This window comes from Typopeltis vanoorti, chromosome 12 (genome assembly GCF_054136105.1).
Source record: "Typopeltis vanoorti isolate ZY-2024b chromosome 12, IOZ_Tvanoo_1.0, whole genome shotgun sequence".
NCBI lineage: Eukaryota > Metazoa > Arthropoda > Arachnida > Uropygi > Thelyphonidae > Typopeltis > Typopeltis vanoorti.
In genome coordinates, this window is record NC_143560.1 from 63,611,181 (window position 1) to 64,137,500 (window position 526,320).

Genomic DNA, 526,320 nt, shown 5'->3' on the forward strand with positions numbered 1-526,320 from the left:
TGTAAAGTGATAGTATACATATGGAGAATATGGCCGAAGATACCTAATAAATTTCTTCTACTTGTACCAAGACTATATAAATTTAACTGCTTCCTCAGTCTCTAAAAGATGGAGCTAAAAACGGCATCGCCACCTTTTTAAATGAATAAGGACAGTAGCTGATTTTATCAATATCAAAAAAAAAAAAAAATCAGCTAACGCCTTTTTATTCCCGTAAACGGGAGTAGGCGAGACCATTTAGCCCTATCTAACTTTTAGAGACTGAGTGGGCAGTTCAATCTCCACTGGTACCCAATCAGAGACAGATGGCCCAAGGCTATCACTAATTAAACGGTACGCAGTGAAGAGAGACGGCTCAAATGTGCCGCCATCTCGTGGTCCCTGACCCTAACACAATATATTTAATGTCTGAAATAATGTGAGTTCTACGGTCGATTTTCTTGAGTTTACAGGACGGAAAACCCGAGTTTCCGGGAGGAAAAACCTGCTTGCCCGTGCCAGAGATCGACTAACTCGGGAACCGGTCGAAAAAAGGCTTAGAAAAATTTCCTCTAGTCGCCGACTAGACTCGAAACCAAACCTTCCTTCGTGCGGCCAAGCGCGGTGGTGTGCAAACGCCATTATGAGAAAAAATTTTATGACATAAATTTTTAATATTACTTTTATTACACGGACAACTCCATAGAGTCTGCTGACTCAACCAAATAAACTATGAATATTATGATAATTATTATGAAATATTCAAGCAATATATCATCTACACTTAGAACTCATTCACCATCCACAACCAACTCTGGCAACCTATTCCACTCATTCAAGATCGAAGCAAAAATGTAGTCCCACACGGGACTAATTTTTGTAATAAGCACACCTTGCGCATTTTCCAGAGATGACCCCTAGCTCTTCCCTGCCAAACCTGTTCTGAAAAATTCATCTATATCGATCATATAATCCTCTCAGTCATTGGGATATAACAATGATATTTTCCCCCTTACACTACCAACAAATTTCTCTAAAAAAAAACCTTCAACATATTATCATAAGGAGTCTTCCATAGAACTGCTAATAATCTTGGTGACTTGCCTGTGGTTCCTCCCATACCTCTTTCTCATCCCAATCAGATCTCTACAGTAATCCAGATGTGATAGCATGACAGCCTTGTAATAGGGTAAATTAAACTGCTTATCTCTTCTAGTCAGGATGTACTGCATTAACCAAGTAATCCGATAGGCTATTTTAGTTGTTCTTGCAAAATGCCGAGTAATCTTCAACACCATATCTGCCAATCATTCCAAATTCCTGGCTTCACCAATTTCCCGGAGAATAGTCCCATCAATATGGTACACAGCTGATAGTCTTTCGCCCCAAAAATGTTACCATTACACTTTGAAACATTAAATTGACACGCATTCTTCTTTGCTCATACTATCAGTCTGTTTAAATCATCCTGCAAAATTTTAACATCATGTGCGTTGAGTAGTGCCCTAGCTGATTTTTTATTTTTTGAACAAACAATTAAATTTTTCTCCTCAGATCATTAATGTAAAAATTACTTTGTAGTGGCAGAAGAACAGAGTATTGAATGACATCAATACTCACACTCTTAAATAAAATACTGAATTGTATCTTCTTTAGTCACTCTGTTATTCGCATCGTAACTTTATATTCATCCCCAATCCTACAATATATTTTTCAGAATTCCATGCGGTTTCCTGTGAAACGCCTATGCAAAGTCCAGCAGTATCAACACAGTAGTCATTACCTTTATGAAACTCAGTTGTCCCTGCATTATAAAAGGTGAATAAGTTACGAAGGCATTACCGGCCCTTCAAAAGACAATGATCTACCTTATAGTATCCAATTCCTATCTACAGATTTTTCTAATTCCCCCTCAACCAACTTTTTCAATACATTGATCACCAGTGTTAAGATGCTATGTGTAGATAACTTGCTACTTTTGTTTTGGAGCCTCGTTTATGCAACTGAAATATTTCCCCCTTTTTTCACTTCAATGGGAACTACCCATAGGTGAAAATTTTTTTAAAAAAATGTGGTCAAACGCAATTGTCAGTTTAGTAGTATTTTCTCATAAAACTCGAAGTGATATATCATCTAATTCCATAGCAGTCTTCACGTCAAGATTCTGTAATAGCTGTGCGACTCCGGTTCATTTATCTCTATTTCACATCAGCCCTTGCTTCTCTTGTTACTAACATATCGCCGTATGGATGCTATACCTTTGCAAAGTGACTACATAGTACGTAAACTATTTCTTCTACTTCAATTACCTCTCGACCGTTGACATTTATCAAAAAACTTTTCTTCTTTTATTTCCCACATACCTAAAAAACTCTTTGTTAATTACCTATGACTTCATGGATAATTTCCTCTCATACTCTGATTTTGCCTTAATAAACGGTGTCACACTTATGTCATGTAATGCTTAAGTGCCTGCTGACAATCGTTTCTTTGAATTCTCTCAACATTATTTTGTGGCTTTGCTTAATAATTCTACCTATCAATTTTACTTCCTATTGATTTCTCCTCATGATCCTAGGTATGCAGCCTACTATTACTTCCCTCAAAACACTCCTTTACCACCTCGCAAGCACAATCAACATCCAGCTCTTGCAGATTCTTGTGTCAACGCATGGCTCCACCAGTGTTTTGAGTTTGTTGCCCTTACCATCTCTGTAATTATAGACGCATCTCCTCTTAACTGAAAATTCAACAAATTTAACCACCTCATAGGTCATGATCATTTTTATCAAGTAGAGGCGATGCAGTCATACTAGTTACAGACAAATCTTCTGGTGCAATTAACAGATCTGACACTCTCAAATTCACGGCACATACTGGTTGCAGGTTGGCACTTTCAGACCACAGGTTATTGGCATTAGTGAAACATGGCTGACAGAAGATGACACAGCTAGTGGGATTGAATGTGAGGGGTATGGTGTGTTCATGAGTGACAGGGAGAATAAAATAGGGGAAGGAGTATTTAAATTATACATGTTTTGATCATAAAGTATTACAAAATGAAGATTTATTGTGACACAGACCATATATTTACAACGTACTTAAGCTCTTACAAATTGCCTACCGGTTTCGCTAGTAACTGACCAGCTTTCTCAAGGCTTGCATAGTACAAAAAAGAGGTAAATGCAAAAAAGGTTTCAAAATACAAAGAACCGTTAGTACCTGTTAGGTAGCTAGGGTGACACGTTCGCGTGACATAACTACTCAGCATCATGAACACGCGTTACATGCAAACGCGTAATATGGTTATTTGCGTACTGTAGCTCTGTTGAACTGAGGGAGTTAATTAGATTTTTCCAGGTATCGTTCAGAATGGCCCCTTGATTTCTGTTTAGTTACTTCCAGTACGTAGTACAACTACCGCTTCTTTAAATACTCGATGCCTGTAATCCTCGTCTACGTAGGGCATGGAGCTGTTATTCCAGTCTATAGTGTGGTTCGAAGTTGAAAGGTGCTGTGCCAATCCTGAGATGATCGTTCTGTTGTGATTAGCATCGCCTATATGTTCTTTCTGTCTTATTTCCAGGCTTCTCGAAGTCTGTCCAATGTAGGAAAGACCGCACGTGCATGGGATATTATACACACCTGGATATTTATAAAATGGCACACTGTCTTTAGGGGATCTTAGGACCTATCTTATGCTATTTGTTGGTTTAAATACAACCCTGGTGTTATGTGTCTTTAACAATCTTGCAATTTTTGTTGAAGTTGAACCTATAAAGGGGATGACTGCTGTTGAGATATGCTGGGCGACTGTTCTTTCTTGTTGGTTATCTTTGTATAGAAATTTGTTGATGATGTGTCTAGGATAACCATTTTGTGATAGAGTTGTAGCTATTTGAGACAGTTCTGTTTGAACTTCTTCCTCGTCAGAGATAAATTTTCTAGCTCGATTTCTTAGCATGTGGATGATGCTGTGTTTCTGTGACCTATGATGGTTAGAAGAGTAATGTAGATATCTTCCAGTGTCCGTTGGTTTTTTGTAAATCGACAGTTTGATGCTGTTTCCTTAATCAAGGGGCATATTAAATCCATACAAGCCAGAAGAATTTACCACAAGGCGTCATTGGCACTACTTAGAGAAAGAATCCAACACATCAGGTACTAATTGAATATTAGTGATATGAATTGCCGCGAATATTTTGATGACATATCGAACAGTCTTGATTATACGACCTGGAATTATATAGACCACATGTTAGAACAGAGCTACGAGAAAACTTTCCAGTTCAATAAAGCCAAACAAATCAGTAAATTTAATGAACTGTACAAGAAAAAATACCAGACACACAATGGCCTCCCAGTTAACAAAGTGATCTTCAACCTGTCGAATCACTGCCTTTCGAAACATGAATCGGAGATTCTAAAAAAAGGTTTTAACTTTTCTATCACTCCTAATTACATCCCAAAAATGGACTTTATGTGTGGAATTGAAAAAAGTCTCTACCCACTACCACAAGGTGTAGCCAACGACATTAGATTCAAAAGCACTATCATACTAGCAACAGCAAAACAAACACAAATGAATACCACTCCATATGATAGGAAAGCTATTGGGGACTTAAGGAAGAACAAAGAAATAATAATTATGAAAGCAGACAAGGGGAATGCCACCGTTATCCTTAACTCACAAGACTACATGAAGAAGTTAAACGACTTACTATCTGACAGTTCCACGTACAAAATCCTCACCAGAGATCCCACAATGAAGAACCACAATGAGACAAACCTCCTGATCCGTAACATGAATACTTGGCCTGATGAATTAAAACGAAAACTTAAATCCTCACATCCCATCACTCCTAGACTGTACGGGGCGCCTAAAGTGCATAAAGAAGAAGTGCCACTTCGTCCGATTGTGGATGGCAGGTCATCCCCAACGTACCTATTGGCTAAGCACCTAGCGAATTTACTTAAAGGAAAAATTAGACAAACAGAGTCCTACTTAAAAAATTCTCAACACTTTGTGGACAAACTTAAAAACATAAAAATTACACAAACAGACATAATGGCCAGCCTAGATGTAGTGTCCTTGTTCACGAATGTACCAGTAGAAGAAATGAACATTATCAAAGATATCTTTCCTGCAAATATCACAAAGATGTTCGAGCATTGCCTACAATCAAATTTTTTCAAAGTTAACAACAAGATATACAAAAAATTAGAAGGCCTAGCCATGGGCAGCCCTCTGTCGCCACCATGTGCAGACCTCTTCATGGAGAAATTTGATGATGAAATATTCACCAGCATTACTCCTAAACCTTCTATATGGTGGAGATATGTGGATGACATCTTCATCATATGGAAAGACAACTTAGAACGCCTACATCTGTTTGTTAACAGAATCAATGCACTCCACAATAAAATAAAATTTACTCTAGAAGTGGAAAATAACGAACAGTTACACTTCTTGGACTTACTAGTAAAAAGACAAGGAAACAGCATCAAACTGTCGATTTACAAAAAACCAACAGACACTGGAAGATATCTACATTACTCTTCTAACCATCATAGGTCACAGAAACACAGCATCATCCACATGCTAAGAAATCGAGCTAGAAAATTTATCTCTGACGAGGAAGAAGTTCAAACAGAACTGTCTCAAATAGCTACAACTCTATCACAAAATGGTTATCCTAGACACATCATCAACAAATTTCTATACAAAGATAATCAACAAGAAAGAACAGTCGCCCAGCATATCTCAACAGCAGTCATCCCCTTTATAGGTTCAACTTCAACAAAAATTGCAAGATTGTTAAAGACACATAACATCAGGGTTGTATTTAAACCAACAAATAGCATAAGACAGGTCCTAAGATCCCCTAAAGACAGTGTGCCATTTTATAAATATCCAAGTGTGTATAATATCCCATGCACGTGCGGTCTTTCCTACATCGGACAGACTTCGAGAAGCCTGGAAATAAGACAGAAAGAACATATAGGCGATGCTAATCACAACAGAACGATCATCTCAGGATTGGCACAGCACCTTTCAACTTCGAACCACACTATAGACTGGAATAACAGCTCCATGCCCTACGTAGACGAGGATTACAGGCATCGAGTATTTAAAGAAGCGGTAGTTGTACTACGTACTGGAAGTAACTAAACAGAAATCAAGGGGCCATTCTGAACGATACCTGGAAAAATCTAATTAACTCCCTCAGTTCAACAGAGCTACAGTACGCAAATAACCATATTACGCGTTTGCATGTAACGCGTGTTCATGATGCTGAGTAGTTATGTCACGCGAACGTGTCACCCTAGCTACCTAACAGGTACTAACGGTTCTTTGTATTTTGAAACCTTTTTTGCATTTACCTCTTTTTTGTACTATGCAAGCCTTGAGAAAGCTGGTCAGTTACTAGCGAAACCGGTAGGCAATTTGTAAGAGCTTAAGTACGTTGTAAATATATGGTCTATGTAACAATAAATCTTCATTTTGTAGGGGAAGGAGTGTTATTGATGATAGCTAATGAGCTACAGCCAACGAGAATAGAAGTGGAACTGCAGGATAGAGAAAAGAGCACATTTGAGGTTATTTGGTGTGAGATTGAAACTAGCAAATCAAAATATACAGTTGTGTGCTGCCATAGACCAGGTGATGGAATAGATGGTGGAGATAGTATGCATAAGCAAATAGAAGAAATGTGTGGAAGGAGGGGAATTATTATGGGAGATTTCAACTATGGTAACATTGATTGGAAGGAGGAGAGGACACATGTGAGGAAGGAATTGGATTTCATGCGGTTATTAAGGGATAACTATTTGCAACAGCATGTAATGGAAAATACTAGGGGTCAGAGAGTACGTGACCCAGTAATTGCATCTGATAATTTGGATGTAATGAATATGACCACGTTGCCACCAATTGGTGAGAGTGATCATAGGGTCTTGACTTGGGAGGTGGCTAAAGGTGTGGAATTTACAATTAAGTCGGGGTACATGTGGAATTATCGGGCTAGTAAGTATGACAAGCTTAGGAGTTTAATTGGTTCAGTGCCATGGCATATACAACTGCAAGGGCTGGATGTTGATAGTGCATGGGAGGCGGTTAAGAAGTGTTTGCAGGAGGCAATGGCTGACTGTATACCTAGAGTCCAAACAATAAATTAAGTAGGGGTTAAATGGATGAATAACACCATTAAGCTTCAGCTGCAAAAAAAGAAACAACTATGGAGGGAATTTAGGGAGAAAGGTGACCGGCAGGCACATGAACGGTATAAACCGAAAGCCAGAAGGGTAACAAGTGTGGTAAGAAAAGCTAAAACGGATTATGAAAGAACATTGGCCATTCAGGCTAAAGAGAATCCCAAGCAGTATTTTCGATATGTTGGAAGCAAAAGAACAAATGTATATGGCAGAATGATTTTAAAGAATGCCGATGGTAGGGAGGTAACCGAATCAGTTGATATAGTTGAATTACTGAGCAAGCACTTTGCAAGAGTATATCATCCAGGTGGTAACATTGCAGAAATGAATGAATCAATAGATTACACGGGAATTGTGGTGAATGAGGTGAAGGTGAGTAGTCTATTGCAAAACCTCAATGTCAATAGATCTGTGGGATAGGATGGTATACCAGCTATTGTGTTGTACGTGAAGCGGCTAAAGAATTGTCATACCCTTGACCATTTTGTTTAATCTGAGTCTCGGGTCTGGGTTAGTCCCGAGGGGATGGAAAGAGGAGAAAATAGTTCCACTGCATAAAGGAGGTTCCAAGACTGCTGTTGTAAATTACCGACCGATTAGCATATCAGGAATCATTGTCAAGGTCATGGAGAAATTAGTCAAGAAAATAATACAGGATTGGATAAATGAAAATGGGATATTGTATGGGTGACAAAATGGTTTTGTGAAGGGTATATCGTGCCTCAGTAACTTGCTCACGTTTTTTAACACAGTGACAGCTGAACTGGATAAAGGTAATGGGTTTACAGTGATTCTACCGGACCTTGCCAATGCCTTTGACAGGACACCACATGGAACTCTAATCAGTAAAGTGGAGCAGATGGGGATGGATATAGGATTGGTGTGATGGATAGGATGGTGGTTGATGGAAAGATATCAGAGAGTGGTTTATTCAGGAGTAGAGTCCAAAATAGGGCCTGTGACTAGTGGTGTGCCGCAGGGTTCTGTTCTTGGACCACTACTTTTCAATTTGTTCATTAACGATATAGGGAAGGATCTGAGAGGAAGTATTCACTTGTTTGCTCATGATGCGAAGTTGGGTCGAGCAATTGCGAGTGCACAGGATGTCAAAATTTTGCAAGATGATTTGAATAGTTTGGAGAACTGGGCTAAGGAAAATGGATGTCAATTTAATGTGACAAAATTTAATGTGGTTATGCATTTTGTGGTGAAAAGATTAGCAGCAGTATATCACGTTGGTGGAACCATACTCCAGGAGATTGATGAGGCCAGGCATTTGGGAATGTTGGTGGATAGGGAGTTGAAGTTTAGGGGACACATCGCAAAAGTGACTAAATCAGTTCATCAAATCACTTGGCTTCTGAAAAATACTTTAACAAGCAGAGACAAACAAGTTATTGTTCCTTTGTATCGAGCCTTAATAAGATCCCATCTAGTCTACTGTACCCATATATGGGCGCCAGGGTTTCTTCTTGATGGGGAGGAGGTGGAGAAGATCCAGAGACGAGTGACCAAGATGATAGCAAGTCTGTGGAATGAACCTTATGAGAACAGGTTGAAGATTTGTGGGTTGCAAAAATTGGTTGATAGGCGGAAAAGGGGTGATATGATTGAGACATTCAAATTACTGAAGGGTTTCTATAAGATTAATCCAGAAGATATTTTTGAGAATAGGATTTGTGGTGTTAGGACTAGGGGCCATACATGGAAGCTGGGCAAGAATGTGGTTAGCAGGGGTGTTAGAGCTAGGTTTTTTACTTGGAGAGTGGTGAATGAGTGGAATAAGCTACCAGAATCTGTTGTGGGTGCCACAATTGTGAATGAGTTCAAGGAGAAGTATGATAGATACTGTGTGAATGTCAAATAGTTGTTCTTGACATGATGTTAGGTCCTCCCTTGATGAGTCTGTCGACTCCTTGGAGTTGCCCGAAATAATAATAATACTGTTATATGATGCATCATCTAATTATTCTATAGTAACTGCATAAATATGCAGCTGAGGACGAGAAGGCACATTGATTCGTGATGACTCATAATAATGGGATTCTACTCACCCTAACGGACGAAGAGATTGAAGAAGAGGAAAATAATAAATCCATAAATTCTATTTCCTCATCCATCGTGTCGTATCCTGTTTCCAGTCTATGTTTCCATAGCTGAATTTCCACTTAATAATAATTTGAGTGGGAATTCAGTTATGGTAACATATATAGTTTCCATAGATTGAGCTTATTTGCCAATGTACCATCCGTATCATCTCTTATATCAGGGTTTCCCAAATAGTGTTCGGCGGAAAGTGAATAATGTTCCGTGAAAAATTATCAAAATTAATATTAATATGAGCCTGGAATGGTTTTAAATGTTACGAATCTAAGGTGTTCCTTTAAAATTTCAGGATTTGTGAAGTGTTCCATCGTAGGAAAAAATTGGGAAACGCTGTCTTACACCATTTTCCAGACTGCTCCTGCTATGAGCGTGCATAGTATCCAATTAAATCCGCGGCTATCCCTGTCGTTTATATTCCTGTCCCAGAAAAAAGCAAACGAATTAATTTTAAGCAGGCAGAAGATTTCAATGGTGAGAAATATGGAATAAGAAAAGATATGAATAATGCACACATAATGCTTTATAGATTAACATGTTTAGGTGTTTCGATGCAATGTCTTGTAATCAATATAGTTTGGTTGCTATTATCCTGAATTTGTTGTGTAGATAATTTGTTTGGCTATTCCAACTTTGATCAGCATCGAAGTGAAGTCCAAGATAACGTGTTGTTGATGGTTGTGGTTATAATTTAAATGCTTTATGTATAGGAGGATGTATGTCAGATAGTGGGATATTTGGTTTCAATGGGTAGGGTCTGTAGATTTTTGAATATAATTACCTTTGTTTTTTCAAAATTACCTTTGTTTTATACATATGCCGTTTTCAATTATCCAGTTGGTGATCAGTTTGCTGTCATGTTGCAAATTTGTGTAAGGTATATTTGCGCTGTTATAAATGAATAATAATAATAATAATTATTATTATTATTATTATTATTATTATTATTATTATTATTATTATTATTATTATTATTATTATTATTATTATTATTATTATTATTATTATTATCATAATCATCATCATATTGTATTATCATATCGTATAATAATTATCATATGATATTCTCCACTCGAAACTTAAACAACAGGCAGCATCAGAATACATCAAAAGAGTTAGAAATATTATGAAAACAAAACAAAATGGTTTAAACACAATTAGAGCAATGAATTCTTGGGATATACCAGTGATCCGATACACAGCCGGCATAATAGATTAGACAAAAGAAGACCTGGGCAAACTGGACTGCAAAACTAGAAAACTAATGACTATGGATCATGCATTACATCCACGAAGTGATGTTGACCGGTTGTACCTACCGAGGAGAATAGATGGACGAGGTCTGCTGCAAGTGAGACAGACTGTGGAAGAAGAAGAAATTGGTTTAAGAAATTACATCGACAATAGCTCTCAGCTAATGCTTCAAGCAATTACACAAGAGGTCCTTCCAAAAGCAACAGGAAACAAATCCGATTACAAAAAAAGGAACAACAAAATATTCGATTGTGCGCTGGAAAAATAAATCCTTGCATGGCCAATTTCTTCGAGATACTGAGGACAAAATTGACGTGAACAAGACATGGCAATGGCTACAACACGGATACATTAAAAAAGAAACAGAAGGATTTATTCTAGCAGCTCAAGAACAGGCATTACAAACTAATGCAATCAAAGCAAAAATTTTCAACACAATAATAACAGCAAATGCAGATTATGCGATCAGAATGATGAGACTGTAGAACATCTAATCAGTGCCTGCAGCAAAATAGCACAAACTGACTATAAATACCGTCATGATCAAGTGGCCAAAATAGTTCATTGGCATGTATGCAAAAAATAGGGCTTTCCTACTTCTAATAACAGGTGGCAGCATAAAATAGAGACTCTATTGGAAAACGAAACAGCAAAAATTCTCTGAGACTTTAGAATACAAACTGATCAGCATTTGGAACACAATACACCTGACATCAAAATTATCGAACATCGACAGGCTTGGATTATCGATATTGTAGTACCCAGTGATAACAACATCAACAACAAAGAACTGGCAAAAATTACTAAATATCGACATCTGGCAATCGAAGTTGGCCGACTGTGGCTTAAACACACCAAAGTCATTCCAATAGTTATAGGTGCACTTGGTGTATCTTCAAAGAAGCTGTCCAACTATTTACAGCAATTAAAAATCAATGAAGTGACCCCATATGACCTACAAAAAAACAGCATTACTTGGAACAGTCCATATTTTACGACGTTACCTGATGGACTATTCTTAGATTCTTGGGTAGAATCTGAATTGTTCTGAATCACCAGTCAAATTTTTATTTATATATCTTGTTTTGATTGTGTATCAATTATGTGAATAAAATAATAATAATAATAATTTATTATTATTATTAAAATGGAATTTGGTTTAGATAAATGCTCAATTTTATCTATTAAATGAGGAAAAATTAATAACCTGTGTAGCTCAGTGGAAATGGCGCTCGGCTGCAAGAACATAGACTAATACAGGGGTTCTCAACCTTTTCCAGTGGCGTACCACTATATTTAATTCAAGATATTAGATGTACCAGTAAGGTAGTGGCTCACGTACCACCAGTGGTACGCTTACCACAGGTTGAGAATTCCTGGACTAATGGATAGAGTCTAGTCGCAGACTAGAGGAACTTTTACTATGCCTTTCTTCGACCGGTTTCCAAGTTAGTCGATCTCTGGCACGGGCAAACGGAATTTTTCTCCTGGAAATTCGGGTTTTTCACCCCGCAAACAAAAGAAAATTGACCGTAGAATCCACATTATTTCAGACTGTATATTTCCTGTTAGGATGAGGTACCAAGAGATGGCAGCACTTGTTTGCTCATCTCTTCATCAGTGCACCTATAATTAGTGATAGACAGAGGCCAGCTATATCTGATTGGCTACCGGTAGAGATTGAATTGCCCACTCAGTCTCCAAAAGCAAGATAGGGTTTAACGTGAAAACTAGAAAATTAATGACTATGCATCATGTATTACATCCACGAAGTGATGATGACTGGTTGTACCTACCAAGGAGAATAGCTGGACGATGTCTGCCGCAAGGAGACAGATTGTGGAAGAAGAGAAATTACTTTAAAAAGTTATGTCGGCAATTGCTCTGAACAAATGCTTCAAGCAATTACACAAGAGGGCCTTCTAGAAGCAACAGGAAACAAATATTATTACAAAAAGGAACTGCAAAATAACCGATATGTACACTGGAAAAATAAACCTGTGCATGGCCAATTTCTTCGAGATACTGAGGAAAAAATTGACGTGAAAAGACGTGGCATTGGCTACAATATGGATATATTAAAAAATAAACAGAAGGATTTATTCTAATAGCTCGAAAACAGGTATTACAAACCAATGCAATTAAAGCAAAAATTTTGAACATCGACAAAAGCAGCAAAAGAAGAGAATGCGATCAAAAAAGATGAAACTGTAGAACATCTAATCAGTACCTGCAGCAAGATAGCTCAAACTGATTATAAATGATCAAGTAGCCAAAACAATTCATTGGTACGTATACAAAAAATATGGCTTTCCTACTTCTGATAACTTATGGCAGCATATCAAGATATTAGAATTCAAACTAATCGCCATTTAGAATCCAATAGACCTAAGATCACAATTATCGAACATCGACAAGTTCGGATTATTGATACTGTAGTAACCAGTGATAACAACATTAACAAAAAAGAAATGGAAAAAATTACTAAATATCGAGATCTGACAATCGAAGTTGACCGGGCGTGGCTTAAACACACCAAAGTCATTCCAATGGTTATCGGTACCCTTGGTGCAATTTCAAACAAGCTCTCCAACCATTTACAGCAATTGTACATCAACGAAGTGACTCCATATGATATATAAAGAACTGCATTACTTGGACATATAAACAGTTCATATTTTACACTCTACCTGACAGACTATTCTTAGATTCTTGGGCAGAATCTGAATTGTTCTGTATCACCAGTCAAATTGTAGTTTAAATGATATCTTGTTTTGAGTGTGTATCAGTTATAATAATTTATGATATTTTTCAGTCTGGGTGCAAAATTCTTTGATTTTTTAAACCCAGAGCTCTCTAACCCTAACTTTTTAAAAATAGTTGTGGGAGTGAGGCTGTACAGTTAAAGTTTTTGCTCATAGTTAGCATCAGTTTCCAATGGATTAAGGTGTTACAGGTAAGGCAGTGAGTACAGGAACTAACTCACGGCATTCTGTCTTCCTAAACCCTTATTATTATTATTATTATTATTATTATTATTATTATTATTATTATTATTATTATTATTATTATTATTATTATTATTATTATTATTATTATTATTATTATTATTATTATTATTATTATTATTATTATTATTATTATTATTATTATATTTATTATTATATTATTATTATAGACACACTATCCATGTACAATCTAATACCAACAATAACATCATGTACTAGAGAAGAAATATTCGGAAATATTATCACTGCCTCCTGTCTAGACCATATAAACGTCCGAGCATCACCAAATAGTTACACTGCATCAGTCATAAAGTGCAAAGCAGCAGACCATTACTGCACCGCTCTAAACCTGCACACCAAGACAATACCCATGCAATGTCCCACAGAAGAAAAACGACAGAAAACAATAATAGACGAAGAAATAGTCAACCACGAAATAAGAAAAACAGACTGGGAACACCTGGCTTCAGATTCAGCACATATCTTATACAACAACATTAAACTCACACTGGAGGAAATATATAAGAAAGCTACAAAGAAAGTCCGAATTCGATCAAAAACAACACAAAATCTTTGGATAACACAAAACTTAATCCTAGAAATACACAGAAAGGACGCTTTATGGAAAGAATTAAAGCGATATCCAAATAACACAACCTTAAAAACTGAATATAAGATAACAAGGAATCGCCTTACAACACAAATCAGAAATGCAAAAAGAAGCTACTACAGAGATAAATTAACCTCCGCACAAAACAACATGAAACAAACCTGGCATCTGATTAATGAGATGCTAGATTCTGTTCCCAACACCACTGCCTCTGAAACCATAAAACACAGCTTCATGAAAGACGCAAAACCTATCCAACAACTAGCAAATGACTTTAACCAATACTTTGCAGACTCCATCCAAGAACTTCACAGAAATATTCCCCCAATCACAAAACGAGACCCTCCACTTGGACCGCGATCAAAACAGACATTATTGTTCCCAACCATAAAAGAAGCAGAACTTCTCTCAGCAATACATCAAATCAAACTAAACAAAGGCCCAGGAATAGATGGTGTCAGACCCAAAGATATAAAGCAACATGCAACTAGTTTAAGTTCAATCCTACTAAAACTAATAAATAAAATATTTAAAACAGAAGAGATACCAAGTATGCTAAAGACCTCCATAATCACACTCATATACAAACAAGGAAAAAGAAATTTAATCAGCAATTACAGACCTATAGCAACATTACCAATTATCAATCAAATTATGGAGCGGATCATACTGAAGAAACTCACACCATACACTGAGATCTTTAATATTATCCCCAAAACACAATATGGTTTTCAGAAAAATAAAGAAACAACATCTCTCTTGGAAGACTTTACAGATGTAATTAATACCGCCTTAGACAAAAACAAAATAGCCATGGTAGTCTTTATAGATCTAACCAAAGCATTCGATACACTTACACATGAAACCTTGTTAGAAAAGCTGAGGCATGTTGGAATTGACGGGCCTCTTCACAGGTGGTTTACAAACTACCTCCAAAATAGAAAGCATATCACACGTATCGGATCAAACCGAAGCAGAGAGCTACCAGTAACCTATGGAGTGCCACAGGGAGCTGTACTCTCCCCAACTCTATTCAACATTTACACTCACGATATTAGTCAGTTACCACTCAAAGGTAAGATATTCCAGTACGCAGACGATACAGCAAAAATATCCATCCATAATAACGCAAGCATAGCCCAAACAAATATGCAACATGATATAAATCTGATCATAGACTGGCTCACGAAAAACTCCATACACATAAACTCAGAAAAGACAAAATTAATGATATTCAGAAATCCATGACTTGACCAGTTGAAAACAAATATATAACTATCCAACATCCACTTTCCAACACAAAAAACACACAGAACAGCAAAACCACAACAATCACTCAGGTTGAAACAATACGATACCTTGGAATTTACCTCGATGCAGATATGAACTGGAATAGCCATATAAAACATCTACACAACAAACTCCGAACAATAAGTGGCAAACTCTACAGATTAAAAGACATAGTTCCCATACGCCTAAAAACACTAATATACAAAGCACTATGCCAAAATATACTAAGATACACTATAACAACGTATGCTTTCTGTGCACCCTACAAATTAAATAGATTAATGTCGCTACAGTACAAAATGACAAAACTGATCTTTTGTGAACAAAGAGAAAATTTGTCAGAACACAAAATACTGACAGCAAGAGATTTATGTCACTTGCAGCCTTGCTAAAACATTATTTTGATGCCAACTACAGGACAGTTAGAAATACATACCGTATAACAAGACCTCAGACTACTAATTATATCACATATAAATACAATAATCACTACGGAAAGGCCACGCGAAACTTCTACATCCCAGACATGATAAACAAATTACCTTTTGAATACAGAAACCTTACAAACTACAATAGCCTGAAAAGAGCTCTAAGGATATACTATGAACAAGAAACACGCACTCAAAATACCATACAAACTTTTCAGTTCAGCGATGCATCAATACATTCCAAGTTATTTGTGCGTGCGTGTGTGTGTGTGTGTGTGTGTGTGTGTGCGTGTGTGTGTGCGCGTGCGTGCGTGCGTGCGTGTGTGTGTGTGTGTGTGTGTGTGTGTGTGTGTGTGTGTGTGTGTGTGTGTGTGTGTGTGTGTGTGTTGTGTGTGTGTGTGTGTGTGTGTGTGTGTGTGTGTGTGTGTGTGTGTGTGTGTGTGTGTGTGTGTGTGTGTGTGTGTGTGTGTGTGTGTGTGTGTGTGTGTGTCAACACAGCAAAAAAAAACCAATACATAATAACCAACTGGTGTCATCCTCAGATAAGCTTACATATAAGCTTCGAGGATGAAAGCAAATAAATTAGTCCTCATCCAAGATGTATCATATGTAACCAAATGCATGTAATGTAGGTATCACATGAAAACCAATGTATGTAATGTATGTATTATATGTAAACCAATGTACGTAATGTAAATATCACATGTAAACAAATGTAAGTAATGTACCATATGTAAACAAATGTATGTAATGTATATAATAACTGTAACAAATGTATGCAATGTAAAAAAAATTCTTTTAAATGTAAATCATGAATTTACACTGTATGTTTGTGAGAATAAGGAAATATAATATTTACATTACATATGTGTAAATACTGTTGTATAATCACACCTTTACAAAATTGAAAAAAAAATAGTAAACTACAACATGTAATATTATACCACTTATGTAACTCTGAACAATATAATTGTAAATTATTATTATGATTGTTATATAAAAAAAACTGTTATTATCATTACTATTTAAATCTCATTACATATAGCACAAAGTGCTGAACCTTGTAAAATAATATACTGAATAGATGATCTTTGTACATATGTAAATATTTGAAAGAACAATAATAATAAAAAAAAATTATTATTATTATTATTATTATTATTACACAACAAAAAAGAATGTGAACCATCAGATTGATGTAATTACACCAGAATACATCAGTAATTGTACTTTCGACTCGCTTGATGCATGGAAACAACACACAATACAAGCGAGAGGACTCTCAATCTTGCATATTAACATCAGAAGCATCCGAAAACATTGGTTATTGTTACAGGCTTATCTGAGGAATTACACCGGAATTACTGATATAGTGGTCCTAACAGAAGTATCCATAACTAATGACGAAGCGACTGCTTCCTAAATGCCAGGCTTCCAAAAACATAGATCATGCCGCCAAACAAAAAGAGGGGTGGAATATTAATATCTATCGAACATAAATTAATAGCAAAAGAAACGGCCTATCAGTTTGAGCACATGCTGAAACCCTTTGCCTCAAAATCACTAATACCACAAATAGACAGCATCCCATAATACTAAATGCAATTTACAGGCCACAAAACTTAAACATGAAAAAATTCGTGAACGAACTCAATTACTGGCTTTCATGCCAAGAACTATGCTCAACCGAATCAGCTAATCAGCTAACGCCTTTTATTCCTTATAGGGAGTAGGCGAGGCGAGGCGAGGCGAGGGAGTAGCTTTTGGAGACTGAGTGGCCAGTTCAATCTCCACTGGTAGCCAATCAGAGATAGCTGGCCCATGTCTATCACTAATTATAGCAGCCACCGATGAAGAGGCTGGCAAACAAGTGCTGCCCTGTCTTGGTACCTAACCCTAACAAGATATGTTACTGTCTGACATAATGTGGGAACTACGGTCGATTTTCTTGAGTTTACGGGATGAAAAACCCGTTTGCCCGTGCCAGAGACCGACTAACTCGGGAATCGGTCGAAGATAAGGCTTAGAAAAAGTTCCTCTAGTCAGAGACTAGACTTGAACTTAAGTCTGACTTCAAGCGACCAAGCGTAGAGGACGCAAGCGCCACTTCCACTGTGCTACACAGGCCTTAACCGAATACCTAATGATAATCGGCGACATAAACATAAATATTGCAAACGAAAACCAGAACCACACTGTACAATACCTAGACACCTTATCCACGTATTATCTAATACCAACAATAACATCTTGTACTAGAGAAGAAATATTCGGAAATACTATCACTGCTTCCTGCCTAGATCATATAAAAGTCCGACCACCATCAAACCGTTACACTGCATCAGTCATAAAATGCAAAGTAACAAATCATTACTTCACGGCTCTAAACCTGCACACTAAGACAATATCCATGCAATGCCCCACAGAAGAAAAGCAACACAAAACAATAATAGACGAATAAATAGTCAACCACGAAATAAGAAATACCAACCGGGAACAGATGGCATCAGATTCAGCAGACATCTTATACAACAACATTAAACTCACACTGGAGGAAATATATAAGAAAGCTGCAAAGAAAATTAGAATTCGTTCAAAAAAAAAAAAAAAACACAAAATCCTTGGATTACACAAAATATAATCCTAGAAATACAGAGAAAGGACGCTTTATGGAAAGAATTAAAGCGATATCCAAATAACAGCCTTAAAAATCGAATATAAGATAACAAGGAATCGTCTTACAACACAAATAAGAAATGCAAAAAGAAACTACTACTAGAGAAAAATTAACCTCTGCACAAAACAACATGAAACAACCTGGCATCTGATCAACAAGATGCTAGATTGTGCTCCCAACACCACCGCCTCCGAAACTATACACACAGCTTCATGAAAGACGCAGAACCTATCCAACAACTAGCAAATGACTTTAACCAATGCTTTTGCAGACTGCATACAAGAACTACAGAGAAATATTTCCCCAAATACAAAACGTGATCCTCCACTTGGACCACAATCAAAACAGACATTATGGTTCCCAACCATAAAAGAAGCAGAACTCCTCTCTGCAATACTTCAAATCAATCCAAACAAAGGCCCAGGAATTGATGGTATAAGACCTAAAGATATCAAGCAACATGCAACTTGCTTAGGTCCTATCCTACTAAAATTAATAAATAAAATATTTAAAACAGGACAGATACCAAGTATGCTAAGACCGCCATAATCACACCCATATACAAACATGGATAAAGAAATTTAATCAGCAATTACAGACCCATAGCAACATTACCAATTATCAATCAAATTATGGAGCGGATCGTACTGAAGAAACTCACAGCATATACAGAGACCTTTCATATTATCCCCAAAACAAATATGGTTTTCAGAAAAATAAGGAACCACATCTCTCTTGGAAGACTTTACACACATAATTAATACCCCCTTAGACTAAAACAACATTGCTATGGTAGTCTTTATAGATCTAACTAAAGCATTTGATACACTCACACATCAAACCTTGTTAGAAAAGCTGAGGCATGTTGGAATAGACGGGCCTCTTCACAGGTGGTTTACAAACTACCTCCAAAATAGAAAGCATATCACACGTATTGGATCAAACCGAAGCAGAGAGCTACCAGTAACCTGTGGAGTGCCACCGGGAGCTGTACTCTCCCCAACTCTATTCAACATTTACACGCACGATATTAATCAGCTACCCATCAAAAGTAAGATATTCCAAACCGCAGACGATACAGCTATAATATCCATCCATAATAACGCAAGCATAGCCCAAACAAAAATGCTACATGACATAAATCTGATCACCGAATGGCTCACCAAAAACTCCATATACCTAAACTCAGATAAGACAAAATTAATGATATTCAGAAATCCACTGACTCGACCAGTTGAAAACAAATATATAACCATCCAACATCCACTTTCCAACATACAAAACATACAGAACAGCAAAACTACTACATTCACTCAGATTGAAACAATACGATAACTTGGAATTTACTTCGATGCAGATATGAACTGGAATAGCCACATAAATCATCTACACAACAAGCTCCGAACAATAACTGGCAAACTCTACAGGTTAAAAGACATAGTTACCACTTGCCTAAAAACACTAATATACAAAGCACTATGCCAAAATATACTAAGATACGCTATAACAACGTATGCTTTCTGTGCACTCCACAAACTAAATAGATTAATAGAATGGGTATATGTGGAATTAGAATTACAAGGCTGGTGATTATGGCAAGCTGAGAAGTCAGCTTTCAGCTGTACTATGGCATGAGAAATTCAAGGGGAGAGATGTTGGTGGTGCGTGGGAGATTCTCAAGGAGTATGTGAAGAAAGCTGTATCAGATTGTATTCCCAGAGTCAGAAGGAGAAATCAAGTAGGAGTAAAATGGATGAATAATACTATTAAACAGGAGTTGCCGATGAAGAAAAGGTTGTGGAGGACGTATAAAGAAAAATGTGATGAGCATTCCAATGAGCAATATAAGGTACAGGCAAAGAGAGTAACCTGCATGGTAAGGAATGTCAAAGCTAATTATGAGAGGAAGCTGGCTGATGAATCCAAAAGAAATCCTAAAGAGTTCTTTTGCTGTGTGGCTAGTAAAAGGAAGAATATCCATGGAAAGATTACTTTAAAAAGTGCTGATGGTAGGGAAATTACTGAAGCTAATCAAATAGTTAAGTTGCTTAGTGATCATTTCGCAAAAGTGTACCATCTTCGTAGTGATAGTGCAGTGTCAGATGTGCCATTGACTGATGAGAGTATAGAGATAGACGAAATTGAGGTGCTTAATATATTAAAGAACCTTAATGCTAACACTGCCATTGGGTTAGATGGCATATCGGCCCATGTTACGAGAATGTGCAAGAGAATTAACAACTCCTCTAACCAGAATGTTTAATTTAAGCCTCAGTTCTGGTGAAGTGCCAATAGTGTGGAAAGAGGGGAAAATAGTTCCATTGCACAAGGGAGGCTCTAAGACTGAGGTTGCAAATTATAGACCAATCAATATATCTGGAGTGGTGGTTAAGATTTTGGAGAAATTGGTTAAAATTAGACTTCAGGACTGGGTGGACAGCAATATGATACTTTATAAGGGGCAACATGGTTTTGTGAAGGATAGGTCTTGCTTAAGTAATTTGCTTACTTTCTATAATAAAGTAACAGTGGAGTTGGATAAAGGAAATCCTTACTGAGTGATACTGCTTGATTTTGCAAAGACTTTTGACAGGATTCCACATGGAACTCTGTTACATAAATTTGAGCAAATGAGTTTGGATCCGAAGATGGTGATTTGGATTAAAGGATGGCTGGTGGACAGATATCAATGAGTGGTTTACGGAGGAGCTGAGTCCAGGAAAAGGCAAGTGACTAGTGGTGTATCTAATTAAGTAAGTAAGTAATTAAGTAAGTAATTTGCTTACTTTCTATAATAAAGTAACAGTGGAGTTGGATAATGGAAATCCTTACTCAGTGATACTGCTTGACTTTGCAAAGGCTTTTGACAGGATTCCACATGGAATTTATATAACTCTGTTATATAAATTAGAGCAAATGAGTTTGGATCCGAAGATGGTGATTTGTATTAAAGGATGGCTGGTGGACAGATATCAAAGAGTGGTTTACGGAGGAGCTGAGTCCAGGAAAAGATAAGTGACTAGTGGTGTACCTCAGGGCTCAGTTCTTGGTCCTCTATTGTTTAATTTGTACATCAATGATATTGGAAATACCTTGAATGGAAATATCCACTTGTTTGCTGATGATGCAAAATTGGGAAGAGCGATAATCAATTCAAAGGATGTGGATATTTTACAGGATGACTTAAATAGTCTGACGGTATGGATTGAGGTAAATGGCTGTCAGTTCAACGTGGCTAAGTGTAAGGTGGTGCACTTCGGGAGGATGACATCGCATGCTGTTTACTATATTAAGGGAACTGAACTGCAGGAAGTTGATGAGACAAGAGACTTGGCAGTTATTGTGGACAGAGAACTTAAGTTTAAAGGGCATATTACAAAGATTGCCAAAACATCACATCAAATTACATGGTTGTTGAGGAACACACTAACAAGCAAGGATAGGGAAGTTATTGTTCCACTCTATAAGGCATTAATAAGGCCGCATTTGGACTATTGTGCACAGATCTGGTCGCCAGGATTTCTTGGTGATGCGGAAGTGGTGGAGAGGATTCAGAGGCGGGTTACAAAGATTGTTGCAGGTCTGTGGGATGTTCCCTATGAGAATAGATTGATTGGTGATCTGTGGGCTCCAAAAACTAGCTGATAGACATAGGAGAGGAGATATGATAGAGGTATTTAAATTGTTAAAGTGATTTTACAGGATTGATACTGATGATGTTCTTAAGACCAGTGCAGGATGTGAGAGAACGAGGGGCCATCCCCGGAGATTGTGTATGAGTGTGGTTAACAAGGGTGTTAGGACTAGATTTTTTACTTGGAGGGGTGTGAATGGGTGGAATGCTTTGCCATAGGTGGTTGTGAATGCTTCAACTGTGAATGAATTTAAGGAGAGGTATGACAGGTATTGTGTAAATAATGGTTAATGTGTCAATGTCGGGTCTCCTGCGATGAGTCTTTTGACTCCATGGAGACACCGTTAAAATAATAATAATAATAATAATAATAATAATAATAATAATAATAATTTTTTTTTTTTTTTAAACGACTTATTTGTTTTTACAATGAAAATGATAAGGTTTACTATCACACAGAGTATCTGCACACACACAATGAAAAACATATTATCTTTTCTATACAGTACGAAAATTCGATATACAAAATGCAGAGTACATTTTATAAATAAATATTACAGTAATGCAGCATACACACACACAATTCAATAATAATAATAATAATTTTTTTTTTTTTTTTTTTACATTTTATTGTCTCAGTATAAGTTACATACAATAATAATATTTACAGTATTTACAATAAGGATTATACAGAATTTTTTTTTTTTTATGTCTCAGATGAATTGCATACATAGTTGCTGTAGTAATTATATGTATATAATATTTATAACGCATTACAAGTGTGAATAACAGATACTTGCAAGTTAGTAATTTTCTTCCTCGAAGCTTAGCAGAGCTTATCTGAGGAAGATAATAGATGACAGAGGGTGGTGGTTTCATGCTTGTGTTCGTATAGTGGTCACAAGCCAGGTGTTGATTTTACTGTTTGTTGGTACGTGTTTGAAAGACTTTGACTGCTATTACAGTTTAACTTTTTTTTTTTTCTTTTTGTGCAAATAGGGTTGGATTTAGATATTGTGTGTTTGTTTCTTTGTGTTCTTGTAGTGGTAGTTTTTTGAGAGGGGGGTTGTCTTGGTTTGTGTGGGTGTGTATGCGTGGTGGGGGAGAGAGAAACAGGAATTGCTCTAATTTTCATTCTCGCTATAATATTTATATAGTGCCTGTTTCAGCTCTCTGTATGTTCCTAGGTTTCTGTTGTCGAACGGCAGTTTGTTTATCATGTAAGGTACGTAGAAGTTTCGGGTGGCTTTGCCATGGTGATTGTTGTACTTATATGTTATGTAGTTTGTTGACTGTGGTCTTGTTATTTGATATATTGTTCTGGTTACTCTATATGTTGGGCTGTAGTAGTGTTTTAACATGACTGTGTAGTGGCGTAAGTGTTTCACCTTAAATATTTTGTGTTTTGTCCATGCTTCCTGCATAAGAGTGGGTTGTTCCCAGAATATCAGTTTTATCATTTTATCTTGCAACCATTGTAGCCTGTTAAGTCTGTAGTCTGCGCAGAATGCATATGATGTGATTGCATATCTTAAAATGTTTTCACATAATGCTTTATAGATTAGTATTTTTATGTGGGTTGGGGCAATGTCTTTTAATCTGTATAGTTTGCTTGCTATTATCCTAAGCTTGGTATGTAGGTAGTTTGTATGGCTATTCCAACTTTGATCTGCATCGAAGTGAAGTCCAAGGTAGCGTGTTGTTTTCACCTGTGTGATGGTAGTGATTTTAGGTTCTGCACTTTGTGTATAGGAGGATGAATGTTTGATAGTGAGATATTTAGTTTCTATGGGCAGGGTTTGGGGGTTTTTGAATATCATTAGCTTTGTTTTTCCAGGGTTTATATATATGCCGTTTTTGGTTAACCAGTTAGTGATTTGATTGATGTCGTGTTGCATATTTTTGTAAGCGATTTTTGCAGTGTTGTGAATGGATACTATGGCAGTGTCGTCTGCATACTGGAAGATTTTGCTTTTTAGGGGGAGTTGGCTTATGTCCTGTGTGTATATGTTAAATAGAATGGGAGATAGGACAGCTCCTTGCGGTACTCCACAGGTTACGTGTACCTCTTTGCTGTGTGCTGATCCTATACGTGTGATGTGCTTTCTGTTTTTCGTGTATGCTTTAAACCACTGGAGTAGACGACCTCCAATTCCGATATGGGTAAGTTTCGTAAACAAGGTTTTATGTGTTAGTGTGTCAAATGCTTTTGTTAGGTCAATGAATACCACTAATGTTATTCTGTTTTTATCCAATGCAGCGTTTATTAGATCTGTGAAGTCTTCCAGGAGTGTTGCTGTTCCTTTATTTTTTTGAAAGCCATATTGTGTTTTGGGTATGATTTGAAATTTTTCAACGTATGTGGAGAGTTTCTGATGTACAATGCGCCCCATGATTTGGTTGATTACAGGCAGCGTGGCGATAGGTCTGTAATTACTTATTATGTTTCTTTTTCCCTGTTTGTGTATGGGTGTGATTAGTGCAGTCTTCAGTGTTTCAGGTATGTGTCCCGTTTCGAAGATTTTATTTAACAGTTTTTGTATAACTGGAAGTAGGTCGGTTGAGTGTTTCTTGATGTCTTTTGGTCTGATTCCGTCTATCCCCGGTCCTTTGTTAGGATTAATTTGTTGAATTGCCAGTGATAGTTCTTCTTTTGTTACTGTGGGGAACCACATCGACTGGGTTGCTCGTGGACCTAGTGGAGAATGTTCGTATGTTTGAGGAAAGGTTGTTTCTTGTAGCTTTTGGACAGAGTTCACGAAGTGCTGATTAAAGCTGTTTGCCAACTGTTTAAGGGATTTGAGGTCGCAGGCAAAGCTGTGTTTTATTGTTTCTGTGGCGGTGGTTCTGTGTATATTGTCCAGCATTTCATTAATCAGGTGCCAGGTTTCCTTTATGTCATTCTGTGCTGTTGTTAATTTGTTGCTGTAATAGTTTCTTTTTGCCGTTCGAATCTGGGATGTTAGGAGATTCCGTTTTCTTTTGTATTCAGCTTTTAAAGCGATATTGTTCGGTGACTTCTTAAGTTGTTTCCATAGGGCATCTTTTCTTTGTATGTCTGTTAGTATGTTGTCTGTTATCCATGGATTTTGTTTCGTTTGGGGGCGTATTTTTATTTTTGTTAATGCTTTGTTGTATATTTTGTTAAATTCAAGTTTAAGATTATTATATACAGCTTCAGCAGAGTCTAAAGATGCTATCTGCATCCAGTCTGTTTTTCTGATTTCATCGTTCACTATTGCTTCGTTTACAATGCTATGATACTGTTTTGTAGTCTCAGTGATTTTTATGGGTTCTGGTTCAGTGTGTAACTGCAATGCTATGAAATAATGGTCTGCTAGTTTGCATGTTATGACGGCTGCTGTGTGGCTGTTTGGAGGGGCCCTTATATTTATATGATCAATGCAGGTTGAGGTTGTTGTGTTTCCGACTATCTCTTCTCGTGTATACGACTGTATGGATGGGGTTATGTTATATGCCGATAATAGGTCTAGGTATTGTTCTGTGTTGTTATTTATGTTCCTAATGTTTATATTAATGTCTCCTATTATTATCAAGTATTTTGAGGTGCCTACTTTCGTGGCTGAAAGCCATCTGTTTAGTTCTTCTAGGAATTTTGTGGTGCTTAAGTTGGGTGGTCTGTATATTGCGTTTAATATCAGGGAGTTTTCTTGTTTGATGTTTTTAATTTCGATGCATATGTTTTCTGCATATTATAATTTATAGTTTATTTCTGTTACTTCTAGTTTATGTTTGGTAAATATTATTATATCACCGCCTCGTTTTGTTTGTCTGCAGTGTTTGTGTTGTTGGAAGTGTGGCATTTGGTAGGAGGATGCCTCTTCGTTTGTCGTAGATACTTCAGTCAGTATTAAAATGTCTATTTCGTCTATATCTTCCTTCAGATAAGCTTGCAGGGTCAGCCAGTATTTTACTGATATACTGATATAAAATACTGATAGCAAAACATTATGTCACAACAATGCAGCTTTGCTAAAACATTATTTCAATGCCAACTACAGGACAGTCAGAAATACATACTGTATAACAAGACCTCAGACAACTAATTATATCACATATAAATACAATAATTATTACGGAAAGGCCATTACGTAATGAAAAAAAAAAAAATCAGCTAACGCCTTTTTATTCCCGTATATACGGGAGTAGGCGAGGCCATTTAGCCCCCATCTAACTTTTGGAGACTGAGTGGGCAGTTCAATCTCCACTGGTACCCAATCAGAGACAGATGGCCCAAGGCTATCACTAATTAAGCGGGTACGCAGTGAAGAGAGACGGCTCAAAAATGTGCCGCCATCTCGTGGTTCCTAACCCTAACACAATATATTTAATGTCTGAAATAATGTGGGTTCTACGGTCGATTTTCTTGAGTTTACAGGACGAAAAACCCGAGTTTTCGGGAGGAAAAACCTGCTTGCCCGTGCCAGAGATCGACTAACTCGGGAACCAGTCGAAAAAAGGCTTAGAAAAATTTCCTCTAGTCGCCGACTAGACTCGAAACCAAGACTTCCTTCGTGCGGCCAAGCGCGGTGGTGTGCAAACGCCACATCCACTGAGCTACACAATGGCCTTTTTTTAATTTATCACTACGGAACTTCTACATCCCAGACATGATAAACAAATTTCCTTTTGAATACAGAAACCTTACAAACTACAATAGCCTGAAAAGAGCTCTAAGGACATATTATGAACAAGAAACACGCACCCAAAATAACAGAGAAACTTTATGAAACACAATATATTCGATCAGGCTTCCAGTTCAGCGATGCATCAATACATTTCAAGTCGTGTGTGTGTGTGTGTGTGTGTGCGTGTGTGTGTGTGTGTGCGTGCGTGCGTGTGTGTGTGTGTGTGTGTGTGTGTGTGTGTGTGTGTGTGTGTGTGTGTGTGTGTGTGTGTGTGTGTGTGTGTGTGTGTGTGTGTGTGTGTGTGTGTGTGTGTGTGTGTGTGTGTGTGTGTGTGTGTGTGTGTGTGTGTGTGTGTGTGTGTGTGTGTGTGTGTGTGTGTGTGTGTGTGCGTGTCGATAATAACCACAACTGGTGTCATACTCAGATAAGCTTACAAATAAGCTTCGAAGATGAAAGTTGAGAAATTACATCTCATCCAAGACAAAAAAAAAAAAGTATGTATCATATGCAACCAAATGCATATAAAGTACGTATCACATGAAAACCAATGTATGTAATGTATGTATTATATATAAACAAATGTATGTAATGTAAGTATCATATGTAAACAAATGTAAATAACGTTGTATCATATGTAATCGAATGTATGTAATGTATGTAATAACTGTAACAAATGTATGTAATGTAAGTTGTTAATTTTGAAATAGAAATGTATTAGATAAAATTGAAAAAATAAAAAAAAACTAGTATAGATATTTATACAAATTTAATCCATAATCAATATTGTCAAAATGAAAGACATCACTCTTAGCATATTATATTAATCATTGTAAATATGTATGTGAAAAAAAACGTAAAATACATTGTTATTATTAATTAAAAATATTATTAATTTTATTTTCAGCTTAAAAATAGCATTGTGACAAAGTGAAATGAATCCATTCAGCATTCCCTGCAGATACCAAAAAAAGAAACTATGAATATAATTTGAGAATTACTTGAAATGCAGATGAAAATAAAAATGTAAATGACAAAATGCTGAAAAAAAATTATGTATATTTATCTAAAAAAAAAAAAAAAAATTCCACAACCAATATCGTTAATATGAAAAATATCTCTCTCTTAACACATGAAATGAATAATTGTAAATATGTATGGAAAAATGGAAAATACATTGTTAGTTATTATTATTTATGTATATAAATAAGATATTCACTTAACATTAAATACTGAATATTTGTAGTGAACAAAAATGTAATAGTAATACTTCAGTTGTATATTTGTAAATATTTTGTATAAATGAAGAGGATAATAAACTTTGTCAAAAAAAAAAAAAAAATTAAAGAGTGAAAGATCTCTAGTGAATCAAGGACTCAATGAGGAAGGTCAAATATTTCCAACAGAATCCGTGTATGTTTCCGTTTATGAAATCATTTTCATTACCTGCACTCACTACATCCAATGGCCATTCCAATTTAGCACCAATCTAATCACTCTATGACAGAAAAACCAGACCCTTGAGGGCGTTCATTCTTAATTTACAAGGAAGCCCTCTAGACCTTTCTCCACCCTCCAGAAAATGAAATATTAAATCAGCTGATAGTCTTTATGATCCTTTCAGAAATTTTTAACTCTCTAATATATTGTCCCTCTTTCTCCTCCCCACCCCCCCCCCCCCCCACCCCCCCCCCCCCCCACCCCCCCCCCCCCCCACCCCCCCCCCCCCCCACCCCCCCCCCCCCCCACCCCCCCCCCCCCCCACCCCCCCCCCCCCCCACCCCCCCCCCCCCCCACCCCCCCCCCCCCCCACCCCCCCCCCCCCCCACCCCCCCCCCCCCCCACCCCCCCCCCCCCCCACCCCCCCCCCCCCCCACCCCCCCCCCCCCCCACCCCCCCCCCCCCCCACCCCCCCCCCCCCCCACCCCCCCCCCCCCCCACCCCCCCCCCCCCCCACCCCCCCCCCCCCCCACCCCCCCCCCCCCCCACCCCCCCCCCCCCCCACCCCCCCCCCCCCCCACCCCCCCCCCCCCCCACCCCCCCCCCCCCCCACCCCCCCCCCCCCCCACCCCCCCCCCCCCCCACCCCCCCCCCCCCCCACCCCCCCCCCCCCCCACCCCCCCCCCCCCCCACCCCCCCCCCCCCCCACCCCCCCCCCCCCCCAACAAAGCACTCACAACTGACTCTGGTAACATTCCACTCATTCACAACTCTCGAAGCCAAAACTGCTATCCTTGCCCGCTTCTGACCACACCTTTATTCAACTTCAGGGATGACTGTCTTGTTCTGGTCGCTCTATCCAAGTGCTGAAACATTTCCCCTATATCTATCCTATAAAATCCTTTAAGCAACCTAAATGTTACTATCATGTCCCCTCCTTTTTTCTCCGATCAACTAACTTCTGCAATCCACACACCTTCAATATATCCTCATACAGAACAGACCCACAGGCCACTGACTATCTTAGCCACTTGCCCTTGAATCCTCTCTGTTGCTTCCTCATTCCCAAGAAACCCATGGGACTAGTATTATAGAGGTGGGCATATCAAGACCTAATAAAGAGGAATAACAACTTCCATATCTCTATTTGTTAATCTGTTCTTCAATAGCCAAGTAATCTTATGGGTTACCTTAGCAGTAGGTCCTCTAAACTTTAACTCTCTTTCTACCACCATCCCTAAATCTCTAGCTGCATCTATTTCCTGAGTACAGTGCGATTAGTGTGACACATGGTTTGTAATCTATTTCTTTCAAAATGCATAACTTTACATTTCTCGACATTAATCTGACATCCATTAAATTTTGTGAATACTGAGAGCCTACTTAAATTATCCTGCAAGCTCACCATATCGCGTTGATTCACTGTTACTTTACCTACTTTTGCATGATTATCAAACAACGGAATGTTACAGTTCAGGTTATTTCCAATATAATTTATAAACGAATTAAACAGCAATGGTCCCAGCACTCAACCGTTGTTTTCTGCGTGTCATCTGTTTTGCGTGCGTCAAGTGTGAACTGACGTGTTTACGACAGCGATATACGAGGGTGATCTGAAAAGTACTCGGCCTAAATGAAAAGACGAATTTATAATTTCAAAATTATTTTTATTTTTCAACATATTCTCTCTTAAGACTAATACATTTATTCCGAAGATACTCCAGCGCCATTATCCCATGTCTGTAGTGGTTTTCAGTAAGATCTGCAAAATACCCCTCTAGAGTTGCAATCAGTTCTTGATTCGAAGAAAAACGCTGACCAGCGAGGGAGAGTTTTAATTTTGGGAAGAGATAGAAGTCAGAGGGAGCCAAATCTGGGTAATAGGGTGGATGATCCAACAATTCATAGTGCAGATCCCTTAATTTTGCCATTGCCAAAACACCTTTGTCGGCAGGTGCATTGTCCTGATGAAAGATGATTTTTTCTTCTGCAAACTGGGTCTTTTCTCACGAATTTTTTAACCTAGTCTGGTTAAAAGATGAGAATAATATATCCTGATTATTGTCTTATCCTTTTCAAGGTAATTAATAAACAAAACCTTTAGCATCCCAAAACATCAATGCCATTACCTTTCTTGCTGATGGAACCGACTTTGTCTTCTTTGGCGCTAAACAACCGGCTTCTGTCCACCGTTTTGACTGCTGTTTGGATTCTGGATGCAATGGTGAATCCAAGTCTCATCCATAGTAATAAATCGATGAACAAAATCAGTTTTATTCTTGTTTAAACACTCCAAGCACCGTTCAGAGATTTTCATGCGAGTGCGTTTTTGATCTATTGTGAGAAAGCATGGCACTCATCTTGCACAAAACCTTTTCATTTGCAATTCTTCATGCAAAATATATTCTACAAGTTCTTTTGAGATGCCTATTGTCTCAGCAATTTCACGCACTTTGACTCGCCAGTCATCCAATATCATATCGTGCACTTGATCAATGATTTCTGGTGTTTTTACACTATTTGGACGTCCTTCAAGTGGATCATCTTCAAGGTTGGTACGGCCACGTTTAAACTCAGCAGTCGATTTCTTAATTGTCGGAAACGAAGGAGAAGAGTGCCCATAAACGTTTTTGAACTTTGAATGAATTTCTTTTGTCATTAAACCCTCTTTTACAGAGAATTTTATAACTGCACGATACTTAATTTTATCCATTTCAATGAACACAAACAAGACTTTTGTTTCAGACATGTGATAAAACAAATTACCTACATGATAGAATGATTTGCTATTTCACATGGATACTTATGACAGATATACCAACTTATAAAAAAAATCTTGCCAATAGTATTGCCATTTATGGTCGAGGTAGAGAACGTTTCAGACCACCCTCGCAGACAAGATTTTAATATATAATGTTCTATAAATAATTTATCATTTTTTATCCTTATTTATAATGGGAAACAGTGTTGACGATCTACAGAATGTCCGGTTTTCTTCGAACGCTTTCGCAGGTTGTATGACTATGATTATAGTGGAAGGAGAGTGGAAATTGTTGTTTAAATAAGTAAAACGAGTTATTTCAGCCTTTCTTTGGTTCGGTCTGGAAAAACAATTTCCTAATTGATTAATTTTGTCCGATTTCTGTGCGTGTATATATATATATATATATATATATATATTTTTTTTTTTAAATAGATTTAAAATTATCATTATCCATCATTTCTTCACGTTTTTGATCTAAAGATCTTTTAGTGGTGAACTAAAAAGCTAAACAACGTTTTGTGTCTGAAATTCTTTCGCTGAGGAGATCCATCTTAGCTTTATGATAATTTTTTTTAGCGCGTTCCATTGTTATTTTTTCTTGAAAAGAGATGAATTTAGGAAAAACTGAATGGAACTTACAACGTTTGAGAAATACTAACCTGTTTATTTTCAGGCCTATTTTCTTCAATGTTTTTTTTTAAATTCCTTTTTATGTTAATTAGAGATGCCTCTTCATTTAGGCTATAGATGTAATTATATGCTTCAACTCGGTTGTTGTGATACATTTTTAAAAATAGATTTAATGACTTAAAAACCTAGATCACTTATAAAGATTTAATAAGATTAATACAACTAGTTTCGGCTTATAATAGCTTTCATCGGGTATTCTTAAAGGAAGAGAATAGTCATAAACATTGAAGTATCTAAAAACTTGAAAATACAGGTAAAATATCGCCACACATAATTGATACATAAAAAACGTTGCATTTTTTCAAGCTGTTCTAACAGACGTGCCATTGTTTATTGCAAGTATGCGTGCAGACTCACGTGAACGTCAATATTGAATAACTGCAGCATGGATATCTGGGATGTTATAACTCAAATTGTTGTTTAAGTGGACAGGATTCAGAAGGATTTCCCTTGATTCTATAATTTTTCTCTCAAACTCATCATCAGAGCGAAAAATATTTTCTGATCTATCCCAGCAAACGGAGTGGCTTTGTTGATCATCGTTGGGATTATTTGAAAAAAGAACATGACTGAATAACACAGTTGCATGTGATCTTTTGTAAGAGATGTCTCTTTTATGCTCTTCTATACGTTGCTCAACAGATTTGTTAGTTTGTCCGAAATAAGGGATATTGAAATCGCACCATAATCTATATACACCTGGATATTTTAGGTTGTGATGAGGAGGCTTTGGATGACTGATTAGAGAACGGATTTTTGGAAGGGTGGTGAAGAACGTCTTGATGTTATATTTTTTAAGGACTTTCGCTAATTTGTTAGAGACTGTGCTAATATATGGAATTGATAAAGGCAATACCGTGGAATTGCCTTTATCAGCAAGTTATTATTTTACCTGCTGATAAAGGCAATTCCACGGTCATCCTCAACTCCGAAGATTACCACAACAAAATGTTTCAATTACTTGGAGATAGTTCGACATATTCAATTCTTCAGGAAGATCCTACAAGACAATTACAAAACCGTACAAACAACTTGTTAAAGAATGCGAGTGAACTTCCTCATAATGTTCGCCTCTCTTTACGCTCTCTACATCCTCTTATCTCACGCATCTATGGAGTTTCCAAAATTCATAAAGAAAACATACCTCTTCACCCAATTGTGGAAGAAATTGATTCACCTACATATAAACTTTTAAAATATCTAGCAAAGTAGCTCAAGTGTTTCTCCAATAAATCTTCATCTTTCATCAAAAACACCACAGATTTTGTTTCACATATAAAAGATATTCCCATCAAAGAAAATGACATTCTAGCAAGTTTTGACATTATATCTTTGTTTACTAACATTTCTACAGATGAGGTACTTACATTACTAAAGGACAAATGATCCAAAAAAATGTTTGCTTTATTAAAACATTGCATTCATTCTGGTTACTTCAAATATCAGGACTCCATTTACCAACAAAAACAAGGCCTGGCAATGGGCAATCGTTTGTCCCCAGTTCTAGCTAACATCTTCCTTGAAGATTTTGGAACGAAAGCCATATCTTCCTTCTCATTTAACCACGCTACCGGCCAAGACGTCTATAGACGTTCACGTTGTCATGGATGCGAAGTGCTTATTAAAATTGTTATACCATTGTTATAACAATGAAATATATGATGGATACGAAGCGTATGCAGATGCGTATTTGATCCATAACGGCCGGTAAGGTGGTTAAACCGAAAGTTTGGAAAAGATATGTTGATGATATTTTCATTGTTTGGAATCACGGGCACACATCTCTCATAGCTTTTCTTAATCATCTTAACACCCAACATCCTAATATAAAATTTACTGCTGATCTAGAAAATAATAACTCCTTGCCTTTCCTGGATGTCATGCTTACACGTTGCTCTGAAAGATTAAAAATCTCTATATACAGAAAACCTACTCATACCAATAGATATCTGCATAATCTTTCTCATCATTTTCCACCACAAAAACTTGGAACTATATCTACCTTAGGACACAGAGCACGCTCTCTCTCTTGAATGAACAAGATGAACTACAAAAAGAAATAAATCAACTCTCGCTTATCTCTAAACAAAATGGTTACTCTGAAAAAACGATTAAGAAATTTCTTCTGGATCCTCCTAGACAGTGCACCACAGGAACTAGTAATTTTAAAGGCAGCATCACCATCCCATATATTAGCACCGACTCTAACAAATTAGCGAAAGTCCTTAAAAAATATAATATCAAGACGTTCTTCACCACCCTTCCAAAAATCCGTTCTCTAATCAGTCATCCAAAGCCTCCTCATCACAACCTAAAATATCCAGGTGTATATAAATTATGGTGCGATTGCAATATCCCTTATTTCGGACAAACTAACAAATCTGTTGAGCAATGTATAGAAGAGCATAAAAGAGACATCTCTTACAAAAGATCACATGCAACTGCGTTATCCAGTCATGTTCTTTTTTCAAATAATCCCAACGATGATCAACAAAGCCACTCCGTTTGCTGGGATAGATCAGAAAATATTTTTCGCTCTGATGATGAGTTTGAGAGAAAAATTATAGAATCAAGGGAAGTCTTTCTGAATCCTGTCCACTTAAACAACAATTTGAGTTATAACATCTCAGATAGCCATGCTGCAGTTATTCAATATTGGCATTCTCGTGAGTCTACACGCATACTTGCAATAAACAATGGCACGTCTGTTAGAACAACTTGAAAAAATACAACGTTTTTTATGTATCAATTATGTGTGGCGATATTTTACCTGTATTTTCAAGTTTTTAGATACTTCAATGTTTATTACTGTTCACTTCCTTTAAGAATACCTGATGAAGGCTATTATAAGCCAAAACTAGTTGTATTAATCTTATTAAATCTTTATAAGTATTCTAGGTTTTTAAGTCATTAAATCTATTTTTAAAAATGTATCACAACAACCGAGTTGAAGAATATAATTACACACACACACACACACACACACACACACACACACACACACACACACACACACACACACACACACACACACACACACACACACACACACACACACACACACACACACACACACACACACACACACACACACACACACACACACACACACACACACACACACACACACATATATATATATTCATATTTCTAAATTAACTGACTTAAAACCCGAGAATTATAACACAATGACATTTATTTGAAAAAACGCAACATGTTTCGTCAAGAATGACTTCATCAGGCGATAAGAACATAGAAAGATATTAAAAGACACTGAAATTAACATTGACACACTCTAAAGCTATACAATTATAAAGCCATAATATTCGATTGTAAATTACAGTTATTATGAGCTTGAACTACAGTCCGAGTTAAAGTTCTATTGTTGTACACCTGTGCGTGTGTGGAATCACGCGATCTCCAGTATCTAATAGTAGAGTTGAAAGAGTCAGGCAAATTATAGCTAAGATTGTTGTTCATATGAAAAGGGTCCAAGGTGATTTCCTTTGACTCAACAATGCGGCGCTCTACCTCATCATGGCAGATGTGTAGGTTTGAAGTTGATGTCCAATTTATTTCATGTTGGTGGCTTTCGTTGTTCGTGTTTATTGAAAGCAGGACATGGCTTGACAGAGCAGTTGCTCTGGTTCTTTTATAAGCAATGTCGCTCTGGTGCTCTTCGAGACGTAGTAAGATAGATTTCTCTTTCTGCCCATAGTAAGGCTTTCCGCAGTGACCTTGTATACACCTGGGAATTGTAGAAGGTTGTGAGGTTGTTTATAGTTATTGAAGCGTGATTTTATTTTCGGCATAGTCGAGAAGCACGTTTTTATGTTAAACTTCTTTAGAATTCTACTCAGCTTTTTGGATAGTGTGCTGATATATGACACACACACACACACACACACACACACACACACACACACACACACACACACACACACACACACACACACACACACACACACACACACACACACACACACACACACACACACATACACACATATATACATAGACACACACACACACAAAAAATGGCGGCTCGCGTGTTAGTGTTAAAAAATCTGTAGTTTAGAACTCGCTATTTTAAGGTGAAATATTTGCTACCAATGCTAGTAGATCGATTTGATCTACGGGATATTTACTTTCGGCTCTAGGACCCATTTCTCAAACTTTATTCTAGTAGAGTTGTTGCCTTCTATCAGACATGACAAATCCTCTCAATGAAAGCATATTCGAAGAAGTTTACAGAGAATTCCTAAGATTAGGAAAACTATTGAGCGACAACTGGCCAGGGAAAGTAAAGCAGTTAGATACATTCCCCCCTACAGCAGTCACAGAAGATAGGATGGATGATTTTAATGAAGGAAGTATGTTGACTGAACCAGAATGAAGTTACTCCACGAATATAGAGGATGCTGCATCTCTGGATAATACTCCTCAGTTTTTGGAAACCAACACAGAATTCCAGACGGTCAAAAAGAAAAGGAAAATCTCTTCTACTGCAGATATACCCAAAATAGCGGATATAGAACCAGATAATGTAATTAAAGAAAGGGTACCTCCAGTCATTCTAAGGGCCAAGGAGAACTGGACGTCCATTGCATCCACACTGAAATCTTCAGATGACACCTTCATTAAAGTCACAAACACAGAAGAAGGGATTCGCATACAACCTAAAACATCATCAGACTACAGAAAAATGACCAAACTTCCCGACAACAACAATTTGCCATACCACACTTTTGCACTCAACAGTGAGAAAAATTTAAAAGTAGTGTTAAGGGGAGTAACTGAAACATTACAAATAGAAGACCTCACTGCAGACCTCCAGCTTAAGGGATTTAGCCCAATTAAAGTCAGCCGAATGCGTGAGCTGATGAAACACCCTATCCCCTAATTCTGGTGGAAATAAGTAAAGACCAAAAACATATATACAATCTCCAAACCATCTGTGATCTAGTCATAAAAGTTGAGGCATTGAAACATAAATCAACTACAACCCAGTGCCATAGATGCCAGAAGATTGGGCATGTACAACGATGCTGCAAGGCTGAGTTTCGTTGCGTGAAATGTGGTGGCAAACATGCATCAAATGAATGCCATAAACCTCGTACACTTCCATCAAAGTGTGCAAACTGCGGAGGTCCACACCCTGCAAACTATAGGGGCTGTATAGCATTTCCCCAAAACCAAATGATAAAACTCAAAACCAGTAAACCTCTTCAAGAACAAGCGTCCTCCCATCAAACCATAGTCTCCGCAACGGATGGAAGATCGTATGCTGAAGTTACAAGATCAACCTTCCAAAAAGACCCAAAACCAAAGCAGTCACAGCAAACCAACAAACCTATTCTACTGAACATAACAAGCCACTTAGGTGAAATGCTTGCTGAACTCCAACAAACCAACCCAACTCAAGAAGACAAGGATATCATCTTAAGGCATACACAATCACTCTTTATGGAAATTCTTAATGGATAAGTCTAAAAGAAAACCGAAATCGTTACAAATTGTTTCATGGAACGCAAATGGTTTATCTATCAAATTACAGGAGCTGCAGGAGTTTGCAGCAGAAACCCAAGCAGACATCATCCTCATAAATGAAACTCATCTTCGTCCAAGTAACAAAATCAGAATCAACGGCTATATCACTTATTGTACAGACAGATGCTTTGCTAGAGGTGGAGGCACTGCCATCTTTGTGAAAAGAAACATAAAACATAATTCAATAGCAGAACCCCAAACAGAACACATGGAAACTACAGGAATAGAAATACATATGGAAAACACAAGCAGCATTACGATATATGCAGCCTACAACCTCCCCAAATAAAAAACTCCTTGAATCTGACTTAGATGTGATACTAAATACAGGCAGAGCAGTGATTATAGCCGGAGATTTTAATTCCAAACATTCAGTCTGGAACAGCAGAAACTCAAATATTAACGGAAGAATACTCAATTCTTACACCACTTCAAGAAATATAACAGTAATAGGACCCACTGAACCTACACATTACGGAGCTACCGGATGTCCTGATGTACTAGATATAGCTATATTAAAAAACATAGCGCACAGCTATCAGATACAAGCAATCAACGACTTAAGTTCTGATCATAACCCCATCATATTACAACTAGGCACCATACAAGATTTAACAGAAAACACCACCACGTTTATAAATTGGAAACAACTTCCCTCAGCTTTCCAGGAAAACCTTGGTCCAATACCGCATATAACATCTGCCGAAGATGTAGAAAAAGCAGTGAAGACTCTTGAAAAACAACTGCTGACAGCTATAACACAGGTAACAAATATAACCAAATTTACACTATCAAATAAACTTCCAGAGGACATAAAACGTCTTATCCAAGAGAAAAACAGATTAAGAAGACAATATCAGAGAACAATGGACCCAGCGGATAAACAAGCAGTGAACAGAGCAACAAACCAGGTTCGATATGCCCTAAAGGACCACCGTAACCAACTTTGAAATAACAAAATTCTCCAATTAAACACAGAGGATCAATCAATATGGAAAATGATGAAATCATTCCGTTCAAAGCGTTTTACATTTCCTTCAATCCAAGGTGAATCTAATGTTGTCTACAACGACTAGGAAAAAGTTGAAGCATTTGCTGACAGTTTAGAAAAACAATGCAGCCCCAATTATATCAATACAGATATAAATTTCATAAGTAAAATTCACACCCAAGTGCGTAAAATAACTCAAAATGCCTCAATCCAATCCGATAACAAATCGGTGTCACCAACAGAAGTATATGAGATTTTAAGAAAACTAAATAACAAAAAGGCTCCGGGTCCAGATGGAATAACAAACAAGGCACTCAAGTTACTTCCCCGCAAAGGGGTTATGCATCTAGTAGCCATCATTAATGCCATCCTCCTGCTAAATTATTTCCCACAGCGATGGAAAATTTTCCTAATTCCCAAACCTGGAAAAAATACACAGTTTCCTGAAAATTACAGACCAATCAGCCTTCTTTCATGCATAGATAAGATAGCCGAACGTGCTATTCTCACACGGATTCAAGAGGCAACAGATATCAACCATATAATTCAAGATGAACAATTCGGCTTTAGGAAATATCACTCCACAACGCTACAAATTTACAGAGTTATCGAACATATAACCCAAGGGTATGAATGGCACCAACACTCTGGCGCAGTTTTCTTAGACATCACTCAGGCATTTGATAGAGTGTGGCATCATGGACTAATTTTTAAACTACACGAAGTTGGTATTTCATTGGCACCAGTTCTACTTATCAAATCATTTCTAAATAACAGAAAATTTAAAATAAAACTCAACGGTATCAGATCCACAGAGAGGAGAATCACGGCCGGAGTCCTTCAAGGGTCTCTGCTATCTCCCCTACTCTTCTCCATATACATGGCAGATCTCCCCAAACTGTCTCCAGCTATCACCGCTCTGTATGCCGACGACACAATTATTATAGCCAGATCCCACCGTCCACACCTGGCCACAATCAAGCTGCAAAGAGCAGTCAATGAATTGGAGGATTGGTACACCAAGTGGCGTATCGCAATTAATCCAAACAAAAGCTCTGCAGTACTTTTCACCAGACGTAAAGCAGAACCGAATACGAGCATACAAATGTTTGGTAAAATCATCCCTTGGCGCAATTCTACAAAATATCTGGGAATTCATCTTGATAGACGTCTAAACTTTAATTCACATATGGATAGTGTTGCCACTAAGACAAGTCAGACTATAGCACAGCTATATCCACTTTTGAATAAGAACAGCTTCCTAAGCATAAACAACAAAATCCTCCTTTTCAAATCGGTAATCAGACCGCAACTAACTTACGCCTCTCCAACGTGGGGTCACACGACTAAAAGCAACATCAACAGACTGCAGATAATACAGAATAAATGCCTAAGACTGGCATTTAATGCCCCATGGTTCATCGGAAACATTCAGTTACATCAAGAAGCAAATCTTCCAGATATTAAGACCTACATGACAAGCATTGCAGAGAAATTCTTCACAATCACGGATAATCACCCAAATCAGCTAGTTCGACAGGCAGCGGACTATAAGCCCTCAGATCGTTTCAAACATAAAAAACCGAAATCCTCCATCGCAAGAGAAAGCTGATACAGCCTCAATGCTCACCATGAGCGGGTAAATTACCCACAATAATCTCATCACCCACAATCTAAAATCCAGATGAAGGGATAAAGAGTGAAAGACTCAGTCCATCAACCAATTAAGTTCAAAGTTCAAACACACACACACACACACACACACACTTGTAATGTGTATGTGTACTGATACACACTTCTTGAGAACACAGGGAAATTTCAATACGTTAACTGAAATAGGGAAAGTTCCTGGAAGGGTTGACAACCTAGTATGGGTAGTCCTTTATTTATTTCATTTTAAAGTTTTTTTTTTTTGTTCGTTTTTTAGTGACTGTGGATTCGGATATAATCATGTTTGGATAAATATTTGTCATAAATATACACATGTAGAGCTGTTAAAGATAATTTACTTTATGTTGAAGGTACCAATACTGGCGAAGAGATGAGCAGTGATGCTGTTTACTGATTTCTAGCGGGCTAACAAGTAAGTTAAAGAATAGTGATCATTCTTATGAGCTTTTTTTATTGTAGAAGTGAACATCATTTATTTATGTATTTAATATGTTCGCGATTGATACTACATTAAGTTCATGTGAATGAAAGAGCGTTAATTTATACTTAATCAGAAGTTATATTACTCGTTTAAAAACTAAAGCTTATGAAATCTTTCGGGTTTTGAATTCTGTCGAATGTGCAGACCTTTGGGTATCGTTATACACTTAGGATGAAAGACAAGTTGGTTTTGGTTCAGTTAGATATTTTTACATCAGCAACCTTATTCAGTGCTGGTGTTTATCAGCGCGGCTTGCCATGTTCATGACCTGTTTATCGCTAAGGTAAAATGACCATCTTCGTTGACTAGAACTACAGCCAGCTCTTGCCTGACCATGCTGTAAAATGCAAAACTTCAGTGGCTGTCTTTTGTGTATGTATGCCAGTATAATATAACGATATTATAAAATTACGATGATTTCAGAATGATTGGCATCTCTGGAATTGAAAATTTCGTGCTTAATACATTTTCCTGGGTTGTGAATAACCAGGTATATTTTTGAGACTTGACTGCTGCAAAAAATATATATATATATATATATATATATATATATATATATATATATATATACATCAATTTCTTTAAAAGCCATTCACTTATGAGAAATTGAATAATCAGTTATTTCGTAACTAACACAATGAACTTTAAAATAACAAATTTGATTAGCAAAACTTAATGAAACATTAAGCTAGCCATATTACCAGCCCTCAAAGCAAATATTATTACATGACACCTCCAAGGGGTCATTGTAATTTGACATCTGGCATCTGTCCTATTACTTAATCCTTAAACAGCACTACTACCATCAATACGAACCATCTAATATCTACAAACAACAATAATGGTATTTGTTTATAAATTGCATGTGTTCTCATGGCTGATTTGTCAACATATGGAATGAAAAACCTGAGTTTCCAGGAAAAACAATACAAAACCAAAAAAAAACCCCATCTACCTCCAAATGATATTTACTAACTTGCCTTCAGTTGGAAAAAGCTCATATAAAGATTCCTCTCAACATGATGAGAATTGAATTTGGACATTTTCCAATCAAAGGATATTATTCCTGATGTTCTTCCAGCAAATCTAATGAATGTTTATTTTGAAGTATATGGTGACAATACCTGAACATTCTTGTGAAGAAAGATAATAATTTTGTAGAGCCATCAAATTTTAATTTCTGAATTGGTACTGAAATAGTAGTCAGTATAAAAATGAAATATAACACAGTCAGGATTTGGAATTATGATGAGCTGGAGTTATAAATTTAAAATACGGAACAGTAAAATGTGAACACAATCAAATTAAACATAAGATTATGGAATATCAGGACTTCTTGTTCCTAGTGTTTTTATGCATTTTATATTCAGACTTCCATAATCTCACGTGTAATTTGATTATATTTATAACTTATTGTTCCATATTTCTGATTTCTTTTTTTCCTATTATGTATTATGAATCTTCATATTTATATTATATTTCATCTGTATACTGAATTTGGCCTAATTATAAATTCAGTGTCAGAGAACCCGTTCAGAAGTTAATATGCCTCTACAAAATAATTATTTTTATTCCCAAAGATGTTTAGTAATGTCTCTCTATTAATATATCTCTGAAGTTGGTAGATTTAGTTAGTAATAGGGGTATCTCTGTGTTTCAATAATTTTTTGCTAGTCAAGTTTAGCATCTTAAAGATGCTAATTGAATATTATTTTCAGAAATCCTAATTTTTCCACAAAAGAGCTCATTTTTCCAACAGTTAATCCATGCTGGTTATTTTACATTAATGAGCAATATTTACTAATATTGTTTTTCACAGAGAGTGCAGATAGTGCTTCCTCACTATCCCCGTTCTCTGAATTATTTTGAATAGGCTTCTTAACTCTACTCCCTGTAATTCAGAAATCTTCCTATTTTCACTGTACTACAATTGACACCTTCCTTGGTTAGCACATGGTCCAAGCTACTTAGACACATCCCACATACAAATCATCTTATAAATCTACCACAGAATCTGAAACTAACAGTTGCCATATCTTCTTGATATCTTAGTCCTCATTATTCTCTCCTGTTCGTTTTTCTGTTCACTGTTGTGAATTGACTTGCATAGTCAGTTGCATCTCTATAAAAATTGAGTTATCAAAACTTTATTCAGCTGATTCAGAAATGTTTGACAACAGATGACTTTAATCTCTTTAAAACAACAAACCAAAAAAAGAAAAAAAAGATAACTTGATCAAAAAAAAAAGTTTAAATTTAACAATACAGCTGATACCACTTAAATATATAAATTCAAGTGGTTATCAAAACTAGCATCTCTCTCTCTCTCTCTATTAAAGAATATTTCTGTTTTTCCAATCCAGCCTGGTTGTCTGAGTGTTTCGTGTACCTGCTCTCCAATCAACAGGTTGCTGGTTTGAATCCCAATCCTGCTATGGGCCTGAATGTTTGTGATTGTCTTGGTGGGAGATTTTTATCAGTGATGTGAGACCACCACCCTGCTTATTGGAGGTCTCAAGTGGCTTGAAAAAGTTCCATTTTTGGTCTCTAAAAGCAGCATTTTCAGACTGCAAAAATAAATAAAAATACAAAAAAAAAATATAATAATAATTACTGTAATTAATAAAAAGAGTAAACAGATCCTCAGCTCACTCACTGTACTAATGTACCATAGGCTTATAACCAGTGGTGAGCTATGGAAATTTTAACATAGGGCTTGCATCGTCGATTGAGCAAAAAAAAAAAAAGAAGCCTAACTTAACCCTTATAATACTTATATTGCGACTTTGTAGAGCTTCTGACAGATATGATAATTCCTGTAGGATATCAATCGTTAATGCTAGATCTTTTAAAAATTCCAAATTGAGAAGTCGGTTTAAAAAGCCCCTATATTTATCGTTCGATGCAAAATGCTTTCATAAAGCTGGATAATTTCTCCACACAGCAAGAGCCATTCATAAACTGCAAGCTGCCCATCATGGTCCAAACACACGGCCGATCTTTAAAATTTCGATACCAAGGTCTTTTGCAATCGTATTTAATTCTCATTGATTTTTTGGTGATTGATGATAAAAAGCATATAATTTATCCATAAATATTTCAAAATGATTTTTTTCTTTAATGTTTTTTTATCGAATCGTCTAATGCTAAGTGTAAACGATGAGAGCAATGCCAAATCACAATGTTGGGAAAGTTTTGTAGAAGTTTGATTGCAACACGTGATTTGTTCCCTAACACTAGCTCCATCAGAACAAAATGCAATGAAAAGATTTTTTATATAGTTATCAGAAAATCCATATGAATTTAAAGTAGCAATTACAGTAGCATGTATATATATTCCACAGTGGTATTTTCTAGTCCTAGAAGATTATTAAACAAGAAGAACAAGGGGTTCGCAAATTTGAGAAAAATTTAACAAAGTGCTCGTGCGAGCCCATTATAGCTCACCACTGCTTATGACCTTTTGTGAGTGGGAACCACATTAAAACAAAAAAAAACAAGCTTGGATGTAGAAATACAGTGCATGGCCACAAACTTTATTAAGCAATAAACAGAGTGGTCCTCTGAATGGAGGTATCATATTATTACCTACCTAATTTGTCTCAATAGTAAATTTGTATTTATGCACGCGCGCGCACACACACACACACACACACACACACACACACACACACACACACACACACCAGGGGCATGCATTCCAAGTGTGTGCTACACACTTGGAATACACCCAGAAAATTCATGAAGAAATTATTTTTGAAATTTTATTTATTTATTAAATCAATTTATTTTTATTTATATCAGTTATTTATTTGACAAATATTGACGAACTGTTATTAATTTCAGGACATTACAGTTTAACTGTAAGGCAAGCATTGCACTGAAGAAGACCTCGACTAATCATATATGAAGAGAGTACTGTAATTCCTAATGTGGAACCTGTGACGAAGCATCTGCATGAATTTTTAACAGCTGAAGGGTGAGCAGAGACTAAGCAGAACACTTGCTGATGCATTTGTATGGGAATTAAAGGTGTGCAGGCTCTCAATAGTGTGAGTAACTTAGTTCTACTCAGTAAATTATCTGCAGCCAAGAAGTGTGGTTAGTTATTCCTTGTGGTTTCTTGTTAGATAACTGTATTTTTTTTTTTTTAATGACATTGATTTTTATCCTTCTCAGCAAATTGAAATAGTGTTGAAAATATTTTGTGTACACTGTTTTTAAATTAAGAATATGAGATCAAGGTAAATGTTGAATATGGTAAAAAAAATTCCTCTCTTCTAAATTTACAAATTTGTATAAATAGAACAGTTTTTTCTTAATCAAGTAAGTTTTTATACAAATGTAATTATTTTTTAATAATCTTACCTTACTGTAGCACAATGGAATACTCATACAATGGCTTCCTACAAAGTAAGCTAACGTATAGCGCTTGCAGGTATCCCGTCAATGAATTGATAAAATTTCTTTCTCAAATAATTGTTTCACACAGAATTTATGATATGGCTGGGGATATTGAGCAGGAACTTATTTTAAGACTTCAGACATGTGATGAGTACGCTTTACAATTAGATGAGACAACAGATATTGCAAATCTATCAATTTTATTATTTTTTGTTCGTTATTACTACAATAATTCTGTTATGAAAATTTACAAAATAATACAACAGAAGAAATGATATTTAAATGTATCGATGTTTTTATGAAGACTTGTGGAATAAGTTGGAAGAAATGGGTATATGTAGTGATGGTGCAAAATCAGTGGTAGGACTGTGAAAGGGGCAGTAACACAAATTAAAAATGTTACTAAAACATGTATGAGTAGTTACTGCATTCTTCATAGACATGCACTGATTGCTTGAAATATTCCTTCATCTTTAAAATGTATTTTAGATGAAGCAGCAAAAATTATTAACTTCATGAAAGTGTGACTGCTAAAAACATGAATATTCAAAGTTTATATATGTGAAGATATTGGTAGCCAACATCATCTTTGCTGGCACACACTGAAATTAGATGGCTGTTGTGGTAGATCTCTTGTCAGATTGTTTGAATTATAAGAATAGCTCTAAATAGTCTTATACAATGACAAATTTCTATTAGCAGATTGCTTATTTTTGGTTGAGTCAAATTGCTTATCTCGCAGATATATTCAAAAATTGAATGAGGTTTCTTTCTTCCTTCAAGGAAAAAATGTAAATATTTTCAACACAAAAGATAAATTACAATCATTATTATGAAAGTTACAATACTGGATCATGGCTTTTGAAAAAAAATAATTTAGATACCTTTCCAACTTTAAATGACATTTTACAGGACGTGGTAAATTATTTGTCATCTAAAATCAATAAATGTGGTATTAAATGAATAGTTTCCTCTACTAAAAGATGACAATAACAATTGGGTTTTCAGTCCTTTCAACGTTAAAGAAAAACAGAGAAACTGTACTTCAGAATATGAAAATTTCGTCAACCTGACATCAAACACCCAAATAAAAGTTAAATTTAATGAAGTTTCATTAAATGAGTTTTGGTGTGATTTAATAGAAGAATATCCAAATCTGTTCAGAAAAGCAATTTGTTGTTTGTTGCTGTTTAGTAACACATTTGTTCGAAAGCGGAATTTCGCTCGACACTGCGACAAAAACAAAATATAGGAGTAAGTTGGATGCTACTCCTGATACTAGAATTCATCTGTCCACAATTAAACCAAGTTTTGAAAGAATATTGAAAGAAAAGAAGTTTAATTCTTCACTTACAGGGTGTTCGGGATAAATTTGACAGTTTCGTAAGGAAAAAGAAAATCTTCTTTGTATCTATTAAATTTAATGAATTGACAAAAAAACATTACAGGCAGAGTTAATTACAATACTATCAACAAGATTTACTCAAAATAACCACCATTAGTATCAATCACAGCTTCAATTCTGCTTCGAAACCTCGAACAAGCTGATGCTACAGTCTCCCTGGGAAGGGCCGCAAAAACTGTTTTAATTTTATCCATTAACTGGGCTTTTGTATTACTGGAAGTGCGATTGGTGTCTTTTTCAACTGCGCCCCATACAAAATAATCCATGGGGTTAAGGTCTGGGGAGTTTGGAGGCCAAACATTTGGACTGGTGAAGTCGTAGAAATTTTCAGACAACCATTTTTGACTTTTCCCAGAGGTGTGGCAAGGGGCCGAATCCTGCTGCCATACATACGGCCTACCATTGGCTACCCTTGTTATCCAGGGCTTGACTACAGTTAGCAACTCCACGAACAAAGCCCGAATTCCAATGCCAGGGTTCTTCAACACCTGTTCCTGCAGATTTGCGAGGAATTCTGCTGTACGAACGCAATCAGATCGTCTGCTAGGGATCTTTCTTCTTGCTACATCCTCGTAGTCACCATTGCAAGTCTCTAGTTCATGCCTGATTGTTTTTACTGTATTCAGGGAGCATTGGGCAGCAGTCGTAATATCCTTATTTTGATGGCGGGCACGAATCATCATGATACAAGTTATTCTCTTCCATGATTCAGGTGGGTTCCAGTTATCCATCCTTTCTGACATCTTGTATATGAATGAAGAAGGGTCCAAACTTTTAAATGAAGAGAAGTGTGTGTTAATACATGTAACTTACGGAAAGATATAATTAATTATAAATATGTCAAATTTATCCCGAACACCCTGTAATTACCAGTTTGAATTAATGATATCTGCTTTTCCATTAGTAATCTGTTTGTTTGTTTTATTGTATTTTCAATAAATTATTTTGATTTGTTTTATTTATTTGGAACCCTGATAGTTATTAAAAATTGTCAGTGTTCCAAAATTTTTTTTATCAAGGTGAAAAGGGTTTCACAATTAAAATAAGTTGAACCACTGCTCTAGAGATTAATGTACTTTCTCACCAAGCCAACCCCCCCCCCCTTCTGATTTGAGCAGATGTTTGGATCAGGAGAATGGAAACTGGAATTAAACCAGTTTCATTTTCCTGGTGGAAAGAAGGAAGAAACCATAGAGGTCATGTTATTTGGCACCATTGTATTGTCAGAAGATAAAAAAGAGATTGGCTTTGGTGACGGTTGTTTTTTAGCAAAGGAAACTTGGATTAGGTTTCTTATTAATTGAGAACAGCTGATATAAGTACTATATTTGGAGGGAGAAATGGTTAAGAAAAGCTGAAACGTATTAGAAAGATGGCAAGGGTTATTTATTCTGGTGGATGTTTAGGACATTATGCTAGATCATTGCTAATGGTAAATACCTCGGCATCTCTTCTAGATGCTGAAGTATTTGATTAGTGGTGCTGAAGGTAAACCAGTATGTGTTGGATGAAATCCCCAATGAAGATAATTTCACTTTTTGGATATTTGGAGTGTAGAAAAATTGAACTTCATTGATGATGAGAGAGTGATAATGATGGTAAATGAACTCTTCAAAATGCAGCAAGGAACAAAGAGGGAATTATAGGTTTTGTATTCTCTGATGTGGAATGTCAGATCTTATAAATGTACATTTACTATCCTTTTAAAAGAATCATTTAATGTAGTTTAGATAGTTGAAGTGACCATAGTGAGTATTGGGATCGCCAGTTCATGTTTTTGTTAGAAAAGACAGTGTTTAGATGACTGCATGTGATGGTAGATTGAACATTTTATAATGATTCCAAATTTGTAATCTCACAAAGGATAAGCATAAATCTAGAAAACTTAATCTATTTACTAAGAAAAATTTAGTTACTTATCCAGGAATACATGGGGAAGGAGATTTCCAGTATTTCATGCAGTGGGATGTGGGTAGTCCATACACTATATTAGATGTTAAAAACTCCCTCCGCCTAAAAAATTTAAAATAAAACCTGCTCAGGTAAGGTCTGGATTTTTTGATGACTAATTCCTTTGAAATCAGCTGTCCTTAAAACACAAATTTCTAATTCACCAATGAAGTACACATGATATGAAAAGATATTTTGTTGAAACCTTAAGGTTTCAGTGATAGTCTGAAAGTCTTTTCATGATTAAAACATAATGCTTGCTATTGACTGCATCACTAAAGAAAACAGTAAAGATTATTTTTCACATTACTACATGCTATACTTCATCTTTTGTATGTATCTGATACCAGTTTTCTTAATTTTATGACAGAGGCATTTCATAGTGGCTAGTCAGAAACTTTGTTTTCATATTTCTTTTCAAGTTGGTCTTGTCTGATGGCATTTTAACTTGTCCTGAGACAATTTTTCAGAATGAAACCATCTTTACCAAAGCTTATACACTAATTTTGAGGTAGAAATAAGTGACCATGGCTAGGGAGTTGTATTTCTTTTTAAAAGGATTTTTAAAAAATTTTTTTTATTTTAAAGTCTAATAGCTTGTAATTGAAATGCAGTGTACATAACACATTTGTTATGTACACTGTGCTAGGAACATAATAGGTAGTATTCAACATAATGTAACCCAGATTCTTAGGTTTTGTTTTCATTTGAATACACTATATTTGTACTAATTGTATCTGCAGATATTTATAATTTTGTGTCCTTTATTTTTTAGATATACTGAAGAAGCTTTCTATGTTGGTCATAATGACTTGAAGCAGTATTTCATAACAAAGTCAAATGGATCAAGTAAAGAATGATACTGTTGAGGAAGAATGTTCTTTATCCCAGGACTCCTACACGATGAATGAGTCAGATGTGTTTCGCAAAACTTTATCTCGTTTATCTGCATCCTTAGAAATAGGAACATCTTTAGCAAATGAGGAACCTAGAAATCAAGCACAAAAATCATTCATTGAAACTACAGCGGATTTCCTTGAAGATATAAGTAGTCAGTCTTTTCCTAGTACAGCAGAGCAGCAGGAAAACTTGAATGCATTTACTCCTCAGCAAATGAACATATCAGATAATCTAGGACTAATCGGGAGCAATAAATTAGAAATTAATGCAGATATAATGAAATCATGTTTAAAGTTTGATAATTCTGTAAGTAGTGAAAATTTAACATCTATTACAACAGAAAATCTTCAGTTAAGTGAATCTACTAGTGATAAGACTAAACAGGTTTCTGAAAATTCTTCAGGAAGAACTTCTGTTAGTGACAACCTCTTTCCCAAAATAAAGCAAGAAGGACGTGCTAAAATGTCGGCGTTATGTAAAGGTGATCCTAAACGTAGTGAAGCTCAACTGAAAATGGTGATGAAGAAAGATTCTAGTGTTTCATCCCAAGCATCTAAATCTGGCAGTTCTGAATCATTAAGTTCACCAAGACTGAGTCCTGTTGGCATGCCACTTGCCAAAATGGCAAATTTGAAAAATGTTCTTAGTTCTGTTATGAAAACTTCAATTAGTCAGGTTTTAAGGAATAAAATTGATGCCTCAGAAGTTAAAACTCAGAACACTGATAAAGGACAGTGTGAAACTTCCATGCCAAATGAAACATGCCAAGAAACTATGCCTTCTCTAACAAATGCAAATTCTCCATACGATGCTAAAGAAGCTTCTGACACTGTTTTAGAAAATATCACTGATGATGGACTTCCAGTATTAAAAGATGAAAATATTTCTGAAACTGATTGCTTATCAAGGGGTGGTGACTCAGAAGATTCAAATAATGCGTTTTCAGCACAACGATCAAACAAAGCTAGAAAAAGTGGGCAACTAAGGTCTGCCAAGGCAACCTCCTCAACAGCAACTCCATCTCCAGTTATAAAAAATCAAACAGCAGCCCAAACCATGAAAAGTAAAAGACATAAGCGAAGATTTTTTAAAGGTGCAACTTACAATTTATATTTAAGTCCTGCTAAGAAAAGAAAAAGAAATACAAAAAAGGCACTTGATATTAGTGGTAAAGATGACGAGTTAAGTATTGCAGGCACAGAAACTGGAAGCTTTGTTGATTCTGATGAAAATAGTCTTGTTAGTGAAGAAGGATATACACCATCAGAGAGGTCTTTTCTTGAAGAAGATGTGAACAATGAAGCTCATACATCATCATCATCTCTTATAGTTAAAAAGATCACAGATTCTTCTACTCATAAACAAACAGCTCAGGCTATTCTTGATTCTCAGCAAAAAGCAGATTCTGAATCTGTTATAAAAGAGCAAACAGAAGTTGAAGCAATAAACAAAGCTGCAGAAGAAGGAGAAGAAGAGAGCAAAGCTGAAGATAATAGTGATAATCAGACACTAAATGAAGATAATCCATTGGAGAATAATTTTTCTCAGGTTCAGGTTGAAGTACTTGATAATGAGGAATCTAAAAATGAGAATATTTTAGAAGAAACACACTTGGCTGAACCTGCTTATACGCATGTGAAAGAGGAGACAGAAACAGTAGATGATATTTCTCATACACCTGCTGACGTTATTAATGATATATTGCAAACTATGGAGGAAATGGGTGATAACACAGTTTGCTTTCAGGAATCTGTTGATAAAGATAATGTTAAAGATTCACAAGAAGAAAGTAATTTAAAAGAAGAAAAATCTGTTTCCTTGAAAGATGGGGAAGAAAATGCATTGGATAATGCAGTGAAACATGAAGATACTGATTCTAAAATGGATTACTATCCTTCTGAAGAGAAGAATAATGAAAACTTGGAAATACAGTATCCTGAAGCATCTGTGCACCAGGAAGTTGAAAATGGTATGTTATTATTATACACAAAGCAAGACTAGTTTAGTAGCATTTTGCTACATTAGAAACTTTGGTAGCCCATTTTGTGTGTGTGTGTATATATGTGTATGTGTTAATGCAAATTGAAAAATGTGGTACTGTCAGTATTTTGTACTCTAAGTATTTCCTTACACTCAGATACATAACAGACTGCCAAACCCTCATCTTCCTGGAGCACCTTAACAATAATGTAAACCAATTTATGAGCTATATGATATCTGTGTTACAGTGAGTTACATGACAAGTCAAATGGAAACTATTTGTATTTGACTTGTCATGTAATCAGTTAACCACTCCAGAGATACTGGTAAATTGATATTAAACACATCAGTCTTTGCATCACTTTTACAATGGGATTATCATACATTCTTTCCATTTCTGTATGATCTTTCTTGAGTTGAAACTCTGAATTACACAAATATGTCAAGAGTCTAGCTATTGCTGCTGAACATTCCTTTAGCATATGTACTGGTGTCCCATTTCTTATTGCCAAATTCTTATCCAGGTTATGCAAAAGAACCTCTTTCTTGTGTGCCTCTTTCTTGTGTCTAACTCTTCATCCAACCTAGTTGAAGCATTATGCTCTGTTACATATACCAGGTTGATATGTCTTGGTGAAACTCATTAATTGAACAATTATATATGCTTCTCACACAAGGATACTTATCTGCTTTCAGTAAAGTTATTCTTCCACATTCATTCTTTTACTTGCAGCATAATGATAAAATTCTTTTGGGTTGCCTTTATCTTGCACAGCCAATTTCTTTTCATACTTAACTTTCCATACCACCTATGTAATGGGATTATCATACATTCTTTCCATTTCTGTGTGACTTCTCTGCCCTGTGCTTTATAGATTTCATAATGCCTCATACTCTTATTCTCACATTCTTTTCACATCTATCTTTCTTATGGATCTCTTGCTTAATAAGGTTGCACATCCCTTTCACTCATGCCTTATTTGTTATTTGAACTCTAGAGACACATTCAGATACTGCATTATTTAAGTATCTAAGCTTCCCATCCACTGATGTAACCTAAGATGGTATTCTCCTGGGTTTGTCATAATTTCCAACTTTGTAGTTTGAAATGTAACCTGTCCTAATTGAAATATCCATATACTTAGCCACTTCTCAGGTTAGTATGGCATGGTCAGTGTCACTAGCTGCTGGCAAAACAGGCACATCTTAACTCAGATCCCTTCTGATGATATGATCCAATTTAACACTTTTGGCCTTGAGTTACTCCTTTCATATGTTGCTTGAGAAAGTTGTCTTGCAACAGTTCTAATTCTCCTTCATTCTTATGAGTTTTCTCTGCTACTCAGTCAGAGTTCAGATAATTTAAGTCATCCATAATGATACTCGTTTAGTATGCTTTAGGATAATTTGATGAATGATACATTTCTTCATCCCCATTAACTGAACTAAGAGGACTGTAGAGCACTCCACCATATATTTTATCTTATTAGCATCCACTTTACACCAGCTAGCCTCAAACTACTACATGGGACATTATTACCATTATTGCTTTAATGAGCTTCTATCCTGTATATACTAATAACAATATATGATAGATCATTTGGAAAAATTTGATATTTGCAAAATTTTTGCTTATGTTTCACATGCACTTTTGTGTAAAAACGGAACAACAATTATACAAATAACAGAAAAATTCTAAAGTGTCACCATTCATAGTAGCTATAATATGGTAACAGAAACAGCCAACATTTTCCAAACATTAAATAAATAAATATATATATATATATATATAATTAAACAATTAGGAAAGATTAACTGATTGAAAAAAGTTCTATCCTCTGTAAAGGAGATAAATGTAGACCATTGGACCTGTTTGAGTTTGGGCAAATGAAGTAATGTTTCACAACTTTCCATATGAAGATGTTCCATGAGAAGCAGGCTCATATGTTTCTTATGAATATCAACCAGGCATAGAGTTCTCTTATTTCCAGAGAACTCTGTGCCTGGTGGAGATGGCATGTTCAACAAGCCCTTATTTCGATTTCATGGCTCCTGGTACTTGATATAAAACTTGTTATTTGTGACAAATAAAAGCAAATCTTCTAGTGGAGGAAGCTTGTTTTACAAGAGAAAACATGATTTTTCTGACATGAAGAAAGGTCACCAAAATATTCGGAGGTTTCAAATTTTTTGCAGTATGTTTAGAAATTCCTTACCTAAGGAAGTTGAATAAGAGTGATTTTGTGAATCTCTTGAGCAGAAGAGGCAGGGATTCTGTAGCTGCTGAATGATTTATTTGATGAAGACCTTACTGAAACTATTTGATAAGAGATTGACTTAATATGTTGCAATTTGTTTTGTAAAAGTTCATCAAAAACAGAGTGGGCACAATGTATTAAGATTTAGATAAATCCAGTTTTATTTGACTAGGTTGATAGCATGATTCTGCATGGATATAGCAGCCTGTCTGAGTCTTCTTTGAAATGTTGAAAATTGTGTGCTGCCATTAGGTTAATAAAGAATTAATACACCCATCCAAAAAAAAAAATAAACATTAGATTGTCTTCTTTATTCAAAGTGAACTGAATTCTGGAATGAACTGCATTTATTTTGGATAGAAATTGTAAATCAGAATAACTTGAAATCCGAATTTCAAAAGTCGACATATCACTCATATGTGAGAAGAACAACATGACACAAAAAATAAAATTTTTCAAAAAAAGAGTGAAAGTTTTTGAATCAATATAATTGCTCAGTACTCTTTTAAAAATTACTGTTTATTATGGGGAAATTCTGAGAAAGTAACTTATGTCATTCTTCCAGTAAGAAGTTCCTTTTCAATTTCTGCAGATAACTCGAAAACAATTTTTTTTTTTTTTTAGTTATATCATTCCTCTTGCACCAAAACCTACACACTGGTATACATACAGGGTGGTCCAAAACGTACTTACCAAATTTAATGCTGTATTATTCCTGAACGAAGAGGCATATGAATCTCATCCAAAGTGTATTAAGGTCTACATCTTATGTCATTTATATTACATGTTCAATATGCTTACCTTCAACCTTCCGCAATCGTCTTGCAAAATTGTACACCACCTTATGGAGGATGTCTGTTGGAATAGCCAAGATTTCACGCTCAATAAGATGACTATAGCTCCTCCAAAGTCTTTGGATTGTTCTGATACACTTTGTCTTTGAGATGTCCCCATTAAAAAAATCCAAAGGATTTGAAGTCTGCTGAATAAGGTGGCCAGTCAATTCCGCTTCCGTATTGCTTTGGATAATCCAAAGCAATGACATTCCCATGGAAATGTTCATTCAGAAGCTGGAAAATGGATCCTGTGCGATGGGAATGAGTCTTGCATGAAAAAGTGACCTATGAGGCCAGAACCATAGAAGCCCTGAAGGAAAGGAATAAAATTGTTCCAATCAAGTTTCGATACCTCAGTGCAGATACGGTCCCCTCAGTATCTGAACTGAGGTCCAAAACAGGTCCAAAAATGCCAACTTTTCACAAGGCACACCACACAGATTTAAACTTGGTAGGTACATTTTGGGCCACCCTGTATTATGTATACCAGCGTGTAGGTTTTGGTGAAATATTGTCGGGGAGACATCTTTCAAAAGTGGTCCATAAAATAGTTGGTGTGGAACCTCCTGCCCCTTTCATTGCTGTGTCTTCAATCTGTTAGTAAAATTTGTTTCGAAAGGTGAAATGGATATTCAGAGTAAAGTTTCACAAATTAGATGGAAATTCTTGCTGGAGTAATTTGATTGGAGTCATTGTTTATTAACAATTAATTACAAAGTAGTTATTAGTAAACAATTACTAACTAAAAATGACAAAGTACAATTCTTATTTTTAAAGTCTAAAGTGTTTTTAATATAAGTTGAAGATTTTAACTGGAACTAGAAATGAAATAGTTCCATTTCTGTACTGAAGATGCCTGTAAAACAGGTAGATATTTTACAATTAAATATCAAGACTTTCCATGAGTTTCCATCTTTCATTAGGTAGTGGTATGCTTACTCATGATATTCCAGTTTTAATACAGACTCCTGTCACCTAATGTTGGCAGCACTTTTCAATCTCCAGACACACTCCAAAAGTCCAAACCTAAAGTGTGCATGTCCAGCTCTTCACCAGATTCACAATCATGCTCATTGACATTCAAACCATTATCATATTTCCATACTTAGCAGAACTCTCACACATTTTCAGTGTTCCTTCCTTGATTATCTAGTTTCCTTGACACACTACATTCGGTCTTGTCCCAATACATAATTTTTTGAGTCTCCTGATGCCAGATTTATTAATTTTATTTATTTTTGCTTTGTGTAAACATCCTCAAACTCTCGTTACTAAAGTTGAAATATTACCACTGCCACTAGTAAAAAGACAAGGAAATGGTGTGGAACCCCCTGCCTCTCTCTCTCTCCTTAGCCACTGTGATTATTTCTCCAAACCAAAAAATAGGCAGAAAACTAACAAAAATGTGGCTAGTGATCATTTCTTAAACCTATATCAAATAATTGTCAAAGATCATATTTATTTTGTTTTTATTGAAAAAAAATTAAAGCATGGCTCTAGCAGATTACACATCTTGGCTGTCAGTGTGCTTCATTTTTGGGCAGTTATGGTGTATATCAGCTGTTAATGTAATTACTGTGCTGCTTTGTTTTCTTCCTTTTCCACACATATACTGACAAATTCCACTGTTATTATGGATCAAATTGATTATAACAGAAAAATGAATAATCTTAAAGACCTCTCTACTTTTCATATTATAGATTAGGATCCTATAAAATCTCAGAAGAAAAGGGATCTATAAATTATTTAAAAGCATTCATTCTTAGCCCAAAGAGATTATCAAAAAATTTAAATCATATCATGTCACCCCATATATGTGGGGTCCTCAAAATTCACAAAGCTAATATTCCCCCTTTGTCCGATAGTAGGTAGCATAGACAGCCCTACCTACAAATTGGCTAAACATTTATTCAAATGGCTTCCCCTCCTCATAGGCATTTCCCTATCATCTATTAAAAATTCTCTTCACTTTAAATCATTAATGGAAAAAAAAAAAATTCTGACCTCGTCAGCTTCTAACATCAGGATCGCTTTATAAATTTGCTGTTCACTAATGTATATTATTCAAGCAACCCCCCCACCACCACCACCACTGTCGCTGCTGGAAATAACTGAATTATTGAGATTCACCATGTATTCAGCTCACTTATGGAAAGAAAAATATATAAACAGCTGAATGGGATTGCCTCCCCCCCCCAACTTTTGACAAAATGTTCCATGGAACATTTTAAAAACTAAACACCCAGCACAACCACACTTAAACTAGTATTTTGGCTGTGCTATGTTAATGATATGTTTTTGCTATTTGGCTGCATGGTCCAGACAAATCAGATATATTTTTAGTGCATCTTAACAGCCAACATCCTGAAATAAACTTCACCATAAAAAAAAAAAAAAGAAAGTAACAGTTGTCTACCCTTTCTAGATACACTAATGACATGACTTCCTAATAGCTTATCTTTTTCCATTTACAGAAGACCTACTCATACAGAAAGGTATTTAAGCATTCACACTACCACCCTTCCCAGCAGTATGGCATCCTCAAATACTGACTCACCAAGTTATTTATTCAAATGACACAGTCCTTGAAACTGAGCCCAGATACCTTTGCAACACCTTTTTTACCAATGGCTACAATAACCCTATAAAATAGATAAAACACTGCATTGCAATCCCTGTTCCTACCTGCAACTAGCACAAGATCACAGCAAAATTGTTCTCATCATATATATATTAAGGGTACATAAAAAACATCCAATGTTCTTTGCAAATATGATCTCTATGCCACTTTCAAACCTCTCATTCAGCTTCCTCTCTTCATCCATTCTCCTAAAGACTAAAGGTCAACTTCATCCTCTTACACATCCTGGAGTGTATAAAGTTCTTTGTGCTTACTTTGGATGACTGGTAGTTCAGTTAACATCTGAAGAAAACACAAAATTACACTTGCTATCATCTGGAAGCACTATTATGAATATCAATGATACTGAAGCCTTTTCATGTGTGGCTTTTATACTAACAACTCTCCTGACCTTGATGGTATTTCACCAGTTGAACTAAAAGCTTATGCTCTACAACTAAACTTGTCTTTTGTCATCTTTACAAGTCATCATACTTGTTTGGCATCTGTCCAGCATCTTATCATGTTTCTATCCTGCCTGTTCCCAAAAAGGAAGTTAATCAGCCATCAAACTATTATCTTGTGGCTCTCACTTCAGTACTATCAAGAATAAGGGAAAAGGTACAGCAACCCAACTTCTTTACTACTTGGAGACTCTTAGTTACTTTGTGATCATGAATATGGATTCTGCCATGTCTGCTTTACAGTGAACCTCCTAGTTTTTGACAGCTCGTCAAATTGTGGGTAAGGTAATCTAGGATATGTGCTGTGAAACAAATTCACATTTCTCTTGTTATTTATAAAGCATATCATCGAGTCCAGCACATTGTGGCCTTCTTATGGTATTCCTCCCTACTCTTTGTGAATGGATCACAAAATTTCTCTCTAGTTGTTCATTGCAGGTCATTGGATGGTTTCCACTCATCAGATTTTTCAATCAGTGTTGGAGTATCCCAGGCCTCATGTTTTCACCTTTGCTCTTCCCCTTATACATATCAGTGATCTTTCTTCTAGCTATTTGTAGCTTTGCAGATGACAGTAGCCTCCATTCCTCTTCAATTTATAAACCTTGAAGCATTCAGAGGATCTAACTTCAAGATCTTCTATAACCATGCCTTTAAATACCAATCTCCTTTCCATTCTCAAGTGGGATTGGGATGAGGATAACCTGGTGAGTTTTAATGATACCAAAACACAATTCTTAATTTTGGTTGCATTAAGATTATGCTTCATTTCTCTCACTTGTAAAAGACAATATTCTGCTTACAGCTACGATCATTTCTCTCCTCTTGGGTTGACTTTCACATCTAGTCCATCCTGGCACAAGCACATTCTTTTCATCCTCCAGAAATCTTGGTATCCTTTTTCATTCTAAACAATGCGTCTCTTCTGCTCAACTCTTGACAATTAATAAATCCCAAATCCACCTGAACTTAGAATATTGTTCTCACATTTGAGGTGGTGCACCTGAAATCTCCCTTGCAATGTATGCAGAAGAGTTATTCACTTAATAGATGATCCATGTCTCACTGACTCTGACTTCTTCCAGTCCCTTTCCCATAGATTCTCTGTTGATTCTATAAGTACAGTCATCCTTCGACTTACGTCCGTTTGAAGATACATCTGTGATCCCATAATGGAATAAATAACATTTTCAACTATACTTTTGAACAAGATGTAAGTGAGTGTAAAGTAAAAAGGTTTTTATTTAGCAACAATGCAGTGACAACAGTGCATTCAGCAGCAGCTTCCCTCGGCATGTGGCTTTAACAGTTCCTCTGTTGATTTTGTGTTTGAAAAATAGGTTATTTGTGTTTTTATCATTAAATATATTAAATAATGAAATATTAAGTATATTTTGTGGAACATGGCCCTACACAACCAATTAAAAAACTTAGTGAAGAATCACAGAAAAAGAGCGAGCAATTGATCTTGAAATGAAGTTGCAAGTGATGAAGCAACGACAAGGTCCTATCGGTGATTGGAAAAACTACTTCCATCATGCATAGAGGACCTGAACCAAAAGCGCATACTTCTTAGCACTATGACCATTAGCACTAAGTCTCTCTTCAACATGTTGAAGGAAAAAACAAGACCCGATTATGAATTTAATGCTTCTTCAGGCTAGTTCATGAGATTCAAGCAGCGTTTTGCACTGCATAATGTGAAATCTGCAAGTTTCAATGAGGAGGCTGCTGAGGAGTTTGTGAAATTCGATAAAATTATTACGGAGGACAATTATTGCTACAGTAAATATTTAATGATAATTATAAAATTATCACTAAGGCAGAAGCATTAGCAAGGTCATCTCCTCTTATAGGAGCGGCCAAACGGTGTGCCACCTTTTTATTAAATTACTCTGGATTTAGAGAAAGATGTTGAAAGTTTATTTTTCACTTGGTCAGACTATAATAAATTTAGTTTAATCCTTTATCCAAGTGTATGCAAACAATGCTTCTGCCTTGGTATCTCCACTTGGGCCTGGCTCCCACTGAAGAGATCTCAATAAAGGTCAAAACTAGTCTGGGTATTGGCCCTTCCCTTAATGCATAACATTATACATATCTGCAAGGAGATGTGTTTTGCATTATGGGAGATACTGAGATAGGAGTGTTGGTAGCTTGCTCCACCTTTGCAAGGAGTGGCCCGGTGTTGTACCACTTTACCCCAGTCCTGAAGATACTTTTAGGTGCAAACTTTGTTTTCACACACTTCGATAAAGGATTAAACTAAATTTATTATAGTCTAACCAAGTGAAAAATAAACTTTCAATAATGTTTCTCCCTTCAAGTGCTACTTCATTGATCCAACTGATGGATCAGGGAGTTCTTGTAGTGTTTAAGGCTTATTATCTACGGAGAACTTTTTTCACAAGACATTTCTACTACTGCAGGAAATGACCAGACTCATGCAATTTTGGAAAGCATTCAATATTTATCATGCTATTAAAAATATTGCTGTAGTTTGGGACGAAGTGATCTCTCAATGTATGAGAGATCCTTATATCTCTTGGCATATGAAAAAGACATTAAAAAGGTTTGTGCACAATTTTGGAAGTTTTGAAAAAAAAATGAAGACCTTTGCAAATTGAGTGAAGAAATAGTGGGCTAGCAAGCAATCTGAATCTCAAAGTGATGATGACGACATAGTTCAACTCATAGAAATTGCCTCTGAAGAGTTGACCAGTGAAGAATTGGTCGAACTGGAGGAAGAATGGGAAGAGGAAAAAGAGAAACAAGAAGAGGTAGTTAAACAATTCACAGTGAAGGGTCTTGCAGAAATATTCTCTGCAGTTAGCGATGTTCTCAAAATGGTTGAAGACATGGACGCCAATGTTGAATGCTACTTATTAGTAGAAAGGAAAGTACATGATGCGTTTGCTTGCTATAAACAAATTAATGATGAAAAGAAGAGGAATAAGCAAAGCACATTGGACATTTTCATCAAAAAAAAAAAAAGAAAGGTTACACGAGAAGAGCCACAGTCTGATCCTTCCAATAGGGACGGTAATGAAGATGTGATTGTGGAGGAAGATTTGGGTGATTCTTCTCCTGTTTTATAGTGACAATAACGCACAGTACATTTTATAAGATTTAAAAATTTAAAATGACAGAATAGTTATTACTGTTAAGTCCCTAACCCCTATAACTCTGTTGATTTAATGTATCGACTTACTTCTGAACCAACTTACGTCCTGCCGGATGGAACGGAACTCCCAACGTAAGTCGAGGGATGACTATATTTCCATGGATGCTACTCCATAGAATTGGGCCACTATCATTCCTTCACTTTCCTCTAACCATATACAGACACAAGCAGGTGCTGGCCAAACCCATATATAGTCCAGCTCTAAACTTAATAAAGAAACTTTTATCCTTCTCCTTCATTCTGTATACCTTTGTTCTTTGGAAGCCTTTCCTATACTGTTTTCCCAGTGATTACACCCAGAAACACATAATCAAATTCCATTCTCCCTTCTAACCCCTCATCTGCATGCAGTATTGTCGTGTATGGTCAAGGGACTGATATAAAAAATAATAATAATAACAGATTTCAGTATAGTGTTGCAAAGTGGTGAATTTGGATTAAAGAAATTACTAGCTATATAGTATGTTGATGAGACTGCACACCAGAAAGTTTGGTGCAATTCATATAAAAATAAAAAAATTCTGATTCAGATGGAATTTCTTCTGATTCTGGTCAATTGAGCTTAATGAATTCAAGTATCAGATTCAACTGGCATCTGATAGCAAACTCAGCCTGTTCTCCCCCTCCCAAGAAAGAAGAAAAGAAAACAAGTCAGCCATCACCTTATTATTGTCCATTATCCCCACTTTTTTCTTTGTGAAGACAGTAGCTGGTACATCAACAGCTTTGTATATTTTTCCTTTACATGGAAAATAGCTAGAAAGCAAAAATATACAAACAGCTAGATAGGATGGTGGTCTAATGGAGCTTCCCACCTCATTCCAATTTCTATACAGAGCATTTAAAAAAAACACTCCATACAGCTGGTGACACATGAATCAATAGTTTGGCTGTGCTATGTAGCTGATGCTTCTGATATTTGGCCTCATGGGCCTAGACATGCTAGATACATTTTTAGTGATCTAAACAGCTAATATCCAAAAATACATTTCATGATAGAAAAAAGAAACAGTTGTCCCCCCCTTTCTAGACACACTAATGACATCACCACTTAATGGTTCATTATACTTTTCTATTTATAGAAAACCCACATATATGGCAAGGTTTTTATACATTTAGTCACACACCATGCATCCCAACATAATGACATCCTCAGAATGGTTACAGAATCAGGGCTGTTCGCTTAAATGACATAGCCCTTCAAACTGAACTCGGGTCCCTTTGCAACACTTTTTTTGACAATGGTTACAGCTCTTATAAAATAAAGTACTGCATTCATTCCCTCCCCATCAAAATAGCTTGAGTTCTTCACAAATATAATTTCTGTGCCATTTTCAAGATTTAGCTAGCCACCTTTATCCATTCTCCTATGGATCAACTTCACAGTGTATAAAGTTCCTTGTGCCTGTGATTTAGCCTGCTTTGAACAAACTGATATGGTAAGTTGTGACTGGCAGGCCATGCTCTGGATATTCCCTCACCCAGGATTAATGGGAAGAAGAAACCTATTCTGCATTTAAGTCACTATAGCTCTCAGAGACTATTTTTAGAATCAGCATTGATTATGAAACATTCTCCAACTGTAATAAGCACTGGCTACATTAATTTGCCAAAGATCTGGGAGATAATCATTTTAAACCAAACATATTCTGACTTTTCCAAACTAACTTTATGGTTATTAAGTCCCTAGAGGGATAGCTTGTTAGGATATTAGTTCTTTTTCAGTTACAATTTGAATTTCTTCTATAACTATCTACTTCAGTACCATGTATGCTTGTAATTTATGTTCTGAAGATGCTGGTTAGAAACCAGTGAAATATTAGCAAGTTCAATAAATTATATATATTCTTTTGGTGCTGTTCATGTTGTGAAGTACTATTACAAAAACACCACTGCTATATTACCTTAAGGTTCTGTTCTTTTGCCCATGTTTTCCACCTGTACAATAATGATCTTCCACCAACCTCAAATCCTCATGGCTTTGTTGATGAAATTGTATTACAGTCTGCTTCTTCATTTGACAATCCTTGTAATGATTGAAATGATCCAGGCTTTAGTGTCTTTCATAATGACCTTAAATATGTATTTCCTTGCCATTCTCCACTGAGGTAACTTAATGAACTTCAATACTACCAAAACATAATTCTGTCTTTCCTCTCATAGGAAAGATCTTGAAAAATCTCACTTCACTTCTCATTACATTTCATGATACTCAGATCTCCAGTCAAAACAAGATTCCTATTTTTTGGGTTGAGTTACTTCTCATCTTTCCTTGCATGGACATATTAATTGTAGCCTCTTCAGTCACCAAAAAACTTCACCAAATTCCTGACATATATCCTCAAGGGGGGGGGGGGTGTATAGGATCTTATTATGGTACTACATGAAAAGTTATATCATTACTAACTTCCTAGCAACAATTTTCATCTAGATTAGCCTGTTATTTGTCAACATTCCAATATTATCAGATCGTATATTTCTGTTGTCTAAGGCACTTTTTAGTGCATCAATCTATCTACATCATGGTCTTCCTCTGGCAGAGAACACTTGTTTTGCTAATCTTTTCTCTCCCATTCTGTCTCTGGATCTGGATCATTTCCTGTAATAAAGATCTCTGTGTTCTCATTCTCTGTAGGACATCTGTATTTGTTACATGTTCTGTCCATGAGATTTTCAGAGCTCTTCTATAGCACCACATTTCAAAGTTATCTATTGTCTTACTCTCTTCTTGAATATCCAGGTCTCACTTCCATATGTGAAAATTGGCCACACTAATGTTCTTATCATTCATTTCTTTGTCTCAATACTCACAGAACTTCTGAGCAGATGTTTATTTTTCCAGAATGCATCTTTAGCAATGGCTGTTCTTATTTTTATTTCTTTATCTTGCTTTCCATCTGTGTAGGTGCCTAAATATTTGTATTCTGTTGTATGTTCCATTTTCATATTGTTTATGAATATTTCTGGCTCGGATCTGCTTTCTTTTGAGATTTTCATAAATTTGGTTTTTTTTTTTTTGCATTAATATCTAGTCCAAATTCTTGACCTTCTTCAATTAGTAGCTGCAGTAATTTGATTAATTTGTTTTTGTTTTCTGCTGTTAGAATGGTATCATCAGCATATCTAAGATTGTTGTATTTTATACCATTGATACTAATTCCTGTTTTTTGTTTTTCAATCTTTTTCATCACTGTCTCATTATAGATATTAAATAGATTTGGTGAAAGGATATAACCTTGTCTAACTCCTCTTTTTATTTTCACTTCAGAAGCCTCAGAGTTAAACAGATGCATTTTCTGTTTGGTGTAAATTATTTTTATAATCTTAAGTACCTGATCTATGTCTAATTTATCTAATATGTTGAACATTTTATTATGTTTTACCTGGTCGAAAGCCTTCTGAAAGTCTATGAAGCACGTGTAAATGTTCCTATTTCTTTCAAGTGATCTTTCTATTAGTGTTTTTAGTTCCAGGATAGCATTAATGGTTCCCATTCCTCTTCTGAAGCCTTTCTGTTGTTCACTCAATTCACCGCTTATGGCTCTTTCAATTTGTTTGTTAACGAAGGTTAAAATAATTTTAGATGCATGGGATATTAGGCTCACAGTTCTATAATCCTCACAATTTTGTGCATTATGTTTCTTTGGAATTGGTATACAGATAGATGTTGTAAAAACTTCAGGAAAGTGTATTGTTTTATAGATGTCTTGAATAGATTCCACTAAATAGTTGTTATTATTGCTAGTCAAAGCTTTCAGCAGCTCAGCCGGAATATTATCACATCTAGGGGATTTATTATTAGGAAGATTCTTAATTACATGTTCTACCTCCTTTCTTATGGGTAGAGTGGTACCTGTTTTTATGTTTAACTTAAGGTGTCGTGAATCATCTAACACGTTACCATTATCATCATCATAGAGATCTGATAAATACTCCACCCATCTTCCATTTATCTTTTTCTTATCAATGAGTATGTTTCCATCTTTGTCCTTGATGTTATTAGACTGTGTGCATTTTGTTTTTCCATTAAGTTCTTTCACTTTCAGGAATGCTTCTCTGGTTTTGTTCTTATTTTGTAATTCTTCTAAGTGCACTGCCTATTTATCCAGTTTTCTTTCAGTTTTTTTACATAACTGTTTGATTCTTTTATTCAAAGTTTTATATCTTAACCTTTCTTCTTCATTTGCTCCTCTTTTCCATGTTCTTCTTTCATCAATAAGGTTGATTACCTCTTGAGTTATCCATGTTTTTTTTCTTTCTTTCCTCTTGTTTATTGATGTGGTTTTTAACAGATGTTATGATAGCTGCTTGTAGTCTATTCCACTGAGAGGGTTCATTTTCGTTTTGCAATGTGCAGACAGCAGTTCTGAAATATTTTCATTAAATTTTGATTTTATTATTGGATTTTGTACCATTAGCAGATCCCATTTTAGGGGTTGACTTCTTTTAAATTTTATTGTTTTCAGGTGAATATTCATCTTCATTAAGACCAATCTATGATCAGATCCACAGTCAGTACTTGGCATCACCTTTGAGTTCCTTACTCCATTGAAGTAACGTTTACTGACTACAATATAATCTATTTGATTTTTGTATCTTCCATCCGGACTTTCTCATGTGTATTGTGCTGTTGGTTTTTGCTCAAAATAAGTGTTAGTTATGGTGAGACTGTGCTTGTTATAGAAATCAATCAGCTTTTGTCCTCTCTCATTCTGAATTCCTAGTCCAAATGGATCCACATGTGTAGATGTTCTCTCTGACCCAACTTTTGCATTCCAGTCACCCATAGCAAAATAACTCGATCTTTCTTGCCTCCAGCTTCCTTTATACACCATTCTATTTCATCATACATGATATCTATTTCTGCTTCCTCATTCTGTTCTGTAGGAGCATATATTTGAATGATCAGCATATCTCTAGGTTTAGATTTCACTGGAATTGCCATTAAACTGTCTGATTTTTTGATTATATAGATAATGTTTTTATTAGTTTTCTTCTCTACAATAAATGCTACACCTCTTCTTGATATTTCACCACCTGACATATATATTTTATATATCTTGCCATTTGAAAGTTTCGACTCAAAATCTGATGATCCTTTCCAAAAAGTTTCACTTATTCCTATTATACTAATATTCAGTCTCTCCAACTCTCTCTCCTAACATTAGCCAATTTCCCACATTTATTCAATCCTCTTACATTCCAAGTAGCAATATTCAAGCAATTTCTGCATCGAGTTTTTTTATAGCAGTAGCAGTCACAGACTGACGATACCGCAGGGCCTGCTATATCACCCTGACACCACCGTTCCAGGTATACTGAGACTACCCGAGTTTTAATTCTTTTCTGTGTAGACATGATGCTTTACACAGTAGCCTTTTTTACGGAATGGGCCGCCAGAACCATCCAACCCCCAATACGAATGGAGGACCGCAGCTGTTGTTGCTTAGTGGGTCCCATGGACCTAGCTGGGAGGCCTACAAAGTAGTGCCGCCAACCATCCCTCTCATCCATCACCAAGGGGACACCCTGATGTGCCGTGACAGCTCAGCAACCGGTTCGTTGTCATACCAAATTTATTATAGCAGGTATTCAATTTGGTCAGGGAATCCTGCAGACTTGTCCTGGATTTATTTAGGAGTATAACATCATCTGTATAAAGTAAAGAACTGAGACAAACATCTCATCTTGATTTCAGGTTCAGTACTGCTTTCCTTCATAATATGATCTATATAGATGATGAATAAGAGTAGCGATAATGTACATCCTTGTCTGACACCATATTTGGCATCACACGATCTTCCTGTACTTCCTCCAATTCTAACTGCTAATTTACAACTCAAATAGAGACTATGTATTGTTTGATATATCCCATTTACATCATAAAACTGGAGCGTTTTGAACAACTTTCTTCTTGGCACCTGGTCATATGCTTTTTCTAGATCTACACAACTAAAATTCAGATCCTTGTTATATTCCTATGATTTCTCAGCTATTTGTCTTATAGTGAAAAATCTGATCCTGTCAACCTCTATTTAGCTTGAACCCAGCTTGCTCTTCTCCAAGTTTCTCCTCCACAACTTTTCTTAGCTGGTTCTCAAGTATATTTGCATAAATCTTACCCAGAACACTCAGAAGAGAAATTTCTCTGTAATTCTTGCATTCATCTTTATTCCCTATTTTTCATAGATGGGTACTATGACCACTCTACTCCAATCATCTGGAATATGAAGTCTGACCATGCCTTCTGAATTATGCATTGTATAACTTTTATACTTCCATACGCGTGGATAAGCTTATTTATACCTCCATATTTTAGCATTTGTGGTCATATATCATCTACTCCATCTGTTTTCCACATTTGGTTTATGAAAGCTTTTTGTACTTCAAGTACTGATATATATATATATATATATATATATATATATATTCCAGATGGCAATCCTGTTGAGTGTTTTCTACCACCCACCATGCTGTCACTGCTAGTTTCATTTAGCAATCTTTCAAAGTAATTACTCCATACATCAAGAATATCTCTATTCTCAGTTTTCATGTCCCCTTATTATTTCTAATTCCTTTTACAGTACTCTTTCCTTCATTTCTGAGCTTTTACAATAGCCTGCAGAATATTTTATCGCCTTCCTGATATTTATTTTCAGTGTTCTTACCAGTCTTCACATGACTTTTGTTTAGCTAATTTTACACAATGCTTTGCTTTCTTACATTTTTCTCTGTATTCCTTAAGAGCACAAGGTGACTTACTTGCCAGGAGCTTTCAATATGCTTTCTTCTTTTCCTGGACTGCCTCTTTAAATCCTCGAGTTCTTATTTTTCTATCCTTGCAGATTATGTCACCACATGTCTCCTCTTTGGGTGAATCAAAGTTTTCTTTAGGGTTCTCCACTGTATCTCCAAGGTTTGGTTCTTGTTTTCAAACTTTTTCACCAAAAAACTTGGTATTCTTTTTTGTACAAGATACAACTTAAAATGCTCATATATTTACGAAATCTGTCCAGCCTTAACTTAGAATACGAGGTGTGACAATTTACTCAGAACAGCTGTGTAGTGTCGCCTGTATGGTGATTTGGTTGGAGTCACGTGAGTAATCATCTTTGTACATGTTTTAACTAATGCGTATGTAAACCTCATGCCGATAGAGGCATTTGCTAGTTTTTGACTATTGCAAAAACAATAGCGATCTGCATGTAAAGTTTGGCATAAAAATGTGTGATCGAAAATTGGAGCAGCGTGTTAACATCATATTTTGTGTGAAAATCGGCAAAACACAGTTTTGCCGATTTTCTGTAATTTGCCGATCTATTGAAACGATCGGCAATTTGGGGCTGTTGAAAGTGGCATATGGTGTGGACGCTCTGAAAAAAAAAGTCAAGTGTCTTTGAGTGGCATAAGAGATTCAAAGGTGGGTGAGAAGATGTGAACGACCACCCCAGAAGTGGGCAGCCAAAAACAAAAACAACGGACGCAAATGTGAACAGAGTTCAAAATTTGGTACAGTCTGACAGATGATTAAGTATATGATTAATCACTGATGAATTGCAAATGAATCGAGAAACAGTCAGGGTAATTTTAACTGAAGAATTGGGTATGCAAAAGATTTTTGCAAAGTTTGTGCCTTGAATATCGAATCTTGTTTGTGTCTCGCCACAGCATTCACTAGAAAACTCCAAGTTCTCCACATCCATTAAAAGTACGCATGTCATGTTCGCAGTTCAAGACCATGCTGGTGTGTTTCTTTGATCACAAAGGGATAGTCCACTGTGAATAGGACAAACGGTCACCCAACAATGCTATTTACAGGTGCTGAAAAGATTATGAGATTTTTTTTGGGAGAAAGAACTGAATTGTTGGCTGATAAGTGGATCAGTGTGCCAAGCCATAGTGCACTCATCATGACAGAGTTTCTGGCCAAAAAATCGATTACCAAATTAGGTCATCCTGCTTATTCACCCCACTTAGCTTCCTGTTATTTCTGGCCGTTTCCAAAATTAAAGACTGTTAAAGGGAAGAAGATTTTTTGACATCGCTGTTATCCAGCATAATGTGATAAAGGAATTCAAGAGTATTCTGGAAAAAGAGTTCCATGCCTGTTTCCAAAAATGGGAACACTGTCTAAACCAGTGTATGAATGCACAAGGGGACTACTTGTGCATTTATCGAAGGTAACAGTAGCCACTAACGTATAGTTCCGAAATAGGTTTTATACAGGTGCATTCCGGGAATTAAACTGTCACACTTTGTACTCTTACATTTTGGGTGATGTATCCAAATCCTCTCTAACAATGCTTCATGCTAACCTGAAGAAGACATTTCACTTAATAGATAATTTCATGCTCACAGACTCACTTCTGTCAATTTTTCATAGCTGATGCTTCTGCATTATTCTTTTTTATAGTTATTTATGTAGGTGCAACTCCATTGAACTGGTCACTGTCACTTTTCTCTAATCTAATTTTCTATAATTTTTCTGTTTAAAACACAAGCAGCTGCTGGAAAGCACTCATACACATTTCAGTTTCAGACTTTACAAATTAACTTGCACTCCTTTTTTATTTCCTCTACTTTTGTTCTTTGAAATAGTCTTTCCATACCATTTTTCTCAAAGACTACAACTTCCAGTTGAAGAAACATATCAGCAGGTTCTCCTTACTTGTCTACATATGCACACATTGCACTGTTGTGCTATATAGGTTTTATGGCTTCTTCTGTGTGAAGTTGTTACATAAAAAGATACTGCAAAAATCTCATCCATGAATATGTATTGCATTCAAGGCTTGTGATAAATGTTATGAAACAAGATGTTAAATATTCTCAATGAAGTAGTTAGCCAAATTAGGCTTTCCATCTAAATTCTCCTCTTGACTTGTTTGTGATGTTTATTTTGACTCACGAAATAATCAGAATGAATAACAAAATCAGTTTGATAATATCAGGCCAGAAATAATCAAATTCATTATTCTTATCAAAAGTATATTGGTGAATAACAGCACACTATCAGGACTAATTAGAATATCAGTATACAAGATGAAGTTCAGAAAATGTTTTTAAAATCCATGGTATTTTTATTACTTAAATAAGATTTACTTATAAAAGCAAATAGTAATCTGGATAATTGAATGGCAAGCTTATAGCTATGATAGCAGTGTAGCTTACTAGCAGCCTCATTGGAATACGACGTTGAGAAACTCAGGCACATAGTAAGGTGGATATCTGTGGTAAGGTCTCCAGTTTCTTTTTGAATTCAACATCCCAGCTAGTGAATTATGCTCAGGATTTGTTCACTTTATTAATGACTAAGAATAGATTGACAGTAAGCAAGTAATAGATGAAGTAGGCCCTTAGCATTTATGTAAGCATCTTTCTGCATTCCTTTCTATTCTAAATCACTGTTTGCATTTTCATCATTAGCTTTTGGATAATTAAATAACCATTGGTTTTTAAAGAGTTTAAAAGTTTTAAACTCAAATCATATTAGAAGCTTTGTGTAGAATCTGAGGTACTTCAGAGCGAATTTTATTTTCTTTATCTGGAGGAATATTATGCAGATCTCTGTTGAAATAGAAGCAATCCATTACTAATATGTTTCAGAAGTGACTGCATAATCATGACCTTTACCTAAGTTTTCAGCTCTTCCTGAGAGAGATGTCATAAACATTTTCCGCCAGTTTGTTGATGATCACTCTGGTATATGATTGATTCTTAAGTTTTCTTAACCATTTGCATAGATGCTGCACTTTTGTTATACTTTTACTACAAACTGGGTAAGCTTGTTTTGATTAAGGTAAGAGTTGACATGGGAGGGTTGTAGGAATATAGTAACTACCATTTATTGATCATGACATGAAGGCAAGTTGCCATTTTAATAATTGAAAGTTTGGATAATCGAAATACAGTTACATGGTGCTATACCAGAAGTTTGTTGACATGCAAAGGTCAGCTAATTGAAAGGCCATTGTCTTGAAGGTTGGATAAACAGTCATACAAGTTGATGACATAAAAATGACATTTTGTCTTTATTCTTATTGTGTTGTGGGCGTCTTTGGTATGATTGGAAAGAAGGAACAATAGTGCAAGTATGTATGACAGATGGATTAACAATGCTTATATGAAATTGTGACTTATATGCTTTTTAAATGAACCTTGCTATGAATTTAGTTAACTTAGGCCATTCTTCTCTGCCACACCTTGCAATTCCCTGTGTGCATTGTTAATTCCTCTGCATTAGACAGAATAATTTTTTGAATAAAAGAAAAAAATTACATAATAAATCCATATTTATTTGATTAATGTTAACTGATGTCTCAGTGCACAAATATTACATTGCTAGGGATGGAGAAGGATGGTTGTTATGCTTAAGAAAAAGGTTGATTTTTAATTTTTGACTTGAAAACATACTTTCATAATTTTATCCAGATAATTTTGTAGTTGCATTAAACTTTAAATTGTAAAATGGGAAACTCATGTGAATTAGAATGTTGTTCATTATTGTGAATCATGTTTCTAGTCTTTAATCTTAGCTTTTGTGGTTCAGGGCAAAACAGAGCACTTTTCTTTTCTTTCTTTTTCTATTTATTTTTTTTGAAATCTTGGTAAAAAAAATTACATTTCTTTTTTAAAAAACGTTTCACTTTATATTTGATATAATAAATGGATAGGATGTAACAATGCTTAAGGGTCAAAGCTGTATAACTGAGAGGAGACCTCCACATAGCCTTTAAAGGAATGCAGAGAACATACCAGGGCTTCTAACCTAATGTCCAATCCTCACCTTCTTGTGGTGCACCCTGTTGGGTATCTACTTGGATACTGAACGAACGAGGATGGGCTGGCAATTTGGGATTTAGCCGACCAAATTGTATTCTTATTGGTTAAACCAAAATAAAAAATGATGGTACAACATGACAAAATTTCATGCCGGCTGGGGCGTCGCCCGGTTAAACAAGGCCCCTGTTGTTTTTGCCAGGGAACCAGGGCAAACAGCGAAAAGTCAGCTACTGGAACAAATCTGAAAACACACCCCAACTCAACATCACCACAGTTAAAGATCGGTATTATCAACATAAGAAGCCTGAATGACAAAGAAATGGAGCTAGCTGAAGAATTAGACAAGTACCAGATCGACATAATAGGGGTGACTGAAACAAAAAAGATAAAATTTGATGAGATCTTTCTGAGCAATAAATACAAAATGTTATATTCAGGCAATGACAATGAAGGAAAAGAAGGAGTAGCCATAGTATTCAACACAAAATACGAGGCTAATCTTCTTGAATGGCAATCAGTCTCAAGTAGAGTAATGTGGGCAAATATGAGAATGGGGAACTGGACAATGAGACTTATTTGTGCCTATGGTCCCACAGAAGGTTATACTAAGGTAGAAGTGGAGGAATTTTTTGACGCTTTAGAAAAAGCAACTGACACAATGAAAAAGGAAAAGTTGGTCCTTGTTGGGGATCCAAATAGCAGAGTAGGAAATGATTGTCAGACATACAAAAATATTTTGAGAAAATTTGGAGAAAAGAGCAAAGCTAATAATAATGGCAAATATTTGGATTTCTGCTTAGGACATGGACTGGTTATTACTAACACCATGTTCCAACATAAACATGTGCACAAATTCACATGGAGAGAGGAGGCAAGGAATAAGAAAAGTCTCATTGACTATGTTATTGTTGATAGTGATGTTTTCTCCCTGGTGCAGGACACCAGAGTGTACAGAGGATTTGAAATTGTAAGTGATCACTATTTAGTTTTGAGTAGGATAAAATTGAATTTCATGTTGAAAAGAATAACATGTAAGAAAGTCTTAAAGTGAATAAAAGTTGAGCAGCTCTCAGATGTGAACTGTAGACTAAAATACACAAAGATTATTGAAGAAAAAAATGAAAGAGTTTGAGAACAGGAATCAAACCTTGGAGATTCAGTGGCAAGCCTTCAAGAAAGCCCTGATTGTTTTAGCTAGAGAGGCATGTGGTGAAGTTGTCTGCAAGGATAGAAAAATTAGAACTCCATGGTGGACACAGGAAGTTAAAGCCTATCAAAAATTCCTGAAAAATAAGTCAGCTTATTTTTGAATTATTACAACATATCTATTACAACAGTTATTAATTGAATAACTGTTGTAATAGATATGGTATGAAGGTCAGCAATAAAAAGACAAAGACAATGAAAATAGGCAGAATGATTGAAATTGTCAACTGTGTTGTGAATGGAGAACCTGTGGAACAAGTAAAACATTTCAGCTATTTAGGCACTATTTTTACTGAAGATGGTAAATTAAATATAGAAATAGACAACAGAATCAGCAAAGCTGGTATGGTGGGAAGTCAATTGAATAAATTCATATGGAATAAGAGAGAAATTAGTCGGAACATTAAATTAGCTGTATACAAGACAGTGTTCAAACTAGTTTTAACTTATGGATCTGAGAGCTGGGTCAGAAGTAAAATTCTTGATCAAAGGCTAGAGACTGCAGATATGAGAATCCTGAGAAAGATTATAGGCGTGAACAGATAGCATCAATGGCAATATCATATTAAAAACGAGGATATCAGGAAAGAACTTGACATTGTTGGCATCCAGGAATGCGTTAACAGAGCTAATCTCAAGTGGTATGGTCACTTAAACAGAATGGGCGAGGAAAGATTAGCAAAACAAGTGTTCTCTGCCAGGTTCGCAGCAAAACGACCCAGAGGAAGACCAAGATATAGGTGGATTGATACGGTACAAAGTGCCTTAGACGATAGAAATATAACATCTGATAATGTTTGAGTCTTGACAAGTAACAGACTGATTTGGAGGAAAATTGTAGATAGGAGGTTAGTAATGATGTAATTTTTTTCATGTAGTACTATCATATCCTGTACACCCCTTGAGGGTACATGGCAGGAATTTGATGATGATGGATGTAACAATTCATGACAGTATACTGTTGTCGTGATATATTTCTTACAATTCTGATAACCACTTGTCCTCTGATTATCTCTGAATGATGAATTTCTGCCATCTAATTTACCAAACAGTCAGATCATCTAACTTGGAGACATCATCATTCATAATTCAAACTAATTTCATTCTCTGCCTTCACATATAAAGCTGGAAGCTATGAGAGTATTTGCTGTTAGTAATGAACCAACACAGTCTGTTTTGGTTCATCGAGGCCAAAGATGCCATAAGGATTATCCAATTAGAAGATTGGATAATCCTTATCATTCTTACAATGTTAGGGCCTTTTCTTAACCAAGTCCTCCTCCAAGCATACTGTTGATGTCCATGTTTCCTCTCTATAGATTGCTCTTCATCCAGCTAATCTTTCCTATATGACCTCTGGCAGTACCAATTACAATGATTTGATGATTTTTGCCTTCTTTTTTTTTTTCATGGTATGAGTACAGTTGCTTTCTGCTCTCCTGATTCAACCATTTGTTCTGACTGAATAATTGAAATTCTTAATGGAATTAATGATCCTCATTCCCTCACTCTACACAAATCACCCAACCACATTGAAGCTTTGGTTCTCCAACATGTATCAAAGCAGTTCAAGAATAAAACCATGCAGCTGTCAGTGTATGCTATTTCCTGAAACATTGTTAAAATATCAACAAATCCAAATCTCATTTCAGAGCCAAATGCAGAATACTATCTCCTGTTCAAATGGCAGTCAGTCCTTCTTGTCTTTTATTAAGGCTTTTCTTAAATCTTTCCCCCCTTCTATTCCTTCCTTTCTCACATCACTTAAAGATAAGGCTGACTTTTTGGCATAATCTTCTCCTTCATTTCCTCCTACTGTAACAGAAACAACTTGCTCTATATTTGCCAGAAAGATAAACTTCTAAATTTAGATCCATATAAGTATCTTGGTCCAGCTACTGTCACTCCAGTTGTGCTAAACATTTACTCATGAATTAACACCCATCCTTGATTCCTTATACAAGCTGCCATATTTTTCTGGCACCTACCTAACAGTGTGGAAGGCAGACTTCTTTTAATGGAAATGGCAATCAATCATATCATTATCATCCCATTGTTCTCTTATCTCAGTCCTTAACAGCCAACTTCACTAACTAGATGTCCACAATTTAATTAGTGATCATCAACATGGATTTTTAAATTTTGTTCCTCAGCATATCTAACTGCATTATATGGACCCAAGCCATGGAAAGTTTGAAGTTTACAGTATTTTTTTTTTTAGGTTAACTTGTGTGTATGTGTGTCCATTCATTTTTTTTTTACTTCTTCTTCCATGTTATAAAGTTTTCTAGTACTTAAATAGAAGTATTTTATTCTTGGATTCACAGTAGATTCCAATTGCACTACTATTACAGTTTTGCCTCTGCATATTTTCATTTCAATTAAAAACTTTGTTTGAAGATGAAATGCAAACGAAGCACTCAGAGTGGACCTATTTTTATTTGTTGAGTTTGTTATACATGTGTGCCACCTCTGCATTAATGTATTTTTGTTTACTGAAATGCATTTTTTTGAAAATTTTAAACTTAACTCAAATCTCCAAGATTCAGTGATCAGAAAGATGGAAATAGTAATTATTATTATGTGACACCTCCAGGGAGTCCACAGACTCATTGAGGGAGAGTGTGCCAACAGCAACGAACAAACGATTGAATCCCTTCCAACTACTAACTGTGCTCAAACTTGCTTAACTTTTGCTTGAGCCATTAGTAGCAGAGGCTCTACCAATCGACCAACCTTTGCAATAATTAGAAGAGAAGGCTTTCAGCTCATTGTCAGAGCACAAAACTCTTAATTCATGTTATACTGAATGCAAAAAAGAAATTTTACTTAGTCACCTGCCAGTTTCTTTTTATATTTTTATTTTTGTTTTTATTTTGTATGTTATTGTTTTGCAAAATGAATTTAAGCTTAGATAATAAAAAATTATTTTGGAAAAGAACTTTATCAGTAAAATATTCATATACTATTTTTTCCCTTCACAGAAGTACGTAGGATCACAAATGAAATACACTAGTGTCCAAAAGCTAAGGGTGAACTGCATTTTTACCTGTATATGAGAAAACTTTCATGTATGCAGTCTTATGTGGATATAAATTTATTGTCAGCATAATGATAAATTATATTACATACACATGTTATAAATTTCGTACGTGTTAAATTCAATATGTTTTTGGCAAAAGTTACAAATGTTCTGAGGACCTAGTTAAGGAATTAATATACAATGCTTACAGAAAACTATCTGGAGAGACATTTCAGTATGGAATATATCCACCTTGAACTGTGAGTGTATGGTGTGGTGTGACATTGCCATCCATGAAAATGAATTCTTCGCCTACAGCAGCACAGAACAGTCGAACATGACATTGAAAAACTTTGTTGCAGTATCATTCACCAGTCATAGTCCCTTTTTTTTTTTTTCCAGCACTGAACTTGTAGTTCAGTGCATCCATTAAGTGTAATGCCTGACCCCAGCACCACCATGTCTATCCCTTTCAAGAAGATTCTCATGATGGTAAGCAGTACCACTTTCACGCCAGAAGTGCCGTCTAGAATCAGAAGAAAGACTAAAGCAACTTATCTGTAAAGAGTACATTAGTCCATCGGTGTCTTGTCCAATTTTTATGGATACAACATCTGAAAATGTGCTCTACGATCACCTGTGGATAAAGGAATGCAGATACAGGCTTTCATGCATATACTCCTACTTGTTGCAGACTTCTTGTCAGGTTGTTGAGATATCTGTGTACCTGTGCTTGAGTGGAGTCAACTTGCAAGTTGACCTACTAAAAGTTTAAATAGGGCTAAAATAACCTCACCTACTCCCAGTAAGAGAATAAAAGGCATTAGCAGATTTATTTATTTATATATTAAAAATAAAGTTTTTGTTCTTAATCTAAGGCAAGTTGCATTATGCACTGTTATGATTTTTGTTTCAGATGATCAAGATGAGGATGATACAATTGCATCAAGTGTAAAATTCAGGCAAAGGTTAAAGCGTAGACTGACAGATGAACTTCTTGATGATAATCTTAGTATGGTTTCATCTTGTTCAAATGGTTCAGGAGGGAATAAGAAGCCAAAAACTGGTGAGTTGCAGAATTTTTCTGTAATGAGAGGGAAAGATTGGAAATTGTTCAAGAATTTTCTCATCTGTAATATGTAGATTGTTATTATTGAATGCTTAAAGATAGGCATTGTGCAATATTTAGCCTATTTCACATTTGGAAAAATCTTCAGTTTTTGACTGTTTAAGCTTTCACCATCATCCACTTTACTCTTTAGTTTTCAGTGTATACTTGATTTTATTCAAGAGAATAGTCTTTTTTTTTTAATGCTTACTGCTTAAATTATTGTTTTTTATTATTCACTTCTTTGAATGCTTAGATAAAACGTTATTTAAATCTTTTGTTTATTGCAAAAAAAAAAAAAAGTGATGCATGGTATATATCATAATCAGTGAATTTCAGATGCTTTTTTTTGCTCCTTTTGATTTTGCATTAAATTTAAACATTTGTTTTTAATTCTTGCCAAATGTTTAAAAAAGATCATGCATTATCCCACAATTCTAAGAAAATCTATAAATGAGGAGGATTGAACAAGAGCATTCAGATTTCTTAGCATGTAATCTTAAAATTCTCAGAAATTCATTGAGATTAAATTGTAGCTTAGTTCTCAGAGCAGTGTCCTAAGGAAACTAAGAATAAGGCTATTTAAGCAGATGGACATTAAAATGCTTTAACTTTTTTTCTTCTTAGTTAAGCATATTAGAATAATGAATTTGAAAGGACTTGCCATGTAGAGAAAAGAACCAAATGAGATGCAGACACAATATTCAGTTAGTCTTTGACTTATGACCACTGCTTCTTATGATTGTCATTGTCAACACATTTAATGAATACCATCTCAGTCCTGCAACCTACCCAGGATGTTATTACTGCCTTCAAAGCATATTATTTAAGACATTTTGCTTAGGCTATTATTAATACTGAGAAGTGAAATCCTCCCAAAATCCTCCTTCTTTTTGAAGGAATATAATATCTTGTATTGTACAAAGAATGTAGATATAGCATGGAATTGAGGTAACACCAGAATGTATGAATGGTGTTTGGAAAGAAGCTACTGAAAATGTTTGTTCATTCACTGGATTCAGCATAGACAAAGCCTTACAAGAGATAGATGACAAGATAATGGTTCTAGCTGAAGAGTTGGAAATTGATAATGAATTTGTAGAGCAGTTGGTGGAAGCTGTGGAAGAAATGCTTTCAAATGAAGATCTTATAGAGCTAGAAGCATGAAAAAAAAAAGTAGAACAAGAAGCTGAGGATTCCCCCCCCCCACACACACACTTAGAAAAGTTTCCAATGAAAAAATTGGCAGACACATTTGTTTCTGTTAATAATGCAGTTCAGTTGTTTGGGAGATAGGCCACCGACATGGAAAGCTTAAGCAAAGTAGGCAGAATGATGCAAGCTGCAGTTGCTTGTTACAGAAAAATTTATGCAGAAAAGGAAAGGTAAACTGTGCAGACCAAGTTGAACGTAATATACAAATTTTTGAAGAAGCTCACTCCTACTCTGACTTCATTCCCTGAAGATGAGTCCAGACCTTACATGAGTAATGCAAATCATTCCTGGAATGCTTGGTGCATTTCCAGAATTTGAAGAATTTGTTCTTGATGACCTAGCTTTCTGCACTGAATGGTTCAGTTAATAAAGTAGCAACTTTGAAGAATTACTCATGCTTCATGCATGGATGGGGGAATGCATGAAACATGCATTCCCCCCTCCATGTGAGGTACCTGTTTGTGGAGAAAGGGGGGCACCCTCACCATGAACAGACTAGTGGACTTGCCTGCAAGAGTCAAGGGTTTTGCAGTGAGTCTCTTTTTCCATGATCTGGGGAGAACTGAATACATTGATTTTGTGCCTGTCTACACAGATGGCTCAAAATTGGAGGACCTGGTGGGATCTTCTGCCATCTTTCCGAACAACATATCTGCACAAATTCCACTAGAGCGTAACAACTTAGCAGCTGAGCTGTATGTGATAGAGCCTACATTAAAATCCATCAGATTGTTGCTACCAAAAGTTCATAATATTCAGATTCACAAAATGCTATTCAGGCAATATGAAGTCTAGAGTTCCAGAAACATCCAGTACTTTCTTGAATCCAACACCTCCTTTTTTGGTTATGACAGTTACACTTTGATGTTTGCTTCTTTTGGATTCCACACCATATTTGGATTAAGGGAAACAAGGCTGCAGATGGACTCTTATGCATGCCTTCCTATTGAGAGGTGATGACATGTCTATGTGTGAGTTTTGTGATACTAGACTATCCATCACTCATATTTTAATTGACTACCCTTGTTTTGCCAATGAGTGCAGTTATTATTTTATCCACTTTTATAATCTGCCTTTAGGCCCTATATACTCAGTCAGATTTTATCAGATTATCAACTGTCACTCTGGTTTTTAAACTTTCACAGAGTATTAATCTTTACCATCTCATATAAATTATATACTTGCCAGTTTAACTTATTGCAAATATGCTTTTAAAAACCTGTTTTTTTATGTACATTTTGTGAATTTTAATACTTCTTTTTATGTATGCCTTATGCCCATATTTTACATTTGTGTTTCTACACTGATTTTATGTCATTTTACTTATTTATTATCTTATATATTTTAAGAATGTTTCATTTATGATTTATTTTCATTATTTCAATTTTTATATATGCCACTTATTTATTACATGTTCTGGCGCAGCATGACCTTAGATGTCCTTGCGCCATTAAACCCAAAACAAACAAATCATGTGTTTCCAGCTGGTAAGTGCACAGAAGCAGAGCACTGTACCTAATGTTTCACTTTTATTTCTTATTACAATACTGTACTATATTTAGTAATTCTGTGTTATAATTTTTATAGTGTACTATTTCATTATTAAAAAGAATAAAATTAGTTAAAAAAAAAAAAAAAAAGAAAAAACCCTACACACTTCATGTTAATTGTTAACATACCCTTATAATGATTTCCAATTCATAGCTGTTTCTACTTATGATGTAATTGTCAGAACTGAATCACATTGTAAGTCGAGCCCTGATTGTATGTATATGTTGCACAATTGTAATTTAAATATGCTACAGGGACTTTGGCTTTGCATAAACGAATTACATAGCATTAACAAATGCAGTGATATACCATGTGAAGGTCCTTTCCTTCATGGTTACATGGTGATTAGCATTCATTATTAAAAATTATGGAAACAGCAGAACAATGGAAATCTTGATCAACCATCCTAATCTTAACAATAACGTTGGAATAAAAATTCCAAGAATTTGGATGGCACACATTCAGCCCACTTAAGTTCAAGTTTTCCAGGAAACCCTCTTTAGGACTCTAAGAAATAATTATAGCTCTTATTGGCCACCATTCTATACTGTTTTGTTCTAATTTATATGAGTAACTATGCTAGAGTATTTGTAACCAAATGTATAATAATAATAACAGGACTAGCTTTGATGTAGTAAGTTTTTTTTTTTTTTCCCTCGCCATATGTCAAACCAGTAGTTTTAATGGTTGACCAAATTAGCATACCATGTAGATTATAATGTAGCGTGTTTCTTTGTATATATGTGTATACTCCAGATGATGAACTTGATATGAAGGTCGAAACATCGAGTGATTCTTTTGGTTTATATTAAACTGAAGTTTTACTATAACACTATAGTTATTTCCATAATTTTTAATAATGAACACCATGTAAAGGAATTCATGTAGCTATTTAACTTGTTTTTAGCAGTCATGTTTAAGAGGGATGGAAGATAATACTTACAGACAGCATTATTAAGCCTATTTTGATGTTGATTATCACTTATGTTTTTTTTTGTTTAACGGGAAGAAACGTCTGTAATCCAATATTTTGCCTCTATCAATAAGGCAACTTCGTGGTCATAAAGGTAAAATATTTATTATTATTACAAGAAACCTTCAGGAAATCAGGAACTCATTGAGGGAGGTCACATATCACTCACACCAGCTTATACCTTCCACTGAATTCATTAACGCTATCTGCACCCACTCACTCCAGAGACAAGCAGTTCAAATCATACACTGCTCTATGAGAGAAAAATCTGGCTCTCACCTGTTTCTTGACTGCATTCATTCTCAACTTCTGTGGATGCCCTTTTCCATCTATGACCCTTTCATAAGTTTGTAGGCCTCTGTCAAATCATCCCTCTTTTTTTTTTTCTTCTCCAGTTTGCTAGTGTATGCAGTTCACAAATTCTCAATCACTTCATAATCTACATTCCACAGTCCTGATATGATCTTTAACTCTCTCCACTGTATCCACATCACCTCAGAAACCAGGATACCAGATCTGCACACAGTAATCCAGATGAAGTCATATCAAAGCCTTGTAAAAATACAGAATGACTTCTTTATCTTTGCATGTCAATGTTCATTTCAGCATTGCAATTATCCTCGGAGTTGTATTTGCACTCTTTGCTATATGGTCTCTGAACTTCAGCTTCCTATTTACTAAATCTTCACAATCCTTAGCTTGATCATGTTTTTCTAGCATCAATCCCCTAACTGTTGGATAGCTCATCAAAACAAAGTGCATAACTTTACATTTCATCACCATCATCAGCCATTTTCTGTCCACTGCCAGGTAGTCTTCTCCAAAGTCTTCCATGTTCTATCTTGAGCTTTTCTATGTCATGAGTTCCAACAATTTTAATTTCATTCTTCCACTGTCTCTTTGTTTCTGTAGCTCTTATTATAATATCTCACACTCTGATCTGAACTCTGACCCAAGTATTTGTTATGATTTAAAACTGCATCTTTATGTTCATTTACATTCCTCTTAACTGCAAATGGTACCATGTATGGTCTGTAAGTGTTTGTGTGCATAAGTTTTGATACATTTTAACTTTTTATAATAGATTTGGGTATATTTTATGGTAGCAAATGATAAAATAGACTAGTATCTACATATGTTTTATGTATTCATGACATACCTAACTTTTTTCTTAATTTTTTCAATATTTCTAGGCTATGCGGTTCATCTGCCAGGTTTTTCAAATTGTTGCAAATCTCCAAAAAAATTTCCAGTAGGTTTATGGAAAAAAAGTCCATGTATGAGTGAACCCTTGCAGTTCAAACCTGTGTTGTTCAATGGTCACCTGTAATTAAGAATTAGTTGGATGTAAAATAGCTTCTTGAACGAAAGAGAATGAATAGTTTGTTGGATGCCAAAGAGACTATTGATGTGATGTGTTTATGGAGGAGAGACTGGAGGTAAACATTAGTCCAAACAGAGAGAGAGAGAGCTGATCTTGTCTGATGATTTGTGTATTACTGAGGGTAAGGGTAAGTGAGCTGAGATCTCTTTTGCGAGTTTTGGTGGCATTGAACATAAGGTTGTCCTTGCCCCATTGGAGGATAGCATGTGGATCAATGTTTAAGGCACCAGTTGTAGATGATCTTGTAGTCTGGGATGTCAGAATATTGCATGGTTTGTCGGATGAGTGGAGAGTATTACAGTCTGCAAAGCTGTGGATAGGATTACTGGTGACTGAGAGTAGGTCATTTATGAACAGGAGAAAGAGAGTAGGACAAAGCTTTGAGACACTCCTGCATTGAAGTTGCAGTTGAAGAGATGGAGCCATCTACCATGTCCCACTGAGAATGACCACACAGAGAGAGAGAGAAAGCTTGATACCCAATTACTGAGAGTGGCAGGAAGACGGAACGATGGCAATTTGTTTAGTAGGCCTGGATGCCACACACACACATTTGAAAGCTTTGGAAATGTCGAGGGCAACAGCACAAATTTCTCTGAACCTTTTCATGGTATGTGTCATGTCCAGTGTTGGGTGATTTAAGCTACAAGGTCAGCTGTGAATCTTTGAATGGTGGAATCCATACTGGTTGTTGCTGATAATTGGTGTGCCTTTAAGTAGTGGAGAAGTTGACTATTGATGACTTCATTATTTTGAACAGGACAGAGATGATGGCAGTTGATCTGTAGTTTGACAGAGTTCTATCGCCTTTTTTTTTGGAATAGGACAAACATAAGATTGCTTCTATGCATTGGGATTACTACCAGATATGTATAATAGATTGTACAGATGATTCAGGATGTGTATTAACCCTGGAGCACGTTTGAGAACAACTAATGAGATGCCATCAGGACTAGAAGACTTTTAAATATCTATGTTATTTGGTAGTTTTGTGATTTCTTTTTGTTGAAAAACTATAGGAGGCATGTGGTGCTTGGATTGTGGTATGGTAGGAGGTTATTTCCCTGGTCATCTGTGGAGGAGCTTGAGGAAAAGAGTGATGCCAGGAGATCAGCTTTATCTTTAGGTGAAGTAACATTGGCACCATCAGGAAGAGGGAGGGAGAGAGAGAGAAGTGGAAGTGCATGGGAGCAGAATTTGTATCCATTGGCATTAGCGAGCAAACCAGAAGGCATGGCTTCCACTTGAACAGGAGGCAATTTTTTTTGCTGTTGGCCTTTATGAAATCTGATTTGGATCTGCATCGCTGATTTGTATATGTTGCATGTTTGGGTATAAGCAGAGTATGAAGCTGGAGCTCTTGAAGCAAGCCTCATGTGGTAAGCTAATTTTTTCTTTGACTGCTTTGATACACATGAAGTTATCAAAAGTTATTCTAGGGCTGGGAAAGCAGATGAGGATTATGGGTTGAATTGGGAATGATCTTTATACCAGTGAGGATAATTTCTGTGACTCATTCGTAGCCGGTTTTAGGATCAGATAAGCAGAATTAATTGTCAGAACAAAGAAAGGAAGAGTAGAAATTCTGGAGTCATCCCAATTGGCTCCTTTGTAGTGCCAGAGGATGTGAGGTTGGGAGTGGTTTGAGGAGGGAAGAGACTTGTACAAGATTATGGACTGTGTTGCTGAGAGGAGAGGTGACCCCAGACTATTTAGAGAGATGCAGGTTATCAGGAAGTCAAGCAGGTAGATTTATGATTTGTGTTATTTTATTACTTATAGCAAAGACTTCTGATTCTTGTCTAGCTTCGTTGGAATTGCAGACGTTGAGGTTGCCCAGGAAGATGACCTCACTATTCAGATAGCTGGTCGAGTTTCATGGAAAGGAATGTGAAGAAGTCTGAATGGTTATCAGTGTTTGGAGTCTGGTAAGTGCAACAAATGAATGTTACTAAATGTGGCAAGGAAACCTTGAGCCAGAGAAGATCAGAAGCAGGGGATTCAAAATCAGCCTTCTCTGACAGGCTATATCAGATTTCACAAAGGCACAGATGCCATCCTTGTGGTGAAAAGAATCATGAAGTGTGTAGTTTGGGCATTGGATAAATTCATCTGCAATCTGAGTTTCTGTCAGGAATAAGATGTCTGTTCTGGGAGACTGCAAGTGGTGATGAACGTCATTTATGTTTGTGTTAATGCCATAGATGTTAGTAAAGTAGATGTGGAAGTGTGAGTTTTTAGTGAAGACATTCTGGCTTGGTTTGTATGTTGTGTCTGTTCTGTGATGTGACATTTTTTAATGGGATCGTTTTATGAGGGAGATTCATTTTTGTTGCAGTGTTACTGTCATTGTTTGTAGGAATCTTTATAAGTTTAATCATGATTAAATGAAAGGATATAGTGGGAATGTACAATGAGAGATTAACTCTCGGACATAACCTCCACACAGAGAGAAATCAGTCTCTGTGCCATGATGCGACTTTGACAATGCCTTCCACATACCACTACACGGACTCCCTCTCCAGGCATGACTTGCCAGATGTGCCAGTTGACCAGGAATCCTCCTGACTCGTTACTGATAGATTTGAACCCATGCACAAACTGGCAGCTGGTATATGACACCACTGTTTTATTTGACGTACTCTCGAAATGGAGGAGGTTATGGGTCTCTAAGTATGTTTGTCATTCCTTGAAGGGTATCACTCACACTGCATGAAGAAGAGAAGGTGTGTGTGTGTGTGGGGGGGTGAAACAGAAACCAGAATCCCTGATCTGGAAACCAAACATAGCATTTTTCATTTCAGACCCCTAGTCAGTTGGGCAGTGGTATTTCACCACTGGGCAACGAAGAACATCTACCACTTAGTGTCTAGTTGGCATTTCCTCCAACTAGGAAGGTATCCCTTTGTAGTGAGAATACTCACTGGTTTGCCAGAGCCCTTTTGTGGAAACAGGCCACACTGCAGGAAGGTGGGGTTGACTTGACAGGGAGAGGCTGTATATTGTGCATCCCTGGCCCCCTAATAGACAGAGATGTACATTATGTGAGACCACTATCACTCCTATGGCTTTGTCCATGGTCATATTTCTTTATAATTTTCATTTTGTCTCTCACTCAGTTTGGACGAATTTGCATGTGGGTTCATTTTTTCCCACTTCTGTTCCTTTTTTTTCTGGCCATGGTTGTACTTCACAGGACACGGAAATACTCAAAATTATTCAATTTTGCATTCAATTCAGCATTTCATTTTTTGGTTCTATCTTATGGAAGCCTGCTGTTAGGTTCCATTTGAGTAATGCATGTGCAGTAAATAAAATTTTTATAACTCATTTTTTTTCTATATCCTTTCAGGATAATTTGCATAAGTCGAGGTTCTGTCTGCATTTGAAGAAAGACTAACAGTGGTGAGTGTGTAGGATTGACGTTATTATGGCTAGTGACTGGCCTGTTTGTCCCAAATGGCCAATTCCACATGAACAAGTGATCTTGTACTTCCAGTTTTTTGAGCTGTGAAATGCTTATATGGTGAGAAGGGACCAAGAATATTAATAATTAAAGTTCCAACAGCCATGCATACCTCAAAAATGGAATGGTTGTCACTTCAGAAAGTATGATGTGACAGGAACATTGTAGTATAGAAAGCAGGCAAATGTAATATCACATTATTTGTGGACATAAAAGAGTATGTTGAAAAAATGCAAAACTTACCCACTGACACCAGCACATACAATCTACTTGATTATAGCTTCACTTGGTACATCCACAACATGACCAACAACTTACAAAGACTTTGCCAACTGGCATGAGGATACCGAGGAATGTCTTGCAACTAGATGTTCTCTAGTTCCCATAATTTATTGCACTCCGAACATACTACTGTAGCCTGTAGTGGCCACCAGATATTCACCCACCTCTCTTCTCCCTAAATGTCATGCACAGCTGATAGTCTCACTTATAGGCATGGATATATGTGATTGTCTTTAGTGCGGAGATGAAGTTCATCACTCAATGTGAGACCACTGCCCCACTTATTGGTGTCCTGAAGGGGCTTGAAAAAAGTTCCATGTTTGGTCTCTAGATCAGAATTTCCAAACCAGGTAAAAAATAAATGAAAAATACAAAAAAATCATTGAAAAAAAAAGTGTGTGTATGTGTAAATCGTTAACATACCACAGTATGAATGTCCTGTAGGTTCACAAATAAACCCTTTGTAGGTGAGAGCCACATTAAAAAAAATCACCATAGGATCACTGCAAAAACTATTTTTCCTAGAACCCATGGCATTTGACATCTTCCAATTCTAAGATAAATTCTATAAACAGGAAGAAGGCCTAGCAGTGGGTTCACTGCTTTTTACACTTTGAGCTAACCTATTTATGGAATCATTTGAAAAATATCCTGGGGGATTAAGACCTAAACTTTGGCTACAATATGTGGATGATCTGTTCATCATATGGCCTGGCTCTGTGAAACAACTACAGTTGTTAAGATGAATAACTGATCACCTTAACGACATTTATCCTTGCATCAAGTTCACTATTGAGTTAGAAAACAACTGATCTGGAAAGCCAATGCACATGGGAAGATACCTCTATGCAAAGTCCCTTTACCATCTATTACAAAAAATAATAATATCAAACCCTTCAAGGGCTTTTGTTGTCCTGCAATATGTACAAGAGAAGCCACGAACTCGAATACTTCAGTCTTGTTCTTCCAAAAATTGGTTAAAAAAATAAAAAAAATTGGTTGAGAACATTCTAAAGGACCTCCCACACACAAACAAATGGACAGAAAAAAACAATATAGAGAGTTAGTGTGATTTTCTTTCTTGACTACTTGTATAAGAAACTAAAACACATTTTTTTTGGGGCAAAGTTTAAGGCTTTCTCTTCAAAAGTCTCCATATAAAAGTTGGCCAACAGTGGGGAGAGTGGAGAATCCATGGCTGTCCCCTCTATTTGTTTGTAGAATTTTCCTTGCCAAACGAAATAGCCTGAGTTCATTGTGAACTGAAATGGGGCTGTGATATCAGGAGGAAACTTAGCTTGGGTTAGCTCTAAGGATTCTTTGAGTGAGACATTTGTAAATAAGCAGGAGACATCAAAACTGACCATTACGTCAGTGTGTTTGAGTGTAAGGTTTTCTATGCTGGCTTTGAAATGGGCTGAGTGTTTTATATGTGAAGGTGTGTTGCCAGTATAGCTTGTGAGAGCTTTGGCAAAATGTGTAGCTAGTTTGTATGTGGGGGAATCAATGCCATCCACTATGGGATTTAATGGCACATTTTCTTTATGTAGTTTTGGGAGTCCATATATACTGGGGGGGGGGTATGGAATTAAACGGTTTTAATTTGTTAGTGACTTCTACATGCAAAGAAGTGACCTTCTTAAGGAGCCTGTGGGGTTTTCTAATTTGTAAATTGGCAGGATTGTACTCTATAGGGAGGTAAGTAGCCCGATCTAACAGTAGAGCATTCAGCTTACCTGTGTAATCTGTTTGGTTAAGCAATACTGTGGTGTTCCCTTTATCCGCTTTGGTCATTATTATTTCCTTGTTTTTCTTTAATTCTTGCAGAGATTTAATTTCCTTATTGGGCATGTTGGTTTTTGGTGGTTTTACTTTGGTCAGAACACAATCCACATCCAGTCTAATTTCGTTGGTGACGTGGTTTGGAAGGTGTCGTCTCTCACGTTCAGTTTGTATCATAATGTCTTCAGCAAGTATTCTTCTGGGTGCAGTGCCGAAGTTGTGGCCACGTGAGAGAGCGTCTAGTGCTTCAGGTTTCAAACTTATTGACGACAGGTTGACTACTGTGTTGGTAGGAAGTTGTGGCTTGGAGTTTAAGTCTTTTTTAAATTCTCAAATTTCTCGTACTTTTTTAAATTCTTTATCCGCAGCAGTGCATGAGATATCGTATAAAATAGACCAAATCTCGTGGTTTAAGGTGATGGAAAGCTTCGAATGCCTGGATAGCTAAGTTAGCGTCAGTCAGGGAACGGCGAGTAGCGGTGATTTCTTCCCTGAGCAAAGCTTCGCTGGCACGGTTATGAGCCTTTTCCTTTTGGGAAAATAAATGGTGCTTGAATTTGATACAGTTTGGGATTACCTGGTAATCCTGGCAGCGTTTTAGGAAAGCGAGACGATTCAGTTGTCTTGATAGCTTCATCTTCATTTTACTGTAATGGTGGGCCTTATGTGCGATGGAATCACCGTGGATTATCGTAATTCTCATGGAAAGGCTTAGACGTTGGTTATACATTCTTACTAAATAGCTTAAGGAAATTACAACGTACAATAGAATATACATTAAAATAAATTTTAATACACTTCCAATATTTCGGCAACTCACGTTGCCATTTTCACAGGATATCAACTTTTATATGGAGACTTTTGAAGAGAAAGCCTTAAACTCTGCCCCACAAAAACCAACCATATGGCTTCGCTATGTTGATGATATGTTTGCTATTTGGCCACATGGCTCCAATGCACTCCTCTCCTTCCTAACACACTTAAACAACCAACACCCCAGAATCAAGTTCACCCTGGAAGAGGTAAAAAACAACTGCCTTCCTTTCTTAGTCACACTAGTCACCTGCCAGCCTGATGGAACCTTGGTTTTCTCAGTTTATAGAAAATCCACCCATACAGGCAGATACATAAACCTACAGTTCCCCCCCCCCCACACACACAACAATATGGAGTTATTAAGACACTGCACAACAGGGCTAAAACTTATCTGTTCAAATGACAATGCCCTAACCACAGAACTAAACCACATTGTCAAAACTTTCTCAGCCAATGCCCCCCCCCCCTCCAAAATCCAAAAAATATTGAAACCAATACCCCCCCCCTTTCACAACAAGGATTACTCTAAATTCATCACCATCCCCAATATCCGAGTCACCTCGGAAAAAATTACAAAAAATCCTAAAAAAATATGACTTCTTGTTACAGACCATATAAAAAATTGACATCCCTTATCCGCTCCAATAAAGACCAACCTCCCCCCCCCCCCTTGACCTACCTGGTGTATACCAAGTCATTTGCAGCTGTAAACTGTCTTACTTTGGCCAAACAGGCAGGACAGCTAATATCAGACTTTCAGAACACAAGGACTACATCTGGTTTCACCAATACAGCCACTCTGGTCTTGCAGACCATGCGCTGGATACCTGCCATAGAATATGGTGGAAGAAAGCCACGATAATACACCATAGTAAATTCAAATACAAAAGGCTATTCATGGAATCAGCCTCAGCCCTAAGAAACAATCCAAACCTCAAATTTGGTTGCATGAGACTGCCCCAGATTTGGGAAACCTACATCAGAAGACCTTCAGCCCAATCTCCCAAGAATACCAACATTGCCTGCTAGGGGACATCAACAGAACTCTTAGGAGAAAGAATAGCTTCCTGCTTCGTCCTTATTTACTGTGTGTTGTGCTTGTGTGCACGTGTCTTTTTTAAGTTCCTGTGAAAATGGCAACGTGGTGTTGCCGAAATATTGGAAGTGTATTAAAATTTATTTTAATGTATATTCTATTGTACGTTGTAATTTCCTTAAGCTATCTAGTAAGAATGAATAACTAACGTCTAAGCCTTTACACGAGAATTACTTGTTTTCTAGTTTATTCAGGTAATTATCCTGATAAGTGAAACAAAAGAATTTCATAAAACTAATCGAGAAAATAAAAAATAGTCTATTTGATATCTTCGTGTGGATTAATGCCGGTTAACATATTTCGGCATTGTCCTATCTTCGCAGAAGCCTGTTGAATGATATCTTCATGTAGAATTTGCTTTGTGGCGCAAACAAGACTGGTAGGAGAGAGGAGATGTCAGAACACATACAAGGATGTGTAGGGGGGGGGAACATAAATTGGGACTTAATAGCATATGGAACAGAGATAAAACATCAAGTGCAGCATACAAAAATGGCCTACATTGACTCCAGTTTTTTCATCAAAGCATTCAAAGAGTCATTGGAAATGTTTAAAAAACACAAACTGCATCACTGTTTCAAGAAACAAGGTGTGATCCTACATCAGGTTTGATCATCTTTCATCAAAAACTAAACTGATCTCAGATATTCTTCTCGTCATGTTGCTAGCCATCATAACACAACATGAATTACACATGCACATCATCAGGTTTTCAAATATTCTGTTACTGTTAATTTGCTTTTTTCTTAATTTATCATTGTAATTTTTTTATTTCATTCTCCTGATGAAGTGTACTATAATGTGTGCAAAAGTAGTAGAAGATTAAAGATAAAATAATTGTCAACAAATGTTCCCCATGTGGAACATATACCAACCTTAAATGTTTAACTTGTTTCCCATTATCTACAGACATCTTGGGAAAAAAAATATGAAAGAATTTTGTAAGGTGTTCCCCCAAATCTAAGTTCTGGCATGCAGCACCTGCCCTGGAATAGATAGCTGATCATTATACACAGTAATTCCTCCACTCGTACAACTAATTTTGTCAGTGTGGAGTTTTACATTGACCATAGGATGGATTATTTGGGACAATTAAGTTATTATGCAGAAGCAGATTTGCTCCAAGAGCATGCAGAGAAATTTTCATTTTCATAAATTAAATCTGAATAATGAACCTGTTTTCTCTAAAGTTTAGGAAATAAATGTAATGATAGGCTTAGGTGTTGGTGGTTCTTCATATAACATCTTCAAAGTATAAAGTTAATTCAGAGAAGTTCATCTAAATGTTTCTAGAATAACTGTCTTCTAGATTTTGGCAAATTAATGCAGCCATAATTATAGAGATGAGGGAAGTGTTTCATAGCTGATACTAATTCTAAAAATAGTTACTCAGCCCTGTAATGCAATGGTGTACTAATCCTGGCTTGCCATACAAGTGATCATGAATGAAGTTTTTATGTTCTTCCAGGCCAATGCTAACAGATCTACCAGTTTGTTCAAAGTAGGCTAAGTTGCAGACACAAGCAACTTTAATGCAAGATGATAAAGCTGATTTTCAGAGAATGATGAACGTTGCTCACTGAATGTGTGGTTTGAGAGTGGTATAGAGATATATTTATGTGAAGATATTTAGCTATCTTTTCAGATGTATCCAGGTTATAGAGATGAGAATAGTTTGTGTCAGATGTGGGATGAATGGGAGACATGGAGTAATTTGTCTGTTAATACAGATGTTGCTGCTGCTATTGGCTAAAAAAAAGTGTTGCAAAGATATTTGAATTCTGTGGCAAGAGTTGTCATTGAATGTCTCTGGCTCTGTGTTTAAGTGATTTGAGGATGCTGTACTGTTTGGATGGATGATGATATACATAAGTGCCATACCTTGTAGTGCATGTATGTTTTCTTCTTCTTCACACATTAGATGTAATATCTGTTGCGACCAAGACTTCATCTTCTTTAATAGTATCTTTTAGTCTTTTTCTAGGTCTTCCTGTTCTTCTCTTATTCTTTGGTTTCCAACTATAGACTTGTTTTATTATTCTATCTTCACTTCTTCTTTCCATATGTTCAATCTATTTTATTCTTCGGGTTGATACCCAATTGTTTATTGCTTGTATTTCACTATGTTCTGTGTGTTTTATTTTACCACAGTGATAGAAATCCAGCAAAATATTAGTAACTAAGTAAATTTTTTTTTCCTTCTGTTGTTTATGCCCTAAATATTATTAAGTTTAGGAAGGGATTGTAACTATGTTGAATGATCTTTTTAATATGTTGATGATTTTTAGATATCTTGTAAAGAATTCTGTCAGTTAAATGTTAGTTCATCATATTCAACACTAGCTGTTTACATTTTCCTGCAGTTTTGAACTTAACCATCTGTTCACATATAGTAAAGATGCTAATTTAAATTTTTCTCTTTTGCATGCCTGAATTCATTCACGATCATTTTTTTATTAATATTATTTCATGGGAATCTCCATAGAGTCCAAACATTCATCATGGGAGGCCCAAGGTATCCACACAATACCCATTGGACCTTTCATTGAATGAATTTACTGATAAATTGTTCACATTAGACTTTGGCCCATTCTTCTCTCCAAATGAAAAATCTAGTCCTGAATCTTTACTAACCACTCTTAGTCAGTTTTTCAGAGATCTCTTCTTCCTTACTTCCCCAGCCAAGTGGCAAAAAATATCTTCTAATCAATCCTAGAAATCTATATCTTACCCATCGTTCTGCTTATCAGTCATCTTCTGTTATATACAAACTCATTATATCCTCTTATGGAACATTCCACAGACCACTTATCACTTTGGTTACTTGCCTCTGGATCCTCTTCACTGTTACTCATCCCCAAGAAACCCAGGCTTGCACACAAGTAGACTTGTGTGCAACAATTCAGATATGACTGTAATAAAGCCTTATAAAGAGTTATGTTAACTTCCTTATCTCTGCATGCTGTTATTCAATATGTAAGTAATCCTATGCACTACCCTGGACACTTTTCTCTAAGCCCACTGAAATTCAACTTCCTATCCACGAATACCCCAAAATCCCTAGCTTCATCAGTTTTTTAAAGTACAGTAAAACCCCGAAGTTACGCGGTAGGTGGGACCAACAAAAAACACGTAAGTCGAATTCGCGTAACTCGAGGTATAATTTTGCATGTAAGTTATATATACAATTGGGACCAAAGGTTTACAAAAACACCTATATTTTTTAAGAGATATAATCATAATTGTAGTTTTTCGTACATAAAAAAAGAAAGTTATTTCGATGTCGATGGTTTCATAAAATCTAATAGATTCGTCTGACGGCATAATGTCTTTTTCTTGTCATGCAAAATTTCTTCATAGCAAGTTAATGATTTTTTTATTCCTTGCCTTGTGGCTACAATTCATTCCTCGTTAGAATGTATGGCCTCCAAAATCTCTAAACTTACTTTTATGATTGTTCTTACTGTGGATTCCTGTAGATCGAACTTCTTTGCTAGCTCACAATTTTCATTCCGCCTTCAAAATCCTTAACAATGTTGAGTGTTGTTTCCAAAGTCAATGTTTTTCTTTTCTTGCTAGCTGTAGAAGAACCGGAATTGCTTCTTTTGGATGACATTATTATTTTTTATGTGATAAAATTTTTATCAAGAGCATAACATTAAACATTCGCAAGGTTTGTAGACTATAAAAATCGTGTATGAATGGAGACCATGTGAAACACATCAGTGCTTGTTCACAGCATGTGCGACACTGGTGAATGCGGCCGGCACCTGACAGATACAACCAGTGGTGAGGCGTGAAGCGGGACGGGAATACGTACATATAAGAAACCGTGTAAGTCTGGGTATGACTGTATAGTTCTTTAGTGTAGTACAAAGCTTGTGATCTTTCATCCCAAAATGCATAACTTTACACTTTTCCACATTAAATTGTCATCCATTATCTTTTGCCCAGGCTGCCACTGTCAGCCTGTTTAGGTCATCCTGAAAGCTTACTACTTTGCCCCGATTAACTATTACACTACAGAATTTCACGTTATCAGCAAACAACTTAATATTTCCTTTCAAATCATTTCTTGTATCATAATGTACAAATTAAATAGCAGTGATCCAAGCACAGAACCTTGCATCACACCACTAGTCACCTTCCTTCTGGATTCTACTCATTCATATACTACTCTTTGGTATCTCTTCATCAGCCACCCTTGTGCCCATCTTGCAAACACTCTTACCCCCCCCCCCCCCCACACACACACAGAAAAAAAACTTGACCCATTTTCAAACTTCTGTTGAAAAAACTTCTATCTGTAAGCTTTGACATCATCTCACTGTTTACCAATATTCCCTTGAATGACACCTTTATACTTATAAAAACGTTTTTCTTTCTGATATATTAAATCTCCTTGCCTGTGCCATCAATTCTGGATATTTTTCTTGGAAGAACAGAATTTACAAATAGATAGAGGGTTCCTGTTATGGTTCCCCCAACCCCTCTCACTCCCACTTGCCAATTTTAAATGGAAAATTTTGAAAAATGAGCCATAGGCTCATCTTTCTCAAACCTGTTTGGCTAAGATGTGTTTTCTATTTGTCCTCATGGCCCAGACACATTAGACTCCTTCCTCTGTCAGCTCGATAGTCTACATGCAAGAATCCAGTTTATGATGGAAAATGAAAACTAAAATTACCCTTCCTTAGACACCTTAGTGACATGCCTTCCAAACTGTTACTTCTCCTTCACTGTATACAGAAAACCAACTCACACAGGCAGATATACTCACAAACTTTCCCACCACCACCCCTCTCAATAATATGGCATCATTAAATCTCTAACGAATAGAGCCTACAATCTTTCTTCTAGTGGAACCTCTTTCAATGAACTCAGATATATACACACCTTCTTATCCAATGGCTCTACAGTTCTTACAAAAAAAAAAAAAAAAAAATCCTTGGTCTTCTCTTCAGAAGGATTTCAGGAATGCCATCACCTGGGGAACATCCCAAAAAATAGCCAGGTCTGTAAAAAAAAAAAAAAAAAAAAAAAAAAAAACACCTCTGCACTGCTTTTGAGCCACACCAGAAACTTGCTATCCTTATCCATTCCACTAAATATCAACACTCCTCTCAGTGCCAGTATATAAAGTCCCCCTGTTCCTGCATGTTGGCATACTTTGAACAGACAGATCAGCCACCATCCAAATAGATGAACAAAACACAGATTTGCAATTGACAACTATGGTCAGTCTGGTCTTGCCAACCATGTATTAGATACCACTCACAGGATCTTCTGGTAAAAAAAAAACAAAAAACACTATGCTCCATCACAGTTAATTTAAAAATAAAAGGCTGTTTTTGGAATCTGCAGCTGCACTCAGAAATCAACTGAATTTAGATAAATACGGATGCAAGAAACTTTCCCAAATAAGGGAAACATTAATCCTCAGATATTCCAATTTACAACCTAGGCCACCTTTTACAAATGCCCATGTTTCATTTATTATTATGTTGCCTTTGTGTGTGTTACAAGTGTTAGTTTGTATTCTCCAAAGATGTCTCAGTGACTGATATGAAATATTACAAGAATTAAAATAATTTTTAATCCTTTCTTAGTACCGTTAATACTCCATTAAACCTCCAAAATGAAATTAATCATCTTCATGTTTGAGGACAAGTATTGTTTTGTCAAAGTGACATTTCAAAGTCACATTCGTGTTCACTTCAGCAGCTAACAGAGATTTCATATGTAGGTGTTAAACACCCTAGAATTCTGGATGTTGAAAGTTATTTCCTAAATTGACACATCTCAAAGGTATTCATTTTGAAAATAGTGAACAAGTCAAAGCAGCAGTGAGAAAATGGGTTCTGAAAGGAACCTGAAGGGTTTTACTATAATAGCTATGAAAAACTTTGTGGCAGAGATAATTATGTTGAGAAATAGTTTGAAGTCGAAGTCTACCTTATTTTCATATATTATATGTATGAATATATATATATATATATATATATATATATATATATGTATGTATGTATGATGAATTATTGACTCGGTTGAAATACATGTTGTGAAAAGAGTGAATGACTTAAACCGAGAGTTAGGTAAAAGGGGGTTTAATAATAAAACACGACTAGTTTTGGCTTATAACAGCCTTCATCAGGTGACATTATAAAAGAAAAAACACTAAACACTGAAGGTTAAAAGAACTATGAACAACATAGAGAGTCTCTATACATAATTAGTATGAAAACTTTGTAGTTGCATTTAAAACTGTTCTTTCGTTTGTTGCATTGTTAGGAGAATGTGTGCTTGCAGCATCACGTGAACGCCAGTACATGATTACAGGTGAATGACTATCTGGGAGGTTGTAGCTCAAGTTATTATTTAGATGTTCAGGGTTGAGGATGATTTCCCTAGATTCTACGATTTTTCTCTCCAATTCATCATGACAACGAAATATGTTAGTAGATCTGTCCCAGTGGACTGTATGACTTGGGGTTTATCATTAGGATTAGCCGAGAAAAGGATATGGCTTGTTAAGGCACTGGCTCGCTGTCTCTTGTAAGCAATGTCCCTCATGTATTTCCACTTCCAAAAATCCACTCCTTAATAAGCCACCCAAAACCATGTCATCATCATCTTAAATTTCCTGGTGTGTACAAAATTTGGTGTGATTGTGATATTCCTTATTTTGGCCAGACAGACAAATCTATTGAATTACGCATGGAGGAACACATGAGGGACATTGCTTACAAGAGACAGCAAGCCAGTGCTTTATCAAGCCATATCCTTTTCTCGGCTAATCCTAATGATGAAACCCCAAGTCATACAGTCTGCTGGGACAGATCTGCTAATATCTTTCGTTGCCATGATGAATTGGAGAGAAAAATCATAGAATCTAGAGAAATCATCCTCAACCCTGAACATCTAAATAATAACTTGAGCTACAACTTCCTAGATAGTCATTCAGCTGTAATCATGTACTGGCGTTCATGTGATGCTGCAAGCACGCACTCTCCTAGCAATGCAACAAACGAAAGAACAGCTTTAAATACAACTACATCATTTTCATACTAATTATGTATAGAGACTCTCTATGCTGTTCATAGTTTTTTTAACCTTCAATGTTTTGTGTTTTTTCTTTTATAATGTCACCTGATGAAGGCTGTTATAAGCCAAAACTAGTCGTGTTTTATTATTAAACCCCCTTTTACCTAACTCTTGGTTTAAGTCATTCAACTCTTTTCACTATGTTTTTTTTTTTTTTTTTTTTTTTTTTTTTTTTTTTTTTTTTCTGCCTACTGACATCTATTTTGAATGTAGAATTGTCATAATAAAGACACCTTCAGAACACCTTTTGCAGTTTTCAACACTAAGTAAACTAATGTGGAAGATAAAAATTAGCAAAACAGCATTTGAAGCAAAGAATGGCAGTGAATAATCCATGGAAAAAACGAAATATATATTCAATTTCGATTTGATTCTCAGCTACTCCTTAAACAGTTTAGAATGTCTTCTGAGTCCTGGTACCCTTTAACCAACCACCAAATTAGTTTCCCAACACTGTCAAATAATTGAAATATTCTTGTACAGATAACCCTTATTCAACAATGTGGCTTTGATATAACACAGTCAAAGCCACATTGTATAAGTACTGTGTTTTGTATAAGTATTGTAGTAACCCTTTATCTTTTCATATATTTTTCACTGTGCAACTTAAAAATCAAATTTTATGTTTGTTAAATTTGTGTCTGCCCACATCACACATGTAGTTATAAGTAGTGAATTTATATCAGGGGAAATACCCTTTACAGGTTAGAGCTAGCATGTTTGAAAATTGATTTTTCAAGTGTTTTTTACCCAACCTAGAAAGTTAGACAAAGAAAAGGAATATTGACTTCAAATTTTTACTAATTTTTGATAACGAACCAGCCCACCCAACAAATCTAAGTCATCTGAATATTAAAATAACTTTTTGGTTGCCTAATACTACTTCACGTATTCAACCACTCTACCAAGGAATAATATCAACATTTAAATCATATTATATTTGTTGAACATTCCAATTAATTTTGGAAAAAATGGAATTTAATCCAAACATGGCACTGCCTCAAGTGTGGAAAGAGTTTTCAATATTGAATTGTGAAAATTATTTCTCTATCCATTAAGGAATTACAACCCTCTACACTGAATACTTGCTGGAAAAAAATATGGCCTGAAGTCTTTCTGGAACAAAATTTTGTATCCTCCAGTGGATGAAGAACTAAGTCATAATAAATATTGTACATGTTTTGGTGGACAGGGCTTTCGTGATATGGTTGAAAACGAAATTAGTGAATTAATTCATTGGGAAACAGATTTAAATGAGAAGGAACTGGTACAATTAATAGATGACGTTGAACCAAATGGTGGCGAAGTTCTGCCAGAGATTCTGATTGTGAAGAATCCGTTAAAGGATTCAGTTGAAAGAAATTAGCTGAAGGATTGGACTTGGCAAGAAAGTTAGAAAGTCATTTTACGGATGTGGATCCTTCAATGGAGTGCTCTGGAAAATTCACGACCAAATTGTATTCTTATTGGTTAAACCAAAATAAAAAATGATTGTACAACATGACAGAATTTCATGCCGGCTGGTGTGTCGCCCGGTTAAACAAGGCCTCCGTTGTTTTTGCCAGGGAACCAGAGCGAACAGCGAAAAGTCAGCTACTGGAACAAATCTGAAAACAAACCCCAACTCAACATCACCACAGTTAAAGATCGGTATTATCAACATAAGAAGCCTGAATGACAAAGAAATGGAGCTAGCTGAAGAATTAGACAAGTACCAGATCGACATAATAGGGATGACTGAAACAAAAAAGATAAAATTTGATGAGATCTTTCTGAGCAATAAATACAAAATGTTATATTCAGGCAATGACAATGAAGGAAAAGAAGGAGTAGCCATAGTATTCAACACAAAATACGAGGCTAATCTTCTTGAATGGCAATCAGTCTCAAGTAGAGTAATGTGGGCAAATATGAGAATGGGGAACTGGACAATGAGACTTATTTGTGCCTATGGTCCCACAGAAGGTTCTACTAAGGTAGAAGTGGAGGAGTTTTTTGAGGCTTTAGAAAAAGTAACTGACACAATGAAAAATGAAAAGTTGGTCCTTGTTGGGGATCTAAATAGCAGAGTAGGAAATGATTGTGAGACATACAAAAATATTTTGGGAAAATTTGGAGAAAAGAGCAAAGCTAATAATAATGGCAAATATCTGTTGGATTTCTGCTCAGGACATGGACTGGTTATTACCAACACCATGTTCCAACATAAAAATGTGCACAAATTCACATGAAGAGAAGAGGCTAGGGATAAGAAAAGTCTCATTGACTATGTTATTGTTGATAGTGATGTTTCTCCCTGGTGCAGGACACCAGAGTGTACAGAGGATTTGAAATTGGAAGCGATCACTATTTAGTCTTGAGCAGGATAAAATTGAATTTCATATTGAAAAGAATAACATGTAAGAAAGTTTTAAAGCGAATAAAAGTTGAGCAGCTCTCAGATGTGAACTGTAGACTAAAATACAGAAAGATTATTGAAAAGAAAATGAAACAGTTTGAGAACAGGAATCAAACCTTGGAGATTCAGTGGCAAACTCTGAAGAAAACATTGATTGATTCTGCCAGAGAGGCATGTTGTAAGGTTGTGTGCAAGGATAAAAATATCAGAACTCTCTGGTGGACACAGGAAGTTAAAGAGGCAGTGAAGGAAAAGAAGAAAGCATATCAAAAGTTCCTGGCAAATAAGTCAGCTTTTACTCTTACAGAATACAGAGACAAATGTAAGAAAGCTAAACAGTGTGTAAAACTAGCTAAACAAAAGTCATGGAAGGACTTTGGCAAGAATATAGAAAATAAATATCAAGAAGGTGGCAAAATATTCTGGAGGTTGTTGAAGAAGCTTAGGAATGGAGGAAAGAGTGCTGTAAAAGGAGTTAGAGATGATAAAGGTGACATGAAAACAGGAGAAAAAGATATCCTTGAAGTATGGAGTAATTACTTTGAAAAACTGCTAAATGAAACAAGCAGTGATGACAGCACAGTGGTAAAAAACACTGACCACGCATGCAGTCAGGAATACATATCCATACTTGAAGTAGAAAATGCCATCAAAGGCTTGAAATGTGGAAAGGCAGCAGGAGTAGATGATATTCGACCAGAAATGCTGAAGTATGGTGGTATAAGAGTCTTACAGTGGCTGCACTGCATAGTTCAGAAAGCCTGGACAGAGGGGCGAATTCCCGATGATTGGAGTAGAGCTCTCATAGTACCCATATATAAAAAGGGAAATAAAACAGCATGTGAGAATTACAGAGGTATTTCCCTACTGAGTGTTCCTGGCAAGATCTATGCAACTATACTTGAGAAATGGTTGAGAAGAATTGTGGAAGAAAAGGTTGGTGAAGAACAAGCTGGATTCAGGCCAAATAGAGGCTGTCAGGATCAGATCTTCACTTTACGACAAATAGTCGAGAAAGCATGGGTCTATAACAAAGATCTGTATTTAAGTTTTGTCGATTTGGAAAAGGCATATGACAAGGTGCCAAGAGAGAAGCTATTCAATACGCTGCAGTTATATGGTGTCAATGGGGCATTATATCAAGCAATACTTAGTCTTTATTTGAGTTGTAAGTCAGCAGTTAGAATTGAAGGAAGTACAGGAAGATTGTTTAATGTTAAATCTGGTGTGAGACAAGGATGTACATTATCCCCTCTGTTATTCATTATCTATATGGATCACATTATGAAGGAAAGTGGTATTAAACATGATATCAAAATTGGAGATGTTAATGTCAGCTCTTTACTTTATGCAGACGATGTTATACTTCTAAATAAATCTGCTACAAGTCTGCAAGAGTCTCTGACTAAATTGAATAGCTGTTGTAATAGATATGGTATGAAGATCAGCAATAAAAAGACAAAGACAATGAAAATAGGCAGAATCATTGAAAATGTCAACTGTGTTATGAATGGAGAACCTGTGGAACAAGTAAAACATTTCAGCTATTTAGGCACGATTTTTACTGAAGATGGTAAATTAAATATAGAAATAGACAACAGAATCAGCAAAGCTGGTATGGTGGAAAGTCAATTGAATAAATTCATATGGAATAAGAGAGAAATTAGTCGGAACACTAAATTAGCTGTATACAAGACAGTGTTCAAACCAGTTTTAACTTATGGATCTGAGAGCTGGGTCAGAAGTAAAACACTTGACCAAAGACTAGAGACCACAGATATGCGAGTCCTGAGAAAGATTATAGGCGTGAACAGATGGCATCAATGGCAATATCAAACTAAAAACGAGGATATTAGGAAAGAACTTGACATTGCCGGCATCCAGGAATGCGTTAGCAGAGCTAATCTCAAGTGGTATTGTCACTTAAACAGAATGGGCGAGGAAAGATTAGCAAAACAAGTGTTCTCTGCCAGGTTGGCAGCAAAACGACCCAGAGGAAGACCAAGATATAGATGGATTGATACGGTACAAAGTGCTTTAGACGATAGAAATATAAGATCTGATAATGTTGGAGTCTTGATAAGTAACAGACTGATTTGGAGGAAAATTGTAGATAGGAAATTAATAATGATGTAATTTTTTTCAAGTAGTACTATCATATCCTGTACACTCCTTGAGGGTACATGGCAGGAATTTGATGATTATGATGATATTTCTTTCTTCTAAGGCACTTTTTACCATAACAATCCACCTATGTGTTGGTCTTCCTCTAGGTCTTTTTCCAGTTAATCAGGCAGAGAACACTTGTTTTGCTAATCTTTCATCATACTCCCATTCTGTTTTAGTGACTATACCACCTGAGATTAGCTCTTTCTTCCATTTCTAAGCTTCTTCAACAACCTCCAAAATATTTTGCTACCTTCTTGATATTTATTTTCTATGTTCTTGCCAAAGTCTTCCCATGACTTTTGTTTAGCTAGTTTTACAAAGTGTTTAGCTTTCTTACATTTCTCTCTGTATTCACTAAGAGTACAAGCTGATTTATTTTCCAGTAACTTTTGATATGCTTTCTTCTTTTCCTTCACTGCCTCCTTAACTTCCTGTGTCCACCATGGAGTTCTGATTTTTCTATCCTTGCAGTCAACCTCACCACATGTTTCTCTGGCTGAATCATGCAGTGTTTTCTTCAGGATTTGCCACTGAATCACCAAGGTTTGGTGATTCTTGAATAATGTTTGTGTATTTTAGTCTACAGTTTACATCTGAGAGCTGCTCAACTTTTTTTTATTTGCTTTAATTTTTTTAAAATTTTTTTTTTTTTTTTTTTATTCGCTTTAAAACTTTCATGATTTTTTTACATGTTCTTCTTTTCAATATGAAATTCAATTTTATGTTGCTCAAGACTAAATGTGATCACTTATAATTTCAAATCCGTACACTCTGGTGTCCTTCACCAAGGAGAAAACATCACTATCGACAATAACATGGTTAATCAGACTTTTCTTATTACTTGCCTTTTCTCTCCATGTGAATTTGTGCACATTTTTATGTTGGACCATGGTGTTAATAATAACCAGTCCATGTCCTGAGCAAAAATCCAACAGGTATTTGCCATTATTGTTAGCTTTGCTGTTTTCTCCAAATTTTCCCAAAATATTTTTGTATATCTGACAATTATGTCCTACTCTGCTATTTAGATCCCCAACAAAGACCAACTTTTCATTTTTCATTGCTTTTTCTAAAGCCTCATAAAATTCCTCCAATTCTACCTTAGTAGAACCTTCCGTGGAACCATATGCAAAAATAAGTCTCATTGTCCAATTCCCCATTCTGATATTTGTCCACATCACTCTACTTGAGACTGCCTGCCATTCAAGAAGATTAGCCGCATATTTTGTGTTGAATACTATGGCTACTCCTTCTTTTCCTTGATTGTCATTGCCTGAATATAACATTTTGCATTTATTGCTCAGAAAGATCTCACCAGTTTTTATCTTTTTGGTTTCAGTTGCCCTATTATGTCGATCTGGTACTTATTCAATTCCTCAGCTAATTCCATTTCTTTGTCTTTCAGGCTTCTTATGTTGATAGTACCAATCTTAAACTCTGGTGATGTTGAGTTGGTGTGTATTTTAGGATTTGTTCCAGTAGCTGACTTTTCGCTGTTTGCCCTGGTTCCCTGGCGAAAACAACGAGGGTCTTGTTTAACTGGGTGACGCCCCAGCCGGCATGAAATTCTGTCATGTTGTACCATCATTCTATATTTTTGATTTAAGCCAATAAGAATACAATTTGGTTGGCTAAATCCTAAATTGTCAGTCCATCCTCATTTGTTCAGTATCCAGGTAGATACCTTACCTAACAGGGTGCACCACGAAAAGGTGAGGATTGACATGTAGGTCAGAAGCCCTGGTTGGTTCTCTGCATTCCTTTTAAAGGCAATATGAAGTTCTCCTCTCAGTTATACAGCTTTGACCCTTAAGCATTTTTATAAGTTTATACTATGTATTGTTTCATAGTTTGTACATTTTCTTAACTTACATGAATTACCTGAATTGAATAAAAATATATTTTTGTTGGATATGCCATTGTTGTTTATATAATTGAAAAAAAAAAAAAAAAACGATTTCAGAACATAACCCTACTTTTTCTATATGATCTGAGTCGTGCATAATCTGATTTATATAACACTGCATTTCTATGGAACCTAACATCCGCATTATACGACAGCTACTCACCAGTTTGGAAGAAAATTATTGGTGCAAAACATTTAATGAAATCTCGTTGAATTATCATTGTATCCACTGTGTGTCTGAGTAATTTATGAAATTGTAACATATGGGTAGGTACATCTTTTCTGATGAATCTTATCAAAAATAAAATCTTAATATGAAAATCTTAAATACATTTCTACTGAAATAAAATTTATTGAATTTTGATTTTATTTTAGTTTCTGGAGGGGAGTCTGTATTCTCTCTACAGCTTAGTGATGCTGGTAATAAAGCCCAACCTCGACTGGATGTTGTAGTAAGATGTTTCTTTTTTTTTTGCTTTAATTTATCACACAATTTAAATTATGTGTATTACTGCTGTTATAAGTATCTTATTTTTCATATCTTATGAGATAATCTTTTTTTTCTCCAAGTTAGGTCTTCAACTTATATTCCATATTCGCTTTTTTTATAGGTTAGTCATTTAATTTCTTAATTTAAAATTGAAAATTTTTGCTTGGCTGGCCAAGTAAATAGCATTTCTGCCCTGCAGCAAGTAGGCCATGTTGTGTTTGAATCCCACTGTCATAGATGAAGTTCATCTTGCTTTAAAAGGTTAATTCTATGTTTGGTCTGTAGCGTAGAACTTTTGGATTATCTGACTCTTAATCCACCCATAGTACTAATGTATAGTAGGTTATAACAACCTTTTGTGGATGAGATTTACATTTAAAATAAAGTTAAGTAATGATTGCACCTAAATATTAACCAATAAACTTCATATCATTTGCAGTTACCAGTTGAAACTGTTTACAATGTTTGTGCTAATGTTTCATCAAGTAATGACTGAAGATTATCCATTCAGCAACCAGACAAGGTGCACTGAATCCACATCACTAGTTATGAATATACACACATCTTGTTTAATGTGAATATGATTTTATTTACCTTTAGTTTAAATTGGATCCCATTCTTCTTTGTCAACTGTATATTATTATTATTAACATATCTCCATGGAGTCAGAGACTCATTGTGGGCGGTAACATCGTTGCACACAATGCTCATCCAACTGTGCCTTAAACTGATTCAGTGTATCTACACTCACAACACAATCAGGCAATGCATTCCACTCTCCATGCAAAGAACCTTCTCTTCACTCCTCTGCTCACACCCTCCTTATACAGTTTCCAGTAATGGCCTCTTGTTCTACCCTCCCCCTTCTCCACTCCCATTCAATGAAAAATCCCTTCCATGTCATTTTCTCAATCTGTCCTTGTACTCCACATTCCAAAAAGCACTGACTGACTACTTTTGTGAATCTTCTCTGAACCCCTTTCCAACATATTCTCATCACCATAAAACCTGATACCAAATCTTTGCACAATAATCCATATGAGACCTGATCAAAACCTTATACAATGGCGTCATAGCCTCTTTATTTCTGCATGTCAGGGTCTTCCACATCATTGCCATTATCCGATGTGACATCTTATTAACTTTTGCAATATGGCCCCTGTTTTTCAGCTCCCTGTTCACCACCACTTCCAGATTTTTCATCTCCTCTGCTTCCTTTAAAGTTTCCCCCACCAATTGTATATTTTGCATCCCATCATTGCTTACCAAATCTCAAAACCTTACACTTTGCAACATTGAACTGATAGTTCCACTCACTTGCCCATTCATGCAATCTATTCAAGTCCTCCTCTGAGGCCATAATATCTGCTTGACTCTGCATTGCTCTCTCCCCAGTTTAGCATCTGTAAACAGCTGCATATCACTGGTTAAACCCATCCCAATATCATTAACATACAAATTGAACAACAATGATCCCAAAACTAACCCCTGTGGCACACCAATAGTGACCATTCTCTTTCAGGATACTGCACTCCCCCATACACAACTTTCTGATACCTATCTCATAGCCGGTCACTGATCCAGCTCAGAAGTCTGTTATCCAATCCCATCTGTTTAAATTCATTTAACAGCTTTTCATGCGGCAGTCTATTAAAAACTTTTGCAAAATCCAAGTTCACCACTGTATATGCATCTCCTCTGTCCATGGTATTTGTCACCTTGTTATAGTACATAAGTAAGTTAGTAAAGCATGACCACCCTTTAACAAACCCATGCTAATAACCACAGAGAATACTGCTGTTATCAACCCATTTGTATATCCTTCTTCTCACCAGTCACTTTAATACCTTCACCACAATTCCAGATATACAGATTGGCCTATTTTTTGAAGTTACATATTCCACTGCATAAGCTTTATGCAGTGGAACAATTTTACCTTCTTTCCACTCCCTTGGAACCTGTGCTGTTGTAAGACTTATTAAACAGGCATGGCAGTGCTACTGCCAGTCCTGCCCACTCACAATTAAGCCATCCTCTCCTATGTCCTGTACACTTAAGACGGTCTGCTACCAAGGGGTTGTAGAACTTGTTATATTCCAGGTTTTACAGAACACAACATAGAAATATATGAAAGATATTGTGACCTTATATGATAAAGATCCATTTTCATCAGCAACAATTGATGCAGGAGAGGAACTTATAGCAACACTGTCTGAGAAAAGAAGTCAACAATGAGCAGAGAAAATTAAAAGCTTAGATATGAAACACAGTAGCAGGAAAGCCTGGTTTTTGCTCAAAAAATTATCTGGTGACCTCACAACAGCAGCAGCCAAGGTTAATATAAATGCAAACCAAATTGCAACTCGACTATCTCTGAATGGTAAACAGAGTACCAAAGTTAAAATACCTAAAGATTACATTAAAAAAGTTAGGGATTCAGAAAAGAATCTCTTCAAAGAACCATTTACTAAAGAGGACCTATAAAATGCCCTAAAAGTCTTAAAACCAGGAAAAGCTGCCGATATAGGTGATATCAGTAACGAGATACTAAGAAATCTGTGAGAAAAGGCAAAGGAGTGGTTGTTAGAATTTTTCAACTTTTGTTGGAAATTTGCTAAAATACCCAGCATATGGAGGCAAACGAAAGTAATACCTATCCTGAAACCAGGTAAACCTGCTGAGGATCCAAAGAGCTACAGGCCTATAGCTCTCCTATATGCCGAAGCTGTATGAGAGGTTAATCTTGAACAGACTAAGCCCAGAAATAGAGAAAGTGCTGATAAAAGATGGCTTTGAAAGGGAGTTAGCAACGGGAGCTGTATTTATAGATTTGACAGCAGCATATGACACACTAAATCTTGCAAAGCTTATAATCAAAATTTACAGCATGACAAACAGCTATCGGTTAGTGGAGGTGCTATTCAGCAGGAGATTCTTTGTTGATTTTCAAGGAAAAAAGAGCAGATGGTGTATCCAGAAAAATGGTTCTACCTCAGGGAAGTGTGCTCTCTTCCCTCCTCTTCAGTATATATATATATATATATATATATATATATATATATATTAACGACCAACCTATAAACCCACACTCAAGAACCTTCTTATATGCAGAACTTATCAAACAAAATCCTTTGATAACATTGAGAAGCAGCTCACAAGAACTAGAAACCCTTGCAGTTTACTATAAGGAAAACCAACTGAAACCAAATCCCAGTAAAACTCGAATGTCTTTTCCATCTCAATAACAGGGAGGGAAGGGGAAAGTTGAATATAAAATGGAATAGTGTGAAATTGGTCAATTATCCAAATCCAACTTACCTAGGTGTCACACTAGATAGGACCTTAAGTTATAAGAGACACATAGAGAAGGTAGTAGCTAAAATTCAAACACGTAATAATATCCTGTCCGATTAACATCATCTCGGTGTGGTGCAAGTCCACAAGTACTGCACCTTTGCACTGGCACTTTGCTTTTCGACAGCTGAGTATGCTAGCCCTGTTTGGGAAAGATCATCACATATCATAATTATTGACAAGGTTCTTAATGAAACGTGTCAGCACATTACCTTAAGCCTACAAAAATTGACCATCCACTGTCTGGTATTGCACTTCCTCATATCAGAAGAACAACCCAGAGTAGATATGAGTGGAAACAACAACTAAATGATGAACGGCATCCTTTGTATGGACATGTTGCAGTAAATAGGAGGCTAAACTCAATGAAAAGTTTTATTCACTCAGTGGAACCGTTGGTTGATTCCATAAAAGCCACAGAGCACAGACCCACAGGTCAACAAGTGGTAAGAACAATCGCCAGAGGCTCTGAACTTAAATGAATCTCTTCCATCCGGCTTACATCTAGACTGGCAAAGATGGAAGACATTGAATAGACTTCGTTCCGGAATGGGCAGATCAAAGCAGAATATGGCCAGATGGGGGCTACACAGACAATAACAGCTGCTCGTGCGGTGAAACACAAACCATGGATCATCTTCTGCAATGCTGCCTAATAGACATTATATAATATATGTACCTGAGAAGATTTAATGCAGTGTAATGAAACAGCTTTAAAGTATATTAGTCACTAGATGAGTGAAATTTGACATTTTATGTTTTTGTGTAATATTTTATGCAAGTGGAATTTTTGTCTCTTAATGTATGCTTTTAATCCATATTCTTTTAATGTCTGTTTCTTTAAATGTATGCTTTTAATCATTTTTACGCATGATATTACATTTTTTGTAGTTTGCACACGAAATAAATAAATCCATTAACATCTCTTACCATGATCATTCTTTCTACTACCTGCCACATGTCTAAGAAACTGTATAGGGTTTTTCTTTGCCTTATTTGCTAATTTCTGCTCATACTGCACTTTTGTTTTCCTTACTATCCTGTACTGTCTCCAAAGTACCTTCTTCCAGATTTCATACTGAGCCTCTCATTCATCCATTTTACACGTACCTTATTTAGCCTTTTGGCGCCCTCGGAATATATTCACACATTGATGCCGTTATGTATTTCTTTGTCGATTCCCAAGCAGCATTTATTTCCTTACCACTCAACTCCTCATTCCATGCTATAGTTTCAAGCTTGTCATAATCACCAGCCTTATAATTCCACATATATCTTTTCCTCACAAAAGTCTGCATATGGCTAGCCACAACTCCAGGGGTCACTTCATGATCACACTCACCAACTGAAGGAAAGTGTGAAATCCCAATCACAATTACATCCTCTGATGTAATGATCAGATCTAAAACTCTCAATCCTCGTGTGCCCTCCTTTACATGCCGCCTGAGATAGTTACCTCTGAAGAACTTGAGAAATTCATTTTCCTTATTCCCAAATGCTATCTCTCCATTCCAATCTATACTGCCATAATTTAAATCACCCATAATAATAAGACAGCTGGAGTATATTATTCAACCAGAAATGCTCAAGTATGGAAGTATAAAAGTCTTACAGTGGTTGCACTGATAGTTCAGAAGTCCTGGACAGAGGGATGAAATGCAGATGATTGGAGTGGAGCTCTCATAGTACCCATATGAAAAGGGAAATAAAACTGAATGTGAGAATTACAGAGGTATTTCTCTACTGAGTGTTCTTGGTAAGATTTATGTAAGTGTACTTGAGAAATGGTTGAGAAGGATTGTGGAAGGGAAGCTTGGTGAAGAACAAGCTGGATTCAGGCCAAACAGAGGCTGTTAGTATCAGATTTTCACTTTACAACAAATAGTTGAGAAATCATGGGAATATAACAAAGATCTATATTTAAGTTTTGTAGATCTGGAAAGGGCATATTCCAATGATTTTGGGGCAAATAAACTCCAGCAGTTACACCATTTCGTGTCCCTTATTTCTGATACTTCTGGCATTTGTAAACAAAGACAGTAGTTCATTTTTAGGTCTATTACCAGTCCTATTCAAGCCACTTGTTGGTTGTAATTTCCCAACCTCACCTGCCCATGCCCAATCACTTACCACATATATCCATTCAGTCTCAACTTTATATTCTTAAGCCTGTTTTCAGTTGTATTTCTTTTGAAATATTCTTAGTTTTTAATTCAGATGGAAAAAAAGTATATCCATAGACTATTTATTTTTAATTAATATGAGGTTTGTATCATTGTAGCTATTTAAAAAAAAAATGCTTTTTTCCCTTCGATTTTCCTTTTGTCACCTTTTGAACTTTTCAGAAGCCGATATCAACATTAAAATTTCACAGTAAGTTGTCATTTTCAGTATGCCATTGTAAACTAAAAGTGACATTATCATCCTTAAAAGCTTTATTAAATTGGAAAATGGCTTCAGTAACATGTGTTTTTAAATATCATATAATAACAAAATAATTTCAAAACTATATTCTTGCTTAATAAAAACCATAAAATATTTCAGAAATAACTAATATTATGTATTGGGATTATATAATCTTAATAATAAAGCTGATAAACTTTACTATCATGATTGATTGAGCTGATTATCTCATAAATAAATAAATAATAATAACATAATTAGTCTGCGATTGACACTTAACAATTAATCACAGATGACACCATACTCATGTATTATAAACCAAAGCGCAGTTAGTACAGCAATCCCTCGATTAATGCATTCTTTAAAACAGGCGCATTAATCGAAAATGCACTAATCGAATGTAATAACCTATGTGAAAATGTATAATTCGTTCCTCAGATTTCTTTTTTGACCCTTAATTTTTTTTATAAAAGAATTAGGGTATGTCTCAGGGCCTAGTTAAAGGAAAACCATGAAGCTGAAAGACAATAAAACATATTCAGAATATAAATTTATTATTCTGCTTCTTAACAAAGAATTGAGCTAACATAGTTTGGCGAGCATTCTGTTTCTTTTTTTCTTACAACTGACGGTATGGCCCTATTGCCTCTTATGCAAATTTTACTGGTTCTCTCTTCACCAGGGAGTCTCTAAGAATTGCTGCAAAACTTCAATTGTATGAAAACTATTTTCAGATTGTTTCTGTGAAACCTCTTTGGGCTTGTCAGTGATTAAATTTTCTTCAGGTTCTTCTTGCTGTGCATCTAAATTTAGTAGGTCGGAATCACTCACTTTCTCAGAATGAGATTTAATGAATTAGATTAATTTGAAAAGCCTCTAAAATCATTTGATTTGCACAATGTGGAAGAATGTGCTACCAAATGGCTCACATATTGCTAGCAGTAATTTCATTCGACTTTATAACCAGGCTGAGATTTCTCTTATTTGGCTGGAAAAGTCTTGGAAGGCATTCGCTTCCAAAAAAAGGCCAGAATACTGGCCAAAAGATTCCAAAATACTGGCCTTCTTACACAATTTTCTTCAAAATCTCTGGACATCTCCTTATCTGCAATTGCAGCTTCACCTGTGGTTAGAACATTATGTTGGCCATAGATGGCAAACCTATGGCACCCGTTGACATGCCAGAGGTAGCACGTCAACGATTTACAGGTGATATCTTTTTATACGCTTATAAATTGAACTTTTTTTATAATTATTACAATATGTACAAGTTGAATTTTGTTTTACACAAGAGAGCAGCTCTGAAGACGTGCATATGACTGGTGCGGCATTAACAAAAGATCACGTGACCCAAAGACAAAGGCAACTGACAAGTGTTGAGTTGAAATGTTAATTCTCATCAACCTGAATTCTATAACATCTGAAACTGTCATAACAACATTCGCTATTGTTGGATCCTACTTCGTCTTAATCTGTACCTTGGATCCGACATGTTATTTACTACGATGTTCTTAACCTAAAAATAGTTGCTAGTTGGTTTCTAATTCAAATATAGAGAAAATTTATATTTAAAGACTGCGCCACTCTATATCTGAATTAGTTCATGAATTGAAGAAAAATCAACCCTCAACTATTTCTCCTTAATATATATAGTGGCCGAGTATATCTGACTTACTTAATTTACCCGCTTTGGTTCGAATATTTTATGAATGGTGCAGTAAAAGAGATTCAGGCAAAATACAACTTTTGATTAACAAAAACAAACATTTAATATAAGCTATGTAACACATACATAAATTCTACTTCTAATTTAAACAATAAAAACAAGTCAAACATTAAGCCAAGTCAATCACATTAGTTCAACCTTCCAAGCCTTCACATACACTTTCTCAGCTTCTGAGTTACAAAGTTCCTACACATATATAAATATAATAGAACTTCCTATCTAATCAGTTTTCACACACTTCTCAGTCATGCTATAAGTTCAAAATATCGCAGGCATTAATAGTTGAAAATATCTCTCTAACAATTCTTAACTTCAACTCTCAATCACGAAGAGTTTCCACAGTTGAGGTTAGGTTAAGCGTAGCGTAATTAACACTCATTTCTTCAAGCATTGAAATAATACACTAAGATAGTCCTTACTGGAAATAGTCCCTAGTACATGAAATACGTTGTGAGCAAACTTTTAAATTATTTTTATTTCACTTAAGAACACATCTACAAGACTTATCCACAGTTATAATTAAAACACTATCAATCGCGCTTCAGAAATCCAGACATCGACTGCAGGGTACTTCAACTATCCTTGTTACCACTCATAAACTAATTAAAACACTGTGCGGTTCTCCTTAGGGCAAATCGGAAATAAGCTGCAATTCTAGACCAACTGGGGTTTATTCAGAATTCTTCCTTGAACGTCCAGCTTTTTATATTATCCGATTACAGCATCAATTTCCCTTTTATTATTACTGCTGGCTTCACTTTCAGCTAACTATAAAATTCACTTCGTCCTTGCTCACTTATAAAAATTATCCTCTTAACTCCTGCCCTTAAGAACCTTTCATTTACTTCTACTTCTCTAGTTTATGCCCTTCCTTTCACTTCCAAGTTTCCGTCCCAACTCTCTCTTGTTACCTCTTATATTTTTTTATTATTCTTTTTCCAGCCCTCGCTCTGTTCCACTCGCTCGTTTATTTCACGCGTTTCCATGACAACAAATAAACGTAAACATTTTCGCTAACGTTACATAAGGTTATACCACTACATTCAGTTATTACATAACGTTAAACTTTCACAAACAAGAATAAATAGAATATTTGCATTTCAATAAATGCGTAGTTAAATTACAAATACAAGTTTTTATAATATTGACATAACAATAAATAAAATAGCTTAATAATATTTAATACAGAATCTTATTACTATTAACACATATGTTTGATTAAACAATTAAATATTAGTTATAATTAAGGTAATTACATGATATCAAATTATAATTTAAGTTATTTACATTAAATAATATTTGCAAATGTAGCCTTTGTGATGGAAGATCATGTTGGATTCTGAAGCAAATAATAATTACTCTAATATCTACATAATCAGAATCCAACAAAGGCTTACTCTTCCTTTGAAAAATTTTTCTTTAAAGAAAAATTTTTCACACTAGACTCACAAGTGGAGAAAATTGACTTCTTATCTCCCTTCCAAGATCTTAAGTAGCACTTAGTTTGAATATAATTGGATATTTTATTACAGTTGTATATGCTTTTCTGCATCTCTCCTCTTGAGTTCTTGTTGTTTTTATCATAAGGAGAATTCTGATTGCTACACTTATAACGTGATATTGTCCTTTCAGGGTGGTAGTTCTGTTCTCTGTTACTAACTTTTATCCTGAGTTGTCTATCATTTTGGTAATTTGTTTCTTTTGTCCTAGTTCTGTTATATAGACTAGTCACCCTGGCACAATTTACCTCAACTGTTGTTTGTTCCTTATTGATAACCTCAGGTTCAGGTTTGGCTATTAGTTGTTGAGAATGTTCATCAGTATTACATTTTGATTTTGGTAGATAAGGCATAACAGACTGTGTATTACTATTCTCCACAGTTGGTTCAATTACAGACAGCTCCACTTTATTTGGGGCAAATCCTTTCTCAGGTACATGAAACCTTTCTCTCTGCCTCCTTGTTCTATTATGCATATAATTGCCATTTGTTCTGACACTTATTTTCCTGCCCATTAGGCATACTTCCTTTTTAAAAAAATCACAGGAGAACTGATATCTTTCTAAGAAATTTGTTCCCAATATGATGTGGGAGCTTATGTCAGCGGTTGAGGGGTTGATAAGTAAGTCTTGCCAGACACTTAGTTTAAATTCTGGTAGGTAGATTCTTGCTCGAACCTTTTCATATGCTACAAAGTTTGAATCTGAAAGAGAAGTAATTCTTACAGGTTGTCTAAGTTTGGTAATATTATTCCTTAATTTATGTCTTATACCTTGGAGACAGTCTTTTCTAATAGTTGAAGCATTACATCCTGTATCTAATAAAATATTACACTTAGAACCTAGGATTTCTCCTCTAACTCTCATCATTCTTTCATTAGGTCCTTGGTGTTTTTGCATTCTATTATATCCTCTGTGGGGTATGTATCCAAATTTTGAGTCCCATCTGTTATTAGAGTAGTTTCCTTTGTTATAGAAACAATTCCTGGCATAATGTCCAACTTTCTTGCAATTATAACATTTTGGAGGATCTCTTTGTTTTGTCTCTGTCTTAGATTGAGGGATAATAGACATCTGTTGTTTGACATTATCTAGCCCTTGAATTACCTTATCTAGACTAGCTAAAATGGGTTGATTTTGTTTTTCCACTTCATGTTTAATTATCTCATTAATTATCTCATTAATAGCTGATAATTGTCTCACAACCTCATTAAGACTATCCATTATTGGCTGATTTAACCTATTTACTTCCAGGTGAATTAGGGTTTTCACTTCTGTCATCAGCCTTTTGTCAAATTGCTCTTTACCTTCAGTTATGCAATTAATACTACTTGGATTTTCTCCAATATTCTTTCCCTTTCCATCCTTATTTTTCTTTTCAACTTCAGATTGGTTTCAAGGAACAACCAGTCTTATTTACAACATTTACAAGACCTACACTGGTTGAGGGATAAAGATCTCCTAACATTTGTTCTTTTTCCTTGACACTTTTGAGACACTCTTCTAAGGTGGAAATTTTCTTCTTATAAGCTGTTTCTCTTAATTCTTGCCTAACACCTTGTCTAAATTGTTGGAATACAGCCCAATCTAAGTGTGGTTTATCCTCATTAGTCACATTTAAACTGTTGGCTAGTGTCAACAAACGATTGTGAAAATCAGTAACAGTTTCTTTATCTTTTTGTAAAACTCTCTGAAACTTCCATAAATTTTGGCCAATACTTCTTAATTTTGAGAACTGAGAAATAAGATTGTCCTTAAATATTTGATAATCAAATGTATCCTTGAGAATTGGAGATGAGTTAAAATATGCTTTAGCCTTGCCTATTAATTTACTTCTGAGTAAAATTAACAGTTGAAAATCCATCCAATTTGCTATTTCTCTAAGTTTTTCAACATAAGTAAAAAAAAATAGTACATCATCCGATTCTTCACCTGAAAATTGGGGAAAGACCTGTTGTGGGTTCACCGTACGAAAGAATTCACTATCATTCATTTTAGAACTTGATGAAACAGCCATATTATTCTATTAACAACAACTTTAAAAAAATTAGAATTCTAAAATAACTTCTATGTTTGCCTGATTCTAGTTTACAACCAATTCACTTGATTCACTCAATTTACCTTCAAATTCCTTTACTATTACAAATTTTAATACTTAATATTACAATATATTTTAGTGAAATCAAATCCTGTCGACTGCGCCATTTGTCGTGACGTTCTCTTCTTCATGTTCGAATCCGCCATCTTGTTACAAGTCACTTTCATAAAAAAAACAACTAATTGTAAATTGATCACCAATCCAAGGGTAGAGAAATTTCTATTATACTGCGCCACTCTATCCTTAGATTAGTCTATATAAAATAGCAGGATCAATTCATAGTTAGTTAGCAGTCTCCTCATTCATTCTGGCCGAGGTATTTTATTTTCCACTTGGGATTCCCGCAAAACATAATCAGAATCCAACACTATATATTTCTTAGTTTTAGCACATTCACGATGGGGCGTCGTTTATCGCTCTGACGGGAACTTCTCATTACCGGCAGGCTCAACTCACACAAAGTTTATTCCTGCTGGTTTGCTTTTGAGCTGGCAGATGAACTCACACATGCATTATATGTATGATGACCATATTTTTTTGGAGAAAATAAAGCACAAATCAGAAATTGTTTCATATTAAATAATATTAAAAAAAAAACAGGTTGCATTTATTTCTTTCACTAAAACTAAAAAGCTTTATAAAACTTTTATTGTAAAATATAAGCATATACATAAGCATTTTAAACAATCATATTACTACTTTAAAAAATTTAATTTTGATACTTTTCACAAGAATGGACTCTTTTTTTAATAAATCAAGTTCATGTTTTAAAAATCCATAAAACTGTATACAATTCATGTCAAAGTTCCATTTGATATAAATGCATGCTTTCAATGTTTAGATTTTTAATTGGTTTTTTTCACTGGTCCATATATTGTTCACTAATGAAAAACTCATTCAATGGGGACATTAGATCCAGGGAGATATAAGCAAAATTCAACGATTTTTAAAATGTTTTTAAAAGATACGTGTTTATCAGCAAAATATTTAAAATTTTCAACCCATCTACATCGGCAGGACTCTTCATTTTGTAGCCATTCTTCAATCTTTTCACTGGTGACATAACTTTTAATACACGAAACTTCATCAAATAGTTTGCCATCATTTATTGTTTAAGTGACTAGAAGTGAACAAAACACTTTCCTCGCTTTTTGCCCACAGAGGAATTCTCGTAGTAGGACCCATTCAAATACTTCCATTTCCATGAATCAGCTGTCCCAGTTATTTAAATAATTAATGCAGGTTTGGTAAAATTTATGAATTGCATCTTTAAATATGTTGGCATCAATATTCAATTTACTATTTCAATTCACAAAATAAAGGACAGAATGGCCATTTTAGAAAAAAAATAATAAATCTAAAGGACAGAGCAGTGAAATAAAGGACTCTCCTCTTAAATAAAGCACATATGGTCACCATAATTATATGGCATGTTTCAATTCGTGCTAGAATTTTATTAGCCTTTGTGATCAGTCATAATGACATCGAGAATTTCAAATGCAATAAAACAAACACATATTTCATGTAATTGAAAAATTGGACAAGAGATTTTAGTTAGATACTGTGTTTAAGTGCAATTATGGTTTTGCTTTAGTCTATACAGCATAGTTTCTGTGGGAGTAGTGCAATTAGAGACAGCTGGAATAAAAACTGCTCTAACTAATGAATCACACTATTTGTTGGGAACTATATTCAGGGATACAATAAAACTACACTTGTTTTTCTTGCATCTGCAGTATAATGGCTTTTGGGGAGGGCATGCTGTTACTGCGAGGAGCGAGTTACTATCGCCTCGACATGAACATGTTTAAACATTTTTCATGTGCAAGGTAATATACAAAACTTTTTTGATGTATCAATATAATTACGGCTATTATAGCCTGTTTGACCGTCATCGGCTATAATAGCCGATGACGGTCAGACGACGACCGAAACGGTCCACACCCCGTTAACCCCTGCCCCAGTTTCCACATACGGATACCCTTGCCTTCGTTTCTCCCCCTCCCCCCACAAAAAATGCGGCCCTAAACAAAATAATATATATATATATATATATATATTATTAATAGTGACCTGGGTTTCCAAACTTATTTCCTGCATCAACCCCCCCCCCCCCCCCCCCCCCGTTTATAAACAACCTTCAGCAGGATCTTGGAATTGGAATGCATCATAGAACCAAAAACAAGGTATGTACAAAATTTTTCCACCTCTTTTATTCTGCCATAATTGCCTTCTATACTCACCCATAATGCCCTAAAAAAAAAATATATATATATATATATATATATATATACACTCCTTTTTTGAGTAATGTTAGCCAATGTATTAAAATAAGGGACACCCCTAAACAAAAACAGGCTATAATAGCCGTAATTATATTGATAGTGTTTAAGAGGAGTAACATGGGAATATTCCCAGAAACTATACTTAACTTTTTGATGTATTTTTTCATAAAGTAAAATTTGGTGTGAGTTATACGCGAGGGCATGTTATAATTTAACCACTCGGCCAGACTGACTAGCCAAGTGGTTAGCGTAACCGCTCTCCAGCCAAAAGGCTGTGGGTTCGAATCGTGCCATGGCCATGGATGTTTGTGAAAATACTAGTGGTGGTCAGCGGGAGATGGTGTTGGCGTAGTTAGTGGATTAAATTAGTGGTAGAGACAGTTGTACAGCAGGTGCCTTCCCTCTGAGTCATTGGACTCCCTGGAAGTGTCAAATAATAATAATATTCGAGTAAATATGGTAAGCATTTTGCCGATAAGTTGACATCCTTCTGCTATTTCCCCTGCTCAGCTGATTTCTGTGGCAAGTTACAATGCATAAATATTTTTCTCACTTTTTTTTTTTTTAAACCAACATCATTAAAATCAATTTAATAATACAATAATCAGTTTTACTCTGAATAATATACATTTATATATAAATATTATAAATAAAATAAATTTTATTATTTATAAAATTATAATTATTTATAAAATATTATATAATATTATAAATTAATTAATTTTCTATTAAGTTTTCCCCTACTAAAAACTGCCCGGCATGTCAGCAACTCAATTTGTAAACAAGATTTAATTAACTTAGATTCATTTGAAAAGCCTCTAAAATCATTTGCACAATTGGAAGAATGTGCTTCCAAACGGCTCACATATTGCTAGCAGTAATTTCATTCGACTTTGCGACTTTATAACTGGGCTGAGATTTCTCTGATTTGGCTAGAAAAGTCTTGGAAGGCATTTGCTTCCAAAAAAAAAGGCTGGTTTCATCGACATTAAATATTTGTTGATCACAATAGTCCCCTTCTCACACAATTTTCTACAAAATCTCTGGATATCTCCTTATCTGCTATTGCAGCTTCGCCTGTGATTAGAACATTATGTAGGCTATTTCTCTTTTTGAAATGCTCAAATCACCCAGCACTAACGTGGAATTCTTCTTCTTTTCCATCATTGATAGCCCTTTCTTTCCATTTTACAAAGAGACAATGCTTTTGATTTAATAACGCCAGTGTTTAGCAGGATCCGTTTTTGGTTACTATCTTCGATCCATGTAAAAAGAAGTCTCTCTTAATTCAATCATTATATTACTTTGATTTTCAGTGCATGCATGATGGACTTCAAACAGCCTTACCTTTCTCTTTGTCTTCAGCAGTTGATTCATCCATTTTTGTGTTCTTGTCCTTTCTTTGCTCTGGACTTGCCTTGTTCATTTTTCTTTATCATTTAAGTTTTTCTTCCAATCAGATTACTTTTCGAATCATTTTCACATTTCTGTTTTCTGCTCACTAATTCTTTTACTCATGATTAAAGGTTAGGAAAATAATTTAAAATAAAAATGTACGGAAAACAATTGCAAAGATATAATCATCAAAATGCTATGTAAAGCAGACGACATAAATTTCGGTGGTAACTTTGGAACATAAGTGTACATGGAATAGTGTAGTATGCCATTAAAAATAACTGTAAAATGTTTCAAATCGGTAACTAAATTATTTCATTGTGGTGAGTGATTTTAAAAATCTGTAACATTTATTTTTAAGCTGTATATAGGCGCACTAATCGAATTTGGGTATCGAAAAAAAATGACGCACTAATCAGGGGTGCATTAATCAAGGGATTGCTGTATAGACTTTTTTTTTTGTCTATACAAAAACCAGGGCTTTTTAGGTTTTTTATCCTTCAGAACAGGCAAACCAGCCAGTAGAACACGTTATTTACAGACAAGAATACTTAAAGGCAATGGGGTAACTGCCTTATCCTCGTATTTCAGTTAGGAAATCCAAGGATACTTGGAAGGCTGTGGGGCATTAAAATGCCTGTTAAAGCCACAGATAGAATAGACATTAACTCAAAGAACAAGACCAAATAGTGAAATAAACCAAAAAAAGAAAATTTCTTAGTAACTGTCTTTGCTATTTTTAGGTAAGTTGGCTGAGGGGATTGTCTCCAATGAACAGGTTGCAGGTTTGAATCGATGATTGTAAAAGCCTTTTCTAGAAAAGCATGATAGCTCTGAGTTTATAGAGCTTGTCTTGATTATTAAAAACAACAATAACAACAAAAAAAAAACAGGCATATTCCATATGCCCACAATCTCATACAAGTATGCCATAACAGTTCCTTATCCAAATGCATCTTACACCTAATGAAACTATTAAAAAAATGAAATTTATGATAAAAAAATGCTTGTGAACTTTTTAAGTATATTGAAGAAGCGATCATTGCTTGATATCATTTCTTTTCGTGATCCCTCCATTTATCTACCAACATCATCATAATCAAATTTCTGATATGTACCCTCAGGATGGAGTGCTTAAAGGTCAAAGCTGTATAACTGAGAGGAGACCTCCACATAGCCTTTAAAGGAATGCAGAGAACCGACCAGGGCTTCTGACCTAATGTCCAATCCTCACCTTCTCGTGGTGCACCCTGTTGGGTATCTACCTAGATACTGAACATACGAGGATGGGCTGGCAATTTGGGATTTAGACGACCAAATTGTATTCTTATTGGCTTAAACCAAAATACAAAATAATGGTACAACATGACAAAATTTCATGCCGGCTGGGGCGTCGCCTAACCTGAACAAGTATGGTTGCATTAATTTGCTAAATATTTGGGAGACTGTCATCCTAAGAGCAACTCCCACATAGCTGTAATGATTTTTTATTTTATTTATTTTTTAACATTAGAGGGTACCATAAATAGGACTTTAGATTTTTTGTACACTGCAATTTTATTGTTTTACTTGCTCACTGTTGCATGTACACGTGTGTTGTGCTCTGATGATGCTGATTTGAAATTCAGCGAAATATAAGCAGTTAATAAAACATCTTTTTTATTAAATTGTTTTGGTATTGTTAATACCATTAAAAACTTAAGTTATGAATAACTGTCAACACTTTAGCTTATCTGTTAGCCAAGGAATAAGAAAAGTCTCATTGACTGTGTTATTGTTGATAGTGATGTTTACTCCCTGGTGGAGGACACCAGAGTGTACAGAGGATTTGAAATTAGAAGTGATCACTATTTAGTCTTGAGCAGGATAAAATTGAATTTCATATTGAAAAGAATAACATGTAAGAAAGTTTTAAAGCGAATAAAAGTTGAGCAGCTCTCAGATGTGAACTGGAGACTAAAATACACAAAGATTATTGAAGAAAAAATGAAAGAGTTTGAGGACAGGAACCAAACCTTGGAGATTCAGTGGCAAGCCTTGAAGAAAACCCTGAATTATTCAGCCAGAGAGGTATATGGTGAGGTTGTCTGCAAGGATAGAAAAATCAGAACTCCATGGTGGACACAGGAAGTTAAAGAGGCAGTGAAGGAAAAGAAGAAAGCATATCAAAAGTTGCTGGCAAATAAGTCAGCTTGTGCTCTTAGAGAATACAGAGACAAATGTAAGAAAGCTAAACACTGTGTAAAACTAGCTAAACAAAAGTCATGGGAGGACTTCGGCAAGAACATAGAAAATAATAATAATAATTATTATTATTATTATTGTTCCGGGAAACTCCAAGGAGTCGACAGACTCATCGAGGGAGGCCCTAACATCATGTTTGGAACAACTATTCAACATTCACACAGTATCTATCATATCTTGCCTTGAACTCATTCACGGTCGTAGCACCCACAACAGACTCTGGAAGCTTATTCCACTCATTCACCACTCTCCAAGTAAAAAACCTAGCTCTAACACCCTTGTCAACCACGCTCTTGCCCAGCTTCCATGCATGGCCCCTAGTCCTCCCACCACCAGTCATATTTCCGAAAATATCTTCTGGATCAATCTTATAAAAACCCTTCAGTAATTTAAATATCTCAATCATATCACCCCTCCTTCGCCTATCGTCCAATTTCTGCAACCCACAAATATTCAACCTATTCTCATAAGGTTCATTCCACAGACCTGCTATCATCTTGGTCACTCGTCTCTGGACCCTCTCCACTTCCTCCCCATCATGAAGAAACCCTGGCGCCCATATATGGGTACAGTAGACTAGATGGGGTCTTATCAAGGCTCAATACAGAGGAACAACAACTTGTTTGTCTCTGCATGATAAAGTATTTTTCATAAGCCAAGTGATTTGGTGAGCTGTTTTAGTCACTTTTGCAATGTGCCTCCTAAACTTCAACTCCCTATCCACCAGCACTCCCAAATCCCTGGCCTCATCAATCTCCTGGAGTACGGTTCCACCAATGCGATATACTGCTGCTATTCTTTTCACCCCAAAGTGCATAACCTTACACTTTGCCACATTAAACTGACATCCATTTTTCCTAGCCCAGTTCTCCAAACTATCCAAATCATCCTGTAAAATTTTGACATCCTGTGCACTCACAATTGCTCTACCCAACTTTGCATCATCAGCAAACAAGTGAACACTTCCTCTCAAATCCTTTCCAATATCATTGATGAACAAATTGAAAAGCAGTGGTCCAAGAACAGAGCTCTGCGGCACTCCACTGGTCACAAGACGTCTTTTTGACTCCACTCCTGAATAAACCACTCTCTGGTATCTCTCCTTCAACCACCCTCCTATCCATCTTACCAACCCTATATCTATCCCCATCTGCTCCAGTTTACTGATTAGGGTTCCATGTGGTATCCTGTCAAAGGCCTTGGCAACGTCCAGTAGTATCACTGTAAACCAATTTCCCCTATCCAGTTCAGCCGTCACTGTGTTATAAAACGTGAGCAAGTTACTGAGGCATGATCTACCCTTCACAAAACCATGTTGTCCCCCATACAATATCCCATTTTCATCTATCCAATCCTGTATTCTTTTCTTGACTAATTTCTCTAAGACCTTGACAATGATTCCTGATATGCTAATCGGTCGGTAATTTACAACAGCAGTCTTGGAACCACCTTTATGCAGCGGAACTATTTTCCCCTCCTTCCACCCGTTCGGGACTAACCCATACCCGAGACTCAAATTAAACAAAATGGTCAAGGGTACTGACAATTCTTTAGCTGCTTCTCGTACTACATGAGCTGGTATACCATCCAATCCCACAGATGTATTGACATTGAAGTTATGCATTAGACTACTCACCTCCACTTCATTCACCACAATTCCCATATAATCTACTGGTTTATTCGTTTCTGCAATGTCACCACTGGATGGTGACATTGCAGAAATGATGCAATAGATGATATATTCTTGCAAAGTGCTCACTCAGTAACTCAGCTATCTCAACTGATTCAGTTACCTTCCTACCATCGGCATTCTTTAAAATCATTCTGCCATGTACATTTTTCCTTTTACTTGCTACATATCTAAAAAACTGTTTAGGATTCTCTTTAGCCTGCATGGCCAATGTTCTTTCGTAATCCTTTTTTGCTTTTCTTACCATGCTCGTCACCCTTCTGGCCTGCGCTTTATACCGTTCATGTGCCTGCCGGTCACCTTTCTCCTTAAATTCCCTCCATAGTTGTTTATTTTTTTGCAGCTCAAGCTTAATGGTGTTATTCATCCATTTAACCCCTACTTGATTTATTATTCGGACTCTAGGTATACAGTCAGCCATTGCTTCACGCAAGCACTTCTTAACTACCTCCCATGCACTATCAACTTCTAGTCCTTGCAGTTGTACATGCCATGGCACCGAGCCAATCAAACTCCTAAGCTTGTCATACTTTCCAGCCCGATAATTCCACATGTACCCTGTCTTAATTGAAAATTCTACACCTTTAGCCACCTCCCAAGTCAAGACCCTATGATCACTCTCACCGATTGGTGGCACTGTGGTCATATTTGTTACAGCCAAATCCTCAGATGTAATTACTAGGTCAAGCACTCTCTGACCCCTAGTATTTTCCATTACATGCTGTCGCAGATAGTTATCCCTTAATAACCGCATAAAATCCAATTCCTTCCTCCTGTGTGTCCTCTCCTCACTCCAATCAATACGACCATAATTGAAATCTCACATAATAATCACCCTCCTTCCACTCATTTCTTCTAGTTGTTTGTGCATACTGTCACCACCATCTTTTCCATCACCTGGTCTATAGCAGCACCCAATTGTATATTTAGTTCTGATAGCCACAATCTCACACCAAATGGCCTCAAATGTGCTCATTTCTCTATCCTGCAATTCAACTTCTATTCTCCTTGGCTGTAGCTCATCAGCTATCATCAACAATACTCCTCCCCCATTTTATTCTCTCTGTCATTCCTGAACACACTATACCCATCACATTCAATCCCACTAGCTATATCATCTACAGTCAGCCATGTTTCACTAATACCAATGACCTGTGGTCTGGAAGTGCCAACCATGGCCAAAAACTCTTCCTTCTTGTTCCTAATACTCCTAGTATTAGTGTACATGAATTTAAGACCTCCATTAGCCCCAACCCTACCTTGATGCCTTATATTAACTATCCCACTCTGGTTTGTTGTCCTTATTTGCTCTAGCATATTATATTCATTCTTACATTCAACTGCCTCCCTAAGGATTGTATATCTACTCCCCCCCCTTAACAAATCTAGTTTCCCTGAATTTGCACATCCACTACATTCAGCAACACTTTCTCAAGTCTTCTTACACCGTAACCATTCAAATGCAAGCCATCCATCTTATATAGATCCTTTCGCCCATCAAACTCACTCCACACCTCCACAAATTCCACACCACTCATCATACATAACCCACGCATAAAGTCATTCGCAATTATGGCCCTCCTTTTAAACATTTCACTGTCATACCGTGGCAAAAGACTAATCATTCTAACTCTCTCACTCTTTTCTTTTGCTACCTCAAACAATTCATTCAGGTCTTCTATCATTTCCATTTTATCTCCTTTCAAATCATTCGTACCTGCCACAACAATCATTTCTTTCACCCTTTCCTTTTGCTCTCTAATAGACTCAGTTACATCCTTTATGGTCCACCAGGTTGGTACGATTTTGTCAAATCCTCTACTAACACACCTCGTACTAACGAGTCTCCATACAGCACTCTATCCTTCATTTTGTTCTTGTTCACATTCATACGTCTATTTTTCCTGTCATACCTTTTATTATTGGTTGGTTCATTCAGTCGACTTTTGTTCATGCACTCTAGCTGCTGTTTTGCCCTTTCTATCGCACCATTCAACAACGCAATCTCACTCAATGCATCTAACTCATCTTTTTTATTCTCTGAGAAACCATTAATACTATCATTAACACTTTCTACATTCACACTCTCATAATTCTCATGTACAACCTTGCCGTTTCTTGTCATATCGCTATTTTCATCATTCTGAAGTTTGACAAAAATATCACACTCACGATCCGAAATACACTTCAATTCCTCATTCTCCCTACATTTTCTACACACATTCAACTTTATTATCATCTATCCACACTCCGACCGCACTCCACAAAGCGTACATTTCACAGCTAGTACACTGTCTCATTTCTTTTATACTACCGTTCTTTGATAAAGATAGCGAACCATCATTACTGCCTGCCATTTTCCTTCGTACAGGTGCCATAATTATTGCAACGTGTTTTATCAAATAATAAGTTATAACACACCAAAAACACACAGATGCACTAAAATACGCAAGGCAAACAAAACTACGCAATATTAAGTAATTTTATCAACGATATCTGAAAATAATACTTATCTTATCAGGAGCTTGCACGAACACTACACACTACGATATAACCTCAAGAAGGTGGCGAAATATTTTGGAGGTTGTTGAAGCTTAGGAATGGAGGAAAGAGTGCTGTAAAAGGAGTTAGAGATGATAAAGGTGACATGAAAATGGGAGAAAAAGATATCCTTGAAGTATGTAGTAATTACTTCAAAAAATTGCTAAATGAAACAAGCATTAATAGCATAGTGGTAAACAACACTCAACAGGCATACAGTCAGGAATACATATCCATACTTGAAGTAGAAAAAGCCATCAAAGGCTTGAAATTCGACCAGAAATGCTGAAGTATGGTGGTATAAAAGTCTTAGTCTTTCAGAAGGCCTGTACAGAGGGATGAATTCCTGATGATTGGAGTAGAGCTCTCATAGTATCCATATATAAAAAGGGAAATAAAACTGAATGTGAGAATTGCAGAGGTATTTCCCTACTGAGTGTTCCTGGCAAGATCTATGCAAGTATACTTGAGAAACGGTTGAGAAGAATTGTGGAAGAAAAGGTTGGTGAAGAACAAGCTGGATTCAGGCCAAATAGAGGCTGTCAGGATCAGATCTTCACTTTACGACAAATAGTCGAGAAAGCATGGGAATATAACAAAGATCTGTATTTAAGTTTTGTCGATCTGGAAAAGGCATATGACAAGGTGCCAAGAGAGAAGCTATTTGATATCGTACAGTTATATAGTGTCAATGGGGCATTATATCAAGCAATACTTAGTCTTTATTTAAGTTGTAAGTCAGCAGTTAGAATTGAAGGAAGTACAGGAAGATGGTTTAATGTTAAATCTCGTGTGAGACAAGGATGTACGTTATCCCCTCTGTTATTCATTATCTATATGGATCACATTATGAAGGAAAGTGGTATTAAACATGATATCAAAATTGGAGATGTTAATGTCAGCTCTTTGCTTTATGCAGATGATGTTATACTTCTAAATAAATCTGCTACAAATCTGTGAGATTCTCTGACTAAATTGAATAGCTGTTGTAATAGATATGGTATGAAGGTCAGCAATAAAAAGACAAAGACAATGAAAATAGGCTGAATCATTGAAAATGTCAACTGTGTTGTGAATGGAGAACCTGTGGAACAAGTAAAACATTTCAGCTACTTAGGCACAGTTTTTACTGAAGATGGTAAACTAAATATAGAAATAGACAACAGAATCAGCAAAGCTGGTATCGTGGGAAGTCAATTGAATAAATTCATATGGAATAAGAAAGAAATTAGTCGAAACACTAAATTAGCTGTATACAAGACAGTGTTCAAACCAATTTTAACTTATGGATCTGAGAGCTGGGTCAGAAGTAAAACACTTGACCAAAGACTAGAGACCGCAAATATGAGAGTCCTGAGAAAGATTAGAGCCGTGAACAGATGTCATCAATGGCAATATCATATTAAAAATGAGGATATTAGGAAAGAACTTGACATTGTCAGCATCCAGGAATGCGTTAGCAGAGCTAATCTCAGATGGTATGGTCACTTAAATAGAATGGGAGAGGAAAGATTAGCAAAACAAGTGTTCTCTGCCAGGTTGGCAGGAAAACGACCCAGAGGAAGACAAAGATATAGGTGGATTGATACGGTACAAAGTGCCTTAGACGATAGAAATATAAGATCTGATAATGTTGGAGTCTTGACAAGTAACAGACTGATTTGGAGGAAAATTGTAGATAGGAAGTTAGTAATGATGTAATTTTTTCATGTAGTACTGTCATATCCTGTACACCCCTTGAGGGTACATGGCAATAATTTGATGATGACTCTTAGGATGTACAGGATAATTAAGATAGTACCACATGAAAAATTTACACCATTACTAACTTCCTATCTACAATTTTCCTCCAACTCAGTCTGTTACCTGTCAAGGTTCCAACATTGTCAGAGATCTTATATTTCTATCTTCTAAGGCACTTTTTTTACCATATGACTCCACCTATATCTTGGTCTTCCTCTGGATCTTTTCCTTGCCAACCTGGCAGAGAACACTTGTTTTGCTAATCTTACCTCTCCCATTATGTTTAAGTGACCATACCACTTACGATTAGCTCTACTAACACATTCCTAAATACCAACAGTTGCAAGTTCTTTCCTAATATCCTCATTTTTAATGTGATATTGCCATTGATTCTTTGTTCACTCCACTATTCTTTCTCAGAACTCTCATATCAGAGGTCTCCATTCTTGGATCAAATGTATTAATTTTAACCCAGGGTTCAGATCCATAAGTTAAAATTAGTTTGAACACTGTCTTGTGTACAGCTAATTTAGTGCTTTGATTAATTTCTTTCGTATTCCATATACATTTATTCAGCTAACTTCCTACCATACCAGGTTTACTAAGCTCTTTCATTTTTTCTTCAATGATGTTTGTGTATTTCAGTCTGCAGTTCACCTCTGAAAGCTGCTTAACCTCGATTCGTTTTAAAACCTTCTTAAACACTCTTCTTTTCAATGTGAAATTTAATTTCATCTTGCTCAAAACCAAATAGTGTTCATGTTGAAAGTTTTTTCACTTGGTTATACTATAAATTAAAATGCTAAGAAATTCTGTTGTCAGTTTCCATATTTAATGTACCATCTTCACTAAAACTTGTGCCTAAATAGCTGAATTGTTTTACTTGTTCAATAGGTCCATTCTTCAGTTGATGTTTTCAATGTTTCTGCCTATTTTCATTGTCTTTTGTATTTTTTATTGCTGATCTTCATATCATATCTGTTACAAAAAATAGTTATTCAATTTAGTCAGGGACTCTTGCAGACTTGTAGCAGATTTATTTCAAGTATAATATCACCGTCATAAAGTAAGGAGCCAGGATTAACATCACTAATTTTGATATCAATTTAATACAATTTTAATTCATAATGTGATCCATATAGATAGTAAATAACAGTGGAGATAATGTGCATCCTTGTCACATACCTGATTTTACCTCAAACATCTTCCTGTACCTTCTTGAAGTCTAACTGCTGACTGAAATAGAGACTAAAAGTGACAATCTGTTACTGACAATCTCTATCTTGCTGAAACCACCTTTTGTTCACTAAGCCTTTCTTCCACATTTTTTTTTTTTCCTTTCATATTTCTCAAGTATACTTAAATAAATCTTACCTGGAACACTCACTAGAGTAATTCTTCTGTAATTCTTGCATTCAGTTTTATTTTTTATAGATGGATACTATGAGTGATCTGTTCCAGTCATTTAGAATTCGATCCTTCGACCAGGCCTTCTGAATTATGCAGTGCTGAGAAACTTTTATACCTCCATACTTGAGCATTTCTGGCTGAATTTCATCTACTCCAGCTGCCTTTCACATTTCAGTTTTTTGAAGACTTTTTATACTTCAAGTATGGATATGTATTCTGACTGCATTCCTGTTTGGAGTTTTCTACCACTATGCTGTTACTGCTGATTTCATTTAGCAATCTTTCAAAATAATTACAGGTATCCCTTGCTTAATGCAGGATTTGATTAACGTGGCAAAATGAATTGCGGCAATCTCTTGATATACGCAGCAAGAGTTTTGATTAACGTGCCTTTAACCCTGCAGAGCTCGCAGCTGATATGGTAGATACATGCAAAATGTTTAATATAAATATTCTTACACAATTCAGTGTATAGCTTGGAGGTCATGAGTAGCTGTGCATTCATGTGTTACGAGTGATATTCTGCACTGTTTTTTGCTGTCAGTTTGCTTTAACACATGTTATGTAAAGGTTTGTGATATTTGACAGTAAATTGTATCTGAGAGATACCGTGACCTCCGATATCAATATAGTATGGTTCAGTTTTTTTTTTTTTTTTTTTAAATTCTTTGTTCAGTCATTTCTAGATTATAACTGAAAATAAATAAACCATCATGTATTACTGAAATAGAGAGCCAAAGGCTTATTTATCATACATGTTTTCTAAGAGAAGTTCTTTACATTATGGAAAATACTAAGGAAGGTGATCTGGAGCTATCTGGAATATCACAAACCTTTACATAACACATGTTATATAAAGGTTTGTGATATTTGACAGTAAGTTGTATCTGAGAGATACCGCGACCTCCGATGTCAGTATAGTATGGTTCATTTTTTTTTATTCTTTGTTCGGTCATTTCTAGATTATAACTGAAAATAAATAAACCATCATGTATTACTGAAATAGAGAGCCAAAGGCTTATTTATCATACATGTCCTCTAAGAGAAGTTCTTTACATTATGGAAAATAAAGGAAAGTGATCTGGAGCTTACTCCACCTTTACTACGAGTTGCCCATAAGGTTGCTTATGCTTGCATCCACTGAAACTTTTAGTTTCTATATATTCGGCATGAAACTCTTGTAGTTTCTATATTCAGCTATGAAATAATGTTGGATTCAATATTTATCATACATGTCCTCTAAGAGATATGCTTTACATTATGGAAAATACTAAGGAATGATCTGGAGCTTGTCCCACCTTTACTACGAGTTGGCCATAAGGTTGCTTATGCTTGCATCTGCCAAAACTTTTAGTTTCTATATATTCGGCTATGAAATAATGTTGTATTCAATATCCACTTAATTTGTACCATCATGTATTATATTTGCAGTGTCTTTTCTTTATGTTTTATTGCTTGTTTGCCGAGGTCTGGAGAGTCATTTTGCTTGTTATCGTAGAATTTATGCCGATAAGAAAAAAACTAAAACTGTTCAAACGACTTTTGATAACTTCTTTTGATAAAAAATTGCAGTAAGTAATGTAGGTACAAATATTTATTAAACATTTACTTTGCATTCGTTTTTTATCTTTCCTAAAAGAGTACCATATAAAACGAATTATTGATACAGTAATCGATCATGGACGAATTGAACTTTTTACCATTGATTATTATACTTGATTAACGCGATTTTGATATATGTGGTAACATCGAGGGATTAATTAACTGCATTAATCAAGGGATACCTGTACTCCATACATCAAGATTATCTCTATCCTAAGTTTTCACGTCCTCTTTTTTATCTCTAATTCATTTTATAGTAATCTTTCCTCCATTACTGAGCTTTTTTAATAGCCTGCAGAATATTCTACCACCTTCCTGATGTTTATTTTCAGTTTTCTTACCAAAGTCTCCCATTACTTTTTTTAGCTAGTTTTACCCATGTGTCACTTTATTGCATATTTCTCTGTATTCTCTAAGGACACTAGCCAACTTAGTTGATAGAACTTTTTGTAGTTTTTTTTTCTTTCTCTCCGTGACTGCCTCTTTAACTTCCTGAGTCCACGATGGTTTTTGGTTTTCTGAGTTTTCTATCCTTACAGATTTTATCTTTACTTTTCCTTACTCTATCCTTACTTATCTTTTCCATCCTTACCTCACCATATACCTCTCTGACTGAATCAATCAATGTTTTCTTCAGGATCTGCCATTGAATCTCCAAGGTTATTGTATTCAAACTCTAATTTTTTCTTCAATTATGTTTGTGTATTTCATTTACAGTTCACCTCTGAAAGCTGCTCAATCTTGATTCGTTTTAACACTTTCTTAAACACACTTCTTTTTCAATATGAAATTCAATTTCATCCTGCTCAAAACCAAATAGTGTTTATGTTGAAAGTTTTTTCATTTGGTTATACTATAAATTAGCAATGCAAGAAATTATATTCTTGGTTTAATTCTTTATCCAAGTGTGAGCCAACAGAGTTTGTGCCTGAACTGTTTTCGGGACTGGGCAACTCATATAAAGAAGCTAATGACTTCATTGACTTGCCCTGGTATCCCATAATGCAATGCACATATCCTTATGGATATGTGTAATGCTATGCATTATGGGAAGGAGGTCGCTACCCAGACCTGTTTCAACCTTTATTGAGGCCTCATCATGAGAGTCAAACCCAGAGGTGATACCAAAGTTGAAGTAATGCAGAAGTCATATTTCTGTATACGAGCCAAAGATGATACTAAGATATCACTTAATCCAGAGTATTTTAATAATAAGGTGCGACATCTTTGGCTACTTGTGGTATCACTTAATCCAAAGTATTTTAATAATAAGGTGCGACAGCTTTGGCTACTCGTATATGGAAATATGACTTCTACGTTACTTCAACCTTGGTATCATCTCATAGGTGTGGCTCTCAATAAAGGTCTCATCATGAACTCGAAACCGGTCTGGGCAATGACCCCTTCCCATAATGCATAGCATTATACATGTCCATAAGGATATGTGATTTGCATTATGGGATACTAAGGCAAGTGATGTGAAATCATTAGCTTCTATATAAGAGTTGCCCAGTCCTGAAAATACTTTAGGCACAAACTTTGTTTGCTTTCACATGAATAAAGGATCAAACCAAGAATATAATTTCTTGGCATCGTTAATTTATTCTTCTTGTGGATCTCTAGCTTAGTAAGATTGCACATCCATTTCACTCCCAAACTATTTATTCTTCGAATACTAGGGATTCATTCAGATAATGCCTCATTTAAGCACTTTTTCAAAGATTCCCATGCATTGCTGACATTTTTCCCATTCAGTAACTGATACCACAAGACCAAAGATAATATTCTCTTAAGTTGATCATAATTTCCAGCTTTGTAGTTCAGCATATAACCTGTTCTGATGGGAACATCAGTATAATTAGATATACTGAAGAAAGCACATCATGATCACTGTCATCAACTGGTGGTAAAATAGTCATATTCTTAACAGTGACACTTTCTGACACTATGAACAATTTCAACACTCTTTGACCTTGAGTTCCTTCTTTCATATACTGCTTAAGAAAGTTGTCTTGCAACAATTCAATAAATTCCTCTTCATTCTTATCATGAGATTTCTCTTTTACCCATGTTTGGATAATTAAACTCACCCATAATGATCACTTGTTTAGTACGCATAAGGCTAAATTGGTGATGCCTTTCTGTTCCCTGCAACTGAGCTGCCAGGTGTGTAGCAACACCACACCATATGTTTCATTCTGTTAGCCTCCATTTCACACCAGATAGCTTCAAACTCACTGCTACATGGGATTGTTACCATCTCTGTTTTCTTACATTCCTAACTGGACTTACGTCATCTAATATTATTAGTAGTACCCCCCCCCCCCTCCTCTCCTATCTCTTCTGTCATTCCTAAAAATAGTATACCTATTACACTTGATCCCAGTTACCATATCTGATTCTGATAGGCAGGTTTCATTAATGCCAAGAATTTTAGGCCACATTGTATTCAACAAAGTATACCGAACTCAACCCCCTTTGTTTCTGATGCTCCTGGCATTTGTGTATAGACATAACAAATTACCACGTAGCCTCTTTTTATAATTAGATATGCAATTTATTTGGCCTTGTTGTAGAACTCTCTCTTTTCCCTCTGCAGACATACTCAAAAGGTCCCAACACAAGGCATATTTTTCCACCCCTTTGCAAGATACATAACCGTGTTCGAAGCCATTCATATGTTTATTATGTTTGCATACCATAGCTGAACTTTCACACATTTTCTGCATTCCTGAGAGAGTTTCCTTGACTCTGCAGTAAATAATTTTTCCAGGCTCCTGATGCCAAATGAATTCAATTGCAGGTCTCCCTCTTACACAAGTTTGCCATCAAACACTCACTCCACACATCCAAAAAGTCGCATCTATTTCTTCTACACAGCATGTAATCATTTGCTATCATTGCTCTCCTTTTTAACTCGGTATTGTCGTATCTGGGGGTAGCAAACCTACAATATTTACTCTCTTACGTTTCTTTCTTGCTTTTTCCAACAGACCTTTCATATCTCCTCTCATACTATATTTGTTGTTACTTAAATTATTAGTTCCTACAGAACTACCATCTTTTTTACTTTTCTTTTCTGTTTTTTAGTTACATTTGTGTTATCTTTAATTTTTTTCCCCCTGGAAACTAGAAGTAGTGACTTCCTCACAAGCACAAATTTGAATCGCCATACCATATCACCTCTTCTTTCTTAGATTTTAATTGATTTATCTTGTTATTAATATTATGATTACCAAGTTCAGTGCTTTCCTGCTTCTTCTTGTTCTGATCCTTTTTCTTATATTGTCTAAGTTTTGTTAAACATTTTTCTAATTCTCTGATCTATTTTTTAATCATTTCTTTTAATTGGAATATTTGCAATGTCAAATTATCCTTGGATAAATTATCATCATTACTGCAGTTACGCTTTTGCTCATCAGAACAATTGTTCTCCTCAGTGATAACAACTTTAATTTGAGTGTTAGCTAATATTATTTCTACAATTATGTTATTAAATGCTGTAGTACAATAAATACACTAAAAAAAACTACAATAATATACTAAAAATACAGCACTAAATCAAATACTCAATAAATCACCAAAAATCACTGATCTTTCAGGGCTTCCTAACAGCACATCTTTTTCTTTTTTACCAGATAGCCTTGAACCTCAATGTAACAGTAGCACTGTGCATCATATTATATACACCTGGTTGATATGTCTTAGCAATGTGAGCACTCATTAATTGAACAGTCTCATTAACTTCTGACATTAGAGTACCATCTGCATTCAAAGTTATTCTTCCACATTCATTCTTTCTTTTGCTTGTGGCATGACAAATTCTTTTGGATTGTTTTGGGTCCATAACAAAAATTTGTCAACATTCCAGTTGTTTCATTGAGACATTTGCTGAGGCACAAATGAACAAAATAATTATGCAAGGTATTCATTTTAAAATGCAACTAGAGTTTCACTTTGTAATATTTATTATAATAACAAAAAAAATGTATAATACAAAACAAACTGAAATACAGTTTATAAAAGACGCTGGAAGTTCCCACTGTTCGATGAAGGAGTTCTATCATATACACATCCAGAGATGGCCCATAGAAAGAAATCTAGAGGATAAGTTTGGGTGTCCTGCGGAAATGCACAAGCCCTGCAAAAATCAGTTGCTCTTTAGAAAATTCTTTTTGTGATGTCAAGGTTATTTGTGCAGTATGGCAAGTAGCTCTGACTTTTTAAACCACTTTTTCTCATCTACTTCCTGCAAAGTAATAAAGTGCATTAAATAGTCTCAGTAATGTATTGCTATCACAGTGTTCTCAAAGAATATTGGACCAATAATCCTGCACTGTGAAATTGTACTAAATGCCTATTTTCACTGAATACAGTGAACTTTCATGAGTGTTGGCTCCCATGGCTGCTGGTGAAAATTTTAAGTGGAGGTGCTGCATATACAAAATAAGGAAAATAATTCATTTTTCTTAATCAGTAACCAATTTATTAATAAGTAAATTTACATATTAAAACATTTGCTTTATTAAAAATATTATTTGAAATTAATATTAAATTTAATATTAATAAAATTTTTAATATTTTTGCACATAAGCATACGATTTATCTGTAGCGACACTGCTCGTTGAGCAGTGTCGGATTCACTTGTTACGTGCAGTGACAAGTGCAAATGAATATCGACAAGTCTAGCACCACAATTGGCTGAATGTGATAATTCCGACACTGCGTTAGATCGCAGTGCATTTGTTTCGTAATCTAAAGCATTAATCGAACAATTCGATTATTAACTATTCAATCAATGTCGAAACATAAGCTGTAACCTTGAACGTGAAGTAAGCATTGTCATTATTTATAAACACAAACAAAATTTAATTTTTTTTGTTTTTTCATTGGGGGTGTCACAGTGCTTATGTACAAGCCGCCATTGGTTGGCTCCCCTGACCTCCATAATCAGCCACCTGGTTATTAACATATCTGTATATAAAACTACATACATAAAGTTATACATACAGTGACATGTTCTTTCAAAACTATTTTTGCAGTGATTTAGAGGGAATCTGAAATTAACTGAACCTCACATCTTTCAGTGTGCCATCATTCTGTGTGTGTGTGTGTTGTATTTTGATCACATAGAACCGGTCTCTTCAGTTCTAGTGACAAGGTGGTAAATTATTGTTTTTTTCAGCACCATCTCATTTGGAAGGTCTGTTAGTATAAACATGTGATTTGTTTATACTTCAATCTCATATCAGAGCATCTTTCTTTCTTTCTTAATCAAAAAACTATCTTGTTCTCTGGCATAATCTACTAAATGTATTAATTTTCCATGCTACGAACTGCCACTAACTACAGAAAGTAATAGCTCACTGGTCAAGTTCATTCAATCCCTTCTACCAGTAACCAATAAACTCATGCCAAAAGCATACAGAAACTGAAAATTATTGGTTACATTTTCAAATGAACTCTGTGCAACAATGAGGCAACTCATAAGCTCTGGGCAACTGTGGACAGTTGGAATTGAGTGAAATTATGGCTGATAATGATGTATACAAAAGAATATATCCACAGTTCAGTTTTAGTCTTGGCTGAATGATTTTTATTAACATATTTGGCAACATTATTTGAACTGATATCAATAATTCTGTATTAACTAGATGGAATTTAATGAAATTTAGCTTTTAGGATCACTGAAAATTTGTTTGATTATTTTAGTTTTGGTTTCCATTGGTTTTTTATGTTGCGAAAAAAAATTAGGCAAAACGAAATTACATGCCTATAGTATGTGTGTGAGCCCAAAACTGTCAATATTTCTTAAATGCATTATAATTTTTGACAGACTCATCAGATTTTCACACAAGCACCATTTGATAGAGCTCTTTGTATAATGTGACGTTGTCATATATGATGATAGTTGTTGTAAAAACAAGCATGTTGTGCTTGTTTTTGCAACAACTGTCATCAACTAAAACCCTATGACCCCCATTCCTTCTCGATGTTTTGCCTTATCCAGGCATTCATAAGGCAAGACGTCGAGAAGGAAGGAATGGGGGGGCTTAGGGTTTTCACTTCTCTTACCTGGATCTGCTGCCACGTTAGGTCTGTTGTCGGTCATCAAAAGAGAAGTGTTGTTTGTTTTAGGGTTCTCAACCTTCTCTTTCCTGGGTCTGCCGTCGGTAATCTAAAGAGAAGCATCATAGATTCTGAGTCTTCTACCTGGGCCTGCTGCCACGTGAGGTCTGTTGTCGGGAATTGAAAGGAATGAGCTGCACATTGCTGCCACGTTAAGAGTCCTGTAGGGCAGAGAATAATCTGACTCTGACAAGGAAGAAATTTGGCTGGAAATCCAAAACAAGAGAGGAAGGAAAGAAAGAAAGACAAGGAGCACTTACCTGTGAACAAGATTCATGTAAAAGGCAGTGCTGAATGATAATTGTAAGTAGTTATCATCATCATCAAATTCCTGATGTGTACCTTCAAGGGGTGTACAGGATATGATAGTGCTACATGAAAAATTTACATCATTACTAACTTCCTATCTACAATTTTCCTCCAAATCAATCTGTTACCTGTCAAGAATCCAACATTATCAGATCTTATATTTCTATCTTCTAAGGCACTTTTTACCATATCAATCCACCTATATCTTGGTCCTCCTCTTGGTCTTTTTTCCTATAAACCTGGCACAAAATATTTGTTTTGCTAATCTTTCCTTTTCCATTCTGTTTAAGTGACCATACCACCTGAGATTACCTCTGCTAACGCATTCCTGGATGCTGACAATGTCAAGTTCTTTCCTAATATCCTCGTTTTTAATATGATATTGCCATTGATGGCATCTGTTCACACCTATAATCTTTCTCAGGACTCTCATATCTGCGGTCTCTAGTCTTTGGTCAAGTGTTTTACTTCTGACCCAGCTCTCAGATCCATAAATTAAAACTGGTTTGAACACTGTCTTGTATACAGCTAATTTAGTGTTCCGACTAATTTCTCTCTTATTCCATATGAATTTATTCAATTGACTTGTTGGAGTCTTGACAAGTAACAGACTGATTTGGAGGAAAATTGTAGATAGGAAGTTAGTAATGATGTAATTTTTTCATGTAGTACTGTCGTATCCTGTACACACCCCTTGAGGATACATTTCAGGAATTTGATGATGATGATGACTTCCCACCATACCAGCTTTGCTGATTCTGTTGTCTATTTCTGTATTTAATTTACCATCTTCACTAAAAATCATGCCTAAGTACTGAAATGTTTTACTTGTTTCACAGGGTCTCCATTCACAACACAGTTGACATTTTCAATGATTCTGCCTATTTTCATTGTTTTTGTCTTTTTATTGATTTTTTGTCTTTTTATTGACATTTTCAATGATTCTGCCTATTTTCATTGTTTTTGTCTTTTTTATTGCTGACCTTCATACCATATCTATTACAACAGTTATTCAGTTTAGTCAGAGAATCTTGCAGACTTGTAGCAGATTTATTTAGAAGTATAACATCATCCGCATAAAGCAAAGAGCTGACATTCTTTCTAGTATAATGTGCATTTAGTTCTTTGAATTTGTTGATTGGTAATTACATTAATATTTAAGTTTGAATATTTTTTCTGTGATTGCTGACCGTTCACCAAGTTGAGGATTTGATGCATCTAATTTAGAAAATGAAACAAAAAGATTGAAAAAAAAGTTTTTAGCTATGTCACTCTATAGTTGATAGTGATAGATATACTAGCTTGCATCCAGTTTTTGTTTTTTGTTTTTTTAACTAAAAGCTATAATTTAAAAAATTTTAAACTAAAATTATAACCATTGCTGTATAAAATATTACTCAGTTTAATGTCATTTAGTTGAAAAAATAGTAAACTTTTAGGTAAACTTTTCATCATAACAAACTGTTTCTTTCACCCCCATATTTTTGCTGAAGTGAAAGTTAACAGTACTGAATTCCTGGGGATAATTTTAATTTCTCAGTGTTTTAAAACTTTTTTTTTTGTGTCATGATCATTTTTATTTTGTAAATAATTTTTACTATCTAAATTTGATCACAAATAATTCATTTTATTTTAATTTTTTTTTTAATGTAGTATGATATAAAGTTGGGAGCAATAACAGATTGTACGTGTAATGCAAAACCCATAGATGACAGCATTAGTGAAAAAGGTGAATCCCGAGTGTATTGCCAAGCTATTGATTCTATTGATGGTAGAGTAAGTATCTGAGGACTAGTTAAGCCATTATAATATATCTTTAGAGTTTGGATTTGAGTTATCTAATTTCAGTATTCATTTTGTAGATGTAAGTTTATGATGAAAGACATATACAAGTGTTTATTCCTCAATGAAAGTGTTTTTGTTTGTTAAGGTGCATATTTTATAAAGTACTGCTACAATACCTCAGTTGCTACAATTGTTCATTGAAATATAGAAACCTGATATTTAGGGAATAGTTTTATTAGTCACTTCTCATCAGAGTAAACATCTTTATAGTAAATTCACTGTAATTTGGGAAAAGTCCTAAAAGCACCATAGTCTAAATGCTATTATAACTGAAAATTGCTATAGCAAACTTCTCTTTGTCAACTATACTGACTCTTTGGAGATAATTTTAATTTCTAAAATTTTTAATGTTTCTTTATCATGGTTATTTTTATTTTGTAATTAATTTTTGCCGTGTAAATTTTAAAACATAGTTAAAGGTTTCTTTAAATTCAAATTATAATTTATTGGACAATTAACTAGTTCATTTCATCTTCAGAGAGATAGTGTTTTATTGATTTCTTATGCTGATGTGATTTGCTAAGAGAAAATTTGTTTTGAAATTTGATCATGACAATATTTACTCTAAAAATTATTTACAAATTAAAACTATCATTTAACAGCAAATAAACAACATGCACATACAAATGCAGTCTTTGTGTGTGTTCGTTGTTGTTTGCTGGATTTCCTTCTGGTTTTAAATATCCTTGGTCCAGCAGCACACTTCAAAAGACTAGGAGAAGGGGAAGATATGGCTGGACAGCAAATTACATTAGTTACATCTACACTGTCTCCATGGTTTCATAAGTAATCACTTAACAATCAAATACTTCCTTAATTTATTTGGCAGTTTATTCCAAATCTTATCTTTTTTCTTTTCTTTTTTTTAGTCTAAATATAATTTCTTATTGTGTAATAAATTTGCTTCTGCTAGGCACGAAGAGTTTGATTTTTTTTTTTTTTTTTTTTAATTATTTCATACCTATCAGCTTTTAAATGAATATTGAATATTGCTTAGTCATAGTTTTTGTATGTTTTCTATATTTATGTATTTTGGCAATATTCTCTTTCATAATGGTAGACTGCCAGAAGAAGAGTGTTATAGGGTCATTTCTAGTTGTTGACTAGAGGAATTCTTTCTAGTCTTTTTCTCCAGCTCTTTCCTTGTTGTATCAGTAATTTCAAAGACAAGCCTAAGTGGCATTTATCTTTAAAATCACTGGTAGCCATGAACTCAGCTGTTGGATGGCTAGGGATTGAGACTAGATGCCCACCTACTCCCTCTAGGATATGAAATTAGAGAATTTTTTTTTGGATTTATGATTGGGGATATCCAATTTCTTGGTCTGTATGCCAACGAAAAGATTACCTCAAGTGTAATTTGAAGTGACAAATGATGAATTTGATTGAAATAATTTTAAGGAATTCCAAATCTCTTGCTTATTGTTCCTAAGCAGCATAAGTAGTGTGTTTAATATTGGAAATATATGTAATTCTTATTGTGGATTGCCTAAGAGTTAAAAGTAGATAACTGAAAGGAGACTGTGTGACCTGTTTGAAAAATTGAACCAACTGGGGCATCTTGCTACACCTGGTAAGATGCCTCATTTCATTATCCACTGATCCCATATGAGTGAATACTGAACTCATGAGGACAGACTAGCAATCTGGGACTTAGCTGACCAAATCATATTATGTATTGGCTTAAACTGCACATAATATGATAGTATAATCAAATGTCATGTTGGCTGAGGAGCCATTGCTCTGTTAAACAAGATTCCTATTGTTTGAATATAGGCACTATACAAGAAGCAGCAGCAGCACTAATGGAAAAGAGGTGTGTCTAACAGAAAGAATTGCAAAACTACCATGTCAACATAATTTATGTTACTAAGATAAAGATGCTAAAGGCAGTTATTATTGTCCTAAATAATATATTATGACAATAGTGAATCAGGGAAAGGAAAGAATATCTACAGTATTCTACACTAAATATGAATATAGACATTGTATAACAAAAAATTTCAAGTTGTGCCATGTGAGTGAATTTTGAAATGAGAATGCATAAAATATAACTTATTTGTGCTCATAGTTCTATTGACTCAAACTCTTGAGTCATTATCAAAGGTATCTGATATGATAAATATCAGATACCTTTGATATTTATCATATTTTGATAAATATGAATTCTGTCATTAATTCACATGGCATGAACCCACAAGAAATGCCTTATTGATTGTTCTGTTGTGATAGTGGTATCTTCACATTGGTTCAAGATACAAAAGTACAATTGAACTTTGTTGATTTCAGCTGTAATGAGCATAATGATTTTAATTTACGTTTACGCATATTCCCATACAATTACTCAATTTTATAACGATACTACATGGATATACTGTACAAATTATGGTAACTGTGCAATGGCTCAAGTAGTTCTTGGAATAGACAAAAATGAAAGAAGCAACTTAGCTTTTATAACTGCCTACATTGGATTATAACCTAGTCTTATGGTTATAATCCTTGAGAACCATCCTCACTCCACCTATCTCTCCAGTGTCTAGGCTCTGGTCCTCCTTCCTCATTTTACCCAAACGCCGGCATAACTGTAAAATCAGTTATAAATGAATCCTTTTATCAGAAATGTCTAGTGAAAGAAAGCATCTTGGTTCATGAAAAAGTTGAAATTATTTGTGAGTTAGAACATGGTGCAAAAAATCTTGAAAAGTAGAAAAAGTTTTCTTTGTTCTCTTCAACTGTATCAATATTGTGGAAGAATAAAGATTTTTACATATCAGCACTGGCAAACAACATAACCAAAAAAAAAAAAAATTAGAAAGTCTGTGCATACAAACACTGATGAAGCAAAGTGAAATCTTTAAAACAAACATCTGTTTGTAGATTCATAAATAAAAAAGATAATGTATCTACTAGTGTGTGTGTGTGTGGGGGGGGGGGTCCTGTAAACTCAGAACACCAAGGATCTATCAGGTTGTATGTAATTAAGATATCAGGAAGGAGAGACTGTTGTGTTTTCCTTTTTCCAAGGTGAACTGAATCCTGGGGTGCTGTGTTAGGAAGGTGTTAAGAGCTTCGGAGCCATGTTACCAAATGGAGAACACATCACCTACATAGCATAGTAAAGCAGTAGGTTAAGGCTTTTTCTTCTAGAGTTTCTGTGCCAGTGGGAGAGGAGAGGAGAATCGTGTTTATTATTAATTAGTATTGTTTTTAATTACAAAGAAATAAACTGTGTTTAGTATTAAGTGTATGGTTTTACATTTATGGACAAATAAATTGTTTAATATGATTACATACCCAGATATCATTTGTTGTACATACAAATGATATCTAGGTATGTAATCATATTATTTTTTTCTAAATTTTTCATTTTTTCTAATATTTGTTTTGTTTTTAAATTATTTTTTATCAATTTAATAAGAATAAAAAAAAATAGGAGGTAGATTTAACTCATCACTGATTTAGTGAGGAATGGTTATAATAAGGAAATTTTGTTGTTCCCCTAGTACTCATTATAACCAAGTTTGACTGTATGCCAGATTCGAAATAGAAATATGAAAGATTTACAGTAGAAAGTGATCATTATTCATGCTTGAGCAGATGAAAATGAGTATCACACAGAAAAGAAAAAGACATTCAATGTTTTAAAAAAGAATCACTCTAGCAGCTTTCAAATGAAAACTGCAGACTCAACTATGCAGATATTATTGAACAAACAAGTAAGTGTTTGAAAACAAGAATTGCACCTTAGAGATAGTGCAACAGAATCGGAAGAAGCAAATTGTAATGATATCTACTAGAAAAATTAATTCGTTAGAAGGACAGAACTCAACTATCCAGTACTGAAGCAGAAAACAATGTATGTGGAACATTTCATCATTTTTATTTGACAACTGTTAGTTCCACACAAACAAAGAATAACTTTTCATCTAATCTTCACTCAAAATAACCAGAAATTACAACAGTGAAGATACGGTAGCGAACAAATTAATCTTGAACAAGCCGAATTTTCGTCAAGTTTTTGGTTATTGTTTCAGTTCTGGTTTCGGTTTTAGTTCACTATTTTGGTTGAGTGCAGCATGTTTTAACTGTCTCTAAGATGTTTATTAATAGTGATGTGCATTTTAATAATGTAAACAAATTGACATTTGTGGTGTTTTATTCATTTCGTGTAGCTATAAAATGGATACATCTCCAGGAAAGTGTTCAAAAATATGTACTCTTTCTCAGCACACATCCATGAGCCAAAGACAAATTGCTAATGAGTGTGTTGTTGGTTTGGATACTGTTAATACTATTTTAAACAGGTTTATGGAGACTGGTATCTTTTTCTCCTGACAAAAGGAAAATGTGGGTGAAAAAGGAAAACTGCACTTACTCAAGATCATTTACTAGTTAGGAAAAACAAAATGAATCCAAGATTGTTTGCTGCAGATTAACCTAGATACTTCGCAGCTAGCTGGATTAATGTTTCTGAAATGACAGTCTGTCGAAGATTGTTGGAAACACAGAAGACTGCCCACAGACCAAAAAAGAAACAACTGTTGATGAAGGCTATGCCGAAAAGGCAATCCAGTGGACAAAAGTGTGCAAAGATTGGACTGTCAAGAAGTGGAAGAAGGTCATATTCTCAGATGAGAGCCATTTCTTTGTCCAAGGAGAAGGAGCACCCTATGTTCTCAATTCGGCATCTGAGAAGACTTCTCCCGCACACCTTCGACAATCTCCTAAATCCCCAGCTTAAAAAAAAAAATGTTCTGGGGTTGTTTTACACATTATGGCCCAGAATCACTTGTGACTGTTGATGGTATAATGAAAAGTGACCAATATGTAAAAATATTGGAGACAAGTGGTTCCACAGATCCAGAAAGACAGGAGGATCTTGCTCCATGTCACACTTCAAAAAAGTGAAAGAGTTCCTCAAAAAATCACAATATCCAATTGCTTCAGTGGCCAGATAATTCTCCTGATATTAACCCAAAAGAAAATTTGTAGGAAATAGTGAAAAAGAGACTTGGAAAATTAAATTATGACACAAAGGATAACTTAATACAATCCATTATAAAAGTATGGTTTCGAGATGCAGAAATAAGAATAATGTGTTCTATGTTAGTAGAGTCCATGCCTAAGCGAATTAATGAACTTCTAGGAATAGTGGAGCACATAAATTATTAGGTAAAGTGGGAGTTTAATTTTTGTACTTGTTTTCTTGCGAAATTAAAATTTTTCTTTAAAAATGAGTGTTCAGATTAATTTGTTCAGTACTGTATATAAACTTCCCAATAGTAACTTAAGCATATAAGGAATTGCAAAATACAGCCATTCATTCCTTATGTTTTTCCTTATTTCTTAAAGGGAATTATTTCCAACTCTCCCTTATATTCCTCTATCCATTCCATTTTTACATCTCTTTCTCTCTCTACATATATTTTATGACTAAACAAACACACGTAATAACCACAGTAATAAGTTTTAATAAGTAAATATTTCATCCTAAGTATATTAGAACATTCGCAGTACAGTTAATTCAAACAATACTAGGAATAACATACAGTTAGGGTGGTGCATGATTACAAAGGAATCCCAATATGCATGCTATAGAATTAAATTAAGGTTGCTGAAGCCCTGCTTCACAGACCAAATCTAAACCGTAACGACGTTCTTGCTGTTCCTAAAGTATGAAAAATTGTCATACAAAATTGTGTAAAATAATTTTTATATATGTTATCTTATTTTAATGTCATCTGTTTTATTTTTTCTCCTGATATATTTAAATTTAATTCTATAACACGCTACTGCACACATATTGGGATTCCATTGTAATCATGCGCCCTAACTGTATGTTATTCCTAGTATTGTTTGAATTAACTGTACTGACGATGTCCTAAGATACTTAGGATGAAATATTTACTTATTAAAACGTATCACTGTGGTTATTACATGTGTTTGTTTAGTCATGAATTCTCCACAGGTTTCATTGTACGATAAAACATATATTTTATATCTTCTTTCTTGTGTTCATCAGCTGTTCTTTTTCATATCACAGTCAAACATATGCTGTATTCTCATAGTTGTGAACTGCATAAAGGATGTCACAATAGCCAGGTATCACAAACTGCAAATAGAAGTTTTTTTCAGTAGTGGTGAATTGGATGCATTTGTTTGTGGTACAATGAAGTTTGAAGTTTCTTTTGCAGTTGGTGATTATTTCATTGCACTCAGTATTAAAAAAAAATGTCTACAGGTATTTTACTTCAAACGATGTAGATTCTTTATGCTGCTGAATGCTAAGCTGTTTTTACCAATGACATATCCGTGACATATATGGTCAGTTAGGCTTACAGCCTCGTTAGTCATTAGCTAAACTACAAGCATTGCTACTATATTCTTCTTACAGTAAAATATTATTTTAACGTAATTTTATCAACATAACAATATTTTTTTTACGCCATTTTAGTTCATTTTCAATTTTCTAAACTAACCATGGTATTTTCTGTAAACAAAATCATGTTATGATATTTAAATAACTTAACACTCGACAAGCTTCCCACCCACATACTTAACACTTCTCAAATTCTTCTCCTGTCATAACGTTGAAGAGTATGGCAGGATTATGCTACAGCTGTTCAAGAAGCCTCCTGATTGTGTTCAGGAGCTCCATTCTGCATACTCATTGGCACTTAGGCTGTGGAATGCTTTACTGCTCTACCCTTGAGTGAGCTAAGTATTCCCCCACTCTCCCATGCTTGTGCTGGTCTTGTTGGCTGAATGCACCACAACTGATAGGGTGTGGATTCAAATTCCACCATAGGCATGGTGGGATTTGAATCCACCATGGTTGTTTGTGACTGTCTTCAGGGTAGTAGATGAATTTCATTACACTTTATTTACAACCCTCCTTCACTTATTGGAGGCCTGAAGTGGTTTGAAAGAGTGCCACATTTGTTCTTCAGATCAGGGTTTCCTGATATCTAACCTTTATTAACGCACGCACGCATGCGCGCACACACACACACACACACACACACACACACTGTACTAATGCTAGTGTGCTATAGATTTACACCTTTTCATTGTTGGAATTCACATAAAAGAAGGGGGACGATCAACCACTTCAGATCTTTTAATAAACAAGATGAAGGAGTTCAGGTGATGGTTACTTGTCAGTTACATAGGAACATATATCCCTTAGCAGTGTGCATACTTGATGAATTTACCAGAACTTCCTTTTTTTGGAAAGCCACCACACAAGAACGTTAGGGATTGACAGGTAGAGGTTGTGTATTGCAGTTTCCTCATAAAACTGGAAATTTTTAGCATTTTTGAGTTGCAGATCTGTGACTCAAATTGCTTTTTTATCTACTTAAGTTTCTTTTTTTTTTTTTTTCCTCTCTGGTTGTATTTTTCATTCCTTTTATATACTATTATATTCACCATCATTGCTGGGTATTAAAGAGCACATTGCCACGCTTTCATGAATGCCTATCATTCATATTTGAGTACTATAAAAAGGATCAAGGTCCACCACCAAGTTCTCTATACTTAACTGCAAGTGCTTGAGAATTGCCAGAATTGGCTGAAATCGGTATGTGAATTATCTGATAATTAACATTGCAAGAGACCAGAAAGATTAGCTGATTATTCTTAATCTTTGTTAACAATGTTAGCTGATTATAAACAGGTTTTTCAGCTTTATGATTATTTGCACAATGTCCCTTGGTAAATTAATGGCTAAGCTTTGAATAAATTATTTTTTATTGATAATTTTTATTGTCATTTAATGTCACATTAATTGCAAATCCTTAAGTGGATCATGTAAAAAAAAAAAACAATAAAATTTGTAAAAAAAAAAATTTAAAAAATTCCAAAACAGTTTTGTCATTATTTATACATTTTTTTTTTCATTTATAGTATGATATTTTACTGAGGTATAAAAAAGATTTACTAAAATAAAGAACCTAAAGGTTTCATTTTGGCGATACAAGACTATATAAATCAGATGGATATTAAATCCAGCATTATTTAAAAACCGAATGCAGAAACTATGAAAGTTTCATACAAAATTTTTTCATACGAAGTTTCTGCATTTGGCTTTGAAGTAATGCTGGATTTAATATCCACTTGATTTATATAAAAAAGATTATTAGTTTAAAAAAATACTAAGGTTTGTTCATAAATCATATAACCCTTAGGTAGTAAAGAAGAGAAGAGTGTGGCAAAAAAAGAAATGAAGCATTCTATGAAATGATATATGTAATAAAAATTTTCACTTAAAAACATCTGTTTTGAAAGTGCATTTCAGGCACACTTTTTAATGCAACTAGTGAATGCAGAAATAGAATAAGCAATGTTGTTATGGTTGGAAGCCAATCATTGTTATACTAAAATATAACATTGATTCTGTGTTGTTTTAGCTAGAACTCTTCAGCAGTTCATTATAATAGCATATGTTGTAGTGAGAATTGGTTGTGTTTGTTGAATAAATATAATATTGAAATTTTTAGTTACAATAATTTACTATATTAATTTTTTTTTTCTCCAGGACAATATTTTATTTTATGATGTATTTTTTTTTTTTTTATAATTATCCCAAACACATCATCATATTCTCCTAATATATACTCTCAGTGGGAGGGGGAGGTACAGGATATTATGATAGTACTACATGAAAAAGCTGCATTGTTACTAGCTTCATTCCTATCAACAATTTTCTTTCAAATTAACCTATTATATGTCAACATTCCAATGTTACCAGACTATATTATATTTCTGTCTTCTAAGGCACTGTTTACAGTATCAATCTACCTAGATCTGTGTCTTCCTCTGTGTCTTTTTCTTGCCATCCTGGCAAAGAACACTTGTTTTGCTAACTTTTCCTCTTCCATTCTGTTCAAGTGGCCATACCACCTGAGATTAGCTCTATTAACACATTCCTGAATGTCAACAATGTCAAGTTCTTTCCTAACTTGAAGTATGATCTCCTTAACCACCCAAATGACCCCTATGGATGAAATATATCATTTAATAAATGCCTTGTATCCAGGTTATTGATGTGTAAACATGCCAAGGCCAATAAGAGGTTGAATGGTCTACGGAATGAGGATAATCTAGCAATTCATTGTCAAAACGTTCAGTCTTATTTCTAGAAAGAAAGATGTAACATCATTTTCCTTTACTTTTGATAATATTTAGATCCCTAGTTATAATTTCTCTTTTTTGGGCTGACTTACACTTCTTTCTTTAACTGGCCCAAACACTTTACATCTGTATCCTCCCTACCCTCCAATAAAACTTGGTGTCCTCTTGTTCATGACACTGTTTCTCACCTTACATAATCAAATTCCTGATTATATCATCAAGTACAGGATATTGTGATACTATGTTATAGTTTACATTATTAATATATTTGCAATTTTCCTTCAAATTGCTCTGTTTTTGTTAGGATTCTAATATTGTCAGATTTTATATTTGTCTTCTAAGATACTTCTAACTGCATTAGTTCACATAGATCTTAGTCTTCTGTTTTTTTTTCTCCCTCCCTCCCTGACATTAAACTTCTGATTTGCTAACCCTTCCTCTCCCATTCTGTTTAAGTGATCTTGCCACTTTAGATTAGCTCTGCTTGCACCTTCTTGAATTCTAACAATGTCAAGTTCTTTCATATCCTCATTTTTAATGTGATTTTGCCACTGATGCCATCTGCTCACACCACAAATTTTTCTCAGAATTCACATGTATGCGATTTAATCAGTTGTTTTATTTCTAATCTACCTCTTAGATTTTCAAGTTAAAATTGGTTTGAACATCTTGTATACATCTCGTTTAGCATTATAACTAATTTCTCCCTTATTTTATGATACCTATCAGCTTGCTATAATTTATGTTGTCTATTTCCATATTTAATTGAACATATTCAATAAAGGAGTTCACTGTGAAAGCTGAATAACTGGCAAGAGACTTTCACATAGTTTTTAAGAAATGTGTAAATCCAATCAAAACTTTTAACCTAAAGTCAAATCCTCATCTTCTTATGATGCACCCTGTTAGTTTATACCTGGATACTGAACAAATGAGGTTAGGCTGGGAATTTGGAATTTAGCCAAACATGTTATAATCTTATTGGCATAAACCACAAGAAAATGATGGTATAGTATGGTATAGTGGAATTTTATGCTGGTTGGAGTGTTTTGCACTTAAAAAAAGGCCCCTGCTGTTGTTGTTTTGGGGAACAGGGCAAACAAAAGTCAGCTGTTGGTAAACTGATGCCAGCTGAACATCAGAAGAATTCATGATTGGCATCATCAGCATACAAGGTATCAAAGGAAAAGAAGTGGAATTAGCAGAAGAATTATAGAAGTACCAGGTTGACATAATTCATATTACCAAAACAAAGAATTCAGAAACAGATGAGACAAATACAAGATATTATATTCAAGCAGTAATGGTCAGGAAAAGAAAGGATTAGCTATAGCACTTAACACAAGAATACTTTTCTTCAATGACAAGGCAGTATCAAGTAGTAATTTGGGCAAACATCTGAATGGTAAATAGGACAATGAGACTTGTGTTTGTGGTCCCACAGAAGGTTTTACTAAGGAAGAAATAGAAGAATTTTTCAAGTCATTAGAAAAGGCTTTTGATAGATATAAAGTCAAAGGAGAAGTTGGTCTCGTTGAGATCTAAACAGCAGAAATAAATAGAAAATAAATACCAGATATACAGAAATGTTTTGGGTGGGGAGATTGGAGGAAAGAGCAAAGCTGCTAATAATGGTAAGTACTTATTTAATTTTTTATAGAAAAAAAAAAAGGAAAAGAGAAAGTGAAGAGAGGGTTAACTGCTTTCAACAGGCCACTTTGATGTCTTTGTGATCTGAAAGTGAAGGAGACAGTTCTTGTAATGAACAAGTCAAGCCATCAACTTTGGGATCATGGCTGAACATGGCAGAAAAATTATTAATGACGATAGTTTGGTGGCTAGCCTTGACATTGCTAAACTTATTGATTGAAAAGCAGTGATGGCACCAATCTCATCAGTTAAGAACCTTGGCCATGATCCTGCAGAATACAATGTTTGTCCCTCCTTCATTCACTACCACCTTATAAAAAGTAGAAAGAAAATTTCCTAAGGCCTAAAAGCAGAATTTAATACAGATTTCCTTTTAGCCATTCACTGGGATGTAAAATTCTGGAGGATATTTTGGAAACAAATCTGTTCATGAGGTTTTAAAAAATTGTGGACCTCCTTGGACCAATTCTATCTTCCGCACTAGTGTGATGGATGAAAAAGCCACAGCAGCTCTCTCATCTCACTGACATTGCCGGCAAGACACTATTGCCAAGAACATAATTTTATTGAGAGCAACATTAAAAAACTAACTGTTGGAACATTTCAAATTTTCAAAGTTATTTTTTCTTATTGTGAAATGAGCAGGTAGTTCATATGAAATTCAAAGCATTTATAATTTGATGTTTTTAAGAAGACCCTTATATATGAAGGATAAAAGGAAATCTGTTTTCCATTCTGCTTTTAGGCCTTTTGCAATTTTCTTTCTACTTTTTATAAGCTGGCAACAAATGAAGGATAAAAAATTGGTCAACACCCGGTGGATGAATTACATGGCTAATGGTTGAAATATCTGACTGGCTTACATGAAAGACTTGCTAACCAATTTAATGATGTTTTAGAAGGACAAAGCAAAGAAGAGTGGCTCATAGCAGGCAAAATGTTTTTGATCATAAAGGATAAAGAAAAAGGTCCAAAGCCAGAAAACTTCTGACCAATAACCTGCCTGCCTACAACTTTTAAGCTACTCACAGGCATACTGGCTGACAAAATATACAGCTATCTTAAAGCAAATTCTCTTTTTCCAATTGAACGAAAAGGTAACAGCAAAAAATTCAAGAGGCACAAAAGACCAATTGCTTATTGACAAAATGATTCTGAAAAATTGCAAAGGTAGAAAAACCAGCCTTCATATGGCTTGGATAGATTATAAAAAAGCATTTGATTCAGTGCCTCATAGTTGGACTTTAAAATGCACAGAACTATTTGGTATTAGCAAAAATGTACAAAACTTTTTGCAAACCAACATGAAAAATTGGAATACAATGTTAGTTCTGAATAGAGAAGAAATTGGGGAGGTAAACATAAAAAGGAGTATCTTTCAAGGAGACTCATTATTTCCTTTATTGTTTGTCTTGTGATTGATCCCCTTAACTAGAATCTTAAATAAAACTGCTCATGGTTATCAAACTGTACAAAAAGTGCAAAGATATCTTATTTTTTATACATGGGCGATCTGAATTTGTAAGCAAAATCAGAGAATGAACTCTGATCATTTCTTAATACTGTGCACATATACAATCAAGATATGTCAGTGGATTTTGGCTTAGACAAATGTGCAATTGCTGGAATAACAAGAGGAAAGTTTGAAGTTCTGAATGAAATTGAGCTCCTCTATGGTGAAAAAATCGAGGCAATAAAATTCGAAGATAGCTACAAATATTTGAGAAGAAGCATCAGAAATTCTGCACAATAAGATCAAAGAAAAAACTAGAGCAGAATACATAAGACAACTAATAAAACTCCTGAAGTCAATGCTTAATGCTGGAAATTTGATAAAAGCGATTATCACCTGGGCCATACCTGTTCTAAGATATTCAGCAAGCATTGTTGAATGGACCCAGCTAGAGGTGGAGAATTTAGATTGAAAAACTCGAAAATTAATGACAATGCACCATGCCCTCATTTATGTCTCCATGGGTTTAAATAAACCCATGGAGACATAATTAGAGTACAAGACCAACCAACTAAAAGTGAGAACTGAAAGATGGAAAAATAAGGCATTGTATGGAAAATACCTTCACAGCATAGAGGACTGTGCTGACAGCAACTTGACCTGGCAATGGTTAAGAAATGGAGCACTCAAGAAAGAAACAGAGTCAGTAATTTTTGCAGCACAAGAACAGCCCGTTAAAACCAATCTTATGAAGGCAAAAATACAAAAAAATTCAAGAAAAACCAGTAAATGCAGATTGTGCAAAGTGAAGGAAGAAACTGTAGACCACATAAGTGGGTGCAGCAAAGTTGCACAAATTGAGTACCGTAAAAGGCACGATAATGTAGCTAAGATAATTCACTGGCATTTATGTAAAAAGTATGGGTTTAAAGTATCTAAAGACTATTGGAATCATAAAGTTGACCAAAAAGTGATTGAGAAGAAAAAAATTAAAATACTCTGGGATTTCAAAATCCAGACTGACAAAAGCTTGGAATGCAATACACCTGATATAACATTGGTTGAAGAAAGTGAAAACAAGGGTGTTCAGTTTATTGAAATATCAGTACCAGGAGATAGCCGAATTGATGAAAAAGAAATTGAAAAAATTACAAACTATCGTGAGTTGCAAGTCGAAGTTGAACGAATTTGGCAAAAGAAAACAAAAGTTGTTCCCATAATAATAGGTGCTTTAGGCACCACTCTCAATACATTGAAAAAACATCTAGCAGCGCTCGAGTTAGATGGATTAAAAACTGGGCAGCTGCAAAAGGCTGCTTTGTTCGGCACAACATTCATATTCAGAAAGTATTTCCACAACTCATAGGCCCTTGGGGTAGGGCTCAAATTAGTGGAATATAACCAGTCTTTTATTTAAGGCGAAGGGAGGAAGCAAATCAAGCTTGGATGAATATTATATATATATATATATACAGTGATACCCCGAAGTTAACGTGGTAGGTGGGACCAACGAAAAGCGCGCAAGTCGAATTCGCGTAAATTTTGCATAATTTATATATACAAACATACAATTGGGACCAAAGGTTTACAAAAACACCTATATTTTTTAAGAAATATAATCATAATTGTAGTTTTTTGTACATAAAAAAAAGAAAGTTATTTCGATGTCGATGGTTTCATAAAATCTAATAGATTCGTCTGATGGCATAATGTCTTTTTCTTGTCACGCAAAATTTCTTCATAGCAAGCCAGTGATTTTTTTATTCCTCGTTAGAATCTATATCCTCCAAAATCTGTAAACCTTTCTTAATTAAGCTGAGATCTTCTGTTAATTTTGCAATTATCATGTGATTTTCTGGTAAAACTGGATCTGATGTTTCAGTCTCTTCAGTAGCGAAGAGTCTCCAATATCGGAGACTCTTCGCTACTGAAGGGTGTCTCCGATATCGGAGACACCCCAAGAATCTACGATAATCCTTACAGCATCTAAAACATTAAACTGTTTCCAAAACTCTTTAACAGACAGTTGTTGCTCATTTTGCCTCATTGCTTCATTCAGACTTGCAAACGAACGGCGTATGTAGCATGCTTTGAATGTTTTTCTTTTCTTGCTAGTTGTAGAAGAATCTGACTTGCTTCTTTTGGGCGACATTATTATTTTTTATCTGATAAAATGTTTATCAAGAACCTTGCGATTGTTTAACATTAAACAATCGCAAGGTTTGTAGACTATAAAAATCGTGTATGAATGGACACCGCGCGAAACACGTCAGTGCTTGTTCACAGCATGTGCGACACTGCCGAATGTGGCCGGTGCCGGAAAGATACGACTAGTGGTGTGGTGTGACGGGAATACGTACATATAAGAAACCGCTTAACTCTGGATTCACGTAAGTCGGGGTATGACTATATATATATATATATTTAAATTTAAACTTTTTTACATAATCCAGAAATCCTACTCTACAGACCAGACATGGTCTTTTTCAAGCCACTTTAGCCCTTCAGTAAGTCAGGTGGTGGTTTCAAACTGAGCAGTGAAGTTCAATTGTCTCCTACCTAAAGACAGTCACAAACATCCATGGCAGATTTGAACATGCAGTCTGTTGGAGAGTGGATACACCATCTGACCAACTACTCCATCTTTGTTCATTTTCTTTTCTGTCAGTGCACTTTCATAGTGCTGCTTAAAGGCTATACCATAAATGACCTTTTATGGTCATAAAGAAGAATAATCATATAGGAAATTTTTTCATCCTGTTTTTCTAGATTGTTATAAATTAAGTTTAGAAATACTTTTCTTGAAATCATGAATTCCTAATTTTCTGTACTTTTTTATTTATGAATTCATATTTTTCGGTGCCTGAATTTATGGATTAACTTTATAATTTAGTATATATTATTATATACTTTTTTGAAACATGCAACTACATAAGTGTTGCCAAGTGTGACATTATCAGATTTTTGACTGTTTAGAAGTAGGGGATAGTGCTAATTCAGTTAGCATTGTTTTTTTATTACTTTTTTTTTGTATGACGTTATATTGATGTGTTTGCAGATAACTAGTAGAATGCAGAAGAAATAATGTGTTTGTTGTTACTTCTGTAGTAATTTCAAATAATTTAAAATTACTATTTTTCTCATTTTTTAGTTAGTTGGCTGCTACAATTATGTTATGTCACACCATTTAATTCGTCCATCTGTAAAAGTTCCTTTCGCAGCTATGTGTGAATATCACTTTTGGAGACTAAGACATCATCACTGCTGTCCTGTATGTGGACTGTTTTGTACTCAGGTATGCACACATTGATATTTTTATTACTTATTTTATTTGTGTATTGTATTATATTAAATAAATTGTGAAGTGTATTGATCCATCCATTAAATAAATATTCATCCAGGCTACGGCTAACTTAATTTACAAAAATAGAGCTGCATAGCTCTATTATTCTATAAGCATTTCTGATGTTAAATAATCATATAATAACTTTCAGAAGTGTGGTGTTGGCTATTTGTGCAGACATCTCTCTCTCTGCTTGGAGAGATGAAAGGAATGCACAGATAAAAAGAAAAGGCTTTGATTTCTTCATATTAGATAAAGTGTGAATAGTGTGTTGTTTTGGATATACTACAGTGAAAACCGAAATCTGAACATTAGGAGACATCCATTGAGTAATTCCATGGATCGGCATTTATATTAGCTGATTTTATCTCAGAAAGATAATTGTTGTGCTCTCTGCATAATGCGCTGGTTTTCATAAATTAAGGAACAAAGAGAACAATTATGATAACTCAAAAACATATGATGGATTTTTATACAATTTGGTGAAAAGCATTATAATGTGAGATGTGAAAGAAACACTCACAAATATTGTCAAGGAATAGTTTAATTCAGTAACAAATGTGTATATGAAGACAGTGGTCACTGCTCACAGGTAATATGGATTAGAGCATACATGGTATCATTTTGTAGACAGAACCAGGGAAAAAAGACCAAACTTCTACATAATCTTTTATATAAAGAAAATGCTGAAGCCCTACTTCACAGACCAAATCTGAACCGTAATGACGTTCTTGCTATCCCTAAAGTATGGGAAATTGTCATACAAAATTGCATAAAAAAATAATTTTTATATATGTTATCTTATTTTAACGTAATCTTTTTTTTTCTCCAGATATATTTTAATTTAATTCTATAACATGTTACTGCATGCATATTGGGATTCAATTGTAATCATGCACCCTAATTGTATGTTATTCCTAGTATTGTTTGAATTAACTGTACTGACGTTGTCCTAAGATATTTAGGATGAAATATTTACTTATTAAAACTTATTACTGTGGTTACATGTGTTTGTTTACTCATGAATACCCCACATGTTTCATTGTACAATGAAGGGACATTATTATTCCTCTAATATCCATGAAAGGGACACTTATGATGGAGATGGTATGGGGAAGACATCATGTTGGGTGGTTGTACTGACACTGTATGTTCTTAGTGGAACCACGAATGCTGCAGTTTATAGAGACAAGGTAGGTCCTGGATTCCTGTGTTTGTTTGTATGCTGGGCGATAGGGGAGGCATTTATCCTGCAAGACAATAATTGTTGTCCTCATAAAGTGAAGCTCGTGGACCAATATATTCAAGAAGAAACTATTGCATGCATGAACTGGTTAGCCAGGTCTCCTGATCTTAATCCTATCATGCATTAATTCAGCAGTATTCTAGGTTTTTAGAGAGAACCACTTTCAGCTACGTAGAAGGTACAACTTAACTGCTGTCACTAGAATGTCAGTAGGACTCTAGATAGGGTAGATGAGCACTCTATGACCCTGAGTTGCAGAAGCTATTAATAGCTTTCTCTCCATTGCATTCCCATATTTTGATGCATATATTGCACATATTGTTAATTTCTAGTCAGTTCTCACCATATAGAATTGGCGGTAAGAAAACACTCTTCTAACAAATTCACTCATTACAACCAACTACTGAAGTTTGAACCAGAGGTCTATTAAAACACTGCTATTCCAAAAAAAATTACTTAGCAAATTATTCATAGCTTGCTATAGCAAAGTATTCAGTGAACTTTTCTTGTGATTCCCTACAAGTTTTGCATACTAATCTAATGGAAATTGTCTAAGCAAGCTGTCCTCTATAACAAATTACTGTGATGCCTACAGGTTCTCTGTGCTGAGAGTCAATTGTATGTATATATATATTTTTTTTTATAGTAAACTTTTATATTCATTTGATTTTAATAGTAGAGGACCAGTTCCAGATTGATACATTTGATTGTGTTTCTAAATGAAGATGACAACATTGCTTTAAGTTTTGAATTAATTTTTTCACAAGAATAATTAATAGTCCATGAAACTAGGACTCTCATTTCAGTTGGCATTTATTTCAACAAGTGTCAAGTTTCAGTGCCTTTTTCTTATCTGACAGTTCCACAAGGTAAATCTCAGCGACAAAAACCAGAAAAAACAAATGCAAAAATATCCACACTGAAAAAAAAATTACATGTTTTTTGAACCAGTAACAGTTCAGAGCCAAGAGTAGTTTTGTGTGACACATCTATCATATAAGCAGTTCATTGTTTTTAAACAAGCAGCTTTCAGAGGTGAACTGTAGACTTAAGTGTACAAATATAATTGGAAGGAGTTGAAAACGATAATTCATCCTTGGAGACTCAGTGACAAACTCTGAAGAAAACATTGATTGATTGAGCCAGAGAGGCTGGTGAAATTGTCTGCAAGGATAGAAAAATCAGAACTTCATGGCAGACACTCGAGAAGTGAAAGAGGGAGGCAGTCCTGGAAAAGAAGAAAACATATTAATAGTTTTTAGCAAATAAGTCGGCAGATGCCCTAAGAGAAAAATGTAAGAAAACAAAGCATTGTGTAAAAAAAAAAAAAAAAAATATATATATATATATATATATATATATATATATATAAAAAAAAAAGTAGCTAAACAAAAAGTCTTGTAAAAACTTTGGTAAGAATATAAATAGATATCAGGAAGGTGGAAAAAAGTATCAAGGCTAGTAAAAAAATTAAAAATATAGGAAAGAATGCTGTGAAGGATATCCAAGATGATAAAGTTGACATGATAGCTGAAGATAAAGATATCCCAGTTGTTTGGAGGAATTATTTTGAAAGACTGCTAAATGAAACAAAAAGTGACAGAGCGGTGATAGAAAATATTCAAGAGGAATGCAATCATGAGTATATACAGTAGCAAACAAATTAATCCAAACACTCACATTTTAAAGAAAAATTTTAATTTTTCAAGAAAATAAGTACAGAAATTAAATTCCAACTTTACCTAATAATTTATATGTGCTCTTTTGTTCCTAATAAGTTCATTAATTTGCTTAGGCACAGACTCTGCCAATGTCGACCACATTTTTCTTATTTCTGCATCTCAAAACCATACTTTTATAATGGATTGTATTGAGTTATCCTTTGTATCAGAGTTTAATTTCTAAAATTTCATTTCTAATGTCAGAAGAGTTACCTGACCACTGAAGCAATTGGATGATGTGATTTTTGATGAAGTCTTTCACTTTTTTTTTGAAGTGTGGCATTTTTATATATTGGTCACTTTACATCATACCATCAACAGGCACAAGTAATCCTGGACCGTCATGTGTAAAACCCCAGAACATGTTTTTAGTTGGGTGTTTAATGAGCTTGTTGAAGATGGGTGGGAGAAGTCTTCTCAGACGCTAATTTGCGAACATAGGATGCTCCCTCTCCTTGGACAAAGAAATGGCTCTCATCTGAGAATATGACCTTTTTCCACTTCTCAACAGTCCAATCTTTATACAGTTTTGCCCACTGGAGCCTCTTTTCTATATAGCGTTCATCAACAGTTGTTTCTTTTTTGGTCTCTGGGCAGTTCTCTGTGCTTCCAACAATCTTTGACGGACTGTCATGTCAGAAACATTAATCTCTCTAGCTGCCAAGTTTCTATTTAAGTCTACAGCAGACAATCTTGGATTCATTTTGTTTTCCTAACTAGTAAAAAGTAAATGTAATTTTCCTTTTTAGCCCACATTTTCCTTTTCTGTCAGGAGAAAAGGTACTTGTCTTCCTAAACCTGTTTAAAATCGCATTAACAGTACCCAACACCACACTCATGGGGCAATTTGTCTTTGGGTCATGAATGCTTGCTGAGAAACAGTACATATTTTTGAACACTATCTTGAAGATATATCCATTTTATAGCTATACAGAATGAATAAAATCAAGCAATACTTAGTCTTTGAGTTGTAAGTCAGCAGTTAGAATTGAAGGAAGTACAGGAAGATGGTTTAATGTTAAATCTGGTATGAGACAAGGATGTACATTATCCCCTCTGTTATTCATTATCTATATGGATCACATTATGAAAGAAAGTGTTATTAAACATGATGTCAAAATTGGAGATGTTAATGTCAGCTCTTTGCTTTATGCGGACGATGTTATACTTCTAAATAAATCTGCTACAAGTCTGCAAGATTCTCTGACTAAATTGAATAACTGTTGTAATAGATATGGTATGAAGGTCAGCAATACAAAGACAATGAAAATAGGCAGAATCGTTGAAAATATCAACTGCGTTGTGAATGGAGAACTTGTGGAACAAGTAAAACATTTCAGCTATTTAGGCACAATTTTTAGGGAAGATGGTAAATTAAATATAGAAATAGACAACAGAATCAACAAAGCTGGTATGGTAAGAAGTCAATTGAATAAATTCATATGGAATAAGAGAGAAATTAGTCTGAACACTAAATTAGCTGTATACAAGACAGTGTTCAAACCAGTTTTAACTTATGGGTCTGAGAGCTGGTCAGAAGTAAAACACGTGACCAAAGACTAGAGACTGCAGATGTGAGGGTCCTGAGAAAGATTATAGGCGTGAACAGATGGCATCAATGGCAATATCATATTAAACCCCCCCCACCCCCCCCCCCCCCCACCCCCCCCCCCCCCCACCCCCCCCCCCCCCCACCCCCCCCCCCCCCCACCCCCCCCCCCCCCCACCCCCCCCCCCCCCCACCCCCCCCCCCCCCCACCCCCCCCCCCCCCCACCCCCCCCCCCCCCCACCCCCCCCCCCCCCCACCCCCCCCCCCCCCCACCCCCCCCCCCCCCCACCCCCCCCCCCCCCCACCCCCCCCCCCCCCCACCCCCCCCCCCCCCCACCCCCCCCCCCCCCCACCCCCCCCCCCCCCCACCCCCCCCCCCCCCCACCCCCCCCCCCCCCCACCCCCCCCCCCCCCCACCCCCCCCCCCCCCCACCCCCCCCCCCCCCCACCCCCCCCCCCCCCCACCCCCCCCCCCCCCCACCCCCCCCCCCCCCCACCCCCCCCCCCCCCCACCCCCCCCCCCCCCCACCCCCCCCCCCCCCCACCCCCCCCCCCCCCCACCCCCCCCCCCCCCCACCCCCCCCCCCATCATCTATGATGCAGTTAAAGAAAAGGGGAGATAGAGGATCACCCTGGCAATCACCCTGCACTGCAGTAATAGAAGTCGCACAAGACCCTGTAGTGATAGTGATGGAGCTACCCAAGTATAGCTCCATAACATAGGAAAGAAAGGGTTCTGGACATCCAGCAATAGGCAGTGCTCAAAGGAGAGCAGGAAGGAAGATGCTATCAAAGGCCTTTTGGAGGTCCAGTGACACCATATATATAGAGAGGCTTAATGCAGTGTTGGAATCAGAGAGAAGAAAGAAGATATATATTCTCAGCATAGTCATCTGAAGGGACAAAAGCTCTCTGTCTATAATCATGCTGTATATGTTGCTGAAGTCATTTGACTAAGATTTTATGATAGTCTAAGTATCACAGGGGAGATGGTAATAGGTCTAAACTGTGATGCACAGCTTAAAGTTTCTTTCTTTGGAATGAAGTTTTTGAAGCACATAGGTATGGTGGTATTGCTTTACTAGAAAGCAGAATGTCCAGTGAGTCTTGAAGAATCTTCAACGGCATCTTCCGAAGCCTAACCGTAGGAACGCCATCAGGTCTGGAGGCAGAGAAATTCGATGGAAGAGCTGCTTTGATCTCCTGGATGGAGATGGCTGGTATATTTGAAGGGCACAAATTGACCTCAATATCGTAGGTTGGTTATCATCAGGGAGGTGTGGAGGTGGAGCAGAAAAGACTGTACTCCAGAATTTAACAAAATCATCATGTAAGTCTGCTAGAGGTGGGGGGGAAGCACCGTCAAGGATGGTCCTGGCACATTGCCCTCTATTCTTTTTATAGAGGGCCTGTATAGCTGCATAGGCCCTCTTCCTCTGCTTCCTATTTGACAAAGTCATTGTAGAATGAGATGTAGGCTGATGTTGACGAGGCATCAAGTGTTTGGAGAATTCAGCATCGAGGTAGTCATTTAACTGATCTGTGATATCCATTCCCAGAAGGTGAATCTGGATGAGAGATTTAAGAATTTGATGGTTATATTCCAGAAGAGGTGGAGGATTGTCTAGAGATAATGTCAGTCTGAGAATCAAAGCCTCTTCTTCAACAGCAGGATGGTGGTTGGAAGATGGAGGAGCAAGGATAGGAGACACGGAGATATTACCTGTCCCTACCTGTGGCGGATGGGCTGCCAATTCTTGAACTAAGGCTTTGTAACTAACTTTCCATCTATGAACTTGATGGCATCCAAAGATCTTAATGGGAGCATCTTAAATAAAGCCTCATTGATGTTCTTTATCCCTCGAGCCATCAACTCGATCTCATGAGTGGGGAGGATCTTTTCTTCTTCAGCAGTCCAACATGCTTTGTGTTCAGTTCTTATTGCAGCGTTGGCTTCGGCTGGATGTTTTGAGGTAAGATGCACTGCAGGCTGACTGTGGTGGAGAATGCACAGTCACAGACCTGACACATGAAGTGTCTAAGATTTGGAACTCCTTGACCACCGGAACAAGCATGATGAGAACTTGAAGAAATGGGTTGATGACCGTCCTTACAGAGCTTTCTTTTAACTTTCTTCCTGAGGATGCTGCTGGGACGGGTGACAGGATCACCTCCAAACAAGAAGCAGACATCTGGAATCACACTTGACAAGTTTCCTGTCTCCGGTCTATAGGACCGGAGAGCATCAGAGCCTTCATCTGAGAGTTATTGCAAACAAAGAAACTTAACCCTACCAGGGCTGCTAACCCTGGAAGGGAGGAATAGCATAGCAGGCCAGTCAGTGACCTGAAGGTTCCAGGAATCACCCCCTAGGAGGCTGCCTACTGCTGCATTTGTGAAATGTCTCAGGGGATGCTCAAGCCAAGACAACAATGCTTTGGATTCTCAAATCGTGCAGACTTACATCCCCCATTTACCACTTTTTGATATCTATGTCGGCCATTCTTTTATCTACGTGATATTTTATAAATCAAACCAATCTTCTCCAATTTATGCAACAATCAGTCTTCCATGCTGTATTCTGTCAAAAGCCTCAGCAAAATCCAAAATTATCATGGTGTATCCATTTCTCTTGTCTAACTCAGTGGTAACATTATTATAGAATGTGAACCAAGTTGCTAAAACATGACTTTCCCTTAGTAATCACAAGCTGTTCATTGCAAAGTAGAAATTCACTGTCACCCCATTTCTGAATGCCAGCCCTAACCAATTGCAAAATTTTCACCACCACTCCTGAGATACTGATTGGTAGATAGTTGGTTACATCGGTCTTTGCACAGTCCTTGTGCAATGGGATTACCACACATTCTTTCCATTCTGAGACTCAGTTATATAGCCTTGTCAAAGGAATAGCCAGTTCTGCTGAACACTCTTTTAACACCTGTGTGCTTGATATTCCATCAGTCCCTATTGCTGAATTCTTATTCAGTTTATGCAACAGCTCTAGTACTTCTTCCTCATCCACACGAGTTTCCTCATACGATGAATAGGTAGTGATGAGTTCAAAGTTGTTAGGTTTTTAGCAAAATGGTTGCTCATTAGTTAAACAATCACTTCTGAATTAGTCATCCACATATCATCTGCATTCAGTAGAGTTATTCTTTCAAATTCATTCTGTTTTTTACTTGCAGCAGAACGATAGAATTCTTGTGGATTGTCTTTAATTCGCAGAGCCAGTTTCTTTTCATACTTAGACTTAGCTTACCGTACAACACTTGTGACTCTTCTGGCCTGCTGCTTATAATTGTCATAACTGACATCATTCTTATGGACACGATATTCCTTCCATATCACCCTTTTCTTACAAATCTCTTGCTTAATTAGATTATACATCCATTTCACTCCTACTCTATTTATTCTTCTTATTTATTATTTTATTTAATTAGTCTTATATATATTGACTAATTAATTGATTACATAATATTTCACTTATTTAGTAATCACCCATCACCATAAATAGGGAGACGAACTAAATAAATATGAATAAGAAAAAGTTAATTATTATATGTTGCTTTCTAAGCTTCTTTGTTTTGAGCCAGTTGAGTTTTCTTATGGAGAAAGAGCATCTGTGCTGATGAGGTGGTTAATATACTGCCAGAATTGTTTAGTTGGTGTTGCCCTCTGTCTTTGTTCATTTGAGGGGTGTATAAAACTAGTATGGTGAAGTATGGAGAAGGAGGATGTCTCAGTTAATGTCCAAGCCAATCAAGTTGACATCTGCATTGGTTTCACTCAAGGGTTTTTGGTTTGCTTCTTCTAAAATTGTGGAATTAAATATGATCCTTCCAGGAGTAATTCCACAATTTTAGAAGAATTGTGGAATTACAAAGCTCTTAGTCTTAAGCATGGTTGTATTGAAGCTATTAATGATTTTTGTTGCTTTTAGGGTGGAAAACATTCCATGTTTCTCCATCATATAAGAAGATAGCTTGAGAGGTTGCTTTTTAATGCCTAATTTTTGTTTCCAAGGTGATGAGAGGTGATTTCCATATATTTCTTAGATTCCTGTGTTGATTGAGAGCTTTATATTTTCTTAGTATTATGTCATTGGCAGTATTATTTATATTTGAACCTAAGTATAGGAAGTCTTCTACTTTTTCTAAAAGTTGGTTATGTTCATGTTGATAATGATAGAACTCTATTTGTACTCTTGTATACTCCTTGTACTCTATTTGTGAGTATTTTGGTTTTATTTGAGTTAACTGCTATCCAAACATTTTTGTTGTTTGGCATAGTTTGTCAAAGTGTTGTTGCGCCTGGATAAAGATGAATCTATTAGTACTGTATCGTCTGCATAGCCAAGGTCACTGAGACAGAGTTGTTTATCATTGGTTGTTAGCATTAGATAAGGGCAACCATTTAAAATATGAGATTTGAAAGCAGTTCAGTGATTATATTTTTTAAAAGATTTTTTTTAATCTGTATGTTAAGAGGGTTGTGGGATGTAAAGAAGAAGTATTTTGTTAATTCTGTTATTTTTTTTAATCTGTATGTTAAGAGGGTTGTGGGATGTAAAGAAGAAGTATTTTGTTAATTCTGTTAGAATTTCACCAATTAAATAAGAAGGTATAACATACATTGAGTTCAGTTGTGAGGGAATCATGGCTAAAACAAAGATTGATGGTTTTCTCTTAACTAGGTTTTTATAATACCTTATTTTTAGAAGGAGGAGGATTATGATAAAATTTGTGACTATATATCTTCTGCCATGTATGAGTCAGTTTTCTGTAAACTGTGAAAGAAAGTGTGCTATTAAAGTGTGTATGCTTGAAGAGTCTAGGAAGGCTAAACTGTTATTTTCTTCTATAGAGGATTGGATTCTGGGTTGTGGCATTTTAGGAAGAGGAGGAATGTGCCTGAACCATACTGCTAAATGGAAAACACGTCTATATGTCTTAACCAAATAGAAGATTTAAGAATGTTAGTGTCAGAGCATGCCTGTGGAGTAATAATGTTATTACTGTTTTCTCTATCTGGTACACCTCAGGGGAAAAAAAAAAAAGAACCTTAAAGAAATATACTCTTTGAACTGTGTTCAAATCCCATATTGAGCTGGCTGCTATGATCTACTCCCCTGAAGACCACCACTCTCCCAGTCAGTTCTGCAAGTATATAAAAGTAGCTTGCAATTGTAGCTTATCTTATTGCAGACAAAGTTGGTAATCAACGATGAAAATCAATCCAGCATCAACAAATATGGTTGTATGAAACTCCCCAAGATATGGTAAACTAGTTCTCAGACTTCTTGCTCATCAGTAAAGTTTGCCTACCAACATTCATAGAGAGAGAAAGTCCATGTTAGGGCTCTCGTTTTGATCACTTTCAGATGTTTTTGTGTTACTTATGTTCACATTACAATTCTTATCCTGAATAATGTCTTTGTGAAAGAAATGAAATATTATAGTCATTAAACCTATGTTTAATTCATTCCTAGTGGAGTTAAATGTTCATCTTTAGCTAATTATTTTTTGAATATGAGAAATTTATGTTTTTGAAAATAGATGTAATCTGTTTCTAAATAGATATCAGGCTTGGATGACTAATGGCATTCTTTCATCATTTGGTTTTCACCCAAATATTCCAGATACATCTACTTATCTACTGATTTGTTCCTCATAAATTAGTGGATAAGTGGTATTATACTAGAGGACATGAGAAACCTTTTCCATTTCAATATTTCAAAATGAACTATGAAGTCTGTTCATTTACATAAGGACTTCTTATTTAAATTTTAAACACATGTAAAGGAAATGATATTTCTGTACAATTATGTGTAAGGTGTAGTAAGAATTAAAGAATGCATTACTTTTGTTTTATCACTTTTTTATCAACATTTCTCAGCTTTTAAAACATCACATATAAAAATATATATGTAAATTATATCCATACTATGGACAAGTAAATTTTTTTTGTGGCAAGTAGAGTTGTGTTTCTGCAGCCCTATATATATAAAAGAGGGTGGCAGGAACCTGTATAGAACATTATTAAAACAAAGGCAATTCTGTTTTTTTTTTTGTAATTTTTTATTAAAATTATTTTATTGCATGTGAATATTATTGAACATTAAATTGTTGAGTTGTGTCATTGATCCTTAGATCAGAATATAATATACATTTGTGTATTCATGTTTTTATTTTCAGGGATTCTTTCAACAGTGTTCTGCATTCAAAGAGAATAAAAGAGAAATTCACCTCTTTCATAAAAACTGTGAAATAACTCCAGAACCAAATTCCACATCTCTTTGTCCTCATTGTGGTTCAGAGTCTCCTTTGAAGACTGTGCGTCTAGAGTTCCATACTCCAGTAGAGCCAGCTTTCCATTTAACTCAAAGGATTGAACCATCACTGTATGTCTTTTTTTTTTTTCCTAATATATTCCTTTGGGGGGGGGGTATTCAGGCTGTGATGACAGCATTACATGATTAAGCTTACCTTATTATTAATCTCCTATCAACAGTTTTCCTCCAAATTAGTCTGTTACTTGTCAGCTCTAATATTGTCATATCTAACATTTCATTCTTCTAAGGCATTTCTGACTGAATCATCCATCTAGACCTTGGTTTTCCTCTGATCTTTTCCTATTATCTTGGCATCAAACACCTGTTTTGCTCATCTTTCTTCTCTCATTCAGTTTACATCACCACACTACCTTAGATTAGCCCTGCTCACACATTCTTGAATGCAAACTATGTCAACTGCCTTCCTAATGTCTTAATTTTTAATATGATTCTGCCATTGATGCCACCTGTTCATTCTTCTAACATTTCTCTCAACTCTCATTTCTGTGGCATATTTTTGATCAAGTGCTTTATTTCTAACCCAGCCCTCAGATCCATAACTTAAATTTGTTTGAAAGCTGTCTTGTATAGAGCTAGCTTAAGGTTTTGACTAATTTCTCTCTTTTTTCATACAAATTTATTCAGTTGACTTCCTCCCATATTATCTTTGCTAATTCTGTTATCCATTTCTATATTTAATTTGCCATCTTCACTAAAAATTGTGCCTAAATAGCTGAAATGTTTTACTTGCTCAATAGGTTATCCATTCAGGATGCATTTGATATTTTCATTGTTTCTGACTATTATTGTATGTGTCTTTTTATTGCTGATTTTCAACTCTCCATCCAACTCTCAGATCAATAACTGAAAACTACTTTGAACACTGCCTGTATATAGCCAGCTTAGTGTTTTGGCTAATTTCCATCTTATATATAAATTATTGGCTCCCCACCATACCAGTTTACTTATTCTGTTATCTATTTCCAGATTTAATTTACCATCTTCACTTAAAAATTGTGCCTAAATAGCTGAAATATTTTACTTGTTCTATAGGTTCTCCATTGAGAATGCTGAAGTTTTTTATGTTCCCATTTTCATAATTTTGCTATTTTTATTGCTAATTTTCATGTAAAATTGTTACAGATGTTATTCAGTTTAATTAGGGAATCTTGGAGACTTGCACTGAATGTGTTTAGTAGTACATCATCTTCATAAAGCAAAGAGCTAAGTTTGATATCTCCAGCTCTAACATCTGTTTTAATGCAACTTTCTTTCATAATGTAATCCATGCAGCTGATGAATAAGACTGGAGATAGTGTGCATCCTTGTCTTACACCTGATTTTACATTAAACTATCTTCCCGTATTCTTTCATTGCTAACTGCTGATATTACAGTTTAAATATAGACTGTGATTGCCTGTGTATAAATGTTCCATGTACCCCACATAATTGTAATGTTTTGAAAAGCTTTTCTCTGGGCACCTTGTCGCATTCCGGGCTCTGAATTATGCAGTGTAGCCACTAAAACTTTTATACCTCCATATTTGAGCATTTCTGGTCAGATATCATCTACTCCAGCTGCCTTTCCATATTTCAAGTTTTTGATGGCTTTTTCTTCCTCAAGTATTCAAAAATGTATTCCTGTATGCATTCTTCTTGAAAATTTTCTACTACTGCTTTTGCTTCTGCTTATTTGTTTAACAATCTTTCAAAGAAAGTACTTTCCAGACATATAGCTGCTTTTAGATATCCTTATGTTCAATTTTCATGTCGTGTTTATTATCCTTGATTCTTTTACAGTACTCTTTCCTCCATTTCTAAACTTTTTCAGTTGCCTCCAGGACGTTTTGCCAGCTTTCTGATATTTATCTTCCATGTTCTTACTGAAGTTTTATTGTGACTTTTGTTTAGCTACTTCCACACATAGCTTAACTCACATTTTTCTCTGTATTCTTTTAGGACATTTGCTGACTATTTGCTAGGAATTTTCAGTATGCTTTCTTCTTTTACAGTACTGTTACTTTAATTTCTTATGTCCGCCATTGTATTCTTATTTTTTTTTATCCTTGCAGGAAACTTCACCACATTCATGCATCCTTAGCTGAATCGATCAGTGTTTTCTCCAGAGTTTGCCACTGAGACTCCAAGTTTGGTTCCTTTTTTTTTTGAATCTGTTTCATTACATCTTCAATAATATTTGCATAGTTGAGTCTACTAGTTTACCTGTTGCAAGCTGCTCAACTTTAATTCTTTTATAAACTTTTTTACATACTCTTCTGTTCAATGTGATATTCATTTTTATCTTATTTGAAACTAAGTGATAGTCACATCCAGTTTCAAATCTATCAAAGTAATTAGGATTAATAGCTTTTGTCTATTCTTTTGACTCCTTGGTTTTCCTGGCTAGTTTGTAATTCAAATTTGGCTTTATAATGTGTAATTAATACTGTAGTGAATGCTGCTTATCACTCATACCGGTCATACTTAATGACTCATTTATCAAACTTGTATTCTTCCAGTGGCTCTCTCTTCCAACACATTTTTCTATGCACTTGGTTAATTATCCTTCCAACTCCTGATTTATTGTGAAATTTACTTCTCAAAATAAATTTAAGCATTGAATTATGCAATATGATATATTTTAGTACTGTTTTTTTTTTTTTGCACTAGTGTCATTCCCACTGAACATTAGTTGTTGTTGCATCCTCAAAGTGATTATTTGAATTTCCATCCTGATAGCTCCTAATTATCACCTTTCTGCTTAATTTTAATTTTCTTGTTGAGATGAACTGCATCATATAGGCCCTAGGAAATTAGCAAAATCTCTGATTCTTTTACTCTTTATTAAAATCTTATGTTCTTTGTCTTCTTCTCCCCCCCCATAAGTTTATATATGTATTGCATCAGGTAAATATCAAAGAGTTGTTCCTAAAATTTACTCATTATGTTATCAGTTGGACATGGTGTAATCAAAAAATTGTGGTGAATGCAACCACAGCACTCAATCTGGTGGAGGGAGAGTGAAGCTGAAAGGAATCACATCATCTCATGTTCATCTGTCAGTTATGTGATGAGTTTCAAGTTGATTAGTTTGCTCACTTAGTTGTAAATTCACATTCTGTGTTTTGCATCATTGTCATGAAAATGGAAAGTGGTGATTAAAATTGCTTATTGGTAATAAACTTAAATCCTAATATTCACCTTACTTTTTTGATCACACTTTGTATAAGATAAGAATTTGATAATGCCATTATATTATCACTTAATTTTTCCAGTCAATATCCAAATATTAAAATCTCCGATAATCATGCTTAGCTTTTTTCTAGCTCTATAAATAATTGACTTCAGATCTAAAGATATTCCAAAACCTCATAGTAAGAGATGAATCTTGGGTGTATGGTTATGATTCTGAAATCAAAATTCAGAGTTTATAATGGAAAACACCCAACTCGCTTCAGCTGAAGAAGGTGCACCAATTAGAATCCAATGTCAAAGTCCTGTTGATTGTCTTTTTCGATCTGGAGGGAATTGTGTGGATGGAGTTCATACTCATTTGGTACTACAGTCAACTCTGAATATTTTAAAGGAATAGCATTTGCAGAATAGTGTGCATCAAAAATATAGAAATGGGTGAATGGTTTCATGTTAGCCATGCATCTCTTATTTTGACAGTTCTTGTCAGACAAAAATAATTACTGTGTGCTCACATCCACCATATTCTCTTGATTTATTGCTCTGTTACTTCTAGCATTCCAAAGATGAAATCGATGATGAAGGGAAAGCGTTTTGCAACATTGTCATGATCACTTTAATTTCTTGTAATGAACTAAAGAAAGATGATATTTCCATAACCATTTCAAAAAGTGGTTGAAATGTTAGAACAAATGTGTGGCAAGCAAGGAAACATTTTTGAGTGATATTAATTTATATTTGTATTTAGGTTAATAAACTTTCTTGAATTCTGATATTCACTGTACTTTTTTGATCATACCTTGCATAAGGATATGATAATGCTGTTATATTATTACTTCATTTTCCCAGTCAATATGCACTTATTAAAATCTCCCATAATCGTGCTTACCTTTTTTTCCTAGCTCTATAAATAATTGGTTCTTAATATATGGTCTGCCTCCTCCACTGTGGCTATATACTCCACCTTCCACTGCCCATTTCTTATTATGCACCATACTGTCTCAAACTCTTCCCTCGAATAAAAATTTAGCATGTCATTAATCCCATACATGTTTTAATCATCTCTTCCTCCTTTCCCTATATAGTCTATTTTGATATTAATTCTTATCATGCATTTTGCTGAGAATTGCATGATAAGAATTAATATCAAAATAGACACCAAAAATAGTTGAATTTCTCCAATTAATAATTTAAACCACAGGATTTTATTCTATAATCTTTGTCATTAGTGTATTAGAATGTGATACTATTCAGAAATGTTCCTTTTAGTCTTTTGAGCATCATTACTTAAAATATTCAACATCTCTACTTTCACTCATTTGCCATGCATTTTCTTTTATTTCATTTCTAGATTTTTAATTAAATATATTACATATTTTTTGTCTTACTCAGTTTGATGAATCCATCATTATTCAGATGAATACCATCATCAAACCATGTGATCCCATAAATTAATGAAAACAGTCAAGGTACAGTGCGCATCTTGTTCAGAATACAATTAGTTGCCATTGACAACCATGGATTCTTCACTACCAAACACCTATTCATAGAAATGTTCATTGAGATTTTGTTAATGTATTTCGTGTTTAGGGAGTAAGGGGATAAAGTTGAATATATCTGGGAAATAAGAGAAAAGACTAGCATTACACTCTGTGGTACTGGGTGGGATATCATTGGACATTAAAGAAATTTACAGTGGAGCTACCAGTGTGCTCTTATATTGGTTGTTCAGAAATGCAGGAAAAATAAAGCCATGCATAAGAGGGAATTGAAATCACTGATGGCAAATTATAGGTCACTTTGTCAGGTGTGATGGTGAAAGTTTTAGGGAGTCTCATTAGAAGTAGTATACAATATTTGATTGATGAGAGTTCATAGGATTGTTAAGCAGAAGTCATTCTTCAGTAATTTAGTTTCATTTTATAATTAGGTGGCATCTGTATTGTGCATAAGAGATGCTTATGTAGTGATTTTTCTCAATTTTGCAAAAGTATTTAATAGAATACAACATTACAATACAACAATACTGCATGAACAACTACAGTGAAATTGAGGAGAATGGGGTTGTACAGCCAGGTGATAGTTTGGTTACAGAAATGCTTGGCAGATAGAAATCAGTAAGTTGTATCTGGAGTGAGGAACAATATTTTGAATGAGTAAGGCTGTAATTTATATTCCACAAGGTTTTGTTCTGGAGTGGGGAAGCTGTTGTTTTTTTACTGATGATGTAATGTGGTGTTTGAGAAGAGATTCAGTTATTTGGAGGTACTGCTAAAATTGAGAGAGTAGTGGTGGATCGCTGATGTATGACATAAGATAATTTGAATAAGTGCTTTGGACAGACAGATGGGATATCAGTTCAGTTTAGCATTATCAAGTGTAAAAATTATGTGCTTTAGCCAGATGAGATGGATACAGTGTATTGTATTAGTGGAATGTGTTCCAGAAGATGGAGGAAGGATACTGGTGTTGGTGGATAAGGAAGTTATAGTATAGCAACTTAGGCATACTGTCAATCATGCCACATCTGGATTTTTATACTTAGATCTAGTCATCTGAATTGTTGATAAGGAAAATTAGAAAGTGAGAGAAATTCAGAAGCAGGTGACTAAGATGTAAGGGCTGTAGAACATTGGCTACAAAGTTGAGGGAATTTGCTCTGCAGAGCATATTAGAGAAGAGGTGATATTATTAAGATCATATAAATTGATGAGAGGAGCCTATTAGATAGATATGTATGTGAAATATTGCTTAGAATAAATAATAGACATCAGAGCAGTGAGGAATCATCTGGGAAAGCAGTGTAAGGAAGTTAAAAGCAGCTTTTTGCATTGAGAGCAATAATGAATGGAACATATTGCTTGAGTGTCTGGTGACTGCATCATGTACTTAAGGCAAGGTATGTTGTATCTGGAGCATTTGTCTTCCTGTAGTGAGGGTTGTGACACTGTGGAAGTCTGAAAATAACACTAATGCTATATTAATATTAATGAAATAAATTTTATTAAAATTTTACTGGAAGAGGACTTTTTTTTTTTAAATCATCCCAATTTTAAATCTTCTATGGCATTTATGCTGCAGAAGTTCTTTCATTTTCCTTAGAGGTATCACTTTTTACACTTACTCTAGCTTTAGTCAAACATCATCAAGTTCTTATAATGTAGATTACTTAAAATATTAACTCCATCAGTCCTCTCTTATCATGGCATTGTCACAGATTTTGCTATTATTATTATTACTCTGTAGCCTCTTCCAGGAATCCACATACTCATTAAGGGCAGATCTCATCTACATTACTCACTGTAAATACCTATCCTGAAGACATTCTCCAAAGATGCATTCACACACCACGTGCTGTGGAAGTTGAGTTAGGATATGGTAAGAAGCATGTGGGTTTCACGTTTTACCTCAAGTTTGTTCTCTGTCTATCATGACCATCAAAATGTAACTTATTTTTCTATTGTAAGATCTCCTTACCATCTTATGTTTCTATGAATCAGATCTCTCTCTCTCTCTGTCATCTTTTTCTCATACTCTGACAACTGCATTTCTTCACTTTTTTCTTGTGTGTGAACAATTCCATATATCAGATGTAATCTTGATTACCCTCTGTTAGATCTGTTTCTTCATTTCCATGAAATCCAAATTTGGCCTAATCACAGCCTTGTAAGTGGGAGAATAATTTCTTTCTTTCTTCCTGCAAGTGAATGTTCTGTCTGTCAGCTCAATGTTTGCCATCACTTGAAGGTCTTTGGCTTCATTAATCACTTGTAGTAAGTTCCAATTAATATAATACTTTGCTTGAATTGTCCTCAGTCCAAAATACTTAACCTTATACTTAGTAACATTATAATTTGCCCATTTCTGCATGTTTTGTTTCACTTGTGTGTGTGTGTGCGCTTGCACACATGGCATGCATGCATGTGCCTGTTTATTTTGCATATGCAGTCAGTTTTTTATACTGTAAAATAGTTGTCTCATATGTAAAAGTAGTGTAATCATTAAATGTATGTTATTATTTTGCTGTAAAATAATAACATACATATATTTTAATAACATACTAAATAATAGGGGGGGTGCCACTGCACAAGGGCTGGAAACCACAACTATTATAACTTATGTTGTAAAAATAGTTGTGGTTTCCAGCCCTTGTGCAGTGGCACCTCCCCCCTTCCAGCTTGCCATTGTGTTCCACCTTTATTTATGTTGAATAATATTTACAAATAACTACCTTATAAGTATTTTATTTAACTAAATTTAATACATTTTAAAATATTTAAATAAGATTAACACATAAAAATTAATTTATTGTATATTTCAAATAATACCTGAACATTGATTGGGCAGTAGGGAAAACTCCTGACAAGAATGAAAGAGAATTTATTTAGCTGTTACAAGACTGTCTGAAGCAGCATGTGAAAGAAGGAACTCTAGGCTAAAGAGTGTTAGATTTGATCATAGCATTAGAAGGGATCACATTTCAGAATGTGAATGTTTTGCACCACTTGGTGGCAGTGATCATGCTATACTGACCTGGGAAGAAACCAACTATATGAATATTAGAGAAGGTTACGTGCTGAACTACAGTGCTTGAAATTATGACAGTCAGGAGAATACTACTATTATCTATGGTTTCATGGTATCAGTTACTGATTGAGAATGTTATCAGCAATGTATGGGAACCTTTGAAAACTTGCTTAAATGAGGCAGTACCTGCACTTGTCCATAGAGCTCAAAGAACAAATAGAGCAGGAGCGAAATGAATGTGAAACCTTATTAAGCAACAGATCCATAAGAAGATGATTATTAAGGAATATTGTAAGAATAAGAATGAGAGGAGTTATGAAATATATAAACTCATGCCAGAAAAATTATGAGTATTGTACAAAAAGTTGAACCGAAATATGAAAGGAAATTGGCTGTGCAGGCTAATCTGAAAGAATTCTATTGTTATGTAGCAAGTAAAAGAAAGAACTAGTGTAAAATAATTACTGAATAACATCATCATCATCATCATCATCAAATTCCTGCCATGTACCCTCAAGGGGTGTACAGGATATGACAGTACTACATGAAAAAATTACATCATTACTAACTTCCTATCTACAATTTTCCTCCAAATCAGTCTGTTACTTGTCAAGACTCCAACATTATCAGATCTTATATTTCTATCGTCTAAGGCACTTTGTACCGTATCAATCCACCTATATCTTTGTCTTCCTCTGGGTCGTTTTCCTGCCAACCTGGCAGAGAACACTTGTTTTGCTAATCTTTCCTCTCCCATTCTATTTAAGTGACCATACCATCTGAGATTAGCTCTGCTAACGCATTCCTGGATGCTGACAATGTCAAGTTCTTTCCTAATATCCTCATTTTTAATATGATATTGCCATTGATGACATCTGTTCACGGCTCTAATCTTTCTCAGGACTCTCATATTTGCGGTCTCTAGTCTTTGGTCAAGTGTTTTACTTCTGACCCAGCTCTCAGATCCATAAGTTAAAATTGGTTTGAACACTGTCTTGTATACAGCTAATTTAGTGTTTCGACTAATTTCTTTCTTATTCCATATGAATTTATTCAATTGACTTCCCACGATACCAGCTTTGCTGATTCTGTTGTCTATTTCTATATTTAGTTTACCATCTTCAGTAAAAACTGTGCCTAAGTAGCTGAAATGTTTTACTTGTTCCACAGGTTCTCCATTCACAACACAGTTGACATTTTCAATGATTCAGCCTATTTTCATTGTCTTTGTCTTTTTATTGCTGACCTTCATACCATATCTATTACAACAGCTATTCAATTTAGTCAGAGAATCTCACAGATTTGTAGCAGATTTATTTAGAAGTATAACATCATCTGCATAAAGCAAAGAGCTGACATTAACATCTCCAATTTTGATATCATGTTTAATACCACTTTCCTTCATAATGTGATCCATATAGATAATGAATAACAGAGGGGATAACGTACATCCTTGTCTCACACGAGATTTAACATTAAACCATCTTCCTGTACTTCCTTCAATTCTAACTGCTGACTTACAACTTAAATAAAGACTAAGTATTGCTTGATATAATGCCCCATTGACACTATATAACTGTACGATATCAAATAGCTTCTCTCTTGGCACCTTGTCATATGCCTTTTCCAGATCGACAAAACTTAAATACAGATCTTTGTTGTATTCCCATGCTTTCTCGACTATTTGTCGTAAAGTGAAGATCTGATCCTGACAGCCTCTATTTGGCCTGAATCCAGCTTGTTCTTCACCAAGCTTTTCTTCCACAATTCTTCTCAACCGTTTCTCAAGTATACTTGCATAGATCTTGCCAGGAACACTCAGTAGGGAAATACCTCTGTAATTCTCACATTCAGTTTTATTTCCCTTTTTATATATGGGTACTATGAGAGCTCTACTCCAATCATCGGGAATTCGTCCCTCTGTCCAGGCTTTCTGAACTATGCAGTGCAGCCACTGTAAGACTCTTATACCACCATACTTCAGCATTTCTGGTCGAATATCATCTACTCCTGCTGCCTTTCCACATTTCAAGTCTTTGATGGCTTTTTCTACTTCAAGTATGGATATGTATTCCGGACTGCATGCCTGGTCAGTGTTTTTTATCACTGTGCTGTCATCACTGCTTGTTTCATTTAGCAGTTTTTCAAAGTAATTACTCCATACTTGAAGGATATCTTTTTCTCCTGTTTTCATTTCACCTTTATCATCTCTAATTCCTTTTACAGCACTCTTTCCTCCATTCCTAAGCTTCTTCAACAACCTCCAGAATATTTTGCCACCTTCTTGATATTTATTTTCTATGTTCTTGCCAAAGTCCTCCCATGACTTTTGTTTAGCTAGTTTTACACACTGTTTAGCTTTCTTACATTTGTCTCTGTATTCTGTAAGAGACAAAGCTGACTTATTTGCCAGGAACTTTTGATATGCTTTCTTCTTTTCCTTCACTGCCTCTTTAACTTCCTGTGTCCACCAGGGAGTTCTAATTTTTCTATCCTTGCACACAACCTCACCACATGCCTCTCTGGCAGAATCAATCAATGTTTCCTTCAGAGTTTGCCACTGAATCTCCAAGGTTTGATTCCTGTTCTCAAACTCTTTCATTTTCTTTTCAATAATATTTCTGTATTTTAGTCTCCAGTTCACATCTGAGAGCTGCTCAACTTTTATTCGCTTTAAAACTTTCTTACATGTTATTCTTTTCAATATGAAATTCAATTTTATCCTGCTCAAGACTAAATAGTGATCACTTCCAATTTCAAATCCTCTGTACACTCTGGTGTCCTGCACCAGGGAGAAAACATCACTATCAACAATAACATAGTCAATGAGACTTTTCTTATTCCTAGTCTCTTCTCTCCATGTGAATTTGTGCACATTTTTATGTTGGAACATGGTGTTAGTAATAACCAGTCCATGTCCTGAGCACAGATGGTTCAAATGAGTACTCACTTCACTAAGATCTATCAACCATGTGTATGTAACATGGTGCACAGTGCTATCACTACATTGGATGTAAAGGTACATGAGAATAAGTTTCAGCAACTATTGCATAACTTAAAGAAATGCAACTTGGCCCTTGACATGTTTATATTATTTGAGTCTCAGCTCAAGAAAGATATCACAAAAATGGAAAGAATACATGCTATAATAAATTTAGTTTAATCCTTTATCCAAGTGTGAGCAAACAAAGTTTGTGCCTGAAAGTATCTTCATGACTGGGTTAAGGTGGTACAAAACCTTTTTGTTGCCCTGGTTTTGTACCCTGGTACAAAACCAGGGCAACTTGTTGCAAAGGTGGAGCAAGATACCAACACTCCTATCTCGGTATCTCCTATAATGCAAAACACATCTCCTTGCGGATATGTCTAATGTTATGCATTAAGGGAAGGGCTACTACCCAGACTAGTTTCGACCTTTATTGAGGTCTCTTCAGTGGGAGCCAGGCCCAAGTGGAGATATCAGGCTGGAGCATTAGCAGGTCATCCCTGCCTATAGGAATTGCCAATTGGTGTGCCACCCTTTTTTTAATAATTTACTCTGGATTTAGAGAAAGATGTTGAAAGTTTATTTTTCACTTGGTTAGAGTATAATAAATTTAGTTTAATCCTTTATCCAAGTGTGAGCAAACAAAGTTTGCACCTGAAAGTATCTTCAGGACTGGGTTAAGGTGGTACAAAACCAGGGCAACATTAGGAAGGATCTAATGGAAAATATTTAACTGTTTACCGATGATGCAAAGAAATGCAGAGCCATTAGGGATGCTGCTTATATTGAACACTACAGAATTATTTGAATAAGCTAGAAATGTTGGCAGATGATAATGGCTATCAATTCAGTGTCAGTAAGTATAGGTTAGGTTAGATATAGGATAAAGTTATCCACTTTGGTGTAATGAGATGTCCAATGTCATATTATATTGGCGGGATTATGCTACAAGAAACTGATTAGGAATCCTGGAGTTATTGTGGATAGGAATTTGAAGTTCAAAGGCCACATAGCAAAAAGTGCAAATATAACCCAGAGGATAATTGTGATGTTGAAACAAAGATTAATGTAAGGATAAGGAAGTCATTTTACCTCATTACAAGGCCTTGATATAACCACACTTGGACAACTATGTATTTGGTATCCTGAGTTCAGAGGGAATAAAGAAGCTGTGGAAAGGATGCAGAGAAGAGTTACTAAGATTATATCTTTATTATGGCATGTAGATTATGAGGGGAATTTGAGAGTATGTGGTCTGCAGGCACTGGTAAACAGGAGAAAGAGAGGTGATATGATAAAGGTCTATAAACTGCTAATTGGGTATTATAGGATATTGCTTATTATTTTCATTATCTAGTAGGTGGGAAGAGAATATGTCATCCATCCATTAAAGTTAAGTTTGTGTGTGTGGGTAAGAGCTAGATTTTTCTGTAATAGAACAGTGGGGAGTGGAACAATTTGCCTGATGAAGTGGTGAGTACATCTAGTGTGAATAAGTTTAAGAGAATTTATGACATCTGGTGTGGGTGATGTATGGTCTCCCTTTATAAGTCCTTGATCCCTTAGAAATCTTGGGTAATAATATAATTCTGTGATTGTAAGACAAATCAGATTTTTTTTATTGTTGAAAAATGTACTAATATTTAATGTGAATCATTTTCAGTACACATTATCTAATATTATATTTCTTAATGCGGAGAACCGACCAGGGCTTCTGACCTAATGTCCAATCCTCACCTTCTTGTGGTGCACCCTGTTAGGTATCTACCTGGATACTGAACAAACAGGGATGGGCTGGCAATTTGGGATTTAGCCGACCCAAATTGTATTCTTATTGCTTAAGCCAATATGGAAAATGATGGTACAACATGACAAAATTTCATGCTGGCTGGGGTGTTGCACAGTTAAACAAGGCCCCCGTTGTTTTCGCCAGGGAACCAGGGCGAACAGCAAAAAGTCAGCTACTGGACCAAATCTGAAAGCACACCCCAATTCAACATCACCAGAGTTAAAGATCGGTATTATCAACATAAGAAGCCTGAATGGCAAAGAAATGGAGCTAGCTGAGGAATTAGATAAGTACCAGATCGACATAATAGGGGTGACTGAAACAAAAATGACAAAAACTGGTGAGATCTTTCTGAGCAATAAACACAAAATGTTATATTCAGGCAATGAAAATCAAGGAAAAGAAGGGGTAGCCATGGTATTCAACACAAAATACGTGGCTAATCTTCTTGAATGGCAGGCAGTCTCAAGTAGAGTGATGTGACCAAATATCAGAATGGGGAACTGGACAATGAGACTTATTTGTGCCTATGGTCCCACGGAAGGTTCTACTAAGGTAGAAGTGGAGGAATATTTTGAGGCTTTAGAAAAAGCAACTGACACAATGCAAAAGGAAAAGTTGGTCCTTGTTGGGGAATCTTAATAGCAGAGTAGGAGATGATTTTCAGACATACAAAAATATTTTGGGGAAAATTTGGAGAAAAGAGCAAAGCCAATAATAATGGCAAAGACCTGTTGGATTTCTGCTCAGGACATGGACTGGTTATTACTAACACCATGTTCCAACATAAAAATGTGCACAAATTCACATGGAGAGAAAAGGCAAGGAATAAGAAAAGTCTCATTGACTATGTTATTGTTGATAGTGATGTTTTCTCCCTAGTGCAGGACACCAGAGTGTACAGAGGATTTGAAATTGGAAGCAATCACTATTTAGTCTTGAGCAGGATAATTTTGAATTTCATATTGAAAAGAATGACATGTAAGAAAGTTTTAAAGCGAATAAAAGTTGAGCAGCTCTCAGATGTGAACTGTAGACTAAAATACACAAAGATTATTGAAAGAAAAATGAAAGAGTTTGAGAACAAGAACCAAACCTTGGAGATTCATTGGCAAGCCTTGAAGAAAACCTTGATTGATTCAGCCAGAGAGGCATGTGGTGAGATTTTCTGCAAGGATAGAAAAATCAGAACTCCATGGTGGGTGGACACAGGAAGTTAAAGAGGCAGTGAAGGAAAGGAAGAAAGCATATCAAAAGTTCCTGGCAAATAAGTCAGCTTTTGCTCTTAGAGAATACAGAGACAAATGTAAGAAAGCGAAACACTGTGTAAAACTAGCTAAACAAAAGTCATGGGAGGACTTTGGCAAGAACATAGAAAATAAATATCAAAAAAGGTGGCAAAATATTCTGGAGGTTGTTGAAGAAGCTTAGAAATGGAAGAAAGAGTGCTGTAAAAGGATTTAGAGACGATAAAGGTGACATGAAAACAGGAGAAAAAGATATTCTTGAAGTATGGAGTAATTACTTAGAAAAATTGCTAAATGAAACAAGCAATGATAGCACAGTGGTAAAACACACTGAACTGGCATACAGTCAGCAATACATATCCATATTTGAAGTAGAAAAAGCCATGAAAGGTTTGAAATGTGGAAAGGCAGCAGGAGTAGAAGATATTCGACCAGAAATGCTGAAGTATGGTGGTCTTACAGTGGCTGCACTGCATAGTTCAGAAAGCCTGGACAGAGGGACGAATTCCTGATGATTGGAGTAGAGCTCTCATAGTACCCTTATATAAAAACGGAAATAAAACTGAATATGAGAATTGCACAGGTATTTTCTTGCTGAGTATTCCTGGTAAGATTTATGCTAGTATACTTGAGAAAAAACGGTTGAGTAGAATTGTGGAAGAAAAGCTTGGTGAAGAACAAGCTGGATTCAGGTCAAATAGAAACTGTCAGGATCAGATTTTCACATTACAACAAATAGTTGAGAAAGCATGGGAATATAACAAAGATCTGTATTTAAGTTTTGTCGATCTGTAAAAGGCATATTACAAGGTGCCAAGAGAGAAGCTATTCAATACGCTACAGTTATATGGTGTCAATGGGGCATTATATCAAGCAATACTTAATCTGTATTTGAGTTGTAAGTCGGCAGTTAGAATTGAAGGAAGTATAGGAAGATGGTTTAATGTTAAATCTGGTGTGAAACAAGGATGTACATTATCCCCTCTGTTATTCATTATCTATATGGATCACATTATGAAGGAAAGTGGTATTAAACATGATATCAGAATTGGAGATGTTAATGTCAGCTCTTTGCTTTATGCGGATGATGTTATACTTCTAAATAAATCCACTACAAGTTTTCAAGAGTCCCTGACTAAATTGAATAGCTGTTGTAATAGATATGGTATGAAGGTCAGCATTAAAAAGGCAAAGACAATGAAAATAGGTAGAATTGTTGAAAATGTCAAGTCTGTTGTTAACAGGGAACGTGTGGAACAAGTAAAACATTTCAGCTATTTAGGCACGATTTTTAGTGAAGATGGTTAATTTAATATGAAAATAGACAACAGAAACAACAAAGCTGGTATGGTAGGAAGTCAATTGAATAAATTTATGTGGAATAAGAGAGAAATTAGTCGGAACACTAAATTAGCTGTATACAAGACAGTGTTCAAACCAGTTTTAACTTATGGATCTGAGAGCTGGGTCAGAAGTGAAATTCTTGACCAAAGACTAGAGACCACAGATATGAGAGTCCTGAGAAAGATTAGAGGCGTGAACAGATGGCATCAATGGCAATATCATATTAAAAACGAGGATATTAGGAAAGAACTTGACATTGTTGGCATCCAGGAATGTATTAGCAGAGCTAATCTCAGGTGGTATGGTCACTTAAATAGAATGGGCGAGTAAAGATTAGCAAAAGAAGTGTTCTCTGCCAGGTTGGCAGAAAAAAGACCCAGAGTAAGACCAAGATATAGGTGGATTGATATGGTACAGTGTGCCTTAGACGATAGAAATATAAGATCTGATAATGATATTATTGGAGTCTTGACAAGTAAGAGACTGATTTGGAGGAAAATTGTAGATAGGAAGTTAGTAATGATGTAAATATTTCATGTAGTACTATCATATCCTGTACCCCCCTTGAGGGTATATGTCAGGAATATGATGACGATATTTCTTAATTTTGGCTGTTTTTGAACTGCACTCTGACTTAATTTTCTTGAACTGTACTTTGCATCCTCTGTGCTACAGTTGCATATTTCAATTTTGGAACCTTTAATAATTGTTTTCATATATAAGGATGGAAATGTATTATGATAATTCTTTAATTATTCTCTTTTATTATTAAGACCGAAAGCTAGAATGGCAATTACTCCACTTGCAAAGATTGAAAAGGATGAAGGTGAAGAAGAAGAAGAACTCTTGCCTAAAAGAACATTTACCTTACCTGACACCGGAAAAGTATTATCTGCAGGTGTGTATTTTTTCACTCTTTTTTTGTTTTTGTTAGCATATATATATATATATATATATGCAGTGTGATGCATATTACAATGAACTCTGACTGCTGCAGATTTATTTACTCTAATGAACTGCTAAAAAGTCCCGAGTACATCCAAATAGGCATAATGCTATTCTAAAGAAAATTCACTATACCGAACTGTCTCCCTAAGAGTTCACTGTGGTGAGAGTCATATAAGCCTGTTAATAATGAGCAGTACTGTAACAAGGGTAATTAATACAAGCCTCTCCATGTGAATGGTAGAGAGAATCTTCCAGTGATAGTATTGGCCCTTTTCATTTTTATTATTTTTCTAAGCTTTTCTTTCCATATTCTTTGCTCTACTTTTCTTGAGTCTTTTTTTTACTATCCTGTCTTCCAGTTTGGCATAGATTCCACAAGGTATATTGTATTGTATCTATGTCTAAAATATACCAGACATTCATCAGACAGTCCTTTATCCGGCTCAGATTTGACAGAAGAAGAGGACTTTGCTCCCAGATCTGTTCATCTAACATGTCCTATACATTCTCAATGGGATTCATATCCAGGCAGGGCTTTGTGGTAGCCAGCAGAGAAGATGGTGGAAGTTGCTGTCATGCTCACTCAACCACTGCTAAACAGTTCTTGTGTGATGGGCAGTAGCATTGTTGTCCATGAAAGAGCCATCGCCTGCTGGATAATAAGTCACCATTGTATGATGGACTAAATCGGCAACAATGTTCAGATATTCCTTGGAGGACACCCAGACCCTTCCAGTAATATCAGGGGATCCATTCTGTACCAACAGAACTTGCCCCATGTGTTTACAAAGCAAACTGGGTTTATTGCTTCATGGGGCTCCCTTCAGACACTCTGCCTAAAATAGGAGCAGAACAAGGTGTATCGTGACTCATCGGACCACATGACTTTTTTTCCAGTGTCCAGCCCTTCATATGAGGCACCTGTTCGTGGTGGAGGGACCTCCCAGTGATCTTTTTATTCTTCTGTTTTTTTCTTTGTTTTCTTCATATATTCTTAGCTCTATTTCTCCTGAGTCATTTTCACTATCCTATGTTCGAGACTACTATCACTGGGATCTAATGATGTGTTTGCTGTGTAGTGCTACCCATGGACATCTGTTGTCATCTACTACTTTGGCTTCTGCCTCAGTAAGATGAGTAGCCCTGGATGGCCTGGACAGGATCATTCGGCCAGTGAGCTTGCCTGGAAGGGCAAAGTGTGCTGCAGTAAGTTTCCTTCTCTATGATATAGGGACAGGACCCAAGGATTGTTGCAGTCTCATATAGTGTTTAGGATAACCATAGCTTTCCACTCCTGAGGTCAGTTGTTGCTTGCTAGTGAGTGGGCATTCATGTGTTGTTCTGTGGTGTTTGGGAAGCTCTGGCACTGAACAAAAAAAATCACTCAAACATAAATCCTTTAGTCTCAATTGTTTCAATGCCTCTAAGAGAGAGAGAGTCCAGCCAAGTAATGATACAATTGATACACCTTTCAATAACAGAAGTAAGATACAAAAGACATATTATACCAGTAGAAATGTACCAGTTTTTCTAATCATCCATGCATCAGGTGAAAAGCCTATAGGGAAAATGTCTGTCACCATTCTTTATTCAGAAGGATTTAGGACTGGCAGGTTCTCCTAAAATAGTTAGCAAACTATGTTCTAGCAATGTCCTCATAGAAACATCCTGTCAACAACTTTTCAAAAAAAAAAAACTACCCAGAGCAACATCATCGCATAGAATACCAATATCGGTTACAATTATCAGTTAATGTTATTAAACCACATTCTCTTGGATCTACCTCTCCATCTTTTTCCACCCAGTTTCCCTTCTAATATTAATTTCTGGATGTCTTCTTTGCTAGTTAGATGTCCAAAATATTTAAGTTTTTGTTCTTTAATGATTTTCATTAATGTTCTTTCCATTTTTGCTTTCTTTAAAACATCTTCATTTTTCATTTTCTCTGTCCATGATATTTTCAACATTCTTCTGATGGTCCACATTTCGAAAGCTTCTAATTTTTTCTCTGCTTCTTTAGTTTGAGTTCAAGTTTCACTATTGTAAAGAAGGCTTGACCAGATCAAGATCATTTATTAATCTTTTTCTTGTCTATGTTAATGTCTCTGGATGTTAGACAGTTTTCATATCAATAAAGGCTTTTCCTTGCTATCTCTATTCTTCTTTTTATTTCTTTAAGGGAATTTCCTCTTTCTGTAAACATTTGTCCCAAATATGCAAAGACTGAACCTGTTCAGTTTTATTTTGGTTAAGTTATGTTTAGTTTCTTGTTTATTGGCTCTTTTGATATAATCATGCACTTTGTTTTCTTGAGGTTAATAATTAGTCCCTTGTCTAAGTTTCTGTTGTAAATTTCTGTGACTAAGTTTTGAAGATCATTTTCAGATTTAGCAATAAAGAATATGTCATCTGCATGCCTGAAGTTGTTGAAGTTCCTACCTCTGACTTTTACACCCTTCACTTCTGCAATATCTTTAAAAACTTGTTCGCTATATATATATATATATATTATACATTAAGGGTGATAAGACACATCCTCGTCTTACTTTTTTTTATTTTTTATTTCAAAGCTTTCAGAATATATGCATTCTTGTATCTTATTGGGCCATTTGATTCCAGTATATATTTGTAATTATACTGGAATCATATGGATATTTTCCTTTTAACCCATTATTCTGTAGGATATGTATTAATTTCTTGTGATCTGGTGAATCAAATGTTTTGGTGTAATCAATAAAACAAAGATATATGCTTTTCTGGTTATCGAGGCTTCTTTCACATAATGTTTTCAAATTGAAAATTCCTTCTCTTGTACATTTTGCCTTTTAGAAAACCTGATTGAATGTTCTTCTGTTTTTGTTGACAAAGTGCCTTTTATTCTTTCTAGGATTATTCTCAGTAGTAATTTTGTAACATGGCTTGTTAAACTTATTAGTCTATATTCTGAGAATTCAAAAGTTCTTGAAATTTTGGGGATGGTGATAAAGATGGATTTTCTTAGATCATCAGAGATATATCCTATTATTAAAAAAGATGAAACACAAAAGATAAAAACACAACAAAATATATCAGGATGCAAAAAAGGAAGTTAGCCATTACCACACCTGTTCTGAGATCATTTTTTGCTGAGAAGGTAGCAGTTAAGAACATATCAACAGTACTCAAACTTGTATGTCTATTCCACTATTTGGTAATTTCACCATACCTGAACTTTACAATTGTGACACTTTCTCTGTTGAGCGCACACAATGTATGGTCCCACTCCAGAAATGGTTCCATTTGATGAGAACGCACTTGTGGAAAAAATTATAGCAAGGTTATCACTTAAAGACAAACCAGCAGACCCTCCCACAAAATAAATGGACACTTCAGTATACGCAAAAGTAACTTGAACCCACCTAGTGATTCTGACACATCCAATGATGTATTGGATATTTTTCAAGGGGAAGAGATGGACACTGGTCATCCATACTTCCCAAAATGTAATGAGAAATATAAATCTGACAAGAGTAAGTCCTCAACTTCTCAGAAATCAGACAATTCTACGAAGCCGAAACAATAGGAAAATTTTTTACGATGGAACTGTTGTGGGTTTCACCAAAATATTGATAATGTCAAGCAGCTGCTGCAGAAACACAAACCTTTGTTTCTGTCTGCAGGAAACTTGTTTAAAACCCGGTGAGGATCCTTCCTTCAGGAATATCACTCTTGTATTCAAGGACAGAACTGGAGATGGTCCTCCTGATGGTGGAGTAGCTATTCTCCTTTCCATCATGTTCAGCTTAATATTGCTCTGGAAGGCAGTAGTGATTTGCCTATCTGTAGGATTTCTTATCATAGTATGCTCAATATGTTTACCACAGAGTTCTGAATTAAATGAAGAATAACTGGTGATATCATAATGCAACTCCCTCAGCCCATACTCCTAATGGATGACTTTAATGGACATAGCACTCATGGAGTAGTGCCAACATGAATAGACGAGGTCATATCATTGAGCGAATGCAGATCATGACCTCTCCCTTATTAATGATGTAGTAAATATAAATACCTTCTTTCATATGACTACCCCTTGTTCTGCAATCAATCTTATCAGTCTGCAATCAATCAGTCTATTCCCCTGCCATTTTTCCATGGCTCACATGGAATGTCAAAGAAAACATGGAAGCAATCATTTTCCAATTATTAGCACTATGTCTTCACAGGAACCATGTCCTTCTACGTGGATATCCATGTGGAAAATGGAACAGGCTGACTGGAATACATGTTTTCCCATCTTGAAAAATTTAATACTGAAGCAGTCAGCCAAATACCTATCATGAAGCAGTGAAGTATGTCACAGATTGTATTGTCCATGTGGCAACTGCAGCAATTCCAAAAACATCATCCTGATTTCCACTTTATCCAAAGCCTAGGTGGAATGCAGAGTTCCAAGCAGCCAAAACAGATCAAGATAGAGCATGGGGTATGTTTCATAGGTATCCTACCACAAAAAACTTAATATCACTTAAACATGCTTGGGTGAAAGCATGTTATGTGAGACCAAAACAATCCTGGATCTAATTTACATCATTGATTGATCAAAAACAACCAGTGCAAAAATTGTATAGGATAAAATATGGAAAATGAAAGGTAGGTAGAGAATAGGCATAAACACAATATGCCTATAGCCTCCCCAATTTTTCAAAAACTAGATGTCAAGACACTACCTCTCACCTGTATAATTCTTAACATCCAAAATATATAACTTCCAAAATCTTCCAACCTTTAGAAGACCGTTCTCACATTTGGTGTGGTACACGAAAAGCCTCTCTAGAGCTTTGATGCTTGCTCCAAAAGAGAACCATTCACTTAATACACCCACCCACCCCTCTCTCTCTCTCGCACGCACGCACACACACACACACACACACACACACACACACACACACACACACACACACACACACACACACACACACACACACACACACTTACTTTGGTCGCTTTCTCTAGACATTTCTGTTTCTGCCATATTTATGTTGTTATTTTCATAGAAATACTGTTCCCCAAACTGGTTACCTTCATTTTATGTTTCATCTAAGTATGTAAAAACTTCAGCAGTTGCAGGTCATTCATGCACAGTCAGGTTTTAAATTTATAAAACCAACTTTTGATCCTCCTCTTTCATTCTTCTACCTCTGCACTTGCTCACAGCCAACCTGACAACATTTTTTCCAAGGACTGTATCCTCCAGCTTTTCAAGAACACATCAGCGGTCTTCTTTTTCCTCTTTTAACACATGACCACACATAGCACTGTTGTGCTGTAAGTTTTAAAGCTCACATATGAGGTTGATACATAAAAAAAAATTAAAAAAAAAAAATCCAGAGAAATGCCTGAGTATTTTTGAGAATATGTCAATTTTGTTATAATATTAATTACTGTTATTGTCTCTTTCTTTCAGCTGGTTTGCCAGCAGGTCCTGAAAAGATAAAATTAGAAGAATTGCTTCTCACCTTAAGTAATGAAAAATACAATCAGGAATATGATATTGAACACCTTTATATGTCTGCACAATCTGGAAATGTTGAAAAATTTTTACAAATGCTGGGTAAGTCGTATTTAGAGAAATGTATTCTTATCATGTACAGTTAGGGCCATTTTATGTTATTATTCTGTTTTAATATTGAATTCAAAAGATTATTATCTTGTATTGTCCCTATAAAATACTTTTTTTCCCCTTAGCAGAAGGTTTTACATTGAAGTTGGTATAAATAAAATGGTATAAAATGTACGAATAGGTATTAATGTAGTAAAATTATGAAATATGTTGTAATATTTAAATATACTGGCTTGGTTTGCTGAGTTTGCAGGTTTGAATCCCGCTGTGGGCATGGATGTTTGTGATTGTCTGTGAAAATATTAGTGGTGGTGGACGGTAGAGGGTATTAATGTCGATATGATGATGGTAGTTGCGATTCATTGTAGTTGGTAAAGACAGAGCGTTGTAGAGTAGGTGCCCTCCCTCAATGAGTCTTTGGACTCCCTGGTGTCACTTAGTAATAATAATAATAATAATAAAATTTTTATTTATTTTTTTTATTTTTAGTTTATTATTTTTTGCTTTAAATTTACTTTTATTTAATATTATGTGAATTATCTTCTTTTCTACTGTTTGTATTTAGTAGAAGTATATTTTACTCATAAATTATGAGTATTGACATTCATAAAAAAAAATTAAAAAATGCATTGTGTTACTTTTTTGCTATTCAAGGTAATTCCACGAAGAAAGGACTTTGTCACAAATGACAAGATAAACTGATGATATTAGTATATTTTGTCATTTGTGATGAGATGGTCAACAAATAAGTTGAATATCTCATCGTCATCATCATTTTTTGATCTTTACCTTTAAAGGAGTACAACATAATTAATATTTTGTGATTAGTTTTCTATTCTCTGTTTTCAAATGGTCTACATTTAAAATGATGTTTTGGTTATAATCTACAAAATATCTAGCTCAGATATTAATTCAACATATTTGATGTCCAGAGTACAGACAGAGGTGGATGGAATAAAAGAGGAAAAGAAGAAGTATGTTTGATTTGTTTGCAGTTGCACAGTGAAGGAATGCTAGGTATCTGCTGCTCTTGTATTGGCACATTCAACAAAATGGAGGAATGATAGTTGCCAATTCACTGGAGCAGTGACTATGGAAGCACCTCAGAATAGACACAGTGCTGAAACACTGCATCTGTGAGCTATATGTTGAATTTGAATCTTTAAGAGAGGGATCATCACTGAGCCTAATTGTTCACCTCTGGACAGTGTCAAGGATTTTAAGGGAAGTTTTAGGTGCACCACCTCAAACATGTGAGCAGTATTCTAAGTGTGGGTGAATTTAGGATTTGTATATAGTTAAGAGTTGGTTGGGTGTAAAATAGCTTCTTGAACGAAAGAGAATGAATAGTTTTATGGATGCCGAGGAGGCTATTGATGTGATGTGTTTATGGAGGAGAGACTAGAGGTAATGTTAGTTCAAGCAGAGAGATTTGATCTTGTCTGGTGATTTGTGTATTACTGAGGGTAAGAGCAGGTGAGTTGAGATCATTCTCTCTCTCTCTCTCTCTCTCCGGTGAGAGAAAAGACAAGACTGTGTTTTGGTGTCATTGAACATAAGAAAGTTGTACTTGCTCCATTGAAAGATAGCATGAAGATAAATGTTTAAGGCATTGGTTGGATGATCTTGTAGCCTAGGATGTCAGTACTGCATCGTTTGTCCAATAAAGTAGGATGAGTGGAAAATACTATCATCTGCAGAATTGTGGATAGGATTAGTGGTTATTGTGAGTAGATCATTTATGTAGAGGAGAAAGGGAGTAGGTGATAGGACAGAGCCTTGAGGCACTCCAGTATTGGTGGTGAAGCTTGAAGAGGCAGAACTATCTACCATCACTTGCATAGAATGACTAAGAGAAAGCCAGCTACCAAATTACAGAGGTGGCACAGACACCAAAGGATGGCAATTTGTTTAGTAGGTCTGGATGCCACACATAGTTGAAAGCATTGGAAATGTCAAGGGCAACAGCACAAGTTTCTCTGAATCTTTTCATGGTATGTGTCCAGTGGTGGGTAATGTAAGCTATGCAGTAAACTCTGAATTTGTTTGGAATTCATACTCATGGTTGCTGATTAATTGAGAGGCCTCTAAGTGCTGGAGGAGTTGGTTATTGATGACTTTCTTCATTATTTAGGAGACTAAAGAGGTGATGACAGTTGGTTGGTAGTTTGACAGCAGACGTGTATTGCTCTTTTTTTGTGGAGTAGGATGGGTTGCTTCTGTGCATTGGGATAACCATGCTATGAAGAACATCTAGTTGGCATTTCTCCAACTAGGAAGGTATCCTTTTGTAGCAGGAATACTCACTAGTTTTGCTAGAGCCCCTGTTGTGGAAACAAGCCACACCACAGGAAGTTAGGGTTGACTTGACAGGGTGAGGCTGTATATTGCACATCCCTACCCATTAGTGGCCCATCTAGAATGTGAAGTTTTTTTCTTTGAAGACAAGTTAGCTATAGAGGTGGCAGGGTTTTCCTGTTTGAAATTTAGGTTTTTCATCCTGCAAAAGAGGCACAGTGGCCAGAACAGCCCATCCGATTTATGTGGGTTTAGTTGTTTTGAATATAATTCCAAACACTCAATCAGCCAACTGACTTTTGAAGAAAAATCCTCATGGATGATTATTTGTTAGATAGCATCTGTAGTTGGTATTGTTCATGCCATTACTTCTAGTATGAACCACAATGAAAAAATCGTTGAGTAAAAATTGTCTAATTCGATTAATATCCTATGCTCTATGGTATCCTTCATTAGGAATAAAATATTTTAATTTGCAAAATTTATATTAATAGATTGATTCCTAATACATAAACTACCATAAATAGAATTCTGTTTTTTTCTTTAGATACATTTTTGATAGTCACACATCTTAAATCCTAGAATAAAATTTGCTGTAGAAATTGAAAATTACTAATGTTTCCTAATCTTAAATACTGTAGTTTCCCGATGTCTCTCTGTCTTATGTTATCTATAGTAAACCTCACATATTAACTGATATCTAAATATTTACTCACACTGTCATCTAGACAAATATATGCCATAATGAAAATGCTACACACACACACACACACACACAGCTGGAACTGTTTGCTCAAATTACATTATATTCCAATAGGAATTGCAATTTGTCTTAAATAGTTTGTTATTAATGGATATTAAAAAAAAAAAAAGAAGATTATTGAAGTCCCCACCTAAAACCAAGCTGATTAACAGGGAACAGTTCTGTCACTCCAAAATGGTAACGATTTCTTATATTGGTGGAATTTCTGAAAAACATAACAAGAAATACTCAACAAATGGCAGTTACGAACCACTTATAAAACATTATTTAAACTGGTTTCTCTTACTGCTCTCCTCCACTCATCTGTATTGTCAGTAATAGTAGAATCATTTATTATTATTATTATTATTACATGATCCTCCAAGGACTCATCATGGGAGGACACTACTCCACTATACACATCTCATTGTCTTTCCTTTTGGTCATCTATCAACAGGATTAGAACTAACCAGGGCAGATGTGGCTACCTACTACATAAATGGAGGCTGTTTGACCACCATTATTATGATTGTTCTCCTGTGGCTCAGACGAATACTCATATTGTGAATGATTGCCCAAGGCACCAATTTCACGGTGGTGGCCTACAGGACATCCACAAGGTGATGGGTGAGGTCTTGGATTGGCTTTCCAGACTGGACATTGACCTGTAGCTGTTCTGTATTTCTTTTGCCATAAGAATAAATAAATAAATAGTCTTTTCTACTATTTATTTCTTATTCTCTAACTATACACAGTGACACTACTATCATCAACAGCATCTGCTGCTCCTCACTAACAACAACAGTATTTATGTCTGTAAATTGCATGTTCTCATGGGCAATTTGCCTGTATGCAGTATGAAAAACTCCAATAGAAGGGTGCAACGTTCTGCTGTTCTTCCAGTTGCTCCGAGGAGGCACTATGGGAGTATACAGGATGCATTTCCAGTTAAACTTCCTTATTATGGATAGTCTAATAGATCTGTATTTAAACAAAGAGAATGCCAAAATTATATAATTGTGTAGCATATGGAAAAAGTGGACTAGTAGGCTATGCAGTAATATGGAGGAACCATTACCCTAAAAAGGCTCTGCTTGAAAAGTGAAAGGTTATTCTGGGAATCCTTATTCGTGGATAGTCAAAAGTAATAGAATGCTTTTAATATAAACAAATCTGAACGTTAGAAAGCACCAGATATTTGAAAGACTGTCATCCTGTGTTTGAATCGACTACCTTGCCCCTTTGCTTGAAATTGCTTTTTCTCGTTTAGTTTTCTTTGTTCATCTTTGTTATTTAAACACTTGCTTGAAATTTCTTGTTCTCATTCAGTTATTCTTTGTTTGGTTTCATTAACATTGAAAATGCCTCAGTTACTCTAGATAAAATGTTGGATCAGAATATATAATTATTTTTTTCCTTCTGTGGTATGATAAGCCATTAAAATTGTTTGGATAATTTCTTCTGAATTGGTCTTTTTTAAATTATACTAGACAAGAAATTATATTCTCTGCCAAAGCATGAGTAAACAAAGTTGTATGTAAAGTCCTTTGTATATGAGAAAGAGGATTGGTGAAATAACAGAACCCTGAAACACCTGCATTAGTTGGAAAATCATAACCATTACACAAGAACAACCTTGCTAAAAATTGGTGACCCAGTCACAAAGGATAGCATACCATAAAATGGCAATTTGTTGCCTATCAAATGCCTTGGAAATGTCGGGTGTAACAGCAAAGGTTTCTTCAAACCTTCCCACAGCATGTGTCCAGAGTGGGTGATGTAGACCTTGACTACATGTGGGTGATGAAAGACCTTGACTGCAGAATCCATATTGACTGTCATTAATTAGATGACAATTCTCCACATGTTGAAGTTGATTGTTGATGACTTTCTCCATTGCTTTAGACAACCAAAGTGAGAGCAATAGATAATTTAGTGGCTTATCTCCTATTTTTGGAATTATCTCCCATGCCAGTTGAATGTCTGTACTCTACAGTGTAGAGATGATAAAGAACAGGTGTAAGTGCTGGAGTAATTTCTTGAGTGTATTAGGTGGAATACCATAATTTCCAGAAGCTTTTTTTTTTGGTATTCAGAGTGTTCAAGATTTTTTTGTTGTCTTTTGAGCAAAAAGCTACAGAGGGGGCTTGCAATTCAGTATTCCAGATATATTTGAATGCGATTTGTCTTTGTCATCTTTAAGGGGTTAGATGAGAAAAATGATGTGCATGCTAGGGGGACAGCTTTATGCTAAGATGATGTTGCAGTAGTATCGTGTGGGTGAGAGAGAGAGAGGTGGGAACACTCTCATTTAGATGATACTGTTGCGTTCTCACCCAGATAGATTGTGCTCAGCAGCCTTTACAACAGTCGAGAAGGTACTACTATCAAGAGGGAAGTTTTCAGCATTTAGCACTTCCAAAATTAGCCTTGGATTTGTTAATGATTGTTTTGCAATTGATGCAAGCATTAGCATAGGCCTATGAATGAAGCTGTAGTTTTTGTCTTGAGTCATGATGTACTGTTTTTTTTTTTCCATTGAAAAAAATTACTATAACTACCTAATATCCAAACTATAATTTTCCATTCCTGGAAAATTATAGTTTGGATATTAGGTAGTTATAGTAATTCTGAAGAGAGTTGGGAATGAAGGTCCTCATTACAACCTGAATAATTTCTGTAACAGGATCGCAACAAGTATCTGGATTTGGAGAATGGAATGAGTAGTCAGACCATGGAAAGGAGGAGCATACAAGGTTGTGAATGACAGAGGGGAGAGTGTTCCACTAGAGATGAAAGTTGGATGAGATTATGATCTTAAATTACCAAAAGTAGAGGTCACCTCAACAGTGTACCTGAAAGAAGAAGAACCAGTTAAGGAAAGATTAGTGTTGGATGAGGGGAAAGGATTGCTCAATATTCTGGTTGGTAGATGAATAGTTTGCTTTAGATCATTGCTTACAGAAAATACTTCATCTTCTCTTCCAGCTAGGTCAGTTGAATTGGGAAAAGGGAACTAGAGGGAGTTTTAGGCATTAAAATCACCAAGGAAGATGACTTCACTGTCAGAATAGTTGGATTGCAGAAAATCAAGTTTGAAGGATAGTAAGTCCTTTTCAGAGTGATTTTCAGAATTGAAGAAGAGTAGAGATAATAGATGAATGATATCTAATAGGGACTAGGAAATCTTAAATCAGAGAAGTTGAAAAAAGAGGAGATTCAGGATTTTGGCATCCTACATCAATGAATATCAGACCAGACAAAAGCAAAAGCACATATAGTAGAAGGAATCACATAGCGTGTAGTTGGGATAGACTGTGAGTGTTGTAGCAGTAATTTGGAGTTTAGTCGAAAACAAGAGGTCAGATTTGGATGTCTGTAGGTGGCAGTGCATGTCATTCAGGTAGATGTCCTGAATGTTTTTTTGGAGTGGATTGTTCACTTTAAAATTTTTAGATTTCTTGAGAGAGATTTGCTTTTTATTTTAACCACAATAACACTATATGAGCATGCTGTCATGTTAAGTGTTTCAGAGGTGAGTAGGGAAAACGTGCAGTGGAATGAGGCCTGAATACTGTCCATACAGCAAACATCCAGTTTCCATGGCCTCTATGGTACCCCATACATATGAGTATATGGCTTCCCTCCAGGCACGATCTGACAGTGTAGATGGTGGCAAGATTATGCACCAAGTTATCAGGAAGCTTTCTAAATGCATTACCATCAGGTTTGGTCTCATACACCATCTGGCAGCCAGCTTGCAGAACTTCTTTGCTGTACTGTTGAATATGGAGGAGGTGCTGAATCTCCACAGCATGTTTGCCTTGCCCTTATAGTGTATCACTCGCACTTCATGTTTGAAGAATGGGTGGTGGAGGGAAACAGAAGATGGGACTCCTCTGGGAAACAAATTTTACTTTATATTACTTCATGTCTGGGCAGAAAATGGGACTATCAAGTCAGAGATCTCAGTTAATCTCAGTGTGATAGCATCAGGTCCTAGTAAGCAAGTAAGTGGTGTTTCAATGGGCATTTAAAGTCATCTACCATCTGGAGTGGTGGCTGTTAATTTAATATTCTAGAAATGTTTAACTGTTCTTGAATTGATTCACTAGGCAGTGTTAATTTTTTAACTCTGTTGAAAAACTACCTGATGCTGGAGTCTTTAACATATTTTGAATGAATCCTCTTTTTTTTAGTTGTTTTTTTATTTCTTTATTTTATTTATTCCTTTTTTTTTATTCTCATCCATTATGAAGGAAATTGAATTGCTAAAATAACAAAAAATGGTCAATTTTATAATTCAAAGCATCTGAAAATCTTTGTCAAAAACAAATTTTGTTTATTTTCTATGTACTATTCTTCTAAGCACTTTTCATAACCATTTTTGGTTATAGGCCTCCTCTATTAGTCTTTCCATTTGTCTTTCAAACCTTCCTGAAAGACAAATTGGAAGCCAACATTCTTCAGCCATCTCTATTAGGGCTATTCTTCCTTCAGGGCTATCCTTCCTTCTTTCTCTGGCTGTCTAGGAGTTCCATTTGGTGGTATATGATGTGTTCTTTCCATTTTAATTTTAAAATCTCTGCTATATCAAACACTTTTGTTTCCTTTTTACATCTTCTCTTCTGCTCATGGTGGGTTGAGTTCCTCAAAGGCAAATTTTTGCCATTTCTTTCTGTCTGCTGTCTTTTTATGAAGTTCTGTTATGGAGTTTAAGTGGATGCTTTCTTTAATGTTGTCAATCCATTTCTTCTTGGTCTTCCTCTGCTGGGCTGTCCTTCAATTCTACCATTTAATAATATGTTTGGTAGTCTTTCTGGGTTCATTCTTGAAACATGTCCAAACCAGCTTAGTTGGCTCTTTTTTAGTGCTGTAATTATTGTTTCTTTGAAGTTAAGTTCTTCTCTGACTTTTTCATTGGTTTTCTTTCTGTCAAGTTTGTTCTATTGATTTTTTTTAGGTCTTTTTGCCATTTCATTTCAAAAGCATTGAGTTTATCCATTTCTTTTTTTTTCTTAAGATCCAGCACTCTGGATCTTTTTACATCTTCATTCCTTCATTTTGTCTTGCAGTTTTATGTTTAGCATGGCTCACACCATTTCATGTTTGGTTTTTCTCATTCTGTTTATTTATTTTTTTTTTTTTACTGGCCTTTCTGCACATAGCCCAGATGACACATTTTTGAAAACTTTGACTGAAAAGGTTATTGTTTGAAAGGGTTTTTTTGCAGGTCTTATTTTACTAAATGGGATTTTTTATTTTCAGTTTGCCAATAGTCATTCATCTTAGCTGGATTTTTATTTCATAACATGTACATCTGGGGACAGAGGTAATGTGACTATCAAATCAGTTAATGGTACATTAGTAAATAACTGATATGATCCTTGGAAAATATTTTGTTATACTGTTGATATGTTGGATTTTGCCAAGGCATTTGATAGGATACCACATGAAAGACTGCATAAATTGGAGAATACAGGTTTGGAATATAAACTATTGACTTGGATAATGGATGACCGATGGACAGTATGGTGGGGGGGGGGGGGATCTGCAAGATTTAAGATGATCAGTGGTGTACCCCCCCCAGGAATCAATCTTTGGATGTTGTTCAATCTATATTTTAATGATATTAGGAAGGATCTAACAGGAGATGTTTGAGTGTTCAATTCAGCTAATGTTGAAAAAAAAAACCCACAAATTTCATCTTCTGTTTGGATGTGAAGTAGTCCACCATTGCTGTTATGGAGAAAATATTTGCACATAAAAAATGAAATGCGATATACTGCTACTTTCTGGTGAATTTTTATGAGCACAGCATACTGTCATCAGGTTTTAGTAACATTTAACAAATGCAAACTTTGATGATTAACTCAAAAGCATTTTTGCTCTTCAGTTGTTTCATTTCAATATTGTGCTCAAGTCCCTCTGCAGTATTATTTGTGAAAGTCTTTAGATAGTGGGTGCTTTTTGTTGATTGACAAATCTGAAACAGCTTTAAAAATACCATGTTTGTCTAGGGAAAACAGGCTTCTTGGCTAATCCTTAGTCCACCCACAGGTTTAGATTTACAAACTTTCTTAGATGGGATTCATATTAAAAACTTATATTAATCACTAATGAAAATATATCAACATTTAATGCACCACCTTCTAAGATATGTACAAAAAAAATGTGCAAAAATTAGACTGAGTCATACAGTTCTAGTTAATCTTCTAGAGGCACAGTAAGGTATTCTTGACTAGTCTTATCCCTGAGCAATTATTATTGTGAGGCCATCAGTTGAACATTGATGTCTTCAGTGTCATCAATCAATATCATTGTTCAGCTGATGGAGTTCAGATTAATTATTATATAAATATAGTTAAGTGTTATTCAATGGCACTTGTTTTATCCATTAAGCCACAATTTGAAATAGTGTGCAGTAATACAATTTTTTTTAACACAAAGGTCATTTTGTCATGTAATCTTACGATGAATTGTCATGAAATAATTTCATAAAATCATACCTCTGAGTGTGATTTCTTTGTAGATGAACATCGGTATTTTTAAATAGTTAGGAAATGCATTTCTTTAATGCTTATTTTATTTCAATATTGTTTTTTTTTTTCTGTTTAACTTTTTTAAAATTTATATGTTTTAGCACAAGGTGTTAACCCTAATCATAAATTTGAGGAACATGAAAATGATACAGCACTTCATGCAGCAGCTGCATCTGGACAGTTATTAACTGCACATCTCCTCATCCAGGTAAGGTTTCTGCAGTAGTCTAAATGTTATGTATGCTCAAATAGGATTGTCTAGTTTCTGCAGCATTATATATTAGTAGAATTCTTTCTAAATAGTAAAGTATAAATACACATGTTGACCTGGTTAGCTGATTGGATAGCACATCTGATCTCCAAACAACAAGCTGTGGTTCAAATCTCACTAAAATATGCATGTTTAATTAAGCCTTTAGCATTAATAGATAATTTTGATTTCCAAATGTGAATCCCCCCCCCCCCCACCTGGAGGGACTTGAAATGTACTGTTTTGGTGTCTTAAGCAGTGTTCTTGGATTATATAATCTTTAGCTTTGCAGAGTTTTTATGTTGAGCCCATACACGAGAGGTTGGTAGATCAACCTATAATACATTAGCATTTAACAAATGCTAATGTATTATAATGTGAACAAGTACCTTCTTTCCCAACCCATGTATGGGTTGGGAAAGAAGGTACTTGTTCACATTAGATTAATGACTGTAGATTGCATTCCCTAGGGAACACACCAAGGGGAAGGCTGTTCCATAGTATAGCAGTTGCTGGGACGAAGGAGGAGAAGAAGAAATTTGTTCTGTGGGTTTCAAGGTGCGCCATGTAGGGATGTTGAGCAGCAGCTGCACATGTTTCAATGAGCTTAGAAGTAAGTGGGGGAAATTATTGATGCTATTTCGGATGAACATTTTCCATGGAAATATTTGTAGAAGACACATAATGCAGAGACTGATCGCCTGTGTGAAAGTGGGGGGGGGGTGAGTTGGTAAGAGATGGGTCATTAATGAGCTTGATTGGTCTTCTCTGTATGGAATTGAGCAATTTGAGGGAGCTTTTGTGGGTTCCACCCCATATGTGGGAGCAGTATTTGATGGTTGGACAGATTTGGGATTTGAATAAGGTTAATAGCTGTTCAGTGGTGAAGTAACATCTTGAGCAAAAGAGAAATCCTAGTTTTTTAGAAATGAGGCTGCAATAGTTGTTATGTGTTTATGCCAGGAGAGGCTTGATGTCAGGGTAATTCCAAGAAGAGAAATCTCAGATTGTCTGGAAATTTGGGTGTTGTCAAAAATAATACTGGGAGAAAATGGTTCTTTTTTTATGAGAAATGAGTTTTATAAATTTATAAATTAGTACTAGGTTTTATTGCATTGGAATTGACTAGGTTATCTGAACCCTATTGGAGGATGGCTTGGAGGTCTGAATTGAGGGCAGTGGTGGTTGCTGTTCTGTAGGTTGAGGTGAGTTGTGTGGAGTAAGGTTTATCAAAAGAAAGGGAGGAGTGCAATGTGCTCTCATCTGCAAAACTGTGTATTGGGTTGGAGGTAAGCTGAAGTAGGTCATTGATATATAGTAGGAAAAGGGTTGGTGAGAGGATAAGGAGCCATCCACCACCACACATAATGTGCTTCTTTCTCTCCTTCTATGTTTTCCACATCATTTTGATGTTCTTCATTTTCACTTTCATCTTCTCCTGATAATGATACCAATGTTTCGTTTTCATTCCGAGAACTGTAAAGTACAACTTCAGTTCTACGAAATTCTTCATTTTCAGAATGCAAGAAACACAAAATTTCCCCCTTCTGACTATTTAGCTGTTTTTCATTTTCTCTAAGTTGTTTTCTTTTATTAGCTCTGGATTCAAATTTTCTTGGTATCATTATGTGTATTAATCTATCAAAAGCAAAATAAATATTTATTAAATCCAAAATAAACAATTACGTTAAAAGAAACAATTTTGTTAAAATAAACGAATAACAGTAAATTAAGAATAATAACTAATTGAATAATATATTCTTACCAACTGCGACAACTACTTTAACCATATATTAGGTATATACACTTGTATACAGTATACTACTTTACAAGTACTCGCCAAATAACGGTGATTAACTATCAGTTTAATTACAGTTTTTTGGAATTTCCTTTACTGTTCGAAGATATTTGACCCTTTTTGGTGCAATTTATTTATTGTGTCTCTTCCCAAAAATATAAACGAATTTCACATGTATACAATAAATATTAATATTAAAAATATCTTGGTAATATTAAACTAGCAACCTTTATATAAAATATTTATATAAAATGTAAGTCATTTTATATAAATAAATGACTAACATATATCGATGGATTATAAATAATTATGCAACTTCTACGATACTTGATGTTTAATATTAAATTTTCTAAATAGTTTAAAATCTTTTAATGTAATTCTAAATATATATATTATTTACACTTTTAAATATTCCATGTAATTGAATCATAATTAATTTAAAGAAAGAGTAATTAAAATCTTTCTGCGAAAGATTTCAATTACAGTGTTGATTGTTGATTTTATTTGACAAGCTTCGTTGACAAGCATCATAGTTGCTACAAAAATTCTGAATACTGAAAAAATATTAAAAGATATGGTAATAATTTAGTATGAGGATAATTTAAAAAAAAAATTTTTTTTTTTTAAGAATTTGAATGCAATCAAATTAAGCTTGCTAATCAATGTAAAAATTGGAACTTCATGCACTGTAAAGTTCAGATATTCTCACAAAAATTAAAAATTTTAAATTTACGGCAATAAAAATTATAGCAAAAATCATATTTATGGAATTACAACCTTTATTTATTACAAGATTTATTCAACTCCAGCTTTGATTTTTTTAAGTTGCAGTAATAAGCATGATAATTCCCGCTTTAGTTAAAAGGTAGAGGCAATAAATAGTAAAGATAACCTGCTATGCTTGCTAACATCTACTATTTTACTCGCCTTTTTTTACTCACCCTGAAATTACTAGAATCTTGATGCACAAAAAAATTAACTGAAAAATCAATTTAATTCATAAATAATAATAAACTTGAAATTCAAATGCTCTATTTATGTGATATAGAAACTGCTCTTACCCTAGTACAAATAGCAGCAGCACACAAAAGAACCTCTGTTGTCTCTGGAACGTGTTTCAAAATGATCGCAAAAACTTTCTTTAACTCAAAACTTATTTACTCTGTTTACAATTTCCTCTTATTAAACTTCTAGTATATTTGCAAAGAGGTTAGCTAACTCTCTATTAAGTTACTTTTACAAACTGTATATCAACTTCAAATATGCCAATAGATTCTCTTAATGACACTTCTTGTTACTGTTAATCTAAATCTTAATTGTCCAATTAAAACACATTATAAGAGGAATTGTACAAAGGTATATAACTTACAAAAGCTGTGTATCGCACATTCAGTCAAAGGTCTTGCACAAAACGTTCTAAGGCAATTCTCTCATCTCAGATCTTGAGCTTCCTTCAGGAAATCTGGCTTCAGAAATATCTCATCAGGAAAATAGCGGACTGTGTACTGTGATCTGCGGTACTCATATACAGCTCCTGCAAAAAGCTATTCTCGCACGGTGAAAAGAAAAACTTACGAGCAAAGGTGCTTCGGGTAATTTGTCTCGCCTTTTCTCCTTTGCTTGGACTCGCCAAAAATACCTGGACGACTGCCTCCTTTTTCTGCTGCCTCCACTAACTCGAATTGCCGCCAGCTGTCAACCGGGATTCCTTTCTGGCCTGGAAGCTTTTCTCCGGCAATTGGAACATCTCCTTTCGGCAACTGGAAGCCTTCTCTTAAGACTGGAAACGGGAAGCCTCTCTCTCTCTCTAGCGACTTCTGGATCCGGGAAGCCCTATATGCTTGGCTCTGTCCCCTTTTATTATGTCTTCTCTGAGATCTCGCACAAAATTTGTAACCCCCAAAGAATTCGACATGATTCTTTCATCTTAAGTTTCAAGTTCGGCCCGCTCTTTGTTCTCTTCTGTGCCTTCTTTTGATTGTAAGTTGCCGACCATCGGAAAGTTGTTTGAACCTTTCTGACTGACTTTGGAGGTGTTTACGTGCAGAGCTTGTAAGCCTTTCTCATACACACAAAATTTAATAAACAACCTTATGCTGCCATGTAGATCTATTACATACAGCTCCGGCAAAAAATATTGCCTTTGTTTTTAACACTCTAACATATTCTTATTAAAGAAGTATATACAGTTAATTTCCAAAGGACTATTTACAAAAATACCTAATACAAAATATACAGAAACAAACAAGATTATTTTTTACAACATTCTTATGGGACTTGACCTAAGTAAAAAATCGATGTAATGTGCTTTGGAATATTTAAGCTACAATCGAGTTTTTACAATATTAATAAGAACAATAGTCTAAAAGTTTAGGTAGTCCAGCGAAAACCATCTGTGACAAAATGAAACTAGTTTATTTATTTAAAAACACAAAAATTCAAATTTATTAAGTATATTTTTATAGAGTTCATAATTAAAAGGACTCTAACAATAATAATAATAATAAATTTCTACAGATGATGTCTCTCATCTTGTTTTGGTATTATTAAGTTATTCTGAAGCATTATGAATTTTGCTATTTTATTACTATGCCGCTAATATTTCTTCAAATGCGGCACTTTTTACAACAAAACTGGCTAAGTTATGTTGATATATCTGTTTGCAAATATACTCAAAATCCCTTTGACCTAATAAAAAGGCAGAATGCTGATGAAACTTCATCAGCATTCTATTTGTTAAAATGCAATCCCCCCCCCATCGTTAATGGATTATTGTAGTTATGTGCACTGTATTTCTTGGATTGACCCTTTTTTGCTACACAATTTACTTATTGTGTCTCTTGCCAAATAAAAACGAATTTCACACATGCAAAAATAAATAATCAAAATGTTTGTTGTCAAATATTTATATTTTTTAAATGACGTTTATTGAAATAAATATGACATTTTGCTTCCTTTCTTTGCAAAATAAGATTATATTGGTCGCACATTTCAATTTTAGGAACGATTTTTTTATTTATTTATTTTTATGAACAATAAATGGTGTTAAACTGCATTACTCTTGGTTTCCGATTGTGAGTCTTTTTAATTTATATCCAATGGTATTTTATCAGAGATTCTACGCCTTTGTCTTTTGCTTAAAACTGCAACAGTACAATTACTTTGGAAAAATAACGAATTCAAACAAAAAGAAAGTGTGCACATGTTATCTAGCAGTATTTGTGTGTGTGTGTGTGGTGATAATAATTTTGGGAGGGGGTGGAGTTAGCCATTAAAGACTAATTAATTCTGTTATGAAAATTTTGGAAATAAAATTTCATTTTGACGCATGCACCTACACATGTTTCAAAAGATAAACTGTAGGGAAAATATCGCTACTTCAAAACTGCCGCATAATATCGAAATTAGCCAAAAATATGTACATAACAGTTGACTTCATAACTGCTGTTTATTTTGATTTGTAGTGAGTGATTAGGGGGGGGGGGGGGAACCAAGAAAGTTGAAATGCAAAAACCAGCAGATTATGTTATAAAAATTATGCATTACATGATATGATTCAAGATTTACGTATGATAACTAACCTTCGAACTAAGATTATGAATAAAATAGGAAATTTAATTTGGAACAGATGGAGGCTGTGTTCATTTTTAGATTCGGATTTTCATGAATTTATAAAATAATTGTTTGACAAATATAATTATCTTCCATCAAGTTCTAGGATAATTTTAAAATGTATCGGAGATTAAAATAACACTGGCCAAAAAAAAAAAAAATTTTTTTCTTGCTGATTATGATCGACACTTGTTTTTTACTAATTTGGGTGCACTGATTTCAAATATCAAACCCATTTTTCTCTATCACGTCAGGTTTTTCCTCTATGGCATTTTCTTTTTGCTAATTTGTAAGTTTTTGATAGTTTTAAGGAGGCAGTACTATTTAGAGAATCAAAAAAATCGATTTTTTAATATTATTTTCTGAAAGTATGTATTAAAAATCTGTTCCTAACTTTTTATCAAGAAATTTGAAAAATTCCCAAAGATATAGCCTATTATTCAAAGCGGTGCGCAGATTAGAATCGGAGCGCTCACCACTCTCGCTAGTTAGTAAACAAATAAATGCGTAAGAACCTGCAACAGCACGTACTGGCGCTTTGAATGCGAGAGAGGCCAATAACCGACCTAATACATTTAGGTGATGAAAAGTAGGCGATGACAACTGCCTAAAACAAATGAATGCTATATGTGTCATAGCGGACAAAGAACGATCGAAATCAGTCAATCGTTAATCGATTGTGAAAGTATGATGAATGCTTATAATGTTTCAATATAGTCTCTGGTTTTTTTTGTCTTGTTAATTGCATGTTAGTCGGCAGTGAAGAAAATAGATCATGTCTTCTACTCGAAATTGTGTCCATAGTGTAGATTTCTTCTGCTACATTTGTGACAGCTTTACTGTTCCCAGTCAAAGGACAAATATCACTGATTTTGTTAAGAAAGTGTACTTTGCATACTTTGACGTAAAAATTGCAGATCAGGACAAGTCATGGGCTCGAAATAAAGTGTGTAAGTCATGTGTAGAAAATTTATTTACGACAGTGGAGCAAGGGAAAACGCCAAAAATTAGCTTTTGGCATTCCAATGATTTGGCGTGTACTGAAAAATCATGTAGATGATTGCTATTTTTGTTTAGTTCAGACTTCTGGTTATAATAAGAAGAATAAGAAAAAAATTGTGTCCAAATCTCGACTCAGCAATTCGGCCAGTTGCTCATTCCAACGAAATAGCCGTGCCAATTTATAAAGGACTTCCTTTACTCGAGAACGAGCATGATCGGGATACGCCAGATGTTCTTGAAGAGCGAGACCCACATGTAGATTTAGACAATGAAAATTTAATTTCTAGTTCTGGACCGCAACGCTTTACTCAAGCGGAATTGAATGACTTAGTAAGAGATTTGGGCCTATCAAAGGAATCATCGGAATTGTTAGCTTCAAGATTAAATGAAAAAAACTTACTGGAGCAAGATACGAAGATAACTTTTTATTGTAGCAGGGAAATCTAACAGATAATCTAACAGATAAGCTTAGGTGTTGATGGTTATTCATGACTTATTTTTCACGGTATTAACAACACCACAAACACTTTTATCAACAAAGATGTTTTATTAACGCTTATATTTCGCTGATTTTCAACTCAACATCATAAGAGCACAACACACATGTAAACGCGACAGTGAGTGAGTGGAACAATATAATTGCAAAAGACAAAAGATCTAAAGTCCTATTTTTTGGCACCCTCTAACGGGAAAGAAAAAAAAATAAAACCATAGCAGTTATCCAGGAGTTTTTCTTAGGATAACCGTCTCCCAAATTTTTGGCAAATTAATGCAACCATATTTGTTAAGGTTGGGAGAATTCTTCAAAGCCATTGCTGACTCAAAAAATAATCTTTCAGATCTATAACGACTCCTAAATAGCACATTCGTTTTCCTCCATCTAATCCTGTGTGAAGGAGTGTCCAGCGCGTGGTCTGCCAGTCCCTACTTGCCATAGTAATAGTAGCGAATGTATCTTTCATGTTCTTCCTGTTTGCCCATAATAGGCCAAATCACAGTCACACGGAACTTCATACACTCCTGGGTGTGCTAAAGGGTGAAGTTTATCCTTAGGCGAGCGGATCAGAATTGCCAGCTTGACATGAGGTTTGAAAGTGGTGCGAAGGCCATGTTTCAACAATACTTTGGCTATCTTTTCCGTGTACCTCTGATATAGGGAATAGAAATGGTCATGTTGTATTCTTGTGTATTAGGGGAGGGCAGAGTAATGGGCCTATGTAGTATTTTATCTATTTTGTAGGGATTGTAGCCGTTGGCTAAGAACGTATGGTTCAGGTACTGGAGTTCAGTGGTCAGAGCTGTATCGTTAGAACAAATGGCTCTGTGTGTAAGTGTTTTTAAAATGCCGTACTGTTGGACTGGATGATGATGTGATTGTTTATGTAGGTATCTTCCTGTGTGTGTAGGCTTTCTGTAAATAGAAAAAGATAGTGATCCATCTGAAAGGCAGGTGACTAATGTGTCAAGAAATGGTAAACAGTTATTTGATTCTTTTTCTACTGTGAAGTGAATTTTGGGGTGTTGGCTGTTTAGGTAGGTGACAAAAGCATCCAAAGTGTCTTGTCCATGGGGCCAGATGGCAAACACATCATCTACATAGCGTAACCACACTTGTGGCTTGTATGTAGCTGTGGTAAGAACTTTGTTTTCAAAGTGTTCCATGTAAAAATTTGCTAACGGGGGAGAGAGGGAGGAACCCATTGCAGTACGAAACATGGCCTTCGCACCACCTTCAAACCTCATGTCAAGCTGGCAACTCTGATCCGCTTGCCTGAGGATAAACTTCACCCTTTAGCACACCCAGGAGTGTATGAAGTTCCATGTGACTGTGACTATTATGGGCAAACAGGAAGATCAGCGAACATCTGCCTGGAACATGAAAGATACATTCGCTACTATTACTATGGCAAGTCGGGACTGGCAGACCATGCTTTGGACACTCCTTCACACAGGATTAGATGGAGGAAAATGAATGTGCTATTTAGGAGTCGTTATAGATCTGAAAGATTATTTTTTGAGTCAGCAGTGGCTTTGAAGAATTCTCCCAACCTTAACAAATATGGTTGCATTAATTTGCCAAAAATTTGGGAGACGGTTATCCTAAGAAAAACTCCTGGATAACTGCTATGGTTTTATTTTTTTTTCTTTCCCGTTAGAGGGTGCCAAAAAATAGGACTTTAGATCTTTTGTCTTTTGCAATTATATTGTTTCACTCACTCACTATCACGTTTACATGTGTGTTGTGCTCTTATGATGCTGAGTTGAAAATCAGCGAAATATAAGCGTTAATAAAACATCTTTGTTGATAAAAGTGTTTGTGGTGTTGTTAATACCGTGAAAAATAAGTCATGCGTAGCAGGGAAAGTAATCTTGTACAATATTTTAAACACGAATGTGGGTTTGTTTACTGTAACAATGTGTCAGGTTTACTAACTGAAACGAGTGTTGTACAATATCATCCAAATGAGTGGCGTTTATTTATCGACAGTTCAAGCAGAAGTCTCAAGTGTGTCTTACTACACACTTGAGACTCAATATGGCTCAATTCCTATTGGCTATTCAGTCCACTTAAAGGAAACATATGAGGACATTAAAAAGGTTCTGAAGTTATTAAAATATACAGACCATAACTGGATCATCTGTGTGGATCTTAAAATGGTGAATTTTTTAGTTGGCTTTCAAAGAGGATATACAAAGTTTCCATGTTTTCTATGCTTCTGGAATAGTTGAACTAGAAACCAACACTGGAGTCAGAAACATTGGCCTCTTAGAATATCCTTAAATGTTGGAGAACAGAATGTTATAAATCAACCTTTAATCGACAGAGAAAAAATCATTTTTCCACCTCTACACATCAAACTAGGTCTTATGAAGCAGTATGTTAAAGCTTTAGATTTACAAGGTGACTGTTTCCAATACATATGTGAAAAATTTTCACGATTTAGTTATGAAAAAATTAAAGCCGGTGTATTTGATGGACCACAAATTAGAACTTTAATGAGAGACCCAAATTTCATCAACTCTATGAACGAAATTGAGATAGAGGCCTGGACTTCATTTACGATGGTTGCGAATAATTTTCTTGGAAACAAAAAAGCGTGCAATTACAAAGATCTAGTGGAAACAATGCTTGAAAATTTCCAGCACCTAGGTTGCAACACGAGCATAAAGCTTCATTTCCTATACAGTCATCTTGATAGATTTCCCGAGAATTTAGTTGCTGTAAGCGATGAACGAGGCGAAAGATTTCATCAAGACTTAAAAACTATGGAAGATCGGTACCAAAGAAGATGGGATTCTCACTTGATGGCCGACTACTGTTGTAGTATTCAAAAGGATTGCCAAAACAGAACACACAGCAGAAATTGCTACAAACAAAAATTTATTCCCTGAAACTCATGTGTAAGTAAAATTGTTATTTTTTTATAAATATTTTTGTAATTTTTAATGAATATTGTTAAGTAGTTATAATTATCGGTCTCTCTTGCATTCAAAGCGCCAGTACGTACCATTGCAGGTTCTTATGCATTTATTCGTTTACTAACAAGCGAGAGCAGTGAGCGCTCCGATTCTGATCTGCGCACCGCTTTGAATAATAGGCTATATCTTTGGGAATTTTTCGAATTTCTTGATAAAAAGTTAGGAACATATTTTTAAAAGTACATACTTTCAGAAAATAATATTAAAAAATCGATTTTTTTGATCCTCTAAATAGTACTGCCTCTTTAAAACTGTCAAAAACTTACAAATTAGCAAAAAGAAAATGCCATAGAGGAAAAACCTGACGTGATAGAGAAAAATGGGTTTGATATTTGAAATCAGCACACCCAAATTAGTAAAAAACAAGTCTCACATAAAAGTCAGCAAAAATTGTGTTGGACTGTGTAATTAACCAAAAAATTGATTGTGACATTGATCTTCCATAGTGATACAATATGAAGTGAAGAAAGTATGAAAGGATTTCTTATTTTATGCTGGCATTAGAAACTATAATTATACAATAAAAACAAGCAACAAAATGAATATAACTCATAGGTATTTAGTCTGATATAACTTAGATTCCGGGTTACCGAGCAAACGGCAAGCAACTGCGTTTCTTGCTGTAGGCCACAGAACGTAGCTACTACATACGCCAGGTAATGTAGTTAAGTGTTCTTTTCAGCATGAAGGATTATCGCACCTTCTAATGGACATGACTGTCAAATTTACACTTCTTATCTATGTTCTTTCAGCAGGTGGACAGAATATTATCCAGGTTTGCTGGACGTGTATATACGTCCAGCAAAGAAATGGTACTCTTACATACATGAATTTTATGGAATACAGAGTTCCTGTTAGTTTTATATTCTAAGGAAAGAACAATGTATTTCAAATGGAAGCGGGAAGCCTCAGAAAATTTTCAGCAGCCTCTAGTTTTTATATTATGAATTTAATATTTAAAAATAAGTATTTTATTTTGCAACTATAACTACGCTGTTTTTTTATTGTTCTTTGTGAGGAGTAAGGTTTTAAAATGAGCCCCCCCAGAGAGTGAGGCCCCCATCTTGTGCCTCATGCACCTAATGGTAAATGTGGTCCTGATTGATAGTATGAATTAATGAAGAAAAGCTGTTCCAAAGAATAAGAGATAGAAGAGGAGAATGAAGATGAAGAAAATGGTTTGTAGTTACTATGTAGATAAATGGTAGCAAATTATTTGTTCTTGTTTTAAGTTCTGAGGAAATTAATGGAATAATAATGATTAATTAGTTTCATAACTCCATCATGCATCATCCAACCAGTTCAAACCAGTGGCTTGAATTCTCCATTATAATGCAGTGAACCTAACTTTTGAGTAAATTCCTTTTCATTAATATATTACTTCTTTATGGTCTGCATTCATTTGATAGTGATAAGTTAATAATTTAATAACAATAATGTTATTAAATTATTTATTTATTTTAGTTATTTATTATTATTTTTTTTCACCAGAGTTTAGGCTAGGATAAATGATTATTAACAAAGCATTTAGATTTTTCTTACTTTTGTGTAGTGTCATGTAGCTTGTATCCTGTATATACATATATTTTCCTGATGATGACCTCAATACAGAGGTCGAAACATTGAGTAATATTTTCTTAATTAGAAGTAAAGTAATTACTCTAACATGTGCATTTTTGTCTCCGTAAGTTCTTTAGGATGAATGCTGACCACCATGTAACCTTAAAAGAAAGCTAGGTTGATATGTCTAACCAGCACATGTCTAATTACTCATTGTAATTTCTTGCACTGCTGATGCATTTTTTATTTTCAAACTTTAAAGTCAATAAATGGCAGATTTTTTGAGATAAAATAAATAATTATAAAGTGAAGAGATGTTGTTATCCATTACTTAAATTGCCTTCCTTCCTAGTACATACACTGAGAAAAATTGTAGTTCAGCTCTATTAAAGTTCATTATTGACGATCTTTATGATTTTATGTGGATCTTGGTAATTTGTTCACTTGAGATTTGTATTTCTGATAAGTGCTTTTTTTCAGAGATTGTTTTATAACTTACTATGTTACTAATTTTAGAATTGAATATAGTATTTTGTTGTAGTATTTTGTTAATTTCATAAAGTTAACTTTACCATATCATTAATAGATATGCACAGAGACTGTAAACATTGTGTGTGTGTGTGATGCAACAGATTTACTTGACTGTATGACATGATTAAATAAATTTAATGACTAGAAGCTGAAGCTGAGCATTACCAAAATAGAAAATATACTATTTATTATTTGAGTGCACAACTGGTTTTGTTTTCTTAGAAAACTTCATCAGGTGCATAACATGAAAAGAGAAATACAAAAATATACATTACAAGAAGTAGCTATAAATTAACTTGCAAACTTGTTGCTGACATTTGAAGCCGTTTTGGATGCCATAGTATTGTTAGGCATGATCTTGTGCACGACAAAGTTGGATAGCCAAAGAATGACAATCAGATATGTTATAGCTAAGGTTAGTATTCAGTTGGATCAGATCGAGGACAATTTCTGTGTCGATTCCACAATTTTTCTCTCAAGTTCATCATAGCATCTAAAAATGTTTTGCGATTTGTTCCAGATCACCGGATAATAACAGAATCTTTCTCATTAGGGTGAGCAGAATTAAGAATGCGATTAGATAGTGCACTGGCTCTCGTATGTAATGTCTCTCACATGTTCTTTCATATGACTTTATCACTTTACGACAAATAGTCGAGAAAGCATGGGAATATAACAAAGATCTGTATTTAAGTTTTGTCGATTTGGAAAAGGCATATGACAAGGTGCCAAGGAGAAGCTATTCACGCTACAGTTATATGGTGTCAATGGGGCATTATATCAAGCACTACTTAGTCTTTATTTGAGTTGCAAGTTTTGATGATGATGATGGATTTCTCTGTCTGACCAAATAGAGCACATTGCAGTAGCACCAAAGACAATAAACTCCTGGATCCTTTAGGCTGTCATGTTTCAGTTTAGGTGTACCAAATAAGGAATGGAGATTGGAATGAGGAGTAAAAGAAGTGCAGATTTTAAATTTCTTGGTAATTTTAGTTAGCTTTGGTAAAATGGAGCTGATATATGGCAGCGATATAAAGCCTTTTACATCAGTACTATATTCATTACAGTGAGCAGGTGGATTAAAAAGTAGCTTATGAACAGTCTGTTTAGGATAGCCATTTTTCTGAAAGGTTGTAAGAAGAAGAAACTGTAGTTCTTTAGTGATTTCCTTCTTCACTGAGGAGGGAGTGAGTACATTTACCCCAAGTAGAAATGATTCCAAGCTTTTGGGAAGGATAATGTGATTGCACATGAAGGTATCTTTGGTATGTGTGGGTTTTCTATAAATAGAGATCTTCAGTTTTTCTGACACATAAGTGTGCTTTACATCCAGGAATGGGAGAGAATCATTAACTTCGAATTCCAAAGTAAATTGTATTCTAGTGTGTTGACTGTTCAGATACAGTAAATTCTGTTCTTGGATGTTGATTGTTCAGATGATTCAGAAACTCCTTTAAAGAATCTGGTCCATGACTCTAAATTAAGAAAACATCATCAGTATATCTTTTTCATAATCTTGACTTTAATGGGAAGAAATAGATTTTTTTTTTCCAAAGTTTTTTTAAATATAAATTTGCTGATATAAGAGATAATGGATTGCCCATGGCCAAGCCAAAGTTCTGTTTGTAAATAGTATTTTTAAAAATAAAGTAACCAGAATTTATGCAATGGATCAGGAGTGACATAATTTTTTTTGATAACTTATCTTTTAAAAAAATTAAAACCTCTTCTGTAGGTACATTAACAAAGAGGAAAATAGAATTGAAACTGGCCATATTTCATCTTTTTGAAGACACATGTCCTTAACAATTCAAGGAAAATGTTCTGGAGAATGGAGGTGGTCGAGTCCATTAAACTTTTTAAAACCTTGGCCAGATGTTTTGAAAGCTTGTATGTGGGAGAATCAATGCCTTCTATGATGGTCAAGTGGAGTGTTTGCCTATGTATTTTAGGCAATCCATATAATCGGGGGATGAGAGGGTGAAGTGAACAAAGAGACAATCTTAAGTCTCTAGGAAATTCTGTAGTAGTTCTCAGTAAATTGTTAGTATGATTATGAAGTTTACAAGTTGGATTCCTTCCAAGAATTGAGTAGGTATCTGTTTGTAGTAGTAGTTGTAGCATTTTGTTGTTGTAATCTTCAGTATCTAGGATGATTAGGTACATTTTTCACTGTTTGACTAACTACTGTTATGTAGTAGTAACATTATCTATTGGGGGGTTTTTCATTGCTAATTGTGAGGATGGATTCCATATGAAGTAGATTAGCTTCTTCAGGTTGAAGGAATGAACTTGCTTTTTCTATTTTTGTAAGTAATAGTTCCTGTGGAATAGATCTTGGTGACATAACAAAATTAAAAACTTTATTAAGAATATTCTTTTCAGCATTAGAAAGATGGTAATAACTGGATTTGTTAATAATCTTATCAGGAGAGAGAGAGCTGAAAATTAAAATTGGTTGATTTTTTTGCTGTTCTAACTGTAAAGTGATGTAAAGTAAAGGCTTGTAATGTATATTTTTGTATTTCTATTTTCATGTTATACACACCCAATGAAGTTTTTTAAGAAAATGAAACTGGTTGTGGGCTGAAATCTCTTGACTTATAGTCATTAAATTTATTTAATCATGTATATAATTGACTTTACTGTGTCATTAACAGATGTGCACAGAGACTATGAACAGTGTGTGTGTGTGAAAATGATTAAGCTACGATGATTAAGAACAAACTTTGGATTATTATTTGGATTTAGTTCTCTAAACTAAAAATACACATTTTTAGTTTAGAGAACTAAAAATGTGTATGTTACATTTTTAGTTCTCTTCCTCAAGAATGTGTGTTGTTTCTACACAACACACAAAGCTGCTGTAGAAAGTTGATATATGTTATGTGTTCATCTGTGATATTTATTGGCTAACCTGCAGCCTGGTATAGTTTATTTTAATATTGAAGGAAAAAATTGTAATAATTATAACCACATGAGCTTGGAATTGAGTTTTGTGATAATTTTAAAGGTTATATTATTTTAGGCTGGTGCTGATATTGACAGCATAAATGATCGTCTGTATACTTCTGTAATGACTGCAACAGAAAGTTGCCATTCCACTGTAATGCAGTATTTAGTTAAAGCTGGTGCCCAGTTGGATTGTAAAGTAAGTTTTTAATTAAAACTTGTTTTGAATCTCTCAGTTTTACTGCTAATGTTTTCATCATTAAATTGAAATATACGATGGTGGTCTGAAAAGTTCTCGGCCTTTTCCCAAGAGATTTTATTTTTCTAAGTTGGTACATCTGTCATAAGGACCCATGTGAAATTGCAAGTCATTCTATCAAGTAGTTTGTTTTATACAGCTGTCTGAAGCAAAAGTGTTATCCCTTGAAATGGATAAAATTGAGTATCATGCGGCTATAAAATTCATTATAAAAGAAGATTTGAGTATCATGCGGTTATAAAATTCTTTATAAAAGAAGATTTAATGCCAAAAGAAATTCATTCGAAGTTCATAAAAGTTTATGGGTACTCTTCTCCTTTGTTTACGACAATTAAGAAATGGGCTGCCGAGTTTAAATGTGGACAAACCAGCCTTGAAGATGATCCATGTGAAGGATGTCTAAAAAATGTAACACCACCAGAAATCATTGATCAAGTACACGATATGGTATTGGATGACCAGCGAGTCAAAGTGCATGAAATTGCTGAGACTATAAGCATTTCAAAAGAACGTGTAGGATATATTTTGCATGAAGAATTGCAAATGTAAAAGCTTTGCACAAAACGGGTGTCAAGTTTGCTCACAGGAAATCAAAAACACACTCGCATGAAAATCTCTGAAAAGTGTTTGGAGCATTTTAACAAGAATAAAACTTATTTTATGTGTTGATTTATTACTATGAATTACTATTTATTATTATTACACACTAGAATCCAAATAGCAGTCAAAACAGTGGATAGAAGTCAGTTGTTCAGCTCCAAAGAAGACAAAGTCCGTTTTATCAGCAGGAAAGGTCCTGGCATTAGTGTTTTGGGATGCTGAAGGCATTTTGTTTATTAATTATCTTGAAAAGGGTAAAATAATAACCGGGAAATATTATTCCGATCTTTTAACCAGACTAGATGAAAAAATTCCTGAGAAAAGACCCGGTTTGCAGAAGAAAAAAATCATCTTCATCAGGACAATGCACCTCCTCACAAATGTGTTTTGGCAATGGAAAAATTAAGGGATCTGCACTATGAATTGTTGGAACATCCACCTTTTTCCTCAGATTTGGCTCCCTCTGACTTCTATTTCTTCTCAAAACTATAAATCTTCCTCGCTAGTCAGTGTTTTTCTTTGAATCGAGAGGTGATTGCAGCTGTAGAGGGGTATTTTGCAGATTTTACTAAGAACTACTATAGGAACGGGAGAATGGTGCTGGAGAATCGCTGGAATAAGCGTATTAGTCTTAAGGGAAATTATGTTGAAAAATAAAAATAATTTTGAAATTTTAAATTCATTTTTTAATTTTAGGCTGAGAACTTTTCAGACCACCCTCATAGAATTCCTTCTAAAAATGGAACTTTATATATATTTATTAAACATTAGCTGTTTTTTGCTATATTTGCCTGTTGTCTTGAACCTTCTTTTTTAATTTTAATCATTAGTGTTATATGCTTTTTTTTTGTTAAGAATATTCAGTCACAGAAATTTTTTGATATATTGTATGAAATTGGACTATTAGTCCATTTCTCCAGAAATCCATACAAGTTCAAACTGCAAATGAATGCCTTTATGCAAAAGCCACAGCTTCCTCTGTCTCGGTATAAGCGGTTATCAAGAATTTTAAATAAATCATTTTACAGATTGATAACATTGGGTTTGGGGATCCTTTTTATGATTCATTATAAAAACCAAGTTTGAGATATAGTATGGTAATTAAATATGCAATTGAATTGAATTTTATTAATATTAGGTATGGAGGATGCATGCTAAAATTCAGTGTGTAGTTATACAGTGTAGTTTAATTAAATGATATTAGCACTTTTTGTAAAAAATACTACTAGAAATATATCTTTTGTTATGTGGCTAGTTAGTTTGATTTTTTTTTTTAATAGTTAATATTATCCAGGAGCATAAATATATCATTCATGTTCTACATGTAAAAATTATCCTAAATCCTCAAAACTCATAGCACTATATTACTATTAGATTGTCAAACTGTAGCAGAAATAGTAGTCAGGATACATTTAAATAAATGAGCTATGAATATAAAAGCACACTTTAGATATGCATGGGATTTCTTTGGGATCAAAGCTGGATAACTGGAAGAACTGTAGAATGGAAAGAACCAACTGGGAATTTTGATGCAATGAACTCATTTTGCTATGACAAGGACTATTGGATACTAGTTAATAATTTGCTGTTAGATGTCTTGCATAAATATATGGACTGACAATTTGGGACTTATCTGAATAATTTATGTTTGTATTGGCTAAAAGTGAAAGATTCATCAGTATAATATATTATAATCAGATGTCATGCTGACTGGAACAGCATCATCTTCAGCAGAACTGAAAAGGAACAATCAGTATACAAAGTAGGAATACTGCTTGGCATAATAAAAAGAAACACATGTATTAACCACAGTTAAAATTATTTAATTGTAAATATTTCATCCTAAATATCTTAGGACATCATCAGTACAGTAGTTTTAAACAATAATAGGAATAACATACAGTTAGGGCGCATGATTACAATAGAATCTCATTAAACGTGCATAACATGCTACAGTAGTACAAAAAAAAAAAAAAAAAAAAAAAAATTATTTAACAGAATTTTGTATGACAATTTCCCATACTTTAGGAATAGTAAGAACATCGTTGCGGTTTAAGTTTGGTCTGTGTAGTAGAGCTTCAGAACTTTCTTTGTATAAACGTTGTTCATGTTTATATAAAGATCTATGTAAAAGTTGAGACTTTTCTCAATGGATCCTATGGTTTGGATTTTCAATTATGACCGAAAAATGAATTTACTTCTTCGAGATCATAATACACACGCCAAATTGGATTATGATCCTACGAAACGTCAACTCAGAAAATTAAATAAGCTACTTAATGAAACTTCCTCCTTAGATGAAGAAACAATCAAAAAACTTAAGACATATCATGCAAGACCTCCTAGAATTTATGGCTTACCTAAGCTACACAAAACTAATGTTCCACTTAGATCCGTCGTAGACTGTATCAGCTGTCCAGCGTACAAGTTATCAAGATTCTTATCTAACCTTCTCCGCCCTCACATAGGCCACTCAGTTTCTTCAATCAAAAATTCTACTGAGTTTCACACAAAAAATTAAAAAGTAAATTCATTTTTCGGTCATATGAATTGGTATCAAGAACCACAGTAGTATTTCCTTTATCAGCTCTGATTATATTTTTGTTACGTTTTAAGGAAATAAACAAATCAGCTTTGACATTGTCTCCCTCTTCACAAACATTCCCATTAAAGAAACAATAGAATTACTAACTCAAAAATTTCTGTCTGATATAGTTGAATTGTTCAAGTTTGTTATTGTATCAGGTTACTTCACCTGGAAAGGTCAAATTTACAAGCAAGAAGAAGGAACAGCATTGGGATCTCCTTTATCACCAAACCTAGCAAACTTGTTTCTAGAACACCTTGAGGAAAAAATATTCACTTTTGAACCCAAACCAAAAATTTGGTTAAGATATGTCGACGACGTATTTGCAGTCTGGGATCATCCCGAACATGAATTACAACTGTTTCTAGATAAAATTAACCTTCCTCATCATCGCATCAACTTTACGTTAGAAAAAGAATCTCCACAGGGTATCTCCTTTTTAGATTTACACATCCAAAGCACCTACATTCTCCGGTTGCTACATTCACAATTCTTCTGCTCATCATCCATCTCAGAAATCTGGCATTATTAAATCACTAGTTTCCAGAGCACACAAATTCTGCTCCTCTGAAGAATCTTTAAACCAGGAATTAGAAGTAATCAAAAATACAGCCATCCTAAATGGATATAATCCTAAAACAACTAAAAAAAATCATCAGTAGTCACTTCTCCACACATCAAACCAGACAGGAAGAAGTCCATAGGATTCCCATACCTTACATTAAAGGCATCTCAGAACGTCTTTCTAAAATTATGATGAAATACAATTTTGCCACTACTTACGAACCTATCAACCAAATTTACAACTTGTTATTACTTTCTCCTAAGGACAAACTCTCACCTTTGATGTTGCCTGGCGTTTATGAGATTCCATGCTCACGCAAATTATCTTACTTTGGACAGACAGGTAGGTCTGTTCAGAAACACATCTCGAAACATCAAGACCACATTTGTCTTTTTAAACCGCAGAAATCTGGTCTCTCTCAACATGGAATTGAAAATCCAAACCATAGGATCCATTGGGAAAAGTCTAAACTTTTACATAGATCTTTATATAAATATGAATGTTTATACAAAGAAAGTTCTGAAGCCCTATTACACAGACCAAACTTAAACCGCAATGACATTCTTACTATACCTAAAGTATGGGAAATTGTCATACAAAATTCTGTTAAATATTTTATTTATTTATTTATTTATTTTTTTTTTGTACTACTGTAGCATGTTATGCACGTTTAATGAGATTCTATTGTAATCAGCCCTAACTGTATGTTATTCCTATTATTGTTTAAAACTACTGTACTGATGATGTCCTAAGATACTTAGGATGAAATATTTACAATTAAATAATTTTCACTGTGGTTAATACGCGTGTTTCTTTTAATTATGATCGCACCACAGGTTTCGTTATTTAAAAAAAGAAATGCTTGACATAACCAATATTACTGAGACATAGAAGACTGAAACAGGTAAATTACTGAGATCCTTTAAAATATGATGATCATTTCTGGCAATGTGATGATCATAAAGGCAACATTGGATCATGGAAGGAAGGAAAGGAGGAAGGAATGTGTGTATGTGGGAGAGAAATAGTTATGGCTCTCCTCTCTGCTGCTAGACTAATTCTTCTTCTTTATGGAGACTTTTGAGACTATGCTATAAATATTGCTCCATACAGATTCACTATTTGGGGATGTTATGCTAATTTGGGCATGTTATGCCATTTAGTCATATGCCGGCATATTGGAAAAGCCATATGACAAAAGTGCTAAGAGAAAAGCTGTTTAAAATGCTACAATTATATGATGTAAGTGGGGCATTATATCAAGCAATACATAGTCTATTTTTGAGTTGTAAGTCAATAGGTTAGAATTGAAGGAAGTATGGAAATATTATTTGAAGTGAAATCACGTGTAAGACAAGGGTCCACACTGTCTATGCTGTTATTCACTGTTATATAGATATATCAAATTATGAAAAAAATGGCATTAAACCTTGATATCAAAATTAAAGATGATAATCTCATTTATTTTTATGATGTTGCAGTAGTGAACAAATTAATATGAACAAGCTGAATTTTCATCAAGTTTTTGGTTTCAGTTCACAATTTCGTTTTGGTTTCTGTTTACTATTTTCAGTTTTGGTTTCTGTTTACTATTTTCAGTTTTGGTTTCTGTTTACTATTTTCAGTTTTGGTTTTAGTTCAATATTTTGGTTGAGTGCTGTGTGTTTTAACTGTCTCTGTGATGTTTAATTTGTATTAAACATCACATTACAAATAGTGTTGTGCGTTTCTAGTAGTGTAAACAAGTTGACATTCATGGTGTATTATTTATTTTGTTTAGCTATAAAATGGATACATCTCCAGGAAAGTGTTCAAAAATATGTACTCTTTCTCAGCACACATCCATGACTCAAAGACAAATTGCCAATGAGTGTGGTGTTTGTTTGAGTACTGTTAATGTGATTTTAAACAGGTTTAGGAAGGCGGGTACCTTTTTTCTTCTGACAGAAAAGGAAAATGCAGGCGAAAAAAGAATACTACACTTACTCAAAATTGTTTACTAGTTAGGAAAAGCAAAATGAATCCAAGATTGTCTGCTGTAGACTTAAAAAGAGGCTTGGCAGCTGGTGAATTAATATTTCTGACATGACAGCCTGTTGAAGGTTGTTGGAAGCAGGGAAGTCTGTCCACAGACCAAAAAAAAGAAACAACTGTTGACAAAGGCTATGCAGAAAAAGAGCAAAAGTGTACAAAGATTAGACTGTTGAGAAGGTGAAGAAGGTTATATTTTGAGAGCCATTTCTTTGTCCAAGGAGAGTGAGTACTACCTATGTTCACAAATCAGCAGCTGAGAAGACTTCTCCCACCAACCTTCAACAAGCTCTAAACACTCAGCTAAAATGATGTTCTAGGGTTATTTACACATGATGGTCCAGGATCACTTGTGTCTGTTGACAGTATTATGAAAAGTGATCAATACATAAAAATATTAGTGAAAAGAGTTGTTCCACAGATCCAGAAAGAAAAAGCACTCATCTTTCAACAGGATCTTGCTCCATGCCACACTTCAATAAAAAAAAGTTCCTCAAAAATTGTAACATCCAATTGCTTCAGTGGCTAGGTAATTCCCCTGACATTAACCAAATAGACAATTTGTTTGCCATAGTGAAAACGAGCCTTGGAAAATTAAATTGTGATACAAAGGATAACTTAATACAATCCATTATAAAATTATGGTTTTGAGATGCAGTAATAAGAAAAATGTGTTCTATGAAAGGGTTCTATTTTGTACTTATTTTCTTGCAAAATTGAAAATTTTTCTTTGAAATGTGAGTGTTTGGATTAATTTGATTGCTACTGTATATTCAATAAATCCAGTACATGTCTGCAAAATTTCTATTAAAAAAAAAAAATCAGCTAACGCCTTTTTATTCCCGAATAGGGAGTAGATGAGGCCATTTTAGTGCTATCTAACTTTTGGAGACTGAGTGGGCAGTTCAATCTCCACTGGTAGCCAATCAGAGAGAGCTGGCCCAAAGCTATCACAATTAAGCAACCAGCAGTGAAGATACGGCACAAGTGCTGCCATCTCGTGGTCCCTAACACAATATTTTTAATATCTGAAATAGTGTGGGTTCTACGGTCGATTTTCTTGAATTTATGGGACGAAAAACCCGAGTTTCCGGGAGAAAAACCTGCTTGCCTGTTCCAGAGCTCGACTAACTCGGGAACCAGTCAAAAAAGGCTTAGTAACAGTTCCTCTAGTCAGTGACTAGACTTGAACTCGAAGTCTGTCTTTGGGCGGTTTAGCGCTGAGGAGTGCAAACACCACTTCCACTGAGCTCTTTCTATACTAAATATTTAGTAATTACCATAACAAATTTGGTGTGAAAATTAGTTGAATCAATTTGTATGGAATAAGAGAGAAATTAGTCAAAACACTAAATTAGCTATATTCTGATTGTTTACTTTGGACTTTAGTCATGAATCATGATGCAGTTCTTTTTTGGGGGACTAGTGTTGTTATCCTTCTTTGATAGAGACAGCACATAGTAAAGAGCAATTTTTGTGTAATGTGTCAGTTACAGGATTTATAGATACTGAGAGGAACTGTTCAGTTATTTGCCAATGATGCAAAGTTGGGTAGAACGATAGTTAATACAGATGATGTTTGGGAAGAGTTGGATAGATTGTCAGACTGGGCAAAGGAGAATGGATGCCAGTTTAATGTGACAAAGTGTAAGGTCATGCATTTTTGGATGAGAAAATTACCAACTGTATACCACATTGGTGGTACCGTACTCCAGGAAATTGATGAACCAACGGACTTGGGAGTGTTAGTGGATAGGGAGTTAAAGTTTAGGGGACACATAGCAAAAGTGGCTTAAGCAGTTCATCAGATTGCTTGGTTACTGAAGAATACTTTGACAGGCAGAGACAAGCAAGTTATTGTTCCTCTTTATTGAGCCTTAATAAGACCTCATCTTGACTACTGCATGCAGATCTGGGTACCAGGATTTCTTGGTGATGAGGAGGAGGTGGAGAAGATCCAGAGACGAGTGACCAAGATGGTATGGAATGAACCTTATGAGAAAAGGTTGAAGATTTGTGGGTTGCAGAAGCTGGTTGATAGGCAAAAAAGGGGTGATATGATTGAGACCTACAAATTACTGAGGGGTTTTTACAAGATTAATTCAGAGGAAATTTTTCAGAACAGGACTGGTGGTGGTGGTAGAACTAGGGCCATCCATAGAAACTGAGTAATAGTGTAGTTAGCAAGGATGTTAGAACTAGGTTTTTTGCTTGGAGAGTAGTGAATGAGTGGAATTGGTTGCCAGACTCTGTTGTCGGTGCCATGACTGTGAATGAGTTCAAAGCAAAGTATGATAGATACTGCACAAATGTTTGATAGTTCTTGACATGATGTTTAGGGCCTCCATCAATAAGTCCTTGGAGTAGCCTGTAATAATAATAATATGTGTACATGCATGTGTGTGGAGAGATATTTAGCTTTGGGTATTTTTTCATTTTTCTTGTCCTGATGATGAACTTAATTGATCTATGAAACAAATCCTGTTGAGTTTAAAAATGTGCCAAGAAACAGAAGTAAAGTGGAAGTATCCCTGAAATATCCTTTCAAATTAGTTTTAAAAATAGCAACTTATATAATCATATCAGCACCTGTACTCTTTTGGAGATTAACATCCTTTATCCTCAAGTGGTGGTGAAGTGATAATATCACTTCACCACCACCAAGGTGGATAAGATACTATGATCGTCCAAAACAAGGTTTCATTAACAGTTTCATATTATCAATTTTCTTCAACTTTTTATTAAAAAAAAATCTTTCTTTCTTCAAGTACTAAATGTGGTATAATTTAATGGATATGACACAACAAATAATTAATTGATAAGGAATGGAAAATTTTATTTCTCTTATTTTGCCTATAGTTACCAAGACATTGTCAAAGGACAGTAATAATCAATATCAAAGTATATGAGTGTTGTTGCATACTCTGCCCACTTACTTAGCATGTTGTATATCATGCTGATATACAATAAACTAGGCATGTATATAAAAAGGTATTTTGCAATGGAATTTATTGTTAACTGGGAATCCTTTAAGAACATTTCCTGTGATAAATCTCACTGCATCAGCATTGTAATCCCAGATAAAAATGAATCGACTTGATTCATAACAAATAAACTTTGGTATCTAGGACATAAAGAAAAGCCTTTATAAATAAGGACTTTTCACCTGAAGGTGAGTTAGTAAATAATAATCTCTTAGTGACAGCAGTTTCTATGCAGCAGTGTAATAATCACAAATGCAGTTTTTATATTCTACGAGACAGAAGTTGTCACTAATGTGTCCAAAGGACAAGTTGCAGGCACAAGAAACTTTACACACTTCAGGAGGTGTAAATGGATGAAGCTTGTCCTCCTTCAGAGAACAGATGAAGGTTGCTAGTTGAATGTGCAGTTTTAAAATGATATGGAGATTATATTTATGGAGAACTTCAGCTATCTTTTTAGATGTACCCTGGATATAATGAATGGGAATAGTTTTGTTATAATCCTGTATATCAGGTAAAGGAAGAGGGAAATATAATATCTTATCTATTTTATAGGAGTTGTAGCCATGGGCTAAAATAAGTGGTGGGGGTGAAGATAACTCAGTTCTGTGCTAAGAGCCATATCATTAGAGCAAATAGCTCTGCCTCTGCATGCAAGTGCTTTCAGGATGCCATACTGTTTGGACCGATACAAGTGAGACTATTGATGTTAAATACTTTCCTGTGTATGCGTTTGCCAAAACAGAGAAAGATGATAAACCATCTGAAAGATAGCTAGTGTGTCTTGAAAAGGAAGGCATTTGTTATTTCTTTTCTACTGTGAAAATATTTTTGAATGTTGACTATTTACATGTGCTAAAAAGTATCTAATGTTTTCTGGGCATAGGGTCAATTAGCTAACATATCATCTACATAGTACAGAAGCCAAATACTGCTTTAAATGAAGCAGCGTAATGCTTTGTTCTCTAGGAGTAATGAGTTTCCTGTTATTATACAGAAACAATAATAGGAAATTCACTAAATTTTCTTTTCCCCACCCCCAGCTGTTTGTATATTTTTTGTTTAAATGTAAAGGTGCATCTATAAATGTATGATTCATTAAATATTTCTGTCAGCTGCTGCACACAGGAAGTTCTGCTTACCTGCACAAACTTTCTCAGATGACGGCAGTCTTGTTCCTGGCAGACTCTTTAGGATCACAGTTACTCCTCTTATACAAGCAATGCGATTATTTTTCCATGGATTAAACACCAGGGATATCTCACCTTTTGAAAAACTAGTTAGCTCTGCTATTTTCAAAATTGTCGCTCCAGCCAGATGGGCAACCACAATAAGCCTTTTATCGAACTCTGAAAGACCCTTTGTTTTTCTCATTGTGATCAATACCGTTGAAGATTACTGACCAGCAGCATTCTTAATTAGTTGCCTGGAACATGTGGTAATGCATGTGACCAAGTATTTTGCATATATGCTGTGTGTGACATTTACATACTTCTGTCTTTTGAATGATAGTGTATATGCTGTGTGTGACATTTTCATACATCTGCCTTCTGAATGATAGTGTAGCCACTGAAAAACATTTATGCCTCCACATTTGACCATTTCTAGTTGAATATCTTCTACCTCATCTATCTTTCTGCATTCTGGTTTTTGATGGCTTTTTTTTCTACCTCAAGTATTGATATATACTCCCCAGTGCAATGAGTACATATCAAATATTGATTTGTACTCCTTATTGCATCCTTCTTGAATGTTTTCTACATCTGTGTTGTCACTGCTTGTTTCATTTAGCAATCTTTCATAGTAATTCCTCCAGACATTTACTTTATCTTCAATTTTCTCTTTCCTCTTTCTAAGCTTTTACATCAAATCCAGAATATTTTGCCACTTTCCTGATATTTAATTCATATTCTTACCAGAGTTGTTATATGGCTTTTGTTCAGCTAACTTTGTTTTGCTATCTTAAATTTTTTCTGTATTCTCTGAGTACAAGATGTCACTTACTTAAAAGGAAGTTATGATGTGCTTTCTTCTTTTCCCTCACTGACTCTTTAACTTCCCGAGTCAACTATGGAGTTCTGAGTTTCTGTTTTTGCAGCCAACCTTACCTGAAGCCTCTCTTGGTGAATCATCAATGTTTTCTCCACTTATTCAGAGTCTGCCACTAAATCAAAGTTTGGTTCTTGTTTTCACATGTTTTTTCTTGAATAACAATTATGTATTTGAATCTACAGTTCACCTGAAAGCTGCTCAACTTTTGTTCTTTTCAAAAGTTTCTTACACAGTTTTCTTTTCAGTATGGTATTCAATTTTTGCCTGTTGAAAACTAATTGATGCTTGCTTCCTATTTTAAACCTTGTATCCTGAACCAGCACAAAGATATTGCTATCAACAATAACATAGCCAGTGAAGTTTTCCTAATTCTTGTATCTTCTGTCCATGCGACTTTGTGCACATCTTTATCTTGCAACATGGTGTTAGTAATTACTACTCTATGTTCTGAACAGACATCAAGTACTTCTTAGCTTTGATTTTTTCTCTGAATTTTCCCCAAACCTTTCTGTACGTTTGAGAATCATTTCCTACTCCGCTATTTAGATCTTGATCAAGGAAAAAATTTCCCCCCTTTTTTCTTCTTTTTTTCTGTCAGCTGCCTGCTCTTTTATGCCTTAAAAAAATCTCCTACTTCTTCCTTAGTAGAGTCTTCTGTTTGATCATAAGCACAAGTGAGCCTCATTATTCAGTTCTCTATTTTGATATTTGCTCACATTGCCATACTTGATATTGCCTGCCCTTCAAGAAATTTATCCTTGTATTTAATGTTGAATTCTATACCTACTCTTTTTTTCACCGATAATTAGTATTTGAATATAACAACTTGGATTTGTTGCTTAGAAGAATCTCGCCTGTTTTTGTCTTCTTTGTCAGCAATAGCTCTTCTATCAATCTGGTATTTATCCATTTCCTCTGCTAGTTCCATTTCTTTTTGATTGAATTATCTTCTGTATTTTGTCAAGGTCATATTGGAATTTCAGGGAAATATACACATGCATACAGGCATACAAACAACTGAAATTGAAGCAAAGAAACAGTGAAAAGCTAAAGTTTTTAGAACTTTAGTTCTAAAATATTTTAGGACTTCACACTTTGCTTGTTTTCTTGCTCCAGTCTCACTTACTTATATAGTTCATCATCATCATCAAATTCCTGACATATACCCTCAAGGGGTGTACAGGATACAATAGTACTACATGAAAAATTTAGATAATTACTAACTTCCTATCTACAATTTCCATCCAAATCAGTCTATTACTTGTCAAGACTCCAATATTATCATTATCACATCTTATATTTCTGTCGTCTAAGGCACATTGTACCGTACCAATCCACCTATATCTTGGTCTTACTCTGGGTCGTTTTCCTGCCAACTTGGCAGAGAACACTTGTTTTGCTAATCTTTCATCGCCCATTCTGTTTAATCATTTGCTAATCTTCCCTCGCCCATTCAGGTGGTATGGTCATTCTGACCATACCACCTGAGATTAGCTCTGCTAATGCATTCCTGGATGCTGACAATGTCAAGATCTTTCCTAATATCCTTATTTTTAATATGATATTGCCATTGATGCCATCTGTTCATGCCTCTAATCTTTCTCAGGACTCTCATATCTGTGGTCTCTAGTCTTTGGTCAAGTGTTTTACTTCTGACTCAGATCCATAAGTTAAAACTGGTTTGAACACTGTCTTGTATACAGCTAATTTAGTGTTCCGACTAATTTCTCTCTTATTCTATATGAATTCTATATAAATTTATTCAATTGACTTCCTACCATACCAGCTTTGTTGATTCTGTTGTCTATTTCCATACTTAATTTACCATCTTCACTAAAAATCGTGCCTAAGTAGCTGAAATGTTTTACTTGTTCCACAGGTTCCCCGTTCACAACACAGTTGACATTTTTAACATTTCTATCAATTTCATTGTCTTTGTCTTTTTAATGCTGACCTTCATACCATATCTATTACAACAGTTATTCAATTTAGTCAGGGAATCTTGCAAACTTGTAGCAGATTTATTCAGAAGTATAACATCATCTGCATAAAGCAAAGAGCTGACATTAACATCTGCAATTTTGATATCATGTTTAATACCACTTTCCTTCATAATGTGATCCATATACATAATGAATAACAGAAAGGATAATGTACATCCTTGTCTCACATCAGATTTAACATTAAACCATCTTCCTATACATCCTTCAATTCTAATTGCCGACTTACAACTCAAATACAGACTTAAGTATTGCTTGATATAATGCCCCATTGACACCATATAACTGTAGCGTATTGAATAGCTTCTCTCTTAGCACCATGTCATATGTCTTTTCCAGATCGACAAAACTTAAATACAGATCTTTGTTATATTCATATGCTTTCTCGACTATTTGTCGTAAAGTGAAGATCTGATCCTGACAGCCTCTATTTGGCCTGAATCCAGCTTGTTCTTCACCAAGCTTTTCTTCCACAATTCTTCTCAACAGTTTCTCAAGTATGCTTGCGTAGATCTTGCCAGGAACACTCAGTAGGGAAATACCTCTGTAATTCTCACATTCAGTTTTATTTCCCTTTTTTATATATGGGCACTATGAGAGCTCTACTCCAATCATCAGGAATTTGTCCCTCTGTCCAGGCTTTCTGAACTATGCAGTGCAGCCACTGTAAGACTTATACCACTATACTTCAGCATTTCTGGTGGAATATCATCTACTCCTGCTGCCTTTCCACATTTCAGCCTTTTATGGCTTTTTCTACTTCAAATATGGATATGTATTCCTGACTGTATGCCTGTTGAGTGTTTTTTTACCACTGTGCTATCACTGCTTGTTTCATTGAGCAATTTTTTGAAGTAATTACTCCATATTTCAAGGATATCTTTTTCTCCCATTTTCATGTCACCTTTATCATCTCTAACTCCTTTTACAGCACTCTTTCCTCCATTTCTAAGCTTCTTCAACAACCTCCAGAATATTTTGCCACCTTCTTGATATTTATTTTATATGTTCTTGCCAAAGTCCTCCCATGACTTTTGTTTAGCTAGTTTTACACAGTGTTTTGCTTTCTTACATTTGTCTCTGTATTCTCTAAGAGCAAAAGCTGACTTATTTGCCAGGAACTTTTGATCTGATTTCTTCTTTTCCTTCACTGCCTCTTTAACTTCCTGTGTCCACCATTGAGTTCTGATTTTTCTATCCTTGCAGACAATCTAACCACATTCTTCTCTGGGTGAATCAATCAGGGTTTTCTTCAAGGCTAGTCACTGAATCTCCAAGGTTTGGTTCCTGTTCTCAAACTCTTTCATTTTTTGTTCAATAATCTTTGTATATGTTAGTCTATAGTTCACATCTGACAGCTGCTTAACTTTTCGCTTTAAAACTTTCTTACATGTTATTCTTTTCAATGTGAAATTCAGTTTTATCCTTCTCAAGACTAAATAGTGATCGCTTCCAATTTCAAATTCTCTGTACACTCTGGTGTCCTGCACCAGAGAGAAACATCACTATCAACAATAACGTAGTCAATGAGACTTTTCTTATTCCTTGCCTCTTCTCTCCATGTGAATTTTGCACATTTTTATGTTGGAACATGGTGTTAGTAATAACCAGTCCATGTCCTAATTAGAAATCCAACAGGTATTTGCCATTATTATTAGCTTTGCTCTTTTCTCCAAATTTTCCTAAAATATTTCTGAATGGCTGACAATCATTTCCTACTCTGCTAATCAGATTCCCAACAAGGACCAACTTTTCCTTTTTCATCGTGTCAGTTGCTTTTTCTAAAGCATCAAAAAATTCCTCCACTTCTACCTTAGTATAACCTTATGTGGGACCATAGGCACAAATAAGTCTCATTGTTCAGTTCCCCATTCTCATATTTGCCCACATCACTCTACTTGAGACTGCCTGCTATTCAAGAAGATTAGCCTCGTACTTAGTGTTGAATACTATGGCTACTCCTTCTTTTCCTTGATTGTCATTGCTTAATATATCATTTTGTATTTATTGCTCAGAAAGATCTCACCAGTTTTTGTCTTTTTTGTTTCATTCACCCCTATTATGTGATCTGGTACTTATCTGATTCCTCAGCTAGCTCCATTTCTGTTGTTGTTGGATAGGGAGATGAAGTTTAGGGGGCACATTGCAAAAGTAGCTAAATCAGCTCATCAACTCACTTGGTTGTTGAAAAATACCTTGACGAGCAGAGACAAGCAAGTTATTGTACCTCTGTACCGAGCCTTGATAAGACCTCATCTCGACTATTGTGCCCAGATTTTGTCACCTCGGTTCCTTCTTGATGGGGAGGAGGTGGAGAGGATCCAGAGGCGAGTGACTAAGATGATAACAGGTCTATGGAATGAACCATATGAGAACAGGTTGAAGATTTGTGGGTTGCAGAAACTAGTTGATAGGCGGAAAAGGGGAGATATGATTGAGACATTCAAATTGCTAAAGGGATTCTATAGAATTAATTCAGAGGATATTTTTGAGATCAGGACTGGTGGTGGGAGAACTAGGGGACACCTGTGGAAGCTGGGCAAGAGTGTGGTTAGCAGGGGTGTTAGAGCTGGGTTCTTTACTTTTAGAGTCGTAAATGAGTGGAATAAGCTGCCAGAGTCTGTTGTGGGTGCTATGACGGTGAACGAGTTCAAGGCAAGGTATGATAGATACTGTGAGAATGTTATAGCATAGTTGTATGGACATAATGCTTAGGGCCTCCCTCGATGAGTCTAAAGACTCCTGGAGTCACCCGAAATAATAATAATAATAATAATCATCATCATACGTATCAAGGATTTAGGCCTAGTATGGCCTGTTCCGGCCTTGGAAGTCATCGTTTAATCATTTAAGAGGATGTCCTGGTTTTCTTTTTCCTAATGGCTTGTACTTTAAGACTTGTTTTGGTAATCTTTCTGTTTTCATTCTTTGAACGTGTTCCATCCATCTATGTTTATATTTTTTAATTTTTTCAATTACTGGTTCTTAGTTTAATTCTTTCATAATATCTTCGTTTCTTTTGTGATCAAATAGGGTATACTTTGCAGTTTTTCTCATAAACTTCATTTCTGCTGTTGTTAATCTTTGTTTGTCTTTTTGTTTTATTGTCCAGATTTCGCTTCCATACATTAAGACCAGTAGGGCTAATGTATTGTATACTTTTAGCCTGGTTTGTTTTTGAACTAGGTTTGGTTTAAATATAGAGTTAATTACTCCTGTTATTTTTAAATATTTTGCAATTTTTATGCTTATATCTTTTTCATTTTCATAAGTGATCATACATCCTAGGTAGTTAAATGAATTCACCTGTTCTAAGATCTTGTTATCTAATACTATTTTAGTTCTTGCTGGATCTTGTCCTTTAAAGGCCATAGTTTTTGATTTTTCCGTTGATATTATCATACCATAATCTTTGGATATCTCATTTAGATTTAAAATAGCTTTCTGTAAGTTATCTTCAGAATTTGTAATTATTACTTGGTCGTCTGCAAAGAGGAGAGTGTTTAAGTTAACTGCAGGTGAAAGTTTAATTCCTTGATGTAAATTTTTACTCCATTTTATTATTATTTCATTTAAGTAGATATTAAAAAGAGTTGCTGAGAGGGGACATCCCTGTCGGACCCCTTGGTTTATCTCTCTTGTATATGATAGCTCATGATTTAATCTTATTTGTATTTGATTATTTTCATATATACTTGTGACAGCTTTTAGGATATTATTTGGTATTTGTCTTTCTTTTAATATGTTAAATAATATGTTTCTAAATTATATTCTCTTCTTTTCTCTATTATTAATTTTAGGCAGAAGGCTGGGTCTATACATGATCGTCCTTTTCTAAATCCATTTTGTACCTCTAGATTAAAGTTTTCGGAATATTTCATTAGTTTGTTATTTAAGATTCTGCTGTATATTTTGTAACATTAATTTTGTATACTGATACCTCTATAGTTTTTAGGGTCATCTCTATTACCTTTCTTAAAGTTAGGAATCACAATTGCTTTTTTCCATTCTATTGGGGGGATACCAGTTGAGTAAATTTTATTTAAAAATAATAAGAGTCTTCCTTTGAATCTTGTTCCTGCGTATTTATATAGTTCTGAACCTAGCTTATCTTCTCCAGGTGATTTTCCGTTTCTTGTTTCTTTCAGGCTGATTTCTAATTCTTCTTCAGTTATTTCCTTTTCATTTTCGTTAATTGTTTGCCAGTTGTCTTTTTTAAAATATTTGTCTGTCCACAATTCAGTGTTTAATTTTATGTTTTCTTTGGTATCTGCATTTAGGTGTTTCAAAATCTTATATACATTGGGTCTTATTTTATATAAATCATGTTCTAAATTAGAAACAAATTTATTCCATGATTCTCTGTCTTTTTCTGACTTCTCTTTTAGCTATGGCTCTTATTCTTTTATATTCTATTTCATCTTCTAATCTTTTACTGCTTTAGCCATTTGTGATAGGCTTCTTTTTTCTTTTTGATTATTTCTTTGATTGTATCATCCCAGATCTTCAGTTTTTTCTTTTATTGAATTTTTTGGTCTTTCCTAAGCTTTCATTTGCTGCTGCATTTAGTATCGTTTTTATATTAAGCCATTCTATTTCTATTTCTTCATTTTGTTTTATTTTATCTAGATACTGGTTAATTCTTTGTTCATATAGCCATTGTACATTTGTGTCATTCAGTAGTCTAGTTTTATAAACAAATGTTTCAATTTTTCTTTCTGTTCTTGTTACTTGTAGCCATTTAGGTGGTAATCTTAATTTTATTTTAACAAGGAAGTAGTCACTGCTTATTTCATATCCTCTGTGAACTCTAACATCTAGTGAAAATTTTGATGTCTTTTCATTTAATATGAAGTAATCTAATATTGATTTCCATCCTCTTGCTGCCCAAGTATATTTATGTATGTCTTTATGTTTATAGAAGGAATTCATTATTTTTAGGTTATTATAAACTATAAAGTCAATCAATTTTTTACCATTTCTGTTTAGAGCGTGTTCTCCATGTATTCCTATATTATTATTAATTTTCATGTTTCCAATTCTTGCATTTAAGCCTCCTGCTAAAATTATGTAATCATTTTTATTTATTTTATTATATATGTTTTGTAGCTGATTATAAAAATCAATATTATCCTGTTCTCTTCCTTCTTCTGGGGCATATAAACCAATTATTGTTAAATAGCCTCTATCTATTTTTATTCTAGCTTCTATTATTCTTTCATTCCATAATTTATAATGTTTTAACTGTTTTGAAAGGGAGTTATGAATCCAAATCATGACTCCTGCTTGTGCTCTTTGGTCTCTGTTGACTCCACTGTATATCACATTAAAATTTTCAGTTCTCATAGTTCCTTTTAATTTCTTTTTTGTTTCAGTGATTACTGCTATTTTAAAATTTCTTTCATTTAATAACTGGTCTAATTCTATTTCTTTATATGCTATTCCTCTTACATTCCAGTTTGCTATGTGTATTATATTTTGTCGTTTCCATTTTCGTTTTCCATTCCAGGGTCGTTTCCCGTAGGTTCAATCCGATTATCTTTTTCTGTCAGCTTACAAGTATGGTTATGTTCTCCATGTCAGGGGACTAGCCTGACGATGGAATAGTTCAGTGGTAGGGCTGCTACCTTAAGGCTTCTGAACTCGCCTTCTTCCGAATTTAAACCCATAGGAGGAATAGGGTATATTGAAGGGGAAAGGGTAGATTATAGAAGAAATATAGTAAGGTTTATAGAGAGGACATAGTTGTAAGGCCAGAAATGAAAAGACCCAATGGCCCTCGAGTACTCTAATAGCACAAGGGTCATAAAGTAAGAAGAGTTGGCTGATAAGGCCTTATAGGAAAGATTAAAGTAAGTGGGTCTTCCTCAAAGTAGAAGAAGGAGGGGATAGATCCAGCTAGGGGTCCATGGGAGTGCCGCTTCTCTTACAATCAAGATGATTGCCCCTTATGGCCCTGTTGGTCCACGAGTCCTTATTCAGTATATTCGGACCACCCCACCATATATATACACACACACACGCACGCGCATGTACAAACACACACATGGTGGGCTCCCCTATCCGCCACCCAGGGGACACGCTCTCTAGGGGTTACAGGGTCCCCTGAGAGTAATAATAATAATAATAATAATAATTTCTTTGCCATTCAGGCTTCTTATGTTGATATTACTGATCTTTAACTCTGGTGATGTTGAGTTGTGGTGTGTTTTCAGATTTGTTCCAGTAGCTGACTTTTCACTGTTCGCCCTGTTTCCCTGGTGAAAACAACGGGATCCTTGTTTAACTGGGTGACGCCCCAGTTGGCATGAAATTTTGTCATGTTGTACCATCATTTTTTATTTTGGTTTAACCAATAAGAATACAATTTGGTCGACTAAATCTCATATTGCCAGTCAATCCTGGTTCGTTCAGTATCCAGGTAGTTACCCAACAGGGTGCACCACGAGAAGGTGCAGATTGGACATTAGGACAGAAGCATGGTCGGTTCTCCACTTTCCTTTAAAGGCTATGTGGAGGTCTCCTCTCAGGCATACAGCTTTGACCCTTAAGCACCCCTACTACTACTACCTACCACTCCTACTACTTATATAGTTGTATGCATTATATCTTATATATATATAGATATATATATATATATGACAATTTATTATCATTATTATTATTACTAGAGATCTCTATGAGTCAGAGACTCATTGAGGGAGGCTCATATCACTCACAAAAGCTGTTACCTGTTTCTCAATTCATTCATATAACTTACTCACAATCTCCAAAGGCAATCCATTCAAATCACATATGAGAGAAACCACTGTATGAGAAAAAAAAAATCCAGCTCTCATCCCTTTCTTGATTACATTCTTTCTCATCTTCCATGGATGTCCTCTTATCCTCTTTCCATCCTCCATAAACTCTACTTATATGGTGCTTTCAGAAACTTGTCATTCTTTATCATGTCACCTTTATCATGTTATGTCAATTTATGAACTGCTGACACTAGCAAAGTTTGCTAGTGTCAGCAGTTCATAAATTTTCAATCCATTCTCATAATTTACATTCTACAGTCCCACTATCTCCAACATTCTCCTTTGCACTCTCTTTACTGTATCTGTGTTGCCCTGGAAACCAGGAGACATCTGCACACAGTCCACATGAGGCCAAAGCCTTGTAAAAAAAAAAAAAAAAGATGTTTTTATTCTTACATATCAAAGTTTGTTTCAGCATTGCAGTTATCCTCTCGGCTGTATTTGCAAACATTGTTATATGGCCCTTGAACTTTAACTTCCTCCCTACTAAAATTCCAATATCCCTAGCCTGATTAGTTTCTATTCACATAATCCCACCATTATAATATGCCATTGGATATCTCATTACACCCAAGTACATAATTTTACATTTACTAACATTGAACTGATACCCATTTTCACATGCCCACATTTCCATCCTGTTGAAATCATTCTGCAGGTGCTGCATTTTTCAGTCACATTCATGATTACTCTACCTTTCTTTATATCAACAGCAAGCAGTTGCATGTCATTTGTCAAATTTTTACTGATGTTGTTAATGTAAAGATTGAATAACAGTGGATCTAGAACTGATCCCTGTGGTACACCACTGGCCATCTCAAACCCTCCCCTCCCATACACAACTTTTGATATTGGTCAGTCAGTGGCCATCGTCTTATCTAATAGTTTATAATCCAATCCCTTATCCAACTAATGCAATAGCCTTCCATGCTGTATCCTGTCCAAAGTCATTTCCTTTGTCTAACTCAGCCATAATGGTGTTATAAAATGTGAGCAAGTTGCTCAAACATGACTTTCCTTCAGTAAACCCATACTGTTTTTTGCAAAGTATAGATTCACTGTCAGCCCATTTCTGTGTGCAAGTGCACAACAACTTTTCCAAAATCTTCACTACCACTCAGAGATACTGATAGGTTGATAATTAGACACATCAATCTTTGCAACACTCTTGTGCAGTGCGATTATCATATGTTCTTTTCACTTCTGTAGGATCTTCCTTGTGCTGAGGTTCAAATTATACAGCCAGGTCTGCTGTGATATCCCACAGCCCCTATTGCCATCTTATTTACTTTATGCAACAGCTCTAATATCTCCTCCTCTGAGTTTTTTCATCCAGTGTAGGTACAGATTTGCTCAGTGTTGCCTACATCAAGTTGATAGCTCTTAATAAAATGGGTACTTATTAATTGACCAGTCTTTTCTACATCTGTCACCTGCATACCGTCTGCATTTGGTAGACTTATTCTTTCACATTCCTTGTTTCTTTTACTTTCAGCATAATGGTAGAATTCTTTTCAGTTGGCCGAGTGGTTAGTGTATCCAGTCTCCAGCCAAGAAGCTACAGGTTCGTACTCCATCCAGTGCATGGATGTTTGTGATTGTCCTACTAACCAATTACCATATGTACTGCTGTGACCTGTGTCCTGGCACATTATTACCTTTGATGTCTTTGCACCATAAAAATCATATAAAAAAAATCTTTTCAGTTGTTTTTAGGTTGCATAGCCAATTTCTTTTCATATTCAGAGTTAACTTTCTGTACAATACTCATAACACTTTTAATCTTGTGTGTTTTAATTTTTATAACTGACATCATTATTTCTTCCACATTGTCTTTTTCTTAAGAATCTGTTGCCTAATAAGGTTACACGTCCATTTCACTCCTGCCCTATTTATTCTTTGAACTCTAGGGACACATTCTGTTATTGCATCATTTAAGTATTTTTTTTTAATTCTTCCCATGACTGGCAATATCCTTCCCATTTAGCAACCAATATCACGAGATCAAACCTAATATACTCCTCAGTTGCTCATAATTTTGTGCCTTATCATTCAGCATGTAACCCTTTCTAGGTGAAACAATCATATAGTCAAAACACCAATGGGAGGCAGAACAGTCACATCTTAAACTGAAATCTTCTCTGACACTATAGTCAGATCTTACACTCTTTTAACTTTGAGTTTCTTCTGTCACATGCTGCTTGATGAAGTTGTCTTGCAACAACTCAATAAATTGTTGATTTAGTGATACTTGTGCCATAACAAAAATAGGTTGAAATATATAGCTTTTTAATAAAAAAACATTTTTTTTCACTCTTTTTTCTGTGTTATTGTATTAATTTATGAAACAATAAATGGTTTCATTCTTCTCATGAGATTTCACTGCTACCCATCAATGTTTGGATAATTAAAGTCACCCATGATGATTATATGTTTTAGCATCCATCAGATTGATTTGGTGATGCATTTTCATCACCAGCAACCAGTCCACTACTAAGTTTGTAACACTGTATATTTTTATAACACCCCACTACATATTTGATTTTATAAGGATCCACCTCACACCACATAGCTTTAAACTCACTGTGTGTGGAAAACTGTTGTGTGTAGTATTGCTGTCATGGCTTATGCAACCCAAGCTACAGAATTCACTTCAGTTTGACCATATGATTGTATGAAAGTTTTAAGAGTGTATAGCACATCAGTGCTCATCTTAATTGGTCTAATACAATTAATTGTAGGATAACTTTGAATACTTTAATTTATCAATTAATTGTAACCAAATCTGTGAAGAGTGGGGAACAATGTGTTTAAGATACTGTATAAAGTTGACCCTTGAACCACGCAGGGGTTAGGGGCACTGATCTCCCACATTGTTCGAAAATAGACGTATAACTTTTGACTCCCCAAGAATGTAACTACTAATAGCCTACTTGACCAGAAGCCTTCCTAATAACATAAACAGTTGATTATCACATATTTTGTATATTATATGTATTATATACTGTATTCTTACAATAAAGTAAGCTAGAGAAAAGAAAATCTTATTAAGGAAATCATAAGGAAGAGAAAATACATTTAGATATATCAATATTGGGGTGCTTAAAGGTCAAATATCCTCAAGGGCTCACTCTAGTGAGTACGGGAATGGCAAACCCGAGGTACCTGATGCTGGACCATGCCTTACTTTGTGTAATGTACGTCTGTTATATTATCTGTGGACTGGTCCCTATCTTCTTTCTTTATATTTCCTCTCCTCTTCTTGTTCCCCCCCCCAATGCTATTAGAGTAATTCAAGGGCTAGGGGTGAATCTTTTCTATTTACTTGATTTTCTACCTTTAGTAGTGAGAGGAGTAGCCTATTTTAAGCAGTGGGAATCTGCTGCTCTCCCAGGTTTGAAACCATACCATAATGGTTTCCTGAGGAAGGCAACGGGAAACTACCTCAGTATTATTTCCAAGAAATATGGTGAACTCGGCAAATTTAGTTTCCACAACTGGCAAAAATGGGGTCTATCAGCAAACAATAGATGTCATGCCTGGTAGAAGAAGAAATGAGGCTTCTCAGGTCGTTAACCCACGAAATCCTCAAATGGACAATGAGGATGGGATCCCAAGTATTGAGGAAAATGGGAAGAAAATAAGACATCCAAGAGAGAATGAGATAGAAACTATACATGTTGCAACTTGGAATGTTTTGAATAGTATGGTAGATCTTGAAGCATGATGACTCACCCATAATGTTAAGAGCTGGTAAATTAGAGAACTTGAAGAAAGAAATGGAGAGGAATAAATTGGATGTGGTTGGTCTAAGTGAAGTCAGATGGGAAGATATAGGAGATTTTGAAAGTGATGGTTATAGAATTATATATTCCTGTAGAACACGGGGAAAAAATGGAATAGCATTTGTTTTGAATGAAAAGGTTAAAAATTCAGTAGAAATAATAATATGAAAATAATATAAAAATAACATAAGAAATAATATAAGAAATAATAATATATAATATATAAAAGTGATTATGATTAAACTGAAAGCAAAGCCTGTGGACATAATGATTATACAGATATATATGCCCACAAGTGACCATGATGAAAATGAAGTAGAAGAGATATATAATCAAATAGAAGAGATAATGGAAGAAGACAGAACTAAAAGGTGTACCATCTGGATGGGAGACTGGAATGCGGTCGTAGGTGAAAAGGTAGAGAAGGGAATAACAGGAAGATATGGCCTTGGAAAAAGGAATGAGAGAGGTGAAAGACTTATAGAATTTTGTAAAAGACACAAACTAATCATTAGTAATACTTGGTTTAAACTTCCAAAGAGAAGAAGATATACATGGAAAATGCCAGGTGATATCGCAAGATACCAGATTCATTATATGTTAATACAAAACAGGTACAGAAACAGTGTAAAAAGGATATCAACATATCCAGGAGCTGATATTGACTCAGACCATAATTTGCTTGTTATGGAATTATGAATACGATATAAGAAAATAAACAAAGGTAAAAGCAAGAAAAGGTGGAACCTAGAAAAACTCAAAGGAGATGCAGGTAGGACATTCAGAGAAGAACTGGAAAATAAAATAAGGAACAATGAGAATATATCTGAGGAAACTATGGATGTTAATGCAAAATGGAATCAACTGAAAAACTTGATATATGAAACATCTGCTGAAGAGATAGGTTTTGTGGAAGGGAAAAGAATTAAAAAGCCATGGATTACAAATGAAATTATAAGAAAAATGGAAGAAAGAAGAAGATGGAAAAATGTAAACACTGAAGAGGGAAGAAGAAAATACAAAGTATTAAATAATGAACTAAGAAGAGAAACTGATAAAGCAAGAGAGGAATGGTTAAAAACAGAATGTGAAGAAATGGAAAAAAGGGGGCGTATGATAAAATGTTTGAAAAAGCAAAAGAAATTACAAATATTAAAAAAAAGCATAAGAAATTTGCCATTAGAAGATAAGCAAGGAAAACTGATTTATGATATTGAAATACAGGGTGAAAGATGGAAGGAATACATCGAAGAACTTAACTTTGCGCAAAAAATGAAAGACCAACAAAAATTGAATTGGAAGAGCAAAATGAAATCTCATCAGAAGAAAGAGGTCCTGAAATACTAAAGAGAGAAGTAGAAACAGCAATTAAAGAATTAAAAAGTGGAAAGATGGAAGGAGTGGATGGAATACCTAGTGAAATCCTAAAACAACTGGAGAACAAAGGTATAACAGAAACATGGAAACTCTGCAACCTCATTTACAAAACAGGAGTATGGCCTAAAGATTTCACAGAGAGTATTCTTATACCAGTTGGAAAGAAAAGCAATCCTGCTAAGTGCAGTGACTACAGAACTATAAGCATACTCTCACATGCCTCCAAAGTACTGCTAAGAATATTAAATCAAAGATTGTATAATAGAGTGGAGTATTTTCTGGGGGATGATCAATATGGATTTAGAAAAGACAGAGGAACCAGAGATGCAATTGGAATAATGAGGACCATATGCGAAAGGAATATAGAAATAAATAAAGAAGTTTATATTTGTTTCATCGACCTTGAAAAAGCATTTGACATGGTGAAATGGAAATATCTGATGGAAATATTATGCAAAATAGGTTTAGATTGGAGAGACCGAAGGTTAATAACTGAATTATATATGAACCAGACGGCCTTAATAAAGACAAAAGTAGGAAAAACTAAAAAATGTGTGATTGGCAGAGGTGTAAGACAGGGATGCTGCCTGTCACCGACGCTCTTCAATATATTTGCAGAAGAAATGATAAAAGAAGCATTTTATGAAGAGGAAAGAGGAATCACTATTGGAGGAAGAACAATACAAAATATTAGATTTGCAGATGATCAAGCAATATTAGCTAATACCGAAGATGAACTACAGCACCTAATGCAAAAATTTGAAAATATATGCAAGAAATATGGTATGAAAATTAACTTAAAGAAAACAAAAATGATGAGAGTCTCCAGGAAACCAGGAAGTATCAAGGTGATGATGAATGGAGAAAGTGTAGAGCAAGTGAGACAATACAAATACCTTGGTAGTGTAATTCAAGAAAATGTGACATGGAAATAAAAGAAAGAATTAACAAAGGAAAATATGCCTTTTATAGCAAAAAAAATTTGTTTATTAATAAAATGAATAAAAATCTAAAGAAAAGGCTTAGTAAGTGCTATATTTGGAGTATGACCTTATGTGGGTCAGAAACATGGACAATTAGGAAGAAAGAAGCTAAAATGTTGGAGGCATTTGAAATGTGGTTATGGAGAAGAATGGAGAAAATAAAGTGGACTGAAAAAATCACCAATGAAGAAGTATTACAAAGAGTTGAAGAAGAAAGGAATTTACTAAAGACCATAATAAGAAGAAAGCATAACTGGATAGGACATGTATTAAGAGGGACAGCCTACTGAAAAGAATGATAGAAGGGAAAATTAAAGGAAAGCGATCAAGAGGAAGAAGACGACTAACGATGCTTGATGATATAATAGGAACAAGAAGATATCAGGAAATGAAGGAGGAAGCAAAAGACAGAGAAAATTAGGGGAAGAGAATCTGCTGAGTTATACTATTGGACCTGTCAAGAGATAGAACACTGATGATGATCAAAGGTCAAATCTGTATAACTGAGAGGAGACCTCCACATAGCCTTTAAAGGAATGTGTAGAACCGACCAGGGCTTCTGACCTAATGTCCAATCCTCACCTTCTCATGGTACACCCTGTTAGGCATCTACCCAGATACTGAATGAACGAGGATGGGCTGGCAATTTGGGATGTAGCTGACCAAATTGTATTCTTATTGTCTTAAAACACAAATAAAATGATGGTACAACATACAGAATTTCATGCTGGCTGGGGCTTCGCCCAGTTAAACAATGCCCCCATTGGTTTCACCAAGGAACCATGGCAAACAGTGAAAAGTCAGCTACTGGAACAAATCCTGAAACACATTCCAACTAAACGTCAACAGAGTTCAAGATCGGTGCTATCAACATAAGAAGTCTAAATGGCAAAGAAATGGTGCTGGCTGAGGAATTAGATAAGCACCAGATTGATGTAACAGGGAGTGACTGAAACAAAAAAGACAAAACTGGTGAGATCATTCTAAGCAACAAATATAAAATGTTATATTCAGGCAGTAACAATCAGGGAAATGAAGGAGCAGCTATTGTATTCAATACTAAATATGAGAGTAATCTTCTGCATGACAGGCAATATCAAGTAAGGTGATATGGGCAAATATCAGAATGGGGAACTGGATAATGGATATTTGTGCCTATGGTCCCACAGAAGGTTCTACTAAGGTAGAAGTGGAGGAATTTTTTGAGGCTTTAGAGAAAGCAGCTGTCACAATGAAAAAGGAAAAGTTGGTCCTTGTTGGGAATCTAAATAGCAGAGTTGAAAATGATTTTCAGGAATACAAAAATATTTTGGGAAAATTTGGAGAAAAGAGCAAAGCTAATAATAATGGCAAATACCTGTTGAATTTCTGCTTAGGACATGGACTGGTTATTACTAACACAATGTTCCAACATAAAAATGTGAATATATTCACATGGAGAGAAGAGGCAAAAGGAATAAGAAAAGTCTCATTGACTATGTTATTGCTGATAGGAATGTTTTTTTCACTGGTGCAGGAGATTAGAGTGTACAGAGGATTTGAAAGTGGAAGTGATCACCATTTTGTCTTGAGCAGAATAAAATTGAATTTCATATTGAAAAGAAGAGTGTAATAAAGTTTTAAAATAAATTACAATTGAGCAACTTTCAGAGGGGAACTGCAGACTCAAATCACCAACATTATTCAAGAAAAAAAGTGAAAGAGGTCGAACACAAGAACCAAACGTTGGAGGTTCAGTGACAAGTCTTAAAGAAAATATTGATTGAATTTAAGGAGAAAAAAAAGCTTACCAAAAGTTCTGTCGACTAAGTTAGCTTGTGCTCTTAGAGAATACAGAGAAAAATCCAAGAAAGTGAAACATCTGTAAAACTAGCTAAACAAAAGTCATAGAAAAATTTGATAAGAACATAGAAAATAAAAATCAGGATGGCAAAATATTCAGGAGGCTATTGAAAAAACATCGAAATAGACGAATGAGTACTGTATTTCTGGTGTAATAATACCGTGGTATTATTACACCAGAAATATTCATACAAGTCAGTAAATGCAATGGTGATGCTTCCTCAATGCTACAGATTTTTGCAGATGGGAAAGACTTTTTTGCCATTGGTAAACTTGATTGGTCTTATGTGGCCAGTCTTGAGGCAAGAGATGAAAGTACTCATGTGATTTCTGACCATTTCTAATAGTAAACGAGAAATGCAAGTAGTAAAAATTAGTGAAATTCAATTTTTTTTTTTTTTTTTTTTTTTTTTGTGATAGTTAAAATTTTAATTAAGACTCTAGTTTTAGATTGAGTGTTAAGTTTGAGTAAACATTAAAAACACATTCCTAGTCTGAGTGCTTGGAGACCTAGAAAAACCTTAGTCAATCCTGATTTACCATACGGATAATTGCAAATATTGTTCATTGTTCTTAGGTTCTTCAAGGTGGATGCTAATAGATCTGCTGGTCTGTCTAAAGTAGCTCAGTTTCAGGTCAAGATGACCTGCAAGACGATGAGGCTTATCCTTCATAGAATTGATGATGGTAGTTAGCCAAATTTGTGGTTTGAAAGTAGCACGAAACCTCAGTACATATGTCCACATTAATTTGTCTAAGATCTAGGAGACAATCATTTTAAGACTACATTTAGCTTGACTTCTATTTGTTTTTTATTCAGCTCCTAGAGAGTATGTATATGCAACAGCTGATAGAATTAGTTCCTTTTCAGTTACGTTTGAACTGTTTCTGTAACAGTTTCAGTGTTCTCTCTCTCTCTCTCTCTCTCTCTCTCTCTCTCTGTGCCTTACTATAGTTGTAATTTGTGCTCTGAACATGATGCTTTGAAATCTAGTGAAATATTAGCAACTCAGTAAATTATTTATTTCTATTGTTTTTCTGGTGTTGTTTATAATGGTAAAATGAAACACTATAGTGAATAACCACCAACTCCTGTATAATTTTGTTTATGATATAGTAATTCATTAGTGTTAGTTATTATTTTCTTTTAATTTTTATTCAGTTACTTTTGTGTGAAATGATTGCTTTCTTGTTTAATTTTTATTCAAGATTGAGGTTTTATCTTTTATAATATTAGTGCATATTGTTATTACTGGGCAGCAAACCATTCTTAAGGTTTTGATGTAATTAATCTAGTAAATTTGAACTTATTTAGTAATCTTTTCCTTTTAGTACAACTTTTTCTATTCTGTAATGTTATGTATGCTTCATCCTTGAATACCTTTTCCTATTATTTTGCTTCTACAAAATAGTAATAATGTTGATGCTTTGCTCTCACAAAACCCACCTATTATTTAAAATTTCATCATTATATTTTAGGGTGAAGATGGAATGTCATGTCTTCATATTGCAGCCAGGAGTGGAAACCTTGCATTATGTAAAGTTCTGCTTGAAACTGGTAGAATAAATGTGAATGCAATGGTATGTAGTTATACAAGTATTTTGATTGATATTTGTAATACATGTCTGTGCTAATTTTGTAGTAACATAAATAGATACTGATTTGTCACCTTGTGTAATATAAGTTACAGTAATTTTCTTGATTACATATTGACTACTCAAGGGCATTATGTAAAGTTCTGCTTGAAACTGGTAGAATAAATGTGAATGCAATGGTATGTAGTTATACAAGTATTTTGATTGATATTTGTAATACATGTCTGTGCTAATTTTGTAGTAACATAAAAAGATACTGATTTGTCACATTGTGTAATATAAGTTACATTAATTTTCTTGATTACATATTGACTACTCAAGGGCATCTGAATTTATTTTATTTATAATCTTAAAAACTGACACTTGACCTTCGCATAACTCATATACAGTAATTACCATTTATCCAACCTCAGTGGGAAAGCGTTTCTTTTGTTCTGTGAAGAAATCTTGAAAGATTGCTAACTCGAAGGTATGCTTCATGTGCACTGCAGGAAAGCACTACTTTTGGGGTGGGGAAAGTGAATGCTTTTTTGTTTTATTATTAAATGAAATATTCACTGAAGCTTTTTAGTTTCATCAGTTTGGGAAAAAAAAAACATTTTCAGCATGATGGCTTTCTCACAAGCAAACAAAAGACGGTAGGCATTAGAAAATTCCTGAAGGGGAGAAAAGTGATCGCAGCAAACTGTAAACAAAAATGGTCGTTTCACTTGCTTTATCTGTTTCTAATGGAAAGCCATTGCTTTCCTGAACTGTTTATATCTTACTTCCTTTCAATCAAATGGATAATTCTAACTCCCTTCCATCCAAAAAAAATAGTTACAGTAAGCAGACAATGGTCTATTAGGAAAATTTCACTCAATGCATCTGCTAGCTTAATAAAGAGAGTGGACAAAATAATAAAAGATTTCGATAATTTTAAAGGTAATTAAAATTATAAAATATGGTCAATGAATCGGTGTATTTGCAAGTTGTTAGGTTAGAGCTTCGTGACTTCTTGTTCACTTTATTTTTGTGGCATTTTCTTGTTTTTGCTATCACATCAAGCAATTAATTGCAGTTTTTTTCTCTCACCACCACTTGTACCGTTCAGGTTGTACAACCTGAACGGTACAAGTCCAGAAGAAAATCTTAGTATAGCAACCTGAACTGTAGGAGTCCTGAAGAAAAGCTTAGTATTGGAGGACTTTAGCAGGGCTTATTTTATTCATTTATTTTTATTAAAAAAAAAAATTTTTTTTACCACTAGAGGTCAGGCTAAGTAAAAGATCAATTAACAGCGTAGATTCAATTTACCTTTGTAGAGTGCAAGAGCATGTAGCTTGTCTTCGTATACACATGTATTTTTCTGATGATGACCTCAATATAGGGGTTGAAACATCAAGTGTTATTTTATTAATAATAAGTAAAATAATCATTTCAACATGTGTGTTTTGTGTCCCTAAATTCGTAAATATGAATTCCTAGATTACAGTGCCTCTTATCTCTGGAGCACTTATCTTCTTAACTTAGTGAGTAATTCTTGTCTTTGTTTTTTGGAAATCTCTTTTTCTTTAAATCCTCAAATTTATCATCGTCTTCTGAATCAAACATTGCTGATATGGACCAAATTCTTTTCCAAGCATGCTTTAGCTTATAGTTGGTTATGCTTTTCCATGAACTCCCTATTTCTGCCTTTATTGTATATTTTACACAAAATTCCTGGAGTATCCTTTCAAAATCAACAAGATTTCTTAAATCTTTCTGTACTAATATTTCAAGCTTCTGATTAATCATTGATCAACTGGTTGAATAGCAGCACTACAGTTTGGTAACAGAAATATTTATCCTGGCAACATTTTTAATTTTTGGATGTGATAGACTATTATCTAATAATTAGACCATAGGAGAGCATATAAAACAAATAATTCAGCTATTTAGGCCCAATTTTTAGTGAAGATGGCACGTTAAATCTGGAAATAGACAACAGAATAAGCAAAGCTGGTATGGTAGGGAGCCACTTGAATAAATTTATATAGAATAAGAGAGAAATTAGCCAAAAGACTAAACAAGACAGTGTTCAAACAAGTTTTAAGCTATGGATCTGATAGCTTAAAGATTTAGATTAGAAGAGTTGGATAGCTTAAAGAGTTGGATTAGAAATAAAGCACTTTATCAAAGATTAATGACTGCAGATATGAGTTCTTAGAAAAATTAGGGACCTGAACAGATAGTATCAATGGTAGAATGATATTAAAAGTGAGGATTTTAGGAAAGAATTTGACATTGTTAGCATTCAAGAATGTGTTAGCAGAGCTAATCTAAGTTGGTATGGTCACCTAAATAGAATGGGAGAGGCAAGGCTAGCAAAAAAAGTGTCTGTTGCCAAGATGGCAGGAAAAATGAAGGAAGATCAAGGTCTAAGTGGATTGATTTGGTCAGAGTACCTTAGAGGAATGAAATGTTAGATATGACGCTATTAGAGTTGACAAGTAATAGACTAATTTGAAGGAAAATTGTTGATAGGAGATTATGAATAATGTCAACTTATTATGTAAGGGTGCTAAAAGGTCAAAGCTGTATAACTGAGAGGAGACCTCCACATAGCCTTTAAAGGAATGCGGAGAACCGACCAGGGCTTCTGACCTAATGTCCAATCCTCACCTTCTCGTGGTGCACCCTGTTGGGTAACTACCTGGATACTGAACGAATAAGGATGAGCTGGCAATTTGGGATTTAGCCGACCAAATTGTATTCTTATTGGCTTAAACCAGTATACAAAATGATGGTACAACATGACAAAATTTCATGCTGGCTGAGGCATCGCCCAGTTAAACAAGGCCTCTGTTTTTTTTTGCCAAGGAACCAGGACAAACAGCGAAAAGTCAGCTACTTGAACAAATCTGAAAACACACCACAACTCAACATCACCAGAGTTAAAGATCAGTACTATCAACATAAGAAGCCTGAATGGCAAAGAAATGGAGCTAGCTGAGGAATCAGATAAGTACCAGATCGACATAACAGGGGTGACTGAAACAAAAAAGACAAAGATCTTTCTGAGCAATAAATACAAAATGATATATTAGGCAATGACAATCAAGGAAAAGAAGGAGTAGCCATAGTATTCAACACTAAGTACGAGGCTAATCTTCTTGAATAGCAGGCAGTCTCAAGTAGAGTGATGTGGGCAAATATGAGAATGGGGAACTGAACAATGAGACTTATTTGTGCCTACGGTCCCACAGAAGGTTATACTAAGGTAGAAGTGGAGGAATTTTTTGATGCTTTAGAGAAAGCAACTGACACAATGAGAAAGGAAAAGTTGGTCCTTGTTGGGGATCTAAATAGCAGAGTAGGAAATTATTGTGAGACATACAAAAATATTTTGAGAAAATTTGGAGGAAAGAGCAAAGCTAATAATAATGGCAAATACCTGTTGGATTTCTGCTCAGGACATGGACTGGTTATTACTAACACCATGTTCCAACATAAAAATGTGCACAAATTCACATGGAGAGAAGAGGCAAGGAATAAGAAAATCTCATTGACTATGTTATTGTTGATAGTGATGTTTTCTCCCTGGTGCAGGACACCAGAGTGTACAGAGGATTTGAAATTGGAAGTGATCACTATTTAGTCTTATGTAGCAGGATAAAATTGAATTTCATATTGAAAAGAATAACATGTAAGAAAGTTTTAAAGCAAAAAGTTAAGCAGCTCTCAGATGTGAACTGTAGACTAAAATACACAAAGATTATTGAAGAAAAATGAAAGAGTTCGAGAACAGGAACCAAACCTTGGAGATTCAATGCCAAGTCTTGAAGAAAACCCTGATTGATTCACCCAGAGAAGCATGTGGTGAGATTGTCTGCAAGGATAGAAAAATCGGAACTCGATGGTGGACACAGGAAGTTAAAGAGGCAGTGAAGGAAAAGAAGAAATCATATCAAAAGTTCCTAACAAATTAGTCTGCTTGTGCTCTTAGAGAATACAGAGACAAATGTAAGAAAGCTAAACAGTGTGTAAAACTGGCTAAACAAAAGTCATGGGAGGACTTTGGCAAGAACACAGAAAATAAATATCAAAAATGGTGGCAAAATATTCTGGAGGTTGTTGAAGAAGCTTAGAAATGGAGGAAAGAGTGCTGTAAGAGGAGTTAGTGATGATAAAGGTGACATGAAAATGGGAGAAAAAGATATTCTTGAAATATGGAGTAATTACTTCAAAAAATTGCTCAATGAAACAAGCAGTGATAGCACAGTGGTGAAAAGCACTCAATAGGCATACAGTCAAGAATACATATCCATACTTGAAGTAGAAAAAGCCATCGAAGGCTTGAAATGTGGAAAGGCAGCAGGAGTAGATGATATTCGACCAGAAATGCTGAAGTATGGTGGTATAAAAGTCTTACAGTGGCTGCACTGCATAGTTTAGAAGTACTGGACAGAGGGACCAATTCCTGATAATTGGAGTAGAGCTCTCATGGTACCTATATATAAAAAGGGAAATAAAACTGAATGTGAGAATTACAGAAGTGTTTCCCTACTGAGTGTTCCTGGTAAGATTTATGCAAGTATACTTGAGAAACAGTTGAGAAGAATAGCGGAAGAAAAGCTTGGTGAAGAACAAGCTGGATTCAGGCCAAATAGAGGCTGTCAGGATGAGATCTTCACTTTATGACAAATAGTTGAGAAATCATGGGAATATAACAAAGATCTGTATTTAAGTTTTGTCGATCTGGAATAGGCATATGGCAAGGTACCAACAGAGAAGCTATTCAATGCACTACAGTTATATGATGTCAATGTGGAATTATATCAAGCGATACTTAGTCTTTATTTGAGTTGTAAGTCAGCAGTTAGAATTGAAGGAAGTACAGGAAGATGGTTTAATGTTAAATCTGGTGACAAGGATGTTCATTAACCCCTCTGTTATTCATTATCTATATGGATCACATTATGAAGGAAAGTGGTATTAAACCCGATATCAAAATTGGAGATGTTAATGTCAGCTCTTTGCTTTATGCGGATGATGTTATACTTCAAAATAAATCTGCTACAAGTCTGCAAGAGTCCCTGACTAAATTGAATAACTGTTGTAATAGATATGGTATGAAGATCAGCAATACAAAGACAATGAAAATAGGCAGAATCGTTGAAAATATCAACTGCATTGTGAATGCAGAACCTGTGGAACAAGTAAAACATTTCAGTTACTTAGGCACGATTTTTAGTGAAGATGGTAAATTAAATATGGAAATAGACAACAGAATCAAAAGGTTGGTAATAGGAAGTCAATTGAATAAATTCATATGGAATAAGAGAGCAATTAATCGGAACACTAAATTAGCTGTATACAAGACAGAATTCAAACCAGTTTTAATTTATGGATCTGAGAGCTGGGTCATAAGTAAAACACTTGACCAAAGACTAGAGACCACAGATATGAGAGTCCTGAGAAAGATTAGAGGCATGAATGGATGGCATCAACGGCAATATCATATTAAAAACGAGGATATTAGGAGAGAACTTGCCACTGTTGGCATTTAGGAATGTGTTAGTAGAGCTAATCTTAAGTGGTATGGTCGTTTAAACATAATGGGAGAGGTAAGATTAGCAAAACAAGTGTTCTTTGCCAGGTTGGCAAGGAAAAGACCCAGAGAAAGATCAAGATATAGGTGGATTGATACGGTACAAATTGCCTTAGACGATAAAAATATAAGATCTGATAATGTTGGAGTCTTGACAAGTAACAGACTGATTTGGAGGAAAATTGTAGATTGGAAGTTAGTAATGATGTAAATTTTTCATGTAGTACTATCAAAACCTATACACCCCTTTAGTGTACTTTAGTGTAATTTATGATGGACTTTCTGATTACTTTGGCTACAAAATAATGCACGAGTTATTTCTGCAATATCTGCTTCCTTATTCATGCATTTTCTGGCACCTATAGATGACGGGAAGGGACGCTCCCAGAAGTGCTTGGATGACAGTTTTTTTGAAATCACAAGGGATTTGCATCTGTAAGTTCCAGCAGCATTGGCACAACACAATATAGTAACCTGCTCTTTACTTTTTTTATATCTGGCTGATGAATAGTGTTCACTGCCATGCACCATAGTTGATGTGGGCAACATCTGCCAAAGCTGATGTCATCTGTGTTATACTCTTGTTATCATGAACATTTTCTTGGCAAGCTTTCACAAAATCTTATGCAGTCTTGAAATCTGATGATTGCTTCTCTCCACTGCACATGATCCCATTCTGCTACTTAAGCCTGTACAACATCCTTTACTATACAATCAATTTGAATGTGCATTCGTTTTCTCATGGAAGTATTTTGCTTTTTCTCTAATTAGTCAAACTGGCATGAGAATCTTCTTTTCTCATGCTGATACCATTTCTTCACCACTTCATCAATGATCTTTGTTCTTGCAGATAAAAAAAATAAAAAATTAAAGACTTTTCTTACTTGCCACAGTATTGAAATCTGAGATCTGGGCACTTCTACTTTGACCTTTTTTAAATATTGAATGTTTAATATCACCAGCTTTCTTTCCTTCTTGCCAGTGTTGATGCTATTCCTCTATTACTTTCAATAAAACTAAAAATTAAAAGGAGAATAGCACTATGTTGAAGAGAAAATTTGATGCCTTATATACTGCTTGTATACTGCTTTCTGACATATGAAAATGTTTCCTAAGAAACAGCCAGTTAATCCATTGTATGTTTGACCATTAATCTCCCTGGTCAAACCGGTTATCGAGTATACTACTCCATAACCAGTGTCCTGTGATATGGAATGTTTTCTATGAAAATATACTACTCTCCAACTGGTTTCTTATAACATTAAATGGTTCTATGAATCATGTCCAATGGGACTGACTATTAATCCCCAAAGTCAGCTCACCATAGGGCTGACTATTAATCTGCAAAGGGATATACATGTCCTTATGATATTTCAATGATAAAAATGTTCTACTTCACATTTTATTTATTTCGTGTGTTCACAAGAGATAAAATTTCAAATGTGAAATTTTTATATCTCTTGTGAAAATAAAATAAATTACATCTATTTCAAAATATGAGATCAATTTTAGCAATGCATTTAATTATTATTTGCAATCTTTTATTATTGTTTATTCTTCCAATCAGTTCAACGGACAAGGTATTTTATTCAGGTTTTATCATTTTACTGAAAATATTGCAGAAAATTGTTGTGCTGTTTTCAAATACTTGAACAGAAAATAATTATGTTAAATATATATGAAAAACATCCTGGTTGCTGGTTTCAAATAACATTTATTGAAATATATGAAAGTTTTCTTAGAACATTTCAGTATGTCTTGTCATCATGCTTACAGTTAGTTATGTTATTGTTAATCACAACAACTTAATCAAAATTTAGAGGCACAATTTTTTTTTTCTTGCTTTTTATGTAATGAATGTCTTTTCTCATATCGTGTTCACCGACTGCAAAGTTTATGCCAGCAAACTGTTAACCACTATCCCACCTTCCATTAATAACAACACACAACATGGCTGAGATTACTACTACTCATTCTGAATCATTCCTATAATTGCTGCATTAAAGGATCTGAGTATGGAATACACCGCAGCATATCCAGATTTTTATTGTCCTTGACAAATGTCCCATTGTCGAAGCATTCCTATGCCACTGGAAATGCATCTTAACAAAGCTTGAAAATTATCACAAATGCAGACCAAACCTTTAACATATCTTTAACAAGACTTTTATATAACATTTTAACTAATTTAAAAGTTATCTAATTAGAATAAAAGAATTATTTTCAAGATAGCCAAAACTGTGATACATATAATAGATTTGAATACATACATTCGGTTTACCTAACTGGGAGTATTTAATTAAACAACTTAAAAATTGGTCGTAGCAGCACTTGCATGACCTCACAAATAAGCTGTAGTATAAGGCCACAGCTGTTGGCCTAAACATAAACCTTTTAATGACCAACCTGCTTCACGATCTATGCAAGCCAAGTGCAGTATTTATTTCCTACAAGGACAGCTGTAGTTCAGAAGTGAATTAGAAGCACAGATGTTGACAAGATGCCTAGGTTGTTTATACGAGGAAAACCATTGGATGTAGTGGTGGTGGTGAAAATCTAGTATGCCAAACCAGTCTTTTACATAATATATAATTAGTTGCTTGACTGAAAGTGTTAGAAGCACACATGTTCCAAAACATGTAATGAGTAAAACAATTTCAATATTAAGCTTTTTTAAACATCACTGTTCGATGGAATGGATATGGTTTTTTCCTTCCTAGAAAGGCTGAATTTGATATTAATTCCAGTTCACTATTGATATTACAATAGTAAACTGGAACTAATATTAGCACAGTTTGCATTTAAAACTCAGTGCTTGTTGTAGTTTGTATTTTAAGAAATACAATATAACGAATAGTAAATCTGGTCAGTTTCACAAAAAGCAAACGGTTTTTGTGAAACTGACCATACTGCCATATATCAACACTTGCTCAATGCTATTTAGAAGTGGAGAAAATGTAGTTTTTAAAATCTTTTATCCACAAAGTCATGATTTTTCTTCTATTACATTACACATCATGTGTTATTTTAGTTCAGCTTACTTCTATATAAAAAGTGATTATTAATATTTGAAAAAGATGGTAATGAATAATTAGTATTTGACTCCAGGCCAGGAGGTATTTGTAGAATAATAAAGATATTTTGTCTGACCTTCTGTTGCATATAAGCTTGCCTTTAGAGGTGCACTTCGTGTATCAAATCTTTTTTTACAGCCAAACCTAAGGAAAAATTTCCAAAGTATTTTGTGCCTGCTATTAAAAAATAACTTTCAAATACTAACTAATTTAAGCACATTTTTTCATAGTCCAAAACAAAAATAAAGAAAATTAAAAATCTATGGAAATTTAAAAATACTGGTGGTGAGGGAAAATTAAAAATATAACATGTAACATAGGTAATTATTCTGATTTGTCAGGTAGATGTTCATGTTTTGGGATTGTTCTCTCTCTTTTATTCCAGTCAGTTGACACCATTAATCAGTTTTTCATGAAATCATTTCATTTGACTGCAAACAAAAATTTGCAGATGCAATGCATCATCAGAAGTATTTTCTTAACTACTGTGATTTAAGTAGTCATAACACTTCCATGGATATCCTTAAAAATATGTTGGTAATTGAGAAAAGTAATTTCCAAACATAAAAAAGGCCCTTTTTATGTATGGGTATTATTTTTATGTAGATGGGTATACAAATAGACCAGTAACTTAATTAAGCCAGACATATAAATTATTTATATAAATTATGCAAAGCAGAATTAAAGCCACTTATTAGCAACATTTAGGAGACGAGCAGATAGCATTTAGATGAGAGAGAGAGAGAGATCAACAATAGATTTTGAAGCTTCAAAAGCTCCAACTTTTATTTGGAGCATTTGAAGGTTCTGAAATATCATTTGAGACATGTGTGCATGAATGTCCTCTATCATTATATTTGTTTAATATATGTTGCCTGGTGAAAACAGTAAAAGAGTCTATCCCAGAAATCATGGTAATATCTATAAATAGACAAAAATTGCATCATCTGAAACTCTGAGGATATAGGATTATTCACAGACAATAAGAAAAACTTATATGATTGAGTAACGAACATAAAAACAGCAAGGATTATGTACAGATTAAACCAAACGTATATACAGTAGGTAGAAACAGAGAAGAACTTAAATTGGAAGTGGAAGAAAATGAACTGGAACGGATAAAAAAAATTTAATTACTTAGGCACCTTAATCATGGGCAAGTTAATTATGAAGAATATATTAAGCACAGAATCTCAAGTAGTCTGCTGTGTCCAAACTTACAAATATCTGAAGATATACACATCTTTCCCCCAACAAAAGGAAGAACAAAGATTGATAGGTTTGAAAAAAAATAGTGAAGGAAAATTAATTAAACAACATGGACTGTGAAATGAAAACTAATCAGAAGAGCAATGAAGACTTACATTACCATACTCCAGTAATAGTAAGAATCAAAGAAAAACAGTTACCATGGTAAGGATGTGTACACAGAATGCTTGCCACAAGATTTCCTCAAATTCTCCAAAATGGAGCAGCAAAAGGAAAGATACACTGATAAGAAGACCAAGAAGGAAATTGATAGAAAACCTCATAAACTGAAAAGATGTTGTTAGCCTCAACCTTAGTCAGGAGGATGATGATTAAACAAAACTGTATTGAATTGAGATGTTGAGTAGTAGATAATCATTTGCTTAGCAGCTCCTTTTAATAAAGCTTTACTTAATTAATAGCATATTTGTACCTTTTATGCTGGGTTAAAATCCACAAAGGAATAACAGTCTGTTTGCAAACAGATAAATATGTTTATCTGGGCAGTTTAATTTATGCATTCTGATTGGAAGCCTAAGATTTGGTCTGTATTAGAAAGCTTTATGTTTAGCTATAATGTTCATTAATTACTAACAAAACACTATTTTATGGAGAGAGAGAGAGAGAGAGAAAAAGCGATTAGTTGCAGCAGAAATGTTGGTCTCGTGGACTATAAAAGCACCTTTTCACTTATTTATTATTGCTTAGAAATATATGTTATAACATAACCCTAGGTTTAATATATTATGCATACATATTAATTTCTTTCTGCATCATTTCAATGCTGTGATTCAGTGAAGCATGAAACTGTAACCTTATTGTAAGTATACAATTCTTCCAAAAGACATTCTGTTTATAAAGAATACAAAACTAAAAATACTTAAAAACTGATGTGAAGTGCTAAGCATAAGCCAGTAATGGCTTTAAATCATTTTAACATTGTGTAAATTTTTGATTGTATAATTTGGAAGTAGTAATTTTCAGATAAGAAACTTTGGGGTGGGGGATTCTTCCAAATTGTATCACTTAAAAATCTGTATATAGTGATATTTTCTGAGGATCTCACTGGCATTTAAATTCATAACAGTAAATGATATTTAAATTTCATAAGTGTATTTGTTATACTGCTGTTTTTCTTCTTCTCTGATTTCTGGTATTATTTAATTCTAAAATTTTTTTCATGTACAGTAATAATAGTATCCTAAGTGCTATTTGTAGTTTATCTCCTCATCACTTGCTATTAAAAGCTGCCCATAAAAGTCAATCCTTTTTGAAAGATTTTTCAGAAGCTATATCAGATGTCGGTAATACATGTCTTATTTCAAAATATTTATCTTTTTGAGCTATGGATAATTGCCTGGTTCATTTAAAATGTGAGAAACCATTTACCCCATAATCTACCAAAGTTTTAACTAATTTCTTCCAAAGGTGATCATATGGTAGAGAAATTGCACTGCATTCTAAATATTATCTTTTTTACTCCTCGAGATTTGAACTATGAGAATTGGAACTTCCACCTGCTGCCATCAGTTTTAAATATTTTAAAAAGTTTTGTTGAAAGTGTGATATGCCACATGATATATTTTTCAGTTTGTCTCTTTACTCTTCTGTGTGTCAAAAAGGGAATTATTGAATTCATACTGTAATTGCTGGAAGTGACCCAAAATGCGAAGGAAATATGAGAAAAAAATGTTTTAAACAACACATCCTGTTGGAATTTTTTTACCATATTTCAAGACTATGAAAACTCATATGAAAATACCTTTTATTTGGGAAGGAGATTTGTTTTTTTCGTCTACTGGTAGAAAACTTGAAAAAAAAAGTTTTCATCTGTATATCTTAAATGTGTGTGCATCTAACATAAAGAATTACTACCATAGTACTATTAGAATGTAAGGAAAGGATATTGAAATTATTATCAGTTAATAAATTATTTAACACAGTCATGAGGAGTATTAAGATAATATTCCAAAATTAGGAAAAGTTAATAAGTTATTTCTGTTCAGATTAGGATGATGAATGTGGGTTTCACAGCATTCTTTATATAATCTTTCTAATAAAAATCAGCTCTTGTATAAAATCTTAGTTTTATTTCATTGAATTCCATTGTCTAATAGGTATGGTTATGACTGGCATGACCTGACTTATCAGTAATTCTAATGTTCTTGTAGCAGACCTGTATGTGGTAGCACATTAACATGCTCCAAAGGTTATTTCTGTTAGTTTCATTCATAGAGTACATATACGAATTAGATTTCAGTATGTGATTATTAATGCAGAATAATATAATAAAGTATAAATCGTAGGGGAAAAAAGTTTAATGTGGCTGTTCAGCCTTCTATATGAAATTATCTAGAAATGACTGAACAGTAGCTTCTTTTTGTCCATCTTCATATTGGCATTAAAAATACCTTTAATGGCATTACTAGAAATTTTCATCATGAAAAAATATTACATTATGGAAACATCATGTTCAAGAATGTTGTGTGCACACACAGCAAAGGGAACTAAAGGTAAAAATGTTTTTAATGCTTGCTGTGACACAAAATTCTACTTAGAAAACTTTGTAACTGTTACAGAATTTTTTAAACTATAATTATGAGATAAGTACTAGTTAAATTTTTTTTTTTTATACTTTTCATTTCTAGATCAATTTTCGTGCATTTATACATGGTTTCACTTTTTCTACTTTTGTTTCCTTTTTAAGGCCTGATTGTACTCACTTGCAGCACACACACATAAATACTGGAAATTATTAAAGAACATTCAAATTGATCATGTACAAAATTGTATTTTCATATTCTATTTTTCCATTTATCATCATCAAATTCCTGACATATACCCTCAAAGGGTGTACAGGATATGATAGTACTACATGAAATCGGTCTGTTTCTTGTCAAGACTCCATCATTATCAGATCTTATGTTCTATCATCTAAGGCACTTTGTACCGTATCAATCCACCTCTATCTTGGTCTTCCTCTGGGTCGTTTTCCTACCAACCTGGCAAAGAACACTTGTTTTGCTAATCTTTCTTCGCCCATTCTATTTAAGTGACCATACCACCTGAGATTAGCTCTCCTAATGCATTCCTGGATGCGCACAGTGTCAAACTCTTTTCTAATATCTTCGTTTTTAATATGATATTGCCATTGATGCCATCTGTTCACACCACTAATCTTTCTCAGGACTCTCATATCTGTGGTCTCTAGTCTTTGGTCAAGTGTTTTACTTCTGACCCAGCTCTCAGATCCATAAGTTAAAACTGGTTTGAATTCTGTCTTGTATACAGCTAATTTAGTGTTCCGACTAATTGCTCTCTTATTCCATATGAATTTATTCAATTGACTTCCTATTACCAACCTTTTGATTTTGTTGTCTATTTCCATATTTAATTTACCATCTTCACTAAAAATCATGCCTAAGTAGCTGAAATATTTGACTTGTTCCACAGGTTCTCCGTTCAAAACACAGTTAACATTTTCAACCATTCTACCTATTTTCATTGTCTTTGTCTTTTTATTGCTGACCTTCATACCATGTCTATTACAACAGTTATTCAATTTAGTCAGAGAATATTGCAAACTTGCAGTGGATTTATTTAGAAGTATAACATCATCTGCATAAAGCAAAGAGCTGACATTAACATCTGCAATTTTGATATCATGTTTAATACCACTTTCCTTCATAATGTGATCCATATAGATAATGAATAACAGAAAGGATAATGTACATCCTTGTCTCACATCAGATTTAACATTAAACCATCTTCCTATACATCCTTCAATTCTAATTGCCGACTTACAACTCAAATACAGACTTAAGTATTGCTTGATATAATGCCCCATTGACACCATATAACTGTAGCGTATTGAATAGCTTCTCTCTTAGCACCATGTCATATGTCTTTTCCAGATCGACAAAACTTAAATACAGATCTTTGTTATATTCATATGCTTTCTCGACTATTTGTCGTAAAGTGAAGATCTGATCCTGACAGCCTCTATTTGGCCTGAATCCAGCTTGTTCTTCACCAAGCTTCTCTTCCGCAATCCATCTCAACCGTTTCTCAAGTATTCAGGCATAAATCTTTCCTGGAACACTCAGTAGGGTAATACCTCTGTAATTCTCACATTCTGTTTTATTTCCCTTTTTATATATATGGGTACTATTAGAGCTCTAATAGTACCCATATATCTACTCTAATCATCAGGAATTCTTCCCTCTGTCCAGGCCTTCTGAACTATGCAGTGCAGCCACTGTAAGGCTTTTATACCACCATACTTCAGCATTTCTGGTCGAATATCATCTACTCCTGCTGCCTTTCTACATTTCAATCCTTTGATGGCTTTTTCTACTTCAAGTATGGATATGTATTCCTGACTGTATGCCTGTTGAGTGTTTTTTGCCACTGTGCTATCACTGCTTGTTTCGTTTAGCAATTTTTCGAAGTAATTACTCCATACTTCAAGAATATCTTTTTCTCCTGTTTTCATGTAACCTTTATCATCTTTAACTCCTTTTACAGTATTCTTTCCTCCATTTCTAAGCTTCTTCAACAACCTCCAGAATATTTTGCCACCTTCTTGATATTTATTTTCTATGTTCTTGCCAAAGTACTCCCATGACTTTTGTTTAGCTAGTTTTACACAGTTTTTCGCTTTTTTACATTTGTCTCTGTATTCTCTAAGAGCAAAAGCTGACTTATTTGCCAGGAACTTTTGATATGATTTCTTCTTTTCCTTCACTGCCTCTTTAACTTCCTGTGTCCACCATGGAGTTCTGATTTTTCTATCCTTGCAGACAACCTCACCACATACCTCTCTGGCTGAATCAATCAGGGTTTGCTTCAATGTTTGCCACTGAATCTCCAAGGTTTGGTTATTATTCTCAAACTCTTTCATTTTTTGTTCAATAATCTTTGTGTATTTTAGTGTACTGTTCACATCTGAGAGCTGCTCAACTTTTATTCGGTTTAAGACTTTCTTACATGTCATTCTTTTTTTTTAATATGAAATTCAAAATTATCCTGCTCCAGACTAAATAGTGACCGCTTCCAATTTCAAATCCTCTGTACACTCTGATGTCCTGCACCAAGGAGAAAACATCACTATCAACAATAACATAGTCATTGAGACATTTCTTATTCCTTGCCTCTTCTCTCCGTGTGAATTTGTGCACATTTTTATGTTTGAACATGGTGTTAGTAATAACCAGTCCATGTCCTGAGCAGAAATCCAACAGGTATTTGACATTATTGTTAGCTTTGCTGTTTTCTCCAAATTTTCCCAAAATGTTTTTGTATATCTGACAATCACTTCGTAATCTGCTATTTAGATCCCTGACAAGGAACAACTTTTCCTTTTTCATTGTGTCAGTAGCTTTTCTCTAGAGCCTCAAAAAATTCCTTCACTTCTACCTTAGTAGAACCTTCTGTAGGACCATAGGCACAAACAAATCTCATTGTCCAGTTCCCCATTCTGATATTTGCCCACATCACTCTACTTGAGACTGTCTGCCATTCAAGAAGATTAGCCTCGTACTTAGTGTTGAATACTATGGCTACTCCTGCTTTTCCTTGATTGTCATTGCCTGAATATAACAATTTGTATTTATTGCTCAGAAAGATCTCATCGGTTTTTGTCTTTTTTTGTTTCAGTCACCCCTATTATGTCAATCTGGTACTTAACTAATTCCTCAGCTTGCTCCATTTCTTTGCCATTCAGGCTTCTTATGTTGATAGTACCGATTTTTAATTCTCGTGATGTTGAGTTGTAGTGTGCTTTCACATTTGTTCCAGTAGCTGACTTTTCGCTGTTCGCCATGGTTCCCTGGCGAAAACAACGGGGCCTTGTTTAACCGGGCGACTCCCCAGCCAGCATGAAATTTTGACATGTTGTACCATCATTTTATATTTTGGTTTGAACCAATAAGAATTCAACTTGGTTGGCTAAATCCCAGCCCGTCCTCATTTGTTCAGTATCCTTGTAGATAACTAACAGGGTACACCATGAGAAGGTGAGGATTGGACATTAGGTCAGAAGCCCTGTTCAGTTCCCTGCATTCCATTAAAGGCTGTGTGGAGGTGTCCTCTCAGTTATACAGCTTTGACCTTTAAGCACCCCTTTTCCATTTATTATCAATTAAAATGGCCCCTCAACTAGAAGGTCTGATATGTTGGTCCACTCCACTGTATAGCATAGTAAAACCATCTGTATCTTTTTTTCCCTTTAATTTCTTTTTTCTGTTATCACAGTTATATTAATATTTTTAGTTTTTAGTTGTTTTACTAATTCTAATTGCTTTGTTGTTATGCTTTGCACATTCCATGTGGCTACTTTTAAAATGTTTGAGATTCATAATCGGTTACTATTATTCTTATTTGGTTGTTTTCTGTTGTGTGGGTCCGATAAATTTTTCATTTCAAGCATCTGAGTTACAGAAATTTTTTACTTGATAAGGTAACCAGCTTTACACAAAACCCCCAACCTGGAGGACCAGCGTATCTCTTAGTATGCCCCTACCTCTCAACCTGTCCAGCTAGGGAGGCCCTACCAGTAGCTTAGCTACCACTGGCATAGCTCCTGAGGTCATTGGTGCATGCAAGTCTCTTTACTGCATCAGGATGTAGATATCATTAAGGAGGACACCTGATTTAACATCAGAAAGTCTTGTACATCCTCCATTTCCTACATTGTTTGCAGACAATGTATATGAGCTATATATATTATTATTATTGTTGTACTGGCAACGATGTGTCTTCGGACTTCATGGAGTCCGAAGACTCATTATTGGGCCAAACTATCCACACAATATCTGTCATACCTCTCCTTGGATACATTAACAGACAAAGCTCTCACAACTGACTGACATCCTGTTCACCACACTACACAAAAAATCTAGTCCTCACACCTTTACTAACCACACTCATACTCAACTTCCAGGAATGACCTCTTGTTCTGTCCCCCCTCTAGCCAAGTACTGAAACATTTTCCTCTTGCATCAGTCCTGCAAAATTCTTTATGTGACCTAAATGTTTCTATCATATCCCCTCTTTTTTTGCCTTTCAACCAACTTTTGTACTAACTTTCATCTATTCTCATAGGGAGCATTTTACAGGCCAATCACCATCTTGCCTCTGGACTCTCAGGAGAAAGGCATACTTGCCTCTGGATTCAGGAGAAAGGCAGCTAGTGGCACACCACTAGCTGCCTTTCTCCTGAATTCTGTTTTTCCATATACTACTATTTGGTATTTGTCCATCAGCCACCCTTGTATTGATATCACCAGTTTTATATCCATCCCCCATTTGTTTTAACATAACAGAGTTCCATGTGGTATTCTGTCAGATACCTTTTGCAAAATCCAACAGAATCATCATGTATCCATTCCCTTTATCCAACTCGCTGTTACTCTATTATGAGAAGTTAGTAGATTACTAAGGCATCACCAACTCTTCACAAAGCCATGCTGACCCTCATAATATCATATTCTTATACCCTTGCAGTTTTGCCCAGGCTGAGATTTAAACAGTTAGAGGCATTGCCAGTTCCCTTGTGCATTCTTGTAAAACACAAGCTGATATCCTATCTATTCCCAGAACCATATTTAAATTGAGATTCTGAAATATCTTAAGAACCTCCAATTCATCCCCCTCTGTTCCCACATCAGTCTGTCACATATGTCTCAGCAGTAATCTCACTTGGATGATATACCCTTACTCATCACCATTAGCACTCATGAAGGCTATTCTTCCATAGTCATTCTTCCTCTTACTTGCTGCATAACAAAAGAAGCCTTTTGGATTTCTTTTGGCCTAATTGTGCCTCCATTTGGTCAGAAAGACTTGGATTTGATTCCCATCAGTGATGCGTGGAACCTTTATTTGGTCTCTTTCGACTAAATGTGAGTTAGCTGGTCTCATACAGAGGTAGGGTTTTTTTCACCAGGAAACTCAGGTTTTTCATCTCACACAGGCAAACCGACCCCGTGAACACACATGGATTACAGTCATGAATACATCCCAGCTATATGCCGATTCTGAGCCCAGATAAAATTATTGGTTTGGGGAAAGCAATTGTGAACTAACCTGTAAAATAAATCTCACCAGGAATACTTTGTGGGCAATGCTTACAAAGTCACCTACGGTCAAAAACGACTAAAAGGGAAAAACAGAATTGGCCTGATTATCTAATTTCTTCTCATAATCTGATTTTGTCTTCCTTACCATGCTGGTCAACTTTCTTGTCTGACCCTTGTACTGTTCATGAGCTTGCTGGTCTCTTTTCTCCTTATATACCTTCCACCACATTTTTAGTTTTTTGTTTAATGATATTACTCATCCACATAACTCTTACCTGATTTATCCATCTGACTTTGGGTATACAGATTAATATTGTTTTTTTCAGATACTGCTTGACTATCTATGATACACTAGTAACATCCGTCTTTTGCAGGTTTTTATGCCATGGCACAGCTTCTGGCTTCTTCCTAATAAGCTTGTTATGATTACTTTCTCAGCAAACAACTCCACTTATATATCCTTACGTGACATAAAATTCCATGTTTTACTGCCTTCTGGGTCAAGATCATATGATCACTTTCCTCAATCAGAGGCAATGTGGCCACCTTGGTTGTGGATAGCTCTTCTGATCCTGTGACCATATCCAACACTGATACGTTGAGTTTCCCCCTTTCTCTCATCACATGCTGCTTCAAGTAATTATCTCTCAGAAGACATATAAATTCCATTTCCTTTCTGTTATAGGATCTGTACTGCTTCCAATCACTGTCTCCATAGTTAGTCCCTCATAATGATTACTCGACCTGCACTCATTGTAGTAATTTGTTGATGCATGTTTTCCACATCTTCCACATTCCACAATGTCTGTAGCAGCAACCAAGTGTATATTTTGTCCTGTTGACCTCAATCTCACATCAGATTGCTCTCAAAATAACTGCCATCTGCTGGCCTAGCTCATACTCTTTTTTTGGCTGCAATTCATTTGCTGTCAGCAGCAGTATTCTTCTGTATCCTCCCTGAAAATATTAAGCCCTCCACATTCTATTTCTGCTGTTAGCCCAGTCTCACTAATGCCTGTAACTTTTGATGTGGTTGCACTAACCACTGCCCCAAACTCCTCACTCTTATTCCTGATACTTGCTTTAGTATATAAAAACTATAGCATCTTCTTAAGTCTTCAACACCTTTGCTTTCTAAGTTGACTAACTCATTCAGTTGAGAAACTAGATTCTGCATTTTTTGGCCATTCTTGCCCTTACATACCTAATTAGTGCCTCCACATGTACTCACCTGCAACCATCCTAATTGTTTTAGCTTTCCTGACTTGGTACTTACTCACAAGCTCTCTAGACACAACTCCAAATCCTTTAAGTGCAGTTCATCATGTCAACTTTTCGGGTCATTAGTGCCAGCAAAATAATTAATTCTTTCATTTTGCCTTGCCTTTTTGCATAGTGATAATATCACTAATGTTATACATTTTTACAACAAGGAAATAAGATTTTGTCATGCTTTCATTAAGTTAATTCTCTAATCATAGAATCTCCATTCAAAATTTTCTCCTTACTCTGTTTTTCCTTCATTTCTTATTATCTTGCTTCTCACCTCCTACAGCTTGCTTTGTTCTCTTCTCAGCTCTCCTAATCTATTGATGTTTCTGCAATCCTTCAGTTTCATTTTTTGTCATGTGAAGGACTACACGTAAGTGCACTGTTTTTTTTTCCAGGTCCTCTTCATTCTCCTCACCTTCCTCCACCACACATTCAATATTTATTTTGATATTAACATTTTACTGACCATTGTCTGCTCTACTGTCACATACTTCATTCTCTCCATCCAGGTAACACTCATTTCAAAACACTACATACTCGTTCATCAGTTTCACTCTCCTTCCATAAATCCTTCAGTTTTCATGACAAGCACAGACACTGCACCGAACAAAATTATGCATATTCAATTCACCCAACAAGGACATCTTCGCACCATTGTTCTACCACTCATTGGCACTGTAATGACAATATGCATTGACAGCTTAAGGTTCCATTTACATCATATACAGATTTATGGTTTTTTTGAAGATAGTTTTTACCTTTGGTTACCATATTATATACTTTTTTCAAAGTTAAAGATAAATGAGAGATCAGTGTTATATTCCTGTGATTTCTTGACATAGAAATGCACAATAACATACTATGGGATTTAGTCGTTGCAGTTTCTCAGTTTCTTAAATCCAGCTTGTTTTTTCACCAGTTTTCTTATCAACAATTATTTGCCTTTTTTTTCCAAGTTTGCTTCCACAATCTGTTTTGAAACATGCAGTTAGGAAATTTCCTTTATAATCCTCACACAGCTGGTTTTATATCTGTTTGTATGAATTGATTATGATGAGAATTCTACTTTAGTCATCTGTGACAACCACATGTGTGACGACTTCCAGTCATCACATATGGTTGTGAAACTTGGTCTCTAACAAAAGCACTGGCAAATAAACTAGTAACAACTCAAAGGAAAATGGAGAGGTTGATGCTAGGCATCACATTAAAAGATAAGAAGCAAAACACCAGAATAAGAAGCCAGACTCATATTACTGACATCATTCTTCACCATAAGCGACTAAAATGAAATAGGCTGGACATCTATCCAGAAGAGAAGATGAGTGATGGACCAGCATACTAACGAATTGGATTCCAAAAGAAGGGAGATGAGGACATCCTAAAAGAAGGTGGAGTGATGAATTGTCAAATTTTGTTGGGGAAAATTGGTCAGCCATTGTCAAGAACAGAGGAAGGTGGAAAGAACTGGAGGAGGCCTTCGTCCAGCAGTGGGCAGAAAATGGCTGAAAAGAAGAATAAAAAGATTATTACCATATTTCTGCTTTTCACATTTCAACTTTCTGTTAATTTTTCATACTCCAGTTATTGAACTGCATTCCTAATTATGAATTAGGAATGCATCATCATCATATCAAATTCCTGACATGTATCCTCAAGTGGTGTACAGGATATGATAGTACTACATGAAAAATTTAGGAATGCATTTCATCTAATAATTTTATCCATTTAATCTGTTTTACCCATTTCATTTAATAATTTTTCCAATTATCTAGAATATCCTTATCCTCAGTTTTTATATACCTTTCTTATGTCGTTTCTGTTTTGGTACTCTTTCCCCATTTCTAAGCTTTCTTAGTAGCGTACAAAACATTTTGCCACCTTTATGATATTTACCTTCTGTATTTTCCCCACATCTTTCATGGCATTGGATTACTTAAGTGTCAAGCTAGATAATTGGGAGTAGACCTCACATAGCTTATAAGGAAATATGGAGAACGGCTAATGTTCACTCCTTACTTTCATGTGGGATGCCTTGTTATTAGTTGTCTGTTTGGTTGTGAAATCCAAATTTTGACCTTACATGAAGGTAGCAAGGTTTTTCCCTCCAGGAGATTGAGTTTTTTTATTCTACAGAATCAGACTATCTGGCTAGTACATGCCATTAACAGACATTCTGGTTTCATAGTCTTTGTTGCTTTTGTCACAATTCAAACCAATTGTAGCCTGATACAAGATCACCTTACCTCTTGAAGCATGAAGTGGTAGTATTCAGTTTCAAGAGCACACACACTCACTAATTGCATCCTAGATCCTCTCATAATACTAATGTGTGTGTCCAGTTTTCTAATTGTACATAGTGTGTTTCGGGGGGGGGGGAGTATTGATAGAGTATTTTTTCATATAGAGACATAAAAATATGTTTTATGTAAATGTTTTTTCTCTCAAAACTTTACAGAATCTTATGCAGGCACTTTATGTTTTCAGTTGCTAGATGAGTTTCGTCATCCAATATGGATTCACTAGCTTGTCCACAGAAGACTTGTAATGGCTTGAAAAAATTTCATTACTAGAATAAACCTGACCAAATTTTAGGTGGAAGATAAACTTAATTGCCTGGTGTGAGATTACCACCTCACTTATTCGAGGCCTAAAGTGGCTTGAATAAGTTCCATGTTTGGTCTCCAGATCTAGAGCAGGATTTCTGAGCTATGTAAAAAATAAATACAAAAATTATATAAAATTAATAAACATATAAAAAAAATCAACAAAACCTTTGCTCACCCATGGTATAAGTGTACTATAAGTTTACAAAAACCTTTCATGGGTGGGAACCACATTAAAAAAAAAAAAAAAAAAAAATACTGTTTATTGTTGTTTATTATATACAGTCAACCCTCCTATAACGCGATTAATTCATACTGCGTTATATGGAAACCATGTTATAAGAAACTCAGATTTAACATGCAAACCAGGTCAATTTGTGTCACGTTATATGGAAACCGCGCTATAAGAAACTCAGAATTAGTACGAATCAGATTAATTCGTACCGCGTTATATGGGAACCGTGTTGAGTGAAACTCGGAAGTAAGTAAAATCACTTGTTAATCAGTTTGATTCGTTCTGCGTTGTATGAAAATTGCATTCTCAGAGCGCCAAGTTACGTTGCATACGGTTGTGGAAAAAATTTTACAAACACAAAAGGCAAGATAATATATTAAGTACAATAAAATTATCTTTATTGAATCGAAGAGTTCATACATGATAAAAAAAATCAAACTAAACTAAACTAAAAAACTGTTTTCCAACAAACCAAGAAAATTATGTAAAATTGCATAACATAATTTCATGTGTATTGAACGCTTTTAACACTCATCCTCGCTTTCAAATATGAGTGGCCTAACTCTTCATCTTTTAATGGGCCAAATGTCTTCCTCACTTGACAAATCATCGTGTTGATTTTCAATCGTAGCTTTTATTTCTAACTGTACTAAAACCTCTCTATGGAGGCTAAGCAGTTTCTTAACTCTCTTTTAAACTTTGCACTGCGCACCATTGAACGATCAGTTTGAGCGAAATGAAGTTCTAATTCTTTAGCCAAATTTAGCCCTTTTTTCACATCATATAAATTCAGATTTGGCACCCATTCGTTTTTCATATTTTCGTCTACCAATGCATTTGAGGTAGATGCATCAACTAATTCCATCAATTCTTCCTCATCTAAGGTTTCTTCCTGAAGTAGTTCTTCTACATCTTGATGGTTTAATGCAAATCCTTCGCCGCTTAAACGAGAAGCAATGTTTACTATTTCTGCAACTGGGAGTGAAATATCATTTCTTGCTTGAACCATTTGAGGCAAAAGAGGTTTCCAACATGTATTAAGTGTTGATGGTTTAATTTCCGTGCAAGCTGATGACACGGTTCTAATACAGTCTAAAATAGAGAATTCCTTCCACGCTTGAATAAGAGTTTTATTTTCATCATTTTCTAATCTGTCGAAAATGGTTTGGAAAAATCGGCATGTGTAGTACATTTTGAAAGTTTGAATGACTCCTTGGTCCAAAGGTTGTATTAATGACGTGCAGTTAGGAGGAAGGAAAACAGTTTTTACATTTGGATGATCCAGTTCCTTGTTGTGGCAACCAGCATTATCAAGAACCAATAAAACTTTAAAATATGAATTTTTTTTATCGTATAGTTTTCCACCGCCGGGATAAAACAATTATAAAACCAGTTCTTAAATAAATCTTGAGTCATCCAAGCTGTTTTATTAGATTGCCAGAATATAGGCAATTGGGTCTTATTAATGTTTTTCATTACACGAGGAGTTGAAGAATGATTTATTATCATTGGTTTTATCATCAGATTCCCTGATAGATTGCTGCACATATGAAGAGTGATACATTGTTTTGAAGGTTTAAACCCCAGAGCACGCCTTTCATTTTTCAAAATGAAGGTTCTAGATGGTAGTTTTTTCCAGTATAATGCCGTCTCATCAGCGTTAAAAATCTGATCAGGCGTATACCCTCCTTCATTGATAATTCGAGCTAGTTCCAGCTTATAATTTTCGGCAGCCCCTGCATCGGCTGAGGCCTGCTCTCCTTGAAACTTAATATTGTGCAATGAGTTCCTTTTTTTTTAATTTTTCAAACCATCCTTTACTTGCACTAAATGAATGATCTTCTAGCCCTGCAGAAGAATGTCCAATATTCCTTAAATGCTCGAAGATTTTAAGTGCTTTCTGCTTGATAAGATTTCCACTCATTGGAATCTTTTTGGCTATACAGTCTTCCAACCAGATCATCAATGCTCGTTCCATTTTAACCATATTAATGTTTTGCGCACGGGTGACACGTTTCGCACCTAGTGGACAGCCATCTGCCTTAGTTTTCCTTATCTTTTCCGCATTTTTCTTTATGGTTCGAATTGTAGATTCATTCAAATTTATCGATTTTGCAACAGACGATATTTTTTCTCCACCCTTTAAACGATTTAAAATTTGGATTTTGTCCTCAAGAGATATAAACTTTCTTTTTAACTGTTTTCTTGTTTCTTTTGTGTCTGACATTATGCAAACCTGGGGTTAACAATTATTTTATTATTATTATATTACAACAAATAAAAAATATTACCTACAGTATTGTGTAATGTTGTCCAATTACGATAACACAAATTAAGCGAGCAAAAGGCACTTTATTGAACACTAATCGTGATATGTATGTCTGCACGGATTTATAGACAGTTTCCTACTAAGTTGCACTTAAAATTGATGACAAAGTGGGTGGTTGCAACAGCAAAAGTTCGGCAGCACTATTGGATAAAAAAAATTTACTCAAATACGCAACAGCCAATCATACGGTCTATTTTAAGCATTAAAACAGAGCACTGTGAACAATCTCGCATCGTTTCTTTGCTTATAGGGGAATTCCCTGATAACTGAAATTGGAAAATGGTGATGTACCTTCACCAAAAAGAAGGGAATTCCCCGTTAATTTCAACTGTAAAAATTTAACACATAGATAAATTCATGCTATAGAGAATCTTCTTAAACCAATTAAGTTGATGGAATGTTGTTGAATGGAAACCGTGTTATAAGAGTACTGTATTATAGGAGGGCTGTCGCAATTTTAGCTCCGCGTTATATGGAAACCATGTTATAAGAGTACCGCGTTGTAGGAGGGTTGACTGTATACAAATTACATTCTGGACAATCCTTGTATAACTAGTAGCTTTTTTTTTTGGGAGGGGGGGGGGCAGCAGACGAACAACTGCTTCAGGATCTGGGTTATCAGGATGTGAAATCATAAACTGAATGTAAGAAGTTACTTGCATATAGCCAAATAAAGAGCATAACAAATATATAAATCTTTTAATAACTTCTGTTCTTGTGTTGTATGCTCTATCGTCTGCTACTACTTGCTTTTTTTGATGGTTGTTGGAATGGAGGATTAAGTCTTGATTCCGGTTTTTGACTTTGTGTAATAACTAATCTCACTTGATTGTTCAAATGAAGAAATTTAAAACAACATAGCAGCATACTGCATACAGCATAGTGCCTCTAATAGCTCAGTTACCTCCATCTTTGGGTTGAAAGATATGGGTTGAATCCCGATGAAAAGAATGAAAGGTGAAAAGAATCTTTGTAAGGACTTTTCTGCTGAAGATAAGTTAGCTGGTCTGTTACATAAGTGATGGCAAGAGATTTTTCTCCCTGGAAATGGGTTTTTCATCATGCAAGACAGGCAGCTCTGCCAGAGAATACATGTACTGACAGACATGGCATATAGAGATGGGATTAATCTAACAATTATTAGATTTTTATGAAGTCGTTACTTGGACTGTGACAGGTCATTAATTCTAACAAGTTAGGGAAATATGAAGATAAAACATAGTATTGAAGAAGGCATCATATATTTATTAAGTAGCTTGTGTCCATCCAAATTAATTGGCAATTAAACCTTAATCCATGTCTAAAAAAAGGATAAAAAATTATTTTCTAGCTATGCAGATTATTTCAAAGTGTATAAAATATCTGTATGCTTGCAAGGAGACTTCCACACAAGAAAGAAATCATGATTAATCCGAATCTGATTTGATTCTATATATAACTTGCACATTCTCTTAAAAGTAGCTCTGGATCATACATCTTGAAATAAATAACTTACTGCCTTGTAATTAATCACAGTTTTTCCAGAGAAGATCACATTAGTACTCAGAGCACTATAATATCTGAATTAGTAGATGTTTTAGAAAGAAGCACAGATGAGCAAATGATAACCTGTCGTATGTACGAAGACATAATTTGTAAAATATGTAGGTTTAATCTGCATGTAATCTGTGTGCGTGCATACTCTTTATGTAAAAGATTATAAATATTAACAATAATTTTGAATTGGAACAAATTAATTCATTAAGATAAGAATGAAAATCATGTGCAGATGAGAAAATAGTTAGAACTTTATGCATGCACCTGATAAAAATGAAGAAATAAACTATTCCAGATTTAGTATACTGTTGTCAGAAGACAACTTTTAGTAAAATAACATCAGATATCTTCAAACCAGGTTGGTATTTGTTGTTTTGAATAATTCTTCTACAGAAGGCCAAAAGAAGTACTGTTCAGTGAAGAATGCTGCATAACTAATTCTTGGAACTGACATAATATTCTTGATGTTATCTTGTGACTTAGCTGATTTTGCCTGTGTTAATAAAAATTGCACTCATGGCTGGAAACTGATCTACTACGAACAGCATATCAATGCATTATGTACCTTAATGTGTAAATTTTCTTATACTAATCTGTTAAGTCAGACTTTAGATGTTGCTACAAGTTTAATACCATTTAATGCATGTGATTGTTTATGTACCCTAATGTGTAAATTTTCTTATACTAATCTGAAGCAACATCTAAAGTCAGACTTTAGATGTTGCTACAAGTTTAATACTAAACAGAGGTAAGTTATTTAAGTTTTAAAGTAAAGTACTTACACTACATGTCTAGACTAAGCATAGAAGTTGTTTAGCTGCTTAAACTAAAATTCGCTGTTTATTTTTTGAATTAAAAAAATATTTATTTTGTTTTATGTGGCTCCCGCCCAGGAGAAGGTTATTCATAAATCTGTAGTACATTCATACTGTGGGTGGGCTAAGGAATTTTTTTTTCCATTTTTATTGATTTTATATGTTTTTTGTATTTTTATTCATTTTTTTACCTAGTCTGAAAACCTTGCTCTGGAGACCAAACATTTAACTTTTCAAGCCATTTCAGGCCCCCAATAAGCATAGCAGTGGTCTCACACCTGGTGATAAATTTATCTCCTACCTAAAAGCAATCACAAACACTCAAGCCAATGGTGGGATTTGAACCCACAGTCTGTTGGTTTGAGAGTGGAATTGTTTAAAGATTCATTAAATCTGCAGAAAGCTAGTCATTATCTATGTGTTTAGGCTTAACTTCTGGGAGAAACTCGTGCTAGAGGCTTAATGGAGTGAAACAGCACTGGGAAAGGATATTAAAAATATTAAAAACATATCTTATCTTAGTCACAAATTCATGGAGTATAATATAAAATTGGTAACATACATAAAGACAACATAAAAAAAACTAAGTGGAACACATGGACAGAGGACTAGTCTTAACTACATTGGGCATCAGCTGGCTGCATCAGTTATAAACTGGGATCTCAGAGGATTAATGTTTCCCATATTTTGGTAAGTTTTACACATTCATATTTATTCAGATTAGGCTGGTTTTTTGAGAGCAGCTGCAAATTCTATAAAGTCTTTCACTTCTGAACTTGTGCTAGAACATGGTTGATTTTTTTCCCCATTTGATTCTGTATGTGTGTGTGTGATCTAAAGAATAGTATGCAAAACCTAATTGATCATAGTCATAATTGTGGATGTATTTTTTATGTTCTATGTGGAAGAAGCCACCATCTGCACACCGAATTCATTGGAACCAAATGGAGATACTTCATAGAAGCTAATTTAAATTGGCTTTTATAGTCCTGCAGAATAATTTTGTAAAGTATTACCTAACTGTCCTGATTTAAATCGCTCTGATTATTTGCTTTATATCAAAATTCTGGCAAGTAATGACTTGCCAGAATTTTGATATATTTGGATGGCTATTCATCTCTATGTATATACAGTAATATCCTACTTGACAATGTTTCACTTTACGGCAATCTACTCATATGGCACTTTTCAATTATGACCAGTGTCCATTTATTCCACATTTGCTAATTTGATGCTTTTCAGTTATGACCAATGCTCCTTTATAGGATGCTGCATTTGTTCATACAATGGTTATAGCAACATGATGCTTCCATGAGTCAAAGTGACGTGTGGTTTTCATGAATTGTTTTCTTACAATGTCGTTGCTCACTGCATCTCTTTGTTTTGGTGTTTTGCTTTGAATTATAAACTGCTTATAATTATTATTTTATTTTATTGTTGTTAATAATGACAGATGAAATTCATAGTGAGGATGCTGAAAAGAAGAAGACGCATATATCTATTGTATTAGATACTAAGATTAAAATGACTAAATTTAGTGACGATGCTGTATTGAGCACTGAGATAGGCTGCAGTCTAAACTTTCCTTGCACTACTGTGTTGCATTTGTTAAAAACAAAGATAAAGTGAAAAGTGCTATATTAGTTAATGCTTAGTCATCCGTAAACATGACAAAACTTTTAATGGTGTAGATTGATGGTTGGTGTGTTCCCTTAAGCCAAGCTATTCAAATAACTTACTTTTGAGACAATTATTTTAAGATTGCTTAAAAAATTGTTAAACCATTATATGCATCTACAAGTTGGAGGGAAAAGGGGGACAGTGATTTGTTTTACAACAGTGGTCTGGAACCTAGAGTGCTGTATAACTGGGGTATGTCTGTATATGACATACCTCATGTGCCAAATTGGTATAAAACAAAATATACTTTTTTACTGAATTGAAAATGCTAAGAAATTATATTCTTGTTTAATCCTTTATACAAGTGTAAGAAAAAAAAAAGTTTGCACATGAAGTTTCTTCATGATTAGGCTACTTGCATATAAAGGCTAATGACTTCACATTAATTGCCTTAGTATCCTATAATGCAATGCACACATTCTTTCTGATGTTTATAAAGTTATGCATTATGGGAAGGGACACTACACAGACTGGTTGTGACCTTTATTGAGGTCTCATCATTGGGAGTCAGACCCAGAAGAGATACCAAGGTTGAAGTCATATATTCCATATGCACGCAATGAAAAGGTGTGATACCTTATTATTAAAAGGCTCTGGATTAGAGCTAATTATTGTGAAGTCATTAGCCTCTCTATACAAGTAACCTGGTTGTGAAGTAACTTCACTTGCAAACTTTGTTTGTTTATATTGGATAAAGGATTAAACAAGACTATAAGTTCTAATCCAGAGTATTTTAATAATGAGGTGTTACACCTTTCCACTACTTGTATATGGGATGCATATGACCTCTGCATTACTTCAACTTTGGTATCTCTTCTGGGTCTGACTTCCATGGATGAGACCTCAATAAAGGTCGAAATCGGCCTGGGTGGTGGCTCTTCCCATTCATAATACATAACTTTATACACACCAGAAAGGATGTGTGCTTTGCATTATGGGATACTAAGGCAATTAACAAGAAGTTGTTAGCTTCTATATAAAGTAGCATAATTGTGAAGAAACTAAACTTCATGTGCAAACTAAATTTAGTTTAATCCTTTATCCCAGTGAGAGCAAACAAAGTTTGCGCATGAAAATATCTTCAGTACTGAATATAGTTGTTGTACTATCTTACCTGGGTAAGTAGTGCAACTCATAGCAAAGGTGGAGCAAGCTACCAACACTCCTATCCCAGTATCTCCCTGGTAGCTTGCTCCACCTTTGCTACGAGTTGCCTGGTGTTGTACTACTTACCCAGGTAAGATAGTACAACACTATATTCAGTCCTGAAGATATTTTCAGGCACAAACTTTGTTTGCTCTCACTGGGATAAAGGATTAAACTAAATTTATTATATTCTAACCTAGTGAAAAATAAACTTTCATGTGCAAACTTTGTTTGCTTACATTGGATAAAGAAATATAACTTCTTGGCATTTTTAATTTACGATACAGTGAAAAAAAACTTTCTGTAACTCATTTATTGGTTTCATTTGAACTCTAAAGTATTCCCCATGCACATGCTGTTATGACCAAGACTTGTAATAAATTTAGTTTAATCCTTTATCCAAGTGTGAGCAAACAAAGTTTGCACCTGAAAATATCTTCAGGACTGGGGTAAGGTAGTACAACACCGGGAAACTCATAGCAAAGGTGGACCAAGCTAACATCACTCCTATCTTAGTATCTCCCATAATAATACAAAACACATCTCCTTGCAGATTTGTATAATGTTATGCATTAAGGGAAGGGCCACTACCCAGACTAGTTTCGACCTTTATTGAGGTCCCTTCAGTGAGAGCCAGGCCCAGAAGTGGAGATACCAGGCAGAAGCAATGGCAAGGTCATCTTTACCTATAGGAGTTGCCAAAAGGTGTGTCACCTTTTTTTTTATTAAATTACTCTAGATTTAGAGAAAGATGTTGAAAGTTTATTTTTTACTTGGTTAGAATATAATAAATTTAGTTTAATCGAGTTGCCCGGTGTTGTACTACCTTACTTACCCCAGTCCCGAAGATATTTTCAGGAGCAAACTTTGTTTGCTCACACTTAGATAAAGGATTAAACTAAATTTATTATATTCTAACCAAGTGAAAAATAAACTTTCAACTTCAAGACCAAGACTTGTATTGTAAATCTGTGAACAGTAATCAATATTCAATTATCATTGTGCATAAAACAATGATAATTGAATATTATCATAAAACAATGATAATATTCAATTATCATTGTTTTATGCACATCTTTATTGTTGTTTTCTTTGCTATTCTTTATGATATTGTCCTTATAACAAGTAGAAAAAAATATTAGTTATTAAATGTTATTTATGCATCCATACATGTTACCTATTTTTTTTAAGTAAATATGTTATTTCATTGAGCACAAAAATATCTGCACTTCAGGTGTTTTACTGTCAGTGAGAAATCAATTTTGTCAAGAGGAAACCATGAATGTAGTCACATACACCACATTCAGCGTGGTCCTTCTCTTCTTAACCACTCTCACTAATAGAGTTGTCCTTGGGAAAAGAACTGGGTTCACACTCCCATCTAGACATGAAAGGTGTTTATAAGAGTGACAAGGTTTTTACTTCCTAGAAACTCAGGTGTTTCATCTTGTAAAACAGACAAGTTGGCTAGATCAGTGAGTACATGCACAGACACATACACACAGTTAAAATGACAATATACTGTCTTCATAGATCTTGGTTTGCTTTCAGCATAATTCAAAACAACTGAATCCAGTCCTAACCACTCAGAAGAATTTACCAGCCTGTTTGACCAACTGAGTAGTATTGCTATTCTCCAAACACCAGGGATCCATTGCACACAATTGGATCCCATTGTGTGCTATGGATGTTTGTGAATATCTTGAGGTAGTATGTGATTCTCTCTCCCCTCCTCAGTTTTTCAAATTATCTAATCCTCATCCTATACACACAGTACTAATTTATGATAGGTTTACAACCTTTTGTGGATGAGATATGCATGTACACATAAACAGGTGTGCTTTTATATATATTACTGATAAATCCTCCTTAACTTACTTGGAGGCTTAGCTAACTTGGTAATTGTATGCCTTTGGTTGGATTTAGATTAGAATTTTGGATTTGAAGAGCCTTTATAAGTACTTTACATCTGAAGATGAGTGAACTGGTCTCATGTGGCAGGGTTTTTTATCTCACAAAACAAGCAGACTGGTCAGAGAATACATTTGCAATTGACAGATGTGGCAGGCTATGTAGATAGAATTAACCATTCTGTCATATCATTAATTAGGTTTTTATAAATTGAAGTTGATTTGGATGTGACAGGCTATTGATTGTAACACATTAAAGGGAAACTGATTAATTTGTGTGTGTGTAGAGAGAGAAAGAAAGAAAGGAAGTTTTTTCTGAAAGATCCCTTACTTTTCATAACACAGCACAGATCCAGGCACTAACAGATCTCTTCCTGCCTGGATAAAAAATACTAGCTATCGTTATATAAATCTCAAATAGGCCCAACCCTTAGAATACTGGACTCACATTTTGGATTGTGATAAAAGCCATCCTAGAAGTGCTTGATGCTATCTTTAAGAGGCCACTCCAGCTGAGACAGTCCTTCTCCTACCATGCACACATACCATGCACAATTTGCATGGATTATTTTCTCATAGATTTTCCAATTCTGTTTATGCTTATGTTTTTTCTGTAAACATTTTCATTGGTGCCATTCTGCATTACCAGCCTATCATCATTCCTCTACTTTCTTTTAAGTCCAAAACATGCACATTCATCTGCTGGACAACATGTAGTCAACTCCACCATTGCTCACTGAATCATCTTCATTTTTCATCTTGTCTTTGGACCTGCCTTCCTCACACTTCTCCAAGGACTAAACTCTTATCTCTTCAAGCAACTTGGCAACAGGTTTCTTTTTTCTTAACTACTTACATAGATGGCTCTGTTGCATTTTGCAGCCTCTTATGTGTGTGAAATTGTTATTAAAATAAAAAATCCCAAGGATCATTAAGAAAATTTCATGTTACACCTTCCTTTACAGGGGGGGGGGTCAACAAATTTTTCTGTTCTCTACCCAGTGTAAAAGAAAAGTTGCCTCACTTATATCAGGTTCTTGGCTCATTCCAGTGGATCTGAAAAGAAAAGAATCTGAGAACATGCTGATTATATTAGGTCGATCTAACTTCACAAGGCCGAACTTGAATAGCATGAAGTCAGTACAGATAACAGGATTCTGAAGTCACTTACAAAGTGTTGCATAATAGTAGTTTCAAATTGAATTGAGTTTATTCAAAAGGTCAGAAACACTACTACAATTAAAAAGAAATGATAGTGAACTTTGTTTATTGAAAGACTGGAAAATTGTCCTTTTGAACTCTGTTGAATAGCTTTATTTATTTTGAGATAGCTTCTTTGAACTGATAGTCCCTTAATAGTACCTAGTTTCTGGATTAAGTAACAATCCTCTTCGACGTTCAGTGTGCATCAATCAGCTGTCATTCTATAACTGGAATGAGAATTGTTACACAAGTTGTTATACAATATAAGAACAACTTGTTGTGTTTTGTTATATCTTTTAAAGTGATTAGTAAATTAATTTTTTCACAGTGGCTTTCCATGTTTTTTTCCTCATGATTTCATCTTTGTTAGTTATAAGTGAGAGTTTCATAACTTTTTAACTTACTATTTGTTCAGTTTGTAATTAAAAAAGAAATAAATAGTACTAAAGTTTTCGTTTTCAACTTCAACAAGTACTACAACAGCTACAGAATTTAAAGTTGAAGACTACTGCATCCTTCTGTACATGAAAATTGTAATCAGTTATGTTGACTGTTTTCACTTTTAGGATGTGTTGACAGAGATTTTATGTATAGGTTAGTATTTATTTATTTATAAAAACTTTAGAATGTTTAATGGGAAAACATTAGATATGATTGCCTTTGATTAAGAAGTTACTGAGCTATTTTGATGTCCCTCCCTACACTTTAGTCTCTTAAAATGCTTTAAATGGAAAATGTGTTATGGCAGAAATTACATCAGAATTATTCACTTTTTTTTTTTTTTTTTTTTTTTTGTTTGTTTTCATTTTTCTTAAAATATGATTTGTTGAAGTTTCTTAGGATCCTAATATTTTTTTCATTTCCATTTCATTTATTAAAAAAATTATTATTCATTTTTGTACTCTAAGAATTCCTTATTAAAAAAAAAATGCTGATTAAGAGAAGTTAAGTAATTTTTGGTTTTTCACTTACAGGTAACCATTGTTCACATTAATTTCCCCAATTTATTTAAATGAAACACTGTTTATTAGTGGGAATTATCCAAAGCTTTACTGTGTAACTTTCTGTCAAATGGTTCAGATGTAATGGTACACTTTGTTTCCCAGGATGAAGGTGGGTGGACTGCTATAGTGTGGGCAGCAGAACATAAACATTTGGAAATAGTAAGGCTTCTGTTGGCGTGGGGAGCTGAAATCAACATTAGAGATAAGGTGAGAATTTATACTGCTTGACTTAGGAAATTTCTGTATAGCACATTATGCCTGGAAGAACACATCATTTGCTTTAAAGCATGTCTTTAAGCTTTTCACGATATAGTCCCTGTCTCAGTTATTCTTTATGAAGTTGTCTTCTCTTTCTTTCATTCCCATTATTGTGTTAGAAACCTTCTGTATTAGACGTGAGGGGAAAGAGAGAAAGCCATGATACAAAGTATTCATTTTTTATTATATAACTGAGTGTTATTTATTGTGAATTAGCAGTTCTGTCACTGGATTTTTTTCAAAAACATTAATTAGTTTCCACTGGTCTCTATATCAGCCAAGATTAGTGTTTTTGTGAATACCCTTACATCATTTATGAAAGCTATAAAATATAATATTTTTTCCTCCCTCCTCATAATAATTGCTTAAATGAAATGCTGCTTACTTATATATTTGAAAGTCTTTTGATATATCAAATATATATATATATATATATATATATATATATATACATACATACATACATGCAATAAAAATATATTTTTTCAGTATTCTGCCTAAGAACTATTCAATGTAGTTAACTAATTTTACAAGAATTAGCCAGATAAATCTGATAGTATTTTTACTTATTCATCTCTTTTGGATTAACTCTTTCTTTGATAATACCTAAAACCTCAAGAAAATTCTGTTATCTGTACTTAGAGAAATTTTACATTCATTTTCCTAGTATAAGCATATTGAAATCATCTTAGCATACAAAAACATATAGTTAAGATTTCTCTTTTCTTCTGAGTATTAATTTCTGAATAGCTATTTATCTTATGTAATTTTTTAGTCTTTACTGTTATGGAATTCTTTTCCTGTATGTTCCAAAACTTTAGTCCCCATTCAGGGGAAAAAAAAAAAAAAACACATTACATAATGACACTTTCACGTTATTTCATTCTGTTTCCTCCTATACAAATATTCAGTTCCTTCTGCTGTCTTTTGCACAGATATTTCTGTAGAAAGATTATTAAATGCATTCAATAATGCACCAAAAAAAGAAAAATACGAAGGATATCAACAGAAAAATCTAAAACAATGACAACAACCCATAAGATGAAAATTAAAGGGGGAATAATCGAACAAGTTAATAAAATTAAATATTTAGGAATAGAAATAAACAGTTATGATAACATGCAAAATAAAGTATAAGAGCAACCAGTAAAAGCTAGTAGAATATCTTGATGTCTCAACATTCTCCTCTGGAAGAATAAGAACATAAGCAAAGAAAAACAAAAATAAGAATCTATGAAGAAGCAGTCAGACTAATACTGGCACATGCAGCAGAAACAAGTGCAGGAACTGCAAAAATTCGTTGAATTAATGAAACTATTGAGATGAAAATGTTAAGAAAAATTGAAAATGCAACAATCTGAAACAAAATTCAGAACTCACAAATCAGAGAAAATTGTAAAATGTAGTTGTTAAATAATTGGATTCAAAAATGGAAACAAGAATGGAAAAATCATGTAGAAAGAATGCAGGATAATAGGTGGACAAAGAAAGTAAAGAACTGGATACCTAGGGGAAAAAGAAATAGAGGAAGACCAAGGAAAAGATGGCAGGGATGATCTTTGAAAATGAAGGCACTACAGGGATTTGTCTTTAATAGTGAAAAGAAGGTTTCCATAGACAGTATTTATATACCCCATTATCTATATTTCTTCCGTATCATCTATATTTATTTCAAACTTAAATGGCCAATATTCACTATTCATTTTATTATGCAACTTCGCATTCAATGAACTGCTTCTCATTCTATCTGACTTTCCTGACTGTCATCTTTGAAGCAGATCTTCTCTATATGTTTTCCTTTAAATCACAACCTGCAGATTAACAAGCTTCCCCCCCCCCCCCTTAAATTGAAATCTTTCACTATACTTTAGGTTGAATGTCCCTTTGTCTTTGCAACTGAGCTGTTTGTGGGGTACTTAACTTAATGCATATTTTCTATTTTCGTTCAGAAAACATTTTTGATAATGGTTATTTGGAAATAAGAATGATTATATATAATAGTGCTTCTTTTGAAAGTTAATAGCTCATTTCATTCCAAAACTGATATGTCATCTACCTTGATTCTTATCTTACAAATCTCAACAATTATAAATTACTTCAAGTTATTTAAAAATAATTTTCTTTTACTATTCCTGTTGCGTTGCCATATAGTACTTCATAATTACCAGATATGATATTTTGTGAATGCAGGCCATATGTCTTTTCTGTTTACTAATACATAGCTGTGAGTCCACAACAGCCATATTTGATGCATTTTGCATTTATGCTACACTATACTACAATGCATTTTTGATGCGTTGTAGCATAGGTCCACATTAATCTTTATCTCTGTCCACATTCACGTGATAAAATCACTTTGACGGACACATTTTGATAATTTGGTAATAGGGATTCATAATAAAATTTATTTATTACAGTTTTTTTAAATCGATATTTGGGTGCTTAAACATAATACCTCATTATCATTTTGATGTAAATAAAATAATACAAAAACACACTACTGTTGAATAACCTAGCTGAGTAATGTAACTTTTATGGTGATCAGTTAGTTATGCAACATAACTCATTGCTGCTGCATGTTGCATGTTCATAACAGTTTGCAGCAGATTATAGAAAAGGGAATTTTTTTTTTAATACAAGGATAATTTTTTATTCTTGCTTATTTTATCTAGACATGTCTTTCAACTTGTTGATTCTTTATATTTCAATTTAATATAATAATCTTTAGCATGCAGCTTTTCATAGTTGGACGTTTGTATGCTTATGCTCTTTTCACTTACTGAAAACTGATGTTTGAAGCTCTTGTTTTTAATGAACACTCATCTGGATATTTTTTTAACAGTGATATTTGAATTTTAATTATTGTCATTATTGAATTGTTTTGTTGTTATTATTATTATTTTTTATTTATTTTTAAACTCAGAAATGTAATTGCATTCAACTTTCACTATAGCAAACACCAAACACCGTTGTAGGAAAAACTCACTCCTTATTACAAACTCTCTAAAAGTCCAGGCCAAAGTTCCTTAACATCAGTTCCATGCTAAAGGAAATTCACTATACAGCACCTTCCACTGTAATAAATTAATCCTTTGTCCTATTCTTCTGTCAGTTCACTATCGTGAGGGCTGTGTGTAAATGCATTTTATTTGTTATTAATAATATTTTCCTGAACATATCACATCATACTGTAAAGAACAATTTAATTTTAAATTTATTTTCAAAAATAAAACTAAAATGAAAATTTCAGAAATAACTAAAGTCAAACTTTTTTACATTTTTTGGACTTAGTTCTGTCTTATAGTAAGGTCTCAGAACTCTTCTTCAATAGTCATTCTTGACTATTGATGAATTAGCTGGATGTTCTTCCCTTTCCACACAAATACCAATTTTTGTGATCTTTTGCTGCCTCTATTTTGCTTAACAGAAGTGAGAACAAGATTATTCTGGAATCCTGAGGCATTGCCATTATATTTATTCCAGTCTACTTGCTATCTGATGGCCATTCTTTAGAATAACTGCTTAAAAGTTGGATCTCACCATGATATCTGACATAACTCTCTAGACATCATTTCGAATCCTGCATGGTTTTGAACTACTTCAAGTTTCTTGTAAGCAAAATGGTGATATTATATCAGGTTATTATATCATAAATTGGTGCAGAACTAGAGCAAATAGTAAAAAGAATTAAACACATCTTAAATAGTTTCATTAGTAATAGATATTATTTTAAAATGTATCTATTACATATATTGGTTGAATAAAAAACATTCAACCAATATCATTTATAAAGCACTTAATAAAACAATATTTAAAATGGCTTTATCTGTTCTCTTTCACCTGTCGTCAGTATAAGGAGTATATAGGATACATATTGCCAATGCAAAACTCTTATTATGGACAGTCTCTTAGATTTCCAGATAAACATGGAGAATGCTAACTTTATACAATTATGAAGCAATATGGAAAAAAAGTGGACTAGCTGATTATGTTTGCAACCCACCTGATGCAGTAAACTGGAGAAAAATCATCATCAAATTCCTGACATGTACCTTCAAGGAGCATGCAGAATATGATAGTACTACATGAAAAATTTACATAATTAAAAAATTACTCCCTATTTACAATTTTCCTCCAAATCAATCTATTACCTGTCAAGACTCCAACATTATCAGATCTTATATTTCTATTTTTAAAGGCACTTTTTACCATATCAATCTGCCTATATCTGGGTCTTTTTCCTTCCAACCTGGCAGAGAACACTTGTTTTGCTAATCTTTCTTTTCCCATTCTGTTTAAGTGACTATACCACCTGAGATTAGCTCTGCTAATGAACACATTCCTGGATGCTAATGATGTTAAAGTCTTTCCTAATATCCTTGTTTTTAATATGATATTGCCATTGATACCATCTGTTCACACCCTTAATCTTTCTCAGGACTCATATCTGCAGTCTTTGGTCAATTGCTTTACTTCTAACCCAGCTCTCAGATCCATAAGTTAAAATTGGTTTGAACACTGTCTTGTATACAGCTAATTGTGTGTTTTGACTAATTTTTCTTTTATTCCATATAAATTTATTCAGTTGACTTCCTATCATACCAGCTTTGTTGATTCTGTTGTCTATTTCCATATTTAATTTACCATCTTCACTAAAAATGGTGCCTAAGTAGCTGAAATATTTTACTTGTTCCATCGGTTCTCCGTTCACAATGTAGTTGATATTTTCAGTGCTTCTGTCTACTTTCATTGCCATTGTCTTGTTATTGCTGATTCTCATACCAAATTTATTACAACAGTTATTCAATTTAGTCAAGGGACCCTTGCAGACTTCTACTAGATTTATTAAGAAGTATAACATCATCTGCATAAAGTAAACAGCTGATTCATATAGATAATGAATAACAGAGGGGATAATGTACATCCTTGTCTAACACCAGATTTAACATTAAACCATCTTCCTATACTTCCTACAATTCTAACTGCTGACTTACAACTCAAATAAAGACTAAGTATTGCTTGATATAATGCCACACTGACATCATACGACTAGCGTTTTGAATAGCTTCTCTCTTGGCACCCTGTCATATGCCTTTTCCAGATCTACGAAACTTAAATACAGATCGTTGTTATATTCCCATGATTTCTCAACAATTTGTCGTAAAGTGAAAATCTGAACCTGATAGCTTCTGTTTGGCCTGAATCCAGCTTGTTCTTCATCAAGCTTCTCTTCCACAATCTATCCCAACCGTTTCTCAAGTATACTTGTATAAATCTTACCAGGAACATCAGGTAGAGAAATACCTCTGTAATTCTCACATTCAGTTTTATTTCCCTTTTTATATACGGGTACAATGAGAGCTCTACTCCAATCACTAGGAATTTGTCCCTCTGTCCAGACCTTCTGAACTATGCAGTGCAGTCACTGTAAGACTTTTATACCTCCACACTTGAGCATTTCTGGTCGAGTATCATCTATACTAGCTGCTTTTCCACATTTCAGGCTTTTGATGGCTTTTTCTACTTCAAGTATTGATATGTATTCCTGATTTCATGCCTGGATAGTGTTTATTACCACTGTGCTATCACTGCTTGTTTCATTTAGCAATTTTTCGAAGTAATTACTCTATACTTAAAGGATATCTTTTTCTCCTGTTTTCATGTCGCCTTTATCATCTGTAATTTCTTTTACATCAATCTTTCCTTCATTTTTGAGCTTCTTCAACAACCTCCAGAATATTTTGCCACCTTCTTGATATTTATTTTCTATGTTCTTACCAAACTCTTTCCATGACTTTTGTTTAACTAGTTTTACACAGTGTTTCGCTTTCTTACATTTGTCTCTGTATTCTCTAAGAGCAAAAGCTGACTTATTTGCCAGGAACTTTTGATATGATTTCTTCTTTTCCTTCACTGCCTCTTTAACTTCCTGTGTCCACCATGGAGTTCTGATTTTTCTATCCTTGCAGACAACCTCACCACATGCCTCTCTGGCTGAATCAGCAGTTTTTTCTTCAGTGCTTTTCACTGAATCTCCAAGGTTTGGTTCCTATTCTCAAACTCTTTCATTTTTGATTCAGTTATGTTTGTGTATTTCAGTCTGCAGTTCGTATCTGAGAGCTGATGAACTTTTATTTGCTTTAAAACTTTCTTACATGTTATTCTATTCAATATGAAATTCAATTTTATCCTGCTCAAGACTAAATAGTGATCACTTCAGATTTCAAATCCTGTGTACACTCTAGTGTCCTGCACCAGGGAGAAGACATCACTATCAACAATAACATAATCAATGAGACTTTTCATATTCCTTGCCTTTTCTCTCCATGTGAATTTGTGCACATTTTTATGTTGGAAATGGTGTTAGTAATAACCAGTCCATGTCCTAAGCAGAATCCAACAGGTATTTGCCATTATTAGCTTTGCTCTTTTCTCTAAATTTTCCTAAAATATTTCTGAATGTCTGACAATCATTTCCTACTCTGGTGTTTAGATCCTCAACATGGACCAACTTTTCCTTTTTCATTGTGTCAGTTGCTTTCTCTAAATCCTCAAAAAATGCCTCCACTTTTACCTTAGTAGAACCTTCTGTGGGTCCATAGGCACAAATGAGTCTCTTTGTCCAGTTCCCCCATTTTGATATTTGCCCACATCACTCTACTTGAGACTGCCTGCTATTCAAGAAGATTAGCCTCATACTTTGTGTTGAATACTATGGCTACTCCTGCTTTTCCTTGATTGTCATTGCCTGAATATAACATTTTGTATTTATTGCTCAGAAAGATCTCACCAGTTTTGGTCTTTTTTGTTTCAGTCATTCCTATTATGTCAATCTGGTACTTATCCAATTCCTCAGCTAGCTCCATTTCTTTGCCTTCAGGCTTCATATGTTGACAGTACCGATCTTTAATTCTCGTGATGTTGAGTTGTGGTGTGTTTTCAGATTTGTTCCTGTAGCTGAGTTTTCGCTGTTCGCCCTGATTCCCTGGTGAAAACAACGGGGGCCTTGTTTAACTGGGTGACACCCTACCCGGCATGAAATTTTGTCATGTTGTACCATCATTTTATATTTTGGTTTGAACCAATAAGAATACAATTTGGTTGGCTAAATCCCAGCCCATCCTCATTTGTTCAGTATCCTTGTAGATACCTAACAGGGTACACCATGAGAAGGTGAGGATTGGACATTAGGTCAGAAGCCCTGGTCAGTTCCCTGCATTCCTTTAAAGGCTATGTGGAGGTCTACTCTCAGTTATACAGCTTTGACCCTTAAGCATCCCTGGTGCTGTCATTCATAATTTCTTTATCAGACAATACATTTATTTCTTTTCCCCCCTTTCTTATTAATGTTCGTTTAATAATAACTGATAAAAACAAATTTTCTTACTAGTTAAATTCAACTTAAAACATCAGATTTATAATATACACAATAGTTTTTAGCATTAATCATTGAGGAAAAATTTGGTTGAGGGATTAGTATTACAAAATTGTCTTAAAATTGTATCATGTGCAAAAAAAAAAAAAAAAAAAAAAAAAAAAAAAAAAAAAAAAACAACCTCTTTGTACAAACAGTATGAAAAATATGGTATAATATGACCATAAAAGCAAAACTGTTATTTTAAGGAAATTGTTTGTCAACTGTCTTAACAAGGCTTACCTAACTCTTGCTTATCAACATTGAAAATATTGTTTTCAGCAATAAAATTGATCAGCATGTGCATATATGGTTGAATCATTCAGAGTTTACTACTTAATTTTTTAATGATTCTTTCAAGTAATCATTGAGAGGTTACTACTTAATGATCTCTTAATGGTTAATCGAATGAATCATTAAGAAATGCTCATGCTGTCTGGAGACTTTATCAGTTTCATTTGTTTAAAATGCTACCATGTTGCTATAGCAACAGTAGGTTGTTCCTTGTCTTGTATATTAGTTATGAAATAAGTGATGTTTCAGTACATGACAGCTGTCAAGTTCCAGCTTTTTTTTTGAACATTGCTTAAATGAAGCATTTTTATTGTTAATAAACATTCTTTCTTGCTACATACAAACAAACAGCTATTTAATTTACTGTTGTCACATTTTAAATTGCCAGACTGTATTTGAACCAGAAACCTAAAATAGTTTTAATAAGTGATTTTTATGGGTTTGATATTTTTAATTGTTTGTAAATTAATTTAATGCTTTTCATAAAAAAAAATACTAAGTGAAGTTCTTTCGCCTATCAGATTAACTGCTCACTTTACTAAGGTGAACAGTTAAAATTATCTCCTTTGACCAGCTGTTCCAGCCAGCATCAGTTTTGATTACATTGTAATATTCATAACTAAACATTAGATTCTTGATACAGAATCATCATCATTGTCCATGTGTCTGATGCTTGTTTCACCATTCTTTGCCATTTTACTCTGTCCATTGATTGCCTGATGACTCATATCCTGCAAACGTTTTCACACACCACTCTTTTATATCATCTACCCATTCTCACTTTAGTCTTCCTCTTCTATTTATACCATCCATTGTACCAAGCATCAAGGTTTTAATCTTTTTACTAGAACTTTCCACATTTAATTATCCATTCTGCAGATATGTCCAAAAAATAAGTTTCTTTTGAATTACTTTCTGCATTAGATTTTCTTTGCAGTTTACTTTGCAATACATTTCTTCATTTGTTACCTTTTGCACCCATCCAATTCATAGAATCTTTCTATAACATGTTCTTTCGAAAGTCAATATTCGTCTACACTTGTGAATATGCATGCTTCTAGCAGTCTCAGCTTTATGGAAAGGCTCACTGATTTACTTTTCGATATCTTGTCCATTGTTTAATTTAGGTTTTGTTATCCGAGATCTTCTCTTTTTTTGCAATCTAACATAATGTTTCATGTTGCTCCCTAGGTATATGAAATCCCTAACATCTTCCAGTTCTTCTCTGTCGACCTTTATTTGCTTTTTTTGCATCCTCTTCTCTTTGAGTATCATTACTTTTGTTTCATCGATGTTATCACATCACAATCTCATCACAATATAGTCTTAAATTATCAGTCATCCTCAATGATATATTTATCAACACTTAACAAAGTAAATTCATAAATATGTAAGGATTGGACATATCATGGAAAGCTCTAGTTAATTCTTATCCTTAAGCACCTCCAGCATTATCTTGATGATCAAGATAACCATCATTTTGCACTAAACTGAAAGCCATTACTGTGAAACATCAGTGATTAAAAAAGTGTTAGCAGAGGGACTATGTCAACTTTTTTGATATAGTTATTTACTAGGATGATAAATATCAGTATTTTTGGATGATAATTGTAAAGTGATTTTTTTATGTGATAAGAAACATAAAATTAAGAGTAGTTGTGGAATTTAATTAAATAAATAGAAAGATAATTTTTTTTTCACTTGGAGAGAGAATTTTAAGTGATGTATGCAAATTTTAGGAACAGAATTCATAAAGAAAAAGAGAATTGAATTATTAAAAAAAATATTAACATAAAGGAATAAAAAAAGAAAAAATAATGGTTTGGTTGGAGTAAGGTAGGGGATGAATCATGCATATGGAAGTGATTGGAAAATTAAAATAAAGAGTAAAAATGTGAAGTAAGGAGTATTATTATTCTACATAAAGATGGGTATAGAAAATATTTTCATTCATTATATTATTTTATGTACTGGTAACTTCACTTTTTAAGAGAGAGTATACAGAAGACTCATAGAAAACTATCATCATTTAATTAATTTTTCTTTTTATGAAATAAAACCATTCACATGCACAAAAAAGATATTTATGTTAGAAAGTTTAGAAAAGCAATTCAAGTTGAACACTTCAGATACTCCAGCATACTCATATCTACAAAAATTAATCTGGAGAAAATAAACTAATTTGAAAAAAGAAGTGAAATGTAGAAACACTATAGGTAGAATCTGATGAAACTGCAAATAGAATTAGCTTAGGAAGCATATGACAGTTTTTTCAAGGATTAAAAAAAAAGCTTCTTTGGACATATGGATCTTTGGACAAAGGTTAAAGAAGTGACCTGGGGGGGGGGGTCCCATTTTCTAAAATTAATCCCTAGAATTGATCCAGGGAAAGAGGAGGAAATCATGATTTCTGGTTTTGAAAAGCAGTATATGTGTCCAATACAATTTGGTTGGTTAATCCCAAATTACCAGCCCATCCTCGTTCATTCAGTACCCAGGTAGATACCTAACAGGATGCACCACGAGAAGGTCTTCAGAGTTTTGAGATAAATATAGGAAAGCTGAAGTTCATCATCAATTTACTGATATGTACCCTGGAGGGGGGGGGGGGAGGTGAGTCTACTATGACGGCACTATATTATTATTTAACGTGTCCATGGAGTTCCAAACTCATCGAGAGAGGGCACCTACTCTACAGCTCTCCATCTCCACCACTCAAACTCCTCTGTCTACCGCATGTCTACACCAATGCCATCTACTGTCCACCACCGCCACCACTTTCACACAGACAATCGCCAACATCCATGCCCACGGCAGGATTCGAACCTGCAGCCTTTTGGCTGAAGAGCGGATATGCTAACCACTCGGTTAACCAGGCCAGCTGGAATGCACCTACTCTACAACTCTCTGTTTCCTTCACTCAATCCGCCACCAACAAACCGCATTTACACTAACGCCATCTACCACCCATCACTACTAGCTAGTATTTTCACAAACAATTACAGACATCCATTCCTGCTGCGGATTCGAACCCATAGCCTTTTGGCTGGAGAGCAGATACGCTGATTACTCGGCCAACCAGTCTATGATTGTTTATATTATTAATAATTTCCTAACAACACTTCTCCTTCAAATTAGTCTATTACTTGTCAGCACTCCAATATTGTCATATCTGACATTTCGTTCTTCTGAAGCACTTCTGACTAAATCAATAAAAATAGACCTTGGGTCCTTTTCCTGCCATCTTGGCATCAAACACCTGTTTTTCTAACCTTTCCTCTACCATTCTATTTAGGTGACCATACCACCTTAGATTAGCTCCTCTCACACATTCCTGAATGCAAACCATGTCAACTTCCTTCCCTAATGACTTCATTTTTAAAATTATATTACCATTGATGCTACCTGTTCACTCTCCTAATCTTATATTTGTGGTCTCTGATCAAGTGCTTTATTTCTAACTCAACTCCCAGATCCATAACTTAAAACTGGTTTGAACACTGTCTTGTATACTTCTAGTTTGGTGTTTTGGCTAATTTTTCTCTTATTCCATATAAATTTATTCATCTGGCTCCCAACCATACCAGCTTTTTACTTATTCTGTTATCTATATCCAGATTTAACTAGCCATCTTCGCTAAAAACTGTGCCTAAATAGCTGAAATATTTTATTTGTTCTGTAGGCTCTCCATTCAGAATGCAGCTGAAGTTTTCTATGTTCCTTCATATTTTCATAGTTTTGGTCTTTTTATTGCTGATTTTCATGCCAAATTGGCTACAGCTGTTATCCAGTTTTGTTAGAATCCTGAAGACTTGCACTAGATGTGTTTAGGAATACGACATCATCCGCAAAAAGCAAATAGCCAAATTTGATATCACCAGTTCTAATATCAGGTTTAATGGCACTTTCTTTCATAATGTGATCCATATAGATGATTAAGTTTATATTATGAATAAGAGTGGAGATAATATGCATTCTTGTCTTACACCTGATTTTATTTCTTTCAGTTCTAACTGCTGATTTACAACTTAAATATAGACTACATATTGCTCTGTATAATTTTCCATTTACCAAATATAACTGTAGTGTTTTGAAAAGCCTTTTCCTGAGCAAATTGTCATATGCCTTTTTCAAATCTACAAAACATAATTACAGATCCTTGCCATCATCCCATGATTTCTCAACTATTTGTCATAAAGTAAAAATTAGATCCCGACAATGTCTATTTTGCCCTAATCCAGTTTGTTCTTCTCCAAGTTTCTCTTCTATAATTTTTCTCATCCTGTTGTCAAGTATACCTGCATAAATTAAATCTTACCTGGAACACTTAGTAGAGAAATTCCTCTGTAATTCTCACATTCATCTTTATTCTCTTGTTTATAGATGGGAACTATGAGAGCTTTACTTCAGTCATCTGTAAGTCGATACATTGCACATTAATTATGCAAAAGTATCCACTCTAAAACTTTTATACCTGCATATTCCAGCATTTCTGGTCAAATATCATCTACTCCAGCTGTCTTTCCACATTTAAAAATTTTGACAGCTTTTTCTACCTCAAGTATAGATGTGAACTCTTGTTTCCATTTCTCTTGTAAACTTAGTTCTATCACTGCTTGAGTCATTTAGCAATCTTTCAGAGTAATCTCTGAAAACATTTAACATTCAAAGTTTCCATGTCCCCTTTATCATTTTGATTCCTTTTACAGTAATCTTTTCTCCATTTCTAAGCTTTTTCAATAACTTCCAGAACATTTTGCCACCTTCCTGATATTTATCTTCTCTATTCTTACTGAAGCCTTCCCATGACTTTTGTTTAACTACTTTCATACATAACTTAGCTCACTTATATTTTTCTCTGTATTCTTTTAGGGCATCTGTTGACTTATTATGACCTCTGGTCTGATAAGTCAAATCGGAATCAAAATATGTTTCAGTGTGCTCTCAGTCTAGCATTGATAGATCTTCCATTTTTTGGCCAAATAGGCCAACTTGCAAGAACTGACATCTTTAGACACAAACTCCAAGATAAGGGATGTTAATTTATTACCTGTGGAGATTACACTCATGCACACACACTCATGCGTATTCCCAAATAGGAGATGGATATGGACTTCCAAATGGGATATGTGGCTAAGTTTTACAGTGAGATCAGAGCAGCTTCTGGCCTTCCTGTTCATTTATTAAGGTTTTGATAATGCTGTACTGTTCTCAGTGGGAGGGTATTGATTGGTAGGGATTATACATGCCTATATGCATAAGTTTCCACCAAACTTCAGAAAGGCTAATGATCCTTTGGGCTGTCACATGGTTAAGGTATCAGAATATGCACACTATTATTATTGCTTTCAGTTGCATCTTAATAATGAGAGCAAATGGAGAACATTATCCACATACAATTATATATGTGTTTGTTTGGAAAAATATCTAGATAATTTTCCCAAATACACCATGCAGAAGTTATTGTGTGTGAAAGGGGGGGAGGGGGAGGGAGAGCATCCATTGCTGTGTGCACACGCACACACACACAACTGCTTGGGAAAAAAGTCAATGGACACCCCTGCATTATGCCATGTAACGAGTTACGTGTTTGTAGTCCATATAAATTGGAGGAATATGATGCTTTCATGTCAGTGCAACTGTGTTGGGATGAAATGACAGTGAGAAGGGAACTGATGAAGTTTGAAAGAGGCATTGTGATAGGATGCCACCTTGCAGGTCAATCTGTTTGGCAAATTGTTTACAAATTGGACTATCGCAGTTCAGCAGTCAGCGATACCATACTCAGATGGAGCAAGAAGTCAACTGCAAGTGCTACTCACAATGTATGACCCATCATACTCACCCAACATGACTGTAGGGTGCTACGAAGGATAATATGTCAAAACTGCCATTCACTGTCAAACACTTCAAATGCAGAGTTCCAGGCATCAGCTTGAACATTCAGAACCGTGGCTCACAATGTGGGTTTCCATGGTAGGACTGCAATGTGCAAGCCCCATATTACCCAAACCAACATGCAGTGTTGTCTTCAGTGTTGCAAAGAGTGTGTACAATGGGACGTGAAAGCCTTGGAAAGCTGTGTTATGGAACTGAGCAGATGGATGTGGGGTGTGGCAGACACCCAGTGAATATCTCATACCAGAGCATGTAACCCCCAGCTATGAAATTCTGAGGTGGTGATATGATGGTATGGCCCTGTTTTTCCTGGTTTGCCTCAAACCTCTGTGGTGCCATGAATATTGAATTCCAAGAGGCATCTGAACATTCTGGCCAGTGCAATGCTTCCAACTTTGTGGTGTTTCTATGGAACCGACCATTCTCTTTCAGCAATACAATGCACTGTGTCATAAGGCTGCTGCTATAACTGTTTGGTTCGTAGACATTAATGCCACCACTCCTGACTGGCCTCCATAGAATCCTGATCCTATTGAACCTATTGAACACATATGGGATTAACTAGAGCATTGGGTGCTACAAAGGACAAGGGATGTCTGCTCCATAAGAGAGTCAAGGACCTCATCCAGGAATGGTTCAAAATTCCCATGATTGCTATCAGCGCTTGCAGAAAGTATGTCCCTTAGGATTGCTGTAGTCAACACAGCAAAAGGAGGTCCTACATCTTATTAAGGTGGACATAATGTTTCCTCCTCATACTATAGTGTCCATTGGCTTCTTTTCAAGCAGTGTGTGTGTGTTAAGGTGGGTGCCATGGCTGTTTGTTCCTCACACTCTTTTGTCTGACTTCTTTCCAAGCAGTGTGTGTGCATGCAATATATCATAAGAAGTAGCCAGAATAGATTAGTGATATTAAAGAGTACAGTTATGGCAGGGGTGGAGGGAACTTCTGAGATGAGTTCCATGGTATGCTTTAAGATGAAATTGGGGCTCATATCATCATAGTGTTACCTTAAAGATTATGTCAAAACTGATGTAATAATTTTTTTACTCCAGACTTCTTAAGGAATCAGTTATGGTCATCCATTCATGTCGATTACTGAATAAAAACCAAGGACTTATATTAAGCAACATATGGAAATCACTCATTAAATCTTTTAACACCGTAGATTTCAACTTTGCTAAGAATTCTCTTCATTCATTAAATGCATACAGCTAACTCATGCCATGGAACTTTCCATTCATTTGCTGACATGAATTTATGTATTTTCCTTGTAACAGTTTCAGCTTTGTGCTATATTTTTTTATATATTTCTATGTTAATTAAGCCTTTATGAAGTCACCAGTTTATTATAGGTGAGCAAAACTATTAGGTTATAAGTTTCAGTTTTAATAACTAATTAAATATCCTTGCTATTACTACCCATTATTTATCTGTAAAACATTTACTTTTAAAAATGATGTAATAATCGTTTGTCAAGTTATTGAATTTTTTAAAAAATTGCACGTGGTTTCCATGGGATGGCAGCAGTGATATGATAAATCAATTTCATCATTCAGTTCCTTCACTCGTGGATTATACAGGGTTTGTGGCTTATGTATCTTGGGCAGTCCATATATCCAGGTAAAGGGCTGGGTTTTCTTTGTCTAGTAATTTAATTAAGACATTTCTTTGTGATTTCATCGGATCTGCTAAACAAATGATATGACATATGAACTGGTCTGTAAGGACATTAGAAATCTTTTGTGTTTAATTCAAAGAGCAGCTAGGGTGGGATTAGAAATAGGAAGGAGAAGACATGTTAAATAGGATTGTTACAGGGAATGAATTTGTGTTCACCACTACCAACTTCAATCAAAGTGTGCTTTGGTGCAATGGAAACATCCCACTTCACCAGCAGGCAAGAAGCACAAGGTTATTCCATTAGTTGGAAAGCTAATGCTTGTGTTCCATTTTAAAAGAGTGGTGAAAATGCAAATACCACATCATACTATGAAATTTTATTGAAGCTCTCAGATGCAATTTACCTATGACATCCAGGCCTACTGACAAGCTAAGTATTGCTCCTTTATGGCAATGTGAGACCTCATACAGCTACAGGAATCCTGGCAAGAATTCAAAAACTGCAGTGGGAACTCCTTCAACATCTAACTCTGACCTTGTTGATTTTCACCTGCTTGACCCACTGAAACATTTTTCTGATGATGAGGAATTTGAAAATGAGGTGCAGAGTTGGTTGGCTGAAACAACAGACAAAAGAATTCTTATGCTGCTGGTTTAGGTAGATTAATAAAGTGATGGGACAAGTGTATAAATATTGAATAGGATTATATAGAGAAATAAATGTTTTTCAGTGGTTTTTATTCCACTTGTTTTATTTTTTTATAACCATTTGTAACTTACTACCTTTCCCTTGTATTTATTATCTATTAATCCAAATAAAAAAAAAAAAGAGTGTGATACCAGTGACTAAGACTATATTGAAGACAGTTACAATCTTCACATAACCCTTTTGTTAAAGATTCACCAGAAAATATTCTTAAAAAAGATGGTTTTGGCAGGCAATTGGAGTAGTTGATCAGATGAGCAAAAACAATCCTGATGGGAAAATTTGGGAATAATAAAACATTTCTTGTGATATGTTATGATTGAAATCCCTGGCCAGAACCCAAGATTGGTTGTAGAATTTCATGAAAGCTGAGTTTAAAGAAAGGATAACTTGTAATTACTTTATTTTTATGTAGTGAACTAGATTCTGGCAATTTTGAATATCAGTATCGTTTTGAAGCATTCAAGCATGTTGAAGACATTCTAAGTCAAATTAGATGGTTTGTGTTTAATTTTTATTTTATTTTCATTTTATTCATTCATTTACCTTCACTGCCAGCCATGCAGCCAATGAGATATCTTGCATCTGACAGTTCCACGTGCTTGACTGTTCTTGGTTGGTGTGTAATGGCAGTATATTCAGTGTATTCTTTCAGTTCATCAACATTCCCCACTAGGACAGGTTACACCATTTATTTGAAATGGCTCCACAAATAAAAATCCACAGGATGTAGGTCAGGTGATTGAGGAAGCCATGTAGTTCGTCCACTTTGGACCTGTCCACACCTTTCAGAAGACCTCTGAACAAGGCAGTTTGGGCTTTATATCAAGCATGGTGGAGTTCTGTTATGTATGAACCACATCCTTCTCCTACAGGCTATCATTGAGCACATTGTGGAAGATGTATTTTTACCAGGATTTGTGGAAGGTCACAGTACAAAAGTCTCATAAGCCTTTCTAGCAAAACGTATGACTCTGTTAATGTCTCCAAGGATACCTGCTCATATGTTGATGAAAAATTGCTGCCGACATCTTGACTGAATAATTGCATGTAGATTGTGTCTACATATGATTGTTGTGATACTTGAAAATACCAACTTGAGTGAACAATTATTACCTTGTTTGTGAATAAACTACACATAAGAGAAATTGTTGCCCCCCCCCCCCCCCCGTTCCCACTATTGTAGAAACTACTAACAAAATACCAATCAGCAATGATGATTTTCTGGTAAAATGGTTGAACCCACTAGAAATGGTGTGGGTAAAGCCAATTTTTAATCTTTAAAGGTACCTGTAGGATGACTATAAAACAACAAACACAATAACCACAGTAATAAACTTTAATGGAAGTACTGTTATTTTCACACTGAAAATAACAGTACATCATCATCAGTGTGTAGAAACTTTAAGCAAAGCAATCGATAAGATATACCTATTATTCCTAATCAAAGAATAGGAATACAAAGTATATATATATACAACAATCAGTTTACCAATTAAAAACAGTTGCCACTTGCTAGAAATTAATATTAATAAATAATATTATAGCTATTTTTGATGTTTACATAAAATAAGAATCTCCCAAATTTTTGGGAAGAGAGACAATTATTCCAATTCAAGTTAGGCCAATGTTAAAGGGCTTCACAACTTTCTTTGAAAAGGCATTCATATTTGAAACTGCTTCTATGGAGCTTTATCCCACAGGAGGATACTGTGTTTAATATTAATACTATGTTGTGCCAGACTAGACTTTTGAGATTTCATGTATTCAGTGTGGTATTGATTTTCATTAATTATTTTTTTCCCACAGAATGGCCTGTCTGTCCAAAGTATTTTAGATTACATTCACAAGGTATCTGTTAAGCGCCAGCTAATGATAGAGGTGACAGTTGTCTGTTGTAGATGACAACAGATGAGAAATTTTGTTAATAGGAAAATATGTGGGAAAGAGATGATACTACATGGGTGGTCTGAAAAGTTCTTAGCCTCAACCATAAATGGCAACACTATCGGCAAGATTTTTTTTTTTTTTTTATCTAAGTTTGTACATCTGTCATAAGCATCCATGTGAAATTGCAAGTCATTCTATCAAGTAGTTTTTTTTTTATATACAACTGTTGGAAGCCAATGAGTTGTCTGCATCTCTTGAAATGGATAAAATTGAGTATTGTGCAGCTGTAGAATTCTTTGTAAAAGAAGGTGTAACACCAAAAGAAATTCATTCAAAGTTCATAAAAGTTTATGGGCACTCTTCTCCTTCGTTTTCGACAATTAAATGTGGCTGTACCAGTCTTGAAATGATCATGTGAATGACGTCTAAAAAAGTGTAACAACACCAGAAATCATTGATCAAGTGCACGATATGGTATTGGATGACCAACGAGTCAAAGTGCATGAAATTGCCAAGTCTAAGGCATTTCAAAAGAATGTGTAGGATATATTTTGCATGAAGAATTGCAAATGAAAAAGCTTTGTGCTAAATGGGTGCTGCGCTTGCTTACAGTAGATCAAAAACGCACTCGCATGAAAATCTCTGAACAGTGCTTGAAGCATTTTAACAAGAATAAAACTGATTTTGTGCATCGATTTATTACTATGGATGAGACTTGGATTCACCATTACACACCAGAATCCAAACAGCACTCAAAACAGTGGACAGAAACCGGTTGTTCAGCGCCAAAGAAGACAAGGTCATGGCATTGGTGTTTTGGGATGCTAAAGGCATTTTGTTTATTAATTATCTTGAAAAGGGTAAAACAGTAACAATATTATTCTGATCTTATAACCAGACTAGATGAAAAAATTCATGAGAAAAGACTCGGTTTGCAGAATAAAAAAATCACCTGTCATCAGGACAATACACCTGCCCACAAAGGTGTTTTGGCAATGGGAAAATTAAGGGATCTGCACTATGAATTGTTGGAACATCTACCCTATTCTCCAGATTTGGCTCCTTCTGACTTCTATCTCTTCCCAAAACTAAAACTCTTCCTCGCTGGTCAGCGTTTTTCTTCAAATCAAGAGATGATTGCAACTGTAGAGGGGTATTTTGCAGATCTTACTGAAAACCATTACAGAGATGGGATAATGGCGCTGGAGCATTGATGGAATAAATGTATTAGTCTTAAGGGAGATTATGTTGAAAAATAAAAATAATTTTGAAATTATAAATTCATTTTTTCATTGTTAGGCTGAGAACGTTTCAGACCAACCACGTAAAGATAGTTTTATAAATAGTAACAGATGAGACATTTTGTTGTTAGGAAAGTATGTGGGATTAAGGTGGTGGTACTTCAAAATTCTACCACTAGAATTTTGAAGATTGGAACCCTGCCAACTGTCAAAAAATCTCCAGGTGTTGGAACATAGGAATCAGTTATCTGGTGGATTTGATGAGGGTTGTAACCATTTAATTCCTTAAGTTTTGATAGTGAGATCTTGTTGTAGGCTTGATAGAGGGGGAGGGGAGCACACATTATATGCTCTATTAATTAATGACTTGATGACACCAATTTTTTGAGAGGTGTGTGAGCAGATTTCGATGAATGTATCTTCCAGTAAAGCAGAATCTGCGTGTTATTGATAGTCATTAATTACTGTGGTTATGTAATTTTGTTGTTTTAAAGACAAATTTTGTGCAAGATTCTTCATACACCTGCTTGGGATGAATCCTTTTCCACTACAGTTCTCCACTGTCTCACCAGTATGCTTTCCTCTGTTTCTGGTAACCTCATTCTTTGTCCTTCCTCTCTCCTTTATTTTGTAGTTCAAAAACTGAAACTGTGCTATGCTCACAAAGGTAGTAATGAAGATGAGTGAACTGTTGTGAGAGCATGGATGTTAATGATCAGGGAAAGCCTTTTGATAATGCTGACTTGTGTCTGTTGGAACATCCATAAAGGAAGGTCCATATCAGACAGTTTGGTAAATGTGAATTCACCCTCCATTGTGAAAAACTGAATGCTAAACACTATATGTGAATAAGGAACAAAACAAATGTAACTTTAGACACATCTGATATGATTCGGATGTTTTTAAATCACGATTCATCTATTGCATCCATCTGTTATGCATGTTGTTGGCATTCATGCAGCAATTACAAAGGACTGTCTCTCAGAAATACTATGTTTCAGACCTATGTTTATGAAAACTTTTTCATTAGTTTTTAAGATGTAGAATACAGTTTATGACAAGGATTTGAATAATCTTTTTCATACTTTCAAAGCTTTGGAAGTATAAAAATCATTATCAACATTTTTAATTCCAGTAGATTCTTAGATGATTGTGGTTGGGATTAACCAGGATGCATATTAGCCAAGTTTTTTAAAAAAAAATATTTTTATATTCATTTGTTTGAAAAAACTGAAATTGATAATGTAATAAGTATGTAGATAATTATAGACAAACATTAAAAATTATGTATTTCATAATAACATTCTTGTCTAGGATACCATTTCCTTCTCAGAACTGATTTAGGTAATAAATGAATTTTATCATGTGGTGTGAGACCATCACTTCCATTCCATATTTAGAGCAAGGTTTATAGATTATTTAACCATTATCCTACCAACAGTACTAATAGTAATGTATTACAGTATAGATTTACAACCTTTTTTTAGGTGCGATTGATATATCAAGAAAATTAAAAAAAGAGCTAGATCTGGAGCTGTTTTTGGAATACTAAATTATGTGTACAACATACAACAATGTGCTTCAAATTATGTTTTACATAATTTGAAACATTTTTGAAACAAAAAAAAAAAAAAATAAAATAAATAAAAATCCTCAGATATTGAACTTAAAGCTGTTCACAAAAAAAAAAATACCCACATGATCAATGCACAACTCATTTTCACTTTCTTAATTGTTCACATGCAATACGCTTTAAAATTGTTGAGAATGGAATATTTGATTTCCCTTTTTTGTGAGAATTATCGAGATGTGGCGAATTTATGTCATTCAAAGAGCTCTGATAAATGGTATTACATAACCTGAAAAAAAGAAAGCAAAACTTGCCAAAATCATAAAAAAAAATCAATAGTAGTGCAACTTTATTGAAATCTATAAATTAAAGATATCAAGAAATTATATACAGTTACACCCCGAGTTATGTAACACACGACTTACGTAATAAATCTGCTAGCATGTATGAACACGTTTGCGGCTTTGCGCAGGTGCATCTTTGACAGCCTTATTGCAGCACAGTATAGATGCCTCACGCTGTTAGCTCAGTCACATGTTATCACTGCTAGTATCATTGTTTTTTTTGTTTTTTTTACCCTTAAAATGGAATGCAAACGCAAAACTGAAATGCGCTGATAATAAATCTAAAAAACAAAGGTCTGCAATTACTTTAGAAGAAAAGTTGAAAATAATTCGTATGTATGAAGGCAGGAAAATTCTATCAACAATAGCTTGGGAAATAAATCGACCCATTTCGACAGTGAATACAATAGTGAAGGATAAAGTTTGCATTGTTGAAAGCACGAAAGGTGTGGTAGCATTGAAGGGCATAATTATTACCCAAGAAGAGGCTGGGTCTGATTGTAAAAAATAATGTAAGACAGTGGTATGAATAACGATTGAAAATTTTATTGTATGTATGTAATTTACAAAATCGACTTACGTAAAATTCAAGTTACGTAAAGGCTTATGTAACTTGGGATGTAACTATACATGGTTCAGTTCTTTATCTAAGTTTGTAAGCAAACAAAGTTTGCACTTGAAATATAATCAGGACTGGGGCAACTTGTATATAGAAGCTAATGACTTCACATCACTTTCCTTAGCATCCCATAATGCAAAGCACATATCCTTACGGGTATGTATAATGCTGTGCATTATGGGAATTAAAGATACTAAGGTTGAAGTAATGCTTTGGCATTACTTCAACCTTAGTATCACCTCTGGGTCTGGCTCCCACAGACAAGACCTCAATAAAGGTCTAAACCGGTCTGGGTAGTGACCCTTCCCATAATGCATAGCATTATACATATCCATAAGGATATGTGCTTTGCATTATGGGATACTAAGGCAAGTGATGTGAAGCCATTAGCTTCTCTATACGAGTTGCCCCAGTCCTGCAAACTTTGTTTGCTTATACTTGGATAAAGGATTATTATCATTATTTGACACCTCCAGGTAGTCCGATTCATCGAGTGAGGGCACCTGCTCTACAATTTAGTGTCTACCATTCAATCACCAACTGACCGCAACTATACCAACACCATCTACCTCCGACCACCACTAGTATTTCCACAGATAATCATAAACATCCATGCCCACGACAGGATTCGAACCCGCAGCGGATTTGACGGGATTCGAACCTGCAGTGGACAGTGTATCCACTCTCCAGCCTTTTGGCTGGAGAGTGGATACACTGTCCACTCACTGGCCAACCAGCTGGCAACTAACCAAGTATATAATTTCTTGGTATCTTTAATTTAGTGAAATCTCTGTTGAATACAAAAAAACATCAAGAATATTACTATTCTTGTTTTATGTATTGTATGTACTTGTTGATAAATGCTTCATAGAAGCTGGAACAAGTATTGACTGCATTAATTTACAAAAATTTGGATGATAGTTATTTTAAAACCACCTTTAACTTAACATCTGAAAACTTCTTTATATTCACTTAAAGTGCACCATTATATGATTTTAATTCTATTTTCCCTTATGATTTTAAATTGCTTCCACAACTACATGCTTATCGAGTCTTTGTGCACTGTAAAAAGTTTTTTCCCAGCTCTGAAGATGCTTGTTTGAAATCCAGAGAAATGTCAGCAGCTTAATAAATAATTCTGTTTAATTCCTATGGGGTTCTGTTTATATCTTTAATATGTTCACACCAGGCAATGTCTGTACGTATGTTAATTGTCAGCAGAAACTAGCTTTCACGTATGTATGATGCTTTGAAGTCAGGAAGTTACATTTTCACAAAGCTTATACAGTATGTTAGCTGCAACTTTATCAGTAGAAATTTATTTGTAAAATTAGCATTTGTGAAATGTCTTGATATCAAATATCTCAAGTGTAATTTGAACTGATCTCGAGGGATAAATATTCTCATATACTTTTTTTTTTGCTTTACATAAATTGGGTGCTTTCTGTAACCAGTGACTGCATTATAAACAGCTGTTACATGTATTTTCTGGAACTGAAAATTTTAAAGCAAATGTTAGGACAAATGTGTTTAGTTAGCTACTATGTTTAGTGCTACAGTAAATCTGTTTTGGTTGCATGCATGCACCATAGAGTGTGTGGAAGTAGAGTGGTTTTCATTATGAAGTGTCGTTCCAGTTGGCTCTAATTACGATAATTATTGCCAAATATAGTACAGCGACTGTAAAATGTCTCTGTGCTGCATTTAGTGATACCATAAAACTACTTGTTTTTTCTTGCTTTTGCAGTGTAGCATCTGTTGAGGGATGTTTTTCATGGTATAGGAAGATTTTTATTCCAGTTTTCGGAAACAGCAGACGTAGTAAAAGTTGATCTATTCTTGGATGCAAATGAATACTTTATGTATTATAAGAAGGAATATGTTTGGTTTATTTGGCCATATTAATAAATGAAACCAACTAGTTTCACCACATATACTTATGACTTCTTCTGGGTTAGGATTAGGGTGAAAACAAAAAATTACAATAAAAGGCTAACATTAATAGGAACTGTTACAGTAACTTAAAAACAGGAATCTGGAAGCTGGTAAAGGTCAGCTGTTGTTCAGTGATATGTGCACGATAGTTGGCTGAAAATTTAAATTTTGATGTGCAGTAAGATCTAATGAAGGTGAGGATCTTCTCCTCACCTTCTGAGAGGATGATAATGATTTATAGTTTTAATGGCATAAGTACAGCAAAGGTCATATTGCACCATATCAAAGGTTATAGCAGTACACAAGGTAAGACAATCACAAACATCCATGCCTGCAGCAGGATTCGAACCTGTGACCTGTTGGTTGGAGAGCAGGTATGGCAACTAAGCTGACTAATGGGAGGGAAAAGTTTAGTAAAGCAGGTGTTTGATGGCAAGAAAAAGACCCAGAGAAAGATCAAGGGATTTGAAGATCTGGGTGGATTGATTCAGTCACTAGTACCCTAGACCACTGTTTCCTCAAGTGTGATAAGGGTCTTTAGTGGGTATTAGGCACTTCTTTAAAATTTTTATTTTGGTTATTTAATATATTTTTGTTGTCGTATTGTCATAGATAAGTATGGATCTATTCTATAATTAATTTTTCACTAATTAAAAAATCTAAAGGAATTTTTAAACAAAAAGGGTCTCTTGGCATATTGCCTGACCTATGTGGGTCGTGTCTGGTTGATAGCACGACTACATGGTTCAGATTGTTTGCATTAAAGGTTTAAATTCAAATAGTTCAAACTACACATTTGGAACTCTCCTCTAAATTTGATTCATCTTATTAAACTCTCTTGATTGTTGAAAATTTTATTTCATAATTTTTGTTTATTTTCCTATTTGTATAACAAAAATGTATTTAATGATTAAAAAAAATTGTTTCACATGTTTGTTATTTATGATAATGCAAATATAAAAAAATGCCTTTAATGGCTTTATAATTATTTGTGTGTATTTGAAAGCCTGTGAAACATTTCCCTAGAAGGCCAAAATATATGATATGACAATATTGGACTCATAATAGACTAATCTGAAAAAAAATTGTAGTAGTAGTAATCTAACTTAATTGTGGAATACTGCCATAGTATCTTGTATATCTCATGAGGATACATGTAATGAAATTAATGATATATATATATATTATTATTAATTAATTTTTTTTGTAATTCTCATCTATGGAAGGTTGTAAACCTGTAGTGTTGCCAGGTTTTTATTTTATACATAGATTTTATTTATGTCATCTTATCCAGAAACCTTGCTCTAGAACCTAAACATGGAACTACTTCAGCTAATAAGCTAAAGTTAGAGGCCTGAAGTTGCTCAATCTTTTGAGCAACTTCAGGCCTCCAATAAATTGAAGTAGTTTTACACTAGGCGATGAAATTCATCTTCAAGTAAAGAAAATCACAGACATCCATATTCACACGGGCAGATTCATACCTTTACATAAAATTAATTCTTTATTAGTAGAATTTTTTACAGTGTATCACATGCCTAATCATTATCATCATCATTCAGCAACAGCACCATGACAGTTTTAGTAAGATTACAGATTGTCACTAAATTCCTAGCATAAACAAAAAAACTAGAAAAGGTCAGCAAACTGAGAAAGTATTATTTCTCATAAGGAGGGAGATGGCCTGAACATAGGCTATCAAACCTGGGATGATATTTTTTCAGAGATTTCTTTATAAAGCCTTTCCATAAGGAATTTACTTTGATGCAAAATTTTGTTTATTTCCACAGGATCCTTTGAATGAAAACCAAACTTCTACAGCCATGTTGTTCGGGTTCATGATGCTTGATGTACATTCTTCATGAAGAGGTAAATCTTTGGGACTGTTGAAAATTAGATATCCAAAAGCAAGGCATCTGGTAGATGCCTGGAAAGCTTAATGGATGAAACTTATCTTTAGGTGAAGAAACAAAAGTAAAGATTTTCTGGACAGGACAAAATGATATATGAATGTTAAGCAGCTCAATAATTTTAGAAATGCATTTGGATACACCATTGACATAAGGAAGTGGAATGCACATAATTTCTTCTTCTTCTTGACTGGAAGAATCAGTAATATGTAACTGCAGAATGCTTTGTGAGAAAGGTCTTATGGAAGTCATTAGTTAGAAAAGTTGATTTAATGTATTGTAACTCCTGATGTAAGTTATTTGTACATGATTGTACATGGATGTAAATGTCCTGTGTATGCATTTTTTCTTTTGAAATACAGAGAAGTGAAGACTTCCATCCTTCTTCATGAAGAATTAACATATTGTGAGAAATAAAGATTTAATTGATTTTTTTCTTTTTCTGTTTGCTAATGTGAACTGTATTCTAGGATGAACTGCATTAATTGTGGGCACAAAATTTTCTAATCAGAATCATTTCAAACCATAAAGAAATTGACGTAACTCTACTATAACTTTGGGTAAAATATTGTTTAGGAGACATTGTTCATATCGCTCCATGAAATAGTTCTCAAGAACGGGTGAGAGGATGAGTTGTTTTCTTACTAAATCTTTTGTGGTGCTTGGTTGAATTTTTTTCCATTAAGTTATATGTTCCATTTTTGTAATACAATGCCTGTGATGTAGAGGCAAAAATTCTACTAACAGAAAATTAATTTGTTATAAGTCCTTCATTCTTGTTCATTGTAATTATTACTACTCATGCGCCTATCTTGAAAAGTGATCTGAACCCGCAGCATTTTGGAGAGTGATTATGTTAATCACTCGACCAATCAGGCTAGCCATACTAAACTGTTAGTTTATACTTGACTACACTTAACCACTAGCAATATATGCAAGTATTTGTATATTTTTAATGCCATTTCATATTTAAAATATTTCTGGAATTAACTATTATTAGATCAGCATAGCTTAGCATAATTAAAATGTCTGAATGTTTCAACTTTGATGCATGCATGCATAGCACACTGTTTTCAATCACTGTAGGGCAGAAAAGGTTTCTCTAAAAATGCATTTTCTGAGGAAATGCAAAATAATGTAATATATATAATGTTTTATATAAATGTAAATTGTTGTAGTAGATTAGTAGAATGGCTGACTTTATTCAAGGTCAGAATCTAATTCAGAAACTCTGCTTTAGAGACCAGACATAGAATCTTTTGTTGCTTCAGACCTCAATAAGCAAGTTGGTGGAATCGTACTGTGCAGCAAAATTTCATCTTCTATCCATGTCCACAGTAGGATTTGTGTTCTCAGTCTGTTGGGTATATGCTACTAACCAACCAGACTGGCAGTGTGGTTGGCTGAGCGGAATAGTGGTTATAGTATACCGAGAACTACTGCAACAGCATGAATTCTCAGGGCATAGGATAAATCCACATTATTGAAAGCACTGACAGTGCTGAAAAGTATGAGTGTATTCAATAAAATCACTTCTTCCATTTCTTAGAAACCATTTCCCTGATGTAATTTTATTTATCGATAAGATAATGTACATTCACATAGTGCTGGTGTTGTAAAGTCATGGCCTGGACATGATCATGTGAATCATGGTCTGCAGATTTGTTTGATCTAATCTGAATAGAAAACTTTTGATATGTGCTTGAAGTCATGTTAGTTGAAAGAAAACCCAGAGTCAATAATAGTTGGTGAATTAGGTATTCACCTAGATAAGATTTCAGTCGACTATTTATAATATATGTCAAACACTGCAAAGTTGTTACTTTTAAAGGACATTCTACAAGATATTAAAAAAATAAATGGTGTTTGTAGGGGATTATGCTAAGTTTGCAGCCACTGCAAGGAAGGTGCATATTTCTCCACCCGAAGGTATCAATGTCACATAATGTCACTATGCAATTATATCCTCTTGTTCTATGAGGGCTGATGCATGTTACTGTTTTATGTACATGAAGCTGAGATCTTCCATCCGATAAAGCATTGTTCTTGATATTTGTGGCAGATCGGGATGACTGTTGACTTCATTAATCAGCTTGTTCAGGGTAGGCTGCTCATTCCTGAAGAAAAATGCATGAATCTTTCAGCAAATGACACGCTGAATGAAGTCATCAAATCTTGGAATTGAGTGCTTCACACTGGATTGGCTGAGTTCAAGTCCTTGTTGTGCCTGCTTTTTGGGTGTTGTCTTCAGCATGTGTGACCTCTTTTTTTATTGGCTTTCACACTGACAATAGTTCTCTCCAAAACATTGGTAAGCTCACGGCTTTGTGTATATGTTTATCAAAATTTGCTTTGACTGACTCATCAATCCATAATAAAGCTTAACAGTATAACTAACACCAAAAGACAAAAATACATCTATTAAACTCGCTGATATTTCACTGGTTTTCTACCCAGCATCATCAGAGCACAATGAAATTGTGACAGGGGCACACAACACTAAACCAAGTAATTGTAGAAGCAGTTTAAATAGTAACTGATACCGAATGTTCTTATATGGCATCCTCTGTGGGTTAGATCAGTGTTTCTCGACATTTCTAAGCCAAAGGACCAGTAAAATGCCTAAAACAATTCTATGGACCACTAAGTTATGTAATTTTTTTAAAAACCTATGTGGTAATTATTATTATTATTATGCAACACCTCCAGGAAGTCCAAAGACTCATCGAGGGAGGACACCTACTCTACATCTCTCTATCTCCACCAACTACAACTAACCGCACCTACACCAATGCCATCTACTGCCCGCCACCACCACCACCTCTAGTATTTCCACAGACAATCACAAACATCCATGACCATGCTTGGATTCGAGCCTGCAGCCTTTTGGCTGGCGAGAAGATACTCTAACTGCTCGGCCAACCAGGGCAGTGCGATTACCAACATTTGGGAAAAACTGTGCCATTTATAACATAATAAATCTAAAAGCATGTTATCAATACATATGGAAATATAATTAATTAAATTGGAAGTAAACGATTAAAAGTGTATCATCATTGAACAGAGTTTTAATTTTTATTAAACAAATAAAATGATATAATTATGTTACTACTTATTTTTAATGAGATGATTGAACTTATCGGCCCTTGCAGAGTTGCTCGATATCTGGCTCAATATTGGTCAACTTCAGTCAAAGATCAGCTCACATACTAAGACAATTTCTGTATTTTGTTTTTATTTGAAGGAGCGATGAAAATCGTTTCTCACAAAGATAAGTTGTAGAAAACTGCATGGTGATTTTCAATGCTTCTTCAGATAATTTGGGAAATTTACTTCTCACTGAAGGCGAGATCCAGAATCGAGCCAAACCAAGATCATGGAATTGCATTTTAAGCCCACTCTTACTTGAAAGCTCAATTAACCGTTCTTTATTCGATAACAAAAGGTCGTTCTCGTGACTGTAAGCCTGAAATGGATCGCGAACCCACAGAAATTTCTTATATAAGTTATTCGGAAAATATGTTTCAAAATTCTGTTTCAGAGTTTTGAGGTGGTTGCAAACCCTTTCTAGAAACAGAATCAACTAAAATATTTTCTACTAAAAAGGATTCCAATGTTGGAAAAGGTGCAAATTGTCTGTATTTTACATAACTAATCCATAACACCAGTTTTTTTTCGAATGCCTTTATTTTGTTGTTGGCATCAAGAACAGTTAAAGAATTTTCCGAAAGGGAGAGATTTAGTTCATTTAATTTCGAAAAAATGTCTGAAAGATAGAATAGTGTTGATAACTATGCTTCATCAACAAGGATTGATGCAAAATCAAAATTACGTTCATATACAAACAATAAAACTTTGTGCCTTAATTGAAATAACATTGTTAGTACTTTGCCCCTGGAAAGCCAGCGAATTTCATAATGAAGCAAAAGTTGTATACATACTCTGCCCATTTCATCGCAGAGTACTGAAAATAACAGTGTTTATCATTAATATCTTGGTACTCAAAAGTAGTATAAGTTAAAATTGTATGTCATATCAAATTAATTAACTTTATTCTGTTTCTTAGTCAAAAATTAATTAACATTTCCATGTGTTTGTTTTTTAGGAAGAAAATATTGCCCTTCATTGGTCTGCATTCTCAGGTAGTGTTGACATTTCTCAATTATTTCTTGACAAGGGTTGTGATCTTACAGCAGTAAATGAACATGGCGATACACCTTTGTAAGTCTACAATATGTATTTTCTATTTAAAAACACTACAAATCATTTTGTGTGATGCTTTGTGTATGTTGATATACTGCAATAAGAAAGGGATTTACGGTACATAAATTCATTAATGCAGAAATTCAATCATTTGGCCAAGTGCAGTTAATTTGCATTCTAGTAGTGTGATTACCACAAGTGAATCAGAAAACAACCTACGAGGCTGTTTTTTGATATTCTCTAGTAGTAACTAACTAGGGAGATATGTGTGGAATGGTCCCATAAAGTGTTTATATATAATTTTAAAAAATGATCAGGAGTATCAAACTATATGTGTGTGTGTGTGTATTTTAAATGACTTTAAACCGAGATAAAATATTAAATTTTAATGATAATGACACAACTAGTTTCAGCCTTTTACAGCCTTCTTCAGGTATCCACTGAAGGTAGAACACAGTAATACAAAATTGAAGTTACAAAAAACGGAGAATTACAGGCAAAAAATGCAATACATAATTGACACAAAAACGTATTTTTCAAGTCGTTCTAACTAACGTGCTATTGTTTGTTGTATGCGTGCTTGCAGGTTCTGGTGAGTGCCAGTATTGAACAACTGCAGTATGGCTATCAGGGATGTTATAACTCAAATTGCTGTTCAAATGTTCAGGATTAAGGAGGATTTCTCTGGACTCCACGATTTTCCTTTCAAACACATCACTACAGCGAAAAATGTTTTTGGATTTATCCCAGCAAACTGAGTGACTCTGTAGATTGTCATGAGGGTTATTAGAGAAAAGAACATGACTGGATAGTGCAGATGCATGTGATCTTTTATAGGAGATGTCTCTCTTATGCTCCTCAGTATGCAGTTCAACAGATTTGTTAGTCTGTCCAAAATAATGGATATTCTGAAAAAACAATTAAGAAATTTCTTCTGGATCCCCCTAGGCAGCGTACTACGGAAACTACTGATTTTAAAGGTAGCATCTTAATACCTTACATTAGTTCAGTCTCCAATAAATTGGCTAAAGTCCTTAAAAAATACAACATCAGGACGTTTTTCACTATACACTCCCTAAAGTCCGTTCTTTTATAAGCCATCCGAAGCCTATTCATCATAACCTGAAATATCCAGGTGTTTACAAGGTTATGACGCGACTGTAATATTCCTTATTTTGGACAGACTAACAAATCTGTTGAACTGCGTATTGAGGAGCATAAGAGAGACATCTCCTATAAAAGATCACATGCATCTGCGCTATCCAGTCATGTTCTTTTCTCTAATAACTCTCATGACGATCAACAGAGTCACTCAGTTTGCTGGGATAAATCCGAAAACATTTTTCACTGTAGTGATGAATTTGTAAGGAAAATTGTGGAGTCCAGAGAAATCCTCCTTAATCCTGAACATTTGAACAGCAATTTGAGTTATAACATTCCTCATAGCCATACTGCAGTTGTTCAATACTGGCACTCACGAGAACCTGCAAGCACGCATACAACAAAAAATAGCACGTTAGTTAGAATGACTTGAAAAATACGTTTTTGTGTCAATTATGTATTGCATTTTTTGCCTGTAATTCTCCGTTTTTTGTAACTTCAATTTTTTATTACCATGTTCTACCTTTAGTGGATACCCGAAGAAGGCTGTTAAAGGCTGAAACTAGTTGTATCATTAAAATTTAATATTTTATCTCAGTTTAAAGTCATTTAAAATTTATTCTTTAAAATGTATCATTACAACTGAGTAATAGATCAAGAATACATACACATATATATAGTGTTTTTGTTATCTATACACATCTTACATGTTTATGTGTACATACACAAATGCAGTAATCTCTCAGTTATCCAGTTGTGTTGGGAAATTAATTTGCTGCTTAGTTACCTGAGGAGAGATTTACTGAAAATACAGTGGAATGGGGCCGTGACACCATGTAAGGAATGATCTACCAGATGGAGCTATTTCAGCTCCAGGGCTTTTCACTCTCTATAACCATGACAGCTTTACCACTGTCTCATTGAATGCAAGGAATGTTCTATCAGAAGAAACTGTGCTCATTCTATTGCTGATCAGTCTCTACTCATATAACAGCCTCACCATCATCTCATGAGAAATTTAAATATATAGGTGACATTGCATTTGCACTTATAACACCCCTTTTCAGGTTGCAGAGAATACATTAACAGAGGACTTAACAAACCTGATAACCACTTTAAACAGTGGAACTTACACCCAATCTGAATAAAAACTGAATTTGCTGCTTTTTGCATTGAATTCAGTTTAAGTAACACAGCTTTTTTTAGGAGCACAGCTAATCTAACTGTGCTCCTTAAGTCTGCTTTAGAGTAGCATGGTTAAATATTTGCATACAATAGAATCCAAAGTATCTAGAAGTGAACCTAGATATATCCTTGACCTTCATAAAATATTTAACAATTGCTGATGCATTAAAAACTCCCAGTAATATCATGCAGAAAGTAGTAGGCTCATCATGAGGTGCAGATGCTGATATACTGTGTGCGATGACTTTGGCATTAGTGTATCCACAACTGTATACTGCACTGTTCTTTAAGAGATACTTGTGCCATAAGGTTTCTTCAGCTCACACGATTCCTTGTGTTATTGTGTGAATTGAAGAAATATGGTGCTTAACCACCCTACTGACCATGATGTGTTTATTTACACATCATTTAAAACATGGATGTGAGGTGTCCTTTGAAATTAAAATATTTTATCCATGCTGTTGAAATGGCATGGATATTGAAGCATAAAATGGTTAATATATATTTAATGAATAGATAAGGGGTGCTTAAGGGTCAAAGCTGTATAACTGAGAGGAGACCTCCACATAGCCTTTAAAGGAATGCAGAGAACCGACCAGGGCTTCTGACCTAATGTCCAATCCTCACCTTCTCGTGGTGCACCCTGTTGGGTATCTACTTTGATACTGAACGAACGAGGATGGGCTGGCAATTTGAGATTTAGCCGACCAAATTGTATTCTTATTGGTTAAACCAAAATAAAAAATGATGGTACAACATGACAAAAAAAAAAAAAAAAAAAAAAAAAATGCCGGCTGGGCCGTCGCCCGGTTAAACAAGGCCCCTGTTGTTTTTGCCAGGGAACCAGGGCGAACAGCGAAAAGTCAGCTACTGGAACAAATCTGAAAACAAACCCCAACTCAACATCACCAGAGTTAAAGATCGGTACTATCAACGTAAGAAGCCTGAATGGCAAAGAAATGGAGCTAGCTGAGTAATTAGATAAGTACCAGATCGACATAATAGGGGTGACTGAAACAAAAAAGGCCAAAACTGGTGAGATCTTTCTGAGCAATAAATACAAAATGTTATATTCAGGCAATGACAATCAAGGAAAAGAAGGAGTAGCCATAGTATTCAACACAAAATATGAGGCTAATCTTCTTGAATGGCAGTCAGTCTCAAGTAGAGTAATGTGGGCAAATATGAGAATGGGGAACTGGACAATGAGACTTATTTGTGCCTATGGTCTCACAGAAGGTTCTACTAAGGTAGAGGTGGAGGAATTTTTTGACGCTTTAGAAAAAGCAACTGACACAATGAAAAAGGAAAAGTTGGTCCTTGTTGAGGATCTAAATTACAGAGTAGGAAATGATTGTGAGACATATAAAAATATTTTGGGAAAATTTGGAGAAAAGGGCAAAGCTAATAATAATGGCAAATATCTGTTGGATTTCTGCTCAGGACGTGGACTGGTTATTACTAACACCATGTTTCAACATAAAAATGTGCACAAATTCACATGGAGAGAAGAGGCTAGGAATAAGAAAAGTCTCATTGACTATGTTATTGTTGATAGTGATGTTTTCTCCCTAGTGCAGGACACCAGAGTGTACAGAGGATTTGAAATTGGAAGTGATCACTATTTAGTCTTGAGCAGGATAAAATTGAATTTCATGTTGAAAAGAATAACATGTAAGAAAGTTTTAAAGCGAATGAAAGTTGAGCAGCTCTCAGATGTGAACTGTAGACTAAAATACACAAAGATTATTGAAGAAAAAATGAAAGAGTTTGAGAACAGGAATCAAACCTTGGAGATTCAGTGGCAAACTCTGAAGAAAACATTGATTGATTCTGCCAGAGAGGCATGTGGTGAGGTTGTGTGCAAGGATAAAAAAATCAGAACTTGCTGGTGGACACAGGAAGTTAAAGAGGCAGTGAAGGAAAAAAAGAAAGCATATCAAAAGTTCCTAGCAAATAAGTCAGCTTTTACTCTTACAGAATACAGAGACAAATGTAAGAAAGCTAAACAGTGTGTAAAACTAGCTAAACAAAAGTCATGGGAGGACTTTAGCAAGAATATAGAAAATAAATATCAAGAAGGTGGCAAAATATTCTGGAGGTTGTTGAAGAAGCTTAGAAATGGAGGAAAGAGTGCTGTAAAAGGAGTTAGAGATGATAAAGGTGACATGAAAATGGGAGAAAAAGATATCCTTGAAGTATGGAGTAATTACTTTGAAAAACTGCTAAATGAAACAAGCAGTGATGACAGCACAGTGATAAAAAAACACTGACCAGGCATGCAGACAGGAATACATATCCATACTTGAAGTAGAAAAAGCCATCAAAGGCTTGAAATGTGGAAAGGCAGCAGGAGTAGATGATATTCGACCAGAAATGCTGAAGTATGGTGGTATAAAAGTCTTACAGTGGCTGTACTGCATAGTTCAGAAAGCCTGGACTGAGGGACGAATTCTCGATGATTGGAGTAGAGCTCTCATAGTACCCATATATAAAAAGGGAAATAAAACCGAATGTGAGAATTACAGAGGTATTTCCCTACTTAGTGTTCCTGGTAAGATCTATGCAAGTATACTTGAGAAACGGTTGAGAAGAATTGTGGAAGAAAAGCTTGGTGAAGAACAAGCTGGATTCAGGCCAAATAGAGGCTGTCAGGTTCAGATCTTCACTTTACGACAAATAGTCGAGAAATCATGGGAATATAACAAAGATCTGTATTTAAGTTTTGTCGATTTGGAAAAGGCATATGACAAGGTGCCAAGAGAGAAGCTATTCAATATGCTGCAGTTATATGGTGTCAATGGGACATTATATCAAGCAATACTTAGTCTTTATTTGAGTTGTAAGTCAGCAGTTAGAATTGAAGGAAGTACAGGAAGATGGTTTAATGTTAAATCTGGTGTGAGACAAGGATGTACATTATCCCCTCTGTTATTCATTATCTATATGGATCACATTATGAAAGAAAGTGGTATTAAACCCGATATCAAAATTGGAGATGTTAATGTCAGCTCTTTGCTTTATGCGGATGATGTTATACTTCTAAATACATCCGCTACAAGTCTGCAAGATTCTCTGACTAAATTGAATAGCTGTTGTAATAGATATGGTATGAAGGTCAGCAATAAAAAGACAAAGACAATGAAAATAGGCAGAATCATTGAAAATGTCATCTGTGTTGTGAATGGAGAACCTGTGGAACAAGTAGAACATTTCAGCTACTTAGGCACGATTTTTACTGAAGATGTTAAATTAAATATAGAAATAGACAACAGAATCAGCAAAGCTAGTATGGTGGGAAGTCAATTGAATAAATTCATATGGAATAAGAGAGAAATTAGTTGGAACACTAAATTAGCTGTATACAAGACAGTTTTCAAACCAGTTTTAACTTATGGATCTGAGAGCTGGGTCAGAAGTAAAACACTTGACCAAAGACTAGAGACCGCAGATATGAGAGTCCTGAGAAAGATTAGAGGCGTGAACAGATGGCATCAATGGCAATATCATATTAAACATGAGGATATTAGGAAAGAACTTGACATTGTCAGCATCCAGGAATGCATTAGCAGAGCTAATCTCAGGTGGTATGGTCACTTAAATAGAATGGGAGAGGAAAGATTAGCAAAACAAGTGTTCTCTGCCAGGTTGGCAGGAAAACGACCCAGAGGAAGACCAAGATATAGGTGGATTGATACGGTACAAAGTGCCTTAGACAATAGAAATATAAGATCTGATAATGTTGGAGTCTTGACAAGTAACAGACTGATTTGGAGGAAAATTGTAGCTAGGAAGTTAGTAATGATGTAAATTTTTCATGTAGTGCTGTCATATCCTGTACACCCGTTGAGGGTACTATACAGGAATTTGATGATGATGATGAATAGATAATGGTGAGTTATAACATTGTCCATACATTTTTTTTTTTTTTTTTTTTTTTTTTTGTTTTAGTTCATTTTCAATCATCCAAGCCATGAGATCTATCTTTCAAACAATATCATCAGCATTAGCATATTGGTTTCCAGTTCCTATTCATATTGCACTTCCTCTTTTACCGAGGAAAGAGCTTTAGGCAATCTGTGAGGTGAAATTATTGAGAATAGTGACTTACACTTATATAAAGACATTTCTCTCTCAATGTAGAACCTGCTGGAATGCTGACTTCTGACTTACATGTCACTAGTTCCGATTCAACCACTTGGAAGTTCAAAGAACTTTAACCATCCATGACATTTATGGTCTATACTTAACTGGATCAGGAGGTCAAGATGGCATTTGAGTTGCAGGTGTTCTGCAAATGGAAGTAGACTGACTCTTCCTATCGTAACTGTAGAAATTTAGCCCAGACCATTAAACATATTGTTAGCGACTGCTAAGTATTTTCTTGTCCTTGAACTTGTATGGACTTTTTTGAAGTCGAATCTGAAGCTTTAAAATATTGCAGAATCTATCTCGTTGGATGAATAAATTTTTTAGATATTTAGTTTTTTCCCTCACTTCCTATGGGTGCAGCATTTGTTAAATAAATCAATAAAAAGTGCCATGTCAGAAGCCATTTGACATGCATACATATGTACCTATTTGAGAATTGGTTAATTGAATGTTTTTTTGAAAGTTAGATATTTGAGTGATTGTCACTATATGTGTGTGTGTGTATATATATATAAAAACCACTGATATAAAATAAACTCACAAAAAAAAAAAAAACCTCCTGGCTATTATTAAAACATTGACTTTGGGAAGTCCTCCATTCCAGCTCTAGCTAACATCTGTATGGAGATTTCTGAAGAGAAAGAGCTAAAAACATATCCGTTCAAGTCCAGATAACGGAAAAGATTTACTGAGGACATTTTAATGTGGAGCCATTGTTATCAAGTCTAGATTTTTTAAACACTTCAGCAGTCAGCACTCAAACCTAAAGTATACTGCTAAACTAGATACAAATGATTTACTTCCTTTCCTCAATATTAAAGTAACAAGATCTTTTGAAGAGTTAACTCTTCTGTCTATTGGAAACTAACTCACACAGATGGATACCCCAATGATTCACTTTACTATAAACCTCAGAAATTAAATAGTATTTCATCTTCTGGACACATGCTTATCTTGTTAATGATGAGAATGAGTTATGCAAAGAATTCTTATTCCTTATTACAGTCATCTCTCACACAGCAAACATTAGAATTGTTCAATATAACAAACTACTGAAAATTCCCAGTCAGGCATCCTAAGGCACAAAGCTGAGCTAAAATAAATTCCCTGTAGCAAACCATCCACTATAACATCAGTTCCTAACCAGTGGTACGTGTACCCCCAGGGGTACGTGCTTGGCCATTCAGGGTTACATGAAAAATAATCAGGAATGGCAGAGAAACAAGTAAAGTAAACAAAATTCAAAATGTTAGTTATGAAACAATAAATGTCAGTATTTAAAAACAAGGGGTACAATTTATAGAAATGGGTTTAAAAGGGGTACACAAGTGGAAAAAGTTGGGAACCACTGTACAATAACAAACTTTCTGTGGTTCCCTGTGAGTTTGCTGTAGTGAGAGTTGCACCAGTCTCATGACTTCTCTGGTCAGCAGTCCAAACATACATCTTAACAGTGAAGAAATTGTGTTGGAAGCTTAATGGAGTAAAACATCACTGGGAAAAGATTAAAAATACTTTAAATTCTTGCAATATTTTGTCTCAGTCACAGAGGCATCTTCAGGGAACACAGTATCAACTTGAAACCCTTACAAAGACGATGTGAAACTTGTGGATTGGAGTCCTAATTAACCTCTGTTGGTGCTTGCTTGGAGGCCTTGGTTCTAATCTGGTTCTTGAAGGATTAATGTTTACCATATTTTTGAAATTTTATTCATCCATATTTATTCAGATTAGGCTGGTTTTTTTTTTTTTTGAGGATGGCTGCAGATTCTAAAGAAAGTCTTTCACTTCTGAACTCATGATGAAGAATGCTGAATTTTTTTCCCAGTTGATTTCCTGTGTAGTATCTAAAGCATGGTCTGCTAGACCTGATTACAGTCATGATTGCAGATGTAATTTTTATGTTCTTCTATGCAGATGGTATCTAATCCTATTGTCTGTCCATAGTAGGCCAACTTGCAGAAAGAAAGAACTCTATACCTACAGAGAACTGATAGAGGAAGTTGGTCCTTAGACAATTTATAAGGGTAGCCTATCACTTTACCAAAAACTAGGATCTTTAGCAAGATTCTTCCACCACATCCATATAGAGCACCAGTTAGGCCTTTGGGATCCCACATTTCACACTCAGCCTAAGTTTGCCTTCCTGTTATATGCCTGCAAGCTTGTGCATAGTATATTTCCTTGTGTCTATGAAGATACTTTGTGACCAAAGTGAAATATTGGCATAATAATCCAGCTAGCTAAATAAATTTAGTTAGTTAATTCATCTTGATATTTAATGGAGAAAACATGTCATCATTATCAAATTCCTGACATGTAATCATGATAATACCTTTTTTTTTTACTAAATAGGCAGGACAGCTAATATCAGAATTTCATCCGGTTTCACCAATACAGCCACTCTGGTCTTACAGACCATGCGCTGGATACCCACCATAGAATATGGTGGAAGAAAGCCACAATAATACACCATAGTAAATTTAAATACGAGAGGCTTTTCATGGAATCAGCCTCAGCCCTAAGAAACAATCCAAACCTCAACAAATTTGGTTGCATGAGACTGCCCCAAATTTGGGAAACCTGCATCAGAAGACCTTCAGCCCAATCGCCCAAGAATACCAACATTGCCCACTAGGGGACACCATCAGGACTTTTAGGAGAAAGAATAGCTTCCTGCTTCGTCCTCATTTACTGTTTGTTGTGCTTGCGTACACGTGTCTTGCTTTTAAGTTCCTGTGAAAATGGCAATGTGATGTTGCCGAAATATTGGAAGTGTATTAAAATTTATTTTAATGTATATCGTAGTATGTGTTGTAATTTCCTTATGCTATTTAGTAAAAATGCATAACCAACGTCTAAGCCTTTCCACGAGAATTACGATAATCCACGGAGATGCCATCGCACGTAAGGCCTGCAATTATGGTAAAATGAAGTTAAAGCTATCGAGACAACTGAATCGTCTCGCCTTCCTAAAACACTGCCGGGATAACCAGGTAATCCCAAACTGTGTCAAATTTAAGCACCGTTTCTCTTCGCAAAAGGCTCCTCGTATTTATAACCGCGCCAGCCAAGCTTTGCTCAGGGAACAAATTGCTACGACTCGCCGTTTCCTGAATGATGCTAACCTAGCTATCCAGGCACTCGAAGATGATCTTTCGAGCACCTTAGGCCACGAAATTTGGTCTATTTTATACGACATCTCGTGCACTGCTGCGGACAAAGAATTTAAAAAAGTATGAGATCGACACATCAAAAAATTTAAAAAAAGAACTCGAACTCGAAACCACAACTTCCTACCAAAACGGTAGTCAACCTTTCATCAGTTAGTGTAAAACCTGAAGTACTCAACTCTCTCTCACGTGGCCACAACTTCGCCATTGCACCCAGAAGAATACCTGCTGAAGATATGATGATATGAATTGAACGTGGGATACAACACCTTCTAAACCATGTCGCCAACGATATTAGACTGGATGTGGCTTATGTTCTGACCAAAGCAAAACCACCAAAAAAAACTAACATGCCTAGTAAGGAAATTAAATCTCTACTAGAATTAAAGAAAAACAAGGAAATAATAATCACCAAAGTGGATAAAGGGAACACCACAGTATTGCTTAACCAAAAGGATTACACAGGTAAGTTGAATGCTCTATTGTTAGATCGGGCTACTTACCTCCCTATCGAGTACAATCCCACCAACTCACAAATTAGAAAACTCCACAGGCTCTTTAAGAAGATCACTTCTTGGCCTGTAGAAGTCACTAACAAATTAAAACCATTTAACTCCATACCCCCTGTATTTATGAACTCCCAAAAATACATTAGGAAAATGTGCCATTTCATCCCATGGTGGATGGCATTGATTCTCTCACATACAAACTAGCTAAACATTTGGCCAAATCTCTCTCACACTATTCTGGCAACACACCTTCACACATAAAAACTCAGCCCACTTCAAAGCCAGCATAGAAAACCTTACACTCAAACACACTGACATAATGGTCAGTTTTGATGTCTCCTCCTTATTCACAAATGTCCCACTCAAAGAATCCTTAGAGCTAATCCAAACTAAATTTCCTCCCGATATCACAGCCCTATTTCAGTTCACAATGAACTCAGGCTATTTTGTTTGGCAAGGAAAATTCTACAAACAAATAGAGGAGACAGCCATGGGTTCTCCACTCTCCCCACCCTTGGCCAACTTTTATTTGGAGACTTTTGAAGAGAAAGCCTTAAACTCTGCTCCACAAAAACCAACCATATGGCTTCGCTATGTTGATGATGTGTTCGCTATTTGGCCACATGGCTCTGATGCACTCCTCTCCTTCCTAACACACTTAAACAACCAACACCCTAGAATCAAATTCACCCTGGAAGAAGAAAAAAACAACTGCCTTCCTTTCTTAGACACACTAGTCACCTGCCAGCCTGATGTAATGTTGGTTTTCTCAGTCTATAGAAAACCCACACATACAGGCAGATTCATTCACCAACAATTCCCCCCCATCCCCCTCACAACAATATGGAGTCATTAAGACACTACACAACAGGGCTAAACTTATCTATTCAAATGACAATGCCCTAACCACAGAACTAAACCACATTCTTAACACTTTCTCAGCCAATGGCTACCCCCCCCCTCTCCAAAATTCAAAAAAATATTGAAACCAATAAACCACCTCCCCCCCCCTCACAACAAGGATTACTCTAAATCCATCACCATACTCTATATCCGAGGCACCTCGGAAAAAATTACAAAAATCCTAAAAAAACATGACTTAACTTCTTGTTACAGACCATATAAAAAATTAGCATCCCTTATCCGCTCTATTAAAGACCCCCCCCCAGACCTATACTGGTGTATACCAGGTCCCTTGCAGCTGTAAACTGTCCTACTTTGGCCAAACAGGCAGGACAGCTAATATCAGAATTTCAGAACACAAGGACTATATCCGGTTTCACCAATACAGCCACTCTGGGCTTGCAGACCATGGATGCTTGCCATAGAATACGGTGGAAGAAAGCCACGATAATACACCATAGTAAATTCAAATACGAAAGGCTTTTCATGGAATCAGCCTCAGCCCTAAGAAACAATCCAAACCGCAACAAATTTGGTTGCATGAGACTGCCCCAAATTTGGGAAACCTACATCAGAAGACCTTCAGCCCAATTGCCCAAGAATACCAACATTGCCCACTAGGGGACACCATCAGGACTTTTAAGAGAAAGAATAGCTTCCTGCTTCGTCCTCATTTACTGTTTGTTGTGCTTGCGTGCATGTGTCTTGTTTTTAAGTTCCTGTGAAAATGGCAACGTGATGTTGCCGAAATATTGGAAGTGTATTAAAATTTATTTTAATGTATATCCTAGTGTACGTTGTAATTTCCTTAAGGGTTTTAGTAAAAATGCATAACCAACGTTCTAAGCCTTTCCACGAGAATTATGATAATACCCTGTAAACGAATACACAAGATATTATGATAGTGCTACATGACAAAGTTACCTCATTACTAACTTTCTACCAACAATTGTACTCTAATAATATTAGTTTTTATTTTCTAAGGTACTTTTTACTCTTGGGTGTCCTCTGGGTCTTTTTTTCCTGCCATCCTGGCAACCTTTCCTCTCCCATTCTGTTTAAATAACCATATTACCTGGGATTAACCATGCTAATACATTTCCGAATACTAACAATGTTGAGTTCTCATCTAATATCCTCATTTATAATATGATACTGCTATTGATGCCACCTGTTCACTCCACTATTCTTTATCAGAACTCTCATATCTGTGGTCTCCACTCTTTTATCAAGTGTTTTATTTCTAACCTAGCTCTTGATCCATAACTTAAAATTGTTTTGAACACTGTCTTGTATATAGCTAGTTTAGTGCTTTGACTAATTTCACTCTTATTCCATATAAATTTAACCATCTGACTTCCTCCCATACTAGATTTGCTGTGATAAGTTGATGTTTTCAGTGTTTCTGCCTACTTTCTTTATCTTTGTCTTTTTAGTGTGCTGATTTTCATGCCATATTTATTACAGCAATTATTCAGTTTAATTAGGGAATCCCTGCAAATTTACTGGGTTTATTTTGAAGTATAACATCATCTGCATAAAGTAAGCAGATGAGATTAACATCTCCAATTTTGATATCAGGTTTAATACCAGTTTCTTCATGATCCATATGGTTGATGAATAACAGTGGAGATGATATAATCCTTGTCTCACACATGATTTAACATCAAACCATCTTCCTACAAAAATATTATTATTGGAATCACTTATGTTTAATTTAAATATCTTTTATCTGTAAAATTTCCAGCTAAGTTTTCATGGCCATTATCTATACAATTATAGGAAAACATACACAAAATAAAAGAGAACAACAATTCAATTGAAAGCATGTGATATTATGTGCACCATCTGCTTCAAGAGAATAGCTCAGTCTGCATTAATAGATATCCAGAATTACAATAAAATAATTTAATAATTCAATTATTTTTAAATGTAAAAAAAAAAAAATTACAAATTAAGGAACACATGAATGATGAGTATTAGTCAGTATAACTTCCGAAGATTAAGAAAATTTTAGGCAATCGTGTTTGTTCAGGTTTAGATTGTGAATGTGTGCTTCACTGCTTTCCTAATGCAGTCTTTCCAGATAACATATACTGTGAATACATAAGCTTTTCCATATGTTTCCAGAAGAAAATAACTTTTGTGTAACACTTTGGTTTTGTTTCAATGAATCCTGTATTTTGTAAATAATGTAGGCTTGCTAAACTGGATTTGTTTAGGTTCTTTAAGTGAAATGTATTCCTGATGTTCTTCAAGATAAATTTCTGCAGAACAACAGTTTGCTATTCTGCACAAATTCTGCAAGGAACAGGGGCTTCTGTAAACTCCAGGATAAGAAAGAGGAGGATATTTGCCTTTAGGTGAGATAAGGAAGGTATTAACTTTGCAAAAAGAATGGAAAGAGACGTAAGCTAATCTGTTGAAGTAGTTTTGCTGTTTTTTTTCTGAAAGTGCTTTAACGTATGGAATACAAATTCTGGTAATTTCTTCTCGAGGTGGGTTAATATCTTCTATGTTCACTGGGCATCTACAGATGCCGTATGGTCACTCCGATGCTCGATGATGTTCCACACCAGGCCTCGCCATGTAGTCCTGTTGTTTGCTTTTCTGGCAGCCTCAACTCTCTGAAGATCAGTCACTCCACACATGCCATCCATCCATCTCATTGATGGTCTACCCCTGCCTCTTTTTCCAGGAACTTTACCTTCTATTACTGTTCTGAGAAGTCCTCCTTCCATCCTTTCTATGTGTCCAAAATATTTTAACTTTCTTCTGTCAATATCCTTAAGGAGCCTTAAAGTTCTACTAATCTTTTCTAACACCTATTCATTTGTACGCCTTTCAGTGTATGATATCCTCAACAGCCTTCTGTAACACCACATCTCAAAAGCAGATATCCGTTTCTTATCTGACTTCTTTAGATTCCAAGTCTCGCATCCATAAATCGCTGTTGGAAAAACAACTGCATCTAAAATCCTCAACTTTGTTCCCCATGGAGATAGATCCATCCTTCCAGATTTTAGACAGGTCTCTGACTGTTGTTTTAGCAATTCCTAACCTTTTTCTGACATCTTCTGAACAGCAATTCTTCACATTAATAATGGATCCCAGGTACTCAAACTTGCAGACTTCCTCAATTCTTTCTCCATTAAGATACACTTGTTTCTCAAGAGCTTCTCTGTTTGTTTTTCCTTTGAGAACCATGATCTTTTTCTTGCTAGAATTGAGTTGAAGTCCTCTGTTATTACTGATCTTGTTAACTTTGTCAAGAATTAGTCATAGTTCTTCCATGTCATTACAAAGGAGTACTGTATCATCAGCGTACCTCAGATTACTCAATCTACTTCCTATCGTAATTCCTGTCCTGAGCTCATCCAGTGCTTCACGCATGATGTCCTCTGCATATATACTAAACAAGCGAGGAGAAAGTAAATATCCTTGTCTAACTCCTTTTCCAACTTGAAGCCAGTCAGTCAATCCAACACCTGTTCTTACTGTGGCTTCTTGCTCCTTATACAAGTTGGCTATCAACCAAATTCTATTGAACCACAAATTCTATTGTGGCCATCATATTAACCCATAGGGTTAATATGATGGCCACAATTATTGATTTTTTTTTTGATAGTTTTTTGCATGATAACCATTAGAGATACATAACCTCAAGAAATCGAAGAATATCAGCAAAATTGGCTACAACACATAGAAAGAATGAAGAATAATAGGATTCCTAAATTAGCACTAGAATATAAACCTACAGGAAGAAGAGACCATGGATATCTAAGATTAAAATGGAAAGATCAACCTCATCTTCAGAGCAGGAACAGGACATAAAAAAGCCTATACTGTATGCCCACAGATGCGAGACCCTTTGACACTTCTGTGTGCATGTCAGAAGGAGAATCCTTCTTCTGACATGCGTTTCTTGACTGGTTAAATCCACCTTCAGTTGAAAAGTTCTGATAAAGGTTCTTCATGTTCTAGACAGGATTTGAATCCAAGTCTTTCAAAACAAAGGCATTGTCAGTGCTGATGATATAAACTTATATAGTGGTCTGCTACTCCAAAACAGCAACAAATCATCGAGAAGTAGAAATCATGTTTGTTATCTGCACCATAGCCATTCTGGAATAGCAGACCATGCCATGGACACAGATCACGAGATCCTATGGGAAAACTCCCTTTTATGCAAAAACAGATATATCTGAGAGATTATTTCTGGAATTTGCAAAATTCATGTCTTACCAAAAATGGGTAACTGTCATATTGAGACTATCAAGAAGATTCCATTACAACACCCATAGAGTGCCAGTCAGAAACTGCAGGATCTTATACACTCAGCCTGTTTGCCTTTATCTCAGTGTGCTGGCATATATGTGTTTGGTATATTCCTCTGTACCCATGAAGATGTCTTGGTGACCAAGGGAAAATATTGGCATAATAATCTAATTAGCAAAATGAAATTTAGTAATTATTATTGCTAGATGTGTTTTTATCACTAAACACCATTGTAAGTGATAATCAACCTTTTCTCCAACCAATCCCAACAACAATCTATGCATCCATATCAGATTATTTGTACTCTGTCAGTGCATCCTCTTGACTGAGAATTTCATGTGCAGCATGTGACCACAAAGTGTTTTCTTTGTTGTCTTTTTTACCTTGGTGCTACCTGCATGATATATCTGATTATCTCACATAAGATGAGATGAAAACTTGATGATTTATTCTTTCTCTCTGACAAACTGGAAACAAATGCATCTCTAACTAATACATAAAAATATTCAAAATATAGGTCAAAATTTAGTGGGCTTGAACAATAACGTTGAATGTACATTTATGTTTAATATTTATTTTACAGCCTGACATCTTTATCTGGTTATCCAAAAAATTTTATAAATAAGATTCTTTTCTCCAACCAATCCCAACAACAAACTCAAGAAACCCACTACAAATCTTCAATTTCCATTCCTTTGACGGGACTATTTCACAGAAAATTGCTAAAATGTTCAAACCTTATGAGATACCAGTGGCCTTCAAACCAATAAAGACAATCCGCAACTTGTTAAGATCACCGAAGGACAAAAATACTTTTTATAAACATCCTGGTATTTACAACATTCCCTGCTCTTGTAGTTTAAATTATATAGGACAAACTTCTAGAATTCTAGAGATAAGAAAAAAAAGAACATATCGGGGACGTTAATAACAACAGAGAAGACAATTCTGGCTTGGCCCTCTATTTTTCTAATACCAATCATAGCATTGAATGAGATAAAAGAAAATCTTCTTCCAAGTATGCCATACTTGGAAGAAGATTTTCGTTCCCACAACGTCAAAGAAGTTGCAGTAGTTATCCGTTCAAGAGGCAGACTGAACAGAAACAAAATCTCATAAGATCACTCAACACATCGTAGTTCAATTTTGCTGCCAATTATAGATCATACATGTATAATAATGACTGATAACATACATGCTCCATGCATTTGATGTAGCGTTTTATTTGAATTTAGATGATATTTAACATTCGTTTATGTTTTAACCTGATATCCTTAGCTTGTTTTTTGATCTTTTTTAAGCTGTTTTGTCACCTTGTATGCCTAGACGAAGCCAACAGTCAACTTGACGAAACTAGTACGCTATTACTTTACATTAAAAAACCTCTGACCAGTTAAACCCAGTTTATGTCTTTTGTATATAATGCAATCTTTCTAATATTAATCTAATTGTCATAAGTAATGATTTGATTATTTCTTTTCGTTCATCATCCTCTGCTATGCAAAAAATTATCACATACTTGATGGAAAATTATTTCAGTGCACACATAGTTCTGTAGGCATATAAATGATGTATTATATATATATATATATAATAAAAAAAAAATACAATATCAGAACTTTGTTCACTCCACGGGGTGCTTAAGGGTCAAAGCTGTATAACTGAGAGGAGACCTCCACATAGCCTTTAAAGGAATGCGGAGAACCGACCAGGGCTTCTGACCTAATGTCCAATCCTCACCTTCTCGTGGTGCACCCTGTTGGTTATCTACTTTGATACTGAACGAATGAGGATGGGCTGGCAATTTGGGATTTAGCCGACCAAATTGTATTCTTATTGGTTAAACCAAAATAAAAAAATGATGGTACAACATGACAAAATTTCATGCCGGCTGGGGCATCGCCCGGTTAAACAAGCCACTGTTGTTTTCGCCAGGGAACCAGGGCGAACAGCGAAAAGTCAGCTACTGGAACAAATATGAAAACAAACCCCAACTCAACATTACCAGAGTTAAAGATCGGTACTATCAACGTAAGAAGCCTGAATGGCAAAGAAATGGAGCTAGCTGAGGAATTAGATAAGTACCAGATCGACATAATAGGGGTGACTGAAACAAAAAAGACCAAAACTGGTGAGATCTTTCTGAGCAATAAATGCAAAATGTTATATTCAGGCAATGACAATCAAGGAAAAGAAGGAGTAGCCATAATATTCAACACAAAATACAAGGCTAATCTTCTTGAATGGCAGTCAATCTCAAGTAGAGTAATGTGGGCAAATATGAGAATGGGGAACTGGACAATGAGACTTATTTGTGCCTATGGTCCGACAGAAGTTCTACTAAGGTAGAAGTGGAGGAATTTTTTGACGCTTTAGAAAAAGCAACTGACACAATGAAAAAGGAAAAGTTGGTCCTTGTTGGAGATCTAAATAGCAGAGTAGGAAATGATTGTGAGACATACAAAAATATTTTGGGAAAATTTGGAGAAAAGAGCAAAGCTAATAATAATGGCAAATATCTGTTGGATTTCTGCTCAGGACATGGACTGGTTATTACTAACACCATGTTCCAACATAAAAATGTGCACAAATTCACATGGAGAGAAGAGGCTAGGAATAAGAAAAGTCTCATTGACTATGTTATTGTTGATAGTGATGTTTTCTCCCTGGTGCAGGACACCAGAGTGTACAGAGGATTTGAAATTGGAAGTGATCACTATTTAGTCTTGAGCAGGATAAAATTGAATTTCATATTGAAAAGAATAACATGTAAGAAAGTTTTAAAGCGAATAAAAGTTGAGCAGCTCTCAGATGTGAACTGTAGACTAAAATATAGAAAGATTATTGAAAAGAAAATGAAAGAGTTTGAGAACAGGAATCAAACCTTGGAGATTCAGTGGCAAACTCTGAAGAAAACATTGGTTGATTCTGCCAGAGAGGCATGTGGTGAGGTTGTGTGCAAGGATAAAAAAATCAGAACTCCCTGGTGGACACAGGAAGTTAAAGAGGCAGTGAAGGAAAAGAAGAAAGCATATCAAAAGTTCCTGGCAAATAAGTCAGCATTTACTCTTACAGAATACAGAGACAAATGTAAGAAAGCTAAACAGTGTGTAAAACTAGCTAAACAAAAGTCATGGGAGGACTTTAGCAAGAATATAGAAAATAAATATCAAGAAGGTGGCAAAATATTCTGGAGGTTGTTGAAGAAACTTAGGAATGGAGGAAAGAGTGCTGTAAGAGGAGTTAGAGATGATAAAGGTGACATGAAAACAGGAGAAAAAGATATCCTTGAAGTATGGAGTAATTACTTTGAAAAACTGCTAAATGAAACAAGCAGTGATGACAGCACAGTGATAAAAAACACTGACCAGGCATGCAGTCAGGAATACATATCCATACTTGAAGTAGAAAAAGCCATCAAAGGCTTGAAATGTGGAAAGGCAGCAGGAGTAGATGATATTCGACCAGAAATGCTGAAGTATGGTGGTATAAAAGTCTTACAGTGGCTGCACTGCATAGTTCAGAATGCCTGGACAGAGGGACGAATTCCCGATGATTGGAGTAGAGCTCTCATAGTACCCATATATAAAAAGGGAAATAAAACTGAATGTGAGAATTACAGAGGTATTTCCCTACTGAGTGTTCCTGGCAAGATCTATGCAAGTATACTTGAGAAACGGTTGAGAAGAATTGTGGAAGAAAAGCTTGGTGAAGAACAAGCTGGATTCAGGCCAAACAGAGGCTGTCAGAATCAGAAAATAGTCGAGAAAGCATGGGAATATAACAAAGATCTGTATTTAAGCTTTGTTGATTTGGAAAAGGCATATGATAAGGTGCCAAGAGAGAAGCTATTCAATACGCTGCAGTTATATGGTGTCAATGGGGCATTATATCAAGCAATACTTAGTCTTTATTTGAGTTGTAAGTCAGCAGTTAGAATTGAAGGAAGTACAGGAAGATGGTTTAATGTTAAATCTGGTGTGAGACAAGGATGTACATTATCCCCTCTGTTATTCATTATCTATATGGATCACAGTATGAAGGAAAGTGGTATTAAACCTGATATCAAAATTGGAGATGTTAATGTCAGCTCTTTGCTTTATGCGGATGATGTGTATACTTCTAAATAAACCCGCTACAAGTCTGCAAGATTCTCTGACTAAATTGAATAGCTGTTGTAATAGATATGGTATGAAGGACAGCAATAAAAAGACAAAGACAATGAAAATAGGCAGAATCATTGAAAATGTCAACTGTGTTGTGAATGGAGAACCTGTGGAACAAGTAAAACATTTCAGCTATTTAGGCACGATTTTTACTGAAGATGGTAAATTAAATATAGAAATAGACAACAGAATCAGCAAAGCTGGTATGGTGGGAAGTCAATTGAATAAATTCATATGGAATAAGAGAGAAATTAGTCGGAATACTAAATTAGCTGTATACAAGACAGTGTTCAAACCAGTTTTAAGAGTCTGAGAGCTGGGTCAGAAGTAAAACACTTGACCAAAGACTAGAAACCACAGATATGAGAGTCCTGAGAAAGATTAGAGGCGTGAACAGATGGCATCAATGGCAATATCATATTAAAAACGAGGATATTAGGAAAGAACTTGACATCGTCAGCATCCAGGAATGCGTTAGCAGAGCTAATCTCAGGTGGTATGGTCACTTAAACAGAATGGGCGAGGAAAGATTAGCAAAACAACGCAGAGGAAGACCAAGATATAGGTGGATTGATACGGTACAAAGTGCCTTAGACGATAGAAATATAAGATCTCATAATGTTGGAGTCTTGACAAGTAACAGACTGATTTGGAGGAAAAGTGTAGATAGAAAATTAATAACGATGTAATTTTTTTTCATGTAGTACTATCATATCCTGCACACCCCTTGAGGGTACATGGCAGGAATTTGATGATGATGATGATGATGATGTTCACTCCACTTCCAAAAATCCGCTCCTTAAGAAGCCACCCAAAACCATGTCATCATCATCTTAAATTTCCTGGTGTGTACAAAATTTGGTGTGATTGTGATGTTCCTTATTTTGGCCAGACAGACAAATCTATTGAATTATGCATGGAGGAACACATGAGGGACATTGCTTACAAGAGACAGCAAGCCAGTGCCTTATCAAGCCATATCCTTTTCTCGGCTAATCCTAATGATGAACCCCCAAGTCATACAGTCTGCTGGGACAGATCTACTAATATCTTTCGTTGCCATGATGAATTGGAGAGAAAAATCGTAGAATCTAGAGAAATCATCCTCAACCCTGAACATCTAAATAATAACTTGAGCTACAACTTCCTAGATAGTCATTCAGCTGTAATCATGTACTGGCGTTCACGTGATGCTGCAAGCACGCACTCTCCTAACAATGCAACAGACGAAAGAACAGCTTTAAATACAACTACAACGTTTTCATACTAATTATGTATAGAGACTCTCTATGTTGTTCATAGTTTTTTTAACCTTCAGTATTTAGTGTTTTTTCTTTTATAATGTCACCTGATGAAGGCTGTTATAATCCGAAACTAGTCATGTTTTACTATTAAACCCCCTTTTATCTAACTCTCGGTTTAAGTCATTCAACTCATTTTACAATATATATATATATATAAAATTTTGCTAATTAAGAATCGGATTGCAAATTGTTAAAACTGAGTCATTTGGGTTCTAGTTATGTTTTTATCATCTAGACAAACTGCAGATGTTACTTTTGTTTTCAAAATTTATTTGGCTCACTTGAAGGATTGAGGAGGGGAGAGAGAATTCCTTAAGGGTCAAAGCTAGATAAATTGAAGTCTCCACATAGCCTGTAAGGAATACAGACAGCTGACACCATCCATTCATTTTCTGGTCTTAATCTTCTTGTGATGTGTCCTGATATTAGATATCCACCTGGACACTGAATGAACAAGGATGGACTGGCAGTTTGATACTTAGCCAATCAACTGTATTATTATTTATTGGCTTAAATCATGATGGCATAACATGATCAAATATCCTATCAGCTGAATGTTTCTTCATTAAATAAGACTCACGCTTGTTTTACCTTGGGAAACCAAGGTAAACAATGAAACATCAGCTACTAGAACATCTTCAAACTTAATAAAATTGAAGATAAGCATCATCCACATACATACATTTAACAAGTATCAATAGAAAAGAGCTGAAGCTAGCAGAAGAATTAGAAAATACTATTTCTACCTAATTGCTGTTAGTGAACTGAAGAAGACAAAAATAGGTGAGATACTTTGAAATAAATATAAAATGTTACATTAGATAATAGTTAATAGAGAAACCAATTAGTATAGCATTTGACATGAAATGTAAAGATAAAATTTTTGACTGACAAGCATTTTCAGGTAGAGTAATGTAGCATATTTCAAAAAATGGAAATTGAAACAGTGAGACTTATTTGAGTTTGATTCCTCAGAGGGTTTTAGTAGGGAAGAAGTAGAGAAATTTTTGAGTCTAAATTATTAATTATTCTTCTTCCTGTCATGGATTTTAGACCAGGTGGCCTGTTCCGATCTCATGCCATCTCTTTCTTGGTCTTCCGATTCTTCTTTTTCCACTTATTTTATATTTGTGTAATATTTTTGGTAGTCTGCTGTTGCCCATTCAGTTTGAATGTTCTATCCATTTTTGTTTATACTGTCTTATGTAGTAATTAATTAATTTTATTTTCAGGGATTGTAAAATTTCTTCATTTGTTTTATGGTCCCACTTGGTATATCCAGCTGTTTTTCTGAGAAATTTAATTTCTTCTGTTTGAATTCGTTTTTCATCTTTCCTTTTTATGGTATATCTTTCACTTCAGTATCGTAGAGTTGGTTTTGACAAGACATTATATAATCTGATTCTAGTGTATTTTTGTAGTACTAGGGATGGCTTAAATATATTATTTAGTATGCCATTTACTTTGACAAAGTTGGATATTTTAGTGTTTGTATCTTTTTCTTCTTCATATGATAAATCACATCCCAAGTATTTGAAAGTATTTACTTGTTCTAATATTTTATTATCTATCACTATTTTACTTCTTAATGGGTTTTCTCCTTTGAATGCCATTATTTTTTGTTTTTTCTTTAGATATTGTCATATTATATTCTTCTGAGATATCATTTAATGATTTTAATGATCTTTGTAAATCATCTTCTGATGTAGCTAACATTATTTGATCATCTGCAAATAGTAGTGTATCTATCTTCATTTGTGGGGTTATTTGTTTACCAAATTATTATTATTATTGTTATTGTTCCGGGCAACTCCAAGGAGTTGACAGACTCATCGAGGGAGGCCCTAACATCATGTCAAGAGCAACTATTTGACATTCACACAGTATCTATCATACCTTGCCTTGAACTCATTCATGGTCGTAGCACCCACAACAGACTCTGGAAGCTTATTCCACTCATTCACTACTCTCCTAGCTCTAACACCCTTGTCAACCACTCTCTTGCCCAGCTTCCATTCATGGCCCAAATGGGTTATACTGTTTCCAGATTGTTATAATTTTATATATATATATATATATATACACACACACATACATACAGGGCGGTTCAAAATTCCACGTACAAAATTTGAGGGGAGTTAGAGAACATCAAAATCAATCATATATATTCACATAGGAAAGCATGACTGGAAACGCCACCTGGAAGGTACTAATAGGGACACAAAGATACAGAAATAATACAAGGCAGTAAGTAGTGTAAAAAACTTTATTAGGCTTAACTGAACAGTTCAATAGTAGTTGGTAAACGGGGTGCATGTTTGCCATCTCAGCGTTCGTAAAACGACGCATGTTCTTCATACGACGTCGAAAGCTTGAATGAGAAAGCCCCAGTTGCTCACCCGGAGTGCTGGTGAACAGCGCCACCTATCACTTTCGGGTGGTGTTTCCGGTCATGCTTTCCTATGTGCATATGGTTGATTTTGATTTTCTCTAACTCCTCCTCAAAGTTTGTACGTGGAATTTTGAACCACCCTGTATATTGAAAAGCAGAGGTGAGAGGGTACATCCTTGTCATACTTCTCTTGATATATCTTTCCGTTCTGATATGTGTTTAAATGCTATTTTGTTTCCTGTGTATATTTCTTGAATGGATTGTAAAAGTTGGTTTGATATATTTAAATCAGTTAATATTTTAAACAATTTTTGTCTACTAATTTTGTGAAATATCATAAATTTAGTTTAATCCTTTATCCCAGTGAGAGCAAACAAAGTTTGCGCCTGAAAATATCTTCAGGACTGAATATAGTGTTGTACTATCTTACCTGGGTAAGTAGGGCAACTCGTAGCAAAGGTGGAGCAAGCTACCAACACTCCTATCCCAGTATCTCCCATAATGCAAAACACATCTTCTTGTGGATATGTACACTGTTATGCATTAAGGGATTGGCCACTACCCAGACTAGTTTTGACCTTTATCATCTCTTCAGTGGGAGCCAGGCCCAGAATTGGAGATACTAGGCAGAAGCAGTAGCAAGGTCATCTTTACCTATAGGAGTTGCCAAAAGGTTTGCCACCTTTTTTTATTAAATTACTCTGGATTTAGAATCCAGAAGATGAAGAGACCTCAATAAAGGTCGAAACTAGTCTGGGTAGTGGCCAATCCCTTAATGCATAACAGTATACATATCCACAAGGAGATGTGTTTTGCATTATGGAAGATACTGGGATAGGAGTGTTGGTAGCTTGCTCTACCTTTGCTATGAGTTGCCCTACTTACCCAGGTAAGATAGTACAAGACTATATTCAGTCCTGAAGATATTTTCAGGCGCAAACTTTGTTTGCTCTCACTGGGATAAAGGATTAAACTAAATTTATGATAGTCTAACCTAGTGAAAAAAAAACTTTCAACATAATTTACAGACAAAAAAATACTGGTAGTGGCCGGTAGATGGCGTTGATGGAGATGATTCGTAGTAGAGGTTTGGTGTAGTGGTTGAGACAGTTGTAGGTGTCCTCCCACGATGAGTCTTCGGACTCCTTGGAGGTGTCACGAATAATAATAATAATAATTTTGTGAAAGGCTTTTTCATTAACAATAAAGGCCACGTGTGTTTCTTTTTGAAATTCTCTTCTCTTTTCTATTAATAATTTTAGAGTAAAAATTGGATATATGCAGGATTGGCCTTTTTGGAAAACCATTTTGTTCTAGTAGTTTGTCCTCTACAATACTGCTTAGCTTTTCTTTTAATATTCCTGCATATATTTTATATCCTGTATTTAGCAGACTAATTCCCCTATAGTTATTGCAATTGTCTTTATTTTCCTTTTTATAGATTGGGATAATTAGTGCTTTTTTTTCCAAGAGTTAGGAGTTTTTCCAAACATCCAAACCATATTAAATTTCAAAAGTCTTTCATTAAATTTTTCACCTGCATTTTTGTATAGTTATATATTTATATTGTCTTCTCCTGGTGTTTTCCTATTTTCATCTTTTTGTTGGTATTTTTCAGTTCTAACATTGTGATATTTTCTGTTAGGTCGTTCTTTGCTTTATAAAATTTTATTTCATTGTTCTCATCTGTCAAGAGATTTTGGAAATAGGTCACCATTTGTGGTGTCACCATTTAATTTTTATCTTTTATTTCTTTATTCATGTATTTTATTACTTTATGGGTTTGGGGTTGTGGCTTAAATATATCCTTTTCTAGTTCTGTTACGAAATTGTTTCATCTTTCTCTATATTTTTTCCTTACTTGTTTTTCAATTGCCGTTTCTTTTATACTCTATTTCTACTTCTATTGTTTTGGAATTTATCCATTTCTTCTAACTCTTTTTTGTTTTTATTATATTTTTTACTTGTTTGTTCCAATCTCGTAGTTCTCTTTTTCTAATCCATTTGTACTTTATTCCTAAGCTTTCTGTTGCTGCTTTTGGGAAAATTTGTTTCAAATTTTTCCATTCTTCTTCTATGTCACTTGATTCATGTGTGGTTTCTGTTTTTAAGTTTGTGCATTTTGCATCCTGTAATGAAGAAATTTTGTAACTAGGTTGATAAGAATTTTAAATTTTATGTATTTTTTAGCACTTTGGTTTAAACTGAATTTTTGTTGATACCATTATAGTGATCAGAGTTTAATTTATATCAAAGCCTCAATATACTCTTATGTCTAAAATTAACTCCGCTAATTTAAAATCTGTGATCATGTAGCCAATTACTGATTTGCATCCTCTGGCTAACCAAGTATATTTATGTATTTCCTTGTGTTTAAACACTGAATTTATTATTCTCATATTATTATAAATGACAAAATCTCATAGCCTGTGACCGTTTTGATTACATGCATCTTCGTCAAATTTACCTATGTTTGTTTTGTATAAAATAGTCAGTTTTGTTTATTTTATCTATGGCATTCTGTAGTTCTTTAATAAAATATATTACTGTCTTCTTCTTTTCCCTCATCTGGTGCATATGCACCAGATGAGGGAAAATTCAAATAGTTATAATATTCATTCAAATAGTTATAATATACAATATTATTCTTTAGAGATTTATGTACCATAATCATTATGCTTGCTTTTGCTCTTTCTTTTTTTTTTTTATCCCCACTGTAGATTTGTATATAGTTGTTTGTTTCTTTTGTACCTTTTTGTTTTTTTTTGTTTCTGTTACTAAACATATCTTTATGTTAGCTTGGTTTAGTTGTTTATCAAGTTCCTCTTTTTTTGTATGCGATGCTTCTCACATTCCACGCTGCAATTTTCATTATGTGTTCCTTTTTCCAATTTCGTTTATCTTTTCCTGAATTGCGGTCTTTACCCTGATAATCCTTCCAGCTTTTCTTTGAATGAGACTTGAAAATGTAATGAATTTTCTCAGGGCAGGTTACCAGCCTGTTGCTAGGTAAGTCCAATGGTAGTTATGCTACCTAATGCCTCTAGACAGGCAGATCTAACAGCATTTACTCTGTTGGGACGTTAGGGTTATACTGCCTATACTCTGTCACCAGTTCCTCATTTGTACTTTTAGAACAGGATGGACCACAAGAAGGTGAGGTTGGCATTTGAGCAGGAGAGGATATGTATTGCACTTCACCACCCTTTCCATCTCTAAATTATTAATTTAGAGCCAAAAATTAAAAATTTCTGATATTGTGATCCTCAGGGAGTGTACAGGATAATTATGATAGCACTACATGAAAAAGTTATGCCATTACTAACTTCCAATCAACAATTTTCCTCAAATTTAATCTGTTATTTGTTAAGACTCCAACATTATCTGACCTTATATTTCTGTCTTTTAAGGCACTTTTTACTGTATCAATCTATAAACATCTTGGTCTTCCTCCTGGTCATTTCCCTCTCCATCCTGCAAAGAACACTTGTTTTGCTAATCTTTTCTTCCCATTCTATTTAAGCGACCATACTGAATCAACAATTTTACTCAAATTAATCTGTTATTTGTCAAGCCCCCAACATTATCTGATCTTAATTTCTGAGATTAGCTCTACTAACACATTACTGAATGCTAATAATAGCAAGTTCTTTCCTAATATCCTCATTTTTAATGTGACACTGCCTCATCGATGCCATCTATTCATTCCACTAATCTTTCTCAGAACTCTCATATCGGAGATCTCCAGTGTTTGATCATCAAGTGTTTTATTTCTATCCCAGCTTTCAGATCCATAAGTTAAAATTGATTTGAACACTCTCTTATGTACAGCTAATTTAGTGTTTTGAATAATTTCTTTCTTATTCCATAGGCAGAAACATTGAAAACCTCAACTGTGTCATGAATGGTGAGCAAGTAAAGCATTTCAGCTGTTTAGGCACAGTTTTTAGTGAAGATGGCAAATTAAATATGGAAATAGACAATGGAATTAGTAAATCTGCTATGGTAGGAAGTCAGCTGAGTAAATTATAAATTTATTCAACAGTTATTTAATTTACTCAAGGAATCTTGTAGACTTGTGCTGAATTTATTCAGAAGTATAATATTATATACACAAACTAAAGAACTAAGATTGATGATCAGATTAATTAAAGAACTAAGATGCATAAACTCGCATCACGCACAAAAGAATTCTTATTGATAATATATTTTTCTTGATAGATATTATTAGAAATATTTCAATATCACTAGAATTTGAAATAGGAAGTGATCACTACTTCCTGTTCCTTATCATGTTAAGCCACTCTGAATTTATGGAGTCTCAAAAATTCACAAACCTATTATTATTATGCGGGCACCTCCTTGAAGTCTGGAAATTCATAGTGGGAGACCCAATCTATCATGCCTCTATTTGAACATTCACAGACCAAGCACTCACAACTGACTCTGGCAGTCCATTCTACTCATTCACAACTCTCCAAGCAAAATCTACCCCTCACGCCTCTACTAACCACACCTTTATTCAACTTCTATTGATGATCTCTTGTTCTGGTCCCTCTAGTCAAGTGCTGAGACATTTCCCCTTCATCTATCCTATAAACCCTTTAAGTAACTTAAATGTTTCTATCGTATCCCCTCTTTTTCTCCTATCAACCACCTTCTACAATCCACACACCCTCGATCTGTCCTCATAGGGAACATTCCACAAGCCACTCACCAAATTGGTCACACATCTGTACATCCTCGCCACTGCTTCCTCATCCCCAAGAAACCCAGGTGACTAGACTTGAGCACAGTAATCCAGATGTGGGTATATAAAGAGGAATAACTTCTTTATCTCTACTTGTTAATGTGCTCTTCAATAGCTAAGTAATTTTATATGCTACCTTAGCAATATGTCCTCTAAACTTTAGAACTCTCTGTCTATCACAACCCCTAAATCTCTAGCTTCATCTATTCCTGGAGTACAGTGCCATCAATGTGATACACAACTTATAATCTATTTATCCCAAAATGCATAACTTTACATTTTTCCATGCAACCACCCTCTTATCCACTTAACCATTGTTATCCATCTCCGTTTGTTCTAATTTGCATAACAGAGTTCCATGTGATATTCTGTCAAATGCCTTTGCAAAAGGGGCTGTTATAAATTGGGGAAACTATTTTTGGAGTTGGCAGCAGCAGCGAAGCACTTTCGAAAACAAGTATGGCTGCATTAATTTATTAAAAAAAAAATTGGTGGAATATGATAGTAATTCTACAATCAGCCTTAACTGTAAATTACTTTTTATTCTATGTTATGATGCACCAAAATAGGATGTAAGGTCATTTTCTTACGTCTGTTATAACTTTGAATTGTTTTTGCTACTACAAATTGATAGGTGATGGAAATACTGTGATAAGTTGTTTGTGCTTGTTTGAAATTATTGACATACTAGTAGCTAAATAAATATCTTATTGATTCTGTTTGTGTGATTCTGTGTTTATTATAATACCACAAAATATAAGGGACTCGTAAGTCCTCAAGCAATTTTTTGGAGAAGATACCAATGTATTCAGAGAGCAGAGGACTGAATTTATTTTCTTTTACTCTGACATCAGATTTAATATAATTTTTCTTAATGCTATCCATAGTGATGATAAATAAAAGGGGATATAGCAGCCATTTACTTACTTTATACCTGATTTTTATTGACCCATGTAACATTACCACTACTTCTGTTTTGCTTATTGGAACAGAAAAATTTCAGTTTTACCACTGCTGCTGTTTTGCTTATGGAAGTAGCAAAGTTTCCAGTTTATGTAACTTGTGAATTGATCATAGTACTAATGTGCTTTCAGTCTTTTGTGGTTGAAATTATTATAAAACAAAACACACACACACAAAAAAAATAATAAAATAAATATAATAAGCAATAGGTTGACATGTCTGAAACTAACTCTGTGATCTTTGTTGTAATGATCAGATTAATTAAAGAACTAAGATGCATAAACTCGCATCACACACAAAAAAATTCTTATTGATAATATATTTTTCTTGATAGATATTATTAGAAATATTTCAATATCACTTTGTTTGTTCTATGTTGCTAATAATATCGATCTTTGCGACGTGATATGGAGTGATAGCGAATTTGAAATCTTTCTTTAGTATGTCGGCTTCTGGTTTTGATAATGTATGGTCTGAAAGATTGAAAATAACTTTTTTCATCAGGTCAGAGAGACTCAGCCTTGAGTTGTATTTTCTTTCGTAAAGTCTATCGAATTTTTTAATTTGAGATTTTTTACTGGTTAGAAAAACCTTGTCAAAACTGGTGATTAGTTTACGGAATTAACAACGCATATAAAGTATATTAATTAAAGGTAACTTTAAGGAATAACTTCTATATTTCGGCAACATCACATTGCCATCTTCAGGAACATACAGATATGGTATGTGCATACAGGCACTAACACAAAGCAAATGAGTTAGAAAGCAAGAAACTAATATTGTTTCTAAAGTCCTAATGGTGCCCTATGGCAGGCTAATTTGGTAGTCTTAGCAGTTGGGCTGAAGTTCTCATAATGTAAGTCTCCCAAATTTGGCATAGTTTCATGCACCCAAATTTGTTGAGGTTAGGAACGTTTTTTAGAGCTGCTGAAGATTCTTTGAATAATCTTTCGTATTTAAACTTGCTGCGATGAATTATTTTTGTTTTCTTCCAACGAATTTTATGGTGAGTATCTAAGGCATGGTCTGCCAGCCCAGAGCGGCTGTACTGGTGGAACTTGATGTAGTCTTTGTGTTCTGAAATCCTGATATTTGTTGTTCTGCCTGTTTGGCCAAAGTAGGACAATTTGCAGCTGCAAGGGACCTGGTATACACCAGGTAGGTCTTCTTCCTCATTTGCTTTGTGTTAGTGCCTGCGTGCACATACCATATCTTTATGTTCCTGAAGATGGCAATGTGACGTTGCCGAAATATAGAAGTTATTCATTAAAGTTACCTTTAATTAATATACTTTATATGCGTTGTTAATTCTGTAAACTAATCACCAGTTATGTCTGACCAACATATAAGCCTTGCTACTTGTCAAAGCTGTTTTGTATCATGCGGTCAAGAATACTCCATAGGTTGCTAGCTGTTGGAGATGTCTTCAAAAAGATCTAAGCATCTTTGGTCTATCTTGCCAAGTACAAATCTAACATGTTGAATTCTTTCACGAAGTAAAGACAAAGATTCCTTAAAGTAAATACGTTTCACTCTTTTTGATTGTAATTGTTCTTTAATAGTTAAAAACTTAGGATTGATGTTGAACTTTCTACATCTTTTCAAGAAGGTTAGATGGTTTAACATTCTAGCTTTTTTACATTTGAGTTTTTCAAAGTAGTGTACCTTATGTTTAGTATTGCCATCGAGTCTATTCATCTCTGTTGTATTTGGTCACTTATTAAATATTAAACTGGAACTTTATATTGGCTTTATTAGTTGACCAGAGATTTTTTGAAAAATATATACAATTGTCTATAAATTTCACCAGCGGTTCTGTCTGGCTTCTTCAGGACATGCGTAACGGTACATGGAACTCAACGTTTGCTAGTAAAAAAGAATGGAGTAACGCTGTGAAATAAATTAAACCAACATGTAACATCTGGTAAGCTGAGTGAACTTATTAGGCTTTTCCAGATGTCTTTCAGAATCATTCCTTGATTTCTGTTTAGATTTTCTCCAGAGCAGAGTACAACTGCAGCTTCGTTGAAGTTTCTACATCGAAAATCCTCTTCTATATAGGGCATGGAGCGTTTATCCCAATCAATGTTGTGGTTAGTGATTGGCTAATCTCAAAGTGTCTGTTCTGTTGTTGTTCATGCCTCCTACATGTTCTTTCTTTCGAATTTCCAGGCTTCTCAATGTTTGTCCTATGTAATTTAATCCACAGGAACATGGAATGTTGTACACACCTGTGTATTTGAAGAAGGCATTAATCTCCTTTGGTGATCTTAAAATATGGTGTATTGTCTTGACCAGTTTATGAGCAACTCTGACGTTGAAGGACTTAGGGAGTTTGGCAATTTTTGTTGACACTGAGCCTGCATAAGGAATGACGATGGACGATGTATATTGCCTGACAGAAGGTTACTGTTGTGGAGGGTTTCTATAAAGAATCTTTTTGATTATATTTCTTGAATAACCATTGTTTACCAGGGTCTGAGATATGAGAGTGAGTTCATCAAGATCTTTTTCTTCTGAGATAATGTTGGTCGCTCTGTACTTAAGCATATGGATTATGCGGAGTTTCTGTGCAATATGGTGAGTCAATTTGAAGTGCAGGTAACATACAGTGTGTATGTGTGTGTGTTCATTTAAAATCAGCCATTTTTCCTAAGACCACTAGTCTACTGTTTCTCAATGAGAACATTGGCAGAGCTGCACCATTCAGTACAAGAAGAATTTGATGACAGAATACATTTTAGAATGTGCACATTCAGAAATTGGATTATATTTCAAGTATAGAATTAAGCAAGCTAATATTTAAATAAAACAGTTAGATAAATAACACAGAAAGTCAGGATTTTCATATTTCTGTAATTTTATTTTAAGGTTTCTATAAATTTCAAAAGTTCTTATATATTTCTATTAATAAACACTATTTATGTAAATACGCATATCATATTTGCAATACATTGAAATCTTCAATATTTATTTATTGTCTATGCACAAGTAAGAAACATGCATTTTAGAAAGATAGTCATGCTGTTTCTTTTTATCAGTCATATGTATGTGGTATATTTCAATTTTTTCCAGACATGTGGCTGCAAGACAGGATAGATATGAATGTGTTGTGTAAGTATGCTGATTTATCTTATCTTCTTTTTTCTTTAATTCACTATGTTGATTTTTTTAAATTCAATATTGTATAATGCAGATGATGATAATACAAAAGAAAGGAAAAGAGAATGAGTATCATCTGTTTCCTTGCTTCAGTTATGATAATGTCAGCGGGTTGTTACGTAATATCTGATAACTTGATTTTTGAGAGAGGTGGTTATTTGGATGTCAGGATCAAATATGGAATGAACAGCTAAGCAGAGATCAGAGGTGGAACTAAATATAGTTCCACCTCTGATCTGTATCACTGAACTGAGTGCTAGTTGCAAAGTTGTATAAGGAAGGCTGATTGTTATATAGCCTGATATCATGTAACTCACTGTACTCTGCTTGATGCATAATCACTAGTTTAGTTAGTTTATTTTTATTTGAATACCAATGTAAGTTGTTTTAATTTTTATTGCATTATCATTTGTTTTTGTTATCTACATATTTCTTGTTATATATTCAACATTAACAAGTAATTATACGGATTTATTTTGATTATCATCATTTAAACCAGAAAAGCACACTTCAGAAGATTCATATGTATTTATGTGATGATGATTTATGTGTTCTTTTAGCAAAAAATAAAGAAGCTCAGGAAATGCTAAATTACCGTGAGAGAGAAAGAAGGGGAAAAAAAAGGTTTAAAGATTAATATAACTAAAACCAAACTCATGACAAATTCATATCAAGTTGAATTGAAATTGCGAGATAATCATATTGATATTGTGAAGGGTTATTTTTACCTTGAACAATTAGTCTTAAGGAAAAACAAGATAAAGAAATAAGTAGAAGAGTCACACAAGGAAACAAAGCATTTTGACTGTATAAAGCTTATCTGTTAGGATATTTTCTTATATGCCTAAAGAGAAAGCTGTTTAATATATGTATTATTCCAATCTTTACCTGTAGAAGTGAGACATGGACACCAGCTAAACAGCGAGATGACAGGATGCAGTGTGGCTTAGAGTTTTGGAGAGAAGAAGGTTCCACATAACAAAAAGGGATAGATTAAGAAATTCTAGAAATAGAGAGAGAGATAACTGGAGTAGAAGATGTTGTGAAGTGTAAAGCACATAAATGGAGATGGGCTGGCCATATTAGTAGATTGCTAGATGAAAGGTAGACAGAATTAAGCACAAAGTGCATACCAAAAGAAGGTGTAATAATGCAGTCTGTGTTTATATTACCCTGTTTGCCATTGCTTTCTTTTTACTTACTAGTCATGAATGGTCGTCTGCCTTAACTCTCAACTGCCACCTCTTTCTGCTATATGTTATTTCTCTTGCTCTATAGTCTAACAAATTTATTTGTTTTATAACTGCACCAGCTAGACTATGTTTTGAGTGCAAGAATATAAGATCTTAAATCAAAGACAAAGCAGATATCGTTTATGCATTTTTGGAAATTATGGAGACAACTACCGTGTTTGAATAAAAACTTTAGTTTACTATTACTAAAATTTTACAATTCGACGTTTCGACCTTTATGTCAAGGTCATCTTCTGGAGCGTACAAATATACACAGGAAACAAGCTATACTACAATCATACTGGTTCGTTAAAGACACTGACTAACCGCTACCACAATTGTTGGCCTGACCTCTGGTGGGGAAAAAAAAAAAATTTATACATCAATGCTAAAGTCCTATTATTTGTGTTGTCTACTATATACATATATTAACATTATATTAACATCATTCCAGCCAGTTGGAGTGGAATGGTTTCTAATAATAGCAGATTGGCTAGAGTCCTGACTTGTGTTGAATCTTTCAAATTAGGTTGGCTGAATGTGTGCCATCCAGATCCTTGGAATTTTCATACCATCTTTATTGTTGATATTTGGGTGGTTTATCAGGATTTCGCAGGATTCTTTAAATTTTCTTTCATACCATGTTTTTGTGCGGTTTCTTTCATACCATGTTTTTGTGCAGATATCGTTTATATTCCCTGCTTATATATATATATATATATCCTTACTTTAAACTAGTCATGGCTTAAATGTAAATCATAAAAACTTCTATCTTATGCAGGTTTGAATTTTTTCAGGATAGTGCATTGACAGAATCGACCATTTAATTAAGTTGAAAGGAAATATTTATAAACTGATTCACATATATACAATGTCATTACTTAACATTACTCTTGCTAGTCTCAATTCCTTCTAATTTAACCTTAGTTCTAAGTTAATTCACAATCTAGCATAGCATTAACTGAATATAAGGCATAACTTGATTAAGCCTAATTCAACATTAATATACAACATCTCATAAACAGACACTTGACATACATTCTTGTTCAGTATTACAACTACAGTGGTATCTTGTTGATCCGAACCTCTTTAGTCCGAACCCTCCAGTAATCCAAACTGTGCTTTGAAAGAAAAAAAGTTTTATTTATTACGTATTATTATTTTAATTATTATTTATTTATTTTATTATTATTACAGTAGAGTATTTTTTTTATACTGTCAATTGTACGGTTATACTGGAAGCCTATTTTGATTTACAGTATTGCGTTTTCACATTTTTTTTAATACTGTACAGTACGCTGTATTGTCGGCATGAATCACAAATATACACAAAAAGAGGAAATTCAAAACGTGCATATTTTGGTTAAAAATATAAATCCAGATGTTGAAATTTCACAAACAGATGTTACGGAATGGATTATAGGTAGAACCGAAAGTGAATTCGAAATCAAATCCGATTCTGAAATTATAAATATGACGCTACAGAATGAATTAGAAGATGATGATGACGATGAAGAACTCGAAGAAAAAAAAGTAAAACATGAAGAGGCAGTTTGACAGTTTTAATATGTGTATAGAATGTGCTAAGCAGAATGATACGCCATTCCACAAAATTTTGTTGCTAATGCAGCTCCAAGAAGAAGCATTCGAAAAAAGTTTAGCTTCCAAGAAGCAAAAGAAAATTCAGTGAATTTTTTACAAACAAATTAAAAACTTTTTTTGTGTTATTTTGTGAAACTTTTTTTTGTGTGCATGTTGTGTACAAGAACGTGATATTTTTTATACAAATTAAGTTATGTACTGAACTATGCAATTTTATTAAATCGGAATCCTCAACAATACAGGTACATACAAATTAAATTCTTTACTAAAATAAACTTGTGTACTATATTATTTATTTGTTTTACATTACAGTATAGTAGCGTTTTTCTATTAGTTAATTTATTTACAGAATTAAATTGATGTACCATTAGAATCGGATTATTTTTGTCTTAAATGCTAGTCATTGTTGTCTCTTGGGGGAAATTCGCTAATCCAAACGAGCACGGTTTTTATTTGTTCGGATTAGCGAGATACCACTGTACTTACAATTCTTGTTCAGCACACAGTTTTTCACATTAATCTTTTGTTCATGCATAAATCTTCTTCTTCTTCTATTTCTTTCCACTTGCTGACTTGTTTCTGTTTTCCTGCTAAATTTCTTGTCCAAGTTGTATGCCTTGCTCTGTAGGACCCTTAACATGACGGCGATGTACAGCTCCTTCCTTTTGAGATGATTAACACAATTTTTCTCTCGTGGCAATGGACCCAGATAGAAAACTTGGAACTCACGATGCTTCTCTTTCAACTTCCAACAGTGAACTTGGTGTGACGAGGACTCAGGTAAGAGAAAGCTCAGAAAACGCTTAGACAAATGGCGCTTCTCTTTCAACTTCTGACAGCAAACTTGGCGTGACGGGGACTCAGGTAAGAGAAAGCCTAGAAAAACCCCAGACAAAATATTTTTTCCCAGCAACTTGCCTTATATATGCTTGTATCTCTGTTGTGCGCATGTGCTCATCCCTTGAAAATGGTCTTCTTTCGCATGTCTATGGCCTATTCTCAGAATTTTTCACTAATCTTAGCATTAGACTTACTGATTTAACATTACTTAATGGCCTTACATGATGATGTCATGCGCCACATTATTTTAACAAAGGTTCAATACAAAATTATTATAGAAAAGATTATTTCGGTCAAAAAATTTAACATTATTCTGACTGCATTCTCCTAAACAAAAAACATGTAAAAATGAACATAATAGGTTAGGAAGTCACATATCATGAGAGAATTTACAAAGGAAAGGTCACCAAAGAACAAGATGAAGAGATGATCTACAAAGATTTGACATGAGATGGTGAATATTGGCCTATATCCAGCAGTAGATGGAAAGAGGCTAACGAAGATGAGTGATAAAAAATAAAAATAAAATACAGAAAATTGTGGTAACAAAGGAATATTTTGTTATTGTTAGCTGTAGGTGAAATTTGTTTAGGTATAATATTGGCACTATGGGATGTTAGCTGTTTTTTGGTGATTTGTTATGGTGAGTTTGCTATAATGTTTCTTGTACTGGGAGCTGACTATTCTCATTATTGTAAATGACATTGAGATCAGTGTGCTTATGCTATTTATTTGTAGTTTCTAAAACACAAGACCATAGTTTTCCCAGCAACTTGCAGTGATGTAATAGTTTCTTAGATCATATCTTCAGATTTTTACTTTTTGCCATCAGTTGAACCTTCACCTTAAAATCCATAATACTGTCAGAGATTTGGCGAATTTGGAGATATTGCAAGGTTTCACTTGTATCACCTAATGTATAGTATTACCTAATGTTAAATCACCTTGTAGTGGTGATTTAACATTAGGTAATACTGTATTGCTCTGGAGGAAGATGACTCCATTTTTCAGCACTGCTGGGCTGATTTTGAAAATGCTTTTACAATATTGAAAAGAATTATAAAACCAGAGAAATTAGAAAACTCATGCAAATTATTTATTAGTGTAGAATTCTTGTCTAAGTATCATAGGCACCCTCAGTGCATGATCATGATGCCTATGATACTCAGGTGAAAATTCTATGTTGATAAAGTTATTTACACAAGTTTTCCTCCAGTTTTATAATTCTTTTCAATATGCCAACTCTCATTCTTTTACAGTATAATTGGCTTGTTATATGCCTTTGATAATCTGTCAGCCTAATGCATAAGATGTTTCAGAACTATATATCCTAGTAGAAGAATATTACTGGTTTATATTTTTTTTTTTGTGTGTGTGTGGGGGGGGGGAGAGTGGGAGAGACATCAACATAACTAACATACAAAGATTTTTTGCTTTTAATACTTCAAAAATGTTTTGAAGTTATTAACCTTACAAACATACATACATACATTTTAGTATATATATAGAGTTGTCTGTTATTGCATTACTTAAAAGACAAACTCTGTCCGAGAGCTTGTTTCACCTTTTATTAGGACTTTTTGTTATCAGTTTCACTGACTTGGCAGCTGCTTTGAACTGTTCTTCTCTGTTAGAGACTTAGACTTGTTTGAAAGTTATATATTTGTCATAAATGTGCTCGTGACTATATAAATCATAACTAATTAAGGAAGAACTTAAAATACTTTAGCATCTTAATAAACCTGATTAAAAGAGATGAGAATAAAATATCTATATATCATTTTATAGTGCAAACATTATGTACCTTTGGAACTATAAAAGTTTCAAAAGTAATTGGGACCTTATGAAAGCACACCCTTTAGCTTGAGTTGCTTTGCGTTGCACTACTTAAGTAATATGATCTTTGAACATTTTGAAGCAGCTGTCAGACTGCCAAATAAAAACATTCAATGCAAAGCTCTAATAAAAGATGAGTATACAAACTCTTTGGATACAATTTGTATCTTTTAAGTTGTGTAGTATTAAGGTAATTTATGATAGAAGTTTATATATTTCATTAAGTTCAGTCATTTTCATAACTTATTATAGATTCTAAAGAATAATAGTTTCACACCTTTTTAGACTATTTTCTTCATTAATAATTCCTGCACCTATATTAATATTCTTATTGATTTTCTCCACCTGGAAATTTAAGGGTATAACTTTCAGTTATCTTGAGAAACTGTATTCTTAAATGTGCATCCAGAGTTGGACTTTTTTTTTTTTTTTTTGCTCCTGTCTTCAAAATTTGTATCACTTTCTTTTCAGTTCTCAGTGCTATCACATCTGTCAAGATGATTTTCAGTTTGCAACTTATTAGAGTGCTAGTATAACTGTATAGTATTTAGTTGCATGACATGAATCTTAACTGAGAATTGTCTTATTAAATTACATATAAGATAGTACCACCACCACTCAGGAACTATCTGCACATGAGCTAGCATGGTTAGTAGAGAAAGTGACCAAGAAATACTTAGTAAATAAATAAAATAAGAGCAGGATGCGAGAATTCTTCTTACCTGGGTTGTTTGGAGGTGTAAGTATCCTTTGCACACCTCATGTTTCTGATGATTCCAGAAGGACAGGATTAATGGGAATGCAAAAATCTTTCTTGAGTATCTGCTATGTTAATAGTGTGAAGTAAAAGGACATTGATTAGGAAATAGAAAGACATGATTATCTCTCAAAGGAATCAGGATGGCAAGGTAAGAATTCTCTTTCTCATAGTCTGTTTCTTAGTGGGACTTAACTATAAGGAAAATTATCTAAAAAAATTAATTTTGGTTTTCTCTGGGACTTGCAGACTATAGATAGAGGATGCTTCTTATAGTATAAGAGTCATCTAACTTTTCAATGCAAGCTGTTAGAAAAAATTTACTGGAAACTTATTAACAATAGTAGTGAAGGGAGAAATGAGGAGCAGACAGAGCCTGCCTCAGCAGAAATGCTCCCAAAATAGTAGGTATAATCTCATACAAGTGATGAAAGATCCAACTTGTCACCCAACTTTATGCTTAGCATAAAGTTGCATGATAAGAAAGTCCTTCAAATCTTACCTTACCTTAAAGTTGCAAAATGTTATACTGGATTGCTTTCTTCGTGATCAATGCATAGCTCTGTTAATCATAGTCAGTAGTGTCCACTGATCAACATCTCATCATTAGGGACTTCACCCTTGGAAATAATGAAGCTGATATATCATATTTACTATATTTTTACATCCTCTATATTTGAGATTATTATAACAAAAGACATATTTCTGTGATTACACCACATTTTTTATTATTCAGTTATACAATATACTGAAATAATAATAGTTTCCGACAAGTTTCGTAAATCGTAGGATTTACATCTTCAGGGGTAAATAGTAAAAAGTATCTGGAGAAATACGCATGGCTGAACACCAAAAAGATGTACAATGCAAAAGAGAACAAAAAATGGATCTTGCTTTCCATACTACTTCCACTGGACACGATGTACTCTGGCAAAAAAACGCCGATGTCATACATAGAAAACAACTGCTATATGAGAAAATTTAAAGAAGCTGCTAATATGCTGAAAAACCCAACCCAATGCAATAAAAATCAAGATTTAATTCTCCATCAAAATCATAGCCAGACGGTTATGATTTGTATTTATTAATTTCTCTTGTTTAAAGTATAACTTTAAGTTATAGTATAACTTGTCTATAGTATAACTTTAAGTTATACTATTTACCTGTGACGATGTAAATCCTACGATATACGAAACTTGTCGGGAACTATTATTATTTCAGTATATTGTATAACTGAATAATAAAAAATGTGGTGTAATCACCGAGATATGTCTTTTAAAACAATTAGCCACAGAAGTCTAACCTGCAATTATTATAACAAGTTTTTCTACTGGATTGCAAAATATATTATGCTTGAGAGATTTTGTATTCTTCAGATAATACTTCTGGTGAAGTCACATATTATGCAGCTTTGCTAGTTGTGATGGTAAAAACAAGGATGAAAACAGGAATGTAATTTTGTGTCAAGGGTAATATGCTATTCAACTATTGGAGTTAAAAAAATCTTGATACAACTATCTTAAATCTGGAAAATGTTAAAAATAAGATAATATACCATTTTGTTACTTGCATAAGAAAACTGTCTTGTGCTATTGAGTTAGTTCTAGTATAGTACGCCCACAGATGCGAGACCCTTCAACACCTGCACATGTCACAAAAAGGAGAATCCATTCCGATAATAGGGTAATCAATCCGTCTTCTGGCATGAGTTTGTGATTACAGGTTGGAAAATTTAGCTTTTCTTTTACTAATATTGTAGTTTTTAAAGTAGTAACCATTTTGCTTGTATAACACTTGGAAAAAATGTATGTGGAGTATTAAAATTAAAAAAAGGTATAACATAAAATTAAAAATTTAACAAAATTTATTTTTAAGAAAGGTTTGTATAAAATAAAAATAATTATACAGAAAAACAGAAATTTTTTCAAATGAACTTCGATATTCTAAACTTAGTTGAGAGAACTGAGACACTTTAATGTCCTAAACCGATTAATTATTTATGACTTATTGTGACTCTTTAACAAAACCATTAAAAAAAAAAAAAAAAAAGCATGGCAAGGAAGGCCAAATCAGATTATCAGAAGAATCTAGCCAAGCAGGCCAAAGGAAATTCCAAAGAATTCTTTCATTATGTGGTAAGAGGAAGAATGACTATGGAAGATTAACCTTAATGAGTGATGATCACAAGGAGACAGAAGCGGATAAAATAGTTGAGTTACCGAGTGACCACTTTGCAAGGATGTATCATCCTAGTGAGGTTATTGCTTTAACCTATGTGACTGACAGACGATCACATAGGTTAAAGTAATGTGGAAACAGAAGTGGATGAATTGGAGGTTCCAGATATTGCAAAATCTCAATGTAAATAAAGCTGTGGGATTAGATGGGATATCAGCTGGGGTTTTGCGAGAATGTGTAAGAGAACTGGCATTGCATTTGACAAGGCTGTTTAACCACGCTACCGGCCAAGACGTATATATACGTCCAAGTTACCATGGGATGCGAAGTGCATATTAAAATTGTAATACCATTGATGTTACATTGATATATATGATGGATACGAAGCATATGAGGATACGTATTTGATCCACAATGGCTGGTAAGATGGTTAAGTCTCAGCTGTGGTAGAGTTCCAAGGGAGTGGAAAGGGGACAAAATAATTCCTTTGCACAAGGGAAGTTCTAAGACTGCAGTAGCAAATTATAGACCAATCAGTATCTCAGTATCTGTTGGTTGTAAAAGTATTAGAAAAATTGGTAAGAAAGAGAATTCAAGAATGTGTAGATAAAAATATGATACTCTATGACGGTCAATTTGGCTTCATGAAAGGTCCATCATGCCTTAGCAATTTACTAACTTTTTATAATAGAGTAACAGCCGAGTTGGATAAAGGAAATGGCTACAAGATGATTTTGCAGGATTTTGCAAAGGCATTTGACAGGATACCACATGGAACTCATCATCAAATTCCTGCCATGTACCCTCAAGGGGTGTGCAGGATATGATAGTACTACATGAAAAAAAATTACATCATCATTAATTTTCTATCTACACTTTTCCTCCAAATCAGTCTGTTACTTGTCAAGACTCCAACATTATCAGATCTTATATTTCTATCGTCTAAGGCACTTTGTACCGTATCAATCCACCTATATCTTGGTCTTCCTCTGGGTTGTTTTGCTGCCAACCTTGCAGAGAACACTTGTTTTGCTAATCTTTCCTCGCCCATTCTGTTTAAGTGACCATACCACCTGAGATTAGCTCTGCTAACGCATTCCTGGATGCTGACAATGTCAAGTTCTTTCCTAATATCCTCGTTTTTAATATGATATTGCCATTGATGCCATCTGTTCACGCCTATAATCTTTCTCAGGACTCTCATATCTGTGGTCTCTAGTCTTTGGTCAAGTGTTTTACTTCTGACCCAGCTCTCAGATCCATAAGTTAAAACTGGTTTGAACAAACACTGTCTTGTATACAGCTAATTTAGTGTTCCGACTAATTTCTCTCTTATTCCATATGAATTTATTCAATTGACTTCCCACCATACCAGCTTTGCTGATTCTGTTGTCTATTTCTATATTTAATTTACCATCTTCAGTAAAAATCATGCCTAAATAGCTGAAATGTTTTACTTGTTCCACAGGTTCTCCATTCACAACACAGTTGACATTTTCAATGATTCTGCCTATTTTCATTGTCTTTGTCTTTTTATTGCTGACCTTCATACCATATCTATTACAACAGCTATTCAATTTAGTCAGAGAATCTTGCAGACTTGTAGCGGATTTATTTAGAAGTATAACATCATCCGCATAAAGCAAAGCGCTGACATTAACATCTCCAATTTTGATATCATGTTTATGGAACTCTGGTTTATGGAACCACATTGAACTCTGTTGTGCAAATTAGAACAAATGGGGATGGATATGACACTGCTTAAATGGATAAGAGAGTGACTGCTGGACAGATATCAAAAAGTGATATATGGAGGGCAGAATGAAGCTGAAAACAGGTGACTAGTGGTGTGCTGCAAGTTTCAGTGCTGGACCATTGTTGTTTAATTTGTACATAAATGATATAAGAAATAACCTGAAAGGAAATATTCAGTTGCTGATGATTGCGAAATTAGGTAGGGTAAGTAGTTAATCATAATGATGTTGGAGAGCTTGCTGGATGATTTAAATAGGCTGTCAGTATGGCAAAATTTAATGGGTGTCAGTTTAATGTCGAGAAATGTAAAGTTATGCATTTCGGGATAAATAGATTACAAGCTGTATATCACATTGATGGCAGGAAGTTTTGAATGTTTTGATTAAAAGAGAAAACAAATTTTTTTGGTGTCGAGGAAACCATAGATGCAGTGTATTTCTTCCAGGATAAGTTTGAAAGTCAAACAGAGAGAGAAAATTGATTTTGATAGGGATGATAAGAATATTATTAAAAGTAAGAAGGAATAAGATTTCTTCCTAGAGATAAAATGGGATTGTGTTTTGCAGCATTAAAATCCATTAAATTTTTTTCACTCCACTTGAGAAAGGTGAAGTGATCAGTGTTTTAAGAGATGAGTTATAGATATAGAAGCCTGGATTGTTTGAACACTACAAGGTTTCTCAAATGAAGAAGAATGGTGTATGCTCTCATGAGCAAAACTATGAATATAATTTAAAGTTAATGAAAAAAAAATGTTATTAGTATATAGGAGGAAGAGTATATGATTCAAGCACAAAAACCTGGGATACTTTGATTGCGAGAGTGAATGAATCTGAAGAAAGTAAGCCATCTACCATGGCATGTGATGAACAGCCTAGAAAGGAAACTGCTGAGAACAGAAGGGCAACCATAAGATGCTTGGTAAGAAGGCGTTGAAAGTTTTTTTCATTTGGTTATACTATAAATTAAAGATGCCAAGAAATTATATTCTTGGTTTCATCCTTTACCCGAGTGCAAGCAAACAAAGTTTGTGCATGAAGTCACTTCACGACTGGGCTACTTATATATAGAGACTAATGCCTTCTCATCAATTGCCTTAGTATCCCATAATGAAATGCACATATCCTTATGGACATGTATAATGCTGTGCATTATGGGAAGGGCCACTACCCAGACCTTTGAGGTCTCATCAATGGGAGCCAGATCCAGTAGATGTTGGGTAAAGGATGAAACCAAGAATATAATTTCTTGGCAAGAAGGTCTCTTTATTGATTATTTCAGATGCAAGTTTCAATCAGATACCTTTAAAACATCAAAAGCAACCATAGGCTTCTCCAGAATTTTCCATTGCTTATTCCCAAAAGGAGGATAAGATTTGCTGGGAGACCTTCCGTGGAGTGAATGGCAGAATTCATATTGGTGAACACTAATTACCATATATGTCGGCATATAAGACGAGGCCTAAATTTTAGTATACAGTAGACTCTCGACTATCCAGAGCCGGATTTTACCACGGAGAATTATAATAATTCTATAATTCTCCGTGATAAAATGAGGAATACTTACTGTAATTTACTTTGCCAAGGCGTTGCAAGCGGGCGTCTGCTACAATCCTCCTATGTGCCGTGCATAACACAAGTTGAGACATGCAAAGTGCGGATTTCCCCGCTTCGTCAGTTGTGTATCGGATGTCCACAAGTGTGGAATATGTTTACCACTGTTCCTGGTTACGTAAGTAAATTGTTGTTTGGTGTGCTTCATTGTTTTTTTTTTTTATTAAAGATTACGAAATGGGTGATAAACGAAAAAAGGTTGTAGTGACTATGAAGGAGAAACTACGCGCTATAAAGCGACTAGACTCTGGGGTAACGGCAAAAACTATTGCTTCAGAGGTAGGAGTCGGGAAAAGTACAGTTGGAGACTGGAAGAAAAATCGAGCAGAAATTGAAAAGTGGTGTGTTGCCCAAGCTAGTGGAAGTGGAATGAAAGTAAGAAAAACAATGCTGAAAGGTAAGCATAAAGAAGTTGAGAAAGCTTTATTTTTGTGGCATGAACACTTAAGAGGAAAAGGCTTGCCTGTTACTGGGCCGATACTGCAGGAAAAAGCATTGCAATTTAAACGACAAATACGTGTAGAATGAGAAGATTCAGAATTTAATGCCAGTGATGGATGGTTAGATCGGTGGAAAAAACGATTCAGTATTCACCAGATTACCATAAGTGGGGAGGCTTTATCTGCTGATAAAGAGGCTGTGCCTTTGTTCACAGACTATCTTTTTAAGCTTATTGAAAAGGAGGGAATTTCTGGGGAGCAGTTGTACAACTGCGATGATACCGGTTTAAATTCTAAGATGCTCCCTACAAAAACACTTGCATCAAAAAAAGAAGCCGCTGCATCAGGATACAAGAAAAGCAAGGAATGAATCACCATCTTGGCTTGCAGTAATGCAACCAGCAACCACAAGCTTAGGCTTACGTTAATAGGAAAATCAAAGAAACCTAGAGCTTTTAAAAAACTGAAAAATCAGGAATCACTACCCCTGTATTACACACATCAAAAGAAAGCATGGATGAATTCAGAAATCTTTAAAACCTGGTTCCAAAATGAATTTGTACCGACTGTAGAAAAACATTTGAAAGACAACAATTTGCCGAGAAATGCTGTGCTACTTCTTGACAATGCACCTTCGCATCCTTCCAATGATGAACTCACAGATGGAGACATCAAAGCTTTATTTTTACCACCCAATGTGACTGCTGTTTGTCAGCCGATGGACCAGAGCATACTTGAAATGCTAAAGAAAAGGTATCGCAGGTGTCTTCTCAGTTTGTTGATATCAGCGATTGATAATAATGAAGACTGCTTAACCACTCTGAAAAAGATTGACTTGCTAGATGTCATAAGTTAGTTGGCTGAAGCATGGGAAGAGATTCGAAACATATCACTTGTAAAGTCTTGGAAAATTCTTTTGGACCATGAAGGTGGACATTTCAACCTTGAACCCGTGTGTGAAACCGAAGTGGAAGATGAAAACGATAAACTTGTTTCGTTGCTCAAATATGTACCGAGCTTTGACGATGTCAATGCAGAGAACATTGTAGAATGGATGTCAAACGACGAAGTTGATGAAATAACTGACAACGATATTGTGGAAATGGTGACACAGGGGGAAGAAGAAGAGGAGGAGGCATTTTTCCTTAAATGACAGGAAAAATCTCATCCCACATTTGGAAGGGTTCAAGACGATTGAGGCAGCACTGCAGTACATTAGTGAGCAGGAGGAAAAGCAATGCCAGCTGATATCATCTGCTTGCGTAAGTGGAGGGACATTGCGTCGCAGAAGAGGGCTAAAAGGGTGAAGCAGTCATCTATCAAGGACTTTTTCAAAAACTAAAAACTTTAAGTTTTGACTCTTTCATCTTAGGCCTACCTTTTTACATTTGTGTGAAAAGGTAGGCCTGGAACTCTGGCCTATCCAGCTTTTGTGTTATCCGGCCTGCCCTTTCGCCACATTAGGCCAGATAGTTGAGAGTCTACTGTATTTTTGTGTTTTAAGCTTATGTCGGTTGTATAAGACAACCCCCAATTTCTTCTTTCTTGTATTAATGCAACGTTAGTTAGTGTTGTTATATCCGTTATTTTTATATCTATGCATATCCGTTATTTTTTTTTGCGTAGAATAGATTTAGTATTTATGTGAATTACCCTAATTAAAAGTGATTAGCCCCAATTTTAATTAATTATTAATTTTGCATTTTTTTTAAATTTTAGGATTATTAAAATTGTTATAATTTAAAATCATGGAACCAACAACAAAACGAAGAAAGTATGATGCTCAATTTAAAATAAGGGTAATTGATGAAATGGCAAAGCAAACTAATAACTGTGTTGCTGCAAGAAAGTTTGACATAAACCGAGAAGATGGTAAGAGAATGGAGGAAGAAAGAAGATGTTTTAAAAAAATTGCCAAAGAAAAACTGTGCGATGAGAATGGGGATCACCCGATGGCCACAACTGGAAAATCAAGTTGCAGAATGGGTATTCGAACAAAGGCAGAATGTTATCTTGTTACAAGAAATATGATTAGAGCATATTCACTAAAATAGGCAAGATTGAATCTGGATGAAAGTATAGAATTTCAAGCTACTTCAGGATGGTGTAATTATTTATTTTACGAACAGACAAAATCTGGTAATACGACAAAAAACGAAAATTGTTCAAAAACTACCAGCAGATCTTGACCACAAACTTGCCAGTTTCCATAAATTTATTATTCAGTTGAGACAAGAACATAAATTTCTGTTGTCAAATATTGGAAATATGGATGAAACTCCTATGAGCTTTGATATGATAAGCAATAAAACAGCGGAGTCTAAAGGTAGTAAGAGTGTGCTAGTTCGAAGTACAGGTCATGAAAAAGCAAGGCTTATATTGTGTTGTCATGTTTAGCTGATGGAACCAAGTTAAAACCAATGATCATATTCAAACGTAAATCTAAACCTAAGATAAAATTTCCTTGAGGTGTTTTTGTACATTTTCATGAAAAAGGATGGATGGACAAAAATGGTGTGAAATTATGGATAAATAATGTGTGGAACACATGACTAGGCGGTGTAATGAAGAAACATAGTTTATTAGTATGGAATGTGTTTCGCAGTCATTTAACTGAGAATACTAAATGTCTTCTAGAAAAAAATAACACAAAAATTGCTGTTATACCAGGGGGTTTGACTTCTATATTGCAATCACTAGACGTCTGCTTGAACAAACCATTTAAAGATCACATGTGACATGAGTGGAATAATTGGATACTGGTGAAAAACATTTACAAACGGGGGATCTATGCATGCTGCATCACTTGATATGTTGTGCAATTTTGTGATCGAAGCATGGAATAAAGTAAAATTAGAGACTGTAATAAAATCATTTAAAAAGTGTGGTATCTCTAATCTTATGGATGGTATGGAAGATGATATGTTGTGGGACACTACTGACTATGAAAATGAAATCAAGTCACCGGATTCGAACTGGGATCCATATGATGATCATTTAAACAATGAATCTGAAGAACTATTTTCAACAGATGATGAAGAAAATTAATGTGAAAATTGAAGTTAATAATTATTATTTGTTTTTTTAAGACTTACATCTATTAAAACTTACATCATTTAACTACCTAGGATGTATGATCACTTATGAAAATGAAAAAGATATAAACATAAAAATTGCAAAATATTTAAAAATAACAGGAGTAATTAACTCTATATTTAAACCAAACCTAGTTCAAAAACAAACCAGTCTAAAAGTATACAATAGATTAGCCCTACCGGTCTTAATGTATGGAAGCGAAATCTGGACAATAAAACAAAAAGACAAACAAAGATTAACAACAGCAGAAATGAAGTTTATGAGAAAAACTGCGAAGTATACCCTATTTGATCACAAAAGAAACGAAGATATTATGAAAGAATTAAACCAAGAACCAGTAATTGAAAAAATTAAAAAATATAAACATAAATGGATGGAACACGTTCAAAGAATGAAAACAGAAAGATTACCAAAACAAGTCTTAAAGTACAAGCCATTAGGAAAAAGAAAACCAGGACGTCCTCTTAAACGATTCAACGATGACTTCTAAGGCCAGAACAGGCCATACTAAGCCTAAATCCTTGATACGTACGATGATGATGATGACATCTATTGTAATATTTTAAATAAATTTATGTAGCAAAAATTAATCTGATTTGTTTATAAACACTGTGTATTTTCTTATATAATGATGTATTATAACTACTTAAATGTTCATCCAAGAAATTAAGCTTCCCTTTATACTCGGCATATAAGACGACCCATGATTTCGAGGAGTTTTCTGTAGTATTTGAGAGTCTTCTTATATGCCGATATATACGGTAATTGTTGAGTTTTCAGGTAGTGAAGAAGTTGGTATTTTCCGTTGCTTTTAAGACTTGTTGATTACTTGAGAGCATTGAGGTATGAGCACTGAGTTGATAGTTTGACTTGACCTACTTCATGCTGTTGGGTAGATAATAAAACGAGTAGGACAGCTTATACATGCAATAAGAAGGTTATTAATTTTAGAGCACAAGAATTATCAAGATCGAAGAATTTTTGATTTTTGCTTTGTTATATGCTGCAATTTAATGAAAATTTTAACATTTAAAAAAAATTGTTTTTAATTTTTTTAATTAAAAAATTAATAAAAATATTTTAGTCTGAGGCCTCACTTTTTTAGGCTTCCTTGCATACAAAATTCAAGAGTTTTTTTTGGTGTGTGTGTGTGTGATTAATCCAGATGGCATAATTATGAATTTAAGAAGTTGATGATGGTGTTTTACCTGAATATTTTATTCTCAGTGAAAAGAAGTAGAACTTCAAATTTTATCTTGCATTACACTGCCCTTCAACACATAACAATGGAAAGACAACAGTATTGTTTCTCAAATAGTCTCAACCTGAGTTATGCAATATCTAGGTTAGACTAGAATGATAAATTGATAGATATTTTAATTATTTTTATATTAGAATTGTCTTTTATTAGATTTCATACTTTTTTAATAATTACTAAATATTTTAAGATCAACTGCATTATTAGAAGTATAAACCCATAAACTGGAATTATATTTTTAAATTAATTAATGTCATGTGTATATATGTATATTCTTATATTTTCAGGTTATTTCTTGCACGTGGAGCTGATATTGCTGCAAAAAATAAAGAAAATGAAGTTCCCTTAATGGTAAGCATAATTCATTTACAAATGTATTGTTTTAAATATCCAGATTATGCTAATGATTTTGCTGGTAATTAGAATATGATAAAAAATGTTAAGATGTTCTCCACAGATAGTTTCAGAAGGAGGTATTTATATTTAAATAAATAACACTTATGTAATATAACCATTGTGTGGCTGTTATAGTCAACTCTCAAATCTTACTATCAAGTTCATAGTACCAGTGAAATAATTTGTTATAATGGAAGATTTAGTATAATGAATTTGCTATAGTTGAGAGTGGACTTGCATATGTTTGAATCTTATCTCCTCACCACATTATTTTATCAGTCTTGATTTTTAGAATCAGATAATGTGTTAATAGTGAACAGCAGCAGCAGCAGTGGATGATAAATATATTGTATATTGTGTTGTATTTTTGTTTATAACTGGTTAAAAGGATTTTTTTTTTCTTCCATTCAGAGATGTAAGGTGCAGATACTACAATTTATGCTGCTCTGTGTTTGTTTTTATCTCATATAAGTGAATATAAGGAACTGTCATGGGTATACTTTATATTTCTTTTAATGATATAATGTTATAATTTCTTATAGTTATAATGATATTATAAAGGAACAAAGTTGCAAAAAAAAAAAAAAAAAGATTTTCTCAATGCTTCTTGTCTCTGCAGAAGTACTGCAAGGAGGAATGAAATTCTGCAAAAGTAGTAGTTGAGATTTTGTTTCCGCTTAACCTCTCTGATTTTTCTAATTTTAGAAAAGCCATTTGTGCCTCATGATTTTGAGTGTTTGAAATCAGCATACAGTAATACTTTCTTGTATTCATACTTTTGTAGTCATCAAATCTTTATCTTCCACTATACCATGCCAGTTCCTCTCTGAAGTCCATCCTTCACCATTAAAATAATAATATAATAAATATGCTGGAGAGGTAGTTTAAATGAATATGTTCTTATAACATATAAAATTTACCTACAGTACACTCATACTTTAGTCTTTTTAATTATAAGGTCTTGAAGGGATGAAGAGCAATTTTCAGATGTTCTTTCAAATATTTTGATGTGCATGAAAAAATACAAGTCCACATTTTAGTGAGTGGTCAGCTATTATTATATGATATGTGACAAGAAATTGTATTCTTGTTTACATTCATATTTTACACTGGTCAAGTATTATTGTACTTGACTAGTAAAAAAATTCATTTCTTTTAGTTCATTTCTTGCCAAGTCTAAAACAATTTAGAAAAGTTTCTCGTCATGTTCTGTAAAGAAGATGAAAAAAATTATCACCTTATCCACATTGTATTTAAAATTTTATTATTCTAAAAAAAAATTTTTTTTTTCTGGCTTTCATAAGCTGACTTGGAAGGTAAACTCATTTCATTTGAAGCATTAGTGTTTCAGCATTTGCTTTTTTATCGAAAATGGGTGACATGCTAATATCCCTTTTAATTTAAAATATTTTTAGGATTTTTCTTTTGTAATATAGTATAAATAACATTTGTAATATACGAGGATGGTCTGAAAAGTTGTTGCCTTACAATGAAAAAACGAATTTATAATTTCGAAATTATTTTTATTTTTCAACATAATCTCCCTTAAAACATTTATTCTAGTAATGCTCCACTGCCATTATCCCATCCCTGTAGTGGTTTTCAGTAAGATCTGCAAAGTACCTCTACAGCTGCAATCACCTCTTGATCCGAAGAAAAATGTTGACCAGCGAGGGAGAGTTTTAGTTTTGGGAAGAGACAGAAGTCAGAGGGAGCCAAATCTGGGGAATGGGGTGGATGTTCCAATAATTCATACTGCAGATCCCTTAAATTTCAGATTGATAAAACACCTTTGTGGGCAGGTGCATTGTCCTGATGAAAAATGATTTTTTCCTCTGCAAATCGGGTCTTTTCTCATGAATTTTTTCGTCTAGTCTGGTTATAAGATTGGAATAATATTTCTTACTGCCTTCTCTCAAATTTTAGCAGTTCTGCTTGAATCCCATCTTTTCCTGAAGCTCTTTCCTGCTTCATTATTTTCAAAACTACCTCAACCTCTTCTCTCATAACTTTTGGTAGTCCATTTCACAACTTTTCTTGAAACTGATTGTCCCTAAATTTCTTTCTTTATCACTGAAAGTTTATTTTTCACTTGGTTAGAGCATAATAAATTTAGTTTAATCCTTTATCCAAGTGTGAGCAAACAAAGTTTGCGCCTGAAAGTATCTTCAGGACTGGGGTAAGGTGGTACAACACCATGGCACTCCTTGCAAAGGTGGAGCAAGCTACCAACACTCCTATCTCAGTATCTCCCATAATGCAAAACACATCTCCTTGTGGATATGTCTAATGTTATGCATTAAGGGAAGTGCCCACAACCCAGACTAGTTTCGACCTTTATTGAGGTCTCTTCAGTGGGAGCCAGGCCCAAGTGGAGATACCAGGCAGAAGCATTAGCAGGTCATCTCTACCTATAGGAGTTGCCAAATGGTGTGCCACCCTTTTTTAATAAATTACTCTGGATTTAGAGTCTCACACTTGGATAAAGGATTAAACTAAATTTATTATACTCTAACCAAGTGAAAAATAAACTTTCAACATCTTTCTCTAAATCCAGAGTAATTTATTAAAATTCTCTTCAGTGGGGCCTGTCTCCCACTGAAGAGACCTCAATAAAGGTCGAAACTAGTCTGGGTTGTGGCCCTTCCCTTAATGCATAATATTAGACATATCTGCAAGGAGATGTGTTTTGCATTATGGGAGATACTGAGATAGGAGTGTTGGTAGCTTGCTCCACCTTTGCAACGAGTTGTCCTGGTGTTGTACCACCTTACCCCAGTCCTGAAGATACTTTCAGGTGCAAACTTTGTTTGCTCACACTTGGATAAAGGATTAAACTAAATTTCTTTATCACTGTAAAGTTCTTCATAATATTCTTTAATTCTGTTTAAAATAAGAGACAGAAATATTTCTGTCTCTTATTATTTTGTCATCCTTTCGCATTACATTGACAATTTCTTTTTTTTCCTCTTGCCAAAGCTCTTCTTAAGACATCCACATTTTTATTATTTTCAGTGATTTCTTTTATTTTTCTGGTATTAAGGGATCGTATTTCATGTGTCATTCCTTTTCTGATTGTTTTGCATAATTCTGAAATTCTGTTGAATTCCTTATGGTAGCATCTCTATATAATATAGAACTGTTATCATTAATGTGATAATGATAATATCATTATTGTGATTAGCTTAGCTATACAGGAGTATTGCATTAAAGTCTGACTTACATGTGCCCAAATTAATGAGAATTTTGTATGAAGATTTTATTTATTTATTTTTATTTTTTGATATCAGGAAAATGTAAACTTTAAAATGAGAGATATCTCTTATGGGCAGTTTTGTTAGGTCATAGTTTCAATTGTTGTAAATGTTATTTTTATGGGGAATTTGAATTTCAGAAAAATATTTTAGTTTTTTTTTTTACAGTGGCCAGAGGACATAATTAGTCAAATATCTTCTCAGGTTTTTATTTGTCTGCAATTTCCCTAATTGAAAAACAACTTATGGAATTATACATATGGATTTTCAAACTACTAAAGTGGTCCACTTGTAGATGTATCTGTAGTTGTTGTTGGCATGCTCTGCAAAGCCACATAACTTTTAGGAAAATTGCTTTATGTATATTTGGTGATCTTTATTTCTGATTTTGATGGATCAGCTGATTAAGTGTACTGTAAGGCACAGCAATAAAATCATAAATATCATGTTGCTGATCAGAGAAGACTGGTGGATATATGGAAGTGTGTCCAAAAGTAATCCATACAGACCATTATCATTTCAACTTTCGTCATTATTGAGATGACTGGGACTATCTTTTAGATGATGATTATAATATTACAGAATCTGTTTTTCAGCAGGAAATAACTTTTTGAGATAGCTAAGGTTTTTGAAAAATATATCTAAATTAGTGTGTGATTAACATATTCTGAAAATAGTATTGTTGCTTGACTATTCAGAGACTAGTCTGAATTTTGAATCAAAGAAATGACAATGATACTGTGGAAGAGAGACTATTCATAAACGGCATAAAGAGTATCATACATAAAGGTCTTGCATGCCTGCAGCCTACTTTGATTTCATAGGATTTATAAATCCCTTGAAGGCATCAGCTGCAATAGCCCTTACTATGTTTAGTAATTTGGTATTATTTCTTATATTTAGTGTTTGAAATTTTCATGTACTTCAAACTTTGTAATCAGAAAAAAAAATGCAGTGATAATTGCATTGCACATTTCTTTATTTTAGGTGTTTTTCTACATTTGCAAATTTAAGTATGTTTGAAATACTCTTTTTTTTTTTAATTCTAATTTCTAGCAGCACTATTTATAAGAACATTTTCTTTATAGTTTGTGTACTTTAGTTTAGTGGTGAGTGTATCTGGTGTGAATGAGTTTAAGAGAAGGTATGAAAACTGGTATTGGTGAGGTATGGCCTCCCTTGAAGAGTCCTTGACTCCCTGGAAGTCTCAGATAATAATAATAACTGTTTTATTCTAGTGTTGCCCATATCAGAATTCTCAGACATGGATGGCTCTTCGCTTGAATGAAGAACTTAAAAAATTAACTTCACAGCATGTACATAAATCTGACAGAATCCTTCACAGGTGAGAATTTGTTATACATGTGGGAAATGGAGGATGGGAACTGCATTCTGATAAAATTTCTTCTTTTTATACTTGAACTATGATACAGAATGTTTGTTTTGGTACCAATTTTTTAAGACCAAGTAACTGAATATTATTTACATAAGAACAGCATGCTTTGTTTTTCAAATGATTTGTATCAAAACTTTAAATTAAAGATACCAAGTAATTATATACTTGGTTTAATCCTTTATCCATGTGTAAGAATGAAGTTTGCACCCAAAGTATTTTCAGGAATGGGGCAACTCATATTTAGGAGCTAATGACTTCACATCACTTTCCTTACTATCCCATAATGCAAAGCAGATATCCTTGCAGACATGTATAATACTATGCATTATGGGAAGGATCACTACCTAGACCAGTATTGACCTTTATTGAGGTCTAACAGTATGTTTGAGATTTTTTTTTTTTTTTTTTCAAACAGTATGTTTGAGATATAGTGGGAGCCAGACCTAGAGGTGATTCTGAGGTTGAAATAATGTAAAAGTCATATTCTCATATACGAGTAGCCAAAAGGTGTCACATCTTATTATTAAATTACTCTGGATTAGAGATAGTTGTTGTAAGTTTTTCCACTTGGTTATACTATAAATTAAAGATACCAAGTGTAAGCAAACAAAGTTTGCACTCCAGTTCTGAAAATACTTTGGGGTGCAAATTAAAAAAAAAAGAATATTGGATCTCATTGATGTCTGAAGTAACTCTGAAAACCTTACTCATATTGCAAAATGGAAGAAATGAAAAATAAATAACTGAATGAATTAGAAGCAGTATATGTACTCATGAGCTAAAATATTATGACTATCTATTTAGCTGCATGTTGGGCCTCCTTTGGCCAAGATAACTGCTTGCATCCACTTACATTAACTCTGCTAGATCATGGAAAGTGTCTCCTGAGGTATTTTGGACCATCTAGACAGAATGAAGTTCTGGAGGAGAGCAACAGAGCAAAGCACTGACTGTGACTTGCAGATGCTGCTTTCCTCATGATCCCACAAATGTTTGATGAGATTCAAATCAGGAAATTAGATGGTGAGGGGTACACACAGTATGTTTAGATGCTTACACTATGCAGGCTTTGTGACACAGAGCATTGTCTTTCTGGAGGAATCCAGATCCATTGGATTTGGCTAACTGCACAGTCTAGTTGGTCATAATGTTTTAGCTCATGAGTAGGATTCAAAGGAATAGCTCTTCTTATGTAATTTTTAAATGGCCTCAGATGCTTTGCTTTCCCTTATGAATGGCATTAGCATATCTCCTGAAATCATGAAAGGATGGGCTGCATATCTGGCTGACAGGAATGTTTTTTGAGAAACTGCAGAGCATCTGTATTAGCATATCATGATATATATCTCCTTAACTCGCATTAGTCATTCTCTCCCTGTCTCTTTCTTGGCTTTGAACAGGCCTGCCTTGCATGCCTTAAAAAAATAAAAAGAAATAAAAAACTGGATTAACATCTTTATAACTTCATATTTGATTAGTTCTGTTATGCCATGTAAAAGTAAGTAATGTAAAATTATTTTATTGTGTATGGACTGCAATTCTCAATTAATCTCATTTATAGTTTTGTTGTTAAATACATTTCTCACTTTTAAAAGAATTACTTTATTTAAATGTATTTTATGTGTATATATAGAAATTAACTGAAAAGGAATAATTCTTGTAGTTATTTCTAAACTGTACTGTTCTTCTGCTGCAAGATTGTGATGCAGATATGAAATAAATCGATCAGATGCTAAGTACTTAATTGGCAGTCAAAAACTGTTTATTCAAGATCTTTGCCTAATGACAAAGATCTAATGACTAATTACAACCTTGTCATTTGCAACCAAACTTTGCCTACAGTTTGTAGGCAAAGGTTTCTTGTAATTATCTCATCTATGTCAAAATTTTGATTAATGATGGGCTATCAGTAAGCAAGATGCCGTTATTGCATACAGTGAAAAATGTTCCGCCACCTAGTTTGTTTTCTCACAATAAGAATGAAGTTGTCAGTTATTGGAAAGAATTCTCCAAACATGTGTAAACATCCTGTTTCAAATGCATTGTCAGTGTGGAGGCTTGCTGCTGGTCCATTTAGGCCAAAATTTTGATTGACTATGACTCCTTTTTGGATGGTAATATACACTGAGTGGCCATTTTGCTATGCACTCAATCTGTGGAATCAATTGCTTTGTCAGAAATACTGTATGATTAAAAGGAAATAGCACAAAGATGAATTATAATTATGTAAGATGAACAGGGATACACTCATTTTAAAATATTGAATATGAAAAAAGAAGGTGTATTTACATGTTTTGCAATTAAGCATCAGACTATTACACTTTTTTATATAATCTTTATCAAGTAGCTTTATTTTATCTTCCTACATGTTTCGCCAATCTGTTTCTATTGGCATCCTCAGGGAATACAAACTAGTAAGCTAAAATGAAGGTTACAGACTAGGTTATAACCGATGGTTCTAAATCATACAAAAAATTGGTATTGTGCGTGTCTCGTTAACGTGATTTATTCGTAATGGCTCATGACGTAATTGTTATGAAAGTTCATTTCTTTGATGTTTAATGATCTGATAAAAGTTTTCCAAATTTCTGGTAAAATTAGACCTTGATTCTTGTTTAGGTTTTCAGTTTTACGGACGACTGTAGCTGCTTCTTTAAAGGTTCTTGAATGGTAGTTATCTTCTATGTATGGCATCAGGCTCTTATCCCACTCAATGTGATGGTTAGTAGAGGCAAAGTGGCATGAAAGGCCTGAAATGTCTCGTCTGTTATTTCTGACATATTCTATGTGTTCTTTCTTTCTCGTTTCAAAGCTTCTAGATGTCTGACCTACATAACTAATACCACATGAGCAAGGAATATTATATACTCCAGAGTACTCGTAGAATGGGTGAGGATCTTTCGGTGATCTTAAAAATTTCCGAATAGTGTTGATTTGTTTGAATGCCACTCTGATCCTATGTGGTTTTAAAAGGTTAGCTAATTTTTTGGAAAGGTTGTTGACAAAAGGAATTGTAATTGTACTGATGTATTGGACGTCATCACGTTGTCGATGTGGTATATCAGTAAATAGAATCTTGTTATAGAGTCTTTTTGGGCAACCATTTAAAGAAAGTTCTCTAGATATTGTGGTTAATTCCGTTAGTAGGTCATCCTTGTCTGTCGTATACTGTATAGCTCTTTTCTTGAGACTATGGATAATGCTAAGTTTCTGGGCTATGTGATGAGCTGAGTTGAAATGGAGGTAACGTCCAGTATTTGTAGGGTTTTCAGTATACAGATAGGTTGATACTATTATTGGATTGTTTCTTTATTAAAATGTCAAGGGATGGCAGTTTTTTATCTTTTTCCATTTCTAATGTGAATTTGATGGTATTGTGGAAACTATTGATTTGGTTGAGGTAATTCATTAGTTTTTCTTTAGTATGATCCCAAATGATAAAGATGTCATCTACATATCTGTACCAAATTTTCGGTTTTGGAAAGATCTAGGTTAAGATTTTTTTCTCTAGATCTTCCATGAATAAGTCAGCACAAGGAGGTGAGAGGGGGCTACCCATAGCTAATCCAGTGAGTTGTTTGTAGATCGTTTTTTGCCAAATGAAATAGTTAGAAGTTAAACAGTGATTGAACAAATATGAACAAATATTAATATATTAACTATACAGTTAATATAATAATACAGTTATATTAAATACTTCAGATTATAAAGAAAAAATTAAAAATCTATTATCTGACAGGTCTGTATATGAAGTTCTCAGTAGAGATCCTACCACAAAAAACCATAATGACACCAATGAATTATTACGTGGAACGAATAACTGGCCTATAGAAATTATAAAAAAATTAAAATCTATGCACCCACTTACTCCTAGATTGTATGGCCTTCCTAAAATTCACAAAGAAGGTATACCATTACGTCCAATAGTTGATGGAATTTATTCTCCCACTTACCAACTATCCAAGTAATATCTTGCGAAGATTTTACAACAACACATTCACGTCTCGGATACTTATATTAAAAACTCAAAACATTTTATAGATAAAATAAAAAACATCCCTATTTTTGAAGAGGATATACTAGCAAGCCTGGATATCACATCTCTGATTACTAACATTCCAGTGGTTTAGGTCATCAACATCTTAGACAAATTGTTCCCAAGAGACATCACTAATTTGTTCAATCACTGTTTAACTTCTGTTTCATTTGGCAAATAACGATCTACAAACAACTCACTGGATTAGCTATGGGTAGCCCCCTCTCACCTCCTTGTGCTGACTTATTCATGGAAGATCTAGAGAAAAAAATCTTAACCCAGATCTTTCCAAAACCGAAAATTTGGTACAGATATGTAGATGACATCTTTATCATTTGGGATCATACTAAAGAAGAACTAATGAATTACCTCAACCAAATCAATAGTTTCCACAATACCATCAAATTCACATTAGAAATGGAAAAAGATAAAAAACTGCCATTCCTTGACATTTTAATAAAGAAACAATCCAATAATAGTATCAACCTATTTGTATACAGAAAACCTACAAATACTGGACGTTACCTCCATTTCAACTCAGCTCATCACATAGCTCAGAAACTTAGCATTATCCATAGTCTCAAGAAAAGAGCTCTACAGTATACGACAGACAAGGATGACCTACTAACAGAATTAACCACAATATCTAGAGAACTTTCTTTAAATGGTTACCCAAAAAGACTCTATAACAAGATTCTATTTACTGATATACCACATCGACAACGTGATGACGTCCAATACATCAGTACAATTACAATTCCTTTTGTCAACAACCTTTCCAAAAAATTAGCTAACCTTTTTAAACCACATAGGATCAGAGTGGCATTCAAACAAATCAACACTATTCGGAAATTTTTAAGATCACCGAAAGATCCTCACCCATTCTACAAGTACTCTGGAGTATATAATATTCCTTGCTCATGTGGTATTAGTTACGTAGGTCAGACATCTAGAAGCTTTGAAACGAGAAAGAAAGAACACATAGAATATGTCAGAAATAACAGACGAGACATTTCAGGCCTTTCATGCCACTTTTCCTCTACTAACCATCATATTGAGTGGGATAAGAGCCTGATGCCATACATAGAAGATAACTACCATTCAAGAACCTTTAAAGAAGCAGCTACAGTCATCCGTAAAACTGAAAACCTAAACAAGAATCATGGTCTAATTTTACCAGAAATTTGGAAAACTTTTATCAGATCATTAAACATCAAAGAAATGAACTTTCATAACAATTACGTCATGAGCCATTACGAATAAATCACGTTAACAAGACACGCACATTGTCACGCACAATACCAATTTTTTGTATGATTTAGAACCATCGGTTATAACCTAGTCTGTAACCTTCATTTTAGCTTACTAGTTTGTATTCCCTGAGGATGCCAATAGAAACAGATTGGCGAAACATGTAGGAGGATAAAATAAAGCTACTTGATAAAGATTATATAAAAAAGTGTAATAGTCTTATGAATAATTGTCAAGAAAAAATTCAACATAATCAGACAGCATCATTAGGGGAGTAAAGGCAAGTAGAGAGAGAATTTTTTTTCTACTGCATTATCCTAATATTGGTGTCAGTAAAACATGTAATATTCCCTTATATACTTTTTTCCCCCCTAAGTGTACCTTGTTATCTTCCATAATCAGAGGCAGCGTCTATTCATATATCTCTGTAAAGTTGTAGAAAGATACCATATATGTGTGTGCATATACCCACATAGTTTGGTGTAATAATCAATCAACAGAAGTGATTTTGTTACCTTATACAATCACAGCCAGTGCCTGTTCAAGAATTTTCAGAGTAGTTGGAGAGAAAAACCATTTGTGTGTATCTGTGTCTGCACACTGTTTGGTGTAATAATGAATCAACACAAGTGATTTTGTTATCTTACACTGCTGAGACTGTGTCTGTTCAATGCTATGTAAAGTACATACGTGTGTGTGTGCACATGTGTATCTGCTTGCACCACACACACATGCAAGTATGCATCAACAAAAGTGATTTTGTTACCTTATACAATCACAGACAGTGCCTGTTCAAGAATTTTCGGAGTAGTTGGAGAGAAAAACCATTTGTGTGTGTGTCTGTGTCTGCACACAGTTTGGTGTAATAATGAATCAACACAAGTGATTTTGTTATCTTACACTGCTGAGACCGTGTCTGTTCAATGCTATGTAAAGTACATACGTGTGTGTGCACATGTGTATCTGCTTGCACCACACACATGCAAGTATGCACACAGTTTGGTGTTAATAATGGGTCAGCAGAAGCGATTATGAATAGAGCATGACATTTACCATCAGATTTAGTAGTGCAGGTGTTGTGGAAATTGCTGTGATACTTGCATTGAGGTTGATGACACTTACATACACACATAAAGTGTACTGGGTATGATTCAGCAACCAGAAAACATCCTGCTAACAGTAGACCTATTATGGAGGCGGCTTGTTTAATGAGGGAGGCTTAAGGATGGTTTACATGAATTGTGAAACCTAAAGACAAGCACATTTGACAAATAACTGCACAAGATAATAGTGGTTCTGCAGAAGAGCCCAGCAGAAATGCTTTTAATATAGCAGACCATGTCATGGATGGAGGATAATACCAGATAATCTACCCAAGTTCCACACCTGTCATTTAAAAATAAGCAATTTTAAGTATAGTGGTATTGGAATACCAAAGAAGCCAACTGAATTTTTAAGAATGTGGTAACATCAGCATGGTTTAAGGGATCCATCCTGTTAGGTTGGTAAGTCTGAGAGTGGTATAATTGTGTGTGTGTGTGGGGGGGGGGGTATTTTCTTGGTAAATGGACCAGCTTTACTGTACTGTGAAGCAGTTTTAATACATATCATGAGTCCATGCCTCCAATGAGTTAAAGCTGTCTTGAAAACTAAAGTAGATGCTAATCTAGTATACAGGGTGTTCGGGATAAATTTGACAGTTTCGTAAGGAAAAAGAAAATCTTCTTTGTATCTATTAAATTTAATGAATTGACAAAAAAACATTACAGGCAGAGTTAATTACAATACTATCAACAAGATTTACTCAAAATAACCACCATTAGCATCGATCACAGCTTCAATTCTGCTTCGGAACCTCGAACAAGCTGATGCTACAGTCTCCCTGGGAAGGGCCGCAAAAACTGTTTTAATTTTATCCATTAACTGGGCTTTTGTATTACTGGAAGTGCGATTGGTGTCTTTTTCAACTGCGCCCCATACAAAATAATCCATGGGGTTAAGGTCTGGGGAGTTTGGAGGCCAAACATTTGGACTGGTGAAGTCGTAGAAATTTTCAGACAACCATTTTTGACTTTTCCCAGAGGTGTGGCAAGGGGCTGAATCCTGCTGCCATACATACGGCCTACCATTGGCTACCCTTGTTATCCAGGGCTTGACTACAGTTAGCAACTCCACGAACAAAGCCCGAATTCCAATGCCAGGGTTCTTCAACACCTGTTCCTGCAGATTTGCGAGGAATTCTGCTATACGAACGCAATCAGATCGTCTGCTAGGGATCTTTCTTCTTGCTACATCCTCGTAGTCACCATTGCAAGTCTCTAGTTCATGCCTGATTGTTTTTACTGTATTCAGGGAGCATTGGGCAGCAGTCGTAATATCCTTATTTTGATGGCGGGCACGAATCATCATGATACAAGTTATTCTCTTCCATGATTCAGGTGGGTTCCAGCTATCCATCCTTTCTGACATCTTGTATATGAATGAAGAAGGGTCCAAACTTTTAAATGAAGAGAAGTGTGTGTTAATACATGTAACTTATGGAAAAATATAATTAATTATAAATATGTCAAATTTATCCCGAACACCCTGTAGATGTTTAGACCTTGATTATCACTGTTGTTGATATTTGCCGGCATTGGTTGGCCGAGTGGTTAGCGTATCCACTCTCCAGCCAAAAGGCTGCGGGTTCAAATCCCGCCGTGGGCATGGATGTTTGTGAAAAATACTAGTGGTGGTTGGCAGTAGATGGCGTTGGTTTAGATGATGAACGCAGTTGAGTGGTGGTGACAGAGAGTTGTGGAGTAGGTGCCCTCCCTCAATGAGTCCTTGGACTCCCTGGAGGTGCTATGTAACAATAATAATAATTTAATGGAGAAAAGATGTGTCTAGAGATAATAACTAACTAAAGTTTTTTAGCTAATTAAATTATTATGCCAATATTTTGCCCTGGTCACTAAGTCATTTTCATGGATACAAAAAATATACTAAGCACATGACTTAGTGACCAAGCATGCTAACAGGAAGGCAAGCACAGAACGTGATCCTATTCTAGCCATACTATGGCCAGACTACTAAATCCATCCTTCTACATTTGGAAGAACACCGTAATACAACAGGACTAGAGCCAGCGCTCTCTCTAGCCACGTTCTCTTTTCAGTTAACGCAGACGAAGGCCACCAACACATTGTGAACCAGACTCATACGTCTAACATTCATGTGTGCTATGATGAGCTCAAGAGAAAGATTGTCGAATCTAGAGAAATTTCTCTAGATTCTTCTCATATCAACAACAGCCTAAGTTTCAATCTCTCTCTGACGCACACGTTGCCTCTGTTCAGTATTGGCGCACTCGTGACAGCGTGTAGTCTATGTTTATTTGGAACTCAAGCTCACATTTTGTTTTCAAACACGCTACTGTCTTTTGTGCTTGTTCTGTTAATGCAATTTTAAGTCTCTATAATTTTTTATATATTTCTTTGATTGTGATACCTGAAGATGTTGATCAATTCAACGAAACTATTAAACTAGTAGTATCTTTTCAAATATACCATGTCATCTCTTTATCTCTCGGTATCAGTCATTAAAACTTTTTAATAATATTTCCCACAGAGTAAAAAATGAATTATAATAATAATATATATATATATATATATATATTATTATTTGCAAATATATACTATATTTGCCAACATTTTTTCTAGGATTTTGAACATAAGGCAATCTCCACTTTTAGTTTAAAACCAAGAATTTGGCTTAGATATATGGACGATATATTCCTCATATGGGAGCATAGTATTGAGAATCTTCACAGGTTTCTCAACCACTTAAACAACCTCCATCAGGATATCAAATTGACCATGGAGATTGAAGAAAATAGTTTCCTCTGTTTCCTAGATGTTAAACTCACCAAGACTCCTGAATCAATAAAAGTCTCTATATTTCGAAAGCCAACACACACGGACAGATATTTGCATGCGTCCTCACATCATCATCCAGCGCAAAAGTTGGGTATTATATCAACTCTTGCGAATCCTTCAAGATCTGTACTGTCAGGTGAAGAAAAAACTAAAAAAAGAACTACAACATCTGAAATGGACCTTTAAAAGCAATGGCTACTCTTTAAAAAGTATCAACAAACAATTATCCCACCATCAACGTAGCAACGTAGAGACACAGGACGACTTCAAAGGTTATATCTCCTTGCCATATATCAGCACACTATCCAAAAAACTGAGTAGAATCTTAAAGAAATTTAACATACAAACGTGCTTCTCGACTCTTCCAAAAATAAGATCAAGTTTCAGCAACTACAAACAATCTCACAACCTTCTACAATTCCCAGGTGTATACAAAGTCACATGTGAGTGCGAAAAACCTTACTATGGTCAAATGGAGAAATCTATCCTCCTACATCTCGAGGAACACCAGAGAGACATTGCTTACAAAGAGAACCAGAACGAACCAGAACTACTGCCCTATCAGGCCATGTCCTGTTTTCAATAAACACGAACAATGAAAGCCGCCAACATGAAGTAAATTGGACAACAACTTCAAACTTACATATTTGCCACGATGAGGTAGAACACCGCATTGTCGAGTCAAAAGAAATCACCTTGGACCCTCTTCATATGAACAATAATCTCAGCTATAATTTGCCTGACTCTTTCAGCTGTACTATCAGATACTGGAGATCGCATGGTTCCACACACGCACAAGTGTACAACAATAGAACTTTAACATGGACTATAGCTCAAGTTCGTAATAACTGTAATTTACAGTCGAATATTATAGCTTTATAATTGTATAGCTTTAGAGTGTCTCAATGTTTTTTTCAGTGTCTTTTAATAGCTTTCTATGTTCTTAATGCCTGATGAAGTCAATCCCGACGAAACATGTTGCGTTTTCAAATAAATCTCAATTTGTTATAATTCTCGGTTTTTTAGTCAGTTTATATTAAAATGAATATATATATATTACTTGTAAGGGATATGATAAGATATGTGTAGTGGAATAGAATAGAGTGCCGTCCTGTGATGAATCCTTGGACTCTTTAGAGGTTTCATGTAATAATAATATTAATAATATACATTTTATATATTTATTTATTTATTTATTTTTTGGTACAGGGACATCTCTCGTGGTAAAGAACAGAACCCAATCCAGTGTGTTAATGGTATTGATGATGAACCTGCTCCTACTGATTTCCTTTATATTACTGAAAACTGTGAGACATCACCAATTGCCATTAACAGGAATATAAGTTCTTTACAAGTGAGTTTGTCATTTCACTCATATTTTCTTAGAAACTAAATAAAACTACTATTTGTGATCTAAATTTTAGCAGGTCTTTCTTTTAAGGTTACACAGTGGTCAGCATTCATAGGGAAGAATTTATGGAGACAAAAACACGTATTGGAATAATTACTTTACTTATAATTAAGAAAATAACATCATCATCATCAAATTCCTGACATGTACCCTCAAAGGGTGTACAGGATATGATAGTACTACATGAAAAATTTACATCATTACTAACTTCCTATCTACAATTTTCCTCCAAATCAGTCTGTTACTTGTCAAGACTCCAATAATATCGTTATCAGATCTTATATTTCTATCGTCTAAGGCACATTGTACCATATCAATCCACCTATATTTTGGTCTTCCTCTGGGTCGTTTTCCTGCCAACCTGGCAAAGAACACTTGTTTTGCTAATCTTTCCTTGCCCATTCTGTTTAAGTGACAATACCACCTGAGATTAGCTCTGCTAACACATTCCTGGATGCTGACAATGTCAAGTTCTTTCCTAATATCCTCGTTTTTAATATGATATTGCCATTGATGCCATCTGTTCACACCTCTAATCTTTCTCAGGACTCTCATATCTGCAGTCTCTAGTCTTTGGTCAAGTGTTTTATTTCTGACCCAGCTCTCAGATCCATAAGTTAAAACTAGTTTGAACACTGTCTTGTATACAGCTAATTTAGTATTCCGACTAATTTCTCTCTTTTTCCATATGAATTTATTCAGTTGACTGCCTACCATACCAGCTTTGTTGAATCTGTTGTCTATTTCCATATTTAATTTTACCATCTTCAGTAAAAGTCGTGCCTAAGTAGCTGAAATATTTTACTTGTTCCACAGGTTCCCTGTTCACAACACAGTTGACATTTTCAACAATTCTACCTATTTTCATTGTCTTTGTCTTTTTAATGCTGACCTTCATACCATATCTATTACAACAGTTATTCAATTTAGTCAGGGAATCTTGCAAACTTGTAGTGGATTTATTTAGAAGTATAACATCGTCCGCATAAAGCAAAGCGCTGACATTAACATCTCCAATTTTGACATCATGTTTAATACCACTTTCTTTCATAATGTGATCCATATAGATAATGAATAACAGAGGTGATAATGTACATCCTTGTCTCACACCAGATTTAACATTAAACCATCGTCCTGTACTTCCTTCAATTCTAACTGCTGACTTACAACTCAAATAAAGACTAAGTATTGCTTGATATAATGCCCCATCGACACCATATAACTGTAGTGTATTGAATAGCTTCTCTCTCTTGGCACTATGTCATATTGTATTCTTATTGGCTTAAACCAGTAAGAATACAATTTTATATTGTATTCTTATTGGTTTTCCAATAAGAATACAATTGATGTTCCAATAAGAACATCAATTTTATAGAAAATGATGGTACAACATGACAAAGAAAATAACATTCATGATAATATTATTAATCCATCATTCTTGTTTAGATTTACATAATGTTTCAGCATTTCACAAGCTTCTTTAAACTTTCTTTCAAACCAGGTTTTGGTGCGGTGTAGGGACTTAGCATCTTTCCAGTTAATTCTTTCCCATGTTTGAAGTGTGTCAGCTGACAGGCTTGTTAAAAGAGGCCTGTCAGCTGAAATAGGGCTTTGAAGATCTGCTCCAATGAACAAGTGCTGAAAGACGAATTTAAATTTATCAGCAATACTTTTCTAAAAAATGGTTACAGCCAAAACACTATTAACAAAATTCTCTACAAGACCTCAATAAAAAGCAAATATAAACCAGACTACAATAAAACTATAACTATTCCTTACATTAAAAGGACATCAGATAAAATAAACAGAATACCACAGAAATACAACCTCAAAGCCACCTTTAAACCTCCTGCAAAATTAAAAAGCTTACTCAACTCATCCAAAGACCCACTCTCTCCTCTGGCCCACCCTGGAGTATACCGTATTTATTGCCTGTAATCTACCATATATAAGGGAAACAGGAAGCCCAATTCCTATCAGACAGAAGGAACATAAACGACACATTAAATATAATAACTATGGTGAAGCTGGTCCTTCTGATCATGCCCTGAACACTTTACATAGAATTGACTGAAAAAGCACCAGTTGTTTACATCACACCAAAGCATGGTATGAACACAAATTTAAGGAAGCCTGTGAGATTCTTATCAACCCCCAATCTGAACAATAATGATGGTCTAAAAATCCGAAGCATATGGAAGGCACATATATTACCCACAGAACCTTTCTCCCTAAGAGTTAACTATACACAGGACTGTATAGTTAACTCTTAGGGAGAAAGATGTCCTTTAACATTAACATTACAATTGTAATGTTAATGTTAAAAAGAGGACATCATTGTTACTGTAAGAAAACTATCCATAAGAAAGAATGCTTCTCTCATGTTATCTTAAATAGAATTTAGCTTTGATGTAGTTTCTAAACAATTAATTAATTTTTAGTTTTATCTGAATTTTTTTTTTTTTTTTGTTCCCTGCTAGAGGTCATGCCAGTAGAATAACCGGTGATCAAATCATTGTTTCTTTAGCTTACTGTGGAAATGTAACTAGCTTGTCCTTGTATATTTGTATATATTCCGAATGATGACCTTAATATGAAGGTCGAAATGTTGGGAAATTAAAATAGTTATTTATAACATGGTTGTAAAGTCCATAATTTCTAAAATGAATGCTGATCACCGTGCAACACTAAAAGAAAGGATCTTTGAATGTGCTGAGTAAATTTCTTAAGGTGAGAATGTTGCCTTAATATTTTATTTATGTAGTGTGCTATCTGTTTTTTCTGATATACCTGTAATGTATATGGCTGTGGCATTCTTGTAATCCTTTTTGCTTTTAATGGTATTTTTGTGGAGGATCTTTTGAACTTTTTTTTAATTTTTTTTTTTACAAACGTTTGGCCTAATAATTTCGCATTCTCTGTTTAGCACCTACTCATTGGAGCAAATTGTTATGGCTCTGTGTTTGGGGGTGTTGATGACTCTAGTTTTTGTGTTGGATGGTGGTATGAATTTTTATGTATGTATTGGCCTGTGTGTGTAAGTTTGCAGTAGACAGTGAAAGGAGAGGCAACTTGAGGTTACAAGTGTGTCTGGAAAAGGAAGAGAGTTATCGTTTTCAATTGATAGTGAATTGGATACCTTCGTGTTGTTTGTTCAGGTAGCTTAGGAATGTATTTAATGTTTTGTGGCCGCAAGGCCGCCAATTTTTTTCATATCCTCAAACATATCTGAGACAGGCTATAGACTTGCTGAATCTAGAACTTGTTGCTTGAAGTCTTCCATGTAAAAGTTAGCAATGGGGGGAGGGGAGGGACACATGGCCGTACCTTCTTTTTCTAGGTAAAAATTATTTTGCCACACAAAATACCTGGGGCAAAAGTACGTGGGCAAAGAGGGCCATGATGTCGGGTGGGAATATGTTCTGTGTGTGAAGAATAGCATCATTGATCGGGACATTAGTGAAAAGGGAAGTTATGTCAAATGAAATCTAGTTTGTTTACTGACCTTGGTGCGATGCTGTAGTTCAGGCCTTTTTTCAGAAGCAAGAGAATTCTCTTTCATTAAGGTTGTAGCTGGATGTCTTGATAACTTGGCCATGTTCCAATGGTGGTTGGTTGCTCCTTACTTCATTTGTTTGTGATTGGCTGCTCCTCTGAGCATGGCGCCTGGATTGTCTGTTTTTGCTTTCTTGTTGTTTCAGTCTTTGAAACTTTGCTGTTAGTTTTTCTTTGTTCTTAAATCACATGTGCTTTGCAGAATTGTATGTGATCCTCTCCAGAATATCCCAAATATCAAGATTTTATGTTGCTCGATAGTTCTGATTTCAGTTGTAGAATGTTGTTTTGGGTAACTGCTAGATTTTTGCAGGCATGAATATGGAGCACCTTGGCTTTAGTAAAAATTTCCTTTTTAGCTTAATGCACTTAGGTATCGAGTTGCTGTCTCTATGTCATTTTAGAAAGGCTAGCTGATTAATTAACATGGAAACATGTATTTTTCATCTTAACCGTAGTAGCTGCATTGTTTGGGGGTCAACTCTCAATGGATTATGACGATTCTTTATTTTAAGGTTACACAGTGTAATTCCACATATATTCTCTCCTCCTAACTGAAAAATCTACACATTTGGCATCCTAGGTTAAGACCACATGATCACTCTTATCATTTGGCCACAATATGGTTATCTTGGTTGCAGACAAATCCTCTGATGCAGTTATTAGATCTGGCAATCTAAATTCTGTTACATGCTGTCTCAGGTAATTATTCTTTAGTAAGTGTCAGCATTCATAGTGAAGAATTTATGGAGACAAAAACACGTGTTGGAATAATTACTTTACTTATAATTGAGAAAATAATATTTGACATTTGAATCTCTGTGTTGAAGTCCTTACCAGGAAAACATACATATGTACAGGGCACAAGCTACATGACACTACACAAAAGTAAGATGAATCTAAATGCTTTGTTAATTGTTTACTCTAGCCTGATCTCTGATGAAAAAAAAAATTAAATAAAAAATATTAGTAAACAAAATATATACAAAATTAAAAATTAATTCACAAAGTAAAATAAACTTTTCAGTATAATAATATACCAATGATTAAAAAAAAGGTTTTATACAGAACTACATTAAACAATTTCTAAAGTCCTCTCATATTAAGGTTTTCTTCTGTTTGAGGTTGTTATGGACGTTATAAGGGTTGATGATTGGTCTTCCAGATTCTTGAGATTATTAATCCATCATTCTTGTTTAGATTTGGATGATGTTTCAGCATTTCACAGGCTTTGAACTTTCTTTCAAACCAGGTTTTGGTGCTGTGTAGGGACTTGATGCCTTACACACCAAGCCCAATAAACAAAGTAGATTTTATTTACCACATTGAAAGAGGTCTAAAAATCCCCCCCCCCCCAATATAGTCAATAAAATACAAATAGAAACATCCTACATACTAAAATTCAATAAACAGCTAAGTTGCAATTTGACCAAAGCAGAAAAATTGGCTCTTAAATCTTGAAGAAATAATGATGGCATAATTATCATCATTATCGTCATCCTTGATCAGACATCATACCTGGAAAAAATGAGCCAACCACAACACCTACAAAACGGTTAACTACAACCCTACAAACCACAAAAAGAAAATAACAGAATTTATCAAGTCAGTGATTATGTGGCCATAGGAAACAATTAAAAAAACTGATACAGAATTCTGCCTGTGCTCCCAGAATTTATGATTTTCCAAAAATACATGAAACAGACACACCACTATGACCGATAGTTGAAGGAATCGACAGTCACAATTGTCATTTAGTCAAGAAACTAGTAGCTACACTCAAGGAGTTGGCAGGTTATTTCTCTCCCCCCCCCCGCCACCACCACCACATAAAAAAAAATACACAACACTTCATAAACAAATTAGAAACATCACTCTCAAGCGAGCATTTATTAGTCAGCTTTGACATATCAATCAATGATTCTATTTCATACAGAACATATTTCTGCTAATATCATGGTCCTCTTTGATCATGTACTTTGCTCTGGATATTTTGTATGGCACAATAATTTTTACATATAAAAAAGAAGGTAAAGCCATGGGATCACCACTTTCACTCTCATAGCTAACTTTTATCTGGAAGACTTTGAGCAATGAGCTCTAGATTCAGCAAGCCTAAAGCCCAAAGTCTGCCTCAGGTATGTTGAAGATATGAAAAAACTTGGCCACACAGCTGCAAAACATTAAATACATTCCTAAGCCACCTGAACAAACACAAACATTTCCAATTCACCATCGATTGAAAACAATAACTCTCATCCTTTTCTAGACACACTTGTCACACGTCTTCCCTCAGGAAAACAGGAAGACTTTCCTACACATACAGGACAATACATGCATAAAAATTCATACCACCGTCCAACACAAAAACTAGGGTTATCAGTGCTTAAACACAACCCTAACAATTTGCTCCAATGAGCAGGTGCTGAACAAAGAATATGAAATTATTAGCCAAGTGTTAGTAAAAAATTAAAAAGCAAAAAAGATTACAAGAATGCCATGCCATACATTAGGGGTAGTATATCAGAATAATAGAACGCTACATAAATACAATATTAAGGCAACCTTCACACCTCCTGCAAAATTAAGAAATTTACTTAGCTCATCCAAAGATCCTCTTCCATACCTTGCCCACCCAGGGAGTTTACAAAATTCAGTGCACCTGCACCCTACCTTACATAGACGAAACAGGGCGCACCATCCCAATAAGAAAAGATGAACATAAATGCCACATTAAAATTCCTCCACTATGGTAAAACGGGCTTGTCAGCCCATGCACTTCAAGCATGTCACAGAATTAACTGAAATGGCATCTAGTACCAACACTGTGCCAAAACCTGGTTTTTCAAGAAGTTTAAAGAAGCCTGTGAGATGCCGACATCATCCAAATCTAAACAAGAATGATGGATTAATAATTCCAAGAATCTGGAGGACTCATCTTCAACCCTTATAGCATCCAGAAATTCTGTTCTGGACAAACAGAACAAAACCTTAATATGAAAGGACTTTAGAAATTGTTTAATGCTATTCTGCTTTTCTTTTTTTTTTTTATAATTATTGGTAGATTATTATATTGATAAATATGAAAAGTTTATTTTATTTCGTGAAGTAATTTTTAATTTTTTATATATTTTGTTTAGTAAGATTTTTTGATTTAAAGTGTTTTTTTCCCCCCACCAAAGGTCAGGCTAGGGTAAATGATTAGCAAAGCATTTAGATTCTACTTTTGTGTAGTGTCATGTAGCTTGTGTACATATATGTGTGTGTGTTTTCCTGATGATGACCTCAATACAGAGGTCGAAGCACTGGATAATATTTTCTTAATTACAAGGGAAGTAATTATTCCAACATGTTTTTTTTTTGTCTCCATAAATTCTTCACTATAAATTTTAGTAGGGTACAAAAAAAGTTGGGGGGGGGGTCAACAAAAATAAAACTGAAAACTAAATTTTCAGTTTTTTTTTTTGTTGACTTTTCTTTTCTTCAAGCAAGAAGGTTTAAGATAACACCAGACAATAGATTTTTAAATCATGACTTTTTTTTTTTTTTTTTTTGACATTATTATTACATGGATAATAATAATGTCAAATGTCTCCCTCAATGGATGGCAACTCCATGCCATGCATTCAGGGAGGCCCTAAACATTATGCCAAGCACTATCCATTTTTCACACCATATGTCTATCATATTTTGTTTTGAACTCATATGCTGACATGGCACCCACTACAGATTTTGGTAACCTATTCCACTCATTTGCCACTCTCCAAACAAAAAATTAGTCCTCACACCCTACACTCTTGCTCAATTTCTAGGAATGACCTATATTTCCCCCCCCCCAAGATCTGTTCTGAAAAATTTCCTCTGCATCAATCCTGTAAAAAATCTTTCAGTAATTTGCAAGTCTCACTCGTATCATATCAGTCCTTTTAAGCCTATTATCTAGTTTAGTAACTCACAAATCTTCAATCTATCCTCATAAGGAGTATTCCATAGACTTGTGACCATCTTGTCTATTATCTCTTGATCCTCTCCACCTCTTCCTCATCCCAAGATACCCAGGTGACTGACCAGATCTGTGCATGGTGTCCAGATGGGATCTTATCAAGGTCTAATAAAGAGATATAATAACCTGCTTATCTCTGCTTGTCAGTTGTTTTTCAGTTACTTAATAATCTGATGAGCTATTTTAGCCACTTTTCCAGTATGCCTTCTGAACTTAATTCCTATCCACCAACACTTCCAAATCTTTGGCTTCAATTTCCTAGAGTACAGTTCCATCAGTATGGTACTCAGCTGGTAATCTTTTCTCCTTTCTATCAGTCTATTTAAATCATCCTGCAAAATTTTAAAATCGTCTTTATTGACTATTGATGTACCCAATTTTGCATCATTGGCAAAAATGAATATTTCTCCCTCACATCATTTGCTGTATCATTAATGCACAAATTAAATAGTGGTGGCCCAAGTGCAGAGCTTTGCAGCATGCCACTAATCATGCACCTTCTACTGGATTCTGCTCCTGAATAAACTACTGTTTGGTATTTCTCCATCAATCTTATCCACCTTACCAACTTCATATCCATCCCCATTTGCTGCAATTTATTTATCAGGATTCAATGTGGTATCCTGTCAAAAGCTTTCGCAAAGTCCAGCAGTATTACCATGTAGTATCACCCATGTATCTCAGCTGTCACTGTTTTATAAAATAAGTTACCAAGGATGATCTTTCCTTCAAAAACCATGTTTCCATAGTTTTTGAAGGAAATATTCCTCCATATATTCCCCCTCCCTATATAATATTTAATTTCTATCCATCTATTCCTGGTTTTTTCCCATAAACAACTATCTCCAGTACCTTCATCACCACTCATGTGATGCTAATCAGTCAATAATTTTCTCCCCGAGTCTTGGAGCCTCTTTTATGCAATGGAACCATTTTCACTCCTCTCTCCATCCCCTTGGGACCAGCCCAGAGCTGAGACTTAAATTAAACAACGTGGTCAGAGGCACTGCAATTCCCTAACACCTTCTTGTAACACTCAAGCTTATATACTATCTAATTCCATAGCTGTAATCACAGTGATACTGTTCATCCATTTATCTCCCACTTGATTTAATTTATCCTCCCGACTCTAGGTATCCAGCCTCATGCTATGGAATTGTTCCTAGGTCTCCTCGAGTTTGTCGCACTGACCTGTCCTGTAATTCCACATATATTCTCTCCTCCTAACTGAAAAATCTACACATTTGGCCACCTCCTAAGTTAAAACCAAATGATCGCTCTTGTCATTTGGCTGCAATATGGTTATCTTGGTTGCAGACAAATCCTCTGTTGCAGTTATTAGATCTGGCAATCTAAATTCTGTTACGTGCTGTCTCAGGTAATTATTCTTTAGTAAGTGTATACATTCCATTAACTTCTTCCCATTTGTCCTTTCCTCCTTCCAACCTATGTTTTTCATTGTTAGACGTTTTCCCCCCTTAATAATTACTTGCCTCCTACTCATTGAGATTATTTGCTGATATACCACCACATCATCTTTCGCATCCTTTGGTTTATAGCAGCAACCAATAATATATTTTGTCCTGTTTCATTCCTCTTACTTGAATCATTTTCAGCCATGGCTCTCTTTCTCAACTCACATCTGTCCTATTGTGACAATATCTTAATTCTCTTGCTCTTTCTTTTTTTTCTTTTTTTTTTTTTTTACTTTCAGTTATTCCTTCATGGTCTCTCTCTCATGCCATACTTGTCTCCTTTCAAATCATTTGTTCTTGCTAAAACAACGAAGTCTTTCACTTTGCCCTTCCCAAATAGCCTCGCTAACACTCTTAATCTTTGCACACGCTAAACATGATTTCATCACATTTTTATCAAGCACACCGCTTATCATGGAATCGCCATACAAGACTTTCTTACTTAGTCAAGCATTCCTTTTTCATTTCTTGCACCTCTTCTTTCTTTCTGTTGTTAACAGTACCACTCACCTGATGTTTCTTCATTTGCTCAAGGTAATGCTTTGTCCTGTGAAGGAATATGTGTAAGTTTGCTTCCTGTCTCATTATGGTTAACTGTTCATTCTTCACATCTTTTGTGCCACTATTCTTTTGATCATAACTTTTACTCTCTCAGTCCTATCTTCTGCCAACACTCTATTGCACACTTCACATGTATTTCCTGTTATATCTAGTGCTTCATCTTCTCACCCTTACCCACATTTCTGACACTTGCTTTCGTAACATTTTTGGCATACTCTTTCATCACTCTCACTTATTAACCAAAGTCCATGCACTTTCAATAAAGAGTGCATTTTACAGACATTACACTGCACAATGTTTTTTCTTTAAATATAAGTTATTTTGTATGTATACAAAACAGCCTATATTTAAAGACAAAATTAATTTCAATCTAATTAAAACCACAATAAAATCTACTTCTGATTCAGTTTATAATCAATATTACTAATTTTTTTAAAAACAAACAGCTTAGTTTTCATTAAGTTGTTTAACTTTTGCTCTAAATCAGGGGTTGGTAACTGGCAGCCCACAAGCCATATGCAGCCCAAATGTGCATTTTTGGTGGCCCATAAAAGGTTGATCATACTTACATGGTATGTGGCCCATATGTTGAATTATTTAAATAATACATTTTATAATATAAATAATAAATTAAAAATAATTTTATACCTATATTTTGTGATATTGCCATGCAACTTGGCGAGTCATCATGAGTGGGGATAACAAAGGCGACTTCACCTGACAACCAAGATTTTGACACACTTTTGCAGTCGCGTTCCCTGGTCCGTCTTTTACTATAATTCAATAACATCAACTATTATTTTCAGAGGATATATATTTGTTAAAAATAATTTCAAAAATGGGTTTTCAAGAAAACATAAAATTGCATAAAAGGCAGATGAAGGATGAAGGTTTAATGATGAATGGAACAGCAAATACTTCTTTATTGAAAATAGCCCTGATGACAAATAAGCCCCTTTGTCTTATTTGTCATCAGAAAGCACTATAAAAGAATATAATATCAAACGTCATTACAAGAATGAACATGAAAGCTATTAAAAGAATTTGAACTGTGAACTTTGAAAAAATCAAATTGATAAATTCAAGCTTCTTTGAATGCTTAACAAAACATATTTAAGAAGCAAAGTATTCATAATGAATTGGTTTGTTTGTGCTAGTTATGTCATAGCAGAACTGGTTTCAAAAGAAGGAAGGCCTTATACAGATTCAGAATTTATTAAACAATGTTTATTAGCTGTAATTGAAGAAATATGCCCAGAAAATAATAGTTATTTTAAGATATTAGTTTATCTGCCAGGACTTGTACAAGGTGAGTAGAAGAAATCGGTACTGATTTATTTGAGTAGTTTAAATTTAAGCAAAATTATTTGATTGTTACACTCTGGCAACAGATGAAAGTACAGGTAACCATTGTATAACATGGATGTTGAAAGGATTAAACTAATTTTATTGTATAACATGGATATTAGGTTCCATAGAAATGCCACGTTATATAAATCGCATTATGCGAGACTTAGATCACATAGAAAAAATAGGATTATGTTCTGAAATGTTTTTTTTTTTTTAAATTATATAAACAATAATGACATACTCAACAAAATATATTTTATTTAATTCAGGTAATTCATGTAAGTTTACAAAACATAAGCTACGAAACAAATACATAGTATAAACTGATAAAATTACAAATTGTATGTAAACTTCATTGCACATAATGCATAAATATTTTAGGCAAAATAAAATAAAGTGCATATTTTAATCGTCATCACTGTCTTCAAAACTGAGTTTCATAAATGTTCTTTATTTATGAGTGGCTGGACGTCGTCATCACTTGAAATCTCTTGGACATCATTGGTATAATTCTCCTTGCATACTTTAGCTGATTTAGTTAAGAAGAAGTCAGTAATAAGACCTTGCTTACCATTATGCTGCAATTTTTTATTAAGTTCATAGCATGGAGCTAAACAAATATCCAGTTGTCTTGTGAATTTTCCGGAGCACTCCATTGAAGGATCCACATCCGTAAAATGACTTTCTAACTTTCTTGCCAAGTCCAATCCTTCAGCTAATTTCTTTCAACTGAATCCTTTAACGGATTCTTCACAATCAGATCTCCAGCAGAACTTCGCCACCATTTGGTTCAACATCATCTATTAATTGTACCAGTTCCTCCTAATTTAAATCTTCATTAATTAAATCACTAATTTCATTTTCAACCATATCGCAAAAGCCCTCTAAGTGGCCATTACTATAAAAATAAATTTTTTTTACATAAAAAAAGCATTACATATTGTATGTAACTCACCAGAAAATGAAGTGCTCAGTTTGAGATTAACACACTTATGATTTTTAATGCCCTCTCCTGGCAGCAAACGAACTTTCAACAATAAACACTTTATATGGTAAACAACTGATGTACATGCATGCTAAAGGGTATATCCCCTAATATAAATTCACTACTTATAACTACATGCGCGATACAGGCAGACGGAAATTTAATTAAGACAAAATTTGATTTTTAAGTCAGGCAGCGAAAAATATATGAAAAAATAAAGGGTTTCTACAATTTGTAGACCATGTTATATCAAGCGTTGTATAAGTACTGCATTGAACAAGGGTTGCTACAATTTGTAAACCGCGTTATATTCAAACCACGTTGTATAAGTACTGCGTTATACAAGGGTTACGTGTACTAACATAACAGACACTGTGCAGTTAATGATATTTATTTGGGCATTGATAGTGACTTTAATGTTCATGAAGAATTGGCCAGTTTGTGTAATTTAAAAGGTACTACAACCAGCAATGATTTGTTCATAAAAGAAACTATTGATTCTTTAGAATTGGACTGGAAAAAATTAAAAAGTGTGACAACCGATGGTGGAAGAAATATGTGTGGCTCTAACACCGGTGTAGTAGGTTGAATTTGTGCAGAATTACAGAATTCAGGTTATGATAATCCCATTGTGTTCCATTGCATCATTCATCAGGAAGCGCTTTGTTGCAAACTTTTATCATCAGTGAAAGACATTAGGGACATCGTGATATCAACTTAAATTGCATCTGACGCAATGGTCTGAAACACTGCAAATTTCCAGAATTCTTGATAGAAATAGAATCAGAGTATGAGGGTGTTATTTACTACTCAGCTGTTAAATGGTTAAGTAGAGGTGCTGTGCTAAAAAGATTTTTTAATTTACTTGAAGAAACAGATATTTTCATGATGGAACACAAAAATATTGTCCCACAACTATCGTATAAAAAATGGATTATGTCTCTTGCATTTATGGTAGATATTACAACATAACCTGCAGGGCCAAGGTAAATTATTAGCAGAACTGTTTTCTAACATAAAAGCTTTTGAAGGAACATATGATGGAAGAAAATCTACATCATTATATATTTTGCAAATCTGCATCTACATTTGGATGGCAAACACAAAAGGAAACTTCTGTTGGTATTATTGAAGATTTACAAATGGAATTTTCAACACGATTTGTGGATTTTCATAAAAACAGCGTTGAAATGCAATTACTTTTGAACACCCTTTTAATGTCGACATTGATGACGTACCAGACCAACTACAGATGGAAGTTTTGGAATTACAACACAATGAAACATTAAAGAATGCATTTTCATTAGAAAATATCCAAAAATTTTATCAATGCTTACAAAGAAAAAAATTTGAAGGATTAATCAGTTTCGCAGAGATGGTAGTCTCATTTGGAAGCACATACATTTGCAAACAAGCATTATCTGCCATGAGTTTTTAGAAAAAATAAATTTTCTTCTCACCTGACTGATGAACATTTGCTTGCTTCGATTCAGATTTGCACCTCAGGTTATAAAGCAGATATAGATAATTTGGGCTAAGAGAAAACATTCACAAAAGCCACATTAAGCAGGGAGACACACTTGGTGATGCATAAACTATATTACTTTGTTTTTACGTGATAAAAATTTTTCATGCTTGTTTCATATCTTGTACCTTAAATTTTTGTGTGCTTTTTAAGATTGATATAATAAAAATTGATAACTTAAGTATTTTTTTTCACTCACTATTTTCTCTTAATTAAATACTTGCGGCCCGATTATTAAAAATAGAAGTTGAATGTGGCATGCAAGTCTGAAAAGGTTGCTGACCCCTGCTCTAAATAATTTCTCTCCTCTTGCTCAGAAAATGAAGATTTTAGCTTCACCAGCCACTTCTTTTGTTTGAAATTCTGGTATACAGCATGAAAAGCTGTTGCATTTTTTAAAATTAGTATTTATAATATTGAAAATATTATCTTTGTTTTTAAAAAAATTTTCCTCTGATTTCTTTATTTTAGTCTCTTTTTAAAGATAAAAGAAATTCCAAATGGAACTAAATTTTTTAAATTACTTACATTTTTATGATAAAGCATATTTGTAACAGTTAATAAAAACAGTGTTCATCTTTATTAAATCATTTAAGATACATTAAACACTGAAGCTCTTTTCATGTATTAGTTGCAGTTATGTGTTACCTTACTTGAATAGATTTTATAAATAAGCAATTTGAAAAAAAAAAATATATATATATATATATATATATATATATATATATATATATATATATATATATATATATATATATATATATATATATATGTTAAAGATACCAAGCAATTTTATAAGCTAGGTTTTTTAATCCTTTTTCCCAAGTAAGCAAACAGACAAGTAAGTCAAGTTTGCGGCTGCACGTAGTGCAACTCGTGGTAAAGGATATATATATATATATAACTCATGGTTGTAATATGTTTCTGATTATTAATTTTCTATGGTAATATGGTGCAATAAAAAGTATTAATAAAGTCTCACTTTATGTGCAAAAATTGAAATAACACGAATCTCAAAAATTCTGCGTGAATCATGTATATATTCCCAAACTGACATGCTGAGTGGATTTATGCTTTTATTATATATAGGCAGTGCCACATAAACAACAGATTATATACTTATGCTGTTGTTTACATGCATTAGAAATTCTATGGGTGATTTTGCTGATTGTTGTTCTATCATTTAAAAATTCAGTTTTATTATAATTGAAATTCTTTTTTATATTCTCTAACAGTGTGATCAAAGTGTTAGTTGGTGCAAGTACTACTGATGAAGCACATGCACAAAAACCAATAACTGTGGAACAGAAGTTAGATGTAATAAAATGCTATGAAGAAAGTCAAGTTTTTATATCACCTTTTTCATCTCTGATCCCTTTCACAGTACTTGTTCCTCCATTTCAAAAGTTCTTCACTGGCTCCATAATATTTTGCCATTCTGTAATTCTGGTGTTTAAGCTTATATGTTGATTGATTGTTACTCATTTTTGTTTCAGGAAATGAACACACAGAAGATTTAATAACTTTATTTATTAACATCATCACTATTGTATTCCCCCACCACCAATAGTGGGTGGGGAATACAATAGTATAGACACATGTATACAAGCCACTACATTAGTACATGAGAGTGACTTGATTGTATGTTCTTGACTGTTGGGCTGATTTGCCTGTGGATGAGAGTTTCCCAGATAGATGAGAGGCAACTTGATACAATGATAAATCATATTTGTTGAGATTGGGATAGTTTTTTAGGACTGAAACAGATTCCAGGAAAAAGTCTCTCATATTTATATTTGCTTCAATGGAATCAAGTGACCTTTTCCAGCAGATCCGATGGATATTTAAGTCACATGGCCATGTCTCATACCCTTAAACCCCTTTCACACAAATAGCCAATGCCCAAGGATTCAGTTCGCTATAGAATCAGAAAGCAACAACAGCAGTTTTCTCTTCCTATATATCCTACTACACTACATCCAAATGGATTCTCAACCTTTACTGCCTATTAAAAACAGCCCCTTCCCCCAAATAGCATGGTATCATAAAAAACCTTGTCAAAAGAGTCTAATTAATTTGCTCTGATTGACAATACACTCATTTCAGAACTCAACCATACACAATACTTTTTCCTTTTTAGCCAATGGCTACAACCCCACCACCATCACATCCCATATATCTGTGGCACCTCTGAAAATTCAGTTAAGATCCTTAAGAAATACAATCTTGTGACCACCTTTAAAAGCACACAAGAAATTAGCATCCCTTATCCATGCTTCTAAAAACTAGCTACAATATGTGGATTTACCTGGAGGTCTAGCAAGTATCTTGTAGCTGCAACCATTCTTGCTTTGCTCAAAGGCCATCTTCTTTATCAAATCAAGTATAAATACGAAACTTTTCCTGGATTCTTCTTCTTCTCACAAACTACTCTGATCTCAACAAATATAGATGCATCAGTCTGCATCTCATCTGAGAAACTCTCATCCACAGGCAATCAGCCCATTCACCAAAAATACAATCAAGCTTTGATAGGCAGTGCTATTTTAGGAATTTAGACCTCCCTGTATTGTTCTCATTTCTCACTGACTTATCCAGATTATGTTTGCATACATGTCTATACTGTTATATAGTTCACCCCGATGACGATGTTAATTTAAAGCAGCAAAATATTGGAATTAATCATTAAATAGTTATTAAATCTTCTATGTTGTTATTTCATGAAACAAACATGTAACTACCTTCATATTCTTACCAAAGTCTTCCTAAGACTTTTGTTTATTTCCTTTTAAACAACATATCTTTGTTATAGAGTTAACATTTCTGTTTCTTGTATGAATGTTTTGTTAATTGCTGGTGAAAACTATATAAAAAGTAAAACACTTTAATAAATTAATTACTAGTTTTGTACAACACTATTGTGTACCTCTTCAGGTTGGGACAGAAAACAAATAAAAAAAAGCAATATTTACAAAGAGATTTCTGAATTAACAGCTGTCATTTTTTAAATTCATTCAATATGAGACATATTGAACATAGAATGAGATATCAGACATGCATTTCATTGTTACAAGCTATTGCATAGCTTGTCTCATAGCCTACTCATTAATATGTAGATCCTTTATGTACGAGGATGGTCTGAAAAGTTCTCTGCTTAACAATGAAAAAACGAATTTATAATTTCAAAATTATTTTTATTTTTCAACATACTCTCCCTTAAGACTAATACATTTATTTCAGCGATGCTCCAGTGCCATTATCCCATCCCTGTAATGGTTCTCAGTACGATCTGCAAAATACTCCTCTACAGCTGCAATCACCTCTTGATTCGAAGAAAAACTCTGACCAGCGAGGAAGAGTTTTAGTTTTGGGAAGAGATAGAAGTCAGAGGGAGCCAAATCTGGGGAATAGGGTGGATATTCCAACAATTCATAGTGCAGATCCCTTAATTTTCCCATTGCGAAAAACACCTTTGTGGGCAGGTGCATTATCCTGATGAAGGATGATTTTTCCTTCTGCAAACCGGATCTTTTCTCATGAATTTTTTTCTACTCTGGTTAAAAGATCGGAATAATATTCCCCGGTTATTGTTTTACCCTTTTCAAGATAATTAATAAACAAAATTCCTTTAGCATCCCAAAACACCGATGCCATGACCTTTCCTGCTGATGGAACCGACTTTGTCTTCTTTGGTGCTGAACAACCAGCTTCTGTCCACTCTTTTGACTGCTGTTTGGATTCTGGTATGTAATGGTGAATTCTAAGTCTCATCCATAGTAATAAATTGATGCACAAAGTCAGTTTTATTCTTACTAAAATGCTCTAAGCACTGTTCAGAGATTTTCATGCAAGTGCGTTTTTTGATCTGCTGTGTAGCACCCATCTTGCACAAAGCTTTTTATTTGCAATTCTTCATGCAAAATATATCCTACACTTTCTTTTGAAATGCCTATTGTCTCAGCAATTTCATGCACTTTGACTCGCCAGTCATCCAATACCATATCGTGCACTTGATCAATGATTTCTGGTGTTTTTACACTATTTGGACGTCCTTCAAGTGGATCATCTTCAAGGTTGGTACGGCCACGTTTAAACTCAGCAGTCGATTTCTTAATTGTCGGAAACGAAGGAGAAGAGTGCCGATAAACTTTATGAACTTCGAATGAATTTCTTTTGGTGTTAAACCATCTTTTACAAAGAATTTTATAACCATACGATACTCAATTTTATCCATTTCAAGGAATACAGACAACACTTTTTCTTCAGACAATTCAGCTGTATAAAACAAACTATTTGATAGAATGACTTGCAGTTTCATTTGGATGCTTATGACAGATGTACCAACTAAAAAAAAAATAAATCATGCCGTTAGTGTTGCCATCTATGGTCGAGGCCAAGGACTTTTCAGACCACCCTCGTATAATTTCTGAGATGAGCATTGGACAATGCATGTCTCTGCATAAAAATTCATTGTGTACCATTTGTTTTTGGTTTAAGCCAGCAGAAAATAATTTGGTCAGCTAATTCCCAATTTCAGCAAAATCCTTGCTCATCCTCATTCATTCAGTATCTGCTGATAGATGTACCATATGAAGGTGATGATTGGACATTAGGTCAGAAGCCCAGTCAGTTATATGTATTCCTTGAAGCTATGTGGAGGTATCTTTCCTAGTTATCTGGCTTTGATCTTTTTGCAACTTCCATTAAAAATTGAGTATACTTAAATCTTCCATCTTGGACATCCTCCTCAAGAATGCTGACTCTGCAGTCAGTTTTGGTATGACCATCTCTCTTTACTAATATCTCAATTTGTAAAACAAACCTCAGAACTAATTCTGGCCCTTTCCTCCAGGACAGGAAATCATGGCAGTGTGGCTTCAATCTGTTGGCAGATTGAAGCCACACTGCCATGATTCCATTGCTGTCTCTTTTCCAATCTATTTATGGAATACTTTGGAGGGAGAGGAGTGCCTTAGTAACTCCACAAACTTAAACAAGCCACAAATCCATATGGCTACATTGACAGCATGTTCCCATTTGGTTATCTGTCCTGGATATGTTAGAAACGTTTTTAGCACATGCCAACATCTTATGATCTGTATGACCATAGAAAAAAATAAAACAATAATTTTCCTTTATTTAGTGGAAAAAACCTTTTTCACTGAATAAGGTAATTGCAAGAATGTTGTAGACTATTTTTGGAATATGCCACAATTCTACAACATTCTTGAAATCTAAATAAATATGACTGTTTCTCACTGATCTGTATTACTATACAAAAAATAAAACATATTTTCACTGAATAATAATCCTTATTCAGTGAAAAAGAAAACCTTTTCCACTGAATAAGGTTGATTGCAAGAATGTTGTAGAGATTGTTTTTGGAATATGAAACAACTCTACAATATTCTTGCAGTCTTGAATTAATATGGCTGTTTCTCACTATTGAAAAATTTGGATACTAAAAACTTCAGATTTCCTTAGTATCCATCTTGTTATTTGCCTTCTGTCTTTGTACCTGTATACATGTACATATCTTAGACTTTATAAACATGGTGAAAGATTGGCTTAATAATTAAATAAAATTTAGTTAGTTATTATCTCTTTATGTTTGTTTCTCCAGTAAACATAAACATTAGTGAGTACATAAGTCATTGATTTGTAATGCATAATTATGGCATTAGGGTTATCTGGTTATTATTTTGCTGAAATTTTGTCTGAACAATTTTATTTAAGATTAGAACTTTTCTGAAGTACTTGAAAGATACTGAGTATTTTATTTTACCATTATTTTCAGCGGTGTGATTGTGATGATGACTGCACCTCACCCAGATGCACCTGTGCAAGAATTAGTTTCATGTGTTGGTATGACAAGGTATACCGGTCCTTTGTTCTTTGTGTATATCTATCTATCTATCTATATATATATATATATATATATATATTTATTTATTTATTTATTTTTTTTTATATTTATTTTTTTTTTAATTTGTTGATTTTTATGGAAACTGGCCTTCTCTCTTCCTCCCTCTTTCTCTTTTTTTAAGTACATCACAATTCATGACTGGTACCTTAATGGATCTTCCTGATTAAATTAAAGCAACTAAAAATGCAGCTGGAATTTATCTATTAACAAAGAAAAGGCACTATGTTTAATAATTGTTTCTACTATATATTCTCAATTTGGACTAGATCTTGAAAGTCTGAAATGCTTGGTGATATTTTAGACTTCTGAGTAACTTGCTGTAACTTTATGGAACTTATATTCAGCTCTTTCATTGACAGAAGTTGCTTTGGAATTATATATGCTGAATATTGGTACAGTCCTCTATCAGCAAAATCCTCTGTGTACACATTCACAGTGTAAAATTTTATTGGCTTTAGTGAAGGATAATATATGGAATACCAAAGTTTAATGTTAGAAGAAATCATTTCTGTCCTTCCTTTCTCACTTCTGCTATACATGAGATATGACGATTCATGTCTTTTGAGGGTATGATAGACATCATAACATACCTGTGGAGAAAATGGATGTTGGTTATGTTATCCAACAGGATTAAGCTTGTCTTTCTGACTGTACTTCAGTTGATTCCTTTTTATTTATGTTGTATTGATGAGTGTATAACTTCAAAGTTTAGCTTATCACTTCGATTATAAGCTTCCCCTCAAGTTAAAATTAAAGCAAATAAATTGAAAGCAGTTCAGTTGTATGAAAATGCAATAGAGTAAAGCTTAATCCAGTAGGACTTTCCATAAAAGACAAATTTATATCCTTGATTGTATATAAAAATGCAGATGAGACTGCTACTACAAAAGTTCAAAATTCTTTAAGGTCAGTTCTGTATGTCATTACGTTCCGTATGTCTGTAGAATGGGGTTAATGTTCAGTGTCATATATTGTCTTTATAATTATTGATCCCACTTACACACACTCACAATATATATATATATATAGCTTTATGTTAGTACTGTATGGACTTTATATATATAGTGAAGGAATTTGATGTTTTTCATGAATAGCTGAATATAATAACCCTTTAAGATCACTTCCAGAGAATAGAGGCAAATGAAATTAAAGATGAAGCATAACCATTTTGGTAAATATGTAGTTGAAATGTGTGTGTGGACAATAACCAAGGATGATTTCTTGTATTTTTATAAGCTTAAAGGAAAGTCAAGGAATTGTGGATGCCAGAACTGGCTGTCATGTAGTACTATTCTACAGTACTACAGGTTTTTTCATGAATCACTGCAAATGTGAGAATGCTCCTCTAAAGTGTCATTGATTTGTTCACTGTTATCAGATGCACAGGATAGCAGAAGTAAGTTTTCTGGAATCCGAGGAAGCTGCAGATGCATTGTTTTTACTGTGAAGGCTTCAGGTAGAATTCAGCTCAAGAAGTAAAGTCCTGTGTGAAGATCTAAGTATTGCCAAAAGTGAGGGAAGGTGAAAAGTGAGATTGTGCGAGAGAGAGAGAGAAAGAAAGAAAAATGCAGGGATATCTTTTCACTGCATTGAAGATGACTACTTTGTTCTTTCCCCCAACTGATAAATAGCATGACAATCACTATTTAAGGTACTTGTTTTGATGATCTTGAAGTGCTTGTAATGTTAGAATGCTACAAGATTTGCCAAACAAAGAGAAAGAATGGAGTGTATTGTCATAAAAAATTGTGGATTGGATTTGAGGTCACTAAGAGTAGACTATTAATATAAAGGATGAAGAGATGAAAGTGTGGAACTCTTGTATTAGTAGAAAGGGTAGAAGAAAGCCCACAGGATGGTAGTCAACTCTCAATAAAGTAAACTTGTAGTTTGTTTTAGTGAGAATTATGAAATAAAAACAGGATTAATTTTATTATAATGAACAGTTTTTATAGTTTGCTGTAATGGACAGTACTAATTTTCTGTAGAATAGAAAATGAACATTTTCTTTTCTGTATGGCATACATTTACTTAGGATGTATGCTTAGCTTTATGGGATACTAAGGCAATTAATGTTGGCATGGTTGGCCAAGTGGTTAGCATATCCACTCTCCAGCCAACAGGCTGTGGGTTCGAATCCTGCCTAGGCATGGATGTTTGTGATTGTCTTTCACCTTCATACATTCATTCATACAAATTCACACAAGTGAATAAACACTCTCCCAAGATGGACTGGGTCACCCTGTAGTGGGTAGAAAACAAGCTGAATATCATCATCAGGGCAATTAATGTGAAGTCATTAGCTTCTATGTACAAGTAACCTAGTCATGAAGAAACTTCACATGAAACTTTGTTTGCTTACACTTGACAGAGATGGTAAGAACTGAATCACTCTGGGTAGTAGATAAAGGATGAAGCAAGAATATAATTTCTTGCCATTTTTCATTTAATTTATAACCATGTGAAAAAAAACTTTCACTTGACTTAACTTTCTACAAGACGGAGTACATGAATTGCAGTGAAGCAGCAGGGGGGGGGGTATAACATTAAGGGCATAGACGTGCCACAGGTATCTGGGTTTACATAACTTGATACCTGTGGCATCTAGTGTAGCAATGAATATCTGGACTCAGAACTCAAAAGGAGAATCCAGTCAGAGTGGATGAACTTGAAGAAGGTTTTATATATCTTGTGTGATACAAAAGTGCCTAGCAAGTTAAAAGGAAATCGAAATGAGAATGCTGAGACTTGCATTGGAGGCAACCCAAGTATTTGGGAAGATTAAGGAATCAAGGCTAAGTTGGTTTGGCCATGTTATGCAGTGAGACAAAAGTTTTGTGTGAAGGAGAGTGCTAAAGATAACCTCCAGACAAAAGAAGTAAGGGGAGACCCGAACCGTGCTGGCTGGAAAGCTTAAGAGGGGACTTCCGAGATCTTTGACTAGAGGAGAATATGGTCCTAGACTGAACTGAATGGAAGCAGTTGATCCATGCAGCAACCTCACTTGAGTGAGCATGAAGCTGAAGAAGAAATGAGTGATGTTGTTTGCTATAGTGAGCGTAAACTGTAGTTTGCTTGGTAGATTTAAATGCCAGACCTAATCAGATAGCACTGGAAATGGCAGGTGATCGCAATAATCATTTGTGGTACATCTGGAAAAGTGGTGGCAGTAGTAAAGGAAATCTGTGGTGGTTTAAGACTAACCTAATCCATAATATAGACATTATGTATGTTAATGTACTGATGTGTTTTGCTGAAGGCCTTTTCCATTATTTTAGGGAAATAGTGAGTGAGTACAGTGAGATAATAGTTTGTCGGCAAACTTATCTTTCATTTTGGAATGTGTTGAATATGTACTAACTTTGAAGCTGCATGACAGATGGCAGAAGCATGTGATATCTGTAGATATGACACAAAATATATACTAACTATGAGGAGTGTATTTTGAATAAAATTAGAGGGATAAATATCATGAGGATAAGAAGATATTTTTGTATCCAGGTTCATCAAATAAATGTGTGTGTGTTTTACTCTTTGTGGCTGTTTTGTTGATTTGCTTTAACTTTTCTTAATTGTGATTTTATTAGGTGGATACGGTTACGACCTGGGGACACTATCATCCTATATTAGGATGAAGCTTCTGTTGTTTTGTTATCCATGTAGAGCAGATCCAGAATAATCACAATATATAAATACTATTTATTTTTATAGTTTCTAATGCTCTGTGTTGTATTTCATCAGCAATATATAATTAATTAAAAATTTGAAAAATATAGCAACAGAATAATTCTTAAAATATAAAGTAATATTAATGGAGCCAATGTTAAGCTGATGATTCATATCATGATAGTTCATATTTGTTGGCTGAGTAGTAATGTATAAACTCTCCAGTCAACAGGTTGCTGGTTTAAATCCTGCCATCGGCATGGATGTTTGCAGTTATCTTTAGATAGAATATGAATTTCATCATCTGGTGTGTAACCATCACTTTTCTTATTGGAGGCCTGAATTAGCCTGAAAAAGTTCTTTGTTTGGTTCTCTAGGGCAGGTTTTTGGGATTATATAAAAATAAATAAATAAAAATACATAATCCTGATACCCTGCTCTTAATTTAATTTATTAAAATAAAATTAATAAAAGAAAATTTAGCCTGCTCACAGTACCAATGTACTGTAGTATACCTTAGGTTTACAACCTTTTATGGATGGAAGTCATAAATTTCAGGTCTTTTATGCAGACTGACTAAAGTTAAGATAAGGGCTTGCTTATTATTCTACATTTTGGACCTTGTGCCATTTTGTAGGTGTCTTTAAACTTATGAATATATCATCATCAAATTCCTGCCATCTACTCTCAAAGGGTGTACAGGATATGATAGCACTACTTGAAAAATTTACATTATTACTAACATCCTATCTACAATTTTCCTCCAAATCAGTCTGTTACCTGTCAAAACTCCAACATTATCAGATCTATTAGGTTACGACCTGGGAACACTGTCATCCTATATTAGGATGAAGCTTCTGTTGTTTTGTTATCCAGAGAATAACAGAGAAAAAATAGACAGAACACTATACAAATACAACATCAAAACCACCTTTAAATCCCCGACAAAATTAAGACACCTACTCAGTTCTTCCAAGGATCTCCTGCCACACTTAGCCCACCCAGGGGTTTACAAAATAGATTGCACATGTAACATACCATACGTAGGGGAAACAGGGCAAACCATCCCAGTCAGAAAGGATGAACATAAACGCCACATAAAATACCTCCATTTTGCAAAAACCGGCCTTTCTGACCACGCACTCCAAACATACCACAGAATTGACTGGAATCCTACACTGCACCAAAACCTGGCTCGAGCAGGAATTCAAGGAAGCATGTGAAATGCTCAAACATGATCCGAATCTGAATAAAAATGATGGTCTAACAATTCCAAGAATGTGGAGGACCCATCTACAACCTTCATAGCAACCACGAAGAAAAAAATCTCCTGAACATTCAGTAGCAACTTGTACTGTACAAATCCAGAAGATAATCGTAATATAACAGTATAAACTGTATAATTCCAGAAGAATCCTAGTACGTGAGGACTTTAGCAGAGTTTATTGTAGTTTTTATTTTATTTTTTTTGTTTATTTTATTTTATTTTATTTTATTTATTTTTAATTAAATTTTTTTTTTATCACTAGAGGGCAGGCTAAGAAAAAAGATTAGTTAACAACGTAGATGTAATTTACTTGTATAGAGTGCAACAGCATGTATCCTGTTCTTATACACATGTATCCTTCTGAAGATGACCTCAATACAGGGGTCTAAACGTAAAGTTATTTTATTATTAATCAGTAAAATAATCTTTTCAACACGTGTGTTTTGTGTCCCTAAATTCATAAATATGAAGGAAGATCTATATTTCTGTCTTCCAAGGCAGTGCTTCCAAACTGTGGGCCGCAGCCCCCTTGGGGGGGCCGCAAGTTTTGTTGAGAGGACCGTGAAATAATGAAAACAAATCTAAAATGTTTTAAGATTAAGTAGTTCTTTTTTTAATCTAAAAGAAACATTTAATTTCTATTATTTATTATTTCTTTTTGTTATTTTTTATATTTTAGTGGAAAAAATCACACATTGGTGCTGGTTCACAAATTTTTCTTCCTGCGTCTTTCGGCGCTTATTGAATATTACTAAATATACTGATTCATATAAGTTTAATTTCAAAGGTATTGATAAGAAGCACAAAAAAGCTAACAAATGCAAAATCTTGAATATAAATTGTATTGAATATAAATACAATAAATATTATAATAATATATGTCTGTATTAGGATTTTTTTTTCGATGGGGAGGCTGTTAAATATTTTAATTTTTCCAAAGGGGGCCTTTACATCCATAAGTTTGGGAAGCACTGTTCTAAGGCACTTTTAACTGTATCAATACATCTATATCTGGGTCTTTTTCCTGCCAACCTGACAGAGAACACTTGTTTTGCTAATATTTCTTTTCCCATTCGGTTTAAGTCACCATACTACTTGAGATTAGCTCTGCTAACACTTTCCTGGATGCTAATGATGTTAAGTTCTTTCCTAATATCCTCGTTTTTAATATAATATTGCCATTGATGCTATCTTTTCATGCCCCTAATCTTTCTCAGGACTCTCATATGCAGTCTTTGGTCAAATTTTACTTCTCATCCAGCTCTCAGATCCATAAGTTAAAATTGGTTTGAACACTGTCTTGTATACAACTAATTTAGTGTTTTGATTAATTTCTCTCTTAATTCCATATAAATTTATTCAGTTTTCCTACCATACCAGCCTTGTTGATTCTGTTGTCTATTTCCATATTTAATTTACCATCTTCAATAAAATTCGTGCCTAAGTAGCTGAAATGTTTTACTTGTTCTGTAGGTTTTCCATTCACAATGCAGTTGATATTTTCAATGCTTCTGTCTATTTTCATTGTCTTTGTCTTGTTATTGCTGACCTTCATACCATATCTATTACAACAGTTATTCAATTTAGTCAGGGAAACTTGCAGACTTATAGCATATTCAATTAGAAGTATAACATCATTCACATAAAGCAAAGAGCGGACATTAACATCTCCAATTCTGATATCATGTTTAATACCACTTTCCTTCATAATTTGATCCATATAGATAATGAATAACAGAGGGGATAATGTATATCCTTGTCTCATACCAGATTTAACATTAAACCACCTTCCTGTACTTCCTTCAATTCTAACTGCTGACTTACAACTCAAATAAAGACTAAGTATTGCTTGATATAATGCCCCATTGACACCATATAACTGTAGCATATTGAATAGCTTCTCTCTTGGCACCTTGTCATATGCCTTTTCCAGATCTACAAAACTTAAATACAGATCTTTGTTATATTCCCATGATTTCTCAACTATTTGTCATAAAGTGAAAATCTGATCCCGAGAGCTTCTGTTTGGCCTGAATTTGATGGCTTTTTCTACTTCATGTATACTTGCATAAATCTTACCAGGAACACTAAGTAGAGAAATCCCTCTGTAATTCTCACATTCAGTTTTATTTCTCTTTTTATATATGCGTACTATGAGAGCTCTACTCCATCCATCTGGAATTCGTCCCTCTGTCTATGCCTTCTGAACTATGCAATGCAGCCACTGTAAGACTTTTATACCTGCATTCCTGAGCATTTCTGGTCAGATATCATCTACTCCTGCTGCCTTTTTGCATTTCAGGTTTTTGATGGCTTTTTCTACTTTAAGTATGGTTCTACTTTTTCCACTTTAAATATGTGTTCCTGTCTGCATGCCTGTTGAGTGTTTTGTTAACCACTGACCTATCACTGCTTGTTTCATTTAGCAATTTTTCGAAGTAATTACTCCATACTTGAAGGATATTTTTTCTCCGGTTTTCATGTCACCATTATCATCACTAATTCCTTTTACAGCACTCTTTCCTCCATTTCTGAATTTCTGAACTTCTTCAACACCCTCCACAATATCTTCCCACAGTTATTTATATTTATATCCTGATATTTGTTTTCTGTGTTCTTACCAAAGTCTTCGCATGACTTTTGTTTAGCTAGTTTTACACAGTGTTTAGCTTTCTTGCAGTTTTCTCTGTATTCTCTAAGAGCACAAGCTGACTTATTTGCCAGGGACTTTTGATATGCTTTCTTCTTTTCCTTCACTGCCTCTTTAACTTCCTGTATTCACAATAGTGTTCTGATTTTTTCTATACTTGCAGACAACCTCACTACATGCCTCTCTGGCTGAATCAGTCAATGTTTTCTTCAGGATTTGCCACTGACTCTCCAAAGTTTGGTTCCTGTTCTCAAACTCTTTCATTTTTTCTTGAATAATGTTTGTGTATTTTAGTCTGCAGTTCACATCTGAGAGCTGCAAAGCTTTTTTTATTTGCTTTAAAACTTTCTTACATGTTATTCTATTCAATATGAAATTCAGTTTTATCCTGCTCAAGACTAAATGGTGATCGCTTCCAATTTCAAATCATCTGTACACTCTGGTGTCCTGCACCATGGAGAAAACATCATTTATCAACAATAACATAGTCAATGAGACTTTTCTTATTCCTTGCCTCTTCTTTCCATCTGAATTTGTGCACATTTTTATGGTGGAACAGGTGTTAGTAATAACCAGTCTGTGTCCCTATCAGAAATCCAACAGGTATTTGCCGTTATTATTAGCTTTGCTCTTTTCTCCAAATTTTCCCAAAATATTTTTGTATTCCTGAAAATCATTTCCTTCTCTGCTAATCAGATCCCCAACAAGGACCAACTTTTCCTTTTTCATTGTGTCAGTTGCTTTTTCTAAAGCATCAAAAAATTTCTCCACTTCTACCTTAGTATAACCTTCTGTGGGACCATAGGCACAAATAAGTCTCATTGTCCAGTTCCCCATTCTCATATTTGCCCACATCACTCTACTTGAGACTTCCTGCTATTCAAGAAGATTAGCCTCGTATTTTGTGTTGAATACTATGGCTACTCCTTCTTTTCCTTGATTGTCATTGCCTGAAGATAACATTTTGTATTATTGCTCAGAAAGATCTCACCAGTTTTTGTCATTTTTGTTTCAATCACTCCTATTATGTCGATCTGGTACTTATCCAATTCCTCAGCCAGCTCCATTTCTTTGCCATTTAGGCTTCTTATGTTGATAGTACCGATCTTGAAATACCTTGGTATTACGCTTGATCAGGAATTACGTTTTGCACAACACATCTCTAACACTTCCAACAGAGCTCTAACAAAATTAAATTTACTGAAAAGGCTTTGTGGAACAAATTGTGGCACAAAGCCAAAAATCCTCAAAACTACTTACACTACACTACAATGGCCAATAATGGAATATGTAGCACCTATCTGGTCACCTTCGGCCTCATCGGTAAAGAAAAAATTACACAAAATACAAGCAAAAGCATGCAGGATTATCATTGGTGCAGTCTCATCCACTAACAACATCAGAGCCCAACAGGAATGTGGGCTTGACCTGCTGTAGGACAGACGAAAATTTGCCAGCATAAAATTCATAAATAATATCGGAAGCCACTAAAGCGATCATATCTCCCTAAAAACTTATGAAAATTGGAATCAAAAATGCAGACTTTGCAGATCATCAACTTCACAATATGATGACACTATCAGGAAAGAAATAGGTCTTGATCAGCTAAATGCCCACATAAACAAAGAACCTCTATTTTTCTGTCCTTTATCTTCAAATATCTCCATAAATCTAAACCTTACCAAACTCTGTATAAAAAAAGAACCAAAAGAAATGCTCAAAGAAAAAGGCCTAAATACTATCAACCTTTTTTCATCCTCCAGACAGGTTATTTGTTATATTTGTTATACTGATGGATCGTCAGACACCAATATGATTAATGGAGGCGCTGGTGTTCTCCTTCTACTCCCGAAAGGTGAAAAACTTTCAATAAAAGTTGGATCTTGGAGAATCGCTTCCAATTTTACCAGCGAACTCTATGCAATAAATAAAGCACTTGAAGCCTACTTAAAACTATCATCATCTCAACAATATGAAGGAATTATAATTTACAGTGACTCAAGATCAGCTATGGATGCAATCAAAAATGTCAATACCAAGATCGCACGAGACATCCATAAATTCTTAAATCAACTAAAGTGTTTAGGAAAAAGTTGCATTTTACAATGGATTCTTGCTCATGTAGGCATTGATTACAATGAAGCAGCTGATAAATTAGCAAAAGAGGCCAGAGAACTCAACCAAGAAACTCACATGATAACTCTTGCTGATGCCAATGCACTAGCAAAAGATAAACTAATTCCACTGAAATCAGTGATACAACATGAAATTCCCGAAATCAGTGCTGACAGAAAGACCTCCACCACAATAGCAAGACTATGAACAGGACGTTATAGAGGAATGAAGATCAATACAGATGATACAAGAACATATAGAAACTGCAACAACTGCCCCAATACTGAACTGACAACCACTCACATCGTTACCTGTCCAGCAATTATATCAGCCTTGCAAGAAATAGATCCTCCTGAACAACAGCCTTGCAAGAAATAGATCCTAATCCTGAACAACAGCCTTGCAAGAAATAGATCCTAATCCTGAACAACAGCTCTATACAAACAAAATCATCGACATAGCCAAAGCAGTACAAGGAGCACATGGAAACATCTAGGACTCTTCAAAGAACAAGACAACAACAACCGATCTTGAACTCTGGTGATGTTGATTTGGGATGTGTTTCAGGATTTGTTCAAGTAGCTGACTTTTCGCTGTTCCCCTTGTTTCCTTGGCAAAAACAACGGGAGCCTTGTTTATCCCGGCGATGCCCCAGCAGGCATGAAATTCTGTCATGTTGTACCATCATTTTATATTTTGGTTTAAGCCAATAAGAATACAATTTGGTTGGCTAAATCCCAAATTACCAGCCAATCCTTGTTCATTCAGTATCTAGGTTGATACCTAACAGGGTGCACCACAAGAAGGTGAGGATTGAACATAAGGTCAGAAGCCCTGGTTGGTTCTCCGCATTCATTTAAAGGCTATGTGAAGGTCTCCTCTCAGTTATATAGATTTGACTCTTAAGCATCCCCTTCTGAATATATCTGTTTACTCATGTTGGGACAACTGTTATTCTCTTACCGTCACCCTCACTATCTGGTGGGATGAAAGAAAATAGTGTGCACCACAGAAATTTCATGGTTAGGTTTTGGAAATCTTCATAGACATAATGAAGATTTGTAAGCGAAGGTTTCTGTGGGTAAGCAGTTCTGGAGATAGTTTTCGGTATTGAGACCACATGTTTATTGAACAATAAAAAACCCAACAGATTTTGTTCGTCATAAGACATACATGTATAAAATTTAACACAACAACCAAAGATTAATTGATAATTAATAGTCCATTAGATGTTTTTTTGACTTCATAACTGTTCATTAATTGAGAACCCGAATACAAAATGATACATTCGTTACTATATGCTTGTTGGAACAATGCTAGTTGTTGCCACGTTCTGTGGCTCACATGTGTTATTCCAAGGTCTGAGGCAAAATTTTTGTCAAGGCAGACCACACTTGATGTAAAATGAAGCCTTAATTTTTATTTCACTGTGTAGGGATTCTAGGCATTTTTGCAGTTTCTTTAAATTTTCTTGTGAAACAGTTCTTATCAACATATGACATGTTTGTCTGTTGCCAGAGTACTTGATGACCAGTAGTAGCTGTGTGGAATGCTAAGCCTGATTTGTGTTCCCTTTTTTTTTCGACATCTTTTATATGTTCAGCCATGCAGATTTCTCCTGACCTTCCCATCTGGCCTATGTAACAGATGCCACAAGAACAGAGAATCTGATAGAGCCTGATATTTTCATGGGATGATGTTTAAGTGGATGTAGGAATCTTGATATTTTTTTGTAAAGGCCACTTTTATGTTGTACTTGCAGAGCAATGTAGCCAGTTTGTCCGTGACATTCTTGGTGTACGATAGTGTGATTGCGTTCTTGAAATCTTGTTTTGATAAAGGAGTTGCAGGAGCTGTCTTAAGGATTTTTTTTTATTGTCTTTGGTTCAAAACCATTAAACATGAGGTTCTGTGTCAGGTAGTGTAATTCTTCATTTCACTTCATCTGTGTGATAGACATATTGTATGCGGCATCTCTCAAGGTTTTAATTATGCCTATTTTTTGCAATGGATGGTGGTGTGAGGAAGCATTAAGAAATCTTCCTTGTTGTGGTCAGTTTTCTGTATACGGAAAAGGATAATCTTTTTTACTCTATATGTATCACATGTCTACTGAAGCAAGGGTCTCTCTGCTGCATGTACAGAGAACACCAATTTGTTTATAAGAACCACTGAACATTCTTCTTCTGCACATGCAACCACAAACTGACCAAACCTTGAGTTGTAAATATGTAACACATGATTTATGCCTCCTTTCTCTGTGCGTGTGTGCGTATACCTCTGTAACAAGCAGCAAAATATAAATATAAGACCCAGTATTTCCTGATGTTTACATGTGTTAAACCATTATTCATATTTTTAGTATGTTTAGCATGCCTGTTCTACTAAGAAGTTTTGGAATGAGACTTACTTAATTTGGCTTGCCCTTGATATTGAGATGCTGACTGACACTAACTGACACTGTGTATCATTACTGATAGATGTAGCTGGCTTGACTGTTTGTGAAAGATAAAATCTGAGTATCTAAGAAGTGGAAAATCTTGTCCCCACTGTATGAGGACTAACTCATCATCTGAAAAGCCCATATGTATCTTAAACAGAATTTAAATTCAGGTCTCTTTCAATGGCTGATTTTTAATGGTTCTGGCTTTTTGTTAACCTCATATAGCCAGTTAAAAAAAAAAAAAAAAAAAAAAAAAAAAAAAAAAAAAAAAATCTGATTATAAAGTACTAGAAGGTCCCAATCAAAACTCCATAGCATCAGTTCTGTTCCAAAGGAACTTTACTACAGCAAACTTTCCACCATAACAAGCTAGTCCCTATGATTTCTTTATAGTACTGACTGTAATTAGCTAAAATTATTCTTTGTTTTTGAATTAATAAAATATTTTTAAAAAAATCTAATTTGGGCCACATAATTTTTATTTCAGGAGGGACATCTTTTGCCAGAATTTAACATGCTTGATCCCCCAATGTTGTTTGAATGCAATAGAGCCTGTTCTTGTTGGAAAAATTGCAACAATAGAGTCTTACAGCATGGTATCACGTAAGTTTATTAGTTTATCATAATGCAGTTTAGAAAAAAAAAAAAAAACTGTTACTTACTTACATACTAATTATATCAGCATACACAGAATTTAGACAGATAAAAGGATATTTTTAGCTATGACAACTATGAGGATAGGTAGTGGTGGGGTTGACTATTAACTGTGTACTTACAGCACTGCTGTTTTGAATTTATCTTTGAATTTAACAGTAATGACACTGCATTCCAACATAATGATGTAAAAAATATATATAAATTTATATTTTTTTATGTTATTGTGAATTGTGATATTGTTGAAATGCCACTGTAGCTGGTGGGTCTGTAGATTGTACTGAGAGAAAAGTTGAAGCTATCATTGCTAGTGCAATGATATAAAGATTTGGAATGCTTTTATCAGTGGTGCTTGTACAGGAAGAAGGTATGTAATTGTCATTGCTTCTCTGAATTCAAAATTATATCCAATTTGCTGCATATAGGATTTGACAATCTTTCCTTGTTAGCAGAGTCTCCCTTGTAAACTTGAATGTATCACTGGAGCAAATGGTGCGATTCTGAAGCAATGTTTTTATAACATATTTCCCTAAACAATAAATTACACGATAATCACAGTGATTAACTTTAATGAAATGAAAGTACAGATATTTCGTACTGAAAATAACAGTACATCGTCAGTGTGTAGAAACAAGCAATTTGCCAGCCTGGTTGGCCAAGTGCATATGTTACATTTTTTGCCTGTTACCGTTTGGTTCTGAAGATGATGTGGGCTGTTCTGGTAAAATATGAAATACTGTCCTTTTTTTGAGTCTGTTTCTGCTTCTTCTGATTGTTTGCGGGAATTTTTTATATTTTTTTATCAGTCACTTATCCATCTCAGGGTTAAAATTTTTAACGTAGAATAGATCAAATAATATCACCACTTACCGATACTGGCACACCACAGACTGATAACATGAAATTAGTGAATATTACCTGAATAAGGGAATCCCCGGACCAGGAACAGTTTTCTCTTTTGTGACTTTTCTCCCTTTACGGTAATTAAGCCTAACGCGAAACAGACAGCAAAGGCAGGTCATTAAAACGTGCAGATGATTGGTGCAGTATTAACAAAAGATCGCGCAACCGAAAGATAAAAGCATAGCTGACAATTGAGTTGAAATGCTAACTCTCTTCAACCGAATTCCATATGTGAAACTGTCATAACATTCATTATATATATATATATTACTTAGTTTTAACACTTTTACGAATTTTAACACGTTCAGTTGAATTTTATTGCTGCTTGCGAAATCGAACTCGCATCTAATTAATAACAATAGTTTTTAGTTAGATACTGTGTTTGCCCATGCAACTACTGTGTTTGCCCATGCAACATATGGTTTTGTTTCAGTCTATACAACATAGTTTCTGTATGAGGGGACATGTGATTCATTAATTAGTGTGTTTTTATCCCAGTTGTCTCTAATGGCACTATTTGTTGAGAAATATATTACACAGACTCCTCATAAGTTATTCACTGGCATAATAAAAGTACTTGTTTTTATTGCCTCTTTAGTATAGTGGCTGTTAGGGGAGGGGTGTTGTTTACCACTGCAAGCGAGTTACTATCTCCCCCACATGAAATTGTTTAAGCTTTTTTTCATGTGTGAAGTATATGCGAAACTTTTATTGGTAACAGAAAACTAGCTCGGATGACAGTGATAATATAAAACGAGTTTTGATATGTATATAAAGTCAGTATCAACAGTCCCTGATTACGAATGCATGGTGAAAGGGACAGGAAGATTTGGAGCTTCCCTGGAGAGCATTCGAAGTAAATACAATTAACCACTGCTTTGAAATGAAACATACGAATAAGCAATATTTACTAATATTCATTAAGCGCCGAAATACGCAGGAAGCAAAGTTTGTGAACCAACACCAATGTGTGAATTTTTCCATTAAAATATAAAAAATAACAAAAAAAATAATAAAAGTTAAAGACGTTTCTTTTAAAATAAAAAAATCTACTTAGTCTTAAAACATTTTTAATTTGTTTTCATTATTTCACGGCCCCCCTCAACAAAACTCACGGCCCCCAAGGGGGCCGCGGCCCACAGTTTGGGAAGCGCTGTTCTACACCATTCATATGGAGGGCTTCACCTGTAACCAACTCTCAATCCATAAAGTTAGCATTCTCAAGTTTCACATCACGATGGGTTAGCCTATTTTTGGGCTGATGTTATGCACAGGAATCCTAGGAGCTGTGAGAGAATTCAAAAATTCTACCAAGCAGTTCACTGCTCATCCTAATTTGCAGACCATTTCCTGTGCTTCATATCTACTTGGCATAATACAATCATCATTTCCACCTGGTCATTCTTGGGAGGGGAGGGGGGAGTATAGTGTGTGTCCACCTTTACGAAATATGATGAAATGATAGGTGAAATAACCAAGTAGTCTAAGACACATCCAAGACAACTCTAAACATATCTCCAAAATTTCACAAAGATCGATTCAGCTGTTTCTGCATGATGCCTGAACAAATAGATATCGTTCCACTCTATTTATATAGATTCTGGCGAGTAATCTGCATTACATTACTTATTAAAATTAAGGATTGGGAATTTGCCTGTTCTGGGTTCACTGACCTTTCTATCTTGCAGCTGGTCTTCCTTCCCTTATTCTTTCAGGTCTATATTTATCCATTTCTTTTGGTAACTGATATCTTTTCATCCTATACAAATGCTCTTGCCATGCCATTTCACCCTATAGCTGTAAATATCTCTTTCTAAAGTCCTCATATTTTATATTGTCTAACTTTGTGCATCCTTTAATTGTTCTTAAAAACTTCATTTCTGCTACCTGTATTTTACTGTGATCTTTCCTTTTAACAACCATTATGTTACTGTTTCCTCCAACCTGATGAAGGAAACTAGAAAAGGGAGGCCAATTTCATTTGTGGATGATGCATTCCACAACAAAAATAATCTTACTGTTTATGGAAGTTTTTTTTTTTGTATTGTCTCTCAAGGAGAAGTAAGAAGTGCATGTGAGCTTTAAGTAAAATTAGGGGGATACTCCTTTGATATGTCTTTGGTCAGTATTTGATCATACAAGAATCAGGATCTTTTTACATAGTATTAATGCACTGGCCAGTTGCCATTGGTAGCTCTGATCATTGAACAGCATTGCAGAGTTGTTGCTGGTATCAACTGGAGCTGGTACACTGTTCCCATGTAAACTATCACATTAAAAATGAAGATATTAGAAAGGTACTTACCATGATTAATATGAAAGAACATGTAATCAGAGCTTACAAAGGTGGAATACTCATTCAATCAAGATTATAGATCAATTGCAAACTGGTATTTAAATCAGTAGTGGCTGGGAAAAATCTATGGAGTAAGAACAAGAACATAGATGCATTAATAAAGTAAGGACTCAGGAACACAGAAGAAAGAGTGACCACAGGGACTGACTACATTTAAGAAGTGACATAGAGTAGAACATTTCGAAAAAGATAAAATATATATATATAAAGTTTATTAATGAAACTAATCCATATAATGAATTATCAAGCATACAGTAAACACCCTGAATTTGCTTTCTGAGAAATAATAATCTTCCTCTGGTCATCTCTTTAGAGATGATTCCAACCATATTCATTAATATGATTCAGAGTACTTCTTAAGATAACATATTAAATAAAATAAAAATCTAAAACTTCTTAGTATCACCATTTATCAGAAATAGTCACCAATCAATAGAGCTTTAAGTAATGAGAAGTGCATGGAGATGAATGATACTTTCCTTTCTTCTGATGAATGAAATATTTCTAAGGTGGTAATTGCTCAAAATGAGTAATTAATTTTATTTAGATGGTAATTAAAATTGTCTACATCTTAAAGATATTATTTTGTTTCTATATCAGTATTAGCATCAGATTAAGTTTGTAATTTTAAACAGTACAATGCTATGTTATGGTTATTGATAGAACTGTATTCTGCTCTAGTGTAAAATGACATTAAATAACTGATTCCTTTTTTTCTTGTCTATTTATAGTTAAATATATACTCCAGAAAATTTTATTTTAATCTTTTGTTTTGTAATGTTTAAACTGAGACTTACAAATTGTTCTTTCTAATTTTAATGTTTTGTTCTCATGGTTCTTGTTTAACAGATCAAGATTACAGCTACTTCGTACCAAAGGTAAAGGTTGGGGAGTGAGAACCTTAAAAGATATTCCAAAAGGTGCATTTATATGCGAGTGAGTACTCAGAGAGACATGTTTTGTTTTGTTTTTTTACCAAAATGTTTGTCTATCATTTGATTTTTGCTAAATAATTTTGCATTATAATGCAAAATATGACTACTGTGATATCTTCTACCTTCCACACCCCTTGAGGACTGGATGATTATGATGATAATGATTGAATGATAAAGGATGTTGCTCTATTTCTACTGTGTTGAAAGCAATCTGCATCCTATAAATAAAACATCTCATCTAAAACAAAGTGAGGAAGTAGGAGACCAGCTGCATTTTAGAAGTAGCTACTTTATTGACATTATTTTTAATAATTAGTAAGGATATGTTTTTAATTGAGATATCACTTATTTTTAGATCAAGTAGGTAAAACAGTTGAAGTTGTGAGGAGACCTATTGCAATAAGGAACAACTATATTCTGAATTTGATCAAAAATGATATCGCTATTAGAGGTATTTGAAGAGGGAATCCTGCCACCCCCTCCCCTCTCGTTCATTTGGGTTGAATTTCTGAGAGGACTCTGAGAATTCCAAATCATTTGAATAGCGCAACTTGTAGGTCTGAATAGAACAAGAGTCCCTCCTCTCCATCCCGTTAATTTTATCCGATTTTGATGCAGTTATCGTGGGAACATAAACATTCAACAGTTATATCTTACGATATTACTGTTGAATGTTTTTTCACTTAGTTATACTGTAAATCAAAGATGCCAAGAAATTATATTCTTGGTTTCATCTTTTATCCAAGTATAAGCTAACAAGGTTTGTGCCGGAAGTATTTTCAGGACTGGGGCAACTTGTATATAGGTGCTAATGACTTCACATCAATTGCCTTAGTATCCCATAATGCAAGGCACATATCCTTATGGACATATATAATGCTATGCAATATGGGAAGGGCTACTACCCAGATACTAAGATAATTGATGTGAAATCATTAGCCTCTATATACCAGTGACCCAGTTGTGGAGATACTTCACCCACGAACTGTTTGTTTGTTTACACTTGGATAAAGGGTAAAACCAAGAATATAATTTCTTGGCATCTTTAATTTATAGTATAACCATGTGAAAAAACTTTCAACATCTATCTCCAATCCAGAGTATTTTATTAATAAGGTGTGACACTTTTTGACTACTTGTATATTGGAAATATATAACTTCTCCAGGGGTGCCTAAGGCTCAAAGCTGTATAACTGAGAGGAGACCTCCACATAGCCTTTAAAGGAATGTGGAGAACCGACCAGGGCTTTTGACCTAATGTCCAATCCTCACCTTCTCCAGGTGAGGATTGGACATTAGGTAGATACCTAACAGGCGATTCACATGCCTGTTAGGTATCTACCTGGATACTGAACGAACGAGGATGGGCTGGCAATTTGGGATTTAGCCAACCAAATTGTATTCTTATTGTCTTAAACCACAAATAAAATGATGGTACAACATGATAGAATTTCATGCTGGCTGGGGCGTCACCAGGGAACCAGGGTGAACAGCGAAAAGTTAGCTACCAGAACAAATCCTAAAACACACCCCAACTCAATATCACCAGAATTGAAGACTGGTACTATCAACATAAGAAGCCTGAATGGCAAAGAAATAGAGCTAAGTGAGTCATTAGATAAGTACCAGATCGACATAATAGGTGACTGAAACAAAAATGGCAGAAACTGGTGAGATCTTTCTGAGCAATAAATACAAAATGTTATATTCAGGCAATGACAATCAAGGAAAAGGAATAACAGCCATAGTATTCAACACTAAATACGAAACTAATCTTCTTGAATGGCAGGCAATTTCAAGTAGAGTAATGTGGGGAAATATCAGAATGGGGAACTGGACAATGAGACTTATTTGTGCCTATGCTCTCACAGAAGGTTCTCCTATGGTAGAAGTGGAGGAATTTGAGGGTTTAGAAAAAGCAACTTACACAATGAAAAATGAAAAGTTGTTCCTTGTTGGGGATCTAAATAGCAGAGTAGGAAATGATTGTGAGACATACAAAAATATTTTGGGAAAATTTGGAGAAAAGAGCAAAGCTAATAATAATGGCAAATATCTGTTGGTTTTCTATTCAGGACATGGACTGGTTATTACTAACACCATGTTCCAACATAAAAATGTGCACAAATTCACATGATGAGAAGAGGCAGGGAATAAGAAAAGTCTCATTGACTATGTTATTGTTGATAATGATGTTTTCTCCCTTGTGCAGGACACCAGAGTGTACAGAGGATTTGAAATTGGAAGCGGTCACTATTTAGTCTTGAGCAGGATAATTTTGAATTTCATATTGAAAAGAATGACATGTAAGAAAGTCTTAAACCGAATAAAAGTTGAGCAGCTCTCAGATGTGAACAGTACACTAAAATACACAAAGATTATTGAAGTAAAAATGAAAGAGTTTGAGAACAATAACCTAACCTTGGAGATTCAGTGGCAAACCTTCAAGAAAACCCGGATTGATTCAGCCAGAGAGGTATGTGGTGAGGTTGTCTGCAAGGATAAAAAAATCAGAACTCAATGGTGGACACAGGTGTTAAAGAGGCAGTAAAGGAAAAGAAAAAAGCATATCAAAAGTTCATGGCAAATAAGTCTGCTTGTGCTCTTAGAGAATACAGAGACAAATGTAAGAAAGCTGAACACTGTGTAAAACTAGCTAAATAAAAGTCACGAGAAGACTTTGGTAAGAACATAGAAAATAAACATCAAGAAGGTGGCAAGATATTCTGGAAGTTGTTGAAAAAGCTCAGAAATGGAAGAAAGAGTGCTGTAAAAGGAATTAGAGATGATAAAGGCGATATGAAAACTGGAGAAAAAGATATCCTTGAAGTATGGAGTAATTACTTCGAAAAATTGCTAAATGAAACTAGCAGTGATGAGAGCACAGTGATAAAAATCACTGACCAGTCATGCAATCAGGAATACATATCCATACTTGAAGTAGAAAAAGCCATCAAAAGTCTGAAATGTGGAAAGACAGCTGGAGTAGATGATATTAGACCAGAATGCTCAATTATGGAGGTATAAAAGTTTTACAGTGGCTACACTGCATAGTTCAGAGGGCCTGAACAGAAGGACGAATTCCAGATGATTGGAGTAGAGCTCTCATAGTATCCATATATAAAAAGGGAAATAACACTGATTGTGAGAATTACAGAGGTATTTCTCTACTGAGTGCTCCTGGTAAGATTTATGCCAGTATACTTGAGAAATGGTTGAGAGAAGGATTGTGGAAGAGAAGCTTGGTGAGGAACAAGCTGGATTCAGGCCAAATAGAGGCTGTCAGGATCAGATATTCACTTTACGACAAATAGTTGAAAAGTCATGGGAATATAACAAAGATCTGTATTTGAGTTTTGTAGATCTCGAAAAGGCATATGACAAAGTGCCAAGAGAGAATCTATTCGTTGTTTATTATTTTAACGGTATAATAGAACACAGAAACTAAGTAAATAATTAATTTATTAACTTGATGCTGATATTTCGCTGGTGTTATAACCAGCATCTTCAGAGCACAAAAACACTGTTTGTCACAATACACAAGACTAAAACAACATGGGGTACTTAAACAAAATTGTAGCAGCAACACAAAGACTAGAGTCCTGATTTTGGCGCCCTCTATCTGGGGAAAAAAAAAAAAAGCTATCATATATTACTAGAGTCCTAGAAAAGTGCTAGTTTTTTCTTAATATGACTGTCTCCCAGATCTTCGGCAAGTTAATACAGCCATATTTGTTGAGATTTGGAGTGTGTTTTAGGGCTTCTGTCGCCTCTAAGAACAATCTCTCTGATTTATACGGGTTTCTGTGTAGTACTTTTGTGTTTTTCCAGTTGATCCTGTGTGCAAGGGTATCCAGTGCATGGTCTGCTAGGCCCGACTTCCCATAATGATAATTCCGGGCGTATCTTTTATGTTCGCTGATGCGGATGTTCACAGTTCTTCCTGTTTGACCGTAGTAGGCTTGATTGCACGAGCAGGGTACTTGGTAGACTCCTGGATGTGATAAAGGAGGAATGCTATCCTTGGGTGAGCGGATGAGGGTGGCTAATTTGTTACATGGTCTGAATGTAGTGCGTAGTTTATGTTTATTGAGAATTCTTGAGATCTTTTCAGATGTGCCTTTAATGTAAGGGATGGTGACTGTTTTGTTGTAGTTCTCTGTGGTGGATGGTGGGAGGGGTTTCTTAGAAGTATTTAGTATTTTGTTTATTTTATGTGGATTGTAGCCGTTGGTCAAGAAGGTGTGGCGTAAGTGAGTCAGTTCAGCAGTCAGAGCCTTGTCATTGGAACAGATTGCTCTCGCTCTATGGGTTAGCATTTTTAATATGCCATATTGTTGAGAAGGATGATGGTGTGATTGTTTGTGTAAGTATCTGCCTGTATGTGTGGGTTTTCTAAAAACTGGGATTGCTATCTATAATTTTGTACGTTGACTGATCTTGTAATAGTGTGTGCATTTTGTTTTCATATTCAGTTGTGTCCATCACCACGGTTGATGATGTGCTTGCTATTTGGCCACATGGCCCTGAGACATTGAAAACATTCTTAGCACATTTAAATAGCCAACATCCAAAAATCCACTTTACTATGGAACTGGAAACCAACAACTGTCTGCTCTTCCTGGATACACTCATCACACGTCTCCCAGATGGTTCCTTATCATTTAATGTAAGGGATGGTGACTGTTTTGTTGTAGTTCTCTGTGGTGGATGGTGGGAGGGGTTTCTTAGAAGTATTTAGTATTTTGTTTATTTTATGTGGATTGTAGCCGTTGGTCAAGAAGGTGTGGCGTAAGTGAGTCAGTTCAGCAGTCAGAGCCTTGTCATTGGAACAGATTGCTCTCGCTCTATGGGTTAGCATTTTTAATATGCCATATTGTTGAGAAGGATGATGGTGTGATTGTTTGTGTAAGTATCTGCCTGTATGTGTGGGTTTTCTAAAAACTGAAAATGATAAGGAACCATCTGGGAGACGTGTGATGAGTGTATCCAGGAAGAGCAGACAGTTGTTGGTTTCCAGTTCCATAATAAAGTGGATTTTTGGATGTTGGCTATTTAAATGTGCTAAGAATGTTTTCAATGTCTCAGGGCCATGTGGCCAAATAGCAAGCACATCATCAACCGTGGTGATGGACACAACTGAATATGAAAACAAAATGCACACACTATTACAAGATCAGTCAACGTACAAAATTATAGATAGCAATCCCACCAACACACAAAAGAATAAGGCACGAAAATTATTGAAAAAAGTCACTTCCTGGCCCAAAGACACAGTTAACAAACTCAAACCCTTCCATGTTAAAACAACGAGGATCTATGGAGCACCAAAAATTCACAAACAAGGCACACCCCTACGCCCAATTGTGGACAGTATAAATAGTCCCACATACAAACTGGCTAGACATTTAGCTAAGCCACTCTCACAAACAATTCTCCCTCCTTTGTCAAAAATTCAGCACACCTAAAAAGCATCTTACAACACCTTACCCTAAAATGCTCAGACTTAATAGTAAGCTTTGACATCACTTCACTATTCACAAATGTACCACTAATAGAAACCCTCAATCTACTGAAGTCACACTTCCCCCCTGATATATTTGAACTATTCAAATTCACAATACATGCAGGATATTTCACATGGAAAGGGAAAATATACAAACAAATTGATGGGACAGCCATGGGCTCCCCCCTCCCCCCCCCAGCCAACTTTTACATAGATCACCTGGAAAAACAAGCAATCAGTACAGCCACTCTCAAACCAACACTTTGGCTATGCTATGTTGATGATGTGCTTGCTATTTGGCCACATGGCCCTGAGACATTGAAAACATTCTTAGCACATTTAAATAGCCAACATCCAAAAATCCACTTTACTATGGAACTGGAAACCAACAACTGTCTGCCCTTCCTGGATACACTCATTACACGTCTCCCAGATGGTTCCTTATCATTTTCAGTTTTTAGAAAACCCACACATACAGGCAGATACTTACACAAACAATCACACCATCATCCTTCTCAACAATATGGCATATTAAAAACGCTAACCCATAGAGCGAGAGCAATCTGTTCCAATGACAAGGCTCTGACTGCTGAACTGACTCACTTACGCCACACCTTCTTGGCCAACGGCTACAATCCACATAAAATAAACAAAATACTAAACACTCCTAAGAAACCCCTCCCACCATCCACCACAGAGAACTACAACAAAACAGTCACCATCCCTTATTTTAAAGGCACATCCGAAAAGATCTCAAGAATTCTCAATAAACATAAACTACGCACTACATTCAGACCATGTAACAAATTAGCCACCCTCATCTGCTCACCCAAGGATAGCATTCCTCCTTTATCACATCCAGGAGTCTACCAAGTACCCTGCTCGTGCAATCAAGCCTACTACGGTCAAACAGGAAGAACTGTGAATATCCGCATCAGCGAACATAAAAGATACGCCCGGAATTATCATTATGGGAAGTCGGGCCTAGCAGACCATGCACTGGATACCCTTGCACACAGGATCAACTGGAAAAACACAAAAGTACTACACAGAAACCCGTATAAATCAGAGAGATTGTTCTTAGAGGCGACAGAAGCCCTAAAACACACTCCAAATCTCAACAAATATGGCTGTATTAACTTGCCGAAGATCTGGGAGACAGTCATATTAAGAAAAAACTAGCACTTTTCTAGGACTCTAGTAATATATGATAGCTTTTTTTTTTTCCCCCAGATAGAGGGCGCCAAAATCAGGACTCTAGTCTTTGTGTTGCTGCTACAATTTTGTTTAAGTACCCCATGTTGTTTTAGTCTTGTGTATTGTGACAAACAGTGTTTTTGTGCTCTGAAGATGCTGGTTATAACACCAGTGAAATATCAGCATCAAGTTAATAAATTAATTATTTACTTAGTTTCTGTGTTCTATTATACCGTTAAAATAATAAACAACATGTTCGACGAACACATAAATCTGTCCACATGTTTAGAGAAGCTATTCAAAACACTACAGTTGATGGTGTCAGTGGATCATTATATCAAACAATACTTGGTCTTTATCTTGTGTCAGACAAGGATGTACATTATCACCTCTGTTATTCATTATTTATATGGGTTACATTATGAAGGAAAGTGGGTATTAACCTGATATTAAAATTGGAGATGTTAATGTGAACTCCTTACTTTATGCGTATGATGATATATTGTACTTCTAAATAAATCTGCTACAAGTCTGCAAGATTCCTTGACTAAATTGAATAACTGTTGTGATAGATATGGTATGAAGGTCAGCAATAACAAGACAAAGGTAATGAAAATAGGCAGAAGCATTGAAAATATCAGTTGCATTGTGAATGGAGAACCTATAGAACAAGTAAAACATTTCGGCTACTTAGGCACTAATTTTATTGAAGATGGTAAATTAAATATGGAAATAGACAACAGAATCAACAAAGCTGGTATGTTGGAAGTCAACTGAATAAATTCTTATGGAATAAGAGAGAAATTAGTCGAAACACTAAATTAGCTGTATACAAGACAGTGTTCAAACCAGTTTTAACTTATGGATCTGAGAGCTGGGTCAGAAGTAAAATACTAGACCAAAGATTAGAGACAGCAGATATGAGAGTCCTGAGAAAGATTAGTTGCATGAAAAGATCGCATCAATGGCAATATCATATTAAAAACGAGGATATTAGGAAAGAACTTGACATCGTCAGCATCCAGGAATGCGTTAGCAGAGCTAATCTCAGGTGGTATGGTGACTTAAACAGAATGGGCGAGGAAATATTAGCCAAACGTGTTCTCTGGCAGGTTGATAGGAAAAATCCCAGAGGAAGACCAAGATATAGGTGGATTGATGCGATAAGAAGTGCCTTAGAAGATAGATATATAAATATAAGATCTAACAATGTTGTAGCTTTGACAGGTAACAGATTGATTTGGCAGAAAAAAATTGTAGGTAGGAAGTTAGTAATGATGTAAATTTTTCATGTAGTACTATCATATCCTATACACACCTTGAGGGTAAATGTCAGGAATTTGATGATGATGATGTCTTCTCCATTACTTCAATGTTGGTTTCTCTTCTGGGTCTGACTCCTACTGATGGTAGCTTGCTTCCTGATGAGTAGAGAGGTTCTGCTTTGTTGCCTGTCATTGGGTGGAGCCACCACTGAGTTTCCTACTGAGTTTCCTGTTCTGGAATGATTCAGGTCAGGAGTGATGAGTTTATTAGTGATCCTTGAGTGAGGGTCACTCAGTGAGATTTAAAGTGATCTTATAGATCACCCAGAGTTTTTGGATAAACCAGTCTGGGTAGTGGCCTTTCCCATAATGCATAGCATTATATGTCCATAAGGATATGTGCCTTGCATTATGGAATACTAAGGCAATTGATGGGAAATCATTAGCCTCTATATACAAGTAGTCCAATCGTGAAGATACCTCACATGCAAACTTTGTTTGCTTACACTTGGATAAAGAATGAAACCAAGAATATAATTTCTTCACATCTTTAAGTTAAAGATATAACTGTATTTCATTATGAGTAGAAATTAGTACTATTAGACCAAATTTGTAGAGCACTTTCAGCATAAGAAACGGCTGTATTCTAAATTAGATTGCATATCATTTGAGCAGTAATTTGTAAAGATGGCAGAAATAATGAAGAATGAATTAAAAGTGACAGTGGGGTGTTTTTTGTCGTTTTTCAAAGTGTTAGTAATTGGATTTACTGCTTCAAACAATCTGGCAAGCAATTTCCTGTTGAATTGTTGATTATTTTTGTTGTGTAAAAGTGGCAGATTAGTAATATTCAGCTTAGTACATGTTACAGAAGATTGGATTTGGGCCTAATAATTTTTGTATTAGGAGTAGTAAGAGTAATTTTTTTTTTTTTTTTTTTTTTTTTTTTTGCCAGCCTGGTTGGCTGAGTGGTTAGCATACCTGCTCTCCAGCCAATAGGCTATAGGTTCGAATCCTGCAATGGACATGGATGTTTGTGATTGGCTTTAAGTGGGAGATGAATTTTATTGGCTAATGTGAGACCATTGCCCCACTTATTGAAGGCTTGAAGTGGCTTGAAGAAGTTCCATGTTTGATCTCTAGAGCAGGGTTTCTGGACTATGCAAAAAAGAAATAAAAAATACAGTACAAACACACACACACACACACACACACTCTCTCTCTCTCTCTCTCTCTCTCTCTCTCTCTCTCTCTCTCTCTCTCTCTCTCTCTCTCTCTCTCTCTCTCTCTCTCTCTCTCTCTCTGCTGGTTTCATGAATGTGTAAATAACAATTTATTAGGCAGAATACTGGAATAAAATGGCAACAGTTATTTTAATTAAAACACTACATTTCATCCTAATTACATAGGATTTCTTCAAGTGTTAAACATGAAAACTGCAGTAATAACAGTAAAAAGTAACAAAGGTGACGGCCACTATATAGATGTAGAAGAGACTGATGATTTTTTAAAATATTTCTAATTGTGTGTTGCACTATGCAGCATGTGGTGTGTGTTTACACATTTGTGTACATGTATTTGGCTAATAATGACTAGGATGTATTATTCTGGCAAGTTGATACTTGAATTTATATTTAGATGTTTTTGGGAAAGAAGTTCCATGTTTGGTCTCTAATGTACACGTAAGGTGAATATCAAAAGAACTGATGAGGTTTTTTGATATTCAACTTAAAGCTCCTGTATTAAAAAAAAAAAAAAATTCTCATCCTTGAAATCTGTAAACCTACAGCATATTAGTACCATAGGTGGGCTAAGGTTTTAAATATGCTATAGGTTTACAAATTTCAAGGATGAGAATTTTTTTATTTTTTTAAATAAAGAAGCTTTAAGCTTAAGTTGAATATCAAGAAAACTCATTTCAAAGTTTTTATATAAGCTTTAAAATAAGTTTCTTTAATATTCAACTTAAGTTTTATATATTTGAGTCGTTTTTAGTCAACTCTCATTATAGTGGGTAGTTGGCTATAATGATTATTCTAAGAAGAGCATTGTGCCTATGGGACTTTTTGGCAGTTTGTTATGGCAAGTAAGTTTGTTATAATTGTGTTTGCTATACTTAGAGTTAACTGTATTATTCCTATAGCCATCTTACATGTCAGTGCATAAATATCTTGATTAAGCATGCAGAATTGTTAAATACAGTGCTTATGTTGTTCTTTTTATATGCTATGTATCAGCACAAATGATTTAGGAGTTTCCGTTTCCAAATTCCGTCTGTATTGTGTAATGGAATGATAGACTGTGTTAAGCTATATGTGGGTAACATATAGCTTAACATAGGCATGTTTAACTGATAAGACATGCAACTGATCACTGGGTGATTACTTGATTATTTTGAGTTTTCTGGATGCTAAAATATTGAACAAATATAATTGAAAAGCAGAAAAGAAAAGTAAGAGTTTGTAGTTTTGGTAAGAACAATGATTTGTCTGGTGATAAATAATATGGAGGAAAATTGTTGATAGGAAGTTAATAATGATCTAACTTTTTCATGTAGCATTATCATAATATCCTGTCCCCCCCCCAGAAATCGATGATGTTGATTTAATGCTTCTGTGAAATTAGTGATTTTTATATGTTGCATTGTGTTATTTCCTGAGATTAGTCAATAGTTTTTATTAATTAGTTAATAATACTAGTGAAGTTGTTAACAAGGTAGCTTGTCCCAGTGAACAGAACCAAGCCCTTTTGGAAGCTAATGCATATTGAAGATATTGAGCACATATTAACCTTTGGAAATATCTAGACCATAGGTTCCCAAAGTGGGTGGAACTGCCCCCCCCCCCCTTCCCCAGTGGGTGCTGAAGCCTTCTAGGGGGAGCTGTAGTGGGATCAGAAGCATTTGGAGGCATTCAGGCAGTCTAGGGGTCAGTGGCTCTTTATAGAAGAAATTAATAATATATACTTAAGTATAAAGAGCTAATAAGCTTCATTTCGGCAATGAAAACATTACTTAAATTAAGGGGATATTAAATCCCACATAGTTTTAAAACTATGCATAATGGAATTGGAATCAGAGAGTTTCTTGCCGAATATAGTAAACTATAAAGTATCGGCGAACACTAGCGTTAGCTAATGCAAGTGATCCTAGTACATAGTACAATACTGGGCAGCTCGTTGCAAAGGTGGAGGAAGAAGATCAGATCGCTATTCTTAGGTATTTTCCATAATGTAAAAACACATTTCCTAGGAAATGTATTCTGTTATTACATTATGGAGGGAGGTCACTACCCAGACCGGTTTCAGCCTTTTTTGAGGCTTCATCAGTGAGTAGCTAGACCTAATACTAAAGTGTATAGCGAAAAGAACTTATGTACTTTGCGAACAAGTTTCCCAAACAGGTGCAACCATTAAGTTACTTAAGTATAAAGAGCTAATAAGCTTCATTTCGGCAATGAAAACATTACTTAAATTAAGGGGATATTAAATCCCACATAGTTTTAAAACCAAATAAGAAACTCAAAGATTGGAATCAGAGAGTTTCTTGCCGAATATAGTAAACTATAAAGTATCGGCGAACACTAGCGTTAGCTAATGCAAGTGATCCTAGTACATAGTACAATACTGGGCAGCTCGTTGCAAAGGTGGAGGAAGAAGTTCAGATCGCTATTCTTAGGTATTTTCCATAATGTAAAAACACATTTCCTAGGAAATGTATGCTGTTATTACATTATGGAGGGAGGTCACTACCCAGACCGGTTTCAGCCTTTTTTGAGGCTTCATCAGTGAGTAGCTAGACCTAATACTAAAGTGTATAGCGAAAAGAACTCTTTTTCGGCTGAAAAGAGTTCTTTTCGGCCTGAAAAGAACTCTTTTCAGCCTTGAAAGGCTGAAACCGGTCTGGGTAGTGACCTCCCTCCATAATGTAATAACAGCATACATTTCCTAGGAAATGTGTTTTTACATTATGGAAAATACCTAAGAATAGCGATCTGAACTTCTTCCTCCACCTTTGCAACGAGCTGCCCAGTATTGTAGTATGTACTAGGATCACTTGCATTAGCTAACGCTAGTGTTCGCCGATACTTTATAGTTTACTATATTCGGCAAGAAACTCTCTGATTCCAATCTGATTCCAATTCCATTATACATAGTTTTAAAACTATGTGGGATTTAATATCCCCTTAATTTAAGTAATAATATATATTTAAAAAATTAATTATTTTCGTGATTTTGCGATTAGATAATCATTAAAATTTAAATATTGCATTTTAATTCATCTTATGCCCGTCTTACACGATCAATTTTTTTTTATCAGTTTTTGATTTCAATTATTTAATCATTTGAAAATTTACCATGTCAGATAGAAATGGATGTCAATTTTCTATGTCAATGAGAAAATAGAGCATGTATATATGTGTGTATAATAGGTTATGTTTACAGTAGCAAATATATTCGTTATATTTCATTTCAAAATATATATAAAATATATAAAACCACTTTTCTAATTGATTTGTACAAAAATAAACCCAATTTTATATAATTTAATATTACGAGTAAAAATAATAATGGCAAGAAAGAAATAAAATCGTAAATTTTAGTTAATACTAACTTATGTTGCTAACTAGAGGAAAAAAACAAAGCAAATATTATTCGAAACTTATTATACTGTTTTCTATGGTTATGTTTTGCATGTTTGTTGTTTATATCTTGTGTAATTATTTTATTTATTAATTATTATTTATAATTATTCGGACAATGTCGTGGTCGGACGAACAAAATGCTCTTGCATGCAAAATAAAAAATTGAACGTGTCATACAGGATATTTTAACTTCTATTTTTTATATACTTAAAAAATTTATTCATTTTTTGCTATTGTAAAAATTGATCGTGCCATACAGGCTTTAGTCTATCCACTCAGCAGATGAGTTTTAACTAGTAGTATGTCAGTCAACTATTACGTAGGTCAACTATTCACTCAATTCAGCATGTTTTGACAGGAATATGGGTGCTTGCAGTGACTTGTTCAAAGCACGAGTACGATGGTATCGCAAACAAGTCAATGCATGCAAGTCGATTCGGGCTAGATTTCAAATCTGTAAATACCAGTGGTTTAGGAATAAGTTTCATTATTTTTTGTGTGCTTGACAAAAATCATCAGTCGAAAGTGTGATAGATAACTGGAGTCATACAAAGTGTAAATTAAATCTTTTATTTTGTGAATATTTTTGCAAATTTTATTACTTCATTATGTCTGAATATAAGAAGAAATGTCAACAGTACAGTACTGAGTATTTGAAATATGGTTTTATTCAGTCGCCTACGAACCAATTATTACCCAATGTGCTTGATTTGCCAAAAAAGTGTTTTCAAATGAAGCAACGAAGCCTTCTAGGCTACAAGAGCATTTGACTAAAATGCATGCTGACAAAAAGGATAAAGATTTGTCCTATTTTCAAGTACTAGAAGGAAAATATTTTAAACGTCTAACTTTATCAAAACTTTTTACGTCGTCCACTAAACAAGATAATGATGGATTACAAGCTTCTCATAATATTTCATTATTGATCGCAAAAGCGGGAAAACCACACACAATTGGTGAGGAATTAATCTTGCTGGCAGTAAAAGAAGTAATAAACACTGTGCTTCATAAGCCAGCGTCAGGTATCGTCAGGAAAATTCCTTTAAGCAATAATTCAGTGCAAAGAAGAATTGATGAAATGGCTGAAGACGTTGAAAAATCATTGTGCGATTATTTGAAGACATGCCAATTTTCCATTCAACTCGATAAATCAACTCTCCCAAATAATGAACCACTACTCTTATCATACGTACGATTCATAAAAGAAGAAAAAGTTTGTCAAGAATTATTATTTGCTAAAAACTTGGAAGCAGATACAAAGGAAGAATCTATGTTTAATATCATGAATAAGTTTTTTCAAGAGAAAGACATTCCTATTTGTAATATTTTGTCTGCTGCTACTGATGGTGCTTCAGCAATGACAGGCCGCCACAAGGGTTTCATAGCACATTTGAAACAAGCAGTACCAAATGTACTCGCTATACATTGTGTTCTTCATCGTCAACATTTGGTTGCGAAAAATTTAAGTGAATGCCTGCACACGTTGCTCCATTATGTTATTAGAGTAGTCAACAAGATTAGAAGCAATTCATTGAGTGACAGATTGTTTTGCCAACTTTGTAGTGAAAATGATGAAGATTTCAATCGTTTGCTGCTTCACACAGAAGTTCATTGGCTTTCAAAAGGTATTTGTCTGAATCAATTTTGCAATTTGTTTGATTCAGCACTAGAGTTCCTAGAAAACAGAGACGACGGATTGCGGGCCAACCTGATTACATCCAAAAATGACATCGCTTATTTGACAGACCCCTATAAAATATTTAATGAAGTCAGTCTACAACTACAAGGTGACGAATTGAATTTAATTAAAACAAAAAACGTTATTGCTGCTTTTGTAGGGAAACTTCTTCTGTTCAAGCAGAATATGGGCCCAGGGGAATATAGCCACTTTTCAAATTTATCAGCAGTGTCTCTCAAAAAGGAAGATTTACTTACATACTGCTAACACTTGGAGATTCTCCATGCTGATTTCAATGAGCGATTCAACGATATTCTAAACATGAATATATACCAAATTGGGTTCTAGATCCTTTCTCACATGTAAGCACAGTAGGATCATCAAATTTAGAAGTGGAACTCATAGAACTCACAACAAATGAAGAACTAAAAATAAAATTCAAAACTGGATACTAAGAGTTCTGGCTTCAAAAATCAATACCGACAATTTATCCTGGATTATGGGAAATAGTGCAGAAATTTTTAATTGCATTTCCATCTCCTTATTTGGCTGAGCATGGGTTTAGTGCTGTAGTGAATTTACTATCTAAGAAAAAGAACCGATTGCATATAACCGAGCATGGCGATTTACGACTGTTTTTAATGAAAGTTGAACATTGATATTAACAAACTTTTAAAAATGCACCAGGCTCATCCTTCACGTTAATTTCTTATTTTTTCTTTGTATTTTTACTTTGTAAGTTCGAAATAAACCATCTAATACATTTGATGGTGTTTTAATTATTACAATAAGATTCTTACTATTGTAATGCAATCTCTTAATATGTATTCTGAATTTTCATATTTAAACCTTTGTATGAAACTTCACATTAATTTGTTATTTTTGCTTGCTATTTTTACTCTATAAGTTAGAAATAAACAATTTTGTAATATATTTAATGGTGTTTTAATTATTACAATAAAATTCTTACCAGTGCAATGTAATCTCTTAAATCTATTCCACATTTTCATATTTAAACCATTGTATGAAACTGTGCATAATGTTATTCGAGCATACATTTTACAATCTTTACATACAGGCTACATTTCACCAAAATCATTATAGCAATAACTGTGTTCCAGATGAAGCACATATTGGCCACTTCTTTTTAAAAATTTAACAGCATAAGCAGTAATGCATTATTAGTTGCTGTTTACGTCAAAAATATCAAACAGCTTGAACGCAGAAATCTTTTATTATGGGGGGGGGGTTACAAAATTTATGGCTTGCAAAGTGGGCGGTGGCCCGAAAAACTTTGGGAACCTATGATCTAGACCAAAGCAAATCATTAGCTGAGTGATGAGGGAATCAGAAAAAGTTGAAAAACAATTAGAGAGGCATTGGTAAGACAAGAAAAATAAATGGCAAAAGGAGAAACAAACAAAATGCAGTGAATCAGGTAAGATTTCACATTAAACTAATCAGGTAGGCAAAATCGATTATAAAGAAGGATATTATATGAAATAGAAATTTAATCATTAAACATAAGATTGCTGACTGGGTCATTACTTTGAGTTTCCAGATGCTAAAAATAAATAAATAAATAATAAATGTAATTGAAAAGCAGAAAATAAAAGAAAAGTAAAAGAGATGGTAGTTTTTGGTGGGAACAAACTCTTTATTTGATGATAAATGTAGTATGAGAAAGGATATGAAAGGATTGTTAGAAAAAACAAGAGTGAGAAAGTGAAATTATATTATATTACCTATATATATATATATATATATGAAATAATGATCATTAACTCATTTAACATACACATTTTTTAAAAAGAATTGAATGACTAGAACCGAGATTTAAGTAAAAAGGTTTTAATATAAAAACACACGACTAATTTTGGCTTGTAACAGCCTTCATCAGGTGACATTATAAAAGAAAGAAAAAAAGAAAAAACACTGAAGCTTAAATAAACTATGAACATCATAGAGAGTCTCTATACATAATTGACATTAAATTGTTGTTTGTATTTAAAACTGTTCTTTTGTTTGTTGTATTTGGGAAAGTACGTGCTAGTAGCATCTCGTGAACGCCAGTACATGATTACAGCTGAATGACTATCTGGGAGGTAGACATCATTCAGAAGAAACAAATAGATTCAAAGGCAATATATCTATTCCTTACATAAGTACAGTTTCACATAAATTAGTAAAAGTTCTCGCAAAATACAATATCAGAACCTTGTTCACTCCACTTCCAATGATCCGTTTCTTAATAAGCCACCCAAAACCTTGTCATCATCATCTCAAATACCCTGGTGTATATAAAATATTGTGTGATTGTGATATTCCTTATTTTGGGCAGACAGACAAATCTGTTGAATTGCATATGGAAGAACGCATGAGGGACGTTACTTACAAGAGACAGCGAGTGCATTATCAAGTCATATCCTTTTCTCGGCTAATCCCAATGATGAAAGCCAAAGTCACAAAGTCTGCTGGGAAAAATCTACTAACATCTTCCGTTGTGATGATGAACTAGAGAGAACAATCGTGGAATCTAGGGAAATCATCTTCAGTCCTGTTCATCTAAATAATAACTTGAGCTACAATCTCCCAGATAGTCATTCAGCTGTAATCATGTACTGTCGTTCACGAGATGCTGCTAGCACGTACGTTCCCAACAATACAACAGACAAAATAACAGCTTTAAATACAACCACAACGATTTAATGTCAATTATGTATAGAAACTCTGTATGATGTTCATAGTTTATTTAAGCTTCAGTGTTTTTTCTTTTTTCTTTCTTTTATAATGTCACCTGATGAAGGCTGTTGTAAGCCGAAACTAGTCGTGTGATTTTATATTAAAACCTTTTTACTTAAATCTCGGTTCTAGTCATTCAATTCTTTTTAAAAACACACACACACACACACACACACACACACACACACACACACACACATATATTAGAAATTATGTTACCTAGATATAATAGAAATCAATTAAGAAGGCTATGATGGTAAATGATTTGATGTGTTGGCTTTGTATAATGTGAATATTTGAATGTATTGAGTGAATTTGAGGGAGGAATGGATTTGTATGAGAGGGACAGCCTACACTTCAGTGCATTTTGTATCAGAAGTCTGGAAAAAATATTGATTGGAATGAGAACTGTGTTAACAAGAGTAATATGTGTTATCATGGAAATGATTATTATTAAAAAACGAATGTGTATTCATCTGGTTCAAACTTATTAAGTGCAAGGTTGTCATCATAAGCCAGGAATTAGATCAAAATAGAGATCTGCTTGTTATCTAACTGGGTCGTGCAGACTACAGAAGTGAGTATACAAAAAGCATGTGGGTAACTTATGTTTGTACACAAATGCCAGGAGTCAGAAACAAAGAGATAGAATTTTTGTTGCTTTGGTGAACATGTTGCAGCCTCAGATTGTACACTGTAGTGTGTATGTAGCTAACAGAACTAAATATACTAACTGGTATCCAGTATAAAGGGTATGGTATTTTTAGGAAGGATAAACAGGATAGGAGAGGAGGGGATGTGCTTCTAATGATACTAAATGATTTGAGTCCAGTTAGGGTAGAAAGCTATGACTGCAATATACCAGTAACAATTTTCCATGTGGCAGTGACTTTGAAGCCATCTTGTGGGAGGTGGAATCTAACAAGATCAAATTATGTAGTGAGTTGGTGATACAGCCCTAGTGGATCAGTTGCTAGTGACAATGAAATGCATTACCAAAAAAAAACGTGATGGGTGTGAAATGAGTATTCATCATGGGTGAAATTAGCTTAACACTGATTTAGTTAGCCATGAAATCCCCTTTCTGTTGTATATCTCATTCTAGTGGACAGGACCTCCCAGTAATGATACTGGCCATTTCATTCTTCCTCTTTTTTTTGTTTGGTTTTCTTCCCTTATTCTTTGCTCTACTTCTTAGTGTTTTTTTACTATCCTTTCAGTTCATCATCACTGGGATTAAATTTCTTGCTGCAATGCTTGTTTGTGATGCAACCCGTGGATATCCATTAAGGAGGGTCCTGATAGTTATGCACTATTTTAGCCTCTGCTTTGGCAAGATGGGCAGTCCTGGATGGCTTGGCCAGGATCAGTTGGCTAATAAGCTTGCCTGCTAGGGTCAAAAGTATTTTAAGTCTCCCACCCCGATTGGTCTGGGGTTGGTACTCAAGGCTTGCTGTGGTGCCAGTATAGCATTTAGGGTAGCCCTGGCATTCCACTCCCAAGTGCAGTCATTGCTTGCCGTTAGTGGTCATCTATGTGTGACTCTGTGGTGGGCAGGGAGCTCTGGCACCAAACAAAAAATCTCTTGAGCATGAATTCTTCATCCTTAAATATTTCCTTGACAAGGTCCCAACCAAGTACTAATACCATAGTACAGTGGTGGTGAACCTTTTTATGTGCACGTGCCAAAAGTTTGCAAATCGAGTTGCTGACATGCTGGCGCTTGCCAAAAGTTTACAAATCGAGTTGCTGACATGCTGGCGCGTGCCAAAAATTTACAAATCAAGTTGCTGACATGCCAGGTAGTTTTTATTAGGGGAAAATTTAATAGAAAATTAATTAATTTATTTATAATATTATATAATATTTTATAAATAATTTATTTTATTTATAATCTTCTTCTTCTTTCACTCTGCCTTATCCCATGTTAAACGGGGTCGGCACACCAATCTTTAACCTTCCTCTTCCAAGTTCTCTGGTCCAGGGCATCCTTCGGACTCCATCCTTTCTCCCTAAGATCCTCTGTCATCTTATCCCTCCACCTGAGCTTGGGCCTGCCTCCTTCCCTCCAACTCCATATACTCCACTCATTTACCAACATACTCCTCATCCTTCCTCTCAACATGTCCAAACCACCTCAGCCTACTTTCTTGTATCTTCTTGCCAATTGGTGCCACCTTAACCGTCCCTCTGATGTAGTCATTCCTTATCCTGTCCTTCTTTGTCACACCACTCATCCATCTCAACATCCGCATCTCCGCTACCTCCATCTTCCTCTCCTGTGCCTTGGTTATAGGCCACGTCTCCGCACCATGGAGCATCGCCGGCCTCACCACCATCTTATAGAGCTTTCCTTTCCTCTTACAACTCACTCTCTTGTCACACAGGACCCCCTCTCATCTTCCTCCAATTCATCCAACCGCATGTTATTCGGTGCTGTATTTCCTCATCCAGGTCACCATTCCTCTCGACAACCGACCCAAGGTACTTGAATTTCTTCCCTGAAATTAGCCTTTCACCCTGGAGTCGTATGATGATATCCTCGTCACTCCCCGTTGACATATATTCAGTCTTCACCCGGTTAATTCTCATGCCGCTCTCCTCCAATGCCTTTCTCCACTCTTCCAGGGTATTTTCAAGCTTCTCTCGGGATGATTCACATAGAACAATGTCATCGGCAAACAGCATGCTCCGTGGTGCCTCCTTCTTGACATCCTCCACTAGTACATCCATGACCAGGTCAAAGAGGTAGGGGCTCAGAGCTGACCCTTGGTGTAGCCCTACGACAATAGGGAACCCTTCTGTCATGCCGACACTAGACCTGACCTGAGTTTCTGTTCCCTCATACATCTCCTTCACCAACCTCACGTACTTCTCCGACACCCCCTTCTTCCTCATACACCTCCTTATCTCCTGCCTGGTCACTCTGTCGTATTCTTTTTCCAGATCTATAAACACCATGTGCAGATCCACTTGCATCTCTCTATATTTCTCCATCAATCGCCTTAGCGCAAATAATGCATCCGTTGTCCCTCTTCCTGGCATAAATCCAAACTGCTCCTCACCAATTTTCGTTTCCTGCCGTAACCTTGTTTCAATTACTCTTTCCCATATTTTTAATGTGTGTGACATCAGCTTGATTCCTCTATAATTGCCACAGTCTTGAACATCTCCTCTTCCTTTGTAGATTGGGACGAGAATACTTTTCCTCCATTCCTCTGGTATCTTTTCCTGTTGGGCTATATATAGAAGTTAAGAGAATAAAGTCTTACTAGAGAAGGATTTTACTGAGGGCACAGATACAAGTGCAATGTATGTGTAATTAAGATTTAAAGAGAACATAAAGAAAATTTAATAAGAGAGATAAAATAACTTACACAAATAAACACAACCTGTTTTTTTTTTATTTATTTACAATGAAACAATTTCTGATTTGTTTTTTATTTTCTCCAAAAAAATATGGTCACTGTACATATAATGCGTGTGTGAGTTCACCTGCCAACAACATTTACTATTTTTATTCCTGCAAACAAGCAGGAATAAAATTCAACCAAGGGTTGAAACTTTATGTGAGTTGAGCCTGCTGGTAATGAGAAGTTCCATCAGAACAATAAACGACACCCCTTTGTGAATGTGTTAAAACTAAGAAATATATAGTAAATGTTGTTATGGAATTCGGTTGAAGAGAATTAGCATTTCAACTCAACAATTGTAGGTTGCCTTTGTCTTTGGGTTGCGCGATCTTTTGTTAATACAGCATCAATCATATCCATGTCTTCATAGCTGATCTCTTGTGTAAAACAAAATTTAACTTGTACATATTGTAACAATTGAAAAAAAAAGATTGAATAATTTTTAAGCATATAAAAGGATATCACCTGTAAATCGTTGACGTGCCAGCAAAATTCTTGGACATGCTACCTCTGGCACGCATGCTATAGCACATTATATTATAACAGAAGGTTCACTATCTATGCCATAGTACATTATATGATAACAGAAGTAAGAAGCAAAAGATGCAATACCAGTGTGAATATACAGCAACACCTTGTATAGCACCGTTTGAACAGCATGGGTGTTCATGACAGCACAGCATATAATTTTTAACAATTAAAAAAAAAAATTAATAGTGGTATGATACTGTACTGTATTGCATTACTGACTTTCCAATGCTTCTAAAACACTACCATAGTGATATAGCATACTTTAGGAACAGTATTGATGCATGCTTTAGTGCTACAAAGTAGTGGTTGCTTTTCAAATTTATTATGTGTGTGTGTGTGTGTGTGTGTGTGTGTATATATATACAGGGTGTTCGGGATAAATTTGACATATTTATAATTAATTATATTTTTCCGTAAGTTACATGTATTAACACACACTTCTCTTCATTTAAAAGTTTGGACCCTTCTTCATTCATATACAAGATGTCAGAAAGGATGGATAGCTGGAACCCACCTGAATCATGGAAGAGAATAACTTGTATCATGATGATTCGTGCCCGCCATCAAAATAAGGATATTACGACTGCTGCCCAATGCTCCCTGAATACAGTAAAAACAATCAGGCATGAACTAGAGACTTGCAATGGTGACTACGAGGATGTAGCAAGAAGAAAGATCCCTAGCAGACGATCTGATTGCGTTCGTACAGCAGAATTCCTCGCAAATCTGCAGGAACAGGTGTTGAAGAACCCTGGCATTGGAATTCGGGCTTTGTTCGTGGAGTTGCTAACTGTAGTCAAGCCCTGGATAACAAGGGTAGCCAATGGTAGGCCGTATGTATGGCAGCAGGATTCGGCCCCTTGCCACACCTCTGGGAAAAGTCAAAAATGGTTGTCTGAAAATTTCTACGACTTCACCAGTCCAAATGTTTGGCCTCCAAACTCCCCAGACCTTAACCCCATGGATTATTTTGTATGGGGCGCAGTTGAAAAAGACACCAATCGCACTTCCAGTAATACAAAAGCCCAGTTAATGGATAAAATTAAAACAGTTTTTGCGGCCCTTCCCAGGGAGACTGTAGCATCAGCTTGTTCGAGGTTCCGAAGCAGAATTGAAGCTGTGATTGATGCTAATGGTGGTTATTTTGAGTAAATCTTGTTGATAGTATTGTAATTAACTCTGCCTGTAATGTTTTTTTGTCAATTCATTAAATTTAATAGATACAAAGAAGATTTTCTTTTTCCTTACGAAACTGTCAAATTTATCCCGAACACCCTGTATATATATATATATATTTTTTTTTAATTACCTTCGAGTACCCTTTTATATGCAATTATGAGTGAGAAGAGAGAAATGCAACAAAGCTTGCGAACCTAACAAACATAAATGGTTAACATCAGAACAAAAACTTGAAATTATAAAGTGTCATGAAGAAGGAGCATTGTATGCTAAAAAAGCATGAAAAGAAATGAACTAGTCATCAGTACGAATGCTATTTAAGGAATATGATGATAATTCTAGCTAAATCAGTAAGTCTCTCTAAGGTGGTTAAAGAAAACAGAGATGAAGGGGAAAATTTTTCAACAAATCATGGCTGGTTTTAAAAAGCATAATGGGTACTCCATAGCATTTTTTCATTTTATTTTAATCCTTTTTAACTTTTTGGTGTGCTTTGATTAGCATTTCTGGTGAGCTTGTAGTAATCAAATGAGGTGTAATTTTATTTTATTACATCTATTTATTTATTTTATTTTATTTTTCGCTAATACTGAAATTGCATGTTTGAAATGCATCACACTATAACACATTATAATGATGTTTTAAATAATGTTTTGCATATCACGGAACTTTTTTGGCATCTGTTTCCAACCAGGAACAGGGTATTGCAGCTGTCCTGTTAGACAGCACATACCTAAATCCACTGAGATGCTTTAAGATGTACTAGTTTTTCTCGTCATCCATGCAACAGGTGAAAAGCTAATAGGGAAAATATCAAAAATTATTCAAAAGGATTTAGACTAGCAAGTTCTGTCAAAACACTCAAGAACTATGTTCCCGTGATATCTCTATGTTAATATCTCATCAGCGACACTAAAAAAACTACTGAGAACATCAATGGGTGGAATATCAATCAGAGTAACTCCTTATAAAATGCTCCATTCTTGTAGAGGAGTGATATCAGAATGGGTTCTTCCTGATGTGGAGTATGTTCTTGAAGATCAGGAAGTGACAGGTATGAGGCACATGTTGATTTGTAGGGGTGGTCACCTGTTTCCAACCAGGAACAGGGTATTGCAGCTGTCCTGTTAGACAGCACATACCTAAATCCATTGAGATGCTTTAAATGTCAGAAATATGGATATGCCCCAACTGCCTGTCGTGGCTCTGCTACCTGTATCCAATGTTGTAGTAAAGACCATGATAAATTTTGGTCTGCAAGAAAGCTGAATGTGTTAATTACCAGGGAGATCATCCAGGGCACCCCCCCCCACACACACACCTCAGAGGTGAAAGGATGAAAAAGCAAAAGATTAAAACACAACAAAAATGTATCATATCAGGATGCAGTAAGGGAGGTAGCCACCACCACCATCTCACCTGTCTTTAGATCCTCTTATGCTGAATAGGTGGCATTTAAGAAAATGTCAACAGCAACTCACTCATATGTCTCTTCCATCACCTAATAATTTCACTATATCTGAACTTTATGATTGTGAGTGCTACTCTATCGAGTGCATCAGTCACATGACCTACAGTTTCACTCCAAAAATTGTTCCATTATTAAATGAGAACCCACTTGTCAAAAGAATCTTGGCAGGGATATCACTTAAAGATAAACCTGCAGAAAAAAATCGATATTTGGGTATCCACTGAAAGTAAATTAAACATAGCAAATGATCTTGACACATCAGATGATGTATTGAATTTTTGCCATGGAAAGACAGATAATACTGGCTGTCCTTATTTCCCAAAATCTATTAATATATATAAACCTGACAAAGGTAAGCTCTCAACTTCTTGGAAATCCAAGAAGTTTACAAAGTCAAAACAGTAGGAAAATTTTTATAGTGGAACTGTTGTGGGTTTCACCAGAATATTGGCGATATCAAAATCTTGCTGCAGAAACACAAGTTTTTCTTTTTCTGTCTGTAGAAACATATTTAAAAGTTAGTGAAGGTCCCACCTTATGGAATTTCACTGTTGTTAATAAGGACAGAAATGGTCCTGCACATGGTAGAGTAGCTGTCTAGTGGGCAATCTTACTCCTTCCTATTATGTCTAGCTTAATATTGGAAAAGTTTTTTCCCAGTTGCTGTGGAAGTAGAAATGAATTTGGCTATCCATGAGATTTCTTATTACACTAAGTTCTGTATAGTTCCATATATTTACCACAGGGTTAGGAGTTAAACGAGGTTAAACTTGATAATCTTGCATTACAACTGCTCTACCCATAGTTTTCATGGATGATTTTGATGGATACAACACTCTGTGGGATAGTGCAAATGCAAATGGACAAGGTCGTATCATTGACACAATTCCCACCAATTTTGATCCCTCCCTTCTTAATGATACATTCAACACTTTCTTCCATATGCCTACCTGCTCATATTCTGCATTACAATCTGCTCTCCTGGCATTTTTCCACTCCTGTGGGGTGTTGAAGAGAACATCTATGGAAGCGGTCATTTTCTTGCTATATACAAGGGTGGTCTGAAACGTTCTCAGCCTAACAATGAAAAAACGAATTTATAATTTCAAAATTATTTTTATTTTTAAACATACTCTCCCTTAAGCCCAATAATGCTCCAGCCCAATTATCCTACCCTTGTAGTGGTTCTCAGTAAGATCTGCAAAATACCCCTCTACAGTTGCAATCACCTCTTGATTTGAAGAAAAACTCTGACCAGCGAGGAAGAGTTTTAGTTTTGGGAAGAGATAGAAGTCAGAGGGAGTCAAATCTGGGGAATAGGGTGGATGTTCCAACAATTCATAGTGCAAATCCCTTATTTTTCCCATTGCCAAAACACCTTTGTGGGCAGGTGCATATCCTGATAAAAGATGTTTTTTTCTTCTGCGAACCGGGTCTTTTCTCACGAATTTTTTCATCTAGTATGGTTAAAAGATCGGAATAATATTCCCCAGTTATTGTTTTATCCTTTTCAAGATAATTAATAAACAAAATGCCTTTTGTATCCCAAAACACCGATGCCATGACCTTTCCTGCTGACGTAACCAACTTTGTCTTCTTTGGCGCTGAACAACCGACTTCTGTCCACTGTTTTGACTGCTGTTTGGATTCTGGTGTGTAATGGTGAATCCAAGTCTCATCCATAGTAATAAATCGACCCACAAAATCAGTTTTATTCATGTTAAAATGCTCCAAGCACTGTTCAGAGATTTTCATGCAAATACTTTTTTGATCTGCTGTGAGCAAGCATGGCATCCATCTTCACAAAGCTTTTTGTGGGCAGGTGCATATCCTGATAAAAGATGTTTTTTTCTTCTGCGAACCGGGTCTTTTCTCACGAATTTTTTCATCTAGTATGGTTAAAAGATCGGAATAATATTCCCCAGTTATTGTTTTATCCTTTTCAAGATAATTAATAAACAAAATGCCTTTTGTATCCCAAAACACCGATGCCATGACCTTTCCTGCTGACGTAACCAACTTTGTCTTCTTTGGCGCTGAACAACCGACTTCTGTCCACTGTTTTGACTGCTGTTTGGATTCTGGTGTGTAATGGTGAATCCAAGTCTCATCCATAGTAATAAATCGACCCACAAAATCAGTTTTATTCATGTTAAAATGCTCCAAGCACTGTTCAGAGATTTTCATGCAAATACTTTTTTGATCTGCTGTGAGCAAGCATGGCATCCATCTTCACAAAGCTTTTTCATTTGCAATTCTTCATGCAAAATATATCCTACACACATTCTTTTGAAATGCCTATAGTCTCAGCAATTTCACGCACTTTGACTTGCTGGTCATCCAATACCATATCGTGCACTTGATCAGTGATTTCTGATGTTGTTACACTTTTTGGATGTCCTTCACTTGGAGCATCTTCAAGGCTGGTACGGCCACGTTTAAACTCAGCAGCGCCCATTTCTTAATTGTCGAGAATGAGGGAGAAGAGTGATATAAACTTTTATGAACTTCGAATGAATTTCTTTTGGCGTTAAACCAAATCTTTTACAAAGAATTTTATAACTGCACGATACTCAATTTTATCCATTTCAAGGGATACAGACAACTCTTTTGCTTCAGACAGTTGTATAAAACAAACTACTGGATAGAATTACTTGCAATTTCACATAGATGCTTATGACAGCTGTACCATCTTAGAAAAAGAAAATCTTGCCAATGGTGTCGCCATCTATGGTCAAGGCCTAGAACTTTTCAGACCACCCTCGTACAATGTCTTCACAGGAACCATGTTCTTATACACAGATGCTCATCTGGGAAATGGTCCAGGCTGACACTGGAATAATATTGCCCATCTTGCAAAATTTAATGCTGAAAAAGTTAGCCAAATACCTATCAATGAAACATAGACGTATAGAATGAAGCACAGGTAAAAAAAAAAAGGTGATATAGAAGGATTAGCATGTGCATAAGCATGTCAGTTATGAAAATTATATGGAACAGGCTAAAAGAGTTCCAACTGTCATACTGTCTTGGATATGAAAAGAAATTGGCTCTGCAAGCTAAAGAAACCCAAAAAAATTTCATGCTTCAAGTAAAAGAAAGAATAACTATGAAAGAGTAATTTTGCTGAATGTACATGGTATGGATGTGACTGATGCAGAAGAGATTTTTCAGGTAACTTGTGCTAAAAGCTACCAACCTGATAGCTTTTATCAAAATGGGCACCTCTTCACTGGATACAGAGGTATGTGAACAGGAGGTACTGTAACTGTTGCATAGAACTAAATAAGAATTTAACAGTAGGGGTTTAACATGTGTGTTGATATGATATCAGCACAAATGATATGATATCACTTGTGCTGATATCATATGTTAATAGAGTGTTCAGCTAAACTGGCTGTTCCTTTGACCAAGTTACATAATTTGAGCCTCAGAACAGTGAAGATTCCACAGGAGTGGACATGTATAACAATCCCATTGCAAGAGTGATGCAGGTCAACAGAGAATATGTACTTTGCAATGAACAGCATGAGTTTACTAATGGAAAATCATGTTTAAGCAATTTGCTCGTATTTTCTAATGTTACTGTTGAGTTAGACAAGGGCAATGGATAGGCCATGATACTTTTTTGATTTTGCGAAGGCTTTTGACAGGATACAGCATGTACGACTGCATAAATTTGAGAATATGGGTTTGGATTATAAAATATTATTGTGGATAAGAGGATGACAGATTAAAGATACAAAAAGTATATGGGAGATGTGAGTCTGCAAGATTCAAGGTAAGCAGTGGTTTTACCACAAGGATCAGTCCTTAGTCCATGGTTATTTGATCTTTACATTAATGACACTGAGAAGGATTTGACAGATGACATAAAGATAGGCAAGGCAATCAAGAATGTGGCTGATATGCCCTATTTGCAGAATGATTTAATAGGCTGAAATTGTGGACATTTGAAAATGGCTGTCAGTTCAATGTTATAAATTTAAAGTCACACACTTTGGGGTGATTAGATATCCCATTTCATATTATATTGGTGGGATTATGCTAGAAAAAAATTATCAGGCTAAGGATATTGAGTTGTAATAGATAGGAAGTTGAAGGACATATATCAAATATTGCAAATATTACTCACAATAATTGCAATGGTGAAACAAATGTTAGATAAGGAAGTCATTTTGCCTCTTTATAATGCTTTGATATAACCTCACTTGGACTGTTGTGTACAGGTCTGGTCTTCTGGTTTCCGTGGTGATGCTGATACAGTGGACAGTGTGCCAAGAAAATTGTTAAAGATGATATCGGGATTGTAGATTGCAGATTATGAAGACCAATTGAGAATTTGTGTGAAGGCACTAGCAAACAAGAGAAAGAGGGGGTAATATGATTGAGACTTACCAACTTCTGAAAGGATCATACAGGATATCAGCAGATGAAATTTTTAATTTTTGTGAAGGGTTGGTGAGAGGACAAGAGAGCATCCATGAAAGTTGAGAATGCATAAGCAGATGAGAGCCAGATTTTGTGCATGTGATATGTATATGTTACCTCTCTTGATGAGTCCCTGACCTTTTTCCTGCAAGTTTCTTAATTATAATAATAATCTCAAACTTATAATAGAATATTATTATTTCTCGAATGATTTGCCATTAATTTTAAAAATAATTTATATTATATAGTTTAAAAAATAGTGAACCTTGATATCATGATTAATTTTATGTTGGTCATCTAGTTCTTATTCAAATTGCACATATTATTTTATCATTTTCCCATAAAGTATTCCTTTTAAAACTTTCGAATTCTCACATGTACTTTCATATCATAGTTCTGTTTTTGAGTTTATTCATTTTGTGTGTGTGTGTGTGTGTGTGTGTGTGTGTTATTTGTTATCTAGTTTTTTTTTTTTTAACATCTTTTATTTTATTCTTTACCTCTATATCCTAGATTTTCTCTTATTTTGATAATTTGCTTTTTATTCATTACTTTTATATTAGAAGATTTATTCATTAATTTTTTATTCCATTCAGTTTTTATTCATTGCTACTATATCTTGGCTTTTATGTTTTATGTCTTTCATCTTATTTTATGCCCTGGGTTTTTTTTATTCATTACTATTTTGTATCTTTAATTTTACTCATTCTTTCTCAAATAATTTGTTTTTATTTTTAAAGATAAAATTTATATTGATGATTAATCTAGTTTTCATACTACTTCTGTATACTTAGAAGTTTATGCTATCAAGGTAGTCTTTGATTTTGTCACTTTCACTAATCATTGACATATGTGCCTTTCTTTTGCTTATATAGTTTCAATCACATTTCATGGAATAATCATAAATCAACCATAGCCAAAAATAGTTGGTTAAAGTAGGGTGCCTTATAAAATAAAAAAGCTTGGTTATGTATTCTCATGTTTAAACTTAAGGAGCAACATGAACCTGGAGTTCAGAATACCACTCACTTATGGCTTAACAAGTGAAACAAGAAAGCCTACATTTCACCTACAGTTTCCATACCAAGATGTATGTACACACAACACACCTTGGGACACATGATGTTCATAGTGGAGGGGCAGTTTATAAGATCAGAGCTAATTGCTCAGTGGCAGTCATCATGGCAGGAAGCACTGACATACAAATTACATGAGATCAAGCCTGGAATTAAGCATTGACAGTCTAGTCAATGTAGAAACAGAAGAGAAAGGAAGTTGTTCGTACTATGCTTTGCATAGGTCACCGTCATCTTACCCATTCTTATTTATTGAGGGCTGATGGACCCACCTGTCTGATTAGTGTAACATGTCTCACCATTTGTCATGTTCTGGTGAAGTGCCAATATAGAATGAATTTTTTACTACTCTTGATGAGTCATATACACTCAGGCAGATCTTAACAGACTCAGACAAACTGCATGGAGTTTATAACTCTTTATGCAAACACAATTGATTTTAAATTCTATTTATATGTAGATATTGCTTTGCTTAACTTTGTTTTTTAAAATTTGCCTTTCATACATCACATGTTATTTACTAATTTATCTCTTTATTATTACATTGAATGCTGCTGTAACCTTTGGTTTGGTGTAGTATGTTGTTTGCTATCCTGGACATTTAATCATGTCTGCTATATATGTTCTTCTGTGTGGTTTGCCTGTTTTGCAGGATGAAAAACTCAAGCTTCTGGGAGGAAAAAATTCATCACCACCATATGAGACTAGCTAACTCACCTTCACTTGAAATCCTTAATGCACATAAACAAGATGTACTTTTACAACAAGAAACAGCCACTGGACTGAAAAGTCCAGTGACCATAATCAGATATAAACTCATCCATCATTAATTGCCCAAGAAGATTAACCACATCTCCTTTGTCTAAGGAATCACTGACCATATCACATAGAACTCTTGACCTTCATGTTCACATTCTATCCTCTTTGGAAGCTTTCTTCATTTCACTCAGACAAAGGATAGGCTATTCCTACTGACATTCCCTGGTGTTTATCAGATCCTTGCATCTGTAATTTATCTTATTTTGGCTAATCAGAGAGAGATCTGTAGAATTGCACTTGTTATCAGTATTAGTTGATTTTTTTTAGCCATATTCATTTTTGCTAAACCTGGCTAAAAATAGTTATAATTAGAGTTTTCTGCTCTACAGAAACTAATGGCACATCCTCTTTAAAAATACAACAGTCTAGTACAGTTAACTCTCACTATAGTAAATATCATTATAACAAACTTATAACAGATTACTAGAAACAGACATTTATAATAGATTACTAGAAAGTCCTGGCCAAAGCTTCATTCATCTTGTTGCTTTTTTTTTTAAGGACATGTTTGTTTTAGTGAGAATTAATTGTATCATTAGTATTATTGAATGAAATGAAAGGATATTAAAAATCTAATATTCCTTCATACCAAATATTTTGAAACTGAAAAGTTTCAAAATGTTTTGCCATGAAGGAATAGTAGATCAACCTGCCTGCTTATGAGAATACAACCTTCAGTTTCCTTGGATTTATACGACTTAAAAAACATGAACTCTGTCTATGAGCCTGTATGTTCACCTTCACTAGTCATCGTTCAAACAGCTATCAGGTTAGTGAGATCTTACAATCAGGATCTAATAAAAGACAAAGATACAGGCTCATGGGCAGAGTTCATGTGTTTTAAGATATGCAATCCCAGGGTCACTCTACCGAATGTTATATTTTCATAAGCTCTGCAGTCAATTTCAAAAACTTTCAAGTTTCAGGATATTTGCTTAGGAAAGAATAATGGATTTTTAATTTCTTTCTTTCAATAGCTTTACAATGTAATTGATGCCTTCTACTCTTCCTTCAACAATTATTGTTAGTATTATTTTGTTTGGTAATTAAAAAAAAAAGGCGTTTTTTTCATATTGTTTGTACTGTACAAATTTTTCATAATTTTGAAGTTACTTAATAAACTGAATTATTTAATGAAATCTCTAAGCATGATTACCAAAGATGATTCTTATTTATTCTTATCATCTTTGGTAATCATGCTTAGAGATTTCATTAAATAATCAGTTTATTAAAAGTACTTTTTTTTAATCAAAAACAGTTAACAGTTTTTTTAAGTTAGTAGTGTCTTAAAAACTGAAATGCAAGATCCGATGACATTAATGACCTGATAAATAACAGTTCAATTTGAAAATTGACCACAGGAAGCTTTCACACCTCTTGAAGATGCATATCAAGAAATCATAATGATGATGATAATGACAAATAATATTTTCAAGAATAAATTTTTCATAATTAAACAATTAATTTTAAATTTCATGAATTTTATTCCTTGAAATTTTTTTAACATATTTCAATTTGTTTGCATGTTTTTAGATACTTTTAAAAAAAAATCTATAAAAAAGTAATTGGAAATCTTTATTATAAAATGTTTTCAAGTTCACATTTCAAAACATATGTTCATTCTTTCATGTATATTAGCATTCATTTGCTGAAATATCTTTATCTTTTTTTAGATATGTTGGAGAAATCATATCAGATTCAGAAGCTGATAACCGTGAGGATGATTCATATCTCTTTGATTTAGATAACCGGGTAATAGTTTTTTGAGTTTATCTTTTTTTAATGCAACTATTTATTAGTGTGTTTTTCAATAGCCAAGTAATCTTATTGCTTACTTTAGCAACATGTCCTCTAAACATCAACTCTCTGTCTACTCACCTCTAAATTACTAGCTTCATCTCTTTCCTGGAGTATAGTTCCATCATTGTGGTGCATAGCTTGCAATCTGTTTATTCCAAAATGTATAACTTCGCATTTCTCCACATTAAACTGACATCAATTATATTTTGCTCATACAGCCTATTTAAATCGTCCTTCAAACTCCCCACATTGTCTTTATTAACTGTTACTCTACCTAATTCAATTGTTTGTATCATCAACAAACAACTGACTATTTCCTTTCAGATAATTTCCTATATTATTTATGTGCAAAAGTGATCCTATCATGGAACCTTGTAGGCACACTACTAGTCCTGCTTTCATCTGGATTCTGCTCCTCCTTATACACTTTTTGATATTTGCCAGCAGCCACCTTCTTATCCACATAAATAGTGTCATATCCATCTTCCATTTGTTCTAATTTGCATAACTGAGTTCTATGTAATATTTTTCAAATGCCTGTTGCAAAATCCAGCAGAATCATCATGGCACCATTTCCTTTATCCATCACAGATTTCACTGTAGTATAAAAAGTTATGAATTACTAAGGCATGACTGAACCTTCACAAAACCATATTTCCCCTCATAGAGCATCATATTCTTATCCATCCATTCTTGAATTCTCTTTGTGATCAATTTTTCCAGTACTTTTACCACCACTCCTGAGATACCGATTCGTCTCTAATTTGCTATTGCATTCTTAGAATCTCCCTTATGCAAAAGAATTATTTTGCCCTCTTTCCATTCTAACCAGAGCTGATACTTAAATTAAAGAGCCTAGTCACAGGCATTACTAGTTCCCTTGAACATTCTCACAAAATGCAAGCTGATATCCTATCTAATCACACAGCTGTATTTCATAGAATATTGTGCAATATTCTATGAACCTCCAATTCGTTCATTCACCTCTGTTCCCACATCAGTCTCTGTCACATGTGTCACAGCATTAACTTCACCTTGGATAATATACCCTTGCAAAGTGTACCTCAGTAAACTCAACTATTTTATGTGCTTCTGACACCTTGTCACCATCAGCACTCATTAAGGTTATTCTTCCATAATCATTCTTCCTCTTGTTACATAACAAAAGAACTCCTTGGGATTTCCTTTGGCCTGCTCGGATAGTTTCTTCTTGTAATCTGATCTTACATTCCATACCATGTTGGTCACTTTCTGGCTTGACCATTATACTGTTGATTTGCTTGTTGGTCACCTTTCTCTTTATATACCCTCCAAAACAATTTTGTTTTTTTGCAACTGATGCTTAATGATACTATTCATTCATCTAACTCCTACCTTATTTACCCTCCTTGTCTTAGGTACACAATTTAATATTGCTTTCTCTAGATGCTCCTTAACTATCTGCCATGCACTACTAACATCCTTCCCTTGCAGGACTTTATGCCATGTCACAGCTTCAAGTTGCCTCCTAAACTTGTTATAATCACCTGCTTTGTAGTTCCACATATACCTCTTCTTGACAGAATATACAATTATGTTCAAGAATTATATAAGAATGTACAGTTATTAAGAATATTCATTATGTTTTGCAATCTTCCAAGTTAAGACTGCATGGTCACCGTCCCCAATGTGAGGCAGTGTGGCCACCTTGATTTTGGATAGCTCTTGTGATCCTATGACCAGCTCCAATACTCTTGCACTTGAGTTCCCTCCACCACATGCTTACTCAAGTAATTATCTCTTAGTAGGTGTATAAATTCCATTTTCTTGCCATATGATATTTCTTCCAATCTATGCTTCCGAAGTTGAAGTCTCCCATAATAATCACTTGACCTACATCATCATGCTAATTTGCTGATGTATGTCTTCTAGACTATCTCTGTATATTTTGTCTTATTGACCTTGATCTTACACCAAATTGCTTCAATTGAACAGCCATCCTCTCACCTACCTCCTATTCATTTTGACCGCAGTTCATCTTCTATCATCAGTAGTATCTCTTCCCTCATCCTAACTTCCATATCCTCCCTGAAAATACTAACCCCTTCACATTCTATCTGTGTAACTACATCATCTGTTGTTGGCCAAGTCTCTCTAATACCTATAACTTTTGGTAAGGTTGAACAAAGCAATGCCCAAACTCTTCCCTCTTGTTCCTGATACTTCTGGCATTAGTAAACAGAAATTGCAGCATCTCTTTAGGCTTCCGATTACCTTGACTTCCTGAATTGACTACTCTATTCAATATTTTTGCTTGAAAGACTAGATTCTACAATAGTTGGTCATTCTCTCACTCACTTGTCTCATAGGTGCCTTCATGCGTGCGTGCACACACACGCACTGTATTTACCCTAATTAAGTTTCTTGAATTTGCACTTCAGCATGCTTGGTGAAAAAGCTCTCTGGACACCAAAACCATTTCGATGCAGTCTGTCAGCATTGTGCAAATTCTTCTTTCCATCAAACTTATACCATAGGCCCACAAATCTCACATCATTCCTTTTGCACAACCTGCATATTGATTCATTTGCTATCAACACCCTCATGCTCAATTCACCTCTATCTTAGCATTGCCAGAGACTTACAATCTTCACCTTCTTGCTCTTCATTTTTGCTTCTTTCAACAACTCCTTCACATCCTCCCTCAATTATGCATCCAAAATCTTTTTACTCTTTGTTGCACATCAGAAAAGTGGAAAAGATAAAAGGATTAAACAAGAATCTGATTTATTGGCAAGTTTAATATAATTTAATAGCAAGTGAAAAAGCCTTCTATGGTTGTTAGATAGTATATTGGATTAAACCTGAGTGTAATGCTTTAGGGGACTTCTAGGCTAGCAATTTCCATACTACTATTCTGCCAGTTTGCATAGGAATTTGATTAAATATTTCATGCATGTAACTTAAAAGCATCATTTACTATATATTCCATGTATTTTCCAATTTCATTTTACCTTAAAAAACACTCCACAAACACAAATATATGTAAAATGAATCTGGAATGATGTTCATGTTTTGATAACAAGAATATTCCCAAAATTATCTATTATAGTCTGAAACTTAAGATTTGGAATTCAGAACACAGGCATAATCACTACTTGGACAACAATTTTTCTATTTTCAAGTTATGTGACTTGTATATTTAGGGATATGTTTAAATTTGTCAGCCTGGTTGCTTAGGTAGTTAACATATCTACTCTCTAGCCAACAGACTGCAGATTTGAATCCCATTCTGAGCATGGATATGTGTGATTATTTTGGGTGGCTGATGAATGTCATCACCAGGGAATCACCTCACTTATTGGAGGTCTGTAGTGCTTGAAAAAGTTCTAGCTAGATTTAGTCTCTAGAGTAGGTTCCAGATTATGTAAATACAGGGTGGCCATAAATTAACTTTCCCTCTTTGGAGGTATCTGTAGCTAAAACTAATACACAGAATGAGACCATATTTTATATTGAGACTTTCGAAGGCATGGGGAGATGAATTCTGCAAAAAAAAGATTTAGTACCAAAAGTCGCTGATAGGGGAAATTTTGGCACTGGTGGAGCCAAAAGCAATCAAATATTTGCAGTAAACCCAGGTAAAAAGGATTATGCAAATTTTATTGTGCACACGTGACAGCAGCGCCACCAATTCCACTTAAAAAGGGATTGGGAACGTTCAGGCAGTTATTCGAATGACTGAAGAATTGTGCTCAATATGCATCCTACCTTGCCTCAGCATGCTTTACCTGTTAAGTTATTTTACCTTAAACAGTGCAATGCCATAGTAGCCCTTTGGGAATTTAGAAGGCTCCATAACCTGTGTACAGGTCCTATGTCAGCTGTAGCACTGAGAGCTATGATTAAGAAGTTTGAAGAAACTGGATCACTAGGAGTTAGACCTGGCAAGGACAGAAAGCAGTGCAAGAAGAGACAGTAGCAGATGTTGCTACTGCGGTGTTCGACGACACAGGGACCAGTACTAGTCTAAGCACTCGTGCCATAGTTTGCAAACTTGATATGGATTATGGTACAGTCTTGAAAATCTTATGGAAAATGCTTCACTTCTATCCATATAAGTTCAGTAATGAGAGGGTTATCAGTCAGTTCTTTCTAACAACATGGCCGCCTTGATCCCCGGACATCACTCCATGTGACTTTTGGCTGTGGGGGGTATTTGAAATACATTGTGTATGTTGGTGGCATTCCCAACTTGCATGTCTTGAAAGAGAACATAAAACGGGTTGTTATGAACATCCAATCTGACTCCTTACGCTCAGCTGTAGAGCATGTCGCACACCGGATGCAATTTGTTGTACACAAGAAAGGTCAGCACATTGAAAATCGTGTATGTGTGTCCAGGAGACCCTGATTCTGATGAATAAAATATTATTTCCTGTGAGTTCAATCACTACATTAATTTCTGTGTGTCTCACAAGTTGTTGTTTTAGTTTAACCTTTCGATGATGTAAGCGACAGCCGTGTCACTCATTCCAGCTGGATATGTGGCACGTTACAATGATAATAAGAACAACGTGCCACATATCCACCTGGAATGTGTGACACGGCTGTCTCTTACACTGTCGAAATGTTATTATTCCATTTTATCTGCCTTTAATGTAATTATCTGCCTGTTTTCGGCTCTGCAACACCAAAATCCCCCCTATCGGTGTCTTTTGGTACTAAATCTTTTTTTTGCGGAAATCATCTCCCCATGCCATCGAAAGTCTCAATATAAAATTTGGTCCCATTCTGTTTATTGTTTTAGCTACAGATGCCTCAAAAGAGGGAAAGTTATTTTATGGCCACCCTGTATGTGTGTATATATATATAGGATTCCAGTCTTTCATGGCTGAGAGTCATATAAAACAAAAAAAATATACTCCTGGTACATTTAAATGACCTGTTTATTATGCATTCTTGTGCTTGCTTTTTCAGTTCCTTGCATATGTTTATTAAAACATCAGTCATCTAATTTATGAACAGTTACCATAAGGGGAAAAGTTTTTCAGTGTATGGAACTTGTTAATATTTATTAGTACTTGACACATGTAAGTGTTTCAAATGTTGAACAAACTTCAACTTGAAAACAGTATACTAGCTCAAGAAGATATTCAAAGAATTTTAATTCTTAAATACTTTTTTCCAGTTTCTACTTTATGTTGATCTATGCTATATGGACAGAACAAAGGACAGATTTGTTCTGAATGTACAAAATAATAATAAAAAAATAAAAAATGAATAAAATTAAAAAAAAAAAACCCATTAACAATTTAGATTTATAAGCACGTAAATCACCATAATCAACTTAATATACTACACAGTTCTTCACTTATATGTATTTTAAGTGAAGAATTGTGCAGTATATTGTGTTCTTTTTTTTTTTCCCCAAATAAAATCTTTCAGTTGTAAATTAAGTTAAGAGAATAATAAATCCCTCATTATTTTATTTTAGAGCCGGATACGAAACTCGGAGATCAAAATCTAAGAGTTTCATGCCGAAGAGCTGTTGGCAAGTCCAAGCGTAAGTCATCACTTGGGTAGTACAACACTATGGCAACTCATTGCAAAGGTGGAGCAAGATCCGTCACTATCCTTAATATTTTCTCATAATGTAAAATGCAGCTCCTAGGAGATGTATTACTGTTTTACATTATGAGGAGAGGTCACTACCCAGACCAGTTTCGACCTTTATTGAGGTCTCATCAGTGAGTAGGTAGACCTGGAATACCAAGGTTTTAAGTGAACCGAACTTACATATACCCCTACTAACAAATTGCCAGACCGGTGTACCCATATATTATTATTATTACTACGATAAAGAGCCAAGAGGTGATCTTTCAGTTGTTATTTTGAAGGATGATTACCATTAATACAGTTACTATGTAATGTTTGCTTTTCTACATTTTAAGGACATTATGCTTTGTTTTTATGCTTATACAGGTGTTCCAAAAACGTATGCACACTTTGGTTTTTAATAACTGCAATGTTTATTTTCTTATATCTAATTTAGTAATTTTTATATTTTTAGAACTATTTTTCCAGTATAAAACCCCAAACAAGGATGTCAAATAGAAACTGTTTATATTTTGATTAGTTTCTTGAAATACTTTTTCACTTCATCAGGAAATAGCATGAATAAAGTAAAAACTAGAAAGCAAGTAATAACAGTGAAAATATTTGAAAATGTTTAAAACAATAGAAAGCATGCATTCACTGTTATGCAGGCTGCTGGTTTGTGGGTTGCTGTAACATACTACTGGTAGATACAAGTGTGTGTCATGATGGATCAAGGAAGATCAGACTTGATGTAAAATCATCCCTTGTTTTTTGTTATACTGTAGTACATCATTTCAGCTGATTCTTTGAATGCCCTTGAGTAAAAATGGTAATCAGTGTAGAGCATTTCAGTTTGTTGCTATTTTACTTGGTGTTTTGTTTCTGTTGTATGTGTGCTGCCAGCCTTGATTTTTGCTTTCTTTCATTTTCAATATCCTTGAAGTGTTCCTATCATCATATCTCACCAGATCTGTCAGTCTGTTCTATTTAGCATATACCACAATTACAACTGATCTTTTAGACACCTGTTATTTGAGTGGCTGATGTGGAGGTTTCAGACGTTCAGAGATTTTGTTGAGTGGGCAGAAAGCAAGTTTTAAGTTTTGTTTGCAAAACAATCTTTTTATTTATTTTTTCTGTAGAATGACAACAAACTGAAATGCTCCATATCGATCACCATTTTTATTAAAGAACATTCAAAGAACATCTGAAATGATGAAGTATCCTGTACAGTTCAATAAAAAACCAAGGGATGATTTTACATCAAGTATGATCTTCTTTAATCCATCATGACACACTAGTATGTTATAGCAACCCATGAACCAGCAGCCAGCATAATAGTGAATGCACGCTTTCCATTATTTAAACATTTTCAAATATTTTTCACTAGAAATGTTAATTGTTATTATTTGCTCCCTAGTTTTTACTTTATTCTTGTTATTTCTTGATCAAGTGCAACAAAGTATTTCACAGAACTAGTGGAAATAAAAAGTTTTTATTTGGCATCTTTGTTTGTGGTTTTATACTGGAAAAAATAGGTATAAAAATCTCCTATCCCCATACAGAAGCTTATGCAACAATTAATAATTTTATAGTTAAGAGTAAATGTTACTCTTAAATAATAAATTTAGTTTAATCCTTTATCCAAGTGTGAGCAAACAAAGTTTGCGCCTGAAAGTATCTTCAGGACTGGGGTAAGGTGGTACAACACCAGGCAACTCGTTACAAAGGTGGAGCAAGCTAACATCACTCCTATCTCAGTATTTCCCATAATGCAAAACACACCTCCTTGCAGATATGTATAATGTTATGCATTAAGGGAAGGGCCACTACCCAGACTAATTTCGACCTTTATTGAGGTCTCTTCAGTGGGAACCAGGCCCAAGTGGAGATACCAGGCAGAAGCATTAGCAAGGTCATCTCTACCTATAGGAGTTGCCAAACGGTGTGCCACCTTTTTATTAAATTACTCTGGATTTAGAGAAAGATGTTGAAAGTTTAATTTTCACTTGGTTAGACTATAATAAATTTAGTTTAATCCTTTATCCAAGTGTGAGCAAACAAAGTTTGCGCCTGAAACTATCTTCAGGACTGGGGTAAGGTGGTACTTTTCGACACACAAACATTGCATCACATTTGCATTAATAGCCCAGGTATGTGCTCAAAATTATGGGCATCTTTGAACAGATGTACACATGGCACAGCGGGTCAAATGCTTAGGATTCCATTGGTTTTAAATCACTCAGAAGGCGAGGTAGGGTGTGAGCTGGGATAGTTGGACCCAGAAATCAGTGACCGTGATTGGTTATTGTGTCAACCAATCCAATTAAACTGCATTGTCATAAGTTGCCGCTTTATTTATTTATTTATTTATTTTTCACTGAGTTTCATCTGTTTTGCATGCATAAAGTGTGAACTAACATGTTTTGGACACTGATATATAGACACATTTTTAATATATTTAATTTTCTGTAAATTATAACTTTTTTGCCCATATTTACAATGGGAAACAGTGTTGACAATCTATTGAATGTCCTGTTTTCTGCCAGAGCTTTCATAGATTGTATGATTATAGTCGAAGGAGGTTGGAACTTGTGTATAAACAAGTTCCAACCTCCAAAAAATAATAATTTCCCAAGAGTTCTCTTTTTCCAATTTCTGTACATCTTATATGGCTATATTTAAGAATCATATCAAAATTCAAATTGTCCATGTCTCACTCTAGTATTTGGAATGATAATTCTAATCTTACAATGAAACATAAACCCTTTTTGCTTCTCAGATAAGCAGTGTCTGTGAAGCATAGCTATTGTTCATTTGACCTTTATGCTTTCCATATTTAAAATTATATTAATTAATAAATTAAAGTATTTAAAGTTATCCGACAATTAATTGCATTGGACCAATTAAGATGAATACTAATGTGCTATGCACTCTTAAAACTTTCATACATCAATAAAAATGCAATCATACAGTCAATCAAATTGATGTGAATTTTGTGGTGTGGGTTGTATAAGCCACGTAACAGTACCCAACCTAAATGGGCAAGCAGTGCCACTGATAAACATGTATATGTTGAAGTACATCCTGACTTCCCTCTTCACACACACACACACCAGATTGCCTGCAGATAAACTTTACAAGTATACAGTTTTTATTAAGTTAGAATAGCATGATGTTTGAACATAAATTTTAGTTATATATAAATTGCCTGAAGCAAGCTGATATGTTGTATAATTCATAGGATGAAGAAACATATTGCTTGGATGCTCGTAACTATGGAAATATCAGTCGGTTCATCAACCATCTTTGCGAACCTAATCTTGTGCCAATCAAAGTATTTGTGGAACATCAAGATGTAAAATTTCCTCGGATAGCTTTTTTTAGTTCCAGAGATATCAAAGCATATGAAGAATTAGGGTAAGGAAAAACTTACAAAAGGAAAAAACGTTTTGTCTTTTTGTTTTAGTATTGAATTATATATATGTGTGTGTGTGTGTGTGTGTGTATCCATGACTTTTGAAAACATGTATCACATGTTTTCAATTATTTATTCTGCATTGTATGACTTAACCTAGCTACAGAGTGCATATTTCCAGATGATTGTAGTAGAGCTCTCATAGTACCGTATATAAAAAGGGACATAAAACTGAATGTGAGAATTGCAGAGGTATTTCTCTACTTAGTGTTTCTGGTAAGATTTATGCAAGTATACTTGAGAAATGGTTGAGAAGGATTGTGGAAGAGAAGCTTGGTGAAGAACAAGCTGGATTCAGGTCAAATAGAGGCTGTCAGGATCAGATTTTCACTTTATGACAGACAGTTGAGAAATCATGGGAATATAACAAAGATCTGTATTTAAGTTTCGTAGATCTGGAAAAGGCATATGACAAGGTGCCAAGAGAGAAGCTACAGTCGTATGATGTCAGTGTGGCATTATATCAAGCAATACTTAGTCTTTATTTGAGTTGTAAGTCAGCAGTTAGAATTGAAGGAAGATGTTTTAATGTTAAATCTGGTATGAGACAAGGATGTACATTATCTATATGGATCACATTATGAAGGAAAGTGATATTAAACCTGATACCAAAATTGGAGATATTAATGTCAGCTCTTTGCTTTATGTTAATGTGAATGATGTTATACTTCTAAATAAATCTGCTACAAGTCTGCAAGTTTCCCTGACTAAATTGAATAACTGTTGTGATAGATATGGTATGAAGGTCAGCAATAAGAAGACAATGAAAATAGACAGAAGCATTGAAAATACCAACTGCATTGTGAATGGAGAACCTATAGAACAAGTAAAACATTTCAGCTACTTAGGCACGAATTTTAGTGAAAATGGTAAATTAAATATGGAAATAGACAACAGAATCAACAAAGCTGGTATGGTAGGAAGTCAACTGAATAAATTTATATGGAATTAAGCGAGAAATTAGTCAAAACACTAAATTAGCTGTATACAAGACAGTGTTCAAACCAATTTTAACTTATGGATCTGAGAGCTGGGTCAGAAGTAAAACACTTGATCAAAGACTAGACTGCAGATATAAGAGTCCTGAGAGAGATTAGGGGCATAAACAGATGGCATCAATGGCAATATCATATTAGATATGAGGAAACAGCTTGACGTTGTCAGCATCTAGGAATGCGTTAACAGAGCTAATTTCAGGTGGCATGGTCACTTAAACAGAATGGGAAAAGAAAGATTAGCAAAACAAGTGTTCTCTGCCAGGTTATCAGGAAAAAGACCCAAAGGAAGACCAAGATATAGGTGGAATAGAGTAAAAAGTTCCTTCAAAGACAGAAATATGAGATCTGTAATGTTGGAGTCTTGACAGGTAACAGACTGGTTTGGAGGAAAATTTCAGATAGTTAGTTAGTAATGATGTAAATTTTTCATTGAGTACTATCATATCCTGTACACCCCTTGAGTACAAGACAGGAAATTGATGGTTATGATGATGATGAATCTGTATCACATGTTTTCAATTATCTATTCTGCATTGTATGACATAACCTAGCTTTTTAGTTACAAAGTGCATATTTTACCTGTCTTTTGAGGATGGATCAGAAGCTAATTTCCAGTTATCCCAACAACATGAAAAAAAAATACAGCAATCCCTTGATTAATGTGCCCCCGATTAGTGTGCCATTTTTATTCAATACCCAAATTCGATTAGTGCGCCTATATACATGTTAAAAATAAATGTTACAGATTTAAAAAATTTTCGATCTATATATTTTTTATGGCTAACTATTTTAAAAAAATCACTCGCCAGGATGAAATAATTTAGTTACTGATTTGAAACATTTTACAAAGTTATTTTTTAATGGCATACTACACTATTTCCTTGTACACTCTGTTCCAAATTTACCGCCAAAATTTACGTTGTCTGCTTTACATAGCATTTTGCTGATCATTCGTGCAATTGTTTTCCTTACTTTTTTATTTTAAATTATTATCCTAACCTCTAATCATGAGTAAAAGAATTAGTGAGAAAAAAAGTGGAAGTGTGAAAAATATTCGAAAAGTAATCTCATTGGAAGAAAAACTTGAAATAATAAAGAAAAATGAACAAGGCGAGTCCAGAGCAAAGATAGGACAAGAACACAAAAATGGGTGAATCAACTGCTGAACACAAAGAGAAAGGTAAGGCTGCTTCAAGTTCATCATGCATGCACTGAAAATCAAAGTATTATAATGATTGAATTAGAGAGACTTCTTTTTACATGGATCAAAGATTGTAACCAAAAACGGATCTTGCCGAATACTGGCCTTATTAAATCAAAAGCATTGCCTCTTCGTAACCTGGAAAGAAAGGGCTATTAATGATGGAAAAGAAGAAGAATTCCACATTAGTGCTGGGTGATTTGAGCATTTCAAAAAGAGAAATAGCCTACATAATGTTCTAATCACAGGCGAAGCTGTAATAACAGATAAGGAGATATCCAGAGATTTTGTAGAAAATTGTGTGAGAAGGGGACTATTGTGATCAACAAATATTTAATGTCGATGAAACCGGCTTTTTTTTTCGGAAGCAAATGCCTTCCAAGAATTTTTTAACCAAATCAGAGAAATCTCAGCCTTGTTATAAAGTTGCAAAGTCGAATAACATTACTGCTAGCAATATGCGAGCTGTTTGGAAGCACATTCTTCCAATTGTGCAAATGATTTTAGAGAAGACTTTTCAAATGAATCTAAGTTAATTAAATCTTATTCTGAGAAGTTGAGTGATTCCGACCTGCTAAATTTAGATGCACAGCGGGAAGACCTGAAGAATATGAAGAAAATTTAATCACTGACAAGCCCAAAGAGGTTTCACAGAAACAATTTGAAAATAGTTTGCGTACAATCGAAGTTTTTAAGCAGCAATGCTTAAAGACTGACCCTGGTGAAGAGAGAACCAGTAAAATTTGCAGAAGAGGCAATTCGGACCATATCATCAGCTGTATGAAAAAAAGAAACAGAATGCCTGCCAAACTACGTTAGCTCAATTCTTTGTTAAGAAGCAGAATAATAAATTTATATTCTGAATATGTTTTATTGTCATTCAGCTTCATGGTTTTCCTTTAACTAGGCCCTGAGCATACCCTAATTCTTTTATAAAAAAAAAATAAGGGTCAAAAAAGAAATCTGAGGAACAAATTATACTTTTTCCCATAGGTTATTATATTCAATTAGTGCGTTTTCGATTAATGCGCCTGTTTTAAAGAACACATTAGTCGCACTAATTGAAGGATTGCTGTAGTTGTGGCTACCTTCCTGGTAAGTACTGTGCTGTATGAATTGATAATCATTATAAGTTGTAAATACAAGGGGCCCTGTTCCCTCAAAAAAAGAAAAAGGGAAAAAAAAAACACTAGAAAATTTTCAGAAAACCTTTTCCTAATTAAAATTCATTTTTTATTTATGTTGTGTGTGTCTTCTATTTCTATACTACTTATAAATTAGCAGTCACATAATGTGGAAATACCCTAAAGCTCTTGGGAATCATGGCCGCTGTGGACACAAGCTAAACTAAGTAGTGCTCGTGCAGAGCGAGCGCTACTTAGTTCACCGAGCCAGGCCAGGAGATCATGGGTATCATGTATTGGCAATCACTGCAGATGCTCAGTCATAGGTCATATGCAATGTGTATTCGTTTGCCCGAGCCAGGCCAGAGGAGATCACGAGTATCATGTATTGGCGATCACTGCAGATGCTCAATCATAGGTCATATGCAATGCGTGTTCACAAATCGTCTACCCCCCCCCCCCCCTCTCTCCAAGATTAAATCCTGAGTGCGCCACTGACAAGAAGTGAATGCCTTTCATCTCAAAGTGAGTTAGCCAGCCTGATACAGAGGTGGAAGGATTTATTTTTTTTTTCCCATAGATTCAGGTTTAGGTTTTTATACGTGTATATGTATAAAAACCTGAATGATGCTTTATTCTTGTCATGAAATTATGAAAAAACAGAGATTCAGGTTTTTCATTCCACAAAAAAAAAAAAAAAAAATGGCAAAAATACACTTATTTAAACATAATAAATTATCATCTTCCTAGCTTTAGTTGCTTTGATTGTAATCCCATTTAAACCAAGACTAAAATCGTAACAGTTGGAAAGAAGTCAACAGACACCCAATGAACAAGGTGCATCGTGTCATGTGTTTGTATCCGGTATAAATGGAGGAATATGATGCTTCCAAGTCAGTGCAACTGTGTATGGGTGAAATTGCTGCAAGAAGGGAACTGATGGAGTTGGAAAGAGGCATTGTGTTAGGATGCCATGTTGCAGGTCTATATGTTCAACAAATTGGACTATCATAGGTCAACAATCAAAGATACCATACTGAGATGAAAGTGCAGAGAGTCAACTGCAAGTGTTACCCACAATGCATGCTCCACTACACTCACTAAACATGATTGTAAGGTGCTACGAATGATAATATGGGCATCAACTAGAATGCAAATCTAGACAAAAACATTCAGAACCAAGGCTCACAACATGGCTTTCCATGGTAGGACTGCAATATGCAAGCCCCACATTACCCGAACCAACATTTAGCATCTTTAGTGGTGCAAAGAGCATGTACAGTGGGATGTGGAAGCTTGGAAAGCTATGTTATGGAGCTATGAATCATTCTACACCCTCTACCAGACGGAAAAGGTGTGAGTGTGGCAGATGCCTGGTGAACATCTCTTGCCAGAGTGTGTGATCCTAACTATGAAATTCGGAGGCAATGGTGTGATGGTATGGTACTGGTTTTGTTTTTCCTGGTTTGGACAATGCACCATGTCATAAGGTTGGTGTAACTGTGTGCTTTGTGGACATGAATGTTGCCACACTTGACGATCTCCACAAAACCCTGATCTCAACCCTATCGAATATCTGAACTGGGGTGCTGGATGAGATCAAGGTACAGCCACTCCCACAATAGTCCAGTACCTCATTACATGCCTACAGGAAGAATGTTTAAAAATTCCTATTGATTGCTAATCAATTGCTTGTAGAAAGTATGTCGCATAAGATTGCTGGAGTTCTTTTTTTTTTTTTTTTTTGTGCATATATATATTAGTTTTTGGTAAAAAGCATTAATATTTGAAGTTTTTTTTTTTTTATATTTTCACATATAGAGGATGATTTTCATTAAAAAAACCCATTCTGTGTGGGACCAATAGGGTTTGATTTCTGTTTTTCAAAGAGCTTTTGAAGCAACTCTGGTGGACTAGTAAAGCAACTGGTTGAGAAGAGCTGACTTATTGTTTAATTCACTTATCACATCAAGAGTTAGTATTTTTTAAGTTCATAGGATTTAGGAAGTAAGGACTTCAAAAGTCACAGACAGATGTAAAAAAAATTGCTACTATGGAGTTTGGGTTGAGAAAATCATTATTAGTAGTCCATTACTAATATGTACGAGGGTAGTCTGAAAAGTTCTCAGCTTCAACCATAGATGGCAACACTATCGGCAAGATTTTCTTTTTTCTAAGTTGGTACATCTGTCATAAGCATCCATGTGAAATTACAAGTCATTCTATCAAGTAGTTTCTTTTATACAGCTGTCTGAAGCAAAAGTGTTGTCTGTATCCCTTGAAATGGATAAAATTGAGTATCATGCAGTTATAAAATTAGATCTCTGTCTTTTCCAGTCCAAAATGCATAAATGTTCATTTTGACAATATTAAAGTGGAAGCAATTATCATCTGTTCATAGTTCTAGCAGTTTTAACATCATATTATCATTATTATTACCAGATCCCTCAAGGGAGGCCATATATCACTTTACCTTTTCTTGAATTCATTCATGCTGTCTGCACTTGAAAGGAATTAGAATGGCTCCAAAGGTAAGCCATTCAAATCACAGACCATACTTAAACATTAACTTCCACCCCTTTCTTGACTCCATTTATTCTCAACTTCCACAAAAATTAAAAATTCCATCTACCAGTATCATGTATGACCATTTCAGAAGTTTACTTTATCTTATCACTCCTGTTTCTAGTGTTTGTAGTCCACAAATTCTCAATCTTTCCTTATAATCTACATTCCACAATCCTGATATCATTTTTAGCACTCTTCTTTGCACACTCTCCTCCCTGCTGTACCATATTTACTCAAATATAACTTGCACTTTTCCCCAAAAAATTAAAGCTAAAAAATTGTGTTGCAAGATATATGCAGGGATTTTTTGGAACCTAAAGTTTTCAGGAAAAAACTGAAAATGGGTATGCCTTACAAGGAATCTCCTACTCGCAATAGCTGCTTCTGACCTCGAGAGCAGTTTCCTTGTGTGTATTGTGAAAGTCATCTACCCAAATAGCATCATCTCTACCATCCAGGGCATTAGAGATGCTGCTTTTTAAAAAATTCTTGGCAATTATTTCGGACGAAATCATTTCCCAAGCTCTCAAGATCCAGTTGCACAACAGTTCTAACAATGGTCTCTTAATCTTCCCTGCATGAGTCAGGTCGTAGCTGCCATTTGGCATCCACTCTATGTAGAGTTTTTTGTACGTAGTCTTGAATGGTTTGTTGACCGATACATCCAAGAGCTGTAGACAAGGTGTAAGACTACCAGGAATAATGGTCACATTAGTCCTCATATCCAAAAGTTGTTTTATTATTTCAGGTCGGGGCATTAAAATAAGGACCCTGGCCATTTGTCCCAAACTGTTCAAATCCAATCTCAAACCAAGGTAGTGTCTATCCATCCATCCATCCATCCTTTTTCTTGGATTCTTACATGAATTCCAGGAGGAAATGTCCCCTTTGACATTGTTTTACTTTTCAATATTACGTAACGAGGCAGCCTTCTTCCATCTGCAGTAATTTCGAGCATGATTGTGCATTACTATTTGTCCGTATTATTACACTTTTCTTTTACCGTTTTCTGTTATTGTTGTTTGGTGCGGCATGTCAAAATGGAGGGTGTTTGGTCAGAATTGGCTATTTGTGATAACATATAGGTATTGCTCTTCCTAAGTTGAATCACACAGCAATGAAAATTCATCAATTTATCCTCAAAATCTTTCAGTCCTTTGACATCCTCTTGACACATTTTTCTTCTTTATGAATCTTGTGATCCAACCTCAGTCCGCTTTCAGATTTGTGCAACTGATGCCTTGTTTTATAGCTAACTCACGTGCTTTGAATATAACATTTTGTGTGAAACACATCAGCCATCTTTATGCAAACCTAACACATAATCAAGGAACTCTTCCTCCAGTTCAGGAAACTTTCCACTTTTAGGTCCTTGGAATGCTTTACTTGACTTATTGGTGCTTTCTGATGCAAGTTTCTGTTTATGCCAACATCACACATTAAACTACATCACTATAAACTCGCAGCGTGCTGCTCAATTGCCATGTTTTTCTGCAAAATCAATAACTTTGAGTTTAAAACTGGCACTGTAACTTGAATGTTTCTCCGTATTTCAAGCAAAAATTACCAGTAATTTACAAGATGAGATACATAATGAACAATCCTTCATAAATGAATAATGAGAAGTAAAAGCAGAATGCAAAACAGACAGCAATGGTAGTCCAGTAAAGATAGAGCAGTTATGAAGACATGCATATGATTAGTGCGTATTAACAAAAGATCACATGACCCAATAACAGAGGCAAGCCAACAGTTGTTGAGTTGAAATGCTAATTCCCTTCAACTGAATTCCATAATATCTGAAACTGCCATAACAACATTCACTATATATTTCTTAATTTTAACACATTCACGATTGGGTGGTGTTTTACCTGTTTATCGTTCCGACTGAACTTCTTATCACCATTTGTGTACCGATTCTGTTTCACGCAGGCGGGCTCAACTCACACAGTTTCAACCCTTCGGTTGAATTTTATTGCTGCTTGTTTGCATGCCACTTCCACGTCCAGTTCATGAACAAATTTACACATACATTATATGGCATGTTTTAGTTTGCAGTAGAATTTTATTTGAAGTTAGCCTTTGTGATATGTCTTAATGACATTGAAAATTTCAAATGCAATCAAACAAACACTTCATGTAATTGAAAAATTGGACAATAGTTTTTAGTTAGATACTGTTTTTTCTGGTGCAACATATGGTTTTGCTTAAGTCTGTACAGCATTGGGAGGGGACATGTGATTCATTAGTTTGTGCCAATTTTATCCCAGTTGTCTCTAATTGCACTGTTTGTTGAGAAATATATTACACATATGTCTGCTCATGTCTCTGTACCTTATTCAGCAATAAAATAAAATTAATTGTTTTTCTTGTGTCTGCATTATAGTGGATACTGGGGAGGGTGTTGTTTACCACGGAGTGTGTTCACATTGCTCCGATGTGAACGTGTTTAAACTTTTTTTTGCATGTGAAGTATATGTGAAACTTTTGAATTTTTTTATTTTTTTTATTTTTTATTTTTTGTAGAGTAAAATCAGGGGTGCAGGTTATATTCGAGTAAATACAGTACCTTCATCACTTCTAAAATTAGGAAACTATATTTGTGCACAGTAGTTCATATGAAGTGATATCAAAGCCTTTTAAGTGACAAAATGATTTCCTTATCCATACAAGTCAGTATGTGTTTCAGTTATCCTCTGAGTTGTATTTGCAGTCCTTGTTACATAGCCATGAACTTCAACTTCTTATCTCCTAAAATTCCAAGATCCTGAACCCTTTTAGTCTCTTCTAGCATAATCCCATCAACATAATATGCCATTTGATATCTTATCATACAAAAGTACATAACTTGACTAACACTTTACTAACATGAACTGATAACCATTTTCACACTCTCACATTTCTAGCATGTTCAAATCATTTTGCAAGTGCCACATGTCATTCACATTCCTAATTACCCTGCCTATCCTTGCATCAATGAACAGTAGTGTCTCCTATCAAATCCTTCCCTTTGTTATTAATGGAAAGATTGCATAACAGTGCATCAAGGACTGATTCCTGGAGTATACTTACTACTGGTCATCTTAAATCTCGCAGACTTGCTTCCCTATTTACCACTTGTTTATATATGTTGGCCAACCCTCATCTTATCCAGGCTAATAGTTTATAATCCAATCCTGTATCCTCCTACTTATGCAACAGTCTTCCTTGCTATATCCTGTCAAAAGCTTTTAGCAAATTTAGTTTTCTAACTCTATGGACATGTTCTGAAATTGCATCATTTGAGTAATTTTTTAACGATTCCCATGCACTGCTGATATTCTTCTCATCCACTAACAGATACCATGGGACCGAACCAAGTATTCTTCTCCTGTTCAATCTTTTCTGAATGGGACATCCATGTACTTTACCACTTCTGTCAGTACAGCATGATTACCATCACCAAATGGCGGCAGGACAGACATCTTTAACAGACACTTCAGCCTCTGACCCTATAATCATGTCTAATGATCTTTGGCTTAGAGTTCAATCTGTCGCATTCTGTTTGAGGAAGTTGTCTCACAACAGCTTAATAAATTTGGTTTCATTCTTCTAATGTGATTTCACTGCTACCCAATCATTACTGAGGTAGTCTAAATTAAAGTCATCCATTGATTACTCAGTTAGCACCCATCAGGTTGAGTTGGTAATGCATTTCAGCATCACTATTGACTGATCCACTAGGTATGTAACAACACCCCACCATGTATTTGATCTCGTTAGGCTCCACCTCACACAGCACTGAAATATTTACAATAATAAAAAATTGTTCTTCTTAATATATTCTTGTGAATATGTGCATATAAATAATCATCACAGAATTATTTTTTTATTTTTATCTACAATCATGTCTTTGTTGTCTTTTAGAATGCTTCCCCATTTTTTCTTCTTTTTATTCTTCTAATGCACTATTCAGTTTTGGGTTTTTCCCTTCCTGATAATTCAGGTTTTCACTCTACAAAAGTGAAAACCTGAGAGAGCATTTTATGTCTTTTATTATTTAATGCCTTTTCCACAATAATGTTATCCAATTACCTTTAATTTAAAATGGTAATTTTCAAATATATTTCACTGATATGTCTGTGATATAATATTTCATGTCATTTCACACAGGTTTGATTATGGAGAAAAATTCTGGGTAATCAAATACAAGTGGTTCACTTGCGGTTGTGGGTCTCCAAAGTGTAAGTACTCAAAAGAAACAATTCAAGAAACTCTTGCTAATTATTATAAACGTTTGCGAGAAGAACAAGCAGATGAACCAGATCATTAGAACTAAAACAATTAAAAAGTATGCCTTTCTGTTGGCATTCTTTATTCATATATTTGAGTCCTATATTATCCATCAGTTATAAGCTAATTTAAAAAATAAAAAAAACTAAAGATTAGATGGAATCATGCAAAGTTGAAATTGAAATATTGAATGCATTGATGTTTAATATCTGATAAATCATATAATATATGTAAGGGTTATGCTAAGTCATGGCAACTCAAATTCTTTCTAGAATTAGCAAATACTGTGGAATCTCTGTAGAAACATTTAGTCAGTCTTCTTAAACAAAAAACCTACTTTTTCTATTCTTTGAATAGACATAGAAGTTGTTAAAGAATTGCTTTAAAATTTAAACTCATGCACTTTTCAGAATTTCTAAATATTCTAAATATGTGCACTCTGCATGCACACAGTGGTGATGCAGGATATAGCAATAGTTCTATATTAAAACTGTGGCATTATGTATAAAAGTGTGCCATTCAATGTCACAATAATATGTGTTGCAGGTGTTGGTAAATGTAACATTATTATATTAAGCTGTAGCATGATAGTGTGCCATCAGTGGTTAGAATCACAATGAGTACAAAATGAAGCAGGTGTAAGTGACACTAATTGAACATTGCATGCCAAGGAACAGAAATTAGATTAAGAAATTTGACAAAAGAAAATCTATCAGGAAAATTTTATTTGCTCCCAAATATAAATGAGGAATCATTCAGTGTTGTGTTTCACTCAATTCATTGCAATGCTAGTATCAAATGTTGCATCTAAATCTCTGAAATTGAATCAGTAAGTGAGCAGACATTTAAAGCTTATGCAATACCACATAATGCATTGGATGAATTAATAACATTTTAATTTATCTAATGTGTCATGAGTATTGGAAATGTTGAATGATATTTCCAGTACTCATAACTCTAGAAATTCTGCAAAAATCCTTTTATTCTATATTACACTGATTTATAGATGTGCAGCGGTTTGAATAATGTTTCTTGTAATCTCTTCATTTTGTATTACTTTATATATTCATATATTTTCTCTTTTCAAAGATAAGATAATACTTTTACACAATAGGTACCTATAGTTGTAATGCAGTTTTCTTGAATGTGATTATTCTAGAAAAAACTGTGTTGCTGTGACCTAGACATAACCCCTTCATACTGTATATGCTGTACAGTAATTCATATGAAGTATTCCATTATCATCATCATCATCATCCCTACTCCTTATTTGTGAAGCATGTTTCCAGAACATATGAGCTGAGTACTATACCAGATCAGATTTCCACAGAACTGGTATTTCTTCACATAATATCAGTTGCATCATCATTCAGAGACATTAGACTTTTAAATGACAGAGATGATGCTTTTAGAGATATATGATATGTAAGAAAAATTTACATATATTCTTAATGAATTAGTTTTTATTGATTTGTAATTAAGATCAGGCATTTAAAAACAATTTCGACCACTTTTGTACCATTAATGATTGCATCCAATTCAAAATCAATGTACTATTTTTTATGGTGTTAAATGTCTACATGTGTTAATCATTTATACTGTGAAACTGTATTAACTAGAGTCTTTTCTAATATTGATTGAAAAATATTCATACTTTTTTTTTACCTTGTTTGAAATAAAGAAATTTGTTTAGTTACAAATGCACTTGACATTCTTGAATATCATTTTCTCTACATTTTCTTCTGAGCAAAATTTCATTGATTTTTTTTTAAACCATATATATATAAATATCATATTTTTTTAAAATCTTATAAAGACTTTAAAACTGTGTTGTAGTGGGATTTCAATCCCATACCCTTCACCAGCTGTTCTACTGAGACTAGCCAGCAAAAACAAATAAATTAAAAATAAGAATAATAATAAAGAAAATAAGGGTTAACATTTGATTGTTTATGACTTTTTTAAATATATATATATATATGTATATTATCAAATGAAAATGTTATTTTCTTCATTTTTCTTATAGAAAGTCATTGTCATTAAGCTTTTAGACAAGCTTAGGTATTTGAAATTATTCATCTGTTTTAATGATTTTAAACAAACCAGGACAGTAAATAATAAATAAGATATCTAATAACTAGTTAATATTTTATTGAAGTTTTAACTCATCATTAAGGTCTACAAGCTATTGTTACAATACATGAAAACTGTGTTTGCCATTTGGTCCCATAATTTCTTTTTCATTCATCTAAACAGCCAGCATCCCAAAATACATTTCACATTTGAAAGGAATCAGATAACTGTTTTTCCCTTTCTTGTTGAAATGTTTTATGGTTAAATAGAATCAAAGAATTTATACCTAAAAACAACTATAATTTTAATATAGTACACTTTACTTTACAGAGTAAGTGAATTTAATTAAATGGAAAATGGCTTGCCAGGTTTGCAGTGATATACCAAGTCTAGGCATAAAGTCTGTGAGGCCAACATATTGATGGCAGCATGCACAACATGCAATGGAAATGCTGCCACTGCTTGCTCCAAATCCACCTTCAGGCTGGCAATGCTGTGGTGTCGTTTCTTGCAGGCCACTCTCTCAAGCTCTGACCATAATTGATCAGATGTATTCAGATCAGAACTTCCAAATAGCTAATCAAATGGTGATATGTGGTTGGGAACATTTGCCTCCAACCACTGTTGTGTGCTCCTTGCTTTGTGTGCATGAGCTGAGTCCTGTTGGAAAATCCACTGCCTACTTTAAATAACAAGGTGTTGTTCAGGGGCTGTATCACAGGTTCCAGCACGGTGTCTTGATACACTTTTGTGGAGTTTTTGATCCTTTCTTGCTGAAATATAACTTGCAATACCCCATGATATGTCACCTCCACCATACCATCACTGACAAGGGATGATGACTTAATCCTGAGTGCTATGGCACGTGATGTGCGACCATCTGAAGCATGTACCCAATCATTTCAGCACTGTTAAACAACTCTTCAGTGGTGAAAATTTTCTCATCTGTGAAGAGGATATCTGTCTGTTGTTTGTGTGCTGCTGGAAAAGTGCCTTCGATTTTATCCACCTCTGGTGCATAAGTTATGATGCCAGGAAATGTCCAGTAGAACAATGATAGGCTTTCACCCCAGGTCATCAGTTAGTACACATGACATCATTCTTTGTGAAACATTCATCTCTCATGGAATCACTTTCTTTGCTTTTTCTGCATTCTTACAGGATTATGACAGAGACATGCCTTGACAGCCCTCACAAGCTTCTGTGCCATAACACAACGTGGTCAACCTGTTCATGGTCAAATATGTCGTCTGTATCATTATAATGGTTAATAGTCTGGTACACAAACATTATACATTTCCAAATGTTTTTAGCTTGTTTATAATAACTGGTGGCTGCATTCCATCCTTGTGAAGTGCTATTACAGCTACACTCTTCTCATAATCTCCCCACTGTATGTTAACTCGTTACAGCTAGACAACTCTCTCTACTGAGAAACACATGAATGTTGACCGCTCACCGTGTGCCACTAATGGAACCAGGTTTGCACATTTCTGTGGACACTGTGTATATTGTAGCATAATATTGTATAGTGCTGCAGCCATAATACCTTTTGACTGAAAAGGTTTTCATTCATATAGTCAAGGCTTGATGGTGTCTGCACTAATGATATTTTACCTATGTTTATAGACATTAGTATGATAATGATAATATGTGATATCCTCATGATATCCAGAAGATGTGGCTTCTGGATCTGGCTCCCACTGATGAGATCTCAATAAAGGTTGAAACTGGTCGGGGTGGTGGCATTTCCCATAATGCATAGCATTATACACACCCGAAAGGGTGTTTGCTATGGCAATTAATACAAAATCATTAGCTTCTATATACAAGTAGCCCAGTCGTGAAGAAACTTTACATGCAGACTTTGTCTGCTTACATTTGGATAAAGGATTAAACAAAAATATAATTTTTTGCATTTTAAATTTAATTTATAACCAAGTGAAGAAAACTTTCTGCACCAATCTACCATTGTCATGAACTAACATCATGCTCCCAAGTCATTCTTTCTTTTACTTCTACATATTGAAAGAACTCACTTGTTCTTATTCAAGAAATTCATTCTCCTTATTCCTGATACTTCCACTTTTGCTGTCTTGAAAAACTGAGTTGCCTTTCTGGCCTCCTCTGTATTCTTCATGCAACTAGTTATTGCCAACATTCACTTGTGTCTTCAGAGTGTCACAGTGCCTTCTTCCAGATTTTATTCCTCCATTTTACTCCTACTCTATTTAGTTTTTTCACTTTTGGAATACACTAGCGGCCAAAATTGTGGAAACCTTTTGGAAAAAGTGTATTTCTGAGGTTTGATGGCTAATAATACCACTTTTTTTTGGAGTAATACCATAAAATTATTTATCAATGGAAAGATAATTTAATCAAGAATGTAATGCAATAACTTTTATGAAGGATTTTTTATTAGAACAGCAGTTATAAAGAAGAAAAGTGAAACACATAGAAAAAATGAGATATATGCAAGATTAACTCACATTGTGTAAAAATTCTCACAATGTGAGTTAATACTTAGTTGGGTAACCTTTAGCGTTAATTACGGCCTTACAAAAAACTTGGTTCTCTCCATGGGAAGGAGATAACCAAGTTTTTTAGTTCTGTAGCTGTTATAATGTGAAACCAAGATTGAATTTTTGCTTCTATTAATTGGGTTTTATTGGTGGGGTGCTTCTGACTAACAAGTTTCTTTAGTCGGCTCCATAGATTTTCAATTGGGTTAAGGTCTGGGCTATTCCCAGGCCATTCCAGCAGTGGAATATGATTACCTTGAAACCACTTTTTGCACACAGCAGCAACATGACATGGAGCTGAATCCTGTTGAAATATAAATGCTTCATTATCTTGGAAAAGATCATGTGCAGAAGGCTTCAGTTTGGGCTCAAGTATTTCATTTATGTATTGTTGGGCATTTATATTCCCATTAATCATGCAAATTCTGCCCACATCTTTTGATGTCATACAACCCCAGATCATAACACTAAGTGGGTGTTTCACTGTAGGTGTAATGCAATCAGGATGCAAATCTTCTCCAATTCTTCTCCTTATGTATTTTATGTCATCACTCCCAACAGGGAGATTTTGTTCTCATCACTCCAAATAACAATGTCCCATTGTTCTGCTCCAGTTTAATCTTTTCAACCTTTGTTTGAGAGATAAAAATGACTTTTTTCGTAGAATTCTAGCATTTGGACCAAATTCCTGCAGTCTGAGCCGAACAGTCCTTGCACTCAACTTCACATTGTATTGCACCATTTCATCTTGCATACACCAGATGATTTTCTTCTGTCACATAGGCACAGTCTCTCAATTCTTCTATCATCACTTGCTGTTATGCACCTTTTCCTGTGTTAAATAGTAATTTCTATTGTTAAATCGTCAGTTTAATCTTATTATACATTAAACTTACTGTTTCTTGAGTCTATCCTTTTGCTTACTTAAAACTTTATACAATCAAGATCCTACTGACTGCTCTATTGTTATATCGCTATTTCTCTATATTATATCTTGTTCTACCTCTATAATAACTCTCCTAATCTACTGTCGTGCCCTTAAGATATTGATTCAGATCTATCTCCTCTTCAGATATTGGCAAAATTTATATTTTGCTGCACCAGTCAACATCCTATAACAGAAGAGACTCTTATTCAGGGAAATATTTCTAAATTCTAAAGGGATACACACAGTTATTTTATCTCACGCTAGCGCTGTGCAGATTCAGTTAGCAGTCATAGACCGAATCTCACTTAAGCAATTATATCTAAATTCCTTCCTGCCAAAAAGGTTCTATTTCATAAGTGGTGGTTTGAATTCGTAATCAGGCATAAACTCAGGTATAAGGTACAAAACATGTTTATTGGAAAAACATAAAACATTTACAGTTATGTAAGTTTAAATACTCAATGGATCAAAATTCACTCTAAGTTAAGGGTTATACTAAATCACAATGAATCTGAGTAAGTTAAATCCTTCAATTATGAAAGGATAAGATTAGGTTTAAGCATAATACTACTACTATATAATTCCTTTCACAAGTTATTCACTGAACACGCATTGAACACTTTCATTAATACTCTATCAATAATTATCTTAATTCTAAATTTCATTTTTAGCAAGCCTAGCCATTCACAAATTACTGCCTATTAACAACTCTTCTTTGTTCCACAAGGGCTTAATTAATTCAGTCAAATTCTCACTGAAAGTTCTCTACTAGTGTCCTTTAGTTACAATGCACACAAATTTCTTGTTCTTCTAAACGAATTTTAACATAGAACGAAAACTCTTACATTACCGGATCTTTTCAGATTTCATGCCGCCATCTCATGTAGGTCTGGATTACCTTACTGCCTATTCTTCGGCTGTCTTTGCTCCTGGCGATGTACTACGCTTTTTCTTCTAATCGTTTCCGACTGTTGCGTGCTGTCTACCGCTCCGCAGGAAACTTTCTCCAATGGGACATTCTGCTAAGGCCCAATTCCACATAGGCCGTCGTATCGCAATCAGCTCTGCTTGAAAATCTTCAAGCATTCTCAAGAAAAGAACCTGCCATTCGTCATTACTGTAGTCTGCCCACCGCTCTCTCACAAATCCTCCGACCAACTCCCCCTAAAACTCTAATCCAGCAACCCAAGATCAAAAAGGTCAAAAAGCCCCATAAAACGGTGTGCTTTGTCTTTTATTCACCCTCTATTCGGGCGCCCTCTATTCGATGTGGTTTTCACCCACGAACCCCATCGTTCATGCCCTTTGGGTGATCCTACACTCTCCCTAACCTGTCAGGTTACATTATTCTAGGTAGCCGCTCTGACGTCATTTTTCACGTAGGTATAGCCTCCATCGCTACACTCGACTTGTACAGATTATACGTGATTATTCCAGATTACTACTTATAATTTTTCTCAGAATTTTGCAACGTACTAGACAGCTTACTTGGGAATTACAAATAACAATAACTCTCACTATATGGCACACATGGACTACACATTATTACATAACATAAAACAATACTTCATAATTATTAGCTGATGTGCAGATATCTTCTTAATTATTAGTAGTAGTTATCATGTTAAATCCTGAATAAAGAATTTACTTAAAGCTCTCCATTCAGGATCTAACACCTGCCTTTACTAGTCTGGTTTTGTAGTGACTGAGTCTCCTTATACCTCTTCAAAAATTTAGAAATGCCACCTTTAAGTTTCCACCTGTTAAGTTTCCACCAATATTCTTCTAATTTCTTCATAACTGTAGCCTTGTTCACTTAATAGTACTATTTTACATCACTTTCTGGGTGACCAGTCAACTCTTTGCATCATTTCTTTAATTTTATTACGTTTTACAAGCTCACTAAATTGAAGAATACAAAAAAACCCAACACTTGATAGCAATCACATAACACATTGACAAATGTCCTCCTCTCAGCTCCAATACATGACATCACAGTAGCTGAATCCTACTGTGACCTTATTGGCTCATTGCCAAAACAAGATGACACCTGATTGGCTCTCTAAACACTCATGCTCATTGGCTACATTCAAATGAAGGAAAGCTACTTCATATCAACCTAAGCAAGTTGTGCTGCTTTTTTTTTTCTTTTTTTTCTGGTTATTTGGCTATAACTTTTCATAGAATACAGATAATTGAACAAACTTTGTTGCATTACATTCTTGATTAAATTATCTTTCCATTGATATATAATTTTATGATATTACACACGAAAAAAGTGATGTTATGAGCCATCAAACCTCAAAAATGCACTGATAAATAGCTCTTGATCAATCCCAAGCAGTATCTCTCCTTTCTACTCATCTCCTCTTTTACGTGTTCATTCTTATTCAAGAAATTCGTTCTCCTTATTCCTGATACTTTCTCTTCATTCCAATCAATATTGCAATAAATAAAATCATCCAGAGTGATCGTCCTTCACTTGCTCACTAAGACAAATTGCTTATCTTTGTCTCCCCACTCCCCACCCTTTAGCAGCATCCAGCAAGGTATCTCATCCTATCAACCTCCACCTCACACCATGCTGCTTCAAAACCACTGCCACTATTTTCCCTTCCTTTCTACTTTTCTTCTTTTTTTCCTTCTCTTACCTTGCGGTGTCAAGGGTTTTCTATTCATTTAACCATAACTGTACACAAGGATAAGGTGGTTAGCCCTAAAACTCCCAGTGTATTCTATGTCTGTAGAAGCATTGAGTTCTAAAGGTTGGTTTGCCTGCTTGCAGGATGAAAAACCCTGCAGTCCATGCCCAAGACCGACTAAATTGGCTATGTCTGAGAAAGATCCTAAGTTCATCACATCAGCAACGGGAATCAAACCCTGGACACTCCTTTCCCAGGCATGTGGTTGCAAAGCACATAGCCACTCGGCTAACCGCACAGGCTCCTTTCTACTCAACTCCTCTTTTTCATGTTTATTCTTATTCAAGAAATTCATTCTTATACCTGATGCTTTCTCTTCATTCCAATCAATATTGCAATAAATAAAATCATCCATAATGATCATCCCTCACTTGCTCACTAAGCCAAATTGCTTATCTTTGTCTCCGCACTCCCCAGCCTATAGCAGCATCCAGCAAAGTATCTCATCCTATCAACCTCCACCTCGCATCATGCTGCTTCAAAACTACTGCCACTAGTTTCTCCTCATATCTCAACTTTGTATGGACACAACTCCTTGACTATCATCAGCAGCACTCCTTCCCATTTTGCCCTTCCTAACCTTACAAAAAACTTTATAATTCTTCCATTTTATTTCTCTACTAACCATATTTCACTTATTCCAACTATTTTTCGGCAAATAAACCCATTTAATGCAACAATTTCATCTCCATTTACCTGATACTCTACTCCTGACATTTGTAATTAAGCATAGCAATTCATTTCTTGGTCTATAACCAGTCTACCCATGTGACCCCCCCCCCTCATCTGCGACTTCTCCACCCCTGCTCCTTTCTCCTTACCCTTTGTCCCATTTATTTCCCTAAGACTCATCTATGCTCCATTATTTGACCTCTTTACCAGCAGCACAAATAAGTAGTGAGAAGTTGTTTCCAGTTGCATAAAACTCCGAATGACAGTCATCAAGTGCTATTTTCAAATCAGTGATCAGCTTGTACTGTGTATTTCTGTTTTTGTAACTTTGTAGTGTTTCACTTGTTAATAATTTAAGTTTTTGAATAATTATCTATCCATTTTCTCCTCCTCCTTCAAATCTTCAGAAAATATCACAGTAAACCATATATGCAACTAGTGTTTCTATATCATGAATGCAGTGACATCTTAAATACAACCAGTGAACTTTATTTGCTTAAATTATCAGTTAAATAAGTTTCATTTACTATTGGCCATAATAATTTCAGGTGTGGCTTCATATTGACAAAGTATAAAGTCTTACCTCAGTATCACGTGGGACCTCCAAATGCCATATTGCTGCTTGAATTAGATATGGTATAGCTACTTGCTAAATTGTTTGAGATATTCATCAGCGCATTGGTAGAACCCACAGCATCATGTCTTATGAAAGTATGACACAAATACTGTTTTTTACTTTCTTGCAATCATTTGTGAGCCAGGTTGATGATTATTTTGGGTATTTATTTTAATTTATTAATGGAATAATGCAATATTAAAAGTTCATTTTTTTCTGTTTATATTTTTTTATATACAAAGTTATATACTCTGTGAATTACATGACATTCAACCCCATTACTTTCCAAGTGGGATGGATGTTGGAAATCATTCATATTTTAGATCAAAAGCAGAAATAAGTCTGTTGAAACATCAGACACTGACCTCTTGTTATCTTGTTAAAAATGCTTACGTTTCATTATATATATATATATATATATATATATATATATATCAGTGGCATCGCATGCCCATTTCGGTTGGGTATTCTGTTGAGTGGGTTATGCAACCTGCGCTACAAAATTCATGTCAATTTGACCATATGATTGCATTTTTATCGATGTATGAAAGTTTTGAGAGTATATAGCGCATCAATGCTCATCTTAATTGGTTCAATGCAATTAATTGTAACCAAATTTGCATAGAGTGGGGGAACAATCTGTTTGTTTTAGAATTTATTAGAGAACAACAATAAAGGAGAATGCTCTATTTGGTTGGTATATTTGAATTACTCAAAGGTGAAAATATCTGAACCATCATTTATAAGATGCAAGAATGGGAAATTAAAGGAAAAAATAAGTGTGAGTTCAAATACTTTCATTAATGGCAAACAAATTATTAATAATTAACATTTGTGAGATGTGTGTCCCATAAGTTGCTGAGTACGGCAAATAGCATGTGATCCTATAAAGTCTAGATATTAGTGAATTTATGAAGGCATAATTAAAAAAAAATAAAAAGAAAAAGAATGAGAGGAAGAAAAGAGATTGGTTTGCAAAGTAAGTATAAATAACTAATCAATAATAAACAGTCACTAATACATTTAGTAGTTCAGTTAAAAACTATAGGGAGGGGCTAATCCAATGAACTTATAATGTTGATCGGCAGGAATACAAATGGTTTTATGGAGCAGCAAATCATCTTGTAAAATTTGTGCATGTTATGTGTATTTCTCTGGTTTATGTATATTTTGCTCTATTTTCTAAGAATTTTCTTTTGTTTACTGAGACAGTATACATTTTATGCAATAATAGGATACATAATATCGGAATATTATGTATCCTATTATCTACAAGAAGTTTATTGTAGATCAATAAACTTCTTGTAGATCAACAACTTCTAATACACTGAAGTATTCATTTTTATTCAGGAATAGATAAATTTTTACTGTCTGTTGTTTCTGAAGACTAGAATAAAAATGTCCCTATACTGTTAAAAAAACTTTCCCACTTCAACAGATGCTATACTGCACAAGCAAGAAAAACATTTAGCTTTGTTTATCGCTAAATACAGTAAACAGATATTTAACATTTGTGTACTATATTTAGGAACAATTAGTGTAAGACAACTCAAACCACGCACTTAATGGAAAAACACTCTGCTCCTGCAGGCTGTGCTGCATGCATGCAAAAAGAACAGAGTTATTGTAGCATTAAACACGACACCTAATTAAACACATTTGTCCTAACATCCGCTTTCAAATTTCAGTTCCAGAAAATATGTGTAACAGCTATTTGTAACATAGCCATTGTATACAGAAAGTGCTCAATTTATGAAAAGCAGAATGAATCAGCTAACGCCTTTTTATTCCCGTATACGGGGAGTAGGCGAGGCCATTTAGCCCTATCTAACTTTTGGAGACTGAGTGGGCAGTTCAATCTCCACTGGTACCAATCAGAGATAGATGGCCCAAGGCTATCACTAATTAAGCGGTACTCAGTGAAGAGAGACGGCTCAAATGTGCCGCCATCTCGTGGTCCCTAACCCTAACACAATATATTTAATGTCTGAAATAATGTGGGTTCTACGGTCGATTTTCTTGAGTTTACAGGACGAAAAACCTGAGTTTCCGGGAGGAAAAACCTGCTTGCCCGTGCCAGAGATCGACTAACTTGGGAACCGGTCAAAAAAAGGCTTAGAAAAATTTCCTCTAGTCGCCGACTAGACTCGAAACCAAGTCTTCCTTCGTGCGGCCAAGCGCCGTGGTTGGCAAACGCCACATCCACTGAGCTACACAGGCTCTAGCAGAATGAATATATATATATAACTTTGTATTTGAGATATTCGATATCATCCAGACACTTAACAAATGTTAATTTTAGAAATAAAATTCTACCACAGAAGTTGGACTAACATGCCATATAAGCTTTGTGAAAATATGACTACTCAATGCAGAAATGGCATACATATGCTAAAAGCTACTACCTCCCAGGGAATAAAAGGAACGACAGACACCCAGGTGCGAATGTGACAACATGCTAATATAATTTTAAATATGGAAAGCATAAAGGTCAAATGAACAATAGCTATGCTTTGTTGTTTTTCTAAGTGCTGTTTTTCTGAGAAACAAAGGGTTTATGCTTCTTGGTGAAGTTAGATTATTATTGGCAAATACTAGAGTGAGACATGTATAATTTGAATTTTGATACGATTTTTAAATACAGCCATATATAATTTGTACAGAAATCGGAAAAAGTAATCACTTGGGAAATTATCATTTTTCCAGACTGAATCAAAGAAAGGCTGAAATAACTCATTTTACTTACTTTATTTATACACAAGTTCCAATCTTATATTTTTCTTTAGGAATTGTGTTAGTACATCATCATAAAATGAAAATTTTTCTTCAGTTCCATCATCAATGTCTTTTCAGTAGCAATTAAGCTTAGGCTGCACAGCCTTTCCTGTGTTTGTGTTCCTCTATAACATGTATGTATTTTCTTCATAGTTCAAAAAAGAACTCTTGAATGTAGCAGTAGAGCTCTGAATCAACATGACAAGTTCTGCTAACTTATAAATTTCCTTGAATGCAACCTGAAGTTGATTTTCTTGCATGAATTTTAATAGGTGATGCACTGGTTTCCTGGCAAATTCTTCAGAAGAAAATAGTACTCTCAGTTCATTTTTCAAGTGAATGTAGTCAAAAACTGGGCCATAGAAATCCTTTAAATTTTTTAAAATACCATCGGAAAACATCTTTGCATACTGACCATGTCTTTCGCTACAAAGGAGTTGAAAAAATTCATGTTTCGAAAGTGAAGAGTATCTTTCTTCCATCTCCAGGTACATGCAGTCGACTATTCCCTGGTATAATTGAAAGCACATTCTCTATCTCTTCCAGTCCTTTTCGTCTCTTAGGTCTTGACTCATCAACTGTATGCTTCTCCTTTGATACAGAAACCCAAATATCATCCAATCCATGTTTCCTGTTATTCCTAAGCTGCTTCATAGTGTCATGCACTTTTTTTACAACAGTACAATATATCATAGGATGAAGTTTGCAGTATATTATTCAAGACATCAGTATAGCCAAATAAAACAGAAAAAAATTTCTAGAAACAAAATTGTTTGAAAATTTTGTAAGAAATGCAAAAAACCACGAACTTTGATTACAGCATCCACATCCCATTCCCCAGAATTCTCCATTATGTGTTCAAAAAATGCAATGAGTTGATTTCTGTGACAGTTTTACTGTGCTTGTTAAATGGGAAGTAAAGTTCCATCTGGTTGGTGCGATGGAGGGTAATTTTTTAGCAACAAAATCTTGCAAAGCATATATTCTTTTCAATGATTTAGAAAACTATGCCGCCAATGCTTTAATAGTTTGGAAAAACAATCTGCATTCCTTGATATTCGAGAGGCTTTGCTTCAGAACTAAATTCAAAATGTGGGCATAGCAATGTGTAAATATTGCTAAAGGATATGCCTCGATAACTTTCCTCTGTAAGCCATTAATATGGCCACTCATTACTCAGGCACCATCACAAGTTTGGCTGATTAACTTGTCGTCAATATTAAACTCCTCAGCTCTGTTTCAACATGTTTAAAAAGACCACTAGACATTCTATCATCACTTATGCCTGTAAATCCGATTAACCTTTCTCGTGTATTTGCCCATTACGAACAAAACGGAAAACAGTTGATAGCTGCGATTTTGACATGACATCAGATGTTTCATCCATAATAATTTATAGCATCTTTAACCACATCATATATAGCCCTAGTAATATCATTTGTACTGTGGAAGAAGTTCCTTGAAATACAGTCGAATCCTTCAAATGACTGTCTAAAAGAGGATCATACCCACAGAGCACATTTAAAAATTCTATATAATTTCCTCGATTAGTTGAATCTTCAGGCTCATCATGACCTCTCAAAGGAAGCCCTTGCTTAGCCAAATAGCATATGGCATCAATTAATCTTTTTAAAATGTCCCTATTTTTCTTGACATGTTCATTATGACGAGTAACTTCAATTTTTCTTTGTTTGTCAATGAGAGTGTCAATTCTTTGTTTTCCAAGCATCTTGATATTTAAAAATGATTGAACATGTGATTGGGAATGCTGATGTTTTTTGCATTGCTGCTGTTAAATGGTTAAGGTCAGAATATCCATGTTTATTTTAAACGCCTTTCTTTCTGGAGAGTAATAAACAAGGCCAACAAAAAAAGTCTTGACTGCACTTCACATCCAGTTAACCATTCTACTGTACTGTATTGTGAAATACAGAAGTGTCTCTTATACTCAGTTTTTGCATCTTTGTGCATACTCTGTAAATTTGGAAGAGGAGGATGAGACTTGCCTCCTTTGAGTAGTCATACAATCTACGAAAGTTCTGGCAGAAAACAGGACATTCAGTAAATCGTCAACACTGTTTTCCATTGTAAATATGGACAAAAAAGTTATATATTTATGGAAAATTGTATATTAAAAACTTGACATGTTATATATGTTATAACATGTTATATAGGTGAGCTCTGAGACAATAGCACCTAGAGGCTGTGATTGGTTACTATATCAACCAATCCAACTGAATATTGTCATGAGTTGCTGTTTTTGTTTTCTGAGTTTCATCTGTTATATTATATATATTTAAATTATATATTATATATATATATATATATATATATATATATATATATATATATATATATATATATATAATATATATAATATATAATATATAATTTAAATTATATATATATATATATATATATATAATATATAATTTAAATATATATAATATAACAGATGAAACTCAGAAAACAAAAACAGCAACTCATGACGAATGACAATGTTCAGTTGGATTGGTTGATACAGTAACCAATTACAGCCTCTAGGTGCTATTGTCTCAGAGCTCACCTAGCCTCAGAAATGTATACTGGATTGGCAGTCAGCTGGAGTAGATCATTTATGTATAGAAGAAAGAGAGTGGGCAAGAGAATTTTGTGTGACCCCAGCATTAGTTGTATAGATAGAAGATAAGGAGCCATCCACCGTCACTTGGAGTGAACATCCTGAAAAAAAGCTGGCTACCATTTGCAGAGGTTTGGGGGGGGGGCAGACTGAATGATGGGAGTTTTTCTAATAGACCTTTGTGCCAAACTCAGTCAAAATGCTTGGAGATATCAAGAGCAACCATGTGAGATTTTCCAAACCTTTCCAATATGTTTGTCCAGAGATGGGTGGTGAAGGTTAGTAGATCCATTATTGATTGACAGTGACAGTATCCATACTGTGAAGTTTGGATGCTGTCACTGTGTTTTGTAAATGTGTTTATTAGATGTGTCTTCGAGGTAGTATAGTATAGCAGTTGGCGATTTCTAAGGTAATGGAAAGAACTAAGGTAAGAGAAATTGGACGGTCATTTTGAAGGTTAGGATTTGTTACCCTTCTTAGGAATACATTGTATATTGGCTAGTTTTCAGATTGCAGGATGGATACTGGTGGAATAAGAAAGTGTAAATAGGTGGCATAAAGTGGGAGTCAGCTCTGGGGCACAGACCTTTAGGACAATTGAAGGGATGGACTAAAGATCAGGACTAAAGATTTTTTGGTATCCAGTTTGAACAAACTTTTTCTGATCTCTTTCTGGCACATGAGTAAATGCAGCATTGAATGTTGGGTATTTGGAATGGTTGGGGGAACATTTACCATGATCGGCTATGCAAGAGTTGGAGAAGTAGGAAACTAGGTTTTTTTTTTTTTTTCCTGTGGATGATGATACAATTGTACCATCTGGATAGAATAGTGGTGTGCAGAAGTTACAGCTGATAGCTTTGTGTAGAGCCCCCAGAAAGCATGACTGCCGTTTAGGCAAGATGAAAGTTTCCTGTGTTTAGCTCTTTCAAAATCAGTTTTTGATGTGATAATCTTGCAGCAATTCTGGTCTTTAATGTAGACTGTATAGGAAAATAGAGTTTTGGATGCCAGCCAGTTGTGGTGTGCCTGACTCTTCTTTTGTACAGCCTTGGCACACCTGTGGGAGAACCAAGGATTAGGATAAGGGACGAGAATTTAAGGTGGAGTGGGGAATAAATGTTTCTATGCTGATGAGTATTATTCTGGTGATTCTTTCTGCACATAAATTTGTTTAAGGTGACTGGAAACAGTAATCTGACCAAGGAAATGAGGAAGTAGAAGTGTATGTGTTGCTCCATGGAGAGGGGGGGGGGGATTTGTACTATTGTGGTCTGAGCTGCCTAGAGGGTAGACAACATTCCCAGTGTACTTAGTGAGGAAGAGGTCCAAAATTTGTGGAGAGTGGTTGGGATTGTTTGGTATTCTGGTGGCATATATGCACAGTTTGTGTGATTGCAAAAGAATTTGTGAAGGGTGTAATTTGGATATCGAAGATGGACAGTAACTGAAGGAGCTGTAGTTTCTGTCGAGATTAGGAGGTCTGATCTGAACAATAGTAAGCAATGATGAATGTCATTTATGTTGGTATTTATGGCATGGTTTAAGAGAGATCAAAAGTATTGTGAGAGTGAAAAGGGTTACCAGTAATCTAGGTACATTGATGTGATTTGTGTTAGGTCATTGCTTACTGCAGAAACTTCAGCATCTTATCCAGCTTGGTTTATTGGTTTTGTAAGTGGACAGCTAATTGGAGTTGTGGTTGTTAAGGTCACCTTAGGATGATGATCACTGTTTGGATAGCTGCATAAAAGAGAAAGATGAAGAGGTCAGAATGGTTTCCAGAGTTTGGAGACCAGTAAATGTAACAGATGAATGTTACTAAATAGGGCAAGGAAACATTAGCCAATGGAGGTCAAAAGCAAGGGACTCTAAATTAGCCATTCTCTGGCAAGCAGTGTCAGATCTCATAATGGCACAAGTGTCATCTTGGCAAAAAAGAATTGTGAAGGGTGTAATTCGGATATCGAAGGTGGACATTTGAAGTAGCTGTAGTTTCTATCGAGATTAGAAGGTCTGGTTTAAACAAAAAGATGATGAATGTCATTTATGTTGGTATTTATGCCATGGATGTTAGTAAAGCGGATGTTGAATTTTTTTTACTTTTATTTTATTTATTTATATATTTATTATTATTTTTTTGTAGAGATTCTGGGTTGATTTGTATGTCGTGCTTGGTCTGTTTTTTTTTTTTTTTTTTTTTTGTTTGTTGGCATTGGTTTTGAAAGAGTTTTGTTTTAGTTGCACTGTCAATGTTTGTACATTTCACCATTGGTTCATTCATGATTAGATGGATGGATAAAGTGGGGACATGCAGTGAGAGGAGATGGACTCTTGGAGATGACACTCATACATACATACATACAGAGACTAGTCTTTATGTTTTAATGTGGCTTTGATAGTGCCTCCAACCCACCACTGCCCTGATTCTCTGTACAGGCATGATATGGAAGATTATTCTTCTAATGAACAGGGTGGTGGTATTTCATGTGGTGATGAAAGTCATCTACCACACAGTGGATCTACTTAGCATTTCCTCCAACTTGGAAGTTATCCTTTTGCACCAGGAATATTTGCTGGGTTTGCTAGAGCACCTTTTGTGGGAAACAGGCCACATCAGTAGTGCACTCAAGATTTAATCTTGGGGGGGGGGAGTTGAGTAGATGATCTGGGAATACACACTATGCATCGCATATGACCTATGACTGAGCATCTGCGATGATCGCTAAGTATAGAAATGGAAGCATGATACAACATAAATAAAAAAAAAATGAATTTTAATTCGGAAAAGATTTTTGGAAAATTTTCTAGTGGTTTTTTTTTTTTTTTCTTTTCTTTTTTTTTGGGGGAGGGGTGCAGGGCCTTTTTATCCCCCCCCCTTCTGGTGTGCCACTGGACCACATCATGGGAATTTGACTTGATAGGGAGAGGTTGTTATATTGCATATCATGTGCTCATTAATAGTACAAATATGTATATACTGTGTTCAACTTTCCTTTTGTAATCATAATTAGTTAAATGATTAACTAAGTGATTAACTGTTGCATTGCCTTATGGGCTGGTTGAAGAAGTCAACTGGAAGATTAAGGTTATTTTATCTTTGGGTAAGTATTTTTGCTTGTATATAAGATGTTATTTATATACTTACTGAGCTATTTATTTTTTACTTTGTAAAAAATAAATATTTCTTCTCTAACCAAGGTTACAGATGCACACAAAGTACATGAAATATTGCATATTTCATGATACAGTAGGGGCTTGGTTGTCCTTGTACTAATAAACTCCAAACCTATTTAAATTAATTATCTGTAAATTTTTAATTTTTTGCTACAGAAAACTGAGTATGTATGGATTTCCTATACACATGATAAACTGCCTCTGTTCAGTTCTGACATAGAAAATTAGTTTTATGTAAAGGATGTATATCTTGATTTAGATGCAGATTTTCTTGTTTCACTAGTAAAATCATAGATCTTGTAAATTAGGCATCAAAACCTGGTGTAACAAAAGTTTTATTGTAATCTTTATACATGATTTGCACTCACTGCTAATTTTACATTTCATAGAAATCCAAAGATATGCAAGATATATGATGTATCAAAATGGTGTTTTTGGACCTTTCCTTTTGTAATCATAACTGGTTAAGTGATGTTGTATTGCCTTATGGGCTGGCCACAGAAGTCAACTGAAAGGCTAAGATTATTTTATCTTTGGGTAATAAAATATGTTGATGCCTTAGTGACATGATTACTAATTACTTTATGTTGATCAGTGTATGCCTTACATGTTCACTTCACACTAATAGTGTTTTTTTTGTTTGTTTTGTTAATGCTGATATTTTTTATTTATTTACCTATCATAATCATCAATTTCTGTTGTGTACTGGAAGGTATACAAATTATAGTTAGTTATGATTTTGAAAGGACAAGTATACTTTCCCCATTAAAGAAAGAAGCCAACAATAGCAAATTTAACACATTGCTTTTCTTTTATTCAAATTGGAAGGTTCTGGACATAATACTTCAAAATTTCAAAATAGAAAAGTGGAACATTATGATTGGAAGAAGAGATAAGTGTAGTGTTCCAGTTACTAAGCCAGAGAGTGGACAGTCTTGTTTTATTCCCCGCCTTCTATGGCAATGGCACAGTTAGTCGATTTATTTTTAGATTAGACAGAAGTGAACATTAGAGTACATCTTGATTCCTCGAGTGATACTGGGGCCAAACCCATAGGCTTCCAGCAATTGAACAGGTATGAATGCTCAGTGCAGTCAAAGGCTTTCTCTTTGTCCAGTGTTACAAGGCCCGTGTTCTCATTGTTTATGTTAGCAAGACTTATTAGATAACTGATGAGGTGCAGATTGTTATGGATTGATCTGTTTGGGATTGTGCAGGTCTGATGTTTTTTCTATGATCTCCTCTAGTGCTGGTTTCATTCTGTTAGCAATAACTTTGATGTTATTTTGCAATTTATGTTGATGATGGAGATTGGTTGCCATTTTTCTAGTTTGGTAAGATCACCCTTTTTGGGGATGAGTTTGATGACTAATGTTGTCATTCCATTGTGAAGCTATCTGTACCTGCCTCCTTGTATGCACTGTAGAGAAAGGCCCAAGTTATTCCCAGAAAGCCTGGTAGAACTTGGCAAGGTCATCTATCCCTGGGGAATTCTCTTTGACAAGGAGTTGCAGGCTTTCATCATATTCTACAGTGTGATTGATAGCTCTATTTTGTACTACACCAAATCTGGGAGTTGTTTCATTTTTTTGCAACAAAGAATTTTGTTTGTAACTTCAGGGGATGTTGATTCTGCTTTGTATATGTTTTGGTAATATTTCAAAGTGTGCATTAGGATTTCATTGGTGACCCCTATAATGTTTTCACTGTCTGTTTTTATGGTACAAAAGTTAGTGGATGCGTGTTGCCATTTCTCTAATGAGAAAAAATATATGGTGGGTACATTTGTAAAGTTTATGTGTTTATGGTGATATCTTATCAGAGCACATCTAACTCTCTCTTCTAAGTGAGACTTAAATGTAGTTTCCAGTGATTGGTATTCTTCCGAGTCGAGTTGATGTAATGTTGCCTGTTTGCTCAAATTTAAGTGATGACTGTACTTCTGAGTAAATATCTTGAGTTTGGCTCTGAGGAGCACCCACCACGCAATGATTGGCCATGTAGTGTGCATGTCAGTTATGAGTGCACTAATGTAGTTCCTTGTGCTGATCAAATAATTTGTATCCTGAAGTAGACTATTATTAAACATCTAGTATGCTCCACCTCTGTCTGCTGTGCTGTTCAGGATTCAGAAGGACATAGTTGTGGTCTGATACCTGTGATGGAATATGTGAGATGCTTCTTACTAAAGGTATGGTGTGCTTATAGGTGCAGTATCTGTCAAGGCAGGCTTGATAGTTCTCTGCTTAAACCACCCTTGGCTCCCCCAGGAGAATTTTTTGTGTGGATTTTGTTGTCTGAATACTCTGTGAGTTCATGGCTGTTGATTATTTCTTGTAGAAGTTGAACTAAAGTTTGACGGTATTCTTGACATTGATGTCCAGAATTTCCATTGTTGGCTCTAGGATGCATTTAAAATCTCCCATAACTATGGTGATTTGTCAGAAAATTCTCTTCTGTGATGGAGGTGAATCTTTCAATTTCCATTAATCTCTGGAAACTACAGGTTACAGAAAACTTTCATCACTGTGATAGCAGTAACATGCAGCTTTTACCTTTGGTACACAAGAACAGATATAACAGAACCTTCACTGAGAACCTTCACTTCTTAAATTTTGTTTGAGACTGAAAGTCTCAAACAAAATTTGAGAAGCCACCTTCTTTGTGAACATCATCACAAAGAGAACAACACCCTCAACCATTTTCATCAACACTGGAACCAAAGGAATCATCTCCTGGCTGAGCAGGACAACATCATCATCAACTTATCAGTCTAGTAGCAACATTATCCTCTCTCCCTCCAAAAGAAAGTGGGGAGAAGGAAGTTCCAAATTATATAACAGATTAAAATCATCATCTGAATGATACAAATTGGATTTACTGTTTTAATACTTTCTTGTAAATGTAATTTTTTAAAATCATTGTATACAAAAACTCTCTGTTTGAATGCAGAGAAGATCCACTATAAATAATTCTGAGAGATCTTTGTACATTAGATTGTTTCAAATTCATCAATTTATCTATCTCTAATATATATAATATCTTCTTCTTTTCAGCTATTTTCTGTCCACTGCTGGATGAAGGCCTCCTCCAGTTCCTTCTACCTTTCTCTGTTCTTGGCAATAGTTGATGAATTTTCCCCAACAAAAGTGATAATTCATCACTCCACCTTCTTTTAGGACATCCTTGGCCTCGTTTCCCTTCTTTTGGAATCCAGTTTGTTGGTATGGTGGTCCATTGCTCATCTTCTCTTCTGGATAGATGAGAAGATCTAACCCATTTACATTTTAGTCGCTTGTGGTGAAGAATGATGTCAGTGATATGAGTCTGGCTTCTTATCCAGGTATTTTGCTTCTTATCTTTTAATGTGATGCTTAACATCAGCCTATCCATTTTTCTTTGAGTTGTTGCTAGTTTATTTGTCAGAGACTAAGTTTCACAACCATATGTGATGACAGGAAGTATACACTGGTTAATCATCTTCCTTTTTAAACAGATTGGGACATCATTGTTTTGAAAAATGCTTTTCAATTTTCTGAATGCACTCCAGTCAAGTTGAACTCTTCCGTTTATTTCATTTTGGACTCGACAGTTTAGATCATTGAGATGACCTAAATATGTATATGAAGAGACTCATTCCAAGAAATTATTTTCTATTATTATGGTTTTTGGTGTTACAAAATGATTAAACATGATTTTAGCTTTTTCTCTGTTTATTTTTAGACCAACTTTTCTGGTTTCATGATATAGGTCTTCTGGAGTGTTTGCAAAAATTATGATATCATCTGCATATCTTAGGTGTGTTAAGTTTCTGTTATTAATTTTTATACAAAGATTTGTCCAGCTTATAATATTAAATATTTCTTGGACTGCTGTAAAGATTTTGGGCAATAGAAAGTCTCCTTGTCGGACACCTTTTTCAATTGATATTTTATTGTTACTTGTGTGAAGTTGGATTGCTGCTCAGTGTGGTATATTTCCTGGAAGAGGTTCATATATTCTCCAGCAACTCCCTGATTCAGGAATGATTATTGCATTAGTTTTGATGGAATAAAATCCTTTTTCATAATAAAGGCTAAACAGAGAGGCAATTGGTTTTCTTCTGCTTTTTCTATTATTTGTTTTACTGCATGAATATGATCAATTGTGTTAAAGCATTTATGGAATCCTGCTTGTTCTGCAGGTTGATTTGAGTCTAGAAGAGGGATTAATCTGTTTGTTATTACTTTTGTGATAAATTTGTACAGACTAGAGAGAATACTAATTTTTCTATAGTTCTTTACTTCTTCTTTGTATCCTTTTTTAAATGATACTATCAGAGTATCAATTTTCCAGTTTTCTGGTATCTTTCCCTCTTCTAGGCATAGATTTTAAGTTTGTGACATGGTGAATTATGTTGTTTCCTCCCCATTTAATTAATTCTATATGAATTAGGTCTTCACCAGATCATTTTTCATTTGTTTTAATGCTTGTTTCATTTCATCTGAGGTGAATTGGGGTTGGGTGGAATGAATTCCAAATGTGATGGGGAAGAGTTATTTATATTTGCTTTATCTATTGAAGAATCACTATAGAGTTCTTTATAAAATTCTGCTAGTCTGCTTAGGATTTGTTATTGGTTCCTTATTGTAGTCCCATTATTATCTTTTATTGCAGTTATTTGACTTTTACTGATAAATATTTTCTTAGTATTTTCATATTTTTATTGTTTTTGATTGTTTCTTTTATTTTTGTAGTGTTATATGTTTATATATATATATATATATAGTTTAATTATGGCCACCCTGTGTGTGTGTGTGTGTGGGAGGGAGGGAGGGAGGGAGGTATGGCTATTAAATAATGAGACAAGGTGCACAGTGAATCGTGTACTTGTAGCAGTGGGATGCACTTGTGCCGTGAATGACCTTGTAGGTTCTAGAAGCAGATGAGATAAGCATTGCCCACTGTCGCTTGCAGTTAGTCTGTAGGCAGTTATAAAAGAAACGTGTGAAGTCTCCTTGCCAGAATAATGTCTAACGTTAAACTTGAGCAAGGAGCCAGACTTGCAGGAGAAGATCATCACATGTGGTGAGATGTAGATTTTCCAGTACAATCCAGAAGCAAAGACACAATCGATGCACTGGAAAACTTCCATGACACCGAGAATGAAAAAAGCAAGTCAGAACTGAAGGCAATGCTGATCTCTCTTTTTATATATATCAATGGTGTGGTAATTTTTGAATGGGTACCAGAGGGTCAGACAGTTAAACCAACAATATTACCTTGGGATTCTGACCAAGATGAGAGAACGAGTGAGGAAGAAGAGGAGACCCAATCTGGAAGAACAGTGCTTGGATTCTCCATCAGGACAATGCTCCAGCCCACAGTGCACTGTCTGTAAAGCAGTATCTGGCTGATAATAAGATCCCACTGTTGGACCATCCACATTACTTGCCGGACTTAGCTCCATGCGACTTTTACCATTTTCCAAAGTTGAAATCTGCATTGAAGGGCACTCATTTTCAGTTAGTGGATGAGGTAAAGGAGAAAACAGCAGTGCTACTGAAGCAGATAACACCTGGTGACTTGCAGCACTGCTTCCAATAATGGAAAATTTGTATGCAACGGTTATATTGAAGGGAATAACAATTGAGTTGTACAATTGTAATAATAAACCACATTTTTGCAACCAGTCTCGTTATTTAATAGCCATACCTCGTATACACACACACAGGATAGCCATAATTAAACATCCCATATTCAAATCCTCATGTAGTTCGATCTAACAAATTTGATAGGGAGACTAATCAAGACATGGGAAGAAGGATTCCACAAAAAATAAAAAAAATTAAAAAAAAATTGCTGATTGGGGAATGTGCCACTGTTGTACCCCAGGAAGCCAAAAATTTGCATAAAAAAAGTTGAACACTTGTTTTTCTGGCATCATAGGAGCTTATGCATTCCTATTGATTGATGTGCACCTGACTTTACTGTATCGCACATCACTTGTAAAGTTTTGTTTACCTTAATGAGTGTAATGCATCAGCTGCTCTTCATGAGTTTAGAACCTGCCAGAACTTATGTAAACGTCCTCTGTCAGCTAATGCAGTTAGATCAATTATTCGGAAGTTTTAAGAAACAGGCTCTTTGGAAGTTCGACCTGACAGAAGATGGAAATCAGTGTCATGACAATTAATTGAAGAAGTTGCCACTGCGACTGTCTACAGATCACAAAAATGTTGCTGGTAGTAGCTAATCCCATGGAGTAGAGCGACATTTGGATATGCCTTATTCCATGGATTGGAAAGTCTTGCACAAAATTATTACATTTTATCCATACCACAGCTCCTATGCAATGATTATGATAAGCAACTGACATTTCTGGCAAGGTTGGAGTTTGGCAATATCTTAATCTTAAAATTCTGTGGCGAGAATAATCACATTTTTATCTGATTGGGACTGTAAACACCCAAAATTGTCAAATTTGGTCTTCCGAATCACCACATGTTGATGGAACTGAAATGCAGGAAACAGATCAGGTTAGGGACTTGGGCGTGATTGTGGACAGCGAGTTGAAATTTAGAGGGCATATTATGAAGGTAACCAAAACAGAACATCAGATTACATGGTTGTTGAAGAACACATGAACAACTAAGGATAGAGAGGTTATTGTTCTCCTATATAAGGCTTTAATAAGGCCACATCTGGAATACTGTGCACAGATCTGGATTCCCAGATTCCGAGAGGATGAGTAAGTTGTGTGTGGGTTGGGGACGATGAATTCAGAGCAAGTGTCAAATATTAAGGTAAGTCTGTAGAATTCTCCCTATAAGAATAGATGATGGTCTGTAGCCTTCAAAAAATTATCTGATAGGCAAAAAAAGAGGGGAGATGATAGAAGCATTTAAGTTATTAAAGGGATTTCATAGGACTAATACTAGAAGTTGTGTAAAAGGTTAGCAAGGTGTTAGGACTAGGTTTTTTGCTTGGAGAGTGGCAAATGGGTTGCCAGAGATGGTTGTGGGTGCTTTATCAGTGAATGAGTTTAAGGAGATGTATGATAGGTATTGTGTGATAATGGATCTCCCACGATGAGTTTACTGACTGCATGGAAATGCCAGTAGAATAATAATAATAATTATTATTATATATATTTAAAACAAAAAGAAAGAAAACATGCCTTACAAAAGGAGTTATATAAACTAGTCCAGAGTAGGCTTTCACAAGCATTCATGTTTACAATGGGATTCAAACCCATGGCCTGTTTGTTGGAGTGTAGGTATGCTATTCACTCAGCCAACCAGGCCAGCTTTTAACAAAAGATTCAATCTCCTATAACTTAAAAGTAATATTTGAAGATTTCTAGATAATGAGATCTCAGCTTTTGTGAACCTATTTTGTAATTAGTGGTTGGTACTGTGGTTGGTTGATGATTTAATAATTTGAAAACCTTTAGAAATCAAACATGATACTTTTTTTCAAGTACTATTTGAAATATTTCATACTCTGCATTGAAAATACTTCTTACTTGAAGTCATTATTTCGCAGATGTCCAAGCCACAGTAGCATTTGAACCCAGCCTGTCAGACTCAAATAAGAAGACTGTGGTGGTTTCATGTCAGGCAATGAAAATCATTTCTTATGTTAAAACATATGCAAACATCCATGTTACAGTGAGATTTGAACTCACAGCCTGTAAGGAAGTGCAAAGATGTTATGCATTCAGCCAACAAGACCAGAAAAGTTAGAATCAAAACAAATTATGTTTTGATGGTTGAGACTGCCTTAATTTTATAATAGAGCACTGCAGTAATTATAATGGATATGTAGGAGCTTGTTGTGAGATAACTGCTATTACCATGAACTGACATCTGGACTACATTAAAATATTAGAATCAGAAAAGTCTCATCTTGCTTGCCATGTCACAGAATTCTTTGGAACCAAATAAAAATTTTTCATCCCAGCAGGTTTAAATTTGATTGTCTTTTGCTTGAAACTTGTGAAATTTTATAGCATTATCCAAATTTTAACTGCTCCAATTGCATGCCATTCTCAGTTTTGGCCACTTATTGCATAACTGTTCATAATTTTCTTTCTCTCTCTCTCTCTTTTTTTTTTTTTTGATGTAATATTGAATAAGTTATTTAATTTTAAATTACAGAAGCTATCCATTTTGTTTCTTTGAAGTCTAATAGTGCATTCTCCTGATAACTCAGCTTTGACTGAGGCATGAGTTAGTGAGCACATGCTACATGATTGATATAAGCAAAATACCACATACACAAAATTTCAGAAATGCAAAAACTTTTAAGAACTTATTAAGATAATTGCAATCTGTTTTTCTGCATAATTATCAAACAATCAGTGCATTTTTGCTAAATGCAGGATTAAGCATTTTTAAGTGCTTCTGGTTGATGAACTAGCTCTTTACTTGATCCATGCTGCAACAAGGTGATCCTGTTAATAAAATATACCTCAAAATAAAACTGCTTAGAAACAAAGTAGTATATACAGTTAATTTAATAACTTCTTAAATAAAATTGTGCAGAGTTAAAATCCAGAATATTAAATAAAAAATAAATAAATAACATTATAATAAACATAATAAAATATGATGGTTGGAATATATAAAGAGATGTTCAGAATAAACAGATTAGGTTGGATTATTTCGAATTGTATCTGAAGCAACTAAATCTATGAAGCCAGTGTATTAAGTGTGTATATTCTTCTGGCTGATTTCCCTGTATAATATATATATTAGTCCCACACATAAGAGGGTAGAGAACCTATAGCATATCTGTGCAGGCGAGGGTTGGGCAAGAAGAAACCTATTGACATTTGTCTTGAACAGTTGCAGGTTGTAGTTGTTGGAGAACACGCTTCATGAGGAAGGCTGTTCCAGAGGACTAAGATAGATGGAATAAAAGAGGAGAAGAAGATAAGCAAGTTCAGTAATGTAGTTGAACTGAAAAAGGATGTTGAATAACTGCCTCTTATGATTTAACAAGCTCACTGGAAAATAAAGGGAGGGAAGAATGATGGAAGTTAAAGTCTATGAAACATTATCCATGGAAGTACTTGTTTGTTCTTTAAGCTTGTTTAAGTAAAATAACAATTTTTCAAAACATAATAAAATTATGTAGAAAACATACTTTTCATAGCACATTCCAACTTCTTAACTCTCGTGAAGACTATGATTTCCATGGAATCAAAAAAAAAAAAAAAATGGAGGGTATTAGTGTGATAAGCTGATGGTCTGATGTGAATATCAAAATAATAAAACTAGAAACTTAGCTATTTTATATAACAAGTAGATGTTGCGAAGGTATTAGAAGTGTCAGATAACCATGTGTGATAGCATTATCAAAAGCTATGAGTGACAAGACTCGGCATAAATTTTTATGCCTTTATCAAATTGTGAAAAATCAGTAAGTAACATTAAAACTATTTTTGATGTTTACATAAAATGAGAATCTCCCAAACTTTTGGGAAAAGGAGACAATCGTTCTGATTCAGGTTATGCTAATGTAAAAGGGCTTCACTATTTTTGAAAAGGCAGTCATATTTAAAACTGCTTCTATGGAGAAGATGAGATACTGTGTTTAGTGTGTTAGCTAAAAGCCATAATTTTGCTGTGGTACCTAGATCCATTCTGTATTCAGCAATTCTATAGGTGAGAGAGTCAATATAATTCACAATGGGTCTTACTGGACAACATTCTTTATGAATTTTGGGGAAACTGTATAAATGAGCAGGCCTTCCAAAATGGGTGCATAACCTATACAAAGTATTTTGATCCCAATTAACAACTTCATCAAGGAGCTTATTTAATTGTTTAATCTGTGTTTCTGTAGGGTTATAATTAATTTACTGATAGGTGGATGTATCCTGTAAAAGGCAGTCTATCTTTCTCTCATAGTCAGCCTTATCCATTACCACTACAGCTTTTCATTTATCGACTTTTGAAATTGATACATGATTCTTTTGTTTGAATGAAAGCAGAGTACAGAATTCAGTAGTAAATAAATTACATGGAAGTAATTTGCTTCTAAAGAGTAAAGCAGCAACTCGTTAGCATCTTCGCTTGAAAGTCTGCAATCTGTCCAGAAAATTTGACCCTAGAATTTAAACTGTTACAGACAATAATACAAGTTTTATGGTAACAAGATGGCAACACTTCTGTGCCATACTCTCTCTCTCTTCCTAGGAAAGTCTTGATTCATTGATAGTTTGAGCTCACTAACAGTGAAGGATGATGGATTGAGACTGGCTGCCCACTTGTTTTCTAAAAGGTTGAAAAATATACAGATGGGTTAAGGCTAAAGGAGCTCTGCTCCCTTTGGGTAATGAAAGGAATTAGAAGATGGATTTATTTTCACAGTATAAAAATCTGTTCCGTGTTTTTTATGTGATGAAAGAAGTTGCTGTTTTGAGTTTTGATGTTTTCATTTCATGAGAAAATTTGAATTAATATGGGAGGGGGAAGTAAAATGACTGCTGAAATGTAAAATGATTCCTCTATATTTTTATTTGCACACACAACAAAAAAATATCTGACTTGTGAAACTGATATGGTAGCCGTAGTATTTTTGGTTTCTGCTTTATAACAAAAAAGAAAAAAGTTTCAGCATTGAAGCATTCTATTGTTAACTACTATACTGTTTGGAAAAAAAATCAGTTTTAATTAAAAAAATATTATTATTTATACGGGTTCTCCATGGAGTCAAAAGACCCATCGCAGAAGACACACTATCCATTAACACAATGCCATACATCTCCTTAAACGTATTCACTGTTTGGGCATCCACAACCATATCATGGTTTTGATATGGAACAAAAATAAATAATAAAATAGAAGTTGACCTACTCACTAGTTGTAGGCATTATATTGGCTTTCATAATACTAAGCAACCTGAACGAAGATTAGTATACAATCAATTCTATTCCAGAGCAACTTTTTATCCACTTTTCTTCAGCCACTTCCCAAGTTGATTGAGTTTTGGCACAGAGTTTATCCCATGGAAGCTCAGGTTTTTAACCACCACCACATTCCTGATATGTTCCTTCCAAGGATGTACAGTATATATTACGATAGTACCACATGAAAAGCTTACATCATTACTAGCTTCTTTTTGACAGGTTTCCTGCAAATTAATCTGTTATTTGTCAGGACCTCAATATTGTCATATCATTAATTTTGATCTTCTAAGGTTATTCTTAAGAACTGTTTCAATTGACATAGATCTTGGTCAGTTAATATGAGGGGGAAGTAAATTTTATTTCCTCTGGGTGTTTTTCCTGCCAAAAAACAATTGTTTTGCTAACCTTTCCTCCCCATTCTGTTTAAGTGACCTTACTGCCTGAGTTAGTCCTGCACATAGACGCTTGAATGCTAACAGTATTGCAAGTTCCTTCCCAATATCCTCATTTTTAACAAGGATGCCATCTATTTATTCACCCTAATCTTTCTCCACGCTCTCATATCTATTGCCTCCAGTGTGATCAAATGTTTTATTTCTAACTAAGCTCTCAGATCCCTAAGTTAAAATTGGTTTGAACACTGTCTTTTATATAACTAGTTTAGTGTTTTGATTTCTCTCTCTAAATACAAGTTTTGTTAATTCTGTTGCCTAATTCCATAATTAATTTTCCATCTTCTCTAAAAATTTGTACAAATAGGTGAATGGTTTTACTTGTTCTGTAGGTTCTCCATTCAGGATGCAGTTGATCTTTTCCATGTGCCTGGCCGTTTTCACAATCTTTGCCATTTTATTGCTTATATTTTCAAACCATGTTTGTTCAATTTAGTTAGGGAATCCTGCAGACTTGTACTGGATTTATTTAGAGTTATGACAATCATCTACCACTTCCCCTCATTAATGTGATCCATATAGATAATGAGTAACAACGAAGATAATGTGCACTATTGTCTCACACTTGATTTAACATGAAACCATCAGCCTGTACTCTGCTGACTTACAACTTCAAATACAGACTATGTATTGCTTAATATAATGTACCATTTACACTATATAATTGTAGTCTTTCAACAGCTTTTCTCTTGGCACCATGTATGCCTTTTCCAAATCTACAAACTACAGATCTCTTTATATTCCTAGGATTTCTCAATTACTGTATTTGTCAAGGTGAAAATCTGATCCTGGCATCCTTTATTTGGTCTGAACTCAGCTTGTTATTCACGTTTCTCTTCCACAATTTTTCTTAACATTTTGTCAAGTATGCTTCATAAATCATACCCAGAATGGTCAATAGAGAAATGCCTTTAATTCCCAAATTCAGTTTTATTTCCCTCTGACAAGGCCTTCTGAATTATGCAGTGTAGTTATTCGAAAACATTTGAGTATGTCTGGTTGTATATCATTCTACTCTAGCTGTCTTTCAACATTTCAGGTTTTTGATAGCGTTTTTCTACAAGTATTTTCTACAGGTTTGAAGTCCCATCAGGCTGGGACTTCAAAACTGGAAGGTTTAAAAAAAACATTGTTCTATTTCACACACAAGCTATATACTCATTAGAATATATGACCATATGAGTTGGTGGCATAATCTCTCCCCTGAAAAAAAAAAATTCATTGATAGTCGAGCTATGATTTTAGTGATCACTTAAGGGGTAATACTGGCTGCATTCTGATTTTCAAAAAGTGTTAGGGTTCAAGGAACTCTGTCTGACCTCTTTGGGAATAAAAGAGATTAGAGATTTACTTTTATTATATTATATTATCGCATTTATGTTAGACAGTGAATTAGCAACGATATATAGCATATTAAAGTATATAACTTCAAATCATAGCACATTTACTACAACTCATATTTTTATAGAATGTAGCTTTACTATGTAAGATTACATTTTCCTGTTTTTTTGCTTCATTAAGACGGTAGCTAGTATACGGTAGTAGAAAAATCTAGTCGAGACATTATTTCAGTATCTTTTGTGTTTCTTTCTGACCCCTTCCCGTCCCAACGCGGCAGTCTGTGTAAACCTTATTTCCACTAGCAATTTTATAGGAATATTATTTTTCAATAAACACCCGCTTAAATTTGAAGAAGCGGCATGGCAAAATTAAATGGACGTATACTGGTAATGGAATTCGTTTATACTCTCGGGAGAGGGGGATTGTAATTCTCAAAAAGGGAAAACCCGCCGCGTTTTTTTTTTTTTTTTTTTTTTTTTTTTTTTTTTTTTTTTTTTTTTTTTTTTGACAGTCCCGTTCACAAGAGTAGGTCAATACCGTGGATGAGGTGAAAAAACTAAATCAACAAACCCTGCTTTAGAAACCACGAAACATATATTTCGGGCTTTCACTATATCGGAGCGGTGATGATCTCTACAGATAGTGGACACGGTAACACGTTTCATGACATTTGTAGATGTCATGAAAAGTAAAAATCTAGTTCAGTGAATCCTTTCGTTTGTTCCAGGCGGACAGCGGAGCCTAGCTATGCAACAGCACAGATCAGTGGATCTATCGTTATGTATATCAACAATGCATGCTGACGATGTGATAGTTTAGTAAATATATTTATTAGGATACCAGATAATGGACTTTTGACACATTTGAAACTATACAATGTATAGTTTTTATGAGTTATACATTGTATAGCTGTTTGTAAGATTATCATATTCATTCATTCGTGATTGACTACCAATGGTGATGACGAATGATCTCAAGGTGCATAATTTGTTTATACTTTTCTCAGAACTAATCCCCGATAAAATGCTGTTACTATCAAACTTCTGCATATTACAGCTGCTACCTTCATTGTTTTAAAACACTGACACATTGCTTAATTATATACGAGTTATAGTGTCTGTCACTGTTTTCTTTATAAAGACCGCGACCTCTCTTGGTAATTTATATGCTTTCTCCGTATCATAAAATATTTCGTCCATTGCTTAACGGATCTAGTGACTCGTGTGATTTGCACCGTATGCATAGTCATCTGCGGAAGCAGGAATTGAAACTTGTCTGACCAGTGTACCTTTTTCCACTCCTCCCCTCTAGCGTCCAACCATATACATGCCTGCTATGCTGTTGACATCACAGAAGCTGGTCTCCATCGTTGCCAGCATTGATAGTGGGACTGATGCTTTCAGGGGAGAGATTATGGCAGATAGTGCCGCCATCTCGTCTCGCATATATTTGTCTGACGTATAAATTCTATCCATTTTTCCCCTGGTTAAAAACTTAGAATAGAAAGAATTATAGGTTTGATTTATTCGTTTATTAGAAATTTATCTAGCATTTTTTTTTAGCATTAGTCAATTTTTTTGTACAGGTAAGTTGAGTTTTTCTTATAAACTAATCACTGTTGTATGAACTCTCTGGCATTGGGACAGTTGTAAAAAGTGCCTTTGTCAGAATGACAGGATATTGGACTAGTTATCAAAATTGTCACATCAGAAAAACGACGGGTAGCTACGAATTTGGCAAAAACATGCTACGCGAGCGGAAAGAATATTCTTTTTAACCGCACTACTTAGGGAAAACAAAACTGAACCAGACAACTCTCACGAGTTAATAAAAAATAAATATTAGAATTAAAAGTACGAAATGGCAGTAGTCCTCTTACATAGTCTCTTCACTTTGTGCTTATCCACATTGAACAGACATACAATCATCCCCGGTGATCACGAGCCAAGTAGAGTTAGCTAGGTTTTTGGCACCCTTGGCAAATTCTTACCTACGTTCCTTTTATATATAATTGGCAAAATATCCTGTTACTGGCGCCCTTCTCACACGTGCTTTGGTAACTGATCCAATGCTATAGCATTACTACGCCACTCCAGCTAGCGACCTGCTGTAGATACTTTTTTCCAAACGTTAGAGATAAAACAGCCCTGGCTATTCCTATCGATGCTAAAACGATGTTAGAAAATGTATTAAACCACACACACAATGGCCAGCGGCGGGTTTCTTAGGTACATCTTGTTGAGTAACATAATTTGTAGCTCTCAGAAAAGCTTAGCACATCGTGACATCGATTCCCTGAGTTGACGAAAGCATTTCGACAGAGGTGATGATCCATGCAGGCTTGATCATTTCATTGGTACCCAAAATAGGACTGTAGGGCATTGCAGCAGATCTCTTATTACAAAGAGTCGTTTCACATCTTTCCATAGATTTATCAACTTTGTCAAGATTTGAGATTTAGTAAGCAATGATTAATGTGAATATAATCGGCTACATATATCATCCTGCTAAATCTAACCAGATGGATTAACCATGAGCATCACGGAATACCTAGACTCACTGCAGCTTATCCAGATAGGTTCTTGTATTCACTTGTCATTCTACCAGAATAGAGGGAAACCTAATATATATCAAAAATACACTTTCCAAGCTATCAGCCTCTCATTCTTCTTTGTTGAAATATATTACATTAGTTACATTGATTTATCCTGTTGCATAGCTAGGCTCTGCTGTAAGCCCAGAACAAATGAAAGGATTCATTGCACCAAATTTTTATCTCACATAAGCACACATACACTGCTTGGAAAGAAATGAACGGAATGCAGCAATCCACGGGGCATTTTTACTAATATGTAAAAAGTGCTGACGAACAGCACTTTTTACCTCATCCTTGGTAGCAACCTACGGCACGTTCAATGAATGGTGGATCATCCGCTATGGTAGCAATTGCAGTTGACTTCTAGAGCTTCCATCTCAGGTCAACAATCATTGTATCAATGATTGTTGACCTGAGATGTTCCAATTTGTTAACAGTTTGCCGAACACATAGGGCTGCAACATGGCATCCTATCACAACAGGTCTTTCTAACATCGTCAGATCCCTTTTCGCAGTTATTTCACCCGAACACAGTTGCAGTGACTCTGGAACATTTCTTCCAATTTATACCGCTTTCAGACATTTGACTCGTTGTATGGCACGATGTACCTTGCACACGGAGGTGTCCGTTGACTTTTTTCCAAGCAGTGTATATCAGATCTATACACAAACAGTTGCAAGAGGAAAGATGAAAACTTGATGTTTTTTGAACGGCTGTAGATTGTAGCTTTTGCGAACGGCGAAGGCAGATGGAATTCAGAAAGGGAGGACAAGTTTGTTTTAAGTGTGACGCTAAATGGATGTTGGCTAGTATCTGCTCGAGTTCTTCAGTTTTTGAAGTAAATAGAGGAATGACAGTGGCCAGTTCAGAAAAAAATATATATCTTAAGTGCGAAGGTATTTTTGTATACGGTTTTTGTACATCTTGTTTATATTGAACTCTTTCAACGTCCCATAAGAGTTTTCTAAGGCTCAGTATTGGGAAGCATGACAATGTCCTGTTCTAACGTAACTGCATCTACATGTAACAACCTTTGCGTATGTGTGTGTGCGCCGCGCGCGCTGTTTCATATAGAAACAAAGGATAAATGGAAAAATGCCTTGCTAAATGCCAATATAATTAAGCCAATAAAAAAAAGAAGTGCATTAATTTGATATATTCAAAAGAAAATGATACTTGAACGGGTTTTAAGAATATCACTGCGATCATTTCTTGATGAAATGAAAGAAGGAAAATGACGAATCGAAAAAAGAAGCATACAGCGGTATTTCTCTTTCTCTCTGCACAAAAATGCCTTTTGTGGATTATCGTTTGTTACCTGTGGTATTTATAAAAGAAGAGTTGTTTAGGTGCTTATTCTGCAAGTGCAAGCAGAAAAGTTTTACAACGACTTCGACATTTTTGAAAACGGAAATGCCTCAAGCTGACAATGTAGAAAATAACCATCGTGAAATGTTTTTCACTGGTAAGATACTGAGCTGTAGGTAGGGCATGCGAAGAATAGTTTTTCTTCTTTTTTTATTCAATTAAGATATGTCGTTTTTTTTTTTTTTTTTAAATTTTGGAAATAGATCCTCTATTTTTTGTGCTCCCAGATAAATAATAACGTCTGTAAATATAGTTAACGTTCGTTACTACATCTCCATAATAGTAATGCGTTTAATAGAACTGAAGAAAATTGTTGTAACAAAAACTGTAGCTCGAATTTATGCGTTCTTCAGCAGCAAGTATCAGACCGTTCTTTCTTGATGGTGCATTTTTTGTTGAAAAAATTTGAAAAAAGAATTCGAGCAGATAATAATTGATTATCCTTGGCTGCAATTGAATGCAGTATGGCATTCACGGTCGCTGTTAAATTTTTAGAGTAATTTCAGCTTCGGCTTCAGTCGCAGAATTTGTTCAGTCTGTAAAATGAAGCGAAACAGAATATGTTTTGAATACATAAGCAAACCTGTTAGAATTAAGTAAAACGCTTTCTAATTTGCTATGTACTATATATACACACATCTCTTGTCGGATTTTTACAGAACAGAAGTCTCCATACTCGATAATTGACCGTGAATCCAGGAGTTACGAGTTTCAGTACAAACGATGGAAATATCGACATTCGAAAATTCTACTCTGCACAATTTCAATCTTATATGTAAACAGCTACACGTTCTCGATTCAACCCCCTCTAAGAAAACATTCACTTTTATTAGTTATATTTCATTCGTTATAACTCCTCTTTTATTGCTAAAACAATTTGAACCGGATCAACTTTCAGATTAGTCTGGAAGCACTATTTTTGTGTGATCACTGAAGTTTAACAAACTTGAAGTCAATCGATATTTAGGACGAAATAAATTCCAAGCCGTTACTGACAAATTATTTTTGTCTTTATAGCCTTGTGGTGATAATAAACCGACAGAAGAAAGAAGACTGTTTATTTATAGGTTGGATTGCAGACGTTCTGAAGGACTGAACCCGTCATCAGACGGAACAAATGATCAAACCAGAAATAGGGAGATCTGGTCATTTCTGTCATCTCTCTGAAGCTGAATAATTGTGACCTTTCCATCAAAGAGGCGTTCTTTTTGCTCTCCCTCATCTTGATGCACTGATTCCGTTCAAGGCCATGCTTGGTAATCGCTGAGAACACTTCTCTTGTTTAAACATTATAGCTGTGGTTTAGTTCTTTTTTCACTTGCTTTTTTTTTTTATATGTTCTGACCCGCGAGTTATTTATATTTCTTAAGCATTTCATTTCATTGGTTTGACATTCTGTATTTCTTTCTGATTGAGTCTCTATAGGCTGCCCTATATATAAAATAATGGTTTTAGAGTTTAAATTTGAGATTTTTTGAAATGCTGTTATTTTTCCATAATTCGTTTAATTTATTCATGTTAGACCATTCCTACGTTCTGTGTTTTACGGTTTCTTTGTTGTCAAGGTATGAGAATTGAGACTTCCAAGATATGTCAATTGGTTTACTTGTTTAAGTATGTAATTTTCTAAGTTTATTGAAGCTTTTTCCTCATCTCTTCCTATTTTTGTTTTGTTTAAATTGATTTTCTGCATCGGTTTTACATATGAAATGTGTTATTTATAATTACCATTCAAATTTCGCCTTAGATTTGGACCATTTTAAATGGCAGTACTTATGTATGTCAAAAATGGATCTAGGTTGAATTATTTCGATAACAAATGACATCACAAGACTGCCAACATAAAACTCACCTTATCGTCTGCGATCATTTCCTTTCCTTTCTTGTTTCCATAATTTCCACTGCCGTCGGATAACTTCTGAACCACATCTTTTGATGGCATTAGTTTGGCTGAAACACTCCGGTATACCCTTGCTTATCATATATCATAATTGAAAAGAGAAGGTTGTCAAAGAGCACCATTAAGGTTTTAATCGCAACCAGGAAGATAAACGTTTTCACTGTCCACATCACTTGGCTACAAAATAATCCCACAACATAACATCTTAACATAAGATGTGTGTTATTAGAAGGATTAATGAGCGTGTTCAGCGAAAATGCTAGAGTTTGGGAAAAAAAAAAAAAAAGGATGATTTTATTCCCAAGTCACTCCAATCTTTGCTTTAAGATATTTTAGGAGAAAAATGTTGGGGTTTCACAGAAAAGGTTTATTTTTATATATATATATATTTTTTTTTAATTAACTATTTATACAAAAATTACCCAAAAACTAATTTTCACATTGGCGTTTTTGGCGATGGCTTAAGTTTTGCATCTAAGCTACACTGATATGTTTACTCTAAAAAAAATATTTCTTACTATAACAAGCTAAAAGGCTTGTTATAAGAAATATCTACTATCTAAGAAATATATACTATCTACTCCTTTTGGCTTGTTATAATAGTAATAACAATATATAAGTACACCAGTTTAGCAATTCGTTAGTAGAGGTATATGTAAGTTCGGTTCACTTAAAACCTTGATATTCCAGGTCTACCCTACTCACTGATGAGACCTCAAAAAGGGTTGAAACCGGTCTGGGTAGTGACCTCTTCTCATAATGTAAAACAGTAATACATCTCCTAGGAGCTGCGTTTTACATTATGAGAGAATATTAAAGACAGTGACGGAGCTTGCCCCACCTTTGCTCCGAGTTGCCCTGGTGTTGTACTATCCAAGTGATTACTTACACTTGGGCTCGCCGATAGTTTTTTTTCGGCATGAAACTGTAGGATTTCGATCCGAGTTTCGTACCCAGCTGTAGAATAATACGGGATTTACCATCTCCCTTAAACTTAAATTAGTTCTTATTTAATAAAGGATTACACAGCAGACCAAAAAAGTGCGTCTAGTTGATTGAACCTACCAGAGCCTCTTTCTCTCCTAATCGCTTTGGATAAAATTCAACTTTTATTCTCTTGTGACTCACTTAAGTTGACTTTCAGTAATGACTTCTTGTAGGCATACTGGATATTTCATGACAGAAATATAACCGATCATAAAATACGAATATAACAGTTACGCTCAGTTTCTTCAACAGCCATTACACATATGTCTTAGTCTATGTAATCTAATAGTATGAGACTTTCAAGATACAACGAAACAGTCTTCTTCTCCTATCTGCTATTTGTCTTCCTTCATAAGGACAAGTAACGATAACTCTCGCTAACGATAAATCAAGAATACGTGAGTTTTTGCCGGGCTCGTTAGCTGAGCTAGAGGATCCCGCATTTGCTCTCCGATAAACAGGCTATGAGTTAGAATCTCTTTGTGAGCACGGATGCTTGTGAATGTGTTTAGGTGGTAGATGAAGTTCGTCGGCTACTGAAGATCACTAAGCTTGTATTGGAGGCCTGAAGTGGCTTGAACACGTTTAATCTCTAGAACGGGATTTCGGTATTTATATATATATAATCCTTATGTCACCCACAGTATCGATGGGTTTACAACCTTGTTTGAAATGTCATAAAAATATAAAAAAAAAGTTCGGTTATTATTATTGAACAATAACCGAATTTTATGCATTAGGCCTTTTATGAAATAAAAGGCCTAATTCATAAAAGGACGTAACAATCATTCCAGTCTTTGATAAATATCTCCACTCTTTCTCTTCCATCGTATATAAGACATTTCTCCGTGTCTCTAATAAACAGACAAGAAATTTTATGTCGTTTCTGTTTACGAAAAGTCAATAAATAGTTCACTACAGTTTGCTTACCAGTTAAATGTAGTTTTTATTCTCCTATAAAGGCTTTCGAAATACCTGTTTATCTAAAAACTCTCGAACACGTCCCAAGACGCCTGTATATATCACTTTTCACCCTTTTTCCGCTTTGATGGGAGTTTTGAACTATTCCGTAGTGTTTATTAAGGTAGAAGGAAGCCCGGAAGCACCATTCTAATATTTGAAATCTGACGAGAAAATAAAGCAAGTGATGGCAAAGGAGTTTTCCTTGTTTCACGCAATCACGTCATTTCATAGAAGATGGCGAGGTGAGCTTTTTATCGTTGCATCAGTGGTTTCACGATGGGATCACATTCCTACCGGTCGATACGGCAACCTACCAGTCGCTATCACACGACGATACAACTACATTTATCTGCTTTAGCAGCGAACGAAAACTCTCTTTCACATCTGAGTTCATCGTGCTTTATCACTTTTGCTTCCTAGATTCATTTGCAGTACAATAATTATAATGTTCGTCAATAAATTCCACAGAAACTCAGGAGAAAAGAAGAAAAAAAAAACATCCATGACGTGAAGTTGTATTCCAAAATAGCTGTCTATGTACAAGCGTATAATCTTTTTACGACACCCTAGAGACATTTTCGATTTTCTTATCACGGGCATTTTGTGGTATAGTCATGCTGTATTTAAAAGCACACGCTAGACAGTTAATATTTATGATTATTTTACACATAGCTAAAGAGAGAGTTTTATTCATTTAATGGGGGGGGGGAGAAAAAGGAAAAAAAAAACAACTATTTGAATAGTGTTGTCAAAACTCATGTTTTGAATTATGACCGAAGCATTTAAAGTTGAGCCAAGCATAATGCGTCTTTTAAGTGCGTTTATTCTAGCTGGCCGGTCTGTTTTGCGGGATGAATCACCGGAGTTTTCTAAATGAAACAAAAAATCTATGGCTGCTCTGAGATCGACTAACTCATCTCTAGTTAAAAAGCCCTCATAAAGTTTTTTCTTGTCCATAATTATTATTATTGCGCGACACCTCCAGGGAGTCCAAAGACTCATCGAGGGAAGGCACCTGATCTACAACTATCAATCTCCACAACTACAACGAACCGCAACTACCATCATCATCTACATCAACGCCATCTACTGTCCACCACCGCCACTAGTATTTTCACAGAAAATCACAAACATCCATGCCCATGGCGGGAAAGCAGATACGCTAACCATTCGACCAACCAGGCCGGCAAAGAAACTTGCTGGATGATAACATACTTATTACTGTACACTGTTATACGGGAACATGCAAAAATGTTACTCGTTTTAAATTCAATCTCGCAATTTGCATTGATTCTGATGGTTAAAATTACACCACTGTTAAGTATGCGTTCTTGAGCGGAGACCAAAACTAACTCAGAGCCTGAACAGTTACATTTTAAACGATACCTGAATTCCTTATTTTTTATTTGTTTCTGTTAATGGTAACCATATTCTTTTATTAACTTTCGTATTCATGAAGATTTTCGAGTACGTTCATGGTCTAGTCTTCAGTCTCAAACAACATACAGTCTTCTGAACCGCATGTTACTCTTTTGCTTATGACATTCTTACCTATGAAGGGCTGATAAACTGCAGTACATCAATCTTGGATCAACTGTACAGTAGTGCAGTTGATTTAATAAAATATTATTTAAAATTGTTTTATGCTATTATGCGATAAAATTTATTTACGCATTTCTTGCAAATTTAGAAGCGTCAGCGAAGGGTAGGGAAGGAGTTAAAGGGATGCGAACGTAGTAAAACCTCGCAGCGCCTCCAGCATTTATTATTTAACACTACACCGCTGACCTGAACGGACTAAGAGTTTCACAACTCGCAGTCCTATTCTACAGACCAAACATTACCAGCACTTTTTCAGTCGGTTCAAAACTCCATTAAGCACGAATGGTAATTCACACCCACCACCTAAATGACATTTTCACAAATATCTGTGCCACAGTGAGATTTGATACAACATATAATGGATTATTTATGTTTTTAATAAAATTACTTGCTTGCCTGTTAAAGCAAAACGCCAACATGGTTATTTTTGATGAAAGTAAGCCTATGAGGCCAGTGTTTAATGTCTATAAATTACGTGGGTTTTTCTTGACGGTTTGCCAGGAGCTTTGCTGACTCCCTTGGGGAATAAAAGGCGTTGAAGGATTTTTAATGTATTTAATTAAACTTCATCTCTTAGATGGCCAAAGTTCAGAATTAAATCATCTACCAACGATAGTTAGGTAGACGTTTCATGAAACATTTCAAACCATTTTGCGACCCCTAATCAAAATAGCTTGTAATTCCAATTATCAAAATAAACTTAACACTAGAGAAATTCAATGCCAGCAGATAATGACTAGATATTTGAATTTTGTGCTGTTTTTAAGACCAATTAGAAAAATTCCTGGTATTAAACGTAACCCCCCCCCCCCAAAAAAAAACGGTATGCTTAAAAACAACATAATAAGCAATTGTAAATTTCCTTTCATGAAATCCATTTTTAACAAAAGATAAGGAAATGTATACTAAACAACATCTGCACTTCAAATAGTCTCCTGATAATTCTTTTCAAATATATGCTTAGGCAGATTTGCAAACAAATAAAACACTAGAAGAAAATGATTATTATATCACACCTCCAGGGAGTCCAAAGACTCATTGAGGGAGGGCATCTACTCTACAACTCTTTGTCTCACTACTCCATCAACTAACACCAACGCCATCTACCACCACTAGTACTTTCACAGACAATCACAAACATCCATGTCGGGATTCGAACCCGCAGCCTTTTGGGTGGAGAGCGGATACGCTAACCACTTGGCCAACCAGGCCATTTATATTTATTTAAATCCATTCGTTTACAATTTGCAACAAAATAAGTATCAAGGATTTGTCTCTTTTTGATGTTTTAACATCATAAAGACAAATCCATCATAGAGAACTAGTATTAGATATTTATTTATGATTTCAAACTCAAAACCTGCGTTATAAATAATCGTCCAGATTAAGTCATCAAGTGTAGAATTTGTAACAAAATGAACAATCAGGTATACCGGCGCTAACGATTTTTTTTCCCCCCCCTTCAGCGTGCTAGTAACCCAAAGCGATGTTTCTTGCATTATTTAGAATTGTCGCTGATGCATAGAAAGTTGCCACATAAAATATACAATTGCTGTTTCTATTCTGAAAAGACGTCGAGCTTGATCGATAGTCGCTAAAGAGCTCCTTAATATTTTAGAATAATAATAGACATTCGCAGAGCGAGCGCTTTTTAATTTATGATAAACAGACATCAAACAAAAATCCTATTTTTGCTGGTATAGGATTCTGCAACATTGAGCGTTCATAATGTATTAATCCCCCAGGCGAAAACACAGCTGAGTGCACGTGTAGCTTAACTAAAAGGCTTTTGACATACTGACACTCTATCAGAAACTGTTTACTTCGAACGCGAAACGCACAGTCTGTGTATTACGAGAATCAAGGCCTGCAGTGAGAATTTAATAGAGTGATATTTATGATATGGGCCTTTAAAATAATAATAATAAATAATAACCAACGTGTGACATTTCTTATATGTACCATTTTGTAACTATTCATTAAAATGCTAACATGCACATAAACTATTGAAACACTACTATATTTCAAATGATCTAAATTACTTAATTCAATAGCGAAGTCTCCTTAGTTCACTCGGTAACGATGATGTCCTTGAGTTGGAATAACTTTGGTTCGAATCGCGTTTAAGCAGCGAGGAACCTTCATAAGGTTCAACTGAAGTTAGCTTTCTCATACGGAGGTGGTAGGATTTCTCACTCCCGGAAACTCTCAATTTTGACCCTGATAAAAAAATAAATAAATAAAAACAAAGGCAAAGCTGAAGAAGAACAGGCATTGCAAGAAGAAGATCGCAGTACTACTTTTATTCACATTCTTTTTTACTTGATGCTTGTTTCTCAGCTGTGGTGGCACTCTCATATTTCCGTCAGCTGTTAATATTATCTATAGCTGATTTTGAGACGAAGCAGTTTTTCACAGTTGTCTCGAATGGATAGGCTGCTTCTATGGCATCCAATGATAATATTCCTTCTGATGTCTCGAAATTTTTCATGTGCCATTGGAAGTATATAGATTTAAAGTAATCTCTCTCTGTCTGTCTATCTCTCTTACGTGAATCGTATTGAACAATGAAAAATTGTTAGCCTATAATGGTTAGAGAATGCTCTGGAGACCTAACATGGATGTTTGATCACGCCTCTTCGGGCAATAAGCTGGCCAGTAATCTCAGACGAGCCACGCTATTCCCAAACAGGTATGCCTCAACCTGTTGGTTAGAGAGCAAAGGCGATGCCCACTTAGCCAACCAGTCGAGTATTTGTCCTTTTCTTCTCCACTATTCCATTGTCCTTCATGGCCTTTATCCATGGGTTCAGGTCGTGACATTTTGCCGGCCACCACTGTTTCGATATTGATATCTTCAGATCACTTGATCACGATATTTGCTTTTTGTCGCGTTGCATTATCTTGCTTGAAGATGTAAAAGCCGGTATAAAATTGTCGAAAATATAAATAAGACGATTATCCAGAATATCAAAGTACGAACGACCTGAAAATCGTGATTTGTGATTGGACCTAATTCATATCACAAGAAATAACATCGCATCATTACGCTGTCATCTCCAGACATCATCGCTGAAGTAAAAAGCATACTCCAGACATCCTCTATATTCAGACACGCCTTTAAGATTAGAAGAGTATGATTCCGAGCTCACAGCGCTGATTTTCACTGCTCCACATCAACGGATATGCCTCGAACATATCAGTTGATGACGTGTTGTTAACAAACGCGTTTCTTAGTTGTAGCTGTTCCCAGAAAATGAAATGAAAATGATATCTTTGTTTTTTCTTTGTCCTAGAACCGCATACAATTTGTAGCTATTCGAATCATTACACAGAATCTCTAGGTTTATTATTATTATTATTTTGTGGTTATTTACTTCATACACTAGAGGTCACATTATATATAAGACAGCAATGCCTGTGTTAGCAAATATTTAAGGAGAAAAAAGAGAAGGAATCTGTTAACAAGTTCCGTGAAAAAACTGAAAGTTCTACACATTGGGGAAAATGGTAAGGAAGGCTGTTGCAAAGAACAGAGGTAGACGGAATGAAGGAAGAAGATGAGAAGTTAATTTCGAGTTGAATCGTGTATGGATGGTGACTAGTGGCTGCTCATGCTCTTGTGATTGGAGGAGAACAAAGGAATAACAAAGGCAGTTCTGTGGGCGGGGCCCAACTGTTGTTGTCAACTGGTAGGAATCAAAGGAGAAGAATAATGTACAGCAGTTAGCTTCAGCTTTAGGTTTGGTTACAGTGGCGCAATTTGAATGAGAGAGAGAGAGAGAGAGAGAGAGAATAGAAGCATGTGCTGTAATTTTGCACTGTGGCGTTTGCAGACTAGGAGGTATGCCTATCATTTGTATAAGCAGTGAATTTTCAGTATTTGGTCCGTTCATAGTTTTGCATTTGTTTTTGTTTTAGTGTAAGTTCATATTGCAGCTGAAATTCTTGTTTCAGTCATCGGTGGGATGCTGGTTTTTTTTTTTTTTTACTGCATTGGTGCACTTTTTATTAAACCATGACCTAGGCAGTATGCAGGAATTTTGAAGAGAGGACAGGAACTGAAAACCTTCATTCCAGCTAGAATAATTCTGTAACTCGACTGAAACAGACGTTAGATCGCTATATGGAGATGTTTCTAGGCTACATCTTTTTCTAAGGCTGTTTTAAGCTACATCTGTTTCGAAGGCACAGTTGAAGTTCTGGAGGTCGTCCTAATTTGCGACATTATTATCAAGGAAACGAGGTTAAGAGTGACTGAAGGAAAGACATTATGCGGGATGGAAACTTGCACAGTGCTATGGAGTGAGTGGCGACAATCCAAGAAGAATAAGAACTAATTAATTAAAGATCAACGAGGGGAGTCGAAATACAGGGTGTTCGGGATAAATTTGACAGTTTCGTAAGGAAAAAGAAAATCTTCTTTGTATCTATTAAATTTAATGAATTGACAAAAAAACATTACAGGCAGAGTTAATTACAATACTATCAACAAGATTTACTCAAAATAACCACCATTAGCATCGATCACAGCTTCAATTCTGCTTCGGAACCTCGAACAAGCTGATGCTACAGTCTCCCTGGGAAGGGCCGCAAAAACTGTTTTAATTTTATCCATTAACTGGGCTTTTGTATTACTGGAAGTGCGATTGGTGTCTTTTTCAACTGCGCCCCATACAAAATAATCCATGGGGTTAAGGTCTGGGGAGTTTGGAGGCCAAACATTTGGACTGGTGAAGTCGTAGAAATTTTCAGACAACCATTTTTGACTTTTCGTAGAGGTGTGGCAAGGGGCCGAATCCTGCTGCCATACATACGGCCTACCATTGGCTACCCTTGTTATCCAGGGCTTGACTACAGTTAGCAACTCCACGAACAAAGCCCGAATTCCAATGCCAGGGTTCTTCAACACCTGTTCCTGCAGATTTGCGAGGAATTCTGCTGTACGAACGCAATCAGATCGTCTGCTATGGATCTTTCTTCTTGCTACATCCTCGTAGTCACCATTGCAAGTCTCTAGTTCATGCCTGATTGTTTTTACTGTATTCAGGGAGCATTGGGCAGCAGTCGTAATATCCTTATTTTGATGGCGGGCACGAATCATCATGATACAAGTTATTCTCTTCCATGATTCAGGTGGGTTCCAGCTATCCATCCTTTCTGACATCTTGTATATGAATGAAGAAGGGTCCAAACTTTTAAATGAAGAGAAGTGTGTGTTAATACATGTAACTTACGGAAAAATATAATTAATTATAAATATGTCAAATTTATCCCGAACACCCTGTAATTATCCATTAGCTGTTCGTGGACTGGACAATTTGCTTTAGATTTGGTCAGGGAAATTGGAAAAGGGAAGTGAACTTGAGTCGTGGGCAAAGTTACCTAGGAAGAAGATTTCACTGCTTGGAGAAGTGTGCTGAAGAAAAAAAAAATCAGGCTTCAGGGATGAACATTCTCAATAAAGAAGAGTGAAAATTCTCAATAAAGCCAGAGAAAATCGTAAAAGAAAGGACAGGAAGGATCCTGTATTTGAAATATCAGATTACACAAAAGCACAAGTGCCACACTTGTGGGAGAAGGAATTATTGCGAATGTAGTTTTAAAAGCCAAGTACATTCTTGTGGTTGTAGCTGACATTTGAGATTCAACCAATGCAAGAGGTCTGGATGACGTGTTATCACCAGATTTGAGATAATTTACAATACTGTTTTACAACTGCGAATTCAGTGATAAAAGGAATGTGATTTATTAGCCCTTTTATTAGGTTCAAAATTGCTGTGATTCTTCCATCATCTTCCACTCCAAAAAGCGACATCGCGAATTTAGAAAGGAAAGCGATTCGTAATTTAAAAAGAAACAAAGACATCAAAATTGTGAAGGCAGACAAAGACGATGCAACAGTTGTCACGAACACCCTAAACTCTCTTTCAAATTCTTCGCCCTACTTTACTTTAGATAATGTTCCTAACTGGGAGACTCATGAAGAAACCAATGATCTTCGCAATGTGACAAACTAGTTAATTGAACTAAAACGGAAACTCAAGTCTTAACGGAAACTTTTAGCCCTGTAACAAATGCCGCAACGCTTTTTCTGGAATTTTTTTTAACGCTGCCTTCAATTTAATTTCTTTAAATGCAACAGTCGTCTTCCAAACTACTTTTTGGCTAGCCATGGGAAGTTCCTTATGTTTCAAACAATGTTTCTTTATTTGGCCAACCCCAAACCTGCCATTTTCTTCAGATATATTGACAACACGATCTTTCAGATTCAAATGACTTTCTGAATTCTCTCAACTGCCTTTCATCCAAAATCCCGTTCACATTTGAATTAGAGAATGATGATGACAAACTATCCTTCCTTGAAGCGCCATAATCTCAAAAACATCAAGAAATGGAATTTCGTTAGATATTTACCAAAATCCCACTCACTTTGTATGCTATCTTCATGTCTAATCTCTCTACCATACATCACAGAGATGAGTATAATTCATACTTGAAGGAGTTTCCATTTTAAAAGAAGAAAGAATAGACAGCAGATTGTAGAACTCTAGTTTCGGCTCAACCAGCTCGTCTTGTACTCATAATAGATACTTCGTTTCCATCGATTTAGTGAAAATATTTCTATCCGAATCGATGCCCTACATAAAAGTCCTAATATTAGAGTTACCTATAAACTCATCCAACCTATACGTAATCTCTTTCGATCTCCAAAAGACAGTTACGCCTATAAACATATGGATGTTCACAGAATTCCTTGTTCTTATCGTCTATCTTACATAAGTCAGAGGTTATGAACCTTGTAGAGGTTACGAAGGTGGTCCGAAATGTTTTTGGTCTCGACCATAGATGCAACAGTATCGGTATGATTTTTTTTTTTTTTTTGGAAATTGCAGGTCATCCTATCGAGTAGTTTGTTTTATACAGTTGTCTGTATCCCTTGAAATGAATAAAATTGAATATCGTATGGTTATAAGAGTCTTTGTAAAAGAAGGTTTAACGCCAAAAGAAATTCATTCGAAGTTTATAAAAGTTTATGAGCACTCTTCTCCTTCTTTTCAACAATTAAACGTGGCGGTACCAGCCTTGAAGATGATCCGCGTGAAGTACGTCCAAAAAGCGTAACACCACCAGAAATCATTGATCAAGTACACGATATGGTATTGGATGACCAGCGAATCAAAGTGCGTGAAATTGCTGAGACTATAGGTATTTCAAAAGAACGTGTAGGATATATTTTGCATGAAGAATTGCAAATGAAAAAGCTTTGCGCAAGTTGAGTGCCGCGCTTGCTCACAGCAGATCAAAAACGCACTTGTCAAAAAATCGACAAACAAAATCTCTGAACAGTGCTTGGAACGTTTTAAAAAGAATAAAACTGATTTTGTTTGTCGATTTTTTACTATGGAGAGGGGTATTTTGCAGATCTTACCGAGAACTACTACAGGGACGGGATGATGGCGTTGGAGCATCTCTGGAATAAATGTATTAATCTTAAGGGAGATTATGTTGAAAAATAAAAATAATTTTGAAATTATAAATTCGTTTTTTCACTGTTAGGCTGAGAACCTTTGAGACCACCTTCGTATGTACTAAGTAAAAAAGGAAGATCTCATCAATGTGGCATACAGAAGAGAAGAAAATTTGGATTTTTTTAAAATTTGTAAATTTGTAACCATTACCTCATTGCCATATCCTGAAGAACCCAGTCGTGAAATTGTGGAGGAACTAGTCACTGTCTTTTTTTTTTTTTTTTTAATAAAAAATTTGTTAACGCGTATTATTCCCTCATAGGTAGTAGGCGAGGCATTTATGGTTGTTATAATTTTCAACGATAATAAAACCAAGTCTTTTTATCATTAAATGCTATATAAACATTTGAAATTCAATCATAGTCTTTATATGCATTCGTAGTTGAATATTATCGAAATGTTTTGGGTTATTATTTATACCGAATAGATGTTTGTCCAGGAGCTTGAACTGTGCCAACTGCATGCAATGTTATCTGCAGTTTATCCTAAATATGCTCATAATGCGACATTATATTAAACTCAAAAGATGATAGGACATAACTACGAATAGAAAATAAAACGGTGAAACTAAGTAATGAAAATCGACTTTCCAAATAAGTAAAATTTAAGTTCCGTATTATTTCTGTTATTGCTTCACTTTAATCACTATGTTATTAAAACGATAATATTTAGAAACCACGCCTTCTGTATGCTTTCAAAGAGAAACTATATGCTATCCGAGTCAACATGCTATTGTAAAAAAAAAAAAAAAAAACTAACATACCAGTTGCGAGGTTCCATTAATCTGTTTGCGTATTGTCTATAACTGCATGTTCTGTCGCCAGTTTGTCTATTAAGATATTGACAAGAAAACTAGAAAATTTCTGTTGATAAAACGCAAACTCTTAAATGATCGCCGCACGAAAAGCTACCAGATCAACAGAAGCAATCTTTCGAATCATTTGTCAACAATACATTAGTGACACACACACACAGAGCAAAGATGAGATGTTTGACATCATTCGAGTGTAAAGATCTCGAGGCGTGGATGACAGGAATTAAATCGGTTGGTAAGTAAACACCTGAATGAATGATTTATTGTTTCCTTCATAATTATTCCATGAAATCGCTCGAGTGATTTCTGCCATGAATTGAGGCAATTTGCAATACTTGACTATTTAGAGATCAGTAGTAATTAATTACTTAAAGTGTTTTCATTCAATGCTTCCCCATTACAATATACTCACCAGCGGCAGCCAGATGGCCCTCTCAGACTGAGTTGAAATGTCCGATAAGTGGTGTGGTGTGATGAAAAGATGTTTATTTTACAAGATTATCAAAACAAATCTTTTGGTGTTCGTTGTTTTACATGTTTTTTTTTTTTTTTGTTAAATCAAATCTGATTAATATTTAAACATCCCTCTGAGAGAGACAAAACTTAAGATTAAATAAATCTACGCTGCAGTGACTATTTTTAAGGGGATTTTTTTTCTTCACGTGCCAAATGATCACACACTGCTAACTACGATGGCGCATATTATAATGAGTTTAACAGTAACAAAAATATTTATTTTTGTTATGATAAATTCGAATAAGAATGACAAAATCTGCTGTCTTATTTTTGATCAGTTTTTAATCATTTCTCACTATATTGACACCATTTGCTGAACCATTCAAGGAAATCTTCCTATTTTGATATCGGCTTAAGTAAGAAAAAGTGGAAAAGAATCAGAAAAAATGAATAGAAATTTTAGGTAGCCGTAATGAACAATGAAAATAAAGATGAAACTAAAAAAAAAGAAAAGATGGATATAACATTATACGTAAAAAATTCTCTTTCTGGAATTTTGAGCCCAGAATGTGTAAATATAATTAGAGAATTGTATATAAATGTTGACTGTATTGTGCTAATAAACATTTGCTTATCATTCTACCTGTGTTTACGTACTTTCTTTGTCGTACACACACACACACACACACACACACACACACACACACACACACACACACACACACACACACACACACACACACACACACACACACACACACACACACACACACAGTTATAATTTCGAATTCCACTTCCGAAGAAATTCATTGGACTTTTTCAAAGCCAAACGACAGACGGAGAAGACTAAGTTTTTAGGACTCTCATAAACTGACCTATAAACACACGCATTCACCAGGCTGTGCACAGGACTGATTACTTTATCCTCTTAAGATCTGGTTCCATATTGCTTATTAACCTGTCAACACTTTAGAAATTACGTAGATACGAAGCCAATGATAAACACATGATGGATGAATAATTACTGTGCTCGTTAATAACAATTTTGTTGTGAAAAATTATGCAACAAGAAAATAAAGCTGTGGAATGGGACACCACACACACACACACACACACACACACAGAGAGAGAGAGAGAGAGAGATGAAAGCGAGGTTTACGGTAATGGCGTATCATATAATACTTTTGTTTATCTTAATTTTGTACGTTAGAGATCTCTGTAACATGGCTTAATTTGGGAAAGCAATAAAATTCGAACAAGTACGAGTATGTTTGGTCACATTTGAAATATGTATCATAAAAGGAATTCATTGTTTATAAACTCTTCCATGACACCATTTTTGATGAGATCAAGAAGAATGGCAGAACAGATGTGATATCGGTTTATAACCTGTTGTGCGTGGGATTGTCATAAAACAACAGAAGTTTATGGTCGAAACCAAATTCTCTTTGATGAAAACGAAATAAAAATAAAATGATAGAAGTATTCTCTCTTAGGTCCCTGGAATACACGTGTCTTCTCTCTCTCTCTCTCTCTCTCTCGCTTTCTCTTTCCTCTATCGAATTGCTTCTAATTTTGGGCTATTTTCTGCTGCTACGTGATACTTAAACGTTGCTTGGTAACGGGCCTTAGATTAGGCTCTGGCAGTCGATACTTTTAACGGAGACCCGGCTTTCTCAGGATGTTTCTATGGTGACCGTCACAAGTTCAACAACGACATGCTGATATAATCACCGTTCACGGAGAACGCTGTTGTTAGCACGTACTGTACAGGTGTTTGGGAGGTGCATCTTCAGTCGAAGAAGGATATCGAAGAAACCGAAGGGGAAAAAAAGGTCAAGAGAGAGAGAGAGAGAGAAGAATGGATATGAAATTAATGGCTGAATGTTCTTTTTTTCGAGATATAATGAATAACATAACTGAGATCATAGGATTATGAACTGAAGACTCAAGAAAGTTAAACAGTAGACATCAGCTATTTTACGGATCACATTAATTAGCATTAGAACAACTGGATGGTAGTTTGACTCTCATCCAATGAAGCTGCTACCTTGAGAGCATTGGAGGAAATGAAGCATCATAAAATCATGTTTATTTCTACAATAAACTTTCTTCCACTTATCTGACTCTTGGTTCACGAACTGTACTATTCTCTTGGCATAGTACACTTGTGCTTTTATCAGTTGTTGCAGGTGTTCATTCTCCTGTGGGTGGGATTTGCCATAGGAATATATCTTAAAATAAGACTCGAAAGCTTGTTCTAGCACAGTAACAACCATGTGTCGGAAAGCAAGTACTTCAAAGGTTGTCCATGTGTGGCGATAGTTTCTATTACGATACCGTACTTGTTTATTCAAAATTCCCTGATTATCAGTTGATTGCTGACCAATCACAAGAGTATTTTTGGAATATAAACAGTGGCCACAAGTATTTGTGATATAAAGTAAAACCAATATTGAAAAAAAAGGGGGGGTTGAAGGTGGAATTTTGAAAAGTGTGCGCTGCTGTTGATTACAGAAGATTCTGATTACTTAGCTGTAACAATGTTTCTGGAAATGCATATTCGGCATGCCTTATTACAATGTCGAAGACATTCCATTTGACATTCATGTTTTAATCGTGTAAGATTGGTTTCGTTAATATAATATTTTAAACGCATTTTTAAAATATGATTTGATTTCAAAAGTGTAATACCGAAACCTGGAGACAAAAAGGGTTCCACCCACACACGCACACTAGTAGAGTGCGTTCTCTCACCGAGTAATCTTCATTCCCCCAAACACAGTAAACTATTTCCACTATATTATTAAAAAAAAGAAAAAAAAAGCGTTTAAATATATTCATTGTTCCTTCACCGTTATTTTATTTTTTTAGTTTCGTTTTCGTGATCCGTTGTTTTTTACATAGACATTCCAATCACCCACAAATTTAGGTGTTTCTTCACAACTTCTCTCTAACATGGACTTTTATCTTTTACTATTACTTACCAGAGACTGGATGGTGGATTGATTTTGATCGGCAAAAGTGATTTAGGCATTCAGAAAGGATAATCCACTTCAGGATTCATCGTTTTCTATTTTTGCATTATTTAAAAAATAACAAAAAAGTGGGCAGGTAGATTATAAATTTGGAGTGAGCATAAGAAAATAAAATAGGAACACAAAACACAACAGTTTTCTTTAGCATCCTTTTCCTATATTTACTATTATGTTAAACCCAGTCTTAAGATAGGTCTCCACAAAAGGATTGTCGCATTTTAAATGCAAATCTTATGCTGCTTGTTGCCTAACCTAAGATGGTTTACCTACTTTAGTTTTTGTGCGCATGCGCGCTCAGTACCAAATCAGAGGTGTCAAGACGGCAAGAATTCAAGAAAAAAGTTCTGCGTACTTGATGGTACCCAGAATTGGAATCAAGATCACCTTGTGACGAACATATCAAGCGACGGTGTAATCAGTCTCAAAATATTAATTTTCTTCGTATTTAAATAATAATGTTTGCCTCTGTTTTAATGCATAGCACAGCATAACCTGACAGAAGGATGTTTAAAGAAATATTTTGTTCTGTGCGAAAAATTATGAAGTCACTCGAATTCTTCAAGATAGTTTCCTGAAAAGTTTGGTTGTTTGTCTTGGTGCTACTCAAATTATTGTCGAAAATTCGGTGTATATCACGTCCAAAGGCATCCTATGGCATTCGGCAAATTCTATGCGCTTTATCAGTAGTTTAATCGAGAGAACTAAGAAGACATGAACTGATCTAGATACTGTATATTTATTTATTTGATTGCTCTCTTTGGCTGATTGCCAAAGTTTTCACACTCCCTTAACCTGTTGATCAAATGACTGTTTGTATTCCTGAGATGCTTGGTAGAGAAGATACAAAATCCTTTAGCTTTTTAAGAAGATGCTGTTTATTTATTTATTTCTATATACACTCTATATAATTAGCATGTATAATAAGCCTATTTTGGTAAACTAGTTACAATAAACAGTTAAAGGGTCATGAAATACTTATGTTCCTGCAGTTTGAAGAGGACACGCCTCTCAAAGCGAACTAAAAATATTACTAAAATTCTGGCAAGCTAAGATCATCAGTGGTCTCAACTGACCAGTGCGAAAAGTGCTTTAAAACGAGTCTCAGCTTAATTCATTAAATGTGATTTTACTAAGTGATTTCTAACCACGAAAAAACCAAGATTTCTACGAAAGATTTCCAAGGGTGGTGGTCTCCCACCGGATGATGAAATTCATCTCACACTTAAAGACAATTACAAACATCCATGTCCATGCCTAGATTCGAAGCTTCAACATGCTGGTTCACGTTGCAGATTCGAATTAAAATTCATCGTAATACTGTATTAAAATGGCGTCTACACGGCGCCATTTCAGTACATTCTGTTTAAAAATGCAAAATTATAAACAAAAGAAAAACTGTTTGGTAATTGAAAACTTGAAAATAAATGCATGCATCCTCAAGATTTGACAGTTCAGTATTAAATTATTACTGTATTAAGTACTAAGTTATCTATTCCATCGCTGTACATTATAACCGTTATTATTCGACTAATGCTCGACTACGCAAGAAAGAGTGGTTAATGACTAATGATAATTTATTATCATTAGTCATTAACCACTCAAACTGCCATATAATATATATGAAATATATATATATATATATATATATATATATATATATATATATATATATATATATATATATATATATATATATATATATATATATATATATATATATATATATATATATATATCGATCAATTTATGCTTCGCAGCAGTGTTTTTTTTAATAATATTAATATCCCAATATTATTTCTACTTCAATGACCATTTCGCACCAATAAATACAAATATAAATAAGATTGTTTTTACCTTGGGAATTAATGTATATTTTAGGGTTACCAAGTAATTTTATATAAACTTGGTTATTTTACTTCTAATCCCACGTAAACAAACAGTTTGCGCCTGAAATGTAATTCAAGTTTAAAGGTGGTGCAATACCAGGGCAACTCATTGTAAAGGTGGGTAAAGCTCTGATCACTATTCTTAGTATTTTCCATAATGTAAAGCACATCCCACTAAGAGATGTTTACTGCAATACATTATGGGTGGGGTCACTACCCAGATTGCTTTCAACCTTTTTGAGGTCTCCTCAGTGAGTAGCTAGACCCTAAATACCAAGGTCTTATCCTTATAAGGACTGGCTTAAAGGGGCGAAGCAAAAATGCTTTTCATCTTCCCCGTTATCTGTAGAGGACAGTATAGGAATAAGGTGTTATTGAGCTATTAAAACTGTGATCATGGCAAGAGGGTAAGAGCAATAGCCGAACCTCAGAGCCTTATCAACTTTACCTATGCAAGTTGCTAAAAAGTTTTTATTTTGAATAATCTCTGGAGGAGATATAGATGTAAATAAGATTTTTTTTTACTTTGGGAATAATGTATATTAGGGTTACCAAGTAATTTTATAAACATGGTTATTTTACTCCTAATCCCAAGTAAGCAAATGAGTTGCCCTGGTGTTGCACCACCTTTAGACTTGAACTACGTTTCAGGCACAAGCTTAACTGTTTGCTTACTTAGGATTAGGAGTAAAATAACCACGTTTATAAAATTACTTGGTAACCCTAATATACAGGGTGTTCGGGATAAATTTGACAGTTTCGTAAGGAAAAAGAAAATCTTCTTTGTATCTATTAAATTTAATGAATTGACAAAAAAACATTACAGGCAGAGTTAATTACAATACTATCAACAAGATTTACTCAAAATAACCACCATTAGCATCGATCACAGCTTCAATTCTGCTTCGGAACCTCGAACAAGCTGATGCTACAGTCTCCCTGGGAAGGGCCGCAAAAACTGTTTTAATTTTATCCATTAACTGGGCTTTTGTATTACTGGAAGTGCGATTGGTGTCTTTTTCAACTGCGCCCCATACAAAATAATCCATGGGGTTAAGGTCTGGGGAGTTTGGAGGCCAAACATTTGGACTGGTGAAGTCGTAGAAATTTTCAGACAACCATTTTTGACTTTTCGTAGAGGTGTGGCAAGGGGCCGAATCCTGCTGCCATACATACGGCCTACCATTGGCTACCCTTGTTATCCAGGGCTTGACTACAGTTAGCAACTCCACGAACAAAGCCCGAATTCCAATGCCAGGGTTCTTCAACACCTGTTCCTGCAGATTTGCGAGGAATTCTGCTGTACGAACGCAATCAGATCGTCTGCTAGGGATCTTTCTTCTTGCTACATCCTCGTAGTCACCATTGCAAGTCTCTAGTTCATGCCTGATTGTTTTTACTGTATTCAGGGAGCATTGGGCAGCAGTCGTAATATCCTTATTTTGATGGCGGGCACGAATCATCATGATACAAGTTATTCTCTTCCATGATTCAGGTGGGTTCCAGCTATCCATCCTTTCTGACATCTTGTATATGAATGAAGAAGGGTCCAAACTTTTAAATGAAGAGAAGTGTGTGTTAATACATGTAACTTACGGAAAAATATAATTAATTATAAATATGTCAAATTTATCCCGAACACCCTGTATATATGAAAAAGCTTTAATGACTGATACCGAGAGATAAAAAGATGACATGATATATTTGAAAAGATACTACTAGTACACTAGTTTCGTTGAATTGATCAACATCTTCAGGTATCACAATCAAAGAAGCATATAAAGAATTACAGAGACTTAAAATTGTAATAACAGAACAAGTACAAAAAGACAGTAGCGTGTTCGAAAACACAATGCGAGCTTGAGTTCCAAACAAACGTATAATACGCGCTGTCTCGAGTGCGCCAATACCGAACAGAAGCAACGTGTGCGTCAGAGAGATTGAAACTCAGGCTGTTGTTGATATGAGAGGAATCTAGAGAAATTTCCCTTGATTCGACAATCTTTCTCTCGAGTTCATCATAGCACACACGTGGCTAGAGAGAGCGCTAGCTCTAGTCCTGTTATAGGAGATATCTCTACGGTGTTCTTCCAAACGTAGAAAGATGGATTTAGCAATCTGGCCATAGTATGGCTTTCCACAATCACATAAAATCTTGTACACTCCTGGCAACTGAGTTTGTTTCTCTTTAGGTTTGCTAAGTATTGAAAGAAGTTTTGGAAGTGTAGTGAAGCAAGTTTTGAAGTTAAACCTCTTGAGAATCTTTGCCAGTTTTGGCGAAAGAGAGCTGATCTTTGCAGTTTGTTTTGTGAATCTAGGGAAGAAACATTCGTCTTTCTCTTAGGTCACTTCATCCCTTGATCCCATGACTGTATGGTCTCTCCAAGATTCACAAAGCAAACTGCCCACTCAGACCTATAGTTGAGGGCATACACTCTCCTACCTATAACCTCTGCAAATATCTCGCGAGGTTTCTAAGAAATCTTTCTGGAATTTCCTCTTCGCATATAAAAAACTCTGCAGATTTTGTTTCTAAAATCAAGGATATCAAACTTAAAAAAAACAGATTTAATGGCCAGTTTCGATATTGTTTCTCTCTTTACAAATGTACTTGCTCAAGAAGTCCTCGATCTTCTCAAGAACAAATTATCAAAAAAACTCTTTGCTCTTCTCTCCCATTGCATAAAGTCAGGATACTTCAAATATGACAATAAGATCTACTTACAAAACTCAGGTCTGACCATGGGCAGCCCGCTCTCTCCGATTCTCGCGGATATATTTCTCAACGATTTTGAAGAAATAGCTATTAACTCCTTCCATCTTAAACAAAATTCTGGTATCGCTATATTGATGATATTTTCCTCATCTGGGAAGATGGTGTCAACAACCTCAATTTAGTGCCATGAAAAACTCTCTTTTACCTTCGAACTGGAATCAGATGACTGCCTCCCCTTTTTAGACCTGAAACTTACCAGATGTGCTGAGAGTATTAAAATCCCAATTTTTAGAAAGCCTACTCTTACTGATAGATACCTTCAGGCTTCCTCCCATCACCATCCCCCACAAAAATTTGGTATTATTTCCACCCTAGCTCACCGAGCCAAATCATTAGTTAGAGAAGAAACAGAAATTGAAAATGAACTCCTTTTTCTTAAAAAACTTTTATTAATAATGGTTTCTCTCCTAAGAAAATTGACAAATTTCTTTCCCCCAGTCACTCAACTACTTCTGAAGATCCCTCTTTCCCAAGAGCCTTCATCTCTTTGCCTTACATCAGCCTCTTTCATCAAAACTGGCAAAGATTCTCAAGACGTTTAACTTCAAAACTTGTTCACTACGCATCCAAAACTTCGTTCAATACTTAGCAAACCTAAAGCGAAACATCTTCCAACTCAGTTTCCAGGAGTGTACAAGATTTTGTGTGATTGTGGAAAGCCATACTATGGCCAGATTGCTAAATCCATCCTTCTACAGATTGCTAAAGCTAAATCTTGCAGCAACTTCTATAGGTAAAGTTGATAAGACTCTGTATTACTAAAACCTTGGTATTTAGGGTCGAGCTACTCACTGAGGAGACCTCAAAAAAGGTTGAAACCGGTCTGGGTAGTGACCCCACCCATAATGTATTGCAGTATACATTTTTTAGTGAGATGTGCTTTATATTATGGGAAAATACTAAGAATAGTGACCAGAGCTTTACCCACCTTTACAATGAGTTGCCCTGGTGTTGTACCATCTTTAGACTTGAACTATGTTTCAGGCGCAAACTTAATTGTTTGCATACTTGGGATTAGGAGTTAAAATAACCAAGCTTATAAAATTACTTGGTAACCCTAATATATATATATATATATAAACTGGTGTTTATATATATATATATATAAACACCAGTAACGACATATCTGAAAGATAAAATCAGGAAGAGATTGTCGATGTGGACGAAATATTTCAGTACATGTTCTCCTGATCATGGAATTGAGTAAGAGTGCGGTTTGCAAGGGAGTGAGGAATAGATTTTTTGCTTGGAGAGGAGTTGGTGAATGAGTGGACCAAAGTAGTTTTGTGTGTGTACTTTGTTAGTGAATGCTGTCAAGGCAAAATATGACAGGTATTGTAAAGGTATTGATAATTGTTGATTAATGTTTTGGAAATGGACCTCCCGTGATGAGTCTACAGACTCCATAGTGGTGCCTGTATAATAATAATAATAATAATAATAATAATAATAATAATAACATATACTCAAGTAGTCTCATCGTTCCCTGAAATGACAGCTAAAGATTACTTCGCATGTATGTTGGTATACACAACATGAATGTTCATACGCTGCCAAGTTTTTTTACATGCATGACTAAATTGAAACAATGGTCACGAATTATTGTATTTTATTTATCTTAAAGCGATTAATCCAAGGTTTCTCTGAATAAAAAGGAGTTAATTAGTGAATATTCAGCCAAATCGACCAGTAAAAACGGTAATTTCAGATAAGGCGCCATTTTGATTTCTGCTTAAAAAGGCAAAGCTGAAGCGTGAGTGAAAAAGCAACATTACAGCTAAACAAACGCAGTTTTTGTAATCGATCAAAAAATAAGAGAGAGAGAGAGGGAAGTTGGTGATGTTGTCTTGTTGTCAAAAACACATCTACACTTTATGAAATAAATTCAAGAAAAGACAATCCCGAGCGCCGACTATCTCCTGAAACATGCCCGTCGTATATTATAGACGCCTGTAGACATTTCATTCAATTGCGAAATGTCTTTTATTCATCTGGTGAGATTCGTTGATAATTAGGGTAATCGATAATTAAATGAGTGTCAGTGCGATGACATTTATGAGCTTAAATTCTGCTAAAATTTTTTTTACATATATAACATCATTCAAATTATCCACAATTTCAGTTGCATTGCATATCACATCGTTAAAGGAAAAAATCAATAAAAGGCAAACAGCAAAGAGTAGTAAAAGCAATAATCAAATTACAATTTTCGAAAATCTTGTTAAGTGTAAGGTTGAAAAAGAAATCGATGTACCCTGCACGTGGCATATTAATGTGACTGTGCGAGGGAATCAGAAACCCTCGACTGGAAATTACTTTGAAATTACAGGAACCATATTTCAAACATTTCAAAAAATTAATCCTAATTTTTTTATGTTATTTTAAACTAACGTAATCTAAATTATGGAAATGAAAATATACAATAAAAATAGTTCATTTTTTTGGTAAGAATTCGGGCGTGTTTCTATAAAATGAAAGTCTGTATACCCAACTGATAGGGAAGAAAATCATGGGGGGGGCCGTCTGTCTGGAAGGGAACTCAGAGCCCAACTATGTTGCATATATTTCGTCTTTCTGGGTTATTCTCATAATTTCTCATTATTAACCAGTGTGCCCTTGCTGAAGGGGCTTGAAAAATATTTTTCACCAGAACTCGAATCCCTCTCGTCGGCTCTGGTTGTGATGACGTATGGTAAAAACGAAATATAAATTTCTGGCAAATACATGTTGGGGAAATAAGCCGTTAATCTTCTTTTCTGTCCTTATTTACAGTGAATTTTCAGTGATCGCTTAGAAGAAAACAAGATTTATTTCGTATTTGTAAGAATTACCATTTAGATGGTACTTCGGTTATTTATTTTTGCTGATTTACTGCGTTGACAAAAACTCACCTTGAACACTGCAGAAAAGTAACGTAATCAAAGAACTACCAAGTTATTCGATTTTCTTTAAAGAAATTTAAGATTCATAACAAGATGAGTAGATAGCACGTCTCCTCTCGCCAATCAACAGCCGTAGATCGAATCCTACTATGAATGTTATGAGTCTTTATGAATGTAGCAAGTCATTTTTGTCGCTCCCATGCGACCCATCACCCTGCTTATTGGCCTCAGATAGCTTTAACAAGTTCTATGTTTGGTTTCTAAAGCAAGATTTCCAGATCATATAATCATCAGACCAGCCAGCTAAATCCGCTACTTAAGTCTGCTACCTTCCTAGAATGGACATAAAACGAGGTTTTGGTATTCGTATTAGGCAAATGTCTTCTGAACACCGACATTTGACTTTGAACCATTGGTAATCTTTCTTTGTAACAACATCACAGTTGTAAATTCTACTTAATCTAGTGTTCCTTTTTTTTTTTGAAATATGTTCATTTGCGAAGGAAAAAAAAGTCCTCGGAATTTAGTTTCTGCAGTCTAAAAAAAGTCACGATTTTTAATCTTCTCTTTATTGGTTGGCTAATTTCATTAATTTGTCCATTTCTCTAACAGTTGAGCTATTCTATGGCCGATTTAAATGACTGCGTTGAAGGATCCCTGTAAAATTTTGCCACTTGGCTCCAAAAGTTCAGTGTATTATTAGCGGCTTCCAAGAATCTAAGAATATTCGGATCTAAGAAAAATTGAAACAATTTCTGGATACTTAATTTTTCTTATCAATTAGAACATTTTCTAGAAATTATTTCTAGAAAGTCTTAACGATCAATGTGCAGTTCATCATGTACAGTTTGTAATGTGGGAACTAACGAGCAAAATAGTGTTCTGCTTCTGGATTGAACTATTGTATGAAACTTAATCGATGTCTTCATTTTCCAACCAACCATTTCATTGGGAATTCTCAAATTCGTTGAATAATCGTGGAGCATTTCGGTCATTCTGGAGAATGCCATTAATAACTTAGGTAAAAAAAAAAGAAAAGGATAATGACTGTTTTGCTAATTGAAATTGCTACAATAGATTAACTAAAATACTTTACCGTTTCTTTCCATCCTTTCGTCTTCAAAAAATAAGAACAGATCGATTTAGGAAAAAAAAAAACTATAATTAACATCCAAGTAAAGTAAGGCTTTTTTATTATTTTATTTTGTTTTTTACCAAGTGTCATATTAAATTTACTTTATAATTCATGTAGATTAATTAAAGATTTTTAATCGATTTTCAATTATTTTTAATTTTTAATTTCCTGGAGTTCAGTAATCTCTTCATAAATGTATTCACGTTTATGTCACAATAATAAGCTAACAAAAAGCAAGGAGAAATGCCGCATATTCTTAGCCATTATTGTATTTCTGTATAAATTGAGCTATTGAGGTTACAGAAAGATAAAGTAGCCGCCTTTACTGGTCACAGTTAGGTTATTTGTCGAAAGGTTTATTTACTTCCCTTACAAATCCTAATAATCTGAAAAATAAAAAAAAAGCACGGTACGCAAAACGTGAACCATTTATTCAGAAATTGTTGTTTTAATTGTCGAGAATGAAAATTATCAACAACGATGACAAGAATAAATAAAAAAAAAAAAAAAAAAAAAATATATATATATATATATATTATATATATATATATATATATATATATATATATTATATATATAAATATATATATATATATGCTCTTGTAATGTTATGCACGTGTCTTATCTTATAAAGAAATTCGTGAAATATCTTTTTTGATGTGCTTACCTAACTAAATTTTAGTAATTTTAAATTAATTAATTTTTATCGCGAATTTTATAGCGGAAGAAGTAAAAAAAAAATATAGTGAAGACTGGTACTATCTGTATTATATATACTCATGGAATAATTTCCTTTCATCCTTACGGATGGTAGGAGCAGCTGTACTACCATACTAGGGAAGTGACTACGAGCAAGGCGGTTTCCTGTTGCCTTCCTATGAAGGCAACAGGAAACCACTATATCCTGTGTCCTGTATCCTGTGTATTCAGGGGTCCGGTTTGCCTGTTTGTGGGATGAAAAACCCCAGAATAATCTGGAGGAAAAGCCCTACTGCCAGTGCCCAAGACCGGCTAACTTGCCTGTGGTTGAGGAAGATCCTTCAGCTCCTCACGTCTCCGACGAGAATCGAACCTAGGACACTCCTTCCCCAGGCATATGGTTGCGAAGCGCATAGCCACTAGGATAACCCCTCGGACATATATACTCATATGTAATGAAAATAAAAGCTTGTGGCTGAGTTTTGTAATGGGAATACGTTAAACATGAAAACTGATGACATGAAAACTTCATGTTTACTGTGACTTTTTTTATATACACATGAAAACAGTAAACATTACTGCCATGATAAATCTAATGCACCGTATTGATTAGAGCTCGCATGCATGTACCCCCCCCCCACACACACATTTAAATTATAGCTATCTTATCATATTAATCACACTCACTATAATTTGGTTCTAAGTATTGGCCTCATGAATTTTTATTTAAGGTAATGTTTTTTTTTTTTTTTTTTTTTTTTTTGTTGCTCAAGGTGGCGCAGTCATGACGGTGATTCTTCTATCTTGATAAAGTCACCCATTTCAGTATTTAGAGACAAAATATTGATGTTAAAATGTTCAATTACTAACTGCAGTCTTATATAAATATGTGAAAGCTTCATAGAAATGGTAGTTGGAACATCAACTTCGTAATAGACAACTTCAAATATTACATAAGTGGTGTGCCACAAGGCACTGTTCTTGGTCAACTATTGTTTAATCTGTATATTAATGACATGATATTGGAGATAATTTGAAGAGTAATATCCAGTTGTTTGCGGATGATGCTAAGTTGGGAATAGCTATAGTAAATAAAGGCGATATAGCAATCCTGCAGGATAATTTGAATAAGCTGTCATTGTGGTCAAAGGATAACGTTTTTTCTTTTAATATGGCTAAATGTAAAGCTATTCACTTTGGATTGAAAAATTTTCGGTCTGTGTATTCTATTGATGGGGTTTCATTTGCTGGAAATTGGTGAGTCCAGGAATTTGGGTGTTATGGTTCATAGGGAATTGAAGTTTAGAAGTCATATTGCAAAAAATGGCAAAACAGATCAGAAGATCACCTGGATGCTCAAAAATACGTTGACTAGTAGGGACATTATTCCTCTTTATAAGTCTCTGATATGGCACCATCTGGACATTGTGCTCAAATTTGGTCGCCTGGGTTTATTGGTGATGTGAAGGTGGTTGAGAAGATTCAGAGGCGGTAACTAAGATGATGTCGGGCATATGGAATGTTCCGTATGAAGAACGATTGAAGATTTGTGGGTTACAAAATTGGCAGATGGAAGAGAGTTGACACGATAGAAACATTCAAGTTACTGAAAAGGTTTTATAGAATGAAAGTGGAAGAAATTATTCAGTATACGCAAGTGAGAATTGAACAAGAGGTCACCATTGGAAATGGAATAAACCTTTAGTTAGAAAGAATGTGATGTCCAGATGTTTTGCTACCAGGGTGCTGAATGAGAGGAATGGGTTGCCTGCGGTTGTTGTTAGTTTTCGTCAGTGAATCAGCTTAAGGAGAGATATGATAAGTACTGTGTGAATACGGTTAGCTCCTGGCTCCCATGGTGAAATTCTGATTGGATTGTGGATAATATAACGTATATTGTGAAATATGCTGTGGGCCTCTTATGATTGAGTCTTTTGACTCCATGGAGATATCCATTAACAACAACAATGATAATAAATACTGCATTCTGTAAAGTATGCACTCGAGTAGTAATCCCTACAAGAAATCGTTTTGAAAACAGGCGAAAAATAAGTGAGGTAGAACAAAACAGAATGATACTGATGAATTCATGTTTCAAATTGGGCCATACCATAAAATTTGAAAGCTTCTTCCATACCTTATTATGTAAAGAGCTACTGAAAAATGCTTTTAAAGAAGTCAGTACCGATGATTTGATCACATGGCAAGTTGAATAAGAACTTTTTAATCAAGGCCAAAAATACGCTAGCTTATAGATACTCGAGGAAATGTTTAACTATACATATGATAAATGACCCTGATACACGATGAATCCATTTAATTCAAATATAATGGCGGTTGAATGTTTTGTGTAGATATACATGTCAGTGTTTTGCAAAGTCTTTTGCCCACAATTTTGTAATTTTGTGTTGGCCATGATGATGTAGGGTTTGATGTAGCGAAATGCAAATAAGTAAATAAAAGGCGAAAATGAATTAAACCCAAAACCTTTTATAGTTTTCAGAAGCCTTGAAAAATGCTGCAATTATATTAACTTTATCCTGGCACTTCTACTGCACGTAATTATAAAACTGTGAAAATTATGATGTATAATTTTTATTATTATTTTGTGAGAATAGTTCCATATTAATTTTTTTAAAAAATTTTCTAATGGTAAGCAGAGAAAAATATACCCTACAGTTAAAAATCCAAGTAGAAGACAAAATATAAAACAGTCATCATTTAATTACAGACGGTGAAAAATACAAAAACAGAGAATAGGAAAACAACAGAAATTGCAAAAACCTTTAACAGAAGGAAAAATATACTAACATCCAGAAAAATAGATAAAGTTTGAAAATGATTAAATGCTTTTTTTCGTCTACTGTTCTCCATAGAGCATTGACATAGACAATAAACAAAGAGGGTAGTAGATAGGAACATTGACGCTTTATATTAACGTACAGAAGAGCATTGAAGATCTCGTGGGTCGAACATACAGAAAAGAAAATATCACACATAAGTCATACTGTAAGGCACGAAAGTCTTAAAAAAGTTTATTAGACAGAATAATTGAGAGAAGACGTATTGAGAAAGAAGATAAGCATTAATGCACATGATTCAAAAACATTAAGGACTGGCTAGGCTTGAATTATAGCAAGAGAGGCGCGTCCAAGATAGGAATACATGAAAATCCACTCTTATGGATGAAGTTGACACTGGATGAGATAGGATAAGATATTCTAATTCATTTACTTATATACAATAACGTTCATTTGATTGGAATTCCTCAGTGGCATTCATATAGATGCTTAGTTTGAACGTTCGTTTGAGTTTGCATCATTCTGCAAATAGAAAACATGTAAGAAGAGTATCTTATAGCAGTAGCGCACTTAGGATTTAATCTTCGGAAGGGGGGGGTGAGTTGAGTAGACGATTTGAGAATACACACTACGCATTGCATACGACCTATGACTAAGCACCTGCAATGATCGCTAATTCACAAGTAGTATAGGATAACATCATTTATTGACGCATTCAGGATTTGGCCAAAGATCTTGAGTTGCAAGTGATATCTCACATTAAAGAAGCAGATATGTTTGCTATTCAGTTGGACGAATCAATTGATGTAACTGGTAAAGCTCAACTTCCTTCAGTAGATTTATTTATAAGGAAGATATTATAGAACAGTTTTTATTTTGTCAACTACTCCCGGAAACAACGAAGTGCCAAGAAATTTTTGATGTTGTGGATAATTACTTTAATTGCCATGACTTGTCTTGGGATTCTTGCATCAGTATTTGCACGGAACGGATGGTGCCCGCTCAAAATAAGAATCCTAGAATTATTTTTACACATCGTTTTCTCCATAGAGAAGTACTAGCGTTCAAAATCATTGGTACCTGAGCTTAAAAAAGTACTAGATGAGACTATCAAAATTGTCAATTATATAAAAGTCAGGCCGTTACAATCAAGATTGTTTGCAGCACTATGCTCCTAAATGGAAGCTTCTTACACACAGTTGTTAATACATACAGAAGTGAGATGGTTATCTCGTGGACGAGTTTTATCAACATTTTATGAACTAAAAGAGGAAATTCTATTTTTTTTTTTTTTTTTTTTTTTTTTTACAACTCAACAATCTGAGTTATCAGATTTTTTTAGCGACGAGCTTTGGCGCAGTAAGGTTGCATTTCTTACTGATTTATTTCAATCTTTAAATACACTTAATAAAAGTATGCAGGGAGACCATGAAAACATTTTTACTTCCACTGACAAAATTAACTCTCATTCAAGAAAAAAACTAATACTTTGGGAAGAAAGAATCAGAAAAGAAAATGCAGTAAATATGTTTGAACTAACGAAAAAGTGCAAACTGAATGAAATCTAATAGATCTAATTTTACAAACCTTAAGATTACTAAATACAAATATTGAAAAATATTTTCCCTCACTTGACATATCATCCTTCGATTGGATAAGAGATCCGTTTGTCTTAAGCGCATATAAATTGGGAAATTTAAAGATTACAGAAGAGGACGAATTAACAGATATAAGAAATGATAGAGGTTTAAAACTAAAACATTCAAGAATAGATATTACTTTGTTTTGGTTATCTCTAAGAAGTGAATTTCCCAATTACCAAAAAAGCAGCAATAGAAGTACTTCTTCCATTCTCCACGTCATATTTGTGCGAATCAAGCTTTTCCGCAATGAATATCATTAAAAACAAAAAACAGATCGCTGCTGGAAGTCTTAAATCATCTTCCAAGGCTTCCAGCCGCGATGCTTATCTAAAATTCAACCTCGTACAAAAGACATTCTGAAACAACATCAAGCTCAGATATCTCATTAAAATTAACTGCAAGTATGTATATTATTTAATATATTTACTATTCATTTGAAAAAATCAATGAAAATTTTTAAAAATAATTTTGAGTATTGTTTTCTTACTCAAAATGTCAAAAATATATTTAAAAAAATTTTTGGAGCAAAAAGGATAAATAATTACTATTATTAATATCTTGTGTGTGTAAATCAATCAAAATTATGCCTATCTTTTTCCAGATCGTCAAAAAAATTAAAAGAATATATTTTTAGGGTGCCACAGAATTTTAATAATTAGTCTAGGTGTTCTGCCATATTATGAAAAAAGGTTGAAAATCACTGTTCTATGATAATCACACTCGCAAAACATTGAATATATATAGTACATATTAATTCCCTTGGTTACATATGTTATACAGTTTCTTTTAATTCATTTCCATTTTCTGCTCTTTATTCCTAAGTCTTTCTTTAACTATCAATCTCTATATTACCTCTTGAAAAATAAGTGTAGGATTTTTATAACATATGTAGTATTACTTTTCACTATATATTATTATCACTTGTATTGTTCTATTTGCTTATTGTATATCGTATTATATTTTCATTCGTACTACTTTTAAAGTGTTAATAAATTTCGATTTCAATTTATAATAATAATAAAAAAAATTAGTAGAACGCTTGGGCTGAGAGTTAAATAATTTAACTTTAGTGAACAAATAAATTGAATGCTATTCTAGAAAACAAACATTAAATTTTCAAGTCACACTTTAATCCTAGGTTAAGTAGCGTAGTAGTCTTGCACATAGCAATGAAAATCACACCTCAGCTAAACACATTCGAACATCAGTAGGATTCGAACCCGCGTCCTATTAGTTGGAGGTGTAATAGTTTCTACTCAGCAATACAAGCCTGGAATTAGTTAATTTTTAATATAAAACTAGAAAATTATATTCCATTATTCTTGTTTTATAGTCCAAGATTCCCATTTCGACACCCGCTTTATGAGTAGAATCTTTCATAACACCAAATCTGCAGAAGAAATTATAGGTTCGATTCTCATCGGTGATTACAAAAACTCCCCCTCCATTTTATTTTCAGCCAGTGAGTTAGGTCGATCATTGAGCAGATAAAAAAAGGGTTTTCTCTTACTGAAGAACCTCAGGTTTTTAACCCTGCATTTCAGAAATCTCGATGATGCAGTACATACAATATTTATATGGTCTCACTAGTTACGATTAGTAACACCAAATAGGAAAGTATGTGACGTATTCTTGTCACATTCTCGAATAAGAGACTAGTAGAAGCACATCTATCTACCAGAAGACCTCCACCCTTCTGCCTGGAGGCCTTCTGCTTACTTTCTTTGTGTAATTAAGAAAGCGTGAAATGATTTATTTATGTATTTTTAGGATTCTTAAAGATTTCGAACGAATAGGAGCTTTGAAGTATAATATTTAAGGTTACTGTTTTTTAGATAGCGAAAGCCACAGACCATCCCTTTTCATGAATGCATAGTCGATGAATGCATTTTAGAAACTGCAAAGCATTCAACTGGTCACCATTACATACCATTTAGGAATAAACAGCAATTAGTGTAGTGTTAAATTCTGCATAGTCGGATGCTTATTGTTATGTACGCTGATAATAGTTTTAGAAACGGCATAACTTCATCTTGCTTAGCATTATAATTTTTTATAATTCTGAACTGGTTAACCGAAGAGATCTGTATTATATCTGATCATAGAAAGAGATCATTATTATTATTATTCCTGATACCTCCAAGGAGTCCGAAGACTCATCGCTGGAGGACACCTACAACTGCCTTAACCACTACACCGAACCTCTACTACGAATCTACTACGATTAATAATTTAAAGAAATAATTTAAATTAAAAAATCCGCTAACGCCTTTTATTTTAGAAATAATTTAAATTATTAAATTAATAATCAAATAATTTTGATTAAGAAAAAATATTGCAAATGGATTAACAGACGACGTTTTCGCAAAAACCTTATGCTGAATAATGACGTAATTTAAGCATCTAAATTATTTCTCCTTTTGAAAGCAGCGCCCCTATAAAATAACAATTGTTTGTGTCTATCGAGTGTTATGTCTAAACCAATGGCAGAAGTTTTAACTAAGAATTTATTTGTAAGTGCAACGATACGTTTCTATTTTCAAGCTTTTAGTTAGTTAGTTACCGTATGATGAGTGAGTCCATTTTTACAGGGAAGTATGGCACCATCTCCCCAAATTTTATCCGGGCTCTTATTATACCTTAAAGTGGTAGTGCTGGTTAATATTACTGTTCGTTTGGTAATATTCATTTAGCAGTAAGGTGAGTATTCATCATTTAATGAACTTTGATTTGGTTGGAAATGTGTAAAAACATTATCATTTGTGGTTTCTACTATGCTATTCGTTAATTCTGCATTAAATAGTACCTAGAAATGTATACTTTTTAAATCATTAAATTAACTCAAGCATTATTTTTGTTGTAATTATACGGGAAATACGATATAAAGTTCATTTTTCCATTCCGCACTGGTAAGTAAGAAATAAATAAGATGGAGAAAATAAAACTGCGAAGGGTAAATAGTAACGAGAACGCTCTGATAAAAAAAAGGAAGAATTTCGTGATTTTACTGCCATTTTGGAGAGAGCTGTGCTAATTACTACAAGCCATTTATTTATATATTTATTTATCTTGCTTAAGTATACTTGTAGGTTTGTTACGAAATAAAAAAAGCACACGGTAAAGTAGCGAAGCTGTTATTAGTATGAGCTTCCTCAAATTAATATAATCTGCAGCCAACAGCAGCGTAAAGCTTATATTTTTGTGATAATTTTATGTTGCTGTGCAGACTTATGTTCTGCTAACGCTACACGATTACAAAAGTATTGCCAAAGTGCAAAAATGCTTGCGTAGCGTTACAGGTCCGAAATAACATTTTGACACGTATAAATAGTTTGAGTTTATAATCCTGTCATTTTCGGTTTGTAGTCTATATGGTCTCATTTGATTGTAAATTGTTCTTTGGTTAGATATTCATTATACTGGGTTTGTGTACTTTTTTTTTTTTTTTGCGTGTGTAGTTATCGTAAGGTTGACTGCAAAGAAGTCCCGTAATGCGACGAGTATGAGCTTAGTGGATCTGTTGAACGTTGGTCATTTCAAGAGAGCTGTGAAGGGCCCAGTGAATTTATTATTAGGGCGTCAAAAATCGTAGCTACTCCCTGGTTAGGTTAGTTTTAGGTAAGACTAGGTTTATTAATGGTACGCCAAAGTTATATATTAAGATAATTTCCGTAAACTATCAAAAAATCCCGAAAATTATAATCGTTTTTATATATTTTTTCCTTGCTACTTACTTGTATAAGTGCAAATCGTTTAAAATAAACAAACAACAACAAAATGCAATTTTAATGCACTGGCATGAGAACACGCCCAATATATGATCATTGTACTGTAAGACTCATCAACTTACTATAGTCGGACAGATAGAATACATTTTCATGAAATGTTTGTATTGTAAAGCAACATGTTTAAAAGTATTTCATAATTCCTATACGACAAGACAAATATCCCAATTAAACTTCTATTAGTATAATTATTGAGTTCCCATTTGTTGCGAACTGGATGTATCTGCGGTGATCCGGTCGGAGGAAAACAATATACCTTAAATATATATTCTACACAAGTTTTTTTTTTTTTTTTTCAACTTTTATTTAGTAATCGTCCTTTACAAGATTTTTTTTTTTTTAGTAATTTCGTATACCAATATATTATTTTCGTAACGGTTTACGGCGTTTTCTTCACCTTGTTCCTATTTGATTTCATGATTAAAATCCAAATAGGAAGGAGTAAATCGTTGATATTCAACGACAACTGTGCGAGGCTAGCGCTTTTTATGGTTCCTGTTGGATAAACATGAAACATGGTGATAAAAAAAAAGCAGTGTATCTTTAAGTACAGAATATATTGCCTGTGAATTGCCTACACAGCGGATATTCGATTATTTAATATTTTAAAATTCACTATTTTAAAATTGAAGTATATATTTCCTCATTTGTTATATATATCCATTATCTTTCTTTCGTTTGGCAGTTACATTGCTGGCTTGAGCGATTCCTATTTTTTTCGTACCAAAAACCAATTTTCACTCTCCTAGGGGCGATATCGCATCAGAAATGAGCGCTCTCTGCGAAAGTTGTTTTAATTTTTATCCTCTTTTTATAAACTTTTTATAACTGGAATTTTAATTAATGAAAAAGTAACGTTAGGTTACGTTTTGTCTTTCAGTGAAAACTTATCAGAAGAAATCTGACCTTATTGTTATTTATATATATATATGTATATATATATATATATATATATATGTATATATATGTATATGTATATGTATATATGTATATATACATATATATACATGGGAATAAATTTTTAACTTGGGTATATTGTATATTAGGATAACCAAGCAATTTTATATGCTTGGTTATTTTAGCTCCTAATCCCAAGTATGCAAACAATTAAGTTTGCGCCTGAAACAAAGTTCAAGTCTAAAGATGGTACAACACCAGGGCAGCTCATTGTAAAGGTGGTTAAAGCTTTGATCACTATTCTTAGTATTTTCCCATAATGTAAAGCACATCTCACTAGAAGATGTATACTGCAATGCATTATGGGTGGGGTCACTACCCAGACCGGTTTCGACCTTTTTTGAGGTCTCCTCAGTGAGTAGCTAGACCCTAAATACCAAGGTTTTAGTAATACAAAGCCTTATCAACTTTACCTATATAAGTTGCAACAAGGTGTATTAAGTTTTAATAAAAATCTCTGGAGGAGATATTGATGGGAATAAATTTTTAACTTGGGTATATTGTATATTAGGATAACCAAGCAATTTTATATGCTTGGTTATTTTAGCTCCTAATCCCAAGTATGCAAACAATTAAGTTTGCGCCTGAAACAAAGTTCAAGTCTAAAGATGGTACAACACCAGGGCAGCTCATTGTAAAGGTGGTTAAAGCTTTGATCACTATTCTTAGTATTTTCCCATAATGTAAAGCACATCT

At 34.9% G+C, this 526,320-nt stretch overlaps 1 protein-coding gene across 3 annotated transcripts; it reads left to right on the forward strand.

Annotated features, from left to right (window-relative positions):
• The first annotated feature begins 40,217 nt into the window (after positions 1 to 40,217).
• LOC150100846 (histone-lysine N-methyltransferase EHMT1-like) lies at positions 40,218 to 456,726 on the forward strand. Of its 3 annotated transcripts, none has more exons than XM_090401402.1 (25): positions 40,218 to 40,362; positions 44,278 to 44,483; positions 48,966 to 51,059; positions 76,359 to 76,508; positions 103,068 to 103,144; positions 137,263 to 137,385; positions 152,844 to 152,987; positions 163,753 to 163,958; positions 179,748 to 179,872; positions 185,369 to 185,515; positions 195,208 to 195,314; positions 210,371 to 210,493; positions 239,642 to 239,743; positions 273,572 to 273,676; positions 303,278 to 303,393; positions 335,327 to 335,365; positions 352,308 to 352,371; positions 356,909 to 357,015; positions 367,480 to 367,624; positions 386,933 to 387,010; positions 399,690 to 399,805; positions 403,965 to 404,051; positions 435,675 to 435,753; positions 444,626 to 444,801; positions 454,903 to 456,726. In XM_090401402.1, the coding sequence occupies exons 3-25, from the start codon at positions 49,031 to 49,033 to the stop codon at positions 455,060 to 455,062; spliced, it is 4,605 nt and encodes a 1,534-aa protein (XP_090257528.1). In that variant the 5' UTR covers positions 40,218 to 40,362; positions 44,278 to 44,483; positions 48,966 to 49,030; the 3' UTR covers positions 455,063 to 456,726. The 3 variants fall into 3 exon arrangements, with proteins under 3 accessions (XP_090257528.1, XP_090257530.1, XP_090257529.1); XM_090401403.1 differs by lacking the exon at positions 40,218 to 40,362 and adding an exon at positions 40,555 to 40,803; XM_090401404.1 differs by lacking the exon at positions 273,572 to 273,676.
• Positions 456,727 to 526,320: the final 69,594 nt, after the last annotated feature.

Coding starts and splice junctions, on each gene's coding strand:
- LOC150100846 (XM_090401402.1), top strand. CDS start 49,031: ATGGATCAAGTAAAGAATGATACTGTTGAGGAAGAATGTTCTTTATCC. Junction 137,386..152,843: donor TTGATTCTATTGATGGTAGA/GTAAGTATCTGA, acceptor CTCATTTTTTAG/TTAGTTGGCTGCTACAATTA. Junction 303,394..335,326: donor GAACATGGCGATACACCTTT/GTAAGTCTACAA, acceptor AATTTTTTCCAG/ACATGTGGCTGCAAGACAGG.